Source organism: Pipistrellus hanaki, assembly GCF_964339955.1.
Source record: "Pipistrellus hanaki genome assembly, chromosome: 1".
NCBI classification, from domain to species: Eukaryota; Metazoa; Chordata; class Mammalia; order Chiroptera; family Vespertilionidae; genus Pipistrellus; species Pipistrellus hanaki.
The window spans coordinates 185,982,197-186,555,072 of NC_140503.1; the positions used below are offsets into that span (position 1 = coordinate 185,982,197).

The 572,876-nt window shown below is 41.2% G+C and overlaps 3 protein-coding genes across 6 annotated transcripts; 1 reads left to right on the forward strand and 2 right to left on the reverse strand.

Annotated features, from left to right (window-relative positions):
• Positions 1-11,031: 11,031 nt before the first annotated feature.
• GRXCR1 (glutaredoxin and cysteine rich domain containing 1) lies at positions 11,032-90,278 on the reverse strand (the record flags this gene model as incomplete). The annotated part of the gene is made up of 4 exons (XM_084901221.1): positions 11,032-11,211; positions 18,793-18,858; positions 54,108-54,350; positions 89,895-90,278. The coding sequence occupies 4 exons, from the start codon at positions 90,276-90,278 to the stop codon at positions 11,032-11,034; spliced, it is 873 nt and encodes a 290-aa protein (XP_084757347.1).
• A 118,446-nt stretch (positions 90,279-208,724) lies between these two features.
• On the forward strand, positions 208,725-409,205 carry ATP8A1 (ATPase phospholipid transporting 8A1). 4 transcript variants are annotated; one of them, XM_084900562.1, is made up of 37 exons: positions 208,725-209,025; positions 236,405-236,519; positions 238,224-238,323; positions 239,245-239,343; positions 244,550-244,595; positions 261,236-261,276; positions 267,186-267,259; positions 272,950-273,019; positions 274,505-274,632; positions 275,474-275,585; positions 277,203-277,368; positions 278,672-278,799; positions 281,319-281,396; positions 282,508-282,596; positions 288,334-288,378; positions 296,750-296,822; positions 299,083-299,188; positions 300,919-301,001; positions 304,630-304,679; positions 306,621-306,690; positions 311,470-311,554; positions 312,568-312,707; positions 326,315-326,453; positions 327,149-327,213; positions 345,283-345,455; positions 360,830-361,013; positions 361,107-361,217; positions 367,723-367,797; positions 367,900-368,022; positions 371,379-371,457; positions 374,432-374,493; positions 376,200-376,256; positions 377,512-377,619; positions 395,670-395,758; positions 396,445-396,537; positions 403,614-403,705; positions 404,919-409,205. In XM_084900562.1, the coding sequence occupies exons 1-37, from the start codon at positions 208,974-208,976 to the stop codon at positions 405,014-405,016; spliced, it is 3,498 nt and encodes a 1,165-aa protein (XP_084756688.1). In that variant the 5' UTR covers positions 208,725-208,973; the 3' UTR covers positions 405,017-409,205. The 4 variants fall into 4 exon arrangements, with proteins under 4 accessions (XP_084756688.1, XP_084756687.1, XP_084756689.1 ...); XM_084900561.1 differs by lacking the exon at positions 267,186-267,259 and adding an exon at positions 270,348-270,421; XM_084900563.1 differs by lacking the exon at positions 288,334-288,378.
• Positions 409,206-415,005: 5,800 nt separating this feature from the next.
• SHISA3 (shisa family member 3) lies at positions 415,006-419,846 on the reverse strand. The gene is made up of 2 exons (XM_084889530.1): positions 419,089-419,846; positions 415,006-416,508 (listed from the first exon to the last, which is right to left on the reverse strand). The coding sequence occupies exons 1-2, from the start codon at positions 419,363-419,365 to the stop codon at positions 416,069-416,071; spliced, it is 717 nt and encodes a 238-aa protein (XP_084745656.1). The 5' UTR covers positions 419,366-419,846; the 3' UTR covers positions 415,006-416,068.
• Positions 419,847-572,876: the final 153,030 nt, after the last annotated feature.

The window sequence follows — 572,876 nt, forward strand, 5'->3', positions numbered from 1 at the left end:
ATAAACGAGCACACACTGAACACCATTTCCCAGAATGTGCAAACATTTTGCTTTTTAACTGATCTGTGTACCTCGATTTTGGGGTATTTTTATAGCTATTCCCCTAACAAGGTGGCAGGGAGAAAAGGGTTATGATCACAGAAACATGTAGAAAACAAAAGGAACAACGTAAGAGCACAGATTGCTAACGGAGGCAAGTGCAGTTCAGAGAAAATGAATATGGATTTTCTAGGTATTGATTAATATTAAGAGTAGGCTTCAGTTTTGCAACATATAAGCAATGATTTTTAGGGCATCTTAATTTCTTCTATAAAAGCTGTATTACTGGTACTTAATACCAGCAAACTGCTGTTTAGAGTCACCTTGCTACCAACTCATGCATTTTGAGTTTTCCAATGTGTTCTCTGCTAGGCTAGGTTTTTATAAAGGAGTTCCTGAAGTTCAGACTAGAGATGGGACAAAACATTTTCATCAGAATGGGTGCACTTCCTTTCCCTAGACCAGTGTATCCCAAAGTGTGGAACACGTACCCCTAGGGGTACGGGAAGAGTTTGGTGAGGGTGCCAGTTTGGTGGGGATATGCCCTGCACCATGTTTAGCTGCGCCTAATTCTACGTTCTCATGAGTACGAGGGGTACTCAGCGTTACGAAAATTATAGAAAGGGTGCACATATGTCAAAAGTTTGGGAAACACTGGCCTAGAGGAATTGTGTGAGGCATGAGTACTTCTCCATAGTGGGACAAAACTCCTCTCTCTTCAAAGAATTCTCAAGGAAGAGGTGTTTCTCTGGAGAAGGGTGCTTCTTGATAGAAATCCACTGCGATCAGGTCCAGAAAAGAGAGTCTGCAGCGGCTGTGTGTTCATTGAGACTCTTGATCTTTTTTTATTTTTATTTTTTATTTTATTGATTTTTACAGAGAAGAAGTGAGAGGGATAGAGAGTTAGAAACATCGATGAGAGAGAATCATCATCATCAATCAGCTGCCTCTTGCACACCCCCTACTGGGTACATACCCTTGACCAGAATTGAACCCGGGACCTTTCAGTCTGCAGGCCAAAGCTCTATCCACTGAGCCAAACTGGTTTCAGCTCTTGTTCTTTTTTAAAATGTACATTATTTCATGAGTGTATATATTTAAGGTGTACAACCTGTGATTGTGTACACATATACACAGCAAAATACTACAGCCAAGCTCATTAACATATCACACACACACACACACACACACACACACACACACACACACACACCTGCATAGCCACATTTTTTGCATATGTGGTAAGAGCTCCTGAAATCTAGCCTCTGAGCAAATGTCCAGTGTTCCATACACTATTATTATCCACTATTGTCACCATGCTGTACATTTGATCTCTGAGACTAAAGTCATCCTGTATAAGGGCAGCTTTCTACCCTTTGATTAACATCTATTTTTCTTACCGCCCCACCTGGTCACCACCATTCTACTCTCTGCTTCAATGTATCTGACTTTCGTAGACTCCACAGACAAGGGAGACCGTGCAGGGGACATTAGGCTAAGTGAAGTGACCCAAACAGAGACTGTCTCCTTCTAAGACTGTCTGCTCCTGGTCCTCAGTCACTCACCACAGGTCCAGCAACACCAGCTGCTGATAACCCAGTGGGTGGTGAGGGAGGTGATGATGAATAATCTTGACTGTATTATCAACAATGCCCCTGGCTACTGAAATGGTCATGTCAGTTAGCTAAAGCTTTCTTAGCCAACTTCCACACACACCTTCACCCCCTCCTCATGCCCTCTGTAACACCTGCCTTCTGATGCCCTGTGCCTGCTGTATGCTTGCAACTCAAAAAAAGTCTTATTTGCTTGCATACTTCTGCTACCAGCAGACAAATATAAAGTCAGTTTTGTTTCTTGACAAATCAGCCTAATAATTGTGTTTATAAATATATATGTGTGTGTGTGTATACCAAAAGGGCATATTAATTTTAATTAAGTGAAATAATTTTTATAACTAAATATTAAATAGGTGTGTTAAATATGAGCACAGATAGGTAAATGTTGATTCTATTGACAGCAAGTTTAACACTTTAGAATAACTTCATAGTCAATCTTAAGGAAAAAAAATTACTGTCAAGTTATTGTGGGTGAGGAAACTACAGAAATCAGGAGAAACAATCCCCCAAATTAAAAGGGATATTGCATTCAGATTGCTTGCCAAAATAGTCTTTAAATTTTCATGCCATTTCAAAGAATTCCAGAATGGCTCCTGTGAGATTTGTACCTGAAAGACCAGACAAAATTCTAATCAGTGTACTTACAATTCATCTTTTTAAAAAAGACCTTGAAATGACAAAAAAGATTTAAAAAATAAATATGCATTTGTATTTATGAGGTGTGTGCCCTTTATTTATTTATTTATTTAATATATTTTATTGATTTTTTACAGAGAGGAAGTGAGAGGGATAGAGAGTTAGAAACATCGATGAGAGAGAAACATTGATCAGCTGCCTCCTGCACACCCCCATTTGGGAATGTGTTTGCAACCAAGGTACTTGCCTTGACCAAAATCGAACCTGAGACCTTTCAGTCCACAGGCTGGCACTCTATCCACTGAGCCAAATTGGATTAGGCTGTGCCATTTTTTAAAATCCCCCCTTTAATCTTTTAAAAAGTTTATTGAAAAACCAAGATGGTGGCATAGGGTAGACACCTGAATGCAGCCTACCACCACAAATTTGAATTTAGAACTGGAAAACGGGGGAGGCATTGCCCTGAAGCGCTGGACGGCTAGCTGAGAGGAGGCTCTGCCCTCTGGGAAGGAGAGAGAAGGCACGCTGAACCTCAGGAACTGTGAAGGTACAGAGAACTGTGTGTGCGAAAAGACACTGGCTTACTCCCAGCAAGCCGAGAGGGCGGACATCTAACTTGTGGCTAGCTTTCTTGTTAGAGAGGAAAACAGAATCACCCTATTGCTCTGATAGACAGCCCCAGACAGGGAGAGGCCAGACTGTCAGGCAGTGGGCAGAGATCTCTCAGAGGTGTGTGAAGCCAGAGGCCATTACTGAGGGACTTGGGGAGGAGCCAAAGGGAAAACAAAGTTTGTCTGCACCAACCCGAGACTCTACCCCATCTGTGGCTGAGCACAGATGCTCTCCCAGAGGCTGGCTTTCTCTAAGGAGGGACTGGCCAGAATCCAAAGCTTGTCTGGGCCTTTACCAAAGAGGTGCATGCACCTGCAACCAATCTTCCGAAACTCTCCACTAGCAGGACTTTTCTAAGGTGAGACTGACAGGGAACCAAAGATTGCCTGCGCCACCCCGAGACCCCGCCCTATCCAAGCAGAGTACAGAAGCCCTCCTAGCTGAGACACTGCTGATCCTCACAGCCAATTGGCTTGGAGATCAATGCTTCCCAGTGATACCAACAATAAGCAAGGCTTAACAACAAGACTGCACACACAGCCCACACAGGGCTACACCAAGACTGTCCTCCGCAGGTAACTGGGAAGGCTGTGCTACTGGGCTCTACCAGAACACCTAGCACACAAAACTATTCCATCAAATCAGGGAAACAACTAAAATGCAGACAAGAGAAATGACACAAAGGAAGGAGATGAAGGAAAAGAAAAGATTGGACATTGAGTTCAAAACTACAGTTATAAGGTTATTCAACAATATCCTAAAAAAGGCCGATAAAATAAATGAGACCTATGAGGATATGAAAAGGGAGCAACTAGAAATAATAAGGGATAAACTAGAAATGAAGAAAACATTGTCTGAAATAAAAAATATTATACAAAGTCCTAAAAACAGACTGGAAGATCACAAGAATCAAGACAAAGATTTAGGACACAAAGAGCCAGAGGACACTCCTCTGCAGAAGCGAGAAGATAAGAGAATCCAGAAAGTTGAAGATAGTATAAGAAACCTCTGGGAAAATTTCAATCGAACCAACATCAGAATTATGAGGATTCCAGAAGAAGAGAGAGAGCAAGATACCGAAAGAATACTGGAAGAAATAGTGACAGAAAACTTCCCCCACCTGGGGAAAGAAATAGACTTACAAGTCCAGGAAGTCGGCAGAACCCCAAACAAAAGGAATCCAAGGAGGACCACACCAAGACACATCATAATTAAAATTCCAAGAGCAAAAGACAAAGAGAGAATATTAGAAGAAGCAAGAGAGAAGCAGGTAGTTACCTATAAAGGAGCACCCATACGATTCTCAACAGAAACCATGCAGGCCAGACGGGAATGGCAAGAAATATTCAAGGTGATGAATAGCAAGAACCTACAGCAAAAAATAATCTACCCAGCAAAGCTATCACTCAGAATCAAAGGACAGATAAAGAGCTTCACAAATAAAAAAAAAGCTAAAAGAGTTCACCACCACCAAACCAGAATTATATGAATTGCTTAAGGGGGTTATTTAGGAAGAGGAAAAAGATAAAGATAAAAATTCTGATCAACAAATACGTAACTATCAACAAGTGAATCTAAGCCGAAAACGGTTTGGCTCAGTGGTAGAGCGTCGGTCTGCGGACTGAAAGATCCCCGGTTTGATTCCGGTCAAGGGCATGTACCTTGGTTTCGGGCACATCCCCAGTAGGGGGCGTGCAAGAGGCAACTGATCGATGATTCTCTCTCATCGACGTTTCTGGCTCTCTATCTCTCTCCCTTCCTCTCTGTAAAAAATCAATAAAATATATTTTTAAAACAACAAACAAACAAAAAAACAAGTGAATCTAAAATCCAAGGGAATTAAAAAATCTGATGAACAATATTAACTGGTGAATATAATAGAATCAGAGGTATGGAAAGGGAGTGGACTGATGACTCTCGGGGAAAAGGGGAGTGGGGGTGCGGGAAGAGACTGAACAAAAACTGTGCACCTATAGATGAGGACAATGGGGGATGGGGAAAGGACAGAGGGTGGGGTGGGAACCTGGTGGAGGGGGGCAATTGAGGGGGGGAAGAGGATCACATTTGTAATAATCTGAACAATAAAGATTTATTTAAAAAAAAAAGTTTATTCATGGGCCACACCTAGCCTGATATATTACTACATACCCTTGGCTAGTACCAGCATGGCTTGGCTTTTGAAATAAATAGAGAGTTGCTGAGAGGACTGTATGAAGTTGTAAAAGCACTGGACAGGCCTTTCTATTCATTCCAACTAGATGGCTTATGTAGGTGTGCATCTCTGAAAAGGTGTGTTGTTTGCTTGACTGACTTCCCACTTTATACCAGAAATGAAGGCAGCTCTAGCGGACACTTAAGATACAACAAACTAACAAATTTCAAGATGAGGACAATTAATAATTGATAATGCCATGAAGAAACACCACAGTTTCTTCACAGTGTTATAAAGAATAAATGGGGTACCTTCTAAAAAACAAGCATGTAGAAGGTGTCCAGTAAATGTTAGTTCATTTCCTTTATGTGGTCAGTAAAAAGATATATTGCTGATGCATGATTTTCATGGTAATTATGAAATTACCCTCTGCCTCTGTAGATTGCTCTGCATTTTTAAAGTGCTTCCCTATAGACTCTAATTAATCCCATACAACAATATGGGATAAATATAGTAGGGATAATTATCTCTCATTTATATTTTATAGAACTGAAACAGAGGTGAAGTATCTAAACCTTGTTCTCTTAGAAAGTTAAATTTATGCTTAAATAAGCCTATTGTAAGCTTATTTTCTGAGCTTATTACTCTCATTAACTTCTGCAATTCCATGAAGATCTCTGAGATTTTTTTTATTTCATTACTCTTCCAATGATGTTCTTCTTTAGAAGCTCACAAATAATCAGCAGAAAACATTAACACTTTAATTCTATGCTAATGGATAAAAAAAATAATAAAATATAGGAACAGATACAAATTCCTTGTGAACACAAACACAAGCCAGAGACCTTTTGTCCTCTGAGCTTATGGTTCAAGATGGGGCCTGAAAATTAGAATCCCTTGGGCTGTTTTAATTCTCCATTCTGATTCTGCTCCAGAAAAACAAACAAACAAAAAAAAAACATTGGGACTATAGCTAGATTTTAAGAAACATAGCCAGGGTCTGCATAGTCAGAAAATTTCTGGATAGGCCCTACTAATTCATAAAATCTTAAAACCACGTTGCAGCTGGATAAGAAACTATTAATACAAGAATCTCCCCCGTTTTCTTGACAGAGGAGCAATCTTCTCTCAAGTAGCTATAGCATGTTCCTTTTTATGGCGAGGTGGTGTGCCCTTGTGTTAATACATCACAATTTGCTTATCAGTTCTCCTGTCAGTGAGCATTTGAGATCTTTCCACATTTTGGCTATTAATGATATAGCTTCCATGAAACTTTTGTAGCATGTGGACATATGTTTTTATCTCTCTTGACTAAACAACTAGCAGCAACATTGTTGAGTATACAACTTGTGTATGTTTACCTTCATTGAATCCATCAAATGGTTTTTCTAAGTGATTGTACCATTTAACAGTCTCATTAGAAATGTGTGAAAGTTCCAGTTGCTCCCCATCCACACCAACACTACATTTTAAATCTTTCAGATTGTAGCCATTCTAAACCTGATGTAGTAATATCACATTGTGATTTTAATTTGCATTCCGCGATGACTAGTGATGTGTATTTTTTCCCATGTTTTTAGCCACCCATGTGTCTTTTTTTGTGAGGGGACTGTTGCCTACTTCTTTTTTTTTATTATATTGTCTTCATTATTGATTTTTTTTCAGTGTTCTATAAATTACCTAGATGTAAGTCCTTTGGCAGATATTTGTATTGTGGATATATCATCCCAGTGCTGGTTTCCTTCTTGATTTTTATAAATAACTTTTTTTAATGAGGAGATATTAACTTTAATTAAATCCAATTTATTATTTTCTATTTGAACAAGTCACAGGATGCCTAGTTATAGGCAACATGTCACTTGTTCAAACATCTTTGCCTACCACAATATGGTGAAGTTATTCTCCTTGTTTAGCTTTTGACATTTACATCAGATTTTCTCAATTTTGACACTATTAACAGTTTGGACTGGATAATCCTTTGTGGAGGGGAGCAGTCTCCTATGTTTTGTAGGATATTTATCAGTATTGCTGGCCTCTAGCCATTAGGTGTCAGTAGCGGTAGTGGTAGGGATGGTTGTACCGTACTAGTCATTTTTCAGTCATTTTTCTCCATATGGAAATCTGGTGGTCTCCAGCACTATTTGTCACAAAGATTTTTCATTGCCCATTGTTTTGAATTGACATCTTAATTGAAAAAACAATTATTGTGTGCATCTACTTCTGTACATTCTGTTAGATTCCATTAATCTGCTTGTCTATACTTATTTTATTCGTTCAAAATTTTCTTGGATACTCTAAATTGTTTACATTTTCATATGAATTTAGAATTATTGGTAATTTATTCAAAACATCTGATGGGATTTTAGGATTGCATTGAAACTATAGGCATCTTTATAATTTTGTCACCCAGTCCATAAACATGGTAGATTCTTCCATGCATTTAGACTTTCTATAATTTCTTGGCAAAATCTGTACTATAGTTTTAAATGTGGAAGTCTGACACATCTTTTGTAAAATGTATCACATATAATTTATGTTTTCTGATAGTTTTATAAATTGCCTCATTTTAGTTTTATATTCTGAGTGATTGTTACTTATATATTGTATTTCTAATTTTTGTATAATGACCTTGAATCTAAAAATTTTGCTAAGTTCACTTTGATGTTCAACAGTTTGTAGATTCCTTTGAGTTTTCAACATTTCAATTATGTTAGTTACAAATAATGAGATTTATTTTTTTCAATCTTTATGACATTTTTTTCTTGCCTGATTTCACTAGTTAGACCCTCCATCACAAGGTTAAATAATAGTCATGAAAGTGAACATTCATGCACTCTTCATGATCTTAGGGGGGAAGCATTTAACATTGTATGTATATACATTAAGAATTATGGTAGCTGTGGATTTTCCTATTCACTAAGTGTCTTTCTTTTGCTTGTTTGAGTATTGAGTTTTGTTCTAACACATAGTCACATATTAAAAGATAACCATGATATTCAGGAAGCTTGGTTTTATGCCTTATAAGGGCAAGCATATTTTGTATTTCATTTTGTTTTTTAGCTTTACAACACAGCCCTTAATTTCGGGCCTTACTCTGAAGATGGGCCCCTTCTGAGATTTCAAGGGAACTTTCATGCATTTCTGTGTGAAGTCCAAACTGACTTTGCAACACAGACAGCTCCTGAACTCTCTGTTCAACTCTTTGGCCTCTTAGCTACTTCTTTCCTCTGCATAATTGAGATTTATCAAAATAAATATATATTTGGTTTTCATCCTCTTTTCTAGCACAAAACTCCTCCAAATGCTTAGAGTTTCCTAAGTTATAAAAGCATAACATTGACTTTTGTTATGTCAATGATGTGGCTTTTGGACCTCACCTAAGGATTGGGGCCCTGAGCCAGGAGAAGCAACCATGTGATTAGAGGGTTGGGACTTCCAGTCCCACTCTGATCTGGAGGTTGAATCAACTGCCAATGGGCAATGATTCAATAAATAACATATATGTAAGGAGGCCTCCACACAGCCCCAAAGGGACAGGGTTTGAGTTCCTGGTTTGGTGAACACATGGAATTTGTGGACAGGGGAGAGGATGGAAGCTCTGTGCCCTTTCCCCAATACCTTGCCCCATTCATCTCTTCCATCTGGCTGTTCCTGAATCCTATCCTTTATCAATAAACCTGAAACTTAGCAAGTAAAGTTTCTCTGAGTTCTGTGAGCTCCTCTGGCAAATTAATAGAAACTAAGCAGGGAGTTGTGATCTACAGCCACTTGTTTAAAGCACAGGTAACAAATGTCAGGGGAGAGAGGGCAGTTTAATAGGACTGAGCTCTTTATCTTCAGGTATACAGTGTCAGAGCTGAGTTGAATTGAAGGATACCTAGGTAGTGTCCAAGAATTGCTTGGCCCCAGAATATTAGTCTGTATACATAAGTCAGGAATCAGCCAAGGGTTTGAGTGGAATTAATGAGCAGATTTGGGAACTTGTCTTTGGTCTTCTCATTTCTTAGAATTATCCATTCAATTCAAGGCATGCTACAGACCCAAATTCCAACATTTATCTTTTTCAGGAAGAGTGCATGAATATTTACTTTCATCACTTCTATTTCACATTGTGATTAAGGTACTAAATGAGGCACAAAAAAAAGTCACAAAGACTGAAAAAAATTGAAGCTCATCACTTGTAAATAATACAGTTGATATGTAGGATATCCAAAGAAATCCACAAACTGTTGAACCTCAAAGTGAACTTAACAAAACTGCTGAATTCAAGGTCATTAGACAAAAATTAGAATGCAATACAAATAACGGACACTTAGAATATAAAATTAAAATAATATAATATATAAAACTATCAGAAAACATCAAGTACATGTAATACATTTTATAAAAGATTTGTAAGACTTTCACATTTCAGACTGCAGTGCAGATTTTGTTGAGAAATTATAGAAAATCCAAATATATGAAGAAATCTACCATGTTTATGGATTGGATGACAACATTTTAAAGTTGTCTCTAGTTTCAGTGCTCTTTCTTTATGAGATATATTCGGTGCAAACTGGGAAGTGCTCTCGGAGGGTAAGCAGGATAAATGTGGGACTCATTTTGTTTCCCTTTGTCTAGTGATTGAATCCCTCCCTGTTTCTTTCCATTTGAGTTGCTTTCCAATGGCTTGAACAGTTTATGTTTTCCTCTCTTGATCATGTAAACATTTATTAGCATATTATTCGTCTGCCATAACTGTTCCACTATTACCAGACTGAAACTTCCCGTATTGGATTTCTAACAGCTCCTCAACAGAGAAACACCTTTCTCTGATCTCAGAGTCTCCACATATACTCTACTTGACCTGAAGCACTATCTCCCATGCTCTTTGACTAACTAGTTTCCAATTGCCCTTCATATCTGTTTCACTATCAGTGGCTCAATAGTCTCTTCTTATCATTTCCTAACTCATCCAGGTTGCTCCTTCAGCTATACATTCCCATAGCAAACTGTTTCATTTAGTATTTATAAGACTTATTCTGCTTATTGTTAGTCAATACCCCTTTCCTTCTTAGAGAGTAAGTGCCATGAAAGCAGAAATTATACTGAATACTGTCCCCAGATGATTAGGAAGCATTTGGTAAACATAACTTTGTCTAAAACCAAAGTATAAAACATTTTGATGACTTATTGCAAATATTGTGAGGGTGATTTATTAAAATCATTGATAAAGGGTTTCATCAGAGTACAGGTGTGTGCACAGTTAGGCACTAGCCAATAATTGCAGCAAAATTTCTTCTGTCCACTCTTCTATCATTGCCAACTATGTGTTCAAACCATGTAGTTCTCTGTGTCCAGCTCAAGAGGACTATAATGACAGCCTTTGGAGGCTTTCCATGACACACAAAGCAGATGCTTGAAAAAAAAATAACAAGTCTGAATAAGTCTTCTGGTAGCTTTTTTTTTATCATCAACAAGAAATCCATCTGATAACAATAATTTATCATTAATCATCATCTGCTCCAACATGTAGTAAAAATATTGCTATCTAAGGATAAATATGATTATATTCTTTCCACCATCCTAGAGCTCTCTTCTTCCATGTAGCTGGGACACATAGAAATATGCTCTATATACCTAGAAAGTTGAATTATTCCATCCATAGGGTGACATTGCAATAGGCATCATCAGATCGATAAACTTTGTCTTCAGAAAGCCAAACCCATTTAAGGAGTCAAACTTTGGATATGTTGGAACGGTGCTAGGTATTTCCAAATAGAAACCAGGATCTAGCACAAGGCTTGGCATGTTGCTAAATCAACATTCATTTGATGTCAAATCAAATGGTCACAGTAAAAATTCAAAACAAAGGCACTTATAATAAACCAAGTTTATTGATTAATCCTTAAAGGTGACCATTTTTTTTTAAAAAAAAGTAGAAAGCAAATGATTGCCTCGGTGAATAAAACGAGGCTTTCCCTGGCGGAGACTCTGCTAACCAGCACAGCTCTTACAGCGCTGAAGACCGTTCTCGTTGCACGCCGTGCACTTCAGGGCTTTGAAAGAGTCTGTGAAGCAGTTTCGGAACACTGACATCTTGCTCCCATGGCACACGGAGCACGGATGAAAGCCGAAGCCTCCACAGGAAGGACACTCGTGCGGATGCTGCACTCTCTGGATAGGGTGGCAGGAAGACAACAGAGAACAGAAAATGTGTTAGCACGGACAATTCAGTCAGCCTCCCTGTCTTTCTGTACTGTTGATGCTCATAAAAATAGTACTGACATGCCGAAACGAGTTTGGCTCAGTGGATAGAGCATCGGTCTGAGGACTGAAAGGTCCCAGGTTCAATTCCGGTCAAGGGCATGTACATTGGTTTTGGGCACATCCCCGGCAGGAGGCAGCTGGTCGATGTTTCTCTCTCATCGATGTTTCTAGCTCTCTATCCCTCTTCCTTTCTCTCTGTGGAAAATCAATAAAATATATATTTTTAAAAATAGTATTGACATAATATAGCTATGAATTGGAGTCAATTACATATACACTGAGTGGCCAAATTATCATAATTTCTGAACACATAATAATCTGGCCACTCAGTGTATATCTTATAGAATAAAAGGCTAATATGCAAATTGTCCCCTTGACCAGGAGTTGGACCAGCAGGCAGGCTGGCCACCTGCCCATGCATGAATTCATGCACTGGGCCACCAACACACACACACACACACACACACACACACACACACACACACACACACTGGGTGGCCAGATTATTATGCGTTCAGAGATCATAATAATCTGGCCACTCAGTATATATATTAATATCTGCATATCCTATCTAATAAAAGAGTAATATGCAAATTGACCATCACTTCAACACACAAGATGGCTGCCCCCATATGGACACAAGATGGCCATCACAAGATGGCTAGAAGGGGAGGGCACTTGAGAGAGATCAGGCCAGCAAGGGAGGGAAGTTGTGGGAGGTCAGCCCAGCAGGGGACAGCAGTTGGGAGGGACCAGACCTGCAAGGGAGGGCAGTTGGGGTTGATCAAGCCTGCAGGGGAGGACAGTTAAGGGTGACCAGGCCAGCAGAGGAGGGAAGTTGGGAGCAAACAGGCTGGCAGGGGAGCAGTTAGACATCAATCAGGCTGGCATGGGAGTGGTTAGGGGGTGATCAGGCTGGCAGGCAGAAGTGATTAGGGGCAATCAGGAAGGCAGGTAGGCGAGCAGTTGGGAGCCAGCAGTCCTGATTGTAAGATGAATGTATGACTGCCCATTTAGTCCCGATCCTGGCCAGGATCGGGACTAAACGGGCAGTCATACATTCCTTGAGGGGTCCCAGACTGAAGAGGGTGCAGGCTGGGCTGAGGGACACCCCCCCACACATGCATAAATTTTGTGCACTGGACCTCTAGTTAATATATATATATATCAACTGGCTGAAGTTTCCTTCATTGCCCCATTGATGGCCACCAATAGCAGGAGCTTAATTTATAAAATTTAGTGCATTTTTGGTCAAAGGGCACACATTTAGAGAAACCCATTATATAAAACCACATATTTACAAACCAAACAATGCAGAAGATGGTGATTTGCATTAAAGGGAAATATGGCAACTTTCTCTCTGGTATCTCTGAACAGTTTTGTGATTATGTTTAGACTACTATCAATAACAGTTGAGTCTGGAAATTCCAAAAACTAAAGACTGACATGCAGAGGAGCCACTACTACCTGGAGGCCCCATGTTATATTGCCCATTTGAATATGTTTTTTAAAAAGCACTTTCAGGGCTTTATTATATAGAAACTTCCATGGCCTCTCCCTTCACAAATATAGACACCTCCATAAAGCAGATAATTCAAGCAACTTTTTCTTCATTTTATATTTGATGAAATAGTCATAAAAATTTTAGGATGTTTACCCAAGTCTATAAAATTTCTCATAGTTGCTATCAGCCTTTCAATCTCAAGGAAAAATAAAGAACCCTGGTAGTAGGATGAAAATAACTAGCCAGTGTGTGGAGGATAATATTTTAAAATGATCTATACACATTTTTATTTGCTCTTTTGTATGTGTAACCTTTGCTGGAGTTCACTAGTGGCACCCGTCAGCTGGGGACAGGTTATAAAAGATTACAAAGGAAAAAAATGAGTGAAAGCCAAGCTTCTGACTTGCAAAATAGGAATCTGCAGCAATGTTTGACAGTGCAGCTTTGAAACAAGAATAATGGCTAATGCTGAGAAATGGGTTTTCTCTCTCCCTCTCTCTCTCTCTCTCTCTCTCTCTCTCTCTCTCTCTCTCTCTCACACACACACACACACACACACACACACACACACACACACACACTCAGGCAAACATACTGTATATACTTACACATACATACAGCTTTTCTCTGGAGCATCACAATTGCACATTAAAAGTCTCCAAAAAAGATGACTGAGAAAAGATGCCTAACTACTGCACATTTCCCCTGCACAAACTACTATATGAACCCTTTCCCCAAGAAACAACTCTAATTTGCTCATATGTACTACCTTGTGAAGTGTACTTTGGGGAACAACCATTAAGAACATGATTGCCTTCAAATTTATATATCCCAATACCACTTTTCAGATATGCATTTTCTGCAAGATTCATGTGCAATTTCTGTTGGACTTAGCTATTATATCAAGATGGAAAATCCATGTAATAGCTCATTTTCAGTGGCACAGGATAACTTTGATGGAAAGTAATGGCTGTCAACCCAAATGACACAAACAAGAAACTGTCAAGTTTGTAGAGATTCAAAGCTCTTCCACAAATCAGATCAAATAAATTTCCTAAAATAAAATTCATATATAAATGCTAAAAGCTAAGTTGTCATTTTAAAGGGAATCACAAATGGATGAGGACCACCCTAAAATAATGTCATCAGAATCCATGTTGTGCTATTCTGAAATCTGTCTTTTACTCAAAGGGTTCAATGAGTTAATTCATGAAAAATGAATAGAATATTGTCTGGCACATAATGCCCACTCAATAAAGTTAGTCATTGTTATTTCATTAATAAATGCTTATTTGAAGGGATTTGTATTAACTGCTGCCTTGATCTAAATTGTTTGTAGTCATATGATATAACTATTGTGTATCGTTTTTAAACTCATTTTATTTAAATTCTTCTATAATTAGTCTTTTGGTTTCAGGTCTTAAGGAAAAATAAATGTATTTCTATACATGTGTGAATTCTGATGTCTTGGAGCACAGTGTTGGAAAGATTATAAGGCCACTTCCATTTCTAAGAAAAATTAGCTGTTTCAGCCATAAACTCGGAAAGGATGATTTACATAGCCTGAAGAGTTTATACCCACTGTTCAAACCAACCTCATTTTACATATGAGGAAATAAAGCCTCTGAATGAGTAAAAATATATTCAGGATTCAGGGGATCAGAAAACTGGAAACTGAAGAACTCTCTTTAAAAACAAAAGCCATTGTTCTATTTAACAGTAGTTTCAACCTTATCTACATCCATTTTTCCCAAATAACATTCCTAAATGTGAAACAGTTAAAAGGATAAATGCTAGGACTAAAGCAGAATAGGGTGGGGGTGGAAGTGGGTCTTGAGATTACTCACTACGCTTCCCCAGGACTCCATTAACCTCCAGGAATCCCATTCCTATATATTCTCCTCCATTTGGTCTTCTAATCAAGATAAACAATCCAGTCATGCTTAGTCATCTCCTTCAAAGAGCACTTTTGTTACACTGGAACTTTGGTTCCATCTCAAAGAGTTCCTTATAAATAAAATAAGTTGGCTTATTTTAGAATAGAGTCCCAGTGCATGCATTCATGCACCGGTGGGGTCCCTCAGCCTGGCCTGTGGGATCAGGTCAAAACCGGCTCTCTGAGATTCCCTAAGGGGTCCTGGATTATAAGAAGGTGCAGTACAGGCTGAGGGACCCACTTGCGCAAGATTGGAGCTGGGGAGGGATGAGGGAGGTTGGCCAGCTGGGAAGGGACCATGGGAAGGCTCCAGGGCATGTTCAGATTGTCTTTCTTAGTCCTGATCAGCAGGCCCCCAGCAGCAAACCAACCTACCAGCTGGAGTGTCTGCCCTTTGGTGGTCAGTGCACATCATTGCAAGCAGTTGAGTGGCCAAGCAGCCTTAGCATATCATTAGCATATTATACTTTGATTGGTCGAATGAACAACTGGATGACCAGACACTTAGCATATTAGGTTTTTAGTATATAGGATGCCCCTGTGTCCTAAGTCCAGCACCTCCATAGACAGTTTTGCCCTCAGGGGAAAATGTAAAATGAACTAATAAACTTCCCAAAACTTAGACAATATTCTAGCTTAGAGGAAGAAGAAATATCTGAAGTTAACGTTAGTCCTTATTAGCAACAATACAAACTTCCATTTCAATGAAGAGATCTACTTCAGGACTTCGACCTTCAATCAACTAAGGAATCTAGGGTAACTTTTCAGTGTCCTAGTGCCCAGCAGAGTGAGAATCCAAGCAGACTTAGTTGAGAACAGCACTCAGAGCACAAAATTTACAGAATGTCATTCCTCTGAATAGTGGTTTGGGTAGAAGCATGCCCCTTTGAAGTGCAATTCAAATTTTTTTTAAGTAGAAAAGTATTTCCTTTCATTTCTTTCTTTTCACATATTCTTGCTGAAGGACTTAAAAAAAAAATACTTAGTCATTCATTCCACAAATATGTTGAGTGTCTACCGCCAGGCACTGTGCAATACATTAGGGATACAGTCGTGAAACAGACACTTCCCTGTTCTATAAAAAATGGCTCTTAGCCCTACCCTGAGGTCTTCAAAGAGGTCCACTGCATACTGCAGTCATTTGAGTTGAAGCAACAGGAACTTCTAAATCTCTCATAAAGGACCAAGGAACAAAGATATGAGTGTGGAGTTCATAAGTGATAATCAAATGGGTGTTTTTGGTAGCAAAAACTCAACTTTCATAAATAAAAAGGCTTTGCTACTATCTAATATAGAGGGTGCTAAGATCAATAATCTTCAATGTCTTCTTCAAGATCAGGAAATTAAGGGCACTTCTTATTCTTAACCTCAGAGCAACTAATCCTATTCCAGAAGAGCTTGAAAGTCCCTTAAGCATTCTACCAACGAGGAAGTAACTTATCTGAGTCTCTATGACAACAAACCTCATCATCCAGATTGCCTATGAAGCTGACTTAATCCATGCAACAAATTGTCAAAGAGTGCACACTTGACATGTAATCATCTCTGCATGATTCAGCTTCGTCCCTGTATTTTGCTTTAAACTACACTCAACATTTCAATTCAGCAAATGCTAATTATTAAGTAGCTAATAAGCACCTCTCTCTGTCTGACCACGCTGCTAATGAACAGTTAGCAGAACAGAGATGGTAGCATCATCCATTAGCAGCGTTGCGAAAGAAGCCACCGAACAAAATGCAGACACAGGAAATTTGTAGCTTACGATACGAAATGGATAAGCCAGAATGTGTGAGCCTGATTCTTGAACCCAGTGGGATATACTGCCATAAACCTGCTTAAAAAGATGTTCAGATTTCAGAGAGCAGCAGTCTGAACACATGGCCCGATTTCCCCAGTGAGCGGGTGCTGCTCTGAGACCAGAGTCTCTGAACAGGCCGTGGACATCTCCCCACTGGGAGGGGACATCATGTAGAACGGGCTTCTCCTGAGAGGGTGAGGACAGGCTTTGACAGCTCCGATGCCTTGTACAGAAAGCCTGGGCCTTTCCAGCATCCTCAGGGTGTTGCTGGGCATCTTCCCTCTGTTTTATTATATGTGAACAACAAATTAGTAGTTCCCAGCCTTCAGGGAACAATCAGGCAGAAAATGGACAGCATGTTGGTGATCCCATAGAAATGACAACACAATGCTTGCTCACGTCTTTAAAAAGAAGAGCAAGGCAAAAACTTACTTAGATCTTCTCAACCAACTGAGAACTTTCACCCAGTATCTGCCATTAATTACAAGGTGTTTGCCAAGACACCTCAGGCTCTCTTGCTTTCTTTGTGTGGACACCAGCAGGGTCAGGGAAAATTTTACCTCTTTGCTTCTAATCTGTAGCCTGTTTATTAATATAAATAAATGCATAAATATAATAATAAGTCAAGTTTACCTGAAAATGTGTTTTTATTCATATTTTTGCCCAAGCATTCTCCTACATTAAAATAACTATGTTCTTCTCTTTTTTCATCAATAGGCTTCCTTGCCTTCTCAAAACAAACCCCACCTTGGATGAAAAGGGATTCAACTCAAAAATATTTACTGGGTGCCCATTATTTGCAATCTCTATTCTAGGCACTCGAGGTGAAGAACAAAACCACATGGAGCAATGGCCGCTATTTTAGATGGTACAGACATAAACATGCCTAAATGTTCACACAGCCATATAGATGGTACTGAGAAACATAGTGCCTAGAGAAACTAATATGGAACAGAATGACATATATTTCATAACATACTTGTATATTTTATTAAATTTACATAAATTTAAAAAGTGCACAGAAAATAATACACATTAACCAACTTAATTCACATAAATTTAAAAAAAATACATGTTCACTCAAATGAATGGTTCCATGTAGTTGGAGTAGGATATAGGTACAAATGGAAAGAAATTAGCTCCTCCCATGGAGATTTTCAAAAGGAGTTTTAAACTATCAAGTGCATACCCACATTGTTTGTCCTTCTGAGGAGGTCACAGTATGAAACATGATATGAATAAAACCAAGGAGTACAGAGTTAATTCGGGACATGAATCAAATACCCAAAGAAAAATCATACAAAAATCAAAATACTTTTGATAAGCACACAACAAAAAGAGGGTCACAGGAATTCAGAGGTGGGAGAGATGGGGAATGATTTTGGGAAGGAATCATGTTGCAGGTGGGCCTAGGGGACGGTGGAGGGAAAGGAAGGATTGGAACAACAGCATTCCAGACAGACAGAGCAGCTTGCACAAAGGAATGGCAGTAATAAAGCACAAGGAGTTCTTTGTTTAACTGAAGTAGGAGGAATGGTAGACAATCAAAAACAAGGTCAACAAAGGATTCTAGACCAGGATGAGCTGGTAGGGGCATGCACACTAGATTCCAGGGAAGCCAACTGCCTCGTTCATGTGGGAATATCTAGGCTCATGTTTGGGATGCCAGAATAATTATAAATCCTCTTTTGCACTCTCAAAGTATCCCATATATTTCCATGACAAAATATATGGTCTACATATAGAGAAAATAAGCTTAGCAGAGAAGTATTAGGGGCTTTCTGGTTGATTTGATTCATTGTATACTTGAATAAGTATTTCTCTGATGCTATTGTATAATAATCAGTATAGGAACAAAATTTAAATGTGCACTTTATAGAAATAAATTGTTGTAGTATTTTTTAAATGATCCAAGAGAAAAATAAAATAATTTACATGAAAATGCTAAATGTGCTTTAAGACAAGTATTTGATTTGAAACACCTCATTAGCATCACCTCTGTTGGAGAATTAGGCTCTAATAAAGCAGACTGGAATTTTCACCTAAGACTATGAGGATGTTAGAAACTAACACTAAAGCCACTCTAGCAAGAGCACATGTAATGGCAGGTGACATCAAATTGAAACTGCCACGTGTATCCTGTTACATATTTGTAAGAACATGGGAAAATTCAAGTAGGAAAACTCAATTCCAATCAGAAGGTGTTTAACGTTTTGGTTACTAAAAGTAAGTTGCTAAAAACACAATTACCTCAATTTTGGTTAAGAGGTCTTGCAGCTCTCCTGATTCGTTCATTGACAAAATTTTCTCAGCACCCTATTAACGAGAGAGGGTAGGGGGAAAAGAAAATCCATTGTGTTAGTATCGGAGAAAATCACGTTCTAGCCAGGAAAGTTTAAGCTACAAAATACAGAACATGAATCTTCCTATGAGATCTAAGTACATTTACAACCAGGAGGCCAAAGAAGAGAAGGAATGTATCTTTCCTTTCACATGCTCCCATCTAGGAAGGCTTACTGTGGGCAAGAGGGGGACGGCCAGCAGGAGGGTAGCGCTAGAAAGCCCACAGCTGTCAGAATAAGCCCAGATGTGAAAGGCTCCAGCGCTCCCTTCAGAGGTGGTCAGGGAGCCTGGAGCCCCTGCTACCATCTGGGAGAGGACACCTCTGAGCACATTCCCATCCAGGGCTGTCTCTGCCCTATTCCAGGCGTCCTGGACATGGTGTTCCTTAGAGTCGTGTGTGTAAAAATAACAGTAGCTAAAATAATAAAAGCGTTAGTAACCACTGCCACTGAGCACATACTGTGAGGGAGGCACCCAACATCATCTAACTCGATGTGTTTGACTCTTTTCATAGCAGAAACCGAGCCTTCGTGAGATTAAATAAGTCCAAGGTCACCCAAAAAGGAAGCAGAGTGGGAATTTGAACAGGAGCAGGGGACTGACTCCAGAACCCATGTTTTAAACTTCTAAAATGTATGGAGAACATGAGAATTGGGGCAATGTCTGCACTTTCCAAAAACTCATGTGTTTCCTCTAACTACCCATGTTCCTTTCCTTTCCAGGCTCTTCTTACATTCTCTCCTCTCTTTCCCAACATATGCACATGGAGGGGGGAGAAGAAAACCTTGGGGTAATTATTTCTAATCAAAGGCAGAGTCCCCATCTGCCTTGTTCACATCATATCCCCAGCACAGAATGTTGTATTCACTGTCTATTTATCAACAAGACAGGGGAAAAATATCAGCACACAGTACATACTTGTTGGATTCTTTATTGCAGGGCAAGGTAGAAATCACAGACTCACTTCAAAAAAGGAAGGTCCTAGTTCTGAAGGAGGTTGCAAGGCATTTTATGTAGACACTAAGCAAAGGAATGCACGGGTAGAATGGAAAGTTAGAGCTAAATGAATGGTGTAGACAGGGGACAAGCTAGGAAGTCCCAGCAGAGGGGACAAAGAATCTGCTTAGTGAGGGTCCAGAAGGATTTCTGAAGTTGGTGACAATTGATGTGGCCCCTGAAGGTTGTATGCGAGGTTCCCATAGCAGGCTCAGCCATTCTCATAGGGATGCAGAGGAGCCTTTGGTTCCGGGTTTCACCTCACTACAGTTTATCTCACATAATTCGTGACACCTTAATCATCATCAGAGATGTCAGCTTGACATATTAAAAAGCAATTCGAGAAAAAAAATGCACAGGGCTACAGAGAATATATGTAGCTGTATGGGCAGGTTATATTCTTTTATTTGTGGGTAGCTCTGCCAGGAATATAGATGTGACACCCCCTAAGGTGAGAACCAACATAACAAAAGCACCAAAATAAAACATGAAAGTCTAAAACGTAGTAATATCTGGTAATATCTTACTGTTGCTACATTCTATTTCCTCTAAGAGTTAGCTAAGCTACGAGGGGAAATGCCTCTGGGGAATTGGGTCCACTGGACCAAAGCAGTAAGGAAACAATATATGAGTCATTTCCCAGCGATAAAAGAAAATGCATCACCATCACTCCAAGCAGAATGAATGGACCAGAGAAGCTATCACACATCTGCTCCCCAGCGCTGAGCTCAGCGGTCAGTGTGCTTCAGTCAGTTGTTCAGCAAACCGTTGATAGGCCAGGAAAGGGCCATCTCCTTACCATTAAATGCATGGAACATGCTCAGCCTCTGTCAAATAATCCCAGCACCATCACTATTATGGAAGTATTGATAGATTCCATGTTTCAGATGAGATGAGGGCTTTGCCCACTTGAAGAGCTCATCCTTGCTCTTCAAGACACGCTGGTGTCTAGTGCACAGGTGATATACCAAGTGCCTAAGGTAGGAAAAACTTTGCCCTGTAACAGAGACCTGATGGTCTCTCTCTCTCTTTCAAATGTTGCTACTCAATATGGCCTCCACCTACAACTCTATCTGGCCAGGCCTCAAATGGTTTCCTTAGAAGGAGCCTTCTGGTCCTTGTGTACACTCTGAGCAGGAATAATAGCCCAAACCCCCTTGTATCCCCATGGTGTCCCACGTCCTTGCAGAATGAAGTACAGGATCCCACAGGCAGACAAGCAGGTCAAACGCTGCCCTCTCTACTCCTGAGCAGCAGCAGGAGAGGATCTCAGCCTCGTTGGCAAGTTCCAGGGCAAGTTTAGACCCCTGCCGTCCTCACCCTCAGGACTTACACTAGGGTGGCTCTCAGGCTCTCCTGCTCAGCACTGCATCTATGTAATCCAAGGTCTCCTTCCCCACAGCTCTCCATCACAAGTATCTCGATTATTACTTAGCTTTAAAAGAGAGACCCTTGTGTCCACAAAAGAGAGTATTTATTTTCAGACTGATCTTCTTAGGAAATAATCTTTTCCTGGATGGTATTTGGCTAAGAATGTCACCGGTGAGTTTCATAGTTTTTAAATATAACTCCACATTCAATTAATCATTCTACTACTTGGCATAGTTTACCATGACTTCCAATAGACCTACGTAAATATTTCTAGTGTACTTTTAATTAATACAAAATATTTTTTCCTAAAAATTAATTCAATCCTGAAAATAGGGATAAAAGCAATGTATTCAGTGCATTATAGATGTTGGCTCTTTTTTTCATCAGTACAAAGTAAGCGTTATTGTCTCAATTTTTTAAATGAAGGAAATGAAACTTAAAGAGATTAAAGGAAATGCCCAAGGAGTTTAGTTAATCAATACAAGGCCTGGTCATATCTCCAATCCAGGTCTTGCTGACTCCATAACCAACACTCTTTCCATTGTGCCATGCATGCTAACTGCTCGCTGATGTGATTGCATTAGTGCCCCCAAAAAAGTGGTACTGATCACAGGGGACATTTCAGTCTGAGTTTGAATCACTGCTGGGCAAGAGCCCAAGGATGTGAAGTGAACGAAAACTTTCACAATGACTCTAAACAGAGCGAATGTGCCAGAGACGCCACAGAACATCCTAGCACTTGACCTTTTATACCTCATTACCATGCATTTTTAATTATTTTTAATGCATTGCATATGCCAGGAGAAGATGTTTTATTACCCTTCCATACACGAAATTAGCTTTTTGTCAATTAGTTCCCACCTTAGAATCCTGAGTAGTGAGCTATGACTTGTGAAGGAGCCATTTTATTTTACAGGTAACAAATGTCTCAGATGAAGATAAGACACTTTACATTACTTTTCCTTGCCTGTGGACCCACACAAAGAGACCCATGCCTTCAAGGAATAAGAAAAGGCTGAGAGAAGAAACAGCCCCCTGCTGACCAGGACTGCCAGGAGAAACGCCCCCCATTTCTGATGCACGAATGGGCCAAGTGTACTCAATTATACATATGTCCATCCACTCATTTCCACAGTCAAGTCTATTTTGAGCCCCTGGGATGGATTAGGCTCTGTGCTAAGTGTAAGAGATGCCACAATAAGAAAACAAATGGCTCCCCGTTGCTGAGGAAATGTAGTCTTTTGGAGGAGACAGATGTTAAACAAAAGATCACATAAATAAGAATAAACTTACCAATATCATCAATGCTATAAAAGAGTCATGGTGCAAGATGCTAGAAACGCATATAATAAGGTGAATTTAACTAATTAAAAAGCTTAGTAAAAGTTTCCTCCAAAATGTAATGGTGCCCTAGCAAGTTTGGCTCAGTGGATAGAGCGACAGCCTATGGACTGAAGGGTCCCAGCTTCGATTCCGGTCCAGGGCACATGCCCGGATTGCGAGCTTAATCCCAATGGGGGGCATGCAGGAGGCAGCTGATCAATGATTCTCTCTCATCATTGATGTTTCTATCTCTTTTCCTCTCTGAAATCAATAATTATATATATATATATATATATATATATATATATATATATATATATATATATATAATTTTTTTAAAATAATGTAATGGTTACATATCTTTAGGAAGAACAATAGTTCACTGAGCATAAAGAACAAGGGAAAGAAATTAACCTGTTAACCGAGCGGGACTTATAAATAAGTCAAACATAAACAATATCTGGAACAAGGAGGACATATGAATACGTCCTTGAAATATATGTTGCCCCCTGAAACAGACAGTATATATTTTTTGTAATCTTTATAATTGTTTGTAAAATTTATAATTTTTTAATTTGATGTTTCCATTTTTTTGTTGGTATTCTTTTCTATTTGTTTGTAATTTTGTATTTTCCTTTGTGCTTTATATATAAATAAACAAAAAAATATTTATTTTTTATTTATTTTAATTAAGTATAAATAAAAAATAATAATATGAAATTACGTCCACCGGGCGTGACGTACTGACACATCCTAGTGAAAGAGTATGCGCCTGTTATACGCTGCATAATTAAAAAGGAAACTCCCCGGTTAACAGGTTAATTAGGGCAATAGAGTTAACAAATACTATATGTGCATCACCCTTTGTAGTCACCATATGCTTTCATTCAAAATGAGAACATCTCTGTTTCATGAAACTTTCTGTGATATTCTGCTTACTATTTTGTATCATGGCCTGGAAGAAATAGAGGTAAGACAACAGGCCTCAGTGTACGCAATCTACTTAACAATAAGCTGAAGAAAATAACAGATTGGTATAAACCAGCTTATATCGAGCACTCTTCTAGATTTCTGGGAGGAATTACTAATTCAAGAGTTTCCAAACACCATTATCAAAAAATATAATAGCCCTGGCCTGTGTGACTCAGCTGGTTGAGCATTGTCCCAAGCACCGAACGGTTGCTGGTTCGATTCCCAGTCCGGGCACAAGTCCAGGTTGTTGTCTTGATCCCCAGTCAGGGTGCATGCATGCGGGAGGCAGCTGATCAATGTTTCTCTCTCACATCAATGTTCCTTTCTCTCTTCTCTTCTCTTCTCTTCTCTTCTCTTCTCTTCTCTTCTCTTCTCTTCTCTTCTCTTCTCTTCTCTTCTCTTCTCTTCTCTTCTCTTCCCTTCCCTTCCCTTCCCTTCCCTTCCCTTCCCTTCCCTTCCCTTCCCTTCCCTTCCCTTCCCTTTCTTTCCCTTCCCTTCCCTTCCCTTCTCTCTCTCTTTCTCCTCTCCCTCTCCCTTTCTCTAATATCAACTGTAAAAAAGCACATTTCAAAAATAAAAAATAAACAATCAGACACTTAAGTGTATTTTTTCAAACACTGTTTAAAATCACAAACACAGGTATTAGCTATCTCCATGCTGATACCTCTCCACCCTGATGCATCTCCATGCTGACACTGAGGCTCTGGCTTCTACATGGAACACCAATATTTGAAAGCTATTCAACTGACATTTCTCAGTGGTCCAGAAGAACCAGAAAAATGTCCTCACTAATCAAAACCAAACACAATTGTGTGCATATATAGACTATATATTTTATTTTATTTTTTACTTGCATCTATTCATACACACTTCGTGTTACTAAGAAAGCAGCTTGCAACAAAAGATCTATACAAGGATATTAAAAAAAATAAATTTTAAATAGGAATTCAGGACATCGGAAATGTCCTAAATAAATCTCAAAATGATAGCTAATTGAGGCTTACATTTAATTCTGAGCCAGCTCCTCAGTTAAAGCAAACTTCTCCCTAGCACAGTAGTCCAACAAAGCAATGCCTTACATAAGGCTTTGGAGGAGCTGGCTGGTACAATAAATAACGGCCTTGCTTTTTAATTAAGCATAAAAACATAGTCTCCAGATAAATGCCATCACAGAACTGGCTCTTGAATCAAACAGTAAGTTTTCAGCCCTCCTGCTGGGTTAAACAAGGCTGGTTTTCTCTCATTTAATTACCTCCCTGCCGCTTATTTCTCCCTATTTTATTGTATACCCTACACTGCTCATTGAAATGTCTTCCAGTAACTGCGATGAAACCCAAAGTCCTTAGCATGTTTTATAAAGGCCTCCACTTTCTGGTTACATCAATTTTTTTCAAGCTCTGTTCTTTAATTCCATATGCTCCTGACTCTCTGCATTCCTATCCCCATCTCCTGGTCCTTCCATGAGATAATATGCATGGTAATGAGGTATATATATATATATATATATATATATATATATATATATATATATATAGGCCCAGTGCATGAATTCGTGCATCGGTGGGGTCCGGCCAGCTTGGCCAGGGGGAGGGGACATGGGCAGTTGACCGGACTGCCTGCTGGTCAAACTTTTGGTTGAGGGGAAAATTTGCATATTAGCCTTTTATTATATAGGATACATACTGAGTGTCCAGATTATTATGCATTCAGAGATCATAATAATCTGGCCACTCAGCATACATGCTTCCTCCTTTGGCCAAAATTTCCTCTACCTTTTCTACCACCTTTTCCTGGAAAACTCCTATTCATGCTTCCAAACCCCATGGAAATGTTACCTTCTCAATGGAGCTTCTTTGATTTTCCCAGGACAAAAATCAGTTGTTCCTTCCCATCACACTTTGCCCCTCTGCCACAGTAAGCACAGTGGTGATGACAGGGGCTACTACCCTTTCAAGGATCCAGCACTTTCCTGTGGTGCGCCATAGGCACTCAATATGTGTTTGCTATATTTATGTCTTTACCCATTTTGTAATAAATGCATTGCATTCCAAAGAGCCATTGCTTATAACAACTGGTGATTTAATAAGGAAAGACAAGCAAGGCATGAATCAAATGCACCTTGGTGGAGGAAAATTTGCAAAAGGTCCAAGCTGATGTGATTTGGTGATAGAATGCCCCACACTAGAGGAGTGAAAGGGATGAACACCGTGTTAGTGGATCTCCCCTCACCACCCCTCCTCTCAGCTGGGCTGTTAACGGGGGGAGTGAAGAGCAAACCACTGGAGGCTGCACGCTCTGGTGCAACCAGGCAGCAAGGACTGTCTAGTGCTGGCTGCGAGGGAAGCCTTCTGCTGTGTCATCAGGAGAGCAGATGGCAGGGCTGGCATTCAAGGAGCTCACCCAGCACTCAGCATGGCGCCTGCCAAAGGATGTGCTCAGTAAACGTGGGTTACTCTGGCTGCCATGCCGACCAGAGAGTGAGGTTACATCAGCCCTGGAGACCGGCCACCTGAGCCCTGTTGACAAAGTCAGAATTTGCTTCAGGAATCAGCTCTGGGTCTTTTCCAGGGTGTAAACAAACCCCATGAAGACTCTGGAGTTCTACATCAAACACGAGTCTGGAAGATGCTCAAAGCAGGTGTAGCAGTATCCCACCAGCGTTTTAAAAAGCACAGTTCAAGCTTCGTGGTTAATCCCATTCTAAAGAGTATAGCTTTCTTGCTTCCCTGGCAGGAAGAATTAACTGCAAACTTAACTAAACTAGTTGACTTGTTTTGTGTGATTATGTAACACAGACCTTTGGGAGTTGGAAAGTGCCTGCTGAAGACAGCGATTTTAGTGGTATACAGTTAGTGCTGAGCCACATTTTTCAGTATAGCGGTAAACAATTTCCAATAGAGGCTAAAATTGATGTTTTTAATAATAAAATTAAAAATAAATATTGTATCATCAAAATTGAATAATACATCATGGGGATGTAGTATCCCCTTCTCTATGGCAGAAGGCCATCTCGTTTGTTTCTTTAAAGTTAATATAAAAATCATACAAAAGTGACATCAAGTCATCAGGTTAGAAAAATAATATAGTATTGGGGATTGAGCTAGAAGAAGCCAGAAGACTATTCTATTTAATAGATTTAAGATTGCTGTCTCCTATGTGATAAAATTCTCTTAGCATTAACCGATTTTTGGAATGCAGTAACTAAGCTTAGCAAAGGCTTTTTAAGTAAGACTCTGGATTAAATTCTAACACCTCTACTTACAAATTAATTTATCTTGGACAAACAATGTAAACTCTTTGACAAACTAGTTCCCTCATTTGTAAATTTGGTATAATAATGTTTATAGTGTTTCAAATATTACATGAGGTGATATAGGAGTCTGGAACATGGCAATACACATAATAGGAATTCAATAAATAGTCATTGTATTATTACTATTTTCAAACTCCCTGAGAGCATGTATAACTTAGAATCAATGTTGAGCACACACAATTTAGTCCACAAACATTTTCTATGTAGAATCAATAATTTATAAAAATAAAAGGTTGTCTATAAGAATTTACATTGTTGTTGGATAATATCACCATAAAGTGAAAAAGAGGGGAAGCTAATGCAATATATTGGAATGAAAGACTCAATTTTGTGACTTTTTAAAAAGAATAATTGGTGTAAAATGTGAGGACTTTGTAGACCATAAAACTTCTCAGCTAAGTTGTAGAATAGCTAAAGTATTTTTTTATTATAGAAGATTTAACTTGCCCTCAGCTAGGGCTCTTTGAATAGTGGGAAAAAAAACAGAATAGTTAGTAACAATATCACTGAAGAAAATCAAGTATATTTGTTTTTCTGGGACAATATGGATATTTGCTAACAGAGCAGGAAAAATATTTGAATAAGAATCAAATGGCAAGAGTTATTGAGAAATACAATTAGTTGATCAAAATGTCAATTAAAATTTCATTTCTAGGAGGGAGCTACAACTCGAATGGGTCTTCATCCCCGATGATGTCCAAGGATGTGTAAACCTGGATATTTTATTAAGGATTCACCACTGCAGGTTATAGATTCAATAACAATTGCTTTATCTTTCATATGGTCATCTTAATACAATAGAATTATCAAAAGATTGAAGATGCCACCCCCATTGCCGTCTAGAAAGACTACTCTGCAGTGTCCTGAAGTTCATGGCCATAAAATGAAGCAGAGATCCCATTTTTATAAAGTATTATAATGCTAAAGAGTCGTGACTGTCTAACTGTTTTTAAACAATAGGAAGCTGTTACTCCCCGAGGTCTCATGTTCATAGGGAAGGTGTTGTGTTCCAGACCTTAACAAAATTTTTTAAACGTAGCCAATCGAATGGGGCTGAGAGGAACACGGGGCCTGCCAAAATGGCACCTCTGGATGATGGGCGCAGAGAAAATGATTACTTTAGCCTTTCTGTCCTGCCTTACTCAGATTTCCCTCCCTGGCTGCCCTGTGACTGGAAGTCAGGGGAAGAAACTGGTAACCACTAGTGCTTCAATTGTAAGTTTGCCTTCTTGAGGCTCAGGACAGGCCGCGGACTCAGCCATGCATTAACTCCTGTCTCTGCTGCTTGCTCAGTATGAACTTGAGCAAGTTCCTGAACATCTCAATGCCTGTTTTCTCAGCTATAAAATGTAAAGAAAATAACTCTTGTATGTAATGTTGTAAGAACTAAAGGAGATAATACATTGTGCCAGGCACACATAGAGCTTTAGTAACAAGAATAATATTTGTTTATTCTTTTTATTTTCAGCAGACTAGTGGAAGTAATGGATTTTACATTGAGCCTAATTTCAAAGATACTTTTTGAAGAATTCATTGTCAAATGTGTTGTTGTTTTTTTAATTAGCTACAGTGACCTCTTATTAGGACTATCCTACAACTGTTAATAGTGTATAAAGAATCCTAATTACCCCTGCTCCATTGTCACTACCCATTTTCCAGTCTCCATTTTAGTTAGAAGATCCACTGCAGTTGATTTGGGCAAATGAAAGACTGTTTTCCCAGCCTCTGTATGGTTAGATATAGCTACGTGACTAAGTCCTTGCCAGTGAAATATGAACAGAGTAATGCAGATAGCTTCCAGACCATCCTCTTAAAAGCAAACTGATCATTTCATATTTATTCTTTTTACCTTTTAACGAGCTGGAAAAAATATGATGGAGTTGAGCCATTTTTAACCATGAGGTGAGGATTCACCATGGAAGGGAGGCACAATAAGATGAAAGAATCACTCATGAAACAGAGACATCTACACCTCTGCACCATGCCAACTTATTTAAGAGACAGATACCTACCTTATCTGGACCAGTAGCCTATGATTTATATAGATATAGATAGATACAGAGACAGATATAGATACATAGACATGTGTATATGTATGTATGGGTGGAAAATTCAATAGATAAATGTATGTAGATATGGAGATAGAGATAGAGATGGAGAGGAAAATAGAGATGGATAAAGATGATAGAGGCAGAGATAGAGATGGAAAGAGAAAGGGAGAGAGAGAGAGAGAGAGAGAGAGAGAGAGAGAGAGAGAGAGAGAGAGAGAGAGCGCAATAGGATGAGGATGACACTAGCTAGAATGGATTGGAGGCCAGAGCAAACTCTTATGTATTGCCCAAATGGAAGGTTCTTTTGTTTTTTTTGGTTGATTTTTGATATTTTTTTGCTACGTATTTAGGAAAAGAAATAAAACAAGGTGGCAACAAAACCTTGTCCAGAGAGATTTCTTGTAGAATTTTCAAGACTCTTTCCCTACATTCTTCCAAGGACTCCCCCTATTATATTTGTCTGCAATTTGAAGAAGGAAATTTAGGAATAATTGTGTAGGAAAGTTCAGGGAGGATGAATAAGCTTGAGTCTCTAAAAATGGAGTGAGAACAAAGCCTGGTACTCATGTGTCATTTCCCTTTGTCCTGGTCTTTTCAGCCTCCAAAGAAAGTGAGCTTGGGATTTTCTCAAAGTTACAAGGCTTCCGTGAGACATTGGTTGTTTCAGTGGGAAGGACAGTGCCAGGGGGGATGTCCTATTTTTTAAAATTATATGTAAACATTTTTCATTGTTTCAGAAAAGTATGCTAGAGTGATCAACAAAAGATTTTCAGATGTAAGCTTACATAAAATTAGGGGATAATTCTTTGGAGAGGGGAAGGGATAATATACAAGTTCAAGTTGAAAATAGAATGCTATATAATTTCTGATGTAAAGAGGACAGTTCTTAAGGAGTATGGGAGGAGAGAGTTTGTGCAATGAGAAAGCAGCAAATTAGAAGAAGTTTAATGAGCAACTACCATTAACCATGTACTCTATAAGCATCACTCATTTAATCTTCATGGCATCCCTGCAAGCTGTCTTTTAAAACCATCAGTTTTAAAATATGGAAACAGACTCAAAGAGATTGTGAAAGCCCAAGTGTTATAAGAGTGTTTGTTCAAAATCATCACACAGCTCACATTTGGCAGGGTCATGGTCCAAATTGAGATCTACCTATCTCCAAAGTCTATGTTTTTCTTCACCAAACTTCACTTTTCCCATTTAAAAATAAATACATAATTTGAATCAACATTTACCTCTAAGTGATATTAGAAGGATGAAACATGTTAAGCTACGGTTTAATATAGAACATAGCAATAAATGACATGTCACTACTATTAAAATTACTTTTATTATTATACTCAAACACAATGGTAGTAATATATTATAAATTAGAGGTCTGGTGCATGGGATTCATGCACTGGAGGGCTCATGGCCTGCGGAGATCAGCCTACTGTGGGAGCTCTGCTCATCCGGGTCAGCCAAGTAGCTGTGGACCCACCCTCTGAGCAGCTGCTCCCTGGTCTGGCATCTTCCATGGAGCTGGAGCACTCGGCTCTCCAGGGGACCCAGTCGGGACCGGGCCCAGGGACAATAGTACTGAGAGGCGGTGGAGTAGACCTCAGTCCCACAGCGGCCAGGAACCTGCCTCCTAGCCTCTGGGGTCAATTCTGCAAGCCCTATGGTGCTACACGGCCTGTGGGTGTCTGGAGAAGGTAGCAGGGAGTAAGGAGGATGAGCCTAGGGTGAGGAGGCAATGATGGCAGCCCAGTTCCTGCCTGTCAGCCAGGGTTCACAGTGGGAGCAGCCACTCATCCCAGTCAGCCTAGCAGCCCTCCCACTGTGGTAGTGCACTGACCTCCAGGGGGCAGCTCCTGCATTGAGCATCTGCCCCCTGGTGGTCAGAGCACATCATAGCGACTGGCTGACCGGTTGTTCTGGTTATTCCACTGTTTGGTCACTGGGCTTTTATTTTATAGGATTCTGGCAAATGTTCAGTGATAGTAGATGACAAAGAAGATAGATTTAAGATTTTATCATTTGTTATCATTCATAGACCATTTCAACATTTCATTTATGCCATCATATAGGGAATTTTATTCCGTTTAATGTTCAGTGATGGTAGATGACAAGAACATAGATTTTAGATCTTGTCATTTCTTATCACTCGTAGACCATTTCAACATTTCATTTATGCCATCAATATAGGCAAGCTTATGATCTGTGTGTCTCCTATGTTCCTTCCTGTGAAGCAAAGAGATAAATGGATAGAAATATAGGTCATTTGTTAAGGACAGAGGCACATCTGTTTCAGGGCATCCAAAGAGTAAATACATATTCTCTTTGTTCAGAGGATGGGCTAATACAAAAGTTAGCCATGAAATGACCATTTATCTTACCAACCATTTAATGTGGCAAAGCATGGTCATAGATAAAAGATAATATACTAAATATTTTAAAAGATGAAATAAACTATGGGAAAGGAAAACATGCTAGAAGCAGTAAAAAGTAAACTAAAAAAGTAGATCCTGAAAATAAAAAGAAGTTTATTATAATTAATGAAAACTTGATTAGGCAAATAAAAACCAGGAAAAAATACCAGTGAAGTAAAATAGTATAACCAAAGCTATAGCAGAATAAGAAAATTGAGATAAAGAGAACCCTAGAAACATTTTTTTTTAAAAGTTAAAAAATATACATTTAAAATATATAATTAAGCAGTTAAGTTTTTATGATGTATGAGAATAAAAAGTCAAAGAATTTTATTAGAATGTATAAATGAGGCATAAACCATTATATGGGAATTACCCAAATTCTTAAACTATTAATGGCAATTACTCAAATCAACATTCCGGCAATTGAACTTGACTCCTCACTTTTCATCACCCCACACCCAAATCCATCACAAAGTCCTATTGATTCACTTGCAATGTTTATTTTGAATCTATCCACTTCACATTACCTCTGCTACTAATTTCCTATGCCTAAGGCCCACAATTTCCCTCGGTTTATTCTTGCTTGCTACCAATAGCATCTCCATGCAGAGACCAGAATGATCTTTTACATAGTAACAGTGGTCACGTCGCTTGCCATTTCCCTTTGGAAAACATTGAACATCTTTGCCTTCCATTTATAACAGGATCCAGACCTCTTATTGTGATTTATAGGATTCTGTGAAGCATGGCCCTCCTAACACTCTAACCCACCTCACAGCCTCACCTCTGTTTGAGCTTATGGACTTTTCTGGAGCTTTCTTTCCGTTTTCTTTTAGCTCCTAGAACATGCCAGTCCCTCCTGCCTTAGAACATCAGCTCATGTTTGAATGTACAAAATCTCTACATTCAGAATCCCCAACCTCCAGGATCTCTTTCTGGTAGCCTCATTATATTGTTCCATGTCTTAGCTCAAGTCTGAGATTCTTAAACAGGCTTTCTCCCATTACCCAAGTTAATTAACCTCTTTGCCTAATTACTCTCAATCCTAGATCCTGTTAACTTCATAGCAGTTTTCGATCGGTAATTTAGTGCATATTTATTTACCTGCTCACTCCCTACCTGCTCACAGAGTGTAGGCTCCATGACAGCAGAGACAACAGCTATTTAATTCAACATTATTTAATTCAAAACTGTCACTGTGCATGGAGTCAAGCTCATAATTCTAATAAATATTTGCTGAATGAAAGCCCATAGTAATGGCATCTTTCCAAAGCCTTGGCTTTCCTAGTGGACAAGAATCCTCAAGATTCAAAACCAAGGAACAGGAAGCAGGATGCTTGGTTTCCAAGCCCATCCACATGTCTGGCATCTCACTCCACCAGGTGTATTGTCTACCTTAGATGTTAGTGTTAGGATAACTCAGTACAGCAAGATGGAGTTCTGTGGCTTGGCTCCTCAATGCCTATCATTTGCAACCTGGTCACAGTCTCCTTTGTGGTGGCTCTTTGTTCTTGAATAATATAAGGTCGAATAATGTGACATTACCATCATTGTCAAAAAGGATGCAATATTGGAAATTTGTTATAGTTCAGCTTAATAAATACACATCATTATACCAAAATAAAAAAAAAGAATTAAAACTAAAGGGTGTGCTACAAATAATAAAATGCATTCAACCAGTCTCTCAAAGACAACTGCAGCATACAGGTATTAAGTGAAAGATGTGAGTAAACACCTCAGAAACTAAACCCTAATTCATATAGGTTTTGTCTATATCAGCCCTTAAGTATCAGCAGCTCATTTTTCTAGGAGACCAAAATAAACCATCATCTCTTGCCCCTGGGATTTTCAAGCAGAGCAAAAGAGGATAAGAAGCAGGAGAAATGCAGCAATGGTTGATTTAAGCTGGCATTAGGGAACAAATAAACTAAAATTTAAGAAGGCCGTCACACAATGCACAAACAATCACAAGCAAGCCATTCAGAAGCTTTCAGTGACGTATACACACTGCTGAGGACTTACATTTTGAAGAGGATTTATACAGATTTTCCTCCAGAAAACTCCACATAAATCCAGATGCTTTACCTCACAGTGCAGAACAAATACCTGCCATGGATTCCTGAATTCAGTGTTTAAAAATGGATACTTTCCAAGAGTTAAAATCTCAGTTAAGAGAGTGAGCTTGACCCTTTGCAAAGTCTAGCAGCATTAAGCCCCATGCCAAGCCATCCTCCATTGGACCTCACCCCTAGCTCAAGATGGATCCCAAACTAATTAACTAACTAACTAAGACAACTATACTTAGGACAAGCAAAAGAAACAAAGCAGAGACTCTCTGCAAATGGTACGTTGTGACTAAGGAAGAAAAGTTTGATCAGTACTATGGTATCCAATAATCTCTGAGAAAGAGGGAATTAAAGAAGGAGGGAAATACTTGGAGCTGTACATGAATTGGTAACAGTCTTCACCACCTACACCCTATGTTTTGGTAATAACACAATCACCGTAGGCTCAGATACCACCGCAGGTAACAAATGGTACATTAAGCAGAAATTAAACTCCGGCAACCATCAACCATCTAATATCAAACCATCTTAAGACTTTAATGGGCTTGGAGTTCACTTACTGGTGCTTACAAACTTTTGAGCCAGCTATATGCTTTGGGTTGGTTGAATGGTTTGGATACCTTTAGGGAGTTGTCAGTGAACTAAAGTTATTCTCTTAATTCAGTGTATGATGAACTTTATATGAATTTTTGGAAAGTCCTAATAATTTCCCAGCCAAGATACCTGTAAGGGAAAAGGCAGTTTGGGGCAAATGCCCTAATTTGAGAGAATCTGAAGAGAGAAAAAGTAGGCCTGAGGATGAGAGGAATAGAAGTCCAAAGGCAGCATGGGAGAATGGCCTGGCTGCTCTGTAGAAGACAAGGATTCTTGGTTTTCACTTTCAAAGAAAGGGGAGAGGGCAAATTAAAGGTGAGGGAGGGGCAAAGGGAGAGGCTGTGAGGTGATCATCTGGGCAATCTAAGGCTGTGTGGTGAAGATGCCTGAGGGAGTCATGCAGCCTAAGGACTGAAGAAACTCCTGCTTCATTAGAAGCTTTCTCTGCCAAAGCGAGTTTGTTTAGTATATAGCAGGTCCCTCTGCTACCTCTCCTGGCTCAACCCTCTGTGTCCTGAGTAAATTCTGCCCTCTGCATGCTTAGCAAGTATCCTGTAGGCACACACACAAAAGGTCTGAATTTTACACGAAGGCTTAATGTGGTGCAGGAGAGAAACTGCACAAAGAAAAAATATACCAGAGGCAGAAGCAATCCTAGATTGAAGCTTCACTCCCCTCCTCTCTCCTTCACCCTCAAGAATTCATGAAAATCCTGGTGAGGATTTTGGACATGCAACGAAAATGTAGTTTTGTTCATAGGTTGCCTGTTGATTTTAAAATACTTTTTGATAGCCCAGTAAGATCTAACATAGGTATCAGATATCAAGCTAAAAACACCAATTGTATTTCAGTGTCAGGAAAGCCAAATCTACTAATTTACTATTTCTTAAGCCAGTTCTCAAAATACACCTGTGAAAAAGTTGAACCAATGACTGTAGGCAAGAAAAATGATCAAAAAAGTACAAAACATTTCTCTTGCTTAAAGTCTGCTTGCCAGAGGTGATTATTCCTTGAAACAAGACCTTCTTCCTTATGAAGTCAGAACACACATGAAATGTTTATAATGGATGATTCCCTGTTGGGACATGCTAAAAATGTGAAATTCATATGTCCCAATGTGAAGCATGCTGTATTTTCTCTTTTTCCCTCATTTGTTTGTTTTAGATAGGCCATGAATAGACTTTTTTTTTTTTTATAAAACCAGAACACTTAGGTTACCTTTTGTTCACTTATTTACATTTTTAAAACATATTATTAACTTGTATTTCTGTGATATTATCTTCAGAAATTGTGATGTCCATGTGCTACATAATTTGAGATATGTTGAAGTAGTCTGTGCTCTGTTTAATTACATGCACATGGGGCATATTGAAATATACATAAAAATATAGAACTATCTGGAATAGAATTTTCAGTATTTTCAAGGTCATTTCTATGTTAAGAAAAGAAAGGGATCAGCTAATTGGAGAAATGGAGAAATGGAAATGAACTTGCTAATTTTTTATCAGGTGATACCAAACATAGTGCACCAAGTGATAGAAAGTGTGTCTGAGCTGAGAGCATAGATTCTAGCATCAGAAATCCCAATTCCAGACTTCCCTCCACCATTTCCTGGCTGTGAAACTTTAGGTATATTTCTTTTTTTTTAATTAAAATATTTTTTAAATTTCTTTATTGATTAAGGTATTATATAGGTGTCCTTATCCCCCCATTACCCTCCCACCCCACTTCCGCTCAGGCCCTCACCCCTCTGTTGTCTGTGCCATTGGTTAGGTGTATATGCATGTATACAAGTCCTTTGGTTGATCTCTCCCCCTTACCCTCACCCTCCTCTGCATTCCCTCTGAGGTTTGATGGTCTGATCTATATTTCTCTGTCTCTGGATCTGTTTTTGTTCAACAGTTTATTTTGTTTATGGGTAGAATTCTTAATCTCTCACAGCCTCAGTCGTCCTTTTGTTTGTCAAATGGTAACAGCATCTACCTCATAAAGCTGAGAGGGTTTAGTGAGATCCCACTTGTAAAGCATTTACCATTGTGCTGGTCACAGATTACTCAATACATGTAAGCTTTTGAAAATGTTTTACATTATCTTTTATTTTAAAATGTAGGTTTAATTATTGATAAGATATGGTAAAGCCAACAGATCAGAAGACAATTGCAATAGGAAATTTAGCTCTTTGTCCCCAAGATGAGGATGCCAGGCCATGGAGGGACCACTTTGGTCAGGAGGCAGGGATGGCAAAGAGGGAATATGGGCAAGAGCCACATTGTGGTTCCACATGAAGGACAAGGAAAGACAGGCTCAACAGACTAGCTGTGGCTGGCTTGAATAATGTCAGTGGGCCTGAGGAGATAGGGATTATTGCTAGTGGCTCAGTGACAGAGCCTGGGGCAGGGGTACTGGCCCTGAGTGGTAGAGAGTGGCTGAGGATTGGGCTCTGGGTTGGCTGGTCTGCATATCAAAGGCACACTTCACAGCCAGTTGTCTCTAGGAATTAGCTAACTCTGGGAAGGGAGGCCCTCCAAGGTCAGCAAGGCCCCAGATGTCACAGCATCTGAAAATATGGAAAATAAGAGATATTTTATGATTCTCTCCTGCCATAAATTTTACCTGGAGTTTGCACATTAGCCAGAAAGCTGCCTATGTAAACCGGCATACACTGTTCCTGCTCACAAATATTGCAATTTGCCAACAACTCTGTGATTAATAAGCTTCACCATAAACATATCAAGACAACAAGTTGTATAGTTTCAATTTACACAATGTTATGTGTCAAATATAATTTTAAAACAATTTTAAAATGATGAGTACCAAATATTTTAATTTTTCCACAGAGGGCAAGGAAAAAATAGCCTATAGGCAATCCAAATTGCAACTTTCAGTGATCTGCTTTAAGACATCAACTACCCAAATGTACCATACCTGTGAGTAATAATCTCCTAATCATATAGAATATTTTATTTATTTATCAATGAAAATATCTATAAACAAAATAAAAAGTTGACATGCCATTCAGTTGATCAACAAATTATCAAAATAACTAAAGACTACACATGATAAGATAGGGAGCTAATGCAGTGAAAAAAAAAAACAGAAGTAAACAATATTCAGAAAATAGAACCCAGAATACTTGGTGGCCAAGAGATTGTAACAAAAAGTGATCACTGTGAGAAAAAATATAAATAGAGGGAGTATACATGCATATTATAAGATATTCATATTTTATTATGTCTACTTTATTAATATAGAATATTAACTTATAAAATTATTAACTTATAACTTATTAACTTATACTAGAATTTATATTTTTATAAGTCAGCATGTTATTTTACCATCTTTTATAATTGTAATTTTTGGGGGGAAATTACAGAGTTATCTTCAGAACACTATAATTGAGGATGAAAGCTCTCCACAATAAATCCAAACTTTTTTTTTTGCTGCATATATTCACAACAAAATTAATATTTGATGATTTTAAAACAAAAATAAAATTTAGTCATAGGCAAATCTGTTATTTTACTAGAATTACAAATACATCTTCCAAATACATAGATTATTAATCAAGATTTCTTCATTGCGTGAACCAAAGGGCTCACATATCAATCAGTGCAAGTTTTAAAAACTAAAATGATTTAGCCTCCAAGTCACTTCAAGTCAAAGTTAAAGATGACTTATCAGCATCATAAAATAGCACTGGGTATAGTAAATTTATGTCTTTTCTTTGTTCCCGGTCCTTTTGTAACCAAAGCTATTTCTACCCGGCCATAATGTATATTTTTAATCAGACAGTATTAGCCACAGCAGAGCAAACCACAAGTCATGAGGACAGATGACAGTAACTCTATTTATGTCAGAGATTGGTTTCTGTGACATTGCATATAAAGCAGATTTATAAATCAAACCACTTCACTTCCATAATAAATTTGCCTCTACTGAATAGTTTGATCCCAAATTTCATCTTTAAAAACATCCATGAAAAAAATATATAAATTTCTCTCCATGTTTCTAGAGAAACAACAGCATTCTTAAAAACAATCTACTCTTTATTGATTAAATGCAGCTTATGATATAGTAGTAGCATAATGAAGAAATCTGAATGCTTCAGGATATTTGTATTTGAGGTATTTCCCAGTAAGATTAGACAGTAGTAGGCAATGCCCTGGTTTTGCCTGACATCATTCCTGAGTAAATAAACCATAGTTTTGCTTTAAACAACTTCTAAGCCTCCAGACTCAGTGAGACTTTGTCCTAAGCTGGCTGAGTGGGCCTCCAATTCTATAAAGATGAAACTGCTTACTCTGTACATCACTTTAGAAGGAAAGAATCATGAAAACATTAAAACATCATTCTCTAATTTACCAATTCATTATACTGACCTAAAGTGTGGCATACATATACTTTGTGATTTGTTGTTGTTTTAAGGCAGCAAATGTATTGACATTTTAGTAAGATTTGCACCGTATGTAGCTTTCCTCAGCGCCACCCAATTTAGCTGCTGTGCATAGGATTGCCAAGTGTGAGCTCCTTACAGCCAAGATGTGGTAAAGTAGTGACTCCTGGTGGTGGTTATATAATTGTGCAACTATTTTCAGGAGAGTCAGAAATAATTAGAAAAATAATATACATATACTGCGTCATCCTTTCCAAAAAATTACTGCTACCACAAATATTTTTAAATGGATCATTTCTACACATGCAAACAAAATATACTGTATAAATAAACTTTTTTTAAAAAGTCTTTATAAGAAAAAGCATATTGTAAAGTATCCAAAACAAGAAAACTAAAATTACTCTCATCTTTAGGATTTTGTCCTAAACATAATTCCAACATAAACAAAAATCTCTATCTAACATTAACATAAAACAAACCACAAAACTAGAAATATTGATTTCCAATAAAAGGGCAATGTTTAACAATTCAACTGTGTCATCACAATAGTGTATAACAAAATCATTCTCAAAGTTTAATTTTAAATATATAGAAAAAATAAGAAATGTTTTTGCTAATATATTAGGCTTAACATATAGAGTAAAAATGGTCTACTTATTGTGAATGTCACCATAAATATAAATATATATGTGTATCCTGGAAGACAATATGAAAAATTAACATGATTGTAGTGGTATTATATATGTTTTTATCAAGTACTATTTTTCTAGAGCATTTTTAGGTTCACAGCAAATTTGAGTAAGGCACAGAGAATTCCAATATATCCTGACCTCTACACATGTATAGCCTCCTCCATTATTAACATTCCCCACCAGAGTGATGTTTGTTATAATTGTTGAACCTAGACTGACACTTCATTATCACCCAAAGTCCATAGTTTACATGAAGGTGTTTGTACATTCTATGAGTTTGGACAAATGTATGACAGGTTTTCATCATTATGCTATCATATAAAGTAGTTTCTCTAGAAATACTGTGTATAGTATGTTAATATTTTAAAATCCTTAATCTTTCCCAAAATAGTTAAAGAATAAAACATATCTAAATTACAAATTATTTCAGAGTAATATGTAAGGATAAGCTAATAATAAACTTGTCAAAACTCAGATTTAATCAGCTTTCTCTTCAACTTCTATTCATGTCAGTAGTTCATCTAATTCACCTTAATAGTTCATCTCCTCTCACTTCCTCAGAAAAGTCTTCTCTAATCCTACCCCTTTGAGTAAAAATACCCTATTAGGTGTTCTCAAAGACCTTATTCTGTTCCTTCAGAACATCTCTCTCAGTTTGTGATTCTACATTCATTATGGTGATTATTAAAGTTTGTTTTTTTCTACTAGTTTATGAGAGAAGAATGTGTACATAGGAAATACTAAAAAAAAAAAAAAAAAAAAAAATGGTGGAGCAAATTGAATATCAGCACATACTCAATGAGATTTTAGCTTGCACAACTTGTCCCCACTGTCATAGGATATGGAATAGAGCATGGTGTAGGGGTGGTTCTTCATTCTTTTTGGCCATTTCTACCAATTCACATAAGAACTTTGATGATACTAAAATTATCTAGTACCCTTGGTAGTGTTAATAGGAATCTTTCTCTTCATTTCTTCCTGTTTATCTATTACTCATATTACTTCAGAAGAGACATTGCAGGACTAAGGATTTTTCACTTTTGCACTCTGACTTTGTGTCCTAAGCTGATAGTTGCCTATGCAGACTTCAGCTCATAACTAGCCCTCTCATCCTTCTTGACATTATCCAAATTGATCAACAGCTATTGCTAGTCTCTAAGAATAATACTGCCTATTTAAAGAATCATCTTTGGATAACTATTTCCTGGATCTGGTGAACTTCAGCTGACCTACTATTGCTACAGCCCTATAAACCATTTCACCCTCCTTTCCCAAAAAGAAAGCTCCTTCCAGGCCCATTCGCAGTCAGCATTGGCAAATGGAGACTTATTCTCATAGAGCTCTACTTGATTTCTTCCGTACTTGATTACTTATGAAAGAAACAAGGAGACAGGGTGTCTGCTCCACTCTTCAAAATGCACATAGCATCCAGCAACATACCTACTTGGAACCTAATGATGGTTCTCAGTTGAAAGTAAGTAATTTAAAACTAGAACTTATTGTTGAGAAGTTGATACAATAGGCTTTTTGGCTCAGAGATGCTGATAGTTGCCTATGCAGACTTCAGCCCATAACTAGCCCTCTCATCCTTCTTGACATTATCCAAATTGATCAACAGCTAAATAACCCAGAGTTCAGGAAAAGCAAGAAATAGACAGATAACAAAGAAGATAAAGGGAGTGTTTCTGAGATGTTACTGAAGTGAATTGCTCCAATCTGGTTGGAACACATTTTCAGCTGTTCTTTTAATTTCCTGTATGTTTTGCCTGTGAAAGATAAAACATACTCTAGCTGGAAGAAAGAAAGGGAAGACAAGGGAGGAAAGGAGAGAAGAAGGGGGAGAGGGAGAAAGGAAGGAGGAAATCCCATCATTGATTAGAATTGCATTTATATTTTCTATGCTGAAATGTAGTGTGCGTGATGTTTGCTAAGATGGGGAAAGAGAGAAAAGGTGAAAACACTTTTAAAAAACTACACTTTTACATGGGAAATATCTTAATACTATCAACAATAAAAATATATTTTTTAAAACTACATTTTTATATTTCTTTTCAAATTGGGAAATAATAAAGAAGTTATAGAAACAGATACCAGAAAACAATGAACATTTTAATATCTTGATAAAAAAAATTTTAAATCCTTTTTAAGAAAACCATTTCAATTATATTTTATATGTCAGTAATTATATTAAAATGGGTAAACTTTACTTCACCCATAATCACCTCACTTTACTATTCTGAATGTACTGACAGGAACGATGCGGTCATTTTCTCAGCATGTGATTAGCCTGAATCATGCTACTACATTATGGGCTTCTGGATCCCAATATGAAAACAAAAGCAAGGATTTTGAGATTACTAAGACTATAGCATGATCCACTATGAATGTATGTAATTTAATGTGAACAAATCTGATTGTCAGCCCTTTTTCCAAACTAATATTAGGCTTATAAGTAAGGAAATTATGACAAGAAAAAAGAATGAAAATTATGTATCTGAATAATAAGATGTTTGCGACCTTCAAGTGTTTGCGATCTTCAAAGAAAAAAATAGTATGCAGCATAATATTGTACATCTTACATTATCATATATAAACTACAAAACCACAATTAGTTAATCATCTGTGTTCTAAGAGTGACTTTTGGTGTGCAAAAGATATTGACATTCTAATAAAATGATTACTCCAGGCTTGATTTTTAGTACTCCTCTTTTTCCTGACTATTAATTATCAATTGTGTTAGATTATTTAGCTCTCTGAAAAAGAGCATTTTCTCAATTTTAATGCCATGCTCATGGTTACATACTAGAATTTTCTTAGGAAATAGCCATATGGTTTTCTGAGTACAATGGTGACAAAAGCCCTTGAGTCTAACTCTTCTATCCTCCACAACTAGATTCCCTCTGAAAGGCAAAAGAAATGTAAGAGTTGTGGAAAATTTGACTTAATGATAAAACTTGAACAGGATAATATCCACATGTCAGGTATTTAAAGGGTATGTTGCGAAAAGAAGGGCAGACAGGACTGAATGTTTCATGAACTCCACCATAAAGGGAGTTGCTGCCTGAAGAAAATATTTGCAAATACATGACCCACGCTTGCTCATTTAGAGATGAGTGGTAGTCAGAAGACCTCTCTGTCCAGCACATATCCTCAATAAGGATGATAATGTCTCCAAAAGAGTGAAAATGTTTGTGATCTTGGCCTCAATTATCTCATTTATGGAAACTTCTCTAAGAAGATAGTCTAACAATATGAAAAATTACATTCACAAAGATGCTTATTGCAATACTTTCTAAAACAGTGGGCCTAAACAGTCAAGAGTTGGGAAAAGAAGAAAAAAGTGTAGTACATGTCAAAAATGTATAAAATCATTAGAAATAATTTTATCATTATGGACATTCTAAAATCCAGTTAGTCTGGCTCTAGAAGCCTATAAATAAAACCAATGAGCTACATATATCCGAGCACAGTCCTCAAATTATCCCATTAACTGGCTCCAGCAACCTTTTCAATTTCATTTCCCAGTTTCTATATACATTCGATAGATGATCTCCAATAATGGCCATCATCACTTCCTCCTCTCCCTGACAGTGTAGACATATGTCACTTCACTGATCAAGAGGTGGGGTCTAACCCCTCACTTTGTATCTCGGCTTCTGATTTGTCTTAATCAATAGGCAGTGTGAGAAATTATATTCTAGAATTCACGAGTGGTCCTTCTCTTATTTAATGTATTTTGTTATATTATGAGAACTCTCTGGTGGTGGAGAAGATTATGAAATAACAAAATTCTATGAGTTCAAGAAGTCTTTTAGGATAACTCCATTTTTCAATGATCTTTTTCTCAGCTGATATTCTATAGCACTAACAATCTGGGTGGTTGTGGGGCTATATGCACACAGGACTTCATATATACTCTTTTCTTTTCTATCTTACTGGAAGTTCCTAGCATGCAAACCTCACAGCTTATATTGCTGTTAAATCCTCCAAAAGGCCTGACACAGTGCATAATAGATTCCCATTCGTTTATTAATTGGTCATTTCAAAAATATTAAACTAGTGTCTGGCTGGTTTAGCTCTATTGGTTAGAGCATTGGCCCATGTCAGGTTTGATTTCAGGTCAGAACACATGCCCAAGTTGTGGGTTTGACCCTGGTAAGAGGGATGGCACAATCAGGAGGCAACTGATAGATGTTTCTTTCTCTGAATCAATTTCTCTAACTCTCTCTCTAACTCTCTCTCTCTCTCTCTCTCTCTCTCTCTCTCTCTCTCTCTCTGTTTCTCTCTCTCCCCCTCTCCTCTCTTCCTCACTCTAAAATAAATATTTAAAAATCTTTTTTAAAATATTAATCTAGTGAATGATGAGGAGACATTCAGGAAAATTTACCTTTTTCTAAAGAATAAAAACATAGCTGATTATTCAATTTTATTTTCAATTCCAATTTTCTAATAATTTTTATACTATGCATTATAAGACATTTCATAATATATCATTTTGAATGTAGGACACAAGTGACCTTGAAAGAATATTTATTGTGAATAATCTCCCTTTAACCTGAGTTCTGCACTATCAAAGTGAATGAGTGGTCTGGAGTTAGCAGTCTTCAAGAAAAATCATATTGTTATTTTTATTGTATCCTCTGCTTGAGAAAGAACTAAGATTTGGTGTCATTCTGAATCAGTGCTCTCAGCCAGTGACAGCATGAGATTGATTTCTCATTTTGACTTATAAAAATCTGAAAATGTAGATCTTGCCATTTTTACTCCAGAGACAAAACACAGTAGGCAGAGTGGAGCCAGTATTCTCAAGTAAGCATTTCCAAAGCTAGGATAGCACTTTCCAACACCCAGTTCCTTCAAACCCTTTCTCATACCCTCTGCCACATGTTTGAACTCTCTTGACTCATTCAAGGGGAAAACAAAGGACTCAAGCTGGAGCTCAAGTCATTTCAAGCTCCAAAGCACAGAATACTCCAAAAAATGTGACATCTGAGGACCCCAATGGGAAGAACAAGGAGGAACTCTCAGGTTCTGGGGCCCTCGGTGGACCCAAAGGCCTTTGCGGCCTTTGATTTGGCAGCCATGATGAAAGACAGACAGCAGGAACCTGGAAACAATCAGCAAGGAGCTAAGCTGCAAGTGGGATCAGGCTCATAACTTTCTCCTTTGGTACTAACATTTGAAAGAGATCTAAGTTGACCTGTTCTTTCAGAAAGAAACTCAGTTATTCCCTAGAGTTCTTTACCCTGCATTTCATCAGCTCGCTCTTTCTCAGAACTGAACTGAACCCCACCTCATGAGAAAGACTTAGAGATGTCCACAAGTTAGGCCAGCACCAGATTCCTTTCTAGAAATCTCTTATGCTGGGGACACATGTGGCATGGAATTAAGGCCTCATTCCTCCTCTTCCTCCTCTTCCTCCTCCTCCTCCTTCTCCTTTCCTCCATCTCCTCCTCCTTCTCCTCCTTCTGCTCCTCCTCCTCCTTCTTCTTCTTCTTTTGAGGTTTTATCTATTGTATTTCACAATTTATCTTGATGTGTATATACATTTAATGTACTAGTATACTTTTACTCCTTAAGAACAAATTATACTCCAAAGGATTTGATGGTACTTTAGAGTCTATCCCGCCATATCAAATAAAAGTTAAAGTGGATAGTAATACATTTCTGACAATAACTACATATTAGAAATTATAAAATAAAAATTACAAGTAATTTTCCAACTTATTTATCCTCTTTTTATTTGAACCCAAAGTAAAAATTTTAATGGTTTGCTGGTAAACTAGAAAAATATATTTATACCATTACAAATAATAAAAAATATATGCAATAAAATATTTTCAATTGTAATATTGCAAGTGTAATCTTTAGAAATTGAATAAATCAATCCACTGTGTTCTGGCTTATATGCTTTTGGGATGGGAATGGGGGGATGAGGACAATTATGTGATACCATAATCAATAAGAAAAAAAAAAGAATAAACTGAAGAAAATGTAAGAAAAAAATGCAGAATAACACATTGAAAGAATATATGATTAAGAAAACAACACGGAAAAAAACATGGTAAAGAAGTATGCCAATGGTGAAAAGGCTTATATATTTGCATTTTAAGTCTCAGAAGAAGATGATGATTAATAAGGCAGAAGCATTATTTTAATAAATAATGACTGAAGATTTACAATATTGAAAAATAAATTAATCAACATATTTGAGAAGACTTGCAATTCCCAAAACAGTATACACAATATGCTCATGATAGAAAATTTACTGAAAACCAAAGGCAAAAATAGAAAACATCTTCAAGCAGTCTGAGGAGAAAAAGAGAGATTATGTTTCAAAAGGTCAACAGAAAAACAACTGTGATTTCCTCCCTCCACTTTTTAATGGAGTCTATCTCATTTCACAGAGTTCAAATGCTGCCTCCTTTGTGGGACCTGCTGTCATTGCCCTGATTGAAATGACTCTTCCTTAGTAAATAGTAAATAGTAAAACTATTTACATCAACTTAGTAAATAGTAAAACTAGTTCAGAGTGATATAGTTCGTATCCATACTCACCCCACTCCCTCACCCCACACACCTTTTAAATTTTGAGCCTAGCTTCGGATTCTAGGGATTTAAAATCTTTGAGTTCCTAGACTATTTTCCGATGCTTTGAACACAGAGACTGCTCAATGTTGTTCCTCCTGGGCCCTCCAAGGTGACTATTTTTTACAAAAGTCTGGAGGCTGAGCAAAGACACATATACAGTCCTGTGCCATCTGATTGTGGATCACAGTCCACACCGTATTTTAGCAATATGGCCCAAGTTCCAAAGAAATTCAAATAACATAAAATAGCTGAAAAGAACTTTAGACATTTCTTTCTGTGTTTCCCAAGTCTTTTAACTGAACTTTTCGGCTTATTCCAAGTCATTCAAGGGAAACTGTATGTGGAGTACAAGAAAGTGTGTGGGTCGGCAGTGTTGTCGGCATTTGGAGAATAGATTGACTGACATCCCTCCTGTTCACACTACCCATCAGGTGCCCCTAAGGAAAGGTCGAAGGAACCTCTAGGGGACATAGAGAACTATTTGAAAAGCACTAATTCTGATTCAGCCTCCTCGGTCCCTCAAATGAACCACATGAGTCTTAGAGAGGTTCTGAAATTCACACAGAAAAGCTGAGCACTGGCTCCCGGGGACTTAATGTTATTGATTTCCTGTAAGACTGACCTCTGTTACACCCAAAGAAGAGGAGCCCCCTACCACCCCCACACACACACACACACCCCTGCCCCATCAGCATTTCAGAGCTTGTTGCTGGACAGGTGGTTTGTTTCATTTTATTCATTTTATTCATTCTCTGAATCTAATCCAGTGAATAAACACCATCAGGACCAAAACATATGGTCAGGTCTTTAGCTTAATTTTTTGTTTTTGGAGAGACGCGCATCTTGGGATGAGTTGAACCCAAGGAGTGATTAAAAACAGAACAAAACCACAACACAATGTATCATAATTCCACCTGGCAGAAGGCAGCCTGCCACTTGGCTCTGGAGCTATTTACTTTGTCAAATCCCTCTGTGAGATGTTTGTGCAGTTGTAATTATATTTAATATCATGGTAACAAACTAGATGTCTATAGAAAAATAGGTCCTAAAGGCCAGAAACTCTAAGAGAATATATATGTACTTTCCCTTTATTTTTTCCCCCCAGTCAAAATGTAAATGGTATATGCATTTGATTCAGGATCAAGTTTCCACATAATAAAATATTTATATATTTGTTTAAGGTTCTTGAATAGTCCATTTAAAGTCATTCCCCTGATCTTTTTTATTTTCCTAAAAGGAAATATATATTGGAAGTTTTGTTTATAATCTATTTATTTATGACATTTAACTTAAATTGAGCACTAAAGTGTATCATAAATGAGTTCATCCATTTTCCTTTATTCTCTTATTTAATATATTTTCTTATATTGTGAGAGCCCTCTGGTGGTGGAAAGGATACTAAGCCTGTATGCTCACAAGAACAGAAATAGAGTTCATTACAAACCAAAGTTTTTCTTTCTTTCTTTCTTTCTTTCTTTCTTTCTTTCTTTCTTTCTTTCTTCCTTTTTATTTTTTAGAACAGTAGAAAGTTCTGATGCCTGAACTATGAAACTTGGCAAAAATCATTGCTTTCATAACAAACAAACAAACAAAAAAACACTGTAAGAATCAGTAGTGAAATTTCCTCTTCTGTGCAGTCAGCAACTATTTCCCAGTTTTTTCTTTTAAATGTATTCATCTTAAATTAAGTTTAGCATTTTCATTTTTTTCTTTTCTTCTTTATTGATTAAGGTATTACATATGTGTTCTTATCCCCCCATTGCTCTTCTATCCCCCCCTACTCAGACCCTCACCCCCTGGTTGCTTTACAGAGATACTGACTCTAAGTTCTATTAGAAATGGGTATGCTGATTAAAATTTCTATTAACTTTCACTATTATAGCATTGTAAACCAATTTATTTTTATGCATTTTCTAGGTTTTAAAAAAAAGATCTCAAATGCTTATATTATGACCTCTAAATCCCAATAAGAAACACTGATTACATGCAAGTACATTTTCTTTTCAATCAGATTGAGAATAGTTAGCAATTTACACTAAACTGAAATACAGGCAAATTGACTCCTGGAGCCCTTTATTAAGTGGCACATTCTATAGCCTCTTTTAACTGTGACCAAGTTACAAATAGACACAACTGATTTATACTTTACAGTGCCCAGGTCCAAACCAAGTTTAAGACTTGGTTTTTGATATAGGATGCAAATCAGTAAACAATGGACCTACCAGACACTTTAAAGTATCCTGCCATACAGAGAAATACACCAGACAAACTAGTAGTACCAAAGCCTTGGGCAAATGGAACAACAGATTTATATTTGTGAGAGGATGAAGCCAAGGTCAGGATACATATTGAGAAAAGCAGATGTGGGTGAAGTTGTTCCTTAGGCCTATAATTTAGAAATATGTAATGTCTGCATGCCTCAAAAGTTCCCTCTCTTTAACAGGATCTGATTGTTTGGGGTGAAAGTTGAATTGTACATAACCAGGTTTTGAGGGACTTAATACTCTCAGGTTTTTCATGTCATAGAATTAACTCCAGCACCGAAATATGAGATGAAGAAACTATTGCTGCTTCATTTCTTATGTGAGAATAAGATGGCAAGCATATCTGTAAGGCAATGATTTGGTCAATGAACCAAGGATGTCACAAAGTGTGACTAGTGATGCTACGGTATTATTAAAGAAACAAGGTGATGGTGTGTGATTCTGGAAATTTCAGGGAGATTTGGTACTTTGATTAGTTCCATACACCTGTTCATTGAATGCCAAACTGTTCCACAAACAAATTTCATGGGCACATGGAATGTTAAAACATAATTATCTGGACTGACTATAGTAAAAGTATCCAGTCCTCCATGAAAAATATGAAAATGTCAGTGAGCACACCTGTCGCAGAAAAAAAGCCATGATTAGATGATGTCAATGTTCTGCATTTTGGTAAACTATGTGGTAATTGCCCCTAAGTTGTCCATGCCTCATTGTATGGACACTCTACCATATGACATTGGTGGTCCTCCCATCAAGACTGGAGTCTGTTCTCTCCACCTTGTATTTGGATCTGACCATGTGACCCGCTCTAGTCAATGGGACAAAAACAAACATGAAACAAGCAAAAACTTCTCCCATCCAGACCTCTGAGAAAATTGCTAATGATCAGGAAATGACCAAAATGGGATGAAGATGACTTCCAAAGAAAAAGGAAGAGAAGATAAAGATCTAAATTCACTGATTCCATAATTAAATGTTAAAATATCAAAACTAACTGACTGCCTTCCCAATATCCATGATTCCTCTTCTCATCTAAGAAAAACCTGACTTTTTTCAACATATCAAGACCACAATTCCCAACCTACTTTGCAACTAAAAGTGAGCAATACAAAGCAAATGGTATTTAGGTAAAAATTCTGAAAGAGTCCTTTAGCACTCTTCTTCCTCATTCCCTTCCTGCCAGGAATGCAGGCCTAAGGTCCAGCGTCTCAGCCACTATCCTGAACCGTCAGGAGACCTTGAAGGTAGAAGGCATGTGCTAAGAATGGCCAAGCTGTAAAAGAGAAAGTGGTCCTGGGTGATGCCATGCAACTTTAAACCTCCCTAGATCATCTCCCTGTGCTGTATTTTTATTTATTTATTTATTTTTATATATTTTATTGCTTTTGTACAGAGAGGAAGGGAGAGAGATAGAGAGTTAGAAACATCGATGAGAGAGTCATTGATCAGCTGCCTCTTGCACACCCCCTACTGGGGATATGCCTGCAACCAAGGTATATGCCCTTGACCGGAATCGAACCCGGGACCTTTCAGTCCCCAAGCCGACGCTCTATCCATTGAACCAAACCGGTTTCGGCCTGTACTGTATTTTTAATGTGTGTGTATGTGTGAGGGGAAGGGTAGAGATAGTGGGGGAGGGAGGACCCTGGTTTTTCATGCTTTGGGGTTTGTTGTTGTTTGTTTAGGAATTTTTTGTGGAAAAGGATCACTGTTAATCCAAAAATAATGTAATTCATAACAGATATCCAGCCAATTTTACTTTATTTTGTTACTAGAGGCACAGTGCACGGAATTTGTGCATGGGAAGTGTCCCTCAGCCTGGCCTGTCTCTCTTGCAATCTGTGACCCCTCAGGGAATGTCCGACTGCCAGTTTAGGCCAAATCAGCCTAAACTGGCAGTCGGATATTCCTCTCACAATCCACGACTGCTGGCTCCAAACTGCTTCCCTGCCTGCCTGATTGCCCCTAACTGCTCACCTGCCTGCCTGATCACCTCTAACCACTCTGCCTGCTTGCCTGATGACCCATAACCACTCTGCCTACCTACCTGATCATCCCCAACCACTCACTTGCCTGCCTGATGCTCCTAACTGCTGGCCTCCCTGCCTGATCACCTCTAACCATTCTGCCTGCCTGCCTGATTGCCCCTAGCCACTCTTCCTGCCTGCCTAATTGCCCCTAACTACTCTTCCTGCCTGCCTGATCACCCCTAACTACTTGTGTGCCTGCCTAATCATCCCTAACTACTAGGCCTGCCAGCATGCCTGATCATTCCTAACTGCCTCTGTCTCAACCCCCATCACCTGGGCTTAGTCTGGAATGATGTCCAAAATGACACCCAGAAGATCGGTCAGCTACCTGGTCTAATATTACACTTTTATTATTATAGATACTGCACAGAGGTAGACTAACTAATGATTCAATTAAATAAACAATGATTTTCAGAGGATTGTTTTCATGAATTTGAACTTTAGGTAGCAATGAACTATGATGTCTGAGTGGCAAGAAATACATGAGGTAAGATCTATGGTTTCTTAAATGTATTATCATGACAGCTTTACCAAGTTGTGTAGGAAAGGCAAATCCAAGCAGAGCCTGGTGGTCTCCCTGAGTTGAATAAACAGGTCTGAGAAAAGGTTTGCAAGTGGTCTCACGTATTAAGTGTCTGTAAACTAGCTATACTTAATAAGGATTCCTGCATTCTTAATGGAATAAACAGTACTTCAATTATACACATAGTATTATCAAATAGTCACACCTCAATTTCAGCTAGTTTAAGGGACCTACTTAAATCAACAGGCTTTCTATTCTTCTCTCTCCTACCCAAGTCCCCATGTCCCCATGTAGGTTCATTCTATTTGTTTTATGGCTCAATTCCAGTCTGTGTTTTGTAGATATCCAGGGTAGAGTTTTATGGTTGGTCCAGAATAAAAAAACTAACCTATTTCTTACTGCAATTTCTAAGATAATTTCTTTCTAAACTATCAGAACATAATCTGTATAAAGAAGATTCTCTGGTGCCAAAAGAATAGGACAACTGCCCTAAGTAAATTTCAAGTTGAACTTGTTCCCACCCACTATATCCTACTCCCCCCCCCACCCCCGCCCGCCACCAGAGCTCACTCCCAAGCAATGGAGCACCTAGGACAGTATATATTTGTTTTCTAAAGTAATTTCTTTCCCTTGACAATTGCATTGCCTTTATCTTTAGTTTTCATTTGGCTGGGAAAGAGAGTCCTCAGGAGAAAAGAACTCGGCATCCTTGTCAATTCTTCTGTTCCTGCCCATTAAACTCTCTTGTCTTCTCTTCAATGAAGGTAACTGAATTCCCTTGGCGCCACCCACCTGGGTTGGGTGGCTATGATGACAGGAAAAAAGGGAGCTGCAAAATGTTCTCATTTTCTCTGCAACCCACCCCATTGTCACACAGCCTGCCTCCAGGTGCCTCTGTCTCTGTCTAACTTATTCTCCGTCTCCTTCTGTCACTCTATTTCTCTCTCTCCCTCCTTACAGAAAGTTGTATTATGCAGATGATTCGCACATCTTAATTTCTATCACTCATCTAAATGTAAACCAAACCAAATGGTTTCATGTGACTGCTTAAAACATCACAGTTATAAATTACCGACAGTTGGAAATTACCAACATCGGCTTCTTTTTCTCCATAAAAAAATTATGTTTCTCCACATGCCAAAACCCAGCAGAGGGCATCCTTCCATCTCAAATGCATGAATACTGCAGCAAAAAGGCTCCACAATGCCAGCAGTGTCTTTTATTGACAATTGTGCACTGTGACTCAAAAAAAGAGGCTCTTGTGAGAGGAAGGGAAATTGTTACATAAGTTATTCAGGAGTGTCTACCTCCATTTTGAGTTATAGATTTAGAAATCATTCTCCTTTTGTGAGAAAAAAAAAAATCTGTCTTTGGCCTCTCTCCAAGTTTGGAGCATTAAGCTTCAAATTTCAGAAGCAACAGGGTAGCACCTGTGAGATCCTTCCTCCTCTAGGCTTCTAAGTGTGAAAATAAAATGATGACTGAGCAAAAGCGCCCCCCCTTTTTTTGTGGCACTCTTTTTCTATTCCCCAAACTACAAAACAAAAGCAGAAAAGGCACCCCAGCCTGTTAGATTGTCTCAGAGGCAGGAAGAGGAGAAGCATGGGCCAGAGCAGTGCGGCAGGCATGGCCGACCTTGTGCCTGTGTAAGCAGGCAGTCGCCCACTAAATGTCATTATGCAGTTTCACAGAAACTTAAGTCCCACAATGAGAAATATCCTACATTGTCAGAAGAGTTTCCTGGGTTAAAAGGCAAATGCTCACAGCCCTTATAAGTGAGTTGCTCCCTGGTGTAGATAAGTTTATCAGATTATCTCCTTATGGGAGAATGTCCTCGGGAGAGAAGGAAAGATTTTGAGGAGATGAGAGAGCATCATTGACACATCCATTCAACGTCTGTTTTTGAGACTTTGTGCCAAGCCCTGTCATTGGTGCTAAAAAAGCATCAGCAACCAGTTCATGACCTTAACCTTGAGATCATGTACCAACGAGCAAGGTTCTAAGGAGCTGGACAGACCTAACCTTGAGTCTGGCCCTGCCATTTACCAGCTATGTATGTGACTTGGTACAAAGGACTTAATGTTCTCTTTTGCAAAACAAAAATAGTAACTGTTAATATTTACTGAAAATATAGCTTTGTTCCATTTCAATGAAACTTAGTTCCAGGCACAGGAACTAAATATATATATCATAAACCTCCACAATTAGCCAATGGAAGTAGTTCTATTATCATTACCATTTTGTAAATGGGGAAATAGAGGCACAAAGTGACTTACAAATTGCCCACAATGACATGGAAGCCTCGGAGCAGGACTTTGAAACAAGGCTGCCAGATTCTGGGGCCTCTTAACCAGTATGCCAGAGCATAGATTTCCAAGGCGGTGGAGAGGACTGGATCAGAAGGTACGTGTAACATCGACAGCACAGTTTAGCATTATTCTTAGTATTATTGTTATGATATATCATGATTATCACGACCATTCTTAGTATTATTGTTATGATATGTCATGATTATCATCACAGCTTTAGAGACCTAAGGGTCTATATTGAAATAGCAAACATGAGGTTCAATACTTCAAGTTAACATTCCTCTGCTTGGGAATGCAGCCTGTGCCCAGCTCTGAAACTCGGGTGGCATAATGTCACAGCTATTGATTCATGGCTTCCTGCGTTTATCTTTCCATAAGAGGACAGGCTGCCTCGAAAAATTATGTCTCCAGACAGATCAGAATACAGGTTCCCTATTAAAAGTATGACAAGAATATGAGATTCCCTGTAACAAAACATAAGTATTTTCTGCTCTGTTTTGTTGTGTTTTTTTCCCCCCTAACCTCCCCTGAAGTTAAAGGTTAAGACCAGATGCAAAATAAAACCTAAATCCAAGTATTTGTCTGTCCTTTGTTCTCTGAGAGATCCTGTAATCACCCTCTCTTTGCTCCCAGTTTTCCAAAGTGCGCTCTCTAGAGCCCTCTCCTGGCCTTCTCACAGAGTAAGCATGTCCATAGATCAATAGGAGTTATTATGCTAACAGTATTACTCAAAGAGAAATGAGGCAGACATGCTTTCTTGTTGCTCTGGGAGTTCTCTCTGCTTGTTGTAAGCCTGAATTTGTGTCTCAGGCTGCTGCATTACCAAAATCAAGAATAATTTTAAACAAGCAGATAAATTCTTGCTCCAGGCCCCATTTCTTATTGATTTCATTTCAGGACTGTCATCTTAAGTTCATTAGGTAGGAAACTGAGTGTTGGGTAATGAATGGGGTATAAGAGAATTCACAAATATATAATCTTACAAATAATCCATTTTTCTTGCCTCTACCAAAAAAAAAAAATAGTTTTTCATACCTCATGCCAAGCTTCGTAACACAAAACCCAAGTCAACTGAACATTTTAAAAAATGTATTCTATTAAAAAAAAGGCCATTTCATGCTGATTTTATCTCACTGTGCACAGGGATGAACTCTGTTGAACACATACTAGTACAATTGTTTGGGATAGTTTCATTCCCTTGGGTTTGAACTTGAGAAATAGCCAAGTGTCCTAGTGATTATATTGCAAGTGACCTTGTCATACATAGGCTTACAGATCTCTAAAAATACCGGATAAAAATAAGATTTTCCTTACCCCAAGGTAATGGCCATCTATGAACACGACAGGGAGGGAGGGAGCTTCGGAAACCCGTCGGCAGCGCTCATCTAACTCCTTTCCATAGTCGCCGTTCAGAGCTATGTTTTTCTCTTCAAATTTCACTCGATGGTTTTGGAAGATCTTTCTAACCAGTTCACATCTTTCAAAGGTTGTCCGCACCACCCGAAGGCAAGTGGTATAAATCACCACGCGGTCAAATTCCAACTCCGTTGATGGTTGCTAAAGGGAAAACATTATAGTGTAAATATGTTTGCATTTACTTTCCTTGCATTTATTTTAAGACAAGTAATTTTAAGACAATTACGTTTTAGCAAGTGTCTTATATATTAAGGGCATGCAATACAAGTTGAATAAATGCTGTATTTGTCAATTCTCTGACATGACTTTTTAAGTTAAAACACCTGTAATTGAGATGCAGATAGCAATCAACATAATTTAAATGACATAATTCAATTGACAGTATTTTTGCTGTTCTCAGTGGCAGATTGAATGCTGGCATATCTTAAAACTGATGATGTCTTACTTGGCATACCATGTGGTGAAATAAGGACTGGTTGAATTATTTTCCTCATGTTTTGTAGACATTGTTAAATTACTATATCTGCCCGGTAAACCCAAAGTAAAATATGGAACAAAATAGGTTAGCATATAACCATTTGAAAATTCTTTTACAAATCAATTTACCAAATTTCATAGTCTTTCGCACCACAATTTTCTGGGAATAACAAGACCTATGTCATAAGATTTTTCTGAGGTTTAAGCAGCACAACGCATGGGCATGAGATCTGTTGAGTAACAGCTCTCCAGTGCGCAGTGAGAAGGCTCTGCCACAAGGAATGAAAGACTGAGTAACTCAGAGGGAGTGCATAGAAATCAACAGCCAAATGGGGAGTGGGTCAAAGCCAGGCCTGACAAGGAAACAAAGCAACAGGTACACTGCACCTAGCCAGGGTAACTCAGTTGGTTGAGCTTTGTCCCATGTACTAGGAGGTGGCTGGTTTCATTCTTCATCAGGGCACATGAGTGGATTGTGGGCTTGATCCCCAGTGGAGGTCATTCAGGAGGCAGCCAATCAATGTTTCTCTCCCATCCTCTCTCTGAAATATTATTTAAAAAACAAGCAAACCGGTAAATTGCAATGGAGGCAAGCAACTCTCACAACAAAAGAGAAGTCTCCTTCTGTGAGAATTGCTTTTTCAACAGATCCTGCTACATCAGAAATCAGGGACTGTATTCCTGGAAACCTTGCCCAGCATTGCTCAGATTATACCAGGTCGATCCTAGCATCATCAGGAAAGACCTGTTTCCTCCTTATCACAGTGCTACTTGCAGGAACTGAACAGAGTATGGCTATACCATGAGACAAGGGACATGGGAGTCTTCACGGGGCCCCAGTTGTTGAAACACAACCATACAATCTGTAAACCCGGGTGAAGTCCAAACACTGAATGGAAACTGCTCCAGCCAGCTAAACACCAAAATCAGAAGGTAGGATACTAAGCTTCATCACTTTGGGTTCAAAGAAATCAGAACATTCTGCTGGATACATATGTATAGATAGTTCTAAAAAGATCCAAAGTCATGAAAATGGCAATGTAATGTTCTCCACCTCACTGAAAGAGAGAACATCTCTCTTTCCAGATTACCGAGTTTATTAAAGATGAAATGCAGGGAACCAATTCCAGCATGTAATAATTACAAGAGTTTCACTGAAAGGTTAGTGAAGCTTGGGCAGCTCAACAAGGGTGAGCTACATATGTAGTTTACCTGTTGTAAATGGCTAATGGCACTTCCCTCAAACCTGAATAGAAGTGTTAACTGACAGAGAGCTCAGAGCGTTTTATTGCCTCCTGTTGGCCAAACACCTGAACAGCTATCGGCTATTGCCCAAACTGACAATGTTTCTGTATGCTTTGATACCTTACCCTTTGAAGTATATACCTCCACCTTGCCTTGGGAAAAAATTTTGTTATAATAAAAGCACAGGGTCCTAGAGAAGGAAGGAGTCTTTAACTCCTTCAGCTGAAGATCCTATGACCCCCAATGCCTTTCAAAATTATCTTTTGTCCTTGGACTCCTTCTTGAATCTGCGCACAGCCCCTCCCAATATGTTACACTTTTTTTTTTCAATAGCTACATGTATTTTTAAAAATATTTGATCAGAAATGCATTTCCCCATGTGTAGAAGTGGGAAATTTTGAAATTGGACCTCTCTGATGCCACATTAACCAATTCACATAGGATGCTCTCTACACACACATTAAACCATAGGTACCACCCTCCTGTGTGTCTCTGGGAATCATGCATTAAAAGCTAGTAATGAGATACACCCCTATCAGGTGGTCACATTGGACGCTATCTAATGCAAAGGATAACAAAAATATCTCTTTATCTGCTGTTGAGGATGAGCTCTGTCTGGAATGACTGGTAACTAGAGTGATATTAGATATTAAAATAAACTGGGAGCTTTTTCAAATCCCCAAAGTCCACACCAAGCACATGCCAATTAAATTAGAATCTCCAGGGTTGGGACTGCAGAGCGGAGTATTTTTTTAAAGCTCCTGAGGTGATTCTAATGGGAAACCACATTCTATCGCTAATTAGTAACCAGTGGAAATATAGAATTATAGTCCGCACCCACATCTACTGAATCTGAATCTGCATTTTAACAAGTTTTCTGGAAACTTAGATCCACGTGACATTCTGAGGAGCTCCAGTGCAATCACCTAGGCCAGTGGTCAGCAAACTCATTAGTCATCAGAGCCAAATATCAATAGTACAATGATTGAAATTGGTTTAGAGAGATGAAAACCGACTTCAGTGCATGGGCCAGGAAGTTTCAATCGCACTGAACCTGTGCTCCCACATGTGGTATTTTTGTGGAAGAGCCACACTCAAGGGGCCAAAGTGCCGCATGTGGCTTGCGAGCTACAATTTGCTGACCACTGACCTAAGCAGTTGGATTTTGCAGAGAATCAGGGATTATATCCCTTTAAGATAACTGCTAGTCATTCTTTCAGTTCTTAGAACAATTCATTTGTCAAACATGGTGCTGGGCACTAGATACCAAATGGTGGCCAAAAAATATAATTCCCTAACAACACAGAACTAAAATACTAAAAAAAAAAAAAAAAAAGAAACTCAAAAGTTACATAATCAAATGTAAAACAACAAACTGTTAAATGTTGTTAAGAAAATGCACACAGTGTTAGGAGAGGCTATTGCAGGAATGCCTTCTCTTATCTTACAGGTTGAGAAAGTGTCTCCTGATATTTGGATACTGATTGAAAGTATAAGAAGGATTTGACAGAGAAATTGCCTAGGTAGAGAGCACGAAGGAAAGTATTATATGTGAGGGCAAAGATCTTGCCTGGGAGGCAGATAGCATGCTGAGACTCTGAAGTAAGGTCTTTTGCTGAAACAGAGAGAATTATAATAGTACTCAATGATTCTGGACAGGTGCACAGGATCAATATCATGTTTACTTTATAGCCACTGTAAAGATGTAGGCCTCTCATCTAAGAGCAGTTAGAAGTCCCTGAGGCTTTTAAGGAGGATGAGAGGGACTTACATTTTAAAAAGGGAAGTGAAGCAAGGCCAGAGGGGAGAACTGCACAGAACACGTGCTGCGCAAACCTCGGGAGTGTCATTGGTAGCAGAGGCTAAAGGAGTTAGGCATTTAGGGCTGTATTGTCCACAGCTTGAGCACAATACAATGCATAGTCTCATTCCCAATTCCCTCCATCTTGGAACTGAGATTGAATAGAGGTTACATTCAGGGTAAGAGATATGGGTACCCTTTAGAATAGGCTATTAAGTAAAATGTTCTAAAACCATCCAATTGCACAACTTTTGGGATGACTTGGAAGGAGATCTTCTTAAAGGTAAAGGTAGGCTGAATGATTTCTCAAGGTCCTTTCCAGTTTTATAATATGAATTTTCAATGATGCTGTTTTTGGTCATAAAAAAAAATCCTCTCCTACATTTGTTTCATTTTCATTCCTTCAACAGACGTGTAAAGCATCTGCCTGATTCTAAAAATAGCATCTCAGCGGTTTGCTGTCCCTCTTCTCCCTTACTGAGGGTTACCATGGGAATAGCGTAACGAAGGAGGAAGCGTCTGAGACAGCAGGATTTGTAGCCTGCTTGTTCAGAGAGCTGACCTAGATGCTAATAAAAGCAGGCTATTTCTTCCTTTCCATTGATTAAAAAGATGAATCTTGGTGCCCGCTAGGCACTGGAAATATCAGGGGCATCACTTTGTGAGGTGTGTGATTTGCTAACCACTATGACTGCACAAGTGAAATGAGTACAAAATAATATTTGAATACAAACTGTAATTTAAAAAATTTAAATACAACATTTATTTTAAAAATATGAATCTTTTTTTCTTTTTCATTGTTTAGTATTACAAATAGTAGTACATATGTCTCCTTTTTTTTTTTTTTTTCCAAGTGACCTTCCCCCAGCTTCCCCTACCTTCCCTAATTATGAATCTTAGTGGTGCCCTCAAGCCTAGCTACAATCCACAGCAAATGCAGACGTGTGGGCAAGGGCTGGGCCCACTGCTGTGAATGAGACCCAGAGGCTCCTAAGTAGCCAACGCATGTCCTCAGCCTGCACTTGGTTCAGCACCAGTCACTGTGAAAGTGTAAGCACTTCAGTCACCTCGTCATCTTGGGACAATTCTGGAGCCCCACACCCACTGGAACTGCCACTGGAACCCAAGACAAGGATCAGGCCCCAGCCTTCCTGTCAGAGGGTGAACGTGGAGCAAACACCCAGCTCCTCAGCTGCAGCCAATCCAGTGGGTCATTTCAACTCAACCCTTGCCTGTCCAGCCTGGCCCTGTTTGACAAGGCCTCCTGATCTTACCCAGGATGCCCCCAAACCACTGAGAAGCTAGTGGTCTCCAGACAACTTCAGGAATTCAGGTCTTAAGCAAAAATTTAAAGTAACAGTTTTTGTCAGTCTGTTCCATGTTTCCGTGCCTCTGGTTCTATTTTATTCATCAGTTTGTTCTGTTCATTAGATTCCTTGTTCATTTGTTTTGGTTTTTAGATTCAGTTGTTGATAGACATGTATTCATTGCCATGAAGAGATTAATGAATCTCAGTGGGAAGGGCGTTGAGGGTGGAAAGAGATTAACCAATGATCTTACTTGTGTGTATGCATTACCTGTGGACACAGACAATAGGGTGGGGGTGGTGAAGGCCTGAGACAGGGTGGGAACCAAGTGGAGGCTGGGGGAAGAAGGGGACATCTGTAATATTCTCAACAGTAAAGATTTTTAAAAAAATAAATAAAATAAGCCCTCCCTCCAAAGAAAAGTAGCATTTTAAAAATGTCAGTGGCAGACATAATGCTCTACATCCATTTAATCCTCACAAAGCTTCCATGGTGTTACTGTCATTATTTATAGATCTGGAAACCTAAGCTCAGAGGAGATCAGTGTCCTAGACAAGATGACAGAGTTAAAACTCATCCAAGTTAGAAGACTGGACCCAGATGTACATTCTTCCAAAGTCTGTGTGCTTCCCACGGAGCCACATCAAGCCAGGGAGCCACTGTTGTCACGCCGCCCCCTCCTCTGGGTATAAAGTTGTTGCCAAACCAGAGGCGGCTATAGATCTAACTCGTTGCCTGGGACATGTTGTTCTCCATTTGAGGAGGTTTGTCTGTTCATTAACTTATGCTCCCCACATTTAACAGTAAGTAACATCACAGGGGGGAACATTTTAAACTACTTTTTTTCTGTCTAAACAAATTTCTTTGAGATGGGCAAAGTGTAGGGATCTTGTCTCCTTTAGCTGAAGGCAAAGAGGCGAAGTTATTAACTCAGGGTCAGCATGTTGGAAGACAAATTGGGACTAGATCCAGATTCCTTGGTTATCAGGAAATGGGCAAACCTGGCTTCAGAAACTGTCATTTTTAATAACAGCCACATGTCTATAAAGGGGAAGGGAATGTTACAAATCAATCTCTCTCTCTCTCTCTCTCTCTCTCTCTCTCTCTCTCTCTCTCTCTCTCTCTCCCCGAGTCTGTGAGCCCATGTAGCTAGCTATATGGGTATTATGGAATGCTTCTAATGCTGAATTAAAATAAGTAAACCCCTGCTCACCTTGCTCTCAAATCACCTCTTGAAATCTCATTCTTGCTCTTAACTAATGTGATTTCAAAACCCACTTGATCCACACCAGGTACCGCTCTTAGCCTATTTCCTGGGTCTGTTTCCAGTCCATCAATTATTACCTATTCAGTCCTGAAGGTGAAAAGCAATCTATGCCATATCCCCTCGCCACACTTTGACAAAAAAAAAAAAAAAAAAAAAAAAAACCTGGGTACTTCTCTGTGTCCCTCTGTAAGGCACAGAATATAAAAATAAGTATAGTAGCTGTTATTTATTGTATGACTCCTGCATATTTATGTGCAGTTCTATTCTAGGGACTTCAAATTGCACATTTTGAAAATTACATGTGAAATTTTCACTGATCATAAGAGAGAAGAATTATTATACAAACTAGAGGCCTGATGCATGAATTAGTGCACCCATAGGGTCCTTCAACCTGGCTGCTCCCTCTCACAATCTGGGACCCCTCCAGGGATGTTGAAAGGCCAGTTTTTGCCCAATCTCCACAGGTCATCCTGCAGGGATGAGACCAAAACCAGCAGTCTGACATCCCCCAAGGGATGTGGTAGTGGGGCCAGGTGCTGGGCTACTCCCACTCATCCTGGAACCGCTGCACCTGCCACTGCTGCAGAGCCTGGCATCTGGCACCTGTCAGTGAGCTGAGCAGTGCTCCCACTGTGGAAGTGCACTGACCACCAGAGGGCAACTCCTGCATTGAGCATCTGCCCCCTGGTGGTCAGAGTGCATCATAGAGACCAGTTGACTGGTCTTTCGGTCACTTAGGCTTTTATATATATGGATTTTATAGATGGGAACCTTAAAGTTGAATAAAATTTAAGTGCCCAAATAGTAAAAAAGAACATGACTAGAATTTTGACTTGGGTATGCCTCTTAAATCCTTTGCTCTTATTATAAGATATATCACATATCCACCTTAAACAAAAACAAGCAATGGGACATGCCATTCTAGAAATGAATCCTGGGTTGTATGAAGGGACTGTTACAGGACAGTCCTAGAAATGCACACTATTTATCTCATCACTTCATTCTAATATCTCTGCCTAGAGGTCACCCCTCAGACAGACCTGCCCTCAGAATCCTGTGGGAAACAGGTGTTCTATCTTCTGACCCAGTTCTGTTCCTTAGTACCTAGTACTGCTGGGCATTATATCGTATATGTTTTTTTGGTTTATTGTCGATCTCCACAAATAAAATATAGCCCCAATAAAGCAGAACTAATAACCCAGGAAGTAACCTAGTACATAGTACACGCTCAATATATATCTTCTGGCCTCTTTCCCTCACATTGGTTTGACTCTGCCTCTTAGTAACTGGATAATCTTGGACCATTTACTTAATCTCTTTATATTTCAGTTTTCTTAGCTGAAATACAGCAATACTAATGCTTACTTCATGGGGATTTGTAGGAATTAAATTATTTCATGAATAGAAAAATCTTTGGCGTAAAGTCTGATGCATAATAAACACTCAGTAAAATGATATCTATTATTAATATCATCATTATAATAAAATATTACTGACACATACCAGCCCCAGCACTATCATCACTACCATTATAACCACCAAATCCAAATTCACAGGTCATCAACCTCATAAGTTTGAATGACAAAGTTTAACTTCATAATTACACAGTGACCAAAAAAAATCCCTTTAATGAATTAAATCACCACTTCACATTTGTTTGCATGTACCATTGATTCTGAGTGAAAGTGCTAGAGTGGTGTACACACACCAGACATCATAAAATCCCTCCTTTTCTAAGTTCAGAAATGTTTGTTTCTTTGGTAGCACCAAGAAATGCCTGAGCAATGCATGCAAATATGCAAATATTTTCTGTTTTCATAATGCTCAAAATCATAAATAAATGAATTTCAGTTATTTCCTTAGGAATTATCTATGTGTCCAAATCTATTACTGAGTTGGTCTAGACATTAACTGAAAAGTCAATGAACCTAATAAATCCTCCATGAAAAAGAAAATGCTGATTTAACAATACATCAGAGTTGATGGGAATGAAAATGCCCACCCTCTCCCACCATGGAGACCTTATAAAAGGAATCACAGTTTTGCCGGTTTAGCGTTAATCAAATGCAGGGAGGTTTTTCTTACAGAGCTAGACTTTGTCTTTTCTTGAAAAAGCAGAAAATCTGACAACATTAGTGTTATTGCATTCCTGCGCAAAAACAATAATTGAAGCTTGGTGGCAGTTGATGGCACATGTATCTTGATGCCACATTTAATACCAGGCTCTTATGTCTGGACAATTTCTTGCATTAACATTGCCTATATTATTCTTGTTGAGGTGTATTTGTGATATCACATCTGGTCTATTGTGTCTGCTCTTACACTTTATATGGGAACAAACTGAGAGTTACAGTTTAATTATTTGATTGGAACTTTTTCGATAAGTAACATGTTGTATCTTGAGCCATTACTCTGGCATGTTTCTGCATAAACTGGGGAAATAAGTTAACTTTCCTGGGACTATATTTTCTCTTCTTTAATATAGGAGTAGCTATGAACAGAAAGGAAACTTGGAGATCATCTAGTGACCAACTTGGACAAATGTATGAGAGGTGAGGAATATGTAAACCTCTGATTATCAGATTAGATCGTCCCCATTGTGCTTATCTACTTGCTTTGTAATCATAGAATGAGGGTAAATTCTAGTAAATTAGGTATAAAACACAATGTTCTTCCAAGGCCTTTGACACAATTACTTGCGAATAGACCTGTTCTCTACGTTGGTACTGAACAAACAAAGGTGTATAAAAAAGAAGTGCATTGAAAAAAGATTTGCCTGTACTTTATTAATCTACTGTGTCCCATTTCTCTTTTCTGTCTCTTACATTTCAATATGCTTTGCCTCCCCTTATCAAACAAGCCTTAGAAATTGTTCTGAAAAATCAAACAATAAGCATAACCAAATGAATGAGGTACTTTGTATCACATGAAAAGGAAAACACAAATGAAAATGTTTGAAATGACTGCACAAACTCAGAGGTTCAATTTGTCTGTGAGCTCCTCAAAGGAATCTAGCTAATTTTTCAGCCTCAAAGAGAATAAACAATCATAAGTCAAAAGCAAAAAAATGTTGCCTTCTCTTCTCCTCTGAAATTCCCCCAAATTAGGCTGCTTTTAATGAAAGCAAGTAAATTGTGAGAAATGAAGCCAAACAGAAGCAGATGTGAGAAATAATGCTCAAAACCTTAGGAGTTACGTTTTTCAAGTATATACTATGTTGTTCGAGATGATTGATGTAATTTTGTAAAGGAAGTTTAACACTTGATATTGATTTATATTCAAATAAGAAACAGATGCCAGCGTTGTTCTTTTTTAAACAAGATTGATCACAGTATTATCAAAAGGAAAAATATAAAATTAATTCTGAGAATGTTCTTCATCAGACACTGCTTGCTTTGATAACAGAGCTCCTTACCAGAGCTGATTATTAGATTTTCAAGATTCAGACATTAGGCAAGAGATCTAACTAAATTATTGAACTAAATAGTAAGTCCCATTAAGTTGAATATTTTTATCAGGAAGGATTGTATTAGCAATGCTATCAACATTGGAAATAGAAAAAATATTCACTAATGAATTCTATGTTACAGGCATTATGTCAAATGAATGCATTTATTTGCCACTATAATCCTGACAAAATAAGATGCAATAGTTACTGTCTTTCCACTCTCACTGTCAACGTAAATGTGTCATAAGGAGATTGCAAACTTGCTCAAGGTCATAAAAATATTTTCCTATTGTTGTACATAACATCCTTCTTTCTCATATTTTCTCTTACATGTCTGGTTAGTCCTTTTTCATGTTCAGCTATGGTCATTCTTGCCTAAACATTCTGGTTCCTATGAACTCTGTTTGGTCCATGGGCCACCATCTCTCTGGAGGACCTCATCAAAAATTTCAAAAGCTAATTAAAGATTGGTGAACTCCCAAGTATACATCTTCAGCTCAGATTCCGCTCCAACAATCCAGGTTGGCTGTCCAGCTCTCTATGTAGCATCTCCTCTTGGATATACCCTCCAGACCTGGAATTCAGAATGCCGGAAGCTAACCTCATATTTGTCACTAGACCTACTCAATCAGTTGCTCCAAATCTGGGAACAGATTCCTCCAGAGCTTTCCCTCTCTACTCCCCATGTTCTGTACATCAAGTAGTCCTCCCAATTTTTTCTTATATGTTTTAAGCCTGTCTCCTTCTCTCTGTCCCCACTCCTACAGCTTTAACTCAGGTCCCCACAATTTCTCACCAGCTTCTAAACCGGCCTTCATTCCTCTAATGCAGGCCCATTCTACCCTTTCTCCAGAGTGCATGTAAGAGTCTGATCATGTCCTTTCTTTTTTTTTAAATATATTTTATTGATATTTCACAGAGAGGAAGAGAGAGGGCTAGAGAGTTAGAAACATCAATGAGAGAGAATCATCGATCAGCTGCCTCTTACACACCCCCTACTGGGGATGTGCCCGCAACCAAGGTACATGCCCTTGACCAGAATCAAACCCGGGACTTTTCAGTCCACAGGCCAACACTCTATCCACTGAGCCAAACCGGTTCCGGCTGATCATGTCCTTTCTTGACATAAGATAATAATGATAATTTTTCCCATAGCTTTCAGGTTAAATGTCAAAATACCCCAAAAGCTCTCTGTGATGTGGTTCTTACTTCCTTCCCTAGCCTGTTTTCCACAGCACTCCTGTCACGTACTGATTATTTGACTAATATTTATAGGTTCCAATTACGTGCCAACTTCTCCAGAGACACCAAAACATGTTCTTCTCCAAATCACGCCACATCCTTCAGTGTCTCTGCCTTTCTCTGATGTAGTCCTTGTGCCTGGAAGGACTTTCCCCCATTGTCCCCTCTTCTTTCTCAACTGACACAATGCACGTCAAGCAGTATCTCGCAGGGCGTCTCTCCCAGCCATCTCTGCAGTGGGATGTGTGCTGCCCATCTTCTGCACTTCACACTCACTCTGCACCACCCTCTCCTCCTGTGGACTTCCTGAGATCGAACGAAGGGTTTGTGTTATTTGATTTTTTGTCCTCCACACTTAACAGATGTCTAGAGCATAATCTGAGGCACTAAGCAGATGTTTGTAAATGAAAAATAAACTAAAATTTAGACTTAAGGTTGTGAGAACCTAAGATTTTTGTACTTTCTCCATAATAATATGAAATTCAATATAGTGTGGTTTAGGAAAAAATCAAGGAAAAAGAAAAATCTCACCTAATTGGTTTGGCTCAGTGGATAGAGCGTCATCCTGCAAACTCAAAGGTCCCAGGTTCAATTCTGGTCAAGGGCATGTACCTTGGTTGCTGGCACATCCCCAGTAAAGAGTGTACAGGAGGCAGCTGATTGGTGTTTCTCTCTCATCAATGTTTCTAACTCTCTATCCCTCTCCTTTCCTCTCTGTAAAAACAAAAACAAAAACAAAACTATATATATTAAATGTTTTTAAAAAGAAAAATCTCAAAAGTGATGTTTTTAATCCAAAATAAGCATATCAACAAAATGTCACAAGTATATATCAAACTAATTTGTCACTTAGGGAAACATGTACACTGGATATATTTTCTACCTCCTCTACAAACTTTTGACATAACAACAATGACTAATGTTGTTATGTCAAAATACCCAGCATGAGACTGCAGGTTGTTGTTGCCCAGCCATCCCGGTAAGTGTATAGAATTATAAGTGGGATCATTTGTAATGCTTGTCTCTGATTTGAACTGAAACCTTCTTGCCAGGCCAAACAGTGCAGCTGAGTGTTGCCCAGCAACCATCATGATGCACTCAAATCTCCTAAAGGACTCTCACTCGTCTTCATCGCACCATTTTACACAACATATGGAAAAGGAAAAGAGTTGTGTTATAATTAAAATGAAAGAATGTACTTTTATTCAAGCAGAGGATCATTCCACAAGCACTGGAGACTGAGACTGTGAAGTGGAGCTCTAAAATACGCATTTGTGAAGTGGGAGGTGCGATAAAAGCTGACTCTCCACCTCCAAACCATAATGGAGAGCATCCAATTCCCCGAGGCTCTCCCTCAAGATGTGGACATGCTTGTGCCGGTGTGAGCCAGGCCTGAGGGAAGCCTGGTGGCTTTTAGCATCTGCCACTGTTTCCTTGGTAGCGCCTACTGATGTGGCATGTAAAGTCCGTTAGAAAGCAACCGCCCTCTAAGCTGCATGCCACAGTCACCCCCACAGCCAGCCCTGGGAGAGAGAAAGCATCTTCTCTCTGGCTCCCAGCCTCAGAGGATATGAGGGTAGAAGAGGTCAGACATGGCGTCCCCACCTCCCCAAACTATGGAAAAGCAGGAAAGGAAGCAGACATGAAAGAAAGGTCTTTGACAGTATTTCCACTTTCATTTTCATCTCCATCCTGTCATGATTGTGGTTTATTTATGTGAGTCAATAAGTAAATTTCTCTTTTTGTGTTTTTGTTAGTTTGTCTGAGTTGGTCTTATTTCTGTCATGACTATTCAAAGATACCATTAAAATACCCAGGATTCCAGCAGATTCAATGAACTTCACTGATTACATTTTTGCTTTCCAGAAATAAAATCCTTTCAGAAATAATTTTTATTTTGTAAGGAAACCAGCTTTCAGTTTTCATGTGTGTGGGACCCATTCCTATGCTCATATATCACCTAGGCTTGGTAATATTAGTGGCTGTTGATCTCAAGCATGCCTGGCTGATCTCCTTCCTCTTGATTTCTTGGCATTAAGAATTCTGAATTTGGAGATATAAAACCTAAATTATGAATTTAATCTCTGCCACTCTATAATAAAATAACCTATAATAAATGTATTCCCACACTCATAAAATAAAACCCACCTGTACCAACCATGTCACCGAGCTCTTAAAAGGATTAAATAAAATGAATGACATGCCTATACTTTGAGTAATTTACTGCTGTTAATTACTAGTATTTCCCAAGTCTTAGTCTTTTAAATCTCAATATCTTTTGGTTTTACCGGTATTATTTCAATTAGATGACTATATTACCTTTCAATGACATTGACAAAATAATTTTTCTTTGATCTTAAAAATTACCAACATTTTAAATAATTAACTGTTAATAAAAATGTATACCTATCTTGCTCTCTAGCCTCGGATAACCACTAGTCCACTAAGCACACAATACTGTTGCAGTGATATAGAGACATAAAACTGATAATTTACTACTTGTAAGGAAGTGGAACATTAACTAATGTTGCCATAAAAAATATTTCCTAACTTTTAAATATTACTTTTATCATTCATTAATTCTCTTTATTAAAATTTATAAGTTGAATATTTAGTCAATTATGAAATTGCTTAAGCCTGGTTTGCTCTATTGGTGATGATTTATAATTCTATTTTGGTTCATTGTTTATTAAGAAATTATAATGGATAAATACAGAATTTAAATTTAATATATGTGATGTTAATAATCAATTAGAAATTATTATTTCACACAGTGACTTCTTATATGAATATCAATAAGATTCTTGTCAATATGTAGGATTATCAAATAAATAATAGGTTCTTTACAAATGGTAAATGTGAGAAAGCTCCCACTGGCAAAACTTACAAAACAATCACCATAACATATATAGCTATGTTATATCAAAGTGATATATACACTCCCATGCATATTGCAGCATTATTCATAATAACTGAGTTATGAAAATGATCTAAGTGTTCATTGATGAATAAGTCAGTAAAGAAAACACACATTTTCTTTATACATATTTATACAATGATACATTACCAAATAAAAAAAAGGAAATACTGTCATTTGTGACAACATGTATGAAACTAAAGTACATCTTGCTAAGTAAAATAAATTAGACAAAGACAAATACTGTACAGTATCAGTTATATGTGGAATCTAAAAAAAAAAAAAGTCTAATTCATAGAAATAGAGAGTAGATTGGTGGCTGCTAGGGGTTGGGGGATGAGGGAAATGGAAAGACGTTGGTCAAAGGGTACAAACTTTCAATTATCTACAATAATAAAAGCATAATATGCAAATCAACCAAATGGCCGAACATCAGATCAACCATCTGGATGACCACACTATGACACGTACTGCCAACAGGCCAGCCAAGGCCGGTGCAATGTGATTGGTCGGAGGCCCTGCCATTGCCCCATGATCACCCTGCACAGGGAGGCCCAGGCCACTGATCAGCAGGTTGCAGCAGGTGGGCAGGGCCTCCCTCTGTGGGGCAATCGATCATGGAACTCCCAGACTATGAAAGGGCGCGAGCCAGGCTGAGGGACCCCCCTTCAGTGCATGAATTTCGTGCACCAGGCCTCTAGTAAGATAAATAAGTTCTGAAGCTTTAATGTATAGCATGGTGACTATAGTTATTAATTTTACATTGTATACCTAAAATGTGCTAAGAATGTAGATCTTGAGCTGATGGATAGGTTTGCAAAACCCTTCACAAACTCTGTAGATTTCTGTTAAATAAAGGAAAAAATAAAGGATGAGAAAGAAACACAAGTAAGGAAAATTGGTTTTAGAGTCAGAAGGCCCTGAATTGCAACACAGTTTAATTACTTCTTTTTTGTTGCTTCTGCTGTTGTTTCTAGAAATATTGAGGTATAATTGACAGATAAATTATAAGATATTTTAAATGTACAAGGTCATGATTTGATGTACATATATATATGTAAAAGGATTCCTATTATCAAATTACTTAACCTAGTCTATCACCTCACATATTGAGATTTCTTTTTCTTTTTGGTGAGAACATCTAAGTTCTACTCTCTTAGCGAAATTGATAATACTCTACAGAATTAACTATATCAACTCACTCATCTTTTAACTGAAAGTTTGTACCCACTTACCTCCCTCACCCTATTTCCCCTGCCCCAGCCCCAGGCAGCCACATTTCTACTCTCTTTCTAGGAGTTGGGCAATTTTTTTTTTTTTAAGATTCCACATAAAAGTGATACTATGCATTATATAAACCACAATTTCTTTATTCATTCACCTGTCAATGGACACAGGTTGTTTCCTTCTTTGGCTATTATGAATAATGCTTCTGTGAACTAGGAAGTACAGATATCTCTTTCAGATAGTGATTCAGTTTCCTGGATAAATATCCAAAAATGGGTTTGCTGGATGATATGGTAGTTCTATTTTTAATTTCTTAAGAAATCACCATAATGTTTTCCATAGTGGCTGTGCTAGTTCATTCTGTCTTAAAGGAATGAATTTAGGCAGATTATGGAAGTTCTCTAAGCCTCTGTTTCCTTACCTATGAGTGAAATCAACTTCATATCTCCCACAGAATGATTTTAAATATTAAATGTGATAATATACCTAAAATAATAAATCCATTAATCATTATTCCTGCTACATTACACATACACACAAGCTTATTGTACATCTTTTTCTAAAAGTACAGTAACTGTTAAGAAGAGCATGTCAGTTGCTAATGAGTGCTTTTTGAATTTGAAAATGAATTATAGAACCTGATTTATTTGTCTAAGGCTTTCCAAAATTGGAGCCCCTCTCAGGAATCAGGTCCTTTATCTTTGTTCAAACACCTTATTTTCTATTGCTTTTTCTACTTAATCTAGGGAACTACTTGTCAGATTTAGTGTCATTATCAGTTGTGCAATTTGTGTCAGGTAATTTATTACTGGTAATAGCAATGATGTTTGTAAGTGATTTACTTTTTTTAACAAGGTTTTTTTTATATTATTTCAGAGAGAGGGAGAGAAAGAGAGAGAGAGAGAGAGAGAGAGAGAGAGAGAGAGAGAGAGAGAGAGAGAAACATCAATGATGAGAGAGAATCATTGATCAGCTGCTTCCTACATGCCCCCTACTGGGGATCAAGCCCACAACCCAGGCATTTTCCCTGACCAGGAATCAAACCATGACCTCCTGACTCATAATTTGATGCTCAACCACTGAGCCACAGCAGCTGGACTGTAATTTACCTAACTTTTAATATAGTATAAATTATTATTATCCCCAAAATAACTTCATGCTCACTTACTTACATTCTGAAATGTTCCCCTGAAAGAAAGAGTGGAGCGAAGGTACCATGTAAGAAGCTGTGTGTCACCCTCACTGCTGCCCACAAAATGGTGTCTAGTTAGTAAACAATATCTATTATTTATGTTTCTTAAGGGGGAAAATGTTGGAGTATCTTTGGAAATTTTAAAGTAATTGGTATTTGTGGAAATAGTGTGCATGTGCATCTCCTAGCCTGGTGACAGATAGGAATGCAGAAGCATGGGCAAGGCTAAGATGAGAAGGGATAAAATTGGAAATTTGTAAGTTGCCAGAACACATTTTTAAGCCAAATTACAATTATGCTATTTATATAACTGTGAAGTGAAAGAAAGTTTCTATACACAAAAAGCAAAGATCACAGTATACACAGGATCGGACAAAAGTAGGTCTACAGCTATTCATATGCGGGGGGGGGGGGGGGGGGGGAAGTACAATGACTAACCTATGTATATAAAAGCCTAAGTAACTAGCCAACTGTTTGGTAGCTACGACATGCACTGACTACCAGGAGGCAGACGCTCAATGCTCAGGCATGAAAACATAGAACAGACTGATGAATCTCTGAGGAAAGGGAGGAGGGGGAAGGGCTGGAAGAGTTTAACCAAAGATCTTACAAGCGTACTAGAGGCCCGGTGCACAGATTTGTTTACCGGTGGGGTCCCTCGGCCTAGCCTGCAGGAATCTGGCTGAAACAGGCAGTCTGACATCCCCCAAGGGTCCCAGATTGTGAGAGGCTGCAGGGCAGGCTGAGGAATGCCACCAGTGCACCAGGCCTCTAGTAAATAATAATACAAAAATAAAACTGTGTTTCGTGTACTCCTCTTGCCATACCCTATCTTTGACTTAATAATTCTTTTACTTTTACTTTTTAACTGTAAGCCTAGTGTTATGCCTTCATGAAGGTGAGGCTGGTGTGGCAAGGGAGCCACTCACCAGGATGAGTTTTGAAGAAACATTATGGGCATATAAAACTGATTTCAAACCCCTCCATACTCAGATATACATAAGTGCTGGCTGTGCTGGAATCCTAAAACGTATACTCACGAGTTAGGTTCCATATCAGACCTCCTAATATTGAAAAGCTATATATTACAGTGAATGTTTCATGGATGTCCTTCCTTCCTAGCCCTGGGTCTGATTCCTATCTTGTTTTCCTATTCAAGGTTTGTGCTTCACAATCCCAATCATTCCAGTTCCACACAGAAGCACTAAGGAGCCTTTCTGCCCAGGGCAGCACCTTTCCCAGTGAATACATTCACCCTCAGAAGCTCTTACCTAAGAAGCCCTCTGCCCCTCCTTCACCCTGCCTGGGTCAGTGGCTCCATCTGTCCCTCTCCCATGTTGGAGAGAGAGGAAATGTAAAGTCATGAGTCCGTGCAGTAAAGCCCTCACTGGTGAGGCTCAGCTGAGCTGCAAACATGCAGCAGTTGCTCCAGCCCTTCATTGGGGATTAATTACGCGGCGGGAGCAGTCTGCCTAGCACGACAAAGCCATTTTCATTCATCAGCTCTGAGTGTGAGATTAATGAAAGCCATAGTCTCATTGGAATGAAATACTAAACTCTCATTTGTGCTGTCAATACTGGAGGAAATGGGACACTTTTTTCCTCCTTCATAAATTTCTGCTTTCAGCAATAAAATCACATTAGATTTTCATAAAGCCAAGGATTGCACTTTGGGCTATATGGATGCCTATCTAAAGAAAAAAAAAATGCCAAGTGTATTGGGTAAACAACAGCAGCCTCTGAAAGCAATGTGTACAAACAAATTTCAGAAGCCGCCCTCCTATTAGTGTTCCTTTGAAGGGGGTAATTCTTGGCTTTGTTCCTCTCCAGCTTTGACACGAAAGCAACCACACACTGTTAAAATGAACGGTTGTGGGGAAATAGAGCACGCATTTCTATTCTCAACGTTTTCATCAACACATACATGAGTTCATCGGAAATCTTCATTTAAATGTTGATTATCCTGAGAACCGAGAGTGCCATAGATAAGGAAGACACCAAAAGACCAGATCTCAGAGGTCTGGTCAGCCCTCAGACACCACTGGCTTCCTGAAGCCAAATCACTCCATGCCTCCCTCCCCCCAAAAACAGGATCAATAAGAAACAGAAATAAAATTGCGTGTGTCTCATGCTTTCAGAATCAGTAGGAGGGAGAGAATAGCACAAGCTTCAAATAAACTAGAGAAATAAATGCCGAATTACAACAGAGCCCCCTCCGCCATCAGCAGCAGCTTCGTCCACCGAGAGGACCAATGGGGAACAGCATGCCAGCAGGAGGGACCAAACCCACCACCCAGATTTTTGTTTCCTAATGTCATTCTGCACCAAAGGGTGTCAAGGCTCTTTGAAGAAGTGGTTCATTCCTGGTATGAGCCTGGAACACCTGTGCCAAAAAAATGGAAGTGCTTAAAAAAATGACAAAAAGACACCAGTGCCAGTTTTAAGGGGCTCCCACTGGCCAAGACTGGAACATTTGAGCATTAAAATAAATAAGCACAGTGATGGATTAGAACCCAGTGAGTAAGGATCTGTGAGTCTAGCCCACCCAGTATGGCTCAGTGGATGAGCGTTGACCCATGACCCAGGAGATCACAGTGCAACAGTCAAGGTGGGTTTAATCCCCAACTGAGCCATGCAGGAGGCAGCTGATGAATGATTCTCTCTCATCATTCATGTTTCTATCTCTCCCTCCCTCTCCCTTCCTCTTTCTGAAATAAGTAAACACATATATTTTTTTTAATCTGTGAGTCTACATACCGATTGTAAATAGATAGGTAAATAAATCTATATACAAAGAATCATCCTTACAGAAAAATGCTGCCTACTAACTATAGAAAAAAATAATCATTTTGTAAACGTGATGCTAAGCATTGATCCATGCAAACATCAATGGGTGCTTAATGTTGGATGTAGAAGTTTGATAAGTAACAAAATAATCACACAGCCTCAAAATATTTCCCATCACATTATTTATTAATTTTTATGGGGGAAATGACTATACAGTGAAGAAATTAGGCCATACATAATAAAATGATCAAATTAAGATCACTAATAGGGGGCTAATGGACATCATATGACTTCATATCTAATGCCCCCAAAAAGAGAAGATAGGTCAGTTATATAATGTCCCTGCCAAAAATACATAACCTGAATCTAATCATGAGAAAACACCAAATCACAATGTGCTGATATAAAAAATGAAGAATGAAGTATACCAGATTATCTCTAGGTCCCTTCCAGTACTGAGCTTTTATGATTCTTAAGGAAATAAATATTATTTTAATATATTTTTATTGATTTCAGAGAGGAAGGGAAAGGGAGAGAGAAATAGAAACTTCAATGATGAATGAAAATCATCTATTGGCTGTCCTTACTGGCTCTAGCTGATTTTTGAGGTCCTCACTAAGAATCCAAAGCAGCTTTCCAGTTTTATCCCTTGCCATTTTCCCACATAAACTCTTTGCTACAAGTAAACTAGTGCCTTTACTAGCTTCTAAACATATCCTATGTCTCTGCTGAGAGACTGACCTCCCCATGTTTTAGAGTAAGTACTGTATGTCATATTTAATAGGGGTGTTATACACCAGGCATTGTTTTGATGTCTATAAATACATTAATTATGTTAATCCTTACAATAACCACAGGAACTAAGCATAATTATAAACTCCCATTTACAGATGAGGCAGTAGAAATCTGCCCAAGATTACACAGCTCTTGGGTGATATGTTGACTCAGGAGTTCGAACCTCAGAGTTCCCCAGAGTCACTACTGCTAACCACTGCACATGTTGCCTACTTCAAATCCAATCTGCTACTTAGAAACCTCCCTGTCCTCTGTCCCCACAGGGTCTCAGCGTCCTCTGATACCATAGCAAATATATTTCCTGCTGCTCATTTCTCTGTTCCCCCTACCACATCATACTATTTCATAGCTCAGAGTGTTATTTCCCCCTCTTTTATCATTACTCATCTTGTTATATGTTTGTGTCGTACTCATCCAATTCTTCTAAGCAGAAGTCATACACTCATTGTTATTGATTTATTGCTTGATTTCCTTACAGTTTCATTGTTATTGCTTTGTTAGTTATACATAAAGTTATATAGTGCTATTTACTTCTTATACATATAATGAATGAGTGGCATACTTGGACACCTGGTAGACTTCTTTCAGAATAGATCCATGCTTCAATTGCTTTGGAATAGTCTTAGATTGGATTTTTAAATTTTTTTGAAAAATAAATCCATGGCAAAATCAAAATGTACTCATTCATTCAGTCCATGGTATTTCTAGAACATTTATTATGTAGCTATGTAGTTATGGATTGTTAGGCCCTCAGATCATGGGCATTTAGAATTCAGATCCTCACAGCCCTGTGTAGAGTATACGTAGATGCTTATGTTAGAGTTATAGCATGAGGGCTTTCGTAGAGCTACAATAAGGATGATGGAAGAGCAATTGCACATTGAACACTGACAGGGGAAACATGGAAGCTTCCAGGAAAAGGTCACATCTGAGGTTAGTAAACTAAGAGAAGCAAGTGGTTGCATTTTGAGAAGAGAGATCAGCAAGTGAACATATGCCCCCAAAAAAGGGTTATATAAAATGGCAGAGTGTATGTGTAGGCTGCATTGGTATGTGTAGGCTGTCATTGGTATGTGTAGGCTGTCAGGGAGAGACTGGAAGAGAAAATGGGAAGCATTGGAGAGCGTCATAGACCCTTGGATCAGCTGCCTCTTGTTCTGCTTCACAGTCCCATTTCAAGAAAAGCTCTCTGAGCTTCAAGTCCTTTTCAGTGGTAGAAGCTCACCGTGAGCTTGTGTAATGCTTTGCTTCCTGTTCAGGTTTTCTCCACGTCCTCAGCTCTTCAGTATAAGGCGCTCAGAAGATTGTAGGGTGGGGGGTATAGACCTCTTGGGACCACCCTCACCAAGGGTCCATAAATGCTTCTTCCTGTGGTACTCAGGTGCTATGGGTTCTGAAAGGCAGTCTAGACCCTCCTCAGAAGACGCCGGCAGAATCCAGGATAGAAGGAACCCCAGTTGCCCAAGGCAGTAATCAGTGCACCTTTGCATTGGTTTATCCCTTTCCCTCTTCATTCCTCCATCTCCCTCCTGCCCTGAGATGACCTCCCCAATACACGACCTGTACCGCCCACGTCCTATTTCACATCTGTCTTTGAGAGGAACTCAGGCTCATCTACTAGACTAAAAAGTTTGGGTTTTATATGTAAATGCCACAGAGAACCATCGGTTTGTTTTTAGCAGGAGAGCAATATGATTAGCTCTTTAGTTGCAGGAGGAAAAGATCGCCAAAGGCAAGCCTAAAGGCTGGAAAATTAAATAATCAGAATTTCTTCATGTCTACAACAACACAGACTTATTGACTACACCCAAGAGGTAGGTCAATTTTTTAATGAGAAAATAACTAACCAGACGGCACATTCTGAGTGCATTTTAGGAAAAGAAAAATGTGCAGGGACTAGCTCTGGCTCCAGGATAAATTATTAAGGAGTCTTCACCTTTTCCTATTTTCATGTTCTTTCGGCCTCTTTTTAGTAGCAGTGGTATGCTGGTAAATTACTTTCAAGGGGAAGAAAAAAGCACAAATACTACTTTGTAGTATTTCCTGGGAATACTTATACCATGGCCAATTTCAAACCGCCAAGGGTTTCATAACATCTCGCATACTTTCTGAATATATAGTAACCCTTTCCTCTTCAGAAGAACATTCTCTCCTTTGTTCTCTGTACTTGCACAGAGTGGTGTGTCATTACACTGCAGGTCCCAAATTGCAGTTCTTTGTTGTTCCTGAATAAACCCATTTTTTAAAGAAATATCTGGCTGTTTGTTTAAAGTCAACACTAACCAGTGATCATTATGGAGCTATATTGACAAATAGCTAGAATTCATGGGTCCGGGAACCAACGGGTTAGATGTAGGAATGATCCCATTCACCATCACTCCCAGCCACCCACCTGGACAATTGTGCTTTCCATCCCTGCCACTTTAGGCATTATTAGTTTTTGTCCTTGGTCCCAGAAGGGAGCACTTCCACCAAGCAATGCAGAACAGGCCCACTAAACTTAAACGCTACACTTGACACCTGGTAACCTTGGACTCATAATGACAGTAATCCAGCTGGCATAAAAAGGAGTTGCATAACCAGCAGGGGTAATAGAGCTTGATTATCTCTAGGAGGAAGAACTGCTGCCTACATATTAAGGGCAGGTAAAAATATGCCTGGTCCTCAGGTACCTCTCTTGGTTTTCAATGTAAATAGGCAAGTACAGTAACCATGGCCTAGGAAGGGCATAGTGAGCAGAGACTCAGGTTTCACAGGAATTAACCCAACCTTGCAAGTCGCCTTGATGAGCAGAAGTGCTAGGTAAGAGGAGGGGTGTCTAAAATGGATAATAAAAGAGGGAACGTAAATATTAGTTGTTACTTTAAGACCAACAACAATGTTGGGGCTATAATTTATCCCCCTAATTCTTTCACTTACTGTAGCAAGGCTGTGTGCAGATGGAATAAACTGAATGGAAGAAGCAACCAATTCTGAATGGTGCAAAAGGCAGGCTAGAGTGGATGCTTCCAGATTTCTTTCACAAGGCTGGTTGATCCATCCCTCAGCTACTGTAAATACTGGCTGCTAAAAGATAAAATTCCCCCTTCTCTGGATAAATGTTTCAAAATGTCTCAGCAGAATTTATGAGGCACACACACACACACACACACACACACACACACGCTCATATACGCAAAGCCAATGGCCAATGACAGACTGATACAGGCATGCAAAATGCCAGCTCTTTGCTGTAAGGAGGACCAAATCTATGATGCAACTGCTATTGTAATGTCCAGACTGAAACTGGTTTCTAGCCAAGATCACTGCCTGGCTTAGCTTTCTTCCCCTGTTCTAATCTGCTTCCTTCTCCCCCTTCCTTTAAAGAATGCTCTCTTAATAAATCACTATCCACAGGAAGCCAATTTCAGGTTCTGTTTCTAGGAAACTCAACTTCGGACAAAGGAGATCTCGAGAGTAGGGAAGTAGGAAAAACAGCAGAAACAATTTCAAATAGCAGATCAACACTTAAGGCCAAACTATTTGGGGATTTTTCTCATGGTCCTTTAAATCATATTGGGGTGTTGTCAGCTTTTAGCAAGTAAAACAAGTTAATATCCACTTTGCAAATTTCCCTGAGCATTAAAGAAACTATTATAAGAAAGAAACCTAAAATAATTTGTCACACGTAGGCACTCAATAAAGAGTTGTTCTTATTACTAACAGTATTATTTTAAATATATTTTTTAATTTTTATCTTTATTATTGAAAGTATTACAGATATTTCCTTTGTTTTTCCCCCACTGACTCCCTACACATGATACCTGCTTCTCCCAGGCCTTCACCACACTATTGTCTGTGTCCATGGGCTGTGCATATATGCATACATGTTCCCCAGGTTAACTTCTCCCCATCCACCCACCCAACCCCACATTCCCTCTGAAATTCACCACTCTGTCCCATGCTTCAGTGTCCCTGGATCTGTTTTGTTCATCAGTTTATTTTATTCATTAGATTCCACGTCTGAGTGAGATCATGCAATACTTGTCTTTCTATGGCTGGTTGGCTTGTTTAGCTTAGCATGATACTCTTCAGGGTTTTGTGTTTTGTTTTTTAATTTTGTGAAAGCTTGTTTATGACTAGCAGAAGCAGGAGAGCTGGAGCAGCACGGCGGAAAGGCTTTCTGAGAGAGAGTCTGCCTTGCTCTGCATGCAGAGGGCTTTTCTATCATTGTTCTCCAATGCAAAATGAGTTCCAGCCCACTGACTTCTGAGCCCCCAGGTGCCTGGCTTAGGACATGAGGAGGGAATGAAGGAGCTGTGGGAATGATTGCTGTGACTCTGCAGTCATTGTGTTTTTGTTTTGTATTTTGTTTTTGATTTAAAGGAGGCAAGCAGGGAGGGGGGAAAAATAAAGCAATATGTACCATTTTGGTGAAGTTCCTTACTGTTTTTGGATTGCTCAGCTTAGGTCTAATGTGGCATGCACATCTTTAAAATTGCACAATTACCACCCCATGACAGACAAAATAAATAACTAATATATTTAAGACTTTTAACTGCTGTTAGTTGAAAATAAATGGTTTAGCACCCCTAAGGTCACTTTGAGATTCTGAAGTGTTAGAATAATTAAAGCCATCAAGAAAAAAAATAAAAATAAAAAGCTCTAGACCTAAGGAAAAAAGATAACAGACAGAAGAAATCAAAAGGAATTGATACTAAAAATAATTAAGAAAAAAACAATCTGGAAAGACAGAAAAACAAAACACAAGAACAAGCAAAATAAATGTAGGCAGGTTGTGAAATAAGATCACTAGTAAAATGGTTTTATAATTCAAGCAGCATAACCCAATGTGAGTTAAAATGCATAAAATTAAAATTGTCTCATCAAAGTTCTTGGATGATGATGGGCAGGCACCATTGCTTACTTATCCACGGAGCTCATGGATAAGTAAGTTCCCAACCCCATGCCCCATGCCCCATGCCCCATGCTCTTTTCTGCCATAGAGGCACGGCCATAAACAACTTCACATGCCCAGCCTTCTGCTATAACAGGGAGTGGCCATAACTCTCTATTCTGCCAATGAACTGTACACGAAAGCATCTAGGAAGTTTCTGGAATTTTCTTTTCTGCTAGAAAAGGCACACCTACAAAGGATATTCTCTTTTGTCACTTCTCCCTTTCTGTTTTCGATTTTGGCCTGGCTTCACACTATAGAAGCCATCTGGAATCTGTGAGGGAACATCACAAATAAGCTAAAGAGGAGAGAGCAGAGCAGGAACATTCTGAAGTCAGCAAACCACCTCAGAGACCTCTTCTGAGCTTCTTACACAATGTGGCTTGTAGCAGAGCACATCCCATATAGGTACAAACAATTACCCAGATTAGTGTTGAAAGACATCATAAATCAACTCAGACTATTGCTAAAGAAGAGAAAGAGTCCAGGTCTATGCAGAAGGAGCTGCCTAGGCTTTCAGGATGACAGGCATTGCAGAGGAACACTCACATACAAGGTGCATGGATGCCCAGCTGGCAGAGCTCACAGGTATAGAGCCAAGTGCAGCAGACCCAGGCTCATCAACATGGCCAAACAGCCACGGGAGGTTATAACTACAGAATCCAAGACAAAGCAAACCAGGTAGGAGCTGCCACCAAGACAGGATCTTGGACAGAGGAATTAGCCTTGGGAGCGCAGGGGGTAGGCCAAGTTTAGAGGCAGCAGCTAGGATTTCCCAAAGGGGAGTGAGCTCCACCAATAAAAGTGTGAAGCACCAGGATGCCTTTTCAGGAGTGGGCCAGGACTTACTTCACGCAGCCCTGGTTTTAAAAGATGTAAGATGGGGGCAGGGTGGGGGAGGAGACAGAATCTCAATAAGATTTACAGAACTGGGTCATGAGTCCTGCCTCTGTCCCCCAAGAAACTGCTGAATACTGAATACTTATATTTTACATTAACTATGTGTTTGTTTCTCTCCTAAGAAAGAATTTAGTTTCTCTGAGGACAGGAATGATGCCTTATTCATATTTTCATACTCATTGCCTAGCAGAGTTAGCAAGAATTAATTCAAGCTGGGACTGGCTTGGCTCAGTGGATAGAGCGTCGGCCTGAGGACTGAGGGGTCCGGGTTTGATTCCCGTCAAGGGCATGTACCTTGGTTGCGGGCACATTCCCAGTAGGGGGTGTGCAAAAGGCAGCTGATCGATGATTCTCTCTCATTGATGTTTCTAACTCTCTATCCCTCTTTCTTCCTCTCTGTGAAAAAATCAATAAAATATATATTTTTAAAAAAAGAATTCAAAATTTGTTTGAAGGATGGGTAATAAAAATAGTAACAGTATTCACTGAGCCCTTACAATATTCCAGGCACTGTGCAAAATGCTTCATCCGTGATGGTTCATTTATTTCATAGGAAATAGTCACTATCATTATCCCCACTTTACTGATGAAGAAAACTGGCATTATAGAAGTAAATTTTCCCAGAATGCCCAACTAGGATGTGGCAGACTCTGCTCCTGAAACCAGGCCATCTGCCCCCAGAGAACAGTACCTTGACCCATGAGTGGAAAGACAATAAGCACCAGAATCATTTAAGAGACTACTAGAGGATTATGACACTGGTCTCTTCTTTCTCTCACATAGAAAGTGGGCTTTGGTTCCTAGAAACATGGGTCTTCTTTTGCCCCTGCGAGTAATAAATATAGCTCTGCTTTAAAGAGCTGGGCATAAAGCAATGAGGTTGGATAATTTCAAGAGTCAGAAGAAGTAGAAGTTGGGAAAGGACTTATGTAACAGGCCTCACGGGGCTGCCTGCAGCAATCAGAGGGCTGAAGAGGCAGCAATGACAATGGATCCACCAGGTTTCAGGTGCACAATTCCATAACACTTCATCTGCACACTGTATTGTGTGCTCACCATCCATCACCATTTATCCTCCCCTACCCTCCTCCATCTCCACCCGCCCCATCTCTCTCCAGCAATCACCATGATTTTGTCTGTTTCCTGAGTTCTTTCTCTTTTTTTCTTTTTTGCTCAATACCTCCATTCCCAATGTCTGCCCTCCTCACCCCCACCCAGCTGTCAGCCTGCTCTCTAGCTACAAGCAAGAAATATTATAATAATAATGAAAAAGAGAGGTCTTTAATTCCATATCACTAGTTACATAAAAGATTCAGAAAAGGAGCAAGTTCTTTCATGACCTAATTTTATTGTTTAGGAATCAATAAAATAAGGACTACTCCCATAATTTGATATATTAACTGCAAGAGAGAGTTATATGAACAAATGTACATCTATTTCTTCCCTCCTAGATTCTAAGACACAAATAATTTGCCAGCAATTAGGTGAGATAATAAATTGTTAGAAAAATGAAATTGAGCAAAGAGATCATAAATATAATTTCATAACCAAAATTTTCTTTATGATATTTTATTCTGTTTATAATTTTTAAATTATTCCCAGGCAATAATGGTTGAGAGACTGATAGCTACATAGTGTGTCAATTAATCAACTATTAAATGTTTATATTGTTCTTATGTAACATTCACAATACTGAATTTTAGAGAAAATACCAGAAACTCTGCAAGCATGACTAGGCCACCCTAAGGATGTCTGTTTAGTTCTGCAGTTATATGGCTTTTAAAGATAATTCCCTAATCATGTGGTACCCACGGGTTGCCAGCATGAGTTCATTAAGCAGTTCCAAGTCATCTGTGGAACCTGTGGTTTTGCTCAGCATGTTATTCTAAAGACAGAATTCAGATAGATTCATGGGATTGAGCGTCAAACAATTAAAACCAAGCTCCCACAAATTAAAATGTCACGATGACACAAGTGTTCTCATGAACAGAGGAGAAAAAGAGATATTCCAACAAGATATTCAATGAACTAAAGAGAGTTTTAGTAAGATTCATAGACCATGGATAAGTCAGTGCTCATGGACAGAGTCATCATTACAAACTTCTGGAGACTTTTAGGATCAAGATAAGAGTCATTAATTACAGTTATTGGGCCTGGAGATAGAAGTAGATTAGAAAGCAAGAGAAGCTGAAGAAAGGGATACAATAAAGCTATAGTGTAATCAGAGAAAGGCTAAGAAGGAGAAAAATATAAGCATTGGAAAGATGCAGAGGCTATGTTAAGCCAACACAGAGAAAACAGAGGAGAGTCCTATGGCAATAAGAAACAAAAGTGAGTTTCCTACCTGAATTCTTCCCTGAATCGCTTTACACACCCACTCACAATACACTACTGAATACTCCATGAAGGTAAGAATTGATTTTCATCCCTCAAATTATGTAGCATAGTGCTTGCTCCATAATAGATCGGCAGTAAATGGCTATTAAATGAATGGCTGAATAATATTGAAGCAGAAAGGATTGAATGGAACAAGCTACTAATGCTTCATGATACAAACTCTATTCTTATCCAAGATGGGAAGTTTCCAAATCCAAAAGAGATGGAAAAGAACAAAATAACCACTGTCTCAGAGAATTTCACTTAATTCATAATTCAAAGAATTTATTGAGGTGCTAATCAGTATCAGTGTCAAATGTTGGGACTTAGAATAGTATGTAGAAGGTGGTCACGGGATTTTAAAGAATATTGGCTTGCAAGTCTTTAATTGCACATAAAAATATATCAGTAGTACCAACTCATTTTGAGGGCTTCTTTTTTCTTGATTCTTGAATTATAAGTCACCTAATTGCTTAATGTAGTTTCTTGCATTGTTTGGAATTATACTAAAAGTTCTAGAGTTTCTTGTCTACTCCCTGATAACTAAAAAGGCAATATTCCCATTAGTGGGTGCTTATTTTGATAGTGGGTGCTTATTTATTGTATTCTAATTTTAAAAAATAATATTTTAATCCTATAATTTAATGTTTCACACACAGAGAAGAAAACTTATTATTAATGGATTAATGATAATACTATGTTATAACATTCTGAAAAATAAAGATGTCAATGCTCATAAATAATAAGAATGGTGCCTGGCTTCAGTAAACACTTAATCAATGTTAATTTTGTTGTTGTTGCTTTTCCAAAGAGGTCCAGATAAACCACTGAGACCAAGGAGCCATGAAGAATATCACCTTGTTTTCACTGCAGTAATATTCTATTAACAAAGCTGGGTTCAGTGAGCCAGAGACAGATAATAACTATGACTGGAAATGTCTGTTAATATCCATCCTAAAGTCAGTGAACAACACTGAGCACAGTCTTTATTGAAATTATTAAGGAATCCTGTTCCAAAGGTGACCCTTGTAACTCCATGGTAATTTAATCAAATGATGTGATAGACATGATAAGTTTTGATACATTTAAAAAATACAATTTTAAAATGAATGGAGGTGATTTAACTCTACAGAAACACCTTCCCTAGCTGAAGATGAAATATTCACTAAATAATAGATTTTTAAATCTTCTAACCAAATGTTGACCTTTCAAAAGATCAGATTAAACCACAACATGACTTAGTTAGCCTTATAAATCTTCATATTAGTAATTATAACACTTCAAAAGGTAAAGTTGAGAGTTTTTGCATATGGCATTATATTTTGTAAAATGTACATAGCTAAAACAGAGAAAAGCATAGTTCTTATGTTACTAGCTCTGGGCCAGATGCTTGATTTCTCTGATACTCAATTATCTAAAAACTGCATTATAATAATAATTTTCTTGCTCATTTCACAAAATTTTGGGTACACTGAAGCAAAATTATGTATGTGGAAACCTGCAAAATGCAACTCATTTTGCAAATTCAATAGTACTTTTATTTTGTCTTAAAATATTAGAATACTCATAAATATAAGCACACTAACATATATATATATATATATATATATATATATATATGGTTGAGTTTTTAGAAGGAGCCACCAAATTATAATATGTGGTGTAATTATTTTCCTTCTTTGTATCTATTTTTCTCTATACAACAACTTTAAATTTGTAGAAAAATAGGTAAATGATATTATGAAAATTACAATAGAAGATTCTAATGGAGTATACAACAGAGTATACAAGCTTGAGGACAAGGTCAAGATAAGCTTACTGTCTGAAATTTAATTACTGTCTGAAATTTAATCCTGTAAGAATAAATTAGAAAAATTAATTACCTTAATTACTTGAATCACTGACCCACCCTAAGAGACTTTAGAAGTACAATTTGTTGCTTCTAAGAACAAGGTATAGCTCAAATCCAATCATGCAAACTGGGTGATGAGAGCTATGAGCTACACAGTAGCTCTGTAATTTGTGTTGCATAGGGTAACACAGTGACTTCTTATAAAAATTAAAAATAATTTCTTTCTAAAATATTCCATTAATGAGGGATAAAATCATTTATCTAGGTAGAAATATTCTTACAGCTAAATGTCTTAAAAATAACCAAAACATTACACCTATATCAGAGTGTATTGGTAAGATTTCTGGGTCTGCTCCTGAGCCAACTAATTGATGTTAGAATACTCACAGGAGCCCTAACCAGTTTGGCTCAGTGGATAAAGAGTCAGCCTGCATACTGAAGGGTCCCAGGTTCGATTCCGGTCAAGGGCATGTACCTTGGTTGTGTACACATTCCCAGTAGGGTGTGTGCAGGAGGCAGCTGATCGATGTTTCCCTCTCATTGCTGTTTTTAACTCTCTATCCCTCTCCTTTCCTCTCTGTAAAAAAATCAATAAAATATATATATTTTTAAAAGAACTCTCATGTATATATGTAATTGAGTTCTTAGAAGGAGCCACCAAATTATAATATGTGGCTGTCAGGATATCTTTATTCTCCTTGGCTCAGGAAAGACCCTCCTTATGATCTAACAAATCATAGATCAATCTATATCTTCTTTGTTCTCCTCATTAAATATTGAAGACATAAAAAAATTATGGAATATGTTTAACTTTAGGAAACTAGATGAGTTTCCCTTTTACACTCTAGGTCAGTGATTCTCAAGCATTAATGTATGTAAGAACAACCTGGAGAGCTTCCAATAAATGCATATTTCCAGGCCTCCACTAGATTCTAGGTTTTCAGATTTTCAAACCAGTCTCTCCTGAGTATTAAATTTTTGGCATCTCTATGAGAGCTAGAAAAGTAAGACATCTGAATCTGAAGAGCTACAATCTAAACTGGCTGGAGGTCCTTGAGCAATTCACCAAGGATCCAACAATCCACCTGCTTCAAGACTTCTCTGAGAATCCAGGTGTCCTTTCTCTCTACGCCTTCTGACCCATCACTACCCATAGCAACCTTGTTTAATATTGTACATCCTCAATTGCTCAGAATTTTACAAGGAATAGTAATTGATAAATCAAGTGAAAATTTGTTCTAGTAGCTCTTTCATAGATGACTTTTTAAATAAGTGCTGCTAAGAAGTAAAATTGTGTTAAGCAAATGATTTCAAACACTATTCTCTGCACAGTTAAAATTTTTACACAGCCCATGCCAAGTATTTAATGAGATAGGAATAACAGAATGGCAAACTAATAGAGAGGAAGTAAAGTGACTGATGGAGTCTTTGAAAGATTTTAGTTATATTTAGAGTTTCCTCTCAAGTTTCAAGTTGAGTGCTTCAAGATTTTATGACTGAAAACAGGAAAAAAGACCTGACTGTTTCTCCAATCACACTTCCTTGCTTCAGTAAGACTGTCTGTGAACTGGAACCTTAATCAAATATCCAAGATACAAGTCCTCGCTTTTTCTTTTCTAAGAGAAATTGCTGTTATAGTTGCATGTAGCTAAGTTTGCTGCTTCTTTTCCATGGGATATGGAAAATATAGAGAGATCCAAGGAAGAGTCACATCTGACCCCATAACCTCCTAGTACGTGAAGAATTGAAATGTAACTTCTGCTTTTAGCCCCTAGAACTCCTCTGCTATCGCATTGGGGAATGCACGTGGAAACTCAATCATTCTAAGACATAGTATGCCTAAGACACTTATCACCACTTACGACACATCCCTTAGCAGCAGCAAGTATCCAAGTCAGCTCTCTACCTAATACTGTGTAGGTTCTATTGCACAACTGCAGGGAGTGCTGTTCACCCAGGCAATTAGGTGAATGGAGCCCTTGAAATAGTGCAACTGGCAGCCTTGATTCAAGGTAGGAGTGCCTTTAACTTGTGTGTTGTCAACATTCCATGGTGATGATGATGATGATGGTGGTGATGATGAAACTGATGCTGATGGCCAAAATTAGTGACTATCTGCAATATGCTGATTACCCACATTATAAAGGAAGAAGGACTAGGTTTGGGGTAGGAAAGAGGGACTGATTCAATATCAAAGACTTTGAGAGACCTCTGCTAGTAACCACTATTTTCTTCTTAAAGTATATTGGAATGGGGTTAAAGTATTATAAAATGACAGTTTTATTTCTTTCTCTCCCAAAAAGAGCAATGGGATTATGCATAGAAAAAAATATGCAAGTAAATATTATAAGCTAATCTAGTACTAAAATTTTGACTTGGAATTTTTTTCCATTTTCTATTTGCAAATTTATAGCACCATCAGAATAAAGCCATAGGAGGGAAAAAATTTCTTGTAGGTTTTAAAGATTTAGGGTACTTATTCAAAAAAGAGAGTTTTGTTCGTGTTTTTGAGAGGGAGAGATTTGAACAAATTCAAGTCAAAGTACTAAAATTTGTACAGCAGTTTTATAAATAATGTTCCAAAACATAAAGCCTTTAGAATCATGACACGCTAAATGAATTACAATAAATGCAATAATTTTTTTTAATTTAATTGTTGTATAGTCTTGGTCTACACCTTGGCAAAAATAATATCTGCATTTAAAGAAACATAAAGGAGGAGAATCCAAGATGGCTGCTCGGGTAGGCAACTAGCCTCAGCCGCACACAACAATTTTAATAAAATACAACTAAAATATAAAATGGACATTACCCAGAACTACAGGAAAGTCGACTGACTGGAAATCCTACAACAAGAAGCAAGGAGAAAACCAGAAGGAAGCACGGAGGAGCTGTAAAAGCCCAAGGTACGGAGACACTTGGCGCACGCGAAGAGGACGGAGCCGGAGAGGAGGGAGGCCGGGTGCCTGGCGGGCGTTCCCTAGCGGAAAGGAGATAAAACTCCGAATGTGCTGGGCCCCCGACTGCTCTGAACCCCAGTTCTGGGCCAGACCCCGGGGACTCAGGCTCAGCCATAGGGAGCTGGGCTGTAAGTCGGAACCCCGGGGCAGCGGAGAAAGGAGGTCCCGGAGGCGCGCACACTGCCCCCAGAGAAGGGACGGTCGGCTGTGCCGCGGGATTGCCCTGACGGGAAGGAGACTGGGGCTCCAGACTGCTGTGAACGCCACCTCCAACTCCACTTCCAACTGAACTGAACCCCAATACCGGGCTCATTGTGGGAGAGCATAGACTGTTTGGCAGCAGGCGAAAATCGAGGGCACCTTTCTCTCAGAGGCGCCGGCAGCGAGCACTGAAGGACCCGCATAGGGCGGGGCTGACGGAAGCCAAAGCTGCAGGCTCCACCCTGAAACCCCGTCCCATCTGTAACTGCGAAATGCGACAACAAAATAGATCACAAACGAAAGAAATGGAGGACAAAAAGGGTCTGGATATAGAGTTCAAATCTACGCTTATAAGGTTTTTCAAGAATTTCCTAGAAAAGATGGATAAGGCCTATGAGGATATGAAAAGAGATCAACTAGAATTAATAAGGAGTCAACAAGAAATGATAAGGGATCAACAAGAAATAAAGAATACATTGTCTGAAATAAAAAATATTCTACAGAGTCCTAAAAACAGAAGGGAAGATCGCAAGAATCAAGTCAAAGATTTGGAACATAAAGAGCCAGAAGACACTCCTCCACAGAAGCTAGAAGGCAAGAGAATCCAGAAAATTGAAGATAATGTAAGAAACCTCTGGGACAACTTCAAGCGAACCAACATCAGAATTATGGGGGTTCCAGAAGATGAGAGAGAGCAAGATATCGAAAACATACTGAAAGAAATAGAGACAGAAAACTTCCCCCACCTGGTGAAAGAATTTGACTTACAAGTCCAGGAAGCGCACAGAACTCCAAACAAAAGGAATCCAAAGAGGACCACACCGAGACACATCATTATTAAAATTCCAAGAGCAAAAGATAAAGAGAGAATATTAAAAGAAGCAAGAGCAAAGAAGGTAGTAACTTATAAAGGAGCACCTATACGATTGTCAGCTGACTTCTCAACAGAAACCATGCAGGCCAGAAGGGAATGGCCAGAAATATTCAAGGTGATGAATAGCAAGAACCTACAGCCAAAAATAAGCTACCCAGCAAAGCTATCACTCAGAATCGAAGGCCAGATAAAGAGCTTCACTAATAAAAAAAAGCTAAAGGAGTTCATCACCACCAAACCAGAATTATATGAATTGCTGAAGGGGGTTCTTTCAGAAGAGAAAGTAAACAAAGATAAAAATTATGAACAACAAATACGTAATTATCAACAAGTGAATCTAAAAACCAAGGAAATTAAAAAAATCTGATGAACAATATTAACTGTTGAATATAATAGAATCAGAGGTATGGAAGGGGAGTGAACTGACGATTCTTGGGGAAAAGGGGAGAGGGGGACGTGGGAAGAGACTGAACATAAACTGTGCACCTATGGATGAGGACAATGGGGAGAGGGGAAAGGGCAGAGGGTGGGGTGGGAACCTGGTGGAGGAGAGCAATGGTGGGGGGGGGGGGAAGGAACATTTGTAATAATATGAAAAATAAAAACTTATTAAAGAAACATAAAGGCCACTAAGATGATTTCAACCTAACAGTCACATATCTAGAAATCTATACAAGATTTTTTACAACCTAGTAAAATGTAGTCATCCATTTCTGATTTTTTGGTTCCCAACTTCCACTGTTAAACTATGAAATCCTTCACAGGTTTTATATATGAAAATAACCTGAAATTTAATTACTGTATGAAATTTAGCTGTCTTTACACTTTATTTTCTTTTATGAAGTTCTCATAGCATGATCTTTCCAAATACTTCCTTTAAAATAAAAAAAATAGTCAAGTACCTTTTAAAAAACCCTTTCTCCAGCAGCTTTACATAATGTCAAGGCATTGAATAATTCACAAGATATAATTTTATTTAAATACTGAGAATAACATAAAATGGTATTACAATGAAAAAATACTGGTTTGCTACCTTAATGATAGTGGCAATGAATTTCATTCCTGAATCTGATCCCTATTTTTAACCAAAAAAATCATCTTACTAATGTTTTCAGGCAATTCCAAAAGCTATCTTAACATTAATTCATTGCCAAGGGCCCAGGCCCTGAATAATACATTCCTACATTACTGAGCAGAATCTATCACATTTTAAGAGCGATATTTTTTACTATAAAATCTGGGTCTCCGTCTGTACGTTTATAGAAGAATAAATTTTGTAAGTACTACTCTCAGAGTTCCAAAGAGCAAATTAATGGAGAAATGCAATTCAGATGAGCCTGCAACCTCCTCAGGAATGAGTGAGAGAGGCAGAGCTAGCCTCTCTCTCTTTACAACAGCCAACTGAGTCCACCCCCACCGACTGAAGCACTCAATCTTTCTTTAAACACATGCTTAAGTAATGATAAACACCAACCCTGAGTCTTCAGAAGGATAAGCCAGAAATTAACTTCTAAGTTTTGCTCAGATGCTTTGAACCCTATAGTGTTTTTTGTTTGTTTGGTTGGTTGGTTGGTTGGTTGGTTGGTTTTCTTGGTTAAGAAATGCACATGTTGTTGTAGTCATGACACACTGGAAGAAAAGACCCCTTCCCTAGTAGAAATTCAGCTTTGAAAAGTCCACCTAGTTGGCTAAGCATCATAACCTGCTTTTTTATCAGTGGCGCTGGGGACGATACCTCAGATGGGAAAGTGGCTCATGAAGTATGCAGGAGCCATGGGTAAGAGAGGCTCGCTTTAAAACTGGAGCACAGCGCGGAGTGGAGGTGGCGAGTCGGGTTCAAGGTCAGGAAGAGCGGAGGAGCGAAGAGCAACAAAGACTTACCTGCAACACTTTGGTCAGATTGTCAAACAGAGCCTGGCCGGCACTCACTTTGTATTTGACGCCCCGGACGGTCCCGTTTTTGCTTAGGATGTTGACCCTCCTGGTGCCAAAGCCCTTCTCGCTGGCCGCCCTGGCCAGCGCCAGCAGGCTGTCCTGGTCGCTCTCCTGCTCGTCGCCCTCGGAGCCCAGGTGGCCGTTGTGCTGCCCGTCGGGCTCGCTCAGGCCGTCGATGCCGCAGACGCTGGCGCACTCGGAGTCCAGGGAGCCGGCCGGCTGGCCGTCCTCGTACACCTCCCGCAGCACCCGCCCGCTGTGCGAGGACGCGATCCGGAACCGCACTCTGCGCGGCCGGTCGCCCTCCGGCTTCGTCTCCCGCTTGAGCATGGTCACGGCCACCACCACGGGTCACATCGTCCTCGATCCCCTGTCAGTCACTGCAGGAGGCCCCCTGCCCCGTGGCCTCATCAGGAAGGCATTCCTGGGACAGCAGCACTCATAGGAGACCAACATCGAGAGGAAAGAAGATTCCCAAGAACTCACAGCGCATCTCTGCTATGAATAATGAATGTGTGTGTGTGTGTGAGAGAGAGAGAGAGAGAGAGAGAGAGAGAGAGAGAGAGAGAGAGAGAGAGAGAGTGTGTGTGTGTGTGTGTGTGTGTGTGTGTGTGTGTGTGAGCGCGCTATGGTTACCTTTAAACTAAAACCTGCAAAACGATCCCAGCCGTTAAATATTCAACAGCTATGGTGGGCTCTTGAGCAGGACAAGTGCAAGAAAGCGGCATGCAACGAGACAGAAAATAAGGGGGGGCAAGAGAATGAAAGACTTGAACTTCAAAGCCAATAGGGAGCGCTGGAAAGGATCTTGGTGACAGAAGTATGAATGCAGTTCACTATCCAGAGTGCAGGCCAGAGAGAAAATAGGGAACCAAATGGATAGCCACAGAGATGTCCTAGTCTTCTCACAGCGCTCATTTCCTTTGCATTCCACTCTCAACCAGCGGCCTTTAAAAAGAGCAGTGGACGTGCTCTGTGTCTGCATGGAGCTCTCATTACCGGCTCTTAAATCATTGATCAGATCCACCAGCTTTGCATACGGTGAATTCGCAACCTACATCGTGACACACAGGGGGCTTTTCTAAAGAATAACTTTTTAACAGAAGAGAGAGAACTTGCCCCACTTCTGCTAGTGGAAACACGTTCCCTTGGACAGAGGGAGCAGAGGTTTTGGAAAGGAAACGTATGGAGCGAATGAAGGAAGAATGGAAAAATCCCCCAAGCCAGCCAGATCAGCCAAAGCAATCCAGGCGATCGGCATTGATAAATATTATATCCAAACCGCCCATGCATAGAGAAGAGGCCTCCCTCCTTCTGCTGCGCTCCGTGTATTTTCTGTCACGTTGGCAGGAACCGCTGGCGGTAGAGAGCCATACTGAAACTCACACTGCGGCCAGGGCCCCGGCCTGTCTGCATCTCCGGAGAGAAAACAAGCAGCTGGTCCTCCTGCTGCCCCTCATGTTTTTCCATGTTGTTAACTGATTGTGACCTTCATGTATACCTATTTTAAAAAATTCAGAAAACAATAGCACAAAGCTGGAAAATCTCAAATAATCTCACAAGAAGTGTTCATCATGTCGTTTCCTCATCTGCCAAATAGTTTCTATTCCATAGAGTGTTCTCAAAGATTAGATAGAGTGATGTATATGAAACGGTTAACACGCTGCTCAATGAACGATAGCTATGAGTTCTTATCTGGTTCCTTAAAGGAGCTAAAGGTACATACTATTTGGAGGACAGGGAGAAGGATGGAATTGGAAAAGCATAAGTAACTGACAGGCGATAAAGGCAACCCGTTCTGTTTCGGGTCTGATTCTGGGGCTTCCAGATTAAACCAGCCTGCCACCAGGTAAGATCCTGTGGAAGGGCTCCGGTTTCCAGCAGCCTTGTTCATGTGCACATCTCTGGACTGAGAGGTTAATGTGTCTAAGTGCTGTGCCGGGGCAGGGGGCCTCGGTGCTGGCATACATCCTGTCACTGTGGATCCTGAGGGGGCATAGCTGTCTCACACTCCTGGGGCTGCTCCGCTGTGGAACCAACACATACCTAGCATTTCCGTTTTATTCTTATACCCAAACTCTCTAAAACTAACACAAGGGGGATAAATAGAGTCCACAGAGCAACAGCTTCCCAAAATAAATTTTACAGTTCAATTTTCATCTTTGATTCCCCAATGGATCTTATAAAAAGTTTTGTATATAAACAATGCTAGATAAGTGTTTGCTGGATTAAAATTAGCTAAGTTAGATGTTAATGTCAAAACAAACTGAAATTGGGAGAGAATAATGATTTCTTCCATCTCTTTTTTTGTCCTGCTTCCAGTCCATATGCAAGGTAAGAAATAATGTTTATTAACTTTTTAGGCAAAAATATCTCAGTCAATGCTATTGGTATCACAAGAAGGACCATCTACACTACGTAAGAAATTGTTGAATGCTGGACAACAAACAATATCCTCTACCTACACAATCCAAGTCCCAGAGGAAATGAAAGAATCACGAATCAAGTTTACCAGCCAAATGGTGTTAAAAACTTAACTTAGCTGCCTTCAACTTATAAAATCCAATTGGCTCACCCATTCAGTCCACTTCACACTTAATGAGCTTAAGCTTCATTCTCAAGCAGGAAACAAGGATTTTTCTATTTCCTCTTGAATAATGAGTTTCTTGTGTATCATGTGGCTAAGAATCTTCAAACTACAATACAAAACAAAAATCACTTTTATGTCCTTCTTCAGATTGTCTCTGTCTGTAGAATACTTATAAATAGCAAAAAACAAAAAACAAAAAAAAACAAAAAAAAAAAATTTAAAACTAACTTCATTATTACTCTAAGATATAGGTATATAGATTTGATATATTTTAATTCCTAAAAAATGAAGTAATCAATGAATGGCATTATGTCTATTCTTCTCCTATACAAGTTTACTTCTTGAATTTCTGCTTGGAACCATACCCAAAGCCAATTCAACTGCTGTGGGGTGGGGAAAAGATCTGAATGAACATGGCACTCGAGAATAAACCATCAAAATTACTAAACTCAGACCCAAAGATACTCAAGATAGCCACTAAATATAAAAAAAGACCAGTGTTTATCCTTGAGATTTTTCCAGAATCAGGACAGAAATAAGAGAACAGAGATGGTAAGCCACAGTCTTAGAAACATTAGCCTAGATTAGAACATAAATGCAGATCTTTAAATCAGCAGCACAATAGAATGTCAGTGCATCATGTGGCAATCTGGGAGTGTAAATCCCTAGAGGGGCAATTTATTTTTCCATAGTGAGAATGTTCTGATGGAAACTGTAAGAAATATCCTTCAGAATTTCAAATCCATTGAAATAAAGTGACAATCCTTTCAGAGATTACCATGCTAATAAATTTTTCTTATTTATTTTAAATTGATGAAAAAGCTGAATGTCAAGAGAAACATATGTCTGGCTGAAATATATATATATATATATATATATATATATATATATATATATATATATATTAAAAATAAACAAGAAAAGAAATGAGACAGATTTCCTGTCTTATTCTTGTGGTTGAACTTTTTTAACTCAATGAAATTTTAATACACATTAAGTTTTATCAATAAATGCCATAACTTTAAAATGATTGGACACTGCCACTTTAAAGTATCAAAAAATTATAATTCAAATTGTGTTGTATTTTTTTCTTCCAAGAGCATGATGATAGAACAGACCCCTGGGAAATTCTAATTCTATTATCCTATCATCATTGTTGACAAGGTTACAGAGGACTGTTGATTCTAGTGTCTGAGATGAAGGTTAAAGCTGGCAGAGAGAGGAAAAATGGGGAGACGGCAACATACAAAAAAAAACAACTGTTAATTTAGAGATCTGGAGATGTTTTTGGATTTCTGGTGGGATTGTAGTCCTGAGTCCACAAATAAACTAGAAAATTATTTAAGAGCATTTGAGGGATAACCCGAAGAGGCCAAATTTCCCCTAAAGAGAAGGCATGATAGAATATGAATTATGAGCTCTGTGGCTGAAAAAGCACATCACCCCAGAAGCTTAGCCACCTCTCCCAAATTCCAATTATACATTGTAGAGAGGGCTTTTGCAGATATATAATGTTTGCATCTTTTTTTGCATAGTGAGTTAATGCAGTTTCCAAAGCATTTGGAACTCTGTGGTAATTTGAGTGATTTGGCTTGGATCAGCTCTGTTTGCAAATAGAATTTTTTTTTTCTGTATGACTATAGAAGTCAGTATTAGAAGCTAAATAAAATTCCTTAATCACTTATGTTAACTGTCCACCATTAGAAGACTTGCACAAAGGGTATTTGAGATAACATTTGCTCTCAAGAAGTTTGTCATCTTTAGGGAAACAAACTATGATAAAAATTAAATTCATTAGAGAGAATCCAAGATGGCTGCTCGGGTAGGCAACTAGCCGCAGCCGCACACAACAATTTTAATAAAATACAACTAAAATATAAAATGGACATTACCCAGAACTACAGGAAAGTCGACTGACTGGAAATCCTACAACAAGAAGCAAGGAGAAAACCAGAAGGAAGCACGGAGGAGCTGTAAAAGCCTAAGGTACGGAGACACGCGGCGCGCGCGGAGAGGACGGAGCCGGAGAGGAGGGAGGCCGAGTGCCTGGCGGGCGTTCCCTAGCGGAAAGGAGATAAAACTCCGACTGTGCTGGGCCCCTGACTGCTCTGAACCCCCGTTCTGGGCCAGACCCCGGGGACTCAGGCTCAGCCACAGGGAGCTGGGCTGTAAGTCGGAACCCCGGGGTAGCGGAGAAAGGAGGTCCCGGAGGCGCGCACACTGCCCCCAGAGAAGGGACGGCCGGCTGTGCCGTAGGACTGCCCTGACGGGAAGGAGACTGGGGCTCCAGACTGCTCTGAACGCCACCTCCAACTCCACTTCCAACTGAACTGAACCCCAGTTTCGGGCCCATTGCGGGAGAGCTTACACTGTTTGGTAGCAGGCGAAAATCGAGGGCACCTTTCTCTCAGAGGCGCTTGCAACAAGTACTGAAGGACCCTGAGTCTCAGGAGTCGCATAGGGCGGGGCTGACGGAAGCCAAAGCTGCAGGCTCCACCCTGAAACCCCGTCCCATCTGTAACTGCGAAATGCGACAACAAAATAGATCACAAACGAAAGCAATGGAGGACAAAAAGCGTCTGGATATAGAGTTCAAATCTACGCTTATAAGGTTTTTCAAGAATTTCCTAGAAAAGATGGATAAGGCCTATGAGGATATGAAAAGAGACCATCAAGAAATGATAAGGGAACAACAAGAAATAAAGAATACATTGTCTGAAATAAAAAATATTCTACAGAGTCCTAAAAACAGAAGGGAAGATCGCAAGAATCAAGTCAAAGATTTGGAACATAAAGAGCCAGAAGACACTCCTCCACAGAAGCTAGAAGGCAAGAGAATCCAGAAAATTGAAGATAATGTAAGAAACCTCTGGGACAACTTCAAGCGAACCAACATCAGAATTATGGGGGTTCCAGAAGATGAGAGAGAGCAAGATATCGAAAACATACTGAAAGAAATAGTGACAGAAAACTTCCCCCACCTGGTGAAAGAATTTGACTTACAAGTCCAGGAAGTGCACAGAACTCCAAACAAAAGGAATCCAAAGAGGACCACACCGAGACACATCATTATTAAAATTCCAAGAGCAAAAGATAAAGAGAGAATATTAAAAGAAGCAAGAGCAAAGAAGGTAGTAACTTATAAAGGAGCACCTATACGATTGTCAGCTGACTTCTCAACAGAAACCATGCAGGCCAGAAGGGAATGGCAAGAAATATACAAGGTGATGAATAGCAAGAACCTACAGCCAAAAATAAGCTACCCAGCGAAGCTATCACTCAGAATCGAAGGCCAGATAAAGAGCTTCACTAATAAAAAAAAGCTAAAGGAGTTCATCACCACCAAACCAGAATTATATGAATTGCTGAAGGGGGTTCTTTCAGAAGAGAAAGTAAACAAAGATAAAAATTATGAACAACAAATACGTAATTATCAACAAGTGAATCTAAAAACCAAGGAAATTAAAAAAATCTGATGAACAATATTAACTGTTGAATATAATAGAATCAGAGGTATGGAAGGGGAGTGAACTGACGATTCTTGGGGAAAAGGGGAGAGGGGGGCGTGGGAAGAGACTGAACATAAACTGTGCACCTATGGATGAGGACAATGGGGAGAGGGGAAAGGGCAGAGGGTGGGGTGGGAACCTGGTGGAGGAGAGCAATGGTGGGGGGGGGGGGGGAAGGAACATTTGTAATAATATGAAAAAAACTTATTTAAAAAAAAAAAAAAAATTAAATTCATTAGAGTTGACATACAATATTTGTTTCAGGTGAACACCCCAGTGATTAGAAATATAACTTATTAGGTGATTATCCTGATAAATCTCATACTTATCTCACACATACATAATTATTAGAACACTAGAGGCCCGGTGCATAAATGCATACACCAGTGGGGTCCCTCAGTCTGGCCTGTGGGATCAAGCCAAAAACTGGCTCTCCAACATCCCCCAGGGGATCCCAGATTGAAAGAGTTTTCAGCCAAGGCTAAAAGACCCCACCAATGCACAATTGGGACTGGGGAGAGACACAAGAGGTTGGTCAGCCAAGGATGGACTGCTGGAGGGCTCAGGGCATGTTTGGCCATCTCTCTCAATCCCTATTGGCCAGACTCCAGCAGCAAGCTAACCTACTGGTGGAAGTGTCTGCCCCCTGGTGGTCAGTGTACATCATAGCAACTGATTGACCAGTCCACTGTCTGTTCCCTGGTGGTCAGTGCCCGCCATAGTGAGCAGTTGAGTGGCCTTAGCAAATCATTAGCGTATTATGCTTTGATTGGTTGAACAGCCAACCAGTCAACCTGACAGTATATTAGGCTTTTATTATATAAGATTATTGACTACTAGAGGCCCAATGCATAAAATTTGTGCAAGAGTAGGCCTTCCTTCCCCTGGTTGCTGGCACCGGCTTCTGTTTGGCACCTGGGACCTGGGCTTCCCTCTGGCTGCGGCTTCCCTCTGTCCAGAAGGATGTCTGTAAAGACATCTGGAACAATGTCTGGTCTAATTAGTATATCACCCATTTATTATTTTAGATATTCCCTATACTTATTTTACATTCCCATGACTATTCTGTAACAACCAATTTGTACTTCTTAATTTCTACACCTTTTTCTCTTATTCTTCCAACCCCCCCTCTCCCTCCCAATCTGGTAACCATCAAAGTGTTCTCTGTATGTAGAAGCTGGGAGTCTTTTGTTAGATGCAATTGACTCCAGGGGTGAACCTTGCTGCTATGGGACCTGGGGGATAAAATGAGATGATGAATTGAGGGAAATATCATCGAACCCACTTCTGCATGAAAACTCCTACATCTCTGGCTCCCTGGAGGGGAGCAGTCACTGGGAGCATTAGAAAATCACACCTTGTTGCGGACATTGTGGCTTCGCCAGGGGCGGTGGGTATTGATAAGCACAAGCAGAGGGGGGAAAGCACTCCACACAGGGCTGGGTAGTTTTCCATGTGAGTCTCACAGAACCCCCTTTCCCAGTAATAATTCTGGAGGCTTTAGAATTGGGGACCCTAAGTCCAGCCAGCCCTCAGTTAAAGATTCAGAGCCACAGTAATTCAGGAATCATTTGATCTTTCAGGCTGCGGAAGCCTGCAACATGTATTCGCCAGTGAATAAATGTGAAAGACTCAACCTGGACACTGTTCAGGTAGTTAAAGGGGGACACAGGGATCTTAGCACTTTTGGGTGTTTCCTACCATATTTCATAAATTCTAGGACATGTTTTTTCACATCTCTGAAATTGGAGTGCAGATCACTCAGTGACAGTCATGACATAGCTGTCCTCACCTGCCCATTAATACCTGCAGACCAGTGTCATTGGCTTGGAGGAAAATCAGAGCGATAGCAAAGCACACATTTAAATGACGCTACATCAGTGGTCTTGACTGCAGGAAGGGCCGACTGCGCTATGTGAAAAAGCACACACATAGGAGAGGCTGGTGGAAAACAATTCACAAGAATAAACTCTGAGAACACAGTTAGAAATACCCTAATCAATTTATTTTATACTTATTTGCCTTTACATGTACACTCAAGAGTGATGTAAAAGAGCATGCTATGTGTAAATATATCTAAAGGAGCTTTTTTGATATGTTTAAATATGAAGTTCATGACATTAAAATGTTGTGCCACGATTACATTAGCTGGGCTTCTTCGTCTGTTCTCAATGGTTCATAAAATTAGGATATATCTTCCAGCTGATAGCATCTTAGTTTCAATTAAATATGGGCATATGCCACAATATTCACAGTTACATGTAACCTTTAACCTTTATTTAAAGCTGTGTAAGATCCCAAGACAAGGCCTTCATTCCCAGGAAAGAGGCATCTGTACTAGTCAGGAAAACACTGGATCCAGTGGACAGGCCATTCACTTATCTGCTGTCTCCAGAGTCACCTTTCTATCTAATAAAGTCAGCCTCAGAAGGTCTTCCAAGGTTTTCTCTCCCCATGTACATCTTCCCTGCTACCCTCTTTCTTTTCTTCCTCTCTGTTCTCTTCCCAGGGTCCCAGTACTCCATGTATTTGTCCCTCCATGTGGTATCAGCCACTGAATCTGGCTCTTCTCACCCCACTGTGGGAACAGGCTCAGGGCTTTCAGAATGGAGCACCTCTGAAACCATGTTCTCTCATCAGTATTGATCGCATCTCGTGGCACAAATGCAATATGTTAATGCGGCTGCGGTGGTTGGGGAGTGGGTGTACCTTCTGGCAAGGTGAGAATGGGAAGGAATGAGCAGGGAGAAATCAGCAAAGAACACTCCCTGTTACCTTATTGAATCTTAGAACATTCCTGAGACTAGGGGATATGAAACAGCCATTTGACAGGTAGGAAAAGTGAGACTAAATGGTGAGCCACAGATGAACTCTAAAATGGACCAATATATTGAGCAGGTAGACCAGCACATTAGCTGTGACTTAACATTGGGAGAAAATAATATTTTTATTTAATTACAATAGTAATAAGCAAAGTGTGTGTTAATAATGACTTCTCATATATGTTTACAAACGTTTATTTATGGAGAATTTATTGAAGGCTTAGTTACAGAGGGTGTAGCTTGATTTAAACAGCTATCATTATTTCAATTTATGTTTACTCCACCCAATTCTTATAGGAAGTATAAGAAGTTTACAAAAATACAAACCATATAGCAACATAAATTTAAAGCAATTAGAAAAAGAGAGGCATAGAAAAAAAATAAAAAGGAAGTAAAATCACTTTTTTAAATCTGTCCAATCTGAAGATTTAAGAAAGTGAGGCACAATGAGATAAAATTATTCCAAGTTCATTGCTTATCCCCATTTAATGTACTATATAAATGAAACATTTGCATCAAAGTTGAATGCCAGTAATCTTTCAGAAAGTCAGAAAATCAACACTCATTTTTATACTTTCCCTTTTTTCCTCAAATATCCAATTGCTTAATTTCCCAACCCATTCATTTATTCAGCAAGTACTCCTTAGTACTTCTCAGGTACTCAGCATTGCCCTTGGCCCTGCCCACACATAGATGCGCAAAGCTAATCCTCACCCACTTAGAAAGTGGCCTGCTCTGCTTTCTCTTCCAGTCATTAGCCAGTTCCAATACCAAAAGAGAACCATTAGAACATGAATATTTTAACCTCCAGAAGTTCCCAAGTAATCTCTCATTTTTAAAATAGTAGTACTCTAAAAATAGTGTTATTTGTGGGGGGAGGGGGGAAATCACTTTGTTTCAAGCAAGTACGCAAGAAGAACATTAGACATTTCCAATGTATAGTCTGCTTTGAGCTCCCTTATTAAGGAATGTATTTGCCCTTCATAAATAACTTCAATTTTTTATTGTTCTGGTACAAAGCAGAGTGCAGAGCAAGTAATATCAAAAGAGAGCATTTTCATGAAAGGCTATTTCTCTTTTTCAGAAGTTTTCCTCATTCTCTACATAAAAGCTACATAAAGCTCAGATGTAACACAGAGAAGGGGAATGGGAGTGGGAATAGGGGACTATGGGGGAAAGAGGTGATTTGCATGGACCAATGGTGATAGAGCACCAAGATCAACAGCTTATGACTAATTCATTCCACTGTAACCAGATAATGGATGTGTGATTATCTGATAGTTGAAATGTTATGGCTAGGTGTGTTTTCTTTAATTATTCTATGCTTTTATGTAGTTTCAGATAAATATTTATCATATTTTATAAATAAAGCATAGTATTGCTCACATTTTTGAGTTATATTTATGTGGGTTTAATTTAAACACACAAAAAATTCTGTTTTAATGCTATAGATGGATGAGCTTTAACAAATATGTACAGGAATCCTTAGATTTTGAAGTCACTTGCTTAAACCAGATCTGTGTGCCAAAATCCAATGCTTTTTCCACTCCACCAAAATACTTTTAAAAGTTACCTCAGAGCTCATTCATTTTGCCTTGTATTTCAGAATACATCATGGCATTTGTTTGCCTTGAAACATGAATTACTACAATAAAAGCTTCCACAGAACTACATGTGGGAGGACATCATTAGGCATGTCCTTTGTCCTGTGAAACAATGGAATTGAGTGAAAATAATTTTGGGCAGTGAAAAAAAAAAGCAGAGACTAGACAGGAAGTCAGGGCACCGTGAGCCTGACATTTGCTTTAGTAAATGTTAATGACTAGTCTTTTTTTGTGTGTGTGTGTGTGGATAGCATTTGACCTATCTTAAAAACACAGAAAGCCAAGACTTCATATATTTAAAATTAAGCAATAATTTAAGGATCGATCATTTCCAATTCACTCCCAGTTTCCTCTTTTCCACCTGCCTGGATTATTTCTGTGCTCCAGGGGAGTGGAAGGAGAAATGAGGAGCAGAGACAAGTAACTAGACAGGCAGGTAAATTAAGAGACACACTGAAGGGTAAGAAGAATGAGCTGCTGGTGTCCAAATGGCACAACTTGGCGAGTCTGGACCCAGGAAGATGGATATGATATGAGGTCAGCCACCCAGACGATGGATGATATTCCTACAGCTGTCAGGGCATTGTCCCCCAACTAAGCTGGCAACAGCTTGTAGTCTAGCTTAGAAATCAGATCTCCCTCACCCCAAATCAATTAATTAATACCTCCCCTCTGAATTAAATAACCCTGTCTGCCTGCCCAGCTTCTGTCAACATTATTTCTTCCTCATGCCTGTGCCTTCTCTGAGCTTTCCAACTGCACTTGGCCCTGCCAAGCAGGCTGTTCCTGCTCTTTCATTCCGTTTTATCATGTCAGGAGATTGCAATCAAGCCTTAATAACTGTCTGCAGCCCACAGAGACATTAGCCGGCCCTAAGCCCGTCTAACCTTTTGTCATGGGCATCTGTTCAAAAGATCAAAGTCTATGCAGGCTCAGCCAGCACAGTACACACATGCCAAAGGGGTATCAATGAGGGGGACACAGAAAATGGGCCAGCACCTTTAAGTGTATCTCTTCTTCAGGTTCTTATTTCGAATAGAAATGTGCAAAGATCACCAAGGGATGTTCTGTAATCTAGAGGACAGTCAAGGCAGCTGAGACTAGACTCTCCCCCCACCCCCGCCTTTTTTTTTTATTAAGGTATTATATGTGTATATATCTTACCATTGCCCACCCCCACCCCACTCCCATACATGCCCTCAACCTCCCCCCCGCTCCCAGTATTTTGCATCGATTGGTTATGCTTATATGCATGCAATAAGTCCTTCGGCTGATCTCTTATCTCCCCTACCTCTCCCTAACCTTCCCGCTGTAATTTGACAGTCTGTTTGATGCTTTACTGTCTCTGTTGTATCTATCTTTTTGTTCAACAGTTTATAATGTTCTTTATTATCCACAAATGAGTGAGATCGAGACTAGACTCTTGAGACATATTTGCTAAAGATGTCCAGGTGGCACTCAACTCATGATGTTGTGATAGGATTCTGCCTTTTTCTCAGGGCTTTGGTTTCCAGTGCTTCTCACATCAAGTCATGAAAATGGGATCTGAAGAAGCTGGCTTTGCAAAATGATCACCCAAATAGCTTCTTAGTGAGAGGAAATTTACATATTCCATCAGATGATGATGCCGGCAGCCAAACAGGTTGAATATTCAATCAGGAATTATTTGTGAACTCAGACATGTATTAAGTGAAGCATAGCTGGTTCTGTGTATGTATTGCACAGCAAAGCACATCGAAGCTTTAAAAATTAAAACAAGTGAACAGGTTTAAAATTTGATGTGCAAAGATCACCAAGGGATGTTCTGTAATCTAGAGGACGGTCCAAAAGATCTATTTGTATTGCAGAAATTATATAAAGATATCAACCCGTCTGGCTCTCACAGCTTTGTGAAACTGCGATCATAGAGAGGCATACCCCCAAATAGTATTCTACCAGATTTAGAATCTTTCTAGACAACATGCAATCCTCAGACCATTAGGTGTCGTGCCCCTTGGGAGAGTGTCAGAAATGCAGACCCTCAGACCCCGGAACTAGTGAGTCAGAATCTGACTTTTAACAAGATCCCCAGGGATTCCTGCGAACATCAAGGTTTGGGAAGTGCTCGTTAAAACAAGTAAGACAGGATTTTAAAAATATTTATGTGGAATATTCCTTATAGCTACTAATATGCATGGTATAATACATGTATACCTGCCAAACTTGGATGTTTATTGAACTTCAGCTCAAAGAAATACACATTTTTTAAAAAACTAGTATAGATTAGCAGGGATAAACAACATGGGTTAGCCCAATGAGGAGAAGAAAAATAGGTTTCTTTACCCTCTGTATCTACTCCAGAGAGATAAACAAGGTGTTCATTGGATTTTTAGGGTAACCAATAGTCCCAGTTTACCAGAAGGGGGCTGAGGGGTTCCCCCAGGACCAGGGGCTTTCAGGACAAAAATGAGGACAGTTACCAAAGATCAGAACAAGTCTTATTCTGGAACCAACACCACCATTTGTTGGATTTATTTCCTACTGGAGCCCAGAGGAGTGTGGAAACAAGACATCACAGCCTCTGGTGGAGGGGACAGCTTGAGAGGAGCAAAGGCAGACCTCACTATTGGGAGAGACTATGAAGGGATTCCTGAGTGAGCACAAACACATGGGGAGGGGGGGAGAGACATGAAAACAAACTTCTTTGGCTGCTCAATTTAATTACAGCCAAGTACACTGTCCCCTCCTTAAAGAGCATGCACAGAACCCACCTCTGGGTCCATGGGACCTCTACCCCAACCGTGATCTTGGGCAATTGATAACCAGATGTAGTGGTTCTCATTAGATTTTGTAAGCCTTAGCATTCAGGAGCATTCTCAGTGATAGTGTTTCACTCCATTCACAGAGAAATTAAGAAACTGTAAAGAGAGGGGAAGAGGAGATACAGATATCCCAAAGGAAACAGAAGCAGAATTTTGGGGTGGGAGGGGCACCACAGAATGGAGAGACATGGCGATCTTCCTTGGTTCCTGACTCCTTCCTATCTCTGGTTCTGGTCTTGATTCGGGAGAATGCAGATTTTTAGCCTCTTTGGCTGCAGACATCTCTTGGGGGACTTGGGATTTAAGGAACCCTATTGGGAAATGGTGTCAGCTTCCTGCTTCTGGCAGGAAGGACCTGTTTCACATCTGGACCACAGCAATGTCCTCTCAGGCCCTCTTATCTGGACCCCATGTGAGTTGATTATTTTGCCCATTTCCATTTTAATTTTCAACGCTGCAGTACCTTCTTAGTGTTCGCAGGATAATAGGATCTCACTCTCTGGTCCAAGTGTCCCTGCACTGGGTCAGTGTCTACAGGATCAGGGCATTTCATAGGCTCTACACATCCCTCTGCCAACAAGGTGTGATCTGGTGCATGAGCATATATCTGAAATAGAACCCCATTAGTCCTCATTCTCCTCTTCCTAATCATCTCTACGTTTGCAATAGCACTCTTCTTTTGAACAGATGTAAAAGTTTGGCTCTCCAACCCCTTCCTGTGTCTCCCTCTCCATGGTAACTAAATCCACAAGTATTTGTGGTTCTCCCTTCTAACCGTGTCTCAGGTATGTCCTCTGTCCTCATTCTCAGGGTCTCCACTGAAGCCCAAGTACTCTGTGTGAAAAGGAAACTGCACTCAGAATTAGTAGGCTGGGTTTATTCCAAACTCCCGTATGAACTGGCTTTTGGGTCCTAGTTGTGTGTGAGGTTTTTTTTTAAATATTTTAATTTAATTTTTTTCCATTACCATTTATCCCCCTCTGTTTTTAAATGTAAAAATGTAAGCCAGAGAATTTGAATGGATGAACTAGTAGCAGCCAATCCAACTAAAACAATTAGGTGGATTAATGGTCATTTCTTCCCCAATCAATTCACCCTGTCTAATAAAATTCTCTGTGCACTTTATCCCACCAAAGTGTTTCCATATGGCTGTTTTTCCTTGCTATTCTATCTTTTCATTTACATCTATCCCTATTCCTACTTCCTGTTTTCAAAATATTTTGTTTCAGCTTTCTTCACTTTTGATTTTTAAGCCCATAAATAAGTTCCAATTTTAGAACATGATACATCTGGGAATTTATGGGAAATGGAAATGGACAAAACCTCTTTTTAACAACCCAAAGGGTTCATCTGGCTTTTTTGACTGTTGCTTATATGTTTCATTTTTGTGGATGACTAAATAACATTCTCAGATCAACAAAACACCTATGGCCCTGAGTGCAATCTCTTGTTGTGAAGCAGATGGCGATAAATAACCTGGCTTGTACATCTCCATATTCTATGAATGGACTCTAGCCTCAGGGAACTATTTCAGACTTTGAATCTGGGTCATAACTCAGTCAATGATTTCACTGCATATAGTTACTTACTGGTAAAAGTCTGAATTTTTCAACGATATCAATGGTCTCTAACTGTAACATACCTCAGATCTCCAAATATTTTAATACCCCCTCTTATTACCTTGAAATGGAAAACATACAAACTATAGTCCATCTATGCAGAGATAACATAAAGCCCAATAAACTGAAATCTGACAACTTTTAAGTTTGGCACCAAACCTCACATGTTAATATCCCTGATCTGAACTGATAGAAGTGATTTATTTTATTTATCCCATTTATTATGAGTATCTGCTGTAGCAAGATCAATAAGTCTGGTTACTGGGGGGCTTCTGTATTCCACTGAGATTTTTATATTTTACACATCATTGGCTTTCTTAAAATCTCAACAAGACTGAAAACCCTTCAAGCTAAGAGATTCAGAAAAGGGCTTGTGGAACTATGTAACATACCTTCACATAAAAACACTCAATGTAACAACCTAACCCAGGCATGAAGAAAAAAATTTAAAAACACTAATTCATAAGAAACTAGATATTTCATGATATAAGCCTTGAACTTGATAGAGTAGAAGTACTGTAGTGGTTTGCTACTTGAAGCAAGACATAGAACCGTCCATCAATGGGTATCACAGGCACCCTTGCAAATTGACAAAGCTGTTAACTGTGATCGACATAGTGACATAATTGTCTGAAATAACTTTTGATAGATTTATAAACAAACACAAAAATACTAGACTCCATACACACACAAAAATAATAATAATAAAATACTAGATTCCTTGCTATTTAGACATCAGTAGCATTTCCTGGAAAATAAACTGTATTAAAATTATATATCTCATTGTGGTTTTAATTTGCATCTAGCTGATGTTTAGTGACATTGAGCATTTTTCCCCCTATTAGCCATCTGTATACCCTCTTTGGAGAAGTGTCTACTCAGATCCTTTGTCTATTTTTTAATTGGTTTGTTTGTCTTCCTGGTGTTAAGTTGTATAAGTTCTTTATATATTTTGGAAATTAACCCCTTATCAGATATACACTTGAAACCTGTATGGTTTTGTGAACCAATGTCAGTACAATAAATGCAATTAAAAATGAAAATAAAATAAAACTCTATAAAAAGCACATTGTATTCATATGTCAGGCAGAGCTCATCTCTAGGATAAGATAACATGCAATGTGCACAGACTACATCTACATTTGTTGTGCAGGAGGCTCCTACAGATGGCAAGGCATCTAGTGTCCCTGGGTCCAACTTCAATAGATATTTAACAACAACAACAATTAAAAAAAAAAAAAAAAAAACTCACAATTTCCAGAATGCTCTTAGGGGCATACTTCCCATCCTAAGAATCACTGAACTAATTTCTGTTCCGTTTCTTCCCAGCCCACACTAACCTTTGGGGGATTTGGAAATTGGACTCAATATGGACTGAATCCTAACTGAGGTCACTCTAAAATTCTCAGATACCTGCATTCCCAGTAAGTCTGATTGAACAGGAGGCCTAATTTTTGTGGCTGCTACCCATACTCCATCTGTGGGCATACATATCACCTTTATTCCTTCCACAAGACACATTTCATTCATTTTCCAACTGTTCATTTGATTGAGCACATGTCATGTTAAACAATAGGGATTCAAAACTCATTAAGCTCCCACCCGCAAATACTCGCAGTATAGTTTGACAAGCCATAATAGAAGTGAATATAAAGGGTTATGAAGGTAAGTAGAAGTGCTAGTTAGGCTCAGACATAAAAATGAGAGAGAGAGAGCTTCCATGAAGAAATAATAATAATAACTGCTGCTATTATAATTCCTAAGAATGTTGAAGAAAATACTTTATCCAATAAAGTCAAGCAGAAATAAAGATTTTGCTAGCACATGTAAAGAAAAACATCTTACTCTTTTTCTGAGTTTCGTCCTCAGTGGAAGGAAAACTGGACAATAGTCCATTCATTCAAGAACATGGTTTCAGAATACCTACTAGTGTAAGTACAGGTTTATTGAACTCCTGTAAGTACTTGAAAATACCATATAATTATGTCTCTATTATCATTATTTTTTCCCAAGGTAGGCTGTAGGTTAGAAAATCTACTCAAGTATTTCTTCTCAAAAATTCTTAATATTCTGAAGATGCTGCATTGGTTCCCATCACTTTCTTTATAAAAAGGATAAATATTTTTATAGCTACAGTTTAGAGCATGCATATCCAAAAGTATGATTTGTCCAAAGGCATATTTTTACCACTTCTACTCACGGTCTACTTAGTTTATGAATAAAACAGAGGGCAAATAAAAAGCCAGTAGTGGTCACTTACTGTCTAATAAATATAACTAATTCTTTAAATAAAAATGATCCTGCAAAAAATGTTTTTGCTATTTTACAAATATATATATATATTGTGACTGTCTGACCATTCGACCATTCAACCGGTATCTATGACATGTACTGACCACCAGGGGGAAGACACTCAACACACAATCATGGAAACATGGAACAGTGTGATGAATCTCAGAGGGAAGGGGAGAGGCTGGAGGGTGGGAAGAGATTAGCCAAAGATCTTATATGTGTACTAGAGGCCCGGTGCATACATTAGTGCACCCGTATGGTTCCTCTGCCTGGCATGTGGAGATTGGGCCAAAACTGGCAGTTCAACATTCCCTGAGGGGTCCCTGATTGAAAGAGGGTGCAGGCCAAGCCTCTAATGTTATCATAAGAGCAAGATGAAACTGAGAGGCTGCCTTTCATACTGGAAAGATATAAAGCATATTCCAATTTTGTAGTCTATTTAGAGAATTTAGACTGCTATTTTGAATATTCTTGCATTTTCTCCATATTTCTAAATTACATTTTTCTTAATTTTTTAGAAATCAAAATTTGTAATTTTAAATTATGAAGTCTAATTTTAGATAAGAACTTAGATACTTAGAGAGTGAAATTTGGGGTGAGAAATTCACTTTAGCATGTTTTGGTATACTTCCTACTAAATAGTCTCCATTTTGAATGCTTTCTAAACAGTAAATGCAAGCATGTCTTGTTTTATTACATCTCACTTTATTGCACTTCACAGATGCCATATTTTTTTTACAAATTAAAGGTAAGATCCTCTGCCAACTAGAATATTATGACTCACTGTATTGAGATACTCACTTTATTGTGGTGGTTTGGAACTGAGCTGTCAATATCTCCTGTAATAATGATTAAAAAAGAATACTTATTTTGTCCTATGTGCCAAAAAAACGCTCCCTATGTTACTTCTTTTTGTCCTTAAAATAAGCCTATGAAATGTGTAATATTTTCCTATTTTACATATGAGAAAACTGAGGTTCAGGGACACTAAATACATTACTCAAAAACATTAATGCAGAGTGAGGATGCAAATGCAAATCTGGCTGAGTCTTGCATTCTGGATTATAGACATCCTGGTATCAGAACTGAAAGGCCAGCTCATTGAAGTTCCTTTCTCTCACATTTCTGCAGCTCCAAGAAATGCAAAAGGCTCCTTATCCTTAATGCTTCCTAATTCTATGACCTGTGCTTCGCATAACCTCCGTGCATTAAAAAGCTTTCACTCAAAAAGCTCTCAAACACCCTTCGGAAGCATCATGTGGGAAAAAATAGATTGCTTAAAATTCACTTAACTAGATGTCAAAATGTAGTGATTCTTATGAAACCAGAAATAAATACTGCACAGTGACAAATGTTTCATCATTGATGTAGCTGGTTTCATATACCATCATCTCCCAACAACTAGAATTGTTCTCCCATTTCTGGGACATGTGTTACTCTAAAAATCCTGAAAACAATGACTGCATAAACCCATCATATACAAGCCCAGTTGTGAGGATGACCCATGGGTGATGCTCACGAAATGTCAGAACTAGAAAGAAACGGAGAGGTAAAACTGAGTTTCACTGGTGGCACGATAAATAGCTAAGGACATCACCCAAAGATTGGCTTCCAGTGGTGACATTGATCCATTACTCTGTTCCATGCTACCAAGTCTCCATAATGCCTAAGAGATCATATTCACCCGCTTAGGTAAAGGTTTAAGTTCAATTGTTCACTGCTGAGCTCTGGACATTGTTGACCATACAGCCACCTGAGGCTATACGTATTGTTATGGATCCTCTTTCCTATTAGTTTCTCCTGATAAATGCTGGTCACCTGCTTCTCCATTATTTTCTCTTCTATTCAACACCTGTTGGGTTCCATGGCAACTGGCTTCACAAATTTACCTCGGCATTTATCTTCCTCCCCTCTCAAATGTCAATGCAAAGCTTTTTAAGTGCTTTTATTGGAACAAGAATGAAAGTGGAGCCTGATAGAGGCCAGGAAAAGGTAAAGTCCAAGGAATGTCTTAATTCAGGGAGACTCTAACAATTAGCAGCACCAACTTAGGAGAGGAGAGGAGAGAGGGGGGAGGGGCAAAAGAAGAACTAATTTCTTCTCTCTGACCTCAGCCCATGAAAATTTCCCAGTCTTTCCATTCTAACTTACCCATGATGCTCCCCATAATTCTATCATTGACATTCTTCTTTTTCTTTCGCATTATATATTTCTATAAAGCAGAGCACCATCTATAATGATGACTCCCAAATGTATTTCATTCCTGATAGTTTCATTCCTGATAGCTCCCCTAAGCATGGATATGATTGCCTGCTAAACATTTCCATTTGAATATTCATGGGAACCTAATACTCACCATATCCAACATTAAACTTATCATATTTATTCTTGTAAAACGTATTATTATTACATATTTTTGTTTTATTAATGATATCCAAGTCAGACACAAGATGGCCATCCTAAATACCCCTCATTATCCTACCACTCATACACATATCTAGTCACAGATGTCCTGATGATCTATTTTTGCAGAAAATCTATGTAGCTACTAAGATTAATAAGTGGGTTTTCAAAGTTTCAGGATAAAAGATCAATGTCTAAAAATCAACAGTATGTCTATATATTAGCAACCATTGGAATTTAAAAATTAAAAATATAATTTATAATAGCATAAAAAATATGAACTACTTTCAGATAAACCTGTTAAAATATGTGCAAGACCTAATACTAAAAAGAGAAATTAAAGACTCTAACTACAATAAATGTTCATGGATTAGAAGACAATTTAGTTAGCAAGGTGGAAATTTTCCAAAATGGATGTATAAATTCAAAACACTTGCAATAAAAAACCCAGCAGCATTTATTTTAGAAGTTGACAAAAGATTCTAAAATTCATTTGGAAATGCAAAGGAGCTAAGATAGCCAAAATAACATTATAAAAGAAGAAAAAAGTTCTTCTACCTTACTTCAAACTTTATCTTAAAACTACTGTAATTAAAACACAGTATCAGCTCCAAGATTTTAAAAAATTAATCCATGAAATAGAATAGAAATAGACCACTATACATATAGTCAATTGATTTTCCACAAAGTTTTAAATACAATTTAGTGGATAGTCTTTTTAATATACATATAATGAACTTCAATCTATACCTTTTCCCAAATACAAATTATAAATATTAACTCAGAAATGAATCATAGATATAAATGTAAAATCTAAAACTATAAAATTTCTAAAACGAAACATGAGAAAATCTCTGTGCCTTGTGTTAGGCCAAGATTTCGTAAGTAATATATCAAATGCACAATCCATAAATAAAAAATTGAACTACAGCGAAATGAAGAAATTCTGCTCTCCAAAAAAAGTTCTGTTAAAGGGACAAACCACAGGCTGGGAGAAAATATTTGAAAATCTCATATCTGATAAAGGACTTTTATCCAAACACGTAAAGAACTATTAGTGCATGATAAGAAGAAAAAAAGCAATAAAAAAGGTAAATGATTTCAACAACTGGCTAAAGATTTACTAATGGCAGTAGCTCTACCTCACCCATAATTAGGGAAATTAAACCATAATGTGATACTAATACTTACCTGCTAGAATGTCTAAAGTTAAAAGGATAGGCCATACCAAGTATTTGGGGGACATGGAGCAGCTGGAACTCTCATATGCTGCTCACAGGGATAGAAACAAACGGCATCACTGCTCTGAAAAACCAACAGTTTCTTAAACACACACCTACTACCTAACCCAGCCATTCCAATCCTAGGCATTTACCCCAAAGAAAGAAAAGCATATGTACATAAAAATACACATATGTGCGTGCTTACAGCAGCATGATTTGTAGTAGCCCCAAACTGGAAACAAGTCAAATGCCCATCAGCAGGTCTATGGGTATAGAGACTGTGGTTCACCCTTATGATGATATACTACTCAGCAATAAAGGGATGGACTACTGATACAGGCAACAACTTGGCTGAATCTCAAGATAATTATGTGGACTTAAGAGCATCTGAAAGGTAAACATGACTGAGCCTCATAAAGGTATCTAACCTTTTTAAGATTCTGGAGGGTGAGTGCAAAGATCTACTGTCTGGCAGCTTCCCAAGACAAGCCTCACACATAAGTTCCCTTGCTTATTGAAACAGCCACATCCCAGTCTAGAGTTGTCTGCCTCTTTCTTTGGTCTCTTCTTGTCCTCTGTGTACAGGGATCGGTTTCAGATTTCACACAGGAAGCTCCTGAGATTTTGCAGCAGCACATCTGAATAAATATGCTGCAGGATGATTAAGTCATAATTATGGCATCACTGAGCTGAGGACCCCGCCTGCCTCAATGTCAGTAATAACCATATATTAAACTCGTGGACATCCCAAAGAAGCAGAACATTCCAATTGTCATTGTTTGCTATCATTACTTAATTTTAATAGATAAAAGCCTTTGGGGCTTTCTTAATAACATTCAAATATGTGAGCACAGCCTGTGGTATGTGTTTCGGTGCACCAGGGACTCTACCCTGAGCTCCATCCAGCTCAGTAACTTTCAAGTGCCCAAAGGTTTTCACACATAGGTCGTGGTCCTTGCAAAAACCTTGTATATATAATAAGTGAATAGGTATTAATACAGGGTTGGCCCATGGTAAACATTTGATAAGTGATAGCTACCATGAGCTACTTTTATACAAACATTTAAATAACTTTTTCAAAGATTTTTTTTTAACATCCTAGTTCAAGTTAACAACAAGAAGTTTTGATTTCTTTTCGGACTTACAGCAAAATAATCCTGATTTTCCTGTATATAAATACTGTCCTACTTAGAAGTCTTTATTGACTGCACTGAAATGGTCATTTTCGTAAAGTCTCCCAAGAGGGTAAAAATATAATCATGATTTTCCTATGCAATAAGAAAGGTTGAAATAGCTTCTCATTTCTGAAATGGGCTGTTTCTCAAAATGTATTCACACTGGTAGAAAAAGGGATATACAGAAAGTACTCAGAAATGTGGGGACTCCAGAAGGGAAAAAAAAAAAATTAACTTGTCAATAAAACTGTTAGAGGTTTCTAGATTAATAAGAAATGCTTCCCCTGTTTTGGGGATCAAATCCCTGAGATTTGCTACAACATGCTGTCAGGGCTGCCTGGGAGATTTGGATATGGATGGAAAGAGACAGGGCTGCTCTGTGTTCCCTGGGGGAGGAATTAGGGGTGTGGCCTGTTTCTATCATCTCTGGCAGACACCAAGGGATGGGATAACATCCACCATCTCTTCTATTGACCAGCCTGCATTTGACATCTATTTGGAAGCAGGCCTGATTTCCCATAAAAATATGTCAAAAGTCCAGGTAATTTTCATTCTAGCCACTCCACTAAAGTTGTCTATCTTTTTTATGATAACTCCACATGGGACATTTTAGACCAGAAATGACCTAAGTTTGAAATGACACTAACCTCCTACTTCTGATTCATATTCCTTTAGTGCCTCCAATTCTTTTGGTAAAGATTGCTTCCAAACGTTCCATTTGTAATCAGAATTTTTCAGATAACTCTTAGGAGGCTAAATCTATTTTTTAGTTCTCCATCTTACCTAATAAGAGAGAAACATGCAAATTAACCATCACTTCACTACATCAACAGCCAATCAGAGTGAGTATGCAAATTAACCCACCAAAGATGGAGGTTGATTTGCGTATGCAGGTGTGAAGCCTATTATGAGGGGAAGGGGAGCAGAGGAGGGAGCTACTAGAGCGGTGCCCCAGACAGAAGTGAGGACTTGCCGGCTACGAGCTGCCCGGGAGTGAGAAGGTACTGGCTCCCGGGTGGCCAGAGAGCTGGGACGTGCCAGCTCCCAGGAGTCTGGGAGTGAAGCCAGGGGAAGCAAGGCCTATTCTTGCAGGAATATCGTAAAACGGGCCTCTAGTGGATATATAATAGTGTAGAGTTCTCTTATAGCTGCTTCACTTACATGTAAATGTGTAGCCAAAGTTCATCTTCTGGAAAGGTGATATCTGATTGTGTATGAATAATATACATAATATCAGGACCATTTTTCTTAATTTTTAATTGATCATATTCTTCATATGCTTTTTCAAAAATTATTATACTTTGCATTTCTTTGCTAAGGCTGTGTTAACAAAGTACCACAAATGAGGTGGCATAAACCACAGAAATTTATTGCCACACAGTCCGGGAAGCTGGAAGTCCAAATCAAGAAGTCGGCAGGTTGGGGCTGTGAAGCACAGCTTGTCCTATGCCTCTCCTCTAGCTTCTGCTGATTTGCTAGTGATCTTGGAGCATCATTGACATGTATAAGAACCACCCACTCTCTGCCTTTATCATTACATGATGCTCTTCCCTGTGTGTACATCTGTGTCCACATTTCCCCTTTTTATAAGGACATTAGGCATATTAGGTTAACAACCACCCTGATGCCTCATCTTAAGTAATTACATCTTCCATGACCCTGTTTCCAAATAAAGTCACATTCTCAGCTACTGGAGGTAAATGATATGAATTTTGGGGGGAAACAAGTTGACCCATACCATACATATACACATACATAATACTACATGGGAAATGTTTAGCACATCGTCAGGAGACTTATAGTAGCTTTCTTCATGCTTTTTTTCTTAAGATAAAAATAAGTTTCTTAAGACCATCAATAATATGAAACAATATAATCATGAGATATAATTGCTAAGGTTAGGTTACATCAATGGGGCTAATGCTTCTACTCATTTTTATGGACCATCTGCCTATTGGACTAGACTGCCTAACCACTATGAAACATGGGAAGTTTACACACACCCTCCCTTCCTATTGTCTCTCGTTATCTGTTGGTTGTTGCTTTCTTTTTTAAAAATATATTTTATTGATTTTTTTACAGAGAGGAAGAGAGAGGGATAGAGAGTGAGAAACATTGATGAGAGAGAAACATCTATCAGCTGCCTCTTGCACACCCCCTACTGGGGATGTACCTGCAACCAAGGTACATGCCCTTGACCGGAATCGAACCCGGAACCTTTCAGTCCGCAGGCCGACGCTCTATCCATTGAGCCAAACCGGTTTCAGCCTATGTTTGTTGTTTTCTAACTATAACAATACATAGATAGCTACTGCCTCTTAATCATAGAAAAACAGTATTTGTGGCCTGTAGCTCTGTGTGCAGCCCTCAGGATTTTGGTCAAGTTTTAAACAATAATAATTCTGAGGTACTGTGGTAAGTTTGTTCCAAAAGTATTGATAAGCCGGGTAGCAAATAGGTTTCTTTTCTCTCTTCATGTCACCTCTGGTCAATTGGTAAATTGAATTTCTGAAGAGCTTATTGAAGATTCTAAGGCCTAAGGAATAGCAGGTCAATGTACATTCTCAATGTTTGCCATTAGTTTGGGAGATGGTTTAGTCATTCCAAGACTCACCATCCTAGCCCGAGGTCATCTTAAGCCACCTTAAGACAATTCAAGTCACCCAAAGACAATTGTAACCTAAATTGAGGCAACATGATCACACTGTGTCCCTAAGATCCTGCTTCCCCGTGATTCTTTGTTTTAAGAATTATCTCCATGCCCCTACACTATCTAATGTATCATGGATACTAGTTATCTCTCTGCCCCTTTTCACTGGCTCTGTGAAAAGTCAGCCCTAGACTGGATTGCCACTCGACTTTTACAACAAGTATTTTTTAGGTGCTATCATCTGGATGCAAATTAGGTTCTGCTAATCAGATACATTTCATAAGATTCCAAAGGCCTAATAGAGTGAATTCTATATTCTTGCCACTCTTGGCTGTGGCTGCTATTAAGAAAGCTTATAACAAGATCTTTCTCTATCAGCATTCCAGGGTTTATCTTCAGTTCCTTGGGCTTGATAAAAGGAAGCTTCTTGCTTCCAAGGAAAGCCTCAGGGACAATGGCTCACCTAGTGGGACAGTGATGCATTCTTCCTAAAGGTGTTTCAGGAAACCCAACCTAGACCTCTTCCTTCAGCCTCTACAATTATCTTCTCAACACCTATCTCCCTGTGGTTAAACCTCTTTTCTGCCTCAAATACGTACAGCCATATTCATAGCAGACTTAACATAAATACGAGGGAGGAGCACAACAGAACCATGAAGAGTTTATGGCACAGAAACACAATTTCAAACTGAGCATGGGATCTTAGACGCCTTTATTATTGTCTTTAGATGAATTTCTCTTGAGAGTTTTCACCAGATACTTTACACCACAGTAATCCCAGCTACATGCAATTCTATCCCTACTTTCAAGATTGTTTCTGACTTACCAAATTCCCCCTAAATTGCACAGAAATTCACTTTCCTCATTTCCCAACCCTGGGCATAATACTTGGGCCAATTTTGTGTATCCAAATCCACCAGGGTGCAGAGCAGCTCAAAATAATTCACATAACAAGAATGATGCTCTTATGCAAGATGTTTTATCCATTAGATAATAATAGTTGGTATGAAAGCCAGTAAAACAAGGGCTGAAATATCACATGAGAAGTTTAAGGTGTGATCATATGGAATTATCTTCACTCACAAAGGCACTACAAACTTCCCAAAGGGGTATTGTCAGGCGTGGAATGAAAAGCCAGTACCGCCATCCAGCTTTCCCTCTCTCCCTCTCACCTCCAATCTTCAAATATGGAAATCAATCCTGCTTGGTACTTTTGATCAGATTACATGAGTCTTAATTTTAATCCAATGCTATTTTTCCCCATTGTTATTTTGATTATTATGTTTCCTTTTAGCTAATCCTTTTTCTTCCTTTTGGAATATCCCTATTCTTCACTTCTTAGAACACCTGCTGCTAACCCTTCAAGTTTCTTCTCTTTTTCCTTATGATTTCATTCTCTCTGTGTTTTGAAATGTGTCTTCCACTTGACCCTCCAGGCTACTAATGTCTCCTTAATTCATTTATTCAGTTTTTAAATTTATAATGTGTAAAATTTTAAGTTTCAGGAAGTCTTTATAAATCTACTAGAGGCCCAGGGCACAAAATTTGTGCATGGGGGGGCGGGGGGTGTCCCTCAGCCCAGCCTGCACCCTCTTCAATCTAGGACCCCTGGAGGAATGTCTATCTTCTCGTTTAGGCCCGATTCCAGTAGGATTGGGCCTAAATGAGAAGTTGGATCTCCCTCTCACAATCCAGGACTGCTGGCTCCCAACTGCTTACTGCCTGCCTTCCTGATTGCCCCTAACCACTTTGGCCTCCCAGCCTGATCACCCCCTAACCACTCCCCTGCCAGCCTGAATGATGCCTAACTACTCCCCTGCCAACCTGATTGCCCCTAACTGCCCTCCCCTACAGGCCTGGTCCTTCCCTGCAGGCCTGGTCTCCCCTAACCTCCCTCCTCTGCTGGCTTGGTCATCCCTAACTGCCTTCCTCTACAGGTTTGATCGCCCTCAACTGCCCTCCCTTACAGGCCTGAGCTCTCCCAAGTGCCCTCCCCGGCTGGCCATCTTGTGTCTACATAGGGACAGCCATCTTTGACCACATAGGGGCAGTCATTTTGTGTGTTGGATGATGGTCAATTTCCATATTACTCTTTTGTTAGATAGGGTAATAGAACTTCTTTTATTATTTTTTTTAATGTTTTGCAATGGTGACTCTAATAGCCATCTGTCTCCATACAGTTTTACTGGTATTACTACACTAGAAGCTTTGCTATTCTCTCTCTTTCCCTCTCCCTCTCTTTCTCTGTAATTCTCTTTTCCCCTCCCTCCCTCTCTCACTCTCTTCTTGTTCTATTTCAAGGTGACTATTGGGTCCCCTTAGATTGTAATTATTCTTTCTGCATACTCATGAGTTTATTCCCATACCAAACTAAAAGCATATCTGGAAGTGACAGAAACCTACAAGTGGCAGGAAGGACTGCTGTTCACAGACAAGATGTGAAAACTGGAAACATTTCAGTCCCTTCTGCAAACAACAGGAAAAATATTGATGGATGTTCTCTTAGATAAAAGGATGATCACATACAGAGACATAGAGCATGGAACAGACTGTCAAATCTCAGAGAGAAGCTGGGGGAGGATGGATGGGTGGGAGGATATCAACCAAAAAACTTGTATGCATATATACATAATCCATGGACACAGACAATAGGGTGGCGAAGGCCTGGGGCGGGCTAGAAGAGGTCAATGGGGGGCAGGGGGAGACATATGTAATACTTCCAACAATAAAGATTTAATTTAAAAAAGAAAGAGAAAATATATACAGGATGCTAAAGCAGTTCAAATAAGGGGGGTGGAGGGGCCGCAAAGGGCATCACAGTGACCCTCCAAAGCCTTCACAGTTAGCAGGTGCTCTTGGAACAAGCTGCAAGAAATGACAAGTCTTTTTCCCTCGTGGGTTTGCACAGATCCCAGAGGTACGACCTCTCTTTAGGAACAAGAGTTCAGTTCTGAGCACAGATTAACTGCCAGTCCGAGAACTGAGAGTCATCCTAAACCCCAGCCCGGGGCAGAGTCGGAGTCCTCACATACACCCTCTAGGCCGAGCATGTTATGGAAAAACAGCTGCTGGCTGGATGAGAGTGGGGAGATGTCAGGGCAGTGGGGACATGTCAGGCCACTGTCTCATCAAAATTCTGCTAACGTTGAGGCAGATGGCAAAGATAAAAGCAAAGGAACCAGGCAAGACAGATTGAAACATATTATTTGTTTTATGCCTTATCACTATCCACAAAAGATTTAATGTGACTTACAGCAGAGCACATGCAATAAAACAGCAAAATGTAAACAGAGATTACAAACTAAGAACCAAACAAAACATAATTCAGGAGAGGAGATCCTGACAAGAAAGAAAAATAAGTTACTTTTATCTAGAGCTGGATTAATGGGCAGCTGCCTGGGACACTGGTTTCTAGTGAATAATAAAGCATCATTAGGGGACAGTCACACAATGTAAATTGGTCTCTTTCCCAATGAAGTAGGTAAAATGAAGTCAAAATTTATAAAACCCTTACTGTACTACTTTATCTTTTGAGTATTCCCCCCATTCATATGTAAACTTAGTGAGGTGTCAGTAAAGTGAGCTGAGGTTCTAAAACTAAATTAAGTCAGACATATTTCCACTTATGAAGCATGAGTAATATTGTTCACTAAATTTTAAACCTGCTTTTATGTCTTCAAAGAAGTTGTCTTGGGATTCTTCTATAATGTCTACAAGTTAGAAAGTTGTAAAAGAAACACAGAAAGATGAGAACTAACTAAAACAGGAAAACATTTGACAAATATTTGGGATAGTATTAATGAATGGATGTGATTTTGTCTGCTGTAATTTCTAACTTCTTAGAAAAATGTATCTCCCACCTCCACTTTACAGAAGTTTTAAAATCTATTTTTAAAATTTCCATCTGAAAAAGAACCAAGTTATTTAACCTGCCTATCAAGTTCTATATCTCAGTCTGGCCTTACACATAACACATCCTATATAATAAAACCGTAATATGCAAATCGACCAAATAGCAGAATGACTGGTCGCTATGATGCACACTGACCACCAGGGGGCAGACACTCAATGCAAAAGCAGGGCTCATGGCTGGCAAGCACAGTGGCAATGGTGGGAGCCTTTCAAGCCTCCACGGCAATGCTAAGGATGTCCAACTGTCCATCTGCCGGCTTATGCCCACTCCTGGCAATCAGACATCCGCTGAGGGGTCCCAGACTGCAAGAGGAAGCAGGCCAGGCTGAGGGACCCCCTCCCCCCACCTCAGTGCATGAATCTCATGCACCGGGCCTCTAGTTCAGTAATAAGCCCTGTTAAAGCACTTCTTGTAACCCACTTTTACCTTACCCAAAAGCCAGATCCTGACTATAATAATTATGTATGATGCACCTAGTTCAAGTACCTAGCTATGAAAATATCTATAATCATCTTTTAAATTCATGTGATTTAAAGAAAAAAATTGATTTGAGATTTATTAATCACATAGTTGAAATGAAAGATCTATTACATATTACTATACAGTTAACTTGAACTTTAACATAAATAACTTTCTCTAGATAATTCTCCAATTTCATTCTGATATTAACCAAAAGTTACTTCTCAACAAAAAAATGAATCTTCCTTACCTCACCTGGCAAAGAGAATACACTCTGTTTTTGGTTCAGTTTTGATTTATCTTCTTTCAAGTTTTGCCAGGAGCCTTGTTATTTGTGCCTGCGATACTTTTAACATATTATTCTGAGACTCCGCAAAAGCATAAGGTTCATGGAAATGACCAAACCTATATTAATTTCCTTTGGCGGATGCTGACTTTTTCCAATATATTGTATATTAAGGGTCACTTCTTTCTCCAAACGCAGCTCTAAGCTCTTTGTCTGCTTTTACCATTGTGATTATCCTTCCACACCCCTGGCCTCTGTTCCGGATGGAGTCAAGGACAAGAAGAGACATAAGGATTGGAGGTTCAAACAGGAAACAACTCACCCCTATGAGCACACACACAAAAAACAAAAAACAAAAAACCTGCAATGTCACTCTCTATGAAATATATTTAAGTATAATAGCTCCATGTGCTGCAAGATCTCAGAGCTGTTATGGTTAAATAATTTAATTCCCCCAAATCACATGGCTGCCTACAGAGCTATACACCATAAATGTTATTTCATATTTATAGAGGAAGATTTAAAATCCTTTCTCACAGGCTCCCTCATTTGATGGTTGACAAAAGCCTGTAAAGCATATAAATAAAACATAATTATCCTCATTTTACAGCTGAAAAAAATCTTAGAATCTTAAATTTGTAAGTCATAGAAAAATTCATAGTCCTTAAGGTCACTTGATGTAGGTTCTTCTTCCAGTCTCCAAAATCAGTTGAGGATTAAATGAGATAATGTATATTTTTTAAAAAATCGCTGGTATGATTCAGGCATTTTACTACTAGATCTCCAACAAATACCATTTATATATCTTTTCCCTCCCTCTCAGAGATCTTAGTCTGACCGCTCAGCCAATAAATGGCAGAGTTCAGAAGAGAACCCAATTTCCTAACCTAGCTAAGTGGAAAAGTATCTGTTCAGCGGCCACAATTCCCCTCCATCCTTAATCTTTCATGTTTTTGCCATAATGTAAAAATTTCTCCCACACAGACATAGAGGCAGATTTGAGTTTTGGGAAGCCTGACACTTGCACAATTTGAAAGTTCCCTCTTTAAGAAAATAATACCAAGTTGAAAACATAAGATTAGGTATAAAATTGCTACTTATTTAGAATGAGAGAAATCACCAGTTATAACTTTTTAAAAAGTGGACTAAAAATGAAGACATTACAAAATCCAGAAAAATTATATAATATGTATGAATCAACTAGATAAAAAATCTCTATAATACTTTTCCATTACATTTTTATTAGCTCTTCCAATAATAATTTTGAAATATTTTCCAAATACAGACACTGGCAGAATAAGTCTCTAGCATAGTTGATTGCTTCACTTTATTGAAGGCAATTTTACCTGCTAGTTGGTTTGGAGCTGCCACACGTCAGCAACGCAGGGCATACTAGATACTCGAAGGTGCCATCCTCTGTACTTGAGTGCATAAACAGGCAACTTCAACAACCTGACCAATTCTCTAGATTGTGGCCTATATACACAGGAATTCTGATAAATTCTATTTTATGTAATTCTCTACGCAGTGTTGCTGACTAGTTTCTATAGGTATCAATATGAACTGAATCTTCCACTTAAAATTTTACATGTCTGCCATTGGGAGAATTTTCCACAAGTTTCTGGCTCCTTACATTCCAACCTTTGTTTCATCCCTTTTCCTACCAACATTCTGGAGCTGGTTTATATTGCTGGGGAGAAAAATATTTTTCTCTAACCTTCTAGATTCTTTTGGCTGGCCTAATAATTCAATTGACATGAGACAGATTAACAGAAAAAGAAAAAAAATTGATTTGTACATACAGAGGTTGCATAGATATGGGACCTCTTATACTTTTTAGACAAACAATAAATCTGTGAAGAACTGACAAGACAAAGGAACTTAGCCGTGGGTCTAATTCGTGAAGAAGTGAAGTCAAGTTTGTTTACCCAGCCTTCTGGGCCCTGAATTTTCTATCTCTGGTGATAAGGATGTCTCTCTACCTCTTGTGCAGGGAGGGTTTTTTTCTCATGAGAGATTTATCTCCTGCTTTGAGGGAGACAGGGAGGAGGGCTACAGTACCCTTCTTGTATGGGCTATTTCTCAAGTAACTTTAATCCAAAATAGTCAATATGCCAAAGTAACATGTCTTGAGGTGGCAAATTTTCTCCCCTACAAGATCATGATTCTGGACCTTTGGATGAAGATTCTGGGTAAGCATATAGTGAGCAAAGGTGTGTTCCTGTAAGCTATATATACATTAGAATAACTAGCAATAACTTGGGTATATACTGAAGAGACGGCAAGCTATACAAGTTAGCTCATAAATCTCTTAGCCAGACTCCAAAAATGCACGCAGTCCCTCCATCACCACACACCACGAGAGGAAGGATGTCAAAGGAAAATCTGGAGCGGAGAAAGTGGTCTTCACTGATTGCTCAAAGTATCTCATATTTTTTTCAAATTTTATGAAACATAAGATCATTTGTACTTGTTACAAGGTGTCAGCTTGGTCAGCATCAATAGGAAATCCAGTTTGGGAGAGACTCATCCCAAAGCAATGGTAGGGAGCCAATTTAATCGGATGCCCCCATTTTTCTCTGTAGGGAAGAAAACATTTTGGGATTCTCAAGCACTTTAAAAGGATATGTTCAAAAAAAAAAAAAAAAAAAAAAAAGGAGGCATATGTACTACTATTTGTAATCCTTCAAACAATAAAAATTGAAAAAAGGGATATATTCATTTCTTATAAAGACTACTTTTACCCTCCTTTTAATTTAGTTATTTTCTCTGACCAATCCTGTTGCTTTGAAAAATGAAGAGCATCTAGGAAAAAAGAAAAGCAAAGTATTTATGAATTGGGGGGGGGGGGGGGGGGGCGGGGGGGGAATGCCTATGTAATGGTTGTCCATTGTATGACATTATTTAGAAATATTTTTTAACATTTTAGCTATACCCCTGCCTCTGGTTTCCCCACGTGGCCTGACATTTCAGGTTTCCTTTAGGCCTGAAAACAATACAAACGGAAAAGCCTCTGCAGCTGCAGAGCCACAGGGTTGTTTGTATTCTGACTTGTTTTCATTTCGCCACGGATCTTTAAGCAGTCCCTGAGCTCCTTCAATTTTCAGGCCCGTTAATCTGGAACTTCACATCAAAGGAGGGACCGATCATCTCCCTAATGGATTTGCAGAGCAGCTGGCAGTATCTTAAAACAACCTGCGCTGCCTACAGAACAGTGTGTGCACATTTCGCTGGCCCTTGACCTACGTGTGCATGGCCTCTTAAAGGCCCAAGGGAAGGGAAGGGGGCAAGGCGTGTTACTGCTTGATTTCCTTGTTTGTCCTTAATACTAGCCAGCCCAGCCTTGGATCTTTGTGAAATGGTTTGACCACTCTGTTTTCTTTAGAATCCAGAGTGCTCTTTCTTTATTGTCTTTCTCCCTTTTATGTAATTACCTGTTTTTCAAGAAGATACCCGATTTGAAGGAAAACAAAAGCAAAATGCCTACGCTCCGAGAGCTCTGATGCAAATGACTGTATCTTCGTGTCCCATTAACACAGTGTTTATCAACACTGGCTGCACACTAAAATTACTCGGGGGCTTTTACTATATCCAGACTAATAAAAACAGATGTTCTGGGTGTTTGGCCTAAGCCTGAGGATTTTTCTAATATCTCCCCAGGTGAACCTATTTTATTTTCATGGGGAAATTAAACAAAAGGAAAAATCTGTTTGTGGAATTTCAGGTCACAGAAATCAAGGGAGTTACTACTTTAGGGACCAGATGGCATAGCGTTTTTCCCACAACCTTAGGCTCCCAGCAGTGGTTGATGTACATCTCCCATTCATAGATGGAGCCTGCTCTAAAAATGTCTCTCCTACAGCAATCAAGAGAGGATTAAACCAACCATCTGAAGTGCCAGTATCAGATAGCAATTCAGTCCCACAACATCGATCAAATGTTGCTTTTGTATTCCATCTACAGATTTCATCAACTGTATTTTGTGCATGTCACCAACAATGACAGCAGATGTCATTATAGGACAGAAATGCTATTTCTCTGTTAATGATGTTTATTAACAAGCACTGTGTGAGCACCTCTTGTGGACACCACATACTGGGAACCATTAAGAGATGAGGGAATAATGACAAAGAGAATCTCTCCTCAGTTATGAAACCCTATGATTCTAAAATAAACCTCTGCGGTGAATGTGAAACACTTGAAAAAGACTTAAGAAATGGGATTTTGCATGCATCAGGAACCAATCTGTCTCTTTATGATCTGCCTGAAATTCCCCTTTCTTCCAGATGAGTCCATGTAAGTTTCATGGACTGAATGTGAAAAGGGTGACATTTCATTATAGCTGAACCCTTGGTATCTACTGAGTCAAGATTTAGGACTCTGGGCAGGAACAATCTCTAAGGGAAGAAGGGACCAGAACAACCCAAGCTTAGAAAGATAATGTGAACTCTGAGAAGAGCCACAGAAGGATGGGGCCAGAGGGCAGGAGACAAGGGCCAGAAGAATACGGCCATCACACCCTCCTCCTGCCTTCTTGGTGTCACCTGGGACAGGCCCTGCCTCTGTGTATCCAGGATAACTTATTTCCTGTGTGAAGCCTTGGGCCTTCCCTTAACCTTGACTGTTCTCCACTAGTTTATACCTGGCCCCTTGCAACCTGGCTCCCCCTATGCCTGCTCCTAGTCCCTGCCTAATTCGGCCTTTCACCAGCTTCACCCACTCCTGCCTGACCACAAATATAAAGTAAGATAATGTCCTTTTAAAGAAAGTCAAAAAGTGAAGCGTGGATTACTATGAAGAGAGAAGTAAGATATGTAATAATAGTGATAGTAATAGTAGTACCAAGACACTGCATATTTACTAGAGAATAGTAATGTCAGCTATGTTTACTAAGTTCTCCCATTTCTAGAAATATATTCTACCCTTTCCCCTTCCCCGCAAAGGGACATTCCTATGCTATTCTGTCTAGAAAGAGAGTTTATAGAGCACATGAGAAAAACTTACATAACCTCTGGTCTAGATTGAAAAAATTTGGGTAAAAGCTTCCTGTTACTTAGTGGGTAAGACCTAAGTCCAAAATAATACTATTATTATTTTTATGTAGAAATTCTGATGTTAATATAATCTGTAGAGTTATGGAATATATATATATATATATATATATATATATATATATATATAGTAATTTTATGTTTTGCTTTTACATGCTACCTCTTCCAACCAAAATTACAATTTGTTAGAACAATTGCTTTTATATCTTAGGACATCATCATAATCAGACATTAAAAAAAAAAGACTCTTTACATCCTGAAGTAATTTCTAACCCCAGACCAAAAGTGTTAAATCATGTTTGCTTTTTATTCACTACATGTTATCTATAGAAAATGAAGTTACTTTGTATGTTGCAAAGTAGGCCCAGATTGGTGAAACAAGCTGAATTCAGAAGTTCCCAAACAATGGTAAATGCTGTTGAGAGAGCTTCTAAAATGAGGAATTGAACAATATGTCCTACACAGTATGAAGGTGTAAATAAATACATCTCAAGTGAGTCAGGCCCAAATTACTGGCTCTAATTTTCAAATTGGATCATAAATTCAAATTATTTTGTGACAAACTAATTGAAATTCAAGGCTGCTCTAGCATTTGAAAATACAGCACTCAAATCTTAGCTTTGTTTGCAGCAGTAGCTTACTAAAATACAACAATAGTAATTAAGTGAGAAGTAAGTTTTTTTTAAAAAATGATGTGAACTTTCTTTTTTATACTGCTTATGACTCTAACAACAGGAACATTATTTTTTCATATGTATCCATCTTTCCTGGCACTGCCCAACTTAACACTGTACGCAGTTTTTTGACCAAAGTAGACTCTTGATAAGTAAAAATAATAGCTACCATTTACTGAGTCAGGCCCAGAGCTGAGTCTTACAGTTGCCATCATGATGTATAAGACAGTGTTTTACTTACCCAAACATGGTGGCTGAAAGCAACAACCATTTTTACTGTCTGTTTTGTGGGTCAGAAATTCAGGCAGGACTTGGCTGGGTGAAATTTCTAAACGATATAGACCAAGGTCATTCAGTGGTTCATGGCTGGCAGACAAACTGGCAGGAGGGCCCATGGTGGCCTCACTTTCATATCTAGTGTGCTGGTGGAGGTGGCATGAAGGCTGAGCTCATCTGAGACCATCAACCACGGAACTGGGTGCACTCAAGGTCTTCTTACATGGAGGCACAGGGCTTCTGGAGCTAGTGTTCCTATGAGCAGGAGGACAGCTTTATGACCTCTGAAACATTGCCTGGAAAGTCACATAGTCACCTATTGTAGTCTATCATCTGTGAGGAGACTTTCCTCATAGACACCACATCTTAGGGTGACATATAAAAAGATTTCACTCAGTAGCTAATAAAGATCAGAGGCCGCTGCATTGTCACAAAATGGCTGCCACAAGATGGCCACTCTTGTGTCATCACAAGATGGCTGCCACAAAATGGCCACCCCCATGTTGTCACAAGATGGCTGGCAGGGGAGGGCCTCCCCTATTTCAAGGAGAGGAGACCCAGACCCAGCATGTGATAGGAGGTATGTCAGAAATGTGGCCAAGTTTTAAAGCCACGACAGATAATACCATACTCTAAAAAGACGTAAACTCAGACTGACAGAGGGATTGAGTAACTTTCCCTATGTCAACATCAGGGTAACTGAACGGACACATGAAGAGGTTGTCCACTAATTCTACTCCAAGGCAGGGACCCTGAGTATCTGAATTACTTGTTTAATTAAGATACCCTACATTGAAATACTTTAACCCTCTTCAAAGAACTTGCCATGTGTACAGAAATAGCTGCTTCCTGTGGCTCATGTGTTTCTGAGACAGACAGTCCCACAAGTGTGAGCAGCTAGCTTGCCGGAGAGGGGAAGATGGATCCCTTTGCCAGAGCTGGCATATGTTATGACACATTTATGGGAGAGGTTGCAACGATTTGGAAAGATGTGTCTATGCTGTGTCACATCACCAGAGATTATGAGGCCCCCGAAAAGAAGACTGGTTTAAAGGCAGGATGGCTAATGCAGCTGCAATTGAAAATTGCTTTGAATTTTCATATATGTGCCTTGAAAAGCAAAAGGCAACTACAGTCTTAACATTTCCAGAAACTGTTTCGTTGACATGTTGACTGTTAGTTCATTTAATGTATCCCCCTATGGTTCAAAGTGTGTGTGTGTGTGTGTGTGTGTGTGTGTGTGTGTGTGTGCGCGCGTGTGTGTGTGTTTCTGGTGAGAGGTGAAGGTAAGGGTTGTTAGAAACAGTATTAACACGTTATGTTGAACACATTACTTTGTACAAAAATGATCTCATCTGTGTGGAATTCTCGAAATGGAAGTGACTTAGTTGGAGAAAGGCAACATTGCGATGGCAAAAAAAAAAAAAAAAATACTGCAGAAGATGGTGGCACTGGGACTTCAATGCACAATGAGAAATCGATTGAATAATTGAGGAGCACAGTAATGAGGCCCTGCGATTGGTAATGAGGCAGCAGAACACCCTGCAGGCTGATGCTGGAATCCCAGATCACACACTTCTCTGCCAATGGAAATTTAAACCAAATGCCAAATATATCAAGCCCCAGTTTCCTTATATGCAAATGGAGGACATCACACCATAGTAAAGTGTAAAATGCTGCTACAAAAATTACAAACTTTGCAAAGATGCCTAGAATTGGGCTTGGTGCCATCTATATAGTAAATGCTGTCTGAGGATGACGATGATCAGGAGATTGTCATTCTCTGCCTCCTCTGATCAACTGTCTGTTCCAGGCATGTTAGAAACATACGTATCAAAGTCCATGTTGTATTAAGAGCATCTAGCACAAGGCATAGCACACATTAAGAGCTCCGTAACTATTTGGATATCCCTATAATGCATGCATGCATGAGTGAATAATTGGGACAGACATGGACAACAGCAAAAGGTGATGGGGCTATGCCGAAACTGGTTTGGCTCAGTGGATAGAGTGTCGGCTTGCAGACTGAAGGGACCCAGGTTTGATTCCGGTCAAGGGCATGTACCTTGATTGCGGGCACATCCCCAGTGGGGGGTGTGCAGGAGGCAGCTGATCGATGATTCTCTCTCATCGATGTTTCTAGCTCTCTGTCCCTCTCTTTTTCTCTCTGTAAAAAATCAATAAAATATATTTTTTAAAAGTGGGGGTGATGGGGCTAGAGAAGGCTGAGGCAGCATTTCCAAGTGGATAAAAGCACGGGCTTTGGAAAGAGACATGCCTTTGAGGGTTACTGCATCTCTCCATAGCTGTGGGCTGCTATGAAGACCACAGTGCCCTTAATGGGTTGTTGCTGCTGTGATTACATGAAGTACCGTACAGTGCCCTGCACAGTGCATGCACAGCATACATACTCCAGCACAGGCTCGATAGCTTTGTTAATAATCTGGGTTAGGGGACCCTTTCCCACACCTTAGGTTTCAGTGCAAACAGCCAATTAGAATAAGAGGTTTGGGAGCCTGTTAGCTGCAGATCTACAAATCTGACTCTTCCCCACCACTGCTTTAAAGGCTGCGGCTCTAGGCTCATGCTAAATCTGTTGATTGTTTTAATGTCACAGCTAGTGTTTCTTTAACCTCATCAGGATGCATAGTGACACGACAGAGTGGGTAGAAAGCCCCACAGGACAATGATCAGACCTTGCTATTTTAATCCAAATAGAAGGATTAATACTTTTCCACCTCCTCCAGCAGCTAGCGTGTATGCTTATTTGGTTTAATGTTATTTTTTGTTCTCTGTAATGGCTTATCTCTATTAATTAAACACTAAGTACATTTCCCAAAAAACTAGGAACCAGCTGCAGCAATTTTTTTTCCTTTGTCACAAAGTGTTAGTCACCAGTGATTCTGCAATTCAAAGAAATGGTTGCTTAGTCCTCTGAACTGTGTAATTAAATTCATTTGTTGTATTTCTTATTACACTAAACTTGACTTTCCCATTATCTTTCTTTTGAACAAATGTATTTTATTTTTTAAATATGTTTTTATTGATTTAGAGATAGGGAGAGAGAGAGAGAGAGAGAGAGAGAGAGAGAGAGAGAGAATCATTGTAAGAGAAAAATATCCATTGGTTGTCTCCTGCACTACAACCTGCAACCTGGGCATGTACCCTGACTGGGTATTGAGCCAGGGACCTTTTGGTGCAACCAAATGAGTCACATCAGCCGGAGCCATTATCTCTTCTTTTCAATCACAAAGCAGTGCGTGTTCTGGTCTACATATTGATTGCTGGAGCAAAGGGAGGCATTCTCTCAGAGTATTGTATTTCTTAAACACACTCTATAGATTTTATGAGTCTCATTCAAATGTTACATCTGGTTCAATCAATGCCCAGTCTCTTTTCCTTCTGTCATCAAGAATAAAACTACAATGCTCGCTTAAAGGAACATTTCAGAAAAACTTGTCTAAGGATTTTCTGAAAGTAAATACATGAATAGAAAATCTACAAAAGAAAAATGCAAGAAAGAAAGACAGGAAATGATGTTCACCTTTACTCCCCTCGGGGAGGAAAGATCCTTTCCCTACCACCCCCCAGGTTCTCCCGCCATGGTCTGTAATTGGACTAACAGAGATAGGTTAATAGAAGAGCATACATGTGTATTTAATATACTTTTTTTGTGACAAGGGACCCTTTATAAGGAAATAAAGACCCAAAGAAATGGTTTACCTGGCTTTTATACTAGGTTTGGTGAAGGAAGTTGTGGAGAAGTGTGATAGGCAAAGGGGTATAAACTAAGGTAATAAACTGGGGAAAACTCAGCAAGGCTGACGTTCTGATCCCTCCCAGGGCCCCTTGTCCTTGGAAATAAGGATGCTCACTTCCTCTGGAATAGGGATGGAACCTCTCATAACAAGATCTTAAAACTTGCTCAAGCTAGAAGCAGGGAGTCAGACAGTCCTTCCAGAACCTGCCATTTTCTCACATTCCTTCAACTTAACTATTCAAGATGCTATATTTTGGGGTAGTGTTCTGAACCCTGTCACTACCAAATAAATAATAATAATATGACCACCATGTAGCCAGTGCTTGCTTGAATAGTTCTGTTCCAGAAGACTTGCAAATATTGATTCACTTAATGCTCACAACCACCCTAAAAATAGGTACCAGCGGGATTCAAACAGTCAACGAGGGACCATGCTGTAGTGTAAAAACACTGCACTCACAGGAAATGCAAATAAAGCAACATGGAATATAATTTGCATCTATCAGACAGACCAAACATTTTTGCTTATGACATTACTCAAGATTAATAAAAACATGTAAAACAAACTTCCCCATAAAGTGATGTGAAAATGCAGCTTGGCACATCAGCTTTATAAACTAATTAAAAGCCTCAATAAGGTTATACCCTTTAATTCATACATTATGCTTCTAGAAATCGAGCCCTGAGAAAATTTTAAGAGATGAAAATCTCTGATGATTCTGGAGGGGCCTGGAACTAGATGCTTAGATGGCATTCTAGGTCTACCGACTGGCTGGTGTGGGGTCCTAGAAACTTAGCCAGCTTCTCTGTGCCACGATTTCCTCAACTGTAAAATGAATATCATGATAGCACCCAGCTCTAAGGCCTGTTGGGAACTTTTACATCACTAATACATGTAAAGTGGTCAGAGAAGTTTCTGGTACATGGTCAATGCTATATAAATGCTAGCTATAAGGAACCCAGGTATACATTGAAAAAAGTGTAGGTGAGCACTAGCTCATTTTTAAATGTTATATTCTATGCAATGGAGTACTATACAGCCATTTAAAATAGTTGTATTTACTGATAAAGTAAGGAAATGTTTATAAAGTAGTGTTACATGCTGTAGAGGTGTTTCTCACTTTTTCGTGTCCAGCACGGAAAAAGAAAGGGTCTGGTTGCTCAGTGGAGGAGCTGGGGATTAAGAAATTAAAGAAAGAAAAATAGAAAGAAGATGCAGAAATAGATTTAAAAAGCTGGGAGCTAGGGGGGGACGCCATTCTCTCTGATGGAGAGGCAGCGAGCCTAACCCCACACAGTGTGTTTATTTTTATATCCCAAAATACCAAGAAGTAACACCAAAACTTAGGATCAAAGGAGCGTATTTGCATTCTTACGTAGGCCCAGTGCATTACTGGATTTACATATCTAGACCCGCCCCTACCAACACCTGAACAAAGGTAAGAAGTCAGAACTGAATAACACCCCCCACCCGGTGAGGGGGTGTAGAGGAGACTCAGCTCTGCCAATAACCTTGAGCTCAGCTGACAATTTAAAGAAGGTCCATGTGCCTCCCCAGGTGGCCCTTTACAACATGCAAAAAAAAAAAAAATTACCCAGAGTAAATTTTCAGTTCCATACATAGATATGTTTGTGCATTTATATACACCAAAATATTTAAAAGAAAATGCGCCAAAACTTTTAAATTCTAGAAATTCATTGGGGTGTAATACAAATAAGCAAATGTTTCCTTTTCTCTTCCACAGGTCTACCAATATTCTTGATACTGCAAAATGAGTGCATAGAATCAAGAGCTGGTTTCTCTACCTACAAGTTATAAAGTGATTTACATAATCCTTTGAGCTAAACTCTCTGAGACTTCCCACCACACACATGGGCTTAGTTCCATCTTGTAGGACAGATGATGTGCAGGCATTCATTCTCCTTCTTCACTGAAGGGATGAAGAATCAGGTCATCCCATTTGAGAGAGGCAGGCCAATCAGGCATTTTAGATGAATCCAACTTTTAAATCCCTCTGATAACCATTTCACCTTGGGAATGATTTAGGCATAAATTCTGGGAGAGATAGAGGAGAGCCAACATCCTCACATAATTTGGGAAGCAGTTTGGTTTGCCCTACAAACCATAAAGGGGGAAAGAGCAGTGTAATGACCAAAAGTGGCACTACAAGAATAAGGAAAAGGAGGAAATGTATTAGTGCAGTGGTAGGCAAACTCATTAGTCAACAGAGCCAAATGTCAACAGGGCAATGATTGAAATTTCTTTTGAGAGTCAAATTTTTTAAACTTAGACTTCTTTTAATGCCACTTCTTCAAAATAGACTCATCCAGGCCATGGTATTTTATGGAAGAGCTACACTCAAGGGGCCAAAGAGCCACATGTGGCTCAAGAGCAGCAGTTTGCCAACCATTGATTTAGCTTTTAAGAAATGCATGTGCTTGAGGATTTAATAAAACAAAAAGTAAACCTGAAAGACAGATGGCCATATAGGACAGTGTCATTCATAAACATCCACTTTATACCGCAGAGTTCAGGTCACATCATGGAGTATTAATGTCTCCTTATAACACCATCGCTTGAATTTGACAGTATTTCAGCATTTATCACAAGAAGAATTGTCCTTTCCTGGCTGAAATACTAATTAAGGTATAAGATTTTTCTCTTCAATCTCTTGCAGAGACTTTTTAGTTCCAACTCAGCCACCTGTGTTTTATAATATTACTAGCAGCATTTTGTAAACATCTTTCAATGTTTTATAGGAAGGTGGCAGAATGCAAATTTTTAAAGGCATATAAGCCTGCAACATGTAAGGAGGCTGCCAGGAGAAAAAAAAAATTGTTGGCAATCCATTTTTGCAATCAACCTGAATCTTATCAAGGATTTGTTTGCTGTACAAACAGAAACTGAAGAGGTGAGGGGGGTTATTTGCTCAGCAATCATCCGAGGCTCTGTGTTTGAGTATGTGCATTAGCCTGAAAAGGAACTCCAACAACTCCACACGCATGCCTGTTTAATCAACAAAGGATGAAAAAAAGAAAACACTGTTGTTCACTTATTTAATGTTCCAATCCGTCCGACCCAAAATAAATAGTTGGGCAATTGGTTTCTGTTTGTCTTTAGGACGTTTTTAGGAGCAGAGAGGCAAAGACATGAAAGCTCTGAGGACCGGGCCTTGCCCACAGAGTTGGAAAGAAGACACCCTGTGTAGAAAGAAGCCCTGTGGGGGCTTAGTGAACAAACAGTGGGGGGCAGGAGAGATCTCCTCCCCTAGACCTACAACTGAAGCGAGAATGGAAGACAACAGGAAAGGGACAATGAATGGCCCAAAGGGCCAGGTGGCAAAGTGATCCTATATTCCCTTGATAAATCCATCTGCTGCTCAGCATCTGGCCACCACGTCTGTAGACTCAAAAAAGAAGCCTGAGGGGTTTTTTTTAAATATCACTTAGAAGTTTTTCTTTAAAAAAATGGTGGTATATTAAAGAGGATAAAAATTAAGTGTAATTCCCAACACAGAGAAAAACTAATATTGATCTCATATACTCCCTCCAAGGCTATTCTATGTTCAAACCCCTTTACAGCCAATATGCTACCTCATTGTGTAGGCAGCCTCCAGGCTTATCTTACAATTTCAGTAATACTTTACTGCAGTCATTTGATAGGGGCCTGGCCTTTGGAATGAGACCCACTTGAATTAAAATCCATTAGCTTGTAGCAAAATATTTAAACTCCCTATGGTCTACTTCTCTCTCTCTCTCTCTCTCTCTCTCTCTCTCTCTCTCTCTCTCTCTCTCTCTGTCTCTCTCTCTCTTTGTTTTCAATGATAGACTGCAGAAAGTTATATCTTCTCAGAGCTCAAAATCAAGTGGAAATTTGGTACAAAGTACTTACAGCACTGCATTGGGAAGGATCATATATTAAGCCCTAAATTTATTAGTTATTTTTATTTCCTATGTGTCTCAACATTAGCAATGTAGACAACTGGAGTGTTAACGTGTACCAGATTAATCTTGGGAAGCCTGGATTCTGGTACACCCAGTATCTATCCTGACCAAGGATTGCAGACACACACTTCCTTGGCATTCCCAGGCCCATCTTTCCTAATAATAGAGAAACGGGTAAATTAACCATACCTCTGCTATGCCCACAGCCAATCAGAGTGAGTATGCAAATTAACCCAATAAAGATGGTGATTAATTTGCATACATATCTGGGTCCCTGGAACCTCTTCGGCACCCAGGTCACTCCCAGCCAGCCATCCCATGGAGGCTGTAGGCTTGGAAAGGGGCTGAACCTGCCATCAGAGGGGCAGGGGGTGCCAGCTTGTCTACAGCTGGGGCAGAGGCTCTAGGCTTGGGAAGGAGTCGAGCCTGGAATCAGAGGGAAGGGGATAAAGATCAATGGAGATGTATCTCAAGTGAGGATAAAAAGAAAAATAAAGAAAGAAATGTCATATCTTATGAAAGGCACATCTTGAAAATGCCTAAAGAAAGTTGTCATTTTTTCATGGTGAAGGGATCGAAGTCCATGTTGATGAAAATATTATACCTTGGTGGCTGTGGTGATTGGCAGTGGCTGTAGCAGTGGGGTAATGGGGCTCCTCGTCTTCCCCTGATCAGCCTGGTCGCCTCCCACAAAGGGAGGCCAGACTGCTCCAACAGGGAGTGGGCCTACACCATCAGTAGGACATTCCCCTGAGATTTCCCAGTATGAGAGAGGGGGCAGGCTGGGCTGAGGAACCCCTCCCCAGTGCCCAAATTTCATGCACCAGGCCCCTAGTTAGTAGATAAATGGGAAAAAACATTCCCAAATCAGTTGTTACTACTGGAAACTAATTTACAAACAATGCATCATATTACCTACAGATGCCTAATAAACACATCTTTATTTGCAGATGCCCTACTTAGTATGGCCTCTAGAGATGCAGGGCATACGAGTGACTAGAGTACCTGGGTTTGTGTACCAGTCTGCATTCTACTTGCTCTCTGTCCCTAGGCCAATCACTTCACTTCATCTGGTCTCAGTTTACTAATCTCTAAAATGGTAAGTAAAACTTAAAAATAATATCTGGCACTAGGTAATCTGAAAGTAATATCAGAATCATGCATAGCTCTGTGGAATTTAAATTCAGAGGGTTTATTCAAAGACTCTATTAGCAGAAACTAGCTTGGCTCAGTGGATAGAGCTTCAATCTTCGGACTGACAGGTCCCAGGTTCAATTCCGGTCAAGGGCATATACACTGGTTGCAGGCACATCCCCGGTAGGGGGTGTGCAGGAGGCAGCTGGTGGATGTTTTTCTCTCATCAATGTTTCTAGCTCTCTATCCCTCTCCCTTCCTCCCTGTAAAAAAATCAATAAATATATATATATATATTTTAAAAAGACTCTCTTAGTATCGCCATGAGACTAAGATCCAGATCTCCAAAGATGGCTTTCCCTAATTCCACTCCATCACCCACAGCCTGTCCATGATATGGCTCCTCTCTCTATCGCAGTGTAGATGACTACAGCAATTCCAGATATCCCAAACAGATGTATTAATATTTGGTGAATGAGAGGGGAATGTGTTTCCATGAGTATCTTTTTTTATTAGCAAAACAAACAAACAAAAAATGACAACAAAAGAAACCCTTTGTCAGAAGCCCTCATAGGACCGCCCCTCAGTTCCCATTGGCTAGGATGAGTTCACGTGCTTATGTCTGAACTAGTCATTGGCAAGGGGGAATGACACCACCAAAGTGGCCTTGACTCATAAAGGCTCATTCTTAGGCAAATGGGAGAGTGGAAAACTTGAACAATTTGGGGTGGGGGAATCTTTTAAGAAAAAGAAGTAGGGGTTGGGGTAAAGCAGCAAGGAGAGTGGTTGCTATAGGCAACCCACAAAAACCTGACCCCAAACTATCTCTCAGTAATAAGTACCACATTTTTTAAGCACATACTGTGTACCAGACACTCACTTTGTGTGGATAACAATTTTCATAACAACCTGCTGTAGTCTAGCTTTTGTTCCCATCAAGCCCATCAAAGTGCTCTTGTTGTTGTTGGTTTTTTTTTGTGTGTGTGGGGGGAGGGGGGGGTTGTGTATGTGTGTTTTTTTTATGTGATCCTTGCTCTCACATGAGGATCCTGTCTTCTCCAAGGAGAGAATAGACTTTTAAAAAATATATTTTTATTGATTTCAGAGATGAAGAGATAGAAACATCAATAATGAGAATCATTGATCACCTGCCTCCTGCATGCTCTCTACTGGGGATCCACCCCACAACCTGGGCATGTCCCCTGACTGGGAATGGATTCACGACCTCCTGGTTCATAGGTCAAAGCTCAACCACTGAGCCACACCAACTGGGCCGGAACTACTCTTGTCTTGTCACTTCTCTACCCTCAGATTTACTGATACCTCATAAGGCTAGCGCCATTTTATCATCCAGGTCACCTCAATGACAAATCTTCAGAAGAGCCTTTCTTGAACACCTGTCTAAGGAATGCTTCCCCTATCAGCCCAGGCATGCCTACCACATCATCCTGTTGTATATCCTAAATAACACCCAAGACTATCAGAACGTGTTTATTTAATGACTTATTGTCTGTCTTCCCCAGCATGAGCACAGAAACCTTATGTACCTTATTCAACATTGTATCTTGACATTTAGAATAGCACATAATAGCTACTCACTTATTTCTGGATGAAAATAACATTCCAAAAGGTAAATATTTTTATCTCCTACATACAGATGTTGAAATTGAGCCTCACAAAGAATTTTAAATTTTTATCCAAGGTCACCAGCTTGTTGCAGGCAAATCCACATTTTAACACTCCGAGTGTCAAACTCAGCCAGTGTTCTGCATGCACCACTGCGAATGTAAATAACTTGTTTAGAACCGATACTAACATCGTTTTCTAAGTACTATAGCACTTTTAAATGTGATTGAGGTTTGAGTATTTCTAAATTGGTAGCAACAGTTTATTATATGAGCAGATTAGAATTAGGCCCTGGAATATTAAGGTTAATGAACCTGCTGAGACAAGAATTCCATGAATTGTGACTTCAATCAAATATTATCACTGAATAAATATAAATTAAATAGAATAGCATTGTATATTGAGAATCAGATAATATATATGAATATTTATAAAAACACTATAAAAGTACAATAAATGTTTAGTATATTTTTTAACAAGAAATTCCAGCCTGAACCCAAATTATTGGAATGCTTTTCTTTGTGTGTGTGTGTTTTTTTACAAATCATATATAGATTTTTAGGAAGCATATTCTTTATCTCCTTGTGTCTACAAGGCTTCTTTTCATTCTTAGAGAGCTAGTTACAAAAGTCTACTCCATCAAAATATGCATTTACTGAGCATATTTATTTCAGCTGAAGTCTGTGACTATTCTGAGACCAAAAAGCCTGCTGTAATTTATAATTCTTTAAAGTCTTTAAAAGAAACTCCAGTTGAGCTCAGTGCAAATCTGAGAGTCTAGAAGCTCTTCCAGTGCTACCTCCAAGATCAGAAAGAACCTTTGGGAAAACTAGAATTCACAGGCTGCCCTGACATGTCAGAAGGAGGCTAATCATGGCAGGATGTCCTGCTACGCAAGGGTCCTCTGGGTTTCTTTAAATCATTCTTTTAAAATATTACCGTCAGCCACTCAGCTGGGCCTTACAGCGCCACATCCTCAAACTGATTCAAATGTGGGTGTCACAGATAGCAAAAGGCATAGGGTGCTGTCAAGGTCTAATTCAAATGGAAATGAAGATGGGCATTTCATTTGCTACAATGCTCTGCTCATTGCCCCGGGGGTATCTCCAAACATTTGATGTGGTAGGTCTGTGTTTACTAAACATTTACCTCTCCTTTTGCACGTCATCAGGTTTTAGACACTAAAAGAAAAATGCTTTCCTCCTCAGACAAGAAGCAATCATGCCCTTTACAGCCCCTGTGCCTCTGTGGGATATTAGCTGCAGTTCTCACAAACTGCCACTTGGGGGACAAGCCACTGTGCCTGGGTCCATTGACTGCTTTTGAAAGCAAAGCCTGATTAGATCATGTCCCTTCTCTCTGAAAAACAGATATAGAGACAGAGAAGCATCATTCAGAATATCAAACCTCAGAAGGAAGGTAGGGGAGGGTGGAGGTAAGGGGAAGAGATCAACCAAAGGACTTGTATGCATGTTTATAAGCCTAACCAATGGACACAGACACCAGGAGGGTGAGGGCATGGGGGGGGGGGGGGGGGGGGGGGCGGGCGGGGTAGGAGAGGAAATGGGGGGATAAGGACACATATATAATACTTGAATCAATAAAGAAAAAAATATTTAAGAACAGAGGAAAAAATAAAGTTTAGGTTGAGATGGAAATGTAAGTTTGTTTTTGTGTTGTTTTAAATATACTTTTATTGATTTCAGAGAGGAAGAGAGAGGGGAAGAGAGAGAAACATCAATTATGAGAGAGAATCATTGATCAGCTGCCTCCTGCACACCCCACACTGAGGATCAAGCACCCAACCTGGTATGTGCCCTGATTCTGGAATTAAACTGTGGTTTGATTTGATAAGACTCCTGGTTTGAGGTAAATGCTCAAGCACTGAGCCATGCCAGCTGGGCAAATGTAAGTTTGTTTGTTTTTTATTTGTCAATAAAATTAGAAACAATCTGTCATTTCTACAAATTCAACAGTTCATCCTGCCCCTTTAAGGTAACTCAGATATCTCTAATTTAAAAACTCGTCCCTTTTGGAAAATTAAATGAAGAGTGGCAGAATTTGCCACCCCCAAATATGCCACTTTGAGATAAGGATTATTTTGAGTTAAAGGCTATTGAGAAGAAACAGTTACAAGAATGTACAGCCTGGTGGCAATAGTTAATAATACTGTATTGCTTATTTGGAAGTTGCTAAGAGAGTGGATTGTGAAAGTTCTCACCACAAGAAAAAAAATTTTGTAATCATATATGGTGATGGATGTTGACTGGACTCATTGTGGTGATCACTTTGCAATGGGTGCAAATATAATCATTATGTTGTTCATCCCAAACTAATATGTGATGTCAATTATGCCTCAATTAAAATATTTTAAAATGCTAAATTAAAACAAATCTAGAAATGTAACAGCAAAGCTTAAGGGCCAGGTACTTGTATAGTTCTGTCTGTCAGTAGGAGCCCTTCTCTTGGCAGGACATGAGAAACTCCCCCACGTTCCTCCTACCCCAGAGGTTTCAAATACTTCTCTCATGTTGCCCTTCTGATCCAGAAACTAGAGTGGACTCCAGGGAGCTCAAAACAGAGGAAGGCCTCACCTCTGGAAGTCCATGGCTACATTTCACACATTTATGTTGTCAAGGATACTCCAAAGCTGAGCTCTTTCAGACCGGGTTGGAAAACATACTTAGTGATTCAAGTACTCCTTCACACTGAAGCTTAGTATCCCTCCTTTGGAAAAACTGCTGTTTGAACTACTCTGTTATTCTTAGTCTCCTATTCTGTAGGACAACTCTGTTATTTTTAGACTGTAAAATAACTTTGCTTTTTAGCTTGAATAATAGAAAAGATAAGCTTAACTGTCTGACCTTGCAAGCTAGCCATCGAAAGGAGCTGATACGCTGATCTGATAATAATTCCCATATCCTCATGCCAAGTGTTTGTTCATCCAAGGTTGCAGGTGTCTATCTAGATATGTACTCAAGGTTACAAGCTGTCTACAAAAATAACTTGTCATGCCCTCTCGCCCCACCCGCTCATCTTTTCCTCCACAAAGCAGTAGAGTAAAATGTGTAAAATGTGGATCTGATCCCTATTAAATCCCTACCACCACCATAACACCTTCCCATGGTTTCCCCACTGCCCCTGGGATAACAGCTCCACTTCTAATCAAGTCATGGGCCCTTGCCCACAGTCCCAACTCCTTCTCTCACATCACTGTCCCCTCACGGCATCTGTCTGAAGCAAACCATGCCTCCTTTCCTTCCTCAGCACACCAGGTCCTCTGCCTCCTCGGGGCCTTTGCCTGGCATTTTATTCCTCCCGCTCTCTGCCTGCCCAAGCTCTACTCAGCCTTCACATGCTCATGTAAATATCACTGCACAGTGAAAGCTCCACATTTACTGACTCTCTCTGATAGCATTCCTTCTTTCCATTCATCATACTGAGACCATATTAATTATATTTTTGTGTCTTTATTAGTTAGTGTCTGTCTCCCCAAATAGTCTGCACGTGCTTTGAGGCCAAGAAGCAGGAGGAGAGGCGCTGTAAAAATTCTGGGCACCAAGAACATGTGGCCTGAGTAGTTCAACCAGAGAGTGGAGGGATTAAAGCAATCTTCCCACTTTTGTTCAGGGTCCATGCTGTTTTCAGTGAGTTCCTAAGCTTCAGCATGGGTGAGTGGCACAAATTCCAGTGACCTGTGACATGCGAGTTCAAGGGGTATATCTGACCTCACCCACCTCTTTCCATCTCTATTTTTAAAAAAATATATTTTATTGTTTTTTTTACAGAGAGGAAGAGAAAGGGATAGAGAGCTAAAAACATCAATGAGAGAGAAACATCAATCAGCTGCCTCTTGCACACCCCCTACTGGGGATGTGCCCGGAACCAAGGTACATGCCCTTGACCGGAACTGAACCTAGGACCTTTCAGTCCACAGATCGACGCTCTATCCACTGAGCCAAACAGGTTTCGGCTCCATCTCTATTTTAAGGAGCCTTAGCTTCACTTTCCTATCACAGTGACAGGCATCTTTAGAACAATATCACTATGGTGTGTCCAAGTACACAAAAACAGTTCTATTGCTTTCTCTTTGTTAATAATCTATCATGAAATATTAATGTCTATACTTTTCTTTTCAGAAAGCACTTTGCATGTGAATCTTTACAGAGACAGTGAAAGGAATATTTACTGCTTTGAGGAGAGTTAAAACGGTAAGTGAGAAGCAAAGAGAAAGAAACAATCAATATTCAGGTTTGGGGTTGTTTTATGTGTGTGTGTTTTTAAGGGTAGGAATTGAAGTTCAAAAATAGTCTCTCGAAATCCTCATTAGAAGCACTCATTTTGAAAGTCAAAGATGTTGGCTTGCAAGGGTTTTATTTTGTTGAGACAAAAAATAAAAGACTCTTGAACTTCAAAAGGGAATTTCTTAGGGGGCGGTGGTGTATAGTTGACGCCATAACAACATCCTAGACTATAACAGGACTTCAAGTCACCCAACCTCTGGGGACAATGACTGAGCTGTTCCACATTAAGAAAGAATTAGAAGATCAACTAGAACAAGCTGTTACCGGGATAGAAGCCAGTGGTCCTTAAACCTGACCAGACCTGAGGGACCATGAAGAGAGTTATAAGTTACTATGGAGACAGAACTGAACTTCACTGTTTTCCAGCACCAGAGTGTTGCTTGGGAGCACATTGTGGCCGCTAGGCACATGTGGCCACTTAAATGTAAATTCATTTAAATTAAATAAAAGTAAGAGTTCATTTCCTCAGTCTCACTAACTACCTTTTCAGTGCCTGATAGCCACACGGAGCTGGGGACTACTGACGTGGGCCCCTCAGAAACATGCCCGTGATTGCACCAAGTTGTACTGGACAACACTGTCTTCTATCTGTGGTCATGCTGGGTGCTCTCCCACCATGTGGAGCCTGTGCTGAGAGGAGGCCCAGACCTCATGTCTAAATATTTACAATGTATGGGTCAAACTAACAAATAGTAAAATACAGTTATATTTTATCCTGATTTTTGACATATATAATTACCTGGAAGTCCGAATGCAAATTTTAGAATTCTCAAACCCCAAGTTCCACACCGATTAAAGTGTGATGGAACAGACGGAGCCAGGCCCAGCCCTCAACCCACAGCCCAGTGACATGTGACTATGAGGAGCCTTCCACATACTCATGGACAGCCTAGCCTATACACTACAGTTCCATCTCACCCCTGCAAGCAAGAGCCTGGGAGTGCAGACGTACCTGCAGCACAGGTCACTGATGATGATAGTCCTTTAACAACTGCAGGCATATCACTAATGGAATACCTCGCAGAAGTGATGTCCATCTGTAGCTGAGACTTTGCTAAGCTTAATCTCAAAAGCCTCAGGTGGACACATTCCCCTTGAAATGACCCAAGAGAATCAAAAAGCACCCAAAATAGGAAATGGAACCCTTGACATCAAAAACAATGGTGATAGCCGAAACCGGTTTGGCTCAATGGATAGAGAGTCGGCTTGGGGACTGAAAGGTCCCGGGTTCGATTCCGGTCAAGGGCATGTACCTTGGTTGTGGGCATATACCCATTAGGGGGTGTGCAAGAGGCAGCTGATTGATGACTCTCATCGATGTTTCTAACTCTCTATCTCTCTCCCTTCCTCTCTGTACAAAATCAATAAAGTATATTTAAAAAAAAAATGGTGATGAGCCCAGCCAGCATGATTCAGTGGTTTATCCATTGACCAATAAATCAGGAAAGAAGTCATGGTTTGATTCCTAGTCAGGGCACATGCCCAGGTTGTGAGCTTGATCCCCAGTGTGGGTGTGTAGGAGGCAGCCAATCAATGATTCTCTCTCATCATTGATCTCTCTCTCTCTCTCTCTCTCTCTCTCTCTCTCTCACACACACACACACACACACACACACACACACACACACCATTCCTCTCTGAAATTAATAAAAATATATATTTTTTTAAAAAATAACAAACAAAAATAAACAATGGTGATATAAAAGGAAAAACTCTAATATCTATACTTAGGAAAGATTAGGCCAAGGCAAATGCAACCACATTACACCTATTGCTTTACATGTCCATGCACATTTCAACCCAAGGACCAGTACGCACTGTTAACTAATGTGTTTGTGTCATTTGATAACTGCCAATGACTATGTATAGATACCATGAGGTCTAAACTAAGTATAAAAGAATGAAAGAAAGTCAGAAGGCTGTTTTAATTTAATCTAGAGATTGATTACTCTTAGAGTCTCCTTATATAAGTAATATTATAACTCACTTTAGCTTATTGGACACATTTGAGTTGTGTGAAGAATTTAGGAAGCTTTTCTCAAGGATTGGCAATACATTGAAAATGTCAGTTTTCTTTTGCTGAATGCGTTCAGGGAGCCATGAACAACCCAGAGGACTCTGTGTTCTCTGTCAAGCGAAAGGACAAGTATATACTGCTTCCTGCAGCACAGACTTCGCAGATGCTGATGTGAAAAATATCCTGCTCTCTTAAAATTTCATTTGGGGCTGGTAAATAGCAAACCCCCAGTTAAAGCCCAGCAAAGCAATCAGCTGTGACTGTGCCCTTTGTCACAGCATTGAGAATGTGCCGAATGGGGAAAGTTCCTCTGAGACTGAATGCTCCCAGGGCCTGTCAGTACTACTAATGCAAAAAAGCACATTTTCAAGTGAAAGTACAACCATGGTCTCCCAGTTCCAGAACCAATGGCAACATAATAGAGGTTACTGTGCTCCTCAACCCAGCCCTCGAGGAATATAGCAGAGAAGTACGGCCCAACCAGCCGTGGCTCAGTGGTTGAATGTCAACCTATGAACCAGGAGGTTATGGTTCAATGTTAGGGAGTGCAGGAGGCAGCAGATCAATGATTCTCTCTTATTATTGATATCTCTCTCTCTCTCTCTCTCTCTCTCTCTATCTATCTATCTTTCTCTCTCTTTCTCTCTCTCTCTCTTTCTCTTTCTATCTCATTTCCTCTTTGAAATCAATAAAAATATTTTTTTTAAAAGAGGGGAGTATGGGTTATTGGAACAAATACACACCCCAAACACATGCACTTATGAAAACCATGAAAGTCCAAAATCTCTTTCTCACTGGAGTGGTTATGGGAGATAGATGACTGGCTGCAGCCTGGGGAGGAGAGCCTAAACTAGCAGTGAGAGAAGGATACCTTCTAGGTCTGTTCTTGCCTCTCCCCACACTAGCCCACTGGGATCACAGACTGGCCTTTCACTACAGAAATGGGCAACATGAGAACATGTTCTCCTTATACATATTACAATATATACATGCATCAAATGAACATGTAATACATCTTAAATTTACAGAGTGTTTATGTTAAATATATTTCAATAAAAATATATAGGATCTCTCTCTCTCTCTCTCTCTCTCTCTCTCTCTCTCTCTCTCTCTCTCTCTCTTTCTCTCTCTCCCTAAAATCAATTTTTAAAAAATTTAATGTTGAATATCAAAGTCATAGTAAGAGAATATAATATAAATGTAAAAGGGAAAGAATGGGTCCCCTACAAAAGAAAAAGAATCGACTGGCATTTGGTTTCTCAACCACAACACAATGCAAAAGTCAGCACAATCATATATATTGATGGTAATAAAGGAAAATGATTTTCCACTTGAATTTTTTATTCAACCAAAATATAAGCCAAACATGAGAACCTAAGAAAAATATTCTTGGGCACTGAAGGCTTCAGGTGGTTTATTATACTTAGCCAAACAGTAAAAACCACTCTTGAAGGAAATAAACTTGGGGGAGAATCTCAGGATATGCTGCTTTAAGATTGAATATGGCCAAGACTGGTTTGGCTCAGTGGATAGAGCGTTGGCCTGCGGACTCAAGGGTCCCAGGTTCGATTCCAGTCAAGGGCATATACCTTGGTTGCGGGCACATCCTCAGAAAGGGGTGTGCAGGAGGCAGCTGATCAATGATTCTCTCTCATCGATGTTTCTAACTCTCTATCCCTCTCTCTTCCTCTCTGTAAAAAATCAATAATAATATTTTTTTAAAAAAGATTGAATATGGTAATTGTATAAGATTGAATAGTCTCCCCCAAAATTCATGTCCACTCAGAAACTCACTATCTGATCTTATATGGAAATAGGATCTTTGTAGGTATAAATAGCTAAAATAAGATCATGCTGGAAAGAGTGAGCCTTAGATCCAACATCACAGCTGAAATCCAAAGAATGCCAAAGACTGCCATCAACCACCAGAAGCTAGGGGAGAGCAAGGCAGGATTTTTTACCAGAAACTCAGGAGAGCGGGGCCCTACTGACACCTTGGTTTCAGACTGCCAGCCTCTTCAACTATGAAATAATAGATTTCTATTGAATTGCGGTTATTCATTGCAATAACCTTGGGAAACTAATACAGGAATAGTTATTATAGTCTTGAAAAAAGGAAAGTCAGGCCAAAAGGTAAACTGGAGTTGGTTCAGCTGATGCTAGAAACAGAAACTATTTACGGACTTTAGTCAATCACCAGATTGACTAAATAAGAGAAGCAGAACAGAAACTATTTAATACTGTTTTCCCTTCTAATCAACATTTCAAACGACACCCCCACCCTGCAACCTGAGGATCAGCATCCTTGTGTAGCGGGTGCTTACCAAAGTTGGCCTGTCCAGTGCTGTGTCCAATCATAGCAGCTCCAGACAATGGGAATGAAGATGCTTTATCAGAACACAGCACATAATTTTAATTCATTTCATAGCTGATTGCTAAAAAGGACTGCATGACTAGGATGAAGAAGAAAGTTACAGGTATGATTTAAGTTCTTCAAATATCTTCCACTCGCCAAGTCCAAAAAGACATAATTATTGATCCCCAGAGCTTGAATTAGAAGTCTATGGTTTAAAACTGATAGAGAAAATAGGGAGTAAAAAAAATAAGAAAAAAAATTAACAAAGGTTACAAGTAATTCAATAATTTAAAATGTTTATTTTCATCATCTCTATCTTTGTGCACAAAGACAAAATGAGTTGTTACCAAATAGGATTCAGCCTTATTTCTTCAGAATAGCCTTAATGTTTCACCGAAGCCATGAGTTATTGTTTTCAATATTTTTTTAAAAATCCTTTTAACAACTAGACTGTGACAAAATTGAACACATGTGTATTTTAATCTTAATTTGTTCTTGGTTATATAGACCCAGCCATGGGCTGTCAAACTGTTTAGTTTGACACCTCCTGTTAAAATATTGCTTCCTACTATCTTAACTGTGTGTTAAATGTTCAATCTTTAGATGCCTGTGGGAGCTGGTTAGTAATGTAGTTATTACTGAAAGCAACAGAATATCCTAACATCTTCCAAAGTTAAGTTTTGCCCTAAAATAAGACAAGCACATGCCAATGTCATGATTTGGGTCTGAGTCATTAAACAAAGCAGACAGAGAAGTAAGGAGAACATGTCCTGGATATGAACAGTGAATAGTTCATTAACCCATGGTGCAGTTGCTTCTCCTGAGAACAATTAAGACTGGACAATAGAACAGTAACTACCAGGTAGTTCATGCCTTTTGCCTTCAATAGCGATCCTACCCACGCAGGGACTTTTTCTCATTAAAGCCAAAGTCCTCAAAAGAAGGACTCGTTATAAAATTCTGTTCCACTTCCTAGTCTTACTAATGAAGTGCTTGTCATTTTATTTATCACACTCATTCACAGGTTTATACTGGGAAAAAGAAAATGACATTTAAGAAATTAATTGAGTTCAGGGCAAATGCTATCTTATATTTGATGTTTTTGAAAGCCTAGATATAAATTAAAATGTCTGTCAAAGCATGTTTCTGAATTTTTATAACACTATAATCATACACATATTTAATAACCCCATTAGTCAGGATGCTTTAGAAAACATTGAAGACTTAGATTATTATGATTAGCATAATAATTAGGTCGTTCATCAGAGAAAACGATGAATAATTCATTCTAATTAAGTAACTGATAGAACACTAAATCACCCATCAGTGCCAGAGTCCATAAGTTATGGACTTTAGTCAATCACCAGGAAAACTAACTTCTGGGCACAAGATCATAAATTAAATATTGGTTTCATTAATATAAAAATCACTGAAAGTTCTTGCTTGGACTTTGCAGTTTTGACAGTAGATTTGCCCCAGGTACAAGAAACTCTGCCCTGCTGATGCCTAACTTGAAAACTAGAGAAAGGGATTCAATATGAGATACAAGAGGACTCTGCACCTCTCCTCTAGGTGATAAATGTTGCGATTGTGTTGCTTTCCTCTGGCTGTGCTGGGTGACTAACCTTTGAAACTAGGTGCAGGAATATGGATTACAAAGGGAAGAAATAGCTCCTGGAGAAAGCAGGTGGATAAAACCAACTCCTCCAGGCCATTCATACTGTTGTAAATGATTCTTTGAAAGAACAGAAAGTCCTGTCCCCACATCGGTTTGTTGTAAGACATTGTAAGATGGATGCCAGTCTTCACAGGGCAAGCTTATAAAGCCAGTAGAGATCCTGGCCTCAGAACAACCTATTATTCTGAGTCTTCTTTGGGTTCAGCCAGAAGGAAAACAGCCCGGGAGCTACGTTTCTTTTCCAGGAGAGAGATGAAGATCAATTGAAAGATTTTAACAAATGATTAATATTAAGATATAGGGGAAACCTTGTAAATGAAACCCCAACTAACTTATGAAAGCATTAAAGCATTAACTTGAAGTTTAAGATGCAATAGCCTTTAAATCAAAGTGTGTTTCTCTTATTTTCTCACAATCTGTAAGATCAGAGATGGCCAAGTAGATGGCCAGAATTTGGAAAGACCAAAGAGTCTGATTTTAGTGTGAGAATAACTAAAGATTAAACATTGAGGAATATGAAGAAATTCTGATGAGCAGGAGAACTTGGCCACATTGAATTTTACTCCAATACAATCTGCCTGACGGACCCTCAATTAACTTTGGTTAAAGCCCTAACTTTAGAAAAGCTGCTGTTGCCCTGGGTGGTGTGGCTCATTTGATTGAAGCATTGTCTTGAGCATCAAAAGGTGGCAGGCTTGATTTCCAATCAAAGTACCCAGGTTGTGGGTTCGATCCCAGTCAGGAAGCATATAGGAGGTGGACACTCAATGTTTCTCACATCAATGATTTTTTTTCTCTCTTTCCCCCACCCATTCTCTCAAAAAAAAACTTTTTTTTAATTAAAAAAAAAAAAAAAAAAAAAAAAACAAGAAAGAAATACCATTGTTGAAATACTGACTGGGATTCAGACCATCAATGATCCCTGACTAGTGATCCCCAGTAGATTTTGCACATTGGTCAAGAAAACAATCAGAAATCTCTATGCCACCATTCTCCAAGACAGTCAGGCCACAAACCAAGGAGCCATCCCTGACTATTTCCTCTCAACTTTTCACCAACTGGGCCTCCCTGTATTATGGATTCTATTTGAAAATTCCTCCCTTTATCCCTCCTTCTTTCTTTCTTTCTTTCTTTCTTTCTTTCTTTCTTTCTTCCTTCCTTCCTTCCTTCCTTCCTTCCTTCCTTCCTTCCTTCCTTCCTTCCTTTCTTCCTTCCTTCCTTCCTTCCTTCCTTTTTTGCTTTCTTTTCTTTCTTTATTTTTTTCTTTATTTATTTCTCATTTTTGTTAATCCTCAGCAGAGGATATCTTTTCCATTGATTTTTAGAAAGAGTGGAAGGGAGGGGAGAGACATAGAGAAACATCAATGTGAGAGAAACACATTGATTGGTTGCCTCCCGCAATTGCTCCAACTGAGGCCAGGGATTGAGGTACATGGTATGTGCCCTTGACTGGAATTGAACCTATAACCCTTCGTCCATGGGCTGATGCTCTAACCACTTAGCAAATCTGGCCAGGGTTGCAAACATCTTTCCACACAGTCTACAATCAGGGTCCTCAGTAACACTACTTTTATTCATGCACTAATAATCTCTCATTTGATTAATAAAACATGCCCTCCTAACATGCCCCAACACAAAGCTGATCATAGCAATCTATTATTTAACATACTTCAGTCATTCCTCATGTATTTGATGCACATCTTGGCACTTATGAATTTTCCCAGCATCTGCCCTAACAACTCTATAGTGAGCCACAATCCTTGCAGATTTCAGAAATTATCCTCCTCTTCAACCTAAACACATATATTCTGAGTTCAGACAAATTGGGGCTTTCACCCCTGTAGCTCCTACTCCAAGGCTGATGGCATTTGACTATAAATTCATATTTTTAAAATGTCCCAAGACACCATGATACCAGGTCTGGTTCTGTTTACCCATTCTCCTAATTCCCTATTATTTACAACTAGGAAATTAATGTACGGGGGTGGAGGAAGTCCCTCAGTCTGACCTGTACCCTCTCCCAATCTGGGACACCTCAGGGGATGTCCGACTGCCAGTGTAGGCCCAATCCAACAGTCGGACACCCCTCTCGAAATCCAGGACCACTGGCTCCTAACCACTCACCTGCCTGACTGACTGATTGCCCCAACCACTCTGCTGCCTCATTACCCCTAACCACTCACCTGCCTACCGATCGCCCCAACCACTCTGCCTGCCTGCCTCATTACCCCTAACCACTCACCTGCCTGCCTGATCTCCCCTAACCACTCTTTCTTGGCCCCTGCTGCTGTGCCTTCATCCGAAAGGAGGTCTGGAAGGTCATTCGGCTGTCTGGTCTAATTAGCATATTACACTTTTATTATTATAGGTGCTAGCTATGGACAGCATTGGAAATTGTCTCTCTGGGTAAAGGTAAGAGAGCTTCATCCACCCAGATGAGCCCAGAACCCAAACAAAGTAGAATGAGGCAATTAGCACTAAGGGCAGACCATAGAGGGATGCCTGAAACCGGCAGCTAGGACTCTCTAGAACTAACTAGACAACTATCCTGAAGAAAAGGCCAATACTTTTTATTACTTTATTCAGAACAAAATTAAGGAGTCATAGTGACTTTCATTTCTGACAGTTTTGTAACTTGTTGAGGTATTAAGGAGAAACTTTCCCTTAACCTATTAATAAATATCCAGAAAAGAGGAAGCCAGCCTCATTTCCCCCACCCCCAACAAAAATAAAATTTTAACCAAGGACTTGTATTTCTACAATACATTAGAGTGATTTAAGTGATGTATTTCACAGAAAGAGCCCAGCCACATTAGCCTAGTTTGTTCAAAAGGAAGCATCAGGCTGGCTGATGTGGCTCAGTGGTCAAGGATCAACCTATGAACCAGGAGGTCTCGGTTCCATTCCCAGTCAGTCACATGCCTGACCCCCACTGGGGAGCATGCAGGAGGCATCTAATCAATGATTCTCATCATTGATGTTTCTATCTCTCTCTCCCTATCCCTTCCTCTATGAAGTCAATTAAAAAAATAGGGTTTTTTTTTAAAGGGAAGCATCAATATTAAGGATGAATATTAATTTGTGTGTATGCATGTGTGTGATAACAGTATTATGTTTATTCATCAAAAAGTCTTTACGCATTAGAGATACCACTAAAGTTTTTACAGATAAAAATGATTTATGCCTGGAATTTACTTTAAAATATTGGAACGGAGGAGGGGGTAACCATCAATATAACAAGGTTGGCCATGAGTCGAATTACTTTTAAACTGAGTGTTTAATACATGAGACTTCATTATATAATTCATTCTCTCTCTCTCTCTCTCTCTCTCTCTCTCTCTCTCTCTCTCTCTCTCTCCTTTAAGAATCAAAATAAGAACTTTCTCAAAAGAAAGAATATGTATAGCCTGTGGGTTTCATTTGCCACCATGAAAGAGGAAACCAGTGCAAGGAATACAAGGGTGTCAGGCTCCTTTGGGAGGTTATTCTGGGACTTCTTAGACCTTCACTCTGATTTCTCTACTTGCAGTCATCTCCTCTCCCACACCACACATTTCCTAATGCCTATTCTTCAAGGCTTAGTTTAGTCACACCCCTCCTTAGAAGGCCTTATCCTAAAGACCACCTTCTTCCCAAGTCAGAGTAAAGGTCTCCATTATAGGCTCTCGTAGCTCCCCATTGTTTCTTATCAGGCTCTACATTGGATGCATTGGCTTACTTGTCTGTTTTTTCCACTAAAACCTACATTAGAACCCAAGTTTTTTGAAGATAAGAAACACCTTTTATTTATCTTAAGAAAACATCTTAAAACACACACAATTGTCTTCACCTATGGACCAAGTCAGAAAATTCTGAAGGTTTGGTTTAATCTCCGGCTTCATGACCTTTCTTACTTAGAGAATCTTCCAGCAGGTGGGGAGGCCAGTAAAGAAATGTTTCTTTCAAATCCAGCAAACCCTTAATCCTTTAGGTGCCCTATAAATTGTGCTGGAAAATGTTTCTTTTTCAGCTCATCTTTCTTGGCATTTTATGATAGGCAGTAAGACAAAGAAAGGTGGCGCTGTCAGTGTTCTGCCTGAAAATCTTAGCTAGATCATTGGGTTCATCAGATACCTTTTCTATTTTCCATGCCACTGCAGGGAAGGTATTGACAAACTCTCTCCTATTGCATAAGAAGGGTCTCTTCCAGCTTCCAATAATATTCATACTCTAATCCTTCACCACTAGGCTACTTGAGGCCCTTTTAGCAACTGCTAGTATGATCCTCACAGCCCCTTAAGATTGCATTAATATTTCGAGTCTACCCACCATCCAGTCCATATGTTTCACTGTGTGTTTTTTTATGATATCACCCCATTTTCAAATACCAAAATCTGTTCTGGCTATCTGTTGTGCCATAACAACTCAACCCAACAATTAGTGCCTTAAACAAGCATTTTCTAACATCTCATGGTCTGGGGGGTCAGGAATCAAAGTACTGCTTAATTTGGCAATTCTGGTTCAATACATCTTGAGTTATTTCACTCAAATGATGGCTGGAGCTGGAACAATAAGAGGATGGGGCATCTGGGGGCTAGCCAGACATCTTTCTCCCTTCCTATACTCTCAGAGCCTTCCATGTGGTCTCTACACATGGGATAGTTTGGGCTTCCTCATAGGTTGGTGGTCTTAGAGCAAACTATTCACATGGTGACCAAAAACTCTAAGAGCAAGAATCAGTTATTGAGTGGATGAGATGAAGGTTGCATTGCCATTTATCACTTCCTTGTATTTGATTGGTCACTTTGTGTCACTTCCTTGTATTTGATTGGTCTTTTCCCTCACTACCCTGTGAAAAGACATCAATTCATAAGCCATTCCCCCCTACTGAGGAAGATTACTAATAGACCCTAATAAAAAAGAAAAATAGTTTCATAATAAGGTTAAAAATTAGTATCTTTTTCTTTTGAGCCAATATTTGCTTATGGCTGAGGTTTTTTCCCTAATGTAGAATTCCCAATGTCACCTATCCATAGATAAGTTTAAACATGTGGACTTGGCAGGTACTTTCCAGAGACTTTCCTGTTTGCTTCCTAGCTCATCTCTCCAAACTCATCCTCAGATCCTCCTGCATAATAATTTGCATCTTGGCAAAGTTCCCCAAACCGACTACGCTGTTTCATACATAAGCATCTTTATTTTCACTGTAACTTATACCTAGACTGTGTTTCTGGCATTCATACCTCCACCTACCTACTACTACTCACTCAAAACACACTTCAAGGATCACTTCACAGGAGAAGTGACTCTTCTCCAATCACACAATGCCTCTCTCCTGAGATCCACAGAACCCTAAGTATCCCTTAAATAGATCATTTCAAAACACTTAAATTGGTCTTTTGAAATGATCGATTTATGTGTCTGAACAGCCCATCAGCCTAAAAGTTCTTGGAGAGCTCACAACATCTTGTCATACTCTTTATTCACCCAGCCCCTACCACCGTCCTCCACAAAGAGCGTGCAATCAATAAATATTGAGCAGAACTCTACCCAACTAAAACAACTCTTTGAAACAGCACTCTGAGCTTATATAACCACAATCACCCCCAGAACGAATCCTGTGGGTAAACAAAATAACCAGTTTCTGATGCGGAAAATTTGAAATGCAGAAGAAGAACCATTGGCAAGCTTCCATCAAAGTCCCTCCTTATCTTTCTTTAATTAAAAAAATGTAAATGCCAATTAGTGTACTGTGCATGGAACACAGTAGTAATCATTAACCCATTAACATTAAAATGCATGGCTTAGCAAAGGGGTTTCTCAAGTTTGATTTCTGGGTTTAGGATGAGGATCATTTTATGGAATATCTTTGTTCATATTTTGAGGAATGATTGTTTTTCTCCCCTAAATAAAGCATGAGCAAAAAAATCAATACACGAAACAGATAAAAGTGAGTATCTAGACTAGGTGGGATGGAGTGGTACTGCTCCTTGCAGCTCACCATGACAACCCTCCGTGGGCAGCAGCACTGTCCTTGGGTGGAGCACCAGGAACCTGAACTTGAGGTGCAGTGACCCTCTCCCCTCTCCCTCCACCATGATTACCTATTTCAGTGCTCTTCCTTCCTTTCTTTCTTTTTCTTTTCTTTTTATTTTTAGTTAGGCAAGTAGATTACAAAACTGCCAACTTCATCTGTGCCCAGAAGTATCCAGTGTCCACTGCTTTTAGGATTCTGAGGGATCAGGTTCCCACGGCTTGAAGGGTTCCCAGAGAATGTTGAACAGAGGGATAGAAAAAAGTGGCAGTGGAGAGTGTTCTATAGGTGATATGTAATACCTGCCTAACTTGCTCTGTTGTCTTTATTATTATTTAACATGCACTGTCTGAAAAGTGCTGACAATGTGTTGATCAATTTTTTACGGTGCCTAGTAGAAGCATCTGAGATCTTCTGAAAAGATCCTGACTCAGTAAGTCAGGAGCAAAGTCAGATATCGTACATTTCTAACAATTTCCCAGGTGATGTTGATGCTGTTGGGCCACAGATTGTACTCTGAGAAGCACTAAAGGATGAGAAAAAAGGAAGATATATAGTCTCTAATTCTCACAGATTTCAATCTCATAGGAGGTACAGACAATATTCATATACAAGGCGGCAAAGGATCAGTCCTGAAGAGAATGCTGAACACCAGGCAGCCTTGAGTATTTAGCAGGAAATAAGCAACAGGGGCAATTTTCAAAATTTCACCCCACGTGCTTTAAGAAAGTAACGACCAAGAAATCTGGAGGACCCGCAAGTAATCAGTCACCAGGTCCCAAAGGGTATTAAATACGCTCTGCCACTTTTCTGGTCGCCTTCCTGCATAGTGGGAGAATGCTGACTTGTTTACGAGCATATGTGAGCTTTCTTGTAGAGAGCTCAGTAAGTGAAACTGGACCTCAGAGACAGGAAGCTGGAGCATGCTAGCTTCCTTGTGATTTCTGAAAACAACAGCTCTTAGGCCGGGTAAATATTCACCCCTCAGAGCTGTCACCTCACAGAGACAGCAAAACTGTGACTGCCAACAACCTGTGCTTGTTATCCAACATTCTGGCCCGCTCTTACATGTGGGTGTTCAGGTGACAAGCTGAAAGGGAGGACCAAGGCAGATTTGCCCCTCTCTCAGCTGTGAACTGCTCTGGAAAATTCCATGGTGTGTGACAGGTGGCTTTTCTGTATGCCCACATTTTGTTAACCCATAACAGTATCAAAGCTGTACTTTCCAAACACATGTTTACAAACCTGGATCTCTAGGCAGAGTAGCCACAGGTTCACAGAATGGGACGGCAGCGTTGGTGCCACCCTGTGAGGGAGCCTCGGGACTTCGCTCTCTGCTTAGACATCTGCTTCCAGGAAGTGGACGCAGTAGCCAGACTAGCCCGCAGCCTCTTAGCCAAAGGAGTTCACTCTGAGTGTCGCGGAGATCTATTTCTCTGGAAGAAAAGTCTGTCTGTTGTTCCTTTGTTTTTCCCCAAAAACTGATGGGACTGCTTCACTCTGTTTAAAAAAAAAATTTTTTTTAAAGGATTATATGTGGAGATCTAATCAAGCAATGCATGATTCTGGCAGCAGCCTAGCTAGCAACTAGAAGAAAGATTGTACAACACGGAAGTTTTTATAGAAATAAGGCTGGGGCAAGGAAGCTAACAACAACAACAGCAACAACAACAACAAAAGAATTATTTTTAGACCAGGACCTCTTTGTGGGGGAAGGGAATGGCAAGGATTTTAATCAGGCAGATTGTCTCTCTCTCAATGGGGTGTGTGTTTGTGGGTGTGTGTGTTCGTGTGTGTGTTTGTGAGTATGTAAGTTCGTGTGTGGGAGGGGGTGAGTGTGTGAGTGTGTGTGTGTTTGTGTGTGTGTGTGTGTGTGTGTGTGTGTGTGTGTGTGTGTGTTGGCTGTGGGGTGGAGGTTGCTAGAGAGGACACTTGTAACAGATTGTCTAATTGGTGCTTGAACAGAAAATCCCAGGCTGGTTGATTAAGACTACATTTCTGGGAGAGGTTGAAACAGTAAATAGGTCAGGTACTAAATCTAGGTTTGGTATCAGGGGCTTTAGCATGAGCAACGCCATTTGGGGCCAGTGGTTTTCCCTTTAACAACTCCGCAGGAGGAAACACAGAGGATTGGGAAGAACCCCAGGCTTTGGGCAATGCCTTTTAACTGTAGGTTTGTCATCTATAAAACAAGGATCATACAATATATTCGTTACCTCCCAGGATATTGCGAGGATTTAAAGTATGTGAAAGAACTATAAAAACAAAATATGATAATTTTGATATTCAGTATCTATTATTGAGTGAATGACATGTACCTGGAATTTTCCATACATTGCCACATGTAATTCAATAAGGGAGGAGGTGTTATCATTTTTCAGAAAATAAAACTGAAGCTAGAAAGATTAAGCAACAGTGTCACATTGCTGGCAAACAGAATGCACATTTGTGAATTTTTACCTCCAGCATCCATTGTCCCTGTCCCATAGCACTCCAATTTCCTCTGGGGGAATCATAGCTCATTCACTAAGAATAGTCTTATGCAGACAGTGTGGCTCAATGGTTGAGTATAGTCCCATGTTCCAAAGGTCGCTGGATGTTCAATTCCCAGTCAGGGCAAATGCCCAGATTGTGGGCTCAATCCCAAATAGGGGGCATGCAGGAGGCAGCCAATCCATGATTCTCTCTCACCATTTCTATCTCTCTCTCCTTCTCCTTTTCTCTGTTAAGTTGCTCAGTTAGTTGGAGCATCATCCCACACACCAAAAGATTACAGGTTTGATTCCTGGTCCTTCCTCTCTCTAAAAAAAAAATCAATAAAATACATTGATTTTTATGTTTAATCCTTGGGTGAGGATTTTTTTTTAATGAGAAAAAATAAAAAGAACACATGGGAAGGGTAAGCAAAATATATTCCATAAACTATAACAATGAATTATCCTTTGTGTGTGGACATCATCTGACCCATCCTAAAAAGTACATATATGTACATTTATATATAAAAATTACATATACTACATACTTGAGAAATATTGTTTTTCTCTAAAGACACTAACCTGAATATAGATCATTTACATGAAGATAAAATAAAGTCCCATTCTCTTTTAAGCATAATTATGAATAATGACTTCTTCTAGGCTCTGCTGTTTTAATCACTTGCGATTTTTATTATCTTTTTTCATGCTCATATTGTCCCATCTTGACCAATGGGAGCTTTTCTAAGTTGGCTTCTAAGTCCTGATAACATCACATCAGAACATTTCAAAGCATACTTGCTTTCTGGCACCACAAGTGTCTAGCCTAATCTTGAAGCATATCTTTCCTGAGATACAGAATTAGCACTGATATTTTCAGTTGAGTTATACCTCTTCCCTATGATATCTCTACGTGAAATTTTAACTCTCACATCTCTAAAATTCGACCTCTTTGCTTTTATAATTTGATGATCCAAATAACTTTCTATTTTTTATTAAAATTTATATAACTACTTGATTTTTAAAAACACCTGTCAATAAATATTAAGTGTAAAAGACATTGATATTTTGAATGATTTATAGTATTGTTATTCTTCTGTGATTTTATGCACACTTGTGTTATCACTCAAATCCCATTTCAGCCCAGTATTTCAAATTATTTTCAGGAAATTTCAATTTTTTTCTTATTTTTATAGAGTTCTATTTTTAAGCCCTGCTATTGACTTTAGTAGGTTTTATAATTATTTTTCATTTAACTATGACAAAAATTTTAAAGTCAACTATTTGACAAATGCATTCCTGCATACATGAAGACAAAAAAAATCTTTGGTAGTTCATTTTTTTTTAACTCAAATAAGAAAAGCATTTTATCTATAAATAAGGCAAATTAAAATTAGAAAACACTTTTCAGTCTTTACTTATAGAGACACTGGTTACAATGTATGCAGAAAGACAAATTCATAATGAAAGTTCAATGTCTAAGCCCTCACAGAAAAAGATCTTTAGATCTCTTTGATGATATTTTTATGGACAAATGGTACCCTCTGGTACAAGACTGATTGAAACTGACACTTTGAACTTTGTGATTGCTCAAATTGGAAATAGGCCCCCTAATGAGAGATTAGCAATCCTCAGTGAAAGATGCTTGATGTTTAGAGAAAATGATACTGATTACTTGCCTCTGAACCAAATTAATTATGCAAGATAATTCTCTACAATTTAAGATTGCCTCTATTATATGATTTATTGAAACGGTCTTGAACTTCTTGGCCACTTAACATATGACTTTCTAAAATAATTGGAAAATATGTTTCTTTTGTGGCTAGAACTATTTTTAAGAGGTTTAAGGACAATGGCTTGAGATATGGCATCTAGATATTTATGATGTATGTGTACCTTTGCCAAAACCAGTTGCAGTTAGAATCCTAATTCTCCACCAAGTCATTCAGTGTTTTACAGTATAAAAACCAAAGGTGCCAAAACCGGTTTGGCTCAGTGGTAGAGCGTCGGTCTGTGGACTGAAAGGTCCCAGGTTCGATTCCGGTCAGGGGCATGTACGTTGGTTGCGGGCACATCCCCAGTAGGGGGTGTGCAAGAGGCAGCTGGTCGATGTTTCTCTGTCATCGATGTTTCTAGCTCTCTATCTCTCTCCCTTCCTCTCTGTAAAAATCAATAAAATATATTTAATAAAAAAAAAAAACCAAAGGTGATTTTGGCTAAAACTGAAATGATAAATAATTTGTCCCATGCTATTGTTCTTAAGTCCTATATTAATTACAGTGAGAAAGCCAAGTGGAGAGATTAAATTTACAATAAAAGGTAGGCTTTCCTGAGTTTGTTTTATGCTAATATGATTAGTCAATATATACTTACATATTTTGTTAAAGTAAAAAATATAATTTGTTCTAAGACAATATAAAAATGCCAGTTAGGCTGTTTTGCAAGTGTCAATTCTAACTGCCTGATACTGAGTAACTTTAGGACTGTGCTTAGGAGGATTCTGAGGAAGGATCTGTGGCTCAATGAGGAAGGGTCAGTCCAGTATTAGACACAAGAGAATGACTAGATACATATTTTTGGCCATCATGACTCCAAAAGAAGTGGACAAGACTCACTCAGACATTACTTTGACCTTGAAAATGGTTAAACAACATTTTCTGTGGTTAAATTGACTTGGAATATCTGACACATTTTGGTTCTGATAAATTCTTTTGAAACCAAATTTTTATGATACTGACCCACATGCAATTGCATTTAGTAGGAAAAAAATATTCATTGAGTCTACCAAGAGCCTGTATGTGTGGAATTGTAGATAGCACAGTGAACAAAATTGACAAAATTTTTCCCTCTATAGGCTCTCAAATAAGCAGGAAGGTAATTTTTACAATTACAATATAAATGAACAGTTGTATCATGTTTTATAATGTACTTTTAAACAAACGTTAACCTTCCTTGAATTCCTTCAAAAAGCCTACTTTTCCCTGTATTTTTTTTAATACATTGTAAGATTTAGTTAGCGAAGATTTTGTTTAGGAATTTTGCACAAGAGGGAATGACTTTTCACCATCGATTATCAATAAAAATCCTCCCCTGGTTGGGTGGATTTATTGGTTGGAGCATCGCCCATACATCAAAAAGTTATGGGTTTGATTTCCTGTCAGGCTCATACCCCTTATGGGTTTGAACCCCAGTTGGGATCAAACTTATCCATGTTTCTCTCTCTCCCTTTTTCTTTCTCTAAAACTCTAAAATCAATAAAACATATCCTCAGATGAAGGTTAAAAAATCCTTACTTGGCTTTGCATCATGATAATATTAAATGTCATTTGCTCTATTCTCTGGGGGGCTTTTGAATTACTTGTTTCTTGACAATGTAATATAACTTGCATTTACATTTATCTAAATCTGTTTTGTCTATTATGTTTCTGTTTTCATTTTGGCTTTTTTATATATATGAAAGGGTGATAAATTTTTAAATGCTAATCCAATTTCTCTAGAGGTTATAAACCTATTAAGATTTTGTTTTTATTTTTACTTGATTCAGTTTTGCTGATTAATATTTTGTGTGAAATTATCCATTGCAAGTAAGTTTTTCATACACATTATTTATTGCTTACTGTAGCTATGCCCCGTTCTCTCATTTTTCCTTTATAAATCTCATCAGTATCTTAAAGAATAACAATTTTCAGTGAATTAGCCTTTAAAAAAAAGAAAGAAAAAACTCAAATATCTAACTGATAAATGGAAAAATAAAATGTGGTATTATATACATAAAAGGCTAATATGCAAAGTATCCTCTAGGGAATTTGACCTGGAGACAGGGAATTCAATTGCTCTCTATGACATGTGCTGACCACTAGGGGGTGACCACTAAGTAGGAAGGCTCTGGCTGGCAGCTGGCAGCTGGGGAAGGAAGACCCTGATTGGCCTTGATCACCGGCCAGGCCTAGGGACTCTAGCCTTGCACCAATTTTGTGCACCAGGCCTCTAGTTTCTATATAATATGATAGTATTCGGCAATAAAAATGAATATATTGATACATGCTACAATATGGATGAAACTTAAAAACATTACACTAAAGTGAAACATGATATAAAATTTCCAGAATTGCAAATCAATAGAGATAGACAGTAGTTTAATAGTTATCAAGGTTGGGGGAGAACAAAATAAGAGTGACTGCTAATGGATATGTGGTTTCTTTTGAGGTTATGAAATGCTATAAAATTAGATTGTAGTAATTGTAGAATTCTGTGAATATACTACAAAGCACTGAATTGCATAGTTTAAATGGTTGAATGGTATGGGATGTTAATGATATTTCAAAAATGCTATTTTTTAAAAGGCAAAGATTAAGTGGCTTGCTCAAAATTACATGAATAGTTGGTGAAGCCAGAACTGTAATCCACATTTTCCCAACTAACATAATTTTCTTCTCCTGCTTTGCTGTTTTCTTATGTGCTGGCTTTTTATTGTCTTATTTTCTGAAAACAGTCATTTCTTTTTGTTACCATTTGTGTATTCCTATTTAGTTATCTTCCTTCCCTCTCATTTCTTAACTTCCTCAATAGTTCTCACACTGTCCTTGTCCAGCTGTTAAATGACCTACATTTTAATGTTCACAACTCAGCTCTATTTCTTACTTGGCTGCACCTCAGGGTGGCTTCTGATATTATTGATCTATTTCATCCACCAAAGGCACATATGGGAATAAGTGAAACTCAGTGGGTGAGACTTTAGAGAAGTGACTTTGGTAGGATGTGAGCCGCAGGGGGGAAACCATTGAACAAAAGAATGATTCTATTGTTGGAATCTTATTACATTCATAGAAATGAGAGACCTGCCAATGTTGCTTCACTTGATCCTCTTACCGAGGAGATTGACTTACAGCCCACGGGTGAGAAATGCCATCTTCCAGATGACTTCCTCTCTTGTTACAAAGTCTGGCTCCCCGAAAAGTGCTGGACCTTCTCCACATTCAGGTGTTTGAGATACTTATCTTGTCTTTCCTGACTGTGCCGGGTTTTTTCCATTCACCTCTTTTTAATTTTAACTGTAGGAAGGTTAATTCTTCTCCATTGAGTTCAATGTCTTTTTTCAATATATACGCATCCGTTGTAATATTCCTAAGTGGGATAGAGAAAGGCATAAGGTAAATAAAAATTCACACTATTAAAGAAAGTCACAAGGTAATATACTTTCTCTCTTTGTAGGATATGACTGGATTATCTTACTCAAATTTAAGAAATAAAAATGGATATCTTGTCCACCTTGTCTCCTCAATCTCTATGAGATTTCAGAGAGAAAGGGAAAAGGAGAAATAGATAGAAACATCAATGATGAGAGAATCACTGATTGGCTGCCTCCTGCATGCCTCTCACTGGGAATCAAGCCCACAATCCAGGCATGTGCTCTGACAGGGAATCAAACCATGACCTCTTGGTTCATAGGTCAATCTTTAACCACTAAGCCACTCCAGCTGGGCAATCAGATAGGTTTTTTCCACTATTGGAAATATTCTCTGGTAACTTTAAGTAGCTTTTATTCACTTAGTATCCATAATCGTTATTCATTTTCCATTAATCCCAACTGATTTGGTTGAATCATAAAATTCCTGTAGGAAAAGTAGGTTAATATTGGTATTTTCACATCATTCAACTGAACATAAAATACTAAGTATATAGCAGGACTTGCTGTAATCTACTGGGTAGTGTTGGGGAGGGGCCAATGTCAAGAGAAGGTGAAGTCATAGAGAGTCAAGTGGAGAGAAGGAAGAAGAAAAAAGATTACAGGTAGTCAGATAAGAAGTAAAACCCACAGTGAAGCCTTTATGTAACACTTACTATATTCCATATTGTTAGGAGGAAAGGATTGCAGGTAGCAGACAAGGCTAGTTCCCTACCCAACAGCCATTCTCTTTTTTTCTTTCTTATTCACAGAAGCCCAGTTGTTTGGGTTGACAATGGACTAAACCATGGTAAGTCTTACCAATCATGACTATAATGTTTATTTTTAATATTTTGCCGTGGGTTGATGCTGTGTCATAGTAATTCTTAAAACTTCAGCAGCCATCTTGCCACCATTATGGAACTGAGGAGGATAAACATTTAAAATGTTGAGGAATAGGAAGATACAAAGAAATGGATTCTTTGATGACATCACTGACCTGTTTAGACTAGAAATACTGCCTCCTCCAGACTCTTTGTAATGTAAGAGCACAAAATGTTTCAAATATGCAGTTAGGTGTTTATTAATTACAGACCTAACTTAAAGAGTGTCAGAGCACTGCCCTGGCCTGGTGGCTCAGTTGGTTGGAGCATCATCCTGCACATCATAAGGCTGCAGATTGCATTGCTGTTCAGGGCACATACCTAGGTTGTGGGTTCAATCCTCAGTTTGGGTGCATATGGGAGAGGCAACTGATCAATGTTTCTCTCTCAAATAAATGTTTCTCTCTCACAATGAAGTTTCTCTTTCTTCCTCTCGCTCTCAATCAATTTTTTTATATAAACATATAGGATCTTTCTTCAAGAAGATAAGCTGTTGCTGGGTCAGATGACCTTATTTAATAATCTCTTAAAATTTATATTTCTGGTTATTATTACACACAATATAGAAGGTATACCTAACCACCTAGAGGTAGAGGGCACATTTCATATTCACAAGCAAATCTTGTTAGAGAGCAGAGCTGGGGGCTAGGAATATGCATGCATCTATTCCCTTTGACAATCCCCCAGTCATACCTTCAGTCACAGACTTTTATTCAACAATAAAAGGAATAGGATAGCCCTGGCCAGTTTTTCTCAATGATTAGAGCATCATGGTTCCAGGTCAAGGCCACATACTTCTATTAAAGATTTCCTAACCCCCTGTAGAGGTGGGCAGGAGGCAGCCAATTAATGTGTCTCTCTCACATAGATGTTTCTCTCTCTCCCCACCCCCTTCCATCTCTCTCTCTCTCCTCCCTCCTTTATACTCTCTCTAGAAATCAATGGAAAAAATATCCCCCAGTGAAGATTTTTTTAAGTAAATAGTATAAAATGTACCAACACACCAAATAGTTTTTATACATCTGTCTTGATTCCCTAGGTAGATAGGTTATAAAATAAATACAATGACTGTGGCCTTGTATTGTTTTCCTATTCATACTTTGTTCTGCAAGGTCCCTAGGAACAGAAATGTGTTTTAACAGATTCGTTAACTAGATAATAGTAGGCTGTTATGCAGCTGGTGGTTACCAAGCACCAACAATGAATCAGGGGGTTGTATTTAGCAGTGAGATGGGAAGTGTGATTCCCACAGCAGTTTCTCACAGATGAAAATTAAACCTAGTTATGTACCCAAAAATTGCATCATGTTAAAATTAAAGTGCTATAACAAATGTTTGGAGCCAGAGAACAGAGATGCAAAATTCAGAAGGGGGTGTCTGGGATGGCCTAGGATGGTAGAAACTTGAATTGAGTCTTGAAGGAATTTTCTGGTTGAGGAGAGAAGGATATTTACCTGTGGGTGGAGCTGGATATGCAAAGATCCCAAGGCAATAGAGATGCAAGCAGTTAATTATGGCAAAGATGAGGGATCCATGTGAGAGAGAAGGAGCAGATGGGAAGGAGGGGAACTTCATGGTTGTCCTGAAAAGCTTAACCCCAAAGGCAAGAGGGAGACCTATGGGTATTTTAGGCAGGGAAGAAAAAGATCATTTTAGCAGCATAGGATGTGATTAATTGGAATGAAGAGAGCCTGGAGGTAGAAAGAAAACAATTTCACCAAAAAAAATTATGTCAGTGACAATGGATAGGAATAAAAAAATACCAAGAGATTGTCTGAAGGATTTAGTGATCAATTGAGTGCAAAGGTAACAGCACTACCAAAGGGTCTGAGGATAACTCACATATTTCTGACAACCAACTGGGATGAATAATTATAACATATTTTATGAAATACAATAAAAAAGAATTGTTTTTTGTGTAGGGAAGAAGAGATTAATGTACTTATTACAGTTGAGTAATAAGTCAAGTTTGAGGTGGTCATGGTTTATTAAAGTAAATCTGTCTAACAGATCAGAAATTCCAAAGCTTTCAGGTTTTATATATTAACAAAATTTCCAAATAAATATAGTAAGCAAATTTAAAACTGCCAACTTTTTATTTAGCTAATTCAGGATATTTTTTTAAAAAAAACTATCATCTACAAATATTAACACACTATTATTATAAAAGGATATTTCAACACCAAAACTTAAGGAGCAAATCTTAATATAAAAAACAAATTATTAAATTAAGTAAGCTTGCCTTCATTTAAAAACTCAACTGGTATCATTTATTTTTTCAGTTCCTTTTATACCAACATGAGGCTTATCGCTAACTTACCGTATTTTTCAGACCATAAGACGCGCCGGACCATAAGACGCACCAGTTTTTAGAGAAGGGAAATGAAGAAAAAAAGATTCTGAAACAAATAGTGTCCTAAAATATTTTATGTGCATTAAAACCCAACATCACAGTCATAAACACATGTAATCAACCCTGTAAAGTAAACAGCAGCATTTAGGACCATTTAGAGCCGGGCAAGCACACAGAGACCACACAGAGCCGGGCAAGTAAAAAAACTTTTTTTTTTTACAGTATATGTGTAGGCTATATTTGGACCATAAGAGGCAGGGACTTTTTCCCCCCACTTCTGGGGGGAAAAAAGTGCGTCTTATGATCCGAAAAATACAGTACAACAGGCCACAAACTGGCATTGGAAACCACTGAAATGGATTATTTCACATAGAGATTTGCAGCCCAGCAGGGAACCTTTAGCTGAAGACCTAGAGTCATAAGCATATTATTTGAAGTTGACAAAGTGGATCATCATAAGTACTGTTTACTCAGCACCTTCTCTGTGCCAAGGGCTATAAAAGTGTTACATAATTTGTCATTTCAAAACCTCAACAACTCTAGCAGTTAAGAGAGGGGAGTGCATTTTTACACAGGAGGAAGTTGAGACTGGAGATATTATGTTACCCAAGATCACAAAGCAGGAAGTGGCAGAGCTAACTGTCAAGGTTTCTCTAACTCAAAGCTCTGTGCTTTAAGTGTGACATCACACTGCCATTCTGGAAAGAATATCTTGAATGAGAAAGAGCATTAATGATAGAACCATAAGTATTTTCAACTCATTCAATATGATGCTCCAGGGAAAAAGCCTAGAAGAGGAATGATAGATAAATAGAGCCTTAGGAAACAAAGGAGAGGAGGATTTTCAAAAGAAATGCGTTGTCAAAAATTCCAAATGTCACAGAGAATCAAAGGTAAACGTAGATTGAAATATGCATGAAAATCTATATTGATACAAATCCAGGCCAATAAAAAGGGGGGGTCAATTTTTCCCCCCTCCACAGTATATTACAGAGGTGGACAAAATAAGTTTATATTGGTGAGTACATGAAACAGAGCTTCATGCTTATTATTTATAATTATAATTACTAATTATAATTATTATTATTATTTATTAATTATTGTGTTATTCTCCATACGAACAACTATAAACCTACTTTTGCCCCACCCTATATATTTGGCTATACACACCAAAGTGATAACATTGTGGCTGGCAAACAGGATCATTTTTCTACTGAAATCATAGAATCTTTTTTCCAAAAGTTCTACTATTTTCATAAGAGCAAAATTTAAAAGTTATAGAGATTTATTGTTTACTAAATCAATAAGGAATTTGTCCAGTATTGTTTACTAAATCAATAAGGAATTTGTCCAGGCAACTAATGGTCTCTGGCTTAGTTTACAGTCATCTTTGTATTGACTGTCCTTGTCCTCATCCCACTCTACCCTGGTCCATTAGGAAAGCTGCAGCTAAAACCCATCTTCTGCTTTGCCCATTTTCTGCCCAGTCATGTTATGCTTCAGGAAAATTCCGGCTACCTTTCTTAATGGAGTTCTGGGGATGAAAGAGCAAATTCAATAAAAGGATAGTAAATTAAGTGATGGGGCCAAGCCATTAACAAAACTCTAAACTTGTCCTAGATTCCTAGACATATTAGCTTAGCACAGTCCCTCTAGCTTTAATATATATATATATATATATATATATATATATATATATATATATATATATATATATATTATTGATTTTTTTACAGAGAGGAAGGGAGAGGGATAGAGAGTTAGAAACATCCATGAGAGAGAAGCATCAATCAGCTGCCTCCTGCACACCACCCATTAGGGATGTGCCCACAACCAAAGTACATGCCCTTGACCAGAATCAAACCTGGGACCCCTGAGTCTGCAGGCCGATGCTTTATCCACTGAGCCAAACCAGCTAGGGCATCCCTCTAGCTTATACATATTCTTATGCATATTAACTTAACAAATAAGTGTTTACATTTATCAAATGCCTTTTTTACATCGTTTAAATAGTCATGTACTTTTTTCTTCCTCTTGTTTTTGTGTGTCCATTAATATGGTGAACTTTCTTGATATATTTTCTTATGTGGAGATCTCAATGCATTCCTGAGATCAACTTGATCTGAATAATGAATTAGTGTTTAATAACCCAATGTTTGATTAAACTAATATTAACTAATATTTAAACTAGAATATTGAAACATGCATTTCCAAGCGAAATTGGCTTATAGTTTTACTTTATTGCCTTTATCTGAGATTGAAATCAATATTGCACTAATTTCATTAAATAAGCTGATAGTGCTTCTTTTCTGGGGGGGAAAATGTAAGATCGATTTTTTTTCTTGAAAATTTAGTATAAGTTTTCTATAAATTTTACTTTGGGCTACAAAGTTCAGGAGGCCTGGAAGCCTTTTGTGACCATTTTAAAGTCTCTACAGCTTTTTGACCTGCTTAATTTTCCTAATGTGGGCCCTTTATGTTTTTCTAAGTAGCTTATTATTTCTAACAGGCTATGCATTTTAAAGCAGGGCTATCGCATTAGCGCATGCCCACAAAAGCACAGGCTCTCACTCCCCAACAGGAGTGCAGCAGAAAGGAAGGCAGTCAAATACCTGGGTTGGCCTGCCTTACCTTATTCAGGCTTTCTCAGGCACACCTTCTCTTTGTGTGTAGAATGATAAGCAACATTGAGCACACTCCGCACACTCGGCATTCTATAAGCATGGAACTGTCCCTTTCCAAATGAAGGTCACCATCTCTGTGCCTCATTAGTGAGGCAGCAAAGAGAGAGCAGGGACTACAAGTAAGGAAATCTGGTTCCAAAATCCCAGCTCTGCCGTGAAATTGTAGACAAGTGATTTAACTTCCCTGTGAAATGGAGATTGTAATAGTTCACCACAAACACTTCTCAGGGTTGCTGTAGGGATCAATAAAAATATCGCATAGACTTTCAAAGAGCCCTTGGCTTATCAAGGAATTTTATATATTTCTAGAAGTATAATATGGTATAAAGTGGAAAGTATAATAGTCCCTTATTAAATGATGAAGAAATGTTAAAGCACCATTTTTTTTCAAATGCCTAATAAAGTAATAATGAACAACGCTCAACAATGTAACATCACACCAAGAAAGGAGAATCAGACAGACATTATCTATATGTATTCCTATACATATAGAGGGACCTAAATCAGATCAAATCATCAAGCCAAGTTTCTAGATCTAATTACCAATTTTCAGGAAATAAAAGAGGCAAAGTGCATGTTAAAGAAACTATGAGGAAGCAGTTAGCAAAATCCAGAATTCCAGAAACTTTACAAGATAAATTGCTTTCTTTCTTCAACAAATAGTTAAGGGGGGGAAAGAGATGAGGGAATCTACAGATTAAAAGAGACTGAAAAGATATGTGAGAGCCAAATATATGTGAGAACATTGTTTAGAAACTGATTCAAGCAAACCAAAATTAAAAATCAGTTTGGAGGCAATCAGGGAAATCTGAACACTGACTGGATATATTTTGACATGAAGGGATTATAGTTAATATTTTAGGTGTTACAATGGTATTGGAGCAATGTGTTATCTTTTACAGACATAATCTAAAATATTCATGGATGAAATGATATAATGTCTGGGATTATTCTCAAAATAACCAGAAGGTATAAGAGTGAGGGTTGTAGATAGAAATGGGTGGGGACAGCCGAAACTGTCCACTGGTTTGGCTCAGTGGTAGAGCGTAAGTCTGCGGACTGAAAGGATCCTGGTTCGATTCCGGTCAAGGGCATGTACCTTGGTTGCGGGCACATCCCCTGGTCGATGTTTCTCTCTCATCACGTTTCTAGCTCGCTCTCTCTCCCTTCCTCTCTGTAAAAAAAAAAAAAAAAAAAAAAAAAAAAAATTCAATAAAAATTTTTTTTTTTTTAATTAAAAAAAAAAAAAAAAGAAAAAAGAAATGGGTTGGGACAGACATGAGCCTCATCATAACCAAACCTAAACAATAAAACAAAATAATTATAAGCATAGTACTTAAAGTATATAATGAAATGTGTCACTTAAAATATCTTTTTTGTTGTTGTTGTAGTTAATCCTCACCCGAGGATAATTTTTCCATTGATTTTCAGAGAGAGTGGAAGGGCAGGGGTGAGACACAAAGAGAGAACATTGATGTTGATGGGATGCCTCCTGCACATGCCTGACAAGGACAAAGATTGAGCCTGCCACCAAGGCATAGGACCTTGATCAGAATTGAACCCTCAACACTTCAGTCTGCAAACTGACACTCTAACCACTGAGCAAAACCAGCCAAGGTCATTTAGAAGATCTTAAACATGCCATGCTCCTTTCATAGTGAATGAATAGTCACTGAGCATAATTTACACAATCACAAGTTCTAACAAGAGCTTCAGAGTCAAAATTTACACCACATGAGAATTTTTTTAATCCTCACCAAAGGATATGTGTTCATTGATTTTTAGAGAGAGAGAAAGAAACATTGATGAGCAAGAGAAGTATTGATCGGTTGCCTCCCATAAATGCTCCAACCAGGGATCAAAACCAAAATCTAGGTATGTGCCCTGATCCAGAGTTGAACCTCCAACCTTTTGGTGTGTGGCACTCCAACCCACTGAGCTATCTGGTGAGGGCAGGAACTTAATATTTTTAAGTACCAATCATTGAGTTCTTTAACATGCATCAATAAACATTTCAGACGAGACATTTTTTTGGATGCCAATGCCTTTTACTTTATACATTCTTCTATTTTTTCAAAGTATAATTGGAAGAGTGAGCTTTATTCTTTCAATCTTGGAAGAAATCTTTGTAACTCCTGTTAGATCTATGCTCACTAATCATGACCCTCAAAAAAAATCAAGTGTTCTTTGGGTACTTTTAAAAACTGATTTGTGATAGGCTAGTTGTTTTTTGAGCTCCCAGACTTTGACAACACATGCGAAAAATACACTTTGGGTCAAATTTTTTTCACTGTTAAACGTTACAGTCCATAAAATCATTCATGCTGATAAAAAAAAAAATTGAATGCTATATTTATGTTATGCCCAGATTTCATGATCCCCAAAGACCACCAGGGAGCTGAGTCCGATGCAAAAGCAAAGAGTCTTTATTCGAGCTAGCCTGAGCTCAGTCCCTCACCTACACACTGGCGCAGTGGCAAGGAGGGGAGAGAGCGAGCTTCAACAGGACAAAGGTTTTATAGGGGTCTGGGGTTGGGTGGTGGGGTGATGCTCGGACCACTGAGTTGGGTGAGGGCTAGGGTCCAGTTACACAGTGACAGGATGCGGTTAGCATACTTTTGACCTTTGGTGATTTCCCTTTGCATTCCTATTGGCTGATTTAGGGGTGGGCTGAGTAACTGATACATTCTGTTGCTTTTCTCAGAAAGGGGTCATGGAGGGGACATAGTTACACAAGATGGAGGACACAGTACAAAATGGAGTCAGGAGTCAGTCCTGTCCTGCCCTTTCAATTTCCAGGAAGAAAGACCAAGGAAAATTACCAGTCAACATTCCTACTTTTAGCAGATTTACCCTAACTTAAATTACCAAAGACTTCAAAGCATCTAGACTTCATATACACTTCATAAAAATGTATATAATACTAGAATATTTTGGGACAACGGTACATAGAAAATGAAACTGTAAAGTTAAACACACAACCTCAAAAGCCACAAGAGCACCTATCCACCTAAGTATATGCACCATATTTGGCTTCAGTTCTTAAAACCCACTGCAGTTTAAAAGTAGTGGTGAATGTCCACTTTGGAGAGGTGTCTACTTCAGTCCTTTGCCCATTTTTTAATTGGTTGTTTGTCTTCCTTTTGTTAAGTTGTAGAGTTCCTTACACCAGTATGTGTTGGGTACTAACCCTTTATCAGATGTACCACTGGCAAATATGTTCTCCCAAATGTGGGCTCCTTTTTGTGTTGTTGATGGTTTCTTTTGCCGTACAGAAGCTTTTTATTTTGATGTAGTCTCATTTGTTTATTTTTTCCTTGGTTTCCCTTACCCTAGGTGAAGTATCAGGAAATATTTTGCTATGAGAGATGTCTGATATTTTGCTGCCTATGGTTTTTTTTAGGATTTTTACAGTCTCACTACTTACAAAATGGTCATACAGATGGCCAAGAGACAATGAAAAAATGCTCAAAGTCATTAAGCATCAGAGATGCAAATTAAAACAACAATGAGGTATCACCTGTCAGAATGGCTATCATAAACAAATGACAAGTGCTTGCGAGGATGTGGAGGAAAGGGAACCCTAGTTCACGGCTGGCAGAATTGCTTACTGGTGAAGCCACTATGGAAAACAGTATGGAGTTTTCTCAAAAAATTACATATGGCACTTCCATTTTGCCCAGTGATCCCACTTCTAGGAATATATCCTAAGAAACCTGAACCACCAATCAGAAAGAATATATGCACCCTATGTTCATAGCAGCTCAGTTTACAGTAGCTATGATCTGGAAGCAGCCCAAGTGCCCATCAGTAGATGAGTGGATAAAAAAAAAATCTGTGGTACACTTGCACCATAGAATACTCTGCAGCAATAAAATAAAATTTAAAAAAAGGGCCTCTTACTCTTGGTGACAGTATGGAGGGACCTGGAGAGTATTATGCTAATCAAAATAAGCCAGTCAGACAAGTATCACATGATCTCACTTATATGTGGAATCTAAAAAACAAACTAAACCAATGAGCAAAATAGACCCAGAAACACAGAAGTATAGAACATACTATCAAACCTCAGAGGAAAAGTAAGGGTGGGTGGGTAGGAAGAGATTAACCAAAGAATGTACATGCATATATGCATAACCTATGGACACAGACAATAGTGTGGTGAAGGTCTGGGGCAGGGGGTTGGTGAGGGCCAGAAGGGATCAATGGGAGAAAAAGGGGGAGATCTGTAATATTTTCAACAATAAAGATAAATTTGTAAAATAAATAAATAAATAAATAAATAAATAAATAACTTGAAGGACTAAAAATAAATAAACTGGCTTTTCCCACAAAAAAAAAGTAGTGCTGCCGGGACCGGTTTGGCTCAATGGATAGAGCGTCGGCTTGGGGACTGAAGGGTCCCGGGTTCGATTCCGGTCAAGGACATGTACTTTGGTTGCGGGCATATCCCCAGTAGGGGGTGTGCAAGAGGCAGCTGATTGATGACTCTCTCTCATCGATGTTTCTAACTCTCTGTCTCTCGTCTCTCTCCCTTTCTCTCTGTATAAAAATCAATAAAATATATTAAAAAAAAAAAAAAAGTAGTGCTGTCATCAATCAGATGATGACCCAGACTAAATGAAGAGAAAAATCTCAGTCAGCGCACCTCAACCACATGAATCTATCCTCTTTTCATTAAACGATGGGGAGCACCTTAGGTGTTAGGGCCGCAGAAAGCAAGTACCACAAACGCGGTGGCCTTCACAGAAGTGCTGTCTCCCAGTTCTGGAGGTTAAAAGCTCAACGTCAAGGTGTCAGCAGGGTGAGTCTTTCTGCTGGCTATGGAAAAGGATCTGCTCCATGCCTCTCCCTAGCTTCTGACAGTCTCCTAACAACCTGTGGTATTTCCTGGCTGTAGATGCGTCGCCCTGATCTCTGCCTTGTCTTCCTTCACACGGCATTCTCCTTGTGTGGGTGACTGTGTGTCCAAATCTCTGCTTTTATAAGGACACCAGTCAGGCTGGGCCATCCTTATTCCAATGCACCCTCATCTTAATTATAATAGTTATCTCTACAACAGCCCTATTTCCAAAGAGGTTGCATTTTGTGGTGCAAAGAGATTAAGACGTCAATGTATGAATTTTGGGAATAAATAACAATACATAGCAGGAATTAAGATCATTTGCTCAGGTGATAGACATAATCAACCAGGACAAACACAGGTAAGAAGAAAAGCTATCAAGTTACAGAGAGGAGCTCAACATAGTAAAAGTTATTCAGATCTGTTTCATTTCAATAATTGATTTATCCATGCATTCAAGAAAAGTTACTGAATAATACCAATGGTGTATAAATACAGTCAGAGAGAAAGGAGCTCACATGCCATTAAGGACACCTGGCATGTGTTTTGTACCCTGCACAGACTAATAATTTTTAAAATACTTGTTCAACATTCAGTTAATGGCAGTGAAACGAAATTCATATCCTATAAATAAAATTACATACTTGATTTCAAATTCATACATTAAACTTAAAATTAACATTTCCTTAATTTTTCCTATTCACAGTTTTCTGTCATTCATAATGAAATAATGTTAACAATCCATACTCATTAAGGATCAAAGTGGCTTACAAGACTATGGTTATAGCTAATTGTTCAACCAATATTTGAAAGGTGTGTGTGTTGTTTTTTTCTGGCTATCATATTAGCAAAATAGTTTGTACATTTCTGTACTTCTTAATCTTTTTTTGGTTTTTGTGTTTGTTTTTTTGTTTGCAGTTTTCAAACTAGATGGCATCTTGGGAGACACACCTAACAGTTCAAAATTTAGATAATAAATCACTCATCAAATAGCACCACTCCATTCGGAACTTCAGCTGGCTCTGAATTCCGACTTCAGGGAACTGTGTATTGGAGGGAGTGAAAGGGGGGAGGACAGGGACTAAGGTTTAGGAAGATTCTCCAGAAGAAGCATTTACAGTGTGTCTTGATGGGTGTATGGCAATGATTTGCAACTTTTTTATCTGCCCCAAGAGAGGTAGGAATAGAGCCATTTCTAACATTGAAAGTGGCTCTCAGGAGCAGTGACTATACCAGAATCAGGCATAAAAGGAAGAGAGTGGCATTGATGACTCGAACACAAATGCATCCGCTTGCTCACTCACTACTCCCTGCACACCCATCTTCTCCGGGCCTGCTCATGCAAGGGAAAGAACTATGGAAAGAACCCACACATGGTCTTTGTCTCACTGGATGTGACCCCGGAATTACAGACTGCATGATGGGGACCGAAATATGAACATTTAGATCATGAAAATATTCAAATGTACATTGGCCTGTCTTTCTCGGCTTCACACTGCATGGCTTTAATTTGCCACTTACTTCACTGGCGATCTTGCATGCCCTGCTGTAATTAAGGCCCTCTTTGTATTCCTTTCTCAGTTAACATGATCTGCAGTGCCCAGAGGCATTAGTTACACAACTACCAAAAAGGAAGTGGTTGCTCCCGACTTCCAGGATCAGCAAATACCTAAGTATGGAGTGATTGCCATGGAGTGATTGCCTGTTTCCGCATGTGATGCACATGTGGTTAGGAATGAGTACAATTAATTCTCCATTATCCGTGCATTTAGTTCTGTGTGAGCAGTGGGATAAATGCTGTTGAAGACATAAGAGAAAAGGAATATGTGCTGCCTACTTCATGCCCCTTGCTTGGAAGATTAAAACCTAATTGAGAAGATCAGACATGCATTTATGAAAGAATAAGTAAGTCACTGTGCAGGTTAGTGAACAAATAAATGTCAGATCGAATGCCAGAAGCCATCATGCTACAAAGGGAAACCTTGTGGGCCTGGAGAATTTGTCCCAGGAGGAGGAGCATGGGCTTGAACTTGAAGAATGGGTGTTATTCAGCTTAGAAAATTAATATGCAGTCAGACTACAACTGGGAAAAGCCAAGTCAGAAGACCTGTCTCTACAAATGAAAAGATGAAGCGAGTAATGAAAGAAGTAATGAAGATAACGGTGTGATCAAATTACTGGATGGGTTTAAAAGCCAAGCTCAGCAACCTGTAAATTTCCTATAGTCAAGAAAGAATTGCTGCCAAAATCGGTTTGGCTCAGTGGATAGATCGTAGGAATGCGGACCGAAAGGTCCCAGGTTCGATTCCGGTCAAGAGCATGTACCTTGGTTGCAGGCACATCTCCAGTGCAAGAGGCAGCTGATCAATGATTCTCTCTCATCAGTGTTTCTAACTCTCTATCCCTCTCTCTTCCTCTCTGTGGAAAATCAATAAAATATATTTTGAAAAAGAAAAAGAAAGAGTTGCTGATAACTTCTAAGGCAAAGCAGAAAATGAAGACTTTGTTTTGGACTGGTTAAATGTGGTTTTGTTTGAGGCAGGCTCGCCTGTTCTAATAGAACATGGATCACATCAAACATCAAATAACCCAAAAGTCATGTCCATTTGCCTTGGGATTCTTTCCTGATAGAGAATTTCCATGATGTCTGCTGAAAGGAATTTGACAATTATATGGTGGGAAAAGTTCCTTCCCACTTCATCCCGTTAACCAGAGAAAAATTTACAGGCCTTTGTTTTGAAAGCTTAGGTACAAAGGTCTACCTGTCTCTCTGGGAAGGGAGGGGTCTGATAGTTCTGGAGAGTGAGAGGGTCTGTTCTAGGGAGGGTTGATTCCCTAAAGAGGGAAGGGGCTGGGAGGAGGTTTCATGCTGAGCAGCAGAGGCTGTGGCCTGTTTCACCAATGCCCCGGGGTATGGCAGGACCCCAGACTCCAGAACATAGATACTTGGGACCCTGAGCAAAAGAGCACTGGCTAAGACTGGAGTTGAGCGAGAAGAAACATTGGGACTGTGGGTACCGAATCTCCTGACCCTCCCGGAGATGCAGGGCAGCTCAGCAGTGCCCATGAAGAGCTGTGATGACTGCATCTGCTCATATTCTGCAAGCAGAATTGGTCGGCCTTGAAGTTGGGTGAGGAGACAGGACTGTCCATGAAGCACAGGGTGAGGGGTCAAGACCCAGCCCTCCACTACTGTGACTGTTATCAGACAAAGGAGTTAGCACAAGTGTAATGGGGCCCGAGCAAACATGTAACAAACTATAGATGTTGACTGCCATCCGTTCATCAAGGAAAAATGTGTTCTACCATCCTCATGCCAATTGACAAACTCTCTGGTATAAATATTTTCTCAGGTTTAGTGAGGAATAATTAAATGAAATTGTGTATATTTAAAGTATACAGCATGATGATTTGATATACATGGTGAAATGATGACCACAATCAAGTTAATACATCTATTGCTTCACATAGTTAACTGTGTGTGTGTGTGTGTGTGTGTGTGTGTGTGTGTGTGTGTGTTAGAGAATGCTTAGGATCTATCTACTCTCAGCGGATTTCAAGTATGTAATACAGTATTGTTAACTATAGTCGCCATGCTGTACATAGAGCCCCAGAACTCGTTATCTTATAACAGAAGGTTTGTATGGTTTGACTTGTATTTCCCTATTTCTCCTACTCCCTCCCTCCACCCCCCATTTTATTCTCTGTTTCTAAAACACTGGAGGTTTTTCCTTTTGTTATCATATTTTTTTCAATTCCACATATAAGTATTTGTCTTTCTCTGGGTTATTTCATTCAGTGTAATACCCTCCAGGTTCATCTATGTTTTTACAAGTGGCAGGATTTCCTTCTTTTCTCCTGGCTCAGTGGTCAGCAACCTGTGGCTCGCGAGCCACATGTGGCTCTTTGGCCCCTTGAGTTTTTAGCAAAGGCCAGCTTAGGAGTACCCTAATTAAGTTAATACCAATGTACCTACCTATATAGTTAAGGTTAGAAAATTTGGCTCTCAAAAGAAATTTCAATCATTGTATTGTTGATATTTAGCTCTGTTGACTAATGAGTTTGGTGACCACTGCCCTGGCTCAATAATAGTCCATTGCAAATAAATATCACATTTTCTAAATCCATTCAGCTATCAGTGGACATTTAGGTTGTTTTCAGGGTATGGCTATGGTAAATAATGCTGCAATGGCAATGCAGACATCTTTTTAAGTTACGATTGTGTTTCCTTTGATAAACATCCAGAAGTGGGATTGCCGGATCATATGGTAGTTCTATTTTAAATTGTTGGAGTAACTTCTACATTTTTTTTTATAATGGATGTAGCAATTCTGGAACAAATTTTAAGAATGATATTTAAAATGCTCATTGCTATGGATTAAATACAATGTGTCACTTAAAAATTATGTATGGAAGTCCTAATTCCTAATGACGTGGTATTTGAAGATGGGACCTTTGGGAGGCAATTAGGTTTAGAGGAGGTCATAAGGGTGGGGCCCATGATGGAATTAGTGTATAGATGATATAAATATAGATTAGATTAGGTATAGGTATAGGTATAGGTATAAGTATAGGTACAAATACAGATACAGATGATACAGATATATAGATATAAAATAAGATACCAGAGTCCCCTCTCTCTGCCATTTGAGGACACAGCAAGAAGACAAGCCTCTGCAAACCAGGAAGATGTCAACAGACAACAGATTTCCCAGCGTGATGATCTTGAACTTCCCAGCCTCCAGTGCTATGAGAAATGTTTGTAGTTTAAGCCACCCCATCTATGGGTTTTTATTATAAGAGCCCAGACTAACTAAGTCACTAAATAACTATTTCTGGGTGGTTGTTGATCCTTCTTAGAGTCTTTAAGATGCCTTTCTTATGGTGAAGATTAGAGTTTACTTGTTAATATATGCAGATAACATTATTGATAGAGAAATAATTTTAAATAAATTGCAGACTATGAACTATTAAAGTGCTGTTTTCTGTGTATTTTTTGCAAATAATTGTTAAATATACAAAATTGCTAAATTTTAAGTAGGATAAATATCTATTTTAAAGATGATAAAACTGAAGCACAGAAATCTATTTACTAGTTTTGTGACTATTCTAAGCCTCAGCCTTTTACCTTGTATAAATACATAGGATAATATGGTCATTGTGATAAATATGTAGGATAATATATGTGAAATTCTTTTCTCAGTACCAGGCATTCATGAAGAAGTCAATCAATTATTATTTCAACATTCCAAATGAAATATAAGTGAGTTAAAGAATTTTTAAGCCCTCACTTTAATATCTGAGTTGCCTCTAGGCAGTAATAGAATTTTACCTTTAGATAAAAGTTTAGAAATAATTTAAGACCAATTTTTCTAAGAAACTAAAACTTAAAGGACTTTTAACTTGCCTGAGATAGAACAGAAATTCTTAGTATATCTAAAGCCTGACAAGGCTCGAACAATGGCCAATAAAACAGAACCAGCACATTTACAAATTAAATCCTCTTCATGTTTTAGTTAGCATAACTATACTCAATGTATCACATCTCAGAATGTTCCATCCCAGATATCCGTGTTTCTTAGAAGCCATCTGAAGTGTCTTATTATATCAGCTCGTCCATATGTCCCAGGTTTTTTTCCATTATCCTCCTTTTGGTATTATGTCAAGAGATAAATGATATCATTCTAGAGGATAGCCTGGTGGCTCCATCTCTGGCATATTCTGCCACTTTCAGTGCTGGCCCAATCCCAGCTCAACTCCCCATGATTCATCAGTTGGCAAGAAACCAAAGTGTTTTTAGCCCTGGGAACTCCAGAAGGTAAAATGAATTTGCAATGACAGCACAGGAACCCAATGTCAAAGGCTCACTTCCAATTCTTGGCTGAAGACTCCATTTAGGAAGAATACGTGCAATGGTGCCAATGGTTATTGAGAATTTTATCGAATATGCTGAGTAATGTTTGGCCTTTCCACAATTTCTGGCATGAACAATGCATTAAAAGAACATTAAATCATCAAAGGTTTTCCTTATTTCTAAAACTCTAACATTCAAAACTCTTTTCCTTGAAGTCTTAGGCTTGAAATGGACACTGGAGGTTCTAATTCAGTTTCCCAAACACTGTCAACCTCTGTAACACCGTCCCCAGGAGGGTCAGTGAGACGCATCCAGTTATTTGAAAGTTCTTACTCACATTTAACTAAATCCTGACTATAACCTCCAGGTTCTTCTCAGAAAATCAATCCTAAAACCACAGCATTTCAAAGTTGGCAAGAATCCCAAGACTATTCTGCTCTTTGAAACATAAATTAAAGCTCCTTCCCACCTTAGAGCCCATATTAGTGGCTTTTGCTGGATAGTGCCAGAACATCCTAAACAACACACAAGGATTATCTCTGATGGTTCTGTGGGTCAGCTGGCAATCCTTCCAGGATGGTTGGCTTGTGTGTGGCTGGATGGCCTAGAATGGCTCAACCTCCATGTCTGGCATTTGTCAGGCTGAGGGTTTAGGGGGGGATTCGGCTGGGGCAGTCTGTCTTTGGTCTGCATGGTCTTTCACCCTCCAGTAAGCCAGCCTGGGCTTCTTCCCATGGTGCTCTCGGGGTACCAGAGAGCAGTGCTTTTCTACCCTCTGTTGTTTGTTAGTATCCTTTTTGCCAAAGCAAATGGCATGGGTGTCCTGGTTAGATAGTGTCCTCCCAGAGATCAAATCCTTCCCAGAACCTCAAAATGTGACCTTATTTGGAAATAGGGTTATTGCAGATGCAATTATTTAAATTAAAATGAGGTCATAGTAAAATAAGGTGGTCTTGTCTCCAAAATAAACTGACAAACAAAATAGAAACAGAGGCATGGAGACATAGACTGACAGCTGCCAGAGTGGAGAAGGAAAGGTTATTGGATAAGAAAGTGAAGGAACATATATGCATAATCAACAGACACAGACAACACTGTGGTGATGACCTCAGGGAAGGGAAGGGGACTGGCGGAGGTGGGCAAAGGGGAGAAAATAGGAACCTCTCTAATAATTAAAAAGAGAGAGAGAGAGAGAGAGAGAAAAAGAGAGAGAGAGAGAGAGAGAGAGATAAAAACATTAAAGGAGAATGCCATCGGGTGGCTGCAGAAGACTAAGGATTCCCAGCAGCATCAGAAACTAAGAAAAGGCAAAGAACAGCCTCTCCCTTGGAGACTTCAGAAAGTGTCCAGCCCTGCCAACATTTTATTTTTTACATTTTTTTAAATTTATTTTATTGATTTCAGAGAGGAAGGGAGAAGGAGAGAGAGAGATAGCAACATCAATGAGAGAATCATTGATCAATTGCCTCCTGCACGTCTCCTCTGGGGATCGAGCCCACAACCTGGGTGCATGCCCTTGACCAGAATCAAACGCAGACCCTTCAGTCCGCAGGCCAGTATTCTATCCACTGAGCCAAACTGGCTAGAACCCTGCCAACGTTTTGTTTGATTTCAGACTTCTAACATCTAGAACTAGGAGAGAATAAATTTCTGTTGTTTTAAACCACCCACTCTGTGGCAGTTTGTTATGGCAGCTCTGGGAAACTGTTACAGATGCTCAAGCAGAGATGCAAGGGATGGGAGAAAGAAAAAAAAAAAAAAAGGCTTCACCACTGAATAGGAGGAAGTGAAGGACCACATTGCAAAGTGATGTGCACACAGAGATGGGGAGAATTTGTGGGCACATTTCCAATTTACCAGAGAGTGCTTCAAGTATATGAGATTTGTTATAATAACTCCCCTTCATCATCCTTTCCAGAATAATTCTTCCTGGTTCTTGTCACAAGATTTCAAACTCCTTCATGTAAGCTGCTGTAATAGAACAATTATAATAATATTAGAGGCTCAATGCACCAAATTCGTGCAAGGGGCTCAGTCTCCACCACCACAGTGGCAAGGAGATTGGGGGGTGGGGGGGTGTCTTGCTGCTTCTGTCTCCTCAGCCTCGGCCTCAGCCCTCACCCACAGCGGCTACATCTGGAAGTACATCCAGAAGGACATCAGTTGAATGAGCATATTACACTTTTATAATTATAGATACTGTATTAAAAGTTATGTGAATGTCCCCCCCCCCCCTTCCTCCATCCCTCCCTCTCTCTGTCTCTCTTTCCCTTATAATCTGATCACTAAGAAGGCTACTAAGATACTAACAAGCAGGTAGCACATACTATGTGAAGACTCTGGACAAAGAAATGATGCTAGTCCTGGGCAGGACGGAGCTGAGCAGAGTGAGCTTTATCACTCTACTCAGAACAGCACACATTTAAAACTTAAGAATTGTTTATTTCTATAATTTTCTAGTTAATATTTTCAGACCACAGAAAGCAAAACTTCAGATAAGGGGGGGACTACCATATCTAACCTTCAGCAAAAATGCAGATTTTTATAAGAAATAAGAAAATCAAACTGCAAAAAGGAAAGACGGATCACAGGATACGTGCCAATACAACACCATTATCTGAGCAGCAGGAGATTTTCTGAGTCTCTCTTTCTAATGTAATGTACCTAGTTTTCCAGAAAACAGAAAATTGCCTGTTAAAAATGCATTGTCAGGATGACGACTGGAAAAGGAACTAAAATTGCACCAATTTCCTTTATATTTCATTATATCTACAACAGCTTTACATTGCAGTGGCTTGATGTTTTTTAAAGATGGAAAAATGAAAGCAGTTGGAAATTTTCCTTTAAAAAATAGAATCTAAGTAGTTTATATAAGAAAAGTACCTAACTAAATTTTATTTAAATTATAGATTTTCTTCCTGATTATGAAAGTAACACATGCTCATCATAGAAAAATTACACAAAAAATATGTAGAAAAATTAATAACTCATATTCAGAGGAAACCATTGCTAAAATCTTTGCTATATTTTCTCCCATTTTCTAGTTTTTTCTCAGTAAACATAATATATAGTATATATAATTTTAATACCAATTATTTCTGTTAATGTTAAAACAATAGCCTTCAAAATAATGTGTAATATTGTATATCCATAATATTGTACAACTGCCCAAACATCATTGCAACAGTGTTTGTACTTATAAAAAAAAAATGTCTAGCTAATAGCAACAAATAAGTCACTTGCCAGCACTTTCTTAAAAATTCTTATTTTTCAGGAGCAAGTTGGTCACTCTGAGAAAGTCCACAATCTGGGGATCGAGCCCACAACCTGGGCATGTGCCCTTGACCAAAATCAAACCCAGTCCGCAGGCCAATGTTCTATCATACTTTATATAGGAGATAACTAAAAGAAGAAAAGAAAGGTAGGCAGAGCTAAGAACACACTACAAAAATGAGAGGATTCCCCAGTTTGTTGAATATCTATGGGGATGATCCCTTTTTAAGAGAGAGACCCCCTAAAAGCTGCCATATTGGGAAGAAAAGCTAGTCCTTGAGTTTCACCACTTATTTCTTGTCAAGAATGCAAATCGCAATGGATTTGCACTAATGATGTTGTTAGAGTGGTTTTTGTTTAATTTCCATTGAATACTTTGTAAAATTGACTTTTCATCCTGTTAACAGCTAACGGCTAGGGTTGACTTAGGAACAATGTCACACCCACACTGGGTTTTGGGGGTTGGTTTTTAATTCATTTTTTTGTTTGTCTGTTTGTTTGACTTATAAGTAGTTAAAGAAGTAAAGGAAAATGGATGATTTCATATAAATAAAACTCAGCATAGAATCACAGCTTTAGTATAAAGGGGAGAGGTGTTGCAAGTTTCAGGTGACTTTTCCAGGTCAAAAATCTCAAAAATTTGAGAATTAAAAGAAAAGAAAAAAATGTATGTCATGAAAAAAGAGAGAGGGTCCCTATTGAGCAAGATACCCTACTGGTGGTACTACAAAACTACTCCCCAAAATTCTATTTGCCTGCTTAAAATCACCTACGCACCACAAAATACTACTCCTTTTTTAGAACACATTTTAAAAAGCAAATATTTGTGGGAGACCAAGACAATGTGTATTATTTCAGATTACTATGCTTTTATCTAAAACAGAACGCTATTAAAAATGGCTTAAACAATTATTAAACAGTTAGAATATTAATATTAAAGAAGGAAGATGAGGTGGAAGAGGAGGAAGAGATCAAATTAGGCTGGTCCATAGTGATAAATTCAGTGGGTCAGCAATGGCTGGACTCCAGTGAGCATTACTATGATTTTTGGAGCTGTTCTCGGGTTTTTAGGTAGCTGAGGTAAAATTTTTAGGTAGCAGGGTTAAAATTCAAACAGCAGTTTTTACCCAAGTATGGTTGCTACCATATTTCAGGACTTAAAGTGTGGATTACAAAAACAGAGAGAAAGGTGGTTGGTTATGGGCAAAACAGCCCAAGGGAAGAGGATATTTAAAGGCTTGCAAGTAAAGGTGAGCCATTTACCTTGGTGTCAGAAACACAGTGTTTGTGGAAGCCCCTTCCAGTCCCTGCGTGGTTCAGGGTTCCGTGCTCTTGAGGAGGCCGCACACAAAATGAAGAGAGGCTAGAAGAGAGTTAATTTGAGAAAATGGGGGGCCAGGCGGCAGTCCACTTCTAGGGGGAGAACTGCCTCTGCTCTGGCCTTTGCTATCCTTTTACTGAGGTTATGAGATACACCCATATCCTTTAGGCAGGTAATTCCAATAATAGACAATCAGCAAGAATTTACATATGATTAACAGGTGGAGATTGCTTTAACTACCAATGTCTCATCTAAACAATGAGTGAATAGCTATGACCATTCAGAACAAATAAGGTTGACCAGCCTTCCAGATTCCCTTTTCACATTTCTCTATTTGACAAAGTTCGGTTTCCAGCGAGTGTTCATGGGTGGCCAGAAATGAAGGGAGTAGAAAGATATTAGGTGAAGACCCATCTTTTGTTCAGCCTTGAGAATCAAGTTAGTGAGCTTGAAGTCTATTCTGAAGTCAGTGGGAAGCCAACCCAGCATTCAGGGCTGAAGGAGGACTGTTTGGGCCTGTAATTTAGAGAAACAATTGGTACCTAAGCAGAAGGTGGCCAGGTGAAGAACAGAGGCAAGACCCTAAGGCTTAGGGCCTAAGCTGTTCTCTGTGTCCAGGTGAGAGATGGCATGGCTCCGTGTCCAGGTGAGAGATGGCATGGCTGAGTGCGGGGGCTGTTTCTCTGTTTTCCGTGTCCATCTCCATCACGGAAAAGGAAACAGTCATGTTCCTGAATGGAGGAGCTGGGGATTAAGAAATTAAAGAAAGAAAAAGACCAAGAGGCAGAAATAGATTCATCAAGCTGGGCGCTAGGTGGGAACCATACTCTCTGATGGAGAGGCAGTGAGCAGCGGAGCCCCGCAGCAGGTTTATTTTATAAGGTCCAGGGAGCTTATTTGCATTCTTTTTTTTTTTTAATATATTTTATTGATATTTTACAGAGAGGAAGGGAGAGAGATAGAGAGCTCAATGAGAGAGAAACATCGACCAGCTGCCTCTTGCACACCCCTTACCGGGGATGTGCCCGCAACCAAGGTACATGCCCTTGACCGGAATCGAACCCGGGACCTTTCAGTCCGCAGACCAACTCTCTACCACTGAGCCAAACCAGTTTCAGCTTACTTGCATTTTTAACTAGGCCCTAGCATTACTGGATTTACATATCTAGATCCGCCCCTGCTGACACCTGGACAAAGGTAAGTCAGAAACTGAATAACACCCCCACACACACACCCTCTTGGGGGGATGATACCAGGACACAGACTATGCCTCGGGCTCAGCTGACAATTTAAGGATGTCCATGTGCCTTCTCAGGAGGCCCTCTGTAGCTGAGAATAGAGACATATCTTCTCAGCTAAAGGGAGAAAACTGATTCTAGTAACACTCCAGGTCAGAGTTCAGAAACACTGGGAATGGCTGTACACAGGGTGAAATTAGAGGGAAAAGTCAGAAATGATGCTGAGGTTTGCGGCGAGGGAGACTGGATAAAAGCTCTGCCATTAACCGCGCTAGGGAACATTAGGAGAGGAGGATTGTAATGAAGCTGCAAATAATGGGTTCCTTTTGGACAAATTGAGTTTGAAGTGCCTGCAGGACATTCTTGCAGAAAAGCACTTTCTAAATTCACATTAAAAAAAAAAATAAAGGAAATGGTTTTTGTCTGTCTCTAGGCTCAAAATGGTAATGACTGTGCTGTAAGAACATCCGAACACTTTCTGAAACAAAATTCCTCACCGCATACAGATATTCTGCTACAAAAACATGCCTGGCTCCAATAAGACAAATGGATAGACTGAAAATATATATTCAGTTTTGTTTGTTTCTTTATGTAATAAATGAAACACTGTAAATTAATGCAAAAGAAAAATATTTTTAATAAATAGCAGGGACTCAAAATTGGCTATTTAGAAAAAAATATCCAGATTTAGAGCTTTAACTCATACCGTACATCAAATTAAAGGAAAAAAAAAATGAAGGTGAATACTTATAGAATTGCTAGATCACAGGATAGGAAATATCTTGTGTACTTAAAAACAAATGGAAAAAATCATAATGTTTATAATTAATAAATTTAGCTATATAGGCATTTTATTGCTCTCTGCTTCCATAAGAAACACTTAAAGAAAAGAATGTATTGAAATTTTTAAGTGACAAATACGATGGAAAAATATTGTTATTTATATGTAAATATCCAATATGATTTCTTAAGAAAATGAGCAGAAAAACAAAATGAAAAAAGGTGAGGACAGACAATAAAATTTATTTTCACTTAGAATGAAGAAATTCTATATATTTTTAAAAGTTTAATGAAAAACCTAATGCTAATAAATTTGCAATAACAATTAGTTGGTAAGAATATAAATTTTTATAATGAAAAACATAAACTGATGAACAAAAATAGGTCCAGAGACAGAGAAGCATCAAACAGATGGTCAAATCTCAGAGGGAAGGCAGGGGAGGGAAAGTGGGGCGGGGGGCGGGGGGGGGGGGTGGACAGGGGGATGGTAAGAGACCAACCAAAGGACTTGGATGCATAAGCATAACCAATGGACAAGGACACAAGGGGGGTGAGGGCATGTGCTGGGGAGAGCTCAATGGGAGGAAAAGGAAATATATGTAATACTTTAAACAATAAAGAGAAGAGAGAGGGGAGGAAGGAAGGAAGGAAGGAAGGAAGGAAGGAAGGAAGGAAGGAAGGAAGGAAGGAAGGAAGGAAGGAAGGAAATAAATTTTCAGTTTTTTCAAAAAGCAAATTGGCAATGGTTTTCAAATATCTGTCCCAATTCTGAGGATACAATGTAAAGAAACCAATGAAAATGAAGACCATAGTTTATACTGTAAAACAGTTAACTTCTTGTTTCCAGATACATTTAAATATATATTTCAAAATGTACATGCTGCTATCATAATGCAAAGAGCAAACAGAAACGTCTGAAAGACTGATTTGCATGCAATCACCTTAGATGTAATCAATATAAAAGCCTGAACCTAAGAGATGATTCTACTCAAAAAAATGATCCACCTGTGTAATGTGTGTGAATTCCAGGCCCTCTCAGTAAAGGGGTAGCGTTCTCCTCTCTGTATCTAATCCCCATCTTGCCTGCTGTCCTGTGGGAGTGATAGTGGAGGATGGAAACCCCATGTTGATGATAGCAAGTCCACAGACAGACCCTGGGAGCCCACCCAGAAACCTCCCATGTGGCCCTTGACTTCATCTCCTGCAGGTGTACCTGCTGCCTACAGCCTCTAAGGACCTACTCAGTTCAGCGTTTTAAATGACAACAGTGCGTAACTATACGCATACTGAGCTACAAGAATTAATGTTTTGCTCACTAACCCAAACTTGGCAACACACCTGTGAAAGTTTGGGTACATCTTTGTATCACAGCAAATGAATGAGAAACAGCCCATGGTTCTGTGCCCCATTCTTTTCATATAATTTAAGAAAGATCAATCACCTTGTCTTATCCTTTAAGATGGTGTCATTAACTAAAGCCATTGAACTAGTCCAAAAAACAAAGTAAGCTCTTAAGGAGAATGTGTTAGCTATTAAAAGTGTACAAGTTATGCCGAAACTGGTTTGGCACAGTGGATAGAGTGTCGGCCTGCAGGCTGAAAGGTCCCGGGTTTGATTCTGGTCAAGGGCATGTACCTTGGTTGCGGGCACGTCCCCAGTAGGGGGTGTGCAAGAGACAGCTGGTCGATGTTTCTCTCTCATCGATGTTTCTAACTTTCTATCCCTCTCTCTTCCTCTCTGTAAGAAATCAATAAAAATACATTTTTTTTTAAAGTGTACAAGTTGACAACTTGCCCCTGGAAAATATTGATAAATATAGCCCCTAGAGCAAAGTATTAAAAGGTTATGGCAGAGCTTGGTAACTGTGCCCAATACTCACTTTCCACTTAATAGAATCACCAATTTTTAGCTGAGAATAGGGTTCTTCACATGGCCATGTGACTAGAGTCTAAACAATAAAATACAAGCAGAAGTGGTCTGTGCAAACTCCAGGAAGTGTCCTTCCTTCACAGGAGGGGCACACCTCCATGATGATGGGGAGCACAGGTGAGGTGTATATCTGGAGCAGCCAACTTGGACCTTGAGTTGGAAGATATGGGTTAAGATGACAGTGGGACCTGAAAGAAAGAATGTGAGTCCCTCACAATTATGGACTTTCCTTATTAGGTATGGATTGCCTGCTTATGAGAAAGGGAAATAAATCTCAGCCTTCTTTAGGCCACTCTTATTTTTGGGGTTCCTGTGAATCCTAAATGTTACAAAGATCTAAAGCATATCATAGTTCTGTATTCCTATTGACGGACAAATAAATGCATAGTGAGAACTTAAACGCACGAGAGTCAGTGTCACAGATCAGCAGCAATCACAACACCTTGAAAGTACCAGTTATTTGGTTTTTCTATTACCTCTTTTGGTTCTCCAATTTGTAAATCCTGAGATTCGTGAAAGTTTCTCCTCATAGGCTCTCTGCTGACTCATTAAAAAAGCAGTGAAATCGCTGCTTTGGTATTTTATAGTGTGCTTTGGAAAATTAACTTAACCTCCCATGTTATAAGGAAAAAAATAAAAATATTGTACTTTCAAAAATCAATTGTAAAGTGTTACTGTGCTGTAACAAGTCTGGCAATTGGCCCAGACTGAAATGTATTGAATGTTTCACTGTCGCCAGAAAAACATGCCCAGCTGGACAGAGCTAGAAGAGGAGCTATTGTTCACATTCCCTAGCCTCTCTACACTGAGTTCTATAGAGAAATTGCCTGATAAAAAAAAAACTAATTTAAAAAGGTTACTATTGCCCTGGCTGGTTGCTCAGTGGTTAGAGCACGGCCCTTGGACTGAAGAGTTGTGGGTTAGATTCTGGTCAAGGACACATACCTTGGTGGCGTGCTTGATCCTGGCCCTGGTTGGGGTGCATGTGGAAGGCAATCAATCGATGTGTCTCACGTTGATATTTCTCTCAGTGTGTGTCTCTCCCCTTCCCTTTCACTCTCTCTAAAAATCAATGGGAAAATATCCTCAGGTGAGGATTAACAAAACAAAAAAAACAACAAAAAAGGTTATTATTAGTTACTCTAACATTGCCTCAGGTGCATGAGCCAATGAAAACTACAGAACAACAGTAGAATTTAGGCACGGCTCCAGGGCAGAATGTAAAGAGAAGAAGAGAGTAAGCCATCTGGCCCGTCTAGGATGGTAATGACCTCAGGGATGGTCAAATTTCTAGAATTGAACTGTGTGACCCAGAAAGCTCTTTGTCATACCTCACGGCCCCGCCTTAGACTCTTCTTTTCATAGTACTTTCCAGATGGATTAATTCCAAGCTTGCTCTGCATTATGACGGGTTTTGGACCTCAACCTCTGTCGATGCTTATCAGAAAAAGAGCATAGTAGATTGTAAACAGTATGGGCTCTGGAGACGCAAGCTGGTATCAAGTACTATATCACAGCGTTTTTCAACCGCTGTTCCGCAGCACACTAGTGTGCCGCGAGATGTTGCCTGCTATGCCGTAGGTGCAGACAAGACAAGAATTTTATAATTTTTCACTATTTTGTTTACTTAATATTTCATAATAAAGTAATTATAAAATACTTTCTTTGTGTTTATTTGATTCCTATTCAAGAGAATTACTTTATATATAGTCAATATAGGCACAGAGTTAAATTTTTTAACATTTTCTAATGGTGGTGTGCCTCGTGATTTTTTTCATGAAACAAGTGTGCCTTTGCCCAAAAAAGGTTGAAAAACACTGCTATATCAGCATAATGATGATGAGAATAAAGAACAGAAGAAATTAATGTTGCATTAAAGTGGTAGATAGCCAAAATCTCAAGGATATACATTATTGCACTGACATTTCTATAGCTCCAATTATGTCTAAAGAACAAAAATAAATGCTTTAACCTTTAAAAATATATTATCAAGTAACAAAACAGGTCACATAGCAAGATTTGGTTTTTAAAGAACATGTGTAGTATAGAGTGATGCACACCAAGGTAATAATGGTATTTATTACTCAGTGACAGTTATATATTTTTTTCATTTTTTTGATTATCAGTATTTTCTACCTGGTGCATGTATTGTTTTGTAATACAAAACACAATATCTCGAATTCTCAATTCTGCTTCTCTCTCTGTCTTGCGGTCTTTTACAGTTTCTCTGAAAATAATTCGGTACACTACACATCTACTCTTTGGGGAGCTAAAAAGGAGAAAACTGAGTTCTAGCATGTCTTCCAAGCAGAACATGTTTTTCCATCAAACTATCCCAACTTTAAAAGCTTCCTTTTTGAGATGCCCTTATGTTACTATCTTCAACTGTGACTGTTTCTCATTAAAAAAGCAAGAGGACCAGCCTGCTGTAAAAAAGGGCTTGAGATTGCCAGTTTTTCCCAACACCCTCAGGGAGGTTTTCACAGAGTCCCCTTAATAGCGGAAAAGCAGAGTTGATATCAGTGGATTCGAATCCTACTCTACTTTAATCATGACTTTGCTATTCTCAAGTTGTTCAACCTTGAGCCCTTTACTCAACCTCTCATATCCTCAAGTTTCTCATCTACAAAATGAGTGAACAATGTTAAGATTGAACGTGATTCTACTTGTAAAGAAGCACAATTCAGTGCTTGGAAAATAATATTGTAGTTGCTTATTGAAGCATCTGCTATAGCTCAATAAATTTAACTGTAAATTGTTCTAAAATAAAATGTAAGCCTATTCCCATATAATTTCAGAAACTTAGCTTTGTGAGTCCGGTACAAAGTCCCTTCTGATCCCTATCAGAGAAACATATGTACTTGAATAATCATTTAGGCACTTATTCTGTTTTGGTTTTATTATACCAAAATTCTACCTACACAGTTTCTTGATTGGAACATATTTTCAATGTTCAAATGAGCCAGTTTCTATTTCTTAATGAAAAGATTATTATTTCTAGAAGCAGAATTATAATCTAATCAATCTAACTATATAAACAGAAATGTTTGAGCTGAAAGAAAATTTAAATGTATTTTTTATTCATGTGTTTTTTTAAAAAAAACAAACAAAACTCATTTGTTAAATTCCTAACATTGAAACAAACAAACAAACAAAACCACTGTTAAAGATTATATTCAAAGGGGGTAGTATAGAGTCTGTTAGCACATAAGATTGATCATTTTTTAAGTTAATTATCAAACTAATCTGGAAGGAACTCAGTGGGGGGATGTTGAAAGGTCCTTCCCCATTGCCTTTAATATTTCATTAATTCACTTATGAATTTGTTTGTTCTCAGAGAGTAAGTGATGCTAATGGTTAATCTTGCTAGTAATGTACTAGTTCTGCTAATGTGAATAGGGAAAGTACTTAGCCCACTTTTAAATATGGTTTATAATAATACCTACTTCATACAGACATTGTGAGAATTCGATAAAAATGCATAAATCATTGAGCAGAATCTGAATATAACACCTGCTTTCAAATTTTATGCAATATTATTATCACTATATTTTATTACTGAGAAAACACACGCATGGGAGAAGTTAACTTCCTGAGGTCTCTTTAAAGAAGACTGGATCAGAATAGATTATGTTCCCACGAGAACAACAATTTATCCCAGTCTATTTTCAAAGTTCATTTCCTGACAAATTAATTCCTTTTGCTACTTCCTTGGCCAGCTTTGGAGAAAACCTCTTCAATTCCCTACTTCGATTTTATTCCTGTGGGGAACTCAGCCTTCACAGTAGATGATTTGGAAGGTTTTCCTTTTTCACTGTGAAACCATTTAAACATACAAGAGTACAAAAGACAACTTGAAAGATGTGTAAAATGCGGCAGTGCTAAAATGCAAAGGTTAAGCATATGTTAATAGTTTGTTTTCTTGAATTCAGTGTTCTCCCTTTGTTTTCTAAAACTAAAATGTTACAGATACACCCATGCCTGCTGTCTTCCTTCCCAGGACTAACCATTATCCTAATGCCGGTGTGTATTATATTCATGGTGTTTTTCTATCATATGATGCATGGAGCATCCATAATTAGTAATATTTTAAATTTTTACATCAAAGAATTATACTGTAAGTATTCTTTGCAACTTCCTTTCTTACTCAGCATTACATTTTGTAAATTAATCATATTTACTCTTGTAGATCTGGACCATTCATTAATATTGCACAACATTTGTTTGAATGAACCATAGTTCATACATTTATTCACTGTTGAATGGGATTATATCCTTTAGTATAAACTTGCTCAAAGAGACCTCTGTGGGAAGTACCTAGGTTTTTCCAAGGAAGTAGCAAAAGGAATTAATTTGTCAAGAAATGAACTTTGAAAATAGACTGGGATAAATTGCTGTAGACAATGGAAGAGAGGGATGGTGAAGTAGGTGCATCTTTAACTTCACATGTTTGAAAATTGCTTTCAAAAGTCATCAAACCAACTTATACTCCGACCAACATGTATGTGGTTTCATCTTCCCCCACATCCTCATCAGTGCTTGGTATTATTATATATTGAATTTCCCCAATTTATTATTGTTACTGTGGATGAACAAAGAGCCACATACTAAACCTAACAAGCTCAGGGGAGGCCTGCATGGTGGGCCTTACAAACTCAGAGACCGAAAGTAACTGTATAGGATGGTCTGCAATTAAAATTTCTTAACTAGCCGAAACCAGTTTGGCACAATGGATAGAGCATCCGCTTGGGGACTGAAAGGTCCCGGGTTCGATTCAGATCAAGGGCATGAACCTTGGTTGCGGGCACATCCCCAGTAGCGGGTGTGCAATAGGCAGCTGATCGATGACTCTCTTTCATCGATGTTTCTGACTCTCTATCTCTCTCCCTTCCTCTCTGTACAAAATCAATAAAATATATTTTATATATATATATATATATATATATATATATATATATATATATATATATATATAATTTTAAAAATAAAATAAAATTTCTTAACTAAAAGGGAGTCATGATGGGAAGTCCTGTCCTGGGTCAGTATCTTCCTTGGCAAAGGTCAATCTTTATCTTAAGGGAGCCTGTCTGTTGTCTTTTTGCATCTAGGATACCATACCTTTGAAATGTCAAAGTAACCCCCTTTTGCCCGACCCCAGAGGGCACAATCTCCCACCAGAACATGAAATCACAGATTACCATCTCCACGCTGTAATGCTCATTGCTAACTATCCTATACCCATTAATATAAAATAAATATGTGTCTGTCTATTTTATTTTTTATCCAGTCTCAGAGATTTCCCCACTTTTTCTCCTGCCTCCCTAATCTGTCATCAATGAATTTCATGTAATCCTCCTTACACCTTCTCCTTTGATTCTGATGTATAAAATAACTGGTAAAACTGCCATTTTCCATAGCATTTTATCAAGCCATTGAGATTTTTGCTTCCCAACAACTGCTGCTCAAATAAACTCATAAAAGTTCACTACAGGTTTGGATAATATAAACATTGGCAATATATATTTTCATGTGTGCCTGAATTACTTGCCAATCCATTTATTTGCCAGGTATCTTGTAATGTCATTTTCTGGAAAAAGTCTCTGTAATATCAGGAGAAAGAGCAAATAAATAACAATTCAACTTTTCATGAAGAATACTTTCTGAAATAAAAAGACAAAATCAATGAATGAATGGGATGAATCAATACCTGAAAAAGTAAATATGAACAAAAAATCATTTTCTTCTTATGAGATAGCCAGAGGTAAACCAACACAAAAGAAATCTTAAAGTTCAACTCCTGCTCTGGAGTTCAGAATCAACTGGATTATATTTATTCCTTAATAAACCACAAAAATTGCAATTTCTTTTTTGTATCTTTCTGAAGCACGGTAGAAATATATAAAGCCCTCACAGAAATCAATAAATATTGCCTACTGAGATCTCATATTCCGTTTGGCTGGCAAATCAAGATGAGTTCAATAATTTATACATCAACTGAGGATAAATTAATGAGCTTTGTGTATGTGATTGCTTTTATGTAAAGAAAATTGAATCCAAATCTATCATGTTATAAATGTGCTTGCTACTGAGCCTTTATAAAAATAAAAACCACAGTGGTCCTCCAAATATGAATGCCAATATTGTTTCATATAAAGGGGTATCCCATAGGGCTATTTAAATTATTTCTTTCACACTGAGTGAGCTGTAGTTTATGATTTTTTTGAGGAATTAGTTCATTTCCTTGAGTTGTCAAATTTCTGTGTGTGGAATTATTTGTAGTAGTCCCTTTGACCATTTTTGTGTCTGCATTGGTTTTAGTGATGTTCCTTGTTTTCTTCCAGATATTGGTTATTTGTGTCATCTCTCTTCTTTCCTTTGACAGTGTTCCTAGAGGGTTGTCAGTTTTATTGATCCTTTCAAAGATCTAGCTCTTTATTTCATTGACTTTTTTTATTGTCTTTTTCTTTTTACTTTCATTGATTTCTGGTGTTTGTTGTTTCCTTCTTTGTGTTTTGTTTGAGTTAATTTTACTCGTGTTTTTTTGTTTGTTTGTTTGCTTTTGTTTTTTTGTTTTTTTGGAGGTTCTTCAGGTGGGAACTTGGAGGAATGATCTGAGACTTCTCTTCTCCAATGTATCTATTGAGTGCTATAAATTTTGCTGTAAGTGCGTTAGCTGTGTACCACATATTTTAATATTCTGCATTTTTATTCTCACTCAGTTAATGCATTTTTTCATTTCCTTTGAGACATCCTCTATGCTTATTTAGAATGTGTTGTTTATTTACAGTGTGTTGCCTAGTTTCCACATGTTTTGAGATTTTCCTGAGCAATTTCCCTCTTATAATGATACCAGTCATATTGGATTTAAGGCTCACTATAATCTAGCATGAACTTCTCCTAATTACATCTGATTTCCTAATAAGGTTACATTCACAAATTCCAAGGATTAGGACATGGATATATTTGGGGGTTGTTTCTCAATCTACTACATAGACTTTATTTTCACTCTAAAAACAAAATATTGGGGAAAGAATCAGCCTCTTTTTTTAATGAATCACCAAGTTAGTAGACATGCAATTGTATATTGGATTATGATGGGTGGAATTGAAGATTAGAGACAATAAAATGATAACTGGCAAAGAACTGTTTTAAAATATAAAGTGTAAATTTGATGATATAGAAAATTCCATGTAACACATAATTGTAACTAGTTTTCTTTTATAGCAAGATCAAATTTTGTAATAATATATGTGTCTGGCCGAAACCGGTTTGGCTCAGTGGTAGAGCGTAGGTCTGCGGACTGAAGGGTCCTGGGTTCGATTCCGGTCAAGGGCATGTACCTTGGTCGCGGGCACATCCCCAGTGGGGGGCGTGCAAGAGGCAGCCGATCGATGATTCTCTCTCATCGATGTTTCTAACTCTATATCCCTCTCTCTTTCTCTCTGTAAAAAATCAATAAAATACATATTTTTTAAAAATAATAATATATGTGTCTGACCAATTATTATTTTAAAGTACCTCTTTCTCACTAGATATTAACCTTGAAAGCAGGGATCTAGCCCTGCACTGCTGAATCATCAATGCTTAGCCTAGGGCCTAATGGAGATTAGACAATAAATATGTGCTCGGTCATTGAATAAATGAAAGCATACAGTGTGAGGATAATATATGCCTGAATTCCTTTTACAAGATCAATGATGAAATCCTCAGGCAGGAATGTTTATGGTGATGTTTCTGTCTCAATCCAAGTCCAAGTCTAGTTGCCTCCCATGATGGACACTCCTAAAGTGGCCCAGTCTTTTCCAATATAAATACTGATGTGATATGTGCACAATATTCCAAATCTTTTTGTATAAAAGTTCCTAAAAGTTCAGTCCTAAAAATAAGAAAAACTTCTTCAATTAGTTATTTTCTTATTTGTCATTTTTTTTATATCTTTGAGAAATTTTGAAAACACAAAAATATAACTGTGATTGATAGTGACATCCATATTCTAGCTACTCATAGTTGTTGCCAGTCTTTTTTAAAAGCAAATCAATCTAGATATAATTAAATTCCACTTTAACTTCTCTAGTTCCATTTTATTCTCCTATACCCCACTCTATCTTATCTCCTCATTATCATGACTTTGGGCATATAAGTTCAGTTCTCACTAAAAATATGTTTATATTTAGTCCTGCTACCTTCATTCTCCTTATGCAGTTGGAGTTGAGATATATTTTAACTTTTAAATGTGGATATCAATTGTGCCTACAGTATTTTTTTTGAATTGTTACATTTTTAAAACAAAATTTTCTACTTACATTAGTGTCTCCAGAATTCTCTTTACAATAACATTGGCTTTTTAGTTTATTTCTTGCCAATAGCACACTGGTTTAATTAATAAAGTTTTACAATGAGTACTGAATCCTAGTAAGGCAATTCCCCTAATCTTGTTCTTGATTATTCTTAGGTATTTACTCTTCCTTATGAATTTTAGATCAGCTCATCAAATTTCATGGCCAATAAAAAATGTAATTGGCATTTTGTCTGAAAATCAATTTAGTTATAATTTAATTTATGGGATTTTGCATCATTATGATATAGCATTCTTTGACTCTATGAACATGACATCTCCATTTTCAGATTTTATGTCAACATATATAAAAATATTTATATGAAATAGTTTTAATGTTTTATAATTTTCTCTATTAAGATCTTTAATAGATCCCAGTCATCTTATAGCTTTCACCAGTATTAAGAACTGTATTATTTTTTATATTTTCTATATAATTATTGGAATAATATAAGCTAATGCTTATTGAGGGTTTATTTGGCCAGATACTATTTTAAAGACTTTACCTGAGTTAACTAGTTTAATCTACATAAGAACTCTGAGAGATAAGTAATATTATTAGCTCCCATTTTACAGGTGAGGAAAATACAACACAGAAAGACTACATACCTTAACACAAGTCTGGCATGTATTAAGTGGTAGAGCTTGAATTTGAGCCCAGGATTCATATCTATATATTTGGTGTCACCAAAAACTGTACACATACTTGTTTCTGTAGATCCTCTTAAATTTTTAAAATAAACTGTATGTTAATAAACACTAACTTTATAATCATTCAATGCGCATACATTTTGGCGGGACACGCTGTATATATTCAGAAATTTGATTAGATTAGAAGAGAGTATGGCTGAAGACAGAAGATAAACAGTCCAGAGATGAAAGACACTGACAACGCCTTCCCATACTAGTAGACAGCAGCTGTGTGTTGCTGCAGATTGCTCAGGACCAAACCAGAGAGGGTCAAACCTGCATCACCACCATTTGTCCACCATCCAGAACTGAAATATCATTGCTGACATGTACACATAAGGAACTGTTCGACATTGAAATTGGGACTCAAAAGAACTGTTGGCCCAGAATGAAACTCTCTACAGACTGATTCATTTGCCTCTCAGCATAACCATTATTGCTTGTCTCATTTTCGGTTCTTATAAGTGTATTTCTTGTATCACATGATCTCACTCAACTAGGGAAAATAATGAACATAAACTGATGAACAAAAATAGACCAGGAGACATGGAAGCATCAATAAGACTGTCAAACCTCAGAGGGAATATAGGGGAGGGTGGGGGAAAGGAGGAGAGATCAACCAAAGGACTTGTATACATGCATATAAGCCTAACCAGTGGTCACAGACAACATTGGGGTGGGGTATACGTGGGGAGGGGTTTTTAATGGAAATGGGGGGATGAGGACAAATATATTGTACCTTATACAGACTTAATATGATACATTAATCAATAAAGAATTTTTTTGAAGAAGAAGAGAATATGATATCCTGGCATTGGGTAGCTATAGCACAGATTATGGTGTCCTGGCAATAGGTCAGATTAGAAGAGAATTATAATGTCTCAGCATTAGGATGCCAGGCAGCAGCATGCCTAGTAAGTCTTAAGTAGAACTGGATATTTAAAGTAACTGTGGCTAGATATGGGGCAAGCAGGAGGTCCTTTTCTTGCCCAAATATTCTGTGATAAAATCCAGTTTGATTTGCTTTTTCAATGTTATTGGTTAAAAGTATAGACTCATATTAAAATTTTTAAAATAAAATTACAAAATGTAAAGCGATTAGTAGATAAATTCTACTCTAAGTGTTGTGTGGTTCTAGAATATTAAAGCATTTTGTAGCTGCCTTGCTATCTGACAAGAACTGAATCATAAGAAAATGATGCAGATCTTTAAGGATGTTATATGGACTATTATCATGAGCAACTACCCATGAGAAAAATAATCCTTATGAGGCAAAAGATAATACTGTTAATTCTGCCTTGAGTGATAGTTGTACTCGGTATGCTCATCTTTTCATGTTGAGGTCTCCAAAATAATTGTCTGTTACACAATTTTGCTCAGATAGGCCTATCTGATTTATTGGAGTATATTTACATAGTTCTATTCATTTGCAAATATAAAACATTATCTCCTAATCACAAAACTCTAGGATCCTTCTTTATGTTCTTTTCAACCCAGCCCTCTTGGTTCTGAGGATACCAAACTCTCCAATGATCATTACAAACCAGGAAAGCTCATGAGCTCCCTCCCGGAACAAATCTAAAACCTGAGATCACATTTCTGGACAAGGCTCTGCCAAACTTAAGAATCACCTCAACTCTTCACCTCAAAAACAAACAGTTGCTAGGAAGTCACACCATCTCTCTTTCTTCTCATTCCTCTCCTTTTTCAGATGTTTATTTGCATGTACCTGCCTGAGAACAGAATCATTCTCCAAAATGGTAAGTTATTCAAAAGGGAAAGTAAAAGCAAGTCTTCAGAATAGGTTGGTTGGCAGCATAAATTTAATGGTTAGTTTTCATTATTATCTTTATGCTTAATCACTGGAGTGGGAACAAGGAGTCCTAGCCACCAGGCAGTGAGGTAAGGTGACCGGGGGCACCAGCTCTGAAAACACACTTCCCTGAGTTTATATCGCAAATCTCCTAGCTGCTGAAAGTCCGGCAAGTACTTAAATCCTCTAAACCTATCTACAAGTATTAGTATACCTATCTAATTCAGGGATTATCAACAACACTCATGAAACCTGCTCAGTATACAATATTGAGTGTCATTTCATCATCAATATCTTCACAGCACGGTCAAGGCACACCTATATTACTTCTCTGTGATGAAGGCACTGAATACTCAATGTTCAATGGAGTCCATAAGACAAGGCAACAAGGTGTAACATTTTATAGCAAGATTTGTATTTGAACGGTTGACTTCATAAGAAGAACTCTCCTATGACTTAACATTTTTGGCATGGTTCTACATGCTTGCATATATTAACTCTCTTACCCCTATTTAATCCTCACAAAAACTCAATAAGGTAGAGTCTGTTATTACCCCCACTTTACAAATGTGGAAACTGAGGAAACAAAGGTTAAGTACAGTTACCCAAAGTTGCAATGCTACAAACCGGCAGAATCAGAATTGAAATACAGACAATCCACTCTCTGAATTCTTAAGCACTCTGCTATACCACTATTCAGAGTTAAAAGCAAATTTTGATGTTTCAGGCAGAAGCTTCAGCTGTCTAGAAAAATACACTTACATGAACTATCTCATTCTCCAAGGGATCAGAAAAATGAAACATCCTCTCTTATTTGCGCTACCTGCTCTGTAATTATCTCTTCTGTGTATATTAATGCACTCAGCTGATTCCATTGACAAGTTGGTAGTCTGAAAAGTAGGATGGCTGTTCCTTTTAAGATGATAAGAAGAGCCACATGCAAGAAGTGCCGGTGAGAAATGTACACAGTGGGGAAAATTCATTAAGTTCCCTAGCTTCTCATTTTCCCAGTAGAAGGGCATTCAAGGATAGCAGAACAAATCATTACCCTCCGGCAGCAACAGTATCTCTGCTGTGTCTAAGTCAGTTGCTCAGAGAGTTGAATGTACAATGAGGGAATAAGAGAATGGAACTCACGGGGACCAGGCTGCATTGCTCAGAATTGCATTCCAAACGCATGAGCAAGCCTCCTGGATGCCTGTGTCCCCACAGGAGGAAGCAGGTCTGTGGACTTGGCTTGATCGATTGCATTGGGTACTACATGTCAGGGCTTTCAAAACATCTCAGTGTTCTAGATAACAGAATTCAGGCTGCAGAGTTGCTACAAAGGGAGAGAAAGTGGTCAGACAGATCAGTTTTACCCTTAACTTATTCAATCTCTGTGTTTGAATGGCTGCCAAATGTTTGAGGCTTCTTCAAGGTGACCAATCCGTATCATTCACTCACTGTTTCAATACTCTCAATTGTTGGTTTCTCCAAGAAATACACTGCTAAGTCGTGGTTTAAAAAAAAAAAAATTAACAAATCTTCCTATTTACTTCCCAGTGTCAGAAATCAATCTAAAAGGATGTTTGAGAGAATGTGAGATTAGCTCTTCCTCTTATGATATAGGATGAAATCGCCATTGGGCCAGGTTTATAGCAGCATGCTACTCCTCTCATTACTTCTCAGTGAAAGTGACATCTTATTTCTCATGCACACATTCCCGAGCATTCTATAATACGTTTTGGGGACACTGAAAAGGACATAAGACCTGTTCTACTCTATACATGTTTCTATTATATAATCTATAGAGAAAAACTAGGAGCAACAAGATTTCTTATGCACCAGAGTAAAATGTTTCCTTTCACTGTAACTTTTCACTTATGCCAATATAAAGGAGTTTTCTTCAATGAGAAAAATTTCCCTAGCTTTGCAACAAGCTTAACTGCAAAGAACTGCTAAAAGTGAAAGCACCTTGAGCTTATACTATATGTATAATAATGTTAAAGAATTAATACTAATTCAGGGGTAATAATCTTGTTTTTGTTAAGTTTCACAACTGTTCTCATATAGGAACTATGCTTCCCACATCACCGTAGTAAGGTCTACAGTACAAATTGGCCTGTCTTTTCTAACAAAGGTATTAGGTAAATTGTTCAGCAGAAAAAGCTTTCTTAAGTATCATAAATTTAAAAAGAAAATCTTATTTTTCATTTTTTTTAATTTTTAAAAATATTATTTTTGCTGATTTCAGAGAGGAAGGGAGAGGGAGAAATATATAGGAACATCAACAGATGGCAGAGACCCATTGATCAGCTGTCTCCTGCATGCCCCATTCTGAGGATTGCGCCCTCAATCCAGGCATGAACCTCCTAGTTCATAGGTCAATGCTCAACCACTGAGCCACAACTGCCATTTTGTTCTCCATTTTATATAATTCCTTCCTGTTACCCCCTCCCTCCCAAATACTCAATGAAGGATACTCAGGTATCCTTTACAGCTGTGTTCTAGGGTGATGAGATGGGGAAGCAATGAGAATTGTGGGTACTTACCCCAGAGCTAAGGCCCGTGTGGACAGGTCTGGACCAGAGAGATGAAGGGTGGGTACCAGTGGCAGAGCTGAGAGGAGGCAAGTGGAAGAGTCATGGAGGAAGGGGAGAGGGAAGAGGAGAGAAATAGTAAAAGGAACAAGAAAATATATTTTCCAAATATACAGAGTAGAATTCCACTTAAAAATGTAATTTGTAATTGTAAACTGTATGACAACTAAAAATATAAAACTAGGCCCCCACCATATACTACTAGTTACAAAAGGAAAAAAAAAACTTAACCAAGGGATGAAAGTTCACATCACCAGTAACAGGGCATCCACATCTCGTCCCTTTTGATAGGATGCACTGAGAACGCAGCATCACTTCTGTGGTGTTCCTGTCCAAACCACAAGGAGACACCAGTCAAAGCTAGACCAAGGGATAGTCTACAAATCCACTGGCCCTTACTCTCCAGAAACATCAATGCCACAAAATACAAAGAAAGACTGAAGAACTGGTCCAGAGAATGGAAACTAAACAGATGGGTCAACTGGCTGCAACACATGACATGGGAGACATTATTGGGATAAATGATAAAATCTGAAGAAGGTCTTTAGATTGGACACTATTATCATTTAAATATTAAATTCTTGACTAATAGTTCTGTTGTGCTGGTTTTAATAAAGTACAGATACGTTCTCGGGTTATGTTAGAGATCTCTTCCTATGTAACGCTCTTTTCGCTGTCAGTCGGAACCCACCTACATAAACACCTATGTCACTCACATGGAGCACATACACAGCAGTAACGAAGTGAAACAGTAAAAAAATTTAAAAGAAAGATAACAATTCCTGACCTTTACATAAAATGATGAAGTTTAACTTCAAAGCTTAGGAAAGAACTAGGTTTTTACTATATAAATTTAATAAAGTAAATAACTTTCACAAATAAAGTTTGCTTTCAATACTCTTTGGGATTCAAAAGCCATCCTCAAGAATACAGAAATCTCCCTGACCAGACAGCCACAGTCGCTTCCTAACATGGTATGAGCCTTTCCCCTCAATCTGTGCACATTTGAGAGAATGATGCACCCAAAATGCTATTATTTGGAAATCTCTATCCCCCCCCCCCATTCTAATGTAAGCAGAGAGAAACTGAAATAGAAACTCTTTCTGTTTTAGTTCATCCATTGCTTTGAAAATCTTATTCACCCCTAAAATTCTATTTGTTTTTAACCAGGAAGTCACATTAGTAACTAAGATACTACCTCATTCAATTAACCTCCCCCTCTATTTTTTACTGTGCTCAATTCAATATTATATTTAATAAGCATTTAATAAGTTCTTTCCTAAGCCCCAGCAGTTTAAAACCTGTTTTGTCAAGCCTATTTCTAAGACGAAGTGAAGTAGTTTTCTTTTTTCTTATAAATATTTAAAAATACAATGTGAACAAAATTTATTTTTATTGACTATGTCCACAAAGAACTCGAGGGTTTTATTTTTTAAAATATATTTTATTGATTTTTTACAGAGGGGAAGAAAGAGGGATAGAGTTAGAAACATCAATGAGAGAGAATCATTGATCAGCTGCCTCCTGCACACCTCCCACTGCAACCAAGGTACATACCCTTGACTGGAATCGAAACTGGGATCTTTCAGTCTGAAGGCCAATGCTCTATCCACTGAGCCAAACTGGTTTCGGCAAGAACTCAAGGGTTTTATTTTATTAGTTTTTTTAATATATATTTTATTTATTTTTTTCACAGAGAGGAAGAGAGAGGGATAGAGAATTAGAAATATAGATGAGAGGGAAACATCCATCAGCTGCCTCTTGCACACCCCCTACTGGGGATGTGCCCGCAACCAAGGTACATGCCCTTGACTGGAATCGAACCTGGGACGCTCTATCTACTGAGCCAAACCAGTTTCGGCAAGAACTCCAGGGTTTTAGTCATTTAGTTTTAAGAATGATTTCTGAGATGTGTGGCAAAGTGTGGCCAAGGATGCTGGCTGCCTGCCTACCCTCAAATCCATCCTCTACTTCCTCCTGGGTGTCAGAATCCCAAATTTTATCTACATGCATCGCCAGCTGAATAAAAAAACTAAATTTATTAGCTTCTCTTTCAGCACTAAGATATAAGCATAACTTTATGTGAGACTTCAGGAAGAGATGCTTAAAGAGATCTGACTCAGCATGCTGGGGTCCCTTTTCCCAATCTTCTAGTGTGGATCCCATGCCTGGTTCACCAGGAGCCAGCTGGGACCATGAGGTGACCTTAAGGAGGGGAAGCCGGATGTAAGCATGGCAGAGCAGAGAGGGTGGGCCCTGGATCTCCCATGACAGTGTGGAACCTATCTTCAACCTTGTTTCATGTGACAGAGAAAGAAACATCTATCTTGTTTAAACCACAGTTATTTTGGGGGTTATCTGCCATATGCAGTTGAACCTTATTTTAAATGGTATAAAGAGGTATATTTGTCTTAACATTTTAACAAGTATTACTAAAGAGCATTCTTGCAACAAGTCTCTTAAAACCAATAAATAGAATCCTGCATTAAAATTATATATTCAACATTTATGCCATCTGTCACATAAATGATAAAAACAATTGGAGTTATTTGACTGTACAAAGAAAAGCATTATTGAGGAAAACACCTCTGGTTACCTAAAATCACTTCATTTTATATTACTCACACAGTATGAAAACATGCTGGGTGCAATAATAGTAGCTAAAATTTATATAGTATATCGCAGTAAATTCTCATGTACATCTCATGACATTCTTATAAAATAGGCATCGTAATTACTTCAAATTTTACAGATGAGATCAATGAGACACAGAAGTAAAGTCACTTGGCCAAAGTGATACTCCTTAGTAAGTGGCAGAGCCTGGATATAAATCTAGCCGTTTCATTGCAAAGCCTATATGCTAACCCACTAAATTAATGTAAGTTTCAGAAAGGTTTCAAAGACATTGGCAAGATCAAGGCACCAGAAAGGGCCAGGATTGAGACATAAACCAGGTCTTCTGATTCCAGTTCTTTTCATTTAATCGGGGTTGAAACCAATGAGATTTTTTAAATTGATCATGCATATTTTCAGACTACTAAAAGCCCTACTATCATAAAAAGATAAACAAAACACTTTCAATAATTAAGCATATGCTCAAATATAACATACATTTAGCATTTTCCAAAGGAAGTAACAAAGGTAATCTCCCCTCTTGGGTGTCAGAATTTCTGTTTCAATAAGAAATTGACCCAACATAAAAAAAATTAATTAACCATATCTATATATCTATAATTACACAATGATTAGTATCTGCTTTTTTCTCCCAGATAAACAGACTATTGCCCTTTATTCTCTCTGTAGTCCCATAAGTTTTACTAAAACTGTTGCATATTACCTTCAAGCTTTTTTTTTTTAAATAGAAATTTTATAATATATATATATTATTGATTTTTCACAGAGAGAAAGAGAGAGGGATAGAGAGTTAGAAATGTCGATGAGAGAAAATCATTGATCAGCTACCTCTTGCACACCCCCTACTGGGATGTGCCCGCAACCAAGGTACATGCCCTTGACAGGAATCGAACCCGGGGCCTTTCAGTCTGCCGGCCGATACTCTATCCACTGAGCCAAACCGGTGCTGGCCCTTCAAGCTTTTTTAAAATCACCATTTCCGCTGTTAATTGAACAGACCTTTGTCCTCTCCAACTTTGTCCTTTTACTTCCAATCCATGCTCCTCATCCTGATGCCACCACAGAATCTTCTTAAAACACACATTTACCTCGTGACTCCCTTTCCTTGGTGCATCCACTCCATCACCTCTGCTGATTGGCATTGTCCTGCCATGTAAACAAGCACTTGGTTCCCATGTTCTTATTCAAATGTATTTCTCTGTATTTCCTGCACATCTCCCTTTGCCTTCTATACTGTCATTTAAGACAACAACAAGTCAGAGACCAACAGGGGCCAGAACTGGGCATAAGATTAAACCAATGGGCACAGGAAACGATGAGGGGCTATGAAGGCAACAGATTACAGCTGCTTCAATGAGAGGGTGTGAGGCTTCTGAAAACAGGGGAGGCAAGCTGGAGCAGAACAGCATGGATCTAGGAACAGGAGGAAAGAGGCCCGCTGTTCAGCAGGCTGAGGTCAGTTTTTAAGAATTCACACCATATGATAAATGTACCAAAAATCAATCCAGGCCAGGAAGAGGAGCTGACCCTGGAGGTTTGGTATAGACAAGCAGATCTATAAAAAGGTCCAAGTCTCCACTCCCCTACTCAGGTTTAGGTCACTTTGCTCTTAACGTCAATGTCTCCAGCTCCACAAACCTTGAATCTGTACTGTTTCCTTCCTTTATATCTTTTTACAGTGTGTTTCCCCTCGCTGCTGCTCCTCCTCCTCCTCCTCCTTCTCCTTCTCCTTCTTTTCTTTAGGGTATAATATACAGTTGTGATTCTATATTTATTTACTTAATCATTATTTGATTAATATCATAAGTGCTCTCTGGGACCAGAACCTATTTGTTTTAGTTGACCATTCAATCTCCAATACCCAGCTCAATATCTAGAATATGGAGGGCACTCAATGAGTTGTGTTGACTGCACATCGAACAAGCAACTGCAGTTACATATAACAACCATTTCAGGGGGAAAGAAGAAACATTGGGAGTGATTGATATGTTTATTATCTTGCATGTGGTAATTGATTCATCGGATGTATACATATGACCATCTTATCAAATTCTACACTTTAAACATATGAAGTTTATTATATGCTTCAATAAACCTGCTTTTTAAAATGTGAAAATCCAGCCCTTACTCGTTTGGCTCAGTGGATAGAGCATCGGCCTGCAGGCTGAAGGGTCCCAGGTTCAATTCTGGTCAAGGGCATGAACCTTGATTGAGGGCACAAACACAGTAAGGCAGCTGATCAATGTTTCTCTCTCATCGATGTTTCTAACTCTCTATCCCTCTCCCTTCCTCTCTGTAAAAAATCAATAAAATATATTTTAAAAAATAATAAATAAAATGTGAAAATCCATGACAATATTACGCTAAAATGTATCCGTGAAGTTCACTAAGAATTTTACAGCATTTTATAAAGGATCAGCATTACTGGAGTGATGTTTGTTCACTTTTGAAAAAGAAACAGCACTTCTTAGATGTTAATTTTCACTTCTTGGCTCTGGTAGGAAGAAAAGCTTTAAAGTAAAAACCATTCCTTATAATCAGTTTTAAATAATAAAATTGAATTCAATCTCTCAACACTAGGATTATTTTCCCTTGAACCTTCATTTACTTTTTGAACAAAATATCCAGTAAATGTTTCCCTAAAACATTGGGTATGGATTGAATGCTATTTAAAATATGCTGGAGGGCACTTAACATTTTTTCCTATTAAGAGTTCTTTCAAATAATAGGAATCCACATTTCAAAAAACAACAACTGTAGTTTCATTTAAACAGTAGCCAAGAATTTTCTATTATAGTGAAGAAAAATTCATTGCTCTTTTGTGCTGTTGGAAATTTCCAGTAAATGAAGATAATAAAGCTTAAAGACCTTATAACTTGGAATTCAAACCTTGCTAAAGCATTTGAAAAGAGAACAATAATACATTTATGGGAAATGAATCATAGCCGTGAGGAAAAAAGTATTGATTTTATCATCATGAGTAAGAAAATGCCTGCCTGGGTTATTTACTAACAATGGGTTTAGAGGTTTAGGTTGAAATCAGTTTTTGTTTTTCAAATTTGATCACTTAATTTTGGACAAAAGCCAAAACGGTAATCACAAAATTTTTCTCTGACCTCCACCCCAAGTACTTCATAAGTTATAGACCCTAAATTATTTTATATAAATAATTCTGGCAAAGTAATATATTCATTTATATATGCTTAGGAAGGGTGCAAACTTATTATCTCTTCAAATAGAATGCTACCTACTTTTCTGCTTTTATTTCCAGTCTCCAACCTTAGGGAACCAGATCATTTACAGTACACACATTTTTTCAGTTTGTTCATTCAGCAAATATTTATTGATTTTGTGTATAGAGCAGACACTGTTCTTAAAGATAGACAAATTGTGATTAGTAAATATAGCAAGACCTGTATCATGATCAGGTAAACAAACAAGAAAACTTCAGCTAGAGATAAGTACCATGAGAAAAACGGAACAAGGCAATCTGGCATTGGCTGGAATTGGGGGAAGTGAGGCAATGTTAGCTCAGGTAGGCTGGAGCAATCTGAGCCCGTGACCAAATGAGGGAGTAGACAGAGATGAGTCCGAGAGGCAGTCAAGGACAAGATCATAAAAGGTTTGGGTTTAATTCCAAGTGCTATGGGAATACTAGGCAGCTATAAAAAACAATTAAAAAATAAATAAATAAATAAATAAATAAATAAATAAATAAATAAATAAATAAATAAAAAAGGAGGGCCTCTTACCCTTTGGGACAGCATGGAGAGACCTGCAGAGTATCATGCCAAGCACAATAAGCCAGTCAGAGAAAGTCAAGTATCACACGATCTCACTCATATGTGGAATCTAATGAACAAAATAAACTGATGAACAAAATAGATCCAGAGATACAGAAGCATGGAACACACTGACGGAGCTCAGAGGGAAGGTATGGGTAGGGGGGAGGGATTAACCAAAGAATTTGCATGCATATATGCATGGCCCAGGGACACAGACAATAGTGTGGTGAAGACCTGGGAGGGATGGGTACAGGCTGGAGGGAGCCAATGCAGGGGGAAAGGGAGGGTATCTGTAATACTTTGAACAATAAAGAACATTTTTTTTAAAAAAAAGAAGGAACATAAATGGATTTGTGTTTTCAAATAGTAACTATGGCTCCTGTAATGTGAATAGAATAAAAGCAATCAGTTAGGAGGCTACTGCAGGTGAGTGGTGATGGGGCTTGTACAAGAGGGGTAGAGGTGAAGATGAAGAGACTTAAGATATACTGTGGAAACAGAGTCTAAAGAACTTGCTGATGTCTTAGAGGGGAACACATGCAAAGAATGGTGACAGAAAGGAAACCTCACAAGTATAATAATACTAAAAGCCCGATGCATGAAGATTCATGCTAGAATGGGCTTTCCTTTCCCTGGCTGCCTGCACCATCTTTTCACTCCAGCCCAGCCCCTTTCCACTCAGGCTGGGAAGCCACCTCTTTCTGCTCCAGCCTCTCCAGAGGCCCTGAGAGACTAGGGGTGGGGCAGAAGGCCTTAATTCCTGCTCCTGTCACTCATGGGTTGAGTACATATGCAAATTAACTCCCATCTTTGTTGGGTTAATTTGCATATCACTTCTTATTGGCTGGTGGCATAGCAGAAGTTATCCCTCCATTTACCTTAAATATTTGTTAAACTATGATTGAGTACATAGTATATACCAAGCATTCCTATCTGGAACCATCAATGGTTCATGTCTACAGCCCTAACCCCTACTTGAAGACCTAGGTCAACTATGTTGATCACCCAGTTGTTGGATTGCCCCTCCTCTCATTGTTTATAATCATTGCTGCTTATCCATTGGGCATTGAGCGCTGGCCATCCAGTTCCATTGCTGGTTCACTTTCACAGGTGCGTTAGGTGTCTTTGTAACCTAACCCTCCGGCACAGCACCTCACACATGCTATGCGTTCAGGGTATATTTTGTAGAGCACATATGTCAAACACAAGGCCTGCGGGCCAAATCCAGCCCGCCAGGCCTTGCAATGTGGCCCACACCGCGCTGTCAGTTTATGACATTGTCAGTTTATGACTGTTCAGTAAACCATTCGGCCCGCGATTTAGGCTGGATTTTAGATTTCGGCCCCTTCTCTGATTGAGTTCGACACCCCTATTGTAGAGGATGATAAATCCCGGTCCTGGGAGAAGCTGTCACTGAATAGCCCTCTTCCGTCTAAGTCCATCAGCAAGGGGAGTCATAGGACCTGAGAGTTTTTAAATGATCTGGCTGACGTCTGAATTGTACTACAGATTCTATGACAAGCTCAGGTTTCTGGAACTGGAGTTCCCTGCCAGGGGCTGGCACAGGGTGCTTCTTACAACAATGAGATGAGATCTGAGGGGACTTTGAAATCAAATAGAAACAGATCAGAGCCATACTCAACCTCAATGAGGTTTCTGAACCAATAAAATTGCATGTGGGCCTGGCCAATGTGGTTCAGTAGTTAGAGTGTAGGGCCATGCACAGGAGGGTCACAGGTCCGATTCACAGTCAAGGGCATGCTCGTGGTTGCAGGTTCGATCCTAACTCTGGTCAGGAGGCAACCAATTGATGTGTCTTTGTGAGGATTAACAACAACAACAACAAAATGTGTGATTTCTAGCAATCAGGAATAAGTAGTTTTTCATAAATGAGTTAGTTGGGACACTGCTACCATTATGCATATGGTGACAGAATGATCTGGAAGAAGATGCACAGTAAGCTACAGGCTACATCATGCAACGTTCTTCTGTGTATGACAGACGACTGTTGCTGTCCTTTCCTGTATGGATGACCTATGCTGTCACCTTCGCTGATGGGTTGTCAGCGAGACACACACACACATAGGCATATAGACAACAGATTGCTCTATAGAAAACGGGTAATCTCTGGAGTTCCCTTCAAAAAATAATTACTAGTAAATAAGTAGAATTGAACTTCCTTTGAGGGCACAATGGGAAATTGCAAAAGTGATTGCTCATAAATCGAATACTGCCATGCAACTGTGCACTGATTTTGAATAAAAACTGGCTCTGGCTTTCTATAAATTACACCTAAAATATTAATCATAAGAGCACTGCATTTTCTCTGGTTTCTATTCCCTGACTTTTCAAGCTGATTTTTTTCTATTTGCCCTTTGAATTTTGTTTCAGACTCACATTCATCAAGCCAGAGGAAGTCTGCTTCATACAGGAAGGTGCTGGATCTGGAAGGAATAAAAACCGCCGTGGATGACAGTCCTAAAAAAAGCTGTGTACTCATTTCCTACTTTTAGAAGAACCTATTTGTACATCACGGCCATCCCTGAAGCAAACACATTTGCCTTGAGCCCTGCTCTATCTGCCCTGTGAGGTTCCCTCAACACTGGAAACACATTATTCTGTTGTTGTTCTAATCCCAGCCTCTGAGTCAGGGCCTGGCCGAGTGGGTTTTTCATAAATATGCACTGATTGCCTGACTCAGGATTAATGTAGGACAGGGCTCTGATTAGCAAATGCTACCTGCAGGAGGCACAGGAAATACCACAAATGGAGATAAAATGCTGTTAGCAGATTTTATCTCTTTTTTTCTTTTTTTCTTTTTTATTGAGGGCAGAGCATAATCACTTATCTCCTCTGGTCAAACCTCTTCAGACCTTCAGGATCTGAAAGCAGTTCACTTAAAAGCTCTCCATAGGGGCCCTCTTCCATCCAGGGCTAGCGGAAGAGCACAAGATGAGGGCCACTGCTCCTAATTTTATTCCTTTCCTGCCGTGTCAGCAGTTCACCAGGATCTATATAGTACCATACCTTCTAACTTAAAGATGAAACCAGCAACAAAATAAACATACCGTTCTTCTTTTGATAACTTGTGTACAAAATAAAAGGTTGATGTTACGATTTCTAGGATACTGGTCACAGTAAGATTTAATATGTTTATGGATATTAGACTAGGACCCCCCTCTTCTCTTTCAGTGAATACACTGCACCCAACTTCCTGCAAGTTTCCCTAAAAGCAAAAACCCTCGAACAAGTCCTCGTTTCACCGATACACTCCATAGCTGGTTTTGTTGCCATGCACAGCTTTGTCAGGCTGCAGAGCTCGCGCTGGGAGGGCTGCGCCCAGCCCACCCGAAGGTCAGCCCCAGGCGCACACGAGCACCAGGGGATTCGGCCTCGGAGCCTGTTGCTCGCGGGCCAGGCAGAGAAGCAAGTGCATCTCGGGCTGAGACGGTCCCTCCGGGCAGAGAGGTTGGAATCCCACCCGCGCGGGGAACTCGCGGCCCCCTTCCCCTGTGGGCGCGCCAGGACTTCACACCGCACCGATCCAGCCCCTCTCGGCCCTCGCCTGCCCACTCAGACCCAGCCCCACTTTTCAGACCACGGGCGACTCCATTGCTCCTAACATCCAGGGGGGTGTGGGAGAGGCGAGTCCAGGGTGTAGGAGCCACAGCCCCCCATTCTCCCCTGTCCAGGACTTGAGAGAGTCACCAAAGCGTGGAAGAAGGACGGGGATGAGCGAAGCCACGGCCAGGGCGAAGCAATGGCTAGGTCAGGGGAGGCTGTAGCTGACAAACATCCCCCCGCGAGGATGGTACGGTCTGGAGAGGGGCGGGGCTCCAGGGGCTCCGGGTCCCGTTCCCGCCTCGCTCGCTCAGCCGCCGCCGCAGCCAATGAGCGCGCGTCCCTGCGACCCCGCCCCCTCCGGCTCCCCGGCTCCGCCCCTCGCCCCGCCGCCGCCCCCCGCGCGCCTGCGGGGAGAGCTCGCTCGCCCGGCTCTGCTGCCGCCGCCACCCGCGTCGCCTCTCGCTCCTGCCGCCGGCGTGCGGGGACCGAGCCCCGCGGCTGCTGCGCGGCGCTGGGTGGGCGGGCGGCGGGGCCCGCGCGGCCGCTGAGCGCTCGGCGGGGCGGCTCCGCCCGGAGTCCGGCCTGCGCGGCGCGGTGACAGGTGCAGGGTCCCGGCTGCAGACCCACCTGCGCGGGTGGCGCCGCGATGTCCACCACCATGCGGAGGACCGTGTCGGAGATCCGCTCCCGGGCGGAGGGTGAGTGGCTACCGCAGCAATGGGGGCTGTGCACGGAACGTGCGGGGTTAGGGGCGGCTCTGGGCCAGCCTGGGGTCCTGTGCATGCGTGTGTGTGTGTGTGTGTGTATGTGTGCATGTGTATGCGTGTGCGCGCGTGCGTGGATGGAGAGATGCCTGTCCCACCTCTTCCCCCGTTCCTGCGGCGTCTCACATGCACTTGCGGACCCCTCCCCAGATCCTGAGCCCGAGGCTTGCTTTGCACCGGCTGCGCGATCATTTATTTAGATCATTTTATTTGGTCGCTGTCACCGATGCTCCTGCCCAACCCACCTCCCTCTCCAACTCGCTCACAGACCTCCGCGTCTCCTCCACTCGGCTTCCGCACCAGAGCGAACAGAGCCCGAACCCGCCGCCCACCCTTTGGCTCCCCACACGGCACAGCTCCCCGAGCAGAAGCGGGTTTGCCTTGCCAGGGCTGCAGGCAGAAGCCTTTGATCCAAGCCCCTCGCCTCTCAGCAGGAGGAGCCTGCATTGGGTTTGGGTGCTCCGCGGGGACTATGCGCGCAGGTCTCTGCAATCCTGCCTCCTGCAGTGGAGATTCGCCAGGCTCCCTGCTGAGCTTTCGGGTTTTTTTTGTTTTGTTTTGTTTTTCCTTTCGCCTGACGCCTGCCCTGTGGCTAGCTGAACAGACTTCTCAGCCAGGTGGAAGGTGTGTTTTCTTTGCTCCACCCAGGGCCAGCTGTTGAATGGATACACTTGTCAGCCATGAGCAACAGATGCCCAAGGGCCGAGGCACTCTCCATCTTGTCTCAGGAGCCCTCAGCATCCTGCCTAGCACGAGGCAGCCCGTGAATGTTCCTTGGTTTGGCTCACGACAAAGCCGAGAGCATACATATTTTTTCTATTGTTTTTTTCTCTTCCATTAAACCCGTACCTGGATCCTGCAAAGGGCGGAATGACATGTTTTTGAGAATGAGCTTATCTTGCCTTCATCACTGATTCCCATCCTTCCCCACACCCCTCTCTAACGTGAAGCAGGTGGTAAAGTGGTTTTTAGTGGGGGGAAAAAAAAGTTAGGATAGGATTCCAGGAGGTTGAGGCAGGCCATGGTATCACTTTTCTTCCTTGGTGGCCCCCATGTTAGAAATGGGAGCACAGGACTCTGATGTCTGTGATTTCCTGTTTACCTTGCTTGGGAAATACTAAATAAAACTGCTCTGGGGAGAAAGCCGTGCAAAATTCACAACGGACCTGCGTCCTACATAGGAATTGAGTACATACTTACTATTCCGTGCAATACAATGAAAAAAATATACAAGACGCTTTTAGATGCACCGTGGCATAGAGGGTAGTGTTATAAAATGTACACAGTAAAAAACGTTTTCCTTCGTTTCTTAATATACTTCTGAGTGACCTGAGTCGATCTTCCTGATTGCCATGTGAGTGACCCACGCAGGTGTTGGACATATAGTGGTAGCAGTTGGGATTGCTCTTTCACCTAATCATAATTCCCTATAATGAGAGAAAAGACCCGAAAACAAGGCAACACCTGTGGGTTTTATGACAATTGCAAAGTCACTGTTGTTTGTGATTCACATATGTGTTGCAAAGTTGATCATACAGCTTACCTTCCAGGGCCTTGCAACACGCCTGGAGGTGAGGAAACTGTGGCCCAGGTGGTTGGGCACTTGCACAAGGTCAAGGAGTGCGTGCAGTGGAGCCTCTGGATGACGAGCTCTGGGGAAACAGGGGCTGCTTCTTATATAATCTTCGTGGTCCCTGTGTGCCCCCACAGCGCCAGGGGCCCCGTGGCACTTGGTGAATGACTCTCCCCTCCCATGTTGGCCAGTTTCCGTTTATTATGTGCTGAGCATTTCGCTCCAGGCTGTGGTGAGGACAACGTTAAGTAATGACTCTGTGGGCCGGTGATGTGGCTCATTGCCTGCTCTGCCCACACTCTTCTTTCCTAAGGAAAATTCTCCTCTGAGAGCTCCCACTGCCTGAAGGGCCTTGTTCTGAACTGCAGCCCCCTTGGTCTCAGCGGATGGGGCCAGGGGAAGCCCTGGACACCAGGGCAGACAACCCATGGATGGCTCGGACACACACCACACTTGTGACCTGGTGGTTTGGCTGCTGCAGACTCTCTGTGGTGAATGTCTCTCTCATAGAATGATAGAAGTCTAGAGTCTTAGAGTGAACGTTATAGCAGAAAGGGGCAGAGGTGAGCAGGCTGGGAGGGGAGATAGTTAATAGGTCACCCAAATGCTGCTCATAGGAGGAAGCAGAAACAGAGTGAACAGGAAGATAGGGGAGACGATGCACTGGATGAAGAGAAGGGGGCAGAGAGACACACGGATGCTGAGAGGGTGGCCAGGCCCGGAACATCTTCCTCCATCCTTCCCTCCCCCAATAGCACTTGGGTAGGCTCCTTTTTCCTGGAAGTAACGCCAATGGGTTTCCGTTCCCTGCATCCCGATTGGCCAGATGTAGGACTGTGCTGTGTGCAACTTATTTGCCATCAAGTTGGGGAGAAAAGACTTAACATGACACAAGGCCTGAATAGCCGAGGAGGGGATGTGGTTAATGGAACGTTGTGCTTGCTGTGGGTGACGTAGGTCCTGTGGAAGGTCAGGACACAGGAGCACGAGGCTCGCTGAGAAAACACTTCACTGAGGTGAGACTGGAGTGCTCACACAGCGGAGCTTTAAAGACACACTGGCATCACCAGGGACCCGGTGAGAGGCAGGTTCTACGCCAGCGGGTCTGGGCGCTGCTGGGTTCTTGACAAGCGCAGGGGCTGTGCGGAGGCTGGCTGGCCGAGAGGGGTTTGGAAGTAGGTAGAGGAACACAATGAAGAAAAAAAATGGTGAAAGTGAACATGGCGTATTTGAGAGCTCTTAAGCAAGCTGGCCAGGAGCAGAGGGAAAGCTGGAAGTCGGAGGATGTACATGGAGGTGCTGCTGATTACAGAGCATTTTGGATGCCAAGATAAGTCATTGGATGTAGAATCAATTGTTTGAAGAGGATCTTCGAGCTTGTCTGATTCAATGTCTCATTCAAGGGTGCCGCCAGCATATAATATCTCTAACGGCCGGTTAGGAGCCCAATCATGACAGCGGAGTGCCATCCCCAGAGAAGTGTTTTTAGAAAGATTAAGTCTGGATGTGTGTTAGATGGTTGGAGGAAATGACAGTATAGATAAACTCTGTTGATTAAAAAAAAAAGTCTAAAAACGATAAACTCTAAGGTGAGTATTAGAGGGGAGCAGTGAGAAGAGGAAGGGAGGAATCAGAGCTCTATCTAAGTAAATCATGAACTCATCCCACAGATAGCTACTGAGCTCTTCACCAGCACAGCTCCAGTGAGCAGAAGACAGAGAGGCCATCCCTGGAGGTGCTTGCATTGGAGTGAAGTGAGGGACAAAGGAAACATGGTCCGTTAGCAAATTACAGAGCTTGTTCTGTGGTGAGTGCGATGGACAAACCGAAGAGCAGGTGAAATGCTGAAAGCTGGCGGAGGGCCTGCAGTTTCCAGTAGGTTGGTTAGGCTGGCCAGCTTTGAAAAGCTGGAGGAAGGGAAGGAGTTAGCCTGAGGGGTCTGGGAAGGGTGTTTCAGGCAGAAGGAACAGCCAGAGCAAAGGCCTCGGGGCAACAGACAGTCAGGAATGGTAAAGGGACTCTGAGAGGGGGATGGTAGGAAATGAGGTCAAAAGTTCACATCATGGGACAGGGAGATGGAGTGAATAAAGGGCAGGGGACAAAGGGATTAAAATGATGGGAGATTCTCAGGCAAGCTCCTGGGTATCTCATGAAAAGTTCAGTTTCCTGGGCTGGCACATGAAAATTCTGTTCAGTGGATTTTTTTTAATATATCTTTTTAAGAACTCTGTTTGAGAAAATCTGTTTAAAGATAAGAAAATTATCTCTCAATACAATCAGAGAGATAAATTCAGATTTTAAAGTAATTGTGGAACATCCAAATAGACATATTTTGAAGATATTAGAAATTTGGAGGTTATATGTGGGGGGGGAGAATCCAAGGAATATTGAGTTCGAATAGTTGAAACCCTTGTAGAAGGTACGGTAGATTGGCCAGAAAGCAAAATTAGATGAAGCAGAAGGCTGAGAATTTTAGATCTCTTCTCTTGTACACCAGCTATATCAAAGGGGTCTCTGAAAACAGCATCGGGGATGCTTGAAACAGGGACTGACATAGTAGTGGTTTACACAGAACAGTTTTCTCTCACTCTTGTAAAACGAATAGGGAGTAAGCAGTCCAGGCCAGGTATGCCCACTAGATAAAACGGTAAGAGACATTGTCTCTGTACGGCTCTCTGCCGCACCATCCTGAGTGGGTAACTTCCTGAAGTCATACCACCACCACTGGGGAGGAGTTCCAGGTAAGAAACAGTGGGAGGGGGAGAGACCAAGACCTCTCACTGGACTTTCCACACGAAGAGTAAGAGCCTGTTGTGCATTGGCTCCCGTGTGCAAGGAGCGCTGGGAAAGGGAGTTGGCCAGCTGGGCACGTTACTCAGGGTCTGATCCCTGAAGGAGAAGGAAGAAGGGTTACGGGTAGGCAACGAACAGGCATAGTCGCTATCAGGTACTCAGACTGTTCAAGGCTTTGGCTGGAATCAAAGAAGTGTTCAAGAGCTTGTAATGTACAAAATCGTAAGCATGAAGTCACTCAAAACTAAGGAAATGCACCAAAAAAAATACAGGCCTGTCCAATGATTTGCATTTTCTTTCTATGAATATTGTAACGCTAAACTGTTCGACATTCATTTGATTATGTGCAATGTGCTAAAGCGATGCATTAAGGAGCTGTTTTAGGGATTGTTTTCCTAAATTGGTTTGTATAAGTGGCAGCTTTAAAATGTCTGCAGTGACATAGAATACTATGTTTCTTTCCTTAAGAGATTTTTAAAAAGTAGCATTCCCCCTGACTGGTTGCTCAGTGGTTAGAGCATCCATCAGCTCTCAGATCAAAGGGTCTCAATTCCAGGTCAAGGGCATGTGCCTTGGTTGCAAATTTAATCCCCAATCCTGGATGAGGATTAAAAAAAAATTGTATCAAAGTAATTTCTGTAAGGATGTAAGGATTGTTAGAGGGAGAGGCCATTTCATTTATTTAGGTAAAAAAAATTCTTTGTTTAGCGTTCATGTTTTATGCCCTGGCTGTGTACCCGCTGATTGGCTGGTGGGACAGAAAGGAGTGGTGAATTCAGGGGATCCCAGTGGACATGTGGAGATGAGTGAAAGATTTATAACTGACGGCACTGTGTGAGAGAGGGGGGCGGGGTGTGAGTGTAGTGATACTTCATGGAATCAACATTTGAGAATCCCCAATACATGTCATTTTACTTAGTGTCATTCTCAAGATATTAAATGTGGGAGAACACAGTTATTTTAGGTTTTCTAATCTATAGTACACCATGCTTTTCTTTTTAATATCTCATTTCAGAAATAGAGATTGAATCATGTGCCTGCCTTACAGCCATAAAAAGTTTACATAGATCAGAGTGTACTTTGGGAGTTACTGAAAGGGTTGCTGCTTTCACATAGTTTCATTATTATTCACATAGTTTCGTTTTTATTCAGGCAACAGTTTCATTCTTCACTCATCACGGGATCCCACACCTTTCAATGCCCTTATCCTCTGGGTCATACATTCCCCAATGTTTTCTTTAGTGATATGTATGTTGTTGCTCTCACAGAGGGCATTGTCGGGCATAAAGTAGGAGCTCAACTACTGGGTGAACGAATGGATCTTATGCCCTGGACAAGAGATAACCTAGAGACGCCTTATAATCACACCTACTTGATATTCTCCTCCTGGAAGCTGAGCATCGGGAAGGAGTGAGCTTTCTGTGACCTGTTTGTGACCTGCACTCACAGCTTTGCGGGCCACATGATCGCCTTCTGTGTTTGTCAGATGAATGCGTAACTCTGAGCTCCGTGCTGAGTGGAAGAACTTAACTTGGTTCTCTTGGTTGTTGAAGTAACACCTGCTCATGGGAAAAACTCACACTGCAGAAAGGTGTCAAGGCAGTGAAAAACCACCACAAACTGTATTATCTAAATAGAATAAATGATGGCATTTTAATACATATGCTTTGTAACTATTTTCTAAAAGGGGAGAGATATATTTATTTGTTTAAAACAATGAGTCATGTGCTGCATTATTTTTAATTCTTTCCCTTTTAGTATTTCATGGACATCCTAGCCTATCATGTAGATTTCTGTATATTCCATGATAAGGATGGATTTAATCTTTTTTTCTACTTTTATTAAAATATAATTAGTTTCAGGTATACATCGTAGTGATATATGTACATATATAATTGATTACCACAATAAGTTTAGCTAATATCCATCATTTCACATAGTTTCAAGATATTTTTCTTGTGATGAGGGCTTTTGAGATCTACTCTCTTAGCAACTTTCAAATATGCAGTGCACTATTGTTAACTGTAGTCACCACTGTACATTACATCCCAAGACTTAGTTATCTTACAGTTGGAAATCTGTATCTTTTGACTCCCATCCCCTGTGGAAGGGATTTTTGTCTCGCAAGACTTATATCCTTGGTGCCTAGAGCAGTATCCAGCATTTGGTAGGGACCTCGTGATTATATGTTAATGAATAGATCATTAATGTCATGGCAGCTTAATACTTTTATGTCCATGTATAATAATTTAGTAAGAAGTCCTCTGTAGGTGGGCATATGGCATTTCAATTTTATTTGTAAACAAACCACTCTTGAATAAGCAACCTTATATATCTTTGTGTACTTTTCTGATTATTTCTTTGTAAAAAGCCCTGAGGCATTACTGGGTCAAACTTATGTACCTTTTTAAATCGAAAAAAAAAAAAAAAGGTATTTTAAAATTGCTAGAAAGACAATACCAGTTTTCTCTCCCAATGAGAGTGAGCAGGAGTAACTGTTTCTCTATACCCTTCTCCAGTATTTAGAGTCTTTTTTATCCTAATGAATATGCTTATACAGCGCAGAGTGAATGTTTATGTTTACATTGCTTTGGTTATTAGGTTGAATACATTTTTATAAGTTTAGTGATTTTTTTCCTAAATTGTTTATTCAAGTTCTCTTATGAATTTTTTTGTACTTTTGAGATTATGCATTTTGAAGATATTATTTTTTTCTCTCATTATAGTTTATCTTCTAATTTTATAGTATTTTCTGGTATATGTGAATTAATTTTTATGAAGTATGCTGTTATTTTTTTCTTAAAGTTTTTGCTTTATTTCTCATTTCAAGATAATGATCATTTTTAACTTATATTTTTCTCCTAGTACTTTCAGGTTTCATATAAACAGTTAATGTGTAATTTCTGTGGGATTTAGTTTGTTGTTGAGATATGAGGTAGGGACCTAATTTTATTTTTTCTTAACTTATCCACTTGACATGATAATCATATATTTAATCATCCATTCTTTCAGTATTTATTTGGGCGCTTCTTTTATATACTAAATTTACATACATAATTCATCATTTCTGGAGTTAGTATCTCTTTTTCCATCTTCTTCTGCACCCTGCCCCTCAAAACCCCAATTTTAGTCTGTCTTTTGGCTCCTGTATCAAATTTCTTTATTGCAGTTAATAAAAAATATCCTCAAAGTGGTCCTGCTCTAACTGCTCTTTTCTCTAATTTCTTTTGTGGCTCTTTTTCTGTTTCTGTTTTCACTCTGAACCAAAGGAGTCAAGTTAAACAATGTGTTGGGCTATTTGTTGGCATTTCATTATGTTTATCATTTATACTAAGAGAATTCACATCTTACAGATATTGAGTCATTTAAACTTAGTTTTTCTCTCTATTTATTGGCATTACTTTCATCTGCTGGGAGATGTTTCTTAAAAATAAACACTGCCCATTTTAGGATGTGATCCTAGATGGTTTACGTTGTATGAAGATATTGTTAATGGGGTTCTTTCTGAAATAATCTATTTTTGTTTATGACTATTGGAACATGTAAAGTGGAAACTATTGATTTTGAAACTATCAGTCTGAATTCTTTCATTTTTAGTAGCTTTTCAGTTAGTTATCATCACCATAAATTTAAAAATTATATATCACAAGACAGTGTCTTTTTAAAGAAGGTTTTCAGTTCATTAGACTTGACCGGGTATATTTTGATTATATACTAATTTTTTCCCCCAGTAAGATTGGTTCAATTTTACTTGCTGAAATATTGTGGACTCTGGCTCCAACTTATTACTTTTAAGGTGTCACACAGTATCCCTTACATAATAGTCAAGACACAGCTCCTTTTAATGCTTTCTGCTAGAGGCAGGAGTCAGAATTTAGACCAGCTGGGAATTAACTGTTGCTTTCATGGAATATACTTAGATCAGACTGGCACTCTTAACTTTCATCAGGACTAAGAGAAATAAACTGTGAGCCACAAATGCTAGACACAAATATAATTTTCAGTATTCTAATAGCCACATTAAAAAAAATTTAAAAACAAGCAGTTAAAGTTAATTTTAACTCAGTGTAGGCAAAATACTGTTTCATGTTACTTATATAAAAGTTAATAATGAGGTAGTTTGCTGTATTCATTTTCTGTACTAATTTTTAAAAGTCTGCTGTGCCTTTTATATTTACAGTGTTGCTTCTCAGTTTGGACCAGTCCCATTCCATGTGCGCAGTCGGCACATGTGGCTGCCATACATGTTAGGATTTCCTGGAGTTCTTCAGAATCTAACGCTTTATTATGGAAATCATTTCTTAGTAAAAATGCATCTGTAGTTATGCTCTCTTCAGTAGAAATTTAGGCCCTCAACTCCCTTCCTTACCTCAGAAGGCAGTCACACATGTCCTCATAAACCCTCACACATTGTGCTAGTGCTTGGGTAATGCTGCTTTGATGTGCCCGGTGGCCATGGAGAGGTTTTGTTTTGTGTAAGTCTGTCCTATATTTAATAATCCATTCTTTCAATATTAATGTGGGCGCTTCTTTTATATACTAAATTTACATACATGGCATCTTTTGAAGCCTGTTGTGTTCCCATTTAACAAAAACAATCCCCTTTTTAAGTAGATTTGATAAGCGAAAACCATCCCGCCCTACCTTCCTATTAAATAATCCTCATTCAATGTTAACATGAAACATGTGTACACAGTAAATTTTGAGTAGTGTGCTTTTATAGACGATGTTGCCGTCACTTTATTGATCTAAGGGGGCTGTAGACCTTGGCTACAGGCATCATTTGCACAGCTGATTGGGCAAAGGGAAATGTCTGTTTTAAGCCAGGGCCTCTGTCCCTGCTTTTGTGTGAGCCATCTTTGAAGTCAACTGCTCTTGAGCCACTGGGGCTGTGCTGAATGGGATCAGGTTAGTCAGGTGACAGTTTAAGTGGAGACAGTTTCTAAGACCAAAGCCAACCCCAGGCTTCCGACCAAGAAACCACTTGAGTGGGCCAGACCTACTTACTAGGAGCACACGGTTTCACTTTCCTGATGAAGGAAACAAGCAGTGGGGTATGCAATGCTGGGGGGAGGAGAGAGAGAGAGAGAGAGAGAGAGAGAGAGAGAGAGAGAGAGAGAGAGAGAGAGAGAGAGAGAGAGAGAGAGAGAGAAGAAGCCAAGAAATCAAGAGAAGGGAAGCAAGAGAAATCTCCTTCCAGAGTCTGCAGCCCATCTTTTCCCCATCCCTCCCTCACCCCATGTAGACTTAGCCATGTGCAGTCCTGGAAAGCTTTAGGGGGAGGGGGAGGGAGACATGTAAGGAGCTGAGTTAGCACTCTCAGGATGTGTAAGGAGCCACCCTGTCATCATTGCTTTGACCCTGAGTGCCTGTCAGTCACTCGGAGAGCTCCGGGCCTGGGCCCTGCCTTGCTCTGGGAAAGGAAACCCTGGTCCCTGACCCTAGCTTGGACATGAGTGCTCTGCACTGTTGAGTCTTTCTGAAACAAAGCGAGGCCTGCCAAGGCTCCTGAATATCATTTGCATGTGCTTTCCTCCTGTTGGTCTTGGCCAGCTCATCTGGACAAACTAGTTGTCCCATGCTGGAGGTCTCTGGTTCTGAGTGCACCTGCTGTCTGTGACCATTTTTTTCTGGGTTTCTTGCTCTGCCACTATTGTTATGCTAGTGGCTGTGACTGGTTGACCCTTTCCAGTCTCTAACTTAGGGGTGTCGAACTCAATCAGAGAAGGGGCCAAAATCTAAAATCCAGCCTAAATCGCAGGCCGAATGGTTTACTGAACAGTCATAAACTGACAATGTCATAAACTGACAGCGGAGTGCAGTGATGACAGCGCGGTGTGGGCCACATTGCAAGGCCTGGCGGGCTGGATTTGGCCCGCGGGCCTTGTGTTTGACACATGTGCAGTCTAACTGTACTTAAAAAAAAGTTCTTTATCTGACCAAAGCAATGATCTCTCTATATATATTTTATCCAGATTTGATATGCTGCTCTATAATCTTAATCTTGAATTGGGTTCAGTCCACCATCGGTGCCAGAATAGTTGTGATAAATGCCCTCTGGTGGACTTACTCAACTTCTTTAACTTTATTTTCACAATTGTGGGTAATGACATCAGGAAATGACATCAGGAAAAGTGACTCTGTCCCCCATCTTTAATGCAAAGTGTATGGGCAAGGCAGTGGGAGGCTTGTGGAAGGTGAAATGTTTTTTAGCCATTTTTGTGCCTCAGTGGTGCTCAGCCCTGGCTGTGCAGGGAGTAAAATAAGGAGCTCTGGGCAATACCGGTGCCCAGATCCATCCCAGGCCAGTGGAATCAGTCAGGCCAATTATTGGGCATATGGACCAAGCATTGATATCTTATCTCCAAGGTACTTCTAATGTGTAACATGTTAAACAAACACTGGTGTATCCTGGCTGGTGTGGCTCAGTTGGTTGAGGTTTATCCCCTGCACCAAGGTGTCCAGGGTTCCATTCCCAGTCAGGCCACATGCCTGGGTTGTGAGCTCAATCCCCAGTATGGGTAGCTGATTAATGTTTCTCTCCCATCGATGTTTCTCTCTCCCTCTCACTCCCTCTCTCTAAAAAAAACGAAAACATATTTTAAAAAACACACAGTGATGTAGATCCTTGCATTTACTTGCTTGCAGAGAGGAGGGATGGATTGCATATAAAGCCTTGTAGGTTGCCAGCCAAAAATAAATAAATAAATAAATAAATAAATAAATAAATAAATAAAAATAAATAGTCCAAGAGGGTATGGATATTTTTGGTTAAAAGTTTTGTCCATTGCTCAGTTACTCAGTTTCCCTTCTCAGAAATTGTAAAATTCATACGATACTGGATTTTTAGGTTTTGAAGACTTTCCATTAAAAGAAGAGCACACACATGTAGTTTGTTTTTAGCTGTATTATATCTACCCTGGGAGCTTGATGAGTGTGAGCCTTTCTGCAGTGTCATTACTAGTTTTTTGCTAAACTATTTACGTTTAGTATATTGTAGTAATTAATCTCCTTATTCATCCCGTATTCATGGCCCGCATGTGTAGTCATTTGCACCTGGAAGAAAGACTTGGGCAACTTGGTAAAAAGCAACTTTATTTTCAAGAGGTTTATTTCCTTTAGTTTACAATTATTGACTTAATCCCACCATGATGTTAAAAAGTCTTTTATGGTGAATGTATAGAAACTGAAACTGACAGTTTACCACGGGCCCAGTTTACCTGCCTTCCCTGCACGCTGAGAAGTCACTTTTGAGACCCTTCACCTGTGGGTTCTTTGGTCTCATGGATGGGTGTCTGGTTTCAGGATGCGATGAGGATTAGAAAGGAAGCTTTGCAATGCCTTAGAGCCCTGGTCGGCAAACCATGGCTCGAGAGCCACATGTGGTTCGTTGGCCCCTTGAGTATGGCTCTTCCACAAAATACCACGGCCTGGGCGAGTCTATTTTGAAGAAGTGACCCTCAAAAGAAATTTCAATCATTGTACTGTTGATATTGGCTTTGTTGACTAGCAAGTTTGCTGACCACTGGAATGCACTGTGTCCAGCCGTTTGGCTTTTTGATTGTGTAGTTAATTCTCTTTTATCCTTATTGTTTCTGCATTTAGACTTTGCTTTTCAGGTGACAATGTGACTTGTACTCTATAGGCAGACATATTTTTAAAGAGATTTATAGAGGGAAAGTTTTGCCTCAGCTCAGTTTACACCCCCACCCCCATGGTTCCTTATTCTTGTCCTTTTGTTTCAAGTTCAATGGGAGCGTTATTAACACAAGTTGGCCTTTTGTTGGCTTCCAAGTGATTACAATTAGCAAAGGAGAGAACGCTCTTAATTTCCCCAGGTGCCAAGTGGAAGGTCCCTTGATCTTAAGTGACTGTACCTGTGGAATTTTTCCTTATGGTTGGTGAATATATTGTATGTTTTAGTTTTAACTAAGTCCGAATACCAAGGTCTTCAGTCTTAATTGAATGGTTTCTTTATGTCAGACATTTTTTCATTTGTTCAGCTAGGATTGTCCTTTTCTCTTTTAATGCCTTTGATGCAAACTTGAATCACCATGTTTACTGTTTATATTTCATGTGGTTGTTTTGTTTTGTTTTGTCTTCTAAGTGCCAATCTATTTGGCATAGTAGCCATGTAAAAAGCCAAGTGCTTTTGTTCTGTGAGATGAGCTCATGCCCTTGTCAATGACTGACTTGAGAGAAAATGAAATGAGGCACCAGAGCTCCCAATAGGCCTGGAGTGAGATCTGACTTCTGGCTCTTCCAAGCTGTGTGGCCTTGGGCAAGTCACATAACCTCTCTGAGATTCCTGCTTTCCTTTGGCAAAATGGCAGTAATACCTACCAGTGCGTCATAGGCCTGTTGGGTGGAGAGTAGACAAAGCCCAGCTGCATATTGGGCTCTCCCGAGGGGCTGTAAACATGCTGATTCCTGGGTCCCACCCCCGGAGATTCTGATTTCATCCTCAGGATAGAGGTTTGAACCAGGGAGAGATGATAGTGCTTGGACTACTAAGTAATCAGTGCCAGTGATGGGATGTGCTCAGGTTCAGGATCTAGTTTGAGTTCATATCTACCTAACAGATTTGTTGATGAATAGGATGAGGAGCACTGAAGAGAAAGAGGTGTTGAAAATCACTGACAAGCCCAAACCGGTTTGGCTCAGTGGATAGAGCATTGGTCTGCAGACTCAAGGGTCCCAGGTTTGATTCCGGTCAAGGACATGTACCTTGGTTGTTGGCACATCCCCAAATTGGGGGGGGGGGGGGGGGGGAGTGTAGGAGGCAGCTGAATGATGTTTCTCTCTCATTGATGTTTCTAACTTTCTATCCTCCTCCCTTCCTCTCTGTAAAAAAAAAATCAATAAAATATATTTAAAAGAAAGAAAATGACTGATGTTTTGAACCCTGAGCCCAAAATAGTGGCACCATTTACTAAGGAAAAACACTTGAGATGAAGAACTGAAAACCTCCTTCCATCTTAGAAATGAGTGTGGAGATCCACATATGCCAAAATATGTATGTTTGTGTACATTTCTTTCATGTTGTTGTTGTTGTTTAGAAAGACTATTGCATTTATCTTAAAATCAGGATTTCAATCCATCCTGCATTTTCTCCATCTTTTCCCCAAATATTCTTTAGAACTTTAGAAAACGTAACTATTGTGGTCTTAGCTGTTCCTAGATCTTAGACATCTAGGAACTGAGTAATTCTATTGACGAGACTTTTTGCTCCACAGTCAGAGATGAGAATAGTGTTCCGTGTCACCCTTATGTTGCTTTGGCTCTTGAGGGGTTCCTCGCCACGGGGATGTTCTTCCGAGTGAGAAATGCAATGAGAGCTATCAAGTAGGTGCTCAGCAAATGTTGCTTGCACTCGCCTCTGGGGGGTGATTGGGATAAGATCAGCTGTTGAGATTGAGGAAGGCAACTTCAGCAGGTGGAGTGGTTTTGAAGCCGCGTGGAGTTTTCCTCTCGTCACCAGAGGCCCATTGCACTTTGCTCAGCCATGGTCGCGGGCACAGCACGTCTAAGTGGTTGATTCCATGATTCTAATTAGTGGTGGTAGCAAGTGGGGGGCAGAGTGATGCAGCAAGAGGCTCTTTCTGCACTGGGTGATTTTTTTATGTATGCCCTTAGAAGGTTTTTGAATATCTGTTCAACCTATCCTCTCCTTGTTCTTGTTCTGCCTGTAAATTGTGTGGAGCTGATAGCAACCTCACACGTTTGTAGGTGTCATTGCTTTAATGTCCCTGAGCACTGTGCTGGGTCTTTTAAGTTCTTGCAGCCCACCAGCTGTCACTCACACCTCCCAGCTTAATCTGGTTAGTGGTGGTTTCTCTCTCTCTCTCTCTCTCTGTCTCTCTCTCTCTCTCTCTCTCTCTCTCTCTCTCTCTTTCTCCCTCCCCCCCCCCCCCCCCCCCACACACACACACATCCTGACAAACGAATGGCTGCCAGCCCTGTCTTCCTTTTGTGCAAGTGACTCCTAAGTCTCGGGCCTGTCTTGTCCAACCAGTCTTGGTGGTTCTTCGGTGCTGCCCACAGTGCTTATGGCAGATGAGCCACCTGGAGCCACTCCCATTCTCAGGGTTCTGTCTAGAGGTGGTGTTCTCTGTGCACCTTTATGGGTGACCTGTTTTTCTAGGCTTGTTCACTGGACCTGGTGGATATTTTACATGCCAGATTGTGGCATTGCTCGTCATCGGTAGGCAGATGAGAGTGGCACCCCCTCTTCTTATCTGGGGTAGCGTGTGGTTCTGCAGAATAAAAAGCTGCTCTTGCTCGTGGGCGGTTTATATTGTTGCGTGTGCTGCTCTGACTCCTTCGTCAAAGCCATAATTAGCAGGTAGGCTTTCGTTTCTCCCCTGGGTGTTTTGGGTGGTTGAGACTTTGTTAAACAATAAAGGTGGATAATGTTCCTCTCCTGCCAAAGTCGCAGTGGTGATACAAAGCAGGTGCCCATCACACTGCACTGCCTGTCCTGAGAACAGCACAGCGGCAAAGGGATGTTAGAATGTTTCTGCTTCTTTAAGCAAAGCGAGGGTGAGTCTGTTGGAATCAGACATGCATTTTCCTGTTTTTATGTCTCCTGGCCCTAAAAATGAAAGTTGTGATCATTCAGAAAATTTCCGTGGTTGTATTAGTATTTTTTCCAGTATGTTATAAGGGCTCACTCATTCAAAACTGTAATTCATATGTGAAGGCATTGCTACTGAAGTCAGCGGGGTTAACTCTCCTCAAAGCACTTTTATCAACTAATCCGAGAATTCCTTTTTCCATCGACAAAACGATTAAAACTTGCTTGTGCATTGGCTCTCTGATATATTGATGATTTTCTGATGACCTTATAATTGTCTTTTTTTTTTTAAAAAAAAAATATTTTTAAAAATAGCATCATGAAATTCGAGCTTTGGAGGGAACTGAGCAATAATACAGTGCAGCCTGGTCCCTGAGACGGTTACCCAGCTCCTGCTTGAATACCACTCAATACGAGAATCACACCCCCTGCTGAAGCAGCCATTTCACCCTCAGACAATTCTACTTCCTAGCAAGCCTTTCTTGCTAAGAAAGCAGTGAAAGCAGCATAGCCATTTATTTTCCACACATCTGCCTGGGCCAAATGTCCCCTATGTTGTATTTGCACAGTTGATTTTTTTTGAGGCCTTAGTATTAGATCTTCGACTATTAGATATTCAGGCTTTTTAAACCTCCCCGGATTCCGATTTCTTTTCATGTTGTCTGTGCATTTATTCATCATGCCTTGTGTGTCCTCATCCTGTCATTGGAACCCAGGCTGTCTGGCTCCAGAGCCATCACTAAGTGATGCATTTAACCATCCAGGGGGTCCTCTTGGGTCACAGCAGAGCCTCATGGGATTCTGGGATCTCTCACTCTCCTTGTATTGCCTTGTTGTTCCCTCTGTGCACCCACCCTATTCTCTATTTCATTCACAATTTAGGCATGTCCCTGGCTTCAGGGTGCTGTGACCCCTCCAGCCCTGCCCTCCATGACAGTCCCTGCTCAGCGCCAAGTCTGCCTGCCTGTGTCTCTGGATCTTGAGTTCATATCCCCAGAAGGCAATCAGATTAGCCTTGCTGGTCAGATGCCTCCTGTTCTCCCTGACATCCTGGGCCAGGGGCCAGGGAACGAGGCCAGGAGAGGGGAGGAGGGGCAAGAGCCAAGGGTGTCCGTGAGTCGGCTCCTTCCGACGGGCTTGCAGGCAGGGGTAACCAAAGGATGGCCTCCCTTGGACTCCCCGCTCTGTGGCTGTTGGCCATTTGTAAAGCCACAGTGCTGTGCCCTCATGGAATCCTGTCACCATAACCATGGAATCGTGTTCCGTTTTACAGGGCCTAGCTGGAAGCCTTGCTGAAATGCAAAATGCTAAGGATTTGGCCAATAGCATGATTGTCTCACCTGAGGTGACGTCAAGGACCTTTGCCAAAGGGGAAAACTTTTTTTGATCTCTGACTATACCTCCTGTGTGTGAAAAAACACCACGTTCAAAACGTTGAGGTGTGCTACGCAGTGTTACCTGAATGCTCCGTGCAAAACTGAACTGCTCCCTTTTAACTTCCGAAATGATGGTTTTCAGAATTTTCCCATAAATCCTTTAGGAGCCCTGGAGCCCATTCCATACATCCATGAGCTCTGAAAGCACATCCGTAGACCACATTTGCCATAAACAGTAGTTTACCATGTACAGGACCTGCATTTTCCTTGTTAGAACCCTGGGACCCCAGTTTATGTCCAGCCTTTGAACCCACTCTCATCACCGTGCTTCGTCTGTGAGAGACACTTCACTTAACTGCTCTGCAGGTGCTCACAGTTCTGTAGGTTTACAGGTTTTATAGATATGCTCCATCGTAGGAATTCATCTAGAGCAGCTAGGTACTGCCTTTCCTTTTTTTCATTTTTAAATAATCCCCCCCTCCCCTCCCTTTTGCTTTAGTTCCTCCAACTCATGTCTGTTCTAACCTTTCCAGTCTTAAGAAGATTTTCCTTGATAGAGAGTGAAATGAAGTAGGAGATGCAGTAAAGTATGGTAGCAACCATACTTAGGTAAAAACTGCTGTTTGAATTTTAACCCTGCTCTCTGGCTTCGACACTCGCTTACTTGCTTAAACAATAGGGTAGTTGCCTCAGCTTCCAGATTGAGACCTGGAGGCTAAGGGAATTTTCCTGTGCCTGTGGACCAGGACCACAGGAGATGGGTTCCCATTGACTCAGTAGCTCCAGGAGTTGAAACTGCAGATAACCTTTAGAGATTAACTTTGCTCAGCTCTGCTTCTGTACTATCTGGCTATTGCAAGATAGGTCCATATTCCAAAGTCCAGCAGGATGTGGCTGGGAAAGACCCTATGGGCTGTTTCCAGCGTTTAGAATTTAGAATTTAGAATAAAGGAAAATTTTTGTGGTTTAGACCTTTAAGAGGACTGCCTACACCTGGAACGGTGCGGTCATGAGTGTGGACTCCACTTGTGTGTGGTGCTCTCACAGCTGTCCTGGCCAGTTCAATAAATCCTTGACTGCTTTTTTAATCAATTGGCAGGCTCCGGTGGTCTTATTTCTGACTCCAGGGTTCGACCCCACAACAGCAGGAGTTGAGAAGTTCTGCTTTAAAAAAATTTTTTTTTAATTCTTTAGAGAAGTTCTGCCTTTTATTTTATTATCTGCAGGCAGCAGACTGATGCCATCAGTCCCCTGTATTCCAAAGGGAAGGGAGGAAACATTTTGGTAGTCTCCAACACTTTTTAAAACATATTTCCTCCATTCTCAGATGTCTGTGCATGTTGTTATTCTTTAGTGAACAGGTGAGCCAATTTTCAACCTTTCCCATGATCTTTTTTGTCTTATTTTACTTGTTCAGTGACTTCCTGGGCAGCCCCAGTGGTCTCTTTGAATACTCCTTTTTTCTCCCTTTTGTCAGGACCTTTCACAACGAATCAGCATGCTGCTTTACCCGTGCTTCCAAACTTCTGCTCTTCCTGGGTTGCGATAACTTGTACTGTGTCCTCAAATCTAAAGTGCATGTGTGGCTCAGCCTGGTGTTCCCTCCTCTGACTGTCCAAAGCTCTTTGGTGCAGTTATGTCTTCTATGAGTATCATTACTACTTCATCACTTTTGCATTGATTAGAGTCCAGTACACAGTAGCCACTCCTCCTCCTTTTTCCTGAATGGATTGGATGCCAAAACAAGTTAACGATGCTTTTAGCTCATTGAAACTTCTCGGAGGTGCCTGGTGGATGCCTGGTTGTTGAAACCCCGTATTGCTTAGTGCAGTCTTTTTCTGTGCCAGTGTTTAATTCTCTGTGAGGAACACAGCGTTTACTTCTATCTGACCAAGTGATCTTTGGGATATTCCCAAGGTGATAGCATTCATTTCCTTTCATCTTTCATTGTTCTTCTTCCTCTTCCTGCTAAGCATGATTTGGCATTGATAAATGTTTCCATTGCTATTTTTAGCCACTCAGCATGCCCAAGATGACTCTTTTTCTGGGTTAATATCAATGGCTGGCAGCCAGGAAATTTGAGTGCTTACTATGTGTGAGGTGCAACACTCGGCATGCCATAGATTTCCATGTCATACCGCTTAAGGTAACCTTTCCTGTGAATACCAGCAATACTTTTTTCAGTGTCTACCACTTAGACTTCATACAACTACTTTGGGGCCCTAATGCAGTTCAGTGTGAGTTCAGGAAGTGTTAACCCATTATATTTTCCTATTTTAGGCATTCATGCTGTTAATGTGTTTTCACACTTGGTTATTTTTATATCTGTTCCCACAAAGGCACTTTAAGAAAAATATTATTTACCCTGTATGGTCATGACAGGTCCTGATAGGAAAATATGTCAGAGGGCATCCGGAAAGGGAGACTATTAAGTTGTCTTTTTTTATATTATTTTTTTATATCTGATATTAAAATAGAAAATTTAGTAAACATTTATGGCATGCAAGAGACTTCCATGAAGTGTTAAGTTTCTTGCCCATATTAGAGTAACATACATGATAGGTACTTACATGTATCCTTATGTTTGCCTTGTCCTTGATATATAAGTTAGGTACACCCGTAACATCTATTATTCTTCTCAGTTTCTGTATACCTAAGTCAATCAAAAGATTAATGTTGGAGGGGTCCAAGAACACCATATATATTCAAAACTTTTACAGGTGACACTTCAAGGAAGAATGGTCATCTAACAAGGCCATGAGGGTAGGTGAGGGCTGTGGTTGAAAAACTTGTATTGAGGTGGAATAAGGCAAATAGAGGAGAAATAGTTACAGGGAAAGATCAGGTCAAGCTTACTTGTCGAATGAATGCATCCATCACTATTAAAGCTGGGCTGGAATTTACCAGTTTCCAAATATTGTCCTGACTCTTGTACTAACTGGCTCTCTGACCAGGACCAGTTCTGCATATGAGAAGCTAAGTTTCCTTACATCATTTTGAAAATAATCAAATCTACATCATTTTGAGACTAACTATTTTTTTTTTAATTAAGTGAACCCTTTGTTTGTTAAGATGAAAACAACCAAATCTTGAAGTAGATAGCCACGTTTTACATAGTCAGGGTAAGTGGCTATCATTTGTGACAATAGTCATTATAGTTTCGGTGTTGTAACTTAAATATATCCCAGTTGCATGAACAAGAAGGTGAAGGAGAGGAAACCAGAGGTGTGGAAAGCTTTTTGGCTGTTGTGCAACCCATAGTTATCCTGGAACATGCTGCACTCAGGGCTGGGTTAGGGCAGCTGTTCACGTCCAAGGAGAGCTGATATAGCCAGGACGGCCTGTTAGGGAAAGTTCCAGGCAGCCTGGTGATTTGGAGGTGGGGGTCATGGTAGTTGCATTGTGGTCCTAGGTCATCCATGCAGAGCAAAAAAAGCCAGCTAGTGATGGGGTTCAGGGAATAGATTTCCGCCTCTTGAAGAGGAATGGCCAGGTCCAGGTCTGGTCAGTGCCCAGCTACATTAGATGGGCATCGGGGCAGGACTTGGCTTCCCACCAGGACTGAAATTCCACTACTAAATGCCTCCATTAAAGCTCCATAATATGGAAGCCATGCAGTCTGTAAGGAGTTGGAGTAGTTCCAGAGTCAAATGAAAGGCTTTACAGGAAGGTCAGGGATGACCCAAGGCAGCTTGAGTAATGGACAGTCATTTCAGGATGCCACAGAGTCGGTTTTAATCTTGCTCAGCCTTTTCATATGTGCGCACTGCCAGTGGACTGTGATTAGTCTAGCATGGGCCATGTGCCCAACTTTAAATAAAAAAGGGGATACTATCTTTTTTAATTATTTTTATTGATTTCAGAGAGAAAGGAAGAGGGGGAGAGAGAAACATCAATGATGAGAATCATTGATTGGCTGCTTCCTGCATGCCCCCTACTGGGGATCGAGCCCGCAACCCAGGCTCAATGTGCCCTGACTGGCAATTGAACCCCAGACCCTTCAGTCCGCAGGCCAACGCTCTATCCACTGAGCCAAACCGGCTAGGGCAAGGGGATGCTGTCTTGATGGACCAGTTCCTTGAGACTGCCTACAGCTGAGGAAAGGGGATTTTTCCAAAGAAAACCAAAGGACTGTTATCAGAAGAAGCAGACTGAGTTGGAGCGAGCAGCAGATGGAGCCTGAATCAGTATACTGTGTGCAGGGAAGGTATATGGATGCGATCGAACGTTTCTTTTCCCCTGGCGATTGCAGTCATGGTCTAGAAATTTGAAACGTGTTGCTGGGTAGTTTCTATTTAATCCCCATGCTTTTAGAGGCGTTTGATTTCTTCAGTGCCATAGCACAGCGATTTTCAACCTTTCCTATGTCATAGTACACATAAACTAATTACTAAAATTCTGTGGCACACCAAAAAGTATATCTTTTGCCAATCTGACAGAAAAATAAATAGGTATAGTCTTGATTCATTCATACTGGACAGCTATTGTTGTATTGGCTAGTGTCATTTTATAATTTGACAATCTAAGCCTTAGGGAAAAGGGGTCAGTGCCCATGACTAAATGGTCAGGTATTGCATGCTTTAGAAATGTTTGTGGCACATGAGCTGAAAACCGCTGCCATATTTGAACATGTAGTGTGTAAGTCTCAACCTTTAAAGCACCCAGTTCATTGTTTGCAGAGTGGTGGTTCCCTTTGTACCCTGTCTGTCTGAACAGCTGCTGCCTGGCTCACAACCCAACGTTCAACAATGCAGAATGTGGGATTCACATCCCTTCTGTAGCTCTAGTAACTGCTTCTGTGTTTCTAATTAAATAAACTAGATATATGTATATTCATAGATATCATTAAAAACCAAGTAAATAAAAGATAAACATCTAAATTATTCAGCCAAAGATTGTTTTGTTCCAGAAACTTAAGCCAAAAAAATTTTTTTTCGATGAGGACATTTATTATTATTGCTTTTCCCAGACAACAAAATAAAGACGTTCTTAAATCTTTAGAATGGACCACGGGTAATGCTCATAATTTCCCAAGGTAAGTAACACCTACCTTTAATCACACCTGTGTTCTGTGCTTGTGCCTTTTAAGTCTCTGGTTAGTTTTCCAGTTAATATTCTTTTATTTGATTATATGACAGTTGCAAGCATTGCTGTTTGTCTAATGATCTCATTCTAGGTCAAGAAACATGAGCAATCAATATGGTCTCTTTAATGTCTAATATTGGAAGCCATTGAGTAAGAAGAATGTATAATTGAATTTTCCTAAATATGTTTGGGAAGTTAATATAATATATATGCTGACTTCAATTACAGCCTTACTTATAATTGCAATAAGGTTGAGTCTGCAAAAATGTAATGGTTCTATAACCATATTATCAGGCAACTGAATGATTTTGTAACTTATTCTCTCCTCCCTCCTACCTCCCCACCGCTTCTTTTCTGTTGCATAACCACTATACAGATGACATTTTTGGGGAAATGTGTACTTACTTAATATTAATTTATATAATTCTAGAGTAAAATCCATTATTTTACTCTCTAGATTCATTTGCTGGTCACAGCTTTAATTAAATAGTGTCCAATTTAAAAAAAAATGTTAATACCTAAATTAGTGTGTTTCTAAGACTTTATTTTTTCCCATCTCAAAGATGTTGAAGGGGAGATTACCTTTATAATCTCTTGGTAGCTTCCTATAATCTCAGTAGCTTCCTATGGCATAAAGAGTATAAATTCAAGTTTCTTATTATTTCTCCCAATCTGGCCCTGCCTCTTCTTTTTTTTTCTTTTCATTTTTTTATTGAAGTATTATATGTGTACATATCTTACCATTGCCCCCACCCCACTCTTATACATTCCTGACCTCCCTGCGTTTTTCATCCATTGGTTATGCTTATATTGCCTCTTCTTGTTTGACGCTCCTGTTCACTGTTCCTGGTCCTCATGTTCCCGAAAATGCCAGGCTCACTCCTGCCTGCAGGGCTTTGCTCCTGCTCTTCCAGGTAGTTTACACTGTCCCTTAGCTTTCCTCATGGAAGTTCTCATTGAGGTCTCAGCTCGGGTCTCCATGGAGAGGCCTCCCTTCCACTCAGTATGAAGCTGCTCAATGAGTATAGCTAATGTTTCTGGAGCTCTCACTATGTGTGAGGCATTGTTCTCCACATCTGTTAACTCCCCAGGTCCTCACAACCCCGCTGAGGTGGGTGTTACTATCCTCTCCATGTATAGATGGTGAAACAAGCACAAAGAGATCTATCAATCATTCTATCAAGAGCTGGTTTTCTTTTCATCATACTTAACGTGTTCTGTAATTATCTTGTTCTCTAGAAAGTAAGTCCCCAAGAAGAAGGGACCTTATCTTTTCTGCTGTTTCTGCAGCTTTTTATTTTTTTCTTTATTGATTAAGGTATTACATAGGTGTCCTTATTCCCCCATGACCCCCCCCCCCCAAATCATGCCCTCACCCCCTTGGTGTCTGTGTCCATTGGTTAGGCTTATATGCATGCATACAAGTCTTTTGGTTTATCTCTCCCCCTTGTTTCTGCAGCTTTTTAAAAATGGCTGCCACATAGTAGGCACAGTGTTTAACTTCTAATGAATGTGTTGAATGAAAAAGTGAACTACTGAACAATGGATGTACTGATTTGCTCATGATATCTGTGATGAGAAATGGGAACTTTCAGAGGTGATAATGCTGTTGTAATTGTATGAAAGGACTAGAAACATTTCATTCAATAACTGTTGAGCACTTTTTTCCCCCTGTTATGTCATTCTGTGGGCATATAAGCATGTGATCATGAACCCAGGCAGAGGAAGAAAGAAAGACTATATGTCAACACACTCAGTAACCCAGTAGTCACTGGTCAACAGGTGAGTGCCAGGTACAGTGGTTGCTGCCAACTGAGGACTAGTATAGTCACTATTTATCGTTTTAGATAAGGAGATTTTGTCATGACCACAACCACCATGTGGCCCTGTGACCAGTTCTGGGTGCAGATTATGTCAGGCAGCCATTGCTGTGAAACGTCTGGCTCCAGTAGGGAAATTTTCTATTTTGTTTTTAAACTGTCCTGTTTTTCTAAACAAATGAGATTTGATTTTTTTTTTTCCTTCCTGGTGCCCAATGGATACTAATTTCACCGGACTTTGGAGCTGGAAAAGAGCCCAAGATTATTAGCCTACTTTCCTCTCTGTACAAGGGAAGAGAATAACTCCCCAGGGAGTAGGTGGTTTGCTTGGGGTCACATAAATAACCAGTGGAAGAGCCTGAGCTTGCCACACAACCACTAAGAGGGTTTAATGGCCTCACACTCTTAGGGGAAGGTGAGCATGTGTTCACTTCAGGGCTGTGACCATCACCATCCTATGTTTTCTTGATCAAGAAAACTATTGCTGGAAGCTGAAATGCTCTATTCTTATGAATGCTGCTTGTATATCCTTACTTAGTAATAGAAATATCTCCTTGTAGCACAGTCAGTAGCTAAAACCTTTTGCATGACTTCAGGGCAATGAAAGCCCCACTTTCCATGAAGCCTCCATGAGAACGATTGGTAGATCTGGGCCTCATCCTCCTCCACGTGCCTTCTGTGAGGGGAGGACACAAAAGCGGACTCCGTTCTTACTAAGTCTTTGGGGATTAAGAACTGCTGGTGGTCTTTAATGATTTATGTGAATGAGTTCTCTGAATTAATATACAGACCCCAAGAGGCATAGCTTCCCTCCTTAAATCAAAGGACAAACTGGTATAGGAAGGAAAGGTAACTGTACCATCTTAGTTTTACCTTCTTTGGGGCAGAATGGAGGAAGGATCTTCTGCCAGTTACCTTTGCCATCTCTGTACATCAGCATCTCAGTGAGGCATTGCCCAGAGGACAATGAACACAGAGCTCTTTTTTTAAATATATTTTTATTGATTTCAGAGTCCACAGGCTGACACTCTATCCACTGAGCCAAACTGGTTGGGGTGATCATCAAAATTATTTTTAATTACTCTAGCTTTCATGTTGGGGAAGGAGTTGATTCTAATTCATTTGTCCTTTGCGGCATAGAAATTTTTGAATAAAAATTAATGTGTGAGGAGATGTGATGTCCAACTCCTGCTAGCAGCATTTGAGATCCCAGTATAAATGGATATGTCAGGGGAGGAGTGACACCTAACTCCTCAGCTAAGAACATCCAAGTGCCCAGGCCCCCAACAGTCCCATTACCTAAAGTACAGCCTGAGGGTATCAGTTCAGAGGAGAGCAGAGGCCTGGGGTTCCTGAGGCTCTCTGTCCAACTGAGGTGCCAGAAAGAGTACACGTGGCACTGTCATTAAGGAACATCTTCGGGAATGTTTGAGGTTGATATGCCTCGGTTTGATAACCCATGTCTTAGTCTGGGCTGCTGTAACAAAACTTCATAGTTTTGGTGGCTGGGAAGCCCAGGACCAAAGCGCCAGCAGATTGAATGTCTAGTGAGGACTCACTTCCTGGTTCAGAGATGGCTGTCTTCTTGCTGTGTCCTCCTCTGATGGAAGAGCTTAGCGATCTCTAGGGGGTCTCTTTTACAAGGGCACTAATCCCATCCAGGAGGGCTCAACCCTCTTGTCCTAATCACATCCCAAAGGCCCCACCTCCAAATACCACCCCTGTGAGGGGTGAACTTTGGAGGGGGACACACAAACATTTGGTCTGTAATAATACATATGTGAAATTTTGATTCTATGGAACTAGGAGGGAAAGCTAGTGTTGTATCTAAAACATGATGTAGTGAAAGAAAATGATGAACCCATGTGACTGACCATGGGCCAAGCTCCCGATGTGACTAACTGTAAATGAGGGTCAGTGAACTTATGTGGAGCCGTGTGACATCTAAGTGTTGAATATAAACCGTGACTCTCACTCCCTGCCTGTCGACCTGGAAAATTGGCTGCCAACTGGAGGATGCCATCCAGCCTTCTTCACAAGCATGACAGGTGCTCTCAGATCCAGCCTGGGTGCTTTTTTAGTGCCATATCTCACCTGTCTTTACCTGGCCTTTGTCTGTGCTTCATCTTGTCCTACTAGAGGCCCAGTACATGAAAATTCATGCACCAGACGGGGTCCCGCAGCCCAGCCTGCCCCCTCTCATAGTTTGGGAGCCTTCCGGGGCAGGAGTGACCCGGCGATCAGGGGGAGGTGACGTCCCCATCACACCTCTGTTGCTGCCACTGCCAGCAGCGCAAGCCTCAGGTGGCCCTAGGCTGCTGGGAAGCCACTATCTGAGGCTTGCCTGCACCTCTGGCCAGTCTTGGGCAGCTGTGGGGCTGAGGGGACTGGGCACCGCCATCTTGTGACTGTGGGCACCGCCATCTTTGTGGTCATGACAGTCAATTAGCATATTCCCTCCTTATTGGCAGTGGGTGCCCCCATCTTTGTGAGGGCGTGATGGTCAATTAACATATTCTCTCTATATTAGGTAAGATTCCCACTCTCCTGCACACTCTGCACTCTTCCCTGCTCCCTAGGTCTCCATGCTCATGTTCCTCCCCTTTGTAGAAAGCCTAAGTGATTTTCCCGGTTCGTGGAACCACAAAACCCCACAGGCAAGCTTTTCTTATAGCACAGTTTATTGCCAGCTCTTGGCTGCATAGTGTCCTTATCAGTGGGTGGAGAAGCATGTGCTTGTCCCAGAAAAAAAAAAAAAACGGCCAAATAACCACTCCTTTGTCATGTGGTATTTGTTTGCTCCGCAAACGTTTACCAAGTACCTGCTACCTGTGTTAGGAAGATGAGTAACACACCACCCGTAGCCCCAGGGAGTTCCCTTCCTGGACCAGGGAGACTGACACAGAGGCCGGCAGTCAGGAAACGTTCTGGTTAGTGTTTTGCTGGAGAGAGGGTAGCATGGAGGACTGTGGGGACACAGAGAAGGCTCACTGACTTTAGTGAGAGGCCCCAAGTTGCAGCTCTTAAGGGGGGAGTTGGCATCGGCTTGGCAGAAAAGAGAAGGCAAATGGGTACTTGAGACAGAATGCTGTTTGTGTGAGCCTCTCTAGCAAAGGGGGAGAGAATTAATCCAGGCTCAATGAATTCTCGATAGGGTAAAGGAAGCAATTTAAATTGTTTTATTCTTCCAGAACTTACATGTTGTTTTTTTAACTTTGTTTTACTGTCAACTTTGCAATAAGCTGTTACCTCGTTGAAATTGCCTGAATCTGTTGAAGATTGTGAGATGACTTGATCTCAAAATATTTTAAATTTATTTGTGAACATACATTCTAATTAGTGAAAATTGTAAGATGATCATAGTGAGTTAAGCAATTGTGGTGGTTTCCTATTTAAACCTCATTGTTCATCTTTTTTTCTGTCTCCATCCAAAAAGGAAGGAAAAATCAAAAGCATTAAATATGTATGCTTAAATTTTTAAAAATATATTTTAAATGACTTCTGTCTTGTCAGTTCTTGTCTAAAACTATAATGTAAACCAATTTAAAATTTTTGTTACTTTTGGATATATTCTTTTGTAGTGGGAGTAAGTAAAGTAAGTTGAACATAGATGGGGGAAAGATGAACAAAAATTCTCAGTTTTTGAAATGGGTCAGTTTTTACATACTATAAAATGTTGCCTTTTAAACTTAGTGGAAATGTTAAATGTGGGGCTTTTTCTTTTTATTATGAAAGACACAAGAAGACCAGTAAGAAGATGCATGTAGCTTAGAACAGATTTTTGATCCTGGAATAGTTATGAAATGTGGCTTTGATCTGGAAACCGTGGTAAGCAAACTGCGGCTCGCAAGCCACATGTGGCCCTTTGGCCCCTTGAGTGTGGCTCTTCCACAAAATAGCATGGCCTGTCTATTTTGAAGAAGTGGCATTAGAAGAAGTTTAAGTTTAAAAAATTTGGCTCTCAACAGAAATTTCAATTGTTGTACTGTTGATATTTGACTCTGTTGACTAATGAGTTTGCCGACCAATGGTAGACAATGAAACATTTCTTATAGAGTAAGAAGACTCTCTCTCTCTCTCTCTCTCTAAGGTTATGAGAAGACCGATGATGTTTCAGAGAAGACTTCCCTGGCAGACCAGGAAGAAATACGGACTATATTCATCAACCAGCCCCAGCTGACGAAGTTCTGCAACAACCACGTCAGGTAGGAACTGCCAAAGGATGATCTGGACCAGCCAGCACACCCAAGTCCTGTGGGCCCTCTCCTCGCCAAAATGAAAAGGATTGCAAAGAGCTTGCGGTTACATCAGTTAATATTGAGAGCTTACTAGTGGGCGTCTGAATCGGCTATTTCTCCGTCTCCTAGCCAATAAGGAAAGAGCAGAAAGGATAAGCAGCTGCTTGTGGGTAAATTCTGTTGTGTTAAACCTGTTAATAGATTGTTGTTTGGGGTTAACAAATTTTCACATTTCAGAAGAGGTCCTTTGCCATTCTTCAAGGAGAACTCCTTTTGGCTAAATAGTTGTAAAAATTAGTATGGTGGTAAGGAATGGAGGGCTGTGAGAATTATTTCATTATTATATATTCACTACAGGCCCAGTGCATGAAATTCATGCACGGGGGTGTGTGTGCCTCAGCCCACCTACACCCTCTCCAATATGGGACATCCCTCTCACAATCCAGGACTGCTGGCTCCTAACCATTTCACCTGCCTGCCAGCTTGATCAACCCCTAACCGCTCCCCTGCCAGCCTGATCGATGATTAACTGCTCCTCTGCTGGCCCAATTACCCCAACTGCCCTCCCCTGCTGGCCCAATAACCCCTAACTGCCCTCCCTTGCCAGTCTGGTTGTGCCTAACTGCCTTACCCTGTTGGCCTGGTCACCTCCAACAGCCTTCCCCTGCAGGCCTGAGTCTCCCCATCTGTCCTTACCTGCAGGCCTGGTTGCTCTCAACTGCTCTCCTCTGCCAGCCCTGTCACCCCTAACTGCCCTCCCCTGCAGGTCTGGTCTCTCCCAACCACCCTACCTTGCCGGCCATCTTGTGGCAGCAATCTTGTGTCCACATGGGGGCAGCCATCTTGTGTGTTGGAGTGATGGTCAGTTTGCATATTACTCTTATTAGATTAGATAGGATTTCAACAGTTTATAAAAGTATCCCTGTCATAAGCCCAATTCACTAAGTGGCCCCTGGAACCAAGTGAGCACCCCCAATGCTAGCCCAGGGTTTCTCCATTGGCAACATTCCTACACTGGAGACGCGCCCACTTAAAGTGAACATTTACAACTTAAAATTCAAGCAGGAGTACCTTTTCACAGTTTGGGGAGTGCGGTGTGTGTCCCTTTAATCTCCTGTCCCTTATTAACGAGAGGAAGATTGGATGTTTCTAACACCTGAACGGTGACTGGCTGGCCATATCTGATGTGTTCAGTGCAGAGTCCTAGCCAAAGTCGTAGAGGGTCTCTGAAGAAAATTCAAACCCAGGAAACTCCCCATTTCTCTGAAGCTAGCCAGGGAAGGCATCTCTACTTAAAGTCTCTCTGGTTCCGCTCAAATTGCTGACTTTGTTGTTATTTTTGCAAGATTTTATTTTCAACGAACATATTATACATTTTCTTAACTAAAGTTGCTCTTCTTGGTAAGCTACCCCTGGTAATGTTGAAACAAGGATGGCTGACAAAGGAGAAAGAAAGATATATATTAGGCAGGAAATGAAAGTGTCTGTTTACCCAGTTCCTTTCAGTCCTTTTCATTCAGGTTCATGACCATTTGCAATAGTCTCCCAACTTGAAGCAGAGGACAGATGCTTCCTCATCTAATTTTGTAGATGGTGATACTAGGATTTTGTAAACATTGGAGCTAATTGTGGAACAATTAGGTTTTATGCTGCTTTCGTTTTATTTTCCAGCACTGCAAAATACAACATCATCACATTCCTTCCACGATTTCTCTACTCGCAGTTCAGAAGAGCCGCCAATTCATTCTTTCTATTTATTGCACTGCTTCAGGTAAAGTCCTGTCGTAAAACCTTAGTTCAACATCAGACGTTGCCATTTAATAAAAGCTTGTGACTGGTCTTCCGAAGCTTATCCGAACACAGAGAAATCAGCTGGTTTGAGTGCACATTTCCAGCTTCTGCGACAGCCCTGTTAGAATTTCACTACCTCTTTTAGTCTTTCCATTCATTTTTATCAGCTTATTTTTTAAAGTCCTGTAAATTCGATGTGGCAAGGACTATTCATTTGGGTTCCAAGGGGGATGGGGCATTTTCTTAAAATATCAATTTATTTTAGTAACAATATAACTGTCAGTTCTGAACCTTAGAATATAAGAATTATCACTTTAAATCTTGTTTCTCTTTGTAGTTGAAAAATCAGGGAGGGGGGAGTATTATTTTATTTAAAAATAGCATAAACTCTAATTGTAAAAAGAATTAGAAAACATATCAAAATTTATAACTCATTCCACCACTGAGAGGCAACTATGCTCTTAAAATCTGGGGGTATATATCCTTCTGGTCTTTTTTTTTCTCCTTGTATAATAACTTTAGTGTACAAAGGGGACCACAGAGTACATGTGTTTCATAACCTGCATTACCAGTATTTTCCCATGAGATTCATTGTGTAGCTAAAATATTATATTTTAATGGCCACATGATATATTAGTATATGGATATATTGTAATGTATGTAACCAAGCCCCCTTTGTAGGTGTTAGTCCTACACACAACTGCTTGCCAGGAAGTGAATTAACATGCTCTTCCAGCTGCTTCTTAGACTTGAGCAAATCACCTTATCCAGCGTCAGTCTGCTAAGATAGTAAAATCAAGGAAGCATATGTTAAGAGGCACTAAGATGTTACCGTTTTTAAATGTATTATCAACTTGCTAGTTCTCACTGGATTTCTCTCTCTCTCTTTTCCTTCAACTAGCAAATACCTGATGTATCACCAACAGGTCGCTATACAACACTGGTTCCTCTCTTATTTATTTTAGCTGTGGCAGCTATCAAAGAAATCATAGAAGATATTGTAAGTACTTAATTTTTTTCATAAGTAAATGACTATTTTTATATAACTATTTTAAAATATTATTTCTTCTTTCAGTTATTTCATTCTTGACACAAGCTGCTTAAAATGCCCATTCAGCTTAGAAGTGTGTAGAATATCCTCCCACTTCTACAGTTAATTTCTGTTGATTTTTATATGGTTAACATTTCAAAATGCTTGCTACAGTATTTCCTTATGTTCGTGGTTTATTAATGAAAGAAATTAATTTGAATGAAATAGTTGACTTAGAAAAAAATATATTTGACCATTATTATTAATTATGCTCAATTTTCAACTTGAACATTGTTTCAAGTTAAACAAAACCTCCAAACTATCTAAAAGTAAGTAGTGAAAGGATTCTTGGTTTTTTGGTTTTTTTTTTAAGTTTATGTACCCTAGTTTTCACCTCATTAAATACCTATGATTCCTTTCTTATTTTAGTAGTTCTAAGTTTCCTTTTCCTCTATCTTGTTGTATTAAAAGAAAGTAACAGCAAATGTGCTATTTTTATTTTTCCGTAGTAGCAGAGAAAAGGGGAAGTCAGTTTCCCCTTTATAAAATACATTCTCTAAGATAAATTCGGGCTTTTCTTTTTCTTCTGTTTTATCTGTTTGTTTACCTCCGTTAGTTGAGGAAGTCAACCTTTTTTTTCTATGCCCTTTAAATAAGATGCCTGTCTCAAACGACCTTCTGTCAAGCCTTCGGCAAGTCAGATGGTAAGGAGAGGAAAGGCCAAGACATTCTTTAGAAAGCTCCAATGTAAAGTTACACAAGCATTCATTAATATTATAGCTGCAGGGGATCCAGTTGGGATCTCACTGAGAACACATGAGCCATAGCACCACTAGCCCATTAGTTATGGGTCAGCCCACTGTTTACCAGGGAGGGGGGATCTTTTTTTCTTCCAAGGGCCATTTGGATATTTATAACATCATTCGCAGGCCATGCAAAATTATCAGCTTAAAAATTAGCCTGCTATATATGGTCAAACGTGTAATTCTCCCTGAATGCCTCGGCAGGGCCAGACCAAATGATTTCGTGGGCCTTATACAGCCCACAGGCTGGGTATTCCCTACCCCTGGTTTAGATCATCAGTGTCAAAAACATCAAGTGTGTAAGAGTGCAAACAGAGGTTGTGTGTGTAAAATACCAGCGTCCTCTTGATTGCAAATGACATACTTGGTGGGGACCACTAGCTGAAAAGTACAGGGGCCCTCTCCTCACACGTATTGTTCCACACGGACTTACCACCTTTCAAATGAAGGTTGGATTTGGCACTCTATACGGATTCATCTTTATTACAGTTTTGTCTCTCTCTTTGCCTTTTGTACTCCCTTTTCTTTGTTTGTTTAACCTAGGTTTCGTTGAGCATCTGTTACTTACTAGCATTGTGCTATTGTATTAGCAAAAGGTTTTCTCATTTAATTCCTTCACTAACTTTTGAAAGTTGGATATTAACCCCATTTTAAAGGTAAGGAAACTGAGGCTTGGAGAGGCCAAGTATCTTGTCTAAGAAATTGATGGAATTTCTATCCCATCCATTGCTCTTTTTTTATTGTTTTGGCGAGTCACCAATGATAATATGAATAACTGAACTTCTGGGATCCATATTCGTGCTTTATGTCCTTTACGTTTATTAAATCTTATATTAACCCTTTCAAGGATGAATGGTATTGTACCCACAGATGAGGGTGAGGAGGCACAGAGTAGTAAGGTAACTTGCCCAAGGTCTTTCAGCTGTTTATGTGGGGCTGTGAGGATTCAAATAAGGCTCCTGCCGTATAATCATTGCTCTAAGCTGCTTCTTCTACCCTTACCTTTTCTTTTCCTTAGCAAAGCTGTAAGCTCTCTACCTACATTTTTAATACCCCTCTTTATGAAAATACATGGTAAATATGCATATAAGTACAACGAATGGACACAAGGTTCTGGGGAGGGAGGGCATGTATGGGGAGGCAATGGTATATGTACACAGATAATAATTTAATAAAAAAAATTAAAAAGAAAATACATGGTAAATAGAATGGTATCCAAGAAGTTTTTTGTTTGTTTGTTTGTTTTAACAAAATGCCTATTAGAACACAACTAATTGGGCAGTTTCTGAAGGATATTATATTAGTACTAGAGGCCCGATGCATGAAGATTTTATGCAAGAATGGGCCTTCTCTTGGCTGCTGGCATCACATTCCCTCCAGCTGGAGCCGCCTTTTCCCTCTGTCCTGGAGCCGCCTTTCCGCCTTCCTATGCTGCCCAGAGGCCTGGAGCAGCTGGGGCAGTGCGGAACGCTGCTCTGTGCCTGATTGTGCAAATTAACCTGCCATCTTTGTTGGGTTAATTTGCATACTCACTCCTGATTGGCTTGTGAGGGTCATGAAGGTACGGTCAATTTGCGTCTTACTCATGGGGTAGATCATGGGGTAATAATAGTATCATTTGAAGTAGCTTTCTAATAAGTATTAAGGAATGGAGTAAAAAATGGACTGTAAGAATGATTTAACAAGACTGCTGGAGGGATATATCAAGGAGGCAACTGGATATAACTGTCTGGAACTCAGATGAGAGTTTTCGCTGGTATATATTTACATGTTGGTTATCATTGGAATTGCAGGTATGAATGAACTAAGAGACTGTAGAGTGAGAAGGAGAGAGGGTAAGGGAGTGAGCCTTTAGAAATTCCATCCCTGAATTACAAGCAAGGAGACAAAGGGGGCCGAGGTGCAGGTAGAAGACCTGGACGATGATGAACAAGAAATGTCTGGGTTGGAAAAATTCCCCGAAGTAGGATTAACCAATATTGCATCCTTAAGTATCCTGAAGCTCATGGAACTATTTACACAGTCCAGTTTATTGATGTGTTTCACTAAGTCTTGCTGGCATTAGTGAATTCTGATTTCAGGACAGTGAATGTATTTGAATTCAGAGAATAACTATATAAATTTTTCTAAACTATTACTTTTATAATAATGATCTCTTAAGATACAAAGATGCTTTCTTTTTGTAGTCATCAGATTAGAATCTGCCTCTCTGGGTGGGTCCTTATGTATATTCAGCACAATTATGTCCTGATAAGTAGCCTAGTTTATTCTGTGGTGGAAAGGTTGAAGAAAGGGATGCTCTGTACAGGAATTCTGTGTATGGAAAGTAATGTTCAGGAAATCCTCAGGTTTCACTAAGATTAAATTTCCTGTAGAAGTGGAATGTTTTGTTAATTAGCATTGTTAATTAGCATTTATTTCTCTCCTTTAGTTGAAAGTCTAACTATTATATATTAGAGGTACGCATTGTTTGGAAGTATTTGCACCTGCTCTGAGTATCTGCTTTTACCTTGGATCATTATTTCAGTCTAAAATTTATTTTGGGTTACTGTTCATTTTCTTAAAATCTTTATTAACAAACAAAAATGAGTAAGCATGCTCTACTGAATAATATGCTCTACCAAAGCTACAAATTTAACAGAACTTTAAAAAATTCAGTTAAGAATATTTTCTGGCAAATGGTGTGCTTGCTTTTGGAAGCAATAACTTGCCTATTAAAAGTGTACGTTATTACACTTTTACTTATGATAGTTTATTCTGAGAAAGGATTGTCCCTGCCATATGGGTGTGGCAAGGATTATTTTTCAATAAGCCTTCCACAGAAGCATTCTGAATGCACCACTTGCATTTTTAGCAGTTCACTGGCTGGTTATTGGGATGAAGCAAGTTCTCACTGCCAACTATTATGCCATTCCTCCTGAGGGTTGCTATGTCTCCAGACTTTTCTCTTGGAAAGTGTTTTTCCTATTATGCCCTGTGCCCCTAAAAACCATCTTTCTTCTCAATGGAAAGCTTAGGAACTCATTTGTTTTGCATATGTTCCATCCTATCTCATAGTCAGGTATATGCAGCTAAATCTGAACATGAGTTATATATGCTAGAACCTTTGAACACAGTCATTTACACTCAACACATTTTTCCAGCATCAGCAGAAGCTGATATGTTACTCACAATGGTATACGTTTAGACAGAAGCTATGGAAAACCTCTTGTTTCCATTGGTCATTCAAATCCTCACCTTCCTCCGGCCTGCCGTTTCTTTTCCTAACTGCTGTAAGGCCTTTGCTTCTGTAACTTTTCAAACTCACCTGCCTAGACATAGACTAACTCGCCTTTTTATTTATTTTTGTCTTAGTGCTTTTGGGAGGAAGGAGAACAGTATCATGCATTCACTGGCTTCTGATTTTCAGGGAGAGTGGCTCTTGGGGAGCAGTAGATGGAAGAGGCTTTGTGCAAGTGGTAGATGCACCTTGTTCCTAGTCACTGACAGACACATCATTAAATTATACAGGATGTATCAGCTTAATTAGATAATGGATTTTATAAGTTGAAAATATTTCAGTGCCATTATAAAATGGTAGTTATTATAGATAATTCTCTTGGGCAATCTTTTGTAAGTGAGTTATTGAAACAAATGACTAAGTCAGCCTTTCAGTGCAAACTCTTCTAGTACCGTGGTCGGCAAACTGTGGCTCACGAGCCACATGCGGCTCCTTGGCCCCTTGAATGTGGCTCTTTCACAAAATACCTGGGCGAGTTTATTTTGAAGAAATGGTGTTAGAAGAAATTTAAGTTTAAAAATTTTAGCTCTCAAAGGAAATTTCAATCGTTGTATTGTTGATATTTGGCTCTGTTGACTAATGAGTTTGCTGACCACTGTTCTATAATAGTACATTAAAATTTGAATTTTACCTGCATGCTGATGTTAGACCTTCCAAGGACCCATACACCTGGAAAAGGACTGTGGATTGCTTTCAGTATTAAAATCCCTGATTAGCCTCCCATCATCATACTCACAGCATATTTATGACATTGATATGGGTATGAAAAGAAGTTAAAGAAATCTCTTGTAGCCAAAACCGGTTTGGCTCAGTGGTAGAGCGTCGGTCTGCGGACTGAAAGGTCCCAGGTTCGAATCCGGTCAAGGGCATGTGCGTTGGTTGCGGGCATATCCCCAGTAGGAGGTGTGCAAGAGGCAGCTGGTCGATGATTCTCTCTCATCGACGTTTCTAGCTCTCTATCTCTCTCCCTTCCTCTCTGTAAAAAATCAATAAAATACATTTTTTTTAAAAAAGAAATCTCTTGTAGGTGCTATTTTGTTTTACTTGTCTTTCTCATTGTTTCACAGTTTTTATTTTTGCTTTTAAATTTTAGAAACGACATAAAGCTGATAATGCTGTGAACAAGAAGCAGACACAAGGTAGGAATTTTACAATTTATTTCTTGTATCTGTCAAATACACTCATACTAATATAAATAATCACTTCAGTTAAATGTAACTCAATTGAAAACACTGTATATCTCTTACATTTTTGTTCCAAGGTAAATTCTTGCTGTGTAGCATTTATTAGCATGACATTTAAAAAGCAGTAGATGACTTTAGTGGTAATACTTTTGAAAGATAACATCTTTAATATATTTAATTACTTCATAACAATATGCTGGTAAGTACATTTCATAAAATCTGCAATGGTTTTGACAGTATTACATGCTGCAAAATATATTTTGTGACTTATTGATATAATTCTAGCAAAGATACTATCTAATCTAATAATAGAGTAATATGCAAATTAACCATCACTCCAGTACACAAGCCATGCCCACCAATCAATCAGAGACAGTATGCAAATTAACTCAACAAAGATTGTGGTTAATTTGCATACAGGGAGGGAGGGAGGGAGGAGTGAAGACTGAAGATAAAAGCAAGGTGGCTGCAGCTGTGCCTGATGGAGGGAAAGCACTGGCAGCACGTGTGGAGTGGGACAAGGTGCGCAGCAGCTGTGGAGGCAGCTGGGGCAATGGTCCCAGCAGGGCAGGAGGCAACTAATCAATGTTTCTCTCTCTCCCTTTCTTTCTTCCTCCCTCCCTCACTGCCTGTCTGTCTGTCTCTCTCTCTCTCTCTCTCTCTCTCTCTCTCTTCATCTCTCTAAAATCAATTTTAAAAATATCCTTGGGTTAGGATTTAGAAAAAAAGGAATAGGTAAGGCTTCTAACATAAGTATATAAAACATGTCAATAATAAAATATTTGGGCTTAACAGCTATAAACACCATTTTAGTAGAATACTTGATAATCCCATATATAAGACACTATGGGATACTTGATACTTGAAATTGTTTTCTCAGCGATCTTTCCTTCTTTTCTCCCTGCTTTGTCTAATTTAAGTACTAGTTATCTTTTATATTTTGAAGTTGATAGGAGATAAGAGAAATGCTTGTAGATGATACTGTTTGCTATCACATAACTCAGATTGCTTAATACGAAAGCCATCTGTTGTCACTAGACCAGAATGAAATTGATTTGCTTTGCCGAATTGAGGCAGTAGTGGGTGTAGGAGTGAGAAGGGAGTATTTTTGACAGATAATTAATTTTTGACAAATATTGGAAGTATTGACCTTAAAATTTCAATTTCTAAATGTTTGCCAAGCCTGTGCAATGTGTAAGAAGATACCTTTCCTTCAGATTCCAATAGTAATCCTTCTCTGTTCTTAGAGAAATTAATATTTTCTCTCCTTATTTTGCATGGAGGCACTAGAGTGACTTTTTTCTGTCCTTCCCTAACAACTTCAGAAATATAAACTCATAATTTGATTTCAATGTTTCTGATCATTTAGCTCTGTAGCTTCGTACATGTCTGATGCTTCATTTCCACCAGTCAGTGCACTCAGTCAGGGAGCATATTTTGTACTCTACTCAGGACTTTATAAACTTTATGTTTTAGCCTATTATCAATGCTTTTGAAAAGAAGCCATGTCTTCTCCTGGGGTTATAGAGTTGGTTAGGCACATGGTTCATTGAGCTAGCAAATTCAAAATTTTACGTTGTTCTCTGAGGACATAGTTGTTGAGGGAGGGCAGAGGGCACAGATGCTCAAAAGTTTGGTAAATATGAGTTGTGTGGTCCACTCCTCCTAATGACTTGTGACCACCTTTCTTGGTGCCTGTCCTTTGGTTGTGTGCTGCTGTAGCTGTACCGGGTGGCAGCACTGCAAAAGGCAAGTCTACCTTCCTACTGGTCTTTGTGTTTGCCACGAAGGGGCAAGTCCTGAGCAGGTGGTATATGTGTTTGTGTAGCAAATGAACTAGTGAATGAACCATTCTCCCTACAGATGCTTGAGAAGGAAGAAACTAGGCATGAAAGGAGCCTTCTTGAAAATTCACTATCTGAGGTGTGAGCATGATGTATTTCCATAACACCATTTCTCAGGCACTGATAAAATACTAACGTGGCAGAAGTTCTAGTCACCTCCTCACCCTCTCTGTCAAAGTCATTACATCACCATTTCACACTGCTTCGCCTCCCGTGAACACCTTACTGTGTCCACTCATCAGTTCTGTTATCCAGAGACCAGAACTCTGCCATATTCAGAATGCCCTGGGTCTCTTGCATCTAAACCTACCTTCATTTTCTCTGACTTCTTCCCTTGATATTTGGATTCATGGCATATGACAGACCCTCTTCTGTGTACCTGACACACACTGGAGGCAGTCTCTCATGGTTTTCCCTAAATTGGGTTGTTCTGCCAAATTTTGCTCTGCAGGAATTTGTAAATAATAAATTTCTAATGATTAATGTGGCATGTAAATTGAAGCCAATCCCCATATGAATTTATTGTGGTTGAGCTCATTCTCTTTCTAAATTGTAAAAATGTGCTTCTGGTTTGTTTGTTTTTTTGTTTGTTTTTGTTTTTGTTTTTTTTATATATATGAAATGCTGCTCTGGCTAGCATGCCAGTATTTCTGGTGGAATGACAGTTTCACATGCAGTGACAATAAGGAAGCCTGGGAAAGGATGGGGTTCAGGTACAGGAGAAGAAATATATTTGGGAGAATTAAAAACGCCTCCTGGTGAATTTTTGGAGAGTTCGTTCTAGGTCTGTGAAATATGCCATTGGTACTTTAATGGGAAGTGCATTGAATCTATAGATTATGTTGGGTAGAATGGACATTTTAATGGTGTTGATTCTATCAATCTATGAACATGGTATGTTCTTCCATATCAGTTTATGTCTTCCTCTATCTCTTTTTTTAGTGTCCAGTAGTTTTCTGAGTACAGGTCTTTTACCTCCTTAGTTAAGTTTATTCCTAGGTATCTTACTTTTTTGGTACAATGGTAAATGGGATTGTTTTTTAAATCTCTCTTTCTATAAGTTTCCTATTGGTGTATAAAAATGCCATATATTTCTTGGCATTAATTTTGTATTCTGCTACATTTCTGAATTCATTTATTAAGTCTAATCACTTTTTTTTTATGGAGACCTTAGGGTTTTTTAAATATGTTTTATTGATTTCTTACAGAGAGGAAGAGAGAGGGATAGAGAGTTGGAAACATCGATGAGAGAGAATCATCCATCAGCTGCCTCTTGCACACCCCCTACTGGGGATGTGCCTGCAACCAAGGTACATGCCCTTGACCGGAATCGAACCTGGGACCTTTCAGTCCGCAGGCAGATGCTCTATCCACTAAGCCAAACTGGTTTTGGCAGGGTTTTCTATATACAGTATTATGTCATCTGTGAATAATGACAGTTTTACGTCTTCTTTTCCAATTTGAATGCCTTTTATTTCTTCTTGTCTAATTGCTATCGGCTAGCACTTCCAGTACTATATCGAACAGGAGTGGTGAAAGTTGGCATCCTTGTCTCATTCCTGTTCTTAGGGGAAATGGCTTTAATTTTTGCCCATTGAGTATGATGTTGGCTGTTGGTTTATCATATATGACTTTTATTATGTTGAGGTATGATCCCTATGTTCCCATTTTGCTGACGGTTTTTATCAAGAAAGGGTGTTGGATTTTGTCAAATGCAGACCCCAAATAGCTGAAGCAGACCTGAGAAAGAAGCATAATGTAGGAGGGATCTCAATACCAGATATCAAGCTCTATTACAAAGCCACTGTTCTCAAAACTGCCTGGTATACTGGCATAGGAACAGACATACAGACCAAAGGAACAGAACAGAGAACCTGGAAATTGACCCAAATCACTGTGCTCAATTAATATTTGACAAAGGAGGCAAGAACATTCAATGGAATCAAGACGGCCTTTTCATTAAATGGTGTTGGGAAAATTGGGCAGATTCATGCAAAAAAAAAAAAAAAAATGAAACTAGACCACCAACTTACACCATACACAAATTAAACTCAAAATGAATAAAGAACTTAAACATAAGATAGGAAAACATACTAATAAAAATATTAGAGTAACTCCCAGGCAGCAAATCTCAGACATATGCTGAAGCAATATCTTCATCGATACAGCTCCTAAGGCAATGGAAACTAAAGAGAAAATAAACAAATGGGACTACATCAAAATAAAAAGCTTCTGTACAGCAAAAGAAAATATCCACAAAACAACAAGGAAGCCCACTGCATGGGAAAACATATTTGTCAATGTTATATCCGATAAGGGTTTAATACCCACCATTTACAGGGAACTCATACAACTTAACAAAAAGAAGATAACCAAATCAAAAATGGGCAATGGACCTAAATAGACACTTTTCAAAAGAAGATAGAAGGAAGGCCAAGAGACATATGAAAACCTGCTCAAAGTCACTAATCATCTGAGGAATGCAACTCAAAATGACAATGTAGTACCATCTTACACCTGTCAGAATGGCTATCATCAACAAATGACAAGTGCTGGCGAGGATGCAGAGAAAAAGTGCACTGTTGGTGGGAATGCAGACTGGTACAGTCACTGTGGAGAACAGTATGGAGTTTCCTCAAAAAACTAAAAATGGAACTCCCATTTGACCCAGTGATCCCACTTCTAGGAATATATCCCAACAAACTAGAAACACCAATCAGAAAAAATATATGCACCCCATATGTTCATAGCAGCACAATTTACCATAGCTAAGATTTGGAAACAATCTAAGTGCCCATCAGCAGATGAGTGGATTAAAAAATTGGTACATCTACACAGTATATTACGCTGTGGTAAAAAAAAAAAAAAAAAAAAAGGGAGGAATTCTTACCATTTGCAACAGCATGGATGGAACTGGAGAACATTATGCTAAGTAAAATAAGCCTGTCAGAGAAAGATAAAAATATCACATGATCTCACTCATTTGTACAATATGAACAACATAAACTAATGAACAAAAACAGATCCAGAGAAGCATCAATCAGATCGTCAAACCTTAGAGGGAAGGTAGGGGAGGGTTGATGTAAGGGGAAGAGGTCAACCAAAGGACTTGTATGCATGCATATAAGCCCAACCAATGGACATAGACACCAGGGGGGTGAGGGAATGAGTGGGAGAGTGGGGAGTGGAATAATGGGGAGATAAGGACACATATGTAATAACTTAATAAAGAGAGAGAAAAAAATGCCTCCTAATGGAATAGATTTGCTTCTATAAAATGCTAGGTTTGGGTATACTCCCTGAAGGATAGTGTGCATGCAATCTATGGGTGAGAATGCGTGAGAGCTTCGGCTATGACAACTGACAGCACATAGACCACCTGCTCAGATGCTGAGGTTAGATGAGGGCCATCCTTCCTACAATTAGATCAGCGTTTTTCAACCGCTGTTCCGCGGCACACTAGTGTGCCGCGAGATGTTGCCTGGTGTGCCGTAGGTGCAGACAAGACAAGAATTTTATAATTTTTCACTATTTTGTTTACTTAATATTTCATAATAAAGTAATTATAAAATACTTTCTTTGTGTTTATTTGATTCCTATTCAAGAGAATTACTTTATATATAGTCAATATAGGCACAGAGTTAAGTTTTTTAACATTTTCTAATGGTGGTGTGCCTCGTGATTTTTTTCATGAAACAAGTGTGCCTTTGCCCAAAAAAGGTTGAAAAACACTGAATTAGATTAACACCTTGTTATAGTTTGACATTAGGCATTAGAATAAGTATTTAATAAAGCAACTTCTCTCTGTTCCATTTTAATTGGGGAAAAGACAACATGAAATTCTTTTCAACTAGGAACATAGAAACAAATAACGGGTCTCATTTCCACCTCTTCCCATCCTTTTCACAAGCGGGATTGGTGGCTGATGGCCACTAGTAAGGCTCCTTTCCCAAAGGGCACATAGTTGCTTATCTCCCACTGGAAACCAGTTCACCTGCAATGTCCTTAGTGAGAAAGGTGTTGGGTTGGTGTGGGTTGAAGATGTTTTAGGTTGTAAGCTGAAATGACCTGCTAACAGGGCTGAATCTGCCTGGTTCCTGTTCAGTCCAGTGTTGTACAAAGGAGCCAGAGGATTAGTCAAAGAGCCTTAAAATAGCAGCACTTTCCTGGCTTCTGGAAAAAGTGAGTGCCCTGCCTTTATGGCTCCCTCGAGGTATCTCCACATCTGTTTATCCAGTGGTCCTCAACAAACACTCTGCCATATGTACATCAACTTAATTGTGATAGCTCAAAAGGTATTTGTTTCCATGATGTTAAAAATTGGGCTTAAAAACTGAGCACATATACAGCCTAAATAATTTCAGACACCTCTAAGATTAATATTTTTGAATTATTACAAAGATCTTAGGATTATTTCAGTTGAACTGGTTAGATATTTTCCACAATAGCTATGGACAGAAAGGAGGTATTCATTTGTGGGGGGAAAAATAACTCCAGATTGTTTTTCATTTGTCCTATAAATAAAAATTGCACATAGAGGAGCAAAACCCATTGAGGAAATTTAAAGACATAGTTGAAGGAAAACATAGAGAAGGAAAACATATGTGATTCAAAGTTAGGACATTCGTTATTCACTTCATTAAGTACTTACTGAACAACTACCTTGTGTAAGACCCAGTGCAGAAAATGCAGACAGAAACCAGTCTTGGTTTTTGCCCTATAGCAGGGGTCTTCAAACTACGGCCCGCGGGCCACATGTGGCCCGCAGAGGAGTCTGATCCGGCCCGCCAGGTTTTTTGGGCAGTGAGCGCAGCCCAGGTGTTACAGTAGGAATTAGTAGTTCATATAGTCCGGCCCTTCAGCTCTCTGAGGGACCGTGATCTGGCCCCCACTTTAAAAAGTTTGAGGACCCCTGCCCTATAGGATACTGTAATCTGGTAGGGAAGACAAGATGCTCACTCATATTGAATGCAAGATAGTGAAACAAATAAGGGGCTGGATGAGAGAAGTGGGGGTTCAGAAAAATCATTTGTGAGGTTCTTGAAGGACAAGTGGAATTTCAGTAAGCAAAGCTATCGGGTGGTAGCAGTGGGTGATCCAGAAGGATGTGGGAAGGCATGAGCAATATTCGGGGAAGAGCAAATATTCAGTTTTGGCCAAAGCTTTGGATATATGTCAAGGAGTTGTGGGCAGGCATGGGAAAACTTTTGAAAACCAGGTGGAGAATTTGGAGAGAACTACTGGAGATATGGCTAGGTTCCCACTGGTACTTTTGAAAGAAGAATGTGAGAGCTATATAATTATGGAGGGGGGACTAGGACAGTGATGACGAGAAGCCAAAGGGAAATGCACAGTGGGTAGATCCAGTTGGGTGTGGCCAAATGCTGCTGAAATGAAAGAGGACCAGGACCACAACTCTCAGTAAATTCAGCATTTCAGAACTGACATTTCATTGCTAGAGTTCCAGTTCTTTTTTTTTTTTTTTTTTAATATATTTTATTGATTTTACACAGAGAGGAATTGAGAGGGATAGAGAGTTAGAAACGTCGATGAGAGAGAAACATCGGCCAGCTGCCTCTTGCACACACCCCCACTGGTGATGTGCCCGAAACCAAGGTACATGCCCTTGACCAGAATTGAACCCGGGACTCCCCAGTCCACAGGCCAACGCTCTTATCCACTGAGCCAAACCAGTTTGGGCAAGTTCCAATTCTTAACTGGAGAGCAACGTGCTGCTATGAAAACTGAAGCCTGGTGTGAGGAATGGGGGAATGGATGACTGGAAAGGCCGAGGAAGGAGATTCTTCTTTCAAGAAATTTCTCAGTGAAATAAAGGAAAGGGTGATGTGAGCAGGATTGAGAGAGGACATCTTAAGAAAAGGGGATTGCTCACCCTGTGCTCTGATCACATCAGCTCACCGCTTCTCGATCTACTTGCTGGGACTCACACCTAGAGTTTGTGTAGGCCTCGCATGGTGAGGATCACTGGTAAAAGGTTTATAAGCAAATCGGTGGAAGTAGTGCCTGCTAACTGCATACCAATGTGTAGAATGTGGACGAGAAGGGACTATGGAATGTTTCCTTTGTTCTTTGTGTCTGTTGACTCCACGCAGGTCCATGTTCACTTTGACCTTTACCGGCAAGTTTATGCAAGAGACTTTGTTACAGAAAACCAAAGAAGAACAAAGCAATACTTAGAAAGATGGAGTTATACTTATTATGCGTGTGTCCAGAGGAAAATGTCTCTCAAATTCTGAGCCCCAACATGCAGGAATTTTCCCTATTGATATGTTTTTACCTTCTTTGTCTCCCAAATATGGGGTGTTTCTAGCCCCTTTTGCAAGTTCTTAAAGAGCCCTTATGTGCTGGACCTTGAGACCTCAACCAGAGGCCTAGCCTGGCGCCAGCACTGATAACCTTGTCTGAGGAAGGTTTAATGGCCTCTCTGAAGTGGGAGTAGACTTAGCAAGCAAGAATTTACAGAAACTAAGTAGCAGGGTTAAAATTTCAAAAAGCGGTTTTTATATAAGAAGGATGCTTCAACTTGAGTGCAATGTCAGTTGTGCCTCAGTGAGGTCTTTGCCTTAAAATGGTCTTTGCAAGTAAGGTTCTACGTGGTGAATGAACTGATGCTTTCATATGGACATGCTGGTTTTACCTTCTTTACCTAGAACTGTAGTTTGAGCTGCACTCTTCTTGATGCACTCAAGTTCCCTTCAGGACTTATCCCCAGATAGGACTCAGCCACCCTACCTTTCCTGTGTTTTCTCTGTCCTCTGTGACACTGGTAGTGCCATTGTCCTTTCCGATAGCTTCCTCTTGTAACTCACTTCAAGAAATGGCTTGATTGGCCAGGAGCAGCATCCCAGTGACCTTCTGTAATGGCCCCGGTGGTAGATGGTTTTGATTTCCCCAAAGCCGGTGTTAGACCTCCACTTTTGCATGTTTGACTGGGTCCTGAGAGACAGCCAGTTTCTGCAGGGCCTTTGATTGGGGAATTCCCAAGCAACTCGAACAGAATGTTTTCAGAAACCCATGATGACAAAGCTGTTAATAGTATTCCTGCTAAAGTAAAAGCAGGTTATATTTGAGGTATTTGTTTAGAGTCTGAGTTCTCCTTTGCATATTGCCAGACTAATTAGATGTGTGGAAACTCTACCAGGTGCATTTGGCTGGGGCTGCGGGAGGATGGGGGAGGTTTGCATTTAGAATAACGTGCCGTTAAAATACCCTAAGATAGGCCATTCTGATAGTTCTTGCACAGCTTGCTCTCACTCTGCTTCAACAGGTGTCACTAATCATCTCCTCCAGGGCTCACCTTCTTGAACTGTTACACTCTGGAGGCATAGTCAGTATACGTTGGGCCCCAGAAAGCTAAAAGTTCAGCAAGGGACCCCGCTTGCACAATTACTTGCTTCTGTTGCATGCACCTCTTGCAGACACCAGACAGGTGTTACTGGACAGCTCCTAGGGTCAGAGGGAGAGGGCAGTCCCCACTTCAATTCTTGTCATGCTTGTATGAATGAATTCAAATGAGTGCCAGGTGACCGTGTTGTGGTAATGAAACCAGACAGTGAATGGGTTGGGCTCCTGTCACTACCTGAGCAACTAAGCAGAGACAAGGTTGAATTGTAAAGAGCATTTTGTTTTCCAATATTGTTGGCAACATGGGAGAGCAGCAGGTCATCCACAAAAATCTGCTCCACCACCGCCACCTCTCCCCCACTTAAACCATCTGCTTAAATTGGGTAGAAGGACAAAATTACAGGCAATTTTGGGCTGCGGGTTGCAAAGTGTGGGCACTCTGGGTGGTTACCTATTCCAAGCAACAAGGATGTTAACGTTTCCATGATGATAGGCAGTTCTCAGATAAGGAGAATGGACCACATTTCGAGGTTAACTCCCAAGTCTTCGAGAGTACAGTTCCCAGCCTGGCCAGATGTGCCTTCTTTAATCAGAACAAAACAATCGCAGTTAACAGAGCATGATCAATATTTCTTATAATTAATAGCTAGTCCCCACTATTCTATTTCTCCCTCCCACCCCAAACAGTAAAGCCAATTTATTAAGAAAGTTATTTATTAAGAAAGTAAAACATGCACATTGATTAAAGAAGCAAGGCAAGCAAATCTATCATCTGGCATATTGCGCTGATGGACTCTCTTAGCAAATCCAAAAAGCGAGTGGGATGGGGGGTTTCTCTGCCTTACTTTATACATTTCTGTCTGTGATTTAAAAATTCCTCTGCCAGCCAAAACCGGTTTGGCTCAGTGGATAGAGCATCGGTCTGTGGACTGAAAGGTCCCGGGTTCAATTCCGGTCAAGGGCATGTACCTTGGTTGCAGGCATATCCCCAGTAGGGGGTGTGTAAGAGGCAGCTGATTGATGATTCTCTCTCATCGGTGTTTCTAACTCTCTATCCCTCTCTCTTCCTCTCTGTAAAAAATCAATAAAATACATTTTAAAAATAAATAAATAAATAAAATTCTTCTGCCAGATGTCTTGGTACAGATTAATTTTCACACTGCTTTCACTCTGCTGTGGCATCCCCAGAATTCTGAGGAGCACCAGCCAAGCCCGCTGCCTTTTCTGTGGGAGGAGATAAGGCAGCACTCTTCCTTCCCCTTCTCCCTCCTCTCTGCTGCCTTTGGAGAGCCATTAACCACGTGGTCTCCTGTGTCCTTGGTTGGGGAAGATAATGGCTTGTTATTTACATGCCAGCTGCAAACTCTCCAAACCGCTTGGCCTTGTTTCATTCTCTGTCTCAGTTTCCCTATTTCTCCTGCCCTGGAAGGTTCCTACCTTCTCACTGTCCTGTTGCACTTCCTCTTACCGGGGTTGAGCTGGGCCAGAGGAGGTCAGGGATTAAAAATAACCAGGCTGCTATTCCCGTTCACCAGCAGAATACACAGGACACTGTTTATTTTCATTGTTCTTGAAATTGGATGTTTAGGCACCAGTTCCGAAGTAAATACAGCCATGAATTGTGTGATTGACTTTTGTCCTTGACCAGCACTCAAGCCTGGATTTGTATAACAAAAAGCTGTTTTATGTTGTGAGCTGGTTTTTAACTTCACCAGATCTGTATGATTCTCTACGTCCGAAGATGGCATTAGCCTAACGTTTGAACAAGCGGTGCACTTCTCTATTTCTGTGTTGGGGCTTGTATTTCAAGAACAAGGGAAATGGATGGTGGGATGGGAAGAAATATGCCCTCAGGTCTAGGAAGCCTGGGGATACGTATCCAGGGAATATGGAGGCCACAGGTCCCTGCACCAGATATTGAATAGCAAGTGTCTTCCTTGCCTTCACGGCAGTGGTACTCTGCTTGGGTAGAAGTCTAATTCAGCAGTGTTGGCGGTGATGAGAATGGCACCAGGTGTTAGACTGGCAGAGACAGACAGCAACCTCAGTTGAGTTCTGGCTAAGAAAGAGCCAAGACTCAGACTATAAGAGAACATTTATTTAGAAAATAAATGTTATAGTCAGAGCCAAGACTCAGACTATAAGAGAACATTTACTTAGAAAATCACCGAGGTGGAAGAAATGAGTGGTAGAAGAAATGGCTCAGGAAACAAGTTACAGACAAAAGAAGGACGCTTGGACTTTGGGAGTGAGGAAAGTAAAGGTGACACACGTGGGGGGAAGGGAGGAAAGAGGGGAGGAAGGCCAGTGTGCAAGATGGGTCCTCCTTCCTCGGGGCTTTAAGGGGGAATATTTTAGGGGAGGTCCCAGGAGATGATCTCAACTGAATATTCATCAGCTTTCCAGGTACGCCCTTTCAGGGTTGGGGGTCATTATTCAGTGCAGCTGGTCCTGAGGTCAGCCAAGACGTCCTGTCTGGTTTTGTTACCTTTCTGGGCCTGGAGCTGAAATACCACGGATCGCCTCGTTGTTATCTCTAGGAAGGAAAGGTCGGGGAATGACCAGGGATATTCTAGGGGAGGAAAAGGTCACCCTGGGTGTGAGGTCCCACCCTATAGTTGACGGTTGCTAGGCATCCAGAGCTTTCTACCCTGGTGACCTTCTTTTGTACTTCGCCTATTGACATTGCTCTTCTCGTGTCTAACTGCCTACCACAGAGCCAGCAATGTTTAAGGATCCTCTCCCATAGAAGAGAGTCATGTCAATATGTCTCAGTGTTGTGTGAGGTGGGAAAAAAACAACAATAACAATGGAAGTTGGAATTTCAACCCAGATGTGGATAGCTGAACACATGCTATAGCTGGCTGGACTGGAACAGCTGGACTGGAACAGCTCTGTGCTGAACGATGGCCAAGATAAGGACAAGATGGACTAGGCTAGGCGGTGATTTATAAGGTGCTCTATAGGGTTTGAAACTCCCCCGGGAGGTACCCCAGACCAACTTCTGTACTTAATTTAAGGATGTATCTAGATTGCTGGCTTACCCAGTTTAATATATTGCAAAGTCTAGCTTGGCTAATTGACAAAGGGCTATGAAATACCCCAGGGAAACTTATCCCCAGGCTTCTCCAAATTAATATTTATTGGACATATAGAGGAGGTTCAAAATCCATGCAGTGGCTTAATAAGAAGAGACCCCAGGGAACTGTGCCTAGGAATTTCTCAGAGCCCTGCTACTTGCCTGGGCTTTCCTTTTCCTGCTGTACTTTATCCGCTACTTTGATTAAAGCTTTGTGGGAATTCATACTGGAGTGCATTCTAGTGACTCCATTAACCCAAATATGTGCACCGTGCAATCATTATTAAAAAAAAAAAAATTTTTTTTAAGCATCTCTGCTCTGTCCTGAAAGCATATATGAAAAGTGGAAAACCAAGTTTCAGAGAAATAAAATTTTCAAAGGAAAGGAAGAAAAAGCTCATATGTTTGTCTAAAGCAAACATGACAAACCCCAAGGCTAACATGGGCCAAATAAACAAGGCATGTGGCCCGTGGGCCACAAGTTTGACGTGCTTGGTCTAGAGAAAGGTGGGTGAGGATGCATCCATTTGTCTTCCTTACCTTGAGAAAGTGACATGAGATGAGGAGAATGTCTTCTTTACATACCTCCGTTCAGCTTGTTACAAACATAACACTGATTTTTGTAGTTTGGGTAGAAAATGTTGCTGACTGAATATGTATTTCAAATTTTTTTAGACAAAGTTTTTCAGTAAGCCGTACCTTCCAGTGAACTCTTTGATGATGAGTTGACAGGGAACGTTTGGGTGGAGAGTGGTGAAGAGGTGAATGGGAGAATGTACTGTTGGGCTGGAGGAAAAGAGCACCTAGGAGATAGTCTTAGGACAATTAATAGAGAGGGAACTCCAGAAATGTGGTTAGGGGAAGGAGGTAGAGGCTCGAATGTGCAGAAAGAAATGATGGAAGATTGAGGAAAATGAGCAGCCCCCGGAATGTGGGGAAGTGAAGCAGGTTTAAAGGATTGTTTTCCATGCTTCCATGGATGTGCCCCTGGTTCTCCCCCTTCTTAGGGGAGCGTGGTCTGCTGCGTTGGGAAAGCTTGGGATGAAATGGAACCCAGTAGAGTGGTTCAGGGATATTTTGGGATGTGACCTGCAAACTGGCAGTATTTCAGGGAGGGCCAGTTTAGATTACAGAGCTGGAAGGGCTGGCCCTGAACTGACATCAGAGGACACTCATGTTAGTGCATCTGATGGTTACGTAACCATTTCCAAATGTTCACACTGGAATTATTTCAGTAGCTTATAACACTGACAAGTCTATTTTAAGCAAATGTTTAAATAGTCCATTGATATCGTTTTATGTAGATGCTTTTTATTGTAATCACCTATCATAAGATTTATTGTTTTCAAGTATACTATTGTTTTAGTGTACTCACAAGCTTATGCACCCATTACCACTATCTAATTCCAGAATATTTGCCACAACAAAAAGAAACCCTATACATGGAGGCAGTCAATCCCCATTCCCCATCCACGAGTCCCTGACGCCCACTAATGTACTGTCTCTATGGATCTGTCCATTCTGGACATTTTCTATAAATGGAATCGTATAAGGTGTGTCTTTTCTGTGTCTGGTTTTTTTCACTTCCTGTAACTTTAAAATTTATTCATGTTGTGTGTGTCAGCACTTTATCCCTTTTTATGGCTGAATAATATTCCCTTGAACAGATATACCACATTTTGTTTATTCACTCATTAGTTGTGTTGTTTCCACGTTTTGGTTTATAAGTAATACTGCAGTAAACATTTCCATACAAGTTTTTGTGCAAACATATGTTTTCAGTTCTCTTGGGTAAATACTTAGGAATTAAATTTCTGGAGTCTATGTTAACCCCCATGCTTAGCTTTCTGAGGGATTTTGCCAAAGTATTTTCCTATTTAGCTGGGGTGTTTTTTTTTTAACATCCTGTAAATGTTGTTCTTAATCTTAGATTTAACAGGGAGCAGGGTTGTATCTTTAGTAAACCCATGTGACTATTATGATGGCTTCATATGTCCTGAGCACATAAGAACATCAGCAATCCAGCAAGTATTTACTGAGCACCTCGGTAACAACACAGGGGATACCTCAGAGAGCAGAATAGAGAAAGTTTCCCTTGTCACAGACCTTACAGTCTGAGGGTGGAGAGAGTCCTTGTATTAACCCTCTCTCTACCAAATGTGTAGTGAAACTGGTAAGTGCTCCGAAGGAAGAGTGCAGGGAGTTCATTTATACTTGGGGATAATGGCGGAGAAGTGGGTGTCCAAAAAATTTTCTCCAAAAAAGCGATGTTAAAGCTGAAATCTGGAAAATACGTAGTTATCTAGGTGAGAGTGAAAAGAAAGAGTGCTCCAGCCATTGAAACATGTGCAAAGGATTTTTAAGCAGGAAAGAGCATGAGTCTGGGAGAGGGCAGAGGGGGTGGGAGCAGGTGGTGATGGAGAGTAGGCAGGACCTGCTTCATCTAAGGCCTTGTCCATGTTTGAGCTTATTATATGAGCAAACAGGAGTCTATTGAAGAGAGTTCTGAGCAAGTGGTGATTTTTTTTAAGTATGCTGTGTGTAAGGATATAAGGATACACATACATGGATACATCATAATACATCATTATTATTTATATGTAAAATCATTATATATAGTCATATGAGAAACTAAATTGGAAAGAGATTAAGAATAAATGCGGGAAACTAGTGATGTGGCTAATGCATACCTCTAGTTGGGAGATGATGGTTGCTTAAAATAGGGGTGCTGATATTGGTGATAGTGGAGATCAAAAAATTTTTGGCAGAATTTGAAATGCTAAGGTCATGAAACCAACAAAACATTTTTAGTAGTAAAAATTATTCTCAATTTTCCAAGTTCCCCCCCTCATATTCGCAAACAAACAAACAAACAAAAAACACTTTAAAAATGGAGATGAACAGTTAACAGTCATTAAGAGCATAATAAAACTATCAAAAAACATAATACAGCATTGTTAAACAAATAAGTTGCTTAGCAAGTATTGCCACAAAAAGAACAACAAAACAATAAGGAAGAAACCCCGCTAGAACTAATAAGTGGATTTCACAAAGTTTGGGGATGACAAGGTCAATGTATAAAAGTTTAATGCACTTTTATATACTACCAGTGACTAGTTGAAAAATGGAATAAAAAATATTGTTTACAATATAAGAAAAAAACTTAACAAGTATCAAGAAATAAATCTAATGAAAGACCCCTACACTGAAAACTACAAAAACATATTTAAGAGAAATTAATGAAGGCGGAAATAAAATCAAAGCTACAGCTCATCCATGAGTTAAAAGACTTGAGCCCCAAATCAAAATCCTGAGAGGTTTTGTGTGCTTTTTAAGAATTGACTATTTGGTTTTAAAATTTATATGGAAATGCAAAGAACTTAAATATCCAAAACAATATTGAAAAAAAGAACAAAGTGAGAAAAGACTTACCATAAAGTTACAGTATTCAAGATGGTATGTTGGTTTGAAGATATGCAAATTGATCAATGGAGTAAATACAGAGTCCGGAAACTGATCCACCAGAGTGCTCTGGTAGTTTAATGGGAGAAAGAAACATCTTTTAAACAGAATCTCAGATATGTTGATTGAAAGCTCAATGCGAAAATGCATACATATTGTGTGGTTTAGTTTAGTGTGTGTGAGATAAAAGACTAATAACCTTCAATGACTATAGTTGCCTCTGGGGATGGAGGGGTGGATTGTACAGGGGCACAAGCAATCTTTCTGGAATTCTGTTTCTTGTCCTGAGTAGTGGATTCACAGGTGTTTAGTTTTCAAAGTTCATTGAACAGAACTCTGAAGATCTGTACATGTCATTATGAGTCACACCTCCATTAACAAAAGATCTCACAGACTTGAGCCAGGTTACAGGTACCCTAAAGAAGGAAACCAGGCTGGGTATAGAGCAGTAGGAGACCATGAACACCGTAATAGGGCGGTGGCCATTAAATAGGTATATATCTGCTGTATGGCTTCTGACAAGCCTTAAGCTTGTCAGGCACTTTTCCACATCATCTTTGTGGCACTGTAATTCCTCTAGATGCTGGAGAAAGCCCTTAGCAACACCAGTGATATTCCCCTCTATTGGTGATGCTTATTGTGGGGTCTAAAATGTACTATAATATGATTGTTTCTAATTCTTTGTATTATTTTACATTTCATTGCTGTCATAATTTTAAACCTGTCAAAATGGCTCCTGGTTAAGTTATTGGAGGCTATTTATTTAAAATGGGCATTTCATCGGAAATTGGTTTTGATTAGTAGTAAAGCTGTTCTTTAAAATGTGACTTTTTTTTTCTTTTCAGTGTTGAGAAATGGTGCTTGGGAAATTGTACACTGGGAAAAGGTATGCATTGATTCTTACTGTGTTCCAGGAGAAATGCATAATAGTGGATGTAATTTTTATGTCTAATATAAAAACAAATGTCAAGAATTCCACCAATGTGAAAGCTGTCTAATATTGATATTGTAAGCATACATGGAGTCTTCAGTCAGTCATATTTTTTAATACTTTTGCCATATGCTAGAAAGACTGTTTTCTTGAAAAGTAATATTTAGACCTTTTTAATTCTTTTATGGTTAATTTACTCACAAGACCTTTAATATGGTCATTAGTGAGTTAAGGCATAATTTAGCAAGTGTTATCCATGTGTTCATATGCTATTCAGATGTCAGTTTTAAAAAGTAAGCAATTGTTGTTAGTTCTCCCTTAGTTCTAGAACAGTGGTTGGCAAACTCATTAGTCAGCAGAGCCAAATATCAACAGTACAACGATTGAAATTTCTTTTGAGAGCCAATTTTTTAAACTTAAACTTCTTCTAACGTCACTTCTTCAAAATAGACTCGCCCAGGCCGTGGTATTTTGTGGAAGAGCCACACTCAAGGGGCCAAAAAGCCTCATGTGGCTTGCAAGCCACAGTTTGCCGACCACAGTTCTAGAACATTTAACCTCTAGTCACCCTCAGATGAATGACCTTTGTACTTGGTAGGAGACTTTGGAATTGAGGCCTCTCTCCCAAGGGGACTTTGTTCCCTGAGCTTGCCAGGGCAGCAGAGATGTAGCCCACAGCCAGTTTATTGGTACTTCATGTGTCCCAGTAGATTAAAGGCCGTGCTCTTGATTCTACCTTGTGATGTTCACAGTTACCTCATATCCCTGCCCACAACAGGATTCCCTCTGAATCAACTACATTCTTGTTATTTTAAATCTGTGGCTAACACAGGGATTGACATCTCCCTTGCTAGGTATTTGGAAACTTACCACTCACTTTGGTCGAACATAAAAGTAACAAAGAGGCTGAAACCGGTTTGGCTCAGTGGATAGAGCACCGGCCTAGGGACTGGAAGGTCCCAGGTTCGATTCCGGTCAAGGGCATGTACCTTGGTGGCGGGCACATCCCCAGTAGGGGTGTGCAGGAGGCAGCTGGTCGATGTTTCTCTCTTATCGACTTTTCTGGCTCTCTGTCCCTCTCCCTTCTTCTCTAAAAAATCAATAAAATATATTAAAAATATATATATTTAAAAAAATAATAAAGAGGAAAATATTTTGATTGTGCTTTTCTTATTTCTGCAATAGTCACCTCTTTTTCAGAAAAGCAATATATATTTTTAAAAAAAAAGAGCCACCAAAAGTTCAAAATAATGTTACAAAAGAGTGCCTTTTATGCTTTGGTCTGGCATTTGTGAATCTTAACACTTTAGAGAGAAAACAGATAGGATATTGTCCAGTATGATAGATTTAATTTTATTATATATTTCCTTCATTTAGTGTAGTTAACATAAATGCATGTCCTAACAAATTGATAGATCAGTTTCTTAACCTTCTCACCTATAGTGCTTGTTCAGAAAAGAAATAGTTGTTAAGTAGGGGATAACCATCTACTATACTCGTAACATTGACCTCTCAAAGTATCTTATTTTCCTAATAAGCAGCCATTTCAAGATTGTGCTAATCTACCTGGATTATTATAGCTCTTACTTTCTCAGTTTTTATAGAAAAAAAATAAATTATCAGCCCAAAATTACCCAAAATGATAGCATTTCCAGTTCTCTTGGAGATCTGTGCCATACTTGACATCCCACTTTGAGACACAGAATAGGGATAGAACTTAGAGTGTTGCCAAAAGTCATCCAGCCAAAATGAGATGGTTACTCAGTAATTAGAATTAGATACTTAATTAATTAGAATGAATAAAAGTTGGTTCAACGATGAATTCAAGATAAGTGTTCAAATACTACCAGCATTCTTTTGTTGATAATAACGAGATTGAAAATACAGTAGGAAGCTCTGGCTGGTTTAGTCAATGGATAGAGCATTGGCCTGCAGCCTGAATGGTCCCAGGTTCAATTCTGGCCAAGGGCACATGCCTGGGTTGCGAGCTCAATCCCCAGTAGGGAGTGTGCAGGAGGCAGCCTCTCTCATTGTTGATGATTCTATCTCTCTTTCCCTCTCCCTTCCTCTCTAAAATCAATAATATATATATTTTTTAAAGTCACTTACTTATAAAAAATAAAAAAAAGAAAATATAGTGGGGAAATAAGTTCTCATTCCCAATGGCATGTTAGTGAGATATTTACTACACATAAACTTAAAATATATATTACCTTGGTAAAGAAAACATCAAAATTTTCGATATTTAAGATTCACGTAAATGTACAAATTTTCATATTCCTAGAAAAGCTAAAAATAGCAATTGTTTCAAAGTATTCATGTAATATAATCCCAGAGAAATTGTTCTCTTCCTAAAGAGCTGACTAAATTTTTCATCTTAATTTCAAAAAGTAAACAACTGAGAAAATAGAAAAAAAATATTTTGGAAAGACGAAGAAGAATGTGGAAGGATTAATTATAAAATGGAAAGCAAAACTTATTAAAATCATGTATATATGTTGCAAAAATACACATTGATAGATCAGTTTCTTAACCTTCTCACCTGTAGTGCTTGTTCAGAAAAGAAGCACTATAGGTGAGAATAAATAGAAGAAAATAGAATACCCTGAAATAAAGTCCATTTAGTATTTGATAAAGGAGACAAAAAAAAAAATCAGTGATAAAAGGAATGTTATTTAGGATCACAGATTAAATGTTACAAGAAATAACAGTTTATCTCTAAATCACAGCGGACTTTGTAAAAAGGGTTTATAGAACATTAAAAGTGGACAGGCATGAAAGTAGGCTTGCTTGTTGGGTTTGCCAGACTGTGGGGCAAGTCTTTTCCTTACCTTATGTAATATTTTGTGCAATTAAAAATAAAATCAATAAACCAAACCCAAAAGTCAGATTCACATACCTAGGTAATATAATAGACCTTCCTGCAAATGGGCTTTAATTCAGGGCTTTCTCTGATGCTGTAAAGGTGTGGCTACTGTGGTTGCTTTTTAATGGTTCTCTAAGGACCTACAAATTTGTCCAGCACACATCCCAGTCATCCACAGATGGGCAGGCTTCAGCTCCCAAGCATTAACAGTCATCTCCCCAGGCCCTGGCCTGAAGCCTTTTCTCAAAGTTAAGTTGCTGGTATCTGGGTTTTTCTTTGGGAAAAGCCCTATGCCAGGCATTGCATCTCTGCTCTTGAAATGTCAACATCCGTCTTCATTGTCTTCACCACAAAGATCAGTTCTTCAGAGACCAGTCTGCAGCTGAGTCTGTTCACAGTAGCAGGTGGAATCTTAGGGTCAACTCATCCTTCTGGCTTTGCAAACAACCTCAGAGTGGTCTGTAGGCTTGTGTACAAGTCACTCTATAAAGCTGCTTTAATGCATGAAGTTTCCACCATGAAATGTATTTCTTTAGATTCAGAATTTATATCTCCAAAATTCCCTAGTGAAAACAAACATGCTGAAGCCTCCAATGAGACAAAGACAGATTTAAAAGCAGTCTATTTTAGTTTGATAAGGTTACGCTTTTACATAATCCCCATTGTAATACTAATGTCAGTGACTTGAAGAAGCTCAAGGTTCTGGCCTAAAGCCCTACATATTTTCGTAACTGCAGTGTGTTGGGGATTAAAACTGCTTTGTCATGATATTCCTCCAATGAGAACTTGTGGTCAAAGAATTTTCGGCATCTTGACCTTCTCCTCTGTCTGTTCCTCTTATTCATACACTCAGCTCGGAGGGGGGATGCCACATTAGGAGCTCAGAACCCAAAAAGAAAGAGGTGTTTGCTTGTGTTTGAGAAAGTGATCTGAACCCTAGGCATCCTTAGGAGGAGGGCCGATCCCTGCTTTCCTGAGAGCTGCCTTAGCACTGAGCGAGCCCTTGTTTTTCCCAGACCACTGAGGGAACTATAATACACCTTATAAGATGCTAATATTTTCTTTTAGTCTTAGTGTCTAAAGACTACCCACAAGTCTTTCTTTGTCTTGCAATGAATACAAGTCGTGGAAAGCAGTGCAGTCAATTATAAATTTTCTTAAGTCTGTTAGACTCTAACATTGTAGTATAGATCCTGATTTTTGAAGCATATAGTCCAATTGGAGAGTGAGGGTGAGTGCATAGATAGCGATTAAAGCACAATTAAGTGGTAACCTGGGTATCATTCTATTGTTATCTAAGTGCCATGGTACAGGGAGCTTACATTTCTTTATCTTGCTTTCAGTTGGAGCTATCTGCGTATTACCACCACACATAACTTTAGGGACCACTTTACACCTATACTAGCTCTTTTTTATTTTCCCAGTTTTCCTTTTTTTTTTTTTGGATTTCAATTTCCCTGGCAATTTGTCAATTTCAGATTATTTGAATATCAACTGTAATACATCTCTTCTGTGTGTGTGTGTTTTTTTTTTTAATAATATATTTTTATTGGTTTTAGAGAGGAAGGGAAAGAGAAAGATAGAAATATCAATGGTGAAAGAGAATCATTGATCTGCCGCCTCCTGCACACCCCACATTGGGGATTCCTGGTCAGGGCACATGCCCAAACTCAGGCATGTGCCCTGACCAGGAATTGAACCATGAACTCCTGGTTCATATATCTATGCTCAACCACTGAGCCATGCCGGTCTGGCTCTAATATACACCTTTTAATCAAAGCATCCAGAGCTTCCCCCCCTGGATAACCAGCACACAACCTTCCTGACCTGTTCCTCCCCCAGGACATAAAGTAGCGGGAGTGGGCTGTCCCTGCAGAGATTTCTCTTTTGTTACTCCCCGGAGAATGCCGTTCTCTCCTTCCCTGTAGTAAAGTGCTATTTTAGGGTTCAAGGAAAAGTAGGGAGGGGAAAGAACAAAAAGGCTTTAACTAAAAAAAAAAGGGGGGGGGGGACTATAATAATAAAAAAAGCTTTTCTTCTTGATTAAGAATTGAAACTTATTTTTAGGTTCATTTGGCTACAAAGAGAGGGCAACTTGCATGCTCTAACGGGAGCAGTCATCAGTGTAATGAGTTGGAGTTGTATTGTTTGCTAGAAGCTCTGTGACAAGCCCTCACTTAAATTACTTCTAACAGTTTCTGGTGTAGTATAATATATCTTTAGTTTGTCTTCAGTCCATACTCACAAAAATGCTAACAGTAGTAAAACGAGAAATACATTAAAATTTAACATACAGTGATAGTGTCACTATATTTAGTTGTGCAAAATAAGGCTTTGTAGGCAGTCAGAAGCAGATTTCAGTCTAAGCTCTTCATCTCACTGTGATTTTGGGCAAGTAACTTAGAACTTAAGACCCATTTTCTTCCTCCCTAAATTGGGAATTATACTAATACTATTTCATAAGGTCATCATAAGGAATAATTATATGTGTAATATATATTTATAATACACTGAATGGCCAGATTATTATGATCTTTGAATGCATAATAATCTGGCCCACTCAGTATATATATATATATATATATATATATATATATATATATATGTAATATACCTGTAATAAACATAATTTGATAGCTTTTCCAGTTATATTGAGATTTTCTAAAACGTGGTAAAGATTTCATTTGATAAATTTCTCCTTTTTATTTTTATGTCATAGTGAGAGAGTATGATAAGTTGAGATGTCCATTAAATTGATAAAATGGATAGATTTATTTTATTCAGATGGTATATACCTGATAAAGATTCAGCATTCATTTTTTAAAGGAATTCCCCATCCTTGGCCTCACTGGGAGATAATTTTTTGCCATTTTGGAGATAAGTGGTTCTTGTTTGCCAGTAACTATTTTTACTGTATTTTATGTTTAAGTACAATGGGTTGTGTATTTGTATCTATCTTTCATTGCAAATAATTAACCAATTCCCAGTTTTCTTTCAGGTAAATGTTGGAGATATAGTTATAATAAAAGGCAAAGAGTATATACCTGCTGACACTGTACTTCTCTCATCAAGGTAGAGATACCTACTGATGCTCAAACAGTGTAGAGGATGGTCTCTCTACCCTGCATTGACCTTGTATTTCTCCAAGGAAATAAGGAATAAACGAAGAATTTTAAACCTCTCTGATGATTCTGAATTAAGCATTAAAAATTTGATTGTTCTTAAGAGACTCTTTCATGTTTGCTATATAAAATAAATGATAAGCACTGTACTTTATAAATCAGAACTTATAATTATGGTTAAGAGTCTCCTCTTCCTCTGGATATGTCCAGATCCTTTAAATGTGGACCACTAACTCTTATCTGATTTCCTGTCATTTATTTTATATAATACATGGATTGGGTTGTACTGATTTTATCTTGCAATCCTTGTTCATGACGAATCTCTTTATGATGCATTTGTATCTCTCTCCAAAGTTACTTGATTTTTATGGTGCATTGGTACAAGAAAATGGATGATTTCTTTTTTTGACATCATATCTTTTGAAATGCCATACTCTTCCAAGAAAAATTGCAGTATTTTTATCCTTTTTTTTTTTTAAAGTTCTTTCCATTACTGAATTTAGATAATTTTTGTTTCACTCATATTTAAGATAGTCATGAATTAGTATTCAGAACATATGACACTGTTACCCTTTAAAGAATATGACTTTCAAATGGTTTTCGGTTTAAAAACTATAAAACTAGTCCTAACATAAAATAAGAAAATAATGTTTTTAATCTTTTAGAGGTTGTTTATCGTCATTTCCTTGGACAGTTTTATTTGTAAAATCCACATATAAATATGGACAGTGTCCTTTTTTTCAAAATCTGTTTAATCAGGTCTTTATGGAAAGTGATTGGATGTATGACAAATTAGTGAAATTCGAATGAGCAAGTAAAACTTATCCAGTTATTTATAGAAGTAAGCCTATAAATAGTTGAAATATATTTTCATATTTTTTAATCAGGAGCTCTGTGCCATTTCTTTGTAGATTTTGAAGTTATGAAGTTTTTAAATTAACCTTTATGTTTATAGTTTCCTTTATTTAGCGTTTGATTAGGGTAGGTTTCTAAAACTGAAGTTAAGGGGGTGGCCCGCACATGGCAGTGTGGGAATGAGTTTAACAGGCAGTCTGTCGTCTTTGTCTCAGGTGCTGCAGGGCCTCAGTATGAAAGAGAGCACTGCTTAGGAGACAGGGGGCCAAGTTTCTTGGCTTGGTGATTTTGAACAAAACACTTAATCGCTCAGGCCTTAATTTCATATCTTTTTAACTGAGGAAGATAGATTACTTAAACTCTCATGCTCCTCAATTCTTGTTGTTTAAATTGATAGCATTTCATTAAGCTTTCAGCATGTCTGACCTATAGAATGATATGCCAAATAAAAGTTTGAGAAATATACTAGATGACTGACCACCTGAATGTCATGTTTATATAATTTTCAAAATGATAGTAAAACATTTCATCAATTTGTGTACTGATTTTTTTCTGATTAAACTTATCATGGAGACATTATCATAGAAATAATCACATATGCTGAACCATTGATTACAATGTTTGAATTTCGTATGCTCAAAATTATGAAGGTAACTGCCTATACTGCCCTGGCTTTATACTTAGCTCTAAGTTAAATGTTGTCAAAATATTTCTCATCTGCCTCTTTCTTAATCCAGGAAATCCCCATAATGCTCGGTGCTTGTAGTTCTTAAACTTCAGGGCATTTTAAAAGGATTTATTTTCTAAACATTAAAAACATTTGCTGGTGGCTATCAATATTGTCAAATCAAAATAGTTCCTTATATCTTAATATAGCATCCACAGTGATTAACTTTCTCCAAAAATTAGTACTTTTAAAAAGATTACCTGATATTTCTGTACAAGTGACAAAATACCACCTGTCAGTCTTTTTTTTCTTCTTTTTTTTTTTCAAAAGGGTTTTTTAATTACTTGGCTCTTTTGAAACTTCATTAGATTTTAAAAGCAGGTGAAGTTTTGTCATCATTAACAGAAAGAGGAATTTTGGCTTTATTTTGTTTTTGGCCACTTAACTTTAGCTAATGATAAGGTCACTGTTAGACTACTTAATTCCTAATCTAATATCTTCATTATACCATATATCTGTTATCAAAATCAGTACATGGTGATTTTCCTCTGTACTAGCCATAAACAACAATTTATAATATTTCAATTTCTAATTTTTAAATTATTAATTACTAGTAGTATATCTTCTTTGAGGTAGTTTGAAATTAACGCATGAACATGTTGAAAGTAGTTTCATTGATTTTCATTTTGAAATAAAGAAACTGAAATTTTGTCATATAACAAACAAATAGATGCATGAGTTTAGAATGTATAAACTAGAGTAAAATAACTCAGACTATTAATTCAAATCCAAACAGGTTCTTGGCATGTCTACTATATACTTTTGAGATTTTTCTCCCAGGTTCAAAGGATTACCCTCCCAAAATGATGCACTTCTACACTTTATTAGTTATTAAATAACTCAAAAGACTTGCAATTATGCCTCCTAACATCCTAAAATCCATGTATTTGCAGGTCTGCATTAAAGTTGATAAGATATTTATGTAATAACTTTGAAAATATTTTGTAATCAGAAAATTTTAAAGTTTTTTTTAGTGTATGTATAAAAGAAGAGCTAGTGCAGTATACTCTGTTTTTCAAAAGTATTCAATAGTTTCCTAAAAAGTAATTTCCACAATTATTTCCTTTCTTCTGTGCTAGGAGTGGACACAGAGTAGATTGGCAGAAGAGTGGGGGAATTAGAGAAAATAAAATCTTTCAGATAAAGTAGCTCTCTATATAGAAAGATCTTTTTATTAAATATGATACGATGTGTTTATGATTAAATTTTTAATAAATCAGAAATTTTCACATTAAACATTGAGCTTGAAAGTGAATAATAATCCTCCAATAGTCCATGTTTTCTTGTACCTTTGGACCTGATCAAAATAAGTTTTGAAAAAATTGGCATTAGACATTTTATTAACATGTGTTATTTTCTATAATAATTTCAAACTTTCTGTCTCCTTTGTCCATTTGTTGTTTTTCTCTGTTATTTTTTTTCCTCCATTTTGATTATTTTAAACTGGGACCTGTAGGTGGCAGTAGGGGAGATAGTGAAAGTGACCAATGGGGAGCATCTCCCAGCAGATCTCATCAGCCTGTCCTCAAGGTTAGAGCACGGAGCCCTGCAGGATGTGTGCATGGGATCCTCACCCTCCACCAGAGAACAGTTACACCAAAAGATGACTGAGTTCTGTGTCTCTTCCTAGAAAACACAGACTTTTTTCTACTTCTTGGGGATGGACATTTTACAGATGTTTTAAAGGCCTTGTTGAAAGCGATGTTGGCTGATGTTTATCCCTTAAGTAGGCAGATTCAGCTCCTATCAGTAGGAGCCCATGAGGCATGCCATTAAAGCTAGACTTTAATTTCCTGTGCATCATTCATATATATATTCATTTTTTTTTAACAACATGCCTAAATACTAAGGCTTAATTCCGGTGCCTCTCCAGGATATTATTTTGAACAATGTTAAGCTTTACATGAAAGCTATTGAGAAATATTTAAGATTTTAAACGGTTGTCTTACATCTGAAATTTTCTGTAAGTTCTAGAGAATCCCTTCAGCACACATGGCTGTTATTTGGGCTTGTCTAGGGTCTATGGAGGACTCCCTGCACAAAGCTCACTGTTGTACATTCTGTACCGCATGCTCCAGGGTCAATCGTTATCCCATTTGTAACTAGTGACAAAGTGCACATGACTGTGGTAATGTCAGCTGCTAGTGTCTTGAGCGTGATGTGCATCTTGTTTCATTTTCCCACTCGCTAATCAAAAAGCCTGCTTTGCTTCTCGGCCTGTAGTTTGTGTGTTGGATGTCTTCATACTCTGCTGAAATATCTAATGTCGAGCATGATTCTTCTCTGATACCTCTTGCTGCCTTTTCATAGCGCTGTTAAGAACCGCTTCAGTGATAGCTGTCTTCAGGGATTAATATGTTCTGAATTGGATGCATATTCAATTTGCCCCATTTCAAGTAGAAATCAGCCATTTAACTTTCTAATTTCCTAGCCATTTAAAGTCCTAGAAAAGTTGCTTTTTGAAAAAAAAAAAAAAAAAAAAAAAAAAGAATTAGAATGTTATTCTCATTTTAATGGGAGAATAGCCTTGGATCTGTAAAGTAAAACTTTTTAATGCCTTTTTTACTGCCCAAATCTGGAATCAGCATTGTTCATTTAGCATGTGTTTATCGTCATGCTTCTGTATTTTCAGATGTGCTTTATAATTTCATAAACCATTTCTGTTCCAAATATATATATAAGTAAATTACAAATTGAGAGCAATTGCCAGAGCCACATTAGTATTGTAACAGTAATAATAATTTTAAAAAAACTTTGAATAATTGATAGAATGAAAAATAAATATTGAAAATTTTTCCAGTTGGGGAAAAGTATCAGTTTTTATGGGATTATAAAAAAGCCCATAGAGTAAATTGAAGAACATGAGAACATGCAAAGTTACTTTAAAGTGAATCTGTAAAATATTTTATAGCCATATGGTTAATAATTTTCACAGATCTTCAGGACACAAGCTCTCTGCCCATTTTTGAAACTCATAATAGTCTGTTTTGCACATACACACATTGGAAGTGGATTAGAAAATTCCAGATTGTAACTAATAAATGTATTTCTTCCCAGCTTTGAATACACATGCTCGTTAGAGTGCCTTCATATTTGCTTGTGTGATGTTCCCTAATTAGGCTTATGTAATCGAGTGCCAATAAGACTGATTAACTTCAGAACGCTTTGCCTTATATTTGAGAACCAGCTTATACATTGGGACATTATGTACTATACATAATAACCTGTCTATAATTATTACACAAGGACAGTTAGTATGTGAAGGGGCAGGATATAGGTGGTTCAGGACACGGTGTTTGTGAGGGTAAAAACAAAACAAAGCTGGAGAACCTACCCTCCCACCAGCCAGTGAACACCAAACTAAGGCACCCAATCTTCTAGGTCAAAGAGCAGTAGGGCTAAATTGGCTGGTTTTCGTTTTATTTCTGTTTTTTACTGTCCCAACAGTCTCTAAAACAACTTTAAGAAATAGAATAGGAGCAGAAAGCTACTTTCACTGCAAAATCTGTTCATAACATTTTTAAAAGTAGTTTCAAATTTTCAGTATCACAGTTCCTGTGATTCTAGTCATCTTCCCTACAAGGGTAGTACATGCAAGTCTGTAGAAGCAGCCATCTGGAATTTTCTAATCAACCACTTTCCTGAACCGGTTTACATGTGGCTGTGAGAATGAACCTCACTTGATATTTTTGAGTGAAAGATAAATCTGGGCACAGAACGGCTTTACGTTGCACATACAGTCTGCGATGTATCTGTGTGGATGAACACTTGAAGTCCGATGGGACACATTTAAGCATTTACTTCCTCTTGAAAATCTGCACTGATTGTTGCCAGGAAACCACTTTGGGATCCTTCTGGCTGGAAAGCTGGTCCATGAGCTGTCATGCATGGGTTCTGCCGCGCAGCGTTTTGTACTGAGAGTGGAAACCGGCAAGAAAGGGGGCGGCTAGAGCTTTGCTTAGAATGAAATCAGCTTAGGGAGTCTGAGCAGTCAGGAAGCTAGTGTCATGCTTTTCTTCCCCCACTGACCCTTTCTCCTTTTCAATCTTAAACAACAGCGAGCCCCAGGCCATGTGCTACATTGAAACATCCAACTTAGACGGTGAAACAAACCTGAAAATTAGACAGGTAAGACCTGACACAGATTTGTCTCGTGGCTGCTGTGTTCTTACGTGGAATCAGTAGCTTTACTTCTGTCTCGAGTTGAACTAATTCTGTCCAGTTGTGGGTGTTTTCTCACTGAGCCCCTATGAAGAGGGTTTAAAAATCAGTATCATTATGTTTTATGGAACACTCAGATTTACTTGCCTGATTAAATAGGGTCCTGTTTGGATAGATACTATGTTAAATATTTTTATGTATAGTAGCCAACACTCTGATGATCACAATAGTAGTCATTCTAATTGCTTTTTGTTGTGTGTTAGCTTATTCTTTTTGCCTATTCACCTGACCCAAATTATTTGGCTTACCTATAGTGAGAAGACAGTTTTCGTTGCTGTTCTAATTGTCTCACTCATCTCAAGGAATAGTCTAGATTTGTTTACTTCTCACACCATCTCTAATAGAAAGCAACTGTAGGTTTTTATCTTTAAAGTTGTAAAAGGGACTTGAAAAATGTACAGTCACTTTTCATTTGAAAAACAGGGATGGCTCTGAGAAATGCATCCCAATGCGATTTCATCATTGTGCAAAATACGCGAACCTAGATGGTTTAGCCTACTGCACACCTAGGCTGTATGGTGTAGTCAATTGCTTGTATACTACAAACCTGTACATGTTACTGCACAAACAACAGGAGGGTAAATCAACCACAAGAGAAAATGATGCCAACACTGAGTGTCTGAGGCTGCTGCCTCCTTAACACGCATCCAGTTTATAGCACACTTTTTTTGTAAGTAGAAATGGTATTTTCTAAATCATGATTAAAAAATATATAGTAAATACATAAGCCAGTACCATCATCATTACCAAGTATTATGTACTGTACATAATTGTATGTGAGCAATGCATTGCAATGTCCGTAAGCGAAAAGGATTGTTCAGCTCCATGATAATCTTCCAGAAACGGTCACATATGCCATCACTTGTTGGTCAAAACATTGTTAAGCTGCTCATGACTGTGTTACCTAGAGTTCTAGGTGAATGGGAAGAAGGACATGTGGTAGATTGGGGTGGAGGGGAGGGAAATCGGTCATCACAGCACCTGAGTTTGGTTCCAGACATTCCTTGGCCAGAGGGAAGAACTGGTTTGGACATAGATTTTATTCATTTTTCAGCCACTTTCTGAGATTCAGCAGAGAGATTCATACTGTATTTATTTTTTTAAGAACTTATTTTAAAATATCTTTTCAGACTAGTTTATAGTCTCTCAACTGTATTTTAGAACTTTCCAATAGATGTCCTATTCTTGTGCTAGAAACCTGTGTTCCAGTGAAGAGGAAGGTATCCCTTCATTAGGAATCCACAAAGAGTGTTTGTTGTCTAAGGGGGAGAATTGTTTATAAAATAGTGGGACCTCTTAGGTCATAGGCCTGGGTGGATTCAGAATCCCCCTTTCCCCCCCACATGCAGTGTATTTGATATACTCTTTACTTACTGAAACATTTCTAAACAGGGCTTACCAGTAACAGCAGATATAAGAGACATTGACAGTTTGATGAGAATTTCCGGCAGAGTTGAGTGTGAAAGTCCAAACAGACATCTCTACGATTTTGTTGGAAACATAAGGCTTGATGGACATGGGTATGTAAAGCCGGTCTTCATAAGGACACAGAATCCCCTGTGTCCCAGTGTATTGCTAACCTGGGTACATACTTCCTTGTGCTCTCAGTCTGAGCACTCAGAACCTTTTCCTTGAGCACTTCTACAGTACGTGAACCCAGAATCCTCTTGTGAAAATGATGAGATCTGTGAATTTATCTTACCTTGTGTATTTATTATTTACTTTTATTTTTAAAAATATATTTGTATTGATATCAGGAAGGGAGAGGGAGAGAAAGGTAGAAACATCAATGATGAGAGAGAATCATTGATAGGTTGCCTCCTGCATGCCCCACACGGGAAATTGAGCCCACAACCCAGGCATATGCCCTGACCGGGAATGGAACCATAACCTCCTAGTTCATAGGTCAACGCTCAACCACTGAGCCACCTCTGCCTGGCACAAAGCTATTTTTAATTTAAAGGAAGCTGAGGGAGGGGCGACAGAGCTCCTTACCTAAACACTTCCAAACATCTCAGAGCCCTAAATGGACTTAACTAAATCAGGAAAAGGCTTGAATAGGCTTGAAAACGAGCCTCTGCACTCCACAATGTTGCCTCCTATTTTAGATTGTGAATTTGTAGGAAATGGCGGGATTGATGTTTAAGGAGAAGCCACTGAAATGCTTCCCCGCAGCTGTTCTCATGTAAGAAAATTCTTATGGGCAGAAAAATGACTTCTTTTCTAAAAATACTGTAAATACGAGAAGGGTTATGGTATTTAAATAACAGCCTTTTTTTTTTTTTTTAACGTTATAGTGTCAGTAGGGCTCTGAAGCGTCTTAGAAAATGCCGTTTCTAATGCCAATGTCCTCTGTCCCAGCACCGTGCCCCTGGGAGCCGATCAGATCCTTCTTCGAGGCGCCCAGTTAAGAAACACGCAGTGGGTTCACGGAATAGTCGTCTACACTGGACACGACACCAAGCTGATGCAGGTGGGCTTTGTATCTGGGCAGACCTCCTCGGCCTCGGTCTTTGGGGCATGTGCTGTTTTTGGCTGTCGGTGCGATCGTCCCACACTTAGTAGACCATCTGTCACAGATCCCTGAGCCCCACTTTCTGCATCCAGACTCTCGTGCTTGGGTGAGTGGGCAGTGCCGTGGTTCACTGCACACACCACCCCAGAGCATCTCCCCAGAGACCGCCCGCTGCGCGAACTCTCAATGATCTTGCGTGTTGGCGCCATCGGCGGCATTTACTGACTATTGAAGGGATCCATGCAAGGTGTCTGCATGATGATGAGTGATCTGCCTGCCTTGAAGTATTCGTCTTATAATCTTATTTGAATACAGTGGTCAAATATTAGGACTTACTTTTCTTTTTCGTAACATTAGAAGAAAAACACGTGAAACAAATGTTGACCATTGTTTCATAGCATTTTTATGTTAGGCCATTTTTTAACAACCTTCATCCTAGCCATTTGTAATGTTTACACATGCCTGCGGATGCTCCTTCTATACATTTAGTATCATCAGTGTTCAGTGTTTAGAAGAGTGTGGGAAGCTCAGTTTGAAGACACTACATGAACAGCTGCTCTGAGGGCTGATTGATAACTTGGTACATTGTAAAGTCATGAAACTATAATCATCAGGCAAGTAATACTGCTATTAATGATTCCACCCCTAATTATTCTATAAGTTCTGTACGTCATTTCATATTGGTTATGGCATTTAATTTTCTGTCCTGAGAATGCCTTCTTTGTTAGCACAAATCTGGCATAATCATTTTTTTTTTTACATTAAAAACATCTGAGGAAACCTGTCTCTATTATTTTCTGCACCCAGGGCTGCCTAGATAGTTGCTGTGTCTGGTAAAAAATAGTTTCTCAGTGCCACCAAAATCTGGAAACCAGTGATCCTTCCATTATTGCTTTCAGACTTGGGAATTTCCAGTGGTCTGGCTCTGGGTTCATAGGCAACTTCTCTGCCTCTCTTCCTAAGCAGAGATGCTACTCTAGATGCTTCTAGTCTACCCCGTTTGCTTAAGTAGCCACGTAATACACTGTTCATCTTGTCTGCCACAGTACAAAAGCTGTGTTTGCAAAAGGCATGTTACTTCATTCTCCTATTATTGTTTTTGCTAGAGGCCTGGTGCACGGGATTTGTGCAATGGTGGGAGTGTATCTTGTGGGAATTGGCCCACTGTGGGAGCTCTGCTCATCCCAGTTAGCGAAGCAGCACTCCCACTATGAGAGCTCACTGACCACCAGGGGCAGCTCCTGCATTGAGCGTCTGCCCCCTGGTGGACAGTGGACATCACAGCGCCTGGTCGAGTGGTCGTTCTGGTTGTTCCACCATTCAGTCGCTGGGCTTTTATTATAGTAGGATATCTTAGAAAAAAGGCTTAGATGGCATAGCGGCTCTTAGAAAAAGAGCCTGTTAACCTGTGACAGCTTATTACATCTGTGATTATTATCTGTATAATGTTCAGGTACCTGCCCATGTCTAGTTTTTAAGTTTAATGAGGACCTTGTCATCCTCATCAAAATACTAGATACCTGTTACTAAATCATTGTACACATTTCTTACTACTCATCTTGTGTCTTTTTACAGAATTCAACAAGCCCACCGCTTAAGCTCTCAAACGTGGAACGAATTACAAATGTACAAATTTTGATTTTGTTTTGTATCTTAATCGCCATGTCCCTTATCTGTTCCGTGGGCTCGGCCATATGGAACCGACGGCATTCCGGAAAGGACTGGTATCTCAACCTCAGTTGTAAGCATGAAAGTGCTGGACACTTTCTTTTTCATTAAAACGTGTGCCGGTGTTTGTTTCACAGCTGACCTTGGGATTTCCTGTGATTTCTGAAAGGAGAACATTGTGGCCAAGATTCCTGGGCATTTAGTCTTCACTTTTCAATGTGATTTTCAGTAAAAATAAAAAGTTAGAATCTCTAAATTTTCAGGATCCTTAACAATAAAACGAGCTCTTCACAGTAACATAAAATGTGATTTTATTCATGTTATTCTCATGAATGTTATTCGTTTGTTTTAGAATATTCTAATGCAAGTTGTTAGACGGCTGTCTGGAAAAGAAACCAGACAGTATATTTAAAGCATCAAAAGTAGTTGACACGTTTTTAACATGTTTACATTGAATGTACTTTCACTTGAACTCCTGAGTGCAGTGAGTTCTGTGTTATCTGTCACCTTATCTGAGAGCAGGTGCTGTTAGTTTCCTTTGGAGCATTTATTCTCTATTTTATGGGATGAGGGCACCTCCCCTAACTATTTCTGGAAAGTAAGTTAGCAGGGCCTTTCGATGAGTCCTTGACCAACAAATACTTAATTTTCAAAGGTGTAAAGACATTCTAGGAAAATCTTTACAGCAACATTGATTTTTTTCCAATTATATTTTTATTATATTGATTTAGCTTGGCAGCTACTCCAAGTTTTTGTTGTGGGTTTTTTTAGTCATTGGTTTACTATTTCAACTTTAAAACCATCGCGACTACCATCAATTTGTTTCTTTGTGTACATTACAGTGTAGCTGGGATGACTGTTTTATTTTCATTATTGAAGATGAAGACTTTAATTTAACTAGAGCTGAGTTAATCTAGGATCCTGCCCTACCATTGTTTTTGCTGTCTGGGTTAGTTTTGCTGGTGCTGTTTTGTTTGTTTGCTTTTAAGGCATGCTTTAAATTGGAAGCACTTTCCAAAAGCTTATTCAAAAGTGGTTCTGCCCAGTTAAGATTTTTCATTTATAAACCCTCAGTCCTGTCCCTAATATCTCTAAACTTTGTGCTTGAAACAGAATTTGAAATGCTTGACAGTACTTTTACTTTTTAGTATCATTATGCATGTCTTAATGGGATTAATTAATATATTGTACACAAATAATGCTCTTCCATCTTGAAGAATGTTTTTTTGAGAATTAGGATATGTTATCAGCACAGTGTTCCTCCCAAACTATCAAGATATACTGTACTTTATGAAAAACTTTTGTTACGCTTAAAATTCTGATCAAAATAACATATATAAAACTATAAATGTTTTTCTTCCTACCTTCCCCAACAGATGGTGGAGCTAATAATTTTGGACTGAATTTCCTGACCTTCATCATCCTTTTCAATAATCTCATTCCTATCAGCCTATTGGTTACATTGGAAGTGGTGAAATTTACCCAGGCATACTTCATCAATTGGGTAAATATGAATGATTATTGTTTCTTATCTCTCAAAACATATCTTTTCCTGATAGGATCTTTTGATTTCTTTGGAGGGAAAAAAAAATCTTAATTATACCTTACCTTTTGTTGACTACAAGGTAATATTTCAAAATATTTTAAGCCTAATACAATTGTAATAAGGTTATTTGACATGTGAAAATTGGTAACAAAATCTCTCATCTCAATATCACCCAAGTTTATGGACCAGACATCTGCAAAAAGTAGGTCTCTAGTTCAAGAAAACTATTTTGTTTTTTTAAATATATTTTATTGATTTTTTACAGAGAGGAAGGAAGAGAGATAGAGAGCTAGAAATGTCGATGAGAGAGAAACATCGACCAGCTGCCTCTTGCACACCCCCTACTGGGGATGTGCCCGCATCCAAGGTACATGCCCTTGACCGGAATCAAACCCGGGATCCTTCAGTCCACAGGCTGACGCTCTATACACTGAGCCAAACCAGTTTCGACAAGAAACCTATTTTGCATTATATAGTGGGCGTGGGGGAAAGAAAACCAGGGGGGTTGAAGTTAAAATATTCTCATTCTACAATTTACTAGCTGTGTGAGCTTTGGCAAGCCACTCAACTTCTTTGAGCCATATTCCCTTGGACACTCAAGCAGGAATGATAAATAGAGTTTACCTGCTTCTCCCAGTGGTTCCATAAATCCCAGAAATCTTACAACATAGCGGACAGCTTCGTAAACAATTGAGCACTATAAAAATAATACTGTATGCACTTCTTGTAGCAGCCAGGGCTCCTGCCATGTTTTACACATCTATAGAGTTTATGCTACCACACTATAAACAATTTCAGCTGCACTTGAATTCTTCCTTTTTTTCCCCCCCTTAAATATTGTTTTAAATCTTGGGAAAATGTGCTGGACATCTGTTTCCTAAATGTTTTATTTATAAAATACATTGCTCTTCCTCTGTTTTATTTTTACCAAACTTAAATTAATGAATTTATGTAAATTAAATTAATATCCAGGCCTGGTGTGCCTGAAAGTTTAATTTTTCTTTTATTTTGAGGAATTGTGGTATTATCTTTTGATGTTTCTTTTTAAATAGCTTTAAAGTCTTTCTATTGGAACAATATTAGGATTTTTAAAAATATAACTGATGCTGCTTTTGTAACTGCTCATTATCTTCCCACGGTAAATGATCCACCTCAGCTGTCAGTCTCTTAATTCATTGGTAAAAGATCCATATAAATCTAGGATGAGCTGCAAGCATAGCTCGCTTCATGCAGGAGATACATAACCAGAAATATTCTGTAATGTAATAAAGTTTGTACAAATACGTTTAAAACTCATTGAAGGTTTTCCACTTATAATCAGAAGTAATAAAGTTGTGAATATCAAATCAAATAACTAGTCAATTTCATTGCTATTTTATTTGAATTTTCAAAAATAATATTTGCTTGAAATAAGTACATAATTTTAGTGGTGGGTGACCCCGGCAGACCTTTCAACCACCTTTCTGATACACAGAGATTTTTTTAACCTATCTGACGGAAGAGATATCTCTTTCCAGCAGCTTATTCTTTGTGTGGAAATAAGATTAGTAGCAGCCTCATTTTGATCCTGGTTCTGCTCAGATCTTTCATGAAAATTGTCTCATCCTGTTTCCAAATACTAGCCTTGTAAAACATTTGAAATTGACTGTCATGCCAATTCTGTTATCATATCCCCTCTCCCCATTTAATGTTCTCCATTTCCTTCGGTTCTTCATTTCATTTGATTTCCAACTTCCTCCCCCTTCCAGTCACTCCTCTCCAAACATTGCCCCATTGTTTAATTTCCCTCTTCAATCATGGCACCCACAACTCAACAACCTACTCCAGGAATGTCATTGAGCAGTCTGAAATGCAGATATGAAGAAGTCAGATTTCACCTTTTCATGTGACATGTGAAAATCAGTCAACTCTGATCATTAAAATGTTCTGCTATAAAGAATATTAAATTTTATGGGATTAGGAGTCAAAACTCATATTTCTCGGGTGCAAAGCAAGAACAAATTGGTGTGTAAACTATACGTTTCTCTTTAGGTTTTGAGAATGCACTCTTTTTGCTTTCAAGTGCATATCATGTAAGAAACTTAGCCAAGAAAGTACAATTGGTTAGAATCCAGTAGGTCATTTTCCCAGGGGTGTGAAGTTGTACTTATTGTATTAATATTTAGTTGCTGTGATTTTAGCTCACATTAAGCACTTACATTGTGTCAGACCCCATAGGAAGCACATACATTATCTAACATACATTATCTTGTTTAATCCTTACAGTCAGTCTGATATCCAGAGACGTGCTCTACCAGTCACATTGCTCTGCCTTTACTGTGATTCTAGATTGAGCACTGTTCAGGGAAATCAACTGAAATGGTATAGGGATGGCAAAAGCTGCGAGTGATTATGTACACAACTTACCAATTAAAATGAAATTTCACTCAGTGTCTTATGACTAGTTGTACTCACGGATTTATTTTATTTTTAAAAAGGATCTCGACATGCACTATGAGCCCACAGACACTGCTGCTATGGCTCGGACCTCTAACCTGAATGAGGAGCTCGGCCAGGTAAATGGTATTTCTCATTTATGTGTTGACGTGGAAGTCAGATTCTTTGTGATTTAGAAATGCAGAAGGCAACTATTAATGTTTGTGGCAGCTACTTTGTATGAATTGACAATTCCTAATTTTCTATTACTTGAATAATCACATAAATACATATTAGTACATAACCATCAATTTTCATTTATAGTAAATGAAGTTGTAAATGCATTTAAAGCATATTTTGCTCTCAAATAAGGTATTGTACTGAGAAGTGTCCTTCAGTATAAAATCCGACTAGTAGTAAAGTATTGGCAATTTTTACGTTATAAACTCTCAGTTTAAAAATTGTCCATAGCTTTTGACCAGAAGGGAAGAAAAAAGTTAATTCATCAATGAAGCTATGTAAATTGAACAACAGGAATAGTAGTCAAACAGGAATTTTAGATTTACAATTCATACACATGTATATCTGTCATCCATTTATTCAAACAAGGTGGGGCAAAAGTAAGTGTACAGTTTTACAGTGGTGAGTACACGAAGTACAGAATTTATTCTTACATAATTATTTATCCGTTGTTGTATTGTTTTCTGTATAAACTATAAACCCACTTTTGCCCCACCCTGTACTGGCTAAGAAAAGATTCTTCTTGTTTTGTGCCCTGGCCAGTTGCTAACTCTTATTTTTTAAATAGCATTTAGACCAGAATCAGCCTTTTCCTTACCAGGTCAGATGTTGTATGAAGTTCATTGCAGAAGCAAATGCCTGTTCTTCGATTATGTGGAGAAATGCTGGGAGAGGTTTTAGTGCCCCATAAAAGTTAAGTAGCAGTAAATGCACTTTCTGGTGGAAATTCATTCCACATCGAGGCAGATTTCTGTTTGACCATCGTTTCTCTAATACCTTGAGAGTCAAACATGAAATGGTTTACTGTTCCAATACTAAACCAATATAGTTGAACATATTCCTTTATATGTTATAAGAAGTCCACTAATAGCATTCCATTGTGCCCCTACGATGTAACAGAATTGATAAAAAGAATAATTTGAGGGGTTTTTTCCCCCCTCTCTGTAGAAGACTGGCATAAAAAGACTTCTGAAATTTTAGTGAGACCTTTTAAACTCTCTTTTTTTTTAGGTAAAATACATCTTTTCTGACAAAACTGGAACTTTGACGTGCAATGTGATGCAGTTTAAGAAGTGCACCATAGCTGGGGTTGCTTATGGGTAAGTTTTTCCTCTTTAAATAGAATATGAAATACAACTTAATTAGTGCTAGCAATTTGGTACATTTTGAGAGTTCTTTTAGTGGAGGTTTTGTTTTGTTTTTTTTTTTAATCTGGAAAGCAGCAGTTTTACTTTCAACAGATATGTATGTGTTGTGTTTTATATTTGGAACCACCTCTGCCTGATAACATTGCCGTGTTTAGAGCTGCTCGCGGTCTGTACCTGGTACAAACACCCCTCCCTCTGTGTTGTCGTTAAGTTAGGGTACAGCTGGCACGTGGTAGGAGCATGCAATCTGGCCTTGGGCACTTTTCAAGTTAAACCTTATTCTTGTTTCTCTGATAACTTGTCCTTTTGACTTGTTTTTGTTTGTTTGTTTTTTTCTTTTTTCATCATCTCTCCTCTTTTCAGTCACAGAACAACTTACATTTCTGGTGATGGGAAGGAAGTAGGGACATGAACCTCTTAAACCCAGGGAAGAATTAATGAGTATCAGCAAAAACTTTTATCAGGAGGCTAATGTCTCTTTGCATGTGCTGTTGAACACTCATTTTTTTCTCATATCCAGGTATGCCTACCTGAACTGTTCAAAATCCTTGTTTTCTTTTTAATATGGCTTTTTTACATTGGATTTGAGAGAGAGAGAAAGTGAGAGGGAGAGAGAAAAAACAAACAAACAAATGCAAAACATCGATGCAGGCATTCCACACCTCCCTAGCCTCTGCAGGCCCCTGGGCAGCATGGGAAGGCGGAGAGGAGGCTCCGGGCCAGAGCAAAAAGGTGGGAGCGAAGGCAGTGCCAGCCGCCAGGGGAAGGAAGGCCATTCTTGCACGAATCTTCATGTATCAGGCCTCTGCTGTGACTATAAAAGGCTTCTAAACTGTTCAGCTAAAAAGTCATTTGATTGAATGGTTTTTTCACGTCATAGCGACAGGCTGTTCATTTGAGAAGCATGTTTATGTTTCTGGGCTTAGGTGCCATGGTGCACCTTTCCTCTTGATCTGAAGATCTGCTAATTCTCTTAGACCGAAAAGCCTCTCGTCACCCCAACCCCGAATTTACTTCTGGCCTCACTGTGTGGTCAGCCACGGAAGCAGGAGAGGTGCAGCCATGCTTTTAACATTGTGTATGTGAGGCCCACAGTAATCACACGAGAGGAGGAAAGACGTGTCAAGATTCGAGAGTTTGTTGTATGATACTTGCTGATAGACTTAGGGTAATGTTGGTTTTTATACAAATTCTGCATCCATCCCGAAATGCGATTATTAGAATTACCTGTTTGATAATTGGCATCCTTTTTTTACTTTGTCCATTTTCCAATTGAAGAAGCGTTTCAAAATAGTCATTATTGATGGTGAGTTTCTCAGAGCAGAAAGCTAGAATGGTCTCTAGGTATACTCTTTCCATCTGCATTTTATTAGGTTGGTTATTTGTTTGTTGTTTGATTCTTGGAAAAGGTCCTTCAGCACTTGCAGGTAGTAGTTCTGTAGAGCAGTGTTCTTCCTGTGTCTGCTGATGATGTTGTCATTAACTGTATATGGCAGAGTGGGGTTGAGACTGGTAAATATTAAAGTAGTGTTCGCGTTCAGAATTATCCTCATTTAGATTTTAGATTAAGTTTTCAGGGAAACAAATTTCCTCTTTGGGAAAATAACCTCTCAATATCAAAATAACTCATAACACATGAGTTCTAGTTGTGCCTTTGTTACTAATTCACTGTGACCATGGAGAATTCCTTTCAAATATTCCAAACTCTTTAAAAATGAAGGTGGTGAGAGCAGGTGATTCCCCCCCCCCCCAGAGTTTGGAGCAAGGAAATATTTATTGCTTAAGGTTTAAGGCCTGGCTCAAGAAGATCAGAAAAGTAATTCTCAAATACATCCTGAGAGAGTTCAAAATTCAGGAGCTTTAGATATGATGGGAAGGAAGAATGGGTGAAGGGAAGAGGTGGGTGGGGACTGTGGGCAGCAAAGGCATCTAAATCCTTCTGTTCCCCCACAGATCCGAGTTCGGTTCTGGAATTATTAAAAAGCAGGTGATCTTTAAGGTGTTTTTGCCTAGGTATAAAATTCTAACATATTTAGAAAATTTTTATAAAAGGTGTTTCTTTGTTTGCAAATTTTAACTGTATACACAGAAATATGTTTCTTTTTCCAGTGTTGCATCACGCTTTCAAGAATACCTAAAGCCTTGTTGAGTGAGGCCAGTTGTTCAACTGCTTCCAATAACCATGTATGGGTTGTATATGTGCTTTTAGGATCCTTCACCCTGACTGAGCTTTTAATAACATCCTCTCCTCCAAACAGACTGATGGTCAGGCAGTAGGAGCATCCGCCTTGTGGAGAGTTGTGAATAGCTGAAGGCTTTAGAGAAACCGTTAGCTTACGTCCACCAAACGCCACAGGAAAAAGTAATTACTGTGAGCCGCCTCTCTGTGGGAACGGCTTGGGTGATGGGAGTTCCGACAGGGAAATAGCGCACTTCCGTGACCCCACGTGCCCTGCAGCAGTGTCTAACGCTTGTAACACGGGGAACTGTTAGGTAGGCGCACTTCCGGCTCCCACAGAAGGAAGCATGGTGTGTGCCCCTCCAGGATGTGGCAGAATAAAGGAAAATAACGGTCTTGCACATACTAACAAATGCCTTTGGGGCTACAGTTTCAGAGCTGGTGTTTTTTTCAGCATTTTTAAGCAGTGAGGGAAAGCCTCACTTAGGTAGAGCCAATGGTCAGTTGTTTTGCTTTTATCTGGTTCAAGGGCAAGATGAAGTCTCTTGATAGTGTAATCTTTACCTAGTTCTGTGTATTCCATAGGTTTGTTAGAAGATACTATTTAACACTTAAAACAATGCTTCAAAAATTACTCTTGATTAACTTATTCTCATTTCACGTGAACTTTGCCCCAAATTGGATTTGTGGTGGGCAATGACATAAAAATATTTGTACACTCTAGCCAGTTTGGCTCAGTGAGTAGAGCCTGTGGACTGAAGGATCCCAGGTTTGATTCTGGCCTTGGTTGCGGTGTGGAGCTTGCAGGAGGCAGCCAATCAATGATTCCCTCTCATCATTGATGTTTCTATCTCTCCCTCTCCCTTTATCTCTGAAATCAATAAAAATATATTTAAAACAAGCCAAAACTGGTTTGGCTCAGTGAGTAGAGCATTGGCCTGTGGACTGAAGGGTTCCGGGTTTGATTCTTTCTTTTTTTTTAATTTTTATATTTTATTGATTTTTTACAGAGAGGAAGAGAGAGGGATAGAGAGTTAGAAACATTGATGAGAGAGAAACATCGATTAGCTGCCTCTTGCACACCCCTTACTGGGGATGTGCCCATAACCAAGGTACATGCCCTTGACTGGAATTGAACCTGGGACCTTTCAGTCCGCAGGCCGACGCTCTATCCACTGAGCCCAACCGGTTTCGGCTCTGGGCTTGATTCTGGCCAAAGACACATGCCTTGGTTGCCATGTGGGGCAGCCAATTGATGATTCCCTCTCATCATTGATGTTTCTATTTCTCCGTCTCCCTTCCTCTCTGAAATCAATAAAAAAATATATTTTAAAAAATAAAAATATTTGTACAATGAAATAAAAAAATTTGCCCCCATCCGAATTAAAATCAGCAAATGTGTCTTTCTATTCACGTGACTAGAGGTGAAAGCTGGGTAAACACCATGAATCTCTCTATTTGCCTTCCTGGGTGAATGCTAATCTCCTGCTAGGTCTGAGGCACCTTAGATAATGGGACTGTAAGGGTGAGCAAAAGTTCACAGGGTTCCTGCCCCCTAGAGTTGATAGCCTAATTGGGGGTTAATGGCTGTTGATTTAGCAATCATACAGACCATTAGAACACAGTACAAAGGTCTATGGGAGTCTGCCATGGGGGGTTGATGTAATCAGGGAGGTCAGGGACTGCTCCCTAAGAAGGCGATACTTGAGTTGAGATCTAAGACGGAGTCTGATTCAGTGAAGAGCTTATTACCAGGCAGATGGAACAGCCCTGACCAGACGTGTAAACAAAGGCGAAGGAATCATCAGACCGTGCAGACACACCAGCACTGCCGGAGCTGCGATCACAGGAAACTCCTGCAGACAGGATCAATAGCAGCGTGTGGGCGGCCTGCTGCTCATCACACTGCACAGTGCTCAGCATCTGCCAGGGCGGGCCAGGGGGTGGGGGGCCCTGAGCCTGGAGGGCTGTGGTGGTGAAACTGCCTGACTTGAGAAGTAGGACAGGTGTGTGAGATCAGGGGCTGCTGGGCAACACCGGTGCAACCTGACACAACCTTGGACAGTGTGGCTGCTTGGGTAGCACACCCCCTGCCCCTGCCTTGTACAGTCTGGAGTCCAAGCCTTGAGGCTGGTCAGAAGCGATTGCCTTGAACACTGCAGTGTTCACTGCCATTGCCTTTTCTGGGAGTCCTGCCCTCAAGGGGCTAGGTTAGCTCTTCCTCTCACGCTATACAAAAGTCCTTTGGTAGGAGAGGATGCTGAGTGAGTAGAAGGGACTGCCCCCGTGTGGTTGGAGTGGATACTGCACTGAGGCAGCTCAGCGCCTTGGAGGTGGAAGAGGTGCTCTGATTGACAGGGCCAGTTTGGTGAAGGGAAAGAGAGTGGAGTGGTCACTTAGGGAGTGAGAGGTCCCAGGGAAGTTAATCGTACATTTCTCAAAAGTAACAAACATTTTACATTGGCCCTGAACTCTTCATTTTTAAAAAGTTTACCTATACCTCATAGATTTAATTTAAAAGAAAAATATTGAACGGACATTTATAACAAAAGAAATGGGAGATAAAATCTGTTCTAGTGGCTAAGAGAGTAAATCTTAAATGTTTTTGCCACAAAAAAAGAAATGATAATCGTGTGAGGGGATGGGGATGTTAGCTAAGGCTATTATGGTAATTGTTTTGCAGTATATAGAAGTATCAAACAAACACATGGTACATCTTAACCTTACACTGGTACATGTCTGTTATACCTCAGGAAAACTAGGGGAAAATGATCAATAAAAATGAAACTTTATAAATACATGCATACGTAAGAGAAAATCTGCTCTGTGATGTGTTCTGGGCCACTTTTGACAGAATGTATGACTGGCTGGTTAAAGTAAAAGCTATACATCCATCCCATGTTCCTAGTGCTCACCTGAGCTAATTAATGGAGGAAATTAGGTCTTCATGAACATGCTTCTTGTTTGAGATGCTAAATGGTTTAATAACTGAATTATGATATAAGTGGAGTTTTTGAGAAAAATCTTAAAATGTGGTTCTATTTCATTTATATAAATGTAATTAATTCATTTTACCTGCTTAACGAACCATCACCTCATGAAAGTCCGATTTACTTCTAAAATATATGTGGTGAACTTCACCGGTGTGGTTGTTTGTTCCTAGGTATTAGCATGTTTATTTCATTAAAACACTTGATTCTGATTATACAGTACGTGATTGAGTTTCCATTGGCTTTGTCGTTAAACCGCTAAGTTTAAATATTTCCTACTGAATCCTGGATTCTGTGCAAAATATCAGTAAATCTCATGCTGAAGAGGCAAGGTAGCTATCCAGTTATAGAATAACTTTATGAACCTGCTTATTTGCCATAAGTGATCATTCTACTTACTGTACTAACTGCCATTCTTCCAGAATCAGCTAAAAATTCATTTTCTTAACTTTTTGAAGATCCATCAGCCTTTCTGTGACTATTCTTCATCTCTTTCTGTCCCTCTTCTTGCTTTCTGAAGCCATGTCCCTGAGCCTGAGGATTATGGCTGCTCTCCTGATGAATGGTAAGCTCCATGGACCTTTTCTGTCTCACTGATTCCTTTAAAAGGCTTGCATTTTATTGTTTTGTTAGACACATTTCACTACTGTTGAGAAAAGCATTACTGATCAGGTATGGTGGCATGCTGTAAAGTAGGTAGTTGTTGAAATTCATGAAATATCCTTGATTTCCTATTGAATAACCTTTACTCACTTTATAGACATTTAGTTTAAAGCTTAGGCTCGTCAAAGTTTTACAGTGTGTATCGACAATAAAGTCTGGAATAACCCACCTGGGGCCCCTGCGCTGTGAACTTGCTAAGATTTCAGTTACAGCTCCAGAAACTCCGTTTTTTAGCTCAGCATTGCCACCTTCTGCCGCTATGCATGGACTCAGCTGAGCTACAGAAACATGCTCCTGAAACATACCCAAGGAGTGATGTCTCCTGTACATTTCTTTTCATTCATTTATTAAATCTCTTTGGGGGACTAGAAAATGGACTTTTTAAAAATCAAATGTCTGGAATAAATGATGAAAGACTATGCTACAAGGACTAGAGTTAAATGGGATGTAATTAATTTTACAATTATTAAAGATGGCATTTTACAGGTTTAATTTCAATATTTTGGGTTGTTTTTTTTTTACTTTGAAAATCCCTCCTCCAAAAACAATAGTAAAATTAAAAAATAAAATAAAATCCCTCCTTCATGAATTTATATTTTCATTTAGAGTTGTATAAGTTAATATGTTGATATTTCTATAATTCATCATGATTTGATGGCAAATGAAATTTCAAGAAACAGGTTTCTTTAGTGCTGGTAATTGTGGAAAATATTGCGGCTTTATAAGTGGCTACATTTTTATTTTCAGGTTGTGCATGTTTTGTATGATTAAATCACATTTCTAATATGTATGGAAGTCCAAAAATATCATTTAATATTATTCAACTTAGATTTTATTTCAGTACAGTAGATGTTTGGTAACGATTTGCAGTAAAGCTCATGATACCTAGGGGTTAATGACAGGCAGCTGTTTGGTTCATGTGATAATTGATGAGTCATCTCATTTCAGCTCATTGCTTGGAATGTCATGGATTTGAACACCTACACACAACTGAATAATTTTTAAAAATATGCCAGAGCATCTTACTGTTGGTGGATAATTCGAGTTTAATGGTGTAGATATTCCCTTTCATTTAACATTTTGATAATATAGTTAAAATGTTGAGTATATTTTTTATTTGTTGCTTTTCTATAACATCAAATAATTCTGTTAGGCCCTGCCATGTCATACCAACATGCCAAGGTTACAGGTTCAATTTCCCATAGGGGCACATACAAGAAGCAACGAATAAACATCTAAATACGTGGAACAACAAATTGATGTTCCTCTTTCTCTCTTCCTTCCTCCCTCCCTCTCTCTATCAAATCAATAAGTAAAAATTTTAAAAATCTATTAATTTTTTTATTGTTAATCCTCAGCCAAGGATATTTTTGCTGTTGCTTTTCAGAGAGAAGGGAGGCAGACCAGGGGAGAAAGAGAGAGAGAGAAACATCGATGGGAGAGAGACACATGAATTGGTTGCCTCCCGGAAGCACCCTGACCACCCCAACCAGCGGGAAGGGAGCAAACCTGCAACCCAGGCCGGAAGAGACACTGTGCAACTTGTTCAAGGGCACCCGGGAGATCAGGGACTTGAACCCGGGACCCTTTGGTGTTCAGACCGGTGCTCTCACCACTGAGAACACCTGCCAGGGCCATTCTATTCATTTTAAACATCGCTCCTTAATATGGAATTAGGGCACATTTCTCTAAGATAACTCACTTATTCGTAAAAGAAGGGATTTGCCTTTACCATATTTTAATTAAAATTGAATGGAAATGCTAAAGATTGTTGTTTGTTTACTCATGCCATTTAAAATATCCTATTTTTGACAGAGGTGATGTCATAACTGCTATCACTGTTGGAAAGAGAGGATGTTATTTTATCTAGTTTAATAGGTCTTTTTGTAGAACCTCCTTTTGGAAAATTTGATACTTGACCTTCTAAGCTAGGTAGCTCCAAATAAAAATGCCAGCTTTTTCATAAATTGTACTTTTCCACTTGCAGTTACATATAAATTTATATATTTGTAATATTTTTAAAAAATAAAAACTTAGGGATGACTTTTGCCACTTTTATAACTAAACTAGAGTCCCGATGCCCGAAATTCATGCCTTCCCTCCCTCGGCTGCTGGCTTCCCTCCAGCACCCGGAACCTGGGCTTCCCGCCAGCTGCCCGCAGGCGCCTGGGACCCAGGCTTCCCTTGCCACCCTGGCTTTATCTGAAAGGTCGCCCGGAAGGATGTCTGGTCTAATTATCGTATTATCTTTAATTATTGTAGATGAGCTTTATTTAAATATATCCTTGGGTTTCCCATCTATCAAAGATGATGTGGGCCTGCAAAGATGAAGGAACAGAGACTGGATGAGCTTATGCTGTGTCTCAGTCCTGTGCAGGGTAGGGTCAAGGAGGCAGACTCCGACTTCTGACCGCCCACGTTCACATCCTGCCCCTATTGGGGACCCTGCACAAGGTGCACAATCATCTTCCTGCCCGTACTCACCTGGTGGAAGGTGGACTTCACAGGGAGGTTGTAAGGATTAGTGAGTTCTGTTTGCAAGGGGCGTAGAAACATCTTTGGCCGTGGAGCGCTCACAGAGAACGTTAGCTCTGGTGTCTCTCATTAACCTCCGGACATATTTGAGGCACTGTGATGGACATGACTCTTCTGAGGTTGGTGAAATTTAGGTAAGGAAGCCCCACACTATACAACCAGCAGACGTGGGAGCCTGGTTACCAAGTGGGAGCTGCTCACATTACATACACCCTATAGACTGTAAACACTTCGGAAGAGAACTGCTTTTAGAGCGCCAGAGGTCTTTGCTATTTGTCATGCTACTTTTTCTTCGCTTCTTGTTTTGTTAAGGTGGGAAGAACAGGTGAAATTAAACTGCAGAAAAGTTAGCCTGGGGACATCAGTTTTGCACGTTCATAAAGCTAGCATTCCCCCACCTCATCCGATTGGTTCCATGTTGCCAGTGACACCGATACCAAAAGTGTGGTCCTGGTTGAATCCTGCGCTCCAGGCACCTGACCACGTCTTTAAATGGCTGGTCTGCAGGGGAAAGCCAGAGTGTGATGACTGCATAAGTCCAGAATCTGGAAGTTCATTCCTGTCTGTCAGCGGCTTCCCTTTTCAATGTGAAGTTCATTGAATTCCATGTTTAAAACCTGTGTCTGCATGCATTTTACTGCCCTACTGTATTTACCACAAAAATGTTGTTAAAAAAAAAAAACAACCATAATATTTAACATTTAAATGTGTGTAGATTTTTTTCCATTTAGTTGAATTTAAAGGCAAACCTAGGATGTAGTAACCCTTTCATTAAAGATAATTGGATGATGGCTGAAGCTCTACTTGCTTATATATATTAATATAAATAGTTTAGAGAGAGAAAATCATTGCCTAGCCACTTCAAAATTAGTGTGGTTTTGTTGTTATTGCCAACTACCATAAACTATCATATAACCTTACAGATTAGTTCTTTCTATAAAAAAAATTTTACCATTGCAGGGAAAAATAATCTGCTTATTGTCAACATTCATGTAGCCCTAAGATATGGCTATTTTCCAAAACTATATATTTCCATACCCATTTTTTCTAGTGCTTATTGTGGAAGAGATTCAAGCATAGACAAAAGTATTCATCAACTCACTTCAATAATAAGCACTCACTACCAATTTCAATTAATGTATACCTTTCCCACACTATTATTTTGAAGTAAATTTCAGATAACATATTTATTTCTTCTTCTTTTTTTTTAAATATTGTTTTACTAAGACTTATCCATATTGTTGCCTAGAGCTGAAATTTGTCCATTTTTTAAAAATATATTTTATTGATTTTTCACAGAGAGGAAGAGAGAGTGATAGAGAGTTAGAAACATCGATGAGAGAGAATCATCTATCAGCTGCCTCTTGCACACCCCATACTGGGGATGTGCCTGCAACCAAGGTACATACATGCCCTTGCCCGGAATCGAACCAGGGACCTTTCAGTCCGCAGGTCGACGCTCTATCCACTTATCCAAACCAGTCCTTGCCATATTTATTTCTTCTTAACTACTTCATATAGCTCCATATTATTCTTTCTGATAAGTTTTTTTACATTAATGCTAATGAGGGTTAATTCTCCAGAAAAAAATTACCTTAAAGTGTTCTGTCCTTAGTCATTTCACAGTGATTTTTGGTATTATCATAATATCATTGGATAGTGTCTGGTCTCCTTTATTTTCTCATTTCATTCTGTATGTAATTATGGATGGGATGAGTGGCGTTTCTTTATTCAGCTAGGCTCTCTGAAACAATCTCCCGGGTGTGACTGCATCATAACCCGGTATAATGCGACCAAGTCAGAGTCAGTCTTCAAAGTGACAGGTGATCTATGTATTCCAGTGAGGCGGCTGTTTCACAGGATGTCTGGGAGCCCCTCTTTTGTAATTGCCTTGGGAATTACTACAGTCATGTGGAAAAGCAGGCCTCATCACCAGTGGCCAACAAAAATGTTATTGAATTTGATCGCTTGCTTATCATCTTGAACTTTACTGGACCTGACTCTGAATAACAAATTTACTTCTAAAAATGAAGCCTTCTTTAGAGGAATTTTGATTTGGAACCAATAGCACCATTCAAAAGCAGGATATACACTTCTATTTAATAAAATGCTTTACAATCACACTGCCTTTCGTCTTCCTGTGTGTGCATGTGTGTAATATGTGCAGGTGTATAATGTACACATTTAGTTTACATGTGGGATGTGTATATTTCAGATGGCTGACATAGATTTTGTTCTTGTGTGTGTTTTTTTTAAATTTAAGTTTGATTTATGTTTTAAGTTCATAATGCTTTAACATGTTACAGAAGGAGAGGTTTTCCTCTGTTCCCTCTCTTGGAGCCCTCCTTTTCCCCTCCTGAAGGGGCCAATGGAACCAATTTTAGCTCTATTCTTCCAGATCTGTACAAACATGTATTTTTTTTCTCACATTTTGATAGAGAGTGAGGCATACTGCACAGTTTTGTACCAGCTTTCTTTTGGCTCTGCATTCTTGAGAGTTGTCCATATTCCATGAATAGCTACCCATTTTTTGTATAGTATTCTATTATGTGGATGTACCAAGTTTTTTAAAGCAACATCCCTGATGGAATTTGGGTTATTTTAATCCTTTGCTATTAAAAATGTGCTGCAAAAAAAATGAATACATGTAACATTTTGCTCCAGGCAGATCATTAGTATAAATTCCCAGAACTGGGATGACCGGATCAAAGGATCCATGCATTTAAATGTTGACAGAAATTGCCCATTTGCCCTGTGGAAATGGAACCAATTTTCATCATCGATGAGACATGATTTAACTTTTTCCATAATCACAAAGGCACAGGACTGTCAAACTTTTATTTCTGTCAAATATGAATTTCATTTCTCTCATTATATTTAAAGGCTGAACTTAAAATATGCTTAAAGCCAATTATATTTCCTTCTGTATGAACTGTGTTTATATTCTTTGCTCATTGTTCCATTGTATTGTTGATCTTTTTCTTATTGATTTCTGAGTGCTTTCTGTTTTATGAAAATTAGCCTTCCATATGTGAGTTGGAAATAATTTTTCCCAGTTTGTTGTTTTTAGCTTTTGACTTTGCAGTGTTTTTGCTCTGCAGAAATGTTTTAGCTTTATGCAGTCAGATTTATCTGTTTTGTTTTCTGAACTATATATGATAGATGTTTATGTATTTCCTACTTTCTATTTTTTAAATTATCCCATTCTTTGGTACTTCCATTAGATTGTTCATCCATCTGAAGTTTATTTTAGTTTAAGGTGAAAAGTGTAGGTCCAACTCTTTTTTTTTTTTCCCTGATGACTTTCTTGTCAACATGAATTTTTTAAAATGTCATAATCCATTCTGTCCTATATGAAAATAGCTAATACCAATTAAGCCATATGCATTCTGAGTTTTCTGTTAACTTTTATTGCTCTGAGGACTCTCTGTTTTTGTATGATCAGGAAATAATCATTTATAAAGTATCATGGCTTTTAAATCAGGCTGCAAGAAGCAGCCAGTCATGTGATGTTGTAGGCTACCGGCTCATGGTGTCTTACTTTAGTGTTCTACTCCCTCTCTTATTGCTTCTTGCAAAACACCATTATTTCTTTGTCTCCTGGTGAGAAAAGTGCCACTTGAAGATTTCTATGGAAAAATTTAACTAAATCTTGATACTGACTTGCATTTTTATTTATGAGCAGTTTGCAATCCACATAGTTTTGTCAAGTTACTGTTTAAAGTATTCCTTGAATTTATTGTACAGTTGGTTATCATTTTTGAAGTGACATGCACTTCTTAGTTTTATCTGTTTACATTTACTAAAAGTGTTTGGTAAGATTTTGGAGAGGGGTGGTAAGAACACCATGGCTGCATTACCCATCCAGGCCATGCGATTAGCAGATGAGGTGTTTATGGTTTATGGTCTTGGAAAGGAAGCCACTTTCTGGAAGAGTTCTTACAGAGCATTATCCCTGGTGAAGCCTTCATTGGTGGGTGGAAGATGGGATGTGCCCAGGCAAATATTTCAACTGCATAACTGGTGTTATTTGCTGTAAATGCATTTGAAAGTTGTATCAGTTATGGTGACCTGTGATTTATAAGATGAAAGAATTACCAGTGGGATTAACCAGTTAACTGCCACGCGTCCAAAACGGAAACCATCCCCACACGCCATAGACGCTTATGGTGTACAAAGGGTTAACAGACATATCTTCAGATTTACAAGGCTTTCAGTCTGGAATTCTTTGAAAACAAAAGAATTTGTTTTCTTTTGCAAGATGTTACTGTGAATGTTCCTTGACAATTCAATTTATCTAACAAATAAGTAGGAAAGTATAACTAAGAACAATTAATGAATTGTTTAAAAGTAGGAAGATTTTATGGAACTCCAAATAATAAGAACTGATAGTATTTGTAGTAGAATGTGTGCTATTTTTTTCTGTTTGCCTGTTAATAAGTCATTTAAAAGTCCTTGGATTTTTCTCTCCATCTTTAAAACTAGAGGAGGAGGAAAAACAATAACAATAATAATAATAATAATAATAATAATAATATATGCTTATTCTGCTTTCCAGGGTTGTTTTGAGAATTCTAAACTACTATATGTTAATAAAGATGTAATATAATTTTGAGAATTAATAGACCATATACTACATGTAAATAAAGATGTATTTTATTATAAATGTTCTAACTTCCTCCTTTGGTTTTGGGAAAAATATGTTTCATTGAGGGTATTGTGTATGTACAATTATTTAAATTCTTTTTTCTTCAGTGATTTTTCCTTTTAAACTGCTGGTTTTTAAATTATGAAACTCTTGCTATTTGGCACATTGACATTGACAATGCTCTTTGAACCTGTAAAGATTGTGATTAAAAACTTTCGGGTTTACAGTCACTTAATATTGAACATATCTTTTTCCTTAATGAACCAATTCTGAAATTTCCTTCAGTGCACAAAAGCTTAGATCTATAGATTTTCACTGAACATTGCAAAGTATCCTCTTTGGGTTTGACATTCCCAACTGCATGGTCCTTGTTCTTTTGAATTTTAACAGTTTTATATTGCATTTCATTGCCAAGATTCATAATAGCTAGATTACGGAGGCCATTCTGACTCCATTTGTTTCTTCTGAAGTGCATGATGTGTGTGCTGACCTGAACATAGCCAAGCACAAAAGAATCTCATACACCTTTATGATTTTCCTCCTCAGTATACAGAACACATGTGATATGTATGTAAGCATATCAGGTATTTGTTAATGATGATAAAATATGTAGTTTATTCATATTTTTATATTTGATATGATAATCATGTAGTGTTAATTACTACAAGTAAAGATTTCTCCTAGGCTACGGTAAAAGTATTCATCAGTATTGATTTTAATAACTTTATCTCAGAATTCTTAAAACTTGAAAAAATTACAGAAGTAGAAGAAATTCAATTCCTGGTATTTTAGCAGTTTTGCTACATTTTTTTAAATTAAAATTTTAAAACTTCATTGGCTACAATATAATTTCACTCCAGGGAAATGAACTATAAAATACTATTTTCATTATGCTACAAAAATCTGTCATATTTTGCTATGCTTGAATATATTTTCTGATTTATTCATGAAATTGGTGATGCCTTATTCATTAATGACTCTATATGATATTTATTAGGGGTTTGCAGGCATAGTGATTTATTTAAAAAGCTACAAACAGATCAGTGAGCTGCTATAAATAAACCAGGTTTGCTCCTTTTCCCCCCTGTAGGCAGAGCTCACAGTTTGGAGACGAAAAAACATTTAATGACTCATCATTACTGGAAAATCTCCAAAATAATCATGTAAGTGACATAAAATCATTATATTCTAATTAGTGAGTGAAAACTAAATGTTCATATCTGTAGTAATGAGCATTTCTCTGAATTTCTGTGGGGGTGTTTTAGTTTTGTGATTATTTTTAATAAATTTTGAAATCTGTTGCTAATATTTTTAACTTGGCCAACATGGTTCTTAGATAGTCAGTTTTCCTATTATCATTATCAATATTCTATCTTGTAACAATGTCTTATATTAAATAATATTAGAACCCTCTTTGTTTGAAAGAACTCACTATTAACCATTTCAAAATATCTGTAGAAATGGATTACCTGCTCAAAATGATAGGCCATTACCAACTATACACAGTAAGAACTATGGATATCTTTATCAATTCATTGACACTCACTAAAGCTTCATCAGATTAGGTGGTAGGGTTTCCTGGCCTTTAAGCCCCAGAGCTTTTTCTCACAGTTGCTTTAATATGTGCCCAGCATGCTCCCTCTGAAGTACGGGTGAACCTACCACCTGTGCCTCTGGATGGCGCTCTTGTCATGTGTTTGCATGCCTATTTTTGTATCCTTTTTTCTTACGAGAGCCTACAGCAGCCTATTAGCTTCAGGATCCACAAAACCTAGACCTAGACCTCTTCTTCCCTCTTGTGCCCTCAAGTTCAGTAACTTTCACCACCACCTGTCTTAATTTTTCTTCCTAGGAACGTTAGGGTTGCTTTTGATACTAACTTGTCCCTCCATCTCCAGTCAATGGAGTCACCAAGTCCTTGTCAATACTGACTTCTAGAATACGTCTCAAACATCGTCTTTATTCTCTCATTCACTACTTGAGTCCAGAGGACCAGCATCCCATCCCCTGTGTGAATTACTGGAATGCCTCCTAACCGTTCTCCTTGGTTTCCTTTCCACTTCCTTCCAATTTTCGATGCCCAAGACAACTGCAGTGATGCAAGTGGAAATCAAGTCCCACCGCTTCCCTGTTCAAAACCATTGTCCGGTTTCCCTCTTACCTACAAAGATCTGGGCCTGCCTGTCACCAGTCTCACTTGAAGCTGCTCTTCCCTTCTTTTTCCCCAGGCCATGCTGGTTTCCCTTTATATTCTCAAACACACTTCATTATTTCCTTCTTTAGGATCTTTCAGTCATGTTAGGTTCCTGTTTGATGAAAAATCTCTGCTCAGTTTATCATGCAGCTAAAACCTCACAGGCTTAAATATTTCATTATCTTCAGAACAACCACAAACTTTCCCAAATCACGTTGCGTGTGTTTGCACATTCTCTTCTTTACAGCCCTTTTCACTCTATAAATAGATTATACGTGTATGTTTATCTGTGTTCTGGGTCCTTGTTCTTTTGAATGATCAACCAATGAGCAACACTGGCCAGGCTATTTTATTTTTTGTCCAACAGCATAGAGAGATTTTTTTATTTAATTTGAATGATATTTTTCTTTGTCAAGAGCCAGGCAGGCAGATATTTAATGTGAGATCTGGCTTCTTTTCTTCTATAAACTAAACTCCTTCCAGAAAGTATTTACTTTCATGTCTTCCTCAGGTCACACGAGTCCATCATACATGGAAACTGCTCAATCATTTCTTTATTTGGTAAAAACTGTCAGTTAAGGTTGCCAGTTTGGAGAGAGGGAGAACAAGGCATTACAGAGGAATCCCCTGCTATCATCAACTCAACCCAGAATAGTCAACCACAGTAAGATGAGATGCCTAAAATTTAAATCTGGTCAGGGCCTGGCCAATGTGGCTTTGGGTTTTGAATTTTAAAGGTCTATGAACCAAGAGGTCTCTGGTTGGATTCTAGGTCAGGGCACATGTCCAAGTTGTGGGGCGTGCAGGAAGCAGCTAATCATTGGTGTTTCTCTCTCATCAGTGTTTCTATCTCTCCCTATCCCTTCCTCTCTCTGTAAATAAATAAATAAATAAATAAATAAATAAATAAATAAATAAATAAATAAATAAATAAATCTGGTCAGGAATTAGAACCAGATAAAGAACATTTTAGTATTTCTCTGTCTTCTAAGCCCAGTATTTGACCATATCCACTTTTTTTTCACTGTACTCTTTCTATTTAACGACACAGAGTTGTCTTGTATAAATGTTTACAAATTAATGAAAGAGTACAAGAATGAATGATTTCAGTTAAAAATATTTTTTCTTTATCATAATGTTGTCTTTTTAGTTAGCTAATGAAGGAATGTTGCTATCATGAGTGTCAGAATATTTAAGTGAGAAGGTCTAATGTCGGTTATTTCTTACAGCCAACTGCATCTACGATCTGTGAATTTCTCACCATGATGGCGGTCTGTCACACAGCAGTCCCAGAGCGAGAAGGCGACAAGCTCATTTACCAAGCAGCATCTCCAGGTACAAATGAAGCAATTGTGATGGATTTTTTTCCCGTGGAAATTTTTTCTTGAGATTGTCAATAAAATCAATTTAATTTGAAAAATTAAAATAACCAACTTAAGTTTTTTATTTTTTTAAATATATTTTACTGATTTTTTTACAGAGAGGAAGAGAGAGGGATAGAGAGTTAGAAACATCGATGAGAGAAAATCATCAATCAGCTGCTTCTTGCACAACCCCTACTGGGGATATGCCTGCAACCAAGGGATGTGCCCGCAACCAACGTACATGCCCCTGACCGGAATCGAACCTGGGACCTTTCAGTCCGCAGATCAACGCTCTCCACTGAGCCAAACTGGTTTTGGCCCAACTTAAGTTTTTTAAATTAAAAAAATCGTTTACTAATTAGACAAACCTTGACTCTTGGAATTAAATATATCTAAATGTTAAAATATAAACCTTTATACAATTTTGGTAGATGATATAACATAGAAATTTGAATAACAAAATTCAAGCAAGCGAAAGTATTTTTTATATGCACATGGTAAATTATCCCTTCTTTCAAAAAAAAAAAAAAAAAACTTAAGTAAAAAGCTGTTTTTGCACATAAGCAGACAGAAAGAAAAGGAAGGTCTGTTTACCTAAAGAGTGTGCGTTTTAGAGCACCAGTTTTGCTTCCCTCTTTGGGGAATGATAATCAATAATAGATTGTTGTGAATTTATTTGGATGAGGATGGTTTACACATTTGAAGGGATTCCATAACATAATATATTAACATAGTTAATTTTTGAGCTTAATTTTAGACCTATTTTCAATGTAAATTTGGGTAAATAGTCAATCCAATTATTATAAGTTTTTAGGAAAGAAGGAACACACTTCGGAGAACTTTGTTAGAAGGATTTTAAACTGTATTCTAAACCAGTAGCTGTAACCTAGTAGAATGTACCAAATTCCTTCTAAGTATAAGAAAAGTTACATCTCACATTGCTGGGACAGAAACTATATGAACATTCTCTTATCCCACACCCTACCCTCAGCAACAAGAAGTTTTAAAGTAGCATGGTGATGACAGTACTAGTAATAATATATGAAAAAATCAAGCCTCCATTCCTTTATATCCATTTAAGTCAAATTCTCAATTAGTAGTGTTAGCTTTTCTACAATCAATGTTTTAGGAGAAAAGACATAGAATGTAAGAAGGCAGTTTTGTGTCATTCATTTTGAGAAAGACGTTCCTAGAAAATATGCACATGTACATTTTCATTCTTGTTTACAAGTAAGACTGAGTCTTAATGTTCAGAAAAAGGACTCTGGGTCTATACTGATCTCAGATTATCATATTCATTCCTTTGGCATTGGTATATAACGTTAAAATAAATGGATTGCATAACAGAAGCCAGAACAAGAAGAATTTTAATGCTTTAAAAATTAAACAGCACCCGGCCGAGGTGTCTCAGTGGTTGAGCATTGGCCTATGAACCAAGAAGTCACAGTTTGATTCCCAGTCAGGGCACATGCCTACGTTATGGACTCAATCCCCAGTATGGGGCCTGGAGGAGGAGGCCGATCAATGATTCCCTCTCATCATTGATGTTTCTAACTCTCCCCCTCTCTTTTCCTCTCTGAAATCAACAAAACATTTTTTTAATTAAACAGTAAATTATAGTATAGTGATGTATTTCTCTGGTGTTGGGAATAATTTTTATATCACCATGTATTTGCTTTCACCTATTTTTTTCCAAAACAGATGAGGGAGCTTTGGTCAGAGCAGCCAAGCAATTGAATTTTATTTTCACTGGAAGAACACCTGACTCAGTGATTATAGATTCAGTAAGTTATTTACTTTTAAGTCTTTTTTTCATCAAAGTAAACATATGTATAGCTTTAAAGATAAAATAATACCAAAAGGCTTGTTTTAAAATAGAGGTTCCCTACTCTAGAGGCAACCACCTTCTGTTACTTTATGTCTTTCTTCAAGCATTTATACATCTCATATTTTCAAAAAGTATATGTGATTAATGATACTCAGTTTCTTCAATATTATACATGCCTATTGACTTTCTATTATATTTTGTTAAGTGAGGATTTATCTCTTCTGACTCACCATCTCTTCCCAATCTACACCAATAAAAGAGAAATACGCAAATTGACCATACATTTGTAATGCCCACCAGCCAGTCAGGAGTGGGTATGCAAATTAATCCAACAAAGATGGCAGGTTAATTTGCATATGCAGGCACGGAGCAAAGACTGAAGATGACTAAAGACTGAAGAGGCTTGGATTCTCCACTGTGGCCAGAGCAGAGAAGCCTTAAGACTTGGCTTCTCTGCTGCGGCTGCAACAAAGACCTGGGTCCCGGGTGCTGGAGGAAAATTGGTGCTGGCAGCCAGGGTAAGGAAGGCCTATTGCATGAATCTTCATGCAATAGGCCTCTAGTATTATTATAATTGTATTACAATTTTTGGTTAAACAAGTATTCAGATCCAGTTTATTAAATGTTCAAAAGACTTAAACATTTATCAAAAGAAGACATGAAAAAACATTGTTAGTCATTAGAGAAATGAAAATTAAAATTATAATGAGATACTACTGCATACCATCAAAAAACCTAAAATAAAAACTGTTGCACCAAATGTTAATGATAATATAGAGGAAGTGGAGTACCCAGATATTTCTAGTAGACTCACAACATGATGCAATCCCTTTGGAAAACCTTTTAGAGTTTTCCAATACAAGTAAACTTGCACCTGACCCAGAACTTGTTCTCATGGTTGCCCAGGAAAAATGAAAGTTTATGTCCACAAGGCAATGTCTAATGGAATGTTCTTAGCAGCTTTATTCATGGTAGCCAAAAACTGGAAACAAACCAGATGTCCATCAGTAGGACAATGGATAAACAGATTGTGATATACTTATACAATAGGATATCTAAACAGTAAAAAGGAATGAATTATTGATTCATCAACAGCATGGATAAATCTCAACATCATTGAGAAAAAAAATCAGGCACAAAGGAGTGCATAGCCTTTGGTTTCATTTATAAGCAGCTCAAAATCAGGCAACAGTGATTTGTGGTGATAGAATTGAGAGCAGTGGTTGCCTCAGAGTCAGGGAGGAGGTTGTTTGGGAAAGGGCACAAAGGAATTTATGGGGTGATGAGAATATTCGGTATCTTGTTTGAGGTGATTACACCAACTATGCCTTTGTCAGACTAAATGAATTTCATTGAACTATACATTTAAAAAGTATGTACTTTATGTATATAAGTTATATCATTATAAATCATTATTTAGTGTTTATATTATTACACCTGTAGCCATATGCCTAGCTCAACATTGCTATATTCAGTATTTTCTTGTTTTAATTTTATTTCCTGGCTTAAAATTATTTCCTGAAAATATGTTTCCTTTTATTTCCTAAAGATAAATGTGTACATTTTTAAATTGCTTATTTTCCTTTCTTCCTGTTGCTGATTGCCTTTATACCTTCTTATACACCTTTATCAGATAACCTGCCAGTTAGTTAACCAATTCTTAAGACATCCTTCTTGAAGTCCTCCATTCTCCTTGGTCTGGGCCATTTTAGTCCTAAGGCTGCTTCCATGGCATTTGACATTCCTTTAGATTTTTCTCCTGTTTAGGACTTTTCCTCTATATCAACCCTTCTTTCTCAGTGAACTCCCTGGTTTTGAGGGAGCACATGATCTGTGAGTTTCATCAGGTTAAAAAGTTGTCCCGGAAGCGGGGGACACAGGAGTGATAGCCCTCAGCAAGCCCAGCTCCTTAGCTCTCGGATGCCCTGGCTGACAGTCTTACTCACAGATGTCACCCTGGAGCCACTGTCCTCTATCCCCTTTATTTCCCGTTAGTCTGTGCTCGGCCTCCTATTTCCTAAAGGCCACGTCTCCCTGGTTCTTGGTTTACTCTTTCGTTTTTGTGGGACACATTCTGTAGTGGCTTCTTGAGAAATGGTACAAGGGGAATGATTTATTTTTTTTTCTTTCTCTCGAGTCTAAACATTTTTTTTATCTTAACCATTATGCTTAATAGTTGATAGCCTGCCTGCAAGTAGAATGTCAGGATGGAAATCATTTTCCTTAAGAATTTTGTTTGCTTCACTGTCTTCTGGCGGCCAGCACACTTAGTTGAGAAATCAGAACCCATTGTGATTCCACATATTTTCTGACTTGCCCTGCCCTGCCCCCCTGATGATTGTAGGATCTTCTTTGTCCTAAGAGTTCTGAAATTGTACAATCCTATGCCTTAGTGGGAATATTTTAACCCATTTTACTGAACACTGGGTGAACCCTTTTCCATTTGTATGCCATCCCTCAATTCTGGAAAATTTTCTTGAATGATTCCATTTTCCTTCTTTTTGTTCTGCTCTCTTTAGAATTCTTGAACTAACCTTTTCACTTCTTTTCAGGCCTTTGCCTTTTTGTTCTACTTCTTGGAAGTTTTTCTCAACTTTGAATTCTTGCCCTTCTTTTGATTTGTCTTTTCATTTTCCCTGTCATGTTTTTGATTTCCAAAAACTTTTTTTTTTTTGCCCTGTCAGTATTTCTTTTTTAATAGTATGCAGTTTTTGTTTCATGCATTCATACGTTATTTCTCTGAGAGGAATAATGATAGTTATTGTAGGGAGCTGAGTGGGTTGGGGCATGAAGGCCCAGCATCCAGCATCGGGATAACAATGCCATGTCTTCAACTGCGCCAGTCAACTTCTAGACGAAAGACCCTCTTTCACCCTGGTCTTCTGCTGGTGCAAGAAGGGCCAGTGTTTGGGATGCTCCGACCCAGTTCTTCCTATTTTAGACCCCTCCTTTCACTTCCTGGTCCTAGAGCTGTCTGGCATTTCACTTCCATAGACTTTGAAGGATGATGCAGTACAGATCAGGTTGGTTCCCAGCTTTTCAGTGGCTGCTGTGGCATTTGACCTTCCTGTTTCTGCTAAGTAAGATTCCACTCATTGAGCTCTTTTCAAATTGTTGGTGCTATTGAGTTTTTCCCCCCTGCCATTAGAAGTGTCTTTCTTTTTAAGTGTTTACTATCCTTTTAGTGGGACTTTGGGAAGGATGGAAATTAAGTGTGAATGTTCAGGCTACAGTATGGTCCCAATGCCAAGGTTGCAGGTTCAGGTCAGGGCACATACAAGAACCAACCAATGAATACATAAATAAGTGGGACACCAACTTAATATCTCTCTCTCTCTCTCTCTCTCTCTCTCTCTCTCTCTCTCTCTCTCTCTTTCTCTATCAATAAGTAAAACAATGGGAATGTTCAACCTTCCATCTTAACCTGTAAATTTGTAAGTTCAATAAAAGATGATATATTTCAAAAGGGACGATTTGTTGGTGTTGACATTTTTTTACATTAAAATTTCATGACTAAGGTTTATTTCCAAGAAGGCAAAGAAACTTCCAACTTTATGTAATCATAAAATTCCTTTTCTTTGTAGCTGGGGCAAGAAGAAAGATATGAATTGCTCAATGTCCTGGAGTTCACCAGGTAAAAACATCTGCTCTGTGATTTGTGTGCGTAAGATAAATGTCTGTCTAGCGTTATTTTTCCCTTTTTACATAAGTAGGAAAGTAGGCTTTATTTTCTTTAACTGAACTTATTTAGACAAAATATTGCACTAACATCTCGGGTACAATGTTTAATTTTCATAGCTGCAGATAAATCAGAAACAGCTTCCTTCAGAATGTTGCCATATAGGACGCCTGAAGATAGTATAAAACTATTTTTCAACATGACTGTCTGCATCACAACCGAGGGATATGGGACCAGGAGTCTTGCGGCTAATGATCTGGAAACATTGTTATACTTAGAGGGACCAAGATTGATGTGGAGTGAAGATGAATCAGAGTTAAGATCCCACAATCCTAATTATGTGCTCATTATACCTAACGGTCGCTGGGATTCCGGAAGACATATCCATGTCTCTGCTAGGCATCAAACCAGTTACTATCTGGTGGGAAAGAGCAGAAAGCAGAGAGATTATTCTACTTGCTTCCTTTCTTAAAGTCAAATAATGAAGGCCTTCTGTTATAATCAGTGATGTATCTGGGGTGTAGGCTTTTTATTCCCACGTGCCTATTTAGTTTCCCAGCTGACCTACATTCTTGGGGCAAATAGTCTTCAGCTACAGACAGAAGGGCCTTTAACGGTTTAATTGCCGTTCACGGGGCCAAGGGACTGTTTTTCCTGCGCTCCCTTGTATTATATCTATGAAATATTCATAAATAGCCTATCAATTAGCATATGGATATGTTTGTGTATTGGCATACACCGATAAGCCCTGTGCTAAGCGGTTAAGTGCCGTGAAGAAAAAGAAGGCAAGGTTGTGAGGTTGGGCTTTTTCAGGATGCTTACGGGTGATGGGGGTAGGCATAAGGGTGAAAGGGGAAAAGGTGAGTAAGGTGGTATTAAAACAGGCTCCTGGAAAGACATCGGTGGTTTAAATTAGGCTGATAGTAGTGAAATTGATAGAACCCAGGTACCGTGAGGGATGTCAGGGGGGCTTTGGGGTGGATTGGATGTGGAAGGGAGGAATTAGAGTCTCAGGTATGAATAGCTGGGTAGATAGATAGAGGTACTGTTTACACAGGTGGCAGGTATAGAATAGGAACAGATGTGGCGGGTGACATGTTTGCATTGTAGATGCCCGTGAGAAACACAAATGGAGGAGTCAGAGGTAGGCAGCTGGGTATAATGGCCTGGCGCATGGAAGAGAAGCCAGTGGGAGAAATAGAAACTCTGAGGTCCTGGGCCTGTCCGTGGTGCCCAAAGCCATGGAGATGAGTGGGATCTGCTGGGTATAAAATAGAGAAGGAGGGGAACAAGAAAGGCTGAGGATTGAGCCCTGAGTAACTCCAAATTTAAGGGCTGATTAGAAAATGGGGAATTGCCTTGTTATTAGAGAAGCAGAGGATAGCGGCACAGAGCCAGGGGAGGAGGATGATTTCGGGACAGTAATGGTCATCTGTGTGAGAAACAGCGGCAAAGTCAGCTCAGAGGAAGGTTGAAAAGCAGGTGTGGGATGTAGCCATTCCGTGCAGTGGTGAGGAGAGACCATCGTTTCTGTTTCTAATGACATAACAGTTCATCCTCAGCCATACCGGCTTAAATGCCGTTGTTGCTTTCTCATCTGAACACATTGGACCAGAGCGCCCCTCTACCCTGGTGGGTACTAACTCAGGCAGGTCTCTAGGGAGCTGTTTCGTCAATTATCCCTCTGGGGCAGCAGACGGTACCCTCCGGCCTTAAAAACCGTAAAGGAACTTCCAGAGGTACCCCACTGCACGCCCAGGGGAGGGTTTGTATCCGTGGTCACATTTCAGTCAAATTTATTTTTTCAGTGTGCCTCTTAAAGTATATGAGGCATGACACACATGTCGATGCGTATTCTCGGGATGATGACACGTTATGGAAAACCTTTTCTTCCAGCACCAGGAAAAGAATGTCGGTGATTGTTCGCACTCCATCCGGGAAGTTACGACTCTACTGCAAAGGAGCCGTAAGTTTTTATTTGTGTCTTTTGCAGGTTTGATTTGTGGTGGTTCCTAATGTCTATGTTAAGCACTCTGCTGTGGAAATACAGCGCAGATGTTTAGCATGACGTTGCTGACATCCCCTTTTGTTGGTGTTTTATAGAAATAGTGCTTGGTCTCTTCTGGTGCCGTGTGGAATTCCTTCTGGGCCAATTTGGTGCTTTAAAAAAGTGTGGCCTAGGTTATTCATATAATTTAATTTTTGATACATAAACTTGAGGTGTATATTACATAAAGAAGATAAGAGACACTTAAATACAGAAAATATTCTTAAATTGTATTAGAGAATACAATTTGACCACCAGTTGAATTTGAATTTTTAAAGACCACTGAAATGGGGGGGTGGGGATTGGATCAGAATTATTGCAATAATTTCTTCATGTGGCAATCGCTATTTGTCTTGCATCGTTTTAAATTATAACAGAATTTTTTATTGTTGGTTGGCTTTGGTATATTGGCAGGTCAGATTGGCAGAAACAGCAATCTTTCATTCTAATTTGATTTTCCTAGTTAAAATATCTTTCCACTCATTGAAAAATAAGAAATCTACTGACCAGAGCCTTTTTTGTTGTTCTTAAAATTGGTCAGGATTTTCCTTCTGAATTATCCTTTTTAGGTACCTTAGTCTACTTGGACTAGTCAGGTAACGTACCAACTTGGAACTTTGCAATTTTGAATATAATAATAAAAAAAAAAACCACCTCACTTTAAAAGTCCATGGGACTTGGAAATTGACCTTATTAAGAAGCCCAAGCATCTCACTTAGTTCCTGTTGAGAGTGTTTTTCAATGCCTTGGTTTTAAAGCATTTGGTAGAACTACTTAATGGTGTCTCATGAATTTAGTCTTAGAATGCCCTTGGTTGTTGATCCAAACAATTAACATTTATTTGGTGTATACATTTTATCTACTAGACTTTGAAGTGGAGTTGGATACAGGAAGATAACACCCAAGACTTGTCAGGAGCTTAAGACTAGTCTGAGAAATATATATAAAGAGAAGATGAGAATACAATATTAAGGCATATTGTAAAGATTGCATCTCGATGGTAGCGTTCAATGATAAGGGGATAAAGAGAGCCTTTAAGACTCTCATTTTGAATAGTGGATGTGAAAGTGTCCAGTTGAGTATACCCAACTCACATTTTGTCCTGCTTAGTTTTGAGTAGTCTACCTACAAACTTTGTCTGGGGAATTAAAGCATTGAATACAAAAATAAAAACACTGGATTTCCTTTTCCATAATCACAGACATCATTTGCAAACATTAACTTGCTCATTGCATTGTTTTTCCCCGTTTTCAAATTGCCTATGCAATATTTGTTAAATATTAAAAAGGCATAAGCATATAAAATAGCAAGGCACATTTGAGAACCACATGTAGTTTGGCCAACAACAGCAGAATGTAAGGCTGGAAAGGTGAGTTAGCTCATAGGTCTTTTCATGCCGAAGAACTTTTATGCTTGTTTCTGGATTGTTCTGATGCCATTTAGGAAGATGAGTGAAGACAAGAAAGAGATGAATATGGAGGTGCCAACTGAGGCTGTTGATGATAAGGGCAAAGAGTTGATAAGGATCTGAACCAGGTCAGTTGCAGAGAGGGCTGAGAAGACAGAGATTTTAGTAATCGATTACATGTGGATGATGATGCAAGAGATGGTCTAGGATTATTATCAGATTTCTACTTGGCTGAGTTTACTAAGTGATACCACTTCCAAGATAGAGTGTTGGGGCAACCTCTGGCCCATAAGGTGGAGATAACCTGGGTTTCCTAGGGAGGAAAACTGGGGTGCTAGTATAGACTTAGGAGGTAACAAGTATAAGTGGAAACTAAAAGCAGAAGATGGATGAGAACTCGCAGGAAGAAAATACCACATGAAAAGAGAGCAGAACTAAAGGTGAAACTCAGAGGATCTAGAGGGGAGACTGAAATTTGGAGATGTTTCCTTGGTAGAGTGAATATCCACAGAGACAAGTGCAACACAGTACATTAGTAATAAAAGTCAATTAAGAAGCCATCACTAATACTTCCCAGTCAACATATTGTAGATAGTCTGTTCGTACTTTGATGTATCTCCTCAATTCCAATATCATGGTAGTGATTGATAACAGTATAAGGAGAAAAGAGATAAAATCAGGCTCAAAGCAAATAGGAATAGAAAATCAAAGTGGCACATTGAAATGAAGCGTGAGCTGAGTCGGGTGGGAGTCCCAGGCCCTGGGTTTGGAATCCGGAAGGAGTGGCTGGAGATTGGTTTCTGTGGGGCAAAGGTGGCAAATAGTTATTTCTATAAAATGCAGATGGGAGCCAACTTCTATTCCTTGAAGCTTAAGACAGCGGTGAGCTTCCCAATCATGCAATGAGGCTGAGCAAAACTCATGCCAACCTCTGCTGGGGGTTAGAGACCCAATAGCTTGTAGGCAGAGAGGGAGAAAGCAAAACTAGAGCATGGATTCACTATGGTTGAAATCATCCAGTCTAGCAAAGGATATCTAGGTTCAACATGATAAAATATATATATATATATATATATATATATATATATATATATATATATATATATATAAAATTTTTATTTTCAATTATTTATAATAAAAAATAAATTGGAGGGGAGAATGGGCTACCTGTAAGATAAATTAGAAACCATAAATAAATTTAAGAAAGAACATAAGCAAATGGAATAAACTCTAGATTAGACAGAGTTGAAGAGGTGGGAGTGGAATTAGCAAATTAGAAGGTAGTACCTAAAGAATTCATCTAGAATAGGGGTGGGGAACCTTTTCTCTGCCAAGGGCCATTTGGACATTTATAACCTCATCTGGGGGCCACACAAAATTATCAGCTTACAAATTAGCCTGAAAACATAAAATACACGTTCTCTATATATGTGTTTACTTTTCACATGAAGGGTGGCCAACTGTGATTGTCACTTAAAAACATGCCATTCAATCTGAAGAGAAACCAGAGGATGGAATTGGAGAACATCAAGCTAAGTGAAATAAGCCAGTCAATGAAAGAAAGATACCACGTGGTGTCACTCATTTATGGATAATAAAGAACATTACAAACTGTTGAACAAAAAGATAGATACAGAGACAGTCAAGTATCAAACAGAATGTCAAATTACAGCGGGAAGGTTAGGGAGAGGTGGGGGAGATAAGAGATCAACCGAAGTACTTGTAAGCATGCATATAAGCATAACCAATGGACTCAAAACTCTGGGGAAGGAGGGCATGTATGGGAGTAGGGGGGCAGGCAATGGTAAGATATGTACACATATAATACCTTAATAAAAAGTGGGGGGAAAACAAACATGCCATTCGGTTCACGCAGAAAGTCACGTTCGGACCCTCACTTTCCTCAGCGCCTTGGAGAAGGCAGAAAGTTCTCCTGTGCTGAGCACGTTTCTCCCGCCAGAATGCCTGGCTGCGTTGCAGAATCTCCTCTCCCTAGCCCTATCATCACTTTGGTTTGCATGATTTTAATCATTTAAAAGATTTTCTTAGTTTTAAAGTGACCCTTTTTAATTTCATTGGAAATGTCATTAGTCTCTGGGAAAAAAATAAATAAATAAATAAGAGTTCCTAAGTTATGCCTTTCATTCTCCGAAAGGAGCCACGCAGGGAAATCGTCGTTTCCTTTGCTCTGCCCCCCTCCCCATTCTGCCACTGACAAATGAAAAGAAATTCCTAATTGAGCCCTGGAATACTCCATCTGCTCTGAGGTCACTGGGTTCCGCGGCTCCCCAGGGCTCTAAATCACCGTCCATTAGTCTGCTTCCAGCGCAGCCCTGAGACCAGAGACCCCGGAGCGGGGATACCACTGAGAAAGTAATTGCAGGTAAATGATTTATGTTTTCCTGGTCTCATAAAACCAGGAAGGCCAAATACTAAAATTCTTAAAATGTTCAACTGAGGCCAAAGAGTAACTGAGGGAACAATAGGCAGTTTATAAAGGGGCAAGACCTCAAAAAACACACGTGATACTCAAGTTAAAGCGGAAAGGAGCTCTAAAGAGAACCCAGTTGTTGGATTTTACAGGCCTAGGAAATGGAGTTCTTAGAGATGCGTCGCACGCAGTAGCATCTTATTATTTTTTAAAATAGGTTTATATTGATTTCAGAGAGGAAGGGAGAAGGAAAGAGAACCAGAAACATCAGTGATGAGAGACAATCATTGATGGATTGCCTCCTGCATGCCCCACACTGAGGATTGAGCTCACAACACAACCCAGCAGGTGCCCTGACCAGGAATCGAGTCCTGACTTCCTGGTTCATAGGTCGACACTTAACCACTGAGCCACACCAGTCAGGCCACAGTAGCATTTTAAAGGCTCTGAGAAGCTGCAGCAGGGCAAGCTCTTCACGTTGAACCTTTTGAGGGCTGGACCATTCTTCTCATTCACCTGTGAGCACTGCCGTGTTCTGCACAACCTTCAGAGACGGGGGAAGGGGAGGGCGGGAGGAGACCCTGCAGCAGGTGGAAGGTGAAGTGCTGATAGAATATGAGATCTTGAATGTTGGAGTGATACAAATGTATTCAGGAAAAGATGAAAATATTGGACTAAAATCTTATTCATTCTTGTCATGGAATTGGTATTATTTTGGGGCAATCTTCTATGCTTTAAAACCAAAGCTGAAAGGAATTGGTTGTTTTTATACAAATTTGCTACCAATAATGTTGCCCACATCAACTTTATTGAACTCAGAATACTTTGTTTAGGTTTATACCTTCTGTTTGTTTTCCAGGACACCGTCATTTATGATCGACTGGCAGAGACTTCAAAATACAAAGAAATTACCCTAAAACATTTAGAGCAGTTTGCTACAGAAGGTGAGTGTAATATTGTAATAGAGCATGATTAAATGTGTTTTTAAAATCATAGACTACGGATACCCTGTGGGGTCATTGTTATGATTTCACTTAGAGATTCCAGAAGCCAGATAATGATTAGGGTAGGTTATTTACATCATACTATATGCTATTCCCACCCATTATCTTCATTTTGCTTTCCTGTATTTATTAAATTTTTAAGAAACTTTGTCCCCTTGGTGTAGAGGCTACAGGGCCTATAAATTGGTCCACTTTCTAGAAAGGGCACTGTTTACAGTTTAAATACTTGACTTTGTATCTCCTTTCATAAGCATCTAGGAAGCCTATATGGTGAGCCAGTCACTGTGCTCGGGACTGGAGTTATAGATACAGAAGGTCTCTGCCTTCCAGGAGCGCTAAGCTAATATAGGCGGTCCACGGAAAATAATAATAATAATAATAATGAAACATTGTCCTTCACACCATGGCAGTGTTTGGGGATTTCTGCCCAGGCTTGGGGGCGTTCTGGGTGAGAGGAGGAAGCTTTAAAAAGGTGATTTTAAGAATTTTGAGTCTTAAAGTAGATGCAAACCAGACAATGGAAGAGAATTGGAGAGAAAGTGATGGAGAAAAAGTGACCAGCATGTGCCAAAACCCTGGTGTGCAGGAAGTGAATGGCAGAGAATGGGGTTGAAAATAATGGCTATGGGATCAATGAGCCAGACTTCAGGGTTTGGAGTTCCTTCTGAGGAACGAGTAAAAGATTTTAAGATTTCTTAAAAGGTTTTAAGAAAGTCACCCTAGACAAGGAGGATGGGTTGAAGGAGTTAGGAATTAAAATCAGGGTGCCACTTTTAAAGGCTAGGGCAATATTAATATACATCTACACTAAGGCTTGTCATTCTTGAATTGGACTTCAACATGTCGCGATTAAGTCAGCGTTTTCTAAATAAGACTTTGTTAGATAAAAATGGAAGTGTCAGACTCCTGACTAAAGCTTTACTTGGTGTTGAGGCGGGTGCTACCTTTTTCAGGGCTGAGGACGTTATGCTTCGCTGTGGCTGAGATTTCGGAGAGTGACTTCCAGGAGTGGCGAGCAGTCTACGAGCGCGCGTCCACTGCCGTGCAGAACCGGCCGCTCAAGCTGGAGGAGAGTTACGAGCTCATCGAAAAGGTGCGTGGAAGGCAGTCCTGTTCCCATAGGAAGCGTGGTTTCCGGGAAACGTCCGTCTCCGCTCATGGGGCTGATGAAATAAAACCCAAATGTCTTCCCATCCCACTTACTGTTGAATTTCCGCTAGTCTAAGCATTGACAGATCTTAATACCAGTTAAAGTTGTTGCTGAAAAGTCTCTGGCATGACTTTGTATGGATCTTTACTCATGTCACACAGTTATGGAGCTGAAACTGAAAGGTAGTTTAGTCTACCAGGACTCCTGGCCTTGCCGTGTGCGTATTCCATTGCTTCTGCATCACTCAAGATACATATGCCACCCTCCACACACATGGACATGCACACACATTACAAATACATGCATGTGTACATATAGTTAATGAATGTGTAGTAATGTGCAATTCAAAATAACAGTAAATATTTTGTAGCTAATACTAATGTGTCAGCCACTGTTGACTTTTATAGGCATCCATCATTTCCGTCACAACAGAAATGTCCTCATTTTATTTTCCAACCAACCAAGGCTATTCAGCCCCAAAGTGATGGATACACTATTATTGATGCTGTTTTAATAGCAAGAAAGCTAACTTCCTTAGTTAATCTCAACAGACATTTTTCCATAGTATTTACTCTGTGCCGGTGCTGTTTGTAGCACTTGAATCTACTTATTCATTTAATCTTCACAACACCGCATTGAGGTAGGTGCCACTAATGACCCCCGTTTTACAGAGGAAGAAATCAAGGCAACAGAGAGGTTAAGTCATTTGGCTGCGATTACACAGCGCCTGAGAGGACAAGCCAGCATTCTCACTCTGGCTCCCGAGTTCATGCTCTTAGCCACTCAAGCATCTTCATTCTAACCTTTAACGTTACATCAAGTAACTTCCTAAGTGCATTGCCCCAGCTGGACTGGAGTGTACTGCATGGAAGCAAGCTTCCTGTTGGCTACCGTTTCTTGGATCTTGCTTTCAAGTGAGCATTTTCACTTTCTACTCCCTGTGTGCCCTCCCCTCTGGGAACAGTCATGCTCCAAATGCAAGTGGTGGTCTCTGTCAGAAACAGTGCCGTCTGTGACTCTAGATCTCATCCTCCTGTCTCCTCAGGGGATAATGATCGCTTTGTTCCTCATATCTCCCTTGTATTTGAACTGTAGATGTGCACTCATAGCAGGAGGCTTGTTACCAATCCACTTACTGAATTTCTTTTTTTCCTAACACGCTCATATATGATGATGCCTTGGGGTATTACGTGGTGAAATAAAAATAATATTTTATTGGTGAAGCCATGACCATAATCTCTTTCCATCTTGCCAACCAAAGTCACATGTCTTGAAGCACAAATGGTATTGATTTGTAACCTTTTGCTTCTCTTACTCCTCAAGAAGTAAAGAAATAAAGCTTTACCCTGTTTGCAAATTCTCCTGTTTCCCTTGCTACACAGCCTGAACTTCTACCACATGCTAATGAGATATCATTAATATACAATAAGTGACAAGAAAATATTTGAAGATAGATTTTAGATATTAAATTGTGTTTGTATGTGCAGCATACTGCAGGGATTTTTGGACTTGAATCTTGAATCTGGGTGTCCTAGAATTTCTAGATTAGATTTTATAGGTTAAACAATAGTCATGGTGGTGTGGTGTGTGTGTTTGTGAGTATATGTATGTGCGTGTAACATCTGTTATTAGAAAGCCTTGTGATTTCCATGTTTAAGTGAAATACGTAGATTATTTCGCCTTTTACCAGCAGATGGCGATGGTGAGTCACATTGCAATTTAAGTTGCCTGGGGAAATGCATAGCATGGATGTGTATAGTTTTAGTTTACAAATACACAAACCTCCCTTGCCTCTTACCTAAAATAAATGGTAAAGGTAATTTAAAGCTACTTCCTCTCTAGTTCGTGATAAGCTGTGGTCTCTAGGTTTTACTGGAAAATCTAAGACCCACAAAGCTTAAGGTTGCCCAGTTCAGCCAGCTTGTTTCAAATTAGGATTGGTTTCCTAATTCATCCCTCCCCCTGAAACCATAGTTTCATCCATTTATTCAGGTTAGGCGGTTAATAGATATTAGTTACCTATTAATATTAGTTATGGGGTAACTAAGCAATTAAGCAAATAAACAATACTCAGCGTGGTCCTCTGAGTGTCGCGGTCTGAGCAGCTTCCTTAAGGGTGTCTGAAGGGAGGCGTGGCTCACAAACTCCATCCAAAGGAAACCTTAGACAGGTGGCAGCTTTTGAAATGAACCTCAGAAGATTACTTTACCAGTTAAAGGGGAGCAGAGGTCTTTTTGGGAGAAAGAATAGGCACGTACAAGAAGGGAAGTCTTTGCAACTGAGAGCTGGTTTTCTGAGAAGGGCTTTTCCCAGCCCTGGTCATGTTGGTACCCCCAGAGACAGGTGATACCATGTCATCATTAGTCTGAGCTCCCTGCTTTGGTAAAAGCAGCCGGGCTTCGCACTCAGTGGGGTCTCGGGCCAGTGACTGCGACTGAAGCCACCTAGGGCAGCAGGTCTCAACATCAGACCAGGCCTTGCTGCTGCGTCACCCTGGCTTACACTTAGCTGTCACCCACTGGCTTCTTCCTTGGCTCTTTTAAGGGAGACATGTTGGTTATGTAATCTTTTTAAATGTCATTGGAATCCATTTTTTATGTAGAGCATAACAGTGGCCTTACCACATAAGATAGTAAATTTTAAACTCAGCGTGGTTTGCAAGCACCAGTGGGGTCCCTCAGCCTGGCCTGTGCTCTCTCGCAATCTGGAACCCCTCAGGGGATGTCAGTCTGCCAGTTTTGGCCCGATCCCCATATGCCAGGCCAAGGGACCCCACCAGCGCACGAATCTGTGCACCAGGCCTCTAGTATGCATATAAGATCTTTGGTTAATCTCTTCCCACACTCCCCCCCTTCCCTCTGAGATTCATCAGTCGGTTCCATGTTTTCATGCCTGTGCATTGAGCATCTGCATCCTGATGGTCAGTGTGCATCATAGCTACTGGTCAACCGGTCTCTTAGACTTTATAGATAGATAGATAGATAGATAGATAGATAGATAGATAGATAGATAGATAGAGATATAGAGATATAGAGATATAGAGATATAGAGATATAGAGATATATAGAGATATCCTATATAATAAAAGGGTAATATGCAAATCAATCGAACAGTGGAATGACCAGTTGCAATGTTGCACACTGACCACCAGGGGGCAGTCACTCAATGCAGGAGCTGCCCCTTGGTGATCAGTACACCCCCACAGGGGGAGCACTGCTCAACCACAATGAGGGCTGGCCAGCTCAGAGGCCCGCCTCTGCGGCAGCGCTAAGGGGAGAGGGCCTAAGCTGCAGTCGGACATCCCTCAAAGGCTCCCGGACTACAAAAGGGCACAGGCTGTGCTGAGGACACCCCTCACACATCCCCAAGGAGTGCACCGGTGTCATGCACTGGGCCTCTAGAATGTATATATATACTGTATATATAACAGAGGGAAGTGAGGCTGCTCTGCTGAAGGAGCACAGGGGCGTAGAGAAACCCAAGTTGCTCCCTTCCGCCTCCACCTTGCCCTCATCGTGGTTCACGAGCACAGCCCTGGGCCTCCACTGAGCATAGCCGAAAAACCTCATGCTGTTCCATCTGAGTGGGAAGTTTGTAGAACATGTGCTTCTCAAAATGACTATGGACATCTTCCCTCTCTTTTCAGCAAAAATCAAAACATTTTTATGGTCCCATACAGGAGTTTCTGAGCCTATCTGAATGAATAATGCAGAGTGCCATTGACTTGTTAATGGAATGTCATCATAAAGACATTCCAATGTTTAAAGATTTGTAGAGCTTTTCCTGAAGACAGGAATATTTTTCATATGCAACAAAAGAAGTGAAAATTTTGTAATGCGATTAAGGTTGTACTTTTAAACCCTGCTGTCTATCTTATCCCTTCGATATTGGTTCAAACAAGAAATTCCGTTTTTAAAATAACAGCCTTGGGGCCTATAACCTTTAGCATAGCTGGAAAAAAGTGCAAAAAGACCAAAAACATCCAAGAAGATAATGACCTTTGTGACATTTGTCCCTTGGTTCAGTGCCTTGCCGCTTGCAAACACTAGAATGCATTAAGGAAAGAGGACTTGGGGAAAAGGGGAGTCCTTGGATATTGTTATCTCTATTGATGGTCACTGTTAGATGAGAAGATTTAGGACTTTTACATTCGTCTATAAAACATCCTCTCTCCTACAGTCTGGGCACATTTCGATGGTAAACTTTTCCGAATTTAGAAAAGAATTCTCATGCTGTGGATTATTTCAAGATGGTACCGAACCATCTTGTTTCTGGTACTAAAAGCAGGCCAAGAGGTGACATGCATTACTAGGAAGGCAAAATTTATTCAAGAACAAGAATATCGTTAAAATGCAAAACATATTGTTAGCATCGTAGCAGGTACTTGAGGCGCCCTGGCCCCATTTTGGGAGAATTGTCTCATCCCCTTGGGTGTGTGGACAGTGACACCTCTTTGTCTCTCAGTCACAGCTTGAGAGAAGTTGCAGTTATCTCATGCTTCCCCTCAGCACACTGGAGCTGTTTTCCTTCTCTAACCTTATTCTTTTGATCTTATTCTTTTGAAAGATAATTAATGTATTTGGACGTGTAACTTTAGATTACGAAACCGCTATTGTGTTGGCCTATATTTTTTTAAAACTCAGATTTTTTTTTAAATTAAATTAAGCATTCATTTATTAGTTTTGGGTCAGGAATAATATCAAATAAGAAACCGAGTAATTATGAAGCTGTTTGCTTCAATACCAGTGGCTTCTCTGTAATTCCTCACCTTCTTTGATCTGCCATTTGACATTTCTCCCAACATATTTCTAAGACATGTAGATTCCGCCCCCCCCCCCCCCCGGCCTTGTACTGCTGGGTTTCTTTGAAAATTAATGGTACAGAGGGCTGTGATCATACTTATCAGGGAAGATATCATAATTAAACCATTGGTTGAAATATGAAGGTATGCTTTCCTGGTAAATACAGTCTTTGAAAATTTTGTTATATTTATTTGCTTCAATAGACAAATTAAATTATATCCTTAGCATTGCATAAATTACAGATTAATCACTTACCATCTTTAGGAAAGCAGATTATTTATCTTGAGCACTACAGAGCAGAGAATGAGATATTATACCTGTCTAGATTGGGCAATGATTGGAGCAGTATTTCCTAGTGATAAAATTCTTCTTTCCTTTTTTGTTGTGTTCTGACTGCTCCCCTGAACCAGCTGTTTGTTCTCTCTCTCTCTCTCTCTCTCTCTCTCTCTCTCTCTCTCTCTCTCTCTCTCTCTCTCTCTCTCTCTCTCTCTCTCTCCTCCAGCCTCCCTATTGCCTGAGGCACAACAATATTGAAATCAGGCCAATCCATAACCCTATAGTGGCCCTTATGTGTTCAAGGGAAAGGAAGGATGAATCTATTCAGCAGGCTTCACCGTTCTCTCATTTTAAGAAATGGCCACAGCCACCCCAACCTCCAGGCACTACCACCCTGGTCAGTCAGCCTTCAACACTGAGGCAAGTGCCTCCACCAGCAAAAATAGTATGATTCACCAAAGGCTCACATGATGTTTAGCAATTTTCAACCATAAAGTACTTTTTAAATAAGGTATGTACATTGTCTTTTTGGACATAGTGCTATATTGCACACTTAATAGGCTGCAATATAGTGTGAACATAATGTTTATATGCACTAGGAAACCAAAAAAAATCAGTGGGGCTCGCTGTATTGGAACAGTCACCTTGTTGTGGTGGTCTGAACCCTAACCCACAATGTCTCCATGGTATGCCTGTAATCAGAAGGCTGTATCTTGGCATCCTCCAGCTGTCCTTTGAATCAGATAGCAATACTGTGTTTTATACACATTTTTAAATTTATGCTTAATGTGTGTCCTCCACTAGAAGGAAGCTTCCTGAGGGAGGGACTGTCTTTATGGTATTCATTCCTGTGTCGTTAGTGCCTGCTTCTCTGGCCTCCGTTAATCACTGGATAAGTATTCAACAGATAAAGGAATGATTCAATTAAATGATTTATTCAGAAGCTACATGTATTTAGTCGGTGCTTGCTTAATGGAAGCCTGATTCCCGTTACTAATACATACAGCTCATGCTTTCTGTACATCGAGGATGTTGGTATCAATGTGTTGTCACTAAGGATTAGTTTAGGGATGCGTTGGCCTGGCTACAGTGGCTCGGTTGAGAGCATCACCTTGTGCACCAAATGGTTGTCGGTTCTATTCCTGGTCAGGGCATATACATGGGTCCAGTCCTTGATTAGGGCACATATGGAAGGCAACCAATTGATGTATCTCTCTTTCCCCCTCCCTTGCCTTTTGCTCTCTCTCTAAAATCAATACAAATATACTTTTAAAAAACATGTAGGGATATGTTTGAAAAGGAGCTAGTAATTTTCAAGAATGCATTCTATAGAAATTTAACTTGATCATTAAAAAAAAAAAAATGTCCTTCAAGTTATGCCATATATCAATGTGAGAAGCATATAATGAGAAAGATTCAACAAATAGTCAAACACAGGTCAGTTTCTGTTCTGGGCCCTGGGGCACAGCAGGGGGAAAATAAAAATCCTCATGGTGGGAGATAGGCCTACGCTTATACCCTGGAAATATAATTTCAGACAGGGCGTAGCACCCTGGGCACTGAGATTGGGCATTGAGGTAGTGATCTTTTTTACATTATTTCCTTTACTCCTCCCCAAAATATGGCCAACACTTCTGGGATTTTTTTTTTTCCAAGACTGTCTTGATGTGGAGTAATATAGATCAACCATTACACTCAGCGTGACTAAATACAACAGTTTAGTGCCCTTTGCAACACATGGCAGCCCGTGGCTTAGTGGATTCCTAAAGAAATCTAAAACTTAATGGAAAACAGGACTTTTCTTGAACATTTGTGACTGCCAAGTCCACAGTAACTTCTGTATTAGAATGCAATGATTCTTCAGATAAAAGTACCACTTCTATTCTTAGTAGCTGCAAATACCGCTTTCATTTGTGCTAAAAAGCACCATGCACTAGATGAAAATCTGCATGATGTACTGGTGACTTGGTGGTTTAACATCCCAGTAGTTTTCTGTTTTACTGTTTGCTTAAGAACATCTGCAGTCTGTCAGCTCATCTACTAATAAGACCTGCAACTTTTTGAGCATCTACAAAACTCCACGTCCTCGGTTCTTTACCCTGACTGTCTAGTTCAGGGGCCTCTAGAGTCGAGTGCACAAGATGATCCATTGGGGTGAGCGAGAAAATGTTTTAACTTCTGTTTCAACTTCTGTTTCTGCTTATGTGTGATGTCATCTTTTTTATAATTTCTGGTTTTGCATTTTTAATGTAGTGTATAATTTATTAATAACAGCACAAATATGTTATACAAAAATACAGCAGTGTCATGAATAAGTACTCAACATTTTTTCCTTGCATACTATTACACCCACACACAAAAAAAAAAATCTTTGAGAGGACTGATCTAATTTCATCCTCAAAACAGCTTTCTTAAATTCCTGTCATTGGCCTTTCACATGCTGATGGAAACATTTTTAGGAACTGTAAGTTACTTGCTGAAGGACACATACCAGTGGTTGGCAGAGTAGGGATTCAAATCCCAGCTCTGTCTGAACTCCATGCTATTCTGCCAGCTGGGTTTAGAAGAAAGCAGGAATGTATGTAAAGCATAGTAGACATGGAAAATAGAACCTGGTCAAAAGTGTAGCTGTGTAATCCCTAGGTGGGCCCTTGGAGGGGGGGGGAATTGATGCGTTTAGGACACATCCAGTTAGTAAACGAGGCAGCCTCTGTGTACTCGATGTCATGGAGTGACCTGTCCTTTCCTATGAAGCTGGAAGTATGTTTTTCATAATTTTCTCTCAACTCATCTCAAGACTCTTCTTGTTTAAAGTACTTGTGAGTTCTTTAGAACTCCAATCGCATGCTTCTCCCCGCCGGCCTGATAGATTTCTTCCTAGAAATGCTTCGTGGTAGACTTTCCACCCTGGGTATTGCTGTCTTCTCAACTCAGATAAGATGGATGTGTTGTTTTTGCAGGCTACACCCAATCGCCTCGCAAATCCTGATTCTTTTCAGCTGGGTGTGTGCGTTCTGGCCTTGTTTGGAAAACCCTTAGCTGTGTGAGAGTTCACATATAATTTCTACAGTTCAAAAAGCAGCCAATTAAAACCTACTTCTTGGCCTTGAAACAGTGAACCAATTACAGGCCAGTGAGCCGTTCCAAAGCTTTAAGGCTCTTGCTCTTCATGTCCTGCCATCCAGGTTAACCTGGAATGAAAGCCATGTGAGGTTCTCTCCTTTTAAATTAGACCTCATTGTTTTGTTGAAAAGGAAAAGCATAAGGTTGAACAATGCCCAGTGGAATGCAGAGCAGTGAACTAACTACAAATCCCACAGCCACAGCACATCCCGGTCCAGGGTCACCATGTCTTTAAGCTAAAGAGCTCTCCGTAGCCTCTGACATAGTCTTGTGGCCTCCAGTCTCTTCCTCGTCCATCCCCAGTGGGCCACCAGCCAACTTTCTGAAACCTACGTCTGATTCTGTCCCTCCTCTTTGAGAATTCCTCCCTAGGTGCCCTTTGCCTCGGGATCCTGGACGTAACACATAAACTCTACCATTTCCCTTCCCCACCGGTTTCTCCAGCCTCACCTTTTCCCAACATACTACCCAAAAAAAAACGTTCGACATGACTGACCCCGTTACATCTCAGAACAACCCCACGAAAGCAGTGTTACTTAAATCAGCACCACACCTCACTCTCACTTATTGTTTCCATATTGACTAGATGGCAGCTTGTCAAACATAATATGCTTTTGCACACCTCTGTCTGTGCACGTGTGATTTCTCTGTTTGGAATTCCCTCTCCCACCTCTCCTGATTGCTTGACCGTCTCAACTCTTCCTTTAGGACTGCAGGTCAAGTGTTCACTCCTGTTGGATGGGTTTTCGAGCCACCCAGACTAAGAAGATACTCTTTCCTGTGTTAATCCTTTGTAGGCACAGACAATCTTGTGTTTACTTTGAAGACTGTGTAACATGCAGTAATGGGATTATTTTTAGGGGGAGCACTGTTCCTCAATGGTGGTAATCCTGTATTACAGGGAAGTAGGCTTTGTCTGTAATTAGGATTGCCAGGAGAGGAAAGAGAACTGGGCCCAGAAGAGCTAAGGCCAGGGTGGAAGGGGAGAGCCTGCCCCAGGGAATCTCCATAGCAGCCAGTCAGGATGGAGCCCAGTGCAAAGATGGGCTCCTCTCTGGCATTCTGCATCAGGAGGTCCACAGACTCCACCAGGGCCAAACCCACCCACTGCCTATCTTTGCCAATGAAGATTTACTGGAACACAGTCCTGCCCATTGGTTTACAAATTATCTTTGGCTGTGTCCATGATAAAGAATTGAGTAGTTGCAGAAGAGAAAGTCTGGCCCTCCAACCCTAAAATATTTATCATTTGTCCCTTTGCAAAAAAAAAAAAAAAAGGAATAGTCACTTTTGCCCTAGAGAGCAGTTCTCAGGGTTCAGTTCTCAAGCCAACAGTGTTGCCACCATTGCACACCCACGGGCCTCACCTCAGACCCACTCACTGAGAAAGTCTGGGTGTAAGGCCCACCGATCTCTGTGAAATAAGCCCTTCAGGTGATTCAGAAAATCACCACTCTGATAAGTTGGGCTTAACTACAGCCAGGCATGCAGGATCTAAGACGTGGTTGGCAAACTGTGGTTCACGAGCCACATGCAGCTCTTTGGCCCCTTGAGTGTGGCTCTTCCACAAAATACCATGGCCTGGGCAAGTCTATTTTAAAGAAGTTGTGTTAGAAGAAGTTGTTTAAGTTTAAAAAATTTAGCTCTCATAAGAAATTTCAGTCATTGTACCGTTGATAGTTGGCTCTGTTGACTAATGAGTTTGCCGACCACTGGTAGGAGAAACAGGTTCCAATAAAAGACAAGGGGATACGATCAGAAAATAGGGAAGGGAGGGGATGTGGATGCAAAGAATCTCTAATGATGCCTCAGAATTATGAATTCCATAAAGGAAGGAACTCACTGTTGGATCCCACCATATTGCCCAGTGCTACCTGCATGTGCATTTGCGAGTGAATGAATGCAGGTGTGCAGGCGTGCTTGGAATGGAGCCAGTCCCAAAAGGTGACTCTGAGCCCGCAGATGGAATCATGGAAATAGGTATACCTGGCAGTTGTGGCTCAGGACTGTGGCCGAAACCCATTCATAGCAAGGAAGTACTACTGAAGACTGAAGAGCAGGGGCTTATCTAAAAGCTTTGAATGAAATTCTGACTTTCATTTAATCTGTTTCACTTCCCAGCCCTGCCTTTGGCGGAGTATTGGTTCTGGGGATTTTGTTTTTACCATCATAGCTCAGCTGTACCTCTGTTTGACCTTAGATAATTTACTCAAACTTCCTGAAGCTATTAACTGAATTAATAAATGGGAAGCCCTTAGTGCCTGGTACACTTCCTCCAGTAGGAAATAATTTTGACGTATTTCTAGTCACGATCTCATTTCATGGTGAAATAAAGATTACCAAATATTACTAGTATTTTATTCCAGTGGTAAAACTTTGCTTATTGATATTATTTCTTCACTAGAGGCCAGTTGCATGAAAATTCGTGCAATAGGATTTTCCTTCCCCTGGCTGCCAGCACTGGTTTTCCTCAAGCACCTGGGACTCAGGCCTTCACTATAGCTACCTCCTTCCATCTTCGCTGCAGCCAGAGTCCTCAGTCTTTGCTTCTGCATGAGCACCACTCCGGTAGCTCCCTCCACCCACCCACCCTCCCACTTATAGCAGGAGTCCCGCCCTGACCAGCCCTCCAGGCCTTCATGCTTGCTGCCCAGAGGCCCGGAGCGGCCAGGGGTGGGGCCGTCGCCACCTTTGTCGGGTTAATTTGCATATTCACACCTGATTGGCTGGTGGTTGTTGGGAAGTGAAGGTCAATTTTCATATTTTTCTTTTATTAGAGTAGCTTGGTCTTTAAAGAGACTTCTGCCACGCTGTCCATGTTACAATCTAAAGCCTAAGTAGATATGAGTTTCATTATTACACTTTTTCTTATTTAGCATATATCACAAACTTTTTAAAAACCAAAAAGTACTAACAATATGCTAATATGGAAATAGGTCATTTTGAGGTTCTGTTATTTAACAAAATATCCATGAGTTGGGGAAAAAACATACTATCTAAACCCATCATAATACATTTTACCATACAGCTTTTAAGTACTCTTGTGAAGTTTTTTATACTCACTGGGGTACAATTTTACATTTATATGCCTTTTTTTTTTTTTTAAGAACTCTGCATATGTTATGCACATATGAAAGAGAAAATAAGATTATTGAGAGCTTTACTAGGTGAATAAATATTATTTCATGATTTTTCAGTGATAACTAAATCTATATTATGTCAAGGAGCCATCAACCTGAAACTTTAATAACTTTTGGCATAGTGACATTTTGAAAGTAAAATTAGTGTTTGGGTTGTTTTTTGTTGTTTTTTTAATTCCATAAATGCCAAGGGAATTTTATCACGTTTCAACACTTGCTGAATATGTAATTCCCATAGTGCCCATTAGTGGCCGTTTGTGTAAGGTAATACATGTTTGGGATGAAATTGATTAAGGCCTAAACACTCTGGTGTTATGATCAGGAAAAGCACACAAAGTTCGCGTCTTTTTTCTAATGATCGTTATGGAGTTTAGAGATATGGATTTCCAGAGGCAGAGCAGCCTATCACTCAAGATCCTAATCTCACAATAAGGGACACCAGGGCCAAAGGGAAGGAGATGGAGAGACTTTCACTGAAGGTGGTAAGTGCTGTTCTCGAGGAGCTAGTGGGATGAAGGGGGGATTAACTGGCGTTGGAACACAGTATTTCCCTTATAGGCATCCAAGGGAACCCTTTGCAGTTGCACTGAATATTCAGAAATATTTCACTACCTTTTAGAAATTCCTGTTGCAGCCACCAACACACTTCAAGGTTAACTTGTAACTTTAATCAGCATATGCGTTGCTGGTCCAGCCTCCTTGGTCCTTTATATTATTTTTGCCTGACTTGAAAATTGTTTTCTTTGTATTAACTGTGTAAAATAGGTGCGTCTCTTCTTTCAAATATGTTTCCAGTGTTATCTCCTCAGTGCATTTTATCTTTATTAGATGAATACCTGTGTACTTCCTGAGCTCATTTATCTAACCCCTTAGCGTAGAGCGAGAAAATACAAATATACTTGTTTACATATTCCTAATGAATGTATTCACACCTTGGCTCTCACATTATCTACATAGTATGTACTGGTGAAACATTACAAAAAAAAAAAAAAAATGATTCTTTGGCTTAGAAATATCTGAGAGCTTGTGTTCCTGAACTGTCCCCATGATCATCTTAAAATCTGGTCACGTCTCCATAGAATATGTGGCATTTGAAACTCAGTTATATCCTTATCGTCCGTGGGATGTAGGCCAGATGACTTAGGTTCCAATGCCCTGAAAGTAAACAAAAGAATTGATAGAATCATTGTCCAAACATTGAAATACAGCCATTGTGATGTTGGCGTAGTTCAGTGTTTTTCAACCTTTTTTGGGCAAAGGCACACTTGTTTCATGAAAAAAATCACGAGGCACACCACCATTAGAAAATGTTAAAAAATTTAACTCTGTGCCTATATTGACTATATATAAAGTAATTCTCTTGAATAGGAATCAAATAAACACAAAGAAAGTATTTTATAATTACTTTATTATGAAATATTAAGTAAACAAAATAGTGAAAAATTATAAAATTCTTGTCTTATCTGCACCTACGGCACACCAGGCAACATCTCGCGGCACACTAGTGTGCCGCGGAACAGCGGTTGAAAAACGCTGGCGTAGTTGATGCTGAACTGTCCTTCCTTTTCATTGTTAAACATCTTAATGATAATTACTCATCAGGTTATGATAGATTTCAAATCTCTTTTCCATTAAAGATAACAAAATAATACTGTCTCCTTAAAGGAGGAAATTTACCTTCCTGTCTTATATTTTTGTATACTAAGAAGTCTCACATCAAGTGCTTCTAATAGTTGTAGAAGTTATTTGGAATATATGTAAAAGAAAATGGTCTAGAGTATAGCAATAGTTAATAACACTTCAATTTTAGATTTTTTTAAATGTATCTTCATGTTGGAAGTATTACAGATGTCCCCTTATTATCCCCCATTGCTTTTAGGAAGATGTATTTTTAGTAGATGCCTGATTTTTTTTTAACTGACTTGATTTGCCCCCTTCTATAGTGTGATTGTTGTTGCTGTTATTTTCAGAATCTGTTTTTTAGCTTAGAGAGAAGTAAGGTAGGACGGTAGCCTCAGTCACATGCCAAAAGCACTGGAGGAAAATCGGGGATCCGTAAGAGAGAGAGCTCAACCAGCTAGTTGGAACTAAAACCAGAGTCCATGAATTACCATTAATCTTGTTTTTAAAAGCATATGCACACTTCAATGTTTTGTTCTTAGAGGATCTAAACTGGTTTTCTTAAACTGTTTACCACTTGTTTTTCCAGAATCTTCAGCTACTTGGAGCTACAGCCATTGAGGATAAATTACAAGATCAAGTGCCTGAAACCATAGAAATGCTCATGAAAGCAGACATCAAAATCTGGATCCTCACCGGGGACAAGCAAGAAACTGCCATTAACATTGGTAACTCACCTAATTCAGACTTTAAATGTGACGCTTTAAAACAGCTTGATATATTATAGGAGATAAACGAGAGAGATTTCAAGATTTGAAAAAAATCTTTAAGAATTCCATATTTATGTTATTGGGCTTATCTGTCAACTTCTGGCCCCAGGGCCTCTCTGAAATTACAGTGGCTATACATTGTAGCTCTTATAACCAGATAATTCCCGTTCTCCCCTTTGTATCACTGCCTACCCCCACTTTTCATCCACAATTGGCACGTGTAGATAACATTTCCGCGGTTATCTGCGAAAGTCTAGAAATTGGGATTATGGCACGTTGCATATAGATGCTTGTTTATTTGACCAAAGGTTATTTCTGAGATAGGAATAAGAAGGTTGCCAGTTTCCATTCATTTTTTGGAAACAGGTTGTTAGCTCAGGCTGCCATAACATCTCTCTAGAGCACATGTGTCAAACACAAGGCCCGCGGGCCAAATCCAGCCCGCCAGACCTTGCAATGTGGCCCGCACCGCGCTGTCATCACTGCACTCCGCTGTCAGTTTATGACATTGTCAGTTTATGACTGTTTAGTAAACCATTCGGCCCGCGATTTAGGCTGGATTTTAGATTTTGGCCCCTTCTCTGATTGAGTTCAACACCCCTACTCTAGAGGAATGTATTACATCAGTTAATTCCCTTTATGTTCGGACACAGGACACTCCTGCAAACTTCTGAGGAAGAACATGGGAATGATCGTTATTAATGAAGGCTCTCTTGATGTAAGTAAAATCCTATTTTTAAAAACTATTGAACAGCATAATCATCTCATAGTATTTTATATCCCGATAGCTGTGAAAATATTTTATCTTCCTGAGGTTAAATGGTACCTTATTACAGTTCTGCTGTAATGTAATGTGCACTGTTTGATCCACGTTGATGTAAGTAGATTGCAGCTTCATGTCTGACGGCTGACAGAATTGCTTAATGCAAGACTAGAAAGCGGCTTCACAAAAGCATCATGGGAGGAGGTTACTGAGTGACTGCAACTTGCTCATATCTATCTGTATATTGTTGATTTAATATCCTGCTTTAGTTTCTGGTGATACTGTCTATACAGGGATGAGCAGAAGTAGCTTTGCAGTTGTTCATATAGAAAAAGGCATGCAAGTTATTACTATTACAATAGCTTTATTAATTGTGTTTCGTGTACTCGCAACAATATACTTACTTTGGCCCACTACTGTATTTTGCTTTAAAAAAAAAAATTGTGAACGCTATTGAACAACACAAAATAACCTTGCTAACAGGAAAGTTTGTTGTTGTTGTTTTCAATGTTCTATCTTCTGGGCTATAATATAATTTTATGGAGGTTTTTTCATGGCTGTGATCCCCTGAATTTGTATTTGGGGAAGGAGGAAAGATTTGTTAAGTGCATAGTGTAAAGTACACGTTGACAAAGAAATATGTAGGCCAAATGACCTGTAAGTATTTTATAGTAAAGGTGACATTTTGTAACTTAAGGTGGAAGACAGAACAGGAGAGGTGGTTATACACGTGCTTGAAATAGAGCAGAGAAAACCTTGTAACCGAGGTGTTGGTGAACCTGTGAGGCCAAGGACAGAGAGGGATGGTGAAGAGGAAAATGCTTAGAATTTGGGTATAGAGCAGAAACTATAAAAAGGCATTGACTTCTGATTTTTACATTGGAATAGTTATCTCTTTCTTATTTGCTCTCAAAACAGTCCTTGTGATGTATTTCCCTTTCTTGTGAAATCTTTAAGCAAACTTTTTAAAATTGTTTTATTTGTTGATTTAAGAAAGAGAGAGAAGCATCTATTTTTGTTGTTCTACTTATTTATGCATTAATTGGTTGATGCTTGTACGTGCCTTGACCAGGGGTAGAAGGCACAATCTTGGCATATCAAGACGACACTCTAACCAACTGAGCTGACGAGCCAGGGATCTTTGAGCAAACTTGTTGCCTGAGGAATAATATGTGTTTTTGCAACCATGAAAGTTGCTTATGCCTTTAACTATTGGAGAAGTATTTTTGTGAACCAAGCTTTAATCTTAAAAACACAAACACACAGAAAAAAAAGCCAGCTGCTATTTGAAGACTTCCATTTATATTTTTTCATGCACTTGGCCCCCTGCTAGGCACTAGGAACACACCACTAAACCAAACATGGGGACACAGCCCTGAGAGCTTACAGCAAATCCAGTTTCCACCCTGCATGTGTACGCATTTTGGTTTATTTATCCAAGTTACTATGTTGTGAAAAATTATGACTAAGGCAGCCCAGCCTTCCAAAAGCTTATCTATACTAATAAAAGGATAATATGACAGGAACTGGTTTGGCTCAGTGGATAGAGCGTCAGCCTGTGGACTGAAAGGTCCCAGGTTCAATTCCAGTCAAGGGCATGTACCTTGGTTGTGGGCACATGCCCAGTAGGGGGTGTGCAAGAGGCAGCTGATGCATGATTCTCTCTCATCGATGTTTCTAACTCTCTATCCCTCTCCCTTCCTCTCTGTAAAAAAAATCAATAAAATATATTTTTTTAAATAATAAATAAATAAATAAATAAAAGGATAATATGCAAATTGGTCAGGATGCCCTTACAGTAATGACCAAACAGCAGGCTGTGTGGGGCAACCAGGCCAACAGGGGGGTTAGTAAGGAGTGACCAGGCTGGGGAGGGGGGCAGTTGAGGCTAACTAGGCCGGTGTAGGGGGACCAGGGGGGAACAGTTTGGGGCTACCAGGCTGATGCGGGGGGGAAGGAATTGGGGATGACCAGGTCAGGGAGCAGTTGGGGGTGACCAGGCCAGCAAGGGGTGGGGGCAGTTGGGGGTGACCAGGCCATCAGGAGGGGGCAGTTAGGGGCGACCAGGCTGGCGGGGGGGAGGAATAGTTAGGGGAAACTAGGCTGATGGGGGGAGTCCGTTGGGGGCAACCAGGCCAGCAGGGAAGGCAGTTAGGGACAATCAGGCAGGCAGATAAGCAGTTAGGAGCCAGGCCCAGATTGTGAGAGGGATGTCCAACCACCACATGTTTAGCCCCAGTCCCCAGGATCGGGCCTAAATCTGCGATCGGACATCCCCCAAGGAGTCCCGGAATTGAGGGGGTGCAGACTGGTCTGAGGGGATCCCCTCCCCCTTGCATGAATTTCATGCACTGGGCCTCTAGTAAATAATAAAGGGAATAAAATGCATACACGTGACAATACAAAATAGGTATGTAAATAAGATAGATGGTTTGCTATGAAGATATTGTGAAGTCTAGGGAGGTACAAGTACTAGGAAGTGGCATTTGGTTGATAGAGGTGAGTCATTGAGTAAGGAGGGGAGTACTTGAAGCAGAAAGTTATTGCAACTGAGTTCCTATGTGGGGAATGAAGGAAGAACATTGAACTTGATTACGGGATTGTAATCTTTAAGTGTTTTTGTTTGAAGAAATATAGGCACGTAATCTTCTATAATAACAAAAGGGTAATATGCTGATTAGACCAGGCGTCCTTCCTGACGAAGCCAGGGCCAGAGGGAAGCCAGCCCGGGTCCCGGGTGTCTGCGCTGGGCCCGGTTTGAGAAGTGGCCCTCATAAGTAAGAGGACAACATCATTAGCCTCTTAAAAGAGGTAAGCATGGCCGAAACCGGTTTGGCTCAATGGATAGAACGTCGGCTTGGGGACTGAAAGGTCCCGGGTTCGATTCCGGTCAAGGGCATGTACCTTGGTTGCGGGCATATCCCCAGTAGGGGGTGTGCAAGAGGCAGCTGATCGATGACTCTCTCTTCGATGTTTCTAACTCTGTATCTCTCTCCCTTTCTCTGTACAAAATCAATAAAATATATTTAAAAAAAAAAAAAAAGAGGTAAGCGTGTATGAGCAATTGTATCCTGAACTTTATCGAGTTTAGAAGGGCCGGGAGGCATGGGGCCCAGGCAGAGGACCAGGATGAGAGCTCGGGAAGGAGACATGAGGGCACCAATGCCCAGATGTGGTGTGAGGGGAACAAGATGGTTCCTTCTCCCTGAACTTCTTCCAGAGCTGGGCTTTCTGAAAACCTCAGTGGAAGCGTTCCACAGTCCCTGGAGACGGTTAGGCCTTGGTCAGCACCTTGGTCAGACTCGGGACACGGTGTTTCTGACGCTTGAAGGAAATCAGAGGCAGGACCTGTGACGCAGAGGCAAAGGCATGAGGAGCCACGACTGACTTGATATGTGATTCCTGTTGGCTGGCCTTAGGCTCTCACCTCTGCAGAGCATGATCACTTTGCTTCTTTCGTTTTCTTCCGTTTCATCCTTTTTCTTCAACTCTTAGATGCGTTCTTTAAGTGTTCTGAGTATCGGGTAGTCATCTCCAGGGGAAAAAGTGAAATGCCAAAAATATTCCACGTATGGCGTCATGTGTTGTTAAGACACTGGCCTTTATCTCTGTACTACCTGCTTCTCCTGAAGGAGGCAAAGGTGGGGGTCTCCCGGGAACACTCGGTTTCACTGACAGCAGGGACCCGGTCTGTCTGTCTGGTTTACCGTTCTCTCTCAATGCTCAGCAAATTGCCTAGCACATAGTAAGGACTCCATAAATATTGGGGAAGTTCGTCTCTGAGTCATCTTAATTAGGGGCTTCTTTAAAAAAAAAGTGTAAAAAGAGGAAAAAGAAGAAAAAAAGTAAAGATAAAAAAATATGAACAACAAATACATATCTATCAACAAGTGAATCTAAAAGTTAAGTGAATTAAAAATCTGAGGAACAGAATAAACGTGAATATAATAGAATCAGGGGCATCGAATGGGAGGGGATTGATAATTCTCAGGGGGAAAGGGGTGTCTGAGTGGGGGCTACAGGAAGAGACTGGACAAAAATCATACACCTATCAATGAGGACAGTGGGGTAGAGGGGAGGTAAGGGCAGAAGGTGGAGTGGGGACCAGGTGGAGGGGAGCTATGGGAGGAAGGAGGGAAAGGAGAAACAACTGTAATAATCTGAACAATAAAGAGTTATTTTTTTTAAAAAAAGGTGTAAACCAGTTTAAATTTGGTTGTAATCAACCACGTCTGATATTTAAAATATAAAGTGATTAGCGGTGTCCTTTGCAACTTAGGTGACCCTTGGGGTGGAAGGTCACAGACAAATTCTACGGCCGCACAGATTGGCACTGATTTGTCCAGCTGCAGACTGTGAGCATTCTAGCTCTGCTGCCCGGGGGAGGCTTTTCTCCCAGGGAGTTAAGTGGGGACTTTACAGACCCAGCTGTTTAGGGTCAGACCTGCTGAGGGGCACTCATTTGCTTCTCAGCGGGAAAGGAAGCATCACTTTGCCTCGCTCCCTCAGATCTGATGTCATAAAATACGAGGCTGCGTTTTCAGGCAGATCATTAGATGTGCTGGAGTGCCCGTGGGTTAATCGGTATTTATTTTTCCGTTGCCATGGAAAAGAAGAGCATCCTGGGTGTTCACATTGGACTGGATGGTAATGAAATATGGGACTGCCATTCCATCAGCAAAACGAATAATTAGCATGTAGATAATAAACTTGGGAAGACAATGGGAAATAAATGGTGGGTGTGTGTTTTGTCAAGTGACAGACAAATGAATGTATTCAAGTGACTCCATGAAATAACACCATATTTAAGAGCGCTGTTCTAGCCCTCACCGGAATGGGGACCCTGGGCAAGTTGAAATTAGATAACTTCTCCGAAGCCATTTTGCTGCCTGTAAAGTGAGGATTATGTTACCCTTGGCACACGATTAGTGCAGGATGTGGCACACATATAAAAACGAGATGTTATGAAACTTTATAGAAAAATAATATTTCAATAGCGTGCAAGTTGTTTTTGCATAACGTTCTTTTTATTATGAAAGGTATATTCTTTTCCCATCTTTTAATTTTTTCTTAAGAAAGCAGGTTATAAATGCAGATGCTTTTGCATGACTGATACATATTGCAATGGACTGTTTAAATTTTCTTCCAAAATATTATCTCTAGTACTGTGAAAATTTTATAGCCGAATCTCTTTTATTATGTTGAAATTGTACAAATAAAGTATCATCTTTAAGCCTCCTGGATTTCCAAATAGAAAAGCCTTTCTCCTGCCAGTGGTAGTAAAAATAAATCTTTGTCTTCCCATAATCCAGCTCATCTCAAAAAAAAAAAAAAAAAAAGCCATTTGGCTTTTTAACTTTCTCATTTTGAGTTTCAATAGAATTATCCTCCTTGAAAAATGAATGGCTGTTCAACATTGTTTAAAACCTCTAAATAAAAATATAAAACCAAACTGCATTGAAAATACAAACAGAATGGAAGACTTGGTGTCCACAGCTCTAATACGGGAACCTGGCCTTTTTCCTCTGCCCAGTCAGCTCCTGTCCTCGCCAGAGCAGCACAGTGCGCCAGAGCAAAGCTGCCTGTTCTCACCCGTTATCTGCAAGGCTGGTGTTAACTGTCGCCCAGCCAGCAAACGTGTTTCTGAGAAAGTCGATCATAATTTTTTAATTTTAGAAAGTAAAAATTTCATGAAGCATCATTAAGAATCATCTAAAGTTAGTCAAAATCTGTTAGATCCTTATCTATAATAATAAAAGCATAACATGCTAATTAGACCTGACAAAGCCAGGGCTGCTGCGAGGGAAGCCAGTGTCCACTTAGGGTCTTCCAAAATGTTCTCAAACAATTCTGTCAGGATTGGGTTTATGTTGCTTTAAGGACTATGATTATATTTATTATTCAAATCCCCATAGCATCCCAACTCAGGAAATCTCTGAAAATACTCTCAAGTGACTCAAAATATTAGTTTTGGAAGACCTGTTTCATTGAGATAGCTCGGGATTTTACTATCCTCATCTGTCGAGTCTGGGGTGGGTGGGAAGGACCATCATTTCTTAAGCTACTAACTCTGTGAGTGCCAGAACGGCCTTTCTTGAGTCTTGTACGCTCAGTCTCCTTCCTCTAGCATCTCTTTCCTAAGGAGCATTGTGGGATCTGCCCTGCGTGGTAGGGCTGGCTCTTAGATCCATTCTCATCATTTTTGCCTTCTCTTTTCTACTGTCTGGCTTTCCAGGAAAAGGACAAAGAGGACAATTATTGACCATATTAGAGGCCCAGTGCATGAAAACTCTTGCTTGCACCCTCTCACAGTCCAGGAGCCCTTGGGAGGATGTCCACCTGCCGGCTTAGGCCTGCTCCCTGCGGGCTAAGCCACAGTTGGACATCCTTAGCACTGCCGAGGAGGTGTGGGCTGCTGGCCAGGTCCGTAGAGAAAGAGAGAGGCAAGTGCTGATCAACAGCTGCCACAGAGGCTACGGTCAGACCCTGCTTCTTTTCAGGCCTCTCTCTGGGCCTGATTCTCCGCAGCCAGTGCTGGGTCACGGGGCCTGCAATCATAGCAGTCAGTTCTGGATCGCCACAGCAACCCAGTGCTGACTTCAGGACTGACTTCCAGTTGGTCGAGCCTCCAGTCATTGTGGATGTGATGGATCCGGGGTTTTTATATGTTACAATTACTATTCCAAGAGAGATAGAGCAAGAGTACTTTAATGCCATCCGCTTTAAGAGGTGCTTTTAAACAGCTGCCTTTTCACTCCTTAAATGTTCTCCTTAATTTGAGACTAGGACCCCAAGCCAGCCCAGGTTAGCTTATGGATACCAATGTTTTCCCCCATTGATATATTTTACAGAAAATGAATTGTTAGCCACATTTCCTATTAGCAAGCATAAGAATATGTATTTTTCAACGCCATAGTAAAAGGAAGCCTTTACAGGATTGTTCACTTTTTCCCTAGCTGAACTTGATTTTCTAACACCATGTAAGCTTCAACTATAACTTACTTTACATTCATGACATGAATGGTGAAGTTGTCATCTGTACCCTTTTAAGTTCGACATGTATGTATGATGCAGACAGACCTCGCCGTTTGGGGACCAGCCACCGTTGAGCGGCCTCTGAAAGGAATCCAGAATAAGCACGTAATTGACTCGACTCCAGAAAAGGGGGAGAAACAGATCTGGGGCTACTTCAGGTTTTGTCTCCACATGTCCCATGAGCCCAATACAGCGCATTTTGTGTTGCTTTGAAAAATAGTTTAGGCAGGTTTGAAACCACACTGAGCCTCCCTCCCCCACCAGCACTGGGGCTTTCGTGGTGTGGATTTTCTCTTACCATTATTAACAAAGCTGTTTGGGCGTTTGGGCCTGAACATGGAAAGATCTTAGTTTAACTTTTCAGTTGCTAACATATCCCTGCCAGAAGCAAACCTCTGTCCGGCTGCAAGAATTATACTGGAAAGAAATGGATTAGTAAAAAAAAAATGTAAACATTACCAAAAATGAAAATAACATCGGAACAAATAATCTGCTCTCTTTTCCTCTAATTTAAGACCGTGTCAGCCAGGAGCCCAAGTATGTGGTGATAAAAGTTCCACTGTTTGGTCTCCTAAGACCTGAATGTGTCCCTTTTCTTAAACAAAATCTAGTCATCTTGGCTTGTGGGCAAAACCTTAAGGGAAGCTGTTCACAAATTCAGAGTGTTTCTGTTTGGAGACATACTCCCTCCCCCTCCTCCCCCCCCCCCCCCCCAAAGTCTGAATATTCTTTATCGCTTTTGTTACTGGCTAAACATCTTGGAAGAATTCAGATGTGACCTTGAACTCCAGATACTTTCTAACCAGTCTGTGACCTTGAACTCCAGATACTTTCTCCCTGTGGCCTTGAACTCCAGATACTTTCTAACCAGTCTGCCCCCTGGCTGCTGCCCCATGGCCTGGTGACATTCCTGAGGGGGAACAGGAGCCTTGTGACTTTTTTGCTTCTCTGTTACCCATATCGTTTAATGAGTTTATAGGAAGCCCAGCGTGTGCCAAGGGTGTCTGCATAGTTAGTCTCTGCCCTGGGGGCCGGTGTTGGCTCAGTCTCCGATGGAGGCTGTGAGTTCACAGAGCCAGCCAGTGCAGGACCCTGAGTTTCAACCTAGATCGCGCTAAGTCCAAAACTGTTGGTTCTTTCCGGCTTTGAATACCCATGCTTGCTCCAGTGGCGGCAGGCACTCACTCAAAGAAGGAAGGGATCCGGGAGGCAACCCCACGTTTTCTAACTTGTCCCAGCCTCCTCCCTCTCTCATCACCAGGACTGCAGAGCCACTGAAAGAGGGGTGTCCTCCGGGGGAAAAGGGTGGGTCTGGGCAAAGGCATTTATGGAATTCGGGAAAGACTATTTTGTTTTACTGACACAGCAATTGCACTTACGAAATAATAGAAATGATGTGCATTTGCACTGAGTAAATAGAATAGATTCTTCTGTATTCCTACATAAGATTAGGAATATAATGGTTTATTAATTCAAACCATTATGTCTCCAAGCCGTTGAATTGGTCATTTGCTTATTTTCAAAAAGTCGGTTGTGTATTCTGAGCCGTCTCTCGGGCTGCATTGGAGGCAGGGGGGAGACTGGATAGACTGGATGTCTGCCGCCTGCCCTGGGGGGTTCCTCCCGAGGCTTCCGTCCGCCCTGAGCCACTGCCCGGAGAATATGTAATACCCAGCTCAGCTCGGAGAAAGTGTTTAGGGGCCTTTCAGTGGTGGTTTAAAATAATTGCTGTGAGGGCTTTGGTAAAAGCCTTTATCCACAAAATTATTTAAATGATATAATTATATCCCCTACCTCACTCTTCCTTCTTTTCCCTGGATGTGTCTCTGTTTGCTCTGTGCCCCACCCAACACTGAAACGTAAACTTGGACCCGGACTGGACACTCCTCTCTTCTCTCTCTCTCTCTCTCTCTCTCTCTCTCTCTCTCTCTCTCTCTCTCTCCCCCTCCCTCCCCCTCCCTCCATCTCTCCCTCCCTCCCCTCCAGGAACCCACAGTGAACCCAGAAGGTATTTGCCTGGTGGAACCTATCACAATCCCCAAACCCAAACCCCTGCCCAGGGGCCGAGAGAATTTACCCAGCACTATAGCTTCCTCTTCTTACCTTTTCTGCATTGTAACCCTCGACCTTTGTCAGGTGGCATGACCCCACAGGGATATGGGACCGTTTCCTCAATTACAGTGTTTGATATCTACCCCCACCCCAGAAATCCTAGGTCTGTGTATCAGCAAAGCGTGGGAATTTTTTTATCCCTTTCCCTCTACATGTTTAGCAATAGGTATGGATTAAGTGCATTTGCTTGGCTGTCTTCCACTAAGCTGATTCGGAGGAGGTCTTGGGCCATGTGTTTTTAATGACTTCACCTCTGTCTTTCCTTACCCATTTTGGAAAGGTTGGAAAGGCTGTTGGTTCTAGGAGAATATGTTTTTAAAGGTTATTTTCTAATTTGTATAGTCTGGGAGTTCAGAAACACCAGAGCTTTTTTGATCAAAAACTATGTCTGAGAGAGCTATTGACCCTGACTGGAATGAGTACTCAATGGACCACTTGTATTTATATAAATGTAGTGTCTCTCTGCTCTCAGGTAGCTCTTCACAACTTATTACAGCCTACAGTAGAGACAGGAGTAGTAGGTATATGTATTACCTGGGGTATATGGAAAGTCTAGTGTTCCACTGAATCAATAACACATTGTCGAAAAATAGGTAATACCCAGTGGTTTATCTCGATTGCTATTGTGAGAGTCATAATTCACTCATTCAGAACGTGCTAACAACGTCCATACTTCATGTGGTCATAGTGTGTTACGAAGATTATCCTTGGAATGGTCTGCTAATTTGTAATTTTAGGGTGTGAACATTTGGAGAGTGTAAAAACACAGAAAGAATGAAGCATTCTGTGGTCAAAACTTTGTAAATACCTCATGTCTTAAGCGATGATGAGGTGGGACCACAAACCACCGAAACAGTTCATAAAATATGTGTTAGTATAAAATTCTTACAGATGTCCTCTTATTTGGCATTTGAAATAAACTGATAACAGGCTTTTAAAGGCGGACCCTTGGCAAACTAGAGATTTTTTCACATTCTACACCCACCTGAAGTGGAAGCAAAGCGTGACGGACGGCTCAGCCATCGCGTGTGTTTGGCTCCTAGAACTGTCGTTCTTTACAGCGTGGCTTCAGCCTTTTGTGAGCCCTCCTGGCCAGCCCCGACTTTCTGACACCCCGCTTTGTTATGGCTGCACATGTGAGCGTTACAGGTGGGCAGTGGTTCTCCCTGCCCAGGCGTAACACGTGCACATCAGCTGACAGGTTGGAAAGAGCTACTTTCCAGTGGCTCAGCCTCCAGCTGGTCTCTGTTTGAGCAAAGACGCCATCTTTGTTCCCCAAGATTCCTGCCGGGCTCTCCTGTAACATTCTGTTGCTTTTTGCCCTTTTTATGGAGAGCAAGTGAAAACAGAAACCTGTGGATATTACAGTAAGAAGTTCAGGCTTCACTTCATTCTGACAAGGGTGACAGTTGCATGTCTCCCAAAAGTTGAGTCATCATTAGTCCCATTGTAGGCTTATTTCACTTCCCTGGCGGGGAACTCACGAAGGACGAGAACAACGAAGTGCATTGTTAAAGAACGTGCCCAAAGTCAACATGTACTTTAGAATTTTGGTATATTATTTTTTTTTTCTTCCTGGGAACCGAATCCTCTTTTTCAGTTTGTCAGTGGGCCTGCACACATATGTCAGATCCCCAGGAATAAGTGTAAATGCCGAGTATGTTCTCATTTGTATTAAGACCCAGACACCACCGAAACCAGTTTGGGTCAGTGGATAGAGCGTCGGCCTGCAGACAGAAAGGTCCCAGGTTCAATTTCGGTCAAGGGCATGTACATTGGTTGCAGGCACATCCCCGGTAGCTGGTCGATGTTTCTCTCTCATTGACGTTTCTAGCTCTCTATCCCTCTCCCTTCCTCTCTGTGGAAAATTAATGAAATATACTTAAAAAAAAAAAAAAAAAAAAAAGACCCAGACACCAACCTGCATTTTGGACTAACTCTGTATAGTTTCTTCTTTAAACTTCTGCTGTTTGGGCTTAGCCTCGCTGAGGACACCCTCTGGGCACAGTGACTGCACGGGCTTTACCGCCACTCCAGGGACTGTGGTCCCAGTGCCGGGTGTGGGAGCCTCAGCCCTTAGGCGTCATGTTGGACGGTTTCTCTCTAACCTTCTGGTTAGACGTGGCTAGCCTGTCTTCTAGTGAGAGGTTAGAGGCTTCTGTTTTCCTTTCCTCAGGGATGTTTCCACATTCTCCACTAGGGTGTTTCTTGGATATCTTCCTAGGTAAGACTGTCTGTTCTGTAAACTTCTGAAAAGAATCAGGAAGAAAAAAAAACACCAAAAGGTTAGAAGCTGAAAAGGGCCATTTTTATACAGGTGCTCTGCAGTAAGGGCCATCAAAAAACATAGTGCTGCCGAAACCGGTTTGGCTCAGTGGATAGAGCGTCGGCCTGTGAACTGAAAGGTCCCAGGTTTGATTCCGGTCAAGGGCATGTACCTTGGTTGCGGGCACATCCCCAGTGGGGGGTGTGCAAGAGGCAGCTGATCGATGTTTCTCTCTCATCGATGTTTCAGGCTTTCTATCCCTTTCTCTTCCTCTCTGTAAAAACTCAATAAAATATATATTTTTTTAAAAACATAGCGCTGAGGTGACTTAGCGGGTTCGTGGCACATCTGGCCTCCTGGTTCCTCGGATGGTCCAGGCAGAGTTTGTGCTGGAATGAAAATGACATCTTGCACACAGTGCATCTTCCCAGACAGGTCAGGGCACTTGCTTCGTCTCGCTGTGAAGCTGCCAGTGCCATGGTCTCCATGTCCTCTGTGACCTCATCCAGGGTTTCCTGACAAAGGTCATGTACACGTAATGAAGAAGGTGGCCATGGAGGTGCCTGTCTCCGCTTTCTTTGGGAGGATGGTTGTTGTTTTATGAACATGTTCATCTATTGTACCAGGCTGTACCCTGAAGATTCCAATGGGACTTGTTCAAGACCTCCTGACTGGAGTTGTCTTTGTGAGGGATTCTGCTTTACCTAATTATCTGCCAAGAATCTTTCTCATTTCTAAGTACGCCATGTGTCTTAATTAACTGAGTGTATATTGTTTACTTTTCTTCTTCTTTTTTCCCCCCAATTTATCTCTGTTATTGAAAGTATTACCAATTGACCTTTTTACCCTAATTGACCACCTCCACCTCTACCCCACTCCCATCTCCTGCCCCAGGCCTTCCCCGATCTATGGTCTGTCTGTGGGCTATCATATAAGCATGTAAGTTCATTGGTTAATCTCTTTCCACCCACCCCCCTTCTCACTGAACTATGTCAGTCTGTTCCATGTTTCAGTGTTTCTGGATCTATTTTGTTCATTAGATTCCATATATGAGTGACATCATGTGATAATTGTCTTTGTCATGTGACACTTTATTTCACTTAACATCATACTCTCAGGTTGCTCCATGCTATCTCAAAGGGTAAGAGATTTCTTTTTTTTTTTATATTGGCCCGCTTTTACACAACCTGACTTGGTCTCTGAGTAACTCGTCAAGGTGTTCATTTTGTTGTATTCATTAGACACTTTATGTTATTTGAGACAGAAGTCATCCTCGGGTCATAGTGTCCACTTTATTCTCTATTTTTTCTATAATAAGTGTTACTTACTGTTCTAATTAAGAGTATCCAATATTATGCATGAGTTTTATAGGCAGCAGAAAACAATCCTCAAAATGGTCACACAAGAAAAACCATTGTAACTTCCCACAAAGTATTCTTCTTTTCATTAATAATTTTATTCTTTTATTCACTTTGCTTCGTCTCTTCTTCAAAGGCCTCAGTCTGAAGGGAAAATAGAGATATAAATAAATAAGCTATTATACATCATGCTGCATTACATAAGTACAGAGTCTCTGAAGAATCCCAAAGGCGGGAGTATTTATGGCACCGAGAGGACTCAGTAAAAGTTGGTTCAAGGGACCATTTCTTGGTTTATTTATTTGTTCACTGTTTTTAGTATGCAGTCTTGAAAGGGGGGAAATAATGGCATTGGGAAGAGAAGATGCAGGAGGGAAATGAGTGGAACAGAGGTGAGGAGAAGAGGGTTCTAACCCCTGGCTTAAGAATTAGGGAGGACTAGGTAAAGAGAGGGAAGTGTTTAGGTGAAGAGAGGATAGTTGAGGGAATTATTTCTGGTATAAATGCTCCCAGGAAAGTAGATGTTTGTGGAAGTGACAGGGGCCAAATTTGAAATCTTAAGAAGGAAAGGTCTAGAGTAGTCTCTGGGAACAATGGAATCCACGGGCCATGGAGGGCAGTCTGCATCAACAGCAATGAGCACCCCTGGGAGAGGAGACAGGGGAGTAGAGCCTGTCCTGGGGGGGGAGGGGGGGCATGTTTCCCTTCTTAGTTGTTAACTGAGAACCCAGCAAAAGGTTGGTTGTGCCCTAAATTGTGTCCTAACCAGCTTGGATAGGGCATCGGCCTACAGACTCAAGGGTCCCAAGTTCAATTCCAGTCAAGGGCATGTACCTTGGCTGAAGGCACATCCCCAGAATGGGGTGTGCAGGAAGCAGCTGATGGATGTTTCTCTCTCATCTATGTTTCTAACTCTCTATCCCTCTCCCTTCCTCTCTGTAAAAAAATCAATAAAATAGAATTTAAAATATAATAATAAAGTAAATTGTGAATTGACAAGGCTGGCAGGCGGGTAGAAGGTCCAGGGCTATGGGCTTCCGTTGCGCTCTTAGCTGTGGGTTGAGAGAATAGAGTTGAATGACTGACTAAAGGGTACAATGGGATACAGGTTATGGGAGGTACAAGCAAGTCCCATTTTCCCTGGCTCCACCCCCTACTCCCCCGACCTAGATCGCTCCAAGATATGGCGCCTGCCCCCCAGCTTTGCCCCTCGTCTGTCTGTCTCCCCAGGTTGTCTTTACCACTGACTCTCCCTGATTATAGCAACAGTTGTTCCTTTTCTTCCAGCCCACCAAGAGGACTGTGTGGAACAAGAAGATACAGAGCCTTTATTTGGTTGTACTATGTGGTCTTTTATTCCTTCTCTGATTTAGCTGCTCGTGTATATATTTTCACTTTCACATGTCACTAAGTTTAAATGTTTAAACATTTCCCCCCTTCAGTAGCCAAAATGAAAACAAAGCAACAGCTAATATAGTAATAAATTTATTTCTAGCTACCAGGAGATAAGCTTCAATGCAATGTGGCCATAAAGTATGGCTCCCAGGCTTAGGGGAGAAGCCATAAACTTTTATAAATAAAGGAATTTTAAAATACTCCTGGCAGTCTAAATAAGGGTAAAATATAACTTATAACCGGCAGCACACAGCCAGCGCCAGAGCTACTTGCAAAAGAAAGCCATGAACTAAAATAAGAAAACGTTTGCAGGATTTCTGTTGCTACCTTGCACCTCAGATGGGCTGGGCTAGAGAACTCACTGTGAGAAGTTTTTGACTCACCTTCAGATATTTTGTCTCAGTTACGTCTCCCAACACCTTTGGATTTGCTGAAGCTCTGTGACAATCACCAAGGAAACCCAGGGTACGTTGCCACAAATAAGAGAATTCTCAGCAAAGGTGAAGGCTTTATAGAACAACTTCCAAAAGACGGAGTGTCATAACCGGAGACCGTATCCCACAGGGGGGTTATGAGGGAACTTGCTCAGCTCAGGGGTTGACTAGACTTTCAGTCTTGCTCTGCAGCCTATCTTTAAAGAAATATGAAGCCCTCCCAAGGGCCATCTCAGATTTCACTTGGGTTTTCAGCTCAGGAGACTCTTGGGTAAACACTTTGAAAACTACAGTAGTGGCATTTTAGTGAGCAATGCGTTGATTTGAAAAACTGTTGAAGTAATGGATTATTCCTCTGGAAAATTAAGAAGCAGACAAGAGAATACTGCTCTCCCCTCCCCTCTCCTCTTTTCTCTCTCTCTCTCTCTCTCTCATCAGAAGTGATAATATAATAGAGGGGCAAATGGAATGCTGCCAATAAGATGAAATCAGAATTTTATCAGTGCTCTCATTCAATAGCTTGTATTTCCCAAGCATCTGTACTTATAGGCCAACTGTGTTTGTTGCTGGGAAGCAGGTTAAGGGTGGTCTGTCCCCTCCAGGAACTGAGGGCCTTGCTAGCATAGAGTGGGTTACACCGGGCAGCAGGAATGCATCTGGGAGGGCTTGTTAGATACTAGTAAGCTTACACTGAGTGGCCAGATTATTATGATCTCTGAACGCATAATAATCTGGCCACTCAGAGTGTGTGTGTGTGTGTGTGTGTGTGTGTGTGTGTGTGTATTAGAGGCCCGGTGCATGAATTTGTACATGGGTGGGGTCCAGCCAGCCTGGCCAGAGGGAGGGGATATGGGCGGTTGGCCAGCCTACCTGCTGGTCGAACTCCTGGTCAAGGGGACAATTTGCTTATTAGCCTTTTATTAGATAGGATATGCACTGAGTGGCCAGATTATTATGCATTCAAAGATCATAATAATCTGGCTACTCAGTGTATTTTAGAAGGTGGTAAACTAGCCTCTGGAGGGAAAGGCATTCATTCCAGAGAGAGAAAATGAAGGGGTTGAAATGGCAAAGGGAAGTAGAATGGATGTTCATTCATTGGGCTTCTACTGTGGAAAGCCTTCAATACCATTTTAAGGTTTTTGGAATATATTGTGTAGACAGTAGGAAGCCATAGAAAAAAAACAAGCAGAGACCTGATCTGTGTTTTGAATTTGTTTCCTAAAGAGAAGTCTCTGTTGGCGGTAGGGAGATGGGAGACAGATGATGGGGCTCCAGGGAATCAGCAGAAGGAATGTGTGGGCATTCCATGAATGATTTGCGAGGCCTGGCCCTGGCTGAAGTTGGGTTTGTTTTGCTGGTTTGTGCAGAGAAAGACAAGCTCACACAGAAACTTAATTCTCAGTTTCGTTTCACGACTTAGTAGCCATGTGTTCATGGGCAGGGAACCTCAACTCTGTCTCAACGTTGCTCGTCTACAGAATGGGAATAACAGGAGGCCTTCTGCATAGGGTTGCCATCTGTTTAACTAAAATGTTATATCTGTATGTGTAGCCTTTAGAACCACGCCTAGGATGTGGTACATGCTAACTATTGTCTCACTTCATTTGCATTGTTTATCAGTTCATTAATTCACTTGTTTGTCCGTTTACTCTATGTGAAGGCAGTTTTATTTATTTATTTATTTTAAATATATTTTATTGATTTTGTACAGAGAGGAAGGGAGAGAGAGAGTTAGAAACATCGATGAGAGAGTCATCGATCAGCTGCCTCTTGCACACCCCCTACCGGGGATATGCCCGCAACCAAGGTACATGCACTTGACCGGAATCGAACCCGAGTCCCTTCAGTCCCCAAGCCGACGCTTTATCCACTGAGCCAAACCGGTCTAGGCTGAAGGCAGTTTTAAAACAATCCAGGTTAAACTACTCTAGATTGTCATTGGTAAATTTTGCTTGCCGAATTTTACTGACCTTTTTTTTTTTGCTGGGGAGTAGGGGGGGGACAGGGGAGAGACTCCTTTTCTTAATTCCTCTTCAGCCAAACATTTCCAGCAGGAAATAAGTGGGTGGTGCTTATAAATTAAAATAGCTACTTCCCCTCCATGTAAAGTGTGAACAGAAAACTGTGCAAAGAATGCTGCTGTGGGGTGGTTCTTGGGGCCAGTGTGTGACAGGGAACAGCGGAGTGTTGGGTCAGGCTCCAGTGCTGGGGAAAGGGGCCAGCTTGCTTTACAGTGCAACCTGGTTCCATTATTTCGGTCCACGGATTCTGAAATTCCAGAGCCTAGCGTGAGCCACACTTGACTTTGACGGAGAAACACCTCCCGGAGTCCCCAATATAAAAGTTTAATCACCCATGCCTCTGCTTCCATTCTTAAATTGTAACAATATTATACTTCTGTCTCCCACGAATATAATAAAAAAATTATGAGTATTTTCATTGTAGGTCTATTTTATTATATAAATGTATATTTGCATTTATTATATAAGTAACTGCAGGCTCCGATATTAGCACTCAGAACAAAGCTCTAATAGGGGGGAATAGCTCCTTTTTTTTTTTTTTCCTTGTGCAGAGCCAGGATTCTGTTTCTTCACAACGTTAGGGCTCTTATGAAACAGGAAGTGGGTCTCATTAGTTTACAGGAAGAATCTACAGGATTTGGGGAGAAAAACGAAATATCCTGAAATGTTTTGCCTTTGAAGAGCTTGGAAGGCAGTTCTTAACTGAGGAGAGACTCACACAGCTTCTCTGTATAGTTGAGGTGAACAAAACTCTCCTTGACACTGAAGGTTTTTATTGTACCTGCACATAAACTCTCCGTTGATGGAAGGGGTTCTTTTGTTTGATCCATCAAGATTGCCAAGCCATATGTCACCATCCCCAACTGGAAAGCAGCATCATGAAACGATGATTAAAGTTGCAGGAGCCAATTCATGAAGTGGCAAGAGATGATGGAGACTGCATTTTCTCCTGTTGGTTTCTGGGAGATCAATTTTATAGCACTGAGCACTGCTGAAAGAAAGCTCGTAAATTATTTAAATGACGTGCTCCAACTTTTCTCCTTGACGTATGGCTAAGCAGTTTTGACTAGCTCCTAAGTTAGGGCAGTGTTGTCTTTTGATAAGATAATTTGCTGAACATGTGTTTTGCGGGATCGTGATCATGTGGTTAATGAGCAAAGATCGCAGGGGGTTGGGTGATTTGGAATCTAGTCCCATCCCTGTAGGAACACACGTGTGACTTCAAGCAAGCAACTTATTTCTCCTGAGAATGTTTGTCCCATCTCCTTGGAGGGGCTTTTGTGAGAATCAAATGAATGGAGGTAATGAAAGCCTCAAGCACTAGAAATGGCTGACTGCAGTTGCTGAGCATCCTTAAGGAAGAACAAATGAGCATTTTGTTTCTTTGTTTACTTTCACAGGCAACAAGGGAAACCCTCAGCCGGCACTGCACCACGCTGGGCGATGCCCTTCGGAAGGAGAATGACTTTGCTCTTATCATTGACGGGAAGACCCTCAAGTACGCCCTGACGTTCGGAGTGCGCCACTACTTCCTGGACCTCGCTCTGTCCTGCAAAGCCGTGATTTGCTGCAGGTACGTTCTCCTGAAGATTGTCAGGTGTCAGTCAAGAGCGACTTTATCCTGAGTTTCCTGGTTCTTAAAGTTCCTTAAAGTTATTCTCTCCAGGATTTGTAAGTGTCAGGTTATTCATTAATGTAAGGTTCATAGACTGGGATAGAATTTATTAGCAGAGATTTTGAAAGTGAGTCCTAAAAAATCCCCAATAAGTTATTGTTCATGATCACAATTGACAGGCATCTTGCTATTTTCTGCGTGTGAGGTCAATCATTTACCTGCTTTTCCAACGAGCGTTATTTCTGTAATAACCAGCATGATCATCTACACAGAAATCTCTGATCCTGTGTAGGATTTATCCCGGGGAATGGCAGGATGGGAGGCACTGATTAAATCATCTTCCAGGGAGCTGAGCATTTTCCTGAAGGCTCGGCTAGTGGGAAATAATTATTGATTGTACAGTCCTTCATCCTCTAATGTAGAATTTTGCCTATACCCTAAAACAGTATGATATTGCCTAGCTCCTAAAATAAAATCGGTTTTCAGTTATCAAGGCCCCACCCACAGAATTGTATAAAACATGCGGTCCTTCCTGAACTCCTTGTCCAGGAATCTTCCCCATCTCCCTGTCTTCACTGTGTAAACTGTGTCTTCCTAGAACTTAAAGTGCATTCATGACTGTGCCAGCCTCTTCCCTCTGGCCATGAGTCCTAAGGATTTTCCCCTTCACTGCTCACTTACTGAATCTTACCCGCTGGGCACACTGGGTCCAGGGTAGCAGTTTCTCCAATTGTTTCTCTTCCTCGAAGTGAAATGTTAGCAGGACTTCTGAAGAATTTCCTACAATCGCTGCTTTTCATTTTATCTTTAAGACTGCAATGTTTGCTTTTAGTATTTTCTTAAAAATGTATGTATTTTTTAAAGAGTGTTACGTGTTTTGCACCTTTTTATTTTTTTGGTCCAGGCTTAGTCACTTAAATATCCTGTGTATTATATTGTCTCCAAACTTATTAGCCATGCCATGTAGAGATTTCCTAAATTTCAATTGAAATATACTTTGTGAAATATAATCTAAATTGTACTTACTAGGTACCCTTTATAAGATTCATTTCAACCTATAAGAGTGTGTCATATCTGAAGAATTGAGTTGCTTATTCTTCTTCTCAGTGGCATCTATGAATAAATATTACTATAAAGCTCATAGATAAAATAGTGCAAGATCATTAATATTAGTAATAATCAGGCTCTTTGCTTACCCTTGAAGAAAGAATTGGCAATTTTGTCATCTTGACTGTCATTTGCACTTTGGTATCCTCATGCTTTAAAAAAAAAAAATGCATTTTCAGTAACTTCTCCTGGCTCCTGACACTCTTTATCTGGATCCTATTGCACCAGATTTGGCTGTGGAATCATTGTCACTAATTGGGTCCCAAGGATCAAGTCACGTTTGCTCAAAAACACATTAACAGATACAACTCTTGGCTCTTATGTGGACACAGAGCAGAACCAGGGCTATTGGGATAAAAAATAAAACCGGTTCCCTTGAGTCAGCAGCCTCAGTCCTGCGCCCCCGCGTGCTTGACGTAGATGGCGCTCCCTGGAGCATGAAGAAGACTTCCCTGCATCCCTCCGTCCTTTCTGTGTTCAGTACAATCACAACTGGTCTGGAAGATGTGGGAGGCCAGTTTTCCAAATGCAACCCTAGCAGCTGAGCCTCATTCTTACAGCATTGCCTAACCCAGTACCTCCCACCATCCTTCAAAAAGCCGAACCACAAACTAAACAATAGCAGAGGGAGAGAAAAACTAGAAAGCAGCATCGAGGGAGGAAAAATATGCTCTGTGCTTGTGAAACGCCCTCTCAAGATCCTTGTTCTGGACGCTCACAAGTCACATGGACCTCGGGGCTCCTCCAGGCCCCGGGGGAGGGAATCCCACCCAGCCGAGCACGTGCAGCCCAGCTCTGCAGCCGCCCAGCTCTGCAGCCGCACTTATAAAGATGTGTGTGGCCCATGCCCCCCTCCGCCCTGCCCTGTGCATGTCCCTGTGCAGACACTGGGTTTTATTTAGAGTTGTAGGCTTGGTGTGTGTGTGTGTGTGTGTGTGTGTGTGTGTGTGTGTGTGATGTCTCTAAGTAAAATATCCCTCCTTGCCCCTTTTCTTCTCATTATCTGCATACTCTCTCTTTTCCCATAAGGACTGTGGTTTCGGCTTCCGGTCTGGCTTTAAGAATTCCTCTAAGCCCATAATTACATCAGTGCCACTGCCCGATTTATGTCTCTGCACCTTCTTGGCCTGGTGCCTCTTGGCATATAAGCTCTTGGCACAGGCCATCTTCATGTCAGTGGTTTCCACTTTCCCTGCCAGTGCTCCTCTCCCCGGGCAGGCACAGGTGAGAAGAAGCTCTGTGGAGCATCCTTCGCCCTGCAACCCCAGTGTCGCGCCTGGTTTTTTTTAGATGATGATCCTCTCCCAGCCTCAGGAAATCCTCTATTTTACTTCATTATAGGAGACTCTCCCGATAAATACTGGACGTTATTTCGAAATACAGTGCAGGACTGTTTCCCCAAATGCGTGTTCACTCAAGCTCCGTGGGTTTTCCCCTCCAAGACCTCTTTCTTGTCAGTCTGCACAGGAAGATATTCAGATGCTGCCCTGCGTCTGCAGCCCTCTCTCCGTCTCGGTTGGGGGGAAGAGGGAGGAGAGGCATCCCGTAATGGGTAATGAGGGCCCGTATTAGCTGCTCTTCAGGATTACATCAGCCTCTCTTCCCTGACATTATCAGCGCCAAGGGCAGGAGGCAGTTCTCGGTGTCTGCCTAATTGACACAGTTATGGAAGATGAGCGTTTTCCCCGAAGAGTCTGCAGCGGGATTGAAAGAAGCGGTTGTTCTCCGTCCGCGGGCATCGGGTCTCTTCCTCACCCCCGTTCTCTGAAGGGGGACAGAAATGAGCCCCCAAATTATTCAGGGCTTTGGAGTCCCGGTTTTGGTTTACAAGGGAAGGTTGCATGTCATTCCTCAGGTATTTTTTTTTTTTGAGTTTGTCAACTCGAAGAAGTAAAAGGAAATCTGTTTGTATCCGTCTGCGAAGCGCTGTATTTTCAGGAGCCCCACATGAGCAGCTTTCGTTTTCACCCCCGCACACGTGTACCTGTGCAACCTGAGCAGCTTCACGGGAAACACGCGTCTCGTGGCAACAGAGTTTCCGATCCCTTTTCCTGGTGCCAAAGGTAAGCTGGGCCTCGGTGGCCCTCTTCCCTTCGGTTCCCAGGCTCCCGCACCCCGGTGCTTACTGTCTGTGTGATCACAGTACTCTTTTTTTTTAAATATATATAATATATTTTATTGATTTTTTTACAGAGAGGAAGGGAGAGGGATAGAGAGTTAGAAACATCGATGCGAGAGAAACATCGATCAGCTGCCTCCTGCACACCTCCTACTGGGGATGTGCCCATAACCAAGGTACATGCCCTTGACCGGAATCGAACCTGGGACCTTTCAGTCCGCAGGTCGATGCTCTATCCACTGAGCCAAACTGTTTTTTCGGCGATCACAGTGATCACAGTACTCTCAAAGAACAACATGGAAGCTGGGGACCAGCTCCTCCAAAATATACACCAACATGTCACATTACAGGCGCTATTGTAGGGGTTACACACACTCCCCAAACCTCCTTGGACAGGGATAGAGGAAAGGGACTTGCTCAGAGAATCATGAAGATGTGATTCTAGGGTAGGCAACAACAAGAGCTATTCTGCAAAGCAGCAGTGTCAGAAAATAAGTCCTTGTCTCGGTTTCCAAATGATTCCCTGAAGTCTTATTGCTTGCGTTGTTGGCAGAATGGCGCTTTGGCCGGGGGTGCACACACTTCCTGTTCGAATGCTACCTCTCTGGCACCGCGGAGACCTCACGGCATCTCTCCGGCCTTGCTTTCGTGGCCTGTGGAGCTTGGCACGCAGCAGTCATTCCAGTCCTCCGGGGAGGCCGGTGTCTAAAGCGGAGAGGAGCGGAGCTCCTCTGGCTTGGAGAGGCGGGAAAGCCGTGAGCACACGCACACTTCCTGGCTCAGCTCCTTCCAGCTCGAGAGCTTCTGGGCCAGACGATTGCTCTGAGCCCCCTTTTTACTATATTTTTTGTGTGTGTTTGTGTTGGCCACTCTGTCCTGGGAAGACCCTGCCTACTGCTTGCATTCTCTTAATGTGGGGAAGCATCTGTTCCACCCCTGTGACTCTTCCCTCCAGAAGAGAGCGGTTGGAACGTGCAGGGAAGTACCGCCGTGTGTGAAATGGCATGTGGTTTCTGAGCTCCTCGTCAGTTCACATAACCCGGCCTTTCGGAGAATTTTACATTTTTTTCCCGTAGTTGTCAGTTCCATTTAAACATACATTGAGACTTATGTTCTGTGACAGTTGGTTGAAAATTGGCCTAGAGCCTCCAGCTTTTAGACTGTCTAGTAATCACCATTCTTCCACATAATTTATGTACTCGTGTCTTCTGAAAGGCAGAAGTTAAATTGAAGTAAGCGTTTTTCCCTAACTTGCAACATCTCCAATCAGAGTGTTAGCCCCCTTTTAGGCGATCTCCCGGCAGTGCCTAAAAAAAAAAAACGCTTGACCTCCGTGAGTGTCGTCACTCGGGAGTGGCATTCCAGGCCAGCCCTTTCACCTCCGTCCCACGGGGGACCCTCCGAGGAGAGGTCCGAAGGGACACCCTGCATACTTTCTGTCATAGCGTGAGTGCGTTCAATCAAGGATTTATTTACTGCTTGAGTCTATGGCTTGCATCTTCTTAGGGTTGTCTTAAACTTCAAGGATTTCTCTAAGTAAGTGTTCTCCTTAAAGGGTAGTCATGAAGCACAAATGAAGTTAGTAAATGCTCAGCAGACATTCCTTTCTAGAAAGAAAAAAAAGTTTGTGAGCATCGTTGGATGCCAAAGCAGATGTTTGGCTCTGAGAAAACTTACAAACTGTTAATGGATGTCAACCCCGTATTTGCTTCCAAGATCATATGAATAAATGTTGGAAACGGTGAGAGAATGTTTCTTTCAGACATGTATGGCTAAAAGAGAACGTGGTGATTAAATTTTATCATTTCATAAAATGACCACATTTTGCTTTAACAAGATGTAAAAGTGAGGTGTCCAGCTCTGTCTATCTCATTGGCTGTTCTACCTGCACTGGGTAATGTTAAAGGAACTGCATGGCCACGTGACAGCCTGGTAGCCAGTTATGATGTGCCCCACCAGGGAAGTTCATATTGAACAGCAAAATACAGTGGTGCCTCTCATAACGAACGCCTCGCACAGCGAACTTTGGACAGGTTTTTCATGAAACCATCGGCCAAAAAGCAGAAACTGGATGAAGATGTGCAAGATTCGGTAGACTCTACTTAGTCTGTCTTAAAATTAAAAAAATGTGTGTTTTTTTAAAAAAAAAATTATGTTTTTAGATGTATCTAAATAAAAATATGTCATCTTAGCATATTTTTTATGTCATCTTAGCATATTTTATGCTACAGAACGAATTATTTTTTTTAACATGTATTGTTATGGGAAAACACGTTTCACATAACGAACTTTCCCAATAACAAGCTTGCTCCTGGAACGAATTAAGTTCGTTGTGTGAGGCACCACTGTATCTAAAATGGATGAGAAAGCTAAATGCTGAGGAATCTCGCTGTAATTTGATATGATGTACTTTTAGATGTGACTCAAGTAAGATAAAGCACCGTGACCAACACACGATCACACACACACACACACACACACACACACACAAAGTAGACCTGCAGATTGTATACATATTCTGATGAAAACAGAGGTAACCTGTATTGGGAAGTATATGAAGTGTAGGTGTACAACTCAATGAGTTTTCACACAGTGAGCACACTCCTGCATCCAGCACCCAAACATGACAACACCCAGCAACCCCCTATGTTCCCGTCAGGTCTGTGACCGCCCAAGGGTAATCACTGTCTTTATTTCCATCACCCTCCCTCTTAAATGGTGTCCTGTTCATTTTGGTCTTTTTCTGTATTGTGTCTTGCTCCCTTGGAATAAGTGTATGTAGCTTCTGTAGCTGCATTCAAACTCTCGACGGTTCTTTTCTGTTCAAACATTTTAACACAGAACTCTGCAGCTTTCCAGGAAAGGCCTCCCTGAAGCCTCACATAAATCAACACATCAGCACCCCAAGATGCGCCTCAGGCAGATGCAGACCCACCTCAGAGAGGGCTCGCAGTGCTGCTTCAGTTCTGCGGTGCCAGAGTGAAAGCACTTCATTTTCTGGGTTTGCTGAGGGCATAGTATACAGAACCTGCAGCCTTCCTCCCGTCTGCCAGTCTGCTGGCCCGAGGGTGAGGGAAAGGGAAGCAGAGTTAGCTTGGCATTTCTGGTTCTCCTTAAAACTCCTGATGGTTTCCAGTGATTACCATCTTTTCAATAAACCTGTCTGAGCCATCTCCACATGGAGTCAGTGAAAGCTTAGTGCATAGAGCCAGGCTAGAGTTCCAGAAGTCAAGGCCATGACTGTCTAGCAGCTGGAGGGCATAGAGTCAAAGGAAAGGAGAGAGAGCATCCCAGGGGGCGGTGGCCTTGGAAAACAAAAGGCAGATCACCAAGGGACCAGACAGAGAGACAAGAAATGGACACAAAACAACAAGCTTCACGTGAAGTTCAGGGTGCAGGAGGAGGTTGTGCCAGGTAGCGTTCTCTCAGAGCATGGCAGTGTGTTTTACAGAGAAGAGGTGGCAACGCTGCTGAAGGGATAGATAATAAATGTGTGAGGCTCTCCAAGCCATAGAGTGCCGGTCACAGCCACTCAGCTCTGCAGTTGGAGCATGAGCTGATGTAAAAAACAGGCTGCTGCCCCGGCCGGGCCCTGGGGCCGCCGTCCGCCCTCCAGCCCTGCTCTGGCGTGTGTGTGGCTAATGAGCGAACAGCAGAGGGAGTTGGTTCTGACACAACTTCCCCGAGGATATTGATGGAGCTCACTCCAGGCTCCTTTGTCTGCCATTTCCAGACTCTTTCTTTTCTTGAAAATGGAGACATATTCCCATCTCACCTGGCATGTTTCCCTTTGCCCGTGACTCCTCAGACAGGACTGGCCCTCCCTGGGCTGGGAGGTGCCATCCAGTTTCTCTGCGCCCTGGGATTCCATGGAACCCCTCACATGTGGATATTCCCAGAAGTCAGTTTGTTTTTTAAATGAGACGTCAGTGACTACTCATATATCTCGACAAGAGAAATGTGAGGAACCCAGGACCACAAACATCAGATCTTGCTCTGTCGCCAAAAGGACTTCTCTGTTCTGGAAGAGCCGAAAGGTGCCAGAGGGGATGCCCGAGAAGGATCCGGTGGAAAGATGCCCAAGCTAGCCTTCTCCCGAGGCTGCAGGCATGCTAGTCTCAAACGAAAACGAGTTTTTCTTTGATTTTTATGTATTATTTCACTTTTGCTCTTCACTCCCTTTCTCTTCACTCCCACTCCACCCTAGGAAAACAGTCTCAGATAGTTAGTAGGTTCCCATCCGGCTACCATACTTTGTCTGTAGGTGTGTGTAGCTATGGGAAATATATAATATTGCTATGCCTCTGTTAAGATAGATACATGTTTATAATTATTTCAGCATCAATCTTTTGTCTTTTTGATTTTTTTTTTTACCATTTTAAGACGTTTACATGATACTAGATGTAGAATAAGTGTGTTTATCTTCAGCACTACTATTATAATAATGCGCGTACAGCATTTGACTGTATGTATCTGTTACCATGATGATGGCCACAGAGGTTGCCTCTAAATCTTCGCTGCCATGGAAAGGGCTGAAATGAGTGTCCTCTCTGGGCACCCATTCAAGTGTTTCTCCAGCACATACACTTAGGAATGGGCGTGTTGGCTGTGGGCAGTGACGCATTGCTCCCAAACAGCTATGCTAGTATGTACTCCAGATCCATGTAGGATGGTTGCTGTTCCCTGCCTTTCCCTCAGAATTAGCACTCCCAAACTCATCTTTGCCAATTTGATGGCTGAAAAGTGGCACCATTCATCTGATGTTCAGGGAGAATGAGCATTTCCTCGTCTAGCTATTTACCTCTCTAGATTTCTACTTTGGAAGCTCATTCTTTCATTCATTCTCCCATTCATTCAGCAAATGTTTTTTGAGCACCCACTATGTGCTCAAAAAACAATTATAAGTACTATAAATAGAGCAGTGAACAACAGGAAAAAATAGTTCCCACCTTCACATTATAACTATCCTATCTAATAAAAGGGGGTTGGCAGTCATTATTAAAAATGATGTTACTCTTAGAAATGCGATCACATTTTCTACATGGCCTACTTGAATACTTCTGGCAAGATGAATGCTATTATAACATAAAGATTTCTCTCTGATTATTAGGCCTTTTCTTTTTTTTCCCCTGTGTCCTAAGTTCTATTTTGTCTAGGATTAAAATGGCTAACTTGGCATTCCCTTATGTCAAATGGGCCTTGTCTTTTTTTTCCTAAATCCTTATATTCAATCCTTCTGTATAATATCTATAATGACTAAGAATGTTGTCTCTAAATCCATACTGCTAACGTGAACCCTGACTTTGCCACCTCCTGCTGTTTTGCCTTTAGTGATTTCATCTTTCTGTTCCTCAATGTCCTCATTTGTAAAATGGCAATAATAATAATCCATCTCGCATAGGATTCTTCTGGGAATTGAATGAGTTAAACCAAGTAAAGTACTTGAAACATAGAGATCAAATAAGTGTTCTCTTATATTAACAATTACTGTTGTAAATATGTCTGTTTTAGACTCCATTTTGCTGGATCTTTTTGTTTTAATTCAACCTAAGAATCTGTCTTTCAATCAATGAATTTAACCCATGTATATTTATTGTAATTATTGCTATATTAGGCCTTGTTTCTCCTGTTTTATTTTGTATTTTTTATTTATTATGCTTTTTCTTGTTGTTTTTTCCTCCCTCTCATTTCCACTGTCTAAATCAGATTTTCTGCGGCTGGTTACAATCTGTATCTAATCTATATGTGGTTATTTCTAAGTGTTTGGTAACCATATTTGTGCTTATTATTCATGTTAGTATATCTTCCTTTCCCTACCCCACCTCCCAAAGATATTGAAGTAATTTTGTGTGTACATCCAGTGTGAGATCTTTATTTCTTTGTAAATAATCTTTGTTTTCTCTCTAGAAGCTTTTAGAAATTTTTCTTAATGTTTAGCCATTTTCTTAATTTAAGCATAATATGTCTAGGCGTAAGTGCCTTTTTCTTGAATGTCTTTTTGGCACTGTATGAGACCTTTGAATTTAAGGACACGCCTTTCTTTAATTCTGGGAAATTATTAAGCATTCTTTTTCATTCTGTCCCTTTTTATTCTCTTCTTGGCATTACCTTATATATATATATCTACTCACCTGTATTCCTCCATTTCTTTGTATTTTTCTTACAATCTTTTTAATTTTCTGCTATCTTTGGGACAGTTTATTTAATTGAATTGCCCTTTCAAGCACTGTCATATTTACTATTCAGTTTACTACTGGTTTCTTTCTTTTAGCAGTTACATTTTTGTATGACTTATTTTCCAGTTGCTTCAATTGCATTTTTGTATACCTTACTTTCCAATTGCTTCTCTCTTCTCATATCTTTCCACCATATTTTTAAATATGTTTTTAATTATTCTTAGAGAGGAAGGGAGGGGGAGTGAGGGACAGAAACATTAATGATAACAGAGAATCATTGATTGGCTACCCTCCTGCATGCCCCACACTGGGGATGGAGCTTGCAACCCGAGCATGTGCCCTGACACGGAATGAAACCGTGACTTCCTGGTTCAGAGGTTGACACTCAACCACTGAGCCACACTGGCCAGGCTAGGAGGTTGTGGGTTTTCTTAGTACCTTTTTTAAAGTAAGGTCTATTTGCCAGTTTGCAATTGGGGTGGGTGCCCATGCGCAAGTACACACACTCACATACATGCATATTCAAATACACACTGTCAATATGATTAGTCACTAGTTAAAATATTCTCTGAACCATATAACCTGAAAACAGCAGTAGTTTACCCATAACAACTGAAATTCCATGAGAGAGAATAACACAGTTCTCTTGCCTCGAAGTGGTTGAATGTTTCATGATGCGCCACATGCTAAGTATCGTTTTTAGGATTTGTTTTCCAAGTGGCTGTTTTCTCGTTCCGCTAACAAACTGATGGTGAGTTTCCGGAGGTGTTATGACACTTGTGTGATTTTGGTGCAAGTAATACAGACTTTTTTTGTGTGTGCCAGATTTTAATTTTTCCTCTACTTAAAACTTTTTAAGAGCCTAACAAATTATAATTCAAAAAGGAACCAAGTCGGATCTCATAAGTTTTTCTCTTAGGTTTTCCTCTCTTTTTGTAATTTCTTTATTAGTCAGCAGAACATGACTCCGTGGGGGATCGGCTGATACTCCCAGGGAGGAATCGTAGGAAGTGTGTTGCAGAGGAAAGCACAGCAGCTCCCAGCACTAATGATCCTGATCCCTAAAGAGTCCCAGGAGCCGCCCCCAGCTCAGTGAATCGGGGCTCTGTCAGCACGGGTCGCTGTACAAAACCCTTCAAAACAGCACGCATTCCTACATGTTCTATTTTTTTCCCCCCTCGATTCACTTTCTGAAGGCAACTTGATAGTAACTTTTAAGTGAACAGTATAAGTTATTGAGATCATATTGTATTGCCAGCATAATTTTTGCTGCATAAGATATTTTAAGATTATTAAACTAAAACGCAATACAGTAAGATACATTACGGTATCCCCTTTGTCTACCTGTAGAAAGTCCCTTAAAATAGTCTTTATGACATGTTTATGTGTATACCTGCACATTTCATCTTTATCCATATTTCATTCAAAAAGGTGACTTATTGCCTGGCCAGTGTGGTGCAGTGGATTGAGCCTCATCTCACGCATCATGAGATCACTGGTTCGATTCCCTGTCAGGGCACATGCTCGGGTTTTGGGCTCGGTCCCCAGTAGGGGGACTGTAGGAGGTAGATAGGAGGTAGCCGATTGATGTGTCTCCCTCACATCAATGGTTCTGTCTTTCTTCCTCTCCCTCTTCCTTCCTTTTCCTCTAAATCAATAAAAACAGATTTTTTAAAAAAATTGATTCATTTAGCTAATCCTATGAAAAGAGTGCAAAATATAATTTGAGCCACTCTATATACTTTCTAGCTTAAATGGTATAAAAAAAAATCTACTATAACGATCTCATGTTCACAGGGCTGTGAGAATTACTACATAAGCAGTAAGGAAAGTAATGAATAACATGTGCAGAAACTACAGCCAAAATAATATCTGAAAAGCATACTGCACTCAGTGCACTGCTAGGGCGTATCGCACAGGACCACCCTCTGTTTGAGCAGCCACGGGGAAGAAACCCGGACCCTACGCACACACGGGATGTGGAGTCTTTTTCCGTCGAGGCTCTCACTTCTCCTGGAGAGTAAAGAGCAACAGCAGAGGAGAACTGTGAATACAGACCCATAGTGGTAAAAAATATCTAGGGCAGAGCACAGTGCTACTATGATGTTTCTGGATGATACATTGGGACACTATTGCTATTTGTAAAATTAAGGTTTAGATATGTTCAACCATGGATGAGTGGGTTTTGATAGACATTTGGAAGCATTAACTTGTGTGGTGAGGTTGTGCTAGACCAGCAGTTTTCAACCGGGGTGCCACAAGAATTTTAAAAACATGCAATGCCTATTTCATTAGGGGCACTGATCTCTTTTCCCTTAGATCCCCCCCCCCCCAAATCTCAAAAAATAACAGCCAACTCAACAATAGCCATTGGTGTGAATGAATCTAAATTATACCCTTTTTTGCCAGATAGGCAAAAGATAGATATTTTTGGTGTGCCGCAGAATTTTTAGTAACTTGTGTATGTGTGCCATGATATGAAAAATGTTGCAAGTCACCATTCTAGACTATTATGGACATTGTACACATGTAGACACAAGTGTACAAAAGTCAAGAAAATAAATAAACTCTAGTGGTGAAGTATATGGCCTTTTATGAAGTAGGAATAAAACCATAGGAGGGACTATATTGTGGATAATTTTTAATGTGTGCTGGTGCTTTTATCTGCCATGAGCTTTCCTTGTCAAATTCTAATTCATCAAGGAAGCCTCTTGCAGCCCAAGCTAATTTCTGCATCCTCTACAGAAATGACCAAGTACTGGTCATCTGTCAAAAGCTTTATGCTACACTCACTTTTATTGTCTTGTCCTTGGCTTTGCTATTTTCTTCCTATGCTACTTCTTAAAGTACTCGTCCTTTAATTAAACATGTCGTAGGTCTTAGAAATAATAATCTAGTCAAAAGAAAAACATGTATAATGCTCAAGAGAAATGTTTTTGAGTTGCTAAAAACTTTGCTGTTGGATTTGGGGTAGTAATACCATAAACGTGGGTGAAGGGCATCATTATGTTCTAGTCTTCATATGAACGAAGCCAACCGTGGGTTGTGCCTCGTAAGGAAGGCGTCTGCTACCAAAGGACGCAGAATTTTAGGCAGCTGATCCCAGGTTAGATTCCGGTCAAGGGCATATACCTTGGTTGTGGACACATCCCTGGTTGGAGGTGTGCAGGAGGCAACTGATCTATGTCTCTCTCATCGATGTTTCTGACTCTCTATCCCTCTCCCTTCCTCTCTATAAAAAATCAATAATATATATATATATATATATATATATATATATATATATATATATATATATGGCTTTCATATAGCAACCTTTCACTGAGTACCTATTCAGGATCAGCACTAGGAATACAAAGACAAGGAGACAGGTTCACTCTGCAAGCAACTCCCAGCCTGATGCAATGATTCTCACCCTTGAAATAAAACTCAGCGTGGCTCTGGCTTTTGAATGAAGCCTTTCTGAAGGGCAGTGGGCCTCCTGGAAGTATATATTGGTGCCGAGTATCCACTACTAGGAATGTTTCCTAAAGAGATAATCTGGAAAATGTGCAAAATGTTGAGTCTTTCAGAGTAATGATCTTCATTTTTAGATGGAATAATAAATGATTTACCAGATGTTCCAGCAGATATTATGAGGCACCTCCTCCACTTGACCTTGATAAAGAATTTAGCTGTGAGTTGCTTCTCTTGTCCAACATTGTGTGATAGTTGTTAGTGTTTAATCACAATCTTCACTGTTGACTGAGCCAGTTCTCTGTTTAGTTTTCCTTTCTTCTTAGTCGCCAAGACAGTATTCATAATATATTAAGTTCATTACACGGACGCATTCTGTCTTTGAACCCTGCTGTAATGGCTGTTGGGTTTATTTCTTAAGTGGCTTTTAAAAGTCTGTGATAAGATAATCTGAAGTTAATACCAAAAATGATTTTAGTATGGGTGCTGCTGTTCTCTGTCCCTGACCCCACGGTTCTGCAGGAGGTTGCTTGAGTCTCCTTGGCCATTAGTCAGTACCAGGTGTACAAGTTAATAATTCCAATTTTGTAATCAAAGAAAACAAGATAACTTCAAGAGAAATATCAAAAGTGCTTTATTCAAAGTAATATCCATCGATAGCTACACATTTCCCCCATCTTTCAGGTAATTTGTGGATACCCAATAGAACTTTACTTGTTTTGAGGCAAATCATTCAGAAACCCAATTTTCCACTTCTTTGTATGTTTTGAAGTGCTGCTCAGAAAGTGTGTGTGCCATCGATCAGAACAAGTGGTAATCTGAAGGAGCAAAGTCTGGTGAATACGGTGGGTGGGTTAATACTTCCCAGGCAAGAGCTTTTAAAGTGTCTTTAACTCATTTTAAGTGTGTGATGGTATGTCATCATGAAACAAAATTACTTTGCCGTGTCTTCTGGCCCATTCTGGTTGTTTCAAGATCAAAGCGTGGTTCAAATTGATTATTTGTCGTTGGTAGCGAAGAGTATTAATGGTTCACCTGGTTTTAGAAGTTCATAATATGCCACATAGTCCTGATCCCACCAAAAGCAGAGCATTGTCTTCTTTCCAAAGCGATTTGGCCTTGCAGTTGATGTTGATGGTTGACCTGGATCAACCCATGATTTTTGTGCATTTGGGATTTTCAAAATAAATTCACTTTTCATCACCAATCATAATTTGATGCAAAAAAGTCTTTCTTTCATGCCATTAAAGCAACATTTTATTGATGACATATTGGTTTTCCATTTATCTTTCATTCACTTGATGTGGCACCCATTTTCCTTCCTTTAAAATCTTTCCCCTTGCTTGTAAGTGATCGAAAATTGTTTGCTGAGCAACATTTAATCTTTCTGCAAGTTGTTTTTGAGTTTGATATGCATCTTCATCCAATAATGTTTGTAATTGTTGGTCTTCAAACTTTTTTGGTTGACATGGCCATTCTTTGTCTTTCACATTGAAATCATCACTTTTAAAGCATTTAAACCAGCATTCACAAGTGTCTTGAGATGGAGCATGTTCACCATAAACTTCCCAAATTATATGATAATTTTCAGCAGCACTTTTCTTCAAAATAAAGTAATGAATTAAAACTTCCCACAAATGCTTTTTTTTGGGGCACGAAATTCAACATTTTTAATCATAAAAATATCTATGATGTTAACACTTTCAGCAAATTTGACATATGAAGTTTTGAAGCTTGCTGTTAATACAACAAAATAGCATACATATCAAATCACATATATATCAACATGTGTAACTCCATCTAGTGAAAAAAAAAAATCCGTATTATTAACCTGTACATCTGGTAGCTTTGGAAGAAAATTGAGGCACAGATGCTATGCAACCAATTCTTGGTATTCACTTTGGTTGATTCACCATGGTTAGCCAATGCCCTACTGTTAACTTAAGTAGATTTTTGAGTTGTTTTAAATGTCTATTATACTGTCTAAGTTCACCTTTGGGTGGCTCAAAACTTTTGTTCTCCAGAAATAGTACAGGTTTTAATAAGTATTTGAACTATAGTTTAACAGCCATCCTGACCTTTTTTGTTCACAGTGAAAACTTAGAAATGTTGATGTCATTTGTTAGGAAGTAATGGCATTTCTGAACTCAAATGTTATTTCTTTAACAAGTTAATGCGCACTTGTTAAAGAAATAAACTAGTCCTGGTAAACTGGTAAACTAGTGCTTAACAGGTTTCATAGCTTCTCTTTATCTCCTAAAGATTTGCTTCCAAGACTTTCATTTTCTTTTTTCTCTTGAGTTGGCAACCAGGTTAACAGAGAACCAAACATTTGCAAACCTAAGACTTTTCCATAATGGTTCTTCATAGAACTACATTCTCACTTGCTCTTATCCTTCAATTCAATTGACATTTTAAAATTCTTTTTTTTCCTCCAGAAAACAAAGCTAATTGGTCATTTGTTCTAATTTAAGGGTTTCTCCCCTTCAAAAATCTGAAGTCGTGGAGATGGTTAAGAAACAAGTCAAAGTGATAACACTTGCGATTGGTGATGGAGCCAATGATGTCAGCATGATCCAGACGGCACATGTCGGCGTGGGTATAAGTGGGAATGAAGGCCTCCAGGCAGCGAATTCTTCCGATTACTCCATCGCACAGGTGACGATCATTTCTGCAGTCTCACCCTTCATCTCAATCAGCTGACACTAGGAAAAGGGCAATAACTAATTCTTTTTTCCACTCTTATTCTAGTTCAAGTATTTGAAGAATTTATTGATGGTCCATGGTGCCTGGAACTATAACAGAGTCTCCAAGTGCATTTTATACTGCTTCTACAAGAATATAGTCCTCTATATTATCGAGGTAATAGCCGGTTAAGTTTTAAATCCTTGTCAATTGCATAGATATGTAAAGACATTTTCTTTATGAAGACATGTTCCCATTTTAATTAATCCATTTGCCTTTGTATAACTTCTAAACAAGTTGAAACAAAAAGTTTGTCAGCCCTGGAGAATAATTCATGTTGAAATTCTGGCTGAAAAAGGTATATTGCTTTGGTAAGAAATGTTGAATTAGACTTGCTAATGAAATGGTGTTTTCGGTTTTAAAAAGATTGCAAACTATAGAATTTTTTATGAAGCTCGAAAACACAAGAAAAAACAATACACTATTTAGGGATATGCACATGGAGACTGTATTTTAAAAGACAGTGAAGGGAATGATAGACATAAAACTGAGGAGAGCAGGTCTGGTGTTGGGGATGGTGGTTAAAGAAGCAGAAGCAGGAAGGATACGTAGGCAGTTTTGCTAATATTGGCCATCTTATAGTTCTTATTATGTTTCAAACTTAGATATTTATATACAAGCATCCCTTGCTACCCAGATCTGTTTTTGTTTCTGAGTTTGGTTGGTAGCAGGAGTTTAGATAATGAGGAATGAGTCTAAGAACTATCAGAATATTTAGTTTCTGTGCCTGGACAGCAAGAAATTCCAAATTCCTTTCCGTATATCAAATATAACATCATTTTGGGGGGAGTCAGGGGAGGCACAAACATTTTGTCTGTAAAATCATTTTTTAAAGGAAAACTACTTCTGAAGGGTTGTATTTTGTCCGAAAGTTTCACAGCGCCTACTGGGTGCCAGGCCCCAGGCTTTGTTCAGGGTTCTTCCTGTCCTCCACCCAGGAGCTTGCCAACAAGAATAACAATGCCAGCCCCCTGTGCAATTCTGGAAGCCACATGAGCAACATATAAAAAATTAAAACCCTCGTTCACTTTTTTTTTTAATATTTTATTGATTTTACACAGAGAGGAATTGAGAAGGATAGAGAGTTAGAAATGTCGATGAGAGAGATACATCGACCACAGCTGCCTCTTGCACACCCCCTACTGGGGATGTGCCCACAACCAAGGTATGTGCCCTTGACCGGAATCGAACCCGAGACCTTTCAGTCCGCAGGCCGACGCTCTATCCACTGAGCCAAACCGGTTTCGGCAAAAATTAAAACCCACGTTCACTTTTAAATGATATTTAAGTCAATATATTCAGTATTACCATTTCAACGTATAATCACCTTAAAATTTTTTAATGTGACATTTACATTCTTTTCTTCATACTAAGTCTTCAAATTCGGGTGGCTATCAGTGGCTACCACAGTGGACGGCAAAGTGCCCGTGCATGAATAAGGGAACTGAACGGTCCATCAGGAAGTGATAGATACATCATTTACCTCTCATTCCCATTTGGCCATTTTACCATCAGAAGCTACATTTATAAAACACACTCTAGATGTTATCGTTTCTTGCTCCTCCTTCAGCTTCGCAGAGCATGAAGATAAGCTCTCCATAGCTCATTAAGAAAGCCCTCCGTCTGCCCCTCCTGAGAGGACCCACCTTCGCCCTCACAAATATGCCCAGAGCTTCCTTACAGGTGTTTGTTTATGCCAATTTGACCTCTAACTTGCTGGCTGACCCTCCACAGCTGTCAGAAGATACATAACCCCAACCGGTGTTGCTCAGTGATTGTCAGCAAAAGGGGTCACAGTTTGATTCCTGATCAGGGCACGTGCCCAGGTTGTGGTCTTGATCCCAAGTGGGGAGCGTGCAGGAGGCAGACAATCAATGATTCTCTCCCATCATTAATGTTTCTATCTCTCTCCCTCTCCCTTCCTCTCTGAAATCAATAAAAATCTATTTTTTAAGAAATAATATCCCATGCTTTACAGCAGAGGAGTAACACTGTAAACAAAACAAAAATCTAAACTTTACACTTACCCTATTGGCAGGTTAGCTGGGAACTGCTGTGTGTTTGGTTCAGCTGTTCTTTATGCCTCTGTAAGAATGCTTGTCTCCTTATTAAAATGTTGACTTAACTTAGTTCTTATTATAAGTTAGCTGGTAAAACTGAAACTTAGTTTTCAAGTGTGCAGGCAGTTTTATTTATTGGTCACTAAAAAACACACCTCTAAAATTGCTTATGAAATCCAAAATATATATATATATTTTTTAAATATATTTTATTGATTTTTTTTTTTACAGAGAGGAAGAGAGAGGGATAGAGAGTTAGAAACATCAATGAGAGAGAATCATTTATCAGCTGCCTCCTGCACACCCCCCACTGGGGATGTGCCTGCAACCAAGGTACATGCCCTTGACCGGAATCAAACCTGGGATCTTTCAGTCCACAGGCTGACGCTCTATCCACTGAGCCAAACCGGTTTTGCCCCCCCCAAAAAAATTTTTTTATTGTATATATAAATTTGTGATTTTTTTCTAAAATAATTATTTATGACTAGGAACCCCAACCACCCACCCGCCACCCTGCCTTGATACTGAAACATCTCCCTGCAGAACTCCAGGGCACCTGACCCAGCGCCCCCTTCCCCGCCCCCCCCTCTGGCCTTCTCTGGCCGCTTCAAGCCCCACCCTCAGTCCCTCAAGTCGCCTCGGGCTGGTCTCGCCTTCTCTGGGTGCCTCCTGCTTCTGCCCTGTCTCCAGAGCACACTCAGGCAGCCTCCTGTGATCTGTCTTTCTACGTTATGGCGTCCCAACCATTAGCATATTAGCTCTTATTATGATGATGATTACCAGTATCTTCTATAGTTACTAGCTTTTCTAATTATATTTTTCCTCATTCAAAATAATATCAACTTACATAGTTTATCTACATATAATTTTTGAAAATACTAGGAGTTGAAAGCCATTGGTAGCAAAAAAATCTGCTTTAAAATTTTTATTTTTATTTTCTTAATCTAGATCATTTGACAATCAGTAAAGCAGGTAAAACTTATGTATTAATAGGGGAAACAAAATATATTAAACTCAAATGGAAAACAAAATCTGTAATTTCTGTTTCAGCCAGAGTTATACAATTTGTGTTTGATTAGCCCTAAATTTCCCTTGGCTTTGAGTTTAAAGCCTCTTCATGAGATATTTAGCACGGACGAAATTCTCTCAATACAGAACAGGAAGTAAGTCCTAACTTGGGGTATTGAACTACACAGTAGTGTATTATAGAATTATATACCTTAAACCTATATAATTTTACTAACCAATGTAACCCCAGTAAATTCAATTTAAAAAAAAGAAAAGAAAGTAACATCCTAAACTTTCCTGGAAATCTCATTTAAGTTATTTTTCTTTGAGCACTTTATGGAAATGCATTTTGAATATAATTCCACTATCTTGGGAAACAAATTGACCTTTTCAATCAATTCCCAGATACCAAACTTTTGCCAGCTAAAACAAGTTCTGCAGATGTTAATGGCTCATGTCAATACCGTGAGTGAATAGACAGAAAACACATCGTTGAATGTCTCTAGTGAGGACAACTGCCAGTCTCCACTCTCTCCTTTCAGTGTTTTGTGCTGATGAGGCGTGGGAGCAGAGGACTCACAGTTTGTAAGCTGCTGTTTAACATGCAAAAAGGCTGCATGGAGGGGGAGTCTGTGCTTCAGCTGCCACGCCTCTGCTGGGACGTGGAACTTAGAAAAGAATTCCAGGAGAGGCAGGTCTGGAGTTCCTTTGCTAATGAAGGAATAGTCTGGAGTTCTATGGGTTTTATAGATTACATGTGAAAACCGCTTCCCCCATTGCTGCAGTGCCAGGAATGCCACTTCTAGCCTCTCGTTGCCATCAGCCTCAGCCAAACAAACAAATACAGATTTGGCAGGTGGCGGTCTATAGCACTTACTGATGGTGGCCACTTGCAGGGCCTAAGTGTTCACTGAAATCTTTCTAAAGAGATGTTTGTAAAATTTCTTAGACATCTGACTCCTTCCTACCAAGATAAGAACTTTTCTTTCCATTGGTTGCATCCAGGTGTTCTGGTAAGATCCCAAAACAATGCAGTGTTTCTAATTTACAGAAACTCTGAGTCAAGTCAGTGAGGTGACGTTTTCCCTGCGCGTTGTGCTGGCACGTGTCTTTCCTGAGAATTTAAATAATTTAGATGCCTCCCCAGAGGAACCGATGTTTTCTTTCTGCACCTAGTTTGGGTTGAGTCAAAGGAGGGACTTTTATGTATCTATAACGTAGGTGTTGTTCTTAGTGTGAGATACGTTTCTAATGTATCTTTTAACTACCAACCTCACTAACTTGAATTCAGCCTTCTAGTAGACTGCTCTTTCTCTTTGAATGCCAGAATATTTGTGTGAATGTATCTAGGGTTATTCTCTTATCTAGTCATTTCTCCTTTAAAAAAAAAATAAAAAGAAATTAGAATACTAACTTTTTTAAATGCAAGAAGAAAATTTCTAAAACCTTTATATCTTTCAGTAGGAAAAATAAAAAGGTAAAAGTTCATACCTGTCCATTTTTAAATGTCTGTCATAAAGCAGTAAATTCATGCATTTTAAAAATAAACTTTGAATCCAGAGATGTGGATTTATTTGCATATTATTTTGGAATTTGAAACTTTTCCTAGATTAAGGGAGGTTCTTAAATTCCAAGCTTAAACCGGAACATTTGAATCGGCTTCTCATGTTCTGTACAAAGAAACTAGGAGACTAGTCACATTTACAAATGTTGACTTACACACAATAAATTTATTCATACACATTTCTCTTATTATTCAGTGATAATGATTGCATTTATAACCATAACCTTTGAACTGATTCATTATCTAATACACAAATTTGGTATGCATGTCTCTTGGGCTTTCTTCAGACCAAAAATGATTAGACTGCATCTTCATAGACTAGTGAGGCCATAATTGAAAGTTGGGGTTTAATAATTCCTTATATTTCCATCATACCCTAGGACAGTGTTTCCCAACCTTCTCTCATGATGAGAATCACCTGGTGGAGTTGTTAAAACACAGATTCCTGAATCCCAACTAAGAAGTGCTAAACTAGGATTTTTGAGAACATATAGGTAAAATTGCATACCTAACTTAGTGCTCTGTATATAACATCTGTCTTAGAGCACTAGTTAAGTATACAATTTTACCTATATGTTCCCAAAAATCCTAGTTTAGCACTTCTTAGTTGGGATTCAGGAATCTGTGTTTTAACAACTCCACCAGGTGATTCTCATCATGAGAGAAGGTTGGGAAACACTGCCCTAGGAAACCTGAAAGAGCGTGTTTGTATGTAGCATCACGGTAGAGCACAGTCACCTTCAAAGAGGACATTACCGTCATCCAGAGCATCACTTAGTCCACATCTCACAGAGGTCAACTGTGAAAACGCAATAGCAAGCGTGGAAGTCTGTCTTGTCGATGCTTAACACTTAAAAAAAAAAAAAAAAAAGTGCAGTCAGCAGCACCACCCTAAGGAATAAACTTCAGTTCACAGGAAGATGCTAACTTTTCTTAAAGTTTGCATGCACAAGTGAATGCTCCGGCTCCTTGTTTAGGACAGATACTCAATTTTTTCCCTGTAAATATATGTGGCAAAGCAAGCAACAATTTCAGATTTGATTCCAGTTTCTATGCTTCTGTTGTTGTTGTTATTGTTAATGTGTGTACAACCCTGACACAATTTGGACTGATTTGTCACATGCTGTTACCACTTTGTGTTCTTTTTCATCTCCTGGAGGAAACATTTATTTTTTTCTCCTCCTTCCCACTCTAAAGAGGAAAACGATCAGTGTGGGTGCAGAAAGCGTTCATTGTGGGGGTCGGCCTCGGTGCTTATTGATGAATGGTGAATTTGTAGCAATCCATGCTTCCAGAATGATGTTAAATGAAACGTGAAGTGTAGCCAAGTCCCAGCAGCTCCGATTCAAACATTCGCTTGCCGGGCATGTCAAGCCTGCTTTCCTCTAACGGGTTTTTTTGTTGTGTTTTGCTTTTGTGTTTGTGTTTATGTAATCTCATTGCTGGGCCGGACGATTCACTCTCCCAGATCAACATGATGCTAATTACATTTTAAGTAATGGAGGAGTTATTGATTTACTAATAGCACTCTCAGTTATCATCTGTCTTACACATGTTGGATAACATTTTTCTCTCTTGCCCCTTAATTTTATAGCCGACAATCAAGGTTTCTATTTTTAAGAGGATTGTAAAATATGGAAGGACATTATGCTCTGTTAGTTAAAGATTTTTTTTTTTTATCAAAGCATAAATTTAAGTTGTAAAGTATTTTTATATATAAATTCAGATTTCATATTTTGACGGCTGTAACTATTAAAAACTATTTTAAAAGTGTCTATAGTCCTAAGCGGTTTGGAACCATCTTTGACTTAAATAACAGATCCCTTGTGAGGGCATCCCTTCAAATTGTAAAGTAAAGCAAAGAAACACCATTTTCAAGAGAGTTATGAAAGCATCGTGCTACTATGCAGTGGCTGAGTACACAACAGACTCTGCACAATGCGCTTATTTTTGTGTGTCCTAATTTGGGGGGTTTTTGTTTTCTTTCTAGATCTGGTTCGCCTTTGTTAATGGCTTTTCTGGACAGATCCTCTTCGAGAGGTGGTGTATAGGTCTTTATAACGTGGTAAGTCTGACACATTTGGTTTTCCCTGTTTCGTTGAATGCTTTGAAATAAAGGTCCACCTGCCTTTGGCCGTTTGGTGTAATACCCATTTGTGTGCTTCAGATGTTCACAGCGATGCCTCCCTTAACGCTGGGCATATTTGAGAGATCGTGCAGGAAAGAGAATATGTTGAAGTATCCTGAGTTATACAAAACGTCTCAGAACGCCCTGGACTTCAACACCAAGGTAGGCTATGACATCCTGCCACATATTTTTTTGGGGGGGAGGTGGGAAGAGGGGGAAGAAGGAGGGTGCTTTACTGCTCTAATTACTTAGGGCATCTGGTCTCCCAGAACCAGGGTGTCGACCGTGGTGCGTCAAGCTTACCTAAGCTTCTGATATGGGCTGACAAGGTTTTGGTTTGTGTTGTTATCATTTAAATGTAGCCACGATTCATTGGGACTTGCCAGGCAACAGGGACTGGGTCTGGCAGACAGACTGCGGGTCCCTTTGGCCCCCTGAATGCCAGTCTCTGCAGCCGTGCCCTTCACAGAGGCCGGTCCCCCAAGACTGAGCAGGACTTTGTCACATGTGTGAAGAGGTGAGGGGCGGGGGAGCCTTCTCTACGAATGACCTGTTTTGTGAACTAACTTTGTCCTCTGTAGAGTATTAGATTGTTTGTATGGAGCATTACAAATTATAGTCTCGGGGGGGGGGGGGGAGAAACAAAACAAAACAAAACACAGTCATAACAGTATTTCCAAGCCATAAAAAATTAAAATTCAAGATAAAATAGCCAGCATTTTATATAAAATCATATTCTGGGTTTTTATCCTGCATAGCATGGTATGAAGTATTGTCATCTCTTGTGCCCCCTGGTTGTTTATTCATCCCAACCACAAAAATAGCTCATTTTCTGCAGTTTCCTTCCTGGCAAGTATATGTTCTCAAGTGTTTACAAGTATTTTCTAGGAGCTCTAGGTTTAGTTTAGTGTGAGGCAGAATTTTTTTTTTTAATTTTCTAACAGTTAAGAGAGATGTCATTTTTAAATTACAATAAAAGTAGCAGAATTTTTCTCATTTCATAGAGTACATGTCTATTAGCATGTTACTGCTAATCAGATGTACGTAACCTAAGTTGGGTATTTCGACTTCAGGACAGTGAGTGTAGGAAACCTTAAATATTTTTGAAGCTCTCCAATGACAGTTCTTCTGAGGACACCAGGAAAATAAAACGGGACAGGTGTTTCCGCGCCTCTGACCTCACACCATAAATGTTGGTGCTGAGTTTATAGCCCGGATGTTGCTCATCTTCTGAGCTGAGGTCCTCATGGATGCACTGTACAACTTGATGGCATTATTTCAAATAATTGCATTTGGTTAATTTTTTTAAAAAAAATGAAAGTTTTTGGACTTAATACCATTAGTTCCAGAAAGTATTTTTAGTAGCCTCTTAAAACTATTCCGATTTGTGATATGAAATGTCTATGCCTGTATTTTTGAGTGTTTTCTTCTTGGATTTTTTAAAAACTTATTAGTGATATCCAGTTTGTCTTAAATTCCACCACCTTGCCATAAGGTTCATTACCTGTAGTGGGTATTTTCAAGTCGGCAGCCACCATGCCCTACAAGCTCTTGTTTCCCTGAAGAATTTATCTGAGAGCGAGGCATGTTCAGACATACTGACACACTAACCATAAAGCTCAGGGACCTAGACTCATGTATCAACCTCAGCCACAGGTCCCCCAACACCCATGGCTCAGCCACCACCGTGCTCTCCCAATAGTTAACTTCTCAGCCACACACTTGGCCGTGGTACTGTCACTTTAAACATACATTCCACAGGATTACCCAAAGCCATTCCTGAACAGCCACATCCTCACCTGCCCTTTGCATCATCGCATTTTTGTGGCCAGGGGTAAGGTGTACCAGGTAGAATAGTTTTAATGTGGATGCATCCATCCTTGCAAACTTTATTTTTAAAAAAAATTTTTTGGTCGTTTGCTATCTGCAGAACCCATGCATTTCAAAAAGGCTTCAGAGCAACCCAAATAGACTTTACAGGGGCGGGCCAAAGTAGGTCTCCTATTGTGAGTACATGAAAGACAAATACTATATTATTTTATTATTTGTCTTCTTCCCTATGAACAGCTGTAAACCTACCTTTGCCCATCCTTGGACTTCTGTATTCTATTTGAGAATTTATACATACCTGAACTGCACAGCATTTTTCTGTAGGGAGGGTGGATGGATTTTTCTAATGATTTCGGCGACGATTCTTTGGTTAAACCCCATGGAAGTGCTTTAAAATTCAGGAGCAAGTGGCCACAGAATGCATACTTGTGTGCACAGCGGTTGCCGCGGGTCCCCAGTGTGGCAGCATTGTTGCCCTGAATGACGACGATCACGTTTGTTATGGTAAAAAGGGTCGGAGGTGCTGAGGTCAGGACAGGGGTTAAAGGATTAGCATGTGACAATAAGTAGCGGTCAGGAAAATGGAAAAGTAGAACTAATTTTTCTTGCACCCACCTGTGCTTTCTGTCAAATGAAAACGTGCGGTGATGACATAGTGAGGAGAGGAGACAAAGGTTAATGAGGAACACAAGTTCAAATGTGTAATGTATTGGAGCGTAAATTGGATCATACAACCCAGGGTGGCTGCGTGAACCAACAAAGGAGATTGAAATCACAGTGGAACATTTTGGGAGGCAGGCAACTTAATTTCTGTTGTTTGAACAGCTTAAAACTATTAATACACGACAATTTTATTTAGCAGACCCGGTGGGCAAGAATCACTTTTTAAATGACAAACTGCAATTGTTCGAAGGGCCATAAGAATTCTAAACAGTTTCTCTAGAATTTAATCTTTCCTAGCCATTGTTTCAAAGAACATGCCAGCGATACTAGCTCTCTTGTTCTTCTTAAAATACAATTGATGTACAAAGTAATAAACTGTCAAATGATATTATAACTGTAGAAAGTTTGATGTTGATGGGTATTAAAAATTGTGAGAAGCTTTTTATAGATTCAGTTATATGGACAATGCTTTACTCAAAGGGATTATACAATTTAAATGTAATACCTGCTAGTTTTAGTATATAATATGTGTGTGTGTGTATATATAAATGCCTAAATATGGAGAGAGAGAATATGAATGCATTATAACCCTACCATTGAAAAGTTTACATTTTTATTGCACGTGGGCAAGAGAAAGTAAGGATTTGACCAAATTACAATCTTTCCAAAACTCCCTTGTTCTGCAATTATGAATACGGTCCTCCTCAAAAGAATGTCAGGATCTGCATTACTTTAAATTTTCTTTTTCTTTTTTCAGGCAGAAATGTAAACTTATCATACTTGGTTTTAAAAGGTATGAAAAAAAATTTCAGCGGAGCTGCAGAAAACATTTTGAGAAACATAAAAATAAATAAATGACCCATGAAGGTCTAAGAGGCAGAAAGTGTCTGCCAGTTCTATTAATTCACAGCGGTGGCCCGACAGAGCCACGTTTTGTGAATCGAGCTCACAGATAAAGAGAGAGGTCAGAGTTCACACAGCTAGTTTATCACAAATGGTTCTCATGGATTTTTGTTTTCCCGCAGGTTTTCTGGGTTCATTGTTTAAATGGCCTCTTCCACTCGGTTATTCTGTTTTGGTTTCCACTAAAAGCCCTTCAGTATGGTAAGTAGAAAGGATACGAATGCTAATAAATGACTTCTTACTTTGTTTTTTTTTTAGAAAACTAATTCATTGTCAATATATGTTAAAACTCACAGCCGTTTCACTCTGTGGTATTCCTTCACCTAAAATACATGCGTCCGAAAGTCGCCCACACTTTTAAAGAGTTTTATTATTCCTTTGGGAGAAAGTGATTTAATGTATGCAAAGCCTTTCTTCTCGACTTTTTCTCATGTTTTCCCAACTTGCAGAGAATTAAATTTTAGGGCTCTTTTTGTCCTCTGCGGATGCATTGTTTGGAGACAATGGCGCTAATATTTTATGTAGTCTGTTTATTATACCTGCAGGGCCTGTAGCAAGCTCTTTATGCTGTGCCTCATCAGACATGCTAGTATTTCCAAGCAGACGTGAGCCAATGTCCTGAATGAGAGTTTTAATCTGTCTTTACGTTCAGCTTGGAGGGTAAGCTTTTTCCTCTGCGTGTTTTGAGGAAGTGAGGTTATTCTGTCAGCTTTGAGAAATGGGATCATGGTGAATTTCCTGTAGGCATAAAAATGATGAAGTGGCCACTTTAGAAAAGAGATCCCGGCGCTGCTTACGCAGGAGCTGCCTTGGGATCCCGAGGAAGGCAGCCGGCCATTCGGTGCCTGTGCCCCCCAAACTAGTCATTAAACGCCACCCAGGGGGTCCTCAGTCCCTTGGAATATGCAGGCCGTACCTCGCTGACGGTGAGGAGTGAGTGAGTGAGTGATTGCCAACAGAAGAGGGCTGGCCCTGTGTCCTCCCTCACCTACAGTCTGTCCTCTTCCAGCAGCCGGAGTGGTCCTTGCACTATGTACATCAGACCCGGTGCCTCTCTCCTCAAAACCCGCAGACTTCTGTCACACTGAGGGCAGAGTCCACAGCCCCGACCCTCATCTGATTTCCTTCCCCACGTCCCCTCTCCCCGTGCCTCCACGCTCATCCTTTCTTCACCCAGACGTCCCTGCCGGCTCTCTCCCTCACTCCCCAGGTTCATGCTCAGAGAGGCCCTCTCAGATCGCCTTCGTCTGAAAGAGCCACCGCTGTCCCCACTGCCCCTGTCTCTATCCCATTGTCGTCTTGTTTCTTCTTCATGGCACTTGTCTATGGAGGTCTGATATGTCTGCTTATTTTTTGCTAGAGCCCCCATGCACGAAATTTGTGCAAGGGGTTTGGCCCTCGCAGCCTCGGCTTTATCCATAAGGTCGTCTGGAAGGACGTCCAGAAGGTCATTCGGCTGTTCAGTCTAATTAGCATGGTACGCGTTTATTGTTATAGATTGTCTTTCTCCTCTGCTGGAATCAAAGCTCCAGAAGAGAGGGAGCTGTGCGCTCAGCTCACTGTTGTGTGTACAGTACTTAGAGCAGAGCCCGGCTCATTGTAGGCACTCAGTACACTGCCGACGTGTTCACAAGGGCCCGCAGCATGAATGGGCTGAGAGTTAGGGGAGGGCAGTGGTTTCATGCTCTAGTCAGAGATTTTTCTCTCATGCCCTCATGAATTGCTTTGCCAGTGCAGCAGTAAATATTTCCCTTTTTTTTAGGCCATGGAAATGAGTGCGGTGAGAAATCTAATTAAAGTAGATTTAGACTAGGGAAACACACTGGGAATTTTTTTTTTTTTTTTTGAGATATAATTCCCATACCATAAAATTCACCTTTTTAATTTACACAATTCCATGGTTTTTAGCATGGCCACAGAATGATACAAATGTGGCCACTATCTAATGCCAGAACATTTCATCACTCCGTAAAGGAAACCCATACCCATTAGCAGTCACTTCCCCTTCCCCTCCACCCTCCCCGCAGCCCCTAGTGTCCACAGATTTTTGTGTCTGTGGGTTTTGTCTCTGTGGAATCGTGTCCTATGTGACCTTGGTTTATCCTTGTTGCAGCATGCCTCAGTATTTCATCCCTCTTTTTGACCGAAAACTATTCCATTGTATGTCTATACCACATTCTGTTACGCATTTATCAGTTAGTGGATATTTGAACTCCACTCTTTGGAGCCAAGTGATATTGGAATCCAGCATACAATTCAGGATTCCTTGACCTTAGAGAAGTTCTCCAGTTAAAGTTTGTTTTTTCAAATAAACTTACTTATCCCGTTACTTCAGCAGTCCTCAGTGTGGTCTATAGACATCTGGGAATACCTATGACATTTTAATGGTCCATGAGGTTAGAATTTCAGTTTCAAATATTTTATAATATTATCAAGACATTATTTATCTTTTTCACTGCTGATACAAAAGCAGTGGTGGGGTAAAACAGCTGGTATCTTGGCACCATAGAGATGTCACTGTACTGGCAGTCATTACATTCCTCGTTGTCATGCACCCACATTTAAAAAGCTGTCAAGGCCTGGCTAGTGCTGCTCAGTTGGTTGAGCACCCTCCCATGAACCAGAAGGTCACCGGTTCTATACCTGGTCAGGTCACATGCCCGGGCTGCGTGTTTGATCCCTCTCTCCCTCTCCCTTCCTCTCTCTAAAAATCAATTAAAACATTCATCATAATCCAAAAAGTCAGTTTAATTTTAACAATACCCTTGAAAGCTTCCTAAAGCCTCATCTATATTGTCATCCGAGATCTCTCTTAAGGGTTCAGAGGCCTCCTCCTGTCTCAGAGCTCACAGCATTAAGATTTGCTTGTTCAAACTAACTAAACAATTAGTTTGATTTTAGTTTTTTTTTAATCTCATGGACCCTGAGAATTGGTTAACAAGTCAGGTTTCCTTCATATTGGCCCATGGAAATGTGTCTTCAATTTGTGACCCATATTCATCGCAACTTGGTGAGACCCCTGCAGTACACTTTTCAGCCTTCGTTCTAGCTGCATCGTGTGGCCTTGGTCACCGTTGTTTTGCTCACCACTTTCTGAGTTGGTTTATCTTTGAAGGGACCCTGACGGGACCTTGTTTATTTTCTTTCCTAACAAGCGTCTCTTCTGTTCGTGTAGGCACTGTGTTTGGAAATGGGAAGACCTCCGACTACCTGCTGTTGGGCAACTTTGTGTACACGGTGAGTGCGGGGCGTTTGCCCGGTTTGCATGGAAAAGGGGGTCCTTCCATATGTGCTTGTTTTATTTTCAAATTGACATGCCTGCATTTCTGGATTTAAGGGTTGGTGGCACTTCCCTTTAAGAATGAAATGAGATGTTTTGATTAGTAAAAGATGGTTCCACGTCAAGTTATTAAAATGTCGTTTAGGTTCACTGACTTTACAGTACTTTGGTTGCTGTTATTTTCAATATTCCCTCTTTACTCTTATTCCTCCCCCCATTTGCCCTTGTTCTCTTCCTTACCCCTTTTTCCTCAGTTTTATTTCACGTTCTTGTTAATATTTTTGCTTTTGCTATTCTTGGGTGTTTAAGCAGCAGTTTTTCTAGAATCTCATGATAACTATGATGGGAGAGAAATCTGGACTCTTTGGGAACATTTCATCAGCATCACACTTTCATCACTGCAGATTCTGACCATGCCCAGAGTTTCCTTGACTACTGATAATGTATAAAATTGTATTAATTATACATCCTAATATATAAAAAGCTAGGGGCTGTCATGACTGAAACAACCAGACAGATCACCGAACAACAGGCTGCATGGGGTGACCAGGCCAGCAGTGGGGGTGGTTAGGGGCAACCAGGCCAGTGGCAGGGGGGTGGGCAGCAGTTAGGGATGATCAGATTGGCAGGGGGGTGGGCAGTTAGGGGCAATCAGGCAGGTAGTTAGAAGCAGTTAGAGGTGATCAGGCAGGCAGGCAGGTGAGCAGTTAGGAGATAGCAGTTGCAGATTGTGAGAGGGATGTCTGACTGCCAGTTTAGATCCAATCCTCGGACATCCCCAAGGGATCCCGGATTGGAGAGGGTACAGGCTAGGCTGAGAGGTCTCCCCACCGACCCCCATGCACAAATTTTGTACACCGGGCCTCTCGTATACAATAATAGATAAAGCGCAGTGCTGAGCACAGTTCTTGGTGTTTTACACTCAAACCCCAATGTGATAGGTACGTTTTCTCAGTCCCAGTTTACAGATGAAGGGAACTCGCCTAGTTCCTTCGCTGAAACAGCTAGTAAATGATGGAGTCTTGCGCACACATGGTCTGACTCCAGGCCCAGTCCACTTACCCGTTCTGTGATCCTGCGGCAAACACGGGGTGGCTCACTGGACCTCCTTCCCTTTCTTCAGAATTAGTAGCATGGTCACCGGCGAGGAGGGGTGGTAGTTACAGCACATAACAAGCTCTTGCATCCTGCTCTGCAGAGTTTTACTGTACGTTAGGTTACAGAGTGAGTGTTTAGATTTCTACATGTCCATTTATATTATTTTTAGAGTGATCTTTAAAATTCAGAAAGTAGGGGGCCCTATGCATTAAAAATTATATAAAATAAAATGAAAGCAGGCTTTAAAGCCCAAGGAACTGCAGACACAGCCTCCATCACTACTCATGAAGTGTACGAGAAGCAGGCAGACACACGCTCAGGGGCCTCCTGCATGGACTGTAAGGCTGTGGGGGAGGCAGGGGTGCAGTGCTCAACGGCAGTTCTGGTTAAAACGTTCAACCAATAGCCAGTTCACTGGACTCTTGTTAGACGTACAAGGCCAGGTGGAGATAATGTAGTTCCATCATCTAATTCAGAGATACCCGTTCTTTATAAATCTCACTCTCAGTCATTCTATGAACTATCGTATTTATTTTTTAAAATAACATTTTCCCTTGTGTTTTAGTTTGTGGTGATCACTGTGTGTTTGAAAGCTGGCTTGGAGACATCATATTGGACATGGGTAAGAGTATCTCTAATCTCAACCTAGAAATCTCACATTTATCTATGTGTTATTGCCACCTTTTTTTGTAGTTTGTCATTCTGATTTTATGTATCCTTTAACCCTAGTTCCTTCTACAGGTAGTTAATTAGGGGGGAGGAGAAGGGTCAGGAATGGAGGAGAGAGAACCAGGGTTCTTGTTTGGAAATATTGAGTAAAACAAGTTTATTTACCACAAGACTTCTCAGAGCCTTCAATGGATAATTGTATATTGTGAATATCCCAGGAGTAGGGGAGGCTTTTAAATTTATTGACAAGGAATTGTTTGGCAGAAAACAGTGCAAAATGATTCTGAAGGCTAATAATATTAGCAAAAGATTTGCCCTCAGACATTTGTAAATGTCCAGTATGGATAAAACAAGTTCCATTTTAGGTACTTTAGTTTTGATGTATATTCACATCCAGGTAGATAAATATAATAAAATAAATAAATAAATAAATAAATAAATAAATAAATAATTAAGTTTGATGCTTAGGGGAAAGATTGGCATAAGAAATTTGGATTTGATTGTCATGGACAAAAAATAAAAATAGTATTTACACAAATGTCTAACATCTTTCAGTGAGAGCATACAGAGAGAAAAATCAAGGAAGCTTAAAAGGGTAGGGGATTTTAAAAAAATAAGAGTGCCCTGGCCGGTGTGGCTCAGTTGGTAGGGCATTGTCCCATGGACCAAAAGGTTGCCAGTTTGATTCCTAATCAGGGCACATGCCAGAGTGTTTTGGACTGGATCCCCAGTAGGGGGTGTGCAAGAGGCAGCCGGTCCGTTTTCTCTCTCTCTCTTTCTCTCTCTCTCTCTCTCTCTCTCTCTTTCTCTCTTTCTTTCTCTCTCTTTTTCTTCCTCTTTCTCTCTCCCTCCCTCCCTCTTACTTCCTTTCTCTCTAAAAATAAAAATAAAAATTTAAAAGACTAAGAGGAGAGACCCACAAAGGAGGTAGAGAAAGAACAGTTCCAAACGCCAGGACCACAGACATCACAATTGTTGTGGGAAAAGATTAGCACTTAACGGAAGATCCAGTTCATACACACACACACACACACACACACACACACACACACACACACGCACACGCACACACACAGTTAGAAATGCCAAGAGATAATACTTTATGAATGTGATAAGAAGTTGGTAAGGGAGTTTGCGAAGGCTTTGTTAGTGTTTGTGTACTCCGTCTACCTCTCAGTCTTTTTGACTCCAGCTCCCTTCCTCCGCAGTTCAGCCACGTGGCGATCTGGGGCAGCATCGCCCTCTGGGTGGTGTTCTTCGGGATCTACTCATCGCTGTGGCCCGCCATCCCCATGGCCCCGGACATGTCAGGAGAGGTAATGTGTCCTCGTAACTCATGATTCAACAAACCTTAACAATCGCCATTCATGAAAGAGCCTGCGTTGTTTGGCTTGGATTTATATTAAAATGGAGCCTTTGACCATTTAAAAGCTATTTTTAAATTCCTCAGTTGTAATAAATCCTGAGAGGATATTTTAAATGCGGACCTTTTACTTAAATCTGACTGATCCTTTCATAAACTTAGTGGGGACAATAAAGCATGGCTGTCAGGAGCGTGAATCACGGTAAGAATATCCACATCGAAAGTTCCATTTTAAAATCAGAACATAAATCCACAGTTACATTTTGGAGGAGAGATTTGGGGAAATGGCAGACTTATGTCTTTGGGACCGTCTATCATTTCTTCTGTTATCTCTTATTCCACGGAAAAGTCCACCGTCGCTAGATTAAATGCACTTTGAGCGTTGTCCTAATAACATCGGTTTGGTTTTCATTTCGAAGGAGTTCAGGCATCTGACATTTCAGCCTTATCAGCGTCCATTTTCAGTTCTGTCTTTCAGTGTCTTTGTTAGCCTGGTAGGAGTTGAGTTATTAGGTGTTCATGGGGGAATGTCACAAGATCCCCTTTCCTTCAGAGGAGATTCCAGCAGTAGGAGGGTTTATGATTTCAATTGCAGGAAATTTGACATAAAATGTATAAAAGAAAATGTGGAAAACATTTCGGGATTTCCTGTGACCTCACAGTAACTTGCAAATCAGGGTAATGTGAGCTCCGTTCCAGGACGTTGTTTCCCCATAGTCATGGGAAACCTTTCCAGTGGTTTCCTTAGACGCCTTGCCCCTCAGTAGTGCGTGAGGAACTTTCACTTTTGACATTCTGGTTTGTAGATCATGTTCATGAAATTTATCTGACAGCATCCTGTTTTTTTTTTATAAATTAGCAGAACGCAGGCACATTTAAAAAAAAAATTTTTTTTTGTGGTTGAATTATTGGAGAGCCATTCTATACTACTAGAGGCCTGGTGCACAAACTTGTGCAGCAGTGGGGTCCTTAGGCCTGGCCTGCGGGGATCGGCCCGAAACCAATCTCTGGGTCCGGAGTGCGGGTAAAGCAGATTTAGGACTGACGGTGCCCCAGCAGCAACCTAACCCATCGCCGATTCCTCGAAGAATCAGGCTCCCTCTTCTACTGGTCAGAGCGTCTGCCCCCTGGTTGTCATTGTGCATCATAGCTACCAGGCGAACGGTCAGGTGGTCACTTAGGTATATATATATATATATATATATATATATATGTGTGTGTGTGTGTGTGTGTGTGTGTGTGTGTGTGTGTGTGTGTACTAGAGGCCCGATGCATAACATTTGTGCAAGGGGCTAGGCCCTTGCAGCCCTGGCTGCCCCAACTGGCCTTGCTGCCCCGGCTGGCCCTCACAGCCCCTCGCAGTCCCAGCTTCGTCCAGAAGGTCATCTGGATGGTCGTTCTGCTATTCGGTTTAATTGGCATGTTAGCTCTTTAATATATAGGATTGTACAAAGTCAGACAATATGAAAGAGCACGTACTTCCAGCAAAAGTGAAGGCTTCTTTTGAAATATGTACCATGAACTCTAGAAAATGTTCAGCATGAATTTTAAGAACAGAGAAAAGGCTGTGAATGCATCTCCCTCTTACCTTGGTTGCTGAGTCCATTGGTTCTGAAGAGATAAAATCAGAGACTGTATCTGTCTGACGAGGCCACCTGAAAAACCCAATTCTATTCTTTGTTTTTTATTTTGTCTGTTTTTTCCCCAAGATCAATTCCAACTTAATATCTTTTTCATTAGACTTCATTTTGCCTTATTTCTTAATGTTTTGTCAAAATGAATGACAAAAGAGGTTGCGATCCAGATAGTGTAAGTAACTGTAGCCAACAGCTTCAATGACAAGAATGGGGGTTTTGACCACCTACTTCTATGACAAGTGTGACATCTGATTGGCTTTTTGCCAACCAAATATAATTCTACCCCTGCCTGTAGAATTCCCAGTACTAACCGAACTCAAAACCTCATCTCATCTCTTGAGGTTTGTGGTGATGCTGTACTTAATCCGGAGTGAAATGAATGTCAGTACTCCATCACGTCCCTGTTCACTTCACAGACAGTGGGACGTGCTAACAGGGGTTCTTGTTCTTGTTTATTTTATTGCTACTGATACTTTGAATATAATATTTAAATAGCTTTTGCTCCGTTGAAACTACGAAAATGGCATTGAGCTTGACTAGCTTGTCCAAAACATAAGTCTGTCTAATTTATTGAAAGAAACGAATAATACTTGAAATTTATGTAGTACTCTAGGGCTTGAAAAGCATTTTAATATAAATGTGTACATCTGAGTGAGCCTCACAGCAGCTCCAGAAAAAGAGGATTTCAAGAATGCCACTCAGATTCTCAAGGATAGTCTATATTTACCATTTCTTGGGCACTAGGGCAATGCATCTCAAAAAATGTTTATAGCAATATCAATTTTTAAAATATGTTCTATTGATTTTTAAAAAGAGAGGAAGGGAGAGGGATAGAGTGATAGAGACATTGATGAAAGAGAAACACTCTCTACTAGGGATCAAGCCCACAACCTGAGCGTGTGCCCTGACTGAGAATCAAACCGGTGACCTCTTGGTTCATGGGTCAGAGCTCAACCACTGAACCACACCAGCCAGGCACAATAATCAATTTTTGAACATACTTATTATATGTAGACAATCATTTGTTCTGTTACAATCCAGTTAGTTCCATAAAGAAGTCACTTACCCTTAGGTTTATATTTTTCCTAATCTTAAAGCTATATTTTAACCTAAAGTATAGTCACATACACATATACTAGTAGTTGCATATATATGTGTGTGTGTGAAAAATTTATGTTCCAATATTTATATCTGTTGTGTGTGTATATATAAATTACTATATATAATTGGCCGGTGATCGTGAATAAAATGTAATGATTCATCTGTTAACTTTCAAAGCAAAATACTACTATATTATATATATATTACATATATTATTATATATTGCATATACATAATAATTGCTTAAATCATATTACTATTTTAATATTACATACGTAATATACTAGAGGTGCAGCACATGAAATCGCCCGAGACCCAGACGTGCTGTGCACAAGTAGCACACCGCGCGAGCACTGCCATGCCCCACTGCGCCACTCCGTGTGAGCCCCACCACGCTGCCGCAAGTGGTGGAGATGGAGAGGTGCTCCATGCGCCCCCTTGTGGCCGGTCACTTGGTGGTTGTAGCCACTGGCCTTTTATAATATAGGTTACAATACAATAATAGAATTATATGTAATATATGCTAAATATAGTAATATGCATGTTATTCTCAGTAAAGCCAGGGTAAGTATAAATATTAGCATTCGCCATGGAGCCTTGTGGCTTTCACTCAGGGTCAGACCAAGGGCCATGGCGGGGTTTGAGAGAGGGGTGTCACCCTCTGACCTGTGTTTCCATAGCAGGACTGTGACTGCTGTGTCCTGAACCACATAGGAGGCAATGGCAGTAACCCAGAGGAAAGGCAGTGGTGGCAGAGGTGGCAGTGGTCGTGTTCTGGACCTATTTTGAAGGCGGGAGAGCCAATAGGACGCTGCCAGACTGGTTGTGGGGAGTGGGAGAGGTCAGGGCAGACTCCACCGTGTTGGCCGGAACATCAAGAGCATTTGCTTGTCCCCAGCTCACGGGGTCCCCACAGCAAGCGTGTTATTATAACCATTTCAGGGATGCGAAACCGTAAACAAGGATGTTAAGTGCCCCACTGACATCCCCCTCATACTAAGTGACAGAGGAGATTTTGACTCGGCTGCCTGGTCCCAGAGCCCTGGAGCCGAGCTGCTCTCCACTCACAGCCATTCCGAGGCATCTGTGGTGTGTAACCTGCAAATTAGAAGTGCAGGCCGATCATGCCCTGCTGGTAGGTGAGGGATTTGCATAGAAGAGAAAATCTGTTTTCTGCAGGTACGGCTCTCTCTAGATATTTCCGTGGTCTTGCTCCTCCTCAGCCCACCCTCCACCTCCGAGCCCCAGTGACCATTCCAGAAGGCGTCCACCCCTCCTCAGCATCCACTGCCCCTCCATATCTTCACTCGTTCACTCCAGCCTCCCTGTGCTGGGCTCCCGGTGCCCGTAAATCAGTGCTAAGAAAACAGTCATTAAATAATTTTTTTTGCTTGCTTGTTTGTTTTGAACAAATGAGAAGCAGTGGGGTAGAGGTGACAGATTTCAGCTCACATGGAACATCTTTCTAGCATACAGCAACCCACATGTAACCGTTCCCAGCTTCAGAGCAGGATGCTGTCCTCATTGAGCCAACCCTTTCTGTGCTGCTCAGCCACCAGCCACTCTCAGGAATTCCGAGCCTCGTGTGTCTGCACCAGCAATTTCCAACTTTTTTTTTTTTTTTCATCTCGTGGCACGCAGAAACCAGTCCTGGAATTCTGCAGCACACCAAAAAGTAAATTATTGTTGCCAATCTGACAAAAGAAAAATAGGTATAGTTTTGATTGATTGCAGTGGAAATTACGCACATCACACAAGGACGTAGTGATCAATATGAACGTGTATCAGGTGCCCTTAGTAATGTATAGAAGAATTTCTGGTACCAAGAATTTACCAATCAGATGCAACCTTATTATGTGATGCAACCGATAAGATGCAACTCTGTGACTAGTATTTGACCTATACACTTAGGGGTCAAGACAGGGCATGCACACCAGGCAGCTATTGTGTTGGCTGCTGTCATTTTTTATTTGGCAATCTAAGGCAAGCACGTCAAACTCACGGCCAACGATCTAAGGGAAAAGAGGTCAGTGCCCCTGACTAAATAGTCAGATATTGCATGTTTTAAAAATCCTTGCAGTACACCACCAGAAAATCCCAGGCCTACCCCCATCCACCCCCGACCTCTCATTACCCCCCACCCCACACCCCCACCCCCAGGTTGCCTGCCCGCTCCTGAGATTCAGACTCCCTGTGTGTTTGTCTTCACCGTGTTCTCCCAGAGGCACACCTTACCCGCTGAAAGGGCGCAGGCTCTCTGCTCTAGTTAACAGGATCTCAGGGTGTGAATTACACACAAATCAGGCCTCTTACAGGTACAGGCCTCATGCTTCTATATTCAGCTGGATGCACATTCACACACAGGCCTGGGTTTTATAGTCATTCCCAATCTGCATTCCGGGTTCACCTTAGCAGCCCCATCTGCAGGCAGGGGCATTTTTATCTGCATGTCGAACGAAAATCCTATCTCGCTAAGAGGGGGAGGGAAGAGAATCAGCAATCACTGCGCACCGCCATGCTCTCCAGGCCCTGTGTGCGATCCCAGGCCTGCCTGGTTTTGCTTCACACTTTGTGGGAAGCACAGCAATGACCCGGAGATTTCATCCCAAGTGGTGGTGGTGTTTTTCAGGTCCCATTGCTTTCCTCTGACACGATGAGGAAGGGACTAACAACTACTCAGGGGTGGGGGGACATTGCTATCCCTTACTCCCACTTGGAACTCTCTCCTACTTCCCGCAGCCATCTCCCGTGAAGCGATGCTCCGGGTTTATCTGCTTTTTCTCAGGAGACCCAGGGCCCTGATCATTTCCCTCCAGTGAGCCAGGTACCAACGTGTTCCCATCTCCTCTTACAAGTGCCCAGATTTTTTTTTAAAAAAATATATTTTATTGATTTTTTACAGAGATGAAAAGAGAGGGATACAGAGTTAGAAACATCAATGAGAGAGAAACATCTATCAGCTGCCTCTTACGCACCCCCCACCGGGGATGTGCCCGCAACCAAAGTACATGCCCTTGACCGGAATCAAACCTGGGACCTTTCAGTCCGCAGACCGACGCTCTATCCACTGAGCCAAACCGGTTTCGGCCTGTGCCCAGATTTTTAAGTCCTCCTTTTTCAACCCCCACCTAACTCCCCAGCACATGGATAGGAATTCCATCTCACTGCAAACCCTCGCCTCTTGCCTCTTCTTAACAGCAATATTGGGACAAATCATACCCATCTCCTTAAAAAATATAAACCCGGAAATGAAAACCCAGTCAGCCCCCATCCTCAGAGAATGTGCACTTGCCACTAAAATAATCCTAGGCCCTCGGCCCTGAGGGTCAGTCACAGTTTAGCCCTTTTCGTGTCATCACTCATTTGGCATGTGAGTTTGGCCCTGTGAGCGCTCTCACAGACACAGAGCGGTTCGCTCATTTTCCCAAGGTCACACAGCTTGTGTCTGAGCTGGGGTCGGAGCCCAGCCAGAAGCCACCGGCTTCACCACCATTGGCTGTTCCTTTTGCAGTTCTCCTCTCGCCTTTGCCTTCTGCACTAAGGTAAGGTGACCAGTCGTCCCGCTTTTGGCGGGACAGTCCCGATTTTTAACAAAAGTCCAAAAGATTTAAAAGAATCTTTCCAAAAATCGGGACTTTTTTAAAATGCTGCAGGACGCGGGACAAATTGTTAAAAATCAGGACTGTCCCGCCAAACGCGGGACGTCTGGTCACCTTACTAAGGCCTCCCCTGGCCTTATCGGCTGAGGTGGTGTAGAGGCCTTTTGGTGCCAGGGTTCCAGCGCACTCCCTTCCGTCCTGCTGGGGAACGGAGCGGTCCTTGTCTGCGTGGGATAGTGCCGTCTCCACATGTGCTCTGCTGCCGTTATCGCCAGGGGGGGGGGGGGGGGGGGGTTTCCACCTGGTCAAATAGTTTCTTTCCCTTACTGCAGCACATGCTACGTGCCAGGGCTTACCGGAAATGCATCCCCAAATATCTCAGAGCCTGGGGCTGCCCTCCCTGGCTGCAGCTCTCAGTTGGTGGGCAGGGTGTTCCCATTTGGGAGCCATTCCTTCCTATAGTTTTGCACTTTGTTTCCATAACAGTAACTCTACATCCCATAACAATGATGCAAATGGTAATGATTAGCAAGTATTGGCAGTGCCACCCATTGTTGAAATATATTAACCTATGAAAAGGGCATTTCTGACATAGGAGTGTGGGGCAGGGGAGCGGGGCAGACGGGGGTAGAAACTGTGCCGATGATAAGAGGTTATTTAAGAAAGAAAGCCAAAGAGAACACAGTGTCGCAACCTTGGCTGTGACTTTAAATATGTCCCTGTCTTCCTCTCCGCACACAAATATGGTTGTGATTTAAGAGGAGGGCTTTTTTTTTTTTTTTTTTTTTTCAGGCCCGGCTTGTATTTTTTCACACCAGCACAGCAATTTATGGGGCCAGGTAGGCCCTGGGGAGAAGGGCTGTGTTATATAAACACATGCCGGCCTGGTTTCCCGATGCGTCTAGATAAGGTTCCTGGGCATTTTTTGTTGTTGTTGTTGTTTTTTGAATTTCCAGAAGACAACAGTTTAGCCACTATGATGACTTTGCCAGATTTAAAAATTAAAGCCAGCTCCGTCGAGGACCGTTTCCTACCACGATTCATTCCAGGAGCTCGGTACCGGCAGAACTCCCGAACGGGCCTGGGCGTCGCAGACCCGCAGCGCCGTCCTCCCGAAGCGCCATCTGGTTCTGCTCTCCCTGGCCCGGGGGACCCATAAAACTACTGAAGGAAATTGAAGTTAAGGAACGAGCATGTGTTTTACAGAATCTCAGATCTCCTGATTGAGGTTTGTAAGGCCTTTCCTGCAGAACAATAAAAACCTCTGTGGAACCCTTTGGTGTCACCCCCGTAGGAGAGGTATTCATAAACCACATTAGCGATATGATTTTCCTAAATGGCGCTGTTACCCGTTTTTTACCAACACAATAAATTATTTTACATACGAGGAATTTCCTGGGTAGAGGGGTCCTTATTCATCTCTCAGCCTTTAATTACCTAGATAGCATGTGATAATTTATTGGTCAGGAGACCGGCCCTTGCCGATGGGGTGGGGCGGTGTTCTGATAGGAGGGCGTTTCACCCGAGGTGACTGTGTGCAGCCAAGGGGCCTGGAGGGGGCAGCCACCCTAAGCTCTGTCAGATGTGCTTCAACGAGCCAATGATAAAATGATAAAACAGGGTCACCGTCCTCAAGCCCCTGACCTTAAAGGAGACAGGCGGGCCATCACACTTCTGAAGGCAGCTGGCTGTGCAGCCACTCCCAAGCCCAATTTGTAAAGAGAAGCCTGGGTGGGAGCACTGAGGAGGAAAGAAGGACATGGGTGTGACGACTGGAATGCTGAATTGAGACACTTGCACACATTTGTTTTTTCCTTTTTATAAATATATTTTATTGATTTTTTTATAAAGAGGAAGGGAAAGGGATAGAGAGCTAGAAACATCGATGAGAGAGAAACATCGATCAGCTGTCTCCTGCACACCCCCCACTGGGGATGTCCCCTCAACCACGGTACATGCCCTTGACAGGAGTGGAACCTGGGACCTTTCAGTCCGCAGGCTGATGCTCTATCCACTGAGCCAAACCGGTTTTGGCCACTCGCACCCATTTTAAAGCTAGAGCTCTCCTTGAGTCATTAGGAGAGCTGGCGTTGTGATGGTAGGCACAGCATCCTTTTCCTTCCAGTGCAGAGCCGGTGGTCATTGGGTGTCTGATGTACACCAGGCTCTGTGTTGGGCACCAGGGGATGTAGGGATGACAGACTTGGTCCTTGCCCTTAAGGATCTCACTGCCCATGAGGGGGTGTCGGTGTCATAATCTGAGAGAGGCCATAGGTACCCAGGGTGCCAGGGCAGGGAAAGCTGAACGAAGCCTGCTTCTAGTTCTGTTCTCAGGAGTCCATTCGTCCTTGTGCTAACTCATTCCATAAATACATGGTGAATGCTGAATGGGGGCTAGGCTCTGGGCCGAGGTAACGGGTTAATTGGGCAGGATCCCCATCGGCAATCAGGTTGAGGGAAGCTGGGAGTGGGAAGGAGAATGGTCACTGTATTAGTGAAATGACGAATGACTACCGATGATTTCACAAAGGACCAAAGCAGGATGTGACGGGGCCTATAATGGGTGCTCCAGGAAGGTCTTTCTGAAGGAGGAACAACTAAGCTGAAACGCAGACCATGTGGGGATGGAGGCCTGCTGTGCGAAGAAGGGCATGTCAGGGTTGAAGGAACATCAGGTACCCCTGCTCGGAGGCACCAGTGGGCCTGGCCAGTGCAAAGAAGAAAAGGCCCGAGTGGCTGGAGCAGAGGGAGGGAAAGAGCTCTGAGAGATGGGCAGAGGGCAGATCATCCCTCCACATTCCGCAGTTCAGCTCCTGAGACCAGACAGCTTGTGTTTGAGTGGTATGCCAGGGAGTCTATGAGAAAAGCCCATGAAAGAAGCCATGAATGTCACTACCCTCTGCTTCAATAAAGCTCATAATTGGACACAATTTTTGCAAGGAATGGTCAAAAGCTGCTCTGTTTCAAATCGTCACTTATCCTCCCTGGCTCATATCCTCCAAAGCAAGTTTATGGCATGGTTTTTTATGTTTAAAAAAAAAAAATTAAGTACATTAAACAAGATAGGAATTTATTTCTCTTTCATGTCAAAGATGTCCGGTGGAGGCAGGTGGTCCAGGACTGTGGTGGCAGCTAACCAATCATGAAGGACAGGTTTCTTCTTTCCTACCGCATCGCCAATCTTAGTGTGCTTCCTCCTGGCCCAGAATGGCTGCTTAAGCTCTCGCCATTGTACCTGAATTCCAGCCAGCAAGAAAGGGAGGAACTCATCCTCGCTGAGGCTCTCTCCTAAACATTGCCTACCGTATTTCCACTTAAATCTCATTGCCCAAAAGCAAGTCGCATGGCCACACCCAGCTGCAACAAAAGAGCCAGCGGAATATAGCCTTTTGAGCTGGAGGACAAGGTGTCCAGCTAAAAGTCAAGAAGTAGCATTTAAGAAGGAGGGAGGGGATTTATTGGGAGGCAACGTGAAGTCTCTGTCATGAAAGTAATCAAACAATTGATGCTTTATGAGATGGTTTTTAAGATAGAATACAGCCCTGATTAGTGCGGCTTAGTGGGCTGGAACATCCTTCCGGAAGGTCAAGGGTTCGATACCCTGTCAGGGCACATACCTAGATTGCAGGTTCAATCCTTGGTTGGGGTGCGTATGAGAAGCAACAGATCGATGTTTCCCTCTTTCTCTATCTCCCCCTACCTTCTTAAAACAAAGAAGAAGAAGATAGAATATAGAGCTATCATAAAGTTATAAAAACTTATAAGAATGATAAGTAAACCTATTGAGCATTGAGGCAACTTACCCTATGTTATGCACCTTGTTCAGTATCATAATATTTTAAAATTGAATTTCTCATATTAAAGAGAATATTTGGATACTAACTCTCTACTAATTTTTCTGGTATTTTAAGATTTTAAATAGCACAATAAAGTAGATTAAAATAAAACAAATTCTGTTCTTAATTATTTTTACTCCTCTGGAAACTATAAGCCCAAGAAAATAAAGTTTCAGAGCCATACTTTTCCTAGTGTTCTGGATTCCTTTTTAGAAAGACTATTTTCTTTTGCACATTCAGTATATATTGATATAGAGTCAATTTTTACTTTTTGTGAAAAAGTTACTTCTGAATGACCCAGGTCCCAATGAGCCCTTCCTCTTTTAATCATTTGTTTTCTAGTTACTCCCTGCTGGAGGGTGGAGATTCAATGATCATTTCTTACATCACACAGCTAGACTGAATATTGGTTCAGAGTCCCAGGGCTGACCAGACCTCCTTCAGTCCCTCACCAGCAGAAATACGGGGAAAAGTACATAAATTCTGTGATCTGGTATCTAATCTGCATACTTCCTAAGCTTTTCTTTGTTTGGAACCATTTGCATATTTTCTAAGATTGTGTTTGTTTGTTTGTTTGTTTGGGATAATGCAAGCCGAGGGTTTTCTTTGTCTCTGAGTAATCAAGAGCTTCTGGGAATAATTGCAAACATATTGGGGGTTTATCTGAAACACCCTTCTCCTCAGTTATTTCCTGGGTGTTCTCTGCCTTGTCGGATTTTATGGAGAATGTCATTCATCCTTTATAAGAGCCCAGCTCAAATCAGTTCAACTGAGATGTATGGAGGGCCCCTGTGTCAGGGCCGAGAGAGGGTGTCGATGGCTCAGAAGTTGAGGAAAAGGAAGTGTCCTGAGGACCTTGAGTCTCAGGGAGCCAACCTTCAGATTAACAGGTAATTAGATCAGAAGATGCTAATTATAATCCGGATGCACAGGGGACAGATAGCGGAGGAGAGGGCGCTCCCCGGGCTCTGGTTTGGATAGTCTGGAAAGGTTTCTTGGCATTGCTGCCCTGGGCAGACATGTGAGGATGGCTTACCCAGGAGGGAGCAGCCCGAGCAGAGCAAGTTTGGGGTTTCCAACGTCGGGAATGTTTGGAGCTAGAACTGAAAAGTTACGCAAAGACCAGGTCATAGAAAGTCACCCAGATGTCATTAGCATAATTACTTGAAGCCTTAGCAGGTGGCTTTTTATCAAGGAATGTACGGCATTCCAGAAAGTACCTGAGGCCATAGAATAAAGATTTGGATCAGAGGACGTGAGAAATAAATGTTAGTGAGAAATAAATGTTAGCGGTAAACTAGTACAAGACCTTTTTTCCATCCTGACCAGTCTACCTCCCTTCTCCCCACCATACACCATCCCCACAAAAATTATGTGACTTCCAGTTGTCATACTTTCCCTGTTTCACTGAAATATATCTTTTGCGTGGCTGGTGTGGCTCAGTGGTTGAGCACCGACCTATGAACCAGGGGGTCACGGTTCAATTCCCAATCAGGGCACATGCCCTGGGTTGCTGGCCTGATCCCAGTAGGGAGCGTGCAGGAAGACAACCAATTACTTCTTCTCTGTCATCATGGATGTTTCTATCTTTCTCCCTCTCCTTCCTCTCTGAAATCAATTTTTTAAAATATTTATTTTGATTAATATGGAAGGAAGGGGGAGGAAGTTTTATATGCTTAATCATTAATACATGCCACCCAGCTTTCTTAAAAGACAACTTACATTAGAAAGGATAGTTAGGGAACTGGGTCAGCCTCCTTTCCCCTCTCTCCCAGAATCACATAAATATCTGGTTATAACTGCTCCCGGGGTAACTGGGCCAGAACACAGGAAAACCAATCAAACTGTAGCCACTCCATCTCAGGAACATGGTCCCAAGGCTGTGGTATTTCAACTTTTAATCTCTCCAAACCCTAGATCGTAAGAACTTATTTATTCAAACATTATTTATGGAACACCTGCTCTCGGTAGTTGAGGACTTGGGTTGTGAGAATTTATTTAGATTTACTCCTTCCTCTTGCAGAGTTTAAAGCATTACAGGAACTCAGAGGAGCAACGAGACAATGGGTGATGGGCGCCATCAAAATGAGAGTCCAACGTAGGGTCAGCTAACCCACGGCGAAGGGAGGAAGTGACATCCCATGTGAATATTGCGTCACCGATGCGAGGGCTCAAGGTTGAGAGAAAGCCGGGTCGAGTTCCAGGAACCGAAACACATTGCGAGATGGACTGGCTTGAGAGAGGGTAGTGGGGAAGCAGTCAGAGGTCAGGTAGGAAAAGCCTTTGTCCTCTGTCCTACGGTGGTCTGAAGCCATCGGAAGGGTTTAATCCAAGAACCGCTCCCATCTAATCTGCACTTGGGAGCTGTCCCTCTGGCTGCAATGGGCCACCTGCCTCGAAGCAGAGCAAAGAGAGTCAGTCAGTCCAGTGAGGAGGCTGTCGGGAGGACCAACAACTGCTGGGCCTGGGATCATGGCAGCAGGCCTGGCAGGAAGTAGAATTCAAAGACACTAAAGCACAACAGAGCCTGGTGGTGCCAGGAGACAATTCAAGAGTAGAGCCCAGCTTCTGCCTTAGTCACTGCAGCCATTCCCTGGACCAGTTGCACAGGGGAACTCGGGTCTGGCGGGAAGACAGCGTGTTCCGTATGGAACGCAACTGTTTGAAGGACCTGCGTGATGGTCAGGTTCACAGTTGTGTGTGAAGTACTGGCAAGAGAGTCGAGCAGAGGGAGGGTTGTGACTGATCCCTGCATAGATCCTAGAAAGCGCTAACCCTCCTAGGGGGTGTTTTCATGGTAACAGAAGGCTCCTGCGAGAATAGCAGGATGTTTTACCTAACCCCTTTTACTCAGACTCTTCCGAACAATCCGTTTTCTAATCATATTCTGTGAACAGCATCACTAACAGCTTGGATAATGTTATCTTAGTGCGTGTACATTTACTTAACCAGCCACATAGTGTCCTGTTAGTTTTCACCAATGTTTTACTGGTTTAAAAAAAAAACAAAACAAAAAAAAACACGATGAATATTTGCATTCCCCCAAATTAGGTCCATGGGGTGTTGGTAAGCAATGTGGGGGGACAGTGTTCCAAGGTCCATAAATACATTTGGAAATCGTGGTTTAAAAAACTATGAGGTAGGCTTCTTTACTGGGATTTGCCAAAGCCTTAAATGTGCTACTGAGTGCTGGGTCGCTCCCCGAGGGCGTGGCTGGGGTGTGTTTATACCTTTACTAAACCCTGGGCCTTGGCGCGCTTTTGAGAGGGACTGGTCTCCCCAGAAGTTTCCTTGGATACTAACCTGCATGTAAAGGCTGCCCCAGAGTGCAACACGCGGCTCCAGAAATTGCGTTATCATGTAAATACGAATCCTGTCTTTGATGCACGTTATCAAATGCCTTTCCCTAAGGCCAGTACATTGCTGATGTGGATATAAATTGTTAACCTGCTTCGCTGAACTCTCCCCCAACGGTGACTGTGAATTTAAACCTGACCTCATTTTGGTTGCGTTTCTTTTCCAAGGTATACTGATTACTTGCTGCCGCCAATGTGAGCACTTTCTGATTTCTCTTCCTACCTATCGGGCTCTGTGGTTGTTCTTATGAACACAAATGGTCTCTTTTTATAAGCGGACACGATTGCAGAATTCTGTATACGTATGGCAGTCACTGTTGTTTTTGTATTTGCTTTTTAGCAGTGCTCTTTTTGAATTTGTCACACTTCTTCTACATGTTTATGAATCCATTCTCGAAAGCATTTATTTTTGTAGCTTTCTCACTGTGTGGAAGCTGAGAAAGTCCATATATAAAACTTGATGCACTTCATAATCGCTTCTTGGTTTTTTGTTGTTATTCCCATTAGCTTTTAGCCCCTCTGGAATTTATATTCATTTATCTTGTTGTCCTGCTCTCCCCTCTCCCCGAAAAAAACTGTTTTACAGCACTATATATTCTGCATCCGTTTTTTCTTTCAAAATTAATTTATTATACCCAGGCAGTCCTTTCATAATGGAGATGGGGGGGAAATTATCTCTGCTTCCTAAATTAGCAGACTGAGACGCATGGGAATTTATTAGTGGTCAGTTACGTTGGCCAGGGTCCGTCAGGAGGCAGGCATGTTTTGTGATAATGTGATGAAGCCACGACCTTTCTAAACGGACTTACACTTACTCTGTGATTTTTTAAAATTTCCTGCCTGGAAGCTCACGGGAGAGGCCACTCGGAAGAACAGAAGTCTGCGTGTTTGAAGATATTAGAAAATTAACATGGAGAAAGGAAACGTTGGTTAGGAACCAGCATGACTCATAAAAGCAGCCGCTTTACAAACACGATCAGGTTTAATTCTTCAGTCCACCGTGCAGCCGAGAAAAAGCAGAGACGGGGGCCACTCCTCCCGCCTGGGAGCTGGGACGGGCCGAGCCAGGGCTCCTTCGGGACGGTCTGTCGCTGTTGGGGTCCACGGACAGCGTCTTAGAGTCCCAGGGGCCTCTGTGTGGACAGCATCAGTGCTCTCTCCGAGGAGTCACAGCACGGCACTCTGACAGCTGCAGGGAACAAGGGGGTGTAGAATGAAGGACCCTTCTGCTGAAGGTTTGTAGGCGGGGAGCACACTGACATTCTTTCCACAAGGCTGGACCTGGGGACCCTGGAGGTGACGGAGAAAGGGGACCTCTGGCGTGGGAACCACGTCGGTGCTCAGAGGGTCAGCCCCTCTTCTCTGGGCAAGCCCCTGGGCTCAGCAAAGGGCGCCTGAGCTCGCCTTTCTCTCAAGCGCCCTTGCTCTGCAAGTTCACGTGGACATTTCGGAACAGTTCCTCCTGCCCGGGCTGAATCTTGCATCATCAGGCCCCGCGCTGGTTCATTGGTTGTTGCTGTTTTTGTTTTGGGTTTTTTGTTTTGTTTTGTTTTGTTTTTTTTAATATATTTCATTGATTTTTTTACATAGAGGAAGGGAGAGAGATAGAGAGTCAGAAACATCGATGAGAGAGAGACATTGACCAGCTGCCTCCTGCACACCCCCGACGGATGTGCCCTTGACCAGAATAGAACCCGGGACCTCTCAGTCCACAGGCCAACGCTCTATCCACTGAGCCAAACTGGTTTCGGCTTGTTTTGTGTGTTTTTGAACAATCTTTATTGTTCAGATGATTACAGGTGTTCCTCTCCCCCCACCCTCCCCCAGAGCTCCCCTCCACCTGATTCCCCACCCCACCCCAAGCACTGGGCCGCTTTTTAAAGCCCGCCAAGTCCCATGTGGAGGCAGCGGCTCCCTGCAGGACAGGCGGCTGCTTGTCCCCTCACAGGGCCTGTGCCCTCCAGTCCCCGGCCCCGCAGCTCCCGGGACTGATCCCTTCTCAAGGCCCCTTGGGAGCCACTTTCGTGGCCATTCCCTCTGGTCCCACAGGCCCGCCGGTGGAGGAGGGGCGGCGGGGGCCGCTTGGCAGGGCCCGAGGGTCTCCCAGTTTGCAAACCGCTCTCGCAGGGGGCGCCAGGCCAGCCCGGAACAGGCGGCCCCTGTTCCCCCCATTGTGCGCGGGGGTCGGCGCCTTCCCCCAGCTGACCCGAAAAGTTAGAGACAAAAATCGCGTCTTGCACAGAAAAGAAGGAAATACCTCTGTGGGATTTTCCCCCCTCTCTCCATCCAAAAAAACACAGAGCCTCTCTGTCTTGCATGCAAAGGCCGGCTTTAAATCTTTTAGGTTTGGATTAACTCTGCAAAAGGGAAAAAGAAAAAAATCTGACAGGCTTTCAGATATGACAGGGAGAGAAAACTTTCTCCTCCTCCGTTCCTGTTGTTCCTGTGTGAAGCCAGAGGCTGTGGGCTGAATGGGGGGCCCGTTACCATCACAATGGTCAGAGTGAGCCGCCAGCAGGCACCCCCCAGCACTGGGCTGCCTTTTCTGTCAGCGGACTTTTAATCCAAGGTGGCCAAGGCAAGAATAAATCTTTCTCCTCCGGCCCCCTCAATGGAAATAGGTGTTTTCAGTGCCAGGGCTTAGAATCTTGAGTCTTACCTTTTCCCCTCAGAAGGAAAAGGACATGTGGTGGGGGTTTTCTTACAGTAATCACCATCCTAAAAGGTTTCCTTCGCTCCCCACAAAACCCAATGGACTTGATAGACATTTCCTCTTACACCGTGATTGTTGGTTTTCACTATTGAGGATGTCAGCAACCACGTCGAAGATCACGTTTTGCTTGCAAAATAAAGTGACTTTTATGGGAATGTTTTTCACGCGGTTGGTGTCCAGAATATGGGTGCTGTTTCGTTGAAGCCACGTGGCGACATTTATTTTCTGATAATTTCGTAATCCCACGTTTTTATTTTAACCGTACTCAGAGCTATTAAAAGGGGAGGGGGTGGAATCTTCGTATTCTTGAGCCGACACTCTGTATTGATATGCCGTGTTCATGTAGAAAAAAATGTAAATACCAATTCCTGGTTTTCAGGTGAGTTCAAACGAATAGGTAATGTGAAACATAATTAGTAATCTTTCAACTTGATAAGGATTGATTGCCTAGGGTTGTTTGTGTGTAATGGTGAAACTGCCTATACGAATTACACTAGATCATTTTTAATTACTGAACCACACTTGGTTTAAAAAAAATTCTGTGTGATTTTTGGTAAAGTGTAAATGTGCATGCATTAGTTGGCTACATTTTAATGGGGTTATAACAGTATATTTACTGCAAATTTACTCTTGATAAATAAGACTTGAAGTGAAACAAAATATTTCTTTTGGCTTTATTGTATGGTATAGTCCTTTCTTTTAAGCTTTTTGTAATCGAATTACATTACAACAGAATTTGTATTATAATTACAAATAACCAATAGAATTTATGTTATATTCATAGAATCATTTTTTTTGTAACCCAAATGGCTCTGATATAGCAATTTGGGATTTGATACAAAAGAATGATTAAATTATTTTAATATACTTTTACTTGCATTTTTTTATATGCTATATGTTTGGTTTAACTTTAGCAATAAAAGAATATATCAAAACAAGTTATATAAATCTTGAAACAAAAATTTAGATTATTCTACATAATATCAGCTGAAAATAGTAAAATTATTTTTATAGCTATCTTAACTTGATTATATTATATTCATTATTTAACTGGATACTTTCTTACTATCATGTCTTATTTTATAAGAATCATTAATTTTTATTTGCAAAATAGTAAATTTAGTTTCTAAGTAGGATTTATTTTACATGTTGTATTATAAGAGAATTTAATCCAGAATATATTTGAATTTGCCCAAAATGATTTTTATATTATAAAGATATAAACCAAGGACAAACATATTCTACGTTATAAAAGAATGCCAAGGTTTATTCCTCCATGTACTGACCACAATAAAAATCTCATAAAAATACGAAAAGACTTGACATGATAAAACATTGCTGTATTAGACACTCAATGAGGGGGGAAATAGATGTAGTAAATACATGTGTTAACCCATTTGGCTTTTAATTTGGTATATTTCACAAGCTCAGAGTTATAATATACCCTCTTGCAGAACGAGATTCTTACAATTATTATTTTTTTTAATATATTTTATTGATTTTTCACAGAGAGGAAGAGAGAGGGATAGAGAGTTAGAAACATCGATGAGAGAGAATCATCGATCAGTTGCCTCTTGCACACCCCCTAATAGGGATGTGCCTGCAACCAAGGTACATGCTCTTGACCGGAATCGAACCCGGGACCTTTCAGTCCGCAGGCCAACGCTCTATCCACTGAGCCAAACCGGTCCTGGCTAATTATTTTATTTCATGTCCTATACAAACTGAGCATGAATGACGCGTTTCTGGTGGTTTCCTCAGGCAGCCATGCTGTTCAGTTCCGGAGTCTTCTGGATGGGCCTGTTATTCATCCCCGTGGCCTCCCTGCTCCTTGACGTGGTGTACAAGGTGTAAGTACCGTGCTCAGTTATGTGCATAAGAACACAGGTGGATGTTAATCCACACATTTCTCTACTCGTAACGTCAGCTCCAGGATGTGCAGTTTACAGAATAGGAATTAGTAGTGTTCGTTTATTCTACATAAATAAATAAAGGAGTGACTGAGGAACTAGAAATCTAAATTAGTTTAAAAGACACAAAGCAGGTAGTTTCAGTGAATATTGGAGAAAACGTTTTTAGAAATCAGCCTGAAAAAAACCAGTAAAGGTAGGGGGAAATTTTTATCATCGCCAGACATACTTATATATGTTATTAGTGAAGAGGAGTTATGAAGTTTTTTGCTTGCCAGATTCTAAACATACATAAAATATAGAATGAAAGAGACTAGGACTTTACTAATTTATGTCAAGGATTATAAGTTTTAAAATGTCATCTCTTCCCACAAAAAAACAGTACCATGAAAGTTAGTTGTATGGTGGTTAATAACTATGAGAGTTTTAATGTTATAAACCTAATCCACTTAAGATTATTGTTTCTATAATTATATTAATGCTCAAAATTATTATCATTTTTTATATTCTGGTGAAACACTGTTGTTCTCTGGTCACTGTTGTACTTAGAGGCATGATAATAAAACAGTTTTGTGAAGTCTTTCGTCTTCACACAAATATTTCCATGCAAAAATTTGTTTTTGCAGTATCAAGAGGACTGCTTTTAAAACCTTAGTAGATGAAGTTCAGGAGCTGGAGGCAAAATCTCAAGACCCAGGAGCAGTCGTGCTTGGGAAAAGGTAATAATGTACACTGCATATGTTCTTTTCCGAGTGAATTTTACATTTTTCTTTCACTAGCGATTGGAAAACAGTGGTAAAATTTATATTTTATCAGTTAACAAGGAATAGGAATTAGTAGTGTTCGTTTATTCTACATAAATTCCTGGCAGTGTTGTTGACAAATTTTGGAATCAGAGAGATGTGGATTCAAATCAAAGCTGCCATTTTACTAAGTTGTGTGTGACCTTAGCCAAGTTGCTTAATACTACTGGGCCTTGTTTGTTTACTCATCTATAAAATGAGTGATAATTCCTACCTCAGGACTAGTTGTAAGAATTGAATAAAATACTAATAAAATCAACCAAAGGCCTTGTATGCATGACTATCAGCCTAACCAATGGAAACAAACACAGGGGGGTAAGGGCATGAGTGGGGGCGGGAGGCAATGGGGGGATAAGGAGCGTATGTAATACTTTAATCAATAAACAAAAAAATGTTTTAAAAAATACTATCAATAAAGCAAATAGCTTGATGCCTGTTATACTCATTACATAAATAGTAGTTTTGCCAAAGCTGGTTTGGCTCAGTGGATAGAGCGTTGGCCTGTGGACTGAAAGGTCCCAGGTTCGATTCCGGTCAAGGGCATGTACCTTGGTTGTGGGCACATCCCCAGTAGGGGGTGTGCAAGAGGCAGCTGATTGATGATTCTCTCTCATTGATGTTTCTAACTATCTCTCTTCTTTGTAAAAAATCAATAAAATATATTTTTTTAAAATAGTTATAAGCAATACTAGAGGCCTCGTGCACAACATTCGTGCACTCGGGATGGGGGGCGGTTCCCTGAGCCCAGCCTGCACCCGCTAGCAGTCCGGGAGCCCTCAGGGGGTATCCCACTGATGGGGGAGCAGGCCTGAGCCCTGGTCAGTCATCCTTACCGCTGCTCAGAGGCGGGAGAGGCTCCCACCAGCACCAGTGCACTCGCCAGCCATAAGCCCAGCTTGTGGCTGAGCGGCACTCCCCCTGTGTGCATCATAGTGACCGGTCTTTCCGCTGTTCAGTCAATTTGCATATTACCCTTCATTATATAAGACTGCCTTATGGAATTGAAAGTGGAAGAAAGACTTTTGGCTTCAAACAGTATCCATAATAAACTAGTATGTCATGAAAATCAGAGCCTGTCTTAGGACAAAGTGCCCTGCAATTGCATATGTGGCTTGGTATGTGATTAGGACCTGATAGGCACGTATTATACATGAGTACTCCAAGCCCTTTCCTCAGCACCACCACCTCAAAAAAAAAAAAAAAAAAAAAAAAGCAAAGCTAGAAAGCTAATCAAATGTATTACATTGGCAAAGCTTTACAAAAAGGAAATGAAAATTATTTGAAAGCAAGTCTGTAATGAACCCCAATCATGAGGGTAATGCCAGGTATTTTTTTTCTCTCTTTCATCACACTAATATAAGCTAAACTGTATGAAATATGTCGCCCTGATGCGTGTCACCTTCTTGGTGATTCCCTGTTGTTATTCTGTTTGACACAGTGGAGTAAGTGTTAGGCTGGGAACATAAGCTAAGACCTTGGCTTCCAGCCCTCACTTGTTCGCATGAGACCAAAGGGGCACATCACACCCCAGTCTGCCTCTCTGAAGCCGTTAGCGTTGGTTTCGTTGGGCACTTACTGCATGCCAGGGGCTGCCCTTACCACCCATGTCTACTATCGCATTGAATCCCTGTAACAACCGCATGCAAACCCACCGTCTGCATTTTTTCCAGATGGGGGAACTGAGACTTAGAGAGACGATGTACTCAAGGTCAGAAGTCACAGAGCTGAGCTCTGAGCCACATGAATTGATTCCCAAATCCCTGCTCCTAACCATTTATTGTTCTGCCTCCTGGCGCTACCTGCTCAAGGACCTGATAGAGCCACAAAAGCAGCCGACACCGGCCTGACACAGTCCTTGGCCTCTCTGAATCAGTATCCCTGTGATGGGATGGGGGTGATATTACCTATTGTCCAACTTAGAGATAGTCTCCTCCTCCCTCCACCTTCCCCTCCATCTCTATCCCTCCATCTAAAAATGTGCCTCTTTCTCATTGCATGGCATACACAGTCCCTCAATCAGTGACTTCTCTCTCTCTCACTCTAGCTATAAAAATGATGTGGTAAGAATTCTGGTTCTCACGACTGTGAATAAAACCATTCATGAACAATTATTAGGGAAAGGCCACTGATGATACTTGGTACTGCCCTCGGAAGTAAATTCCTCATATCTGTATGTCAATGAAACTTACATAAGCCCCTTCGCGGGATATTTAGTTTTTGTGGTTTGTAGTTTATCAGTGACCTCAGTATCTTCCAGCTAGGTGATAGATAGAGGAGAGGGAGAGGGGAAATCTATGAAAGGAGAAAAATCTTAATTCGTTGGAAGAGTCTTCATGCTGAACTTATGGCATTCTAGGCAGTTAAGGAATTGTCAATTGATTTTACTGCCACGATTATTTTAGAAATCTTGAACAATGATATCACTATCAATTTTTTTTAAAGTCTGTTAATTTTATCTACATTTTCAAAGAGTAGTGGGTGGTAAATAGATGTTTGACTTGTAAGTAGTTAATTAAAAATAGGATACATAAGAACATAGAGTTACATAGATTACTCTTCCCAAATTAGTACAATCCAAAATAATGATGGTTTATTTTTTTTACATAGAATGATGCAGTTCTTTTGTTTTTTTTAATATTTTTATTGATTTCAGAGAGAGGAAGGAAGAGGGGGAGAGAGACAGAAACATCCATGATGAGAGAGAATCATGGATCGGCTGCCTCCTGCTTGCCCCACACTGGGGATCAAACTTGCATGTGCCCTTGACTGGAATCGAACCTGGGACTCTTCAGTCTGCAGGCTGATGTTCTATCCACTGAGCCAAACTGGCTAAGGCAGAATGATGCAATTCTTAAGGAAGACTTTGTGAGTTGAACATCCCTAATTTTTTAAATTTTCAATAAGTGATGCTAAGAAGTCAAGCTAAACATAAGTGAAACTTTGTAACATGTAGGCACTGTGTCCAGATTAGCATTTGCAATAATTTATTTCCCATCTTTACTCATCGTCAGAAATTAAAACATCTTTGTTAAAATAATGAGTCTGTTTTTAAGTATGCTACTTACCAGCAAATTGGGTACATTCCAATTTTAAATCAAAATGGGCGTCAGGGATGTATATTTCATCATCTTAAGCATATTGCTTTTAAACCTAAAATATTGGGAGAATCAGTCCAAACCTCACTCCCGACCACTGTGTAGCCATGGCTCTTTATTTTTTTTTAAGAAAATGACTTAAAAGCTGAGTTCTTTGCTGTAACTTTTATGTGGACATGCTCTAACACTAGGAAGCGGAAGCATCTATAGTTCCAAAATCCAAAAACAAAACTTCAAAAATCCATTTTTTCTCATAGATCTATAGCAAACATTTCTTGGAAAAACCTAAACTATTTGTTCTGTAAATATAACATTAATAATGTTTATTTTTTCTATAATGTAAATGTTTATACATTTTGTAGCAGAAATATTAATTTGGGGAGTTTCTTGGATTCTGCTTGAGGGTATTATATCTACAAGTTGTAACATCTTAGTTTCCCCACCGGGAACTGAGCCCACCACCCAGGCATGCGCCCTGACCAGGAACCGAATCCAGGACCCTTCAGTCCACAGGCCAATGCTTTATCCACTGAGCCAAACTGGCTAGGGCTACCTACTTTTTTAGTGTTTCTAAATGAAGTATTATTTTAGAACATGTTATCATTCCACCTCATCTCCATCAAATATCCAAGTTGCAAAATGTTAGCGGGTTTGAAAATAAGGTAACAATATTTAAGTGGTAGTTGTTGTGTATGTAATTGCAATAAATGAATTCAAAAGTTGGCATCTACAGTATAGGAAAGACCATACAGATTTAGTAAAACCACTGAGAGCTGTGAAGATAGAGTTTTTAATGAGAAGGAATCCTACTCACTTTTCTTCTTATACTATGTTCAGCTATTCAACAAAACTGAACTTTTAACACATCTATTAATGGTTAACGTGTTTTATAATGTGACTTGATAGTAATATCAGTACCCATAAACATCAATGGCACAAAATGGCATGATGTTGACCTGATGAGTAGTTCTCTAATTAAAGTAAGATAAGACTAGAGAAAATAGTAAACACAAATCATCATCACTTACTATTTATTAAGCACCCTCCTGTCAGTGGCATTTCTATTCTTTAGGAGGGACTCCACTCTATAAGAAATAATAGTAGGTAGCTAAAGCAGAAAACACACCGAACTCACAGCTACTGGAGAAGTGGAGTGAGAGGATTATAAATTAAGCACATGTAGCCATAGGCATCTCCTGTTAAAGTAGTGTTAAATAAATACCCAGGCATCTTTGATTTTGTGATGATCTCTGTTCTAATTGATTTTATATATTTTTAATTGATTTCAGAGACAAACAGGGGAGGGGGGAGAGAGACATCAATGATAAGAGCATCATTGATCAGCTGCCTCCTGCATGCCCCCTACTAGGGATAGAGCCCACATCCCAGGCAGGTGCCCTGACTGGGAATCAAAATGTGGCCTCTTGCTCTGACCAGTTTGGCTCAGTGGATAGAGCGTCGGCCTGCATACTGAAGGGTCCCAGGTTCGATTCCGGTCAAGGGCATGTACCTTGGATGCAGGTACATCCCCAGTAGGGCGTGTGCAGGAGGCAGCTGATCAATGTTTCTTTCTCATCAATGTTTCTAACTCTGTATCCCTCTCCCTTCCTCTCTGTAAAGAAATCAATAAAAATATATTTTCAATGTGGCCCCTTGGTTCAGGGTTTCCATGCTCAACCACTGAGCCACACCAGCCAGGGTCGTTGATTTTTTTATAACTTTTGGGGATCTGGTGAGTGGTGAGGGGAGCAGCATTTGTTGAGTGCCAGTCACTATGCTGGAAACTATACCATTCACTGAGTCCTCTGTCAGCCTGGGGTTAGGGATTGTCCTCTTACACATGAGATGGCTGAGAGGGTTTGCCTAAGGGGGCCCGGCTAATATGAAACAGACTCAGAATTAAGCCAAAGTAGAACTGCAGAGCCCATGCTCTTTTCAAGCAATGTGCTTCTTCCTCAGGAAAGACTGTCTTAGTGCTTTTTTTTTTTTTAACACTAGACATTCGCTTTATATAGAACAGCTGAGTGAAATTCAGTGTCGCCTTATTTGAAATGTTACTAAACAACATTGCATTTTCTTATATCATGCGAGCTCCCATAATGTGAAAGTCAAAACTCTCATGTCCGCTTTCTTCACACTTGGATGTTGTCATGTGAAAGCATCATGCATTTCGGAAGGCCGGCCTGAGACCTGGGAAATGTACTTGGGGCGGGGGGGGGGGGGGGGGGGGGGAGCTGCTGTGTAATGATACATTACCGTCCCCTCGTCTTCTGTAGTCATTTCCATTTTACTTCCCGGCATCCCAGCTGGCCAGGCTCTGCTAACGACATCAGACCACCTGCTGCTCAAGCTGCCCACGTCCCCAACGCAGTTACATATTTCAGTGTCCCTGAGGGTCCCCCGGCCTGTAATGCTAGATCATTTTCCAGTGGAGTAAGAAAAGGGACTGTAAAAATGGCTCCTTTCCCTTCCCCTTATCTGTTTATTTCGCTGGCAAAAGCGAGTTCTGCAAATATTTGCAAAACCACTGGGGCTGTAGATGAATTAGCTTTCTTGCTTTAATGTAGCTAATTCCCAGTGACAATAAAGTATGTCTAATAAGTACCAGTTAACATCCCTAGACTTTAAAAAATATCTGTGGAAGATTACTGCAGATGTCAACATTTCTAAATATTTTACTTCGGCAAAAGCCTAAATATTTGTGTAATTACAAGTTCATTTCGCAGAGGATCCGTTTTTTTGGGTTTTTTTTTTTCTTTTACATATGATTAAAAATTGTTCCATTTCAAGGTCTCAAAATAATTGGCAAAATACTGAACTGACATAACTTACAGCAATTTAGCTGAAGCTTGTTATACTGGGGGAAATGCAAGATGGAAAATTTTCAACTGGGTCAGTTCCAGTGATTAAAACAAAATTGTATAAACATTTCCTGCAACGCATATAGATTTCTTATTAGTTCTTTATGCTTATTATGTTCTTTGATAGCAAAGCAAAGTTTTATAAATCAACCAATGGAAAAATGGTGTGGTTGGGAGAATTGATGATGTTTCAAAGGGCATTTCAGAATTATCATTCAAATTCATGTATTCAACCAAAATTTGACTTTCCTATTATGTAAGACAGTTCTATGTATATTTTGGGGGGGAGGGGGACGGGGGGACTGATGCACTATTTCTTGCCGAATCCTTTTAGAAGTTACATCATTAATCATATGAATTTGTTCCTGTAGAAAGGATTATTCTAAACATTTATTGAAAAATGAATTTTTTCTTGTCATTTTACCTACCATAATTATTTTCTGAAGACAACTCTTTTATCTTAAAATGAAACGAAGGGACACATTTCACATTGTATCGGAAGTAGTGGAATTTCCCTAATTAAGTAGTCTAAGAAATTTCTTCTTTGTGTAATTTCCAGGATTTCTTTACATAATTTAAAAAAAAAAAAAAGTAGATTGCATACCAAAATATGCTCAAAGTAGGCAAAAGCTATAATAGTAATTAATTATTGTCATTCTAAAAAACAAAACAAAAACAAAACGTGTGCTTAAAATATACATAGTAAGTCAACTAAGATTTTTAGAAGCAAATAAACTATTGGAAGATTTTTTTTTAATCTTGTATTCATTGTATTGTGCAGGTTGTATATTTCCGTTTGACTTAACTATAACTGGGAGGTGGGGAACTCTTTTGACTGGATTATTGGGGACAAAATAGTCTTCTATCTAAACTCTTGAAATCTCGTTAGCTGAGAAAATGGGGGTAAAAGAGAAATCACTGGACCACAGATTTCCCAAGCCATCTTTTGTTTAAGCCTGAGTCTCTCCGGTGGTCCTGCGGGCGCGCGGGGTCTCTGCTGAGCTGATAATTCCTTTCGTTTGCACCTGCTCCGCAGCCTCACGGAGCGGGCACAGCTGCTCAAGAACGTCTTTAAGAAGAACCATGTAAACTTGTACCGGTCCGAGTCGCTGCAGCAAAACCTGCTCCGTAAGTATTTGCGGTTTTTTTGTTGTTGTTTTTTTTTTTTGTGTGTGTGTGTGTATGTTTTTTTGTTTTGTTTTTTAACTCTGCCATTACTTCCTAGCATTCGTGAGAACAGTATTTTGACTTTAGCGACATTTCACTATTTTAAAATTAGCACCCACAACTTTTGCCTATTTGGCAACACGCTATGTAAATAGCAAATGCTTAGAGAATCCTCTGACCTCAGCCATCTCGCTTTTAGCTGGGAAAACGGAGCGCTTTAAAATCTCGCTGCTTTCATTGAAAGAAAAATAATATTTCCACATGCCCCTGGCTTCCTTAAATCTTAAAAGGAACCAGTAAAATAAATCTTAACTCTTAAAAGCTCCCTCTGCATTGTTATCTTTTCTACTTGAATAACTTTGCAATAGCCTTTTCAGCTTTCATGCAGAACAATGGAACATACATTCTCCCCCTTCAAAAATATTTATGAACATTTGGAGTTGTAAGAAATTACTAGGTATCATGCCCTCTTCACATTTCAAAAGAACATAATATATAAAGCCCTGTAGTAAATGTATTTATGTTAGTAATATATCTTTTTGCTTCATGTTGTTTCCACATATAATTTATTTTTGCTTATATACACTCATATTGAATGCTTTTGCTCTTTATACTTCAAGAGATGTGATCCCCTGGGGAGCCATGTCTTATCCATGTGCCCCCACCAGTCCTGCTGGGGTTTGAGTGAGTTCATTTGTCGTTGCCCAAAGCCAAGCAGAATATTGTCCGAGGGAGAGACCATTTTCCACCTTTCGTAGCTATATGTGCTTAGCGCTTCTTCGCTTTTATTCTTCCTCCCCCTCTCCTCCACCTAATCTATGTGGACATACAGGTGCCCACTTGACTTGGTTCCCGATTCCGCTGGAAGCCAGGAAGAGAAAATTAGAGGCTTGAACCTGAGATGCTGACCGGAGACTTGAGAGGGATTGAGAGTGCCCGCTCATTCACCTAGGGATAGAATGTGTAGACTCTGAGCCAGTCATCCGTCCCCCTCCTCATGTAGCACTCAAGTCTCTGTCCTTTCCCAACATTAAAAATTAGTGTCATTTTTAATGGGGGGAGAAGGAGACAAGCATTAGCTCGCCAAGTTAGAAAAGGAGCACTCAGCATTCAGACGAACAGAAATTCCCAGTGACTTCCTGCTGATCATTTCTCTTTTATCTTTAACTTCCAGACGGGTATGCTTTCTCTCAAGATGAAAATGGGATCGTCTCACAGTCAGAAGTGATTAGGGCCTATGATACCACAAAGCAGAGACCCGAGGAATGGTGATTGGGGAGGGGCGGCCCGGCAGGCAAGCTCGCTGTGTCACTGAGGATGGCTCCTGGGTCTTCACCGGAATCTGCTGACCAATTTCAGCCCGGTCCAGGGAGCGAACGGTGGATCTGAGCTCACGTCGGTGACTGACATTCAGATTCGTGTATATTATAGACATAAGCACTGTGCGACCTACTGTAACACCATCTCTTTCCGGTTTTGTAAAGTCTTTGCTAAGTCTTTGTAAAGAGAGATCGAAAACGACCTTGAATTTTGCTGGGAGTGCTTTCTTACACTGAGAAGAGATCAGTATTCTTAAGCTGTTACTGTGGGGCTATAACTTAACACTTTACTGGTTATACCACAAAGTGACCAACCATTAAAAAAAAAAAAAAAAAAACCAACTCTAAAATGGTCATAACTGAAAGGGGCTCTGGATATCCAGACTTAGATTTCAGGATATGTTGGAGGAAAAAAACCAGCATTCTTAAGGAACTGTCTCACCTTACTGAACAAAATTTCTAAACAAGACATTACTAAGTGTTTGTGTCAAAAATTGTCTCGATAACGTGTTTGCCAAAGAAGTTCAATAAATGTATTTCTTGTCCAGTAGTCATTTGCCCAGAAATGTGAGAGTTTACCTCCAGTTCTGCTATAAGATCTGCATGCTTGAACTTTTCCAATCTAAGAGTGATTTTCAAAAAAAAAAATGAGTATTTCAAGGCATTTGCTACTAAAAAAAAATCTGTGATGTTGCACCTTTGGCCTTACAAACGCTTCTTTCTTGTCCGTCTCGTGTATTTGTTCAAGTCAGAGGTCACGCGTGGGAATGTGACTGTCGTTACCCTACTGATTTCTAAAACTGTGTTTATGTCTCGGTCCTTTCTAATGAGGTTTCGTCATTGTTTAGACTTTTCTAAAAACCTGGCTTCTGCTGTAGATTGCGTGATTATCATTTTGTCCTCAAGTTTTCTCTCTCAAGAAAAATATGCTTATGTGTTCGCATGGGATTTCTCATGCTTCTGTCGGGATGTTTGAAATAACCATGCCAGACGAACGCATGGGCTTTTCTCCTGCGATTTGGTTCTCCCTGTGCGTTCCCACCGGAGGCGCCTGCTGTCTTGGGTAGCACACGCCGTGTTATGCTGACTCCCTGAAACTTAAGGCCGAGGATCACTTCACAGCTCACTTGTCAAGCAGCTCCCTAAATGGGTCACATGCTGCTAATTGGCACAAATAAATAGTACATTTTCCCCCTTTAAAAAAAAAAAATACCTATGTTACTCAAGCCTTATAACTTTTCCATCAAAGAGCACGTTTCATCATGAGCTGGTTTTGTTCATACGTTTCGAACTGTATGTTCAGTTTCATGATCTAGCATGTCCAAGGCATAGCAAATGCCTGCTTTGCTACCAACAATAAATGGTGAAGGGGCTGTTTTAAAACCACAACCCATTTTCTACACGATTTTTAAAATAATTATTTCATATAGGAAGAACTTAAAAGGAATTCTAGTTTTCAGGTACACGTCAGAGATCGATGCAAACTTTTTGCCTTTTATTCCCAAAAACAGCCTGTTTGCCTTTAAGTGGACTTACCAGCAAAATAGGTAGAGATTCTTTTTAAAAAAAAAAAAAAAAAAAAAAAGAAAAGAAAAGAAAGAAAAGAAAGGAAGGAAGGAAGGAAGGAAGGAAGGAAGGAAGGAAGGAAGGAAGGAAGAAAGAAAGAAAGAAAGAAAGAAAGAAAGAAAGAAAGAAAGAAAGAAAGAAAGAAAGAAAGAAAGAAAGAAAGAAAGAAGCAAACTGGAATTGAGAAGAGAAGTGATTTTCCAAATCACTCCTTGAATTGAATCATTTCACATTCTCTTCGCCCTTTTTCTCAATCTGGATGTAAAATTAGGCTGCACACCTTTTCTTTCCCTGCATTTTTAGCTGTTTGGTTACAGGCATGCCTCCCACATTTCCTACAAATAAGAGAGGCCATCACACCTACATAATTCAAACCTAAAAGGGGCCAGGAGTTGACATACTCCCCTTCCCAGACCCTCCCCGCTTGGGCTTTAGAGGAAGGGAATCGTGAATCAAAGCATCCAGCAAAGCCACAGGTGGAAGGTCCCCCGTCACAGTTCTGGAGCCACAGGCTTTGACTGCCCGCCGAGTGGGTCTACAGGAGTGGCTTTTCTGGGTCTCACGACAATGGAAGTCCAACCACAAAAATTAAAAAACGAGAGTGACGGACCTCCCTCCAGAGAAAACCTAGTAGCAGCTAACAGGCACCAGTGGCTTCCACTTGCCCGCCCCTCAGTGGTGGCATTATTCTGCAGAGCCTGAATAGGAAAATATGATGACTATAATAAAACTTAATGTTATGACTTCAGAAAACTGAAAGTTCTGTTTTACCTCGAAACCTGGATTGTCTCTGTGGAGCTCTCCCACAGGAAGAGAATACTCGTGGTTAATAATGTATGGGATCCTGATCAGAAGTAGGAACTAATTGATGCTTCTTTTTTATCCCATGGCCCTGTGTTTGAATTATCAATATTAAGTCCTTTTTTTTTTTTTTTTTTTTTTTTTTTTTTGCTGCTTGGGTGGGAGTGGGGCAGGTTTCGGGGGCGGGGGCAGCAGGGAGTGATCTCCTTGGTGAAACTTAAAATATAACATTGCGATGGCAGTGACCTCATCGTGCTGCATTAGAGAAGACCCTCTGGTTCCTCAAAAAAAATATCCGAGGAGGAAAAGCGTAACGCAGTTTACCAGGACTACAGTGAACAGTTGGAGTGACTTTTAATGTGTGTTTTCTGAAAATAAAGGACACCTACTCTTCCATTAAAGGGCCCCTTGTAGGGACTCTGGCAAATGCTAACGCCGTTGCTTTCAATATTTACAATTCAGAAAATACTACTTAACAGCTGAGAACCCTCATTCATTTTGGATTGAAAAGCTGGGAGTTGCTTCTTTCTCATTGAATAGTACACAGTGACCCTGTGCGTGAACTTTCTAGATGTTTTATATAACATATAAAAGTATATTGGTGTCTCACACCCAGAAAGATGCTCTATGGTGGAAATTACTAGCAGGGAAGTGGTGTTTCTCAGGAATGTAGTACATTTAAAATGAGATCTGTGCTGCCCACCCGCCCACTCCCCGCTCTGTCAGATGTGGGCCTGCTTCCGCAGGGTCGTGAAGTTCGTGGAAAGCTTCTTCGGATCAAGTCAGGTGACTGTATTCAGCTCCATAATATTGGCCATTGACATAAATGGTATGGTCATTCAATAGAATCAGTGATTCCTCTTAATTTCGGGGGGGCGGGGGGAAGAGGCTGCTAAGCATTTATTCTGACCATCACATTGTATGTTTTAATTTTACAATTTCCGCATCCTAAACATCCAATAGGAAAGTCATCGGATAGCTTGTTGGACATTGTGTGCACTGTACGTCACTTACTGGTGTAATCTGCCACTTAAAATGTTCTTTCAGAAAACGAGTGCTAGTCTAAACATAACAGGTTGCATATTCATAGTTTTAAGTTATTTATAACAAGGTCATCATTACCACAAAGTGAAATAATCGTTAGTGTTTATTTCTGTGTAGTTGCTCTTGGATAGTTCCTGATTTTAAAACTTGTATCATCAAGGAAGTCTAGAATCTCATAACCATCTACAAAATGTATCAAGAAAATGGCCACCCCATTCAATCATCGGGGCCAGTCCTATGAATTCTTTTTGTCAACTAATGTAACGTGACACCGTACGGTTTGTTACCTAAGTAATGCTTTTTAATGATGAATATTTCTATAATGCCTCTTAAAGAGACCATAGCCTGATTTTTCTCACGTTCAAGTAACTGAAGTCACTTTGTGAAACTTAGTTCTACTTTGCTGCATTTTAATTAACCTTCAACAGCTATTAAAATGGAATGTAAGTTAAATTTTAAAGGAAAGGAAATAAATGTTTCTCATTTTCCATCTTGATTTATTTTCTGTATGAGAGCAGCTGTGTTTTTGATAGGTTTATGGTTTGCATGAATTAATATTTAAAGTGGTCCAGGCCAATGCATGGCTATTGCTGTAAATCTTGATGTTTATTTTTCCTTTTAAAATTCTATCATGGCTTACCTGGAATTTAATATTCAGGGGGACAAATTAATTGGTCCACTGCACAACTTTTTTTAACAAGTAAATTATTTAATAAACAAATTTGAACGGATTTAATTGAAACTTTTGTTTAGCTGGCCTCTGAGAATCTTTCTTAATAAAGCTCACAAAACTCAGCAAATAAATCTCCCTTAAGTAGGAAAAAGGCTAGATTTCATAAACTCCCTTTCTCTGAATTAACAGCAACTTTCCATAGGTAAATCTGCCCTTGCAAAGATGTGAGCAGAATATTAAAAATAATAATAAATATTTTTATGTTTCTTGGTTCTAGAATAGAAGCCATAACTGCAGTAAATACTGTTTCTTCTTTGTTTTACTACTTGAAGCTTCATTTTTCACATTTTCAAGTTTATTAGGTTTAAAAAAAAAAAAAAAAACAGGCAGCCTTGTAAGGCAGCTACTATGGAAAATTGCAGTTTGCATTCGTGATAAAATTATATTTTCAGCCCCATGGAAAGCCATTCCTGCCGAAACTGCTGTAGAAGTTGTGGCGCTGCATGAGTGGAGAGTGTTGAATCGGTGATCATAGTAGTTTTCTCAGGTTTGTTTGTGTCGATGTTCAATGCACTGTGTTTTATAAGTAGTTACTAAGTTGAGTAATATCCCGTTCTATGCAGTGTTACCTGTCATTGGCCTTTTGTGAATGTGCATGTTTTAAGCTGCAAATTTTAAACATTTTGTCCTCTAATTGTTATTAAAAATGAAATAAACTTTACCATTACATAAAAAGTACTGTTAAAGTTTTAATTGCTAGTTTTAGAAACTATATTGTTTTATAAAACCTTCAAATCCACATAACTGGCCTGAGAAGGGGTATCCATTTAATAGCCTGAATTACATATTTTGTTTACAACCCCAATGTATATAAAACATCCCTTCTTTTTTTGCCCACCTAAATGAAACATGGAGTGTATTAACATTGGTTTAGTAAGAAAGAGAGTTTTGATAAGTATCAAAAAGAGAATATTATCTTAAGTGAAATTACATTATTCTGATTCCGCAGTCAGAAAAGCCTTGTTCCCCTTACAAATGCAAAGCAGCCTGCAAGTGAGCAACTTTCCCCCTAGGGTACATTTCTTAGGGTCTTTACACCCACCAATTTTTTTTTAATCTTTTTTTTTTTTTCAGTTCATGAGAAAGTAGTTATGTTTAGCCATTACATTTGCAGGAAGTAACCAGAAAATGATGAAATTGCCATGTGATACACAAGTACAGGAAACATCAGAAATGAAGACAATAGTTCCATCAAAAATAAGCATGGTTGCCCTAACCTGTGTGGCTCAATGGATGGAACATCGGCCTGCGGACTGAAGGGTCCCAATTCTGGTCAAGGACATGTAACTCAGTTGCAGGCACATCCCCAGTGGGGATGTGCAGGATGCAGCTGATCGATGTTTCTCTCTCATCAATGTTTCTAACTCTCTATCCCTTTCCTTCCTCTCTGTTAAAAAAAAATCAATAAAATATCTGGTTTTTTTTTTTTTTTTTTTTTTTAAATAGGCATGGTTGGCTAAATAAAAGGTAAGTGAAGCTGCATTCGAGCACCCTGCTGGCATAGGCCTCGTTTGCAGGCACTGAGGAAGCAGTCTGAGGCGTCCTGGATATATCAGAGTGAGGGTCCCTGTCCTTTCCCACAGTCTTCCCAGGGACAACAGCTGGGCGTGGCTACCCCAAGCAAAACCATGTGCATACAGAAAAGTTACCTGTGAATTCTCTCAAATGATTTCACATGCAACTTTATTCCCGTTAAAGTAAGCACTGTGTGTATACGACCCTGTACTGTAGGGTGCCTTCTGATACATAAGGAAACTTGAATGCTTGTAAATTCAGTATGCCATCCTCATTTAGACACTTGTGTATTCTTATGGCTGTGATACATTCACTTGTTATTTCAAGTTTATGTAGCGATTCAAATAAGAATTCTCTGTCAGAATAATATCATTAATAACTAATATTTAATTGCAATTTTAAAGTAGCCATGTACATATAAAATGTGAACAATTTGTTTCTTGATAGTTTAAGACGCCCATAAATTCTTACTTTTCCTGAACACATACTCAGTAAACTCTTTAGGTTATATAAAGGTAAACTGACCCCGTGAAATGGATCACATTACTAATTGTGATTGCATATATTTCCAGGAACCTTTTTGGTTATCTCATGTTAGGCAGGAAATTTCCTATGGACTTACTCGTAGGTCAATCTGGAAAATTCTTCACCATGAGGAGGAGCTAATAATGACTGCAATAAAGAGTGGAGAGAGGCAGGGAAATAAGAGGGAACAGTCTCCATTTGAGCAATGAAAAGTACAATCTGTTGGCTTTAGAATGAAACAACCATTTTAAAGCAAACCTACTACACTGCTTATCTCTCCACACTCTCTTCTTTGAATGCTTTGCCTACTTTCCAGAATGCTCCTTGTTCTTTCACACTGTGGGTGCTTCTGTGCCTCCCTGTGAATTCTGTACTTTGCCGAATATGCTCTTCCCCTCATTTCCAGACTCTTCTCCCCCTGGCCATCCAGTCTTCTTCACTCGGCTCCCACTCATCTCTCCCTGCTCAGCTGCAGCCTCGCCGTCTCCAGAATGAGGGAGGTGCCCTTGTGCCTGGGCAGCCAGCACGCTCTGCATCGTTGCAATTCTAAGTGTTGGATTATGGATTCATCTTCTCCTACGTGGCTGTGAGCTCTTGGAAAGAAGGGAAGATAACGTGTTTCATGTATAAGGTACCCATAACATACATGGTTGCTGTCAGGCCTACGTCCATGGGAAAAGTGCCTCCTTGAATCAAAACTGTATGTTAGTCCAACCAGTGTTGCTCAGTGGTTGAATATCATCTTATGAACCAGGAGGTCATAGCTCGATTCCCGATCAGGGCACAAGCCCAGGTTGCAGACTCAATCCCCAATGGGGGGGTATGCAGGAGGCAGCCAATCAATGATTCTTTCTCATCTCTGAAATCAGTAAAGATATTTTTTAAAAACTTGCCTGTTATTCACTTTGTTACTCCCATCCTCTAGCACCGTGCCTGACCCTGAGTGTGCCCAACACATGCTTGTTGAATGGGACGATTCCTGCAAATCTGACACAGGATGGCCTTTTCCCAACGGGATGTGAATGAGAATAGTATCAGCTACCTAGTCCCCAGAGAGAAGGTCAAAGACATGTACTAGATGTCAACGAGTACGTGGGGATATGATTTGATTCAGTGTCACTGAATGCCATATTTCCCTGAGGTACACAATAATGCCATATTTCCCTGAGGTACTCATTTTAAGCAATTTATAGCCAATGAACTTGACCGATGGGAGCATGCTTCTAAGGAAGGGAAGTTTGCAGGTGTGAGCTTTCACCATTCTTCAGCATTATCCTGCCTATGAGATAAAAACTCCCCAAAGGGATGGCATATAAAAGTACAGCTTCTAGAGAAACCTGGCAACCAGATGGTTATCAGTGGGGGCAGTTCTGCCCCCTAGAGGACATTGTGAAATTGTGTGGGTGCATCTTTCTCCTTAAGGTTTGGGGCTGGAGCAGGTGTGCTACGGGCATTCATTGGAGAGATCCTGCAATGCCTGGGACAGTCCACACACAAAAGACTTGATGTCTCTTGGCATGGCTTTGGAATGTCCCACCATTCCTTTTGATGTAAAAACCTAATGCCATTTACCCTATAATGTGATATTTGCGCTGCCTTAATATACACTGAAATTTCCAGATATAAAACAACTATGCAAATCAAAGGAATATTAAACTTTGTTTGGAAAAAAATCACTTAAACAGCAGCAGTGCAACTGTGGTGTTTGCGTTGCCAGTTTAGCAAACCTGCATCATTCTGGTTTGGCCGGTGTGCTCAGTGATTGAGGTCCACCCTTGAGCAAGGAGGTCAAGTTCAATCCCGTCAAGGCCCATGCCTGGGTTGTGGGCTCAATCCCCAGCAGGGGGCATGCAGGAGGCAGCTGATCCATGATTCTCTCTCATCATTAATGTTTCTATCTCTCTCTCTCCTTCCTCTCTCTAAAATCAATAAAAACATATTTAAAAAAAAAAAACTGCATTGGTCTGGATTTGGAAGTGTTACATGTCAGTGATCCTGTGTAAGAGGTTTGCATCTGAGTCCTTGGTTGGTGGGCTCAAGCCATTATATTTTGAAACCAATGACTTTTCCTTTCTTGCTTCTTTCTATTTACCATTGGGACATTGTATGGATTTTTACATTATATGTGTAATGTGAGTAATGGTATCTATGAATTTCACATGAGGACAGTTCAAAAAATGTCACAAAATAATTGTGCCGAGGAGAGCTCACTGGCTCCAGCAGAGTTGACAATCTCTGCCTTACAGAGAGGAGCTGGGCCCCGGGCTCTGCTCTGCAGTGGGTTTTATGCATGGAAACATCCAAACCTCAAAGCAGCCCTAGCCAATTTGGCTCCCTGGATAGGATGTCAGCCCACGAACTGAAAGGTCTGGGGTTTGATTCAGGTCAAGGGCATGTACCCCGGTTGCAGGATCAATCACTGGCCCTGGTTGGGCCCATACGGGAGGCAACTAATCGATATGTCTCTCTCACACAGATGTTTCTCTCCCTGTCTCTCCCCTTCCCTTCTGCTCTCTCTGAAAATCAATGGAAAAATAACCTGTGGGATCTTGGGAAAGTTACTGTACTTCTCTGTGCTGGTTTCCAAATGTGAAATAGAAATTACAGTTAACTCCCCGTTGACTTTTTTTGAAGGATAAAATAAGTGAGTGAATATAAATACTTACAATAGTGTGTGGCTCCTAAGAGCCCATGTAAAAATATAAAAAGAGCTGGAACCGGTTTGGCTCAATGGATAGCACGTCGGCTTGGGATTGAAGGGTCCCGGGTTCGATTCCGGTCAAGGGCAGGTACCTTGGTTGCAGGCATATCCCCAGTACGGGGTGTGCAAGAGGCAGCTGATCAATGACTCTCTCCCAATTGATGTTTCTAACTATCTCTCTCCCTTCCTCTCTGTACAAAATCAATAAAATATATATTTTAAGAATATATATAAAAAGAGCCATATTTAATGAACATGAATAAAACCAGTCAAATGACATAAGAATGTATTCCAGAGCATGTTCTCACATGTACATCCTTTTATGCTCAATCTTTCCTCTGCTCCTCCCTCTTTCCCTCCCTCCTCCTCTCCCTTCCCCTTGGTTCTTCCTTTCTTCCTCTCGTTCCTTCGCTATGGGGGCTAATTTGAGATACAGGAGAAAGCAGGAGCCTGGAAGTCAGAGCTCCTTGGCCATTAGACTGGGCAAAGGCCCAGTATCTTTAAACTTATTTCAGAAAGGTAGGCCCAACAGACTCTTGGGTCAGAGTTTTACTCTATCGAGCTAGATTTGAAAAGAGCTGCTAAGGGTGACCTATGATAGTATGAATTCATAGGCCTGGATTCCCAAACAGCATCTACAAGCCAGACAGGCAGCACAACTGAGGGAGACGGGCCAGGTAGGGAGAACCAGACAGTTAGGAGGGACCAGGCAGAAGGCTGGTGAATGTCAAGTGTTCTGTCTGAAAAGGGCTGGCCTGAGCCTAAGGCAGTACACACCTTCTATGGGACACAAGAAGCCAGAAATCCAGATTCTTAGGATGAGAAAGAGCCCAACACATCTGAGGGCGGCATGCAGCCCACCTCCTCGAGAAAAATTCACTTCCTTTACTGCTTTCATGAGCCCAATGCAGGAAATCGCTTCTTAATGGAGCTCAAAATCAATGTGAGACCTTTTTTCTTTGTATTTTAAATATGAAGTGTTAAGTAAAAAATTTTCTTTTTATTGCATAGCGAAGAGTATCATTAAAGAGATAAAATGAAGCGCTTTGCTCTAGAATTTCCAAATAGATTCCACGAAAACAAGTATTTTATTTATTCTAACCCAGCAGGATACATGCCCAAATGCACAGTCACATCAGACATGGAACTCAGTGGCATTTGAGATAGGTAACATTAGATGATTATAACCAGTAGCTGGACTTTGAACTCCACAGTTAATATTAACATAACAGTGTGACTACTAAATAATTAGTACCGTCAATGTGGTAAATCCATTAAATTATAAATCTTTACATTTGTACATAACACATTTTACATATGTTTTAAGACCCAACCGTCCAACGTTCACTTACACAGAAAAAGAGATTGCTGAGCAAAAAGTCTGCAATAAATATTCCCTCCGGTGAGTTGGGGAGGAAACGCGTTCACGTACATCCTGTGTTCCCATGAATAGCTGAGTAAATACTGAGCACTTTAAACGCCTCCTGTGGTTATCGAAATCTTGTATTCTGAAAAAAAGCTCTTATAGTTTAAACACAATGTAATCGTTAATTTTAAAAGTAACTGTTTCTGATGGTGCTAATTATTATTCATGGTTAGGTTGCTCCCAAAATCATAAAATAGGTTGTTTACAGTTCCCTCCATTTACTTAGTAGTTAATTCTTTTAAGTGGACCTTCAATAATAAATCCTACAACCAGGTACTGCCCTTTCTTATGTATGCATACATTTGTATGATAACTCACTAAGCAACTTATAATGAAAAAACAACATGTAGACTTTTCCTAAACAGTACAGCTGAGTTGTTGTCCAATAAAACATCTTCAACCTGTACGCAACTGTGACGTCTGAACTACGGTACTTTTTGAGTAAAAGTAGCGTACATGAGATGTACTGCTCACCATGTTTTCCAAGCCTGAAAGCAATGACCTAACACAGTCATTCTGTGACGGCAGCCAGGAGCCTGGAGCCCAGGAAGGGCCGTATTTTCCTAGCACTCTCCTCCAGGGCACCGCTGGGTTCCAGGGAAGTCTCCTCGCCAACATCTGTGGCAATGACAGCAGCCAGCCTCCCGCCTTCCGCCCTGGTGCTGCGTGCTGGCTGGGTTTACGGCCGGGCCTATCAACTGGAGCTGAAGTCTGGACAGGTCTTCCCAGGCAGTGGGGGCTCCTGCTGGAGCGGGTAAGCAAAGTACTGGGGTGACACCAGGAAGCCGGACGGCTGGGTCAGGTGGATGGGGTGGCCCGTGGTGTAGGGCGGGGGTGGCGAGGGCACCAGGCAGCCCGGCTCCGCCCTGGCGAAGGAGAACCTGCGGATGGAGCCCCCCGTGGAGCTGGAGCTGGTGGCCGTGCTGGACTGCCGGGAAGGGGCTCTGAGGTTCGTGGAGGTCAAGATCATGGGCAGGGTCTCTGTCTGGTAGCTGCGGAGGGAGAAGCGGATTGGCTGCTGGGAGGGCTCCTTGGGTCTCAGGCAGGTGCAGCAATAGATGGCCACCAGAGAGCCCAGGATGATGAAGGCGATGAAGATGGAGCCCACAATCAGGAAAGGGACATAGACAGGCTCTAAAAGGAAAAAAAGAGAGAGAGAGACATAGACAGGTGCTGGGACAGGGGTCCCCCAAAACTCCGGGAAGCTTGGGGCTGGGAGGTGGGTGGCTCAGGGCTCCCACTGGCCAGCCCAACTTCTCAGCGCTGATTACTGGGAACTCCTCGAGTGTGAACTGCGATGAGGGAATGGTCTCGCTCCTCGCAGAGAGGAAGGAAACTGATACTGTGGCCTCTGTTAGCAATTAGCCATCATCTTGCACATCTGGAAGTCAGAAGGAACAGACCCGAGCCTGTTCGAGCACCGCGGAAAGGAAACGGCGGGTTTTTCTCGGTTACCGTAACTGTGGGTCTAAATCCGGGTTTCAGTCGTTTTATCACGGTGAGGCACGAGGGCTTTGACCCCTATCCGGGGCTGAAAATCCATCTCCCACCCCAGGTCTCCCATCTACGTGAAGAGAACGAGGCCTGTGGAAGGAGACCCCCCCCCCGGAATGTGCCAGGCTATGGAGAGAACAGAGCGAAGAAACCCGCAGTGGGCCCCAGCGAACCGTGTCTCCTAATGCATCACAAATGGTCATCTCTGGATGTTTCCAGAAATAAGTCGGGATGCCTACTTCAGCAGCCACATGCGTGCCTCTCCATTCCCACTCAGACTCTGGCACGATCGGGCCGAACTTTCGGGAGATCATGATGCAGTCCTGGGCCTTGGTGGTCCCAGACTTCGTGGGAGGGCATCCTTCCCACAGACCAAACCCCCATTTCCTCAGCTCTCCACAAGGCAGGCAGGGCATCTCCCGCCCCAGAGGCACCCCCTGACTGACACAGCCGCACCTGCAGGCAGCCTCCAGCTTGGAGACAGAAGAAAGAAAACCCGCGTTGACCAAGGCCCTACCTCCGTGTGGCTCTTCTTTATGTGTCACCTGATTCAGGTCCCAGGGGGTGGGCATGATATGCCCTATTTTCCAGATACGGGAAGATACCAGAGTTTCCTACATTCGCCCAGGCAGTGAGTGATGGGGAACTGTCAACCCCCACGTTCCGTGGGCTCCTGGGTGTAAGCTCCTCAGAACCCCGCTCCCCCCATTGGGCCATGTTGAGTCACACCTGTGGAAGGCAGGGCGAACAGGACTGAGCGCTGCCCAGCGTTCCTGCAGGCCCCTGCCATCCCCAACCTGCCTCTGAGAGCGGCATGCCCCTTGTAGGGGCGAGAAGAGACCCAGAGCGGTTCAGTCACTTGCCCAAGGTGGCACAGCTGGCAGACCACAGAGCCACAACCTGGGAGAGCCTGCCAGACCCCAGCCTCAGGGAGCGCGGAGGCTGCGCAGAGCCAAGGGGACCCGGGAAGGAGTCCCGGAAGCAGGCTGATAGCGGACACCCACTCTGTGTCTATGGAGAGCAACTGGGTCCCCACAAGCGAGAAGAGTGTATTTTTCTAACAATCTGCCTAGAGCTCCCTCCTTTCCGCTTCCCGAATCCTCCGGGCTGGGTAGCCTGATCTCCAAAGCTACATTTCTTGAAAGTCCAATGAAATTCTGGGGGCGAGCGGGCCCCCTTTCCTGCGGGTTACCCTCCCTCTCTTGGCGGGGGCAGGAGGGAGAGCGCCAGCGCCGTTCATTCACTCACTCACTCATTCATTCATTCATTCTCTCTCCACCTCTCCTGGCTGGACCTTCCCCGAAGGTTTCCGACCTCCGCGCCCAGCCTAGGGTGCGGGGCGCTCAGCCCGGGGTGCCCGCCCCTCCGGTTTCCGGGCCATAAAGCCATCGCCGGGGGCTCTGAAGGGTTTCCCTGATGTTCTGACTCAGGTGGAAAGCTTTTTTTTTTTTTTTTTTTGCTTTTTTTTCCTTTTTTTCCCAGCGTGTAAAGTTTCCCTGCCGGGGTTGTGATTTATTCCGCTCTGAAGTGAGCGGAAATTTGACCCGTGTTTTCCGACGTGAGAATAGGGGGCGGGGAAGGCCCTGCGACCCCGGTTCTCCGTCTCCGCCGCGCGGACCCCGCGGTCCTGAAAGGCGTGACAATGGGGGGCGGGCCGCCCGGGGTAATTCGATGCAGAGGAGTGAAAGGAAGTCGGAAAATGGGAGAGCGGTTTAGAAACGCCACCGAAGGGCAACAAAAGCGGGGGCTGAAGCTCCCTGGCCCTGCGGGGCTGCAGAGGAGCGCGCCCCAAGAGCTGCCGTCTCTGCGGAGTGATGGGGCACGCCATGGGGCGCCCTCATCACCCCCAAATCCAAGGCCAGCCTGGTGGCTGCCCCCACAGCCCTTCTCTGCAGCCCCCCGAGGGCCCGCGAGTCGCAGCCGTCTGCCCCCGAGTCACCGGGGCCAGCCTCCCGGCAAACTCCCCCTTGGCCCAGCCCGCGAGGACCGCGAGGAGCGGGAGTCGGGGCTGCAAAAGGGCCCCACCCCCCCACCCCCCGACCTGAACCGGGGCCACCCGCTCCGTCCTGGCCTCTCCAGCTCCCTGCGCCCCCTCTGCACCGACCCCGGGAGACCGGGCGCCTCCCCGTCCGCCCGCCCCGTGCGCCCGCCAGCCCACCCGCCCTCACACAGGCGCCGGCGGTCCGCGGGACCCGGCCGGGGAGGGGGACCCGCACTCACGCGCCGGGATGCCGGGGTGCTCCAGCTCCCCGCGGTCGTTGGTGCAGCCGCCCTGCTCCAGGCGGGCGTCGGCCGCGGCGCAGCAGTAGCGCAGCGCGCAGGAGCCGCAGCAGATGGTGGCGTCCGGCGTGTCGAAGTCCTCGGGGCACTGGAAGCCTTCGTGGTCGCTGCCCTGCGCGTCCACCCAGCCGTGGCAGTACTCCCCGGCCGGCTGCGCGCCCGCGGGGCCCCCGCGCAGCCCGCCCAGCAGCAGGCACAGCGCCAGCAGCGCCCCCATCGCCGCGCTCCGGGGCGGCCGGGAGGGAGGGGGCGCGGGGGAGAGCGGAGGGCTGAGCGGGAATCGGGGCGCGGGAGGCTCTCTCGGTGGCCGCGGCCGCTCCCGGGGGGATTAGCTATCGGGGGCCAGGGAGGCGGCAAGGGCTGCGCGGGAGCGCCCGCGGGCCGGGGCTCGGCATGGTGCGCGGGGGCCCGGGGACGGGGGCCCGCGGGCGACGCCGGCGGGAGGCGATGCGGGGGCCGCTGCAGCCGCCCTGGGCCCGGCTCATAGCGCTCCCGCCGCTCCCGACGCGGGGGCCGCGTCGAACCCTAGGCCGCCTCCCCGTGCACTGCGCCCGGGGGCCATCGCGCCCGCGGCGGGCAACGTTGCAGGTCCGAGCGGCGCCCCAGGAGGGAGAATGTGAGGTCCCCCCAAGTGTGGCTCCTCGGCACCCGCCCCCCGTCTGTCCGGGGAGCAGGAGTCAGCCGGCCTGGCCAGTACGAAGGGCCTCCGGTTGCTGACAGCTCAGCCTGCACCGCGTCCTTTAAAAGGGAGGAGGGAGGGGGAGCTGGGGGGGGGGGGTGAGTGAGGAAAGAGTCCGCCCTCCCGGGTCGCGCCGCTGGAGCTAATCGCCGAGGGCGCGCCACCCTCCGCCCTCCCCGGCCACCCCCGCCCACTGCGCACCCCACGCCTGGGCTCTAACCCCGAGGAGTCCGGCACCTCCCCCCACACACACACCCCAACTCCCGCTCAGCTCAGAGCATCCCGCAGGAGGAAGGAGAGGGCCGCCGGGTTGTGTCCATCCACGCGCGCGCGGTGCGAGGGTGCGGACGCGGGCTGATGCTTTTTATTCAGTGTTTCCCAAACTTTTGACATATGTGTACGCCTTCTATAATTTTCGTAATGCTGAGTACCCCTCGTACTCATGAGAACGTAGAATTAGACGCAGCTAAGCACGGTGCAGTGCATATCCCCACCAAACTCCGGTGCAACGCGTACCCCCACCAAACTCTTCCCGTACCCCTGGGGGTACGCCTACCACACTTTGGGAAACACTGAGCGGGTGCTGAGGCTTGTCTGTTCTGTCGCTGGTGGCGCCATCCGCACTCATTCCTAGGACACCTGTTCCAAGGATTCTGGACGGATAACAGGATGTTTGGGGGGCGCCAATATGTGCACTAAGACTGCAACTGTTTCCACTCTCCTCTCCCCCCCACCCCTTGCAGCAAGCCGGCTATTTTACACGCACACACTCATACACACTCTTACACATACACATTTACACACACACACACACACACACATTTACACACATACTCTCTTACACACACACACACACACACACACACACACACACACACGAACGCACACTCTCCCCATCCCCCCCCCCCCTAACTTGCGCGCCGCTGAGTGAAGAATCAAGGGGTTACCCCACTCACCCGCCAGGGCAACTTGCAAAACCTCAAAGAGCACCACTTTTCCTTCATTCACGCCCCGCGGAGGAGGAAATCAAAGAACAAAACGGATGATAATCGAGCAGCTCTGAACTCCCGTTCGGGCAGAGAACACATTTCCTTAAAGGATGCGTCCCCTGTGTGCTATTTTCGGGGGCACTGCTCCTTCAGCGGCTTAAGTGCCTTGTGAAACGGGTGTTATGTGAAACCCGGGCTGCACTGGAGAATTTGTTTTTACTGCATCCTGCACTTCCTCTCATTCTGCGCTGGCCTGGGTGACCACTGCCCGGCCCCGCCTATCTCAACCGGTTTGTCACACGCGCTGAATGCCCGCGACCCTGATTTAGATGTTGGTTGAGTTGAGTGAACCAAAAGAGACCAAATGTGCTGCGACCGGACATGAAAATGTGCGGTCATAAAAAAGCGTTCACCACGCCTGGGGCTTCCCAAGAGCCAGCTCAGAGAAGCGTAAATGTATATATACACTGAAGGGAGAGGTTTCTTTTTTAAAATCTAAGTTAAAAGTATACCCCAAGTCAAGAACTACTTCTGATTTCTGATTTTAAACATCAGGATTAGCACGGAGTTATGCGAATGTCAAAATAACACCCAACGCTTCAGATGTTCTGTAGGACCATGTAAATCCGTATTTAACTTTATTGCTCGCTTAGATTTTCCTTGGGACAATGAGAAGAATGAGAAGCTATAAAGAAAAAGCAAATTAAACTCAGGCTTTCATCCACACACAGTGGGATAGTTTTTCTTGACTTAAAAATTGAGCATATGGCATTGTTTTTTGCAGAAATGACTCGGATGCTGTGTTTTTATTTACACACAAAAAAGGGCTCTTTAAAAGTTGCTTTTTAGGAGTGTTGTTTGGGTTATATATATCCTGAGCAATTAAGAGGGAAAGTCATTTAGAACCACAGCAAAAGTGAGACATGGTGATTATAATAAGATGATAAAACTACAAAGACGTGTTTACGGCTCATAACTTGCCCAGAACCACACCTCTTAATATTATTTTTGTTAAATGGAGAGGAATTCCATTACATCACAACTGCATAAAGTTCTCTAGTAGCTACGGCAACCCCTGCGAGTCCCCCAAGGGTCAAGTTTCTCTCATTATCCAGCTGTTCTTTGATAGCATTAATATTTTTAAGGAGTGATTTGTTGGCACTCACCTCCCATTAATTACATTCCCCATGCCACAGTGGGATTCTTTTCCCTAGCACACCGGCATAATTAATTCCCTCAGTCAAAGCCTCTGTCTATTTGACTTATTTCGAGGGTATTTAACTCAAATTTCCTTGGATATTAACTAATGAAAAATAACCAGACCTTCAAATGATTTGATACTCCATAGATGTGATGTACGCCATGCTTTTCTATCTCGATCCTGATCCAAAGTGCCTTTAAACTATTATGACAATCTGTTTCAGGACTACATGGGGAGTGTGTTTGGTTCCTTGACACAGAATATCTCCTCAAATTTTACATGGACAAATTTTTCTATTGACTTCAGATTGGAAGGGAGAAAGATATAGAAACATCAATGATGAGAGAGAATCATTGACAGGCGGCCTCCTACCCACCCCACACTGGGGACTGAGCCTGCAATCCAGGCATGTGCCTTAACCCGGAATTGAACCGTGACCTCCTGGTTCATAGGTCAATGCTCAACCACTGAGCCATGTGGGCTGGGCAACATGTTCGAATTTTAACTGCAAAAGGGATGGTCTCTGAAAGCTCTTTGGGCACAGGAAGAGAATAGACACTTCCTCTTGGGTTTTTAAACACCCAAAGTTTCTATTATTCTGTTACCACTTTAATAATAAAAGAATATTAAAAAAAAAAAAAGTTCTCATAGATCTCCCTCAAGACTCTAGGAGGAGAGTGTGGAGATGGAAAATAAGATCTACACCATCTGAGGGATTATATAGCAGTTTTAGAAATTCTATATTTCTCCTTATCTCAGAAATACAAATTCCATATTTTGATGAAGAAAATCATAAGAGATCACTTCTTCAGCCTACATTCTCTTGTGGCCCTACCTCCAGGAAATTGTATAGGAAATGAGTTCCATGATATGACGTCTGGGATTTGCTTTAACAAATGAGAGAAGAAGGAGGGAGGAGGGGAGGAGGAAGGGAGGGAGGGAGAGAGAGAGAGAGAGAGAGAGAGAGAGAGAGAGAGAGAGAGAGAGAGAGAGAGAGAGAGAGATAGGGAAAGGAGGAGGAGGAAGAGGAGGAGGAGGAAGAAGAAGGGAAAAAAGGAAGGGAGGAACAAAGGAGGGAGGGCGGGGAGAAGGGAGGGAGAATGGAGATGTGAAGATGGAAGAGACAAAACTGAAACACAATTGGCAATGAGGTAATAATTTAGCTGGTTGTAAGGTACTTATAAAAATCAAAATGCAATTCTATTTGTTATGTATGAATAAAAATTACTTGTTAAAAATACTTTTTGTTTTTAATTGATAGAAATTTGCAACAGTACAAAACTAGAACCAGACCATGTTTTTAAACCTTGTCCTCTCTGCTTCTCTTTGCTTGATTTTCTTTGGAGCAAAGTGAAAGATTGAGAAAAGCGAAAACAGAGACATGAAGCAAAAACGGCAAAATGGGTACATCAAAAGGGGTGGAAACTAAAATGTACTCAGGAAAGGAGGAGAAAAGGCCAAAGGAATACAGAAGTGAAAAAGTAGATTAAAAGTGACAATTAATTTTGGCTATGGAAGTTCCTCCAGCTGATTTGCACTGGATCCAGAAATAAAATAGAAAACAAGTTTTTCAACCCTCCCTCAACTTCTTTCCTGCAGTGAGGAGTTATCACCAACCTTCCTTTAATTGCTTTGCCCAAGATTTTGGAATTCTCTTTCTTGGATCACTCATGAATCTCTTATTCTAGGAGCAAGTCAATCTGAGTTACTGGGAAAATATATTTTTTTTCTCAAATTTGCTTTGGAAGATATTCACCATTAGAGAATAGCAAGGTGCCAGGAAGTATGCTCCCAGCCGCCACCTGGACACCCCCCTCCCCACCTGTGCTTTAGCTAGCCTCAGACTCTTGGTTTATAAAGAGGGGACTAGACAGAGGGCTCCTAAAGCAGTGTTTCTTAAACCAAACGTGCATATGAGTCACCCAGAGACCTTGTTAAAATGCAGAATGTGATCTCCAGAGTCTGTGGAGGGGCCTGAGTCGCTACACGTCCAGGCAAGCTCCCAGGTGATGGGGAGGCTGCTGGCCTGAGGACCATCCTCTGTGCCCCTCGGGGCCTCCTCTGCCCTTGCCTCCAACCACAGGTGGAGGAATGAATTGAGCCAAAGGGACATATGCCCACCCAGAGCCCATTTCCTACCTTTCCATACCAATCCCTGGGCCTTGGGATCCCAGCACTCCCACGCAAGCTTGGGAACCCGTGTTTGCTTCTCCAGTTCACAGAATTCTCTTCCTGGTCTTAAGTGGTTCTAGGGGGAGGTGGTTAAAAATTGGTAAACACAGAACAGGGCTCTCAGAAAGGTACAGGAAAGCCCTGGCAGTACCAGATGGCGTCAGGGATTGGAAGAAGGAGGGGGCAGGGCAGAGGCAGGCTGGTGGGCTCCAGGTCTACTCTTGCCCTGGCTTGCACGTGGTAGAGTGGACCTGTTGCCTAACACAGGGGTCGGCAAACTGTGGCTCGTGAGCCACATGTGGCTCTTTGGCCCCTTGAATATGGCTCTTCCACAAAATACCATGGCCTGAGCGAGTCTATTTTGAAGAAGTGGTGTTAGAAGAAGTTTAAGTTTAAAAAATGTGTCTCTCCAAAGAAATTTCAATTGTTGTCCTGTTGATATTTGGCTCTGTTGACTAATGAGTTTGCCGACCCCTGGCCTAGCACATCATACACACTCAGTAAGTAGTCATAGAGGGCATCAGTGAATGACTGAATAAATGACAAAAATCAATGCTTTTCCTTGTAAACATAGAATATTTACCATACCTCGTTGTGATTTTGTGATAGGTCTTCTGTCTCCCCCAATAATTTGACATCCTTCTTCCTTATTGTATCCTGGTACATAGTGAGTGCTCAGTAAATGTTGAGTGAATAACTGACTAGAAACAATCAATGATGGTTGCGAACGAGTGACAACTGACATACGTCCCCTATTGTCTAAAGCTGAGTCTCTGGGGGCTGCACCAGGGGAGAGCAGGGTGACTCCTCTGGGCAGGGGAATTTGTAGAGTCAACTCCTGGTGATTTAATTGTAAATGTAGCTCATCGAGAACTGTCCAGCCGAAACTGGTTTGGCTCAATGGATAGAGCGTCTGCTTGGGGACTGAACCTTGATTCCGGTCAAGGGCATGTACCTTGGTTGCAGGCATATCCCCAGTAGGGGCTGTGCAAGAGGAAGCTGATCGATGACTCTCTCATCGATGATTCTAGTCTCTATCTCTCTCCCTTCCTCTCTGTACAAAATCAATAATATATATATATATTAATATATATTAATATATATTAATATATATATTAATATATATTAATATATATATTTATATATATATATATATATATATATATATATATATATATATATATATATAAAGAACTGTCCAGTGTGTTGGTACTGTTAGAATAGGGCAGTTATGGGCCGATCCTCATTGAGACAGTAGTGAGACTTGTCTAGCAGAATAGAGCTATGATGCAGAGAAAATCAGCCAGCAGAATAGAAAGAATAGTCTAGTTTTGAGTCAGACAAGTCTGGGTTTGAGCATGCCTCTATCTGATCATGTCACCTTGAGCAAGGTCATTTTAGCTTCCTGGACCTCAGTTTTCATGTCTCTAAAATGAGGGGGGCAGGGTGTGAAAGGGAATGGTCCTTTCCTGAAAGGATGGTTGTAGGGTTCAAAACAAGCTGTAGCAAATCTGGCTCAGAGCAGGGGCTTCAGAACCAGTAGGCATTACCCAGCACCAGCTGGTTTGAATCTACAGTCAAGTAATCATGGCAAGTTTCCTGCTATCCAGAACAGGCCTATGCCCTGGTTAATTGGAATGGATTATTTACAGTTCTCCATCATTCATTCCCTTATTCATTCAATGGGCCCATTCATAACCACTGGCAATTGAGTATTGATTATTCAATTTTAGAATTATTCTCCTGATATGGGTCCCAAAGCTAGGAGCAGAGGCGGGTAAGGGAGGGTGTCCGATGATCAGAGTAGAGACAGACACTGCTGGACAGACCTTATTTCAGCTAGATTTCTACAAAGCGTAGCCCCCAAGAACAGGTGGGCATTTAATAAGTATCCAGTTAGTCTATGATTCCATACTGTGTCAGTAGAGATGTAATTTATGAACCTAAGCTCCTGGCATTTTTCCAGGGCATGTATAATAGAGTGACATTTCTTATGCAGAAATATAAATTAAATTAATTGGCATCTACAGTTAATTGAAACTTCCTTGATGGTAGATGGATTCTCCCCCAGCTCCACCCCTTACTCAGCAAGGGGCATTTCCTTCTGAGTGCTTGCCGAATGCCAGCCTGGTCCCTGGGCTCTCCAGGAGCTGGCTTTCAGCAGGATGTGGAGCAGAACTGACCCGGGAAACATGGTATTTTGCTGCTCAGAAGCCACAAGTTCTTTAGGTGGGAAGGTTTTTGGAGAGGAAAGGAAACAGAGCATTCTTGTCTTGTTTCTGTCTTCTTACTCCCCTTCTCATATTTATTAGCCATACAATGTTTTAAAAAAAATTTTTTTTTAATATACTTTTATTTACTTCAGAAAGGAAGGAGAGATAGAGAAACATCAATGATGACAGAGAATCATTAATTGCCTGCCTCCTGCACGTACCCTACTGGGGATCAAGCCCACAATCCAGGCATGTGCCCTTGACTGGAATTGAACCAGGGACCCTTCAGTCCACAGGCCCACACTCTGGCCACAAAGCAAACAGGCTAGGGCTGAAAATTTTAAGTCATCCTTAAAGTTTGTAAATCATTAGGAATTTTTTGAGGGTCCCATACAATTGCTGTCAAAGGTATCTTTTATTTTAATTTTTTCTCCTTTTCAGATAGCTGGTGTTTGGTTTTATGCTGGTAACAAGGGGCCAATGAGGAAAAGATCCTAACTGCCACCTGCTATGGGTCAGCTAAGTTTCCTCTGTCTCGGGAATACAGAATGCACTCTTGACCTTGGCTTGCAAACACCTGCTGTGTGTTACGTGAGAGCGAGAGCCAGGGAACTTGGATGTAACAGACACAATCAGATCTGCAGCATGGAAAGTGAACTCCATGTCACCCACTCCTACAGCAAAGGGGTCGACAGTGTCATCTTCCTAAATATCAGCGTTTTGTGTCTAGCACTCATGTGCCCTCAGAACTGTGCATTGAGAGTTCCTTCTGATTTTATCTGACCCGTCATCTGACTTTATCCGACCGTTCATTCTGTGCAGCCACTCCACTTCATGACGCTTTAGCACAGCTTTGCAGTCAAGGACAAGAAGGAAACTCATCCTTGGCGTCTTTTTTTGGCTTCTCCATTTGAATTGGGCTTGAAATAGAGATCACATCTGTAGCCGTCTGCAGGGCTATTCCAATGCAATATATTCAACGCTAGGATGCAGTAATTCTTTCATTTATGTGCCATTCTGCCTCTCCCATCTAGAATTTACTTGGCAACCTCAGCCTTCCCGAAGACTGGAAATCTTCAACTTCTTAAGAAAGCGTAAAAAGTCACAAAGCCTGGCACCAAATTTAGTTTACTTTTTTTTATATGAGGGAGTGCTTTACTTCCTCACACAGGGTCTATTTTCCTATATCTCTTCTATCTATCTGTCTTGGCTTTTCTCTTGGCCTGAGCATATGTCTGTGGTTGGCAAGCACATGGTTTGTTCTCTAAGCTTGGAAGGGGCCTGTGACCCTCCCTTTCCCAGCTCCACCTTGGCTCTCAAGGGCACTGTGGATCTCTATACTTGGCCCTCCCCTCCTCAGGCCTGCTTGCCATGAGCAATCTATCCGCAGTCCTTGGCTACAGGGTAAATGGTCCTCAATGTGGCAACCCCGCCAGCCAGCACCATCAGCTATTGTCCCTGTTGGCTGTATAGCATGAGAGAGCCTTCATTAGTAAATCCCTCTACAATACACAGGAGCCAGGAGAGGTTCCCAGTGCTAACCTCATATATATACTGAATGGCCAGATTAGTATGATCTCTGAACGCAAAATAATCTGGCACTCAGTGTATATCCTATATAATAAAAAGCTAATATGTAAATTGCCCCCTCAACCAGCAGGCAGACCAGTCAACCACCAATGTCCCCTCCCCCTGGGACATGACCGAACCTCACCCATGCACAAATTCATGCACTGGGCCCAATATATATATATATATATATATATATATATATAGATAGATAGATAGATATAGATATAGATATAGATATAGATATAGATATAGATATAGATATAGATATAGATATAGATATAGATATAGATATAGATATAGATATAGATATAGATATATATCTCACTGGCCAGATTATTATGTGCTCAGAGGTCATAATAATCTGGCCACTCAGTGTATGTTTCCACCTGTCCACCCCTTACTGCCATTTTAACTGGCTTCCTCACATTGGAGCAAGGTCACACACTGTGCTGATCTCCGTCCAACAGTCCCATACAGAGAAAGAAGCAAACCGCAGCCTGCTTTTTTATTTTTAATCTTCACCAGAGGACATACTTTTTAAATTTATTTTAGAGAGAGAGGAAAGATAAACATCAATGTGAGAGTGAAACATCGACCAGTTTCCCCGCCCCAGTGCCATGGCCAGAGATTAAACCCAAAATCTAGGTATGTGCTCTGACCAGGAATCAAACCTGAGACCCTTCTGTGCATGGCAGGATGCTCCAACCAACTCAGCCACACCAGCCAGGGTCTACTCTGCTTGTGATTTTATCCTGGATTTTCTGACACTCTCCCATCTCCTCACTCCCTCTGGTAGTTGAACTTGGTAACCAGAACACACTTGTCTCACTATTGCTTCTTAAATGTGTACCCCTCTCTCACCCATTCTCCACGAGGGGTGGGAGGGTGCATCTTTTCCCTTTTCCCAGGGGTCAGAAACTTCTCTAATATCATTTACGGGTTCTTTCTTTCAATGGCTAATCATAAGCTTGAAGTCACATAGGCATAGCTCCTAAGTAAAGAATAAATTAAAGAATTTAGAAAATCCTCAGATTCTCAAGACCATTGTCTCTTTATGTACTTTTTTTTAAAAATCCCCTTCCTCTATACCTGGAAATTTACATTCTCTTTCTCTTTCTTACCTTTCATTATTTTAACAAATTCTGAACACTATTATGTAAATGAATGCCTTTGGCTGGCTAATGGGAAGGTTACAAAAAAATGAGATGTGTTGTTTAAGCTATTGAAATAATTTAATAAATATTATCCTTCTACAAGGAAAATTTATGTTTGTAATTATCATCACATGTGGTGGTCAGCTTGAAATACACTTAAGTATTTTAAATACTTAGTATCTGTAGACATAAACACACATACACATACATTGTTGGCACTTCCACCATGAGATTTGGGAATAATTCCTCACCATTATTTATAAGAGTGGGTGGGCTTTTATAAGCATAGAAAGAGCCTTACTTTCTCATTCTCAGTCCAAAAAAAAAAGTAATTTCAAGGCAGAAGACAAAGAAAATTTATTCTTCTAGACCAGTGGTCAGCAATTTTTTTTCTACAAGAAAACCAGATAGTAAATATTTTAGGCTTTGTGTGCCATATGGTCTCCGTCATTACTACTCGACTGATGTTATAGCACAAAAGCAGACATGGATGAATGTAAATGAATGGACATAGCTGTGTTCCAATAAAACTTTATTTATGGACATTGAAATTTGAATTTCATGCAATTTTATCTTGTCACAAAACATTCTTCTTATGTTTTTTTAAAATTATTTGAAAATATAACCACCTTTCAAAATTGTGGGCTATGTAAGACACGGAGTGGGCTAGATTTGGCTTGCAAGCCAGAGTTTGCCAATCCCTGCCTTAGACCCCCATTTTAAATTTAGATACTTTATTACCTCCCCTCCCTTGGGTTGGCACCAAGAGGACACATGCTGTCTCAGACCTGCACAGAACAATCAGTATGTGACCTGAACATTTTGAGCCACATCCTTCCAGATTTTCCAAATGATGTCAATCGGCCCATGGTTCTTGAAGACACAACTTTGAAGACAGAAGCCATGGTTCTTAACCACCCCCACCATCACCACCACCAGTCCCCTGAGCTCCTCTCCGGGTTGCACACAGGATGGCAGAGGCCAGATCCTGATGGACTCTGCATGAATGGCCGGAGGAGGAGGTGGTGCTGGGGTCTCTGCTGAGACCTCCATCTTTGCTGATCTGGACAGTATTCCTGCCAGAACAATGTCCTGGGACAGGTCATTGAAAGTGTCAAGTCTCATGTTGTCAGCAAATTTATACGAAGGAAAGTGAACCCAGGAGTGACATGGAGGGAATAATTCAAATCCTAAGATCTGGATTGGATTCCTTATCATGAGTCATTAAGAAAAGCTTGCATCCTAATCCACATAAAATCCGTTGAAGAAAAAAATAAGTGCATTATACAATCAGAAAATGTTCCAATCCAAATAGTTGACATGTTTACTGTTCTGTTACTTTAAATCCGTTATCTGGAGCATTTCAGCTATCCACAGCTCACTGGGAGGCGGTCTGATAGAGCCCTATTTTACGGTAAAAGTGCCCTCTGAGAGCTCTGCACCGTCAGTCCGTGTAGAATTTGCAAGACTCATTTATGGTGGTGTGTGTGAGGTTAGATACAACCAATTTCTATGTAACACTATTTTTATTGCCCCAAGAAAATTCTAACTAAATAAACTGACGTGTGAAATACAATTTCCCATCAGAACTACACTGGCCATCCGCCTTCTGGCCGGCAGTCATTTTCACATTACATAATTTAAGTTAATTGAATGAAAATATTCTAACATCTTGATGGTATTGCTATACCTCAGCGGTTTCGTTATAAGAAGTAAAAGTAAGTTATTCACACAAAAAGCACTGTTTAAAAAAACTTCATGTAAAATGGTGATAATTAGTGAACATTAGGGTTTTTGATTCACTGAAGGTAACTCAATGATCACTTTTTTTTAAAAATAGATGGAACATAGACTTATTTTCATTAAGTTATTCTTAGAGGTTGGAAAAAATACTCTGAATATAAAGGTCATAAAATGTCAGTTATTTTTATATCACACTCATGGGTCTGGAAGATCTTTCAGAATGGTTTTTAGGTTCCTGCTTTCTGTTGGTACGATGGTAGGTGTTTGCCATGTGTCACCTTGTTTAATGGCCATAAGCATCCTATGAGGAGACTCGGACTATAAGTAACTTGCCCAAGACCACACAGCCACATGCATCAGCTCCGCACTCATGTTCTCACCACCTCCAGAGTCTAAATCCATCCCCTGGGTGGTCTCCTCATTCCCTGTGAGACTGCTGCACCATAAGAACAGGAAAAGGTTTCTTAATCAATTGGTTGTTTTATTATATGATACAAAAATTGAGGTTGATTTCTTTTTCTCAATAAATCCTCTTTGTTTGTTTTTATTCAATTCACTAACACAATTTGAAATTTAATAAACTGAATTGGTTCTACTCGGGAGCCCAGGCTCTTACACAGGTCTTGAGTCACCTGGCAGACTTGCAATTAGCGAGAGAATCAGGCATCTTAATCAGCCCCTTCCCGGCGAACATTACACACACCTGAGCCTGGCTGACCGTCTAAGCGTGTTATGCCCAGCCCGCGTGGCTCGGCGGTTGAGCGTCGACCTATGAACCAGGAGGTCACAGTTCAATTCCCAGTCAGGGCACATGCCTGGGTTGCGGGATCAATCCCCAATGTGGGGCGTGCAGGAGGCAGCCAATTGATGTTTCTCTCTCTCTCTTCCTCTCTGAAATCAATAAATGTGTTAGTGTTGGAGGGAGCGTCATTCCATAGTTTCATCTTTTTTATTAAAAAGCTCAGATTTCAAGGGTCACAAGTGCATTACGCTTTTATGTTTGGATATTTTTTTCTACAGTTGAAAAATTTAATAGACTAGTTGTGTAGTATATTAAAATTGACTTTGTAGACTTCTTCTTTCATTCGCACTTGTGTAACACTCAGCTCTCACTAAATATTATGGGCTTAAAAAGGATCGGCCTCTGGAGCAGACTCTTCACTTAGGAAGAAGAATAAATGCACTTCCAAGCAAAGGGATCTGATAGCAGAGCTGTCGGAAATCATCCTGTCCTGCAAGAGGGCAGAAAACATTCTGTGAAAGGTCAGGGGATTGGAAATACTGGAGCTAGGGGTGTGTAGGGCACCTGAGAAGAGAGAGAGAGAAAGAGAGAGAGAGAGAGAGAGAGAGAGAGAGAGAGAGAGAGAGAGAGAGAGAGACCTGTGTATACCATGCTAAGGAATTTTAATTTTATTCATAGTGTGGTGGGAAGCTATTAAGTGGTGTTTATCAGGGAAATGGCACAATGATATCTAAAAGGCCCCTCTAGTCTCTAAGCCTGTAGAGGATACATTACAAAGTATGGAGTCAGAGAAACAGACTGGATAGGAAGTTCTTAGGACCCCCAGATAAAGTACTTAGGCCCAGCTGAGGGAGATATTTCAAAGTGTATCTAGGATAACAACCAGGCCATAAAAAAATGCCATGTCCAGATACAAATCCATGTCCTACATGGTGTGCTAAATCCTCTTCATGGTCCTCTAGTATGAAACAGGTAGGTCACATGAAACAGTGTTCTGTGAATTACTGGGAGGATGCATTACTGGGAAAATTTTCAAGGTGAAGAAAAGAAAGATGTAGCAGTAACCACAGCCGGATTTGCACTCAAGTCTTGAGTGAGCTGCAGTGAGAAAAGGTGGAGGATAGGCAATGAGCAAGTAAGCAGGCAGCCTCTAAGAGCTAACATGGCAAGGGGACAACTTTCCCCTGGGGCCCAGAAGGAATGCAGCCTGATGACCCACTGGACGCTTCTGATCTCCACAACCATTAGATAATATATTCATGTTGCCTTAAGCTGCTAAATTCATGGTCACTGTTACAGCAGCAACAGGAAATGAATACTCTTGAGAAGGAGCCAGGAAGTTGGGACAGTGAAGTTCTGCACAGATGCAATAATATTGCTTAATGTGCTCATCCCTAAGTTAAGTGAAGGCTGCTCGAAATACTATTTTTTAAATTATGCTTGATAGCCCAGCCAGTGTTGCCCAGTGATTAAACATTGACCCACGAACCAGGAGGTCACCGCTCAGGGCATATGCCCAGGTTTCAGGCTCTATCCCCAGTTGAGGGCATGCAAGAGACAGCCGATCGATGTTTCTATCTCTCTCCTTCTCTCTTATCATCTCTCTCTAATATATATTAAAATTATTTTTTTAAAAAGAAAATAAAATTATGCTTTATAATTTACATGTCATTCTTTTTTTTTTTTTTTTTTTTTTTAGTATCGAATACCCTGTGTATGAAAAACTTACACACACAGTGAAGACAAAGAGCAGTGGATTTGGGAAGATAATAATGAGGTGTTTTCTTCCCCCACAGAGTGCATTTAAGATACTGATGGAACATCCAAGAAGGGGGCTCAGAAGGCAGAAGGAGGAATCGGGAGCTCAGAAAAGATCTGGAATCCTCATCCTCCAAGGATAATTGCCTGGATGAGTGAGCTGCAGAGCCCTGAGGTGAGTGTCAGTTAATGGAGGATGGAGAAACCCACAAAGCCAATTGAGGAGTGTGCTCAGGTGGAAGAGAACACAGAGAGAATAATTGACATGTTATTAAATACTAGAGGCCCCGTGCATGGATTCGTGCACTGTGGGGTCCCTTGGCCTGGCCTGTGCCCTCTCACAGTCCAGGGAATGTTGGATTGCTGGTTTCAGCCTGATCCCCACAGGTCAGGCCAAGGGACCCTACCAGTGCACGAATCCATGCACTGGGCATCTAGTATGCATATAAAATCTTTGGTTAATCTCTTCCCACCCTTCCCCCTCCCCACTTCTCTCAGAGATTCATCATTCTGTTCCATGTTCCCATGCCTATGCATAGAGCGTCTGCCCCCTGGTGGTCAGTGCAATTCATAGTGAACAGTCAAACAGTTGCTTAGGCTTTTATATATATATAATTAACTTATGTACACACATTTTTAGGTTCATAGTAGTGTTATTCTCAAGAAATTCAGTGATAACCCTCCTGGCAAGGTGTTGACCATATCAGATATACCAGGACCTGATGGATCTTCCTGATCTTCCAGGGAGGCCCAGATTAGCCCTGCTTGGTTCCTCCCAAAACTGTAGTCACAGGCTCACAGAGGGAGAGGGAGAACGGAGGTGCCCGGCACTGTGGTTGTCTGCTGTCCTGCTCCACTATAGCAGGACCCAGGCCCTTGGAAAGCACCCACTTGCTTACCTTTGATCAGTTGCATTTATCCACAGGGATCTAGCCACATTGGAGGTAGAGGCTTCTTGATGAGACCAAAAAAGTCCCTGTGGCAGCAGCCCTCTTCTCAAACTTTAGGTAAATCACACCGTGAGGTTGTTTGCATGGCTGCTGTCCTGCCTGGGACCAGGACTCTGTGCTCACAAAGCTGTCAGGCTTGGCTTTTCCCATCAAGGCCTTAGAACACATCCACTCAGTCTCACACCTGCAGCTGAAATAATGGGCATGGCAAATTATGGCAATTGCAGCCAATGTTACAGAAAATAAAAGTAATTGGAGGTCACGGTGGGAGCACTGTTTACATATGGCACTCAAAAGAATATTTTACGCTTTGGATGTGCATACCATAGGGGGGAGGGGTATGTTTGGTTTGGTTGTGTGTTTTTTTAAAACACTGTATGCTCCTTGTCACTTTCCTTCTGAACACACTGGAACTGCAAAAGGCAATGGCTACTCTCTAAAGCAGCGACTTTTGCCCAGGGTGCCCCAAGAGTTTTTAAAACATGCAATACCTGACTATGTAGTCGGGGGCAATGACCTCTTTTCCTTTAGATCTATCAATTTTATTATTTAAAAATGACAATAACCAACACAGCTGTCCAGTGTGAATGGATCAAAATTATACCTTTTTTTGTTAGATCAGAAAAAATATAATCTATTTTTTGATGTGCCACATAATTTTAGTAATTAGTGTGTGTGTCATGAGATGAAAAAGGTTGAAAATTACTGCTCGAAAGCATCATTCCCGTACTCCAAACATATACAAGACGTCCTTGGTTTCATAGGCACTGAATGTATTAATCTCTAAGGGGAATGAATTAAAAACGTGACTTTTTAGTGTTCACAAACATTTTAATAATGATAACCTGAGGGTATTTCTCTTCCCTTATCTAAAGTCATTCTCATTCCTTTCTTTCAAGAACTGACCTAAGGAAAGGCTCTAACAGACTTACAGTAGGAACACAGACACATATAATAAATACATACATATGAGCATGCTTTAACTATTGAGTTATAATATTTGAAGTCACAAAATATACTTCCAGGGATTCCATTTTCTCCCTTAACCAGCACTTGGATTTAAGAATTGAATGTCATTTCAGCATTGTCTCTATATAAACTCAGATAGGAAACGGTATGGTGCCATCTGTTGGTGAATTCTTGGGTATTGCTAGTCCCTTCCCTATTTCAGGATAGTGCAGTTGAGGTAACTGCACTCATTCCTTCAGTTATACTAAGCACTTACTACCTTGACACTTGTATGTCTGCAATTTCATGCACTTGTCCTGCACACAGAAGATGTCACAGTTCTGTATTTAAGAGAACTGTACACAATCCATGGTTAGTCACTTTAGTAATCCTAAAAACAGATTCGGTAATCCTAGACTTTTTTGTTCACAACAATTTCATGGGCCAAATAAAACATAGGCCCTGGCTGGCGTGGCTCAGTGGTTGAGCATTGACCTGTGAACCAGAAGGTCACGGTTCGATTCCTGGTCAGGTCACATGCTGGCTCGATCCCTGGGGTGGGGTGTACAGAACGCAGTCAATCAATGAATTGAATGTCATTTTGATAGAATCATTGATGTTTCTATTATATCTTCCAATCCCTCTCTCTCCTCTCTGAAATCAATACAAATAAAAAATTTAAAAAACCCATAGGTCTTCATTTGTAATTCTTAGCATTCCTCAACTCTGATTAAATAAAATTTAAATCATCCTGCTAGCCAAGAGATATTTGTAAGGTGATTTATTTATGTCAAAAAGCTTAGTAGGAGTAAAAGGCTAGTAGCTACTATAAACATATATTTCCCATTGAATAAAAAAAAATCCTTCCTTGAGTCCCCATTCTTCAACAACTCTATTATTTTGTTCTTCTGCACAGCAAAATTTCTGGAAGAAGTAAGTTGTTTGATTTTTTTATAATCTACTTTAACCAGCCATTAAGCCCTCTATACGTGTGTACACACACACACAGAAACCATCAAGGTCACTACATCGCCATGTTGCTGATTCCAATGTCCAATTCTCATGCTACCTTGTTCTAACCTCTCCTCAGCCTCTAACATAGCCATATGCTCCCTTTTTCTTAGTATTTTATTTTCACGTGTTTTCTAGAACACCCACTCTCCTGGCTGGTCTCCCTCCTAGGTTGCCTCTTTTGAGGTTTTTCATAGGATAAACTCTATTTCCCAAACCTCTAAACCTTAGAGTGGCCCAAAGCTTCAGTCCCGAGACATTTCTTCTTTACTACACGCTCCTTTAGTCTAGCTAAGCATTATCCAGTAGAAATGTAAGGCAAGCCACTCATGTAATATTTTGTCTTCTGGTGGCCACCTTTTTAAAAGGCAAACAGAAACAGGTAAAATTAATTTTCATAGCATATTTATTACGTCAATATATACAAAATAGTATCATCCCAAAGTGTAGTCAATATTCAAATTATTAATGAATTCTTTTACATTTTTGGGACAAGACCTTGAAATACAAATGGCATATATTTCACACATTTAATGCATGTTCATTCAGATGCTATATTTTTATGGGAAATGATTAGTCTCCATTTCCTACGAAATGTCTGATGTTATAACATCTATAGTTGAAAACGAAACCTATGCTTTTCCAAACATATTTAAGTTTTTAATAACTGAATCAAGTGTCAAATTTTATGTTTAAATTTTAATTAATTAACACTAAATACAATTTGGTTCCTTAGTCCCACAAGCTACATTGCAAGCGCTCAGTGGCCACATGTGGTACTTACACTTTGGGAAGCACAGCTTAAATGCTGATGTTTATTTCATGGATTTAAATCACATTGATATGCCCCAAAGTAGAACTGCAGTATGGAAGCCTCCCCGGACTGATACATCCGAAAGCCTTTCCACATTTTACTGAACTGCCTAAGAGGCAAACCAAATTTAATACTTGGTCTTGTTTTGGCATCCCTCCGTACTTGGACCTGCTCCTGAGGGTGAAAACTAGAGGTCTTCGTTGATTTCGTTCTTCCTTTCACCCTCTCCCCCACAACCATCCATCAAATTCCCTTTTAAAATTATATTCAGAATCTGACCATTTTCCACACCTTCCATCAGTCCCTAGTCAAGGCACCACCATCTCTCAGCGAAGCCGCTGCAGGCGGCTTCTGACCAGACTCTCAACTTCTACCTCTTCCTCCAACAGATCATCTTCCACACAGCACTACAACAAAGTGAAATTCAGATTATAGTTCTTCCTCTCCAATCTGATCACCGCTCCTAGCCCACTCTGCTCTGGTCACACCTTCTCTATCCCACTAGGCTCCCCAGCTGCAACTCCTCCCCGGTGTTCATGTGGCTAGATTCTTCACTTTGGCCCTGCTCACATGTCACCCGACCATTGTATTCAAACAGTCCCCCTCTCCCAACGCCCAGCCCCTGCCCCTTTTCCCCCTTCGCTCTCTCTCTCTCTCTCCCCATCTCCGCTGCCACTCTATTTTTCCTCCTGGTGGCGGTCCACCATTACTGAGGATCCAGCCCATGTGTGTTGGTTATCGTCTGGCTTTCCCTCTAGCAAATCAGGTCCATGTGGGCAGAACTGGAAATGCTTCTTTTTCCCTCTGGAGACTTCCAGTTTCTCTTCCGAACATAAGGAGCTTGGAAGTCATCACCCTGTTGTAACAACAAATAAAACTCTGAACAGATTGAAAAATCAACAACTCTTCGTGGATACACAGAGTGGGATGGACATGGAGCAAAAGCTGCCCCCAAGATTGGAGAGAGGGCAGGCAAATACAAGGAGTCGCCGCTAAGCAGGGCAGAGGCTAGTGATGGGAAACCAGCATAGAAACCGGAGCCACAATTGCTGGAGGTTCAGTGCAGACAATGTGAGGGTTATACCTCCAGGAGTGCCCAGTCAGAGAGCACCCCCACAACACTGTGAGATTTACCTCCGGGAGCTCCACCAGGTTCCCACAATAAATGTCGCAGAAAAGTCCCCTCAGGCTTCTGGCAGGAAGAAGAGGAAGGGAACCATCTGAAGTGGCCAGAGCACAGAGTCCTTCCTGACAAGGCCCGCCTTCAGGGGAAACTGGCCAACCAGAGCCCATCCTACTGGGGTGTTCAGAGTCTGCCTCACTTGGGGAAGGGAAATACCTAACTTCAGCCAGGTCTACCGTATTTTCCCGCTTATAAGACGACCCCCTAATTTTACAGTTAAAACATAGGTTTAGGCCTATATTCGCTGTATAAGACTACCCCCCACTTCCGAGGCAACACCAGTTCTTTTTTTAATAGATCGTCTCTCTGACTCTGGCCAATCTGAGCAGGCTTTTTTTCGTTTCAAAAGTTGTCTTATACGCCGGAAAATACGGTAGTCTCACAAGTGGGAGAAAGGAAGTAACACCACTCCAGACCTCTCCAGCCATCCTTCCCACTGAAAGGGAGAAGGTTTTGATGGTCACAGTTCAGGGGCACAGGTCACTGAAAAACTGAGGCCTCCCCCGGCCGGCATGGTTCAGTGGTTGAGCGCCAATTGATGAACAAGGAGGTCACGATTCAATTTCCAGTCAGGGCACATGCCCAGGTTGCGGGCTCAATCCCCTGTGGGGGGCATGCAGGAGGCAGTCGATCAGTGGTTCTCCCTCATCATTGATGTTTCTATTTCTCTCTTCCTCTCTTTTCCTCTATGAAATCAATAATTTAAACAGACAGCACATCAGAACCGGATGTGGCAGGGCTGTTGGAATTGTGACGGGAATTTAAAACAACCGTGATTGATATGCTAAGGGCTCTAATGGATAAAGTAGACTGCATGCAAGAACAGATGGACAATGTAAGCAGAGAGGTGTGAATCCTAAGAAAGAACTAAAGAGAGATACAAAGATAGTTTTTTGTTCATTTGTTTATGTCACATGGTCTCTCTAGATAAAGAACCGTGCCATCACTTCTTCATAAATAACATTTAAACAATGCATATCATAATAACATGAATAACACTTTAAAATATCATTCCCATTCTGAAGCATTTATCAGCATTAAGCAGTATTTGGCCTGACCATCCATTTCCTAATTTGAGAATGTCACTCTGAACATCAGCCAACAGGTGATGAGAGAGAAGTAGGAAAGTGCACTCCTCAAAAGATGCCTGGACCAGCCAAAGGAACACCACTCCCAGCTTCTAGAAAGAGCTAGGCTAAGGGTTGGCCATCTGCAGAACAGCTGGAGATCTCATCTTTATTTTTTTTAATTTTCTTTATTGATGAAATTATTATATATGTGTCCTTGTCCCCTCATTATCCCCCTACCCCCCAATCATGCCCTCACTCCCTTGGTGTCTGTGTCCATTGGTTAGGACTATATATGCATGCATACAAGTCCTTTGGTTGATCTCTCCTCCTAATCCCCACCCTCCCCTACCTTCCCTCTGAAGTTTGATGGTCTGATCGATGTTTCTCTGTTCCTGGATCTGTTTTTGTTCATCAGCTTCTGTTGTTCATTATATTCCACAAATGAGTGAGATCATGTGATATTTATCTTTCTCTGACTGGCTTATTTCACTTAGCATAATGCTCTCCAGTTCCATCCATGCTGTTGCAAATGGTAGGAACTCCTTTTTTACCGCAGTGTAGTATTCTGTTGTGTAGATGTACCACAATTTTTTAATCCACTCATCTACTAATGGGAATTTAGGCTGTTTCCAAATCTTAGCTATGGTGAATTGTGCTGCTATAAACATAGAAATGTATATATCCTTTCTGATTGGTGTTTCTAGTTTCTTGGGATATATTCCTAGAAGTGGGATTACTGGGTCAAATGGGAGTTCCATTTTTAGTTTTTTGAGGAAATTCCATTCTGTTCTCCACAGTGGCTGCAACAGTCTGCATTCCCATCAGCAGTGCACGAGAGTTCCTTTTTCTCCACATCCTCACCAGCAATCCTTGCCAGCACTTGTCATTTGTTGATTTGTTAATGATAGCCTTTCTGACAGGTGTGAGATGGTACTGCATTATCGTTTTGATTTGCATGAGATGCTCATCTTTAAAGGATGTTAAAATATTGAAGAGAAATAACCAGAAATAAGTCACCAAATCACTGAGGTCTCCAACCAAAATTCATACCAAACTGGGAAAATCTAAATGTATCCTCTTCCCTCAGAAACAGACAGTGCTCTTGAGTAGAGTTAGTCCCAAGTCAAAACTAAAGTCTAGGTCTTCTGGTTCCCAGTTCAAAGCGTCTTCCATTTTCCTACTTCATGGAGGGAAAAATGGTATTTGAGATGGGTTAGGTTAGAAGAATAGAGTGTAGTGGGCTGAATACCAGCACTCACAGATATCAGGCCCTAACCCCTGGCACCTGCAAATATTATAAGGAAAAGATCCAAGTTAAAGATCTTAATAGGGGAAGACTATCCTGGATTAGATTATCCTGGATTATAGATTTGGATGGGATCAAATCTATTCTCCAAGGACCTTATAAAAGAGAGGCAGAAGGAGATGTAACACGAGAAGAAGAGAGGCAGTGTGACGTGGAGGCAGAGACTGGAATGACTGGGCCACAATTTAAGAATGGCTGCAGCCACCAGACCCTGGGAAAAGCAAGGATAGGGTTCTGCCCTGGCACCTCCGCAGGGAGCCTGGCCCTGGACTCAGCCCGGTGACACTGGTGGCCGATTTCTGGCTTCCAGAACTGTACAAGGATACATTTTTGTTGTTTTAAACTACCAATTTCATAGTAATTTGTTACAGTAGCCGCAGGAAACTAATACGGGTCAGGGAACACATTCTGAGATGGAGTGGGATCTGAAGAGAGAGCTTGAGCCAAGACACGCTGGTGGGAAGGACAGCATTCGGGGGCAGAAAAGACCAGCCAACCGCAGAGCCTGGTGTCCATGGGGTGCACGGAAGACATCCTCTTCTTGAATTGTCTCCTTCAAACTCCTCAGCGTTTGTAAAGGTTAACAGATTCGGGGCATTTTATTCAAAGCTTGATGCAATATGCTTCCCCGAATGTGCTTTCTATGAAATATAAACAAACGGCAACGTACCAAATATGTAAAACATAGCAAGTTTAAACCTTATGTATACATTTCTTCTGCACTGAAAGGCAATTTACATAAAGCACAAACATAAACAACATCTGTGTAGATCCCCAGTAATATATTAAGTGCCAGTGATGCTCTCCTTAACCAAAAATGTACTTATGCACTTAAAATTAGCATTTACATAGAAGTGGGGGGGAAAGACACATTTTCCCACCAATGGAAATTACCCTAATGTGTCTTAAAATATGTAAACATGACCTAGATATATCAGAGTGGTATTTGTGAAATATCACACATGTTCAAAGCCTACCCCAGTAATTATGTTTTACAGCTTTTAAAATGGTTCCCATCTCTGAACACACACACACACACACACACACACACACGCACACACACATGCGTGCACGCACAGAGTACTGATTTGAATATAGCATTCTCATTGTTTCTTCTTTATATAATTAAAACACTGAGAATTTTAACCAACTTTTCTAGGAATGAAACTTACATCTTTTTAAAAATATATATATTTTATTGATTTTTTTACAGAGAGAAAGGGAGAGAGAGAGTTAGAAACATTGATGAGAGTCATCGATCAGCTGCCTCTTGCAACCAAGGTACATGCCCTTGACTGGAATCAAATCCGGGACACACACACACACACACACACACACACACACACACCAGTCCACAGGCCGACACTCTATCCGCTGACAAACTGGTTTGGGCCAAAACTTGCATCTTTTAGTGATGGAAAAGTGGTGCAGGTTTTATTATATACCATCTGAACCCCAGGGATTAAATCACTCACTCACTCAGGGTCCCAAGGCCTGGATACCAGCCTATAAAAGCAGAGTGCTCCGAGCTGCGGGTCCCACCATCCACATTCATGGACTGAAAACTCTCAGTTACAGATGGTATCTGAGGCCAAGGCTGAGCCGCTCCCTTAGCTCTACTTATTCCTCTTGCTCAAAATCAAGGGTGTCCGTTCTCTTCCGTCTCCTCCTCTTCTACCCAGCCCTTGCACATCACCAAGACTGTTTCTTGTCCAAAGGCTGTCTCAGTAGAGTCAGGGGGCTGTGTGGGTTCTGCAGCCACAGGGACCTGTGTCCGGGTATTGGCCTTCACACCTAATAGCTCATGGTCTTGGCTCACCCTGCTGCCGCCCCAGTGCCTCATCTGGGAGATGGAGAGGGTGCTATGGTGCCAACTCTACTGTGCTGTTACGAGGCTTCAGGAGTCCTTGCACTCAGCGCAGGGACAGGGTGTGAGGAAAGGATCCGGGTGCAGGCTGACGCCTCCCCTCTGCTCCCAGGAAGAACCTGTGCTCCATACAGGGTGGCTTGGCAAGCTCACAAATGGTACCACGTGCAAGGATGCCAGAGCCCGGCCAGGGTGGCCCTGCTCCCTCCCTCTTAGACACATGCAAACCTTTCTTGGGACTGCTGAGCTCTGGGTGCATCATCGGCCCTCGGGCACACCCCAGCTTTCTCTGTTTCAGGCCCCACAGGGTGAGGGGTGGGGTCCTCCTTGTAAAACATCAATGGTAAGAAACGTCATTGTTTGATGCCAATGGGACAATAAAAGTGTTTCCAATTAAATTGTGACCTGTGATCGTAAGATACACCCTGACTTCAGAGATATTACAATGTGAAGATAGGGTGCAGACTAAAACCCCCAAAAGATGATGCTATAAGGAAAATGGATGTGCATAAACAGGTACTTGTGCCTTCTCTGATTAGATAGGAAAAGTGCCTTCTTATAGACGCAGAAATGAATTTAAATACCAGTATGCATTCATTTATAGATGACATCCAATTCTTTTTTTTTTTTTTTAATATATTTTATTGGTTTTTTTACAGAGAGGGAGGGAGAGAGATAGAGAGCTAGAAACGTTGATGAGAGAGGAACACCGACTAGCTGCCTCTTACACACCCCCTACCGGGAATGTGCCCGCAAGCAATGTACATGCCCCTGACCGGAATCGAACCTGGGACCTTTCAGTCCGCAGACCGACACTCTACCGCTGAGCCAAACCGGTTTCGGCAGATGACATCCAATTCCTAAATCTCTCCTAAACTGTCTCTCCATGGTCTCACGCTATCATTTTTACAATTTGTACTTGGTGACTGACTTTTGGTGGCTGTCAATATTTAATTTTCCTTTGGATACCTTTAATTTTACTAATCTCCAGTACTGCTCCCTTGCTCTCCTCCATGTAACTTCTTCCTATTTCAATGGTCTTCAAAACCCAGAGTCTCCTTTTAAAAAAAACTCCTTGCAGTAAAGATCAGTTATCAGACGCTTTGCCTCTTAATGCCAGAATTTGTTACATGCGTGTTAATTCCACGGCTTCCGGCTTGGCTTGAGCCTCTAGGTGGAGCGGCCAGGTCCCTGTCTTCCCTTCTCTTTCCTCGGGAGTGTCCCTGCCAGCTTCTCTTGGGGCTGCTTCTTCTCAAAGGCACCCCTTCCTTAATAGGGCCTTTTCCTCGGCAGTGGCTGTGCCTGTGATTAATGATCATGAACCCAACGTGGACCTTTGGCTTTCTGGCTCTTAGCTGAGTAGCCGAGACGTTTCTGGAGACTGATAGTTGGCTTCAGTTCTAATTAATGATCAGTTGTTATCAGCTTCGTTGGGACGTGTTGCTCTCTGACTTTCTGGCCGGGGAGCCTAAACACTTCCCAGATCCGGAGAGCTGGCTGAAATTTATGTTCCGCTCTCTTGGCACCGTCTTGATCATTCCGATGCTTTCCCGGATCTGGAAAAAGATTTTAATTGTTTACAGTCTTGATGAATGGGTTTGCTGTTGCTTTGATAGTCCATCATTTATAACGATAAGAAACCAAAGAGAGGAAAACAAATGGGCATGTTATATCGCTCTTCTGGGATGTTTTGGTCGATCCTTTTGTAAGGAGTCACTGTTTTGTTTCCTTCTCTATTCCTAATAAGTTACTAATAATTTCGTTATAATTGACCTTTAAACTATCGCTATTTCTAACTCCTTTCTCCCTGCAGTATTTATTAGGCTGTAGAATTTCTTACTGTTGTTTTAACAAAGTCCTTTTCTCAGAGTTTGCTGGCTGTATATCTGGAGTCAGCCGCTCACCGAGACAGTTTACTTGCAAACACAGGGTGTTCTTATCACTGCTTTAGCTTCTGTCACAGAGCTCAGTAAACCTTGGCTTCTTCCCCTCTATCAGATAAATGAATCCCTCAGACTCCACAATCACTCTTTGGTTACTTACCACATTTGGCCGAGTAAATAGTCCCTATTAAAGTGGGACCCCACGTTCATTTTTACCAGCAATTTTTGTTGTTGTTGTTGTTCTTGTTTTAATATATATTTTATTGATTTTTTACAGAGAGGAAGAAAGAGAGATAAAGAGTTAGAAACATCGATGAGAGAGAATCATCCATCAGCTGCCTCTTGCACACCCCCTACTGGGGACATCCCCGCAACCAAGGTATGTCCTTGATCAGAATTGAACCCAGGACCTGTCAGTCCTCAGGCCAACGCTCTATCCACTGAGCCAAACCGGTTTCGGCATACCAGCAAGTTTTATTCTGCACTATCAACTGGTGGTCTGAGACCCAGCCCATGTCAAAGGCTCTTCCTGATAGCCAGGTGTTATTTATGAAGATCAGTGCCGCTGTGAACTAGTACTCTGTTCACCTGGTCTCAGTGGCCTCTGGGTCCCAAATACTTGGCTTAGATGGAAATATATGTTTTTTCTCTGTTAGAATTCTCTGTGGCTATTTTCTTTGTTCCCAAAGGGGAAAGAAAGAAAACAAGAGTATTTGAGGGAGGTGAAGGTTTCTATTTCTTTCTATTTCTAAAAGGATGATCGTGTATCCAGTTTCACATGACATTTTGACAATTACCCTAGAAGCCAAAGTTTGCTCTCAGTCATGTTTGGTGCCTTAAAGGAAGAGAGCTACCTCTATAGTTTGTTAATTTCTGTATTGTTTCAATTATCTCTAGATGTTTTCTGATTGATGTTAATCAAAATAATTTTTCCACATGCTAGAAGGCCCCTCGAAGGTCACACGGGACTTCATTTTGAGAGAAATTCTCTTTTGGCCTCCTCACTGCAATTGATACTCTTGACCCTTCACTCCTGGAAATCCTTTCCTCCCTAGGATTGCGTGACCCGACAAGGTCTCAGCTCTCCTCCTCCCTCTTCAATCACTCCTTCTCTGCATCCTCCACAGGCTCCCGCTCAGGCCTCCCTCCCTCCAGCGCTAGACCACCCCAAGGTCCTACCCTTCCTTACCTTTTGGCTCCTTTTTCTACACTTCTCCTCGCTTAGACACTTTCTGTTTAATGCACAGCCTCTTACAGCTTTAACCTCCAGGAGAACTGATTCTGTTAACACCAAGTTCAGTACCTTCACCAGAATTTGTACTCACTTCTCAGTTTAGAGAATTCTCTCTTAGATATCCCACATTTCACTTACTCATTTGTACCAATATTGGTAAAATACAATAAATAGTTTGAATAAATTTAGTAGCTTTGGCTATTTGGGGTCTTTTGTGGTTTCCTAAAAATTTTAGGACTATTTCTGTGAAAATTTTTCTATAAAAAATTGGGATTTTGATAGGAATTCCATTGAATCCATATATTTGCCAAACCAATGAAAGCCTCTCTTTGGAACCAATCGTAAGTCCAAGCCCAATGTCCATGAGACAAGAGAATCTAGTCCCCCTTCGCACCTGTGAAATAAAGAAGAAGGGAGTGAATATTTGCTGAACAGCCATGAAATCTAACCAATATTCCTTTCTTTTACCATCAATAACACTTAACTAGATAATAAGTCTCATTAATTTTTGCTTCAATGTGTCACCTATATTTACCACTTCTCAGCCATTATCCCCAAGGTTGTAGAATGGACCTTAACGTCTCCCATATCTCTCCGTACAAAACAGAAATGCCAGTCGGTTCTCCCAAGTGGCTGGACTATTTTCCATTCCCACCCAAGCTGTGTAGGTTGCTCCATAACTTCACGAGCACTTGTGCTGTCAGGGTGTTTTATTTTTATTTATTAGCTGTTCTAATCAATGTGTAGTAGTTTCCCACTTTGGTTTTAATGTGCATTTCCCTAGTGGCTAATGATGGGGAGCATCCTTTATTTACTACCCATATGTAGCTCCTTTGGTGAAGTGTCTATTCAAATCTTTTATCCTTGTTTTTTATTGTTGTTTTGAGAGCTTTGTATATATTCTGGACACACGTCTTTTATCAGATATGTGCTTTGCAAATATTTTCTCACAGTCTGGCTTGTCTTTTCATTCTCTAAGCAGTGTCTTTCGAAGAGCAGAATTATTTTATTTTGACCAAGTCCTCTTCATCAATATATTCTTTTAAGGATCTTATTTTTGGTGTCATAGCTAAGAAATCTTTGCCTAAGATAAGGTCCCAATGGTTTCTTTCTATGGTTTCTTCTAGAAGTTTTGTAGTTTTCATTTTACATTTAGATCTATGATCTATTTTAAGTTAATTTTTATACAAAGTGATACTAAGAGTCAAGGTTCATTTTTTGCATATGCAGCTCCCATTATGTCTTCCTCTTATAAAAACCTATATACATCCCTTAGAACACTTTATCACAGCTCCCCTCTAATTAGGAACCCACCGTGGCTCCCTGTTATGGACTGTTAACAGCTCACACTCCTCGGCCTCTACTTATTACCTAGTACTGAGCTACTCAGCCCACTTCGTTCTCCACAACCGCCCATACTCACCATGCCGTTGCCCTTATTGTGGTCAGTGGACTTTGGGGACTCTCGTTCCTGGGTTACCCAAGGAAGTAGATCACAATGCTTCCTGGGGCTTATAAAGTGGGTATTGAAAGTGAAATTTCCTCCCAAGGAGCTGCTATGGTAAAAGGGTGAAACGAAGGAGGAGAGAAGAAGGCCAACACATAGAGGGAAGCATGGGTTGGCCTGACAATAGATCCACCCTCCTCACTGTAGTAGTTGGCATATAACCCCATGTCACCCTAATGTCCTAATGGCTGTAAGGCTGGGGAAGGTCTAGTCCATTAGCAGACATAAGCTCTTACTATGAAATACTCAGGCTAAACAATAAATCCAGAAGATGGTTGAAGAGTCCTCAACCTTTCCTCTTGAGTTTGACCTTGTCCTTCCTCTCTGGTTTCCCTCATGCTCCTCCTCCCTCCATAGTCCCTTAGGCCTTTTTGGCTCTCTTCCTCCGTCCCTGGCCTTGCTGCTGGTGGTCTTCTTCACTTCTTACTTGGGCTCCCATTGGAGTGTCCCTGAGGAATCTGGAGGTGGAGCTACAGAAGGAGAAGATGGAACAGGGAGCTACATGGTTGGTGTTAGGAGGAAAGAATGAAGAGGGGAAAACCCCCTCCTGATGAGGCTTCAGAGAGAACCATCTATAGACCAGCAAACCTAATGAAACAGATACAGATTTCACTCAGCAGCACATTTACTTTAATACATCAAATTACATCTAACTCCCAGACCACATGCTCTAAGGTGGTGAGACATTTAATTAGGACAGTTTGATTAAATTTAATTTAGACAATAGAAGACAAGACAGTCTAAGTTGGCAGCTTTTTGAGACTGGCTTAATTCAAGGGCATTTGGAAACTAAGCCAAGGTGGTGTTGAAATATATTAGGTGACTGGCCTCTGATGGCGAGCCAGACTCCGGGTTGTCACTGATGAGAAGACAGGACCTGGTTCTCACCTGGCTCACGCTGCTCCTTCCTGGGCCAGCTGCCTAAAGCCCACAACCACAGTGGAGATTGGCTGTGGAAAAAGTCAGGTTGCAATTTCCCTCTTATATACGCATCTGTTTGGTGAGCAGCTGGAGAGGGTTAGACTGGAGATGCAAAGACCTACTCTCCTCCCCTGACTTGGCTCTGGCAATCTATCTGAGCACAACCCATTACCATCTGAATGGAGACCTGCACAATTTGTTTACAGATTCAACAAAACCCCTGATGGACTTCTTGCTCTGGTCAGAGTGAAGAGATGCCTTTTTCCTGATGGTTTCTCTTTTTTCCCACCATTGTTAATGAGTTGGAAGCTCCTCTCTAAACCTACGCCCTTATAAGCAATCTAGTTCCATGCACAATCTTCTCAGGACTCTGGCTGAGGGACTTCATTGCCTTGGGATCAGAGACCCTTACACTGAATCCTTAGCCCAGTTCTTTCCTCCACTCTTCACTTTCTCTCTTGCTTGCTTTCAATTGTTGTTTTAAAGTTTTTCCTGAGTGAAAGGAGAGGGGGGAAAAGAATTTTTGTCTGTGCTCAGTCTAAAAAAAAAAAAAAAAAAAGGAAAGCTCTACAAATCCTTGGAGGCTGCGGTAGGGAGAATAAAGAAAACAGTTAAAGAAGCCCACGGGAGAAGTGAAGCCTCGGGCCAAGAAAGCCAGAGGCCAGTTGTACAGAAGTACTTGCCCCTTCTGGGCTGTTTACCACACAGGCTCTTTTTTTCTTGTCATTTGGGGAATTTTCCTATTTTATTTTATAGTGCAATTCCCACACAAACCATTCTCCTGGTGGGGTCTGATTTGAAAATGATGCTCTATTGTTCCAAGTTGTGTGTGTGTGTGTGTGTGTGTGTGTGTGTGTGTTGTGTGTATGTGTGTGTGTGTGTGTGTTGTGTGCGCGCATTTTTTTAAAATTGTTCTTCATCAAAAGGAGAGTGATGAAGGTTCTTTTATTTTCTTTCCCCCTTCAGGGCCTGGGTCCCCAGAAGGCAATGACTAGTATTTCTAACTCCTACATATTTGGAAAAGTTCTTACATGGAAAACAGAAACTTGGAATTTATGTTAAGCCATTTTAATTGAGCTATAGCATAATTTAGATTTTGATCTTCATCAGCCAGCCACCTAACTGGGAGGGGTTGGGCACTTCAAAGGGAGAGATCCTGCAGAACTCACCAAGAGCTACAGAGGTGTAAAGCACTCACCATAGAACAGACCGTCCCTGTTCTTCTCTGGATCTCAATGATAAAGAAACCGAGGCATGGAGAGGGGACATAGCTTGGCCAAAAGTCACTAGTAGTACGCACTCTACTATTTTCACAGTTTTGGCCATACTCTTTCTACCTATACTTGACTACCAGTATTTTATGTCTTCACAAAGTTCTTAAACTTCATCAATATTTTGGTAGCTGGAGTTGTTGGTTTTAATTAATTAAAATGATTCTGACGTTGTGTCAGACACTGGGCCAGAGGTTAGATAAGAAAGACAATAAACACAAACACCACCTCTCCCTGTCTATGGGAGCTTAGTCCAGAACGAGGGATAAGATGTCCCCAGCAGCTGCCACACAGGGTAGAATCCCATAAAAATGCAGAGAAATGGATGGGGAGTTCTGAGGAGAATGGCTTCCAAATGGGAGGAGATGTTCATGGGGAAGGTGACTTTTGGGCTGCTATGGAGGGTAACTGGGGATGTGACTGTGAACTAGAGAGATGCAGGGAAGAGCACACCCCCATGAAAGGAACAGGTAAAGGCCAGACATGAAAGGGGCATGAGGGACAACAGAGTGTTCAGTTTGACTAGAGAATACGATGAGTGAAGGGGTTTAGTATGATAGAAGCACCCTACCAATGGCACTGAAAAGCAAATTTCTTAAAATATGGGATCATGTATTGGTTTGCTAGGGATGCTGTAGCAAAATAACATAAATCGGGTGGCTTAAACAACAAAAATTAATTTTCTTACAGTTCTGGAGGCTAGAATCCCAAGATTAGAGTGTGGGCAGGTTTGGTTTCTCCTGAGGCCTCTCTTCTTGGATTGCAGATGGCCACCTTCTTGCTGTGACCTCACATGGTCGTTCCCCTGTGTGCATGCACCCTCATGTCTCTTCCTCTTGTTATAAGGACACCAGTCCTATTAGATCAGGGCCCCAGCCTATGACCTCATTAAATCAAATTACCTCTCTAAAGACCCTATCTCCAAATACAACTTCTGAAGTAGTGTTAGGACTTCAACATATAAATTTTAGGACGACACCCTTCAAACAATAATAACCACTACTCTGTAGGATTATATTACTTTAAGGCAGATTATACTTTTATAAAAGCTTCCAGGCTTTTAATAAAAACTTATTAAAATAGGTTCCACATTTACTCTCTCACGTATTTTCTATGAATCTTTCATTTTTTATGAATCAAAGGCTGAAAGTAGAGGCTCAAATACTGAAAAGAAAAAAAAAAAAAAACTTGAGAAAACAACACCGCATTTTTATTCCTAAGAATTTACCCAAAAGAAATAAAAAGCATGTCTACACAAAGACTTGCATATGAGTGTTCATAGTAGCATTACTGAAAATAGTTAAAATGTGGAAATGACCCAAATATCCATCAACAAATAAATATATAAACAAAATGTGGTATACCCATATGATGGAATATTATTTGGCAATAAAAAAATAATGAAGTACTGATGCATAGTACATGGATAAACCTTGAAAACCTTATAGGAGTTAAATAAGCCAGATGGAAAAGACAGCATATTGTATGATTTTATTTATATGTATATCCAGCAAATTTATAGAGACAGAAAGCATATCAGTAGTTGGCTGGTGCTGGAAAAGAGAGTGAAGACTGATATAGATGGGCACAAAGGAAATTTTTAAGGTAAATTCTAAACCTGGATTGTGGTGATGGCTGACAAAGCTATAAATTTACTTTACAAAGAATTGAATTATACACTTATGGGTGAACTTTATGAAATGTAAATTATCTATATGTATAAAAGCCTAAGTGACCAGTCAACCAAACAACTGGTCAACTGGTCACTAAGATGATGCACTGACCACCATAGAGCAGACACTCAACACAGGAGCTTCTCCCTGGTGGTGATTAGGCTCCTACAGCCAACCTCCAAATGGCCCGCCAACCTCCCACAGTCCCTCTCCTTGGCCAGCCTGCTCCAATCGGCCCCAATTACCAGCCAGGCTGAGGGGCCCCACCAGTGCATGAATTTGTGCACCGGGCTTTTAGTCTATAATAAAAAAAGGGTAATATGCTAATTAGACCAGACAGCCAAATGACCTTCTGGACAACCTTCCGGATGAAGCTGGGGCTGTGAGAGCTGAAGCAAGCCACCATGGCTATGAGGGCCAAGCCCCTTACATGAATTTTATGTATCAGGCCTATAGTACTTCAATAAAGCTGGAAAATGAAGAGATACATAGGAAGAATTGGGGGGGAAATACAAGAAAAGAAAATAAACTTAAGAAATGTCCTATAATCCAATAGGAGAGTTTATCCTTTCCATCTGTAGTCTGTAGAAGGGACAAGTATACCCCCATCCCAAGTGAGTCCTTACTTTAGCATTATGAGGAATAGACAAAGGGGAAGAAGTTTGCAGCTCAAGAGCCTTGTATACTGTGTCTCACCCGCTGACTCATTCCTGGTGAAGTCTGACAAGTGATAAAATCCTAGAGCAGTAACCCTGGGGCGACCCTCAAACAACAACTTATGCAAAACTCTCATTTCAAAGCTGGTGTGAAGACTCTTTGTGGACTGATGCTCATAAAATGGCCATGTTGGAATTTTTCCCAGATTCCCTAATTGCTAAACCCAGGGTCCTTCATTCAGTTGTCCATATCTCATAGCCTCTCTCATTCCCAGTTAGCTCATCTGCAAAAATGGGACTCTGATATCATCCCCTGTGAGTTTCCACAGGGCCATGTGAAGATCAAATGAGATCAGCGACATGGAAGTGCTTTCAGAAAGCAGAAAGCCCTCTGCTAATGCTGAGTGCTGTTGTATTGCATCAGCAGGTCAGTTGTGGGTCCATCTAGCTCAGGATCCAGACCAAAGATCTGCAAGAATGCACTTAGAGCAAATGCATTCATCTGTCCAGCTGTGAACATGAGTCTCTGGTTATCAGAATTCAGGGATGGGCAGTGTTGGCACTATTCCTTTAATCTTCCAGAGCATTCTCTCATTCCAGAACATCATTATCGTTCGGCCGTCCATTCGTGACACTTTAATGAATTTGATGACAATGAGAGTTAGCCTCTGTACATTCAACTATGATTCCTCAAGTAACAAAGATGAAAATGAAGATTTGGTTTAGATATCTATGACCTAAAACGTATTTACTTTATCCCCTCCTTTGAAAACGTATCCATTCTTGTTGGGACACCAAAAAGGACTCTCTGTGTCTAACGGCACCTGGAAATCTCTGCAACTGTAAACTAGGTGTATTTTGGAATGTACTCATCTGTTAAAGAAGCCCTTCCACCCAACCCCCTTCCCTGGGCCCTGTGCCGCCCACACAGGAGCGGATCTCACAAGGAGCCCTCAGCAAAATGAGGGCCCAGCAGACCAGTCATCTCCTCTGGCCCAGGAAAACACCAGGTGCAGAACCCAGCACAGAATGTGATCTGGCAAAACACTTATAAATCAAGCAGGGCCCCGGGAGTGAAAGTACAACTTAGAAAAAAAAAAAAATAACAACAGAGTGGCCATGAGATGTTTCATCAGACCAACCCAACAGCAAGCTCGTTAGTGTGGCCTCTGCACAAAACCGTGGGTGCGGACGGAATGATAAGCTAGGAGGAAGCTGGAGAAGTATGCTCACCCCCATGGCCGGTTACTTATTACATGAGGAGGATTCGCCCTTTAATGGTGTTCCATGTTTCAAATGTGTCCCATCCCCTCCCGGTTGTCTTGTGGCTTTATCATGATTTTTTTTAATATATTATTTCCTATACAAATGTATTTTATTTTTAGGTAGTTCAAGTTATCTCTTCTTTTGTTGCATCTGGATTTTGAGTTGTATGTCCTCACACCTATGTTACAGAGAAAGTCATTCATTGTTTCTCCTAATGCCGGCGGGTTTCATTCTTGATCCAGGTGGAGTTTATTCTCACAGATGGCTATGAAGAGATGCTCGCCATATTTATTTAAAAGTCCACTATTTGCCTCAGTAATTGGAGGTACCCTTACCGTGTACTAAATCTCCACATACATGTGGGTCTATTCCTCAACTTCCTATCCTATTCCATTGATATCCACCTGCCTGTGTCCCACTGTTTTAATTATTGAAGCATTACAGTGCATTGTGCTATCTTGTAGGTAGCTCTTTCCCCCAGTGTTTTCCTGACTATTCTTGCATGTTTTATTTTTATGTATGAGCCTTGCTATCAACTTGCCTTGCTCCAGAAAAAGGCTTATTAGTATTTGTGTTGGGATCACTTTAATGGAGGAAGGACTGATAACTCCAAGATACTTAAGGAAATGGGCCATCCTATCCGAGGTCAGGGATTTCTCTCTATTTGTTCAAGTCTACTTTTATGTCTTTTAAGAGTGTCATAAAATTTCTTCCCATATAAAATCTGCACATTGAAGTTTACTACAATCTTTGTTGCTACATCCTGTTACTTTCTGAACCCAAGCTGATCCAGGCCCTTTATCTTGGGTTCTAAATAAAAAGTGACATATTCTTTTCCACCCCCAGTTAGTTTTCCTTTTGCCCGGTTCACTAGTTTCTTTGGCATGACCTAGAGGTATCTCTATTGACTATGTTGGGAGAACAAGAAACAATAGTAGGTCTAGGGTTTAAGATAATATGACATAAGACAGCGGTGAGGAAGGTCTTACCGGTCTTAGCAAGAAAAAATTCACGTCTGCCTGGGGGCAAAGATAAGCAGTTGCTGGGCTCTCCCATATTTAAAAATCTGAAATAGGGTTTAACTGGTCTGCTTTTCTCAGTCAAGTAAACTCTATCAATCTTTGTGACATTTTGGACAATCTTTTAAATCCTCTTTCCCCTTCTCGGTCTGACATAGTGCAGTATACTTATGAGTAATAGTATTGAGTTGATAAATTCCTTCTATAAATTCTGCATTCTTAATATCTCCTTAGTACTTTCATGATCCAAGACCATGTGGCCACAGGAATCTCTGATAGATAATTGCCTCCAAGGCTATCTGTAAAACCAGGCCAGAGGCGGGTCCTGTAAATTGCAATACACATCGAGACTGTACATTTATGTCAGGCTTCAGACTAGGGGTTCCTGGCTGGTTTCCTCGGATAGTTGGGACATGATTCTGCTGAGACTGAGGTCAGCAGTTAGCTTTCACTCTAGGCCAGCTTCCTTCTCTCCCAATGTCTCTCTTCCAATGGTATTTTAATCCCTTAGACCCAAAGAAGACTCTGTGAAATCTAGACAGACCATAGAAAATGCAGTGTCCAAAAGCAGTTGGAGATTCTAACCCTTTGGCAAGAATGAGAAGAGCACCCTTTGCCTGTAACACTTTCTCCACCAGTTTCACTGCTGAACTCCTAAACACCCCTCAAGGTCAGGCTTAACTGCCACCTTTGGTACATAATTTTTCATGACACTCCTCTTACCTCTCAATGAACTCATTACTCCCTCATTCGTTTTCTCATTAAATTCTAAGCATGCTTCTATTATCACTTTGTCACATTTTATTACAATTCTTTCATTATTTGTTTATATCTCTCTTTACCAATTAGGCTTCTGATTCTTGGAAGGCAGAAATGTGTTTCGTTCATCTCAGTATCCTCAAGATCTAGCAGTTTAATTGAATGAAATTGACCCCAGGAAGAAATTTGAACTTTTTTTTCATTCACCCTTTTAGATCTCTTAGTCATAGTCTCAGCAGAAAGCAGTGCTATGAGTATTACCCAGCTCACATTTGTACCACGAGACCCAAGACAGACCTCCTTGGTGGCAATATGCAGTGTGCTCCAAAGCCTGCAGCCCTCAGCCTACTGATGAACTCGTAATTGGTAAAATGTGAGGATTAAATAACATAATGCATCTAAGGCACTTATTAGTGAAATAGTAATTAAAATATTAGAAATTTTATACCACACAGACTGATGAAAAAAGTGGGATAGCAAGTAGTAGAGTTATTGAGTCAAAGGAATTCTCTTAATGAATTGCCATGCTCCCTACCCAATACTAGCTCCCTCCCTTTTCTCTACACAACATATAAGATAGGTGAGATCATGTGTGGGACACATTCCCAGGATCATTCCTATGGACTGGCATGTATGTAAGGATACATGCATGTTACAGTCAATTTCAGGTGCATTCACTGGAACTCCCTATGTCCTTCCCATGTGTCTCAAGAAAGCATACTGGAATATCTGTGAGTAAAAATAGCATAGCTATAGAAACAATATATCTAATCTTTTTAATTTAAAAGTATTTTATTATTGTATTTTGAGAGAGAGAAAGAGAGAGAGAGAGAGAGAGAGAGAGAGAGAGAGAAGAGAGAGAGACGTTGACTTGCTGCTCCACCTGTCCATGCATGCATCCATTGATTTCTGCTTTCGCCCTGACCAGGAATAAACCGTAACTGTGGCATATCCAGGTGACATTCCAACCAGCAGAGCTACTGGGTCAGGGCTTAATTTATTTTTTAATGCACAAAACTCAGTTCTTCATTATTAATGAACTAGAGGCCAGGTGCACAAATTTGTGCATAGGTGGGATCCCTCAGCCTGGCCGGTGATCAAGGCCCATGCGGGGGCAAAGGGGGAAGGGTAGCCAGCCAGTGGGAAAGGGCCTCAGGAGGTTGGCCAACTGGGGTGAGGGCCCATGGAGGGAGGCTGGCTGTGGGGAGGGACTGCAGGAGATTGGCTGTGAGAGTGCACTGACCTCTGGTGGTCAGTGTATATCATAGCAACGAATCAACCAGTCACTTGGGTCATTCAGTTGCTTAGGTTTTTATATATACCGGTATAGATAATAAATTATTCCTGCACACCTCTGTTTTTACACACCAGTGTTTTGTCGGAACCCAGTTGCTGAATCCATTATTATTGATCCTGAAAGCTTAAAGCTGACTATGGTCACGCACTGCAAGATGCTCACAAACTCTTCTACTGATCATAATAATATGAAAAGTGTTAAATGCAACATCCAAAACAGTCTCAGGGATAGTCATGACACAGAATGAAGCTGCACTGTCCTGGAAGATGTTTGATAGTAGTAACTTCCTGTTGGTCCTGACCAGAAAGAGATGGCAAATTCAAAAGGTGACATTGAAGGCAATTGGATGAAGGTACTGTTTACAAAGGCTCAAGCAGGTTGAAAGGAGCCCAACCAGAAGCCAGGGGTCAGCACCAACAGGAAGTTACTACTATCCTCTGCCTGCAGAGAGCATGGAAGCAGCCATTGGAACCCAAGCGGGCTATAGCTGTGGAAGAAGCTGCTTATCAGAAGAAGCCACTGCCAAGCCAGCCCAGCAGTTGGTGAGCCAGGAGAGGAAGCACTTCAAGGTCTTTCCTGTCTCCTCCCTGTGCCTCTCACAGGCCAAATCCAGGTGGGATTCAGAGAGTGCTGACCTCACTATTTGCAGGCCATAGAAACCCATCTTCTCAGACAAGACCAGGGTGGGGGTTGCAAGGTGTATCTGGAGGGGCCAATGGAAAATGCCAGCAGCACTGCCAACCAGCTCTTTTCTTCTTGCTTCTGCAGTGTGGTTTCTAGTCTGGTTTTTATTTTATTTTTTATTTTTAAAATATATTTTATTGATTTCTTTTACAGAGAGGAAGGGAGAGGGATAGAGAGTCAGAAACATCGATTAGAGAGAAACATCGACCAGCTGCCTCCTGCACACCCTCTACGGGGGATGTGCTCACAACAAAGGTACATGCCCTTGAGTGGAATCAAACCCAGGACTCCTCACTGAGCCAAACCGCTCAGGGCTCTAGCCTGGTTTTTGGACATACTGGACTGAGTTTGAGTCTTTTTCAATGTAGTCCCAAGGAGCACAGTTTTTTGTTTGTTTTTTTTAATCAGCAAAACTAAAACAGCTAGACTCACAAGTGTGCCACTAAACCCTGGAAATACACAGCATCGCCTCAAACCTAAATAAAAAGAAATCTCCACCATCCCCTTCCCAGGCCATTTTAATGAACTTGGTTGGGAAAGCTGAAATGTCTCACTCTCTCACTCTTCAATTTCAGATCAATAACTGGGCAGAATGTAAAGATAAAACCCAACAGCATTTACACGGGAGGGGAAGAAACAAAAATCTGAAACACAACAGAAGCATGACGAGGGGATTTTTGTTAACCTTCTGCCTTTTTAGTTCTTGTCATACTTACTCAATAGGGTGCTGCTGGTTGACAGAACTCCACGGGCCGTGTGTTCATGCTGATGGCCTGACTCCTGCTCCAGCCTGAATCCTCCTCAGGGAAATGAGCAGAGGCCAGGGCCCTCCTCGCTGGCAGCTGGGGCCTCATTTCCAGTCAAGCTGTTTCAACTGAAATGCTTAAGGAGACACCAAATATTTATTCTTCTTAATGTAATGTTTATTGACCATGAACATAATCATGTATACACTTAATTGTATATAATTTTATTTTTTAATTGTGTATATTATTAAAAGTACCAACATATGTAAAGCAAAAATAGAAACCCTGCATGTCCTCATCTAACAGTGGTCACTACGGTATTATTCATGTTTTCCTATGTTTCCTTTCACTCTTTTTCTATGCATAGGTTTCCCAGATAGGCATTACATACTGTGTGTAGTTTTACATCCTTCTTTAGTGTAATTAACACGATAGAGCAATATTTCTGATGTTATTAAGTAAATTTCAAAATAATCAAATTTAAAGACTGTATGACATTTTTTATATGAATGATGTCTCTGTTCAGGCTGCTGTAGCAGAATACCTGGGACTGGGTGACTTAAACAACAAATGTTCATTTATCTTGGTTCTGTAGCTGGGAAGGATCCCAGCATGGTTGAGCTCTAGTGAAGGCCTTCCTGTTTTATGAACTGCTGTCTTATTTTTTTTTAATATATATATTTTATGTATTTTTTACAGAGAAGAAGGGAGAGGAATAGAAAGTTAGAAATATTGATGAGAGAGAAACATCGATCAGCTGCCTCCTGCACACTCCTTACTGGGGATGTGCCCGCAACCAAGGTACATGCCCTTGACCGGAATTGTACCTGGGACCCTTGAGTATGAAGGCTGATGCTCTACCCACTGAGCCAAACTGGCTAGGACATTAACTGCTGTCTTCTCTGAGGACATAATGCTACCGTGGGGCTCCACTTCATGATCTAATTAATTAACTTCCCAAAGACCCCACCTCCTGCTACCATTGCATTGGCAGTTAGAGTTTAGACACATAAAACGGAGCACACAAACATGCAGACCCTAACATATGGCTTTACCCCAATATATTTCAGCATCCCCTGTTACCAAACACTCAGGTTTTTAATTTTCCTTATTGTGCATAAGATTGCAGTGAACATAATTTTTCTAAATCAATGATACATTTCTTAGAAAAAATTTCTTAACGCAGTTTCAAATGCAAATTGCATTGGACCTTGTCAAATTGCGATCTAGAAAAGATTGTACTCGTTTACATTCCCACAGAGCACAAGACTGCCCATTTTACAGAATCTGGATGGCACTGGGTGCTGGAATTTACTTCTCTCTCTGTCAATGGCATTTTGCTATTGATTGAACGGTCTTATCTTTGCTCAGCGAGAAGGAACCCTTTTCCACACACTGTAGGCCATTCAACTAACTCCCTTCTTTGGGAATTGTCTGTTCCTGCAGCTTGGCAGCTAAACTTCCTTCCAAACTTTTGTTCCTCTCCTGAGGATCACAAAGCTCTGTACAACTTTATTCCACTTCATTGAGTGTTTTCAGATGGTTGGTTGCTTTTAAAAGAGTGAGTGATTCCAAAAATGTCATTTCGATTTGGTTTTTGACAGAGAAAAGCTATATGTTCCGTAGAATGCTGCCCAGACCGTTTTCCAAAACCATCACTAAAATAATCATAATCGTCTCTCTGAATATATTAAAATACTCAGTAGCCTACAGTTGCAGTTCTTAAGTCCAAACCTCTTGGAAACACATTTCTTTTGTGGGCCTCTCTTGGCCTAATTAGAACTATATGATCCTTTTTAGGTACTGGGAAGAGTGAGAAGAAGAAAAACAACAAGTATGGTCAAGTGTAGGCCTTTTGACGTGGGTTTTCAACTTGATCTGAAGCCCAGAAACATTACTACAAATGTGTGCCTGGATGCCTGAGTGCTTTCCTACTGTTTCTGTGGTAAGTGGGGATGAGGTGATTTCCTCACCTACCTCACCTTAGGCACACCTTGCAGTAGCTACCAGAAATTAGTGACCCCAAAGGAGGTACTAAGAGATCCAGTGGGAGCAAAGAGCACGCAATCATTTTCCTTGTAGTAGCAAGAAGTGTTTGTTTAGTACTTTCCACTTTGCAAAGCACTTTCTTGGTCATAAACTCATTTGATACTCACAACAACCAAATGGGGTGTTAGATTCCATCACCCTCATTTGCAAGGATAGTTCAATGACTTGCTCAAAGTCACACAGCTAGTAAGTGGTCATGGGAGCTCAAACTCCTGTCTTCTGTCTATTAATGTGTTTCCAACTGTATTCTCCTGCCATGCCTGTTCTGTGTTTACTGAGTACCCTTTAGAAATGTAACAGGATCATGAAGCAAAAATTGAAAAAAGAACAACACACACACACACACGTCTTGCTCAATGGTCTGGAGAGAAAAAATATGAAATTTATGTGATCTTTTCGATGAGCAGTTACAATCTTGGTCTTCGCATATGCCTCTCATTATGTGATTATAGTTAATGATTACTCTCTGGGGATATAATGGATTTTTTAGAGTTATTCAGTTAACTTTGTATCTATCCATTTCCCATTCTTCCTAACATTTAAAAATAAATTAACTTTTATAAAAAAATTAAATTTTTTCACAATTAAATATTACTCTTCAGGTATCAAAAGCACCCAACACATTTCCGATGATGATGATGTTAATAATAATAATAATATAATAATAAAATAACAAAATTGACAGTGTAGCTTCAAGCTGCCATTGGGTGACTTCAAACTATTATAAACCAAAGATTTCATGCATGAGAAATATGAAGTTTAGATTTACATTCACACCACATTTTATTAGCAACAGGTGAGACTGGTTAAATTCTAGGTCCATATATCTAGCTTTACTGAGTATTAGATATTGCATTAGACTTTTTAATTGGGTGACTTAATTAATCCCACTCCCTTGTACTCCCATTGTTTAAGACAGATTCTTTAAAAAGTGTATGCCAGTGAGGTCTGATTAGTACAGTATCTCAGAAAATGTTTTAATCGAGAAAATCAGTTTTGCGATGATCTACTAACTTAAATAACTAATCACTGTATATACCAACTTTGTGATTACAATTTTCTCAATTATAGTTGTGTGTGTGTGTGTGTGTGTGTGTGTGTGTTTTAAGTTTGGGGTTCTTTTGAAAAATGTGTTCTGTTCATTTATTTATCATAACTATAGTCTTTATTTTGAAATAAAATGTTTATGGGGAGAAAAGAGAACAGAGAGGGCCATCTTCATGAATCCTAAAAGCATGATAATTTGACTTCTTGGGACCTGTCTCATTTGTCACCCCTATATTTTTAAACATATTATTATTGATTTCATAGAGGAAGGGAAAGGAGAGAGAGATAGAAGCATCAATGATGAGAGAGAATCATCGATCAGTTGCCTTCCACAAGCCTCACTCTGGGGATTGAGCCTGAACCCGGGCCTGTGCCCCATCTAGGAATCAAACCATGACCTCCTGGTTCATAATTCAAGGCTCAGCTACTGGGCCATGTCAGCCAAGTATTAGCCCTTAGTTTAATTTGTCTATAGCAAAAACTAAAGCTTTTCTCCCTTCTCCCAATTGAGTTCCCATCCTGCTAATTTGTAACCAAACAGCCTTATTAACACTTCACCTCACCCAGCAGGGGAGAATATATTTTAAATCTTCTGACATTATTTAGAAAAATATATATCACCCATCTGCATTTTTTCATTAAAATTCTGAGTAATTGTTATAAGTAATGCAACACTTCAACTTAATGACTCGGGCAACCTATAAACAAACTCGCTAATGAACATGTTTCAAGGATTCATTAGCAAGTCAGTTATATTATGAAACTCAGAACATATTTTTCCAAATACATGACCTTGGAGGACGGATTCCTTTAGAGAATAGATTCCTGGGCCAACCTTCTATACTGCTTTACCTTAAGGAGGTATATTTAGTCTGACTGTACACCTTCAAAGGCCTGTATGCCTGGTTCCTGGACTCCCTACAGCAATAGTTAAAATCCAAGTCCCTGCGGAAACCAGGTTAGCTCAGTGGATGGAGCGTCGGCCTGTGGACTGAAGGGTCCCAGGTTCGATTCCGGTCAAGGGCATGTACCTTGGTTGCGGGCACATTCCCAGTGGGGGGCGTGCAAGAGGCAGCTGACCGATGACTCTCATTGATGTTTCTAACTCTCTATCTCTCTCCCTTCCTTTCTGTGAAAAATCAATAAAATATATACATAAAAATAAAATAAAATCCAAGTCCCATCATTAATGAGATGGGTGATCTCAGTTTACCCTGCTGTAAAATGGATGTATGGACACTTCCCTTCTTAAGGCATAACTGAAATGATGGAAGTGAAGCACCTAGTACAGGGCTTGGTGCAGAATAAATGGTGGTAAGGACTGTGATGGCAATGATAACAAAGCCTTTTGAGTTTCAGGTCCCTCTAAAGCCAAGGTACAGGCAGGTCTAGGCAGTTTCTTGTACCAAGTAAAATGCATGGTGAGTGTATTAGTTTCCCAGGACTTCTATAACACGGTGCTGTGGGGCTTAAAACAACATCAATTTATCGGAGTTCTGGACACTGGACGTCTGGAATAAAGGTGTCAGCAGAGCTGGTTCCTTCAGGACTGTGAGGAGACTCTGCTCCCGTCTCCCTGTGGCTGGTGGCCTCAGGCATTCCTGGGCTTGTGAATGCCATTCTCCCTGCAGCTTCACATCGTCTTCCTTCTACGCATGTCTATCTCTCTGTCCAAAATTCTCCTTTTTATAAGGACACCATCAGAGTCCATTAAGGCCTAAGCTAATGGCCTCATCTCAACTTGATCTTTGCAATGAGGCTGTTTCCAAATAAGGTCCATACTGGAGTTAGGACTTCAACATCCTTCTTAGGGAGCACAATTCAACCCATTACCGTGACTATTTCACTGAGCGTCTCCCGGGAAGGGTGGCGGCTTCACAAAGGAGGAGAGAGGAAGTCTCAGCACTGCTAAGTCCGGGATGGAGGAACGGGGCTGTAGTGTAACCATCACCGTCACAGGGGAGCAGAGGCTCTGGGGGGTTTTCCTGCGTAGCAAAGCTCCACCCAAGAAATGTCTGTACCTCTCACAGGTAGGGCAGATCACCCAGGCTTTCCCCCAATAGATACCCAAGTGTAAGCCCCACACGTCTCTTTGCTTCAGGGTTTGCCTTTGGTTCAGACCATTAGATCGCCTCTCTTCATGAGCTAATAAACATCTTAGGAAAGCAGTTATTCTTTCTGGCGATTAGGGTCCGGAACAAATCACTTTATTATTCAATTCCTAGCAACAGTTTTTTGCAACACCTGGGAATTCATCGATTTCTCAAAACTCCTCTAAGTGAAATGAATTTTATATCCAGTTAAAATGTTTAAAACAAGCACAAGCGGCCTCGCACTTTCAGAGGATGAGGTCATCGCGAACTCCAACAAATGGCGCGAGGGCGTCCCAGTTCTCCCCACGGTTGGGAATCCGGGTGCTAAACAGCACGCCTGACCTCTGGAAGGAAAACCAACTCCCCCTGGTGACTAATTTACAACCAGGAAGCAATTTCTCCACGAGGAGCCCCTGAGTCAACAAAGCTGGTTCTTGGTGTGCTCCCAGGGCTGCTGTGACTGGGGCAGGGGGTGATCTAGGTTCACTCTTCCTGCAGGCTGAACAACCCCCTCCCCCCCACCCAGGGCTCCACAGCGGGGGCTGCGGAAGAAGACTGTCTTCTAAAACCGCTCAGTTACTCAGGAGAATGCTTGGACGCTCCAAACATCACAATCAGCAAGTTTCAAGCAATAGCTTAAGGAAGAATAAAGCTCAGGTCTTGAACAATCCAGTAGATAGAGAAGCCATAGCAATGGTTGTCCAGCCATACCAAGATGAGGCACGGGCCTTGGCTGGCTCACTCCTCTCTTCTGGCCTGGCTGGCGCCTTCTCATCCTTCAGGCTCAGCTCAAATGTCTGGATTGAGACACGTTCCTTGGCCACCCCCATCTTCCTTATTCATAACATCATTCCCACTAGTTCCCTCCTAGCGCTACTAAGTGTCTGTAATTATTCTATTGGTTCACTTGGTCTGTCTTCTTCACAGGCACATAAGCTTCAGAAGACCAAGAGCCTTGCCATGCTCCTCTCCGCCTCAGCTCGTGTCGGATGCTGTGCCTGGCACAGAGCAGATGGTCAAGAAACATGTGCTGCATGATGAATAGTCACAATGACAAGCCGGTGAACCTATACCTTCAGCGGCCCCGTTGACCAGTGTTCAAGGTGTTGTACATATTGTAAGGCTGGATCAAGCGATAAAATATTGACCTGCAAAATATTGCCTTCCTGAAGAGTCACTCTGGCCTAAATAAACAGAAGGAGCCCTGAGGAGTTGTCCTGCAAGGCTGATTTAGTAGAGTCATTGGCACTTGGGTAACATTTTGGAGACTAATGTCCTCGGCACAGATGCTATTTTAAAGAACTTAACACCAGGAAAAACCTTCTGGGGCTAACTCTGTGGGAATGGGGCCTCTTTTATGTCAGGGGTGATGTATGAACTGATGGCTCATGAAGAGGTGAAGCTCAGACTAAGTTATCGGACTTTTTCCTTCTGAATTATAGCCCAGCAGGCAGTCTTGACTGATTGCAGTCACTGACAAGCACTGAGCAGTCTGTGGCTTGTTTATATTACCAAAGAACAGGGACAATGTGGCCCCGTTTAGGGCCTGCAGCCCAGCACAACCAAACACATCCTCCTCGCAGTCCACGTTGAGGTTCACCTTAGCTGAGCTGGATTGATGCGAAACAAATTCCAAAGAGAACCAATCAGTCTATGGTGCTCATTTGGGGGCCCAATTACTTGGAAAGTCACAAATGAGGACCCTTAGAAGCTTAATAAGAAGGAATCGCCTTCGCTGAAACCGGTTTGGCTCAGTGGTTAAAGTGTTGGCCTGTGGACTGAAAAGTCCCAGGTTCGATTCCAGTCAAGGGCATGTACCTTGGTTGCAGGCACATCCCCAGTAGGGAGCATGCAAGAGGCAGCTGATCGATGATTTTCTCTCATCGATGTTTCTAACTCTCTATCCCTCTCTCTTCCTCTCTCTAACAAATCAATTATATATATATATATATATATATATATATATATATATATTGTTTTTTTTTTTTTTTTTTTTTTTTTAAAGAAAGAATCGCCTTCAATGGTGCAACTGCACTTTCGGCCACTGGAGCTGGTGTGTGTTGGGCAAGGTTGTCTGCAGGAGGTCAGAATCTCAGAGGGTCACAGAGCCACCTGCCCAGGAGCCACCTCACAGAGGCAGAGAGGCTCCATCGCTCAGAGGCCAGGGGGGCTCTGCTCAGCTGTGGGTGTCTAATGATGACATTCATCATCAAGGGCTTCAGAAAAGGCAAGTTTACCTGCTCTGTGGACAGGCCCAGGGATGGGGGTCCACTGGGCCCCGGACACAGGACTTCCTGCCCTGAGAGCACAGTGGAAAGAAAATGCACCAAAGATCTAGACCTGTCTTTACTGCTATAACTTCTGTGTTCAACAAAATGGGGAAAGTTTCAAAGGAACTGGCCTCCAGTCCATTTGCAGGAGTGAGTTGTGTCCCAAGTCCCCCATGGAATAGCATGGCCACACTCGTCTGCTCTCAGAGCAGCGTTTCTAAACCTTGCAGGAGAGGCAGGGTCATGGAGCTTCGTGAAAGCCACGACCCTTTCTCTACCCGGAGAAACATTAAACAGTGTCAGGGGGTCTATCATAGCCCATTCACAGACCCACTAGAGATCCCCATGTTAATAGAACAAAGCGCCCCACAGTTGAATCAAAACTGGAGGATGTTTTCAAGATGTGGTTTTATAGAGAGAAGGGAGGGGGGAAAGAGGAGAGAGGAGAGGAGAGGAGAGGAGAGGAGAGGAGAGGAGAGGAGAGGAGAGGGGAGGGGAGGGGAGGGGAGGAGAGGAGAGGGGAGGGGAGGGGAGGGGAGGGGAGGGGAGGGGAGGGGAGGGGAAGGGAGGGGAGGGGAGGGGAGGGGAGGGGAGCAGGGGAGGGGAAGGGAGGGGAGGGGAGGGGAGGGGAGGGGAGAAGGGATGAGGAGGGAAGAGGAAGGAAGAGGGGGAAGAGGGGGAAGAGGGGGGAAGAGGAGGGAAGAGGAGGGAAGAGGGGAGAAGAGGGGGAAAGAGGGGTGAAGAGGGGTGAAGAGGGGTGAAGAGGAGGGAAGAGGAGGGAAGAGGAGGGAAGAGAAGAGGAAGGAAGAGAAGAGGAGGGAAGAGAAGAGGAGGGAAGAGAAGAGGAAGGAAGAGAAGAGAAGAGAAGAGAAGAGAAGAGAAGAGAAGAGAAGAGAAGAGAAGAGAAGAGAAGAGGAGAGAAGAGAAGAGGAGAGAAGAGAAGAGGAGGGAAGAGAAGAGGAGGGAAGAGAAGAGGAGGGAAGAGAAGAGGAGGGAAGAGAAGAGGAGGGAAGAGGAGGGAAGAGGAGAGAAGAGGAGGGAAGAGGAGAGAAGAGGAGAGAAGAGGAAGGAAGAGGAAGGAAGAGGAGAGGATGGAAGAGGAGGGAAGAGGAGGGAAGAGGAGGGAAGAGGAGAGAAGAGGAGGGGAGAGGAGAGGAGAGGAGGGAAGAGAAGAGAAGAGAAGAGGAGAGGAGAGGAGAGGAGAGGAGAGGAGAGGAGACGAGAGGAGACGAGAGGAGACGAGAGGAGAGGAGGGAAGAGAAGAGGAGGAAGAGGAGGGAAGAGGAGAGGAGGGAAGAGGAGAGGAGGGAAGAGAAGAGAAGGGAAGGGAAGGGAAGGGAAGGGAAGGGAAGGGAAGGGAAGGGAAGGGAAGGGAAGAGAAGAGAAGAGAAGAGAAGAGAAGAGAAGAGAAGAGAAGAGAAGAGAAGAGAAGAGAAGAGAAGAGAAGAGAAGAGAAGAGAAGAGGGACTTCCTGGGCCCTGACCCAAAGCAAAAATTAAGCATATGCAAATGACTCATAGGAATTACTTTGACAAAGGGGAAATGGGAGACCTCCCCCCATTGTTTGTCACTACAGTGACTCTCTGATGAGGTCTGGTCACTGTGGTCCACTTCCCTCCTTTTGCAATTGTGATTCAGCGAGGTTTATAGCCAAACATAGTGGCACTGTAGGCATAGTGAACGGCGGAACTGGCGTTGTCCTGCTGTGACCTGTGGAGATTGGTATTATCACTCTACTTTACACATGAAGCTAGAGATTTGGGGGGAGGGAAGACTAACATTTTTAATACCCTCTACAGACATCATTTCATAAGATGTTGACAATTCTAAGAGATATGAGTTAATATGCCAATGTTATTAATGAGAAAACTGAATTTAGAAAGGTTAGGTGATTTTCTAAAGCCATGCAGCTCGTAAGCATCAGAGCTAGAAGCTGAACCCAGAGGGGCTGGCTTCTAAGACCCTAAATCAGCTGCTACACCCAGCTGAGGGGCTCATCTTCTGCTCGCTCGGGAATGTTCCCGTCTCTGAGCACATCTCCAGATTCCCAGCCTGCATACTGTACAACCTCCGGGATGTCACCTCCCCCACTGATGGTCTGATCACCACATCAGCCACATGTTACCTCCTTCAGTCGGAACAAACACCCTGAGAGAAGGTACCAGCGGCTCCATTCTGCAACAAGGAAACGGGCTTGGAGAGCTACTCAAGGTCACACAGATGGGCCTCTATCTCCTAGACTCATGTTCTTTCCATCATATCATTCGGCTCCTGCAAGAAATCACAGAACCCCTTGGAGCCGTCAGTCCCCTTAAGGAGCATTAATCATGTATTTGCCAACAGGGGCTGGTGTTTCCGGTGTGTGCCGTCTTCACACCACGCCTCCTTGCAGATACAATTCTCAGCTCAGAGATGCTCAGCTGTTTGCTTCGCCAGGGAGTGAGCAAATTAGAATGTGCCGGCTCCCTTTTCCTCTGACCACACAAGATGGCAAATTCTCCCTGAGAAGTTTGAGAAAGGAAAAGGCGAAGCCTTTTTTAAAGGGACCTGACTAATACTCTGGTTTCTCTTCAGATCATACAAATCTTTCGCCTTTTAAAGGGACCTGACTGGTTTGGCTCAGTGGACAGAGCACCAGCCTGAGGACTGAAAGGTCCCAGGTTCGATTCCAGTCAAGGTATATACGTTGGTTGCGGGCACAGCCTCAGTAGGAGGTGTGCAAGAGGCAGCTGATGGATGTTTCTCTCTCATCAATGTTTCTAGCTCTCTATCCCTCTCCCTTTCTCTCTGTAAAAAATCAATAAAAGATGTTTTTTAAAAAATAAAATCAAATAAATCAAATAAAAGGGGTGCACTGAGCACTTTCTGTGCAATATATGCTATGTCTAAACCACTACCCCTCCCCCCCAACAATATTCTGCTCTTCCCAGCTTAAAAATGAGAAAAGTAGAGCCCAGGGGTGGGGGGTGTAACTCCCCACAAAATGATACAGCTTGTAAGTACCGGAACTGGAATTTGATCCCACGTGAGGATCGCCCCTTGCCCATGTTCTTGAGGAGGGTCCCCTGTGAAGGCAGGATGGGGAGAGGCCTGTCGAACGTGGGAAGGAAGAGCCAACTGGTAAGGTCACAGTATGAGCACAACCTTGGGACAACCAAAGCAAAGGGCTCTGACTGAAAAGCAGAGAAGGCTTAGGCCGCAGGGGTCCTCAAACTTTTTAAAGTGGGGGCCAGATCACGGTCCCTCAGAGACCTGGAGGGCCGGACTATATGAACTACTAATTCCTACTGTAACACCTCGGCTGCGCTCACTGCCCAAAAAACCTGGCGGGCAGGATCAGACTCCCCTGGGGGCTGCATGTGGCCCGCGGGCCGTAGTTTGAAGACCCCTGATAGGGTGTCCTGACAGAGACAATGATTTTAAGTCGGGTAGAATTTCAATTTTTCTCTCTCCCTTCAACCCACACATTGCAACTTATTTGTAACAAAAACCCGAAATAGTAGAGCAGAGAAGACTGTGTTATGAAGGGAGAAATGGTAACTCTGTTATCCGCGGCAACAGCCAGGCTGTGGGCGCAGATGGAAGGATACTGTGAACAGGTTCAACAGACATCAAACTGCCCCGCGGGGCTCCTGAGGTTGTCACACAGCCGGCCAAGCAGATTTCACCGGGAGGTCTTAGTACACCGCTACCTCCTCCCCAAGCGATTCTTGGCTCTGATGACAAAACAGGCAGTGACAGGCTGGGTGCCCCCGAGACAGCTACTTATACTCCCTCACTCATCCTTCTGTAAAGGAGGAATTTGAGAGAAAGGGAGAAAGAAGTAGCACGGAAACCCACACAGGTATTTCATCAGCTCTTCCCTCTCAACGGCCTCCGTGTCTTGCTTTTTTTTTTTTTTTTTTCTTTTTTGACTCTTTTTCTCAAGTTGTGGTATCTTCCTCCTACTTTCACTTTGCCCCTATGAGGTTCAAATGTGAAGGTGAGCTTTTAAATTTTCCTAAGAAGACATACTGATGAAAATCTTGAGGGTTCAAATTCAATGTCCAGACGAGGTTCCAAATCAGCACTTAAGTACTGGTCTCCACAGATCTAAATTGGCAAACTGCCTGTTGGAAAGATACTCATTCATTTATCTAGTCATTTGCTTGCTCCACAAGTACCTATGGAGCATCCACTTTGTGCCAGGCACTGTCTGGGCTCTTGAAGCTCAATGGTGATATGGCCCCTGATGTTCTGGAGCTTAGTCTAACTGGCGATCAAAAGAAACAAGGACGAAAATGCCCTGGGGGGATATCATTTTGAAGGTATGTCAACACATAGGAGAAATTCCTATTTTTATGCTGGATGCCAGAATAAAGTGTTGTCTTCATTCTTTACTGCTCCCTGCATCCATACTCTTGTTATAGTTTCATCACCGGTGTCCTTTGGCTTTGAGCTTGCCCACGTGACTTACTTTGTCCAGTGCCTTGTGGGCAGAAGTGATAGCATGCCAGTTCTGAGCCTAGGACTTAAGAAGCACCATATATTTTCACTTCTCATCTTGCACCTTTACCATCTCTGTGAAAAAAAATAAAAATAAAAATAAAAAATGCCCTGGCTCTGCCTCTGGCCTGAGGGAGTAGAGCTACCCTGGCAGACACACAGGTGTGCAGTGAGAAGCAGAGTCACCAAGCCAACCCCGGCTTTCAGCCAAACCTTAATCAATCTGTGGACACGTGAGCAATCATAAGTATCACTGAGTTTAGGAGTGGTCGATTATACAGCAACACCAGACTTTGCAAAAATTGGTACTGCAATGAAGTCCTAAAATTTATTTGATTGGCTTTGGGCCTTGATGGAAGACAGAGGCAGAAAAAAAAAAAATAGCAAGGAAGCTGCTCCTGAGGCTGGAAAGTGTGACCCATGTTATGCAATGATAAAACATCTGTAAAACTGTCACCTGAGTTAACTTGGAAGATAGCATTTGTACCTAATGAACCCGAAACTTGGACAAGAAGTTGGGAGACAGAAGTTTGAGATGGGAGCTGGTTGCTTTCAGCTGCTCAGAGAAGATCTGGTCAGATGACAAGCAGAATTTAGAGGATAGCAGAGAGCCCAGTATTAGAAGGGCTGGAAAGTAAGACTTTTTCCTAGACTTTCCAGCCAATAATAGGGATTCAAATATGATACAGCCTAGAGACAAAGACCAAGTCAAGGGTATGGCCACTGATGAACAAAAACAGATTCAGAGACAGAGGAGCATCGATCAGACTGTCAAACCTCAGAGGGAAGGTAAGGGAGGGTGGGGGAAAGGGGGGGAGATCAACCAAAGGACTTGAATACATGCATATAAGTCTAACCAATGGACACAGAATAGAGAGGAGTGAGAGCATGGGGGGGGGGGGAGATGGGGGAGATGAGGACACATTTAATATCTTAATCAATAAAGAATTTTTTTTTTAAAAAAAGATAGGTTTGGAAACAAAAAACAATTCCTGGCACTGCCAGTTAAGCCAATTCCTCAGGGCAATAACCAAACTCTAAAGAAACAAGGATGTCTGGCACCAATCTCCGGATTCTGAGTCAAGATCTGGGAGAGGGGCCCAAGAACTTGTATTTTGAACAGGCTCCCAGGGGATGGGGATGCTGCACCTTTGAATGGCCCTGGTCTAGGAGGACAGCCAGGTTCCTAGAAAACTTGAGGGCATGGTTGCTCAGTCGCATGATATGCCCAAATTGATAGTAAGTATATCAGAAGATATGGAGAGAGACACAGAGACAGAGATAGAGGGGCATGTCCCAAATGAATTTTGACACATGCGTAGACTAGAATTAAATACATTTAAAAAACACCTCATAATGTTTTTTTTTAATTTTATTTCTTTTATTTTCTTTCTTGTTTATAACAGATATGTACTGAGAAATTGTGCCCTTAAATGTAAGTCAATGGGGCCGAAACCGGTTTAGCTCAGTGGTAGAGTGTTGGTCTGCGGACTGAAAGGTCCCGGGTTCGATTCCGGTCAAGGGCATGTACATTGGTTGCAGGCACATCCTCAGTAGGGGGTGTGCAAGAGGCAGCTGATCAATCATTCTCTCTCATCGATATTTCTAACTCTCCCTTTCTCTTCCTCTCTGTAAAAAAATCAATAAAATATATTAAAAAAATAAATTAAAAAATGTAAGTCAGTGGGAATGGAAAAAATTTGGTTAGAGCCTTGTGGAGGGGGGGAGGGAGGGTCTCTGTTTTTCTCGACCAGCAGGGAAAACAACAGGTTCCTGAGTGGAGGAGCTGGGGATTAAGAAATTAAATAAAAGAGACCAAGAGACAGAAATAGATTCATCAAGCTGGGACCCAGGTGGGGGGCTGTCACTCTGATGGAGGGACAACACCCACCACAGACGACACAGCACATTTATTTATTTCCAAAGGGGTGTTTAAGGTCAAAAGAGTTTTGGGTGTGCCCAGGTCCTATTCATTCCTCATTCCAAGCACAGGGATAAAGATAAGAAATCAGTACTGATAACAGTCTCCATTTTGGGGAAACATGTTCCCAGGGCGTGGCTCTGCCTCTGACTTGAGTTCAGCTGATAATAATTAAAGGTCATCCATGTGCATTCCCAGAGGGTCCTCTGCAGAGCCATGTCATTCGATTCTTTGAACCTCTTCTGAGGTAAATGCTAAAATCACCGAGTAAGCATCTATCAAAGCTAAATTTAAAAGTCCTATCAGTTGAAAAACCAATTTAATCCTGTTGCAATTTTCTTAAATGCAATGAATTAGAAACCACCAGGCTTGCATAAAGATTGTGCCCAGATATTAATCATTCACTTTCTCAGTGATTGTGACATCTTCTTCAAAGACTTTCTTAGGCATTATATGTCACCCACTAATTATACAAATTATACTAATTACACAAATGTTTTCACTGAAGGACACCTTGTTTAATCTGACATACTTGGAAAGATTTGGGGAAATTAAAATTTAAATGTCGCTATACTATTATACTCCAAGATAATATTTGCTATAAGTTATTTTATTAAATGTATTTTTGTAGAAGATTTTCCCCATATTTGCCCACACTGGGAAGCAACCTGGATGCCCTTCAATATATGTGAATAGGTAAACCAAGTGTGATACATCCATCCAATGGGATATTATTGGCAATAAAAAGAAATGTGCTCTCAAGCCACGAAAGGACCCAGAAGACCCTTAAGTGCATATGACTAAGTGAAAGAAGCCTATGTGAAATGTATATATACTGAATAATTCCAACTGTATGCCATTCTGGGGAAGACAAAGCTATGGAGACAGTTAAAAGGTCAGGGGTTATCCAGGGTTCAGAGGGAGCAAGGGAAGATGAAAAGGCAAAGCGTAGAGGATTTTTATGGCGGTGACGTTATTCTGTGTGATACTGCCATAGTGGATACATGACATCATGCATTTGTCAAACCATAGAACTAATGATACCAAAATGAACTCCAAGGTCCTCACAGCTCCGCAGGCTGGGAAGGCAGCCTGCCACAGCTTCCTCCCATACCCCTTCCTGGACAGAGCAGCCATCCTCCTCACTCTTGCTGGCTTTTGGGAACACAATGCCCTCTACTGTCCCTCAACCAACGAGTAATGGCGAACCAGTATTCCTGGTCCCTGGGTGCTCCCTCTCCTCATTTGTTTCCTTAGCCCTGACTACACCTCCAAAATACTCTACCCATTAAAGTCTTTTTTTTTTTTTAATCATCTGGGGTGAATTTCGTAACATACAGATGCAAAAGTTGGACAGTTGAAGAAGGCTGGTAGGAAAAACATGGATTTGTTTGTAATGGGGTGTTGGAGAAGAGCTCTATGGATACTCTGGACCACCAAAAAGATGAACAAGTGGGTTCTAGACCAAATTAAGCCTGAAATATCACTGGAGCCCAAAATAATAAAACTGAAGCTGTCCTTCTTCAAGCACATCATGAGAAAGCCAGGAATCTTGGGAAAAGACAGTCATGGTGGGAAAATAGAAGGCAGCAGGGAAAGAGGAAGACCATGTAGGAGATGGATTGACTCCATGAAAGAAGTCATAAGCCCGAGTCTGCAGGAGCTGAGCAGGGCTGTGGAGGACAGGACACTGTGGCCATCACTCAGTCACAGGACTGCCGGAAATCAGAGCCACTCGTCAGCATGTACACACATACAGTTGCCCAACTGATACAGTTGCCTTAACCAAGGTAGTGGTGGTAGGACAAAAGAAACAGCCAGAGGGATACTTAAGAGATGAACTTGAACACAGAACTTGAACACAGCACAGACCAGGAAAGGAAGCACAGGTCCAGGAAAAGTTGGGGGTGACTGGACATTGAGCCTAGAGCCCTGGGTGGGTGGTGACACCATTTACTGCCATCATCTTGGTGCTGCTCCTTGGCACTGGTGGACTTAGGACAAACCACAATTATAGCGACCATGGCTTGAATATTCGTACAAATTGCTGTTTTGGCTGGCATGGTACAGTCACTTTTAAAACACACAGTTCCATGATTCATCTTACTGGAGAGTAACTCTCCAGGCCTATTTAAAAGGTCTCTGAAAACATCTGTGCTCGATTAAACAACAGATACCACTCACAGACTGTGTCTGTTTTCAAGGGTTTCCGAGCAGTAATTAATCAGGCAAATGAAAAAGCACAGACCTCATCTTTTTATCCAATTAGGGGAACCTCTGGAAGTCTAGGGCACCGAACTGTTTGGTTTTGTTGAAATGCCTCGTGATGAGTGACTGGTTTTATATCTTAGAAAATATCAATATTTACTTTAAACTTACAGCTAAATGAAAGAAAAACAGAATTTATTCGTGAACTGTCACAGAGGACAGAGAGACCGTTACTGGGTGGCTACTGCCGGGCACCATGAATGAGAAGATAGACACCACGACTGTGTGCTCCCACAGCTGGGGGCATTGCAGACTTCCTCTTTGTGATTTTTCTTTTTGTCCCCACACGTCTTCCACCGTGATGGGCTTGCGTTTGCTCCTATACCTTTGCCCATAATCCTTGGGCTGTCCTCCTCTCTCCATATCCTATCTAGGCCCTTCGCTACCTTAAAGACATTGCTTCAGCTACCAATGCCAGGACACACTGATCGCCACCACTTTCGTTTTCTTTCTTTTTAAAAAAATATTTTTTAGCCCAGCCGATGATGCTCAGTGGTTGAGCATCGACCTAGGAACCAGAAGGTCATGGTTCAATTACCAGTAAGGGCACATGCCTGAGTTGCAGGCTCCATCCCCAGTGTGGGGCGTGCAGGAGGCAGCCGATTGATGATTCCCTGTCATCATTGATGTGTCTATCTGTCTTCCCCTCCCTTCCTCTATAAAATCAATAAAGATAATAATAAATAATAATAAAAATATTTTTTATTGATTTCAAGGAGGAAGGAAGAGGGAGAGAGAGATAGAAACATCAATGATGAGAGAGAATTATTGATCGGCTGCCTCCTGCACGCCTCCTATTGGAGATTGAGCCCGCAACCTGAGCATGTGCTTTTGACTGGAATTGAACTCTTCAGTCTGTAGGCCGGTGCTCTATCCACTGAGCAAAACCAGCTAGGGTGCCACTACTTTCATTTTCTACCTTCCCAGCAATGAAAAGAGCCATTCTCAGACTTACTTTGAACTACCAGGATCCTCAGGCAATTCAATTGATATCTTCTAACAAAGTCAGAGGTAGGCTCACTGTTGCCCATTTCCTCCCATGCGGTGCCAGCGATTCCTGCACCAGGAGGCTGAGGGGCTCCACGTCTGGGGCAGCAGAAGCAGAGCTCACCCTCGATCTCCCCACCCACAGCTCCTTCCATTCAGCTCTTGGGTGAGAAGTGGGCTGGGTCTGTACTTTTGGTCATTGATCTACCTCCCTCTCAGCTGGACAGAGCTGCCATGGAGGAATCCCAGGGAGTGAAACGAAGTACAAACCAAAAAATAGCATCACAACTCAAAATAAAAGTTGTCTGCACTGGATGGAATATAACTTCATGGAAAGAGACAACTAATCTCAAACCTAGAAAAAAAACAAAACACCCACCCACACAGGCAAACAAAATCCATTTCCTTTCATATTATAAAAGCAGAACATGCTTACTGAGGAGAATAGAGAAGAAAATTAAAATAACCATAATTGCATCACCCACACACTTGTTAGCATTTTAGTATATTTCCACCAAGGTTCTCTCTCTCTCTCTTTCTCTCTCTCTCTCTCTCTTTCTTTTAAATCCAGGCACAAAGTTTTTAACATCATATGTAAATGAGAAAGGTAGCATTTCAATTTTGAAAATCCTGAGCATTCAAAAGTAACACTATATATATACTCAAAAGGTTTAAAACAGCATGACAGAGGAGAGAGTTTTGTCTTCATGTCAAGGACATGGGCAGGTTGGTTTCCTGTGAAGGGAGGAAGAGAAGGTGCTTGCTAACTTGTGGGCTTCACGTGGGATTCTATAAAAGTGTCCCAAAAACATCAAGTGGCCACTCTGGTGCTCCATGCCCGGGCTGGGTCTGGTCACCGCTCTGCACTTCCCAGGGCTTTGGGGGGTCTTCTGGAAAGAGGCCAGTGACCCAGCCGATGATCCAATGTCAGGGGGCCATTACCCACTCCGGGTCTCCTCAGGCCGGGTCACAGCAGAGGGCACTGGTTTGGTTCAGAGGGCTGCCATGTTCTCATCTCTAAAAACCAAGGCTGAAGAAAAGCACTGCTGCTAGCTCCTCCCACTCCAGGGCTCCCCCAAGAGGGCTGGGAGGCTCTTTGGTGCTCAGGGACCAGCCCACTTCCCTGATAAGGAGGACTTACTTCCCTGATGAGGAGGCGATCTGGGTGATGGCTAAGAGCAGGGGCTCTGGCATCTGACAGCCTGAATCCAAAGCCAGGCTCTGCCAGTTACCCCTTGTAACACCCGGGGAAGTTGCCGAATCCTTCTTGGCCCAGTTTTCCCATCAGTAAAATGGGGTGATAAAGTACGAGTGGTGGCTGGCACAGAGTTGTTGTGACCGTTAAAAGTGATCATGTGTGGTGTTGGCGCAGTACCTAGAGTCTGTGCTTTCTCACCATTCCAGCAATGACAGGGCACTCCCCGCTCTGCACACGCTCACTCCATGTTCCCCTCCCTCCAACATGCACACCATTGTCTCTGAATTCCGGAGAATGCTGATATGCCCTTTCCCACAGGGCACCCTGGCACCTGGGATCCAGGGCAGAATGCTGCAGCATGGTGGGTTAGTGCATGGGGGTATGTACCCTCCTGGGCCCTAAAACACCCCTTCTTGTGCCTAGAGTTATAGTCTTTATCTCACACACACACACACACACACACACACACACACACACACACGTTATTCAGCTGTTGTCTCTCTCTCCCTTCTTCTTCCTCATCCCCCTCCCCCCTCTCTCTACTGTATCTCAAACCAGTGGGCACAAGGCTCTCTCTCATATGGCTCTTCTGAGTAGCTCTCAGGATCCCTCTGTATGAAATTGACAAAAGACACACACACACACACACACACACACACACACACCACCAAGTCAACTCAGCCCTGTGGCCAGGCATGGATGTCCACCCCACTGGCCCCCATGGCCGGGCCCTCTTTTTAGTGGAAACCTGTACCTTGGTGCCTGAATGGGCGGGTGGGGCTCATACCATGCCATACCCTTCATTCTTCTCTCCCTTCTCCCCCTCGTCAGCACCCTACCTGAAACTACCTCTCCCTTCCCCCTCAGCCCCCTCCTGAAATAACACCAGCAAAACAAGGCCTTAATGCATGTCAGCTCATGCAAATAGGTATTTGGGTGGCAGTAGGGAATATCACCTACAAGCTAGAATTATCTGGAATGTCGGTGAGGGCCCAGCCAGAATACCCTATTAATATATATAATCTCATTTAATCTACCTGACACCTTTATGAATAACTTTTACTACTATCTCCATTTCACAGAGGAGTAAAAAGACCAGAGAAGTTAATAATCTACCCAATATCACACAGAGGAAAGTAGCAAGGAATATCACTCAGAGCTACTGTGATACTAGAGCTACTGAAAGCTCTTATTATTAGCACAAATATTAAGATGTAATTGAAATAAGATGAATTCAAATTCTAAGCAAGGTTACAGGCAGAACTTCCTTTTTTTATTTTTATTAAAGAGCCAGCCCTATGTGGCCTTAGTGGTTATCTCGATGCTGGCCTTGAAAAACAATGCTGTTCTATCCAATTGAGAAGGTGCACCTGGCATGGTATTGAGATGGTGGGCATATCTGGTCTCTGGCCTACAAGGTCAGACAGCTAAGTTTATCTTCATCATTCAAATGGGCTAAAGCAAACTAGAAAGCAACATTTTATCTAGGAAGAACAGCAGAATATTCCAAACAGTGAGTTGCAAAATAGGAGTTTTCCTTCTCATAACCTTTAAAAATAACTACCTACCCCTAAAGCCTCCCAGTCGTGTAGGGTCCGCCTGTGCGTGGTACTCTTGCGGCTGTCCTGGCCAGATATTTCAATAAATCTTTGCCTGCTTTTTTTCATAAATCATCAGCCTCCGGTGGTCTTATTTTGAACCCAGGGTTCGACCCCACAACAGTAATTAGATATTATCAAAGCACAGTTACACGAAGAAGTCTGTGAAGTAAATAAAATATGCATCAATATACTTATCAAAAGGGATCAAAGTGTAATTAGGATAAGTTATCAAATCAGTCAAGTATTAATTAATATACATTAGCATTTTCAACATCTAATTATAGGGCACATAATCAAAAGATAATGGCAACAGGAATAGTAACAGTCACTCTTCTAAGTTTCTCATCTAAAAATTCAACATTCTTCTCCAACTGAAACCAAATCCAAACTCGAATAAATCATATGGGCACTGTTCAGTGTCCTTCCCTGGTCTCACAAAGACCCCTCTCATTAGGGTACCTGTATAATTTAACCTTTAAATCTGAGAGCAAAAGAGGACTTTTTAAATAATTACATCACTCAACAGGTCCCAGGCAAACGTGGTTATATGGTCACTTTACCAGTAATCAGGTTTGTTCCATCCCATTTAATTCAATTCATCCAATATTTACAACATAATTATCAGGCTCATATTTTTGCAGAACTAATACTAGATATTAAACATATAATGGCCAATAAAACATTATTCCTGGCCTCATAGTTTCTACCAAAAAAGACAGAGAGGTAGAATTTAGGAAATTAAACTATAGTGCAGAAAACTCTGCAATGGAGACAAAACAGAACATTATGGAAAGTTGTTACAGTTCTGTATCGCTACGTAACAAACCACCACAAAATGCAGTGGCTTAACCGACCACCGTTTTACTGTAATTCATGATTTTGTAGGTCCCCATGGCAGGCAGGATTCCATTGGATGGTTCTTCCGTTACTCATGGCATCAATTGAGGTCACTCAGTGGTACACATTTGGCGAGTGGGCTGGTCTGGAGGGTACACCCCAGCCCACTCAAGTCCGGGCCCAGCTGAGTCTGTCCGTGGAAGCACCTGCACGCGTCCCCTCCACCATGGTGGCCTTGGGTGCCTGGATTTCTCCCTGGCAGCTCACGGCTCCAAAAGCAAGTATTCCATCAACTAAGTGAAAGTCGCATGACTTCTTATGACCTAGCTTTAGAAGTCACAGGGTTTCACTCCCGCCATCCCTATTGGTCGAAGCCATCAGGAGCAAGTGTCAGAGAATTTACAGCCTTATTTTAATATTTTATTCATTTTTTACAGAGAGGAAGAGAAAGGGATAGTTAGAAATATCTCTGAGAGAGAATCATCTATCAGCTGCCTCTTGCACACCCCCTACTGGGGATGTGCCTGCAACCAAGGAAAGTGCACTTGACCAGAATCGAACCTGGGACCTTTCAGTCCACAGGCCGATTGCTCTATCCGCTGAGCCTAACCGGTTTCGGCTGCAGCCTTATTTTAAAATCACCTCCAGAACCACAGCCAGTGTTTGATGATAAGAGATGGATTCTTTAGCTGAAGGGTGAGCAGCTCAAAGGGAAAGAAAAGAGATGAGCAGAGTTTTGCAAAGGCCCCTCGGATGCAAGAGAGAGTGCATTTTTCAGGGAAGTGAAAGCAATGAGGTGCGGCACATAAGGAGAGAATGAAGAAAGAACTTGCACTCAAACAGACGCGCACCAGGTGGCGATGTTGAGTTTGGAATCTGGGGATATTGAGGTCAGACCCAGGGATGGATGCTGGAGTTCAGAACCAGGCACATAAAAGGTTTAATAAGTGGGAATGAATGAACAGGTGCATGAAGGACTAAACGGAATGGAAAGAGCAGTATGATGACCTAGAGCAGGGGTCGGCAACCTGCAGCTCGCGAGCCACTTGCTGCTCTTTGGCCCCTTGAGTGTGGCTCTTCCACAAAATACCACGAGTCTATTATGAAGAAGTGGCGTTAGAAGAAGTTTAACTTTAAAAAAATGTGGCTCTCAAAAGAAATTTCAATCATTGTACTGTTGATATTTGGCTCTGTTGACTAATGAGTTTGCCGACCGCTGATCTAGTGTAGTGTTTCCAGACTTTTTGGAAGAGACACCTCAGAAGAAATATATATTTGGCATCACAACCTAGTAGTGTGTGTGTGTATATGTGTGTGTGTGTGTGTGTGTGTGTGTGTGTGGACAGAGGATGAAAAAGGTATCAAAGCAGAGTCAGAGGAGGAAGACAGGCGGATGATGAGACAATTCTCATCTGTTAGGAATGAAGTGCAGACCTCTTTCTGGCCACCTGGTGATGCCCTGAAAACACCAGACTCTAGCCCATCCCAGTGTCCTCCAACCCCAGGAGGCACCCCTGAAAGGTCTTCAGGCAGGCGTAAGGCCCACAGCCCTTCCCTCTCCCTGCCTCTGTCCCTCTCTTCCTTCCTCTGAAGTTCCTGGAAAGACTGCTCCCTTCAGGCAAGCCACCCTGACTGTGTGGTACTAAACTATGCATTTATTTATTTATTTATTTATTTATTTATTTATTATTTTTTTTTGGTGTGTGTGTTTTTGGGTTTTTTTATTGATTTTTTTTGCCCCCCTCCCTCCCCAGAGTTTTATGTCCATTGGTTGTACTTATATGCATGTATACAAGACCTTTGGTTGATCTCTTATCTCCCCCAGATCTCCCTCCCCTCCCCGCTGTAATTTGACAGTCTGCTTGTTGCTTTACTGTCTCTATATCTATCTTTTGGTTCATCAGTTTATAATGTTCTTCATTATCCATAAATGAGTGAGGTCATGTGGTGTTTCTCTTTCATTGATTGGCTTATTTCACAACTGGAAAACATCATGCTGAGTAAACTACGCATTTAAAATCGAGTTCATTGTCCAGCAGCGACCTGTGGCGCCCCTCCTGGCTGGGCCGGATCTCCAACACCAGCCCCTGGCACCCCGCCGGTGCTGCTTTTCCTGGATCTGTGGTTCACCAGGGTTTCTTTTTTTCTGTGCATCAGCGAATTCTTTCATTTAAACCTTGTTTTAGCCTCATCCTCCCCAGACACACCCATGAAATCATGGCTCTCCTGTGCAGGGAGTACTTTTTTCTTATTCCACATAAAAATAAATGTATTAAATATATTGAGGACACATACTGCTCTATAAATACATTAAAAGGCAAGTATTTGCTGAAACCGGTTTGGCTCAGTGGATAGAGCATCAGCCTGTGGACTGAAAGGTCCCTGATTCTATTCCAGTCAAGGGCATGTACCTTGGTTGTGGGCACATCCCCAGTAGGGGGTGTGCAAGAGGCAGCTGATGGATGATTCTCTCTCATCGATATTTCTAACTCTCTATCCCTCTCTCTTCCTCTCTGAAAAAAAAAAAAAAAATCAATAAAATATATTTTTTTTAAAGGCAAGTGTTTGTTAGCATGCCATTGGACAGCACCGCCTTCACCACTGCGCGTGTGCTGTACGGTGGGACATGCTGGAAGGGGGATTCTTTTTCAGGCGTGCACACACAGTCCTTGTCACCGAGCTCTGCACCTGGTGAGAGACAGAGGGAGAGAGGTCTCACAGGAAACGGAGAGATGGGGATCAAGGCCGACTAACACTGAATCCCAGCGCGTGAGGCCGGGGCAGGAAAGAACGTGAGAGCCAGAGAAACAGGGAAGCCGAGAGGGGGGGTGGGGAGGATGTGGAGGGAGGATGAGTGCGGAATACAGTGATTTGGAGGTGACGTTTCACACCTGCCAGGCTCCCCAGAGCTCCAGGGCGAATGGCCGCCTCTCAGCACCTCCCCTCCTGAATGGCCTCTGGCCATCCTTGGGGTGGAACAGCCGGATTCCCTCCCCAGCCCCCAGCCTCTCTGCAAGCTGTCTGCTCCTTCCCAAACACCCCACCTCTCCCTCCCCAGCTAGCAAACTCTCCACGCCTATCTCCAGCCCCATTGCTGCCCGGCCTTGGCCTTGACACTCTGCTCCAGCGTCTGAGCTCAGGGCCACGGGGCGGGCTTCACAGCGCCTGGTGCCAGGGAGGAGGCTGTGGTCTGGTGGGCGCAGTCCAGGGCACGGGGGCCCTCGGTGAGCCCATGGCACCTGGGGATGCAGTCCTTGCCCCAGTGCACGAAGCCCTGCAGCAGGCCGGAGGGCTGGACGGCTGCCCCGGCCCGAACCCCTGTGCACTGCTCTCTCCGCCCAGCAGAAGGGCATGCTGCCTCCTCCTACCGCCCAGCGCGGCGTATATTCGTGTCCTCCAGGAGCAGGGCTGCCACGGAAGCCGAAAGGGCCTCCTCCATCTCTGTATGCCCCGCAACTACGAGCTCCTCTGAAGTGCGGCAGGATCAGCATTTGCTGGACAAATGCTGGTCAACCCGGACTAGTTGGCCTGAGTCAGAAAGCCGTCAGTGTTGGGGAACTCGGAGCCAAGGAAGTGAGTTTGAAATTGGAGTTTTAACTCCACATCTTCCCACATCACCCAGTACGTACACGGCCCCGGCGCATAGCGTGGGCAGAAGGTACCTCCCGGTGGCCGCCAAGTGCAATGACCGGCAATGACAGGCTCGGCCCGCCCAGGAAAAGGCCAGCCCTGCCCTCTGGTCTAGAGGCTAAACAGCTGCTTAGGGCGGGGACCAGGCCCGGCTGATTCTACACGAGGCGCCCCATACCGGCACACAGCATTTGTCCAACAGATGCTGAGTGAACAAATAAAAGAGGTCCCCGCTCCTCGCCTATTTATTTAAATAATGAGGGGTGGGAGGAGCTGGGGTTGGTAGACCCAACATTGATACTAGCAATATTGGCACAGTGACTCAGACAGACAAAAAAGAAAGCTATGCCGTCCCTCTGCATGTTCAGCCCCATGGCTGTCCATTGTAGAAAAGAGCTTCAACTTGCAAATGAAAGATAGCTCAGCCTCCTAACTGAAAGCAGATCTTAGTCAAACCCAGTCTCCCCTGAGGAAATATTCACTCCACTCAAATTTTCTTTTTTAAAAAAAATATATTTTATTGATTTTTTACAGAGAGGAAGAAAAAGGGATAGAGAGCTAGAAATATCGATGAGAGAGAACCATTGATCAGCTGCCTCTTGCACACCCCCTACTGGGGATGTGCCCACAACCAATGTACATGCCCTTGACCGGAATCGAACCCGGGACCTTTCAGTCCACAGGCTGACGCTCTATCCACTGAGCCAAACCGGTTTCGGCTCCACTCAAATTTTCATTCCTCCGGGGCTACTTTGCTTCTCTGTACCCTCTGGAGTGCCAGGGGAAGCTCCCCTACCCCACGAGGCCAAGTGCTGTCCCCACAGCCCCCGTGGGTCCTCTCTGAGGCTCAGCTCTCCCACCTGCCTATCTTGAGTATTGTGTGGTGTGGCCCCAGTGGCTGCAGACTCGTTCTGACCGCAGGTTCTGTCCCCGTCACCCCTCACCCAGCACCCAAGGGCTTACCGTAGCCTCACACGTCCCCTGGCTTCTCAGGGCCACCCCTCCATACCTCACTCAGCCATCTTCTTCTTGGTTGTTAATCCTCACCTGAGGATATGTTTCCCATTGAGAGAGAGTGGAAGAGGGGGGAGTGGGAGAAAGAGAAAACAAGGGTGTGAAAGAGACACAGTGATTGGTTGCTTCCTGCATACACCCCATCTGGGGCTGGGGAGCGAACCCACAGCCCAGATGCCTGCCCTTGACTGGGCATTAGCCCTTTGGTTCATAGGCTAACACTCTAACCACTGAGCACACTGGCCAGGGCCTCTCAGCCTTTTTCAAACTATACCCTGAGGGGCTCCATGAGTCTCCAACTCCAAAACTAAACACAGGGCCTCCCTAAGGGGCTGACAATTTTCTGTGCTATTTCTGAGACACAAGGAGCAGGCCCGGTTACACTAGGTGCCCACACATCTCCCTGAACTGTCTGATGTTCCTCTGCTTCCCCCACCACCCACCACCACGACCCCTGGCCTGAGGAGAGAGACCAGGACCCTTGGGCTATCTCTCACACATCGCTTGTCTTCCCCCTGCCCCTGGAAGGCCAGGAGGGACTTTCCTTACAGAATATCCTGAGCTGTCTCTGTCTTCGGTTTAAAATAAAACTCTGTTCAGATCAGCAATCTCAATGCATTCCTCTTTCTCCTCTTGATGTGTAAAAGAAGCTTTTGTAGTTGACAAATCCCTTTTCTCCCAACAAAGCCTGTCTATCAAGACGATTGTTTTATTACAGAATGCAAGACCCTGTTTGAAAGTCAAAGCTGAACACCGATGCTTTATTTTTGGATTCTTGCTGGGATGCTTTTGGCTGAATGAGGGCAGAGCCCCATTCACGGTGGTGAGGAGGAGACAAGTGAATTTATATATTTCATTAAGTAGAATCCCTGTCACATCAGCAAATGTGACTCCAAACCATAAAACCTTCACAACCTGCTGCCTTCGGTGACCCTTGCTGAGAGGGTAGCAGGTCAGGTGACGCAAACCATCCTTCCCTGTCCGCATGAACTTGACTGTGTACTCTTCCCCTGTCTTCATTAGTATGACCATTTTCCCAGAAGTCTCTGGCAGTCAGTGACTAACCAGAGGTTCCCATGAGCATGAACCAAAGACATGGAAGTAAGAGCCAGACTTCAGTAGACACTGCCCCCCACCCCCTGAAGTCAGGCAGAGTTCAGGTCAAAGTCAGCATCATGGCCAAATAAAGCTACAGGCAGTGGTGCCAGAACCAGAAGGAAGTGGGAGGAAGGATGTAACACACCCAAGCCTAAGCCACATGGTCCCGGAGAGTGAGCTGTGGCCTCCATGAAAAAGACGTGAGTCTGCAGAGTGCGAGGGTGAATGAGTGTGAGCAGAAGACAAGCTCCTGAGGTGACAGAGGCCTTGGAACCCTTTGCTTCACCAAGTTGTTATCTGCTGAGTCATCGTTGGGGAGCTGTAGGTTCAGAGCTCAAGCACCCAAACCCATACCGACTGCCTTCCGGAAGCTCGGGAAAGCTCATTCGCTTTCTTAAGGCGTAAGCACCAGCCCTCCTGATGATACAGAGGGGTACCAAAAGCTGGGTCCCCCAGACATTACCAGCACGACTGCTCACGACAGGAAGAGAGAACATCACCTTGCAAAGGTTCGTCAGTGTTTCTGAGGGCGAAAGGCACGTGTGGTGAGAATTTACAGAGAATTGGAAGTTTGGTTTGAGGCAGGTGCTCCAAAGCAGAGAGCCTGTTAGGATCGGGCAAGGATCAGGCCACAATAGTCTAGCTTTGGTGGAAACAGCAAGGTGAGACTTTTGAGGCAAGGAATTCAAAAACGCAGACGTGCAAACTGTCTGTTGGTGCTTTCCAGAGGAGAGTTGGGAAGAGCATTTGGGGACATTCCTTTGATGAACCATCAACCCACTGGCCTGGCCAGGAGACTTCTGGGAAAATAGTCATACTAATGAAGACAGGGGAAGAGTACACAGTCAAGTTCATGCGGACAGGGAAGTGTGGTGTCAGTTCTCAGCGTCCGGGCGGAGTGAGGGAGAAGACAGGTCCGGTTCTCAGGTAGGAAGAAGACTGGCCTTTGTCCCAGATGGGCCTGAATATTCAGAGAGCACTTCCAGGCACCCTCAGGAAACTCACGTCAGCTTCCTGAACCCTCCCGTAGGGTTAAGGCTAAAACAGAATGCTGTTAACTTAAGAACGGGGCATCTAGCCCTGGCCGGTGTTGCTCCGTGGTTAGAGGGTCAATCCAGGTACTGAAAAGTCACAGGTTTGGTTCCCAGTCAAGTGCACGTACATGGGTTGCAGGTTTGATCCCCAGCCCAGATTATCAGGGTGCTTACGGGAGGTTTCTCTCTCCCTTTCTCTCTCTCCTTCTCCTCTCCCCTGCCCCCTCCCTTCCACTCTGTGAAATGGGGAAAAATTTTCTGGTGAGGATTAACAAAAACATACAAGCAAGCAAACAAACCAAAAGAATGGGGCATGTAACTTAGTGTTCGCAAATCAGAGAAGGCTTCTTCGAGGAAGAAGCACCTAAGCTGAGACCTGAAGCATGAAGCCCAGGCTGTGGAGGTGTGTCACAGGAGTGTGCACTGCGAGTGTGTATATGGGTGTCGGCAGTACATTGCGGAGAGCGGCTACAGCGTTTGGACAGGTTCAAGCCTCGGATTGACTTGTGGCAAAGCCACATACAAGTCCCAGCTTGGAGGGCAAAGCCCTCCCAGCACAAGTATAGCCCAAAGGCTACGGTTGTAAGCTTGACTTTATAGTCTGACCCTGCAGTCCCAGGTAGCTAAGGCAACTGGATTTGGGGGGGGGGGGGGTGCAGCAAGTGCTGCTTAAACAAGGCTTGACAGAGCTCAGAGAATGGCAACAACAGGAAAGAAGCAGATTTGAAACTCGCAAGAACATTGTAAACACCTTGCCCTGGTTTTGGTTTGTGTGATCTCGAGTTTAAAAGAAAGCTTCTGTTACAGGCTGTGTCATTGTGTCCCCACCCAGGCAGTGATCCACCTGGTCCCAACTGCATTCTCTTGTGTGTCTTCTTTAATCCTCACCCTCCTCGGGTTCACCCCTGGCCGGCTGGACTCAAGAGAGAGAGCTGACTATCATCCAGGAGGAAGGCTGAGGGTGAGGGACAGATCACCAAGAGCCTTATCAATTGTGTGGGTGAAGGAGTTCGGGCTTTTTCCCGAAGGCAGTGTGGACCTGCTGAAGAATTTTAAGCAGAAAAGGAGACCAGGAGACCATGCACACGTATCTGGTTCCTGGAGATGGTTTGGGGAGGGACATGCCTAGAGGCAGGTCATTTGCTAATGACCCCTTAGCACGTTGAAGTCACTCTCCTGGGTATGTTCTCACCTCAGAATCCACAAATTTGTGGACTTACAGACCTCCGAGGCTAAAGAAAAAAAAAAAAACCTTAAAATCATCCTGATCAGTACTTCTTGTGCAGATTCTCAAGCAGACCAGCAATGACTCGGCCCTCTCCCTAACCCTGGCCTGAAGGGGAGGAGGTGGGAGGGAGGAGAGACTGGGGACGCTGAGAGGCAGAGCTTGGGAAACAACACGCAGGTCCAGCCACCCACCCAAGCCGTGATTGACTTCCCTTCACACTGGTCGGATCCAAGGTAAACACACGCCTTTCAAAACATGGAGAGACATGTGTACCCAGAATGTGCTTCAACAACCCCAAAGCCAATTACGGCCCATCCAATCTAACCAAAGCTGATTGCCTCAGGTGGCCCAGGCAGGGGTCAATGGCCATTCCCGAGGAATTTTCCACCCAGCCTGGCCAGAACGTGAAGTTCCCGGCGGGTCCCCAGGGCCACAGCTCAACTGCTGAAGAGTTAAGCAGTTAAACCTCTTAATTCCTCTCCCTCTCCTGATAATTATAAATATGACATCGCGGTGACCTACAGCAAGCTCCCCCCGAGGGGAGGGGTCAGTGTGCATCCACAGAGGAAACACAAAGACCCCCTCCATATTTCACTTTCCCACATGTGCGCGATTCCCACTGATGCCATTCCGAAAGAGACAAAGAGGTATTATTTGCTAATGAAAAAAACCTGCCCATGCACACTCCTCTGTTCATTTGGATCCCGTTCTGCTCCTGTGCGGAGTGGGTGCCATTTCTGCAAAAACCGCCTTCGCCTGAGCTCCAGGCTTATGGAGAAGCCGCGAGTGCCCTCTAGAGGAATTTTGTCTCCATTGCAGCTCCGCACAGAGGACCCTGCATGGTAGAGCTGCTGTTTGGACTGGATTCTGGAATCATTTCTCAGGATATACCATGCAAAATTTCATTCATGTTTGGATGCGGTTTTTATGCATGTGGTTTATAACTCAGAGCCAAAGCCAGTGATCAGAGTAAGAGCTGGGCAGGTTGAAGTTTAGTGAGTTCCTCTCTCTCTCTCTCTCTCTCTCTCTTTCTCTCTCTCTCTCTCTCTCTCTCTCTCTCTCTCTCTCTCTCTCTCTCTCTCTCTCTCTCTCTCTCTCTCTCTCCTGGGGCGACCCTCAGAGGAGAGGAAGGTGAATCTCTGCCACCCTACACTTCCGCCTCACTCCCCTTACTCTGAGGTTGCACAGACCATGGCAGAGAACCAGTCAATGCCATGGGGCCACTAGCATCCAGGGTGACCCAGGGTAAGTTAGGTAACTTCTGAAAATAAAGGCTGAGGGCATCCTGGAAATGTTGCACCAGCAGTTGTGTGATGGGGGTGAGGGGGGCGGATATAAACCAATAAATGTCCTTGGAACCTCTTTCTTCTTAAATATGATGCTGAGGATTGAAAACAACTGGGTGACACCAAAGGTGAAAATTCACTTTCAATAGATGAATAATTCATATGTGAGAAGCCTGATTTCTGGTGTGACTAGAACCTTATCAGAAAATCACTCATGCTTTCATGAAAAATAAAATTATTTTTTACTTATAGAGAGTGCCTTCTTTTTACACAACACATTGAAAGTGGTTTAAGAAAGATCCCTGCTGGCTCACCTTAATAGAATATCTACTAAAATTCCATTACATTGAATGGAAATTAGGTGGAGGGAATGAACCTCAAATTGACTTGGTTAAATTTGTGCAATATTTTTAAAATAATAATGATGATTTTAGGCATCGGGATACTTTAGGGATAGCAACGTTTCAGACTATGACGAATCCTCAATATGGCAATGTTGCTTCCTCCTGGTGTCATAAAAGGAGCCAATTTTGGAGCCAGAAAACCCTGGGTTCAATGTTGCCTGAAAGTACAGATTCCAGTCCACAAACAGGTAACAGGAACTTGTTAGCCCGACTTAGCTTATTTCTGTAATGAGCCCCGCCCCCTTCCACCAGGGGGCGAAAGTGGGATCTGAGTCAATTACAGTTCCCCCTGGTTTCTCCACCTAATAGATGGGAAGCAGGGATTGTGTGACGTCACATCATGTCAGGCTTGGGGTTGGTGTTGATCATTATCCCCGCCCTCTGTCTCATCCACTGAGCCCACCCCTTCCCATGGGGGTTTCAGTTGTCACTCAACACAATCAGGGCAGATCATCCTTCCTGTTCTCCAAGAGCCTTCTGGCCTGGTCCTTCCCTGCGGGGCCTGTGCTCTCTGGAGCAGGGGAGACCACTCTGCTTCTGGGGAGTTGGGAGAGGCTGCCCCAGGCCCAGCAGCGCCCCTCGGAGTCTCACGCCCACCTGGCAAGGGGCTCAGATCACTCTGCACTTGGACCCTGTTCCCCAAAACTAGCTGGTCTCCTGTTTCCCCTCATCCTCACTCCCAGCCCCCCTGGAGAATGAGGTATAGGTTTCTTCCTTTCTCAGGCACCTATGCTGCTTCCTTGCTTTCACTCCTTTTCCTACTCTCCCCATCACAGCTGTGATGGTTAGTTTTGCATGTCAGCTTCACTACGCTAAGGGATGCCCAGATAACTGGTACAACTGCACCTGGGTGTGCCTGTGAGCGTGTCTTTGGGAGATGAGCACTCGCGTGAATCAGTAGACTGAGTAAGGATGATCAGCCTGAATAAAACAAAAAAAGTGCAGGAAAGACGAGATTTGCTTTTTCTGCTTGAGCTCAGACATCAGAGCTCCTGGTTCTTGGGCCTTCAGACTCAGACTGGGACTTCCCATTGCTCCCTGCTTTTCTAGGCCCTGAGACCCCTGAGTAGTTCGTGTAACAGCCCTTTCCTAAGGTTATGGATGCCCATGATGCCAGGAAATTTATATGCTGCAGGAATTGGAGGAAGGATCAAGACTAACAAAAAAATCCTATATAATGAAAGTGTAGTATGAAAATTGTCCCCTCGACCCAGAGTTCATTTGGGAGTTTGACCAGGGGGTGGGGCCAGCCGAGGGAAGGGAGGAAGACCCTGGCCAGCGACCACTAGGGACCCTACCAGTGCACAAATTTCGTGCACTGGGCCATATATAGTGTGTGCGTGGAGGAGGAAGTACATGCTCCATAACTGACTATGAACCCTGGGCAAGCTCCTTATTCTCTCTGAGCCTCAGTTTCTTCATCAATCAAAAGAGAAAATGGCATCTATATCTATCACAAAGGGTCTTGAGAAGGATAGATATTAAATCCTAACTTAGTGCCTTGCACACTGACTCTCCCACCCTCTGCTCAGTCTGTTAGCAAAGAGAATCAAGGTCAGAGTGTCCAGAGCAACTGCTTTCCCATAAGGACAGGCAGAAGGACAAGCCCTTAGACATGCCCAGGGGCCCACATGGTAGCAGAGGAGCCTTGGGAAATCGTTCAGGAGGAGGAAGAGGACCCTGGCACACACTTAGGGAAAAGCCAGAACAAAGGTGCAGAACGACCAGGCCCACGGAGGGCTGTTCCCGCCACACAGGCCATCCGTCATCTTGGGAAGATGGCTTCAGCGGCCTGTTCAGACAGACCTGCCCATCCGAATAACACAGCAGCCAAGGGGACAGGGGACAGGGTTAGAAGCCAGATGGTGGCTCAGCCGCCCCACACCCCTGGTTCTGACGGCTCACCTGCGCCACCTGCTGGGCAGTCTTCAGATGGGACTCCTCCCGTCCAGTCAACCATCTTCATGAAACTCTGCCATACATTTCTCCGTGTCCCCAACCAAGCTTGTTTTCTTTCTTAAAAGGCACTCTTCTGATTTCATACATCTTTAGCAACGCTATCTCATCGAGCCAATTAGAGGACAATTAAAGGATTCCTCGAAGCTCTGCTGCCTTGATGTAGGAGAGCCATCCTCCTGTCTCCGACGCTCCTGTTAGCCTATTATTTCCACTGAGCCTTTTGTACACAGCACTCCGCTGCTCCCGACGCTCAGATTACGGGATTTTTATGTTTTGTCCTTAACGCTAATGCAGTTCATAAATTTCACTCTAAAAGTTTAGGCATACATCACCCTAAAAGCCCACGTGACTGAAGAAAAACAAGCAGCAAATCAAACCCAGAATACCGAGCCACCAGCATCCATCCCACATCCGCACACTTCCCAGGACGAGTTCTCCCCATTACTGAAACGTGCTGTGCACTGTCTCACAACTTCCCCTGCCTGTCTGTCAAGCCCCAAACTTCAGAAAGAAACCAGAATGTTCACTTGCCCGTTTCTCTTTGGCTTTGCTGTTATTCCATCCTGAACTTCCCGAGGTGTGTGGATGAACATCACCTCGGTATAGAAGCAAACAAACAGGGGAAATGCCTCTGAGGAACCTTTATTCACTCCTGGGCAAGGTGAGAGGTGTTCAGTTTGAAGCATTGTGAAAAGAAACACATTTCCTCAGATCTCTCTGATGCTTAGGATTTAGGTTCTCAATCTTTTTTTAATGCCGCAACCCCTTACTACAGCTCCTCGTGTTGTGGTGACCCCCAACCATAAAATTATTTTTGTTGCTACTTCGTAACTGTCATTTTGCTACTGTTAAGAAATCGTAATGTAAATACCTGTGGTTTTCCGATGGTCTTAGACTCTACAGCAGCGGTTCTCAACCTGTGGGTTCTCAACACAGATATTTACATTACTATTCATAACAGTAGCGAAATTACAGTTATGAAGTAGCAATGAAAATAATCTTATGGTTGGGGGTCACCACAACATGAGGAGCTGTGTTAAAGGGCCGCGGCATTAGGAAGGTTGAGAACCAGTGATTGAAGTTGACCTCAGTAGCATTGGGGGTGGCATCTGGCTGACAAAGGGCAAAACCACATTTTACCATCCGTCCTTCTGGGCAAGACGGCAAGCCCGTCGCTGACATAGGCCTGGACATTGACCTGGTGGTGATGTGGTCACATCTGTTAAAAAAGACAGATGAACAAGCTTCGAGAAGCTCTTCTCTGTGGAGACATTTTCCGTGGCTGCTAACTAGGTCTCCCCCCAACCCCCCCCCCCCTGCACCGGTAAGAACAGAACACTCCAGTGACATGTCAGCGCCCACTCCGTGGCTCCTGTAAAAGGCAGAGGGCCTCTCTCAGGCAGAAGAGTAATAATAGTAATAACCGGCACTTTTCATCCAAGAAGCAATTTTGGCACATTAGCTAGTCAATCTGTCCAGCATCTGTGTGAGGTGGCTGAGTCCGGACCATTATTTCCGCCGGGGAGAGGCCTGAGGGGGAGAGTGGAGGGGCTGAGGCAGCAGAGGGCCATCCAATCCGGACTCAAAGCCAGGATCACCTGCTGCCAGATGGGCCAGGCCCTGGGACTCTCGGCCCGGGAACAGAGGCTGCCTGGACAGTTAAAAGGTCAGGCAATGGCCAAAACTAGTTTGGCTCAGTGGATAGAGCGTCAGCCTGTGGACTGAAAGGTCCCAGGTTCGATTCCGGTCAAGGGCATGTACCTGGGTTGAGGGCACATCCCCAGTAGGAGGTGTGCAAGAGGCAGCTGATGGATGATTCTCTCTCATCCTCTCCTTTCCTCTCTGTAAAAAAATAAATAAAACTTTTTTTTTTTTAAATCCGGCAATGTTCCCGGGGACATTTCTGCCCTCTGTGTGAGGGGGACAGTGGTAGGAACAAGAAAGAGAAGCCAGAATGCTACAGGAGGCTATCAAGAGCTACTAAGGAAATAGTCCTTTAATATATTAACGTATCCACTGATTCATCACCTGCCTCATTCACTCAGCTGCAGATGCGTTGACTGAACAATGGGATTGATCCATTTACCTCAGCAATTCTCAACCTGTGGGTCCTGACCCCTTTGGGGGTCGAACGACCCTTTCCCAGGGGTCGCCTGAGACATCCTGCCTATCAGATAACAGTAGCAAAATTACAGTCATGAAGTAGCCACGAAAATAAGTTTATGGGTGGGGGCCACCACAACATGAGGAACCGTATTAAAGGGTCACGGCTTTAGGAAGATTGAGAACCACTGATTTACCGGATACTGGGTGTCTGTCAAGAACTGTGTGGGATTTGGGAGACACCGAATGGAAAAGTCACATCCCCTGCTCTTCATTTCCTCATCGATGTCACTGCGACAAAAAGAGCGGTCCTCTCCCTCCCGGAGATCACTCACTCCTATCCGTCCGCCTCTCGGCCTCCCCGCAGTCCATCCCTCCCTGTGTTCCCGTCCCCGCACCTGCCTCACTCGGGCCCTCATCGCCTCTGGCTACCGGCCTCTGTCCTCAGAGCCTGTCTCTGCTTGGTTTCTAGGGCTTCTTTCTCAAATTCAAATGTGATAGAACTCTCTCTTGCCTAAAGGCCTTCAGGTTATCCGTTGTCACTAGGTGTCCTTTCCCCTGGAATCCACCCGCGAATAAGCAGCCTGGTGTGTGCTCACGCACAGCCAGGAATGGGAGTTCTCTGTCTCCCGCACAACACGAGTGATGGGGGAAAAGAAGGAGGAGGATGGGAGGCTATTCTGAGCGTGCCAGACATTAAACAAATGCAAGGGATTGGAGCACTGTGGATGACTGACGAGAAAGAGCAGCGGAATCGCCTAGCAGCTAGTATTCCATCTTGCTCCTCGGTATTCCATCTTGCCCCTCGTGTTTGCATTAGAATGAGGTAAGGATGTCCAGAAATGGCCGAAACCGGTTTGGCTCAGTGGATAGAGCATCGGCCTGCGGACTGAAAGGTCCCAGGTCCGATTCCGGTCAAGGGCATGTACCTTGGTTGCGGGCACATCCCCAGTAGGGGGTGTGCAGGAGGCAGCTGATTGATGATTCTCTTTCATCGATGTTTTTAACTCTCTTTCCCTCTCTCTTCCTCTCTGTAGAATTATCAATAAAATATATTAAATATATATATTTAAAAAAAAAAAAAGAATGTCCAGAAATGCATCCTCCTCCTCCTCCCAGAGGAGAAATCCACACGGTTCCTTTCCACCAGGCACCCCCCTTTGGAGACTTCCTCTTCTCATTATCAGTTTCCCAACAGGGAGCATGTGTGCTCCCTGCCCCGTTGGCCTCTGTGGCCACCAACAGATTTAAGGATCTGTCAATCATGCCTGTCAATCCATAGCCCCTCAGCCATAGGCCACGTTGCATTCTCCATCAATTGAGCATTTATAAACAGAAACAACAAAATCCCCCAAGGATTTATTGGTGTGTGTGTTTTTTAAGTGTTCTGCAGCTTTATTTATAGGTAACCCTCACCACCTATTATAGGAGCTGAGAATCCAGGCACCAGCTACCCGAAATCAATAGGGACTCAAATTGCTCCATCAATATGCACGTTGATTTATTCCTCCAAGGTTATCGGGGCTCCTTCAAAGCCAGATGCTCGTTTTCTCTGTTACAGCCAAACCCGTTAGGTCAGGGGCGACGAGGGGACGGGATCTCCTACAAGGACGTCAGCGTGCGGATTGGCGGCCCTGGGAACCAGGCCCAGCTCCCCGGCAAGAGCGGTGGGAGAAGGTAGCCAGTAGCTTCCCTTCCTTTTCTTGTGGATCCAGGTCATTATCTTCCTCTGCACAGCCTCTCCCCTGGGTGGCACCAAGGTCACCAACCAGGCAGGGAAGGGGAGCGCAGAGCCATCTTAACCTATTTTGTATCAAAGATCTTGGCACTCGGGTACGTAATAGACGCTCATTGCATGAGTGAAGCATGCTGTGTGGAGAGAGTCTGCGTTCAGAACAGACCTCTGGTAGCAAGCGCATGTCACCCGACTTCCTACAGCAGTTGCTGCTGGTAGGATCCTGTTCAGGTAAGTTGTGGTTCTCTGCATCTGCTCGTCTCTCCCCTTCCGGGGGCAGTGTTGCCCTACGACCTTCTGCCAGATGTAAGAAGAGTTGTCAGTGTCAGTTTGCTTTGGTTTTGTTTGTTGCAGTGTAGCTTTTACTTCATAAATGAAGACACCCCATTATTTTATAAAATATATTTAGAGAGAGAATACTATGTGAAGGCACCATGTTAAGTGCTTTATAAACATAAACTCATTTTCTTCTCAAATCAACCCCAAAGAACCTTCAAAGGCAGGTTTTCTTAATCATCCCATTTTATTTAGTTATTTATTTTTTAACATCTTTGTTTTTATTGATTTTTTTACAGAGAGGAAGGGAGAGGAATAGAAAGCTAGAAACATCGATGAGAGAGAAACATCCACCAGCTGCCTCCTGCACCCTCCCCCCACACTGGGGATGTGCCCGCAACCAATGTACATGCCCTTGACCAGAATCGAACCTGAGACCCTTCAGTCAGCAAACCAACGCTCTATCTACTGAGCCAAACTGGTTTCGACATCATCCTCATTTTAGGTGGAGAAACTGAGGCTGAAAAAAATAACCAAAGGAACCAGATTCTGGCTCCCGACACTACACAGGCAGCCTTCTTAAATGCAATGTAATTTCACTTGATCTACCAGTAAGCCTTCATCCTCCTAAACTGGAGGTTCTTTTTCCTGCGTGGGTTGTGGGGAGTCATAATCAGAGAAGACTTTGGGGTGAGGGTGGAGTGGGGGTGGGGGTGGGGGTGTGGATGGGAGTGGGAGTAGGGTGGGGTGGGAGTGGGGTAGGGGTGAGGGTATGGATGGAGGGTAGGGGTGGAGGAAGGGGTAGGGGTAGGGGTGGGGGTGGGGTGGGGATGGGGATGGGAGTGGGAGTAGGATGGGGTGGGGGTGGGAGTGGGGTAGAGGTGAGAGTATGGGTGGAGGGTAGGGGTGGAGGAAGTTGTAGGGGTGGGATGGGGATGGGGGTGTGGATGGGAGGGCATTCAGCCATCTGCCAGCTCTGTGCCTGCAGGTGAGCTCCCCGTCCCGTCTTCCCTGAGGACCAGCCGCTCAGCTGTGAGTGAGCCTGCCTGGGTCTGGAGTCTGTTAAGGACTCTCGGTGGTGCTATAAACGTGAAGCCATTTCCTATTCTTCCATTACTACTTCCAACTGCGCTGTGTCAACCCCCTTCTCTCTCCCCGGGTGCTGTCTCGGGCAGAGTTTATAGCTGACAATCGCTTCGGATTATTAAAGGCCCGCTGCAATCTCAGGCTTATCTCAGAGGCGCTTTAAATCTCATCCCGTGCCCTTTTCTTCCCGCCAGACCTGGGGAGAGCCTCAGGTGCTGGCCTGGCGGGGCTCCCACACCCCCAGCCCCTCCCCCTGGAGGACTGCTTCTCCGGTGGGAGAGGGCCCGGGCAGGGGGGCCCTCAGACTTCCTTCTGATCTGCTCCGGTTTCAGCTGGTAGTTTCCTGCAAGTGGTATTCTTGGTGGGCTGGGCGGGTTCACCCCAGCTCCTGTCTCTGGGACTGCCTCAAAGGGCAGCTGACTCCTGGCCGCACCAGGAACCCACGCCAGTTCTCTGAGTGAGGAAGGCATCGCCCGGCTGGACCCAGCAGCCCCGGGCCACTCTGTGCCTCCGACCCTGACCGCTACGCTCCCCGCCTTCCTGTGGGAGCACTGTAGTCCTGCTCCATTCCCTCCAGGGGCCCCTGGGAATGCGAGGGGTCTGCCTTCATCCTTCCTTCCCAGCTCACTCACTGCTCACTCACTGCTCAGAGAGGAGGGACGCTCACTGCCATGGTGAGCACAGTCCTCACCTTCGGATTCCCCAGGCACTCCTTCCCGCCCGTCTGCTGCAACAGAACCCCGGGTGGACAAGACAGCTGGGCTGCGGGGAGATGCCTGCCTCCTCTCATGGCAGGCTTCCCCTCTGCCCAGAGTCTCTCAACGGCCCTCTACCCCCAGTTAGGCTTGGGAGTGGGTGAAATCCTGTCACATGCGCCACACTGCAGCCCGGAGCATCTGGCGACTCCTCTCCCGCTGCCACCCCCCTCCCAACCCCCTACTCCGGACCCTGGAGGGTGATGGGTGGTTGCCTGTTTCGGGGCAGGTGTTCAGGCTGCCTCATTGGCCTGGGGACGGGCTGGAGGTGGCTGGCAACTGGGTTATTGTGGACTTTCTTTAGCATGAGCCGTACTTAGTTTGCCGTTTTCAGCTCTCGGTCCCAAAGGCAGGACAAAAGGAAATCCCTCTGGACCTGGGTCCTCCTCAGAGAGCCCAGCAGGAGGCCCTGACTCTCCGCCTTCTTTGTCAGGGCCCCTCTGCTGCCTGGGACTGTACCCTTACGCCTACTGTGTGCATGTCCTCCCCAGAAGGGAGGGGGTTCGGGGAGCACACAGGATGCTTTTCCTCCTCTTCAAGGCCTGAGGCGAAGAGGGAAAGAGGGAGTAAGAGGTTTGTACCACCACTTTCCTCATTCCCCCACTTCTCTTCCCCAGAACCCTCTGCAGAGCAGATACAGGTGAGGCAATGGATGCCAGTAACTTGCTCCCGCTTTCAAACACCAGCCTGTGTCTGAAACCCCTTCCTAGCACACCCCGCTTGCTGTGAGGGTGAGCCCCAGAGGCAGGGAGGGCGGCAGGGTGAGGGGAAGGAACCTCATCCTAGGCTGACTCTTGTATCATCAGCTCACGTTGCTCTTGAACTTCAGTGCTGACTGTTAAGCAGGTTATGCCTGTGTATCTTATCTTCCCTAACCGAATGATAAGTTCTCTGAAATCAGGAACCTATTGATCTTCTTTCCTCCCATGGCGTTTAGACGGTGCCTTGTGAACTGTAGGAGAAAGCTTTACAATATTGGTTGAAGAAAGAAATGAAGGGAGAGAAGACAAAACAGCATTATATACAAATATGCAAGCTCCGGGGCCTTATCGTAAGGATGGCACCAAGCGAGCAGTAAGTATTCAATAAACTCCGGTGGAATTGAATTAGTCGCAGGAAGTCCTCTGAGCAGAGCAGGTGTATGTCGACAGTGAGAGTCTCCGAGGATGCAGGTATAGATTTCACTGAGAAATAGAATTTGAAGACCAGGACACAGGAACAAACCAGGTAAAGACTCAGCGGAAATGAAACTGAATACTATTTGCAAATCTTCTGCAGGCGAGCTGTTTCTCTCTGATGCTTGCAGTGGGAGCTGGGAGTTGTATCCAGCAAACAAAGTTATGAATCTCGAAGCATGCACCCGCATCTGACTGCAACTCAATCACTTCCAATGTTCCCGGTCACTTGTGAAGGGTGATTATAAAATAATGAAGCCGATATTTATGTGTGGCTGGTAGAATCGGGTTTGTTGTTTTATAGCTGCACATCCTATTTTCCAGATATCTTTTTTTTTTTTAACTTGAAGCAATGGCAAGGGATCAATATTCAATCAGTTTGTGCAGAATATGATGATGGATTTGAGATCACTCGGGTCTGGAATAGTTTGATGCCCCAAAGGTCAATAAATCTCATTCACTCATTCAACAGATAGCTACTGCATATTTACTGGGCACCAGACATAGAAACATAAAGAAAAAAGACATGGCTTCTCTCTTCAGTACACTGCAGGGTTATTGGGGACTCAGATGAGTGGGCAGTGTTTCAACGCTGGGGCTCAGTGTCCCAATAATTCCATAAGGGACGTATGCACAGGTGACCTAGGGTGCCTCAGCCAGAAATCTGACACGTACCACCCTAGGTACTTAATTAAAAATTCCAACGAGCATAAATTACACAGGAGACAAATATGCAATGCACATCACTCATGGTTTATTTTACCAGAGTCCTGGTGGGTTCCAGAGTCCTAGGCAGGCCACCCGGGGATCCGCACTGACACATGCACGGTTCATGGAGCACTTTGCAGCTGCAGCTCAGCTTGAGTTGAGGCCTCTCGCGATGGCTCACAGTCCGAGGCTCAGGGTTCGGGGCTCGTGACTCCAGCAGAGCTTTAACTGGTGCAGGCAGGGGAAGTGGAGAGCGACCCTCTGTGGAGGAGCAGAAGAGACGTCTCTGATCTTCTGTGGAGCTTGCTCTTTGTATGTGTCTTCAGTGCTCAGATGTGTCTTCAGTGTGTCTTATCAGGGGGTCCCAGGAGCCTTGCTATCTGGTCTTACATATGGGGTACAGATCACTTTATCTATTTCCTACCCACACGCCACTCAAGGGTGCTTATCAGTTTGTTTACATTCCATTCCATACTTTCAGATATCACACTTCAATTCCACACTTTAATACTTATTCAATATTGCATTTATCCTTATTACTGTTACTGTAACACTCAGTGTCAACCTGAGGCCAGTGTGCCTGCCAGAGGATCACACGGGGTATTGTTCAGACTTAGGGGTGTCAGGAAAGGCTTCTTGAAGAGGTGGTAGATGAGGAGTGTCTTGAAGGATGACATACTGGCAGATGAAGAAGGGGAGAAAGTGTACCCTGGTCGTCGTCGGAGGACATGTGAGAAGGGACTGACGGTCAGGGCTCCTCTGAATCCGGGGGGGGGAGGGGGGGGCGAGCAATGGGGAAAGTGTCGACCAAGTGGCATCTGCTGCTTATGATCAGAAGTCTGGATCTCAGGGAATCAAACTGTGTCCTTGGCACTTTTTTAACACTGTGTATCTATAATATACATATTTGCAAGTCTGGTTTTAAACTGTCAGGTGCACAATCCATGTGTAATCATGGAAGCCCTGCACATAGGAGCGAGGGGTGTGGGGGGTGTCCCCAGAGTTTCCCGCCCCTGCCACTCCCGACAGAACCACACAGGCACCTGGCTAAGTACCATCGCCCCCAAGGTCGCTGGTTCCCAGGGGCCATCACCCTGAGCCCTAGGCCTGGCCTCAGGCCTCAGCACCTGGGTGGGCAGTGCCTCCTGGTCCCGGCTCTCCCGTGCCCGTGCACGTACCTGTCCTTGCCCACGTAGGCCACAGAAAGGCCACGCCTGGGCCCCAGTGGCCTTGCATCATCTCCTCAGCGATGGGTGTGAGGAGAGCAGGTATGAGGTCAACCAGGAAGCCCACACAACCCACCAGTCTGGACCACCAGGGGGTCCCCAAGCCTCACCAGTGCCAGGCAGGGGAAAGAGGTGCAGTGCCAATGTGCTGGGCAAGCCCAGTCAGAGGCTTGCTCTCTGCGGGGAAAGAAAAGACACTGTTTGGTCTCAACATCCAAGACAGCAGAGATCTTGGGATCCATGTGTGCTGGATGGATCTGGAGGTCGGGTGAGCCAGCAAAGTCTCTGCACTGGAGGTGGCCACTTTCCCGATTCCAGGCCGTGTGCCCCGAATGGAACACGACCCTAGTCAGGGACCGAAGGAGTAAGTGTTAGGGTCCAGCTCCTCCAGGAAAAGAATTGGCAGATCTGAGCCTCAAGGTCAACAATACCATCTCTGGACCAGCTGCCTCCTCTCTAAGGTGCTATATGAACTCTGAATTCTCTATTGACAAGCAACAAACAGAAAGGACTTGAAGGAAGCCTTTTATTGCATCACTTGTGCAAGCCGGTGTTCACATTGGGTACCGACCCATTGGTGGATTCTCATGGCTGGAGAGCAGGTCTGAGGAAGGCCTCCCGGCTATTCACAGGCAGCTATTCAGGGCTACGGACCCCAAACATTGCTACAACAGGTACTCAAATAACATCATTGCATTGTAACATGGATGAGATGCTGAAGAAACCTAACTCTTTTATATCAAGTAGCCTTTGGTGAAACTGGTTTTATTATATGTCATTTCACCTAGAGTTGCAGTACCTGACAATGATGCTAAGTACTTATTGTGTTTGGCCCCAAGTCTGGGAATATCTATATATATAAATGCCTAACGTGCAAATTATCCCCTCGGGGGTTCAACTGGGAGACCTGGAGTTCAATTGCTCACTATGATATGCACTGACCACCAGGGGGCGGCATGGAACTAAGGAAGGCCCCAGCTGGCAGCTGGAAGGCCTGATCAGCCCTAATTGCCGGCCAGGTCTAGGGACCTTACCCACGAATTTTGTGGACTGGGCCTCTCGTATTGAATAAAGTGGTCTGCCTAAATTAGAAGGTCCATGAACTCCTTTCCATTGCCACCCCCCACACTGTACTGACTCACCTGGTGTCAGGACATGAAGTCCAGGCCAGGGGTAGAACTGCAAATGTGAACAATCCTGTGGAACCAATCCTGTGGGTTCACTCCCTGCAGGTGAGGGCAAGTGCAGGAGGCAACCAGTCCATGTGTTTCTCTCACATTGATGTTTCTCTCTCCCCTTCTCCCTCCCTTCCACTCTTTCTGAAAAGCAATGAGGAAAAAAATCCTCTAATGAGGATTATATATAGCTAGTCTTTGGAAAATTCTTCCAATTATCAGACATGTGCAATTTAAGTGGAGAATTCAGTTCTCAACAAAGCCTAATAAAACAGGAGTTCCATTCCGTTAAGCAACTGCTCAATAATGCAACATATATCATTATAAATACTGCATTCATTATTTCTATTTTTTATGGGAATCTCATGAAATGGGATTTCTATAATTCCTATGTTTGAAGGAGACAAACCTGTAGCGGTACCATAGGCAGTGAGTACATCTATGTGTGAAGTCACACACTGTATGTGTCCCAATGTATATTGGATCACACCTTACCTTGTCTGACATATTTTGTCCCAATGAAGTCTGGCAGTCTGGATGAAATAGCAGGCAAATATGCTACCAACACAGCAAAAGAGCCCAGAAAACAAGTATTTTAAAGGCAAAACTCATAAGTCACTGCATGTAATATGAGTAATTTGATTACAAAATTATGTAGCTCAATTCAACATAGCAGCCTTCTACAAAATGCATTTGTATTCCTCTTTTGTGTGCCTTAATCTCAGATTCATTTTGGATATCTTTGCAGACTATTGATTAATATTACTAAATAAAACAGTCTGGTCAAATCCAAAAAGATAATGTGAAAATAGATTGAGAAAAAAAAAAAAAAGGAAAAAAAAAAAAAAGGGAAGAGGAAAAAAAACAACAACAACTCGCTGAAACCGGTTTGGCTCAGTGGAGAGAGCATCAGCCTGCTGACTGAAGGATCCCAGGTTAGATTCCGGTCCATGTACCTTGGTTGTGGGCACATCCCCAGTAGGGGATGTTTCTCATCGATGTTTCTGACTTTCTATTCCTCTCCCTTTCTCTTTGTAAAAAAAATTAATAAAATATTTTTTTAAAAGAAAAAAACAATAACTCATGGACAGACAACAGTGTGGTGATGGCTGTGGGGAGGGGGAATGGAGGGAGAGGAAAGAGGGTGGGAAGGGATGAATGGTGATGGAGGGAGACGTGGCTTGGGGAGGTGAACACACAATACAGTGTACAGATGGCATGTTGTGGAATTGTGCACCTGAATGCCGAATAATTTTGCTAACCGCAATAAATTCAACAAAAAGAAAAAAAAGATAATATGAAAACAAAAATTTTTGTTGTCCATCCTTTTTTTATTGAATTTATTGGGGTGATACTTGTTAATAAAATTATATCAGTTTCAGGTGTACAATCCTGTAACACATCATCTGTATATTGTATTGTGTGTTCACCACCCCAAGTCAAGTCTCTTCCATCACCATTTATCCTCCCTTTACCTTCTTCTCCCTTCCCTAACCCTTATATTCTTTTAAACACTATAATTTGTAGTGATTTTCTCATTCTAAAAATATATTCACTCTCATGCCTAATTTTATATACTTAGTTGTGTACGCTTTTTTTTAAAGAAAGACCCCAAAAGCTTAAGTTTTAGAGTCCATACTACTGGCTCTGCCCCTACTACTTATTATGATGCTAACTTGTCATATCCAATTTATTTGTCCTTGCCTATAAATGTTTAATAAGTATTATGTACCAAGCACTATGTGAAGTTATTGCAAATTTGCATTTGCTTTTCATGTCCAGTTCTTTATAGCAAACTATCAGAATATTTCTTTTCTGGTATAACTGAGAAATCATGGAAACATCCAGAATTCAGTAAATTACAAATATTTTTACCATTTGTGGATTCCTTCAAAATACTTTTAACTATAAGAAAGTATAAAGTGGAATTTTTATTTTTCTTCAAAGTTGGACTTTTTCTAGGCTATACATGCTAGCTAAATCTTCTCTTAAGCAAACTTATTTTAATTTGGATAATCATGTATAGAGAACTAAATTTTCTTGAAAAATCTAGGTGATCAGAATTCTAGAATGGTGCAAAAGTTAAATATTTCATTCTTTAAAAAGAAATACATACAATTCCCTGGCATAATCTGTATGACTCAGTCAAATATAACTCCCATGCAAGTGAAATTTTAATTAGAGGTTTACTGTATTTACATGATGTCCGGGAGTGTTTAATATACAATAGTTAGATAACTCTTCACCAACTTTGTTCCTTTCTCACTAGAGTCAACCCAACTTTACACCACAGTTCTATTTCTCTGTGGCTTTGCTGGACCCCTAGCCCTATGAGTCATCTTATTCACTAGTGTGTCCCTCATGCCTGGAACAGTGCCTGGAACATAGTACGCATTCAATAAATACTTGTTGAACTAATGAACAAACCATTTCAAAACTTTCTACTAGGAAATAAGAAATATATTAGTGTTGTTCCAAAACCCTACCTACCAGGTATTTTAGACTCTATTTGTTTCTTTTCTTCTATATCAAGTAGCCTTTAGTGAAACTGGTTTTATTATATGTCATGTCAGATGTATAAGCAGCATCCCAACACGGGTGCTTAGATAATGGATTTGCATTACGATGGGTTTTTTTTTTACTCTCTGTCGATGTTCAATTCAGAAATGATAGCCTCACAGTTTTGTAATCATCCAGCCGATTTGTCCCTCCAAATTTGTGAATTTCAGCAGGCCTCATAATGCAGCATGATAAGTTCTGATTGTGAAATTCCAGACATACAAATAATGTGGGAAGTGACCAATTGCTTTAATAATGCCTAATAGCTCTTCCCTGGTGCTCAGTTGTTTCTGGCTGAAGTACTTAGAATTTGATGATAGTAAGCAATTATTACCTTATCAAGAATCATCTTATGTCTGCAAAGCTTTTCATCTGGACAGACAAAAGGCCCCATTAATCCTCAAATCACCCACACCTCATTTTTCTTTCATTTTCATCTACTGTGACTCCTTTGTTTCACTCTTTCTGGCTCAGAACATTCTTTTTGGTCCAGAACACTCAAATGGTGGCCATATTTACAAGCCCCAAATTTGAATTCATGTTTTGACAAATGATGATTTTTAATTATAAATTTATTCTTAGAAAGCACTAAAAAATTAGCCCTAGCCAGTGTTCAGTGGATAGAGCACTTGGCCTGCAACTGAAGAGTTTTGGGTTCAGTTCCTTCCAGTCAAGGGCCTGTACCTCAGTTGCAGGCTTCATCCTGGCCCTGGTCAGGGTGTGTGCAGGAGGTAACCAATCGAGGTGACTGTCTCACATTGATGCTTCTCTCTCTCTGTGTGTCTCTCCCCCTCCCTTGCACTCTCTCTAAAAATCAATGGGGGAAAAAATACCCTCAGGTGAGGATCAACCAAACAAAAACATTAGAAAACTTATGTTTTATGAGTTATACATTGAATCAATCACCTTTTATTGACAAGAGTAAATGTACATGAGAATGAATACAAAATTCTAGGGGGTGAAATTACAGATCGGCGAAGACATTTTTTGTCATTTTCCATTATCTCTGTTGAAGCTGATGACAGGGTTTTCCACTTTTGTGCTTATTTGTAGGATTCAACTTGTGAAATTACAATTTGTCCTACAGGTTTTTTAAACATCTCTTAGAAAGTCTGAGTAATTCATTTGGATTATCAGAGAGATTTTTTTTATCAATTACTTGAGTAATTTCCAAAAGTTGTCAGCAAAAATGATCTGATGAACTGGAATCATACCTCGTAGTGTGAAATCTCAGAATAATAGTGTTTTTCTGGAAAAATTTGTTTTCTTCTACTCAGCAAACAAGTATTCAAGTTACAATTTAAGGTAAGGCTCTCATTTTGAATAATCTTCATTGAAACAAAATAAAGTACTCTAGACATTATTCCATGCTTTCTTCCGATCATTCTCTTCGGGGCCTTTTAACAAGTTCTTATTGTTTTTACCAAATAAAGCAAAATTATTAAGGGCTTAGCCATTTATGTCTTCTAAAGGTTAATAATTTGATTCCATTCCCTCATTTCACTAAGTCCACATCATAATGAATATTTAGCATGATCAGCAATTTTCTTCTTAAATTATTTTATTTTTAGAATGAAATCATTTACATTTTTATCTTCCTCTTCCATTCTAATTAAAATGCAAAGATTCACATGGAGAAACATTCGGTCCCTTTATTGTGGGGGGAAAATGTGTCATGGAAAATTGCAATGGCATTGTTTTGATTTAGGGTCTTTGGAAAATGTCTTGACAGTGGAACTTTTTCAGCTGATAACAACCACGCATGTGAAGACGGAAACATTATTTGTATTCTTCTGGGAACAGGCATCTGTACCAGGAATCTTATTTGAATGGGACCACAGTTGTCTGATAAAATCCCACCATTATTTCAGTGCCTTCACTTGTATTATAGAAATGTAACAAGTTTTGAATAACTTTACGATAACAACTTCTGCGTCAATTGAAAAATCTGATGAATTATTAATACGATGGTTGCGAATGTGTGCCGTGCAACTGATCCTGACCAAGATTCTGATATCACCATTATTGGAAAAGAATCTCAAAGCTGGCATTGGAAATATTGGATGACACACTGACAAGCTAATCAACAAGCCCGCTGAGGCTTAGCCTGGAGGAAAGATGGCCATTTCGTCGGCCACTTCAGTCACCGGGCAGGACGCCACCTTCAAGAACATCCCCACTAATTTCAGTGTTTCATTAAAATACCTTATTAATTATTTGTACTCCATGAATGGCACCAGCATGTTTGGGAAACATTTAAAAAATCATTATTCCATGCCAGATAGTGGTTAAGAGACCAGACTCTGGAAGGAAATTGCTGGGTTCAAATCCCTGTTCAGTCACTTATTATCAGAGATTGGCCAAGTTACTTAACTCTGCTCTGTGCCTCAGTTTCCTTTTCAGCCATGATAGTGGTAATATTGCCCTCAACAAGTTATTGTGAGAATGAGATAAATTAATATTTGTAAGAGTGTTTAGAATGGCATAAGCACCATAAAAGCATGTAAGACTATTTTTCTTTTAAGGAAAGACCACTTCCTTTTCTTTCTAGAAGACTAACTACATCTTGATTCTAAGATCTAATGATTCACACAATACTATCATAGTTTTCTTAAGCTTCTGGGACAAGGACATTTTTCACAGTTGTTAATCTTTTTGTTTGTGCAGATGAAAATTTGTTTTTAAACAATGTGAAAATTAGCTTGGATGTGCAATCCAAATATCTGAAGCCCTGATTGTGCCTTGTGATATGAAAAGGAGTGATTGTTTTCTTGACCACCAATTCCATTTCAGCAGAATTATCTTTGCAGTGAAACTAAAGAGCATGCTGATCTTTGAGTCGCAGTAGCCCCATCGAGGATTCCATTGGAGGCTTGAAGGAAATAAGCACCTGAACAAATAAAAGCAAAGAAGCTACAGTTTGCATCAATAAGCACCAAAAAAAAAAGAGATACTTTCACAAAGCGACTGAGAACTATGGGGCTGAAGCTTGTTCAGTGAGTGCAGCCTCTCAGATTGCCCCATGTCCTCACAGGGGAGGTGCAACCACTGAAAGATCTAGTGTCTTACACCCCAACGGGTCACCCTTAAACTTCAGCATTGCTCCCTCATATGTTGCAAAAGTCATATCACCCAGACCCAGCATCTAATTCTGAGAACCATTTCTTACTAAGCCACCAGGGCTACCTCACCCCACTTCACAAATTATATCAGGGGGTGGAAAACTACAGCCACAGGCCAAATCCAGTGTACTGTCTGGGGTGTGTGTGTGTGTGTGTGTGTGTGTGTGTGTGTGTGTGTGTGTTTGGGTGTTTTGTTTTGTTTTGTTTTGTTTTGCAGCCCACAGAATAGGTTTTTACATTTTTAAAGGGTTGGAAAAACAATCAAAAGAATATTGTGGCAGGTGAAAAATGATCTGATGTTCACATTTCAGCAGCCATGTGTTGTTTTATTTGAATGCAGATGTGGCAGACAGACTTATAGGATGGCCCCAGTATGCCCATCTCAGCGATATATCCCTTGCATAAGCTCCCCTCTCCTTGGTGTGGGTGGGATCTGAGAATATGAAGAGGAATCACTGCCATTTATTTTTTTTTAAGTTCCATCATTTTGATGTATGTACATACATAAATGCATTATCTGTGTGATGGACATTCTCAATGCTGACTGACATCCGGTTGTCTTCCTCCTCCCTGTCCACATGAAGGATAAACACCTCGCAGCCTTCTTTGCAGTTAGGCACAGTCACATAGCCAGGTCTACACAATGGACTGTGAACATAAGTGATGTCACTTCCAGGCTGAGGCGATGAATGTGTCTCTCTCTTCCATTCCCTGGGAATCTGGAAGTCGTGGTGAGACGACAGGGCCACAAGATAAAAGGGACTGGAGTTCTTTCACTGCTTGGAAGGGAGCTGCTCTGGGGAGCTGCCAAACTCGCAAAAGACATTGTGTGATCAAGAATTAGTCCGCTTTTGGGTTAAGTCTCTGAGATTTTGTGATTAACTTATTAGAGTAGCATAATTCAGCTCATCTGAAATGAATGCCATCTGATCTTTCTGCCTCCTCCCATTTCCAATGTATTACTTTTTCTAGTGTTCTCTCTCTACTCAATGGACGAGGCCAGAAGCTCAAGGTTAGTAGTGAATAGATATTCTCTTCAATTTGTCATGTTTTCTAGAGAGGAGGAGTCATCCACTCTATACTCCAGAAGGGAAAAATATTGGAGAACTCAACTCAGTCTCTCTACCATCCTCTAATGGGAAGATGGACAGAATGAGTTACTTCCCTTATTAGTGAGATTCACTGAACCACCTTTACTTTCAGTTATTTCACTTGTTCTGACATTATTTTAATCTTCACCTAGCTCTGAGCTCAGAACTGAGACAGAAGGAAGGAAGAGATTGATGGATCCCCAAACCAAAAGAGACAGAGACACAACTGTCTTATTTTCCACTGTATCCCCAGCATATAGCATATGAAAGACATAAATATTTGTTGATTTATTGACCAGCTTCATTTAATTGTTATTCGCTGAGAGAATGGAATTTCCATAATAATTCAACAGCTTATCAAGAATATAGGATTATCATATAAAAATCTGGGTTATATAGGCCCTATGCTTATTTTACCACCAATACTTCTTCATGCCCAACTTAATCTTAATTTTTCAAGCACAAGAGAACTAGAACATGGCTCACAATATTCCATCCTCTACTATTTCCTTTTTTTCTCTCTTTTTTCAAAGCCTAGTTTTAAATATATATATAATTTTTAATTGATTTTTTTACAGAGAGGAAGGGAGAGGGAGAGAGAGTTAGAAACGTCGATGAGAGAGAAACATCGACCAGCTGCCTCCTGAACACCCCTTACCGGGGATGTGCCCGCAACCAATGTACATGCCCTTGACTGGAATCGAACCAGGGACCTTTCAGTCTGCAGACCGACATTCTACCACTGAGCCAAACCGGTTTTGGCTCAAAGCCTAGTTTTAAATGCTTGGGCTGGTTAAGAACATAGTCTGCTCATGTCTTTTTCTTATGTCAGTCTACATGCTGCTATTTCCATGTTTGTGAAGTTTTTCTGGATCGTATTACTGGTACATTATTTTATTCTAGAATTCCCTCTGTTCTTATTCTTTAAGATTAAGCTAAAAACTTGTGACATTTTTCCTTGTTTTAAATACCCTTCATTCTGCTTTTGTAGGGTCTTATAGACCAATAGTTGAATACTTAATTATTATAATTGTTTAAAAATATGTCATGGGAGCCACAAAGTGTCAGGCATTGGGTTAGGTGTAAGGCGGCAGGGGTGAGGGCGGGGGTGGGGGGGGGGGATGGTGACAGTGAATAAAACAACTGCAGTGCCTTCCCTATAAGAATGTACAGTCTAGTTGGGGCAGTAGACAGAGTAATTAATTTACCACACTAAGGAAAGCAACATTACAAACAGAGATGAGAGCTTTGGGAAAAGAACATGATTCTATGACAGCATTTTTAACAAAATAATCTGATAGAGCCTGGAAGCCACCTGAGAAGGTTTCCCCTGGAAGATTAAAGGAGAAAGAAAGTACCAATAGAGGTGCCAGAGGAAAGGGCAGTGTGTCCAAGGACACAGCATGTAACTGGACAGTCCATGGGACTGAACAAAGCTTAGGGAGGCAGAAATGTGGTTAGGGAAGGCTCAGGGGTGATAGAGTGAGGATTTGATCAGATAGGTATTTTGAAAGGATTTCTTGGACCTCAGTATGAAGAGACGGCAAAAGGCTGTAAGAGGGAATTTGGGGAGGCCAAGTTAGCAGGTTCATCCATCTTTCCTGGCAAAGATAAGAAATTGGTCTAAACACAGTGGTCGGCAAACCACGGATCGCGAGCCACATACAGCTCTTTGGCCCCTGAGTGTGGCTCTTCCACAAAATACCACAGCCTGGGAGAGTCTATTTTGAAGAAGTGGCATTAGAAGAAGTTTAAGTTTTAAAAATTTGGCTCTCAAAAGAAATTTCAATCATTGGACTATTGCTATTTGGCTCTGTTGACTAATGAGTTTGCCGACCACTGGCCTAAAGCATGTCAGTGCAGGAGAAAAGTGACCAGTTTTGAAAAATATTTTTAAGGTAAAAATAATCATACTCTTTGTAGAAAGCATACCATGTACCTGGCCTGTTCTAAGCATTCTACAGTTGCCCTGTGCAATGTGGTGCACACAGGGCGATCAAGCAAAGGAATGACACAGTCCAAACTGTGATGAGCTGTAAGTGCAAAATTTACACCAGACTTTGCAAAATTTACAAAGACTCAGGACAAAAATGAAGAACGTATAATACATTGTAACATTTTGAATCCAGTTGGTTAAGTAGAGCATAATATAATTAATCTCACCTGTTTCTTTTCACTTTTTTAAAAAATGTGGCTACTAGAAAATTTTAAATTACATATACAATCACCTCCTACCTGCCAGAATAGCTATTATCAATAAATCAACAAACAAGTGCTGGCAAGGATATGGAGAAAGAGAAACCTTCATGCACTGCTGGTGGGAATGCCAATTGGTGCAACCACTTGTGGAAAGCATATGGAGTTGCCTCAATTAAGTTAAAAATGGAACTGCATAATGACCCAGCAATTCCACTTCTGGGAATATATCCAAAGGAGCCTGAAATACTAATTCGAAAGAATATATGCACCCCTGTGTTCATAGCAACACAATTTACAATAGCCAAGATTAGAAAACAGCCCCAGTGCCCATCAGTAGATGAGTGGATTAAAAAAAAATTGTACATTTACACAATGGAATACTACGTGGCAATAAAAAAGAAAGAGCTCTTACCATTTGCAGAAGCATGGGTAGACCTGGAGAGTATTCTGCTAAGTGAAATAAGCCAGTCAGAGAAAAACAAATACCATATGATCTCACTCATATGTGGAGTCTAATAAACAAAATAGACTGATGAACAAAATAGAAACAGACTCATAGATAGAGAACAGACTGACAGCTGTCAGAGGGGATTGAGGTTCCAGGGCTGGGTGAATGGGATGGAAGGATTAAGCAAACAGAAGCTCACCTAGACAGCAATATGGTGATTATCAGAGGGAAGAGAAGGTGGGAGAGGTGGAAGAGGATATAGCGGTCTTAAAGGAGTTTGGGCAGTGAGCATCATCTGTATTATTGTATTGTGTGTTCACCACTTTAACAGCTGATAGCTCAATTGATGTTTCTTTCTTTTCAGCCAGACTAAGCTTTGAACAAAATGCTACTGGAAGTTTGAAAAAGCAGGTGAAGTACAAGCACTGCCTTTATATTTATTCAAAGTGTGAATAAATGTAAAAAATATACACACACTTTAACAACTGGTAACTCACTTAATTTTCACTCCTTTTCAGGTGGAAGCCAGACTAAGCTTTGAACAAAGAAAATGTATCCACTATACTTTTTATAGTGATACATAAAAGATAATGTTTACAGTACAAAAGTTGACAAAATGAGGGAGCACAAATATCGCACTAAATGATTCTTGATGTTTGTGATTCCATTGCTGCATGTCATCAGCAGTGCCTGGACCAGAACAGTCATCAGTTTGAAAACAGGTGTTGACAAAAAAAAAAAAAAAATTGAAATGAAGTGTATGTTAATAAACACTGACTTTATAATCATTCAAAGTGTGTATACATTTTAGAGACACCCTATAGAATTGTACACTTGAATCTTATATAATTGTATTAACCAATGTCACCCCAATAAAATTTTTAAAAAAAGAAATGAATGAAAATACAAAGAAATTATAATTTTATCATTTTGTAAATTCCAAAGATTAATGTCCAGTCTAACTTATATGATAATGACATTATGTCAACCTTAATTTTTATTCTGAATTTTCAGTTGGTTATGGTATATGTATTCACATTTTTCTGTATGCTTTGCTAGGAATTCTTATAATAGATGACATTTTAATCCAGAGGGTAATGGACAAATATTTGTGATATATATGTATATGTATATACATATTGGAGGTGGTGCAGGTCAGGCTGAGGGACCCCCTGTGCACAAATTTTGTGCACTGGGCTCCTAGTGTGTGTGTGTATATAACTCTTACCCAAAGTTATTTTTCCATAGATTTTTAGAAAAAGTGAAAGGGAGCGAGAGAAACATTGATGAGAGACACACATCCTGCATGCACCCTAGGGCTGAGGATCAAGCCTGCAACCAAGATACATGCCCTTGACTGGAATCTAACCTAAAACCCTTCAGTCCATGGGGCAATGCTCTGACAATTAAGCCAAACCATCTATTGTTAACTTGCCTCTCCTTTCCCAAGACATCTACGATTCACTTCTTTCCTGTAGCCTCTTAAACGTGGTGGCCATTGGGTGGCGAGGTCTAGCTCTCCACCTGAGAGCAGGTCTCCACTTGAGACCTTTCAGCTGTAGTACCCTGTCAGCATCTCCATCAGCAGAGCTGTGAGTGAGCTCAGCCCTCTTCCGGAAAGGGTGATTTAATGTGCGAATTACTTGGTGATTAGAACGAGTGTCAGGGAAACGGCGTAATATATGTAACGTGGAGGCTGATGGGGCTGGAGGAGCTGGAACCGTCTGGATGATTTCTGACACTCTTTTAATGTCATTTATTCTTATGACCAATCATTCAAAGCTATCTATTACTTTCTAGTAATAATAATAATATTTTTCACTTAATGTTGCACTTCCGCCAGGGGATTTCCAAGCACTTGGCAAACACTCATTAGCACTTTATGAAATGGCCAGGTGATATACAAACACCAAGTCACACTGAGAGCAGCCATTATTAGTTCCCTTGGCACCACATTCAGGTGAAGGCAGAAATGGAGAAGGATGGTGGGAATGAGAAGCCGGACTCCCTGTTAGCGGCATTAACTGGGCACCCAGCAGGCATGCACCTCGGCTTCTTCTCTCTCAGCTGGCGGGACAGGCAGTCTCTTCCCTCTTCTGGTGGCCTCTCCTCATCCCCACAAACATTTCCTCCTGAGGCATGGCACAGGCCCATGGGCAAAAGGCCCAGAACCCTGGCTTCTTTCAGCCTCAAAGCTCTTAGAATCCCTGCTCAGAGGGTGTCTCAATGGGAGGAGATCCTGGCTGTCCTAGAAATGACCCTTACAGAACCCCTTAGACACTGGCCAGCTGCCGTTCCACCAGACCTTAAATAAAGGAACAAGTCTCTCATTAAATACACGAGGAGACACTAACAGGGAAATTCCTATTAACAAGTCTGCATGTATTATTTACTCCCCCTTATTCTACCACACATGCAGTGATCCTCCGCATAGCTTCCTTAAGAAAAATGGTTTTAGTAATGTTAATACCCCCTCTCTTCCAACTTGAAGGACGAAAACTGCACAACGGGCAGCTGAGGAGTTCCTGGTGCCACATCCAGAAAGTCTCATGGTAAGATGAAGCTGTCCCAGGAAGCCGCAGGGTTGCACATTCCTATTCAAGTTCCTCCTGGTGCTTCCTCCTCCTAAACCTCAGCCCACCTTTGGGGACACCCCGCCTCCCCTCTCAGAGATGGGCACTGACCCCCTCCCCGTCCCAGGCACATTTCTGCAAGTCTGAACAGCTCAGTGTACAGTGGCACCTTGGTCAGGGCTTCAGCTGGGGGTAGGGAGGGTGGGGGGGGAGGACTATGCTGGGAGGACAGACCTAACAGAGAGTCCATTCCTGACCTCTCGCCTCCACCCGTATGAACTGAAGCACCTGCACTTATCTTCCCAGTTCTATAGCTAATGATCATTGGGCTAAACAGACACATCTTCCCAAGCAATTGGCATTCATTCATTCTCCACATATTTATTGAGCACCTATGTGTTCCAGGAAGTCACGTAGGTGCTACCAGATTTGGGAGATTTGGGAGACGGTGCCCCTCCCCCGCATCCTAGCAGTGGAGTGGGCTGGATATGGGTTGGTCTCTGGCAGCAATCAGAGGGGAGAGGATGGGGACAGGGACAGGGCCATGATGGTGGAGATGGACAGTGTACGGTGTTGGGTATTATCTATTTTGGAGGAAGAACTTGCCAGTGTGAACGAGATGTGAGGAATGAGTTAAGAAGGGGAATCCAGGCCCCCTGGAAAGTTGGGGACTTGAGCCGGTGTGTAGGTGATGGTGCCATTTACAGAGATGCTAAAGACAGGGAGGGAGCAGAGGCAAATCAGACAAGGCATGCAGGTGGAGATGCCAGGCTGAGGGAAGGAATGTGAGAATGTGGATGTCATCAGCATCTAGAGGGGCATTGAATGCAGTGGGGGGGGGGGGGGGGGAAGGACAAACTGGTGGAGGGAGAATAGTCCCTCAGCTCCGCCTATAGTGGAGAGATGAAGATAAATCATTTCTAACCATTCAGAAATGTCAAAGGGCTGTTTTCTCAACAGTCAGGATGTCACATTAATATGCAGAACAATGGTTAGTTTCTTTCCTTCATTTCATTCTCCCCAATTGTGCACCTCCTGGCCAGAAAATAAGACAGAGGTCCAGCTCTGATCCACACACTCATCAGCTGCTCCTGATAGTCGGGGAGGACATGTAACAAGAATAGAGCCACCTCTGTCTAATAACTAGGCACCTTCCTAACTACAGATAAGAGTTTTCCTTACAGACCCTGGGAAACGGGAGGATGGAATAAGGCTGTAAGAGGATAAGATGCTTCGATGGGTCCATTGCTCAGAAAAGAAATACATTTTGAGAACAGACCAAGGACAGGACACGCTTTGATTTGGTTGCTGTGCCCGGACCCTGACCTCCTCTGGGAGTTTTTCTCAGGAACACTGCCCATCCTCCGGTCCCAGGAACGGGCTGAGCGGTTGGTAACATCATAGAAGACTAGCCACCTTGTTATCAGACTCTGAGCTCCTGAAGGCCGGACTGCAGACCTTACCTCCCCTTTCCATGTTGCACTTCCCGCTCGAAGCGGCACGTAGCTCTCTTCTCCCTCGTGTGTGTATAGCCAGCCAACTGGCAAGGGGGGTCAGGGCATATTTTTGTGGATGACTGATTGCTCTCCCATACTGCCGGCATTACTGGAATAAACACTCATATATGATTCAATCCTATCTTTGCTTAATTTGGATCAAGTAGTGACAGGTGGCCTGGGACCCACAGTGTCCAGTTTAACTCCCTTTAAAGGCAAAGGGAAGGCTTGAGCTGATAGGGGTGACCTGACTATACTTTTTCCAGTGGACATTCTCTCCTCCATTTGTCTCTGGGGAAAGGAAGGGAGAGCTTCATCTGCTCAAGTTTTCAACAAACATGTATTCAGGACATCAGATGGGCCAGGGGCTCAGTGCTGGGGTCACACCAGGGAAGAAAACAAACAAAATCTCTGCCCTACAGAACCGACTTTCTAATGGGAGTTAGGGTCTCTGAAGGAAGCACACATGAGGCCGAAAGGAGTGAAGAATTATGAATTTATTAGGTCATCTGGAAACCAGATGGGCTGAGCCCCAAAATGGCGCCAGCACCCAGGGAGGGGTAGTCAGAGGTTTTAAAGGACCTTCGGCGGGCTTTTTCAGCAGGGAATTCTCTGGGTGGGGCTGGGTCCTGGCAAGTCCAGAGGGGAAGGTACTGGTCTTAGCTAATGGAATGTGGTCTGTGCAAAAGGGACTATCGATTGCAAAATTATCTAAAGGTCCGTTTCCCAGGGCAGGGGGTATCAATTTGGTTATTTGATCAGACCTAACCGTCAGGGAAGGCAGAAAACAAACAACAGACTTGATTTTGAAAACTAATACTGTATTGTAGAAACTAGTAAGATCTATGGGAAGACTAGAACGGAAGAAGGGCATTGAGAGCGTGAAGGAGGATGTAAGCAGGGTGGTCGGGGTAGGTCTCACCAGCAGGTGACAAGACAGCAGTGGCTTGGAGGTGAGGCGTTAGCTTAGCAGATCAGGGACAGTGTTCCAGGCAGAGGGAGCAGGAAGGCCGCAGGCAGGAACAAACCCGGCACGTTGGAGGAACAGCAAGGAGGCCGGTGTGACTCACACAGTCATGTCTGTGACGCACTCCCTTCCCAGCACCCACAGAGCATCGCCTGTCCGCCAAAGCCCGGCTCCAGCCCTGCCTCCTCCGTGAAGCTCTCCCCAAACCGCACAGGCCACCATGGGCTCCTTCCTCCCGGGACAGCCTCAGTGCCCACAATTGAGGTCACACAGCTCAGCCCTTGTGTTCACAGGGCTTCCCTGATGTTGCCTTCCCGACTAAACTCCGGGGCCTTCTGAATCCGGGGGACCATTGTTTGTAGTCTTTGTGCCATCCACGGCACATGGTACGTAAATAAGAAACATGCCAGATCAGACTGTCGGGCCTCAGAGGGAAGATAGGGGAGGGGAGGGGCAAAGGGGAGATATAAACCAAAGGACTTGTGTGCATGCCTATAAGCCTAACCAGAGGTCATGGACAACGGGGGTTGGGCATACATGGGGAGGGGTTTCGGATGGGAATGGGGGGATGAGGACAATTATGTGACACCATAATCAATAAAGAAATTTAAAAAAAAGAAAGAAAGAAACATGCCACTGATTTATTGACTAGATGAGCAATTCTTAAATTATTTATATTTGACTTAGCAATGCAGGCACATAAACATGCATACACATATGCCTAGAATCTTCCCCCTACCTAGTACTGACCCGTCTCCAGGATCAGGCTTTAAAAATCAAAAGACTGAAACTAGGATGGATGGAAGGCCTGGGAGGGTGAGGAGGCTTCAGGGGACTGTGACCTGTCTGAGAGGTGGACGGCTCTGTTTCCGAGAAGGAAGCAGCACACCTTGCCACATCCCTCAGCTTTGCCAGCAATAAAGCTGATCAGCGTTTCGCTCCTCATGTTCTCAATTTCCTAAGAACCTGTAGAAGCAGAAGGGTGATTAATTAGCACCCTCAGACTTGCAACACAACTGGATTCTCCTGATAACAAGGCATCTTAGAGAAGTCTCTGAGATATTTAAACATTCAAACACAGTAGCGTATCAGTGATAAAGTCTAGAAAGATGAATGAATCTACGGTTCTCCCAAGAAAACAATGGTGGCTTATGGCTCTCATATATCACGTAGTAACATGTTCAAGGAAATTCTTCCAACTAAGAACTACTCCTGAGTCTTCATTCTACCCAGTGAGAAGAGAAACTATGAACATTGTCAAACCGGCATTGCGTGTCCCCTGTGATGAGGCACTGAGAAGCACACATTGTCACCGCAATGCTAGTCCTGACAAAAATGCACAATTTGAAACAGATCAGAAGTAAACAGGCAAACCCAAATTGGATGGCAGTTTACAAAATAAGGGGCCAGGTATTCTTCAAAAACCTCAAAATCAGGAAATATAAAGAAAGACCAACGAATGTTGCATATTAGAAGAGGCTAAACACATGATATTTACAGGCAACGTGTGACCTCAGAGTGGAAAACAATGGTTAGGAAGGACACATTCAGGACAATTGGCAAAATTTGAATATAAACTGTATAAATTGCCTAGATTTGATGAGTTCATGATGTTGATGCTTCTTTAAAAAACAACAACATGTTTTTATTGATTTCAGAGAGAGGAAGGGAGCAGGAGAGAGGAATAGAAACATCAATGATGACCGAGAATCATTGATCAGCTACTGCACAACCCTACTGGAGATAGAGACTGCAACCCAGGCATGTGCCCTGATTGGGAATTGAACCGTGACCTCCTAATTCAAGGGTTGATGCTCAACCACTGAGCCACATAAGCCAGGCTAGTGCTCTTAATGTTGATGCTCTTACTGTTTTTAGGGAATATTTGCTACTACAATCATGGTCTTTGCAAATTACTCTCAAAAGCTCCAGCAAAAAATAAATAGCCATATATTCTATATCATAGCATAGCATATCATAGGTATGCATAGATAGAGAAAATGTGGGGAAATGGGTTGACCTAGGTGAAGATAGATGACAACTCATTGTATCACTCTTAGAACTTTTCAGTAAATGTAACACTTTTCTAATTAAAAGTGAAATTTTAAAAAGGGATACAAGAAGATACTGGAATTCTTATGGATTCTTCAGACTTTGAGAGAGGATTAAATAAGTCTTAAGGATGCCATTAAAATAGAAAGTAACTTTGGAAAAAATCCCCAACCTCACATGGGGACCTCACGTGGGGATCTAACTGTCTGAGTGACTGCTTTCCAATCTGCATGTCAAAACCAGACCTACCCGATGTGCAGGGAAGAAAGTGGCTCATAAATTGAGGTTGTTGGGCTCATTTGGGGGTCATTTTTAGGAAAGTCACTCCTCACTTTCCTCTCTGACTCTACTTCCTTCTATCTTCTCCAACCCCATTTCTGTCACTGTATTAAAACGTAACTGTGCCTTCATCGTGGCATTAAGAAAATAAAAAAGTTATCCAACATTCAGACTTAACTATCCCAGAGATAACTGCGTTTAAAATACATTCATACTGCCCTCAGGACTTTGCATGGAAATAAACATGCATACATCCACCTTATGATATGCCTCTCTGTTGTACTATTTTTTTAAAAAAATCATTGAAAAGGGTCCAAGATAGACATGCCTTATGCCAAACAGTATTAAGATGAGGTTTCAATGAATAATTATGACCATTTTATGTAATTCATTGCCATCATAAGTCTCAGCTAATTTTCAAATTCTATTTTGGTTACACAGCTACAATACCTTCACCTCCTCTTCGCCAGAACATTCACAAGGCAATGCAACATTTATGGACTATCAATGTGTGTCAGGCACTATGTTCCATACACATTAACTTGTTGGATACTCACTATGTTATTAGCTACGTGGTATTATCCATGTTTTGCAGACAAGAAAATTGAGGCTCAAATGGTTATGTCACTTGCCCAAGGGCACATGACTGAATAGCAGAGCCAGAACCAGAGCCCAGAGCTACCTGACTCCATAGTCCAGACCTGAACACTATGACATACCCATCCCATTGCCTGCAAAAACCCATCTTGGATTCCATCAGAGTTGCATGAGGCAATAGGGAGACTCCAGAATTTTGAGAAAACTCAGGGACATGCCAAATAGAAAAATAAGGACATTTCCTATGGTAGGAAGAATGAAAGTCTTCCTTCTAACCCCTACTTTCTTTGCATGAATTGCTTGAACTTCACATTCATTGGGGGGTGGGGGGGAATAAAACCAACACATTTTATTGACATTTTTTTCTCTTTGTGAGACTTCCCTGAGCAATTTAGGATGATCTTCTGCCACCCTCCCAAAACTTCAAAATGCCTGCTTTGTACAGACTGCACCAAAAGCTCCAGGACATAACTCACACGTAAAAAGTACAATACAAAGTATGAAAATCTGAAATACACACTGCATAAGCAATGGCAGTAAAAAGCCAATGATATTTTAAAGATATTTTAAAGATTTAGTATTTATCATTGTAATACAGCTTTTATGTCTGATGCTATACGCACCTATGAGCTCACTTCTGAATCAATGCTGTTTTATTGCTTGCTGTTATATTTATGGAATGTTACTGTGAACAAAGCAGAGCGGGCCAAGCCTATTCCCAACATAACCTATAAATAATGTAAGCAAATAAACTAAGCAAATCTTCATGAACCAATGCATTATTTACTATTCCTTGTTGCTGAAATATGAGCTTAAATTTTGGTTACATATTAATAGAAAATCTTAGTCATTTCTAGGTCTCCTTGGGAGTCAAATCCTAAAGCTTAACTCAGAACTAACCTTGCATGCCTTCTGAACTCTGTAACTAAAAGCCACACTGCTCTCCAGACACTAGACTATGGAAGCCACATCTCTACTGTAGACCAATAATCTACAATTATCCCCAAGAGTCTACACCAGCATCATAGTGTTAACTAACTCAAGTGAATGTTCTATAGCCTTTGGCCATTTGGATTTTGCAAGACAAAAATCTTTAGGAGTTAATCTCACTGATCTAGGCTGTTTTAACTTCTACATGTTATACTCCAAGTGGGAGTCACTCGAACTTTCTTGAAGTTTTAGAGTATTTTTGATGATTAATTCTTTCATTTCAAAAATATTAGTTGAGTCTCATTATGGTGCCAAACCCTGTTCACACTGGGATCTCACAGTGAACTAGATAGATAAGGACCTTTTTACAGACATCATAGGTTGTGAGAAGTAGAGAATCAGACAGCAAACAAATAAACAAATGAAACAAGAGAATTTCAGTAGTAATGAAGAAGAGGGAGTAATATGATAGAAAATGATGGGGTCACTTTAGAATGCAAGGTTAGAGAATATATATATATATATATATATATATATATATATATATATATTATATATATAGCTAATATGCTAAGTGTCTGTTTGTTCAACCAGAAGTTATGATGCACACTGACCACCAGAGGGAAGACACTCAATGTACAGGCATGGAAACAAGAAACAGACTGATGAATCTCAAAAGGAAGGGGGAGAGGGGGCAGAAAGAGATTAACTAAAGATCTTATAGGCATAATAGAGGCCCGGTGCACGGATTTGTGCACTGGTGGGGTCCTTCGGCTTGGCTTGTACCCTCTCACAATCAGGGACCCCTCGGGGGATGTCGGACTACCAGTTTCGACTCTATTCCCATAGGCCAGGCTGAAGGACCCCAAGGGTGCACAAATTTGTGCCATCTAAGGGCCTATGAAGAAGGAGCAGGATAAACCCTGGTAAGAAAATAGTCCAAGGTAAGCTGGAATGGAGTCTTGGAGAAAGGATGTGAGGATAATGTTAGACAAGTGCCAACAGGTGGACCGTCATCCTTCACAGAAAGCAGTAAATCAAAATAATGCCTGGGAACACAGCTCAGTGTGAGAGATGGACCAGGAGATCACAACAGAGGCCGGGAGAAATAACAGAGTGGCAAACAAACCAAAGGTGAGCACAGCTGAGATTAGGGAAGGACATGTAATGAGACTAGAGCCACAGTTGTCTAATGACTATGCACCTTACTAACTACAGATAAGAAGTTTTCAGACAGACATTGGGAAACTGGAGGATGAAACAAGGCTGTAAAAGATAAGATGCATCCTAACAGGTTTGGCTCAGTGGATAGAGCATCGGCCTGAGGACTGAAAAGTCCCAGGTTTGATTCCGGTCAAGGGCATGTACCTTGGTTGTGGGCACATCCCCAGTAGGAGGTATGCAGGAGGCAGCTGATGGATGTTTCTCTCTCATCGATGTTTCTAACTCTCTATACCTCTCCCTTCCTCTCTGTAAAAAAATCAATTAAAAAATTTTTTTAAAAGAAACCAGTTAAAAAAAAAAAAAAAGATAAGATGGCTTGATGGGTCCATTAATCAGAAAAGAAATACATTTTGAAAACAGGCCAAGGACATGACACAATTTGATTTGGTTGGGAACAGGCTGAGCTGTTTGTAACATCATAGAAGATTAGCCACCTTGTTACTGGACTCTGAGCTCCTGAAGGCCGGACTGCAGACCTTACCTCCCCTTTCCATGTTACACTTCCAGCTCGAAGCGGCACGTAGTTCTCTTCTCCCTCGTGTGTGTATAGCCAGCCAACTGGCAAGGGGTCAGAGCAGATTTTTGTGGATGACCTGCTGCTCTCCCATACTGCAGGCATTATTGGAATAAATGCTCATATATGATTCAACCCAGAAGAAAAACTACTAAGCGGAAGATGTCCTGACCTAGAGGCCAGCCAGATTTCATCACCACCTTCATTCAACCCTATGTGAGCCCTGCTAGCGATCACTGGCCAGCAGCAGTGGTCTCACTCAGAACCCCAGGACCATGGAGGTCTTACTTTTATGAGAGGGTGGGTCCTCATTTTCTAACCATGCTTAAAAGGTTCTACAGCTTGGCCATTCATGTATAGTACCCCTGATAGACTTAATTCTCTGAAATTAAAAGGCCCAGAAAAGATCTCCAGAGGTTTCCCAATCAATGTCCTGCCTTTAGATAGAATAAATCCGTTGTCAGCAAACTGCAGCTCTTTGGCCCCTTGAGTGTGGCTCTTTCACAAAATACCACAACCTGGGTGAGTCTATTTTGAAGAAGTGACATTAGAAGAAGTTTAAGTTTAAAAAAAATTTGGCTCTCAAAAAAAATTTCAATCATTGTACTGTTGACATTTGGCTCTGTTGACTAATGAGTTTGTTGACCATTGGAATAAATGAATAAATAACCCAAGACAAAGATTAAAAGCTTCAAGAGATGACCAGGCACTAAGAAAACTTGTAAATAGGATGAAAGTTGCTTTCCTATCCACACTTACAGCATCCTTCATCGTGTGCAGTTCATGGGCCTTATTTTCCTCATGCCTAACATTTATTTGAAGTTGCTTGTACCTGTTCTCTCTATTTGGCTGCCCCTTCAATAAAATAACACGCGGAAAAGACTATAATAAATGAATTTATTCTAAGTAGCCCAAGATTCAAAACAATTAGAGCTAATCGACTGTGACCCCTATTAAAGATTTACCCACAGAATGGGAGTTGGATGGAGGAGGAAGAATGGTTTCCATCTACCAAGGACACGACACAGGCCAATTAAAGGAATGGCAGATAAGAATGGAACAAGAAACTGATTTTTTAAAATTTTTATACTGACAGAGGCAGCGATAAGCCTCTTAAACCTCAGAGGGAAAGTAGGTTAAGGTGGGGGTATGGGGGAGAGATCAACCAAAGGACTTGTGTGCATGCATATGGGCCTAGCCAGTGGTCATGGACAACAGGGGGGTTGGGGCATATGTGGGGAGGGGTTTGGGATGGGAATGGGGGGGATGAAGACAATTATGTGATACCATAATTAATTTTTAAAAATGTTATACTGTCATATACATAAGAGAAGTATGCTTAGCATCAGGTCAATGAATTTTCAAGGGCTAAACACGTTCATGTACGGGACACCTACATCAAGACATTGAGCATGACCAGCACCCACGTCATACCCCTTCCTGCCATTCCTCCCCAGGGGCAACCACTTTCCGACTCCTAACACCATTGGTGAGTTTTTCCTGTTTTTGAATTTTATGTAAGTGGAATCATAAAGTATACTCTTTTGAATCATACTTCTTGTGCATAACATTATGTAAGTCATCTTATCAATGTCAACATTTGACCCCCAGGACTGAATTGCAAACATGCTGCAAGAGGAAAAACATAAACACATCCCCAGAGTAAAATTAACTCCCTTGGCTGAAATAATTTTTTATTTTGTTCATTGAGCACCGAGCTCATAATCTATCCTCTTAAACTTCCTTAGTTAATTTGAAATTTACAACTGAGATACTCTTAACATCAAGATACAGGCAGATGAGTTCAAGTCACAACCCTTTCCCACCGCCGAAGGAATGAAGCCAAGCTGTTCTCTTGCTCCAATTTTATTTCTTCGCTCACAAGTAACTAAGCTTGAAGATGCACCGAGAACAACTGCCAGCAACCTATCCTCCGGGACATGCAGCCAACCCAGCCAGTCAGTCAATTGTTGGCATTTGTTCACAGGTTGCAAACATCAGAAGTGCATGTGATCATTATCGAGGCAATGCTAAGCCTTGCAAACACATACCCACAAAGGCTTCGGCTACTGGGCTAATTCTCCGGCGGGTACTTTGTCCACCCTGCCAGCTTGTCTCTCCTAAATAACTTGCCCACATCAGACACCTGGGAATAGCGGTGTTGGATCAAGAAGCTCCCAGTTCTCAGTGGACTGCAACCATTCTCACTGGACTGCAAACAATCTCTCATTTTTTGCTGGGACAGCAGTAAAATGCAAAACGAGAGTAGAAATTGGCATCAGCCTGACATTAGGCGTCATGCCAGGTCTGGCAGGAAAAGGTCATGGACAGCCTATGAAAGTTTCTGTCCACTCAGGATCTTTAAAACCAAAGAGTTCAGCCCTAACAGGTTTAGCCCTAATAGGCTCAGTGGATAGAGCATCGGCCTGGGGACTGAAAGGTCCCAGGTTCAATTCCAGTCAAGGGCATGTACCTTGGTTGTGGGTACATTCCCAGTAGGAGGTGTGCAAGAGGCAGTTGATCAATGTTTCTCTCTGATCGATGTTTCTAACTCTCTCTCTTCATCTCAGTATATACATACACATATATATATATATATATATATATATATATATATATATATATATTTTTTAATAAATAAAACCAAAGAGTTCAAACAGGAAACGTTTTCAGGGTTACATGATACTTCTGGAGCACAACCATAGTCTATAAAATCCTCGCGTTTTCTAAATTGGTGGGAGAAAGAAACATTTCCATTGAAAGGGGCTCAGTGCCCATTGCCCGTACTGAAAGGCAGTGTGGGTAGAGGAAAGAACACCATGTTCTAAGTCAGACAGGGAAGGAGGAGCCTTTTAAGAACTTTGCAGGTCCTATGCCTCTTCCTTTTCCCAAGCAAAGTGCTTTTTAGTGTACTTTTTATCATGTCCTTATTGTCCACTTTTTTTTTTTTTTAAATATTTGTCATTTAAGTCTGAAGGAAAGTACTTGAAAATTGAGGATCTGTACTTTTTTGACTCTGGGAACTCTTACCTCCTGGAGTATATTTGGAAAGTTATTTATTAGAGGAGAATTAGCCACTCTTCATAAATTGGTATTCTATCCTTGGATTTTAAAAAATTAGGCAGAGGCAAGAAATAATGCCAATCAGAAAAGGCACCTCATGTCCACTATCTGATCTGATCATTTAAACTTATTTAATGATTTTTTGAGGGGGGGAGGAGGGATGTGCTTACTGATACCATCCCCTCGTCATTATCTTCCATTTTCAGCCTTGTCCCAGAGAAAAGGAATGTTAACAGCCAGCTGTACATGTCTAAACCTCTTTTTACGTATGTAAAATACAGATACAAGCATTGGACCACACTCCTCACACACTTTTTGCAGGGTTGTTTTGTTTTGTTTTTTCTCCCTTTATTACATTATGGACATCCTGGGCTAAGCCAACATATAGAGGTAGAATTTATTCTTTTAAAAGACTGCATAAAAGTCCAGTGTATAGATCTACTCATTCAATAGTTCTGTTGATGGAAAATGAGGTTGTTTTCTTGTTCGTTTGCCAATACAAGCAATGCTGCAATAAATATTACTATACAAGTCCTTTCATACCAGAGCTTCATTTCTATTGGCCAAAATCCCACTTATACTGCAAGGTCAGAGCTTAAGTACATTATTCATTTTAATGGATATTGACATATTACTTTCTTTAATCCATCTGGATTTTATTTTTTGCATGACAAGGTAGGGATTATAGAGTTTGGGGTTTTTTTCACTTGTGTAGCCAATTTTGCAACATCATTTACTAAGTAAACACACACACACACATACACACACACACCCCGCCAGGTAGGTTGCAATGCCACCTTTTGATATATGGTAAGATCTCAAAAACAACTGGGTCTTTTTTCTGAAATTTCTACTGTTTCACTGATCTATTGACCTGATTTGATGCTAATGCCTAACAAATTTGATTACAGTAGCCCAAAAGTTCATTTTAATATCTAGTAAGGTATGTCTTATTATTCTTTTTGCATCGTTTTCTTGACTTTTTAAGGATACCTATTTTTCCATCTGAACTTTAAATTGTTTTAGTCAAAAAAAAATCCTATTACAATTATTGATTTTGAAAGAACAAAAATGTTATAGTTTTAAGACTTCCGTATAGATGGCCTATCTCTCTATTTACTCAATAAGATGTTTTAGGCGTTTATTTTAGGGGACCTACAAATCTTGTAAAATTATTCTTATGTTTTCATTGTTATTATAAATGAGATGTTTCCTCAAATTCTACTCCTAGCCACAGTAGCCAAAGAAAAGTTACAGATTTTGTGTATTTATCAAATATCCAAACACCTTGTCAAAAGCCCTTAGCAAATCTAATATTTTCTTTAATCTAATGGGTTTGCTGATTTTTCTCCTCTGTTAGCTTACTGATTTGAAGAACTATTAAGTAGATTTTCTGATATTAAAACACCTTTACCTTACACAAATAAACTCTACTTAGTCATGGTGTGTGTTATTCATTTTATACAGGGCTAGATTCAATAAACTAATGTTTTAGTCAGACTTTTTGCATCCATATTTATACGGGAATCAATATATAATTATCAGATTACATTCACTTTGTAAAATGAACTAAGGAACTGTCCATTTTTTCCCCTGTGGCTTACAATTATTTAAATAACAGACATTTCCATTTTACTTCATAATACCCTAGGAAGATCTTATTAGATATTAATAGAGAGGGTATTGTTGTTGTACAACTTTTAAACATGACAAGGAATAGATGTTCAAAAAAGTATGCAGGTTGACTAAAGTCAAGCCACCAATAAGGGGCAAAGCTGGGAATGGAACACCAGGCTTCTGATTCCAGGCCTGAATCTAGGTCTACCATGGACCACCTCATCTCTTCAGCATGAGCCTGAAAATCCAGAACTAGACCAATATGAGCAAAAATCCCACAGTAGAACCAATAAAAGAAGGCCACTCTGGAAAAATAAAATCAATAGAGCAGTCACAGGCCTTCCGAAGAAGAGCTGTGAGCTGCTGAAAGCCACAACCACAAGATGATCTTCTTGGTGTTTGGTCATTTAACAGAGGATTGCCCAGATGGAGCAAATGGACCACTAACAGTATTTCAAGATGACAGATTCATGGGGGGCAATGTGCAGGGTTCCACCTAACTGTAAAGTAATGATCATTCCCATGCACATATTCCTTCGCAGTTTACAAAGAGTAAGTTGAGATTAAATCATTGGTCAAAGATTATATTTTATGATAAACCACCCCATAACTCCTTAAGTTATGCTCCTCGTATGTTTCTTTCTTGGCATTTATTCACCCTTATTGCAATTATTTTATTTATTTGTCCTACTTGTTCTTTGCATATCCACTCCCCTCTTCCACTACAATAGAGGTAACATAAGAGCAGAATAATTGTTTATTGTATTATTGTTTATTCATAGGCCTAAACAGAGTAAAAAGACATTCAAAACATATTTGTTACATGATTAAAAATAAATACCATCGACCAAATATATATTTATATCTAAAGTGATCCCTTCTTGTCAAAACCGGTTTGGCTCAGTGGTAGAGCGTCGGTCTGTGGACTGAAAGGTCCCGGGTTCGATTCCGGTCAAGGGCATGTACATTGGTTGTGGGCACATCCCCGGAGGCGGGTGTACAGGAGGCAGCTGGTCAACGTTTCTATCTCATCGATGTTTCTGGCTCTCTATCTCTCTCTCTTTCTCTCTGTAAAAAATCAATAAAATATATTAAAAAATAAAAATAAGAAAATAAAGTGATCCCTTCTTGAATCCTCTACACAAAAGACAGTTTTCTGTCCAGATATGGTAGTCTCACCACACAAAAGAGTGTTAGCAATTACACTCTTTGTTGCTGCCACTCTGAATATAAAATGTGCTATACATCCAAGTCGGAGCTCTCAATATCAATCTCATGCAATCACTCTATTTGACAGTGACAATCTTTTTAAAGGCAAATCGGTGTGAACTCTCAATATCCCAAATTAGATCAAGCACGCAAGTTCAAACGAGCTGGCCGTTAATTAGTCACCACCACTGGTCTACGTTTTTGAAACCAGCACATCTCATTTTTCACTGGGCTCATCCTGAAAGGAACCATTTGTCAGGAGACTCCACTTTCTCACTGAATTAACCAACGCAATATTAAATAAGTTGCTAAATACAGGTATTAGCTCGTTTGTAACTAATTATTATAGGTAAATGGTGCAGTAAGTGCAACACCCTATACCCTCCCCTGGCCTTTCAGTGTGTGTGTGTGTGTGTGTGTGTGTGTGTGTGTGTGTGTGAAGTTTTTGTGATGTTCTCCAGGTAAACCCCATGCATAATGTAAGAGTGGCAATGTTGTTTGCATAATAAGCTATTTTCTACCACAGAAGCAGAAACATTTTATCGCTATAGAGAAAGCTCAAATTATGAATACATTTTCATATAAGTTGATTTATGTAAAAATGACAAATAAATGCAGAGCCAAGCTGCAAGTGAATTGTTTGTTCCAGGCTCAAGGAGTGGTGTTATTTGAAATTAAAAAAGAAAACAATCCCACCACATCCTGCAAAAAAAGAAATATTTTTGATGTTATTCAGACTGAAGCATATACCATATGATCCAAGGAGGAAAGCATGACCTGGTCTGGCAGTAAGGCCTGAGGTTGCAAAAGCTAAGATAAATTTGTGCACTGATTTCTGAAGCCATCTTATCATCGATAATAGATATATTACACATATTATATATATTATCCACGATATATGTATTGGTACTTGCACCTGGACTACAAGGATTCTCAGCAAACTCTGTAACTACTTCTTTCAATAGTCAGAGATTGGAAACAATAAATCGAGGCCCGTGATCACCTCTACACATAAAAAAGCTAAGTGTGTGATGAAGACATAAAAGTGATTTTGTGTAAGACCAAAGCTTTTCAGGGTGCCTGTAGGGCTCTCAAAGTGGGGTGTACATTACTCATTTCAGGCAGAATCGTCGGGGATAGAGAATGTATCCTGCTAGCAGCCTTTCTCATTGCCCATGTGTTGCTGGACTTCCAGGTGGTTGATCTGTAAAAGGAACAGATACTGGCCACAAAGATTTGGCTGATGTCTAAGATGTGAAGAAAGCAGATGTTTGAGAAAGGGGACCGTAACATGGCACCTTGAACCAGTCTACACAGTAAAATAAATGCATCCTGTTTAGCAGTTCAGGCAAAACGTGTCTGTACTTTTCCTAGCCTTTTACATGTGCCTAGATTATCCTCACTATTGGCTAAACTCACAGAAAACACTTTGTCCTGGTCATTGCCCCAGGACTCAGCCCACTTATGCTTTAACTGCTGCTTGATAATCCCTTTCCTTTCAACTTCTTGGTTTCGGTAATGGGGCATTTTGCTCCCTTTCAGACCACTGAAAGTGGCTTATTGGACTTGTGGGTCTTATTCAGCTCTTAGCTCTGTGTGCTCTCCAGAATCTGGTGATGCTCAAAGCCCCATGGAAGACTCCTATTTCCAGCCCAGCCCATGGAGCTGAGCCACTACCAAACACCACTCCCTCTTCCCCTTCGGGAGGCCAATTTGAGAAGGATAGACCGATAATCTAAACATGATTCTCAAATGTCTCTTTACTAACTATTTGTTGTCGATTCATTGGCCTATCAAGAGATATATGTAGATGTGGGGTTTTTTTGCAAAAGTCATCACTAAACTATCAAGTGTTGTTGTTTTGTTGATCAATATCTTCAAGTCAAACCACAGACAGGAAACATGTAATGTGCCCAGCCTTGTGAGATCAGAGAGACCAGAGCCAGTCCCTTCACTGAGCCCAGAATCAGGTACTAAATGGCCACCCAAGGACTGCTTCCATATTCATCTTATTTTCATCTCTTATTCGCATTCCTTCAGTTAATGCTGTGCTTTCCTTCCAATCCTATGCTGGAAGTCTGTGTAAGAGGTGAAAATAAGTTGTTGGGGGAGCCGAGACCGGTTTGGCTCAATGGATAGAGCGTCGGCTTGGGGACTAAAGGGACCTGGGTTCGATTCCGGTCAAGGGCATGTACCTTGGTTGTGGGCATATCCCCAGTAGGGGTGTGCAAGAGACAGCTGATCGATGACTCTCTCTCATCGATGTTTCTGGCTCTCTATCTCTCTCTCTTCCTCTCTGTACAAAATCAATAAAATATATTAAAAAAAAAAAAGTTGTTGGGGGAAACACTGTTTTCATTACATTGCCTTAGATTTTTACACTCCACATATTGACAGACTGGGAGGAAATATGTGGCCCACCACTTCCACCCCACTTGTATTTTTAATCTAGCAATAAACTGTGTGTTTGAGGCTTGAAAGTCAGGAGCACAAAGCAGATGATCTTTCCACTTCTCTCCCTCTTCTATTAGTCTCTGGTTCCAGCAGGATAAGTAGGCCAAAAATAAGCACACTTCTCTTAAAATTAGATGAAAAAAATGTTTCCTTTAACAAACATTTTATTGCATCTGAGGTACCTGGAGTAGTCAAATCCATAAATATAGCAAGTCAATGGTAGTTGCCAAGAGCTGGGAAGAGGAGAAAATGGGATTTACTGCTTCCTGGGTATAGTTTCAGTTTTGCAAGATGAAGAGAGATCTGTGCATAGATAATGGTGATGGTAGCAGAACAATGAATGCACTTAATGCCACTGAACTGTAGGCTTAAAATGATTACGATGGTAATTTTTTATGTTATGTATATTTTATCACAAAAAATAATAAAAGATATTTATTGGGCCACAATTTTTTTAAAAATCGTGTTTTCAAATTTTAACAGAGCAACTATTGAGTCATTAATTTAACACCTACTATATACCTTGTACTCTGCTAGATTCTGGGGATAAGCATTTAGTATAAGGAACATATGCTCTACCCTCAGAGAGGGGAGAGGTAGTGGAAATAGTGATTTTTAAAAAAGCATTATAATTTGATGAGGACTTTGAACAAAAGTGAAAGCTGTACAGAACCATTTTAGACACCATCTCCTAACCCAGGCTGCAGGATCAGAAAATGCTTCCCTGAGTAAGGGGCATCTGAGCTGTAACTTGGGGGATGAAGGAAAATTCACTAGGAAAAAGCTTTTGAATGATGTTTGCTCCAACATTTCTCAATGTTCCATCTTCCCACTAAAAACTCTGAACTCTAGCCGAAAATCGTTTGGCTCAATAGGTAGAGCATTGGCCTGCATGTACCTTAGTTGTGGGCACATCCCCAATAGAAGGTGTGCAGGAGGCAGCTGATCGATGTTTCTCTCTCATCAATGTTTCTAACTCTCTATCTCTCTATCTTCCTCTCTGTAAAAAAATCAATAAAATATATTTATAAAAAACAACAACTCTGAACTCTAGAGTCATTTATCTAGCTGTCCATTCTACCCGGAGGTCCCTGAGCATTCCAGCCTCAACATGTCTAAGATTGAACTCATGATATTTTCCCTAAATGTTTTCCCCAAGTCTCCCCTAACTGATGAAAGACACAGACATCCACAACTTACAAAACAGAGATATCGTCCTGCAATTTTCTCTCCATCACCTTCCACATCCAGTAGGTCACTGCTGATCCTGCCTCATGTATGTCTTTCAAATCCCCTCTCATCTCCTGCTCTCAGTTTCCAAATTCAGTAAGATAATGCTTGCAAAGTGTTGGCTCCAGGTCTGGCAACATGGTGGCTGATCTGAGCAGGAGGAGTTGCTTCAAACTCCTGTTATCATTCACATGGACTGTTGCAATTGTCTCTTGTTCTCCTTTATCCAGTCTCATCCCCCGTTGAATGCCTCCCTTAAATTCTTTCAACCCACTATTAATTTTTCCCACCGGACGAGTCTTATCACCTCACTCCCCTGCTCAAGAACACTTTAGTGGCTTCCTGTTGTCCACTGGATTAGTCTCTAAGCTCACCGCACAAGGTCCTCCAGGGCCTGGCTCTTGGCTAAGATAGTATCTACCCTTGGCTGCTTTCCCATTGAGCCCGTGTTCCAGCCAGAGCAAATGCCTACAGTTCCCTGAACACACCACATGGTTGCATGCGTCTATGGCTTTGTACACACTCCTCCCCATGTACAAAATGGGTTCTGATCTCCTTGTCCTCCAACCACAGCTCATCTTTCAAGACGCACCAAGTGATTTCTCCTACCCATAGTCTTCCCTGACCTGCAATTTTCCAGGTTCGTTGACTATCCCCTCATTTGCGCTACTCTAACCTTCACATTATCACAGGCAATTCAGATCTGCAATCAATAAGACAGAAACTGCTGATGGCATTTTAGATGGACACTTTTCCAGCATCGAATTTTAAATAAAACTGTAAGGTCCAACTTTCACCTGAACCCTTGTCACAGTATCGTTTCTCCAGATTGCTTTGAAATTGTTATCTTTTTAAAAGTCTGCCTCCTGCCGAAACCGGTTTGGCTCAGTGGATAGAGCGTCGGCCTGCGGACTGAAAGATCCTAGGTTCGATTCCGGTCAAGGGCATGTATCTTGGTTGCGGGCACATCCCCAGTAGGGGGTGTGCAGAAGGCAGCTGATCAATGTTTCTAGCTCTCTATCCCTCTCCCTTCCTTTCTGTAAAAAAATCAATAAAATGTATTTTTTAAAATAATAAAAATAAATAAAGTCTGCCTTCTGACTTACTTAGAGCTCTTTGCAGTGTCCGGCATGGTGCCTAATAGCAAATATTTAGTGAGCACCATCTGTGTGCCATAAACTTCTCTAGGGCCTGTGAGAATCATAAGAGACAAAATCCCTGCCTCCCTAAGGGACACCTATGCACCGCCCCCCATTTTCCAGTCTCCTTCCTGCACAGAGGCTGGTGTTATTCACTGAATTTTCTGTGATTAGCCATGGAAAGGCAGGGGGGAAGTCATTCAGAGAGAAAATATGAACTGTCAGATGAGGATGAAATTATAAGTGGTAAGAGGAGAATTAAATTAAGAGCAGTAAGCATCGTGGATTTATAAAAACAAGTCATGTCAGACAAACTTAATTGCTTTTCCTGATAGAATTACCAAATTAGGGGATGGCAGTGTACAATATCCTGAGAGCAGTTTCCTTCAACGACCAGGTAATGAATATTATTTTTGAAGTTAGCAGAGCCCTTTGAAGTGGTATCTGTTGAAATTGTACAAAATGAATTCAAATTGACTTTGATGTGAATCTGGTTCGCTGACTTGACAGCAGATTAAAGAGGAGAGAAGCTAAAGCAACTACAAACAATATGGTGCTGAGCTTAAAGGTATTGCCTGGTAGGAGCTTGGGGGCCTTTATTCTGATGTTCATCGTGATCATTATCAGGGTCAAAGTATGATTTTGTGGCATTTAAAAGACATTGGGAGAAAATCATAGTACTTGGGGGAAATCACTGCATGGAGCACAGAAATGAGATAGTTCTATATTATCGTTATAATGGGATGGCCCTTGGAGTGGTAATACCCGATATTTTGCATAGTGCATTAAGCCCTTGCTACTCAAAGGACGGTCTGCATTTTAACAAAATCTCCAGGTGAATCTGCATTTTAAGAAAATCTCCAAGTGATTCGTGTACACATGGAAGTTTGAGAAGCACTGCCAGGTTTGTTTCATACTGTCCCATCCGCCTGAATTTTAGACTCTTCTCAGGGTCTGCAAGACATCTGTTGATCTAATAAACTCGGCTTTAGTAATTCCACTATTTATCCCTTTTGCTTTCTTTAAAAACAAGCCTATGCAGCTGATGAAGGTGCATCCTTGGGGAAGGTATTTCTCCTCTGTGGGCCTTGCTGCCTTCCTCTGTAAAGAGGAACTTACCACCTGTGCCCCTCACACTGGTTCTATGTGCCACACACGTGCACCATCTACTTGCATCCTTTACATCACCGAGGAATATGTTATCATTCCCATTTCACATGTGAACACTGAGGTCTGGAGTTTTAAGGTAATTGGCCTAACTTCATATTGTTAGTAAATGGCAGAGCCAGTATTTAAACCTAGGTCTCTCTATATGTGACAGGGGCTAACTACATGTGATGGGGACTTCAGAAAGTGGGACCAAGAGAGACATTCTGCTAAGAAATATTTATTGAGCACCTATTATGTTGTATTCACTAAGGAATAAACAGACCCGGGCCCTACCCTTGTGAAGTCTGTAATCTTATGGAGATGGGAAATCTGTATGTGTGTACACGTGTGTGTGTGTGTGTGTGTGTGTGTGTGTGTGTGTGTGTGTGTTTTGAAGTGGGGAGTGTGCAGATATACAGCTTCCAAACTTGTGCCATTTGTTGGGGGTAATGCAGATATTAAAGATGTTGGAGAATTGCTTTAAGTCTAAGGTCATGTGGATGACTGGTAGACATCAGTATGGAAATATAGACTAAAATATATAGCATACCTCAGCTATTAATGACAAACTTTAGCCAACCATTTTGCCTTTTTAGAATTTCTTGCAACCTTATAAAGAACCTTATTGTGCCCTGTGTTTGTATACTTATGTGCGTAGCAGCATTATTCACAACCAAAAGGGTAAAAGCAGTTAATTGATAGATAAATGAATAAAGAAACCGTAGTAGATGCATACAATGGAAAACTATTCTGCGACAAAAGGGAAGAAAATTCTGACACAGCTACAACATGGATGAATCTTGAAAACATTATGGCAAGTGAAATAAGCCAATCACAAAAGGATGAACAAATATCATATGATTCTGCTTACATGAAGCTCTTATTCATAGGGACAGAAAGTAGAATGGCAGCTGCCAAGGGCCAGGGGCATGGGGAAATGGGAAGTTTTAGTCTAATGGGTACAGAATTTCTGTTTGGGAAAATGAAAAGGTTCTGGAGATGGATGGTGGCGATGATTGTACAACCAAGTGATTTTATTTCATGTAACAATTTTACAGTTAAAATTGTTAAAATAGATTTTATGTTATGCAGAGAAAAGGAAGTCTGTTTTCTTTTAATATTGTCCATCAGAAAAAAATGTTCTGATTGTAAAAAGCTGAAATGAACAGCTTTTTTTTTTTTTAAGAAAAGGAATATCCTAGAAAAAGAAGACCTTACCATAGTGAAGAATACTAATACTAATACCAGTACTACTACTACCGTGTTTCCCCAAAAATAAGACATCCCCTGAAAATAAGACCTAGCACAACTTTGGGAGAAAAAAATAATATAAGACACTGTCTTATTTTCCGGGAAACAGGGTACCATGTATTGAGTGTTTGTTATTGTGGAAAGAATTCAAGCAGAGATTCCACCATGTGCAAAGCACTGTGCTTACCTGGAACTAAAAAGATGAAGATTCCATCTGGACCCTTGACTTGAAGAGACACCAACCAGTCAAAGCTAGACATGAACCAATAACCAAAATACAATATGCTATGGAGTATGGAAGGGCTGTGCTTAAATCATCACAGAGACAGAAATCTAAAAATAATGAAGTTCCTGGATTTCTACTCCTTCCTTTAAAATATCTCATTACCTTAAAGAGTCTCACACTAGGAAGGCACCTCCAATGTCACCAGCTGAGTCCAACCTTTATTATATGGAAGCCCCTGGGCTGGCCCTTAAGAAACTGTCTCGCAGCTCAGAACCAGATTTGAGTCTTTTGTTTTCTTCTCTTGAACGGATCTGGATGTTGCACTTGAAATTAATAAAAAGGAAAGCACCTTGAAAAACAGAAGCTCAAAGTTATTATTTCACAGTGGACAACTTCGGGATAGAATATCTGGAAAGAATATCTCTGCCAGTAATTTGAAAAAGAATGTCAACCACGTGCCTCCGTGCCCAGGGAGAAGAATGTCCAGGCTCTCCTCCAGGGCAGATCAGTTCCAAGTGGCGACAAAGCATGATAATCCCTTAAAGTCATAAACACGGACCACTGGTATGTACACAAATGCTCTTCGCAGCATTATTCATGAGAGCCAGACCTGGAAACCACCCAAATAGGCATAAAGCAATAGAATGACAAATGAAATGTGTATATTCAGACAATGAAATACTACAGAGTAATGAAAAGCAACAAACTGCCGAAACTGGTTTGGCTCAATGGATAGAGCGTTGGCTTGGGGACTGAAAGGTCCCAGGTTCTATTCCGGTCAAGGGCATGTACCTTGGTTGTGGGCATATCCCCAGTAGGAGGTGTGCAAGAGGCAGCTGATCGATAACTCTCTCTCATCGATGTTTCTAACTCTCTATCTCTCTCCCTTCCTCTCTGTACAAAATCAAGATATATTTTAAAAAGAAAAGAAAAGAAAAGCAACAAACTATGGTTACATTCAACAACACAGATGTTGAACAGACATAATGTTGAACAGACATACATTCATCATATGTGTCTGTGTGTGTGTGTGTGTGTGTATATATATATATATATATATATATATATATATATATAGGGTCGGCAACTAAGTAATTGCGTATTTTTAAAAGAAAATCAAAGACAATTTTTTCATGGAACTAAATAACTTTATTCTGTAATGTATTGCCCATTTTGATCAATGACCTTTTGCCATCTTTCAGGCAGCATCATAATCCCACGTTCAAAAAACTTCTGGTTTTTATTAGCAAAAAACTGAATCAGGTACGATTTGACATAATCATCATTATTGAAATTTTTACCATTCAAGGAGTTTTGTAAAGATCGAAACAAAAAGTAATCAGATGGTGCAAGGTCAGGACTATATGGTGGATGTGGCAAAACATCCCAACCAAGCTCCATTAATTTTTGCCGAGTGACCAAAGATGTGTGTGGCCTTGCATTGTCATGATGGAATACAACACCTTTTCGATTTGTCAATTCGGGCCGCTTTTCTTCAACTGCATTGTTTAATTTCGTTAGTTGTTCAATGTAGACATCAGAATTGATCGTTCGGTTGGGTAGTAAGAGTTCAAAGTAGACAATTCCTTTGTAATCCCACCAAACTGATAACAAAACCTTCTTTTGATGAATATCAGCTTTTGATGTTGTTTGAGTTGGTTCACCTGGCCTGCTCCACGATCTTTTCCGCTTGATATTGTTGTAAACAACCCATTTTTCATCGCCAGTTATCAGTCGTTTTAAAAATGGATCATTTTCATTACGTTTCTTTAGCAAATCGCAGCTGCTAATGCGTTGCGTTAACTGTGATTCTTTCAGTTCGTGAGGAACCCATGTATCGAGTTTTTGAACATAGCCAAGTTGTTTTAAGTGATTTTCAATGCATGTATATGATACATGAAGCTTCTCTGCAATCTCACGTGTTGTACTGTGACAGTCCGAATTGATTATTGCTTTGATTAGGGCGTCATCATCTTCAACTGGACGACCAGAGCGTTTTTCATCTTTGAGTGAAAAATCACCAGAACGAAATTTGGCAAACCAATTTTGACACTGCTGTTCTTTTAAGGCTTCGTCACCATAAACAGCACATAACTTTTTATGAGCTTGCGATGCGTTTTTCCCTTTGCAGAAATAAAAAAGCAAAATATGACGAAAATGTTCCTTTTGATTTTCCATTTTTCAACGAACGCCAAACGAAAACTACAAAACAGATCAAAAAACTTTTTTTACTGATTAACAGCTAAATAGCCAACTATCAAATAACAAAATGTGTTTTACATTTGTACTACGTCTGCAAACCTAAAAATTCAACAGAAGCCATATATGTGTGAAACCCGCAATTACTTAGCTGCCGACCCAATATATAGTATGAATCCATTTACAACATACAAAATAGGCAAAGCTAGTCTATGTATTAGAAGTTTAAAAAAAAAAAAAAAGGCCAGTTACTCTGAACAAAGAGGAAGGGAAAGTGGTTGGGAAGGGAAAGGAAGAAATCTAGGCTCCTGGTATTTCTTGACTTGTGCATTCATTTTGTAATAATCCATGGAGATACACATTTATGATTGGTGCTCTTTCCTTTACGCATATTTCAATATAAACTATTTATTTAAAAGAGGAAGAGATATTGCAAAAAAAAAAAAAAAAAAAAAAAACAACAACAAACAAACAAAAACAGTCGCAAAGCAAAATAAAAGTGCACCATTAGAGTGGGCTGCTTGCCTTCTCAAACACTCACAGTGGCTCCCAGTGGCTGGAGGGAAAAGTTTACACCCGTGGCATGGAGTATGAGGTAGTTAAGTTCACACAGAGCAGTGCGCCTTGTCTGCATGTAACTCACGTTTGTACTCACCCTCCTTCACCAGGGCAAGGAGACAGGTGCCACTACTCATGTGGCAGAGTTTGTGTCGCCTCAGAGGCAGCTGGTCTCCCTATATTCAACCATGGTTTTGCCCTTGATTCACGCAAAATCAACGGCCCAATCCTTTGTGGTAATGGTAACAGGCCTTTTTTTTTTTTTTTTTTTTTTCCCTAGCCATTTAAAGACTAAAATATTCAAGTTTAATACAAGTCAGCAGCATGATGTTGACACCAGAAATGTTGTCTTAGAAGTCCAGACATGTAAAGGGCCCTGGGGTTCTCCTTTGCTGATGAGATTGCCCTTGGGGGTTCAGGTCTGGACATCATATAGTGAAAGGGTGGAAATCAGTCACATGTGATCATTAGAGAGAGACCACGCTGACGAAAGAACTTGAATCCACATCAAGGAAGCAGGGGCCAAAAGCAGATCTTTCCAATCCATGTGCCGTGGCACCCTGGCATGCTCCGAATAGCTCAGAGCTGTGCCTGGAGCTGCATTCCTCAGTCCCTGAGCAGAAGCTGGGACAACTGAAGACTCAGGCCGGCCAGCTCTGGCCCAGGCAGCCCTGGTAGGACCTCTGCAAAGCCCTGTCCAAGCACGGTGGGCTCTGAGGGTGCCCATGGTCCCCCACGGGGGAGCAAGAAAGGTGACACTTGCCTGGATACTGAGCACAGACAAGAAGATGCTCTATCACCTCTACATCTACCTTAGCATCCAGAGGCAGAGCACACGGATGCCCGTCCTGGAAATGGGGCTGAGGAGCTGCTGCTGAAGCCGTTCTTTTCTAGGTGCCCAGAGAACACAATGTGTTACCCTAAGTGCCGGTCGGAGGTTGGGAGTGTGGGAAGGAGCCTGGCAGGTGCTCTGGTGGGTGTGGTTCTTTCTTCACATTAACAAAGACCTCCCAGGAGGCATCAGTACTGCTGGGTGCTGCTCTAACCATGCACGTGCGTTCTGCATAGTTTGAAATATTTAATATGAAAAAGTTCCATTGGAATTAAAGTCCTTTCCCACTAATATTGGAAATTTCAAATTTAGATTAGTCGATGAAAGTAAAGAAATAGCTATTAGAGTCTTTAACTATAATTTCAGCTACTACGCATTTTTGAAAGGTTGTGAAAAATGGTATTAAATTTTTAATCACAGCTTCTTGTCCATTGTGACTCTCAAGAATTTTAGGAACTCATCATCAACCGGTCTTGATCAGGAATTACATTGCAGCCACTTCAAACATTAAGCCTGATATTAAAGCTTGTGGAATCAAGCCAAGTTTCACGTTCAAACCTTGGAAAATATTTTACTTGGAAGCTTTATACAAATGTAATAGCTTCCCTAACATTTTGTACTTTATTTTCTCATTATAATTATGTACTATAAAGGAAAACATGTAAAGACGTTTTCACCAATCCCCAGACAGACTTCCTTATTTTCCTCAGCTTCACCTCCTGGTGCATGCAAGTATCATTTTTGATACCTGTCTTGGAGTTCAAAAGGCTGGGAAATACTGGTGGGAAAAAATTGTTGATGTAGGAGAGAAACATGATGGAAAAGCAAATGGAAGAACTACCATGGAGGCCAGAAGTTCAGTTATTCTGAGTGGCCCCAAAGGGATGCACTTGGACTTCAAGTGAAGGATCCAGGAGGATGGATTTCAGTCACATCCTCAGCGTAGGCTCTGGCCAGAGAGAGAGGCCATAAATTAACTGACAGTCTGGATGTCCACTTGTCAGATGATGAAGATGGAAAATCAAACTGCAGAGAGTGGCTGGCACAGAGAATCTGGACAACCGCCTCTGACCTTCATTCAGACCCTGTGATTCTGCACCAGCCAGTTCAGGAAGCCTTCCAGCCTCTTCCTCCCACGCATTTCTTAAACTTTCAGAACGGAAAGCGAGGAGTCATCAGGAAATGTAAATAAATCGGGATGGGCGTGCCAGCCCTGACAGAAAGACGCTGAAATGAGATCGATCTGATGCACACAGGAGCATCTCTCTCAGTCTGTCTACTGTCATTGCCCTTGAGAAAGATGGGTGGGGAGACAGACAGTGACCCTGGCTCAGAATTCTGGTCTTTACTAAACCACCCACTAACTACTGCATACTGAGAAAGTTGATTCCCTTCTAATTTAATGTTCTTGCCAACAAAAAACGGTGGTGATGAGGTGGGAAGGCTTAGTTGATTTCTAAGGGTCTTCTCATGTATAAACTTCTATCTAAGATTGCAGATATAACTTCTCTTGGTTTAATGGTTCCTCATTTATACAATGAACATGCTCGGCCTCTCAAGCAGGGTAGTTCCATTCTCTTTGCTCAATAAACAGACCCTGTATGTCAGGCTCTGTGCTGGATACAAACATATCACACTTTAATAGAAAGGACCAACTACAGAAAGGCAGGCTACAGGCCATTCTACCCAAAGAGGCACCCGGAAGACTGAAGGCACTTAAATAACCCTCGGGTTTATGGAAAATGAGGATGCGGAAGAACAAAACCGAGCTGGCGACCAGCAAGGAAATGACATAAATTCTCCAACCCTATCCTGCCCCCCATAGCAACACAGCAGCCTCTGCGTGTGCTGTGAACAAAAAGCAGGCTGGGCCGAAACCAGTTTGGCTCAATGGATAAAGCGTTGGCCTGCGGACTGAAAGGTCCCAGGTTCGATTCCGGTCAAGGGCCTGTACCTTGGTTGCAGGCACATCTCTAGTAGGGGGGTGTGCAGGAGGCAGCTGATCGATGTTTCTCTCTCATTGATGTTTCTAGCTCTCTTTCTCTCTCCTTTCCTCTCTATAAAAAAAAAAATCAATAGCTACTTCATGGCCCAGGAAATAAAAGACAGGAGGTTGAGCAACAAATCAGCATGAATGCCACCAACCACCTGAGAAAAACAAAGAATTCCTGAAAACTCAACTGACTGAGTTCCAGGAAGCCAGGAGCTCGATAAAGATGTACACGTGCTCACCTTCTTAACCTACTCGGGCAAGAGACCAAAGTAACAGTGGCTGTGGGCGAGTCTTGCAGACTGAGGTGAGCCAAGAATTCTGTGTGCAAATGCGACCCAGCCGTGTAAATGTCACATGGTATCTCTGGTTCATTTATCAAGGTGATGTCATGATAGAATATAATTCTGCCATAACAACATTTGTTCTGTATACTAGGTAATCTCAGAAAGTCTGGGAAGGGCCGAAACCAGTTTGGCTCAGTGGATAGAGCATCGGTTTGCAGACTGGAGGGTCCTGGGTTCGATTCCAGTCAAGGGCATGTACCTTGGTTGCGGGAACATCCCCAGTAGGGAGTGTGCAAGAGGCAGCTGATCGATGTTTCTCTCTTATTGATGTTTCTAACTATCCCTCTCTCTTCCTCTCTGTAAAAAATCAATAAAACATATTTTAAAAAGAAAGTCTGGGAAGGGAGCTTTTCCCACCTGGCAGTGTCCTTTTAAACCAATGATTTAGGAGAATCCATGAACCATTAAATGGAAAGGTAGATAAATAAAGTAAATAAGACCCAATTCCTGCAGACATAGACTCCAGAAGCTGACTGGGTGCACAGACATGTATTGGACTGCCAGTGTGCAAATACTATGAGGACTGAATGGGATGACAAAATGTCAAGGGCGTTATAAACCATTCAGCGCACCTCACATCACATAGAAGAATATTTTACAGAGTAGCTCCTGATTTAGACTAACAGCCCTTCCATGAAAGGGCATAATCTTTCCCTCTGATCGTTGGAGTAGCAGCAGCATCTAAACACTGTCTGTTTCTAAAAATCATTATTCCAGACGAGGCTGTGTTTGTCACTCAGCTATGCCTGTGTCGTTTTAACCAAGCATCCTAGCACATCCATCCACTACACAAGCCCCCGCTCCTCCCCGTTTTGACTGTCTCTTTGTTTTTCATTGCTCTGATCTCACTCAGAACTTGTCTGAAAGGTCGAGGTGCTTTCCATCGGGCCTTATCGGAGATCACAGTTATTGGGCCTCGCTGTATTTTACAGCTTCCATCTCATTAGTGCCAGCACTAATTTGTGGCCCAATCCAATACCACCCCCATAAGATCTGCATGAATACACACTGGATTTCAATCTGCCACTCAACAAGCATGAAGTCCTTTATGTTCATTATTAGCCAATCAAACAGCCCCAGGTTCTGTTCTCTGCATTTTTTTTTTTTTCCATAGTGAAATCACTCTGCCATTCTCCCAAAGCAATAGCTTGGTAGGAAATATTAGAAGAAAAAACAAAACAAAACAAAACAAAAATGATAACGATAACAGCCCTTCCTCCTCTTCCTTTTATTCGGCAAATGCAACTGTTTCACCCGGAAACCCCAGTTCCAAACGAATCACCCATGTGTCTGTGAAAATCCTCCTCCCCTCAGATGGCTCTTACCTTGCAGTGTGTTGTAAAATGAGACACTTATTTTACCCTCAACGAGGCAGAAGGACTGTGAAATGAGAACGCACTCATGCTCTGGCAGAGAATCAAACCAGGTTGCCAACCCCAAGCGGGCAGAGGGGTCCAAGGTCACCAGTGTGAGGGTGACCTCATTCCAGCGCCCACCGATCTCCTTTCCCGGAACCTGGAGCCCAGCCCGGGGCCATTACCACGGAACTCTCCTTTGTTCATTTACATGGTTAACTGACTTCCTGTTCCCATCATTCGGGCCCCATGCTCCATTACCAAACGCACTCCCGTCTGCAGTCACGTTCCAGCAAATGCCTGTCCTTCAGGTTCCCCGGGTGATTTTCTGTTCGGCAACACATTTCAGCTGCAACATGGGCTCAAGTAGGCCTGGCTTTTCCCATTGTGAAAAGTAGGGTGAAAGTGAGTAAATAAAAGGAAACAACAAACAGGCTGAGTGTCTAGTTCAGCAAAAAAGACCGAGCGAATTTCAAAAGGGGTCTCTTTTTTTCCCCTCCCTTTCCTTTGAGATGATCAAAGACAGAAAATTTCAGGAGTGAATATTTTCTCACACAATGAGGACTTGAGAATGACTTTTTCTCCGCCTCCCCCTGAGGCCTGGTTTCCAAGGTTGTGCTTCCCCCGAAGCAGACTCAGAGGTGATGGGGTGGGTGCCCAGGTGAATTGGGGGGTGGGGGGGGGGGGCTTGGCTGGATCCCTGTGGGAGAAAGGGAAGGAAGTGGGGTCATGCAGAGGGAGAAGCTGGGCTGTGGGGTGGACACAAGGTCCAGTCACCCTCACAGGGAAGCTGGAGCAAGAATGGCCTTGAGCCTGGGCTCCCTCAGGAGAAGGGGTGGAGCTTGTATGTGTCCGCATCTAGGATGCAGGCTGTGACCTTGAACAAGAAGGCTCTATGGCCATTCCCAGGACTGCGGCCTTTCGTCCTGAAGGGCGGACCCGAGTGATGCTGCGCACTCCCCAGAGCACACGTGCCCTCGTCATGGGGAACACCGGACCATCGCCTTAGGCTGAATGAAACAGGTTCCCGGAGATGTTCTGCCAAACCTGTTTAAATCCGACTTTGACGACTGGCACCAGCCACTGCTAAGCAGTTTCATTTCCATGGGTTCAAAATTCTGTACTCACCCCATTTTCATGAAGTGCAAACCTCTACTTACTGATGGCCTCGGGTCAGCTACCACTGGGCCTTAAACTAAGGTGACCAGACATCCCGCTTTTGGCGGGACAGTCCCGATTTTTAACAATTTGCCCCGCAGTCTTTTAAAAAAGTCCCGATTTTTGGCAAAAATCGGGACTTTTTTAAAACGCCTCAGGATGCGGGACAAATCGTTAAAAATCGGGACTTAAAGTGACCCTGGAGCTTTCTAAGACCTGGCTTCTTCACCGTAAAACAAGGATAACAATGCATACTACATCTTTCTCATAGGGTTACTCAAAGGGGCAATGACTGGGAAAGCGCATGGTAAACAATAAAATGCTATCCAGGCAGAGCTTCTTTTTTAAAAAAAATATATTTTATTGATTTTGTACAGAGAAGAAGGGAGAGAGATAGAAAGCTAGAAACATCGATGAGAGAGAGTCATCGATCAGCTGCCTCTTGCACACCCCCTACTGGGGATATGCCCGCAACCAAGGTACATGCCCTTGACTGGAATCGAACCCGGGTCCCTTCAGTCCCCAAGCTGACGCTCTATCCATTGAGCCAAACCAGTCTCAAGGCAGAGCTTCTTGTATCTGGCGCAGAGCTGGTGCTCCATTCAACATACATTGGCTGGAGAAAGGAATATGATCCTAATCCCCCACATCCCACAGAGCCTGCGGGCACTGGCTTCCTTCCGGCCACGGCCAGCGGGGGTCCCTCCACTGAGCAGCTGTCTGAGGAGCTGGTAGGGCCGGTGTGAAGCGGAGCCACAGCCTCTGTGTGACAAGCAGCCTGGCAAGAAGAAGGCAGCGATGCTCTCTACCCTGTGGTCCTGGCTTCCGTCTGATGAACCAGGAGACGTCTCCAGAAGCAACCGACACCATTGCCTTAAAAAAATTATCTGTAGGCAGCATAGTATTCCATTGTGTAGATGTACCATAGTTTTTTGATCCAATCATCCTCTGACAGGCACCTAGGCTGTTTCCAGATTCTAGCTATTTGCAGCAACCTGGATAGAACTAGAGAACATCATGCTGAGTGAAATAAGCCAGTCAATGAAAGAAAAACACCACATGACCTCACTCATTTATGGATATTGAAGAACAGTATAAACTGATGAACCAAAGGAAAGATATAAAGACAGTAAAACAACAGGCAGACTGTCAAATTACAGCGGGGAGGGTAGGGAGATCTGGGGGAGATAAGAGATCAACCGAAGGACTTGTATACATGCATATAAGTACAACCAATGGACACAAAACTCTGGGGAGGGAGGGTATGTATGGGAGGGGCGGGGGGGGCAATGTTAAAATATGTACACAGATAATAATTTAATTTAAAAAAATTATCTGTAGGCTAGACATGCTCCACTGTCCCAGTGGAAAAGATGAAACAAGCTCACCCAGCCAGCCAGCCTGTTTTCTGGTGTTTTGGAAACATTACCGTCTGAGGAAGGTCTGCCTGCAATCCCTTCTCCGCAACTCCAAAACCCAAAAAGCTCTGGAAACCAATTTTCCCCCCCCCAACCCATCTGGTGACAAAACCAAGATGAGGTTGTTTCTGGTCATTATTTACTCCCCTCGGTGCCTTTCACCGCAGAAATACAACTGACTGCGTTTGATTATCGGCGGTACCCGCCCCGCTAGTGCTGCTACAGCATCAGCTCTGCAGGCTTCAGATGCAGGACTGCAGTGGGCCTATAACAACTGCCAAAGCGTAGAAGAATGCCTATGTGTCAGAAACTATCCTAAGTGCTTTGCGTCTATGGCCTCAGTTAAACCTCATACAACCTTAGGAGGTACATCCAAATACCCGCCTCGTTTTATAAATGAGGAAATGGAGGCACAGGGAGAGTATGGAAATTGCCCAAGTCACACAGCAAGTAGGTGATGGAGCGGGGGTTGAAACCCGGCAGGCTGGCCCCAGAGTCTACCTCCTCCCTGTACAGCGAGCTCACCGTGGTGAATACCACCGAAGTCAGCAACAAGCAGGCCGAAACTCCGTGGCAACTGGGTGTGCTCAATAATTTCTACTTGCATTCGCCAGGGTTTTCCAGAGAAACAGAACTGCTAGGATGTGTGTGCGTGTGTGTGCGTGTGTGTGTGTGTGTGTGTGTGTGTGTGTGTGTGTGTGAGAGAGAGAGAGAGAGAGAGAGAGAGAGAGAGAGAGAGAGAGGGAGAGAGACTGTAAGGCTGGAGACCTAAGGAAGAGCTGATGTTGCAGCTTGAGTCGGAAGACAATGTGGAGGCAGAATTCCCTCTTCCTGAGGAGCCAGTCTTTCTATTAAGGCCTTCAACTGATCAGTGAGGCCCACCCACATTGAGGAGGGTCACCTGTGTTACTCAGTCTACCAATTTAAGTGTTAATCACATCTCAAAAATACCTTCCCAGTCACACCTAGACCAGGTTTAACCAAATATTTGGGTACCATGGCCTCACTAAGATGACCCATAAAATTAACCATCATATGATTTTTAAATTTTTCAATATAAACTGCAGGGTCTGTTTGTGCTTAACATTATCCTATATAATAAAAGGGTGATGTGCAAATCGACCGAACAGCACAACAACCAGTTGCTATGATGCACACTGACCACCAGAGGGCAGACACTCAATGCAGGAGCTACCCCTTGTGGTCAGTGTGCTCCCACAGGGGGGAGTACCACTCAGCCAGAAGCCCAGCTGATGGCTGGCGAGCACAGTGGTGGTGGCAGGAGTCTCTTCCTCCTCCATTGCAGCACTGATGGAGAGCGGGCTTAAGCCATCAGGTGAATATCCCCCCAGGGCTCCCGGACTGTGAGAAGGTGCAGGCCAGACTGAGGGGTCCCCACCAACCCCCACATGCACGAATCTCATGCACCAGGCCTCTGGAAGTTTTATAAGATTGCAAACTGGGCATTTAAGCAGATGATGCAACGTTGCCCTTGGAGAAAAAGATGCTCAGGTCATAGGCCCCCTATGCCCCTCCCTTGTGCAGAAACGGTAAGAGAATTGATAAGATACAAGTCGGACTCCTCGTTTTCACCAGAGAAGGCTGCCTGCTGCATCGGTGGCATTGCATTTGTTAGTACTATCTGACTCACAAGTGACAGATATCACACTTGAACCAGATTAAGCAAATAGGGGATTTATTATCAGGATCCTGGGACCAATGAAAATAGAGACTCTCCTGGTTCAATGTTTAAAGTCAAGAAATTTCACCAATATCAAGCAAACAAGCAGAGGGTCAGCTAAGGAATGAGGTTTCTGGCCTAGCCCTGCTTCTGAATATAACCTATGACCTCCATTCCCTCCAGTCATACACCACCTCCCACCCCTGGCCTAACATATACTATAGCAGGGAGTTTAAAAAAATAAAAATAAAAATCCCAAACAGAAGAGAAGCAGTCCAGAGATAGAAGATGCTGATGATGCCTTGCCATACTAGCAGACAGCAGCTGTGTGTCACAGAAGGATACCCAGGACCAAACCAGAGAGGGTTGGACCTGCATTACCACCATTTGCCCACCATCCAGAACTGAAATATCATGTTGACATGTACACATAAGGAACTGTTTGACATTGAAATTGGGTCTCAAAAGAACTGTTGGCCTAGAAAGAAGCTCACTACAGACTGATGCATATGCCTTTCAGCATCACGATTATTGCTTGTCTCATTTTTGATTCTTATAAGTGTATTTCCAGTAGGACATGATCTCACTCATCTAGGGGAAATGGTGAACAACATAGACTGATGAATAAGAACAGACCCAGAGATAAGGAGCCATGGGCCAGACTGTTGGACCTCAAAGGGAGGGTGGGGATAAAAGGGAGAGATCAACCAAAGGACTTGTGTGCACACATATGAGCCTAACCAGCGGTCAAGGACAATAGGGGGATGGAGGCATGAGTGGAGAGGGGTGGGGGATTGGAATAGGGGGTTGAGGACAAATATGTGATACCTTAATCAATAAAGAATTTTTTTTAAAAAAACCTAAACTGTAACCTCTTTATTCCAAATCAGGAGAAAGTGAATTGGGGGCCTGCCTTTGCATTTTCTGTCTTTTGATTGGGAGAGAATAGAAATGGCTCCTCGGAGGCATGGATGAAATAGGAGACACCTATGGCCCTTTTTTTTCTGGCAGAAATTAAGGCTTCAGGGCCTTCAGCGAATCGGGGCCTCCGGGGGGCGGGGGCAGTACAATCAGGGGCCTCAGCACAGGTGACCACGACCCACCCCAACCAGCCGGGGTTAATTCTCACACAGGACATTTGACAAAATAGAACACAGAGCAGAGCATGGAGGGACCTCTGGTGAAGACTCTGCACATTTTCCCCAATCCCAAGAGCAAAGGAAAGCAAAAAGAAAGCAAGCTATCCACCTTTCAAACAGCTCAGTGTAGGAAATGACGAGGTAACACAATATCATACAAAGTTCTACAGCAAAGAAGGAAGAGATGCAAGGGAAGACAGGAGCAAAGGAGGAAGGAAGAGAGAGAGAAGGAGAGAAGGAGGGAGGGAGTCAGGAAGGGAGGGCAGGTTCAGTGTGGGGCGGGGGGGGGGGGGGGGGTTCTGGGGTGTGTCCTAATCAGAAGGTTCAGTGGGAGGACCCCAGCAAAGTGTTCCCATTGCTCTGCCTCCCTTGGTTCCTGCCCAACTTCTGAGCAGGAGTCCCACCTCTGAGTCACCCTACGCCCCTCTCATCAATTCCTTTTCTGCTTAAACAAAGTCGATTTCTGTTGTTTGAAACCAAGAATCTAAATTAATTCATATAATGAGCAATTGACTCCTTTAAATAGAAAACCAAGATTAAGTAATTGAGGAAATTAGAGATACAAACCAGGTGTAAATGTTATAAACTGGGCCGAGAGATGACAAAATAATATATAACTGGCACAACCAGGAGGTGGGGGAGGAAAGTGGAAGGAAGTGGGAGTGCGAACTCCCTCACCTTTCCCAGCAGGGAATTAATAGATGCTAATTAAAATGGAAACACCAGTTTTAAAAATATAATGGTTCCGCGTGTTCCTCATGATCACTTTATAAATGTTAGAATGGTACTTAAAGGTAATGCAGGTGAGGACGCTTACGCTTAAAGGGAATAACTGATTTAACCAAAACCTAAGAGCTGGTTCAGTCAATGAAAAACTCTCTAAGGGACACAGAGAGAAGGTGGCCACCTACAAGCCCAGGAGAGAGGCCTCAGGTGAAACCAACCCTGCCAACACCTTCCAGGCTCCAGAACTCTGAGAAATACATGCCTGTTGTTGAAGCCACCCATGTATAGCATTTTGTTATGTCGGCTCTAACAACCTATTATAAGCAGTAAAGTGTTTTTTTTCTTCTGATTCTCAGTATATTGGAACATTTTTCTAAGAGATAGAAGTAAGATCACTTGAGGAAGAAGTTGATTTTTTTGGGGGGGGGAGGGGGGGTAAGGGGAATCCACATGAAGATGCCCTGTAGGCCAGCAGTGACACTGATAATTACAATGCCAGATGCTTTCTCTTATGGTATCTCATTAATCATATACAACATTATAAAATAAGTGTTTTTAGATTAAAAAAAGAAGCTCAAAGAAGTTCAATAACTTTATCAGAGTCAACCACACAATGGTAAGATGTTGAATCAGAAATTTGAATCCAGAGCAGCCTCTTCCAAAACTCAGGTTTCCACTCCTCCATTCCACATTCCAAAACAAACCCTGGTATAAAAGAGATGCCATTAATATCAATTATGCTTTTACTCTGCCTCAGACACTCTGCTAGATGCTTTTATGTACAACTAGTGGCCCAGGGCATGACATTCATGCACTGGGGGAAGGGGGAGGGTCCCTCAGCCCAGCCTGCACCCTCTCACAGTCTGGGACCCTTTGGGGAGTGTCCATCTGCCGGCCCTACAGGCTTAGGCCCGCTCCCTGTAGACCTAAGGACAACCCACAAGAGGTCCTTAGTGCTACCTCAGAGGATGGAGAGGCTCCCACCACCGCCACTGAGCTCCCCAGCCATGAGCCCGGCTTGTGGCTGAGCGATGCTCCCACAGGGGGAGCTCACTGACCACCAGGAGGCAGCTCCTGATTGAGCGTCTGCCCCCTGGTGGTCAGTGCACATCGTAGCGACTGGTAGTTCTGCCATTTGGGCAATTTGCATATTAGGGTTTTATTATATAGGATAGCAAGTAGGTCTTCTTAACTCTGGTTAGAGGGGACAAAACTGAGTCCCAGAGAGGTTAAGTGATTTACCCGAGTTCACACAGTGTAATGAACAAGTTATAACCTGTTTCCTACCCCTTTCTCCCCAATACTCCACCATTGAACTTTCCCTCTTGTCACATGCAGCTGTTCCCGGGCAATTCATAAACACAAAATAATCTTTCTTCTGCTTCACATAAGCTTTGCATCCTTTTAGAATAATCAACATTATCAAGTCATTTACAAAGTAAATAAGGTAGCAATTGTCTAATAATACATGTGCTTCCAAAAAGTAAATAAATGAAGATCAAGTTAGAGTTAAGCAACAGTTACATTTCATTGAATAAATTTCTAGTTCTTCTTGATGCACATAGTTTTCATTTGTTTGACTTATGAATTTCACTCTGAAGATTAATTTGGCCCTCTATAAAGAGCATAAGAATTAATATTCAGCCAAGATATGAATCTTTTTATTTTTCACTTTAGCGGGTATCAATTTGTTAAAACATTGTTAAGTGCAATTTGTTACTTATTCACTCCCACTTTTCCTCTCAAGTTGAGGCATTTAAAAATACCTATATAAACACTTTCTGTCAATACTACCAAGATTTATATTGCCAAGTTACTGTAACTGTTATCTCTGAGAACACTATGAAATATGCTATGTGATGTTAGATTTTATTGAACTTATGTAATAGAGAAGTGATCAATTAAAAGAAATTGCAGTGAATTTTTGTCTGCAGCAGGCGGTATGTAGAAATGACTTCTAGATTGAAGAGATAAAGCCAAAGCATGGGGTAAACCCTCTTCGAGTTACCTAGCCTGGTGTGGAGGGATTTCCCTGTGTTCCTGAACACGTTTCCTATGATGGTCACTAAGAGGAATGTGACACTAATATTAACAATTAGCCAAGTGTTCTCTCCCTCTCCTTCTCCCTTTCCCTCTCCTTCTCCCTTTCCCTCTCCTTCTCCCTCTCCCTCTCCCTCTCCCTTTTCTTCTCCCTTTCCTTCTCTATGTCTCCCTCTCTCTCCTTCCCCCAAACTCCTCATCCTATAACCAAGTACAGTGCCACTGACAGAGTAGCTTATAGACCAGAAATGTATGTGCCCGCAGTTCTAAAGGCTGACAGGTGGAAGCTGAGTTATCACCAGGACCATGCCTGAAGCGCTAGGGAAGACTGCCCCTGCCTCTCCCAGCTTCTGGCAGTTTTCTGGGATCTTCGACAGCCCTTGGCTTGAAGGCATTGCCCTGAACTCTGCCTCATGTCCATTTAGCTTTCTCCCTGTCTGCATAGCTGTGCCCAAATTTTCTTTTTTCAAAAGGACACCAGTCATATTGGGTTAGTGTGACCTCATCTTAACTAATTACACCTGCAAAGACACTATTTCCAAATGAAGTCACATCCTGAGGTCCTACAAATTAGGACTTCAACATATGAATTTTGAATGACACAATTCTAGCCATAACCCTCTCAACAATACTCATTCAACATATAAACATGCTCTACTATCTCCCTTCTTTTTTAAAAATATTTTTTGTTTATTTCAAAGGAAGAGAAAGGGAAATAGAGAGGGATATATAGAAAGATCAATGATGAGAAAGAATCATTGATCAGCTGCCTCCTGCACGTCCCCTACTGGGGATGATCGAGCCTGCAACCTGGGCATTCCCTTCAGTCCACAGGCCAACACTCTATCCACTGAGCTAAACCAGCCAGGGCCCCCTACTTGTAAATAAAACTAAAATATATTAAGAACTTCTATTATGAGCTTAATTTTCTCTGTTCTTTCACTGACAGCTTCTCAAAAAGAATAATCTCTTTACTTCTTCCTCCATTTATTCCTAAACCCACTTTAATCTGGCACCAGATGTCCTCAGCACTATCACCAACAAACATCTGACTTTTAAGTCATCTTACTTTTCCCTGGCCAGTATGACTCAGTGTTGAGCATCTACCTATAAACCAGGAGGTGATGGTTCGATTCCAGTCAAGGCACATGCCTGTGTTGCAGGCTCAATCCCCAGTATAGGGCGTACAGAAGGCAGCTGATCAATGTTTCTCTCTCATCGTTGATGTTTCTATCTCTCTCTCCCTATCCTTTCCTCTTTGAACTCAATAAAAAAAATATTTTAAAATCATCTTACTTTTTAATCTTGATCCTGCAGAACCTCTCTTTGGCTTTTGGAACTGCGAATCACGTCTTCCTTCCGGAACTGTATCCTTTCTTCGTACCAACATTCCTGTCTTGAGATTCCCTCTTCCCTGCTCCCAGGTGCCGCCCTCAGCTGTTCCCTCTGGAAGCTCTGCAGGCATTCTGTCCACAGGCCACCTGTCTCCCCACCACCCTCCAGGTCGCTCATCCTTGGGTGCAGCACCATCCACCTCCTGTCTGTCAATGGATGTCTCAAGCCCGCCAATCCAGCACATCTCCCAAGTCACCTAAAACTCAACATGTCTGAATAGAAATCTTTCTCATCCTCTGAACTCTGTGGTGGAAAATGTCACTGCCGCTAACCCAGGTATCCTGGTCAGAAATCTGGGAGTCACCTGCCTCTTGGCAACCACTCTTACCCCCAAACAGAATTCACATGGACTCTAGCATGCATTCCCAGGAAAGGCTTGGGACATGAAATGCACAATTCAGAACAGGGCTGAGAGAGGACTCCCAGGGAGCCTGAAATTGACATTGTTCTCACAGGACAAATAAGAAATGTGAGCCACTCAGTGGAGCAGAGGGGATGGTTCCATCTTGCCTTTTAGAATCCTGCTCCTCCATGTGACACCCCCACCCAACCCCAGCTCCGGAGCCCCTGAGTCTCCCACCTGGGCCCAGGGGTCACTCTGCCATTGGCACAGTTAGCACAGTGTCTGGAACCATGATCTGTGTAGGAGCCTACAAAATATTTTAATCTCATTTCTTTTAAAATTAGAAAACAAAAATGAATGCAATCCACCCTGAGTTATACTCATGTATATACTAGCACGATGATAAAATAAGTATTTTGATTATTTTATTTTATTTTATTTTATTTTATTTTTTAAGGAAGAAGGGGCCCACAAAGGCAAAAGTGCTTCTGCCATAAAACAGCCTGCCTTGGTCTGCCCTCCTTCTCTGATTACCTTGCCAAGGGCCTTTCTCTTCGCTACAAAGGGAAAGATACATAAATTAATTCACACTGCAGCGGCAAAGATTGATCATTTAACGGGGTAGCCATCCAAAGAAGATTGCTTCATACTTGTCTGAAGGCAAAGAAAAGGAACTTTAAAAAGTATACATTTAGCCCTAGCCAGTGTGGCTCAATGGTAGAGCTTCAGCCTGCTCACCCAAGAGTTTCAGGTTCAATTTCCAGTCAAGGACACATAACTGGGGTGCAGGTCGATCCCTGACCCCAGTCAGACACATGTGGGAGACAAACAATTGATGTCTCTCTCTCATCCACACTTCTCTCCCTTTCTCTCTCTCCTCCCCCTCCCTTTCACTCTCCCTAAAAATAATCAATGGAAAAAATATCTTTTGGTGAGAATTAACAACAGAAATAGGTGTGTGTGTGTGTGTGTGTGTGTGTGTGTGTGTATGAACACACACACATACACATATATGTATTGTGGGATCCCTTAACATGACCCGCGTGGTTCAGGGCCCACTCAGGGTCCGGTTTCTGGAGAAGGCTGCTTACTAAAATGAAAAGACTGGAAAAGAGTTAATTTGGGGAAATGGGGGCAGGCGGGAAGTCCACCTCTAGTGGGAAAACTAACCCCCCCCCCCCTCCGCTCTGGCCTTTTCCCATTCCTTTTGTTGAGATTCTGAGACAAAGACATCTCATAGGCAGGAAGTTCCAACAACAGAAAATCAACAAGAATTTACATATGATTAACAAATTAAAGTTGCCTCAACCACCACTATCTCAACTAGACAATGAGTTAATAGCTCCAACCATTCAGAGCCATCAAGGTTGGCCAGCTCTTTCTACATTTTACTACCAGGGAACAAATGTTTGGTTTCAGTTAGCCAGCTCTTTTTACATTTTACCACCAGTGACTCAACTTAGAGTCAATGAGTTAATAGCTCTGACCATTCAGAGCCATCAAGGTTGGCTAGCTCTTTTTACATTTTATTACCAGTGACAATGTTAGGTTTCTGTTCCCGGCAATGTATATCCTATATCATAAAAGCCTAATATGCTAAGTGTCCGGTTGTCCCATTATCCATTCAACCTATCAAATCTTAATATGCTAATGATGTGCTAAGGCCACTCAACCACTCGCTATGACATGCATTGACCATGAGGGGGCAGCTCCAACCCATAGGTTAGCTTGCTGCTGGGGTCTGGCCAATTGGGACTGAGCAAGAGGGGCTAGACACACCCTGGAGCTCTCCTGCAGTCCCTACCTGGCTGGCCAACCTCCCACATCCCTCCTCAGTCCTGATCGTGCACCATTGGAGTCCCTCAGCCTGGCCTGCCCCCTCTCACAATCCAAGACACCTCGGGGGATGTTGGAGAGCCAGTTTTGGCCCAAGAGAAGAACGACTGGTTGCTTGAAAATCCCTTTACCATCCTAAGATATTTCTTTCTTTCTAATATTTTATGACAACCACTGACCACCCGGGGCAGACGCTCAATGCAGGAGCTGCCCCCTTGTGGTCAGTGGGCTCCCACAGGGGAACGCCACTCAGCCAGAAGTTGGGCTCATGGCTGGTGAGAGCAGTGGCAGAGGCAGGAACCTCTCCTACCTTCACAGCAGTCAGACATCCCCTGAGGGCTCCCAAACTGTGAGGGGGAGGCTGGGCTGAGGGACCCCTCCTTACGAGCACAAATTTTGTGCACCGGCCCTCTAGTGTAGAGAAAATACATGAGCATTGTTGAAATTTCAGAGAACTCACAAGATAGATATAAAAGTCACCTATAATGCCAGAAAGATTACTACGAATAATCTGATGTCTTTTTTTTCCCCTGTAACCATGTGTATATGTTTGTTTTTAATTTAAAAAAAAAAATGAGATACTCTGTTTTTTACTTATAGCTTTGCCATGAGAAGTTTCCTATAGCATTAAATATTTGTGTTTTTAATGACATAAATACTTTTGCAAAAAAGTTGTTGTCCACATTTCTAATTATTTCCTTAGGGTGAATATGTTAAGTGACATTACTGAATCAAAAGCTATAAACGTTTTCAAAGTTTCCGTTGCACACTGCCCAATATTTTGCCACAAATATTGTATGGTGCCAATTTTCCTGTACCCAAGGCAGGACTAGATATAGCTTTGTAGTCTCGGAGAGCCCAATATGCAGAAACTGGAATTTTTTTTTGTTTGTTTCAGTGTGCATATATTTGATTACTTGAGACATTAAAGGTATTTCTGTTGTTGATAATCCTCACCTGAGGATATTTTTCCATTGATTTTTAGAGAAAGTGGAAGGGAGGTGGGAGACACAGAAACATCAATATGAGAAGGACACATGGTCACACCCAGGTGGGAGGCTGGGGCAGAGGATGCGGCCTGCAACTGAGGTACCTGCCCTTGACTGGAATTGACCCCAGGACCCTTCAGTCTGCAGGCTGATGTTCTACCCACTGAGAGAAACCATCTAGGGCTGAAGTTATTTTTTAAACACTAACTGAACAGTTAGTTGTAGCTTCAGTGAAATTTTTGTGCATGAATTTAAATTAAGACATTGGGGTGATGGCCGAAGCTGGTTTGGCTCAGTGGTAGAGTGTCGGCCTGTGGACTGAAAGGTCCCAGGTTCAATTCCGGTCAAGGGAATGTACCTTGGTTGCGGGCACATCCCCAGTAAGGGGTGTGCAAGAGGCAGCTGATCGATGTCTCTCTCTCATTGATGTTTCTAACTCTCTATCCCTCTCTCTTCCTCTCTATAAAAAAATCAATAAAATGTTTTTTTAAAAAGATATTGGGGTGATGATCTTTTCTACTTATAAGGGCTCTCAGTATAGTAAAGATATTAACTTTTATATGACTGCACATTTTGGTTCTAGTTTATATGTTTTTCAATTGGTGCTTAGTTAAAATTTAATAAAATCAATCAACTGTTCTTGTTTCTGCTTTAGAGTTATGCTTGACAAGCCCTTTACCATCCTAAGATATTTCTTTTCTATCTATTATTTTATGAAGGTCTGTTTTTACATTAAAATCTTCTCCAAATGGAACTTCTTTTGATGTAAGCAGTGAGAAAATACTTTGCCATTCTCTTTTCTAAGCAATTAGAAAATTACAAAAATTATTTTTTTAATATATAACTTATTGATTTTTTTACAGAGAGGAAGAGAGAGGGATAGAGAGTTAGAAACATTGATGAGAGGGAATCATTGATCAGCCGCCTACTGCACACCCCCTACTGGGGATGTGCCCGAAACCAAGGTACGTGTGCCCTTGACTAGAATCAAACCCAGACACTTCAGTCTGCAGGCGGACACTCTATCCACTGAGCCAAACCGGTTTCGGCACAAAAAATATTTTTAAAATAATTCATCCAGTCGCTTCCTCATTGATTCTGTTTTCCTCTACTAAACTGGAAGTGAGTCTGTTTCTTGACCTTCTCCGATTCATCATCTGCTGCTTGATTCCTGGCCAAGCACTGTTTCAATATTTGTACACTTACAATCTGTCTTTAGATCTGCTGGGCGAGGCTCCCATGTTTTATCCGACTCCTTTGAAATATTGTTGGTTAGCCTAGTACATTTTTCTTTCAGATGAAGGGAAGGCAACAGAGATAGAGAAGGAGAAGGGAAGAAGACGCTGAAGATGAGGTGACTCTAGGGCTGCCTCCGTCAGATTTTCTCCAGCAGAAGAAATTCAGATTCCATCAGCCTTTAATGAAAGCATTATGACCTAAGCATATTCATATAAATTATGTCAGTTCCTTCCCCCTTAGTGTCAATATCTAACTTGTAATCAATTTCATTTTCTCTTCTTTTTTTTATGTTATAAAGCTCAAAGAATACAGACAAAACTTTTATGTTTTCACGACCATGGAATAAATTTATTAGAGTGGTGAATATCCTAAGGACCGATATTTCTAGATATCTCAATTTTTTGAGTTTTAACCAACATATCTCAGTATGAGGGACTGACATCCAGGGATACAGCTTGCTGACAAGAACCATTAATATTATTTTATGGAGCCCTAGCCAGTTGCTCAGTGGATAGAGCATCAGCCTGCAAACCGAAGGGTTCAATTCTGGTCAAGGACATGTACCTCAGTGTAGGCTCCTCCCTGACCTGAGGTCCTGGTCAGGGCATGTGCAGGAAGCAACGAATGTTTCTCTCACATTGATGTTTCTCTCTGTCTTTCCCTCTCCCACTCTCCTAAAATCAATGGAAAATATCCTCGAGTAAGGATTAAAACATATGTACATGAATGAATTTCATGCACCGGAGGGGGGTGTCCCTCAGCCTGGCCTGCACCTTCTCCAATCTGGGACCCATTGGGGGATGTCCAACTGACAGTTTAGGCCCAATCCCACAGGATATTCTTTTTGCAATCTGGGACTGCTGGCTCCTAACCGCTCACCTGCCTGCCTGCCTGATTGCCCCTAACTACTCTGCCTGCCAGCCTGCTTGCCCCCAACTGCCCCCCTTCTGGCTTTCTCACCCCCAACTGCCCCTCCCACCAGCCTGATCACCCCCAATTGCCCTCCCCTCCTGTCCTTATTGCCCCTAACCACCTCTGCCTCAGCCCCACCACCATGGCTTTGTCCAGAAGGACATCCAGAAGGTCTCTCAGAAGGTCTCCTGGTCTAATTAGCATATTACCCTTTAATTAGTATAGATAATTTTATGGCTCTCAAAGTTCTGAGATTTTAGGTAATTTTAAAGCTCTATTTCAAACCATAAATATCTATTCCCAAGAGAACACAAAGGGCTGATAAGTTAAAGTTCCATAACTCAGAGCATGAGGAACAAGTTTCTGTGTGTCTTCATTGGATGATGGGCTCCAGTGAAGACAAGTTTCACAGAGGCTGGCAGGATGTGCATTTCTCTCTCTGCCACCAGATCTAGATTCCATCGAGAACCTTCCAGAAAAACCACCTGTCCCACCCTGGCCGAGCTCCCCTCTCCCACTCCTTCGCTTATGCTGCAGGGTCAATAGCTTTATTTTCTGGAATTCAGTTTTCTTATCTGTAACATGGACACATTCATGACAAGTGTTGAGTGGTTGTGGAGATTAAAAGAGTTAATGCGTAAAAAATGGTCCTTCAGCACAGAGCCTCGCAGGAAGCAGGCCTCCTATAAGGAATGACATACCTCGGTGCTGAGTTTTAAAGGATTTGCCTTTTTTAATCAATCATATTAAAAATGCATGCCCTAACACAGTGTCGTCATTCAATAAATGCCAGGCAACAATTTAATAAGGCGATCCCTCTCCAGGGTAATGAACTTAAAAATTCATGAAAATTTCTAACAATATCAATTTTTTTAAAAAGCAAACAGATTTTCCCCCCCATGCACAATGGAATACAAAAGAAAAGAAGCAAAACCAACAAGTTTTACTAAAAGTAAACGTTAATTTGCAGTGCATGTTCCTAAAGATGGATGTGAACAATCCACCCGTTTTGGACAGACTTCTATCCCCACGCAGCTAAAAAGTATCCTAAATTCCCCATATAATCCTCACCTTTAATTTTGCCATTTTCTTTGTAGTAAACACCAAGGAATGATTCAACCAGCTGAAAAGCGGGTGGTCTAGCTGAGGTTAAGAACAATTGCCACCTGCCTGCAGGGTGGTTTCCCTCTTTGTCTTAATGAAGTAACATTTATGAGATACTCATTTGCTATCACTTTCATTTTGCCACTTGCCACTCATGTTTATAAATATCTAGACAATATAAGAATAATTTTCAGAAGTTTTTTTTAAATATATTTTATTGATTTTTTTACAGAGAGGAAGGTAGAGGGATAGAGAGTTAGAACCATCAATGAGAGAGAAACATCTATCAGCTGCCTCCTGCACACCCCCCACTGGGGATGTGCCCGCAGCCAAGGTACATGCCCCTGACCAGAATCGAACCTGGGACCTTTCAGTCCGCAGGCCGATGCTCTATCCTCTGAGCCAAACTGGTTAGGGCAGAAGTTTTTAAAACCATAACCTTTCTTTAAAGACACACACAAAGATCTGTCCAGAAACCAGATGTGTAAGACAGATCAAGGCGAGGTCGCCCTGGCTGAGGGAGGCGGGAGGTGAGGAGTCCTTCTAGGAACCACCATTCCAGCCCAGTAACCACAGTCTCTGCCAAAACACAAGTCAGATCATGTCATGGGTGACACTCAAGACCCTTCAATGTCTGCTCCTCACACAGAGATTAAGACCTGTAGTCTATCATTTGCCTGATCACTTGTTCTGGTCTCTGACCACGTCTCAGTCATTTATGTCCTAAAACATTTTGCTTCCTACCCACCACTATCCCACTACTTCCACCGTCTCAATGTCCACTTCGCTACCACTGCTATCTTCGCTATTCCTTGAACAAGCCACGCACACTTGCTCCTCACCACCTTTGCATTTGCTGTTCTCTCTGTGCAATATGCTGTTCCCCACAAAACCACAGGTCGCTGCTAAAAGTTATCTCCTGAGAGAGATCTTCTTGTCTATCTGTATAAAGCGATACTTTCCTACCTGTATTGCTCTCAATCCCCTACCACTTTTTTCTTCTTAGCACTTACATTATTGACATGTTTCTCTATTGATGTATATACTTATATATTGCCTCTGTCTCTCAACTAAATTTGAGCTCATTCAGATAGGAAATCTGTTTTGTTCACCACCAGTTCATAAAATAATACCTGATATAGAGTTAGGTGCTCAACAAATGATCTGACTGAATAAACGAATGAGATGCCTACGCAAGGTTCACAAGGCAGTTTTAAACTTCTGTGATGTTTAAGTAGATACTATTCTATAGACAAATACGGGCACTCTGTTTAAAAAATGGCATAAAAAAAGAAACACTGAAGGTGTCACAAACATCAACACCTACAAGTGCAGGTTGTTTTGACATCCAAATTCTATTTTTTTTGTTCTTAGATCCAGGATGGGTTTGTGTCTAATGGAAATGAATCTCATGAATGCCAATTATTTTTACTCAAAGCTTCATGGAATATCAAACAGGACATGAGAATGACAGAAACAAAGGCTACTGTTGGATGTTTATTTCCCGTGTCCATCAGGACTGCAGTCCATGATCCTGATGCATGAACAACCCACCAGATCCAAAAATCTTCACATAGAGTGGGAGAGGGATCCTTGACTTCTTGCTTCAAACCCTCCCCCTTCCAGAAAACTCATGTCCGTTACCAGAAAACAGTTTATTCCCATAAATAGGACATTAACTGTGCTTATCATCAAGCCAGAGCATCCAGGCCTGAGGTCCAAGTTCTCAATACTGAAATTCTTGCTACACCAATGTCTTTTTTTTTTTCTTTCTTCATCTGCACCTCAGTATCCAGGGATTTCCCTATTATATATGTACTTTTAGGGGGATTTCCATGGACAGATCCAGCCTATCAAAGCACAAGGCTAAGGACCACTTTTAAAACACACCTACAGAACACGAAGTCCCACAGCTTAAGTAAAGGGTTTGGTTCTGGAAATGACTCTGCACTGAAAATGAGAGTAAGGACAGGAAACAGAAATTAATGCTATTGGGACTTCATTGGTATCTGTAAGGTGGTGTGCTTAGTAACCTTTGGATGATATCATTACACTTCAGGCACAAAGGGAAGGAAAAGAGAAGATAGTTCAGAACATTATGAGTATAGAATGAGGGCATTCTGGCATTTTAAAAAATTTCCCTCTTCAGAGAGAGAGAGAGAGACAGCATTAGAGTCACCACTATGGGCTGCAAATGTTCCAAAGGAGCAAGTAGCACAGCATGACAATGTCTCCTGGAATGTCAAAGGCTTGGAAGTCTTCCTAATCCTTGTTTAATCTCCGGGGAGATATTTTATTTTCCCTGCCATAGAAATGCATCTTTAATTCTGTAATGGAAATCAAGAGGCATACAGATTTGATTTTATAGCCAACTTACAAAAGGATAGCCATTCCATTAATGAGTGGACATCTCTATTGATAAAAAGGAGGAGTTCTAGACGATGATCCTTTAGCCTCTGAGGAAACTGCTTTCAGTTCATTCATTTGCCAAATGCTTACTGAGCCAGGCACTGTTTTCAATGCCAGGGAGACTGTGGTGAATAAAACTCTCCGCCTCCACGGGGTTCACATCCTAGTGAGGAGAGGCAGACCATCAGCAAAGGAAGGAAGCAGGAAGAGGTGAGTGTCCCAGTCTTTGGAGAGAAATCAGGGAGGTGGGTGAGCGTGAGGGCAGCACAGGTCTCACTGAGAAGGTGAGATTTTGATATCTCATTCAGGGATGCGCTAACTCACACTGGAAATTTGACCCAAGATTTAAAGTAGCTTCAGGAGTAAGTCATCGTGGATCCAGAGGGAAGAAAGTTCCAGGCAGAGGAAACAGCAAGCAGAAAGGCCCTGAAATGGGGCTGCTCCTCACGGGCCCCAGAAAAAGCAAGGCTGGTGAGGGTGGAGTGGACTGAGCTCAGGAGGGTGAGACCAGAGAGCAGGGTAAGGGGGATGTGGGTAATGAGGGCCTTTGCAGGCCTTGTGTGGGCTTTGGCCTGAGTGACAGGGGAAACCACTGCAGATCTGGAGCAGAGAAATGACATGACCAACTTTGCTTGTTTAAATAGCATCACCGTGCCGGCAGCAGCACAAGTGCAGGATATATTGTATTTGACCTGAAGCCCCTAAAGAAGATTAAGACTTGAACTCCCAAAGAGCTCCTATCCATCCGCCAATTTGTCTAGCGATGTAGGGAAACGTCTAAGGGTCAGTGCTTGCTGCATTTTGCTTTCTGTTTTCCTTTTTTTTTTTTTTCCCTAACTGGGAGTTTTTACTGCCTTCATCTTCTTCTGCCTCCATTATTATATGCTGGGTATTTTGGAGATGATTAGTTATAGGTTGCCAGTCTTTAAAGAACCACCCTTGAACTTGACCTAGAGGAAAGCCATTGCCCAGAAATGCTGCCCTTACAACTACATGTAATAACTGGACGTGACATTCGGTTATTTTAAGGCAGGTTAGTAAGAAACTAGGAAAACTCCCTGGCAGGTGGAAGGAGGAATCAGACAAATGATGAAACAAACGACCAGACTAGCTGAGCCATTAACAGCCAGCTAATAAATCACAAGACCCTATCCTCCCCAGCTGAAGATGCTTAGAGCAGATGGCTTAAATAACCATAGTCAGGAAGGTTGATAACAGACACCAATTAGATCCAGACTAATCCGAGGGAGAGGTGAAACTAACCAGAGAACAATCCCAAAACTCATTATATCATCATTCCAATGAAATTGGCAATTATGGGTCCTTGGGAGGAACAGGGGGACAAACGCCATGACACTTCAGGAACCACCATATTAGGAACAAAACCCACCTCCCAACCAGAAGGCAGAGTCAGAATCTGGCGCCTCAAAGCTTGGGACAACCCTCCCCCTTGGAAAATCCCCACATAAAATCCCCAGGAACTGACAATGTGCACAACGCATTCTGAGATGGCCCATGTCCACTCAGATGTGTAGTTTTCATTTCTTTCATACTAGCACCCACACACTGGCCTCTTCCCTTCTCTCTGAATAAAACTTGCTTTGTTCTCTCTCTTTCACCTGGACTCGGGTCTTGAAATGTTTCCTGCCCGAATCAAGAACCTGGAGGTCCCCTGACGTGGGGAAGTTCCGGGGCCAGGCTGTGCCCAGGCAGGGCCAGCACTCCTTGCCCCCACCTCCTGTGAAAGCAGTCTGCATAGGGAGTTTCTCTCATAGGGAGTATGGGATTGTGTTGTGGCTAAATGTGGGACAGTTATGATAAGTGAATACATTCTTGTGACTGTATGATATGTATATAAGGCAGTCAACGCATGGACTGATATAGAATTCCCTGGTAACTCCAATTGATAATTAACCTAATTATTAATAGCAGGAAAGGAGAAAAGAGAGAAGCCAGCCATATAGGTATGTCATTTGGACAGCTTCCCCAGGAAGCTACAACTTGACACTCGCCAGGGGACTGAACAAAAGGAAGATAGAAGAAAGCCCAGTAAATTTGGGATCACTAGGGAAGGTGCTTACTGTCAGTCACATCTTGGAAAAGAGATGGTTGGCCAGAATGGGCGTGGCCACAGCAAGTACTGGGAAATTGGGATATTGAATCCCCTGACCAAAGGGACGAGCTCTCTTGTTCCTCTTGGGACTCTTGGCTTGTGTGACTCTGGTTTGTGGGGCTCCCCTGCACTCGCCCTCATGGCCCATAGCCATGTGGACCCCACACATTATGGACTAATGGACTATAGCCTAATGCTGTACTGAACCCAGCTCCAATATGGAAAGACCACCGATAACACAATGAAAACTACCTCATCCCTCTTCTCCTGGGAGCACACTCTCGCTTCTGGCTATGGAGGTAAGCATCACACCCAGATCAACCAATCACAATATCCATCCTTTGGCAACAAGACTGATTGGCCCAAGAGGAGGGCATATGTCTCAAACTAGAGTCTAGCCTGGGATTTCTATACAGGCACTGAATGAAAGAAGCCCTCTTTGCGGGGTACTCAGCTGCGATTGAGGGTGACTGTGTGCTCTGACAGGTAGACAGAGTGGATCTTCAGTAGGAGAGAATGAGGACAACACAAAGAGAAACTGAGAGAAGCAGGGATAAAGAGTGGGTGGGAAGGAAGAAGTCCTGCCAGCACTGAGAACTTGGTTCCAGTCACCACAGCCTTGACTTCCATAGTTATAGGAAGTGGTTATAGGGTTAAGCCTCGGACTGACCTGCTGGCAAAGTCACAAACAAGTCCCAGCTTGGAGGGTACAGCCCTCCAAGCATAATTAAGCTTGATTTTGTGACTGCTCCCTAGATCTTTCCTGGGTAGCTAGTGGGCTGTGGGAGGGGCAGCAAGTGCTTACAAGAACATTGTAAATTACCTTGTTTACCCCTGACTATAAATAAAGCCTCAGCATTGCAGTCTGGATCTGTTCTGTGGCCTCAGCCAGGCACAGAAGATCCACCTAGACCCAGCTTATTCTCTTTGTCTTTTTCTTCATCCTTCACCAGCCCTCCCTCAGGCTCACCGAACCCTTGGCTGTGCTGGCGTGGCACACATAGTGACTCTGTTAACCCTGTAACCTTCCCAGGAAGTCAGTCAACATAGCCCTTTGCTCCTTCAATGGCCTGAGTTGGGTTTATTGATGACACTTCTACCCAAGCATTCAGCTACAATAATTATTGCCAAAGAGGCACTGGATCCAAACCGAGGTTTCTTTGTCATAAAAGAAGCCTAATTAGCCGAAACCGTTTTGGCTTAGCGGTAGAGCGTCAGTCTGTGGACTGAAAGGTCCCAGGTTCGATTCCGGTCAAGGGCATGTACATTGGTTGCGGGCACATCCCTGGCAGGGGGTGTGCAGGAGGCAGCTGGTCAATGTTTCTCTCTCATTGACGTTTCTAGCTCTCTATTCCTCTCCCTTCCTCTCTGTAAGAAAAATCAATAAAATATATATATTTTAAAAAGAAGCCTAATTAGTTTATCTTTTATCTTTCATCCAAATCCATGTTGATCTTCCGCAGTTTCCTGTTCTTAATTTACCTTCAATTGGTGTTAAAGGGCCTCAGGATTACAATGACACATCAAATGGAGAATGCAAACATTTTGTCATCAGGCCAACCATTTCAACATTTCTCACAGCAACAACTGTTGAGGTCCTCATGTTACCTCTGTGGAATTCCCACCAGCCGTGGGAAGGGGGCATTGTGGGGCAGCTGGGGAAGGGACGGAGCTCAAAGCTCCTCTGAGAACAGTGTGTAATGTGTTACCTCAAATACTCAGGGCCTAACAGGAGTGCAACCTCGACAAATATGCAGAGTGTAGTCTCTCACCAAAGGAATTACCAAAGAAGCTAAAAGCAGAAACATGTGCTGCATAATCTCTAACCCCAGGAGACAACGAAAACAGAGAATTGCTGTGTCAATCTCATTTCCTTGTTAGCCGCATCATCATAAGTGCGGGCCTTTCTTTCCAAACAGACACACTTCCCTAACATTAACCAGACTCTGCTTTCTGACATATTAAATTCCATAGTAATTTTATTTTTTTGCTTTTGATCTTTACTCTTTTGCTCATTTATCCCATAAACGTGAGCTATTGAACAGAATTTAAATTAAATAGTTAAAACATGAGGCCACCAGATACGACTAAGCCAGTAGCCCAAGAAAGGAATTCACTATTGAAATGGTTAATAATAAATAATTAAAATGTCCTATCTTTGGATACCTCCATGTTAGATTATTTGATGACAATCAATGTCTTGATTTATCTTGACGTTCTGATAAATCAAGAGGAAGGGAAGGGAAGAGATGTAAATGGCTTAAGGATTTTTTTTTTTAATATATTTAATTGATTTTTTACAGAGTGGAAGAGAGAGAGATAGAGAGTTAGAAACATCGATGAGAGAGAATCATCAATCAGCTGCCTCTTGCACCACCCCCACTGGGGATGTGCCCACAACCAAGGTACATGCCCTTGACTGGAATCGAACCCGGGTCCCTTCAGTCCACAGGCTGATGCTCTACCCACTGAGCCAAACCTGTCTCGGAGGCTTAAGGATTTTCCTGAGTATGGATAATAAGAGTTCTCATAATGTGAATTTTGTAAATCTCCTCTTTTGTCAAAACTTATAGGATGGTTCTGCGAAAGGAAAATTGCTAGGACTTCTCTGCAAAACAGAACTTGTAGCACTTGATGAACTTTAAAAGTAGCTTATCCAACCAATTCTGGCAACTGAACTATTTTTCTGAAATCCATAATAGCAAAAACTTGAAAGCAAGAAAGGTACAAAATGGGAGATTATTAAAAACAAATCACAATGCATTTTAGGGCGTCTTCCGTCCATTGAAACATTACCAGTGGAGGGGGCGGGGGAGGGGGGGCGGGGGGGAAGAGAGACTGAAGTGTAACTGAGCCGATGGCTGCTCATGGATGTTGACCTGGGGCAGCTGGTAAACCTGGTCTCTTTGATCTGCCCACTCAGCAGATAAGTGAGGTCAGTGTCATTACCTTGGTTTCCCAACAGGACTCAGAATTGTACTGTGTGGATGGCCTGTCTCTGTTGCAGTGGGAGTGGGGTACTTGGGGTACTATTGGAGTAAGAATTTCTGGATGCCTTCATGAGATGATGAGATGTTGTAGAGTGCGTGCATGAGGCAACCAATGGATGTCTCTCTCTCACATCGATGTTTCTCTCTTTCCCTTTCCATATCTCTAAAAATCGATGGAAAAAATGTCCTCAGATGAGGATTAACCACAACAACAAATTGATCCAAGGATAGCACAGGACAGCTGTCTTTCTATTGTGGATTTTAAGCTGGGAAGATGACACTTTGTATCTACCGGCCATCTTTCCTCCAACATGGAGAGAGAAGAGTTAGATGGACAGAGAGAATATCCTAGAACCAGTGAACCCCTTTTTCTCTAATTCTTGCAGTCCTTTTTCCTTCCTATAAGATACCTGAGCAACCTTCTCAGTTGAATGAGCCAGTAAATTTCCCTTTGTACTTAACCTGGTTTGAGTTGGATTTCTGTCTCTTACAGCACATAGAGTCATACTATAAAAGACTAAAAGTTTAAATCGCTGCCTTGACCACTCACAGAGGATGTCCACCTGAGCTGAAGGTATTTCCCTCTTACAAAAAACCAAGTTTTACACCCAACAACCTTGTCACCTTGCTAGTCTCCATCATCTTCTGCATTCAATCCATTTCTTTCTCTTTTACTCCTCACATAGCCTGGACTTCAAGCAGATGTAATTGCTCTCTAATTGCAGTAACTTAGTCTATCTTTGAGGAGACTGGGAGATACCCTATTTTGCTCATAAACAGCAAAGTGCTCAGATATCCCAATGTGGACTGGTCTTCCAAGTGGTTTCCTTGATACAGTGGTGCCTCGCATAACGAACGCCTCGCACAGCGAACTTTGGACAGGTTTTTCATGAAACCATTGGCCAAAAAGCAGAAAATGGATGAAGATGTGCAAGATTCGGTAGACTCTACTTAGTCTGTCTTAAAATTAAAAAAATGTGTTTTTTTTTTAAACAAATTATGTTTTTAGATGTATCTAAATAAAAATATGTCATCTTAGCATATTTTTTTTTATGTCATCTTAGCATATTTTATGCTACAGAACGAATTATTTTTTTTAACATGTATTGTTATGGGAAAACGCGTTTCACATAACGAACTTTTCGCATAACAAGCTTGCTCCTGGAACGAACTAAGTTCGTTGTGTGAGGCACCACTGTATCATGATGTGTTTATTCCAATCACACTGCCATTAATTCAAGCTGTGGTGTTCAAGACAGCTGTGTATTCAGATCACCTGAAGAGGTTTTAAAAACACCAGTGAAAGGTCTCACCCCACAGATTCTGTTTTCAGTGGTCTGGGGAAGGACCTTTTTATCCACATTCTAAGTAATTTTTATGTTTGATTCAACCAGGATAACTTGTTGTCTGACAATGATTTGGGGGGAGGGGCTAGCGAAGGCCTGGAGGTGTTACTCCTATGTAACTTTCCTTCAGCATTTCCTGGGCCATGCTTGAATTCATTGAAGCATATTGGATATCTCCAGGGATGTGATGGGAATGATCTAAAGTCCCTGTTCTTAACATCACTTACAAATTGGCCTTGTGGTCTGTAGCCTCGTGGGAACCCACTGTTTGTGCCCAAGAGTATCTATCTGTTGTGTGCATTTAAGTCTCTGTCTATACATACTAATCCATACAGTTCTGGCAGACTTGTTTTTAAAATATCAAATACTTGACCTTTATGGCATAACTCATTTTGGTTAATAGAAATTATCTAATCTACCTAGATGGCATATGTATCAGTTTGCTAGGGCTACAGTAAGAAAGTAGCACAAAGAAAAATTTGGACACACAGGCAGGTACACAGGGAGAACACCATGTGAAGATGAAGGCAGAGGTGGGGATGATACTTCTATAAGCCAAGGAACCTCAGAGATTTCCAGCAAACCAACCACCAGACGCCAGGGGAGAGTCATGATGCTGCCTCACAGCCCTCAGAAGGAACCAACCTGGCTGACATATTGATCTCTGACTTCTAGCCACCAGAACCCGAGACAATAAATTCCTATGGTGTAAGCCACCCATTTTGCCATACTTTGTTATACCAGCTCTAGGAAACTAATACAGACCCTAATTCATGAATCATTTACCTTTGATTCTGTCTGTGGTGTTGGGGAGAAGACCCAAAAGTCTGAATAACCTGAACAAATTAAAGGGTCACTGCTGATCATCATGCAACACATGAAGTTTATCGCCAGCTGCTTTTTAATTACAAAAAGAGAGAAAGAGAAAAACAACAAAACTTTCCTCTTCCTAGCCTAGAAAACAAAACCCAAAAAGCCCAGCTGCCTAGACATTATAGCAGTTAGAAAATTGTCACAATTTTTGCAGCAAAAACATATGTCTATTGGTTTTCAAAAATGGGTACTCACAGAGGCTTTGTTAGCAAACCATGAAATCCTCCAGGCACCAGATAAATCCAGGTTGCTTTCTTGGTTGGGTACCTATAGGTGGATTAATTTGTAAAAATTCCAGTAAAGCATATAATATGTGAACTTACAAAATCTCAAGTTGCCAATATTTAAGATTGTGTTTCACTTCCAGTCTTCAGGGTCCTGTGAGCTATAAGCACCTTTATGCTTAATTCATTTGTGTTGTGTTACTGTCACATGCTATTAAAAAGTTCTAATAAATATAGAACCCTATTAGTGAGATAAATAGTAATTAATCAAAGATGACTGTCCTTTTCTACTCTTTGAAAGGATGTATCCGTTCCAAAAATTGTTTTAGAAACCATCACTGGAAGGAAAGAAAAAACTTCTAAAAAGAGGCTGGGGAAGGGAATAAAACTTCTGAATAGCCACAAGGGTTAAGAGTTGGGAAGCAAAGCCGAAACAGGTTTGGCTCAGTGGTAGAGCGTCGGTCTGCGGACTGAAAGGTCTCAGGTTCGATTCCGGTCAGGGGCATGTACGTTGGTTGCGGGCACATCCCCATAGGGGGTGTGCAAGAGACAGCTGGTCGGTGTTTCTCTCTCATCGACATTTCTAGCTCTCTATCTCTCTCCCTTCCTCTCTGTAAAAAAATCAATAAAAATATATTAAAAAAAAAAAAAAAAAAAAAGAGTTGGGAAGCAAAGAAGCCAATTTGGGTTTAAGACAAGGAAAATCTTTCCACTGTTAAGAGCTGTATAAAATGGAATGGACCACCTCTTGAATACATTCTATATAATGTCTACTTTCTCCCATTGTCACTATAGCTACACTGGTCTAAGCAGGCCCAGTTCTACTGTGATCTACCAGAGCCTCCTAAAATCATTCATGCTTTCAACAAATGTTTGTTAGCCTTTACTCTTCCCCAGGCACTATTTGAAATGCTGAGGACTCATAGGGTACAGAACAGACAAAACTCCCTGCCCTCAAGTAACGTACATTCTGCTCTTTCTAGTTTGGCTCAGTGGACAAAGCAGTCCTGGATTGTGAGAGGAAAGTCCCAGATTGGAAAGGTTGCAGGCTGGGCTGAGGGACACCCCCCCTGTGCACAAATTTCATGCACTGGGTCTCTAGTCCTATATAATAAAAGAGTAATATGCAAATTGACCATACAACCATCAAACTCACAAGCCACACCCACCATCCAATCAGGAGCGAGTATGCAAATTAACCCAACCAAGATGGCTGTGGCCATGGAGAGAGCAGGAGGCTTGGGTTTCTCTCACAATGGAGGAAGCCAGGCTTTCCTTACACCCTGGTGGGCCCAGGCCTCTGCTTAAGGCTACAAAGTTTCAATTATAGAAGATAGATAAATCCCAGATACCAGGGCCTCAGCTTGGGTCACTGGGGGTGTGGCCAGCCTGCCAACCACCACAGGCCCCTCACCCAGGCCTTCCCACACCCCAAGAGAACCCCCACCCTGATATGAAGGACTGGGCTGAAGGACACCCCCCCCCCCTCCGTGCATGAATTTCATGCACCAGGCCTTTAATATATATATAAAACCCTAATATGCAAATAGACCAAACAGCAGAACAACCAGTCACTGTGACGTGTGCTGAAAACCAGGGAGTGTGCACAGAATTTATCTTTTTTAAATATATGTATAGCTTACATTTATTTCAATGTTTAATATTAGAAGTGTTTTGGTTCTTTACTTAGAAGTTTGATGATGCTTTTCTGTGACCAGAAATAATCTATAGTAGTTCTCATCTATATTAGTCTTGTACATTATTTTGCTTAAAGTCACAGTTTCCAAGGACCTATTCATGTGGTACTCCCCTTTCCTTTCCTATCTGCCACATGTCACCATCTATCATGCTGTATATTGTACTTGTTTATTATATATTATATAAATATAGGGTGACCCAAAAAGGTACATACCCATTTTCAGTTATTATAAAGGCAATGTTTATTAAAATACATTTCATTTTCAAAATTGAGCTATCAGCTATTACAATGTGTATACATTTTTTTGGGAGACACCTGTATATTAATAGTGTTCAGTTAGCCGAAACCAGTTTGGCTCAGTGGATAGAATGTCAGCCTGTGGACTGAAAGGTCCCAGGTTCGATTCCGGTCAAGGGCATGTACCTTGGTTGCAGGCACATCCTCAGTAGGGGGTGTACAAGAGGCAGCTGATCAATGATTCTCTCTCATTGATGTTTCTAACTCTCTATCCCTCTCTCTTCCTCTCTGTAAAAAAATCAATAAAAAATATATTTTAAAAAAAAATAGTGTTCAGTTAGTTACTAGTTTGTTTATTATCTTCCCACTCCAGTTTCATAATAGTAGGATTTGGGAATCTGGTTCCATTATACCCCCAGTGCTTAGAAAGGTACCTAGCATATGGTAGACAGTGAATAAATATCTGTTGAATAACTCCCTGAGTAAATGATGCTTCTGGAAGTATCTGGAGGTTTCTAAGCATCTGACAGGGTCACAGAAAAGCTGTAGGCATAAGCTCAGCCACACGACGAAAAGACTGTTAAGGTTCCTTCTTGCACTATCAACCCATGATTTGTATGGCCACCACCCCTTTCTGCTATGCACTGGGAAACGCAAAGGAGCATTCCTTAGTCATTTTCCACCAAACTACAGCGTGTGCACCCCTGTTCCTGCTGCAGTATCAACTCAGCATCAAAATGTTGAAGCTAATCAGACATTTAATTTCAAAGTGGAAGGTCATTATCTTGTCACAAAATTTTATTCCAATTACTTTTTCCCTTATTTTATGAAATGAATTAAAAGTAGCACAAAACATTGAGAGATCAAACAGTCAATCAGGAGCTCATTAAGTATCATTGAAATTGGTGCAATAAAAAGCATTTCCCATGGCTGACATGATTTAAAAGCCATATTCTGGATGGCTCAAGACACTGACATGCTGCCAATCAAAAAAAAAAATCACCCTGTCCATAAATAGCCACTTCCCTTTTAAAAAGTTTACTATCTATTTTTTTCTGAAATACAGAGTAAATATCTACAAGGATATAAGGCATGAGTGCAATTACTATCCTACCAGCCCCTTGAGTCCCTAAAGAGAAGCTTATCAGTAAAGTCACCATCTGATCATGTGGCCCAGAATAATTTTCAACCAGTCTTTTTTAAATATGCAATACCTGACTGTGTAGTCAGGGGCACTGACTTCTTTTCCCTTAGACTGTCCAATTTAAAAAATGACAACAGTTGCCGAAACTGGTTTGGCTCAGTGGATAGAGCGTCAGCCTTTGGACTGAAGGGTCCCAGGTTCAATTCCGGTCAAGGGCATGTACAGTGGTTGCGGGCACGTCCCCGGTGGGGGTTGTGCAGGAGGCAGCTGTGGGTGTTTCTCTCTCATCAATGTTTCTGGCTCTTTGTCCCTCTCCCTTCCTCTCTGTAAAAAATCAATGAAATATATTAAAAAAATTTTTTTTAAATGACAACAGACAGCACAAGAGCTGTCTGGTATGAATGAATAAAAATTTTGCCTTTTTTTTTTTTTAGGTTGGCAAAAAGTATACTTTTTTGGTGTGCTGCAGAATTTTGGTAGTTTATGTATGCCATGAAGAAAGGTTGAAAATCACTGATGTAGACTGTAAGCTTACAAAGTGCTACCAGTGATTTTATAAACATTTCACTACATAGCATTTACGTACACTACTCAACTAAGTACAATCCCAGGCAGCAATTAGTAAATCAGTTACATTTTTTTAATTAAGTTCATCTCCACACTTGGAAATAAATACCCAATTTCTTTTCTGAAGAGTGATTATTAAGCACTTCATTTTTCTATGGGCCAAGACATAGGTGACTGCTAGCATGAGGATCTGAAAGCTGATCATTTTTTAATTTATTAGATATTTTTCTTCCTCTAGGAGCCCTCCACCCATTCTCCCACCCCCACACTTTTTTTTAAAAGCGAAATCACTAATTTCAGCATTTAGTTTTATAGAAACAACCACTTTCTGATATACAGGATGGCAGGTCCTTTCAGTTGGAAAAATATAACAACAGACATTATTCTTCCCAGTCTCTTACGGTGATTTAAGTGATGGAGATGATACAAATTAAAAATGCATAAGCAAAAGAGGAAGCTCTGGGGATAGGAAATTACTTCTTTAGTAACAATTCTAACAACCCCTCCCACACACACACACACACACACACACACACACACACACACCCACACATTGCCACTACCCCAATTTCTTTTCAAAAGCCTGGACTTACTGGCAAATTATCTGGGAGTAAAGTGGGAGGGAAACATTTCAATGCAAAATTCAGAACTGCTTTACAGAAAGAAAAGTGTGGGGAGGTTTGTTATCATTTATTTCCTCCGGTAGATCATTCAATTTCAGCTGTCTCACGTCTCAGAAGCAGCTCCCCCATTTCTCACTTATGCGTCTCAGAAACATCCTCCTGGCATCTCATTCTCTCTCCCTGTCTTTCACCAGCATTTCATTATTTTTTAACTGTCCCTCTCATGCTTGTCTCCCCTTTTCCCAGTGATCCACGTGTCCTCATTTAGCAGATTTCAGAAGCCGGGGAGAAACACTGCAAATAATGTTAAATATGATTAATATCTTGAATTCCTTGAAATATGACATGCATGAGTTACAATGAAACCTCTTTTATTTCCCCATGAAATGCTTTTGCATAATGAGAAAGAAAATGTCCTCTATGCCCTAATCAGCCCTGACAGTTCCTGGACTTCCAAATACTTTTATTTATGGCATTATTTATTTCATCTCTAAGACATGGAGGTTGGGTAGGAACCACAGCACGATCTGAGGCTGCAGGAGACAGGGAGGGGGAACACAGAAGCTGAAGCAGGAAAGAGAGAGAAGGCTCTGAAACAAGGCAGGAGCTGTGGGAAATGAGAAGCCAAAAGACCTGAACCCCCAGAAAGAGAAAAATGGGTCACTCCCCAAGACTGAAAGGAGAGCTATGAAATCCAGCATAACTTCCCAGTGGAAAGATGAGGGTCATTCATCAAGGAGATGTGCCCCAAATTCCAAGCTGGAGAAAGAAGATTGAAGGCCGGGAAAACAAACCTAGAAGAGGGTATGCTGGTATTGGAGTTGGCCTAGGGCCCTGGCGGGCAAACCGCGGCTCGAGAGCCACATGCGGCTCTTTGGCCCCTTGAGTGTGGCTCTTCCACAAAACACCACGGCCTGGGCGAGTCCATTTTGAAGAAGTGGCATTAGAAGAAGTTTAAGTTTGAAAAATTTGGCTCTCAAAAGAAATGTCAATCGTTGTCCTGTTGATGTTTGGCTCTGTTGACTGATGAGTTTGCAGACCACTGGCCTACGGGAAGGGGGATTTGCTCTAAAAAGTGGCTGGGAGACATGTCTAGCGCCATGGGATCCCCCTCCAAACCACAGAGGAGGCTCCTCTCTCATTGGCGTTCTCCAGAAACCGTGGCCTGGTGGCCCCAGATGCAGACAGGAACTGCCTGCTCCATGCAGGGTGAGAGCTCTCCTGCCAGCTTGGCCCTACAAGCACATATACATATATAAAGTGTCTCCAAAATGTATGCACACACTTTGGGAATAATTATAAAGGTAGTGTTGTGTTAAAATGCATTTCATTTTCAAAATGGAGAGCCATCAGTTGTTCAAGTGTGCATGCATTTTTTTGGGGGGGTGGAGGGGAGGGGACACACCCCGTATATCAAATAACATTTGAAAGTATCTAATCACCACCCCAAAGGGAAGTGTCAGGTCATTTTTTTTTTCTTTTTAAATTTCTTTATTGATTAAGGTATCACATATTTGTCCTCAACCCCCCATTCCAATCCCCCACCCTCCATCTCACTCATGCCCCCTCCCCCCTATTATCCTCGACCACTGGTTAGGCTCACATGTATGCACGTAAGTCCTTTGGTTGATCTCTCCCTTTTATCCCCACCCTCGCTTTGAGGTCATATTTTACCCTCAATCGCACAGAGAGTCTGTCTGCTAGGAGAGAAGTGAGGATTGGAATCCAAACGATCTAGATGCACTTGTGTGGTTTTGCGCTTTTTCCTTGAGGAGCCTCGGTGTTCCCATCTGTAGAATGGGGGGGGGGGGGGGGAGAGACACGGTTCTGCTGTGCACTCGCAGGGCCCCTGACGGAGAACTAACGAAATCCTGTGAAAATGCAACGCCCTGGGCGCGCTGATGACCAGCCTGCACT

Coding starts and splice junctions, on each gene's coding strand:
- ATP8A1 (XM_084900562.1), top strand. CDS start 208,974: ATGTCCACCACCATGCGGAGGACCGTGTCGGAGATCCGCTCCCGGGCG. Junction 209,026..236,404: donor GATCCGCTCCCGGGCGGAGG/GTGAGTGGCTAC, acceptor TCTCTCTCTAAG/GTTATGAGAAGACCGATGAT. Junction 377,620..395,669: donor CCCCGGACATGTCAGGAGAG/GTAATGTGTCCT, acceptor TGGTTTCCTCAG/GCAGCCATGCTGTTCAGTTC.
- SHISA3 (XM_084889530.1), bottom strand. CDS start 419,365: ATGGGGGCGCTGCTGGCGCTGTGCCTGCTGCTGGGCGGGCTGCGCGGG. Junction 416,509..419,088: donor GCACCCCGGCATCCCGGCGC/GTGAGTGCGGGT, acceptor TTTTCCTTTTAG/AGCCTGTCTATGTCCCTTTC.